Source organism: Hemitrygon akajei, chromosome 32 (genome assembly GCF_048418815.1).
Source record: "Hemitrygon akajei chromosome 32, sHemAka1.3, whole genome shotgun sequence".
NCBI classification, from domain to species: Eukaryota; Metazoa; Chordata; class Chondrichthyes; order Myliobatiformes; family Dasyatidae; genus Hemitrygon; species Hemitrygon akajei.
The window spans coordinates 39,890,906-40,467,621 of NC_133155.1; the positions used below are offsets into that span (position 1 = coordinate 39,890,906).

Below are 576,716 nucleotides of genomic sequence, written 5' to 3' on the forward strand. Positions count from 1 at the left end.
CTTCAGTGTCTCTCACTCCGCACTTAGACCATATCCGAACCGGGTGACAATCATTTTCTGGCTTCTGCTCTCTTCATTTCCAGGCCTTGGAAGTGATTAACCCAACAGTCAGGATAGGCCCTGAATCACATTCACGATGCTGTCACATGAGATGCCTTGTCCCACCTCAAACACAAAGCAGGATCCCGTGAGGCAGAAGATCCAGTCTATCCAGACTTTCAGCCAGGCTGTTTTCCGGCTGTATGTTCAGAGTTTGGAGCCCAGGAAAGGATGGTGTCCCATGTAAGCCAAGGGTTGAGAACCTGGATCTAGAGCTGGAATATTCTGGGAATGATCTTCTGGCTGTTGGGAAATAACAATTTGTTGTCCCACTCTGGAACATTACATTATAGGAGGTCAAGCCAGGGTAGGACTTAACACGCTGAATGGTCGGGGATGGAAGAATCTGCTAGAACAAAGGGAATATAGACCCATAAATCCTTGAAAGTGGTGTCACAGGAAGGTAATGTCATAAACAGAACTTCTGGCACATTTTGCTTTCTTAACTCATGGCATAGGGTACAGGAGTTGAGATGTTATGTTGAAGGTGCATAAGAATTTGGTGGAGCCAAATTTGGAGTATTGAGTGCAGTTCTGGTTACCCACAAGAAAGATAGCAATAAGATGAGAAAATTTACAAGGATGTTACTGGAATTTGAGGACCTGAATTCAAGGGAAAGGTTGAATAGTTTAGGAATGTATCCCCTGAAATGCAGAAAAATGAGGGATGCTCTTATGTATTTAATGTTTCAGTAAAATTTGAGTAATCACATATACAGTATATATCATAGGTTGATTATGCATTCTTGTTTGGTTAAATAACTCATTATTGGTTATATGTATAAATTCACCGATCACATATGTCATCTTGCTACCATGTGATATGGTCACACTTTGCTTAAAGAAAACCCAAAGTTAGACCCGCATTTCAGACTCCCGTGTCTTCCTTTGAATTAGTTTAATGTTTTGAAGTTACAAAACGTAACATTGACAATGAGGTGTTTTTTAAATACGAACCTGACATAGCTGCCAACTTGTTAAAGCAAAGTGGGATGTATGAACTAAAAAAAATACAGCCAAGAATGGTTGAATTAAAAAAAACTTGCAGAGAATGCTGAGTTACAAAAAATCAGCACAGCACATGTTCTTCAGATGGGAAGGCATGTTCTTCAGAAGCAGTAAACACAAGAATTCAGAGGTTCATAAAGAGTGAATACCAAGTGATAATAATCATAAAAAAGAGCAGAAATGACTAACTACATTGTAAAGATTGAATTTGATTGCAAAAGAGTAATTGGCTCTTGTATACTAAACAATTGCAAAGGAATTTGAAGCAAATGAAATAGCCAATGAGAAATGAGTACCAATTTTGCGAAGTGCATTTGGCTTAAAGGCATTACAGTGAGCTTTGAAGTTTAACTGCTCCAAACAAACCAGCTGAAATGAGATTTGCTGATTTTGTCGAAGTAATGCAGGAAAATTGGAACCAAAGCCATTGTTGACTACAGAATGCTTTAAGTTTCATAAGCATAATCAAAAAGAAGGGGAGTCCATTTCAGCATAGGTGGCTGAATTGATTAGATTGTCTGAACATTGGCAGTTTGGTGATGGTGCACTGAGAGATCATTCAATTTGTGAAAAAGTCTGCTTGCATTCACTCTATCTATACCCATCCTAATTTTATATACCTCCATGAAATCTCCCCTCATTCTTCTACACTCCAGGGAATAAAGTCCTAACCTATTCAACCGTTCTCTGTAACTCAGTTTCTCAAGTCTCAGCAACATCCTTGTAAACCTTCTCTGTAACCTTTCAACATTTTTAACATCCTTCCTGTAATTTGGTGACCAAAACTGAACACAATACTCCAAATTCAGCCTCACCAATCCTTATACAACCTCACCATAACATTCCAACTCTTATACTCAATACTTTGAGTAAGGCATTTGACAAGGTTCCACACTGTAGGCTTATTCAGAAAGTCAGAAGGCATGGGATCCAGGGAAGTTTGGCCAGGTGGATTCAGAATTGGCTTGCCTGCAGAAGGCAGAGGGTTGTGGTGGAGGGAGTACATTCAGATTGGAGGGTTGTAACTAGTGGTGTCCCACAAGGATCTGTTCTGGGACCTCTACTTTTTGTGATTTTTATTAACGACCTGGATGTGGGGGTAGAAGGGTGGGTTGGCAAGTTTGAAGACGACACAAAAGTTGGTGGTGTCGTAGATAGTGTAGAGGATTGTCAAAGATTGCAGAGAGACATTGATAGGATGCAGAAGTGGGCTGAGAAGTGGCAGATGGAGTTCAACCCAGAGAAGTGTGAGGTGGTACAGTTTGGAAGGTCAAACTCCAAGGCAGAATATAAAGTAAATGGCAGGATACTTGGTAGTGTGGAGGAGCAGAGGGATCTGGGGGTACATGTCCACAGATCCCTGAAAGTTGCCCCACAGGTAGATAGGGTAGTTAAGAAAGCTTATGGGGTGTTAGCTTTCATAAGTCGAGGGATAGAATTTAAGAGATGCGATGTAATGATGCAGCTCTATAAAACTCTAGTTAGGCCACACTTGGAATACTGTGTCCAGTTCTGGTCGCCTCAGTATAGGAAGGATGTGGAAGCATTGGAAAGGGTACAGAGGAGATTTACCAGAACCAGGATGCTGCCTGGTTTAGAGAGTATGCATTTTGATCAGAGATTAACTGAGCTAGGGCTTTACTCTTTGGAGAGAAGGAGGATGAGAGGAGACATGATAGAGGTGTACAAGAGATTAAGAGGAATAGACAGAGTGGACAGCCAGCGCCTCTTCCCCAGGGCATCACTGCTCAGTACAAGAGGACATGGCTTTAAGGTAAGGGGAGGGAAGTTCAAGAGGGATATTAGAGGAAGGTTTTTCACTCAGAGTGGTTGGTGTGTGGAATGCACTGTCTGAGTCAGTGGTGGAGGCAGATACACTAGTGAAGTTTAAGAGACTACTAGACAGGTATATGGAGGAATTTAAGGTGGGGGGTTATATGGGAGGCAGGGTTTGAGGGTCGGCACAACATTGTGGGTCGAAGGGCCTGTAATGTGCTGTACTATTCTATGTTCTATGTTCTATAAAGGCCAATGTACCAAAAGCTTTCTTTACGACCCTATCTACCTGTGATGCCACTTTTAGGGAATTTTGTATATGTATTCCTAGATCCCTCTGTTCTACTGCACTCCTCAGTGCCCTACCATTTACCTTGTATGTTCTACCTTGGTTTTTTCTTCCAAAGTGCAATACCTCACACTTGTCTGTATTAAACTCCATCTGCCATTTTTCAGTTCAGTCCAGTTCAGTTTCAGTTTATTGTCATTTAGAAACCACAAATGCAATGCAGTTAAAAAATAAGACAATGTTCCTCTAGAATGATGTCACAAAAGCACATGACAAAACAGACTACACCAGAAAATCCACATGACGTTTGGTAATCCCCAAATCCAGCATCCAGAGAGGCTGCTGAGTATTAATATCGCGCTACCATCTTAGCACGTTCCCCGGAAAGGAGCTCCAAACCCACCAGACAAAATAAGACTACCCAGACACATCAAGTCAGGAGACTAACTCTACCGCCCAACAAACCAAAAATTAAAGCTACAAGACCTACACAAAACCACATAGTTACATATAGTTATAGTTAACATTTAGTTACAACATTGCAGACAATACCATAATTGATAAAATAACAGACCATGGGAACAGTAAAAATAGTCCAAAGATGTTAAAAGACTATAAGTTCGAAAGAAACCACCACACAGTTTCCACAAGTCCTCAGGGTCCCGATAGATTCGTCATCATCATCAAGGGCTGGAGAAGAGGGAGTCTGATAGGAAAGGAGAGTGGATCATGGGAGAAAGAGAGGGAGAAGCAACACAAAGGGGAATCCTTATGGAGTGAGCTTCACCAATGAGAATCTGGCATCTCAGCAATCCCCTCTATGGATTAAGTAAACGTCTCTTAGGTTCTGACATGGAATCAGCATATTATGGCATTGTTACTTGCTTCCCAACCACAGAAGAAGCAGATAAGATCAAGGAGACGGGAGACTGTCTTTTGATTTCGGGGGGATTGCTCTGCTGCCTGAGAGGGGAGACTGCCTTTTATCGCTTGGGATCACTCTGCTGCCAGAGGGGGGAGAGACTGCCCTTTATCGATGGGGGATCTCTCTGCTGCCAGAGGGGGGAGAGACTGCCCTTTATCGATGGGGGATCACTCTGCTGCCAGAGGGGGGAGAGACTGCCCTTTATCGATGGGGGATCACTCTGCTGCCTGAGAGGGGAGACTGCCCTTTATCGCTTGGGATCGCTCTGCTGCCAGAGGAGGGGAGACTGCCCTTTATCGCTTGGGATCGCTCTGCTGCCAGAGGGGGGAGACTGCCCTTTATCGATGGGGGATCACTCTGCTGCCTGAGAGGGGAGACTGCCTTTTGATTTCTGGGGGATCACTCTGCTGCCAGAGGGGGGAGACTGCCCTTTATCGATGGGGGATCGCTCTGCTGCCAGAGGGGGGAGAGACTGCCCTTTATCGATGGGGGATCACTCTGCTGCCTGAGAGGGGAGACTGCCCTTTATCGCTTGGGATCGCTCTGCTGCCAGAGGGGGGAGACTGCCCTTTATCGATGGGGGATCACTCTGCTGCCTGAGAGGGGAGACTGCCTTTTGATTTCTGGGGGATCACTCTGCTGCCAGAGGGGGGAGACTACCTTTTGATTTCTGGGGGATCGCTCTGCTGCCAGAGGGGGGAGACTACCTTTTATCGCTTGGGATCACTCTGCTGCCAGAGGGGGGAGAGACTGCCCTTTATCGATGGGGGATCACTCTGCTGCCAGAGGGGGGAGAGACTGCCCTTTATCGATGGGGGATCACTCTGCTGCCAGACAGGGGAGAGACTGCCTTTTATCGATGGGGGATCGCTCTGCTGCCAGAGGGGGGAGAGACTGCCCTTTATCGATGGGGGATCACTCTGCTGCCAGAGGGGGGAGAGACTGCCCTTTATCGATGGGGGATCACTCTGCTGCCAGAGGGGGGAGAGACTGCCCTTTATCGATGGGGGATCACTCTGCTGCCTGAGAGGGGAGACTACCTTTTATCGCTTGGGATCGCTCTGCTGCCAGAGGGGGGGAGACTGCCCTTTATCGCTTGGGATCGCTCTGCTGCCAGAGGGGGGAGACTGCCCTTTATCGATGGGGGATCACTCTGCTGCCTGAGAGGGGAGACTGCCTTTTGATTTCTGGGGGATCACTCTGCTGCCAGAGGGGGGAGACTGCCCTTTATCGATGGGGGATCGCTCTGCTGCCAGAGGGGGGAGAGACTGCCCTTTATCGATGGGGGATCACTCTGCTGCCAGAGGGGGGAGAGACTGCCCTTTATCAATGGGGGATCACTCTGCTGCCTGAGAGGGGAGACTACCTTTTATCGCTTGGGATCGCTCTGCTGCCAGAGGGGGGAGAGACTGCCCTTTATCGATGGGGGATCACTCTGCTGCCAGAGGGGGGAGAGACTGCCCTTTATCGATGGGGGATCACTCTGCTGCCTGAGAGGGGAGACTACCTTTTATCGCTTGGGATCGCTCTGCTGCCAGAGGGGGGAGAGACTGCCCTTTATCGATGGGGGATCACTCTGCTGCCAGAGGGGGGAGAGACTGCCCTTTATCGATGGGGGATCACTCTGCTGCCAGAGGGGGGAGAGACTGCCCTTTATCGATGGGGGATCACTCTGCTGCCTGAGAGGGGAGACTAGCTTTTATCGCTTGGGATCGCTCTGCTGCCTGAGAGAGGAGACTGCCCTTTATCGCTTGGGATCGCTCTGCTGCCAGAGGGGGGAGACTGCCCTTTATCGATGGGGGATCACTCTGCTGCCTGAGAGGGGAGACTGCCTTTTGATTTCTGGGGGATCACTCTGCTGCCAGAGGGGGGAGACTGCCCTTTATCGATGGGGGATCGCTCTGCTGCCAGAGAGGGGAGAGACTGCCCTTTATCGATGGGGGATCACTCTGCTGCCAGAGGGGGGGAGACTGCCTTTTGATTTCCGGGGATCACTCTGCTGCCAGAGAGGGGGGAGACTGCCTTTTGATTTCCGGGGATCACTCTGCTGCCAGAGGGGGGAGACTGCCTTTTGATTTCCGGGGGATCACTCTGCTGCCAGAGGGGGGAGACTGCCTTTTGATTTCCGGGGATCACTCTGCTGCCAGAGAGGGGAGAGACTGCCTTTTGATTTCCGGGGATCACTCTGCTGCCAGAGAGGGGAGAGACTGCCTTTTGATTTCCGGGGGATCACTCTGCTGCCAGAGGGGGGAGACTACCTTTTTATGATTGCAGGATTGCCCTGCTACTAGCGAGGGGAAACTGCCTTTTGATCGCTGGTGGGATCACTCTGCTACTGGAGAGCAGGACTGCATTTTGATTGCTGGGGGATCATTCTCCTACCGGAAAGGTGAGACTGCCTTTTGATTGCTGGAGGATCGCTCTGCTGCTGGAGAGGGGAAACTGCTTTCTGATCCTGGGGGATCAGAACTATCCGATATAAAGAACTATCCAAACTATCCAATATAAAGCAGGATACGAGAAATTTTTTCAGTTATATAAAGAGTAAAAGGGAGGTGAGAGTTTATATTGGACCACTGGAAAATGATGCTTGTAATGGGGAACAAAGAAATGGCAGATGAACTTAATGGGTACTTTACATCTGTCTTCACTCTAGAAGATACAGCAGTGTGCCAGAGGTCCATGAGCATCAGGGAGTAGGAGTAAGTGCCATTGCTATATCAAAGGAAAAAGCGCCAGGCAAACTGAAAGGTCTTAGGGTGGATAAGTCACCTGGACTACATCCCAGAATCCTGAAAGGGGTTGCTGAAGAGATAACAGATGCATTGGTTATGATCTTTCAAGACTCACTTGATTCTGGTATGGTCCTGGAGGACTGGAAAATTGCAAAACTCACTCCACTGTTTTGGGAGGGAGGAAGACAATAGTTGGTGGCCAATTAGCCTATCCTCAGTGGCTGGGAAAGTGGTAGAGTTTATTATTAAGTTTGTGGTTTTAGGGTACTTGGAAACTAATGATAAAATAAGTCAAAGTCTATAAGAGGAAATCTTGCCTGACAAATCTGTTGGAGTTCTTCAAAGAAGTAACACGCAGAGTGGACAAAGGAGAGGCAGTGGATGTGACTTACTTGGATTCTCATGTTTGAGGCTGCTTAACAAGATAAAATCCTATGGTGTTACATGAAATAATACTGGCATGGATAGATGACTGGCAGGAGACAGAGCGGGAATAAGGAGGGCTTTTTCTGGTTGGTTGTCAGTGACTAGTGATGTTCCTCAGGGGTCAGTATTGGGTTTGCTACTTTTCACATTGTTTGTAAATGATCTGGATAATGGAATTGATGGCTTTTTGGCAAAGTTTGTGAATGATACAAAGATAGGTGGAGGAGTAGGTAGTGCTGAGGAAGCAATGTTATATCTGCAGGAATTGGAAAAATGGGCAAAAATGTGGAAGATGGAATATAGTATTAGGAAATACATGATCATGCATTTTGGTAAAAGGAACAATAGTGCAGACTATTACTTAAATGGGGAGAAAATTCAAACATCAGTGGTGGAAGAGACTTTGGAGTTCTCGTGCAAGACTCTGAGAAGGTTAATTCACAGGTTGAGTCTGTGGTAAAGAAAGCAAATGCAATGTTGGCAATTATTTCAAGGGGAATAGAATACAAAAGCTTTATAAAACGCTAGTCAGGCCATATTTGGAGGATTGTGAACAGGTTTGGTCCCCTTATCTCAGAAAGGATGTGTTGTCATTGTAGATAATCCAGAGGAGGTTCACGAGGATGATTCTGGGAATGAAGGGGTTAACATATGAGGTGCATTTGTCAGCTTTGGACCTGTACTCACTGGAATTTAGAAGAATGTGTGGGGATCTCATTGAAAGCAACTGAATGATGAAAGGACAGGATAAGGTGTATATGGAGAGGATGTTCCCTCTGGTGGGGGTATCAAGAACCAGAGGGCACAGCCTCAAAATTGAGGGGTGACCTTTTAGAACAGAAGTAAGGAGGGTGGTGAATTTGTGGAATGCTCTGCCACAGACTGCAGTGGAGGCCGAGTCCGTGGGTATATTTAAAGCAAAAGTTGATAAATTTCTGATTGGTTAGGGCTTCAAGGGATATAGTGAGAGTGCAAGTGTATGGGGTTGAAAGGGATCTGGGATCAGCCATGATGAAATGGCGGAGCGGACTCAATGGGCCGAATGGCCTAATTGTGCTCCTATGTCCTATGGTCTTATCAAAGTTTGAGGTCAGCGATTTATGATAACCTGCATACCTTGACTCAGTTTTGTCTGCCCTGGTTTAGTTTCTTCCTACTACATTCGCGACACTTCACACACCCTTGATCCTTTCAATGATTTCAAGTTTCCTGGCCCCAATCATCTTATTTTCACTATGGATATCCAGTCCATTAACACCTCCATCATATATTAGGAAGACCTCAAAGCTCTCTGTTTCTTTCTGGACAATAGACCAAACCAGTTCCCCTCCAACACCATTCTCTTGTGGCAGAATTTGTCCTCACTCTCAATAATTTCTCCTTCGGCTTCTCCCACTTCCTTTAAACTAAAGGTGTAGACATGGGCTCTTGCATGGGTCCCATCTATGCCTGCCTGTTTGTTAGCTATGTGGAACAGTCTATGCTCAAAGCCTACACTGGTACTACTCCCCACTTTTCCTATGCTACATCGACGACTGCATTGGTGCTGCTTCCTACACCCATAGGGAGCTTGATGACATCATCAACTTTGCCTCCAACTTCCACCCTGCCCTCATATTCACCTAGTCCATTTCTGACACCTCCCTTCCCTTTTTCAATCTCTCTGTCTCTATATCTGGAAACAGCTTATCTACTGATAACTATTATAAACTTACTTTCACAGCTATACCTCTTCCCATCCTGTTACTTCTAAAAATGCCACACCCTTCTCTCAATTCCTCCATCTCCACCATATTAGGGGTATTTAAGAGCCTCTTGGACAGGCACATGGATGAAAGAAAAATAGAGGGTTACGGGGTAGTGTGAGTTTAGTACTTTTTTAAAGGAATATATGGGTTGGCACAACATCAAGGGCCAAAGGGCCTGTACTGTGCTGTGGTATTCTAGTGTCTAGTATCTGCTCTCAGGATGAGGCGTTAAATTCCAGAACTAAGGAGATGTCCAGCTTTTTCAAAGAAAGGGGCTTCCCTTCCTCCACCATCAATGCTGCCCTCAATCTCACCTCCCCCATGTTGTGCATGTCTGCCCTCATTCCATCCTCCCACCACCTCACCAGGGATAGGGTTCCTCTTGGCCTCTCCAACCACCCTACCAGCCTCCGCATCTAGCACATAATTCTCCGTAACTTCTGCCATCTCCTATAGGATCCCACCACCAAGCACATCTTTCCCTCCCCCCCCCCCGCCCCCACTTTCTGCTTTCTGCAGGGATCGCTCTCTACACGATTCCCTTGACTAATCATCCCTCCTTACTGCTCTCCCTCCTGGCAAGTGGAACAAGTACTACACCTGCCACGACACCTCCTCCCTCACTACTGTTCAGGGCCCCAAACAGTCCTTCCAGGTGAGGCGACACTTCACCTGTGAGTCTTTTGGGGTTATCTACTGGATCTGATGCTCCCAGTGTGGCCTCCTGCGTCTCGGTGAGACCCAACATAGATTGGGAGACTGTTACACCGAACACCTACTGCCAAAAGAAGCAGGATCTCCCTGGGGCCACCCATTTTAATTTCAGTTCCCATTCCCATTCCGACATGTCAGTCCATGGCCTCCTCCACTGTCGTGATGAGGCCACATTCAGGTTAAAGGAACAACACCTTATATTCTGTCTGAGTAACCTCCAGCCTGATGTCATGAACATCGATTTCTCGAACTTCTGGTAGTATCCCCCCTCTCCTTTACCATTCCCCATTCCTATTTCCCTCTCTCATCTTATCTCCTTGCCTGCCTACCACCTCCCTCTGGTGCTCCTCCCTCTATTCTTCCTTCCATGGCCTTATATGCTCTCCTATCAGATTCTCCCTTCTCTAGCCCTGGATATCTTTCACCAATCATCCTCCCAGCTCTTTACTTCACCCCTCCCCCTTCTGTTTTCACCTGTCACATTGTGCTTCCTCCTCCCTTTCCCTCATCTTCTTTCTGTAACTCCTCATATTTTTTGTCCAGTCCCGATGAAGGGTTTCAGCCTGAAACATCAACTGTACTCTTTTCCATAGATACTGCCTGGCCTGCTGAGTTCCTCCAGCATTTTGTGTGTGTTGCTTGGATTTCCAGGATCTGCACATTTTCTCATGTTTATGATAAAAGGGTAATGATTAAATCCATACATCTCTCCACAGATGCTGCCTGAAATGCTGGCCATCCTTATCTTAACCTTTCTTGCTGTAGTTTCAAATTTGCAGCACTGGTAATTTGACAGGGCCTTGGTTCAAACTTTACCATGTCCGAAGTTTATCTCTTATAGCAGTGTGCCATGCCCTCAATATAATTCAGTACATTATGTTCTGCTAACTACTGAGGGAGCTCCTGCTGCTCCAGGACAAGGGCCAAGCATGCTCTCTCACACCCCACGTGAAAGGGTCTCCATGGGCAGAGCGGAGCTAACTGCAGTTGGAATTTCACCCAGACATGTTCACTAGGTGGGGAATGTGAAGGCACAGCTGCAGAATCTGTTACGTTCCTGAAAGTCCCATTTATTTCCATCATGTGTCACACAAAGACAAGATTTCACAGGCCTGCCTACTCCTGATGTTCAAAAGACTTTTGTTTCTTGTTTCACTGAGAAAGTCTGTCCCGAGAGACAGGAGTCTGATTTATATATGTGGCTGCATAGCTAAGCATGCCAAAGCCTTCTCTTGCAAATTAGAAACATGTGTCTCTCAGTAAGCTATAAGCCTCATGTTTTCCAGACCTGGCTTGCCTAACGTAATTTCCTCTCATACTCACTGATCTGCTCTGCACAACTGTTCAACAGCCACAGAATGGGCCCCAGGTATCCTGCAATGAGTGCCCAGATTGTCCTCACCTGCAGTTTGCCAGTTACTGCAGATCACAGCCCAAAATTCTATTTGCATGCCCACTCAATGGGGGTTGGGTGGGGTCTGCTATCAGTTGTGACTGTCTCAGCATCAAAGAACTCTTATGAGCTGACCAAACACGTCCAGCAATGAATGAGGCATCCTCTGCTTCAGGAAGAAAGGAGAGGAATGAGGCAAAATGCTGGAACAGGAAATATTTAGCAACGTTTTGCTGGAAATGCCAGTCCTCCCTGGATACTATCCTCATGAAGTTTGTCAAAAAGCTGAGCTTGGTACCATTCCATCATCAAAGGTCTCTGCTCTACATTCATTGTCCAAATCATCCTTCCACCATTCCCCACCACGAGCAGAAGTAACAAAGAAACCATTTGTAGGCCATGACAGAATCCAGGGTTCAACCTTTAGAAACAGAGCTGGAGGAGGTGATTCAGCCCATCTGGCTGGTACTGCCATTCAGTATAACCATGGTTGATCATCTACATCCAGTGTTTCATTCTCCGTTTTCCACATTTTCCATGATTCCTTTAGCCATAAAAGCTTTATACAGTATGACTTCTTTTTAAATATATTCAGTCATTTGGCTGCAACTCCCTTCTGCAGCAGAGAATTCCACAGGTTCATCAGCTTTGGGGTGAAGATTTTCCCTCTCCTCAGTCCTAAATACCCTACACCCAATCGTTAGGATGTGACCCTGCCTGATACCTATCATTCAGCAATATATCTCCTGCCTCTACTCTGCTTAGTCTTGCCCAGGATTTTGTAAATTTTATTCAGGACATTGCATTGCTCTAAACTCTAGCGAATATAAACCCAATCATCCGAATCTCTCTTCATACTTCACACTTGTACCATGAGAACTGGTCTTTTCAATCATCACTAATCTCCCTCTGTAAAGATAACACCATTCACCAAATAATGAGATAAAAACTGATTCGCCAAGGCCCTGGGCAGTCACTGCAGAGAAGCCTGCTATTGTATTTCAAATCCTGCCACTGTGGAGTCCACTATACGAATGACTTGTCTTCTTCACCACCTGCAGGATAACGTCAGCGACTCCTACACTTCACCACCTGCAGGATAGCCTCACCGACTCCTACACTTCACCACCTGTAGGATAACCTCACCGACTCCTACACCACTACCTGCAGGCTTACTTTCATCGACGGCTACATAGGAACACAAGATGTTGCTGTATCTGCACCCTCCGTAGGCCTCATCGGTCTGCTATTTGTTTACTTTATCGACACAAAAGTAGAAAACTTCATACATTATGCAGCAGCTGTCCCATATCTGCGCTCTTCCTCAAACTGTCCAAATCAACCTTGGCATTCTCCTCAGGGCTCACACTCCCAACTATGGCTTTGCCACCAGTTTGAACATTGTACTCCACTGGGTGGAAATAATAAATACCTGAGTGCAGTGCTTTCAGATGAATGGGAAAATTCGAGAGGAAAAAAAGACCATAATACATAGGAGCCATTTGGCCCATCGAGTCTGCTCCGCCATTTAATCATGGCCGATCCTTTTTTCTATCTCCTCCTCAACCCTAATTCAACCTTCTGCCCATAACATTTGATGCCATGTCCAATCAAGCACCTATCAATCTCTGCCTTAAGTACACCCAATGAATGACCTGGCCTGCATAGCTGCATGTGGCAACAATTTCCACAAATTCACCATCCACTGGCTAAAGCCATTTCTCCACATCTCTGCTTTGAAAGGGTGCTCCTCCATCCTGAGGTTGTGCTCTCTTTTTCTAGGCTCTCCCACCATGGGAAACATCCTTTCCACATCTACTGTCTAGGCCTTTCAATATTTGAAAGGTTTCAATGAGATCCCCCCCCTCATCCTTCTGAATTCCAGTGAGTACAGACCCACAGCCATCAAACATTCCTCGTATGATAACCTTTTCATTCCTGGAATCGACCTTGTGAACCTCCTCTGGATCCTCTCCAATGTCTGCACATCCTTTCTAAGATGAGGGGCCCAAAACTGTACACAATACTCAAGGTGCCTTATAAATCCTCAGCATCGCATCCTTGTTCTAGACCTCTTGAAATGAATGCTAACATGGTATTTGCCTCCCTCACCACTGACTCAACCTGCAAGTTAATCTTCAGGGTGTTCTGCACAAGGAATCCCAAGACCCTCTGCACCTCAGATTCCTATATTTCCTCCCCATTTAGAAAATAGTCCTCACATTTATTTCTACTACCTAAGTGCATGACCATGCATTTTCCAAGATTGTTTTTCATTTCATCTCAATGAGTTGCAAGTTCTGTTTTAAAGAGAGTGTTAGGTGCCTGGAACTCAGTGCCAGGGGATTTTGGTATTCTAGCAGCATGCCAGAAATTTGAGAGAGTCAGGGGGGTAGAAGTGAGTGTTGTTGCTGTTCCTCAGGAGAAGGTGCTTGAGAATCTGAAAGGTCTGAAGGTAGTCAAGTCACCTGGACCAGATGGACTACACCTCAGGGTTCTGAAAGAGGTAGGAGAAGAGATTCTGGAGGCATTAGTAATGCTCTTTCAAGAATTACTAGTTTCTGAAGTGGTTCTGGAGGACTGTAAAATTGCAAACGTCACTCCACTCTTTAAAAAGGGAGGGAGATAGAAGAGAGTAAATTATAGGGCAGCTAGTTTGACTTCAGTGGTTGGGAAGATGCTGAATTCATTATTAAGGATGAGGTTTGGGGGAGATTGGGGGAAATCTTGTAAAGAAATCTGTTGGAATTCTTTGAGGAAATTATAGGCAAGATAGACAAAGGAGAGTCAATGAAAGTGGCATACTTGGATTTTCAGGAGGCTTTTGACAAGTGGCACAAATGAGACTGCTTATCAAGAGCCCACAGTATTACAGGAAAGATAGCTTGGATAGAAGGTTGGATGGCTGGCAGGTGGCAAAGAATGGGAATAAAGGGGACTTTTCTGGTTGCTGGTGACTAGTGGTGGTCCGCAGGAGTCGGTGTTGGGACCACTTTGTTTCACATTATATGTCAATGATTTGGATGATAGAGTTGATAGCTTTGTTGCCAAGTTTGTGGATGACATGAAGGTATGTGGAGGGGTTGCTAGTGTTGAGGAAGCAGGGATTCTGCAGAAGGACTTAGACAGATTGGGGTAATGGGCAAAGAAGTGCCAGATGGAATATAGTGTAGGGGAGTGTTTGGCCATGTACTTTGGTAGAAGGAATAAAGGCATAGACTATGTATTTCTAAACGGGGAGAAATTTAAAAATCAGCCATGCAAAGGGCCTGGGAGTCCTTGTGCAGGATTCCCAAAAGGTTATCTTTCAGGTTGAATCAGTAGTAAGGAAGGCAAATGCAATGTCAGCATTCATTTTTGAGGGGACTAGAATATAAGAGCAAGGACGTGATGCTGAGGCTTTATAAGACATTGGTCAGATGGCACGAAGTATTTGTGAGCAGTTTTGGGCCCCTTAATAATAAAAGACATGCCGATATTGGAGACGGTCCGGAGAAGGTTCTCAAGAATGATTCCAGGAATGAAAGGGTTATCATACGAGGAGCTTTTAATGCCTCTGGGTCTGTTCTCATTGAAATTTAGAAGTATGAGGGGGGAGCTCACTGAAACTTGTTGAATATTAAAAGATCTGCATAGAGTGGATTTGGGAGGGAGCAGGTGTGCGGGTGAGGTCACAGAATTGGGGTCCTCAGAGATGAGGAGGAATTTTCTTAGAGGAGAGTGAATCTGTGGAATTCATTGCCAGGTGTCTGTCAGTCCAAGTTATTGAGAATATCTAAAGTGGAGCTTGATAGGGTTTTGATTAGTCAAAGCATCGAAGGTTACAGGGAGCAGGAGAATGGGAATGAGAGGGATAATATATCAGCCAGGATGGAATGGCATGCAGACTTGATGGGCTGAATGGTTTAATTCTGCTTCTATGTCTTTCGGGGTGTTGTGGAAGTAAAGGTAGCAGCAATATTTAAGAGGCATTTAGGCAGACACATCAACATGCAGAGAACATCAGGATATGGATCATATGCAGACAGATGGGATCAGAATAATTCAGTATTATTGTCAGCATAGGTATCATTGGCTGAAGGATCTGTTCCTGGGCCAAATGTTTCATGTTTAGCAGAAGCAACAGAGAGGTAATTTAGTGTTTACAAACAGGATGCAGGAACAAAGAGACCGAATTATCTTTTAGCAGCTTGGGTGGCCAGTTAATAAAGCATTTTGAATCCTAATCATAATAGTGCTCGGGCACAGGTATAACCTCTCTGTTAGTGAGGACATATAACCATATAACAATTACAGCACGTAAACAGGCCATCTTGGACCTTCTAGTCCATGCTGAACGCTTACTCTCACCTAGTCCCACTGGCCCGCATCCAGCCCATAACACTCCATTCGTTTCCTGTCCATATACCTATCCAATTTTACGTTAAATGACAATACAGAACCTGCCTCTACCACTTCTACTGGAAGCTCGTTCCACACAGCTACCACTCTCTGAGTAAAGAAATTCCCCCTCGTGTTACCCCTAAACTTTTGCCCCCTAACTCTCAACTCATGTTCTCTTGTTTGAATTTCCCCTATTCTCAATGGAAAAAGCCTATCCACGTCAACTCTATCTATCCCCCTCATAATTTTAAATACCTCTATCAAGTCCCCCCTCAACCTTCTATGCTCCAAAGAATAAAGACCTAACTTGTTCAACCTTTCTCTGTAACTTAGGTGCTGAAACCCAGGTAACATTCTAGTAAATCTTCTCTGCACTCTCTCTATTTTGTTGACATCTTTCCTATAATTCGGTGACCAGAACTGTACACAATACTCCAAATTTGGCCTCACCAATGCCTTGTACAATTTTAACATTACATCCCAACTCCTATACTCAATGCTCTGATTTATAAAGGTCAGCATACCAAAAGCTTTCTTCACCATCCTATCCACATGAGATTCCACTTTCAGGGAACTATGCACCATTATTCCTAGATCACTCTGTTCTACTGCATTCTTCAAAGCCCTACCATTTACCATGTATGTCCTATTTGGATTATTCCTACCAAAATGTAGCACCTCACACTTATCAGCATTAAACTCCATCTGCCATCGTTCAGCCCACTCTCCTAACTGGCCTAAATCTCTCTGCAAGCTTTGAAAACCTACTTCATTATCCACAACGCCACCTAACTTAGTATCATCTGCATACTTACTAATCCAATTTACCACCCCATCATCCAGATCATTAATGGATATGACAAACAACATTGGACCCAGTACAGATCCCTGAGATCTGCAAGAGGCTTTGCCTCAGGAATATGGCATTCATCATTAAGGATCCTCACTGACTGGAACTTGCACTTTCTTCATTACTAACATCGGGGAGGAGGTACAGGAACCTGACAACACACCTCAATGATTCAGAAACATCTTCACTGTCCAATTTCTGAATGATCCATGAACCAATAGTTCCTCCTTATTTCTCTTTTGCACTATTCATTTATTTTCATAACTTATAGTAATTATTGACTTGCACTGTACTGTTGCTGCAAAACTACAAATTTGATGACATAGGTCAGTGATAATCCTGATTCTGATTCTAGAATAGGGGCTCTGAGATCAAGAGCAGAGAGATTATGTTCAACCTGAATAAAGTATCACCTAGGCCACTTGTTAAGGAAGACATGAGGTCCTGGGTGAGTTGTACTAAGAGTTTGTGAAGGAACAAGGAATCTGGTTATGAAAATAGGACTGAAGACCAGTGTGCTATTCCTGGAGCAGATGAGGTTGGATAGAAATTGTGCCAGGTTTTGAGAATAACTCTTCTTAAGCTCATCACCCTAGTGGGACATAGGCCGCTGACAGCTGTTTGCCAGAGTTCTCCGACCTGGGCCAGCTTTCAAGTTTTCACAGGTAGAACCCATTTTCTTGATATATCATTTATTTCCCAGGGATGAGATATTTGGGGCATCTGTTGGCATTTCTGCAGCACTGTTTTATGGGATGGGGTTACTCTCCTTATGATAAACAACTCTCCTCCTTTTGCAACCGAGCATATGACTGTCCATGCTGGAGATTTTTGAGAAGAGTTACTGGAGAGAAACTTTACCAGAGCTGATAATGGATATAGAATTGATAACTGATAAATAATCCATGCAAGAGGGTAGGCAATAACCTATTCCACAGCAGAGTTTTAATACCCACTGGACTGCCTGAAAGTGTGGTGGATGCAAATGCATTTGTAGAGTCAAAGGACATTGGATCAATATTTGTAGATTATAACTGCAGCTCTCTGGGGAAATGGGACTGACAGATTTCTCACAAGGAGGAAGCACAGCTTTGTTACACTGAATGGTCTCTGAATGTCTTCCAATGATAGTAGGATTCTAACCTTTCAGCCGCACCACTTACTGTCCTGGAAATATAACAGCTTTGCATCATTGCCCCCGGGTCATTGCATCATTGTCCTAGTTAAGGTGGAGCAATGAGAAAAGTCTAGATTTCTTGTTTAAGTTCCAAAGAAAGTTAACATTGCAAGAAAAGCAGGCAAGAGATTGGAGTGCAAGAGTACTCCCACTGCAATGGTTGATGCCTAGAGTTGTGTGCAGAACTCAGGACTTGTTTCCAAGGAAGAACATACTTGAAAAATGGTCTAATCCTTGGAACCAGGTGCTCACTCCAAGAAGAAGCTGACCAAGCCGGCGTTCCCTAAAGCTTAGAAGATCCCTCGTTACAACATTGAACAATGCTAAAGCATTGGCTAGAACACTCTGGCATGGTCTTTCATGATGGGATGTAGAAAAAGGAGAAACTTTTAAATTAGTTTATAATAGTCACATGTACTGAGGCAGAGTGAAAACTTGCCCTCCTGGTCATTCATAAAGATAAACTCATTACAACAGTGAGGTGGTAGAAGGTAAAGCAGTAACAGATGCAGAATAAAGTGTCTTTGAGACATAGAATTTAGATTTAAAAGAGTAGAATAATTCTAATGGAAGCAATGAGTGGCTCTGTAGAGCAGCTAGTAGTGTTTCACCACACTCCAGTGCCACCTTACCAGTTGTGGCAACCGGTGCTGGTTACCAAGAAGAGGCTGGAGGGGCTGTAAACTGACTGTCTCTTCAACCAGATCTAAAATGAAATGTTATTTCTTGAATAATAAAGTTCGACAAGCTAGGAACTTCTATGAAGCCATACAATTTCAACCAAGTGAATTTTGGTTTTGGGATTTGCGGACGTCTCAGCAGTGGACTGGAACTGTAGGTCATGGGTGGACCAGGGCTGACAGCCATTCATGGGCTCTGGACACTGGGGAAAGTGAATCTGTGACAGCCACCTGAATCCCTGAGCCCACTGCCTGCAGCTTTAATTTAATATATTGGATGATCTTCCTGGCTCCAGCACATTGTTGCAATCAAAAGGAAGGCACAGCAGTATCTTTACTTTCTCAGAAAGTCAAAAGATTCAATTAGTCACCGAGCACTCTAACAAAACCCTACAGATGTACTGTTGAAGGTATCCTGACTGGTTGCATCATGGTCTCATATAACAATTCAAATGCACAGGGAAGTAAGAAGCTGGAGAAAATAGTGGAGTCTTCCCAAACATTATGGGTACATCCCTTTTTATCGTAGTGTGCAATACACATTTCTTGGACATACATTGATGGATTTCACAAATAAAACAGTAGAGTTGTTTTTTATTCAGGAAAATCCATAGCAACTCATTTATTGAAAACCAAAAAAACTGAACACAAAGCACAGAAAAAGTCCTTTACATAATTACGTCATCAATTCAGGCCTGACTCTTTAAGTGAACCCAAACCCAGTGTCGGTGGTGGTGAATTTTGTATGTTTCCAGCAATTACGTTATCCTACAACGTGTACAGTGCATAGGTAAATCAACTTGACTCTTTCTTTCCAGGTCCTTTACCCCAACCTAGTGATCTAGCCTCTGGATGCAGATCCTAAGCCCAGGATGATAGGCTCTCCAAGTCCAGTGATCCAGCTTCTGGCCAGGTGTGATCCACTCTCCAACACACACAATATGCTGGAGGAACTCAGTAAGTTGGATAGCATCTGTGAAAGGAACTAAACAATGTTTCGGGATAAGGCACTTCATCACGACTACGTCCCCAATCTTTGTGCCATCCACAACTTTGATGACCAGTTTGCAATATTATCACTGAAATTTTTAATACAGATGATAAGCAACAGCCTGAGAAACACAACAACTGCAGGAAGATGCAGTACTCTTCTTGTCTACAGTTGGTGGCTTCCTGATATCACATCAGAATTAATCCATCTTGGTTCATAACCCCTAATCGTTATTGATATTTCCAAAATGTTGTGATACACAACAGTTGTGAGATGGAGTTCTAGACTTACTAATCATGTTTAGGTAGGCCACAGTGTTAATTCCATTTCAATTCCATTGAAATGCCAATTCCATTTGCAGATTATGCTTCATATTCTGGATCCTCCAACACCAAAGGGAAGAGTTTAGAGACATATGACATTTGGTCCAACATCTCTACAACCCAAGGAACCAGAAGCCCAATCCATGTGACTGTCCTCATTTAAACCTTTCAATTACATATCCTCCGTGAATTCAGCTGCATACGCTCAGTGCACTTTATCTGCACACTCGCTTGTCAATGCAAATATCGAATTAGCCATTCATGGCAGCAACTCAGTTCATAAAAGCATGCAGACATGGTCAAGAGGTTTGGTGTTGTTCAGACCAAGCATTAGAATGGGGAAGAAATGTGATACAAGTGACTTCAACCATGGAATGATTTTTGGTGTCAGACAGGGTGGTTTGAGTATCTCAGACGCTGCTGATTTCCTGGGATTTTCACACACAACAGTCTCTGGAGTTTACAGAGGACAGTGCAATAAAAAACACAATGAGCAGCAGTTCTGTGGGTGAAAATGACTTGTTAATGAGAGAGAACAGAGGAGAATGGCCAGACTGGTTCAAACTGACAGCATAGTGACAGTAACTCAAATAACTATGTGTTGTCTATCCTACTGACTGTGGCCCATTTCATCATGTCCTCCAAGTGCCCTGAGATTTCATCCTTAATAATCGACTGTAACGTCTTCCCATCCACTGAGGTCAGACTAACTGAACTATAGTTTCCTTTCTTCTGCCTCTCTCCCTTCTTAAAGAGTAGAGTGACATTTACAATTTTCCAGTCTTCCAGAAGCATTCCAGAATCTAATGATTCTCAAAAGATCATTACTAATGCCTCCATGATCTCTTCAGCCACCTCTTTCAGAATTCTGGGATGTACACCATCTGGTCCAGGTGACCTATCTATCTTCAGACCTTTTAGTTTCCCAAGAACCTTCTCGCTAGTCATGGTAACTTTACACATTTCATGCCCCCGACACCTGGAACTTCCAGCATACTGCCAGTGTCTTCCACAGTGAAGATACTTAATCAGTTCATACACCATTTTGTTGCTTCCCATTACTAACTCTCTAGCATCATTTTCCAGTGGCCCGATATCTATTTCCACCTCTCGTTTACACTTTATGTATCTGAAAATACTTTTGGTATATCTTGTTTCTATCTAGTGCTCTCTTGCCCAGCATTTTGGGAGGAGTATGTGGAGAGATAAACAGAACCAGAGAAAGGTCTCTCTGCAGCGGCATCTGTGCTGTGGAGGACTTTGCCCTTGCCTATTCTATTTTGAATTTTGAATATGTGCAGTATTTTACTTTGGGGGAAAATATTTGCATTTGCGCACTAACAAATGTTGTTTCCTGTCCAACAGTGTGAATACTTAACGATAAAGCACTGTGGAGTCTGAGTGAAATGGTCGGATGGCAAAGCCTTTTTTTAAAATACCTGTGCTGGCTTGAATCAGATTCCAACACACTGGATGGTTGACTTCCACAACCATAGCCAAGAGAAGCCCAGTAACAACAGCACTGAACTGATCTGGAAGCTTGGAACATAAGTGTACTCCTTCACAATCTGTAACTTCATGGCCCATGATATCCCTCACTCACCATTACTACAAAGCAAGGGATTCAGCAATGAATAAGATGTATGAGATATAGGTGTATAAGATTATGAGAGGCATTGATCGTGTGGATAGTCAGGGGCTCTTTCCCAGGGCTGAAATGGCTGCTGCAAGAGGGCACAGGTTTAAGGTGCTTGGGAGTAGGTACAGAAGAGATGTCAGGGGTACGTTTTTTTTAATGCAAAGAGTGGTGAGTGTGTGGAATGGACTGCCAGCGACGGTGGTGGAGATGGATACGATAGGGTCTTTTAAGAGAATTTTGGATAGGTACATGGAGCTTGGAAAAATAGAGGGCTATGGGTGATGATGATGATGGCATCCGTTAGTCTCACAAGAACATGGATCTGCACCTGGAAAGTCTTGTGGAGTGTCCACTCCAGGGTGCAGGCCTGGTCAAGGTTGTATGGAAGACCGACAGTTGCCCAAGCAGCAAGTCTCCCCTCTCCACACTACTGATGTTGTCCAAGGAAAGGGCAAGGGCCAATACAGCTTGGCACCAGTGTCGTCGCAGGAGTTGCCAGGGAGGTTGAAGGCCACCTCAGACTGCCTTAGGGACTCCAACTCAACATTTGTCCTCAGGGTTTACTCCCAAAGCTTCTCCCATAAGTGGGTATGGCCGCAAGGCAGCGGAGGTTTAAAATCAGAGTTTTCCCTCTCTTAGATGGACTGCCTTCCCAGGCTCCATCTACCTGAACTAACCCTAATAATTTCTAAGGTAGGGACATGTTTGGCACAACTTTGTGGGCCAAAGGGCCTGTATAGTGCTGTAGGTTTTCTATGTTTGTATGTTTTAACAGTAGTGTGTTGAGAACATCGCTGAACGCACAATACATTGAACCTTGAAGTGGATGAGCTACAGTAGTAGAAAATTACAAACATACAGAACTACATTCAGTGGCCATGTTATTAGGTCTAATAACATGGCCACTGGGTGTAATTTCCCTCCATAGACGCTGCCTGATCTGCTGGGTTCCTGTAGCATGTTGTTTGTGTTGCTCTGGATTTCCAGTTTCAGTAACGGAGTCCGTAAACTCGTGATCCACGTCCCCCACCCCCATAGCCCGGGATGACCCAGTACCTGACAGTGATCCGAACGTGGTGGTCCAGTCCCAAAGCCCCCAGAGTGCCAGTGTCCAAGCACGAGGTGACCCCTCCCCCAGCACGAGATGCCTCATAGCCCCCTACAGCTCGCCGCCTCTCGCCCTAGCATTTTTTCCAGTCCTTCCGCCAGCTCAATGTAAAACCAGATGTGAGTTTGGACTTGCCCACGCTCGTCAGTCTCTGCGCATCAGCTGCTGCAAGACGAAACTTTGTGGAGATTTTCCAACTTCATCCACGTTTCCTCTTTCATTGGAGTTGTGGGATCCTCTTGGACCGGGAGCGACTGCGCATTCCTCCACGTCAGGGGTTGATCCTCTGCGCAAAACTCGTCCCCAGAGCGCCAGACTCCAAGCTCGGCAGCGGGGGTTCGGCCCCGGAACGCTTCACAGGCAACATTAAGGGAGCGAAACGCTTGCAGCGCCCGAGGTGTGCCGGACATCAGGCTGGTCGCCGTTCGGATCACTTTGAGAACAGTTGCGCTCTGGCTCGGGCCCAGGTGAGTTTGCCAAGTCCCTGCTGCAGGGGGAATGGGGTTCCGGCTGCAGGGATGGAGCTATGGGATGCAACAACTAGGGACACGGTACCGGGGTGCTGGCGGCGTGAGTTCTGGACATTCGGCACGGTGTTGGAGGAGCTCGCAGGCGGTGAGGAGGAGGCGTGACGGGTTGGGGGCTTCAGGCTGCTGCCGGACAGACTCAACATCCCCGAAGTAACCCCGGGGGACATCGTTTGCAAATGTCCAACAGGGTGGTAAGTTGGGGGCGGTGGAATGTTAAGAGCTCCCGGGGCTTAATGAGCGGAACCAGGTGTTTCCCGGAGAAGCCCTGCCGCTCGACATGGCCAGTCTCGTAGCGTGTCCCAGGATTGCGTGAGAGTTTGCGATGCATTGGGGAGATCTCAGTCTGTTACCCAAATACATCTTCCCTTCGAAATGATACACCATTGTTTTTAGAAAGTTGTTGTACCTGCTTTCATCTCCCTTAGTGCAATCCTAACTCATTCTTCACCTTCTCGTCTCTATGCCAGCTGTTTAACAATGTCTATGACTCAGACTTTCTAACATTTTTCGGAATCCCCGTTAACCCACACTTAAAACACGCAGCGCCCTCCCCTCCCCTCCCCGCAGAAGTTTCTGAAAGTTCAGCATAACTTGTTTTCCTTTGCACTCTATTCTAACTTTACAACCAAGGACTTTTGAATATTTTGTTGCTAAGAGATTTCTTTTCATCTATTCCGTGATTTGTTTGACCACCTCTAAAAATCTGGTCCATTCCCTGCTTTCTAAATATATCACATTGCACTTTCCTGTCCATTAGTATTTCGTTACATTTTCAAATGAACATTAATTTTTGTTCCAGATTACAGTCACTGGTGGACCACCACTCCCCCCAGAAATTGAATTGATTCTATTTCTTACATCATTCACATAAATTAGGAGTAAAAATCTTTACGTTATGTCTCCATCTAAATGTGCAATGTGCAATAATAGTGACTTATAATAAATAGAATAGTCAATGAATATAGAGTACACTCAAATCAGCCTGAGTTAATCAGTCTGATGGCCTGGTGGAAGAAGCTGTCCCAGAGCCTGTTGGTCCTGACTTTTATGCTGCAGTACCACTTCCCGGCTGGTAGCAGCTAGAATAGATTGTGGTTGGGATGACTTGGGTCCCCAATGATCATACAGGCCCTTTTTACACACCTGTCTTTGTAAACGTCCTGAATCCTGGGAAGTTCACAACAACAGATGCACTGGTTTGTCTGCACCACTCTCTGCAGAGTCCTGCGATTAAGGGAGGTACAGTTCCCATACCAGGCAGTGATGCAGCCAGTCAGGATGCCCTCAATTCTGCCCCTGCAGAAGGTTCTTGGGATTTGGGAGCCCATGCCAAACTTCCTCAACCGTCTGCGGTGAAAGAGGCGCTGTTGTGCCTTTTTTACCACACTGCTGGTGTGTACAGACCACGTGAGGTCCTCGGTGATGTGGGTGCCGAGAAACTTGAAGCTGTTTACCCTCTCAACCCCAGATCCATTTATGTCAATAGGGGTTAGCCCATCTCCATTCCTCCTGTAATCCACAACCAGCTCCTTTGTTTTTGTGACATTGAGGGAGAGGTTGTTTTCTTGACACCACTGTGTCAGAGAGATAACTTCTTCGCTGTAGGCAACCTGGTTACTGTTTGAGATGAGGCCAAGATTAAGCAGATTAGATCTGTGGGTGGCGATACAGTCATGGGTATACAGGGAGTAAAAGAGGGGACTCTACGCAGCCCTGAGGGGCTGAAACTCCAAGGTCTGAGTTCTGATTTATTCCTCTCTGCTTCTGTTTCTGCTTGGTACTGCGCAAGCACTGCCGGATGGCTGTTATAACGTGCAGTCGGTTCTCTTAAGATCATGCATAGAGTCTTCAGGCAACTCCCTGTAGTTATGTACCAAGCCGGGCTAACCCATACTGACTGGGTAGCACTGCTATCCTATCTGCTCACAGCTCCAGTGCTGCCTCTTTCTCTGCCACCACACTGGCAACTTACCCTGGTGCAGAGTAATTATTAGTGTCCTGCCTTGCTTGAAAACTGAGTCTTGGTCTCCAGTGACTCACCCCACCCTTCCCTGTGCCCTCTATGGGAATGGAAAACATCAGTGTGCCCTGTTACCATGTCTCCTATGGTGAACTTAAACTTCACATTTGATGATGCCTTAGTTGTATTAAGGGAAAACAATCTTTTATTGCTTACCTCAATTCTCAAAATTCAATAAACAAAATTATGAAATGTAAATGAACAAAGCCTCCTGGCACTTTTAGCCTGGAGAGACTTGCTTCCAGTTTTCACAATCATAGGACGTCTCAAAGCTCTTTACAGCTAAAACCACTGACCACTGTTGTGATGTGGGAAGTGTTCAATCAAGATTGTTTGATGTCATTGCCAGTCCATGAGTGTAAAGGAGAATGAAATAATTTGTTACTCTGGATCTGATGCAACACAAAAAAGCACAATAAGATAAAGAACATAATTATAAAAGAAGCAATATATGGAAATGCATGCAATAGCTTATATGCATAGATATGTTGTATTCCATAAGGTAACAGTAGGCACTGTATATAATGTGGCTGAAGGGAATTGATAAAGTGGTAGTTGGGGGAGTGGTGTTGTGGGGTGTGTTAGTGGGTGGAGGTGTTGCTCAGCCTTACTGTTTGGGGAAAGTAACTTTTTTAGTCTGGTGGTCCTGATGTGAATGATACGTAGCCTCCTCCCTGTTGGGAGTGGGACAAAAAGTCCATGAGCAGGGTAGGTGGGATCCTTCATGATGTTACTCGTCTATCTCTCTCTCTCCCCCCCCTCTCCCCCCCCCTCTCCCCCCCCCCCCCTCCATCAGTGATGCGTTGAATAGTTTTGACTCTCTGTATAGAGCCTTCCTGGTCGTCGCAGTGCAGTTTCCGTATGATGCAGTGATGCAGCTTGTTACAATGCTCTACTGCACATCTGTAGAGTGCGCTGAGTATGGATGTCCATAGTTCAGCTCTCTTTCAGCTTCCTCAGAACGTAGAGGCATTGGTGAGCTTTCCTAATTGTGGAGAATGTGCTCTGAGACCATGCGAGGTTGTGTTAGATGTGCGCTCCCAGTAGTTTGGAACTGTAGTCATTGAACAGTGCTCCCTGATGTCTTCCCTACTGTTGTGGGTAATTTCAACCAGGCCAGTTTGAAGAAGTCTCTGAAAAACCTCCAACATATCACCTGTGGAACCAGAGGAGCCAACACACTAGACCACTGTTACACCACCATCAAGAACACCTGAATGTACTTCTATTTCCAATGACTAAAGTCCGTAGCACCAGTAGTGAGGACTAAGAAAGTATGGTCAATGGAGGTGAAGGAGCACTTACAGGTCTGCTTTGAGTCAGTGGACTGAACAGTATTTGGGAATTCATTTTTGAGTCTGAATGAATGCACCACTGTTGTCAGTGACTTCATCCAGACCTGTGTGGATGAGTGTGTATCTTTGAGAACATACTGGGCATACCCAAACCAAAAGCCATGGATGAACCAAGAGATTCATAGTCTGATAAGGGCATTCAAGACCAGTGATCCACATCTGCAAAAAAAGCTCTGGTATGACCTATTGAAGGATATATTTGTAACACTTACCCAACAGGCTGGTATATGTCTAGGGGAAAAGGAGATCCAGCCACTCACCAACCCCACCTCCCGTACACGCAGGTACTGTGGGAATCAAGTTTATGCCGCGCGTACACACACAATATCAAATTCACACCAGATACCATTACGGAATACACTTTAAAGAGTTTACTAAAACTAAAAGAGTACTAGGCAATACAATATATATGAAAGAAAAGAAAAAACAAAAGGCGCCAAACTTATCAAAGTCCAAACCACTTCGTGCACAACCATTGGAGCTCAATTACTGAAGTCTTCTGGCCACCATTCGACCCCCTCCAAACTCCTCGACTCGCAGCTCAGGACCATCCGAAGTGGTCAACCAAGCACATCTATCTTCGTCTCCTCTCCTCGGGGTACCTCCTGGCCTCGGACCCCCGCTTGAGGTCCGTTCCTCACCCAGTTTATAGCATCACATCCTCTCTCTCTCTCTCACCCCCTCGCGCCAATCTCCCCAAAAGCCCGCCAACAATAGTTTACAGACTCAGAAGAAAGAACATTAATCCCAATTGGTTAACAAAGGAATACAATTCTCCTTATCAGTAAATTTTAACCCAAACAAGCTTCCAGCACTCTCTCGCAACAAAGAAGCATTCCTACTTTTAACAAAACAAAGAAGCCATTCTGAGTCACATACACAGTAACAATGAAAAAGAAGATGCCCCCTTTACCCTCTCCCCCCACCAAACAAAAGTCATGTCCTCATGGCATTACCAGAGTTCCCCAAAGCTTCTTGCAACACACAAAACCCAACCCAGGTGCAGAAAGCAGCGACATAACTACCCAGAGCAGAAGAAATCACACTCGGTTCTCCTGGTACCACATAGGTCAACCGCTCTGGGGGGGCGCCTACTCCTCTGAGATCTCCGTACCCCGCCTCACTGGGCTCCCTCTTCACCTGCGAACCCTCTGCCTCGGACACTCCATGTCTACCTGACAGACCCTCACCCCCTCCCTCACGGGGTTCCCCCCTCACCTGAGAACCCTCCGGCTCACGCTCGGGTTCCACCCTCTCTCCCCCCAACGCTGGCTGCCTCTCCATCTGACCATCAACACCTTCCCTCCTCTCACCCAACTCAGTATGGGAAGGGCCAGGAGCCTCCTCTTCTGGTACTGGAGCGCCAGCGAATGGGAACAGGGGCCACTCATCTGAGTCATCATCTTCCGAATCGGTATCCATTCCCGGGTTAGGGACCCATCCCCACTCTTCAGCAGCAGCCTCTTCCCTCGCTCCGCGCCCTCGCAGAGTCCTTGTACTAGGCGCAACCTCCCACTCTGGCTCCTTGTCCACCCACACCGCTTGGCTCAGGGGCAGCAGGTGATTCCGATGGAGTACCTTGATAGGCCCATTCCCATCCTCAGGTTTCACCCAGTAAACTGGTAGATTCGGCATCTGGCTCTCTATTACATAGGGGCTGGCCGCCCATCGATCTGCCAACTTGTGCTTACCAGGGAGTCCTAAATTCCGTAAAAGGACCCGGTCGCCCGGTAATAATTGGACAAACTTCACCTTTTGGTCATACCGCATCTTATTCCTCTGATTTTGTGTGGTAGCCGCCGCCTCAGCCAACTCGTACGCCCTCTGTAACTCCCTCTTCATGTCGGACACATACTTTAGATAGGGCTTCCCGGGTAATTCACCCACTTCAACCCCAAAACACAAGTCAATGGGCAACCTCGCTTCCCGCCCGAACATCAGATAATAGGGCGAGTACCCTGTAGCATCATTGCGAGTACAATTGTAACAGTGAACCAATTGTCCAATATGACGACTCCACTTACTTTTCTGCCCAATCTCCAGTGTCCCGAGCATGTCCAACATGGTCCTGTTGAACCTCTCTGGCTGAGGATCACCCTGTGGGTGATAAGGGGTAGTCCTGGATTTCTCAACCCCAAGCATAGTCAGTAACTCATGGATAAGGCGGCTCTCAAAGTCCTGCCCCGATCACTATGGATTCGCCTGGGAAGGCCGTAATGAACAAAATACTTCTCCCATAACACCTTCGCCACTGTCGTCGCCTTCTGATCCTTAGTGGGAAATGCCTGAGCATAGCGAGTGTAATGATTGGTGATGACTAAGACATTCACGGTGTTGCTGGTGTCAGGCTCAATCGACAGAAAATCTATACAAACCAGGTCCAGAGGTCCCGCACTCTGCAAGTGCGACAGTGGAGCCGCCGACGCTGGCAGGGTCTTCCTCTGGATGCAACGACTGCATCCCCTACAGTATTCTTCGACCTCCCCCCTCATCCGGGGTCAGTAGAACCTGTCTTTGAGTAATCCATAGGTCTTTTCCACACCCAAGTGTCCAGAATCATCATATAAGGCCTGGAGTACAGTCTGTCAATACTCCTCTGGCAGGACCAGTTGCCAACGGCGGGGTTGGTCCGGAGGCGCCGTTACCCGGTACAAGATTTGGTTCTTTAACTTTAACCGAGACCACTCCTTCAATAACAGAGGCATGGACAGGTGATTCGCCTTCTCAACCAACTCCACCTCCCCCTTCTCTACCGCTCTCCACACAGTGCCAAGACCCGGGTCATCATGCTGAGCAGCTGCCACTTCCCCCGGACTTAGTTCTGGCAACTGTTTAGTCTGCAGTGCGGTCAGGTCACAGTAAGCTAGGGGTATGGCGTCGTCAAAAACCCCCCAAATGGTCCACGGCTCGCTCCAGCCTTCCTCTTCCCTCGGCCTTCATGGTGATAGCAAACTGACTCATCGCCTTCACTCCAGGGGCAGGGACACTCTCCCACTCCTCGTCCCTCTCCTGTTCCCCCGGCTCCCGACGTGACAAAGCATCCGCATTGACATTCTTGCTTCCTGGGCGGTACCTCAGGCTGAACTCATATACTGACAAGGCCGCCAGCCACTGATGTCCTGTGGCATCCAGCTTAGCTGAAGTCAGGATATAAGCGAGAGGATTGTTATCTGTTCTCACCTCAAACTTGGCTCCGTACAGGTAATCGCTCAGCTTGTCCACCACCGCCCACTTCAGCGCCAGGAACTCCAACTTGTGAGTGGGTTAGTTTCTCTCAGAGGGCGACAAGCTTTGGCTGACAAATGCTACCGGTCTCAATGCTTTGCCATGCTCCTGGTACAGAACAGCCCCTAGACCCTCTCGGCTGGCGTCCGTGTGCAGCACATATGGCTTTTGGAGATCAGCAAAAGCCAACACCGGGCCCTGGATCAGCACCCTTTTCAGAGATCGGAATGCCTCTTCACATCGATCATCCCATCTCGAGCCAAAAGGTTTCGCCGGGTTCCGGTATCCTCCAACGTCTTGCCTCCGGTCCCCCTTCCTTTTCTTTCCCATCGGGGGATAGCCACACAACAGCTGAGTCAACGGGTGACAAATTTTGACGTATCCTTTCACGAATCGGCGGTAATACCCACAGAACCCCAAAAATGAGCGCAGAGCGCTCACTTTCTGGGGTCTCGACCAGGTGGTCACGGCCTCTATCTTGGTTGGATCAGTAGCCACTCCCTCTTGCGAAATGATATGGTCAATGTAGCTAACCGATGACTTGCAGAACTGGCATTTGTCCAGGGAAGGCTTCAGCCCTTCTCCATTAAGCCGGCTTAACACCTTCAACAGCCTCTCCTCATGTTCCTCCAAAGTCGATCCAAACACTATCAAATCATCCAGGTACACCAGCACCTCCAGCAGATTCATATCCCCCACAGTCCTGTCCATGAGCCTCTGGCAGGTGGCTGGGGCCCCCGATATGCCTTGGGGCATTCGTTCGAACTGAAAGACCCCCAGCGGGCAGATAAAGGCTGTCTTCTCTTTATTGCCCTCACTCATCGGGATCTGGTAATACCCACTTCTTAAGTCCAGCATACTGAACCACTTTGCTCCACTCAGACAGGCCAACGCGTCCTCGACCCTCGGGACAGTATATTGATCAGGGACAGTTCGCCGATTCAAAGTTCTGTAGTCAACACACATGCGCACCCTCCCATTCTTCTTCTGTGCCCCCACTATTGGGGATGCATAGGGACTTCGGGACTCAGCTATGATTCCGGCATCCTTCAACTTGCACAAGTGCTGCCGCACATCTTCAACATCTACTGGGGCCAGCTGCCGGGATCTCTCTCGGAACCGGGTGTCCTCTGTCACCCGGATGGTGTGGCGAGTGCTTTTGGAGCAGCCCACATCAAACTCGCCCCGAGAGAAAACAGCTTCCATCTTCAGCATCTTCTCCACTAGCCTCCGTTTCCACTCCGGCGACACAGGAGAATCCCCGAAGTTAAAGGCTTCAGCGGTCAGCTCCCTTCGATGCTCCAACCCCTCCCTATTAGGGGTCCTCACTGGTGTGCTAGACATTACCGTCACCGGGAACAGATGCGCCAGTGGCATTCCCCTCTTAAAGGTGATTTCTCTTGCTGTAGTGTTCCTGACACTTACGGCTATACGCCTTGCATTTACCACCCCTGGTCTCTGCACTTCGGGCCTCACCAGCGCCCCCGCCGGAAATCGTGTCTCCCCTTCAAGATCGTCCGGGGCGTCTACTAACAGGGCTTCACCCGTCGGCACTCCTGGGAATCTGGGGGTCCCCATCACGAGTGCTACCTCCCCTGGTCGGATCACGTTGGGCCTCGCCTGCGTACACCACACCATCCCTCCTTTACACTCCGGGTCCAGCCCTTGGGAGGCAACCCCTTCTTTGAACACCGCTCGAAACACTGGATGCACCGAGAGGGTCTCCAGAAAGTGTTTTCCCCCCCTTTCTCCTTACAAGCTCCCAGGAGCCATCGCACAACAGGGGAATTAGTCCCCACCAGGAGGGCAGCACCACTGGTTTCCACCGGGTCAGGACACACCAACACCAACGTCTCAATAGATTCAGACACTCCCACATCACCCTCCGAGAACTCCAATCTCACCGATAGGTACCCATCGTACGGGTAATCACCCTCGCTCACACCCCAAATCTGCAAGGCGTCAAATGGGGTTACGGGCAAATGCTTTAGATATTGGTTGTAGAACGACCGGTACAATAAGGTCACCTGCGATACCGTATCAAGAATGGCTTTCGCGTAAACTCCCTCTGTCCGTAGACACACACTGGCACGGGGTCCTACCAGCCCATCCGGAATAGAGGCGTGAGCACCCGGTGGCCCCCTGGCTGATCTCTGGGAACGTGTTCCTCCAGAGGCTCCAGTCCGTTCCCTCACTGAGCCTCTCCTAAGTTTCCCGACACCTCTCCCTTCTTAGTCGCAGGGGGGCTTGCCCTCCGCAGGACTCTTTGTCTCTCACAATCCCACCTAAAATGTCCCTCCTCTCCACAGCTATAGCACACCCTTGGCCGCCCACAGTCCCGCCTGAAATGCCCCTCTTTCCCACAGTTAAAGCACGCGCTGCCTGCCGCCCCTCTTCTCCCAGGACGGCTCCCGCTCCCAACCCACTGCACTGGTTGCCCCCGGGAGTGGGTACCTCCCCTGTCCTTCCCCTCCAGAGGGGGGCCCCTACTCTCCTGGGGGTTTTCAGTCCTCCACCCAGCCACCACTCCCTGTATCGGTGAGGATCACTCCCGTAGGCCCGAGCCCCTTTTCCGCCCCAACGCTCTCTCTTCCTCCCGCACCTCTCTAATCAGTTGCCCGAACGATGGAGGGGGGCCTTTCCTATAAGCCTGCCGGATAATCCACGCCACCTTGTCCTCCTCCAGAGAGCCACTGAATATCTGACTCATCCTCACGCTAGCCACGTCAGGCGCCTTCACTACCCCCCGGCGCCGCAACCCCGTAAGCGTCCCCTCCATCCGAAATATGTACTCGGAGAGCTTTTCCCCTCTCCGTTGTTCCAGGCGTTGAAACTCTGCTAAAAGCAACCAGGGTTCCCCTGACAACCCAAACGCTCCATCCAAAACTTCTATGCATTCTTCCACTGAAGCCCCAGGCTTTTCAGCTTTCAACTCCCGGACTGTTCTGGCTGCCAAACCCCTCAAACTTCCCACCAATCGCTGCCTCTTCTCCTCCTCCGAGCCTGGCCACTCCTCTAACATCAAAGACATATGCTCGATCCAGGTCTCATAGTCCACCTCCCCGTCCGGAGTAGGCTTGGCTCCGGAGAACACCCCCAGCTTCAGCCGTGGCCTCTCGGCCACTCCCACCAGGAAGTTAAGTGCGGCTGCCAGCTCCGAGGCTTCCCCCCACCTGGGGGGCGGGGCCTAGTCACGCCTCCCTCCTCCGACCTCCCTTTACTAGTGCCGGGCACCTCTCTGGCGTCCACCTCTAGCTCTAGCTCCTCCTCCGGTGTCTCCTCATCCTCATCCTCGGAGAGGGTGTGGAGCCCCCACGGCCCCGCCTCCCCCGGAACACTGACTGTCGCTGGCAGTTCCAACGTCATGACGTCAGCACTCGTACGAACCAACACCCAGCTAGACTCCACCTCTTTCCCACACCGTCTAGCTACCAATTCTACCTGCCCAATACCTTTTACCAAACTTAACCCCTGCACTAACGTGTCTCCCGAAACTTGAAAATCCACTCTGCTCACTACACAGGCATACTGCACCGGTACATCTTCCAACTCGCACCAGTTAACAAACTTATCTCTGTCTGTCTCCGCACTGCTGCCTGCGCGATTCCACAGCCCCTGACAATCCAATCCCGGACGAGCCCCCACAAATGTAACACTTACCCAACAGGCTGGTATATGTCTAGGGGAAAAGGAGATCCAGCCACTCACCAACCCCACCTCCTGTACACGCAGGTGCTGTGGGAATCAAGTTTATACTGCGCGTACACACACAATATCAAACTCACACCAGATACCGTTACAGAATACACTTTAAAGAGTTTACTAAAACTGAAAGAGTACTAGGCAATACAATATATATGAAAGAAAAGAAAAAACAAAAGGCGCCAAACTTGTCAAAGTCCAAACCACTTCGTGCACAACCGTTGGAGCTCAATTACTGAAGTCTTCTGGCCACCATTCGACCCCCTCCAAACTCCTCGACTCGCAGCTCAGGACCATCTGAAGTGGTCAACCAAGCACATCTATCCTTGCCTCCTCTCCTTGGGGTACCTCCTAGCCTCGGACCCCCGCTTGAGGTTAGTTCCTCGCCCAGTTTGCAGCATCACGTCCTCTCTCTCTCACCCCCTCGCGCCGATCTCCCCAAAAGCCCACCAACAATAGTTTACAGACTCAGAAGAAAGAACAACATTAATCCCAATTGGTTAACAAAGGAATACAATTCTCCTTATCAGTAAATTTTAACCCAAACAAGCTTCCAGCACTCTCTTGCAACAAAGAAGCATTCCTACTTTTAACAAAACAAAGAAGCCATTCTGAGTAACATACACAGAGTAACAATGAAAAAGAAGATACCCCCTTTACATATTGAAGGGCGAAGAAAGCAATTGTGATTGACGTTAGAGATGGAATCAGATGCACGTCAGCTTTGGCAGGGTTTGTAGGTCATTACTTCCTACAAAACGAAACCTATCATCATGAATGACTGTGATGCCTCACTACCATTCAAGCTCAATGCTTCTTCTGCACACTTTGAAAGGGAGAATAAAACTAAACCTCCACAAATCCCTGCAGCATCTGGTGATCTTAGCCAATCATCAGAACATCTTTCAAGAAGATGTACCATTGCAAGGTGGCAGGCCCTGATAGTGTACTTGGTAGGGCTCTGAAAACCTCTGCCAACCAACTAGTGGATGTATTCAAGGACATTTTCAGTCAGAAGTTCCCATCTGCTTCAAAAGGGTGACAATCATACTAATGCCCTAGAAGAGCAGGGTGAGTTGCCTTAACGACTATCACCCAGTGTCACGCACACCTACGGTGAGGAAGGGGATGCTTTGAGGAGTTCATTATGGCTTGAATCAGCTCCTGCCAAAGCTAAGACCTGGACCTACTGTAGATTGCCACAATAGATCTACAGTAGGTGCAATTTCATTGGCTGTTGGCCTGGACAATAGCAATAGTTATGTCAGTCTGTTGCTTATTGACTACAACTCAGGCTCAACACAATCATAAGCTCAGTTATAATCAACAAGCACCAAAACCTGGGCCTCTGTACCTCTCTCTGCAACTGGATCCTTGTCCCACTCACCAGGAGACTACAGTCTGTGCAAATTGAAAATAATATTTCCTTCTCACTGACAGTCAACACTGGCACACCTCAAGGATGCGTGCTTAGCTGACTGCTCTACACTGTCTATACCCATGATTGTGTGGGTAGGCACATAAATGCCATCTGTAAATTTGCTGATGATACAACTATTGTTGGTTGTATTTCAGATAGAGCTGTACAAGAGCGAGGTAGATCAGCTGGTTGAATGGTGGTGTTGCAACAACCTTGCACTCAACATTAATATCTCTGAAGATCGAACATAGGGCCCGACATATTGATATAATTACAAAGAAGGCAGGACAGTGGCTATATGTTATGTAGGGACTGCTGCACAGGATTGAAAAAAGTTGCAGAAATTTGTAAACTCAGCCAGCTGCATCAATCACTAGCCTCTGCAGCATCCAGGACTCCTTCCAAAGGCGATGCCACATAAAGTCAGCATCCTTCTTTAAGGATCCCATTATCCAGGACATGCCCTCTTTGCCATCATTAAGGTCGAAGACACACTTTCAATATTTCAGGAACAGCTTCTTACCATTCACTGAACACTATCTCAGTATTTTTTTCTCTCTCTTCCCTCTCTTTTTGCACTACTTATTTAACAATTTTCTTATTTATATATGCATCTATTGTAATTTATAGTTTTTCATTATTATGTATTGCAAAGTGCTGCTGCCACAAAGCAACAGATTTCATGACATATACCAGTAATTTTAAACCTGGTTCTGATTCTGTGTTACCTGCAGCCTGCTTTTGGAAGAGGTAGGTGCATTTCACAACAACACAGTGATGTACAGGGGACTCCTTGGTACAGTCAGCAGTTTTCATTTCCACATGGAGTTGTTTAATAATACCACAACTTCTGAGAGTGGGATTTTTGGGTTCTAGAGACTCACTAGCCAGATACTTTCTGATGCATAGGTGAATAGATTGGTGTTGAACTAAGTGGAGATGTTTGGTGCCTTGCTGTCCTTTCCTGTTAGGCTCCATGTATTCCTGACGTTTATTGAAATGGTTACTTTGCCCTTCGGACTGCCTTGCCTTTTGTGTGCAAGCCTTGCCTGGTGGTAATCTGCACTTCACAGACAATGACAGTCTCCTTGCCCTTCTCAAGCCAGGTAGGAGTATTGGATCAGCCTTGGATTTTCATAGGCAAATCAAAATAAAAAGGCTGCAGATGGTGTAAAATAAAAACTGAAAATGCTGGGAGTGCTCAGCAGGTCAGGCAGCACCTGTGAAGAGATAAAAACAATGAACGCTTCTGGTTGGAGGCCCTTTCCTGTTTTAGGATCTCCATCTTGAATTGATAATTCTGATTCTCTACACAGGTGCTTCTGGCATTTTCTATTTTTATTGGAGTGATTCATTGAGGGTATGTAATTGAAAGGGTTAGATGAGGACAGTTGCATGGATTGGGCTTCTATTCCCTTGAGTATTGTGGAGATGTTGGACTAAATATCAAATGTCTTTAAACTCTTCCCTTTGATGTTGGAGGATCCAGCATATGTGGTGTAATTTGCTATTGGAATTAGTGTATTCATGGGGCTCTAACACTGACTGGGAAGTCTAGAACTCCATCTCACAATAATTCCGTTTATCAAAATTGATTAGGGAAGGCAGGAGGGGGATGCCACCAACTGTAGACGTGAAGAACACTGCATCTTTCTGCAGATGTTTGATTTCTTAGATTGTTGCTTGCATAAAGATGAGAGCCATAACCTACCGTGAATGGAGAGTTCCCACCTCATCTAGGTTTGACATCAGCTGTCAGAATGGTAGTTGATGGCTGTCTCTCTGACTGGAGGCCTGTGACCAGTGGTGTGCTGCAGGGATGGGTGATGTGCATGTTGTTTATTATCTAAATGATAATGACTTGCATGATAATGTGTTAAACTGGATCATTAATTTTGTGGATGACAAATTTGGGGACATAGTGGACAGCAAGGAAGTCTATCAAAACTTGCAAAGTGATCTAGATCACCTGGTAAAATGGGCTGAAAAAAACCAGATGGAACTGCTCCTTGAAGATGTCCTGGGTACTTTGTAAGCCAGTACCCAAGATGGAGCTGACTAAATTTACAAACCTTTGCAGCTTCTTTCAGTCCTGTGCAGTAGCCCCTCCCCCTCCCCATACCAGACAGTGATGCAGCCTGTCAGAATGCTCTCCACAGTATATCTATAGAAGTTTTTGAGTGTATTTGTTGACATAACAAATCTCTTCAACTCCTAATAAAGTATAGTTACTGTCTTGCCTTCTTTATAGCTTTAGAGATCATCAGAGATCTTGAAACACAGGAACTTGAAGCTGCTCACTCTCTCCACTTCTGATCCCTCTATGAGGATTCCTATTTGTTCCATCATCTTGCCCTTCCTGAAGTACACAACCAGCTCTTTCATCTTACTCATGTAAGTTGCTGCGACACCACTCCACTAGTTGGTATGTCTCGCTCCTTTATGCCCTCTCGTTGTAGAAGTCGAATCCGGTTAAAGTCACTGAGAGACCACGTTAGTGCAAACTCTTTATTCAAAGCACCTGGGGCTTACTCAGTGGCTCAGACAGGAACAGTCTGCCTGTGACTGTTCCTGCCCGATTCACAAAACTAACTAACAATTCCCCTTATAACACAGATATATTTGTTCAGATACAAGACACAAGACAAGCTGAAGTCAAAGTTATCCACTACGTGACAGCCCTGAAAGGCAAATTACAAAATACGCATCATGGATAGAACATACAGAGACAGGCTGGAGTGGTCCTATCTCTATGCATGAGTGCACAAGGAGATAAGCATCCTGAAACTCTAGCTAGCTACCTTCAAAAAGAAATATGGCTTAGCACATCTGTTGATCATCAATAGTTTCTTTCAGAAAAAGAGGCTGCTATAGTTTAACCAAGTGTTAACCCTTTTACATTATCATTCCCTACTTTTGATCATTACATGATCAACAAAGCAGTAATTTTTTACAGAGAAAGTGACCGAGTACAGCATTGAGTTACCAGTGGGTAAAAAAGTGTACAACAGTAATTATAACAATGATAAGTAACAACTACTAGGCGATAATGCAATATCATGCCCACATATTACCGAACAGGCTTTCAAGCGACCACCATTTAGACCCCTCGGTGAACTCATGTAAATCCTGCCTGCCTTTGTTCATGTTGACCTCCTTGGCGATGTGCTCGAGAGGGACATAGTAGACTCATCAGGATATAGGTGCAGCATTCTGTGTCAATAATAGCACAGTTTCCCCTTTTCTCAGCTAGGATAAAATCTAAAGTCATACAATTCAGTAGGACTGTTTGTCAGATGACTAACATTTCCATGATCACCTCAGCCACCTGAGTCAGGGTGCCTAAAAGAGCGCTGGCAGTTTCATTTGCCAATTCCTCCAGGGCAGCTGCCAACTTAATGATCTCTCAGGAGTTCCTAGCCGTGACGTAAGATGGGATGTTTCTGCCTCTGCCAGTGGGGGTGATCCTGCAGTCGGGCACTACCCTTACACTGGGGATTAGAAACATAGAAAACCTACAGCACAATACAGGCACTTCGGCCCACAAAGTTGTGCCAAACATGTCCCTACCTTAGAAATTAATAGGCTGACCTATAGCCCTCTATTTTACTAAGCTCCATGTACCTATCTAAAAGTCTCTTAAAAGACCCTATTGTATCCGCCTCCACCACCGTTGCTGGCAGCCCATTCTACGCATTCACTACTCTCTGAGTAAAAAACTTACCCCTGACATCTCCTCTGTGCCTACTCCCCAGCACCTTAAACCAGGGTCCTCTTGTGGCAACCATTTCAGCCCTGGTAAAAAGCCTCTGACTATCCACACGATCAATGCATCTCATCATCTTATACACCTCTTGTCAGGTCACCTCTCATTCTCCGTTGCTCCAAGGAGAAAAGGCCGAGTTCACTCAACCTACTCTCATAAGGTATACTCCCCAATCCAGGCAACATCCTTGTAAATCTCCTCTGCACCCTTTCTACGGCTTCCACGTTCTTCCTGTAGTGAGATGATCAGAACTGAGCACAGAACTCCAAGTGGGGTCTGACCAGGGTCCTATATAGCAGCAACATTACCTCTTGGCTCTTAAATTCAGTTCCATGATCGATGAAAGTCAATACACTGTATGCCGGCTTAACCACAGAGTCAACCTGCGCAGTTCCTATAATTTCCTGGGCTATCTCTACTCCCTTTCTTAAATAATGGAACTACATCCACAACCCATCAATCCTCTGGGACCTTTCCTGACCCCATTGATGATGTAAAGATGATCGCCAGAGGTTCAGCAAACTCCTCCCATGCTTCCCACAGTAGCCTAGGGTACCTCTTGTACAGTCCCGGTGACTTATCCAACTTGATGCTTTCCAAATGCTCCAGCAAATCCTCTTCCTTAATATCGACATGCTCAAGCTTTTTAGTCCACTGCCTGTCATCCCTACAATCGGCAAGATCCTTTTCCTTAGTGAATACTGAAGCAAAGTATTCATTAAGTACCTCTGCTATCTCCTCCAGTTCCATACACACTTTTCCACTGTCACACTTGTTTGGTCCTGTCCTCTTACATCTTTTCCTCTTGCTCTTCACATACTTGTAGAATGCCTCAGGGTTTTCCTTAATGCTGTCTGCCAAGGCCTTCTCATGGCCCCTTCTGGTTCTTCTAATTTCATTCCTTCCTGCTGGCCTTATAATCTTCTTGATCTCCATCATTTCTTGGTTTATTGAACTTTCCATAAGCTCTTCTTTTCTTCTTGACTAGATTTACAACAGCCTTTGTACACCACACTGTACCCTACCAAATCAATGAAATACTACTGGGATTCAAGTGCAATCTGTCCTTTTTGTACAGAACACACTTGCCTCAAAAGAGGCAAGCTGAGCCTCTGGTGATGATCTTTGCATCATCAATAGGGACGGGAGAGGTTCCAGAGGATTGGAGGGTTGCGAATGTTGTTCCTTTATTCAAGAAAGGGAGTAGAGATAGTCCAGGAAATTATAACACCAGTGAGTCTAACTCACTGAAGAGGTCCCAATGATCTAGAAATCTGAATCTCTGCCTTTTTCTTCAAACCCTCATCTACACATTTATCCTCCACCTCACTCTATTTCTATACTCATTGTCACGTGGTACAGACAGAAATCCCGAGATTACTACCTTTAGGATCCTGCTTCTCAACTTCCTTCCTAACTCCCTGTAGTCTGTTTTCAGGGCCTACTCCCTTTTCCTACGTATTTTGTCGCTACCAATATGTACCACGACCTCTGGCTGTTCTCCTTCCCACTTCAAGATATTGTGTACATGATCAGAAACATCCCTGACCCTGGCATCTGGGAGGCAAACTTTTCTTTACTGCGTCCACAGATTCACCTGTCTGACCCCTTAACTAAAGAGTCCCCTATCACTGCTGCCATCCTCTTCCTTTCCCTACCCTTCTGAGCCACAGGTCCAGACTCTGTGCCAGAGGCGTGGCCACTGTTGCTTCCCCCAACAGTACTCAAGCAGACAGAGATGTAATGTAAATACTTTTACTACTCATGTATGACCTATTGAAGGATATTTTAAAGGGCGAAGAAAGCAATTCTGATTGACGTTAGAGATTTGGCAGGGTTTGCAGGCCATTACTTCCTACAAAACGAAACCTATCATCATGAATGACTGTGATGCCTCACTACCATTCAAGCTCAATACTTCTTCTGCACACTTTGAAAGGGAGAATAAAACTAAACCTCCACAAATCCCTGCAGCATCTGGTGATCTTAACCAATTATCAGAATGTCTTTCAAGAAGGTGTACCCTTGCAAGGTGGCAGGCCCTGATAGTGTACTTGGTAGGGCTCTGAAAACCTCTGCCAACCAACTAGTGGATGGATTCAAGGACATTTTCAGTCAGAAGTTCCCATCTGCTTCAAAAGGGTGACAATCATACTAGTGCCCTAGAAGAGCAGGGTGAGTTGCCTTAACGACTATCACCCAGTGTCACGCACACCTACGGTGAGGAAGGGGATGCTTTGAGGAGTTCATTATGGCTTGAATCAGCTCCTGCCAAAGCTAAGACCTGGACCTGCTGCAGATTGCCACAATAGATCTACAGTAGGTGCAATTTCATTGGCTGTTGGCCTGGACAATAGCAATAGTTATGTCAGTCTGGTGCTTATTGACTACAACTCAGGTTCAACACAATCATAAGCTCAGTTATAATCAACAAGCACCAAAACCTGGGCCTCTGTACCTCTCTCTGCAACTGAATCCTTGTCCCACTCACCAGGAGACTACAGTCTGTGCAAATTGAAAATAATATTTCCTTCTCACTGACAGTCAACACTGGCACACCTCAAGCTTACTCCTAATCATATTATGCCTCTCCAAATGTACACAAATCCTGCCTCTCAGGATCTTCAACATCAGCTTACCAACCACTGAGGTTAGACTTGCTGGCCTATAATTTCCTGGGCTATCTCTACTCCCTTTCTTGAATAAAGGAACAACATTCGCAACCCTCCAATCCTCCGGAACCTCAACAGATCATCAACAGAGGCTCGGCAATCTCCTCCCTTGCCCCCCACAGTAGCCTGGGGTACATTTTGTCCGGTCCCGGCAACTTATACAACTTGATTAGGTAAGCTAGATAACAGGACCGGCTCCATTTCTTCTGGGGAGGTTGCGGGTCCCACCTGTTAATCCAGGTAGCCATAAGTAGGCTTTATCCCCACAAACCCAATAGGTGCTATTGAAAGGCCTGCGGAAAAAGCCCGCCATTAACATTGTAATTATAGATGCTGCAAGTGCAGTTCCCCAGGAAAAGTTTCCCCTGGCAATTACAGTAACAAGTTGTATTTGTCACCCAAGCGTGGGGTACACATAGGTGTTACCAAGAGGCTTCAGCAGAGGAGGTTATATTCAATGGGGACCTGAGGTACCACCCTTCAAAACACTGACATTTGCAATTGCTCAGGGTCTCCTTGCAATTCTGGACACTACCCCGGGTGTTTTAGAGTTTCCAAGCAGAGATTTCCTTGCTAGAATTGAGGGGGGAATCACTGACAACTGAACCATAGTCTTTCCATGCAAGAGTACTTGCACACATATGAGAACATACGAAATAGGAGCAGGAGTAGGCCATCCGGCCGATCGACCCTGCCTTGGCATTCAATGAGATCATAGCTGATCTGTCTGTAAAATCAGCTTCATCTATCCGCCTTTCTGAATCCATGTTGTGTCTGTCTAATGGGACCACTGCTTACTAAATGTTTCGCTATTTCTTAATGACATATCCAACATCCCCCTGCTCTTGGTGTTTGGCATAGTTGTAGCAAAGGGACCAGATAGTATTATGAGCAAAATCAGACAGTAGGGGATGTTTTAGCCACTGCACTTGGGGAACTACTCCCTGTGTGGACCTTGGGGAAAGGATGGTTCTAACTTGTGGGGAGCTGCCACGTCTTCGGTGGCCACTGTTCCTGCCCTCATGTATAACTCTAGTTGACTGGAAGCCCGTAAAAAGAAGCCAAAAGACAACAGCCCAGTACATGGTAAAGTCCGTAATAGGCTACTTAATCCGTAATTTCTTTTACAGACAGTACGATGTATCCACTGCGGTTGTGACTGCTGTGGGCATGGTGTGCACTACTTGGAGTGGTCCCTTCCTCCGTTGTTCTAATTTGCCACGGCACCAGTTCTTAATTAGTACATAGTCCTCGGGTTTGATGTTAGGGTAATCGCCTTCTCTTGTCCTATCGTCTTCCTCCTTGTATGCCTGACGCACCTGTGAATGTAAGGCTTGGAGAATCTTAGTTAGGTAGCCCACTTATATCAAGAATGGAAGGCCATGCAGAACCCCATGGAGTCCTTAGGGGCTTTCCGAAGATGATGCCAGCTGGTGACACTCCCATTTTTTTTTTCTCTTGGGGTGGCCCTCATATGGAATAATGCTAAGGGCAATACCTTTAACTAATTAAGCCCCGTTTCCTCCGTGAGTTTTGCCAATTTTTTTTTGCCCTTTGCCCTTTTTTGCCCTTCCCACTATACCTGCAGCTTGTGGATGGTGAGAGCAATGGAATTGTTGTTGAATGGATAAGGCATTGCAGATTTCCTCATTTAACTTTGCTACAAAGTGGGGACTGTTATCTGAACTCAATGTTTCTGGTAGCCCACACTTGGGATTACTTCTCGCAACAGTATTTTAGCTGCTGCCACTGCTTATTAGGAACTTGAAGCGATTTGGCATGTCAGCAAATACACTCAAATACTTCTATAGATGTACCGTGGAGAGCATTCTGACAGGTTGCATCACTGTCTGGTATGGAGGGGCTACTGTACAGGACCAAAAGAAGCTGCAGAAGGCTGTAAATCTTAGTCACTAACCTGCAAAGTACCCAGGACATCTTTAGGGAGCGGTGTCTCAGAAAGGCAGCATCCATTATTAAGGACCTCCAGCACCCAGGGCATGCCCTTTTCTCACTGTTACCCTCAGGTAGGAGATACAGAAGCCTGAAGTCACACACTCAGCGATTCAGGAACAGCTTCTTCCCCTCTGCCATCCGAATCCTAAATGGACATTGAAGATTTGGACACTACCTCTCTCTTTTAATATACAGTATTTCTGTTCCTGCACATTCTTTTAAATTTATTCAATATATGTAATTTATTTACTTGTTTATTTATTTATTATTATTTATCTCTCTGCTCGATTGTGTTGCATTGAACTGCTGCTGTTAAGTTAACAAATTTTACGTCACAAGCCGGTGATAATAAACCTGCACCCCATCCGCCTGCCACCCCACTCGGGATAGGGTTCCCCTTGTCCTCACCTACCACCCCACTCGGGATAGGGTTCCCCTTGTCCTCACCTACCACCCCACCAGCCTCCAGGTCCAACGTATAATTCTCCGTAACTTCCGTCACCTCCAACGGTATCCCACTACCAAGCACATCTTTCCCTCCCGCCACTTTCTGCTTTCCGCAGGGATTGCTCCCTATGCGACTCCTTTGTCCACTCGTTCCTCCCCATCCCTTCCCACCGATCCCCTTCCTGGCACTTATCCTTGTAAGTGGAACAAGTGCTACACCTGCCCTTACACTTCCTCCCTCACCACCATTCAGGGCCCCAGACAGTCCTTCCTGTGAATCGGCTGGTGTGGTATACTGTGTCCGGTGCTCCCAGTGTGGCCTTTTATATATTGGTCAGACCCGAAGCAGACTGGGAGACCGTTTCGCTGAACACCTATGTTGGGTCCGCCAGAGAAAGCAGGATCTCCCAGTGGCCACACATTTTAATTTCACGTCCCATTCCCATTCTGATATGTCTATCCATGGCCTCCTCCACTGTCAAGATGAATCCAAACTCAGGTTGGAGGAACAACACCTTATATACCGGCTGGGTAGCCTCCAACCTGATGGCGTGAACATTGACTTCTCTAACTTCCGTTAATACCTCTCCTCCCCTTCTTACCCCATCCCTGACATATTTAGTTGTTTGTTTTTTTTCTCTGTCTCTCTGCCCATCACTCTGCCTGTTCTCCATCTCCCTCTGGTGCTCCCCTCCCCTTTTTTTCTCCTGAGGCCTCCCATCCCACGATCCTTTCCCTTCTCCAGCTCTGTATCACTTTCGCCAATCACTTTTCCAGCTCTTAGCTTCACCCCACCCCCTTCGGTCTTCTCCTATCATTTCGCATTTCCCCTTCCCCCCACTACTTTCAAATCTCTTACTATCTCTCCTTTCAGTTAGTCCTGACGAAGGGTCTTGGCCCAAAACGTCAACAGCGCTTCTCCTTATAGATGCTGCCTGGCCTGCTGTGTTCCACCAGCATTTTGTGTGTGTTGTTTGAATTTCCGGCATCTACAGATTTCCTCATGTTTGCTGGATAATAAATCTGATTCTGATTATTCGTGGCAGGGATTGCCTCGATCCATCTACTGAACACAGCTATGATCACTGAGCAATATTTGTAACAATGCTTTCTAGGTAGTTCAATAAAATCAATTCGTAAACATGAAAAGGGGCCTCCAGGTAGGAGAGTGGTGCCCAACACACAGGGTGTGCTCTTTCCCACATTATTCTTATGGAATATTAAGCATGCTTTTGTCCTCTTTGTTGTTGCTTGCTGCAATTTTGGTTGCCACTATGTTTGCAGCAAACTGTTGACCCATCCTTCCTTTCCGAAGTGAGTACCAGAAGCCCATCACGGGACCCTCCTTACAGTCCATCTGTGACCATAGTTTGCGTTTCTCCTCAGGGGCGTCCCCCTGAAGCGTACGTATGACTCGTATATCTGGCATACCTATGCTGTCTGAGAGGGCAGGGATTTTTGGCGGGCCGGTGGGATGATAATTTCGAGTGGGCTGCGGCTTTGGCAGCCCCATCAGCCATGGCGTTACCATGGAGATTTTATCAGTCTGACAGGTATGAGTGGAGCATTTGATAATGGCCAGTGTTTTTGGATGCTGCAAAGCAGTGAGGAGAGCCTATACAAACGTAGCATTGCTAATAGGATGTCCTGACGAGGTGAGGAAACCCCAGCATTCCCAAAGCACTCCGTAGTCATGAGCTACCCCGAAGGTGTATCGAGAATCAGTGTAGATGTTTACACGTCTCTTGGTGGCGAGGATGCAGGCACGAGTGAGGGCAAATAACTCAGCTTTTTGTGCTGACACGGCTAGTTGAAAGGCTGCCTGGTTGAGAACATCTCTAACCTTGACGGCCCATGAAACTGCCATCGACATACAAGATTATGTCGGGGTCCTGTAGGAGTTGGTCTGTGAGGCCCTCATGGGCTGTAGTGAGGAGCTGATTTCGCAGCTCGCAATCGTGTTCAGAATCGTTTGTAACCTGGAGTGGCAATGTTAGGAAAGTGGCTGGGTTTAAAGTGGAGCAGAGAGAAAATGTCAGCAGCTCATTCCTCAGTAATGCTGTCTCTTAGCGATTTCGTCATGCCTGAGTGAGGTGCTGTGTCTGTCGAGAGGTCAAAAGCTCCAACACTGTCCTGTTGGAGCTTTTGACCTTGAAACTCCAAACTTGAAAAGATTCATTATCACTCCTTAACTCAAGCATAAAGTTCCAAAGGGTGTGGGGACCTTTTCTTGAATATTTTCATAATTCCCGCTTAGATTAAAGGTCCATCCCTTTTTTGTTCTGCATATAAATCCTTTACTTTCAGCTTCTTTCAGTTAAGATTTACGGTTTTTGATGTATAAACTTATTATAGTCCAGGTAGTAGGTAATATACCTTTTATAAATATAGCTCTGTGGAGATAAAAGTTCTATTTAACTTTATATTGTAAGGTTGGCTTGGAGTTGGACAATGGGAGGGTGGGGTGGTAACTAACTATATATGACTCTACCATGGGTGCTTTTTTTAACTGTTAACTGTACATTCGATACCTTTGTTTTGCACTGTACAAACTTCTTTATTGGGTTTTTTTCATTGTAAAAATAATTTTAGAAAGCTCCACCACCGAGTGGAAAGAGCACATTTACAGGCTGATGTAAGGTAATATTAGAAGACGCAGTTACCAGGGTATATACTGCCTTACCTGAAACTCCACCCATAGGAATCGTGTCCGTTGGTATGTTCGTTCAGAGCCCTCGAACCCCGAGAGGGCAATGGTGGATTATGCTGGGTTCCTCTTGAGGGTCACTACTTACAACAGGCAACATTTTTGAGGGGCAGTTAGCAAAAGGATTGTTCATGGAGAATGGGTTGACGGTCTGTTTTGAAACTGAACATCTCTACTGTCCCCAGGGCACCTTGCCTTCCAGTCCTGGTTGGTCACAGTTAAAACACAGTCCAGGCTGAGCTCCCCCAGGCATGGGTGCTCGCTGGGGAGGCCCATTTCTTTGCATTGGGGGATAAGGTCATTGGGGTGGTCCCCTTATTGTCATCACCTGGCCGGGTCCTGGGGCATATGGACCATTATGGGGGGGTGGGGAGTTAAGGCCAATCAGGGAATCGATCCCAATCCTGGTTTCCTGGTTCCGGCATATGGTTACGATATTGGCCATTATCTGACCCCCATCCGTGTCCCTCACCCCGTTGGACATATTCATGCTTAATTTCAATTCCCTTTGAGGTAGGTGTGGGCTCTGTGCTGGGATCCCAGTAGTAAACTAGGGGCTGTCACATCCGATTACGGTCGTTATCTGGCCAGTCCATATTGTTAGTCTTAATCATCGTGGCTAACTTAAAAGGGAGACATTGGAGCAGCAGCGTATTAAATTGAGGGGAAGTATACCCATTATTGAAGATCTGGTACCCCGCATAAGTCTTGTAGCATGATACAAAGTGCTGCCAGTAATGCGACCCTGATTCCCCGGGTTTCGGTTTACATTCTAATACTTTGGGGATGTTAACAGGCTGCTGGAGTGCTTTTTCCAAGCCCTGGATTATCTGGTTGGTCTGCTCTTCACCGTTTGGCAAACCCACTCTCAGTTCTTGGCAAGTCTGGTATTGCAGTTCTGCCTTCCACTTCCATCCCTTGTCCACAGATAATATCATGCAACTAAGTCCGAAAAGATCCTGAGGGGTAGCGTTATACATCTGAATTGTGTTCCGCACATATTGTGCAAAAAGTGCCAGTTTTTCCTTTCTGTCAGGGGCCTGATTCTTTATCATGATCATCTCTTGTGGCTTCCATGGGGCATAGACAGGGATCACCGCCGGCTGATCTTGCTCCCCCGCCCTGAGATTTGGCATCATTCAGATAGGTAACTGTCTCTGAGGTTTGGGTGGGGGACTTCACTAGGGGTCTGAGCTTATCCGTTCTTCAGTATCCCCTTGTGGGATGGTTGGATATAGGGCAGTGGTCGGCAACCTTTTAGCCTCCGTGGGCCGGATTGCATATTACTGAGCAGACGGTGGGCCAGGTAAATGCAATAAAAAACTTGAAATATGGGAGTTATCCATTTAAATACATCTAGTTATGTTTTGACTCAAATTAATGAATAACGCATGCTAGAAAATCATTTGTGCTTAAGGTTGCCTACCCTTGATATAGGGGCTCTGTACTCCCCCACTCCCCTTGTTTCATCCTTCCTCCCACGGTGTTAGAGAACCCTGGAGAATTTTTGGGTCCTATGGTGAGTAGCTGCTCCCGATACCATATAACAATTACAGCATGGAAACAGGCCATCTCGGCCCTGCTAGTCCGTGCCGAACGCTTACTCTCACCTATGCCACTGACCCGCACTCAGCCCATAACCCTCGATTCCTTTCCTGTCCATATTAATTTTTGTGTGGATGCCGTTGTTCCTGTTAGAACTGTTCGCTGCTATCCCAATAATAAGCCCTGGATCACTAGTCACATCAAAGGACTCCTAAACCAGAAGAAGAGGGCCTTTAAAGATGGTGATCGGTTGGAGCTTAAAAGAGTCCAGAAGGAACTCAGAGTACAGATAAGGGGGGCAAAGGAGCAGTATAGGAGGAAGCTAGAACAAAAGCTGCAGAAAAAAAGCATGAAGGAGGTGTGGGATGGGATGAAGATCATCACCGGATGCGGTGCAAAGCGGGGGGCAAACATAAGTGGAGATGTGGAGAAAGCGAACCAGCTGAACAACTTCTTCAATAGGTTCGACAGCACAACCTCACCGCAGAACTCCACACCAGGCTTACTTCCCTCACAGGAAAATAGCCACACACAGGAGACCTGGCCCACGCCCAGGATTACGGCTGCACAGGTGGAAGGTCAACTGAGGAAGATCTGTACCAGCAAGACGGCTGGACCGGATGGAGTTTCCCCACGATTACTGAGGGCCTGTGCGACTGAACTGGGAGAACCACTACAGCGAATCTTCAACATGAGTCTAGATCAGAGAAGAGTACCCAGACAGTGGAAAACATCCTGTATTGTCCCGGTACCGAAGAAACCACAACCAAAGGAGTTGAATGACTTCAGACCTGTTGCCTTGACGTCGCACGTGATGAAGACCATGGAGCGGCTGATAATACAGAATCTGAGGCCACAAACCAGGCACGCCCGGGATCCGCTTCAGTTTGCGTATAAGGAGAAGGTGGGAGTGGAGGATGCTATCACGTATTTGCTGCACAAATCACTCTCTCACCTAGATGGGGTCAGTTGTGCTGTGAGGATTACATTCCTTGACTTCTCTAGTGCCTTTAACACCATCCAGCCCAAGATCTTAAAGCACAAACTAACGGAGATGGGAGTAGACTCTCACATGGTGGATTGGATAGTGGACTACTTGACAGATAGACCTCAGTATGTGCGGTTGGGAGACTGTAGGTCTGACACAGTGGTCAGCAGCACAGGAGCGCCGCAGGGAACCGTACTCTCTCCGGTACTGTTCACCCTGTACACATCAGACTTCCAATATAACTCGGAGTCCTGCCATGTGCAGAAGTTCGCTGATGACACGGCCATAGTGGGGTGTGTCAGGAATGGACAGGAGGAGGAGTATAGGAAACTGATACAGGACTTTGTGATATGGTGCAACTCAAACTACCTGCGTCTCAATATCACCAAGACCAAGGAGATGGTGGTGGACTTTAGGAGATCTAGGCCTCATATGGAGCCAGTGATCATTAATGGAGAATGTGTGGAGCAGGTTAAGACCTACAAGTATCTGGGAGTACAGTTAGACGAGAAGCTAGACTGGACTGCCAACACAGATGCCTTGTGCAGGAAGGCACAGAGTCGACTGTACTTCCTTAGAAGGTTGGCGTCATTCAATGTCTGCAGTGAGATGCTGAAGATGTTCTATAGGTCAGTTGTTGAGAGCGCCCTCTTCTTTGTGGTGGCGTGTTGGGGAGGAAGCATTAAGAAGAGGGACGCCTCACGTCTTAATAAGCTGGTAAGGAAGGTGGGCTCTGTCGTGGGCAAAGTACTGGAGAGTTTAACATCGGTAGCTGAGCGAAGGGCGCTGAGTAGGCTACGGTCAATTATGGAAAACCCTGAACATCCTCTACATAGCACCATCCAGAGACAGAGAAGCAGTTTCAGCGACAGGTTACTATCGATGCAATGCTCCTCAGACAGGATGAAGAGGTCAATACTCCCCAATGCCATTAGGCTTTACAATTCAACTGCCAGGACTTAAGAACTTTTTTTTAAAGCTATTATTAATGCTTTTTGAGTTAGTGATTTAGATGCATTTCATATTATTACTGAGTTAAGTATTGTATGTAATTAGCTTTTGCTACAACAAGTGTATGGGACATTGGAAAAAATGTTGAATTTCCCCATGGGGATGAATAAAGTATCTATCTATCTACCTATCCAATTTTACTTTAAATGACAATACCGAACCTGCCTCTACCACTTCTACTGGAAGCTCATTCCACACCGCTACCACTCAAATTCCCCCTTGTTACCCTTAAACTTTTGCCCCAACTCTCAACTCATGTCCTCTTGTTTGAATCTCCCCTACTCTCAATGGAAAAAGCCTATCTACGTCAACTCTATCTATCCCCCTCATAATTTTAAATACCTCCATCAAGTCCCCCCTCAACCTTCTACGCTCCAAAGAATGGAGACCTAATTTGTTCAACCTTTCTCTGTAACTTAGGTGCTGAAACCCAGCTAACATTCTAGTAAATCTTCTCTGTACTCTCTCTATTTTGTTGACATCTTTTCTATAATTCGGTGACAGAACTGTACACAATACTCCAAATTCGGCCTTACCAATGCCTTGTACAATTTTAACATTACATCTCAATTCCTATACTCAATGCTCTGATTTATAAAGGCCAACATACCAAAAGCTTTCTTCACCACCCTATCCACATGAGATTCCACCTTCAGAGAACTATGCACCATTATTCCTAGATCACTCTGTTCTACTGCATTCTTCAATGCCCTACCATTTACCATGTATGTCCTATTTGGATTATTCCTACCAAAATGCAGCACCTCCCACTTAACAGCATTAAACTCCATCTGCCATCGTTCAGCCCACTCTTCTAACTGGCCTAAATCTCTCTGCAAGCTTTGAAAACCTACTTCATTATCCACAATGCCACCCACCTTAGTATCATCTGCATACTTACTAATCCAATTTACCACCCCATCATCCAGATCATTAATGTATATGACAAACAACATTGGACCCAGTACAGATCCCTGAGGCACACCACTAGTCACCAGCCTCCAACCTGACAAACAGTTATCCACCACTACTCTCTGGCATCTCCCATCCAGCCACTGTTGAATCTATTTACTACTTCAATATTAATACCTAACGATTGAACCTTCCTAACTAACCTTCTGTGCGGAACCTTGTCAAAGGCCTTACTGAAGTCCATATTGACAACATCCACTGCTTTACCTTCGTCAACTTTCCTTGTAACCTCTTCCAAGAAATTCAATATGATTTGTCAAACATGACCTTCCATGCACAAATTCATGTTGACTGTTCCTAATCAGACCCTGTCTATCCAGATACGGTGGTGGGAGTCTTGTCCTCATTGTGATCACTCTCATCAAACAGGGTCGGTAAGCCAGACATACTCCTGGGATCCTGTATTTCATTTCCTATTTGTCCACAGGGTTTTATTCATTGATCAAGTTTTTGTATTTATTATGACTGATCTTTTCCTGGACCATTTTTATGGCTTGTTCACAGCTTGTCCCTCCCCATGGCCACACTTAATCTCCCAATTCCTTATGTAAAATACCACTTAAAATACGTAAATCTCTCTCTTTATCATGAAATAACTCATACGTTTTACCTAGTGATATTCCTGTACCTTTTGATGACACCACAGATCTTGTCCCACGTTTTAAAAACGCAAACACGAAGAAATCCGCAGATGCTGGAAATTCAAACAACACACACAAAATGCTGGTGGAACGCAGCAGGCCAGGCAGCATCTATAGGAAGAAGTACAGTTGACGTTTCGGGCCGAGCCCCTTCGTCAGGACTGATTTTGTCAGGCCACACATTTTAATTCCATGTCCCACTCCCATTCTGTCCATGGCTTCCTCTACTGTCAAGATGAAGCCACAGTCAGGTTGGAGGAGTAACACCTTGTATTCCGTCTGGGTAGCCTCCAACCTGATGGCATGAACACTGATTTCTCTAACTTCCATTAATTGAATTGAATAGAATTGAATGATCTTTATTGTCGTTATACATAGGTACAATGAAACTGTTTGGCTTCCTCTCAGGCAATTAAATAAAGCGATAGATAAAAACAAGACAGTAATAGAAAAACAGTATTAAATGGATAAGTAGCAGAAAATAATTTGCAGCAGCTCCAGAATGTAACAGTAATGCACAAAGTGCAGCTAGTGCAAGTATTTGAGTCCTCGTGTGCATGTGTGTGCTCACAGTTTCAGTCATTGTTCTGTGGAAGTGGTGTGATGGAGGCCACAGCTCTGGGGTAGAAGCTGTTCCTCAGTCTATTTGTTCTGGCTTTTAGTGCCCTGAACCTTTTGCCGGATGGCAGCTGGTCAAACAGGGAGTGGCCGGGGTGTGTGGTGTCTCTGGTTATGCTGATTGCTTTCCTCTTGAGTCTGCTGGAATAGATGGTGTCCAGTCCTGGGAGCTCCATCCTGACAATTCACCTCCCCTTCTTATCCCATCCCTTATTTATTTATTTCCCCACCTTTTTTTTTCTCTCTACCAATCACTCTTTGCCTGTTCTTCATCTCCCTCTGGTGCTCCCCTCCCCCTTTCTTTCTCCTTAAGCCTCCCGTCCCATGATCCTTTCCCTTCTCCAGCTGTGTATCCCTTTTGCCAATCACCTTTCCAGCTCTTAGCTTCACCCCACCCCCTCCTGTCTTCTCCTATCATTTTGGATTTCCCCCTCTCCCTCCTACTTTCAAATCTCTTAGTATCTTTCAGTTAGTCCTGTCGAAGGGTCTCGGCCTGAAATGTCAACTGTACTTCTTCCTATAGATGCTGCCTGGCCTGCTGTGTTCCACCAGCGTTTTGTGTGTGTTGCTTGTCTCATTTTTTTGTCTTTTTACCAGGCACGGTGTCTGCTGCTCAATTCTCCTGTTGATTCTTAACTGACTTTATTTTTTTATCCCATACCTGCGCACAGTATCTACTGTTCAATTTTCCTGATTCGTTTACCCAACTTTAATTCTTAGATGACTTCAAATTTTTCCTGACCCATGCCACCTATCCAATTTTATCCTTTCTTTTTTTTACCAGACACAATGTGTCAGCTGTCCAATTTTCAAATAATTGTCCTACCTTATACTAGTCTGTCAGCAGATTTGATCTGGGTCCTGTCAAGGTCCTTTGTTGAGGTCTGGGCAAGGGGCAGAGACTCACACCTGTATTGCAGGGAGTGACAAAGACAATTCGTCTTTGCGGGCGCGATCAATCCCCGTAGATAGGATGTTCGGTCTGTTGCTTACTCAGCCCACCTCCATGTCACAGTCCCTGCTCGCAAGTGCCAAATATAGTCAAATCCGGATAAAGTCACTCAAAGACCGTGTAAGTACAAACTCTTTATTCAAAGCACCCGCGGCTTACTCAAACAGGAACAGTCTGCCTGTGGCTGTTCCTGCCCGATCCACAAAACTAATTAACAATTCCCCTTACAACACAGGTATATTTGTTCAGATACCTCCCACACAAGACAGGCTGGAGTCAAAGTTATCCACTACATGACAGCCCCGAAAGGCAAATTACAATATACGCATCATGGACAGAACATACAGAGACAGGCTAGAGTGGTCCTATCTCTACGCATTAGTTCATAAGGAGATAAGCATCCTGAAACCCTACCTTCAAGAAGAAATGTGGCTTAGCACATCTGTTGATCATCAGTAGTTTCTTTCTGAAAAACAGGCTGCTATAGTTTAACAAAATGTTAACCCTTTTACATACTTTTATCGCTCGTCTCCATCTGAGATTCTACCAACAATGGATGTATCATCAGCAAATTTATAGATGGTACTTGAGCTATGCTTCGCCACACAGTCATGGGAATAGGGAAAGTAGAGCAGTGGGCTAAGCACATACCCCGGAGGTGCACCAGTGTTGGTCGTCAGCGAGGAGGAGATATTATCACCAATCCGCACAGATTGTGGTCTTCCAGTTAGGAAGTCAAAGATCCAGTTGCAGAAGGAGGTACAGAGGCCCAGGTTCTGTAACTTCTCAATCAGGATTGTGGAAATGATGGTGTTAAATGCTGAGCTACAGTTGATGAACAGCACCCTGACGTAGGTGTTTGTATTGACAAGGTTGTCTAAGGTCTTGTGAAGAGGCATTGAGATTGCGTCTATTATGGCGATAGGCAAATTGGAGTGGGTCCAGGTCCTTGTTGAGGCAAGAATTCAGTCTAGTCATGACCAACCACTTGGTCGAGTATGGTCGAGCTGCCGGTGGATGTAGGAGTTCAAAGGTTCAATTTAATGTCCGAGAAATGTATACAATATACATCCTGAAATGCTTTTTCTTCGCAAAACATCCATGAAAACAGAGAAGTGCCCCAAAGAATGAGAATCCCAAAGTCCCCCCCCCCCCCAGCTCCCCACTTCTGTGCATGAGTAGTGGGGATCAACAATTCCCTCCTCCCCCCCCCCACCAGCAAAAATAAAAAGCACACCCACTACTGAGTACAAGCGTGAGCTAGGCGATAGCAAAGACACAGACCTTGTAGTTACCCCAAAGACTGTTGCAATTCATCCGCCATTCAGCAACCCACAGGTTGTCTCTCTCCCTGGCAAGGGAGAAGGAGGTGTCCCCCATTTTCACAGTGAGCGGGAGACATAACAACAGTTCACTGGTTTACGATGTTAAAAAGAGCGTTACGTCACTTTTTAGGAGCTCTGTGCCCAAAGATTGCAAAGATCTTGGGTCTTCAGGCCTACAGCGGAAGATTTTCGGGCCTTCCTGACGACACACTACTGCTGTGACACTGACCCTCGATCCGCCCATCTCTGGAGCCCCAAGATCTTAGCCTTCCAAACACTAGGCCATCAATCAGGCCGACCCCTTGGGGTACCGAACAACGGCCGTTCCTGAAACCCTGAGAAAAGGTCCCATTCCCGCAAAGAACCAAATTCTACGTGTAACACCAGGTCAGGGTCTTCAAAAGAACCCTGAAAGGGAAAAATAGAGCTGTTTCCAAAGATGCGAGCAAAGGAGTTGCAAGTCCTATTGTATGTAACATCTATGAGAAGTTTGGATAGGTACATGATTAGAGAGGTATGGAGAGATAGGCTCTGAGTGTAGGTAGACAGAACTAGGCAGAAGATTGGGTTGGCATAGACTAGATGGCCGAAAGGCCAACCTCTTACCATAGTGCTGTATGAATCAATGCATCTTGGACCTTATGGCCAATTCAGTGCCATTCTGTAAACAAATGCTGAAGTGCTGTTCATGGTCTGAAGTTACAGTGGGTGTCTGGTAGTCTCCATTTGTTTTCCTCACTTCTCACCCTCACCCAAGTGTTAGAGGAACCTGGCCTGCTGTGTGGAGCATACAGCTATGTTGTATTTGCATGGCATGCTTAAAGCACGCAGTGAATGCCTGTACTGGGGCGGGTTCACCAGTAACCCCGACTCCCCAGCACCAGCAAAGGATCTGATGGATCGTGTGCAATGATTGGCTCACTAATAGCAGAGGCCAATGGTCCCGCTCATCTCCAGCTCGTCATGGACTGGACCTGAAGCACAGTGTCTGGGACTCAGGGTCTCCACTCCAACAAAAGCCTGGAAAACACTGCCAGTCCTGCTGATTGATGGCATAAGATTGGCCTACCCCCACCTGCTCTCCCAGACCTCAAGCTGGGTGAAGCCTGTTGTCATCCAGATCCCACACCTGGGCAGGGTCCAGGACAGAGTGGATGGAAGTTGGTGTAAAACCAAAGTCTGGCATGTAAAACTGAAAGTGGCCAGTTTACTGCATTATTTCCTGCTGTGGATACATTCACCAGTGAACCTCACATTTATTCTCTCAGCAGTGGCAGAGTAAGGAGCCACTTCTGCCATCAACCACACCCCTCCTTTCTGCCTTCCTCACCTCACCCCTCCCCTCTCTATCCTTCTGTCTCTTACACACTCCCCATTCTTCCACTCCCTTCTTCCATTTTCTGCCTCTCTCTTCCACTCAATTCATTTAATTGTCATTCAGCCATACATGAATGCTCATGAATACAGCCCCGAATGAGAGAGCGTTACTCTGGGGCCAAGGTACAAAACACAGTACTAACAGGCATACACAGCACATAGCACATGTAAGATAAAAGTAAAATAAAGCCACGAAAAAAATTTGTCCACATTTTGAGGCCACATATACTGCAGAAATCTGCATTCATCCACAATACAGCTTGTCTTCTGCTGAGCGATCACTAGGGGCAGCAGCAAGTGCAGCCTGGACGTCACACCACACTGCCCCTGTGAGTGCACTGGCTCCAATGCTTCTCTCCTGGCGGCTGTAAACAGGCAACAGCGTGGCTTGAGGGCTAGTCCTTGCTACAAACAAGGCCATGCAGCACCCTGCCGTTCGCCAATAAATCAGTGTTAATCTGCAATTCCTCAAGTCTGATTCAATGTCCAAAGAGATCTTGGGCACGCAAGAAAAGCAACTAAGTCAGTCAGTCACTATGAGATTGCATGCCTCCTTTGCACACTGACTCCTCCAAAACCTCTCTGATGCAAGCAGCATCACGATCTGCACCAAGTCAGGGTCATTCAGTTTTTCTGCCAATAAGCAACTGGCTGATGTGGTAAACCTGCAGTACTATAACGTCCAGCAGGATCTTGTGATCATAAAAGATACACTTAAAAAGGCCAGTAGCATCCTTTGTTAATCCCGTAGAAGCAGCTGCGATCAAAGGTGCCACTATCTTACCAGAAGAGCCATTTTATCTCCTGCCCTCTTCTTTCTTACCCTTCCTTTATTCCTTCTCCAGCCAACCCTTAAGCTGCTCCACTTCTTTCCAGCTTCACACTTGGTTTTGAATTTAATAGAAATTACCGACAGCAGGAGCCAAAGGAAACAACTGTGGCTGCCAAGTTACTTTGAGCTGATCCGTCTGCAGAGGTCACCTCCTCAATGTTTAACCTCAAGCTTGTCTATAAATGCTTCATCTCTCTCATGGGCTTGGCACAAATAGCTTCATTGCAGTGCAGACCAGGACAGCTGCCAACTGTCCAGGAGTCAGGAGCTAATACTGAACACTGAATGTCTCAGAGACAATGGGAATGTTATGAGCCTGAGAATCCTCATCATAGGATTGTTGGCATGTTTGCTTTCTGGAGAGTATGCCAGGAGGGAGACTTTATTTTTTACTTGTATGAAATGAACCACTGTTTTAAAATTGGAAAAGAGTTTAACAGCAATTTGGGATGGTGTAGAAATAATTGATTCATCATGTAATCAAAGATTCCTTGGAAAATGCAATTCCCACTGACTCATGGGAATTCCTGGCCCACTGTGATGGAGTGCACCCTTACCTTGCAGCCTTCCCCATTGTCCCCAAACAAACATAAATACCTGTTTGGTTTTATTATTGTCCCTTCTAATAGAATTGAAACCCCAGTGGGGCAAAAAAGTTGTATAACAGTTTTTTGAAGCTGTTTGTATGTGCTGATGCCAAAGATACTACAGATGCTGGAATACTTGAGCAGCCCACACAAATTGCTAGAGGAACTCAGTGGGTCATGCCGCATCTATGGAGGAGAAGGAACAATTAATGTTCAATGATTGGCTTCTGCCCCTTCCTTCCAGCCCTGATGAAGGGGGGTGTGGTGTGTGTGTGTGTGTTGTGCGCCACATGCTCACACCTTGGTATAGATGTCTGGTCTGTATTAGGAGTTTCTACACCATACACTGATGTTCAGGACCTTGCTTAAGCTGCCAAGTTCTGTAAAGCTGCTGTGCAATGTTTGCTGCTTTCCTACTGATCTGGTACATGGCAGAGTGTAGCCAGTGAGGCCAGACCACCGAGGAGCAGTTGGAACTTACACTATGCTCTGAGATCGTTACTGAAGGAATTACTTCCTGGAGATAAACCAATGGTCAGGTGAAGATGGTATGTTTGAGCTCCGGTCAGTTTGATGTCCAGGGAGACTTGGTGAACTTTTCTGTAGTGCTGTGAAACTCGCTACTGAATGGGTGAGAGACTGTGACCTCACAGTTTAGTTTCTCTTTCCTGCTTTGTTCCAACGCTGATCCACAAAACAGATACACAGAAACAACTGAGACAGGTTTTGAGATTTGCATTGTTCATGTGCTGTTGTGTTATCATGGTGAAACTGGGAGGGTGAGGTCACTCTCCCTTTTGCCTTCAACTTCTGGACTGGGGCCAGGAGCAACTGTGAAACTGTGTCGATGGCACCAGTAAATCAATCCTTTGGGACGAACTGCCAAGACTGGAATCTGAATGAGCAAATCCCACCCACCATGAACAGATAGATCCCAACCTTGTCAGCAGTTAACAAACTTGATCATCAGGCTGATCATCCAAGAGATCACTCAGTGGTCACTGATTTGATGTGTTGGTTGTGATCAGACTTTTCCTATCACTGCAATTAGATTGCAGTCTCTCAGTCAGATGTCTCACCTTTGCCATTAGGAGGGATCAATGTGATTAGATAGCAGTTCCCCTGATCAGGGAGATGGAGATGATTGCAATCGTATCTACCCTATCAAAAGAATCAGGTGTGATTATCACTATGATGAAGTAGGTTAAATTCCAGAGGTCACTGCAGATCCTAGAGTTAGATCCTACCACCTCAGTCAAACTGTAGACACCTTCAGGCAGATCCCACTGAAACATAGGTAACTGAGGGGAAGGGTGACCACTGTGGTGTTATTAGGGACTGGATGACCTAGTCTCAGAATAAAGTATGGTCCATTTCATGCATAGATGAACGAAAAGTTCTTCCCTCAGATGTTCATCTTGGCTGAGTGCTCTGGGCAGTTGGTGGGACATTGGATCTGAGACCAGGGTGAGATCCTACTGGACAGCTGCACAGGCTGGAGGGACTGAATGGCCTGGCCCTGTTCCTGTGGCTTAGGGTTTAAAGTTTTCTGGTTCAGTGTGAGAATGTAATGAAGAGTGCAGTTTCGATTCCAAGGTCACCTTTGAAAGCTAATAGGTCATGTGTTCAAAGAAGTAACATGTGTAGAGCTGGGGCTGTGTAGATGAACCCATCACAGTGGGCCAATGGTCTCCTGTTTGTGTTGTAATGTACACTGGAATTAACCCAGAACCACTCCATATTCCAGTCACTAGCAAACCGTAATTTTTTTGCCCCTAAAGAGGTGGGGTAAGCTGCCCTCCAGAAATACCAGAGTCCCCACAAAGATACTCCCACTCTTTTACTGAGGAGAGTTCAGGTTTTAAACCCAGGCACAATGATGAACCTGTGATATATGTCCGGATCAGGATTGTGTATGATGGGAGGAGAGCCTGTGGATGGTGGTGATATCATGCACTTGCTGCCCGTGGTGGATTTGGCCTGGGCGAGTAACTGTGGTGAATTTTGTGGTTGGTACACATGGCATATACAGCACTGGTGGTGGATGGGCTAACACACGAGTAGGGTGCCTTGTCCTGGATGGTGTGGAGCTGTTTGAGTTGTTGGGTTGTAGGTGGTAGAAGGTCATCAGGGTGTCAGGGGGTGAGTCACTTACTCTGACCTGTTCTTGTAAGCACAATATTTCTGTGACTGGCAGGGGAGAGACTGTGACCGTGAAGGCGAGAACATAGTTATCAGCAGTGTTCTTCTCAGAGCACAGCGATCGTTGGCTGAAAAGTTCTCGCGCCAACACAAGGGTGGAGCGTGCTGTGCATCAGCTCGCGGATGCTCCCCCCCCACCCCCCCCATACAATGGAGACAGAGAAGAGGGTGGCTGGTGAGACCAGTGCATCAGGAATGAAGGTTGGACAGACCAGCCTATCAGTGAAAAGAGCTGAGGAGACCAGCACGTCAGGGGAGAGAGCTGAGGCGATAAGCGCATCGGGGAAGAAGGCTGGAGAGCCCAGTGAATCAGAGAAGAAGGCTGGAGAGCCCAGCCCTTTTGCCCGTGGGGCTGGGATCAAGAATACCGTACGACTGAGGGTTCGGGATATGAAGGAAGGCAATGGTTTCAGTAGGGAGACCTTCATTCGTAAGGTGCTACTAGACTGCTGTGGCTTCAAGGTGGACGATCTTTACTGCATACAGGATTTCGTGAGCTACTATGACGTCACCTTCTGGCATGCCGCAGGGTGGCAGAAATTACGCGACTGCTTTCGGGAGAAAGGGAGCAAGGCGCTGCTCTTGCTACTAAAAGCGCAGCCCCTCTTCACCAAAGCTACACAGCAAGAGAGAATGGTTATGGTACAAATGTTTAATCCCTATGTATCTGTTGTCGACGTTCTCACGTTCCTAGTGCAATAGGTAGAGAGCGTCAACAACAGTCTGGGAGTATGGACAAGTAAAAGGCAGGTCAAGGTGAAGCTGAGGGTGGACACCAATGGCTGTGTTATCCACCCACCCTCAATTTTTGCAATTGTACGGAACTGGGGCTTCCTGGTTTATGCCGGGCAACCCAAGGTGTGCCGCAATTGTGGCAAGGCTGGGCACTTCGCAGCCCAGTGTAAGGCTGTAGTGTGCAGAAACTGCAACGGGGAGGGACACCTCACCAAGGACTGCACGGAGGCCAAGTCCTGCAACCTCTGCGGGCAGGCGGGCCACCTGTATAGGGCCTGTCCGAAATGGGCGGGCTCCTATGCACAGGCAGCCAGGGGTAGTGATAACATCAGAAAGGCCCAGCTGGATTAGTGGTGCCCGCTGTCTCTGCAAAGGAGGTGCCGGTAGCGATAGAGGAAGACCTATCCACCCTGAGATCTCCCTCCTCCTTGCAAAACACCCAAGACCCACCGCTTGATGAGGTAGAGTCCATGGAAGAGGGGAGGGCCAAGGGGAATGAGGGAGCCTGGTGCGTGGTCACGAAACAGAAAAAGTCTCAGAAGGCGCCGCCCAAAAGGTAGTGGGTGGAGCAGTTGGAGAGCTCAATTAAAAAGGGTAGTGGAGTATACCACATCCTCTGGGCACCTGCCCTCCTCCTCCTCCTCGGAGGTAGGTGGAGTTGGCCAGCAGCCCCGACAGAGGACGAGGCAGATTAATAAGGGTGGAAAAGCGTCAAGGGAACAGTGAAGGTCTGCTGGCCACCCCCCCAGATGCGGGGGTGGGGGTGGAGATCAGCAGAGCCCCTCAGCTCCAGGAATCCCGGAGCAGTAAAACTTCTGGTGGCCTCCAGCCAGATGGAGAGGCAGCCCCAGAGGTTACTTAGGGTGCCGAACCGGCACTGCCTCTCCCTAGCAAGGACTACCCGCAGTACCTGAGCTCTCAGCAGGTGGAGGACTTCACCAGGACTGTGGGCATGAGGGCTCAGGACAGCCAAAATGAGGACGATGATCTATAATGGATGATGGACCCTAAACTGGCATCCTTAAACGTTCGCAGTGTGAAGAGTGCTGGGCGTTGTGTCAGTATTTGAACACTGAATACCGACATGACCTTCCTCCAAGAGTGCGGTCTACCACACCTCTGCAACTACCGAAGGTGGTCACGGTGGTGGACCCAGGGTTTGTCAGTGTGGTCAAGTGGCAACAATTGTGCCTCTGGCCTGGGGATTCTGCTACAGGGAGGCAACTTCACAATCACCCAAGTCAAAGAGTTGTTTCAAAGTTACGCCTCCTCGTAGCAGACGTCAAATACCGACGCACTCCATTCTGGCTGATCAACGTGATCATCATGCGGGGCGAACGGCGGGCAATCCTCGAGCAGCTCCCAGCCAGTCGTGCTGGCTGGAAACTTCAACTGCGCATCGGTGCGCCGACGGCAGGCTGGACAGTACCCCCAGACTCCTGATGGAAACGGTAAAGACAGCAAAGCTGTGCGACGCCTTTGGCACCCCCACAGGTGGTGAGCAGCCGCAAGCTACCTGGACATGACCGGACAGTTTAGCCCACTCCCAGATCGACTTCCTCTTCTTCTCAAAGTCCATCTTGGTTAGATCCACCGATGTCACACTGGTGTTCTTCTCTAAGCCACCTGTCACTTACGGGAGGACCGGAAGGCAGGTAAAGGGAAGTGGAAGCTGAACGTTAAGCTGCTGACCCCAGAGAATATTAAGGAACTAGAGAAGGAATACACAGGTTGGAGAACCTTGAAAGCCTTCTTTGATCCCCTGGTTGACTGGTGGGAAGCCACCAAGGAGAACATCAGGAGGTTCTTCATTCGCAAGCGTATCCAGAGAGCAAGGCAGGGGCAGAGAGAACTGTGAAAACTCCAGACTGAGTTACAGCAATTCCTCCTTCTGCAGTCAAAGGGAGTGGATGTCAGGGAGGAACTACAGGAGGTGAAGGGCCGGCAGTCCTCTAATATCATCTTCCAATCAAGGAATCAAACTGTTGAGCAGGATGAGACGTACTCACGCTTCTTCTTCCAGAAGGTGCACGGGGAGCTCTGTGATCCACAGCCTTAAAGAAGAGGACAGCTTAGTCGCATCCTAGCAGACAGACATACTGAGGATCTGCAGGTCCTTCTATGCCGGTCTGTACGACAATAAAACCACAGACTCCACAGCCTCCTGCAACTTCTTGTCGTCTATCACGCAGGTCTTGGACAACGACAAGCGGGAGAGTCTGGATCAGCCACTGGACCCATCTGTTCCTTTGGGACAAATAAAACTCCCGGAGGCGATGGATTACTGGTTGAGTTGTATTCAGCTCTGTGGAACTGGATGGGCCCTGACCTGCTGGAAGTGTCCAACACTATGGTTCCGGCAGGCAGTATGTTAGAATCCATGAGGAAGGGCATCATCTACAAGCAGAAGGGGGAAAAGGAGAACATTAGGAATTGGAGGCTCATCTCTCTCCTGAATGTGGACTATAGGATCCTGTCCAAGGCTATCGCCAGCAGGGTCAGGTCTGCTCTAGAGCAGATGATCCACCCGGACCAAACCTGTGCTGTACCGGGCAGGAAGATCTCGGACAGCCTCGCGCTGCTGAGTGACACCATCGCCTACGTGCAGGACAGGGGGGTGGACGCCTGCCTGGTCAGCTTGGACCAGGAGAAAGCCTTCGACAGGATATCGCACACGTACATGGTGGACAAAATCTCCAAAATGGGTTTTGGGGAGGGAATCTGGAATTGGATTAAACTGCTGTACTTAGACATCTGTAGCGCAGTCCAGGTCAACGGGTGGAAACAGACAGCTTCCCCACCAGGTCTGGAGTCAGGCAGGGCTGCCCTTTCTCCCGTCTTGTTCGTGAGCCCTTTGCCGAAGCCATCAGGAGGGATGAGGGCATAAGAGGGGCGACGCTCCCAGGCAATGGAGGGACCAAAATTAAAACCTCCCTGTACATGTCACCGTCTTCTGCTCTGATCAGAGGTCGGTTCGCAGACTGATGTATATCTGCGAACAATTCGAGCTGGCGTCGAGTGTCAGGGTCAACTGCACGAAGAGCGAAGCCATGCTCTTTGGCAATTGGCCTGAACGATCCATTGTCCCCTTCACCATCAGGCCCGACTACGTGAAGGTGTTGAGGATCTGGTTTGGAGGGACCGAGACGTGCAGGAAGAACTGGTGGGAGTGGACTGCCAAGGTGAAACAGAAACTGGGAATGTGGGGAGGGCGCTCCCTTTTGATAACGGGCAAGAATCAGGTGTGAGGTGCTCTCAGGTCTGTAGTACTTGGCATAGGTGTGCCCCATCCCCCGCTCCTTCAGCTCAGAAATCACCAGAGCCATCTTCAGATTCGTCCGGGGATCGAGGATGGAGTCAGACGGGCTGTCATGCACAAGTCCCTGGACAATGGGGGCAAGAACGTCCCCAATGTCACCCTCACCCTGATGGCCAGCTTCGTGTGTGGCTGCATCAGTTTGTCTGTGGATCCCAGATACATGGGTACAAAGTACCACTATGTGCCCAGGTTCTACCTGTCACCCTGGCTGCGAAGGATGGATCTGACCCCTTTCCCGCACAACACCCCTGTCAGCTGGTCGTTGCCACCATACCTGTCCTTTTGTAGAAAAGTTCTTCCAGGTCAACACCTTTGTCCACAAGGCTATTGGACAGTGGTTGGCACATAATGTCCTGCAGGCGCTGCAGGAGAAGGACACGATGGACTCAGTAGGGTGGTTCCCTGAGCAGACCATCCACTACATCTGGCAAATTGCCTCATCACCAGACCTCACCAACAGTCACTAAGACCTCACCTGGCTGGCGGTGAGAGGGGCCCTCCCAATCAGATCCTTCCTGTATGCCCAGAACGTCATCTCCACACCCTGCTGCCCACGGGAGGACTGCAATGAGACAGAGTCAGTGACTCACCTCTTTGCACACTATGGGTTCGCAAAAAAGGTGTGGAGGAGGATGGAAGGGACAGTGTCGAGATTCATGCCCAGCAGCTGCGTAACCGAGGACTCCTGATTTACAGGCTATTTCCGGGGACGCACACGGAGACAAACATCCGGTGCTGCTGGCAGATCATCGACTCGGTGAAGGATGCTTTTTGGTCGGCTGGAAACTTGATGTTCTACCAGCACATGGAGATGCCGGCTGGTACATTCTTGCCTGCAGGAGTACATGCTGAGGCATGCGTTCAGGCTTGGTGCAGCCACCGCGAAGGCCCGTTGGGGAAGGACCATAGTTTAAGGTTCATCACCCGCGGGAGTGAGAGGGGTCGGGTGCGGAGGAGAATACCCCTCATCAGCGGTGTGGATAGATGAGTCAACATGGTGCCCCAGGAGTGGCTGGAAATGTATAGACCGTAAAGGAACTTCAGTAAAGGAATGAGAGTCAAAACCTGGACGTTTATTGTTAAAATAAGTCTGTAATCCTTGCCTAAAGTTTGAGAGTCAATGAATGGTTTATTGTAAACATCTTTAATTTGAATAGGAACAGAGAGCCAATGCATAATTTATTGTAAATAACTTTATTTATTGCATAAGGATTCAGATTTAATGAATTTTTTTCTATGTAAATAACTTTATTTTGTAATATTCCTGAATAAAGTATTTTTGGAAAAAAAAGACAGGTGCAGATGAGTTTCTGATCCAGGATATTGATGATGAAGGGCGTGAGGATGATGAAGTTGAGGGTAGGTGACTCAAGTCTCTGTCATTGTCTGGCTCCTGAATGTCACTTTCCATTTTTCAGCCACACTGGCAATGTCGCCCAGCTCTGCTGCAAGCGGGTGTAGTTGTTTCATTTGGGAACTGGACATTGTGCAAATATTAATGAACATCCACACTCTAATCTTATGGAGGGAATTTCATTGATGCATTTGAAGGTGGTTGGGGTTAGGACGCTGTCCTGTGGAACTCCCGACCCCAACTGCCTTCTTCCTTATGACTCAAACCATTCAGCTGGTTATTATATGTACCAAAGTTCAGTGAAAGCTTATCTTGCCTGCATTTCATGCAGATCAGATCTGTATACACTGCACCAAGATAGAACAAGGTAAAACAAGAACAATGCTGGTACAGAGAAAGTGCAGTACGTAGACAATAAGGTGCAAGAACACGATGAGGTGAATATTTAGATCGAGTCTATCTATCAAACTCAGGAACCATTTAATAAAAGTGGGGTAGAAGCTATCTCTGAGCATGGTGATGTGTGCTTTCAGACTTTTGTATCTACTGCCCGATGGGAGAGGGGAGAAGAGAGATTGTCAGGGGTGGGTGGTAGCTTTGATTATGGTAGCTGCATTGAGAGAAGTATAGACAGGGTGCATGGAGGGGAGGCTGGTGATGTGCTGAATCGTATCCGCAACTCTGCAGTTGTCACGTGAAGAGTTGATGCTGTACCAAGCTGTAATGCTTTCTATGGTGCATCAGTACAGTTTGACAGGGTCAAAGGAACATGCCAAATTCCTTTATACTTCTGAGGAAATACCGACAACATGGTTGGACTAGGACAAACTCTTGGTGATGTTTACTGCTAGGAACTTGGAGCTCTCATCTCTCTCAGCCTCAGCATGTAGATAAAGACAGGTGCCTGTGCACTGTCCCACTTCCTGATCTCAATTGATCTCAGTTTTATCAGCGTGCCTCAGTGCCATACTCAGCCACACATTGCTATTTTGTCAACTGCAGTTGCTGTTAACTCTGGAATTTCTCTCTTTGGTCCAGTTTAGATTGATGCTGTCAATGGGTCTGGAGTTAAGTGGCTTTGACAAATCCAAAATAGTGAATCTGGAGCAAGTTAATGATCAGTAAGTGCTGTGAGATCACACTGTCGATGACACTTTCCATCACTGGAATTGTCCCATGAAGCAGATGTACCTAGGCAATTTCCCATGTTGTCAGTGATTCCCAGTGTTGTCACTGGACTGGAACAGTTTGGCTAGAGACATGACTTGGTCTGAAGCACAGGTCTACAATACCACAGCAGGAATATTGTTTTTTTTTTAAACCTTGTACTACTTCAATGCATTGTGTGATAAGTTGATCTGTATGAACAGAAGGAAGGTGAAACTTTTCACTGCATTATGATAAATGTGACAATACATTCGGGTGGCCATTAAATAAGCTGTTTTGACATTGAATGGGGTTTAACTTTTTTGAGAGTTGCCAAAGCTTTACATTTACATCTGACTTGTGCTTTGCAGATGGTGAGAGGTGTTTCAGTGTCATTGGGATGATCAAGCTGAATTTATGGTGACAGGTAATCCCCAGGTGTTGATGTATTGATTGAGAAGGGCTGGTGATTGCACACCCCCTTGTTGGAAGATCATTTCTTGCTCCTTCCACAGTGTTGTTACTTGCCAGTGATTAGCTCACGCCTGGCTGGTATCAGGATCTTGTTGTGTTCAGGAAAGGAGTTGCGATCAGAAAGCATGCCCAGAATTGACTTCAGAATTGAAGCAGGATTATTGATGAAGCAGCAGAAGATGTTTGGGCAGAAGCCACTGCCCCAGGAAACTTGTATCATGACCTTACTTTGCCTCAACGCTCTGTGTAATGATTTGATCTGTATGAATATTGTGCAACAGAAGCTTTTTGCTGTACCTCAGTACATGTGACAATTCCAATTCTAATATCACCTGGTCCCACAAGCTTTGTGCATCCAGTGCTCTAGACTGTTTTGTGACACTGAACACTGGCAGCTAGGAGGGAACTAGGATAGCTCACTGATTCAGTACTCCTGGTCTGAAATGATGATGAAGGCTTTAGCCTTGTCTTTACACTCACCTAGATGGATTGGAGAAACCATAGTTGTTCTTAAAACAGAGAAAGCAAAGAACTTTGAATGAAGTATCTGATACATGAAGAATTTAGTTGGAAATGTTTTCCTTGAGTGAAAAATCAGTAAGGTTGTTATAGTAGGTGATTTTAACTTTCCACATACTGATTGGTACTCCCATACTATAAAAGGACTAGATAGGATAGAGTTTGTCAAATGTGTTTAGGGAAGTTTTCTTAATCAGTACATAGAAGTCCCAACGAGAGAATGTGCAATACTTGATCTGCTATTGGGGAATCAGAGAGCAGGTGACAGAAGCCAGTGTAGGTGAACACTTTGCATCAAGTGATCACAGTGCCATGAGTTTCAAATTAAGTATACAAAAACATAGGTCTAGTCCATGGGTTAAGTTTCTAAGTTGGAGAAAAGCCAATTTTGATGGTATCAGAAAGGATCTGGCAAGTGTGGATTGGAACAGGCTGTTTTCTGGCAAAGTGTACTTGGTAAGTGAGAAACCTTCAAAAGTGAAGTTTTGAGAGTACAGAGTTTTTATGTGCCTGTCAGAATAAAAGGTAAAGATAACAGGTATAGGGAACCTTGTTTTCAAGAGATATTCAGGCTTTGGTTAAGAAAAAAAGGAGGTGCATTGTGGGTATAGCTAGGTTGGAACAAATGGTAAAGTAGTCTAAGAAATACAAGAAAACACTAAAGAAAGAAATCAGGAGGGCTAAAGGAAGGCATGAGGTTGCTCTAGCAGACAAGGTGAAGGAGAATCATAAGGACTTCTACGGAATGTTAAGAGCAAAGGGATTGCAAGGGTCAAAATTGGTCCCCTGGAAGATCAGAATGATAATCCAGGTGTGGACACAAATATGAGGAAATCTGCAGATGCTGGAAATTCAAGCAACACAAACAAAATGCTGGTGGAACGCAGCAGGTCAGGCAACATCTATAGGAAGAAGTATAGTCGACGTTTTGGGCTGAGACCCTTTGTCAGGGCTAACTGAAAGAAGAGATGGTAAGAGATTTGAAAGTGGAAGGGGGAGGGGGGAGATCCAAGATGATAGATAACAGGAGGAGCCAAAAGAGATGGGGAAGATCTTTTGCATCTGTATTAACTCAGGAAATAGACACGGAGATTATAGAAGTGACGCAAAGTGGCATCAACTTCATGACTCCTTACAGAGGAGGAGACATCTTGAGGCACACTAGGGTGGGTAACTCCCCAGGGCCTACTAAGGTGTTCTCTTGGACCCTGCGGGAGGAAGAAATTGCCAGGGATGAGCAGACATATTTAAATCATCCTTAGCTAAGCCGGTGAGGTGTTGGAGGATTGGAAGATAGCGGAATTTGTTCCGCTGTTTGAGAAAGGTTCTAAAAATAAATCAGGAAATTACAGGTATGTGAGCTTGACATAGTAGTGGGAAAGTTATTGGAAGGTATTTTAAGGGACTGTATATATGAATATTTGGATAAACATAGACTGATTAAGGATAGTCAGTTTGGCTTCATGCGTGGTAGGTCATGTCTAACCAGTCTTTAGAGTATTTCAAGGAGGTTACTAGGAATGGTGATAAAGGCAAGGCAGTGGATATTGTCTATGTAGATATTAGTAAGGAATTTGCCAATGTCCCATATGAAGGCTGGTCAAGAAGGTTCAGTCTATTGACATTCAAGATGAGGGAGTAAATTGGATTAGACATTGGCCTTGAGGGGGAAGCCAGAGAGTGTAGTAGATGGTTGCCCGTCTGACTGGAGGCCTGGGACTATTGGAGTGCCACAGGAATCAGTGCTGAGTCTGTTGTTGTTTGTCATCTCTAGAATGATCTGGATGATAATGTGGTTAACTAGATCAGCAAATTTGTGGATTACACCAAAATTTGGTGGGGGGGGGGGGGTATAGTGGACAGCGAGGAAGACTGTTAAGACTTACAACGGGATCAGCTGACTAAATGGGCTGATAAATAGCAGATGGAATTTAATGCAGACAACTATGAGGTGTTGCACTTCAGTAGGACCAGCCAGGGTGGGTCAGATACAGTGAACAGTAGGACACTGAGGAGTATAGTAGAACGAAGGAATCTGGGAATACAGGTCCATAATTCATTGTAAGTGGTGTCACAGGTTAATAAGGTTATAAAGAAAGTTTTTGGTATATTGGCCTTCATAAATCAGGAGTGGGGCTGTTATATTGAATTGATGAGGTATATAAGATACTGATAAGGCTTAATTTGGAGTATTGTGTATAGGTTTGGTCACCTACCTACAGGAAAGATGTTATGAGGGGTATAGAGAGGGTAAATGCAAACAGGCTTTTTCTACTTACGTTGGGTGGGACTACAACCAGAGGTCATGGGTTAAGGGTGAAAAGTGAAAAGTTTGAGGGGAACATGAGGGGAAACTTCTTCACTCAGAGGGTCTTGAGAGTGTGGAACAAGCTGTCAGCACAAGCAATGCAAGTGAGCTTGATTTCAATGTTTATAAGAAGTTTGGATAGTTACATGGATGGTAGGGATATGGAGGGCTATGGTCCGGGTGCAGGTTGATGGGAGCAGGCAGTTTAAATGGCTCAGCACAGACTAGATGGGCCAAGGGGCCTGTTTCTGTGCTGTACTTTTAAAAGTCTCTGTGACTAAAGTGAGAATTTATATAAATTATATAAAAAATGAGGTCAGCAGAACTTGTCCCACTCAGACCCTCCTTACATTGGCGGAACAGCCATTTCAACTCCTGGGAGTGCACATCTCACACAACCTCTCATGGTCCCAGAGTACATCCTGCACAGTGAAGAAAGCTTACTAAAGTCTCTACTTTCTGAGGAGACTGAAGGGAGCTGGACTTTGCACATCCATACTCAATTCACTCTACAGATGTGCTGAACATCCTAACCAGCTGCATCACTGTTTGGTTTGGAAATGGCACTGTGATGGACAGGAAGACTCTACAACGGCCGGACAAAACTGGCACCAGCTTACCCACCATCAAGGACAGACATACCGAAAGGGGCCAATAACATCGTGAAGGATCCCACCTGCCCTACTTATGGACTGTTTGTCTCACTTCCATCAGGCAGGAGGCTACGTAACATCCACATCAGGACCACCACACTCAAAAACAGTTATTTTCCTCTAGCAGTAAGGCTGATCAACACCTCCACCCACTAACCCCACCACTATTTTCCATCAGTCACCTACAGTCACTTTATGGACATACAGTCAGTCTATGTTGACAAGCTGTAATGTGTATTTATGCTTACTGTGTTTTTATTATTATCTTTTGCTTTTTTTGTGCTGTGTCAGATCTGGAGTAACAATCAATCACCTTGCACTTGTGTAATGGGATTGTCATGAAACAAATGTGACTGTTGAATAAAGGGGGATGAGTGTGGGACAGATCGTGAGGAGATTTACTTCATGTGGTACAATTTGCCCAATAGGACACGTTTCTGGTGACGGTATTGACCTGGGACTCAAAATAATGTTGTTTTATTCCAGGTAATGTTTGAGCATTATTGATGGGCATCAGTACAGTCATGTGGCCACTTGGTATCGCCATACTGTGGGTGACTGTCACAGCAGAACATTCCAGCACGTGGGAACTGGCAACACGCAAAGGTAAGGCCTGATCCTGATTGTGAGATAAGGCACCATATGATTTGTCTCTAAGTAGTCCTGTCCCGTCCACCATGGCATGTAGTTCTTAGAAAAACAACAGGAAGCAGTGAGTCTGCGGAAGGACTGGGACAGATTAGTAGGGAGGGCAAAACAGTGGTATTATCTGTGTAGCTAAGCATAGCTCAAATACCATCTACAAATTTGCTTACAATGCAACCATTGTTGGTAGAATCTCAGGTGGTGATGAGAGGGTGTACAGGAGTGAGATATGCCAACTAGTGGAATGGTGCCACAGCTACAACCTTGCACTCAGCATTAGTAAGATGAAAGAGCTGTTTGTGGACTTCAGGAAGGGTAAGACGAAGGAACATTTACCAATCTCATAGAGGATCAGAAGTGGAGAGTGAGCAGCTTCAAGTTCCTGGGTGTCAAGATCTCTGAGTATCTAACCTGGTCCCAAAATATTGATGTAGTCATAAAGAAGGCAAGACAGTGGCTATACTTTATTAGGAGTTTGAAGCGATTTGGCATGTCAACAAATGACTCAAAAACTTCTATAGTTGTACCGTGGAGACAGGCTACATCATAGTCTGGTATGGAGGGGCTACTGCACAGGACCAAAAGAAGCTGCAGAGGGTTGTAAAGCTAGTCAGCTCCATCTTGGCTACTAGCCTACAAAGTACCCAGGACATCTTCAGGGAGCTGTGTCTCAGAAAGGCAGCATCCATTATTAAAGACCTCCAGCACCCAGGGCATGCCCTTTTCTCACTGTTACCATCAGGTAGGAGGTACAGAAGCCTGAAGGCACACACTCAGCGATTCAGGAACAGCTTCTTCCCCTCTGCCATCTGATTCCTAAATGGACTTTGAAGCTTTGGACACTACCTCACTTTTTTTAAATATACAGTATTTACGTGTTTGCACATTTTTACTAATCTATTCAATATACGTAATTGATTTACTTGTTTATTTATTAGATTTTATTTAATTTTTTTTCTCTCTCTGCTAGATTATGTATTGGATTGAACTGATGCTGCTAAGTTAACAAATTTCACGTCACATGCCGGTGATAATAAACCTGATTCTGGTTCTGGTAAATAGAACACAGTGTATGTTCATGCACTTTAATAGAAGGAATAAAGTCATAGACTATTTTCTAAACTGGGAGAAAATTCAGAAATAAGAGTGCATTCTGGATAGTGGTGACCGTGTTTGGAAATGTAAATAGTGCGCACCTTGAAGCACTGTAATATTGTATTCTGGGATGCTGTAATCACTAAATAAGTACCCTTTGGCAAAGAGAAATAAAATAATCTCATGAACCTAGAAGCAAGTTAATTCTCTCTGGTAGAAACTAACCCTTGCTGTAATTATTCCTAACAATGATCATAGATTCTGTGTGTGTTAGCTTAGACGATGCTTCCTCAGCCCCCCTCCCTCTGTAGTCCAGCTCAGTCTGTTGCAGAGTCTGTCTGATGCGGTCTCCTTTAGCTCACAGATCTTGCAGAGGGTGATGGATCACTAGAATTCTTTGATCTGGAGGTTTATGGAGGTCAGGTCATTAGAAGTATTTGAAATGGTAGTGGAATCGTTTTGGAAAGATCAGGGAATTGAAGGCAATAGGGATCTGGCACAAAAGAGGAGCTGAGGCCTGAGGTAGATCAGCCATGATTGTACCAAATGGTAGGACATGTTTGAGGGATCAACCAGCCTAGTCCTGCTACTGTTTTAGACAATAGACAATAGGTGCAGAAGTAGACTATTCGATCCTTCGAGCCTGCACCGCCATTCTGAGATCGTGGCTGATCATCTACTAGCAATACCCGGTTCCTGCCTTGTCCCCATATCCCTTGATTCCCCTATCCATAAGATACCTATCTAGCTCCTTGAAAGCATCCAGAGAATTGGTCTCCACTACCTTCCAAGGCAGTGCATTCCAGACCCCCACAACTCTCTGGGAGAAGAAGTTTTTCCTTAACTCTGTCCTAGATGACCTACCCCTTATTCTCAAACCATGCCCTCTGGTACTGGACTCTCCCAGCATCTGGAACATATTTCCTACCTCTATCTTGTCCAATCCCTTAATAATCTTATATGTTTCAATCAGATCCCCTCTCAATCTCCTTAATTCCAGCGTGTACAAGCCCAGTCTTTCTAACCTCTCTGTGTAAGACAGTCCGGACATCCCAGGGATTAACCTCGTGAATCTACGCTGGACTTCCTCTACAGCCAGGATGTCCTTCCTTAACCCTGGAGACCAAAACTGTACACAATATTCCAGGTGTGGTCTCACCAGGGCCCTGTACAAATGCAAAAGGATTTCCTTGCTCTTGTACTCAATTCCCTTTGTAATAAAGACCAACATTCCATTAGCCTTCTTCACTGCCTGCTGCACTTGCTCATTCACCTTCAGTGACTGATGAACAAGGACTCCTAGATCTCTTTGTATTTCTCCCTTACCTAACTCTACACCGTTCAGATAATAATCTGCCTTCCTGTTCTTACTCCCAAAGTGGATAACCTCACACTTATTCACATTAAATGTCATCTGCCAAGTATCTGCCCACTCACCCAGCCTATCCAAGTCACCCTGAATTCTCCTAACATCCTCATCACATGTCACACTGCCACCCAGCTTAGTATCATCAGCAAACTTGCTGATGTTATTCTCAATGCCTTCATCTAAATCGTTGACGTAAATCGTAAACAGCTGTGGTCCCAATACCGAGCCCTGTGGCACCCCACTAGTCACCACCTGCCATTCTGAGGAACACCCATTCACCATTACCCTTTGCTTTCTATCTGCCAACCAGTTTTCTATCCATGTCAATATCTTCCCCCCCAATGCCATGAGCTCTGATTTTACCCACCAATCTCCTATGTGGGACCTTATCAAATGCCTTCTGAAAATCAAGGTACACTACATCCACTGGATCTCCCCCGTCTAACTTCCTGTTACATCCTCGAAAAACTCCAATAGATTAGTCAAGCATGATTTGCCCTTGGTAAATCCATGCTGGCTCTGCCCAATCCTATCACTGCTATCTAGATATGCCACTATTTCATCTTTAGTAATGGACTCTAGCATCTTCCCCACTACTGATGTTAGGCTGACAGGATGATAGTTCTCTGTTTTCTCCCTCCCTCCTTTCTTAAAAAGTGGGATAACATTAGCCATTCTCCAATCCTCAGGAACTGATCCTGAATCTAAGGAACATTGGAAAATGATTACCAATGCATCCGCAATTTCCAGGGCCACCTAGGATGCACCTAGTACCCTAGGCTGCAGACCATCAGGACCTGGGGATTTGTCAGCCTTCAGTCCCATCAGTCTACTCATCACCGTTTCCTTCCTAATGTCAATCTGTTTCATTTCCTCTGTTACCCTATGTCCTTGGCCCATCCATACATCTGGGAGATTGCTTGTGTCTTCCCTAGTGAAGACAGATCTAAAGAACTTATTAAATTCTTCTGCCATTTCTCTGTTTCCCATAACAATTTCACCCAATTCATTCTTCAAGGGCCCAACATTGTTCTTAACTATCTTCTTTCTCTTCACATACCTAAAAAAGTTTTTGCTATCCTCCTTTATATTCCTGGCTAGCTTGCGTTTGTACCTAATTTTTTCTCCCCGTATTGCTTTTTTAGTTAAGTTCTGTTGTTCCTTAAAAATTTCCCAATCATCTGTCCTCCCACTCACCTTAGCTCTGTCATATTTCCTTTTTTTTTTAATGCTATGCAATCTCTGACTTCCTTTGTCAACCACTGTGGCCCCTTTCCCCCCTTTGAATCCTTCCTTCCTCCAGGGGATGAACTGATTTTGCACCTTGTGCATTATTCCCAAGAATACCTGCCATTGCTGTTTCACTGTCTTTTCTGCTAGGATATCAGTCCAGTTAACTTTGGCCAGCTCCTCCCTCATGGCTCCATAGTCTCCCCTGTTCAACTGCAACAGTGACACCTCCGATCTGCCCTTATCCTTCTCAAATTGCAGATAAAAACTTATCATATTATGATCACTACCTCCTAATGCAGGGGTGTCAAACTCATTTTAGGTCACGGGCCGGATTGAGCAAAATGCAGCTTCATGCGGGCCGGATCAGTCGGACTCTTGCGAACGCAGCTTTCTTTGCCTCCGTTTTTTCAGCCTGCTCTCATGTGTCTCAGTCTCTGCTATAACTACAAAGTGTTTCACTTTACAAATTCCATTTCTTATGAAGAAGACTGCCGAGCAAGACTGCCGAATAAACACTAAAAACCCTGAAAACCTGGTACCTGAATAAACTCAGCATTAGCCATATCATACGCCATAGGCGCTTCGATTACTGGGGCCAGCTTTAATAGTAATTAGATATTATCTCGCGGGCCAAAGATAATTCCACCGCGGGCCGGATTTGGCCCGCAGGCCTTGAGTTTGGCATGTATGTCCTAATGGCTCCTTTACTTCAAGGTTGCTTATCAAATCCTGTTCATTACACAAGACTAAATCCAGAATAGCCTCGTCCCTGGTTGGCTCTCGTACAAGCTGCTCCAAGAATGCATCCCGTAGGCACTCTACAAACTCCCTATCCTGGGGTCCAGCACCAACCTGATTCTCCCAGTTCACCTGCATGTTGAAATCCCCCATAACTACTGCGATATTACCTTTGCCACATGCCAACGTTAACTCCCTATTCAACTTGCACCCAATATCCATGCTACTGTTTGGTGGCCTGTAGACAACACCCATTAGGGTCTTTTTGCTCTTACTGTTCCTTAGTTCTATCCACACATGTTTTCTGTAAAACTATACAACATAGGAGCAGGTTTAGGCCATTCAGCCCATCAAGTGTTCTCCACCGTTTCATCATAGTTGATTTATTATCCTTCTCAACCCCATTCTCCTGTGGGCTCCCTGTAACCGTTTTTACCCTTTCTAATCAAAAACCTATAAAACTCGGCTTTAGTATACAGAATGATTTGGCCTGCACAATGACCTTCAGTGACAAGCATTACATACCTAGTTTCAAATTACACATGCCTGCATGTGTATCTCGGGTGGTGGGTTACCTTCCTGGGGCAGATGCTTGGGACCTGTCCAAAGAAAAATACTGAGTCCAGGAGTTGGGATGCTATTTTAAAGTTGTGTAATACATTGCTGAGGTCAAATTTGGAGTATTGCGTTCCATTGGAAGTATATCAGTAAGACTGGAAGAGTACAGAGAAAATTCATAAGGATGTTACTGGGAGTTTTAGGGAAAGGTTGAATAGGTTTGGACTTTATTCCCTGTAGAAGAATGGGGGGAGATTTCATAGAAGTACACCAAAACTATGAGGAGTACAATTAAGGTAATGTAAGCAAGCTTTTTCACTGAGATGAGGAGAGACTAGAACTATAAGTCATGGATTAAGGGTGAAATTTGAAATGTTTAAGAGAAATGTGAGGGGGTATCTTTTTACACAGAGGGTCAGAATCTGGTTTATTATCACCGGCATGTGACGTGAAATTTGTGAACTTAGCAGCAGCAGTTCAATGCAACACAATCTAGCAGAGAGAGAGAAAATAATAGTAATAATAATAATAAATGAACAAGTATATCAATTACGTATATTGAATAGATTTAAAAATGTGCACAAACAGAAATACTGTATATTAAAAAAGTGAGGTAGTGTTCAAAGCTTCAATGTCCATTCAGGAATCGGATGGCAGAGAGGAAGAATCTGTTCCTGAATCGCTGAGTGTGTGTCTTCAGGCTTCTGTATCTCCTCCCTGATGGTAACAGTGAGAAAAGGACAGGCCCTGGTTCCTTAATAATGGACGCTGCCTTTCTGAGACACCACTCCCTGAAGATGTCCTGGGTACTTTGTAGGCTAGTAGCCAAGATGGAGCTGACTAGCTTTACAACCCTCTGCAGCTTCTTTTGGTCCTGTGCAGTAGCCCCTCCATACCAGACTATGATGTAGCCTGTCTCCACGGTACAACTATAGAAGTTTTTGAGTGAATTTGTTGACACGCCAAATCGCTTCAAACTCCTAATAAAGTATAGCCGCTTTATGACTACGTCATTATGTTGGGACCAGGTTAGATATTCAGAGATCTTGACACCCAGGACCTTGAAGCTGCTCACTCTCTCCACTTCTGATCCCCCTATGAGGATTGGTTCTATCTCACCCCTGTATGCCCTCACGTCACCACCTGAAATTCTACCAACAACGGTTGTATCATCAGCAAATTTGTAGTTGGTATTTGAGCTATGCCTAGCCACAGTCATGTGTATACAGAGAGTAGAGCATTGGGGTGTGACCACATCTGTGCCAGATGCACTGAACCGTAGCTCCTCAGAGAATGTGTCAAGGAACTGGAGCTGCAGGTCAATGACCTTTGACTCGTATGGGAGACTGAGGAGGTGATGAATAGGAGCTAAGGGAAGTAGTCACCCCTAAGTCGCAGGAGGCAGGTACCTGGGTGACTGTCAGAAAAGGGAAAGGAAATAGGCAACCAGTACAGAGTACCCCTGTGGCTGTTCTACTCAATAATAAATAACCCACTATGTTGGGGGGCTGGAGTGAGCCGCGGCAGCACTGAGTATGGCGCTGTGGCTCATAAGGCAAGTGGTGAGACGAGGACTACTGTAGTGTTAGGGAATTCCATAGTTAAAGAAGTAGACATGAGATTTCTGTGGACGTAATAGAGACAACCAGGTGGTATGTTGCCTCCTGGGTGCCAGGTTCAGGGACGACTCGAATTGGGTCCACTGCATTCCCAAAGTGGAGAGAGAACAGGCAGAAGTCTTGGTATATATTGGCATCAATGACATAAGTAGGAAGCCCTGAAGAGAGAATTTAGGGATCTATGTAGAAAGCTGAATAGCAGGACCTTCAAGGCAGCAATGTCTGTGCCATGTGTCAGTGAGCATAAGAATAAGGTGATTTGGCAGATGAATGTGTGACTGAGGAACTGGTGCAAGGGGCAGGGTTTCAGATTGGGATCTTTTTTGGGGAAAGCATAATCTGTACAAAAAGGATGGGTTACACAAGGAAGACAGGTTTGCAGGCAGGTTTGCTAGAACTGTTGGAGTGGGTTGAAACTAATTTGGCAGGGGGGAATGGGAAACTGAGTGATAGGGCCGAGGGTAGGGCAGTTAGTATACAAATAAAGTGTGCAGTGAGACGTCAGTGGGATGACATAGGGAGAAAGTCAAAAATAGTGACAAATACAGGATTGAAGATGGTATATCTAAATGCCGGGAATAAGGTAGATGATCTTATAGCACAGTTAGAGATTGACAGGTATGATATTGTGGGCATCACTTGAGTCGTGGATACACACTGTAATATCCAAGGATACACACTGTATTGAAAGGACAGGCAGGTAGGTGGAGGGGGTGATGTGGCTCTTGGTAAAACATTGAAATCAAATCCTATCTCATAAGATTGAAAGATGTAGGTTCCTTGTGAGTAGGAAGCTTAAGGTAATGAAACCCTTGGGAATTAATGATCATAATATGATAGAATTTACCCTGCAATTTGCGAGGGAGACGCAAAAACCAATTCTATCACCATTACAGTAGAGTAAAGGGAATTACAGAGGCATGAGCGAGAAACTGGCTAAAGTTGATTGGAAGAGGACAGTAGCAGGAATGACAGCAAAACACCAAAGGCTGGAGGGTTTGGGGGCAATTCAGAAAGTTCAGAATAGATGCATTCCAAAGTAGAAGAAATATTTGAAACGCAAGATGATAAAACCGTGGCTGATGAGGGAAGTAAAAGCCAACATAAAAGTAAAAAAGAAGGCATATAATAGAGCAAAAATTAGTGATAGGTTATAGGATAAGGAAGCTTTTAAAAACCACCAGAGGGCAAATTTAAAAAGCCATAAGAGGGGACAGATGAAATGTGGATGTAAGCTAGCCAATAATAAGAGCATACCAATGTTTTTTCAGATATATAAAGAGTAAAAGAGAAGTGAGAGTCGTTATTGGAACCAGAAAATGACACTGAAGAGGCAGTAATGGGGGACAAAGAAATGGTGGATGAACTGACTAATTTGTGTCAATCTTCACTGAAGAAAATGGAATTATAGGCCAGTTAGTCAGATGTCAGCGTTGGGAAGTTGTTGGATTTGATTGTAAAGGACAAGGTTTCAGGTTTCTTGGAGGCGCATTGTAGAACAGATCAAAGTCAGCATGGTTTCCTCAAGGAAACCATCTTATCTGACAGAACTGTTGGGATTCTTTGAAGAAATAACAAGCAAGATAGACAAATGACAATGTGTGGTTGTTGTGTACTTGGATTTTCAGAAGGCCTTTCACAAGATGTTGCACATGAGGCTGCTTAGCAAGATTAAGAGCTCATGGTATTACAGAAACAACGCTAGCATGGATAGAGCATTGGCGGATTGGCAGGAGCCAAAAAGTGGGAGTAAAGGGATAATTTTCTGATTGGCTGCCGGTGATCAGTGGTGTTCTGCAGGGGTTGAAATTAGGGCCACTTCTTTTTACATCGTATGTAAATGATTTGGAAAAAGGAATTGATGGCTTTGTGGACAATATGAAGATAGGTAGAGGTGCAGGTAATTTTAAGGAAGCAGAGAGGCTGCACTCAGATTAGGCAAATGATTAAAGAAATACAGATGGAATGCAGTGTCAGGAAGTGTATGGTGGTGCACTTTTGTAGAAGAAATAAAAATATACATTATTTTCTACATGGGGAGCCAATTCAAAAATCCAAGGTGCAAAGGAACTTGGGCGTCCTCATGCGGGATTCACTAGAGGTTAACCTGCAGATTGAGTTAGTGGTGAGGAAGGCGAATACATGTTAACATTCATTTTGAGAGGACTAGAATATGAAAACAAGGATGTAATGTTGAGGCTTTATAAGACACTGGTGAGGTCTCACTTGCAGTATTGTGAGCAGATTAGGGCCCTTATCTGAGTAAGGATGGGCTGACATTGGAAAGTGTTCAAAGGAGTTTCACGAAAATGGTTTTAGGAATGAAAGGCTTATTATATGAGGAGTGATTGGTGGCTGTGGGTCTGTTCTCACTGGAGTTTAGAAGAATGAGGGGGGATCTCATTGAAACATATTGAATGTTGAAAGGCTTAGATAGAATGGTTGTGGAGAGGAAGTTTCCTATAATGGGGGAGTCTAATACCAGAGGGCACAACCTCAGAATAGAGGCACGTCCATTTTTGAATGATTAGGAGGAATCTCTTTAATCTGTGGAATCCTTTGCTACAGTCGGCTGTGAAAGCCTGGTCACTGAATATACTTAAGGTGGAGGTTGATAGGTCCTTGGTAAGTCAGGGCATAAAAGGTAACGGGGAGAAGGCAGGAGAATGATGTTAATAAGAGGGAAATGGATCAGCCATGTTCAAATGGTAGAGCAGACTTGATGGACCAAATGGCCTAATTCTGCTTCTGTATCTTATGGTATTCTGGTCTTGCCCAAGGCGCAAACTCATGGAACCTGCCTCGAAGAGATCTATTATTTGTGATGATTTTGTAAGTAGAAGTTGATCATCATGCTTTCTTAGACTTCAGATGTACTGAATTGTCTGATGGTACAGTAAGATAACCTGATGTTGTGAAAGAGGCTACTAAATGCAACCTGTTTCCTCTGTGTATGGCCGTAGAGCGTCAGTACCTGGACTCATTCATACAGCTTCCTTTTCCAGATGTTCCGTGCCCACGTGTACATGGTGATGGATGGAAAATTCGCAACCAGGAGCAGTACATTAACGTTCCAGGTAACCATCTCTTGTTAACTGTCTCCAGTGATTAGTCTCCTCTTGACTGTTGCTGCAACCCTCTTTGCTGAGGCCACGGGCCACATAATGCATGGTTAGGTTAATGTCTCGCACTGCCCTTGGTGAGCACCCTAACCTTAGAGATCTGGTCTCCGTACTTGAGGAAAGAGATACTGGCTTTGGAGGTGGTGCAAAGGGGGTTCATCAGGTTGATTCTGGAGATGAGGGATTAGCCTACAAAGAGTGATTGAGTCATCTGGGACAATTTTGAATGGAATTCAGAAAACTGAGTGGAAAATCTTACAAGGGGTAGATAAGATAGAGACAGGAAAATTGATTCCATTCTGAAATGAGTCTAGAACTAGGGGATATAGCCTCAAGATTTGGTGGAGTAGATTAGGACAGAAATGAGAACCTGCATTTCCCAACAAGTAGTGAATCTTCAGAACTCTCTGTGCAGGGAAGAGATCTCATTGTAGTGTTCTCCTACAGGTGTAAAAACTCTGAACTAAACGCCAAGTATAAACCGGAGTCAATGAGGCGCGATCCCAGTAAGATTAACCATTTACTGTTCACTCTTTCACATTAACATATGGTGAAAACTGTTGATAAAACAATACAAAATATATACAGTATTTGTTTCCTTCTTGGCATCACATTTACATCATAAATACTTGCAAAAATAAAACTACAACAAACTATATTACATTAAAGTACACCATACAGTCAGAATCTACCTACACCATCGACTGGCTTTAAATACACTTCAACACAAACTATCTGCAACTCTTTAAATAACAAAGAACATAAACTTTATCAACCATCATTACTTTTAACAGAATCAGCATTAACATTTTTACTTCAACATATCGATTATCTTATGAACCTACGGTGTTGCTTCTATGATGTTTCTAGTGCGTAGAAAGAAAACTTTTCTCGCGCTGATCCTGCACACACAAACCCCCTCCTCCCCGTTTCTCCAAACCGGTATTTCCCACAAGACGCGGCGAAACCGAGTGTGACGTCATCGCATGCCGAGATATATCACAGACAACAAATTTACTTTCAACAACCTTAACTTTAACTAGAAAATGATTACAAACAAATTACTAAAGGGAAAATATAATAAACTAAACGAATGCCTTAAGGGCAACACACTCATTAAATATACTTAAGGCACAGTTAGATAGATTTTTGTATTGCAGAGAATTAAAGGTTATGGGGAAAAGACAGGTAAGTGGAGTAGGGTCCATGGCCAGATTGGCCATGATCTTATGGAATGGAAGAGCAGACAAGATGAGTCAGTTGGCTGGCTTCTGTTCCTACTTCCAATTCCAGCTCTTACGCTGGTTCCTGGGGTCTGTTCACTCACATCCCACTGCCCAGACTTTGGTGAATGCATCACTATGATAGTGCTTCCTTTGGATCTGGTCACTGTCTTTCAGACCTCTCTCTGCTTCATTCACCTAAATCTAACACACATGAACTGCATGATCTTATTGTGGTCAGCATGCTTGCTGTACACTGCTAGATGTGTTTGCTACAGATCAAAGCACTTTTGGGCCCTGTCCATGTCAATAAGATCTCACTCTCCCAGGGTATTTTGGAAAGCATCTACCGTAAATTCCGGTGTATAAGCCAAGAATTTAGCTCTAAATTTTGGTCCTAAAATTAGGGGGTCAGCTTATAATGAGGGTGCCAACTTTGGAAAAATGAATACACGGAAGGCAGGTCGTATTTATTGGCCATTTTTTGAGTCAGATACAAAAGAAAATACAAACGCTTATGAAATCTACCCAAAGAAAAGATCTACAAAACACATTCTGTTTCTCAATTTATTTGTACACACTGTTGTCGTCAAATGTTCAGAGCTTGAAACTCTCACACTCTTTGTTATCTGACTCTCTGAAAATCGTGTCCCATTCTTTGGCAGTCATCATATCATCGTAAAGATTGTTAATTTCTGCTTCGACATCGTCATTTGCAGCTTTACTGGCTGCCAAATCTCCATCATCTTCTTCACAAAGCAAATGATCTTCAGTGCCATCCAAAGCATTGCTGATGCTGCACTTCTTGAAGGCCTTCACAATGCACTCGGCCTTCATTTCCTCCCACGGTTGCACTTCCCACTCGCAAACTGTAGCTAGAGATGTGGCCCTCATATTTCCCGCTGGAGTGAATGACTGATTTCCAGACATCATCCATTCGTTGCACTGTTGACACATGAATTCTTTGAATAGTTTGTTTAACCTCACATCTAGAGGCTGGAGCACAGACATCAAACCACTGGGGATGACTGCAACGTCCGTATTTTCAGCTCTCAATGCTGCTTTTGTCTTACCTGTCAAGTGCACTTTGAACATGTCGCAGACATGTAGCGACTTTTCCTTCCTGAAACCTTCGGGACGTCGATGCCACACCTCTTTAACCCACTTCAAGCAACCTGCTTCGTCCATCCAGCTGCCTTCTTGAACGTAAACAACACCCTGCGGGAGTTTTTCTTTCTTAGGGAATGTTTTCCTCTTTAAAAATCACCATTGGTGGTAGTTTGGTCCCATCAGCCATACACACTAACACGACAGTAAAATGTTGCTTCTTGTGTCCAGTTGTTTGGATAAGGACTGTTTTCTCCCCCTTCTGATTGACAGTGCGGTTGCCAGCAAAATCAAAGAACATTGGTGTCTCGTCCATGTTACCAATCAGGGAGAGTGGGTAAGAATGTGCCTTTCGATGCTTGATTACAAATGATTGGAAGACCGTAATCTTATTCTCAAGGTCGCTCGACAACTTCTGAGCAATCTTTGTTTTTTGTCTCAGCTCAAGATCACGTCTATTCATAAATTGGGCGCACCAACTTCGCATAGCTTTGAAATTTTACAATTTTGTATTTAAATCCCTCTGCAGCCTTGCCTGTGAATCTGTAATCCCTTCCATCCCCATAGCCCTCCAGCAATTCAAGAGTTCAGAAATACCATCCCTTTGTGCAACACCAACAAGTGATATAGGATTAAATTTGTCTATAAAACCATGAGGCCCATAGTGTTGCTGCAGTGGTCTCCTGATGTGATGACACACATCAACCTACACATGCATAGTGACATCCTTTGGTGAGTAGCACATGTACACAAACTCCATCTCAGGACCATGCCCTGGATGGTGAAGCCATCTTCCCCAGGACAACCTGCCTAAAATCCACACACACAGTGCCTGCTTCAGTCAGGCCAAATTAACTAAATTCACCTTTCACAGCAAGTTCTCTCTTGTGTTGTTAACACCTTCCTCCCCAGGGCACAGCCCACCTGGGAGGTTGTCCCTTTTTGGCAGCTGTTTGTGATCTGACTCTGGCCTCTGGTATATCAGTATCCTACACTGTCAGGTACTAATATCCTGCCCTAATCCACAAGAAGAATTTAGAACATACAACACAGAACATTACAGCCCACGAACAGGTCTTTCAGCCCACAATGTTGTGTTGAACTTATTACTACATTCTGCATTTTCGGTGACCAATGGTGTGCCTCAGGGATCTGCTCTGGTACCCCTACTTTTTGTGATTTTTTTAAATATAAATGATCTGGATGAGGAAGTGGAGGGATGGGTTAGTAAATTTGCCGATGACGCAAAGGTTGGAGGTGTTCTGGTTAGTGCGGAGGGCTTTCAGAGGTTATTGCGGGACATTGATAGAATGCAAAACTGGGCGGAGAAGTGGCAGATGGACTTCAACCCAGGTGAGTGTGAGGTGGTTTAGTTTGGTAGGTCAGATATGATGGCCGAATATAGTATTAATGGTAAAACTCTTGGCAGTGTGGAGGATCAGAGTGATCTTGGGGTTGAAGTCCATAGCAAACTCAAAACTGCTACACAGGTTGACTGTGTGTTTAAGAAGGCATACATCAATCGTGGGATTGAGTTTAAGAGCTAAGGGGTAATGTTGCAGCTATGTTGGACCCTGGTCAGACCCCACTTGGAGTACTGTGCTCAGTTCTGGTCGCCGCACTACAGGAAAGATGTGGAAACCATAGAGAAGGTGCAGAGAAGATTTACAAGGATGTTGCCTGGATTTGGGAGCATGCTTTATGAATATAGGTTGAGTAACCGGTTAAATACGTGGCTAAGGAGTTGGTGCTGGAGGGAGTGCTTCATGTTTCTGGACAATTGGGCCTCCTTCCAGGGAAGGTGGGACCTTTTCCGACAGGACGGTTTGCTCCTGAACTGGAGGGGGACTAATATCTGCGGGAAGGTTTGCTAGCGCTGCTCTGGGAGGTTTAAACTAGATTTGCAGGGGGAGGGGAACCAGAGTGTTAGAGCAAATAGTGAGGTGGAGGAGGATAAAGGTCATGTGAGAGCTGCAAGTATAGTGCATGGAGTAAAGCCAGATCTAGCATATAAACAGGATTTGAGGAAAGAGAAGCAGAATGAAGGGTGTAAAGGTAGTAAGGTAGAAGGGCTAAAGCAGGGGTCACCAACCTTTTTTGCACCGTGGACCGGTTTAATATTGAAAATATTCTTGCGGACCGGCCGATTGGGGGGGGGGGGGGGGGGTGGCTGTTAATCATGACCGGAATGTAGGCGATAAGTCACTTATAAGTGGCTAATACTCTCAATTTCATTTCTAAAAGGGTTTATCTAATGAATTTAATATTAAACACACAGTGCATATTTTCCTCATATGAATATAGTGATGTCAATTATAACTCATAAGTCAATAGCATCATAACATTTTAAGCAATGTTTGGATATTAAACACACAGTGCATATTTTCCTCATATGAACATATAAACTCATTGCAACACACCAGTGAGAGGACAAGGTAAGGGCCGGATGTCCCCGTGACGGGGCTGCGGCAGTTGCAGTCCAGAGAGAGCGACCAACCGAGCGAGGAGTGTGACAGGGCATACACCCCTTGTAGGTGGGTAGAATCTATCAGCCGACAAAAGTTTGGCTCGAGGGATGATCACAGCGAGGTAGCTGCTCTGCTACTTATGGAACCCTGAGCCCGAATTAGGTTCTCTGCAAATATTTTAGCATCAGGTTCGCCACGAACATTTGGTGTGCTAAACAGGTTTAGAGGCGGCGCCCATCAGTCTGCTTTCCAGGCCAGTAGCAACGGCACTGCTCGCCAGCCACGCAAAGCGGCCGGTTACCCAAGGCCAACCAGTGATCCCTGGCACGAGGGTATCACTGCGTTTAGGCAACAGATGACCTCACGTGGATAATGACCTCGTGTATTCAAGTTCAACAGTGGCATGACGGGGAATGAGGAAGGGTGCAGCTGACTCATATCGCCAAATCATATAGTTTCCTCGCGGCCCAGTGGTTGGGGACCACTGGGCTAAAGTGTATGTACTTCAATACAAGAAGCATCAGGAACAAAGGTGATGAACTGAGAGCTTGGATACATACATGGAATTATGATGTAGTGGCCATTACGGAGACTTGGCTGGCACTAGGGCAGGAATGGATTCTCAATATTCCTGAATTTCAGTGTTTTAAAAGGGATAGAGAGGGAGCAAGAAAGGGGAGGAGGGGTGGTATTACTGGTCAGGGATACTATTACAGCTACAGAAAGGGTGGGTAATGTAGCAGGATCCCCTGTTGAGTCAGTATGGGTGTAAGTCAGGAACAGGAAGGGAGCAGTTACTCTATTGGGAGTGTTCTATAGGCCCCCTGGTAGCAGCAGAGATACCGAGGAGCAGATTGGGAGGCAGATTTTGGAAAGGTGCAAAAATAACAGGGCTGTTATCATGGATGACTTTAAATTCCCTAATATTGATTGGCATCTAATTAGTTCCAATGGTTTAGATGGGGCAGAATTTGTTAAGTGTGTCCAGGATGGATTCCTGTCACAGTATGTTGACAGGCCAACTAGGGGGAATGCCATACTGGATTTTTACAAAACGGAGTCCAGGTAGGCAGATACAAGTTCTGTGGGGCAGGAGCAAACTTCTTCAGTCCTGACGAAGGGTCTCGGCTGTAAACGTTGACTGCTCATTTCAGTGGATGCTGTCCGACCTGCTGAGTTCATCCAGCTTGTTTGTACGTGTCTATAAAACTCTGGCTTGGCCATATTTGGAGTACTGTGTCCTGTTCTGGTCGCCTCACTATAGGAAGGATGTGGAAGGGTACAGAGGAGATTTACCAGGATGCTGCCTGGTTTAGAGAGTATGGATTATGATCAGAGATTAAGGGAGCTAGGGCTTTACTCTTTGGAGAGAGGGAGGATGAGAGGAGACATGATAGAGGTATACAAGAGATTAAGAGGAATAGACAGAGTGGACAGCCAGCGCCTCTTCCTACTACTGCTCAATACAAGATGACATGGCATTAAGGTAAGGGGTGGGAAGTTCAAGGGGGGTATTAGAGAAAGGTTTTTTACTCAGAGAGTGGTTGGTGCGTGGAATGCACTGTCTGAGTCTGTGGTGGAGGCAGATACACTAGTGAAGTTTAAGAGACTACTAGACAGGTATATGGAGGAATTTAAGGTGGGGGGATATATGGGAGGCAGGGTTCAAGGGTCAGCACAACATTGTGGGCCAAAGGGCCTGTATCCTGCTGTGCTATTCTATGTTCTCTGTTCTGTGTTCTCCTTGGAGCGACAAAGGATGAGAGGTGACCTGATAGAGGTAGACGAGGTGATGAGAGGCATTGATCGTGTGGATAGTGTTACGAACCCCGTAACTGGGTCACTTACCAGCAAAGAGAGAGAGGTCCGCTGAAGTCTGATGGTACTATTTTTAAACATTTTTATTTATGAAGGGGCACAAAAGTAAGGTTAATACAAACATTCAGATAATATACATCGTCAATACTCAATCTAAAGCGCGGGTATAGTAATAATCAACAATAAGAAGTAGCTCTATCGTTTGTCTAGGGGTAAAACTATTGTCCGATGGAAATATCAAAGTCTCTGAAGTTCATGCAGGCTTTTAGCCTTTCGGGGACCGCTTGGGTCTCACGTGGTGGAGAGAGAAAATAAACTTGCCAGCCTTTTGGACTCAAATCGTTGAATCCGGAACGTGGGTTCCCCGTTGTCAGTTCGAAGTCCTTTTTGGGGTTATCAGCCACTCGTTCCCCAAGCTAGGGGAACCGAATCACACGTGGCTCCCGAACGGCTTCCCGTCCTCACGGGAGCGATGAGCGATGGTCTCCTTCTGGTGCGTCGCTGGGGTACTGCCTCCTGCGGTCCCCTTTTTATCGTGACTGGCAGATTTGTAAATGTCAATCAAGGTAGGGTGATACAATCCCCACCCCACGCTGCCCGAGGGTGTCCATGTCCCTGATAGCTGGCACGTATTATAGAGTCGCAACTCACACAGGTGTCTCTAAGAACAATGGTCAAATCTGTTGCATTGTCTCTCATGTCCTGGGTCCAAGACCCGAATTAATAGCGATCTTGCGATTCTCCGGAAGGAGGGGGCTGGTCCCGCACCCTTCGGCCCCTCAGAGCTGTGGTACATTCATAACAATAGTCAGAAGCTTTTTCCCAGGGCTGAAATGGCTGGCACAAGAGGGCACAGTTTTAAGGTGCTTAGAAGCAGGTACAGAGGAGATGTCAGGGGTAAGTTTTTTTTATGCAGAGAGTGGGGTGTGTGTGGAATGGGCTGCCGGTGGCGATGGTGGAGTATGATAGGGTATTTAAGAGACTCCTGGATTAGGTACATGGAGCTTAGAAGAATAGACAGCTATGGTTAATCCTGGGTAACTTCTAAGGGAAGGACATGTTCGGCACAGCTTTGTGGGCCGAAGGGCCCATATTGTGCTGTAGGCTTTCTATGTTTCTATAAGTTGCTTTTTAAATGCTTAACTAAACTAATCCTTTCTGCCTTCACAACCTTTCATTTCCTGTATATTTGTGCCTGAGAGCCTCTGATTTCCCCAGTCACATCTCCCTCCATCATCACTCCAAGAAGTGCATGTAGGCACCCACCATTCTGTGTAAAATATCGTACCCTGCACACCTCCTTTCAATTTGTATTCTCTCATCTTAAATGTGTATTGTCTAGAATGAGATATTTTGAAGTTGGGAAAGAGATACTGTCTCGCTACTCCATCTGTGCCTCTCAGAATCTTATAAACCTCCATCAGGTTTCCCTTTAGCCTCTGCTGCTCCAGAGAAAACAACTGGTTTGTTCAGCCTCTTGTTATAGCACATGGTCTCTAATCCCAGTAAACCTTTTCTGCGCTCTCTCCAAAGCCTCCACATCCATTCTATAAGGGGTTGACTAGAATTCAATGCAATGTCGATACAAATTTGATCTGCTATTAAGCCACTGCAAGCTAATTGTACCGTGTAGCAATGGCCATATCAGACAGTTCCCAGTGTGGGGGAAAAAAGGTTGTAAATGGGAGGAGGAAGCTCCAGCTGTTTTGTCAGACAGCTGTTTCACCACTGCTGGGTTGACACCTCCACACCGATCTGCTTTCTCCCCTGATGTGTGGGGTCCAGCATTCGATAGTTTGACAACGACCTAATTCAAGATGTCTAGCCCAGTGACTGGGTGACAGCAGAGCAGCAGAATGATGGTCGTTGAGCCCTGGCCCACATCTGTATAGGGCAGATGGAAGCGAGGCAGAAGTGCCCAGATCTACGTTATCACCCAATGGCATTAACCGTTCTCTCTTGGATTGCAGGCTTTAATTTGCTCAGGCGATTCTCCGTCTTTAAGATGCCAGCACTGAAGAAAATCCGAAGTCCAACAGGATCTCTGATTGTGAGATTAGGAAACGTATCCCTGGTCAGACCCACTGAGTAAGTGCCAATAGAGCTGTTACTGGGTGTTGTGATTGTCATCCGAGATTTAATGGTGGGATTATCTGCGTGTGTCGGGTTGCATGTCGCTCTTCCCTCACGGAGACCTTCAATGGGTCTGTGAGGTAGATCTCCATCAGGTGTATGCCCTTTAAATCTCAAGTGGACTGTGCCCTATTGAACAGAAGTCCCTAGACCTACCAATAGCTCCTACCTTGCAGCAGAGCCACTCACTTCTTGAAATGGACTGTTGTGGAGAGATGAGTTGGGATAGTAGAAATGCCTCGTGTGGTCAGGGTTACCCCCCACCCCCACCACACCACAACTGTGTAATGTGGTCAGAGGAAAAAGCTGTAGGCAGGTGGGGGGGGGGGGGGTGTGTGTGTGTGTGTGTGTGTGTGTGTGTGTGTGTGTGTGTGTTTGTGTGTGTGTGTGTGTGTGTGTGTGTACACCTCATGGTGGGGTTGTGCTTCATTTCTATTCCCAGTAGTGGGTAACCATGGAAACTGGCCTGAGGGCAGAGGATTTCCCTGGGAATCAGCTTGAGAGATCTGGTAACCAACATAGTAGCCTCACACATGAGGAGGCACAATAACTCTGGCAGTCTGATACCATGTTGCAAATGTTCTAAAGGCATTACACCAACCTTCCTATAGACACCACCAATGTCAGTACGTGATCTTTGACCCTATGCCCCCCCCCACCCACCACATGCCCCAGGTGTGGAGACCTCCTATCATCCCAATGACATCCCTGCATTGAGGCGCTGGATGAACTCAGCGGGTCAGGCAGCATTTCTGCAGGGAAATGGACAGTCAACCTTTCCTGCATTAATGAGATCTCTCAACACTTTTCTTTATCCCTGTATTTGGGGAGACCATTAACACTTAATGCATCAAGGAGACATCTCAAATACTCCCGTTTATCCTTGTATCTTGGGAGGCCATTCCTTCACACATCAAGGAGACACTTCAAACACTCTCCTTTATCTCTGTATCTGGGGAGCCCATTAACACTTCACATAAAAACATACTGGATAATTTTGAAAACGCCGGTTTCACGTAAAAACAATGGGTGTCTACACTAAGTGTTTTTGAAAATACCTCCGTCCACATTAAAACGGGTATTTGGTGAATCTCTTGAATCTCCTCCTACTGGGCATGCGCAGGACACATCTACAGAAAACAAGTGAGATGTTTGGTGTTGAATCTCGCTATGAATGTGCGCGTTTGTGCAGTTACAGACTAGAAAAACTTAAAAGGAAATTGCCAAACGACGGACAGCTGTTGGCTGTTGTGCAGGAGGACTTAAAACTAAAAAAAACAAATACTGGAGCGTATGGAGGCAACCGACAGGAAGTTCATGGACAATATGACCCGGCTGACGACGAACATTGAAAAACTGACTAACTCTGTTGCATTAAAAAAGCACCTTGTTAAATGTATAAAACATGTCTGCATCAGTGTTATCTTGTATTTCCATACAATGTTATATTAAGCTGTTACACATCTATTGTCAGAGAAGTAATTGCATAAATAGGTAAACCACCTTCATACAAGCAAGGACAGAAAACAGGACTAAATGAGTATACTTATTTATTCAGTAAGTTATGGGTCAAAGTATTTGGTGAGTACATTTCTACCTCTTCTGGGTTCAGTCTCATTGTCATCTGTTCTGAAATTGTTTGGTTGTGTGGGGGTTGCATTCAAGAAAACAATGAAATGCCCCCATCTGTTCCGGCATGTCATGACAGTGTTTTTAAAAATATCTGGTTACCCCATCCACATTACTCTGCCCAATCCGGTGTTTTCAAATTTACACACTCTGGAGGGCATTTTAGAAAAGCTCTGTTTTTGGGGGAGGAAAACACTGTTTCAGTGTGGATGGAGGGTCAAAACGAAGAGAAAAAGCTTCGGTTACGGATTTATCCAGTCTATTATGGACATAGCCATAAAAACATAGAAAACCTACAGCACAATATAGGCCCTTCACCCCACAAAGTTATGCCGAGCATGTCCCTACCTTAGAAATCACTAGGGTTACCTATAGCCCTCTATTTTTCTAAGCTTCATTTACCTATCCCAAAGTCTCTTAAAAGACCCTATCGTATCCACCTCCACCACCGTTGCCAGCAGCCCATTCCATGTACTCACCGCTCTCTGCATAAAAAACTTACCCCTGACATCTCCTCTGTACCCACTCCCCAGCACCTTAAACCTGTGTCCTCTAGTGGCAACCATTTCAGCCCTGGGAAGAAGTCTCTGACGATCCACACGATCAATGCCTCTCATCATGCATCAAGGAGACACCTCAAACACTCTCCTTTATCCCTGTATCTGGGGAATACACCTCTTGTGCTTGGTCAGTGTGAAACACCTCCTACCCCACCCCAACCTCTCTCCAAGACACACACGCACAAATCTCTCTCTCTCACATACACTCCCTCTCCCCCCAAGCGTGTCTGTTGCCAAGACTCTAATCTGGGAGGTCCTGGTGTCTCCTAGCCTCCCGGAAGTCCACATCTGCGCCAGGTGCACCGAGCTGCAGCTCCTCAGGGAGCGTGTTAGGCAACTGGAGCTGCAGCTCGATGACCTTTGTCTGGTCAGGGAGAGTGAGGAGTTGATAGAGAGGAGTTACAGGCAGGTGGTCACACGGTTAGGAGGGGGAAGGGGAAGAGTCAGGTACTAGAGAGTACCCCAGTGGCTGTACCCCTTGACAATAAGTACTCCTGTTTGAGTACTGTTGTGGGGGACAGCCTACCTGGGGGAAGGAACAGTGGCCGTGCCTCCAGCACAGAGTCCAGTCCTGTAGCTCAGAAGGGTAGGGAAAGGAAGAGGAAGGCAGTAGTAATAGGGGACTCGATAGTTAGGGGGTCAGATAGGCGATTCTGTGGATGCGATCAGGAGACCCGGATGGTAGTTTGCCTCCCTGGTGCCAGGGTTTGGGATGTTTCTGATCGCGTCCAAGATATCCTGAAGTGGGAGGGTGAGGAGCCAGAGGTCGTGGTACATATAGGTACCAATGACATAAGTAGGAAAAGGGAAGAGGTCCTGAAAGGAGAATATAGGGAGTTAAGAAGGCAGTTGAGAAGGACCACAAAGGTAGTAATCTCGGGATTACTGCCTGTGCCACGCGACAGTGACGGTAGGAATGGAATGAGGTGAGGGATAAATGTATGGCTGAGGGATTGGAGCAGGGGGCAGGGATTCAAGTTTCTGGATCATTGGGACCTCTTTTGAAGCAGGTGTGACCTGTACAAAAAGGATGGGTTACACTTGAATCCTAGGGGGACCAATATCCTGGCAGGAGATTTGCTAAGGCTACTGGGGAGACTTTAAACTAGAATGGTTGGGGGGTGGGAATCAATTTGAAGAGACTAGGGGAGAGGAGGTTAGTTCACAAATAGAGAAAGCTAGTAGACAGTGTGTGAGGGAGGATAGGCAGGTGATAGAGAAGGGGAGCGCTCAGACCGAAGATGTAGGGGAGAAGGAAGAAAAAGATAATGAAGTTGATCGCATCGTTAGGGATAAACAGAGAGGAAGAGGTGGAGAATTTCTTAAATGCATCTATTTTAATGCTAGGAGCATTGTAAGAAAGGTGGATGAGCTCAGAGCATGGATTGATACCTGGAAATATGACGTTGTAGCTATTAGTGAAACATGGTTGCAGGAGGGGTGTGATTGGCAACTAAATATTCCTGGATTTTGTTGCTTCAGGTGTGATAGAATCGGAGGGGCAAGAGGAGGAGGTGTTGCATTGCTTGTCTGAGAAAATATTACAGCAGCGCTTTGGCAGGATAGATTAGAGGGCTCATCTAGGGAGCCTATTTGGGTGGAATTGAGGAATGGGAAAGGTGTAGTAACACTTGTAGGGGTATATTATAGACCACCTAATGGGGAGCAAGAACTAAAGGAGCAAATTTGTAAGGAGATAGCAGATATTTGTAGTTAAGCACAAGGTTGTGATTGTGGGAGATTTAAATTTTCCACACATAGACTGGGAAGCTCATTCTGTACAAGGGCTGGATGGTTTGGAGTTTGTAAAATGTGTGCAGGATAGTTTTTTGCAGCAATACATAGTTGTTCCGCCTAGAGAAGGGGCAGTGTTGGATCTCCTGTTAGGGAATGAAATAGGTCAGGTGACGGAGGTATGTGTTGGGGAGCACTTCGGGTCTAGTGATCACAATACCATTAGTTTCAAAATAATTATGGAGAAGGATAAGACTGGACCCAGGGTTGAGATTTTTGATTGGAGAAAGGCTAACTTTGAGGAGATGCGAAAGGATTTAGAAGGAGTGGATTGGGACAATTTCTTTTATGGGAAGGATGTAATAGAGAAATGGAGGTCATTTAAATGTGAAATTTTGAGGGTACAGAATCTCTATGTTCCTGTTAGGTTGAAAGGAAAGGTTAAAAGTTTGAGAGCGCCATGGTTTTCAAGGGATGTTGGAAACTTGGTACAGAAAAAGAGGGAGATCTACAATAAATATAGGTAGCATGGAGTAAATGAGGTGCTCGAGGAATATAAAGAATATAAAAAGAATCTTAAGAAAGAAATTAGAAAAGCTAAAAGATACGAGGTTGCTTTGGCAAGTAAGGTGAAAATAAATCCAAAGGGTTTCTACAGTTATATTAATAGCAAAAGGATAGTGAGGGATAAAATTGGTCTCTTAGCGAATCAAAGTGCAGAGCTATGTGTGGAGCTGAAAGAGATGGGGGAGATTTTGAACTATTTCTTTTCTTCGGTATTCACTAAGGAGAAGGATATTGAATTGTGTAAGGTAAGAGAAACAAGTGGGGAAGTTATGGAAACTATGACAAAGAGGAGGAAGTACTGGAGCTCTTAAGGAATATAAAAGTGGATAAATCTCCGCATCCTGACAGGATATTCCCTAGGACCCTGAGGGAAGTTAGTGTAGAAATAGCAGGGGCTCTGACGAAAATATTTCAAATGTCATTAGAAACGGGGATGGTGCCGGAGTATTAGCGTATTGCTCATGTGGTTCCATTTTTTAAAAAAGGTTCTAAGAGTAAACCTAGCAATTATAGGCTTGTCAGTTTGACGTCAGTGGTAGGTAAATTAATGGAAAGTATTCTTAGAGATGGTATATATAATTATCTGGATAGGCAGGGTCTGATTAGGAATAGTCAGCATGGATTTGTGCGTGGAAAGTCATGTTTTTTCAAATCTTACTGAATTTTCTGAAGAGGTTACGAGGAAAGTTGATGAGGGTAAAGCAGTGGATGTTATCTATATGGACTAAAGTAAGGCCTTTGACAAGGTTCCGCACGGAAGGTTAGTTAGGAAGGTTCAATTGTTAGGTATTGATATTGAAGTAGTAAAATGGATTCAACAGTGGCTAGATGGGAGATGCCAGAGAGTAGTGGTGGATAACTGCTTGTCAGATTGGAGGCCGGTGACTAGTGGTGTGCCTCAGGGATCTCTATTGGGTCCAGTGTTGTTTGTCATATACATTAATGATCTGGATGATGGGGTGGTAAATTGGATTAGTAAGTATGCAGATGATACTAAGGTAGGAGGCGTTCTGGATAATAAAGTAGGTTTTCAAAGCTTGCAGAGAGATTTAGGCCAGTTAGAAGAGTGGGCTGAAAGATGGCAGATGGAGTTTAATGCTGATAAATGTGAGGTGCTACATTTTGGTAAGAATAATCCAAATAGGACATGCTTGGTAAATGGTAGGGCATTGAAGAATGCAGTAGAACAGAGTGATCTAGGAATAATGGTGCATAGTTCTCTGAAGGTGGAATCTCATGTAGATAGGGTGGTGAAGAAAGCTTTTGGTATGCTGGCCTTTATAAATCAGAGCATTGAGTATAGGAGTTGGGATATAATGTTAAAATTTTACAAGGCATTGGTAAGGCCAAATTTGGAGTATTGTGTACAGTTCTGGTCACTGAATTATAGGAAATAAGTCAACAAAATAAAGAGAGTACAGAGAAGATTTACTAGAATGTTACCTGGGTTTCAGCACCTAAGTTACAGGGAAAGGTTGAACAAGTTAGGTCTTTATTCTTTGGAGCATAGAAGGTTGAGGGGGGACTTGATAGAGGTGTTTAAAACTATGAGATGGATAGATAGAGTTGATGTGGATAGGCTTTTTCCATTGAGAGTAGGGGAGATTCAAACAAGAGGACATGAGTTGAGAGTTGGGGCAAAAGTTTAAGGGTAACAAGGGGGAATTTGAGTGTTAGCTGTGTAGAATGAGCTTCCAGTAGAAGTGGTAGAGGCAGTTTCAGTTTTGTCATTTAAAGTAAAATTGGATAGGTATATAGACAGGGAAGGAATGGAGGGTTATGGGCTGAGTGTGGGGCAGTGGGACTAGGTGAGAGTAAGCGTCGGCACGAACTAGAAGGGCCAAGGTGTCCTGTTTCTGTGCTGTAATTATTATATGGTTATATGGTTAATGAGATGTCCTGCAAAGCTGTGGTTAGTAGGAAGCTCAACATTGGACATTGATCACAGCAATGGGTAATAACTCTGGTTCATTAGATTCAGATTGCAGTGGGGAACACCTGTGTTCTGTGAGTTGGATCACAGCCCCTCTCCCCACATCTACATCCAGTAATTACCAAACTGCTGCTGTTTTTCACTGCAGGTAAAGGTAGTTTCAAGTGTCATTGCTGGTTTGATTGGCTGTGGTTTCAACATGACTGATGCCTGCAGGGTAGGGGAGTCCCCAGAGGTAGAGCTTGGAACCTGCTGAGTCATTAAGCTCGGGTTCCCCATTTTTGAGTGGGCCAGTGCCTGAGGCTGAGGAATCCCCAGCTGAGTACACTGGGTATATGTGCCATTGACATTAACTACAAATTGAATACACGCAGATTCCCCTCTGCCTTTCCTAACCTGACTTAGTAGAATCTTCCACACACATGGCTAACTTAGACCTGACTACTTTTCTACACACTCGGCAGTTCCTTAGGATCAAGGGAGACTTGCTTCCATTCTGGTTTTGTAGGTCCTCTGGTTGCTGTTAATGCCAATGTGGGACCAAAAGGAGTGATTGGTTCCTAGCGGAACAGGAGGCTGGTGGTTAGGGATGTGGTGTGTGTCACCTGTATGTCATCAAGGATATGAATACAGAAAGATGCTGGAAAATGGCCAGTAACATCATGAAGGATCCCTCCAACCATGCTCATGGACTGTTTGTCCTCCTTTCATTGGGGAGGAGGCTACATGGCATCCATGTCAGGACTGCCAGACTCAAAAACTATTACTTTTCCCCAAACAGTAAGGCTGATTAACAACTCCACCCATTAACCCACCCCTCCACACCCCCAACCACCACTACTTGATCATTTCCTGTGAGACACCTTATAGAAACATAGAAAACCTTTCAACACAATACAGGCCTTTCGGTCCAGAAGGCTGTGCCAAACATGTCCTTACCCATAGCCAACTATTTTTCTAAGCTCCATGTACCTATCCAGGAGTCTCTTAAAAGACCCTATCGTGTTTGCCTCCACCACCATTGCTGGCAGCCCATTCCATGTGCACACCGCTCTCTGCATAAAAAAAACTTACCCCTGACATCTCCTCTGTACCTACTTCCAAGCACCTTAAAACTGTGCTCTCTCATGTTAGCCATTTCAGTTCTGGGGAAAGGCCTCTGACTATCCACATGATATAACCATATATGGTTATATCCACATGATCAACGCCTCTCTTCATCTTGTACACCTCTATCAGGTCACTTCTCATCCTCTGTCGCTCCAAGGAGAAAAGACCAAGTTCACTCAACCTGTTCTCATAAGGCATGCTCCTCAACCCAGGCAACATCCTTGTAAATCTCTTCTGCATCTTTTCTATGGTTTCCACATCCTTCCTGTAGTGAGGTGACCAGAACTGAGCACAGTACTCCAAGTGGGTTCTGACCAGGGTCCTATTATAGGGTCCTACAATACTCTCAGCTCTTAAACTCAATCCCACAATTAATGAAGGCCAATGGTATGCCTTCTTAACCACAGCATCAACCTGCATAGCAGTTTTGAGTGTCCTATGGACTTGGACCCCAAGATCCCTGTGATCTTCCACACTGCCAAGATTCATACCATTAATACTATATTCTGCCATCATATTTGACCTACCAAAATGAACCACCTCACACTTATCTGGTTTGAACTTCATCTACCACTTCTCAGCCCAGTTTTGCATCCTATCAATGTCCCGCTGTAACCTCTGTCAGCCCTCCACACTAACCTCTGTGTCATCAGCAAATTTACTAACCCATTTCCTCATCCAGGTCATTAATAAAAATCATGAAGAGTAGGGCTCCCAGAACAGATACCTGAGGCACACCACTGGTGACCGACCTCCATGCAGAGTATGACCCATCTACAACCACTCTTTTCTTCTGTGGTCAAGCCAGTTCTGGTTCCACAAAGCATTGTCCCCTTGGATCTTATGCCTCCTTACTTTCTCAATAAGCCTTGCAAGGGGTAACTTATCAATAGCCTTGCTGAAATCCATACACATTACATCTACTGCTCTACCTTCATCAATGTATTTAGTCACACCTGTTCCTAATGTCACTTTATGGATATTCAATAAATCTATTTTGTTGCTATCTTATATATTTATATTTATTGTGATTTTTATTATTGTCGTCTTCATCTAACTTTTTTTGCTCTGCATCAGATCTGACGTAATAATTACTTTGTTCTCATCTACACTTGTGAACTGGAAATGAAATTAAACTATCTTGACTTGACTCACAGTGACTGAAGGTGCCTCATACCTACCTACTGGAGATCTTGCTTCTTCCTTGTGGGTGGCCAGAGAACAGGAATTTCCAGTGTCATTGGGAGGGTTTGGGAGGAAGCTGTTGATCCTTCAGAAAATCTGAGTCTGACCCTCAGCAACTTGATTTTGCTATTTACTACCTGATTCATTAAACTGTGTACCTTGCTTCCAGAGGAGCCTGGGTTGTGCTGGGCAAGGAGTAATGAATCCATTCTACTCTACTTGGCACCAGATTCCTGTGCATGCATGAAAAGATGCTAACCTAGCCATGGGGCTGTGAAAGGATAATCCTCTCATTGTCAGATCTTCTTCATGAAGAGATATGAGGAACCCTTTCACTGGTGGAGTCTTTTGAAGTCAGGCATAGGGAGTTGGACACATCTCAGCACATCACAAAAACCAGTCTCCCTTCTATAAACTCTATCTATACTTCTTGCTGCCTTAGTAAAGCAGCCATCCCAGACATTCTCTCTTTCCTCTCCCATCACGCAGGAGACATAAAAGCCTGAAAGCGTGTACTACCAGGCTCAAGGACAGATTCTACCCCACTGTTGTCAGACTTTTGAATGGACCTCCTGTACGATAAATCGGATTATTGACCTCAATCTGCTCTGCGTATTATTGTTTATCTGCACTGTGGTTTTTCATCATCTATCAACCTTTATTCTGTAATAACCTTGTTCTTCCTCAATGATTTGTATGATCAGTATGCAAGAGAAGCTTTTCAGTGTATGTGGGTACATGACAGGAACTAAACCAATGCTGGTACCAATAAAGCCAAGAGTGAAGGGTTTGAAGGAAGTGATGTCCTGAGAACATTCCAGTGGGGAAGATGGGTTAAAGCATGAACTGCAGCTGTGACAAAGAATCTACTGTAGTTCAGCTGTCAGCCAAGATGCCTATCTTACTACTCCCGATGGTACTGCTGCTTCCTGTTTCAATTCTTGTACTGACTGAATCATTTCTTGTTTATTGTAAAAATATACTCTCTCTAAAAACTACCCTTCCAACTGTTACAACGTGTAAGAGTTTTGAAAGGTAGCTATTAACTGGCATGGAATGCAGTGAGGGGCACATGTCCATTCCTTGTCCCCGAGTGCCTGTGGTACTTGCCTACATGGTGAGGGTTTTTACATGCTTCGTCAGTGCTTAGTGAGGGCTCTCGTGGCTCTGGCTTAAATTCCTTTTTGGCGGACTCAGTGAGAAAGAAAGCACGTGGAATGTTCTGCGGTGTGTAAATGTGTCAACATTTGCACAGAAAACCAGAAGCAAGTTTATTATTATTGACATATGTCATGAAATCTGTTTTGTGGCAGAGTGCTGTGCACTATAGAAAAATAAAACAATTAAAATAGTGAGATAGAGTTCTTGGGTTCATGGACTGTTCCAAAATCTAATGACAGAGGGGACAAAGCTATTCCTGAATTGCTGAGTGTTTATCTTCAGGATCCTGTACCTCCTCCCTGATGTTAGTAACGAGCAGAGGGCATATCCTGGATGGTGAGGTCCTTCATGATGGATGCTACTTTCCTGAGACGTCACCGTCCGAACATTCCATGATGGTAACCTGTGATGGAGCTGGCTGAGCTTCTCCATGTTGAGTTCTGTTCACTCAGACCGTGTAAATAGGCATGCGCACTTCCTCCGTTATGTGCTTGCGCGCTGGAGGAAGATGTGGCAATTGTGGCAGCCCTCATGTATTGAACGGAGCCATTGAAAGTAAAGTTGTTTAAAAAAAAGAAAAACTTGTCTTTGTTGTTTGAGCGCTAACAGTAGTGGCACAGGATAGATTCCAGTTATAGAATTCCGCTGGCATTTGATGAGAACAAGCCTTTTGAAAACTGGAAAAATGAAATTGGAACATAGACTCCTGTTATGGAGCTTGAGAAGATCAAGCAAGCCCTGTCAATTGTACTGTCACTTCTGGGAAGAGCACGAGAGACTGCAGTGGCAATTTTGTGGACGACTAGAACAAAGCTGACGGTATGAATACTCTAAACAGCAGAAGCAGTACTCGATATGGAGAATGGCCAAGCAACAGTGTTTCAACTGCTCTGGCCATTACTGTGTGAACATTCCAGATAAAGACATTAATGAGAATCAATGTGAGAATGAAGTACTAACCTTAACTCAAAACATGACCATAGATGAGAAATCAGTGTTGCTCAAACTTCACAAGCAGTCTGGACACGCTTCAGTTGATAGACTTCAGAAACCGCTCAGGAGTTCAGGAAACAAAGATGCAGATTATTTTTCCATTCTAAAGGTGATAATTGACACCTGTGAAACATGCCAAAAGTTTGGAAAGCCCAAGCCCAAGCCTCCGGTTGGCCTGCCACTTGCATCTGAATACAGTGAAACAGTAGCTGTTAGACCTACATGAACTGGAGCAAGGAAGGTGATATCTCCACATCATTGATGAGTTCACATGTTTCAGTGCTGGTACCCATTGTAAACACAAAGAGATCCTCAGAGATAGTGAAAAAACTTCATCCATTCCTGGATAAGTGTGCATGGCCCACCTCAGAAAGTATTCCATGATAATGGTGGTGAATTTAATGATGATGAATTCAGAGATATGGCAAAGAGCTTTAACATTGAAACAAAGACAACAGTGACATATAGTCCTTGGAGTAATGGACTTCGGAGCGAAACATTCATACTTTTACTGAAATAGTGCTGAAGGTAAAGAAAAGCAATGATTGTCATGGGAACACAGCTCTGGGTTGGGCCCTTATGGTGAAGAATACCATGCACAATGTACATGGCTATAGCCCATATCAATTGGTGTTCGGCCAGAATCCAAACTTTCCCTCTGAACTGGTTGACAGACCACCTGCTCTAGAGGGCACAAGTAGTGAGAGGGCTGAGAAAAATACATCAGCACCACATGCATCAAGGAAGACTTTCACTGAAGCAGAGTGTTCAGAGAGAATTCGAGGAGCACCGAGGGCACAGGTCCGTCCTACAAATGACAAATATGATTCAGGGGACAATGTGTATTACAAAAGTGCAGACTGTACAGAATGGAAAGGTCCTGGAGCTGTCACTGATCAGGATGGAGTTGTGGTATTCGTGGGACATGGAGGTACATATGTGAGAGTGCATCGTTCCAGATTATGTAAAGCACAAACTGTAGACCATCAGAACTTCCATGGAGAACAACATAAAAAATGAAAAGCACTTACCTGGCACATGGTCACATAGTACAGACAGGAATGAGGAGCATGCAGCTGAGGACCCAACAGTGGCATAGGGAGTGCAGTTGGGGACTCAATAGAGTTGCCTGAACAGAAATCATTGCAAGTGCAAAGACTACATGGAAGTTTCAGTCTTAAAACAGGACAATCTGTGAGATTTGTAGACCAGGACACTGGTATCTCAAACAAAGCCGAAGTCTTAGAACCAGTCACACTCGCAGGCACCACAGGGTCAGTAGACATGTCACGTGTAGAAAGACTTCATATTGAATCAAGTATAGGTTAGCGTGGACCATCTGAGAAATGTTAAGGTTAAGATGTCCTAGTAACTAAAGAGGTGTCCTTTGAATCTGCAAAGCAGGATGAGATCAGTAGTTGGAGAAATGATGAGACATTTTTGCCAGAGACATTGGCCAAAGGACAGTGTCTACAAGATGGGTGTGCACCCTGAAAGAAATCCTGACAGGAATTCTACCAAAAGCATGCCTGGTGGATAGTGGTTTTGAGGAACTGAACATAAAAGAACTCCAAAAAGTCTCACCAACATAAGCATCAGAGTCTGTCCAACTACTCTCAGTTTTATGACAAAAGCATTGGCAACCCTTTCCATGGATGTTAAAAATCCACATTCTTACAGGGAATGGAGCTATCACCTTACATTTACATTAAACCCCCACCTAAAGCCAGAAGTGAAGGAACACTGTGGAAACTCAAAAGTGTGTGTGTGGTCCAGCAGATGTACCACTCTACTGGCCTAAAAAGGTCAAGGAAATAATGTTGAAAACCCATGGAAAGATGTCACACGTGGATCCAGTTATTTTTTACGGGCAAGGTATACATGGAGCAAACAAGATAGTGCACAAAATTCGATCTGAAAAAGTAGTCTTGAAGTTTCAGCCAACAGCTTGGAAAAGATAGCTCACTGAGGCTCATTGTCTTCAGTGATGCCTCACTTGGAAATCTTCCCGATGGGGGGACTCAAGGGGGACATTTTATTGTACCAATGGGAGAAGTGGGAAGATTTTGACCTCTCTGTTGGCAATCAAAAATGATCCAAAGAGCTGTATGGAGTACACTGGCATGAGAAACCCTTGCAATGTCTGAAGGTATTAACAATACTGTTTTTTCTGGCTATACACTATTCTGAGCTTTTCCACGGTGACCCAAAGAAGAACAGTCTACAAATAACTTGTGTCACAGACAATTACTCTTTGTCATGAATTCATCAAGTCAGTTACAGAGAAGAGGCTTGCAGAGAGTAGATCGTTGTTGAAGAGCCCTCACATTGTGTTGGGCCTGGAGTTGTGGATGTCATAAAATGTAACTGCATATAACCCAGACACATGGTGAGGTGGAGCTAGTGTCCAGACCTTTGGCTTCTAGAACAATCTAAATCCTAGTAGCAAACTCAGTGTGTACCTCCCTTCCATAAGAACAGAGAGATGGTGAAATCCATGGAGAAGCTCTGCTGCTGTTGATGATGCGCTGCCTATGGCTGCCTTCATGTCATAAGTACATAGGGAGGGAGTCACCTGCATGTTAACCCTACACAACCTCAGCAGCCCAAGTGAGGAGCATCGTGACATCACCTTGATTGGACTAGGACAGGCTATTGATAATGTTCACTTGAAGCCCTGGCCTTGTTAACCTCAATACCGTTAATGTAAACAGGAGCAAGTGCATCACCCCCTTCCTGAAGTCAATGAGCAGCTGTTTTGTTTTGCTGACTTTGAGGGAAAAGTTGTTGTCATGTCAGCATGCCACTGAGCTTTCGGTCTCCTGCTCATTGGTTTATGTGACACTATTATTGCTCAGGGCGTTCCAGTCCACTTCCAGCACTGTTCTGTCCAGGGTCTCTGCACATACTTCCTGCAGAATACATGGTTTTCTTCCAGTTTCCTCTCACAGTCCAAAGATGAACTGGTTAGTAGGTTAATTGTCCTGTGATTAGGCTTGGTTTGTCAGGGGTTGCTGGGGAGGTGTGGCTTGAAGGGCCACAAGGGTTTACACTCTGTATCGTGAAATTAAAAAATGCATTAGTTCAGATATGGCCCACACAATCCCAGAGACCTCAAATGTGCATGAGGGGGCACTTGGCCCAGGGCACAGTAGTGATGATCACTACCTCAGTACCAAGCCTAGATGAGCCTTCCCCTCTCCCCCACCCCACCCAGGGGATTCTTGACCTCACAACGTTTCTCACTATGATCTTAGACTTTAGTGTTTACTTACACTGCAAGTTCCGATATTGTTTTACCTTGTACTATCTAACTGATGATCCAATCTGAATGGACAGTATGCAGGAAAAGCTTTTTACTGTACCTCAGCACACCTGACAATGATAAACAAATACCAGTGCCAGTGACTGGCATGCCCATCCCACACCGTGCCTGACAGTCTCTCCCACGCTGGTTGACCCTGCCCTCCTTTTTCTCCTCACCTGGGGAATCTGTGCAGAAGGTTTACGTGGGCTGTGACACCCTTACACCCCCATCCCAGTAAAAGGGTAGCCTGTCATTGGTTGGTCCAAATGCTCAGCTGGAACCAGGGACTGAGTTAGGAACGAATGATTCTTCCTATCCCACACCACACACATAGCCAGTGTCACTGCCGTCAGCCAGCACTGGGCATTCCCAGCCTCAGTGACAAGTACCCTACTGTTTCCTTGCTCATAGTGTACACCCCCCACCTCTCTACCATGGACAGTCTCCCTCTTTCCCCACAGGACTGGGCTTGCCAGGGAATTCCAGATCCTCTTGCCATATGAGACAGGGAGCCCATACAGATGGATGGGTGCAGAGCTCCATGCCCCCCGGGCTTGCTCCCGTGAAGGAGCAGACATGGTTGGGGGGGAATATTGGAGAGGGAGCCTCACTTGGAGACGGTGTGGGATTGGTGAACTTGACTCCTGTGGTGTAAGTGTGGGAGGGGGTAACTGGGCAGGAAGGAATGTCCCTCTGTGCAGTAACCTACAAGGTGCCCACCAGTAGAAGGGAGTTGTCTGCTGTGAGATCCTTGCTCAGCACTGGGGACTGTCGTCAGGAAGGGTAGAGGTAGGCAGCAGTGGCCTGGCTGCTGACAAGCCAGCTCGTTGCAGTAACCTTGGCCTCAAGCCAGGTTAGAGTGGAAAGAGCTCCTGACCCCATGTATAGACGGGAGGCAGCTATAGGCCGACCCAAACGACTGGATAGTGGCTGTACAGTCTATGAATCTCTTGCTGTGGTGGACACCTTGTAGGTTGCTGCAAAGAGGGACAGTCCTTCCTGCCCCTGATCAATACACCATCAGGGAGACACAAGTGAAACGTCTGGGAATGTGGAGCTGAACTGGGTTGGCAGAGGGAGAGGAAGGCCAAGGATATTCCTTTTGGTTTTGGTGAATTATACAGTACATCTGTGTGGTGAATATTCAGGGTGGGAGGGAGGAATGGAGGTTGTTGCTAGCTGTGCTCTGTGTTATTCTGCTGAAGCTCATCCTTAGACATGTTGGATGTTGAAATGTATGTTTCCATGTCCAAGTGATAAACAGTGAATCTGAATCAATGACCAAGGGTTAGGAAAACCACCTTCAGCTGGGGGCTCCAGCTGACATGGATGTGGCATTTAGGGTGGGGAGGGTGTTGAATCACGGTGAAGTTGGCAGCACAGCCCTTGTGCCTCACTTAAGGCTTGCTGTACAACATTCAATGGTATTCCTGACTCCCACAGTAAGCACTGTCAGTCAGCTGGCACAACTCAACAGCAGGTCCACACACAACAGTGAGGCAGGGAGCCCAGTGCTCCCCTGTCCTGAGAACACAACAGGAAGGTGCTGAGGAAGTTTTATGGTGCTGTGTATGTACAGCAGTTTTACTGTGTGCCTGACTGCTTTAAGTCTCCTGAGGGTGATAGTTGGATGTTGAATCTCCCAGTGACTGTACAACTAGGACAGGCTGCCTGGAGCAGTTAATCCTGTAGTCTAATTTATAATAACAACCCCCAAGTGGCTTCTGATGTCTGCATTATTTACAGTTTTATGCTAATTATTACTGTAATTATTCACACTCAGTCAGAGTAATGCTGCACAGTCCACCAAGTCCATGTCCACACTGACCGTCCTGTACCCCACCTATGCTCATCCCATTTTGTTTTACCTACAGTCCCATCCCATTTACTCTTGGGACAATTTGCAGCAGCCACGGAGACCCACGGTGAACAAGCAAACTCCACACAGACAGGAGATGAAGTTAGGAATGAGCCCGAGTATCTGGCCCTGAGATTGACCCCAGGATGCAGGAGCTGTACATCAATGTCTTTACCAGCCTTGCCTCTGTGCCACCCAGATCTTCCAGCAGTTTCATTTACATATACATTTCCCAAGAACACAAGTTGCAGTGGGACTCTGGGTTTTAGAATCACTACAGGAGAGCAATGGGAAAGTGAAACAACACATCCCATGATCCTTTCCCTTGCTCCAGCTGTATATCCCTTTTGCCAATCAACTTTCATGCTCTTGGCTTCATCCCTCCCCCTCCTGTCTTCTCCTATCATTTCAGATCTCCCCCTCCCACTTTCAAATCTCTTACTATCTTTTCTTTCAGTTAGTCCTGATGAAGGGTCTCAGCCCAAAACGTCGACTGTACTTCTTCCTATAGATGCTGCCTGGCCTGCTGCGTTCCAACAGCATTTTGTGTGTGTTTCTTGAATTTCCAGCATCTGCAGATTTCCGCATGTCTGGGAGTACAGGTCCATAATTTATTGGAAGTGGTGTCACAGGTAAATAGGATCGTAAAGAAAACTTTTGGCACATTGGCCTTAATAAATCAAAATATTGAGTACAGGAGATGGGATGTTATGTTGAAGTTGTATAGATAGATAGATAGATAGATAGATAGATACTTTATTCATCCCCAAGGGGAAATTCAATGTTCCTCCAGTATGATATCACATAAACACAAGACAGACCAAGACTAACTGACCAAAAAAACCACATAATTATAACATACAGTTACAACAGTGCAAAGCAATACCATAATTTGATAAGAGCAGACCATGGGCACGGTAAAAAAAAAGTCTCAAAGTCCCAGATAGCCCATCATCTCACGCAGATGGCAGAAGGAAGAAACCTCCAACGTGGCAAAACTTCCCGATGCAGCCTCTGGAAGCACCCGAGCACAGCCAACTGTGAGTCCGTCCGAAAACTTCCGACAACTTCGTGCCTCCGACCAGCCCTCCGACACCGAGCACCGAGCACCATCTCTGCCGAGTGCTTCAACCCCGGCTCCGGCCACCAAGCAACAGGCAAAGCCGAGGATTCGGGGCCTTCCTCTCTGGAGATCTCTCCGATCGCTCAGTAGCAGCGTCAGCAGCACAGGCATGTCAGAAGTTTCGCCAGATGTTCCTCCGTGCTTCACACATCCGTCTCAATCAAATCAGGATTGTGCACGGCCCCTACAAGAAAGATGTAAAGAGAAAAGTTACAAGGATGTTACCAGGTCTGGAGGACCTGAGTTATAAGGAAAGAATGAATAGGTTAGGACTGTATTCTTTAGAATATAGTGTTACGAACCCCGTAACTGGGTGACTTACCAGCAAAGATAGAGATGTCCGTTGAAGTCAGATGATACTATTTTTAACAGCATTTACTAGTAAAAATACACAAAAATAATATCAATGCAAATATACAGATAATATACGTAATCAATACTAAATCTAAAAGTGCGGATATAATAATAATCAATAAGAAATAAGCTCTATCGTTGTCTAGGGGAATATAAAGTTCACTGCAGTTCCACAAGCTGCCGTCTTTTGGTTGTCGCTGTGTTACACTTTGTTGGAGAGAGAGAGAGAGATAATGGGAACATTTACCGCTATGGGATTTTCCAACCTTCCTTTATGATTTCGATCCGTCAGGTGTCTCGTTGTCGTGGCCGTTCAATTGTGACCTCTCCTTTAGCTAAACCGTTCTTCCGTTGTGAGCCCGCCACCCCAGGCAAGGGAGGATGCACACGAGCCCCCACCGGCTTTCGCTATCAAACGCTGTCACAGGATTTCTAGCGTTTCTCCTGGTGCGTCTAAAGGGGTGTTCCCCAGACCCCTCTTTTATCCTCACTCACGGGGTCTCAGATGTCAATCAGGTTGGGATGATGCAATCCCTCAACCAGACCACTCTAGTTGTCCCCTGCGGGGTTTCAATGAATAGTACAGTACTCAATACACAATTCCTTCTCCAAGAGACAATGGCAGTTATCAGTGGTTCCGTTCTGCTGATGTCAGGACACATTCCAAACCTTGTGTATTCTGGATGTCTCTCTCTCATTTCCTGGGTCTCAGACCCAAAATAATAGTGATCTTGCGATTCTCAAAAAGGAGGGGGCGACTTTGTACCCCTCAGAGTTGTTTCACCTTCGTAACAATAGGCAATTGAGAGGAGATTTGACAGAGGTAAACAGCATTATGAGGGATATAGATGGGATAAATGAAAGCAGACTTTACAACCAGAAGTCATGAGTTAAGAGTGAAAGGTGAGAAGTTTAAGGGGAAACTTCTTCACTCACAGGGTCGTGAGTGTGGAATGAGCTGCCAGCTCATTCATCATATCGTCCTTCACTTAGTGACTAGAGCAGCACTGTGTCCCAGTGAATAAGACTAAATGCCCTGGGTAAATTTCCAGTCCTATTGCAACTCTGCTCCAAGAGACAATTCCACTGGCTGGTACTAACATCCCTAGCCACAGCAAACAAGCAGCTATTGTGTTTCCCTCTGCTCTGTGTAAATAAATGCAGAAGCTTCCACACTGTGTTGTGGGATGGGAGGGGAATTGGAACCAGTATGATAAAACTGAGCATGAGCCAGCAGGTTTACAAGTAGATGATGTAATATGTATGTAAGGAAGGACAAGCCAATGATTGGGTACAAATGCAGACAGCCAAGTTATACCACTGAGGCAAAAGTAATAAGGGTGCAGGACTGAAGGAGCTGTAGTTAAATACATGTAATATTCAGAATAAGGTGGACAAACTCATGGCGAAATTAGAGATTGGTTGGTTTGATGTTGTGGGCACCACTGAGTTGTGCCTGAAAGATGGCCATAGTTGGGAGTTTTAACATCAAAGGATATACTTTGTATAGAAAAGACAGGCAGGAAGGCATAGGTGGTGGTGTGGCTCTGTTGGTCAGAGATGGAATTACATCTTTAGAAAGGAGGGAGGTTTATGAGGTTGGATCAGCCATGATGAAATGGTAGAGCAGACTTGATGGACCAAATGGTCTAATTCTGCTCCTGTGTCTTATGGTATTCTGCATTGTCGGTGTTTCACATTGTTCTATATCAATGTACTATGTAATGTTTTAATCTTTATGAACAGTACACAGGGAGTGCAGGAGAATGAGAGGAGATCTTATAGAGGTATACAAGTCATGGGGGTAGAGAGAGGGTGAATGCATGCAAGCTTTATCCCCTCGGGTTGCATAAAACTAGATCTAGAGATTATAGGTTAAGGGTGAAAGGTGAAATATTTAAGGGGAACTTCTTCACAGGGTGTTGTGAATGTGGGACAAGCTGCCAGCTGAAGTGGTAGATGTGAATTCAGTTGAGAAGTTTAGAAAGGTACATTGGTTTTAGAAGCATATGGTCCATGTGCACTTAAAGGGGCTAGGATGAATCAAATGGACCAAAGGTCTGTTTCTGTGATGTAGTGATCTATGACTCCATGACAAGCTTTTCATTGTTTCTTGCTGCATGTGACAATAATATACGGATACCAAGCAGAGTAAATCCTCCTATAACACACATTCCTAGTCAGTATTTATTTCAATGCAAGTCAGAAGGTACCAACACTCTCTAGGGTACAATCCCCAAAGGTACTGACTCTCCCTGAGGTACAGTCGCTGAGGGTGTTGCTAGTTGGGCTGAAGAGCTTTGTTGTTTCTATCATTTCCCTTTGTTCTGCAGTGCGTACAATCTGGAGGTTGGGGTGGGGGGGGGGGGGGGGTTCATTCATTCAGTGTAAACCTGCCATTGGTCCAGTGTTACTACCTTGTTTGGATTGTTTGTGAATCATTGATATTCCCTCAGAAACCTGGTATTCAGTTGAGGAATTTATTTTTCTTCATTTTTTCTGAACAAGGGCCAAAGTAGCTGAATGTTGGAAAACACATGCAACTCCAGGCAGGAGTAAGAATAATGCTGAGAAATAAGAAAGGCCAGAGAAAGTGCAGCTTGTCAGCAGCTGTCTCTCAATGTGAAGGATAGACTGTCCTCCAGATGTCCTAACTTCCACTGTGCTCAGATATGAGTCAGGAACTGTGATGGGCATGACCACAACATTCACCCCCACCCTTCACTTGTTTTTGTATTCAGCTACTTGAGCAAAAGAAGGTTGTTCTGAAGTTGACACTGAATTAATTTCATTGGCTCTCCAATAGCTTCAGTGTAAACGGTGCCCCCTCCAGATAGTGTCAAGATGAGGGAGTTACAAGCTCTCATGCAGAACTGCCTTGGGTCAATGGGTTTACAACCCTACATGTAGTCAGGCATGAAGATTTTTTCGAATCAAAATACCTGCAGATGATTAGAATCTGAAACTAAAATAAAAATGCTGCAACTTCTTATAAGAACTGGGAGAGTTAGTTTAAGCTGTAGAGAGTTGTTCTGGGGATGGGATTATCTCCCATAGGATAAGTCCAAAATTGTCCAGATGCTCCCAATACTTTAATCACGGGTTAGTGAGGCAATGAGAAGTTTGAGAAGAAAGGAGACCTCTGAGTGTGCTGCCTATGGCCACTGCACTGTTCCCATGTGGCCCACACAAGAACAACATCTCTTCTGCTTGGCTTGTTGCAGCTTTTCAGACTTCACTATTGAATTAATGTGTGGGATTCATAGTTAGAAGAAGGTGATGTAGCTGTGACCTGGATTGTTGGCTTTGGCGGAGGGGGGGTGGGCGGTTGTGATCTGAACACTGTTTATCAGGGGAGAAGGAGGAGGGGCTGATGATGATGGGTTTGGGAGAGACATGATGAGCTTTGTAGTGGTAACGTAGAAATGTGGTCATTTGGAAGCAAATGTTTTAACATGGGCGGTACCCAGAATCACATTATCCCAAGAGGGACCCACACAGCGGCACACTCCTCCACGGTTACTGGGAAGGTCCAGGGTAGAAATCAGATTGGAGTTGCAAGGATTTTAATGACAGGAACTTCCCAGTCACAACATGACCTGCAAATGGTTGTGTTTCACCTTGGAAATGAAGTCATCTTCAAGCTGGGATAGAAGAGCTGTGCATTGGATTGTGAAGACCTGAGCACTGGACTGGGGAGAGCCCAAGTACTTGATGCCTCATATACCAGTTCCTGCAGTTTAAGTTCATCATTAATCAAAATTAAAGGTAAAGCTGAGTTTATTGTCAAATTCACAAGTATGTGTATGCACAGGTGGAATGAAAAACTTTATTGCAGCATCACAGGCATATTGCATCAGATAAGCAGCATTCACAAGATAAACATCAATTTAAAATAAATTATTTTACAAGAAAACATGTATCATAAAAACTGTCCATTTTAGTGCAAAGTGTGCTAAACTGAGGTGGTGCTTAGTGTTTTGCTGGTTGGTTCAAGAACTGAATGGTTGAAGGGATGTAACTGTTCTTGGACCTGGTAGTGTGGGACTCAGGTCTGTATCTCTTGCTGGATGGTTGCTGTGAGCAGCTGGCATGGCCCAGATGCTGGGGATCTTTGATGATGGATATTGACTTCTTGAGGCATTGCCTTCTGTAGATACTACTGATGGTGAAAAGGGACGTGCCTGTGGGCAGAGTCCACTACTCTCTGCAGCATCTTACATTCCTGTGCACTTGAATTGCCGTATCAGACTGTGAATCAAGCAGTCAGTATACATTCAGCAATACTTCTGTAGAAGTTTGATAGAGTGTTTGATGTTAACCTTAACCTCGTAAGAAAGTAAAGATGCTGGTGAGCTTTCATTTGAAACATCAAGAAAGATTTGAATCTTTTAATGATGATCAGAAATTATATGCACCAGATCCTACAGGTAATTCCAAGATGATTGGGTTTATATTAATAAAGTGGTTGAGGTTTTGCTGGTATTTGTGGGGTCAAAACTGTGCAGGTATAGTCAAAATCCAAACTTCCTCACCAACAGTTACTTCAGGTGGCCCTGCTCAGGGAGCCTCCATGGAGTGCAGTGATGGAGCTCAGACTTGCCAAGTTGTACACTGTGAAATCAACACTCTAGCAATAGACTGGAGCTGACATAGGATCCTGGTTTCAATGGGATTTGTAGGTGTGCAGAGATGGCAAATTCCATGTTTTTCTGAAATCTTTTGATTTTTGTTATGAATTATTTTGCATTGTATGAATTTTTAACTTTTCATATTTCTGATTATTTTAGTGCTACCTTGTTTTTAACTCAGTACATGCCACAATAATAAACCAATTTATCAGTTTACTTAGATAGCTTTTAAATGTTTCTGCAGAGAAATTCAGAAACATTTCTGGTTTCAGATTGTTTTGACAGTCAGCAAAGCAAGAGTTAAGGATTTTGCCAGAAGTCCAAACTTTTTGAGACATCTTGTAGGCTTTGGTGAGCTTCTGTGGCATTACTGGCCTTTAGATTGGGGTGGTTTGGGCCTTGGGCCTGGAGCGCTTCAGGCCCATTCCTGGAATAAGTAAATTCATGTGTGAAGTAGCCAGAGGCACAGCTGCAGAGAGAAATTGGAATTTGACTTGGTTTATTATTTCACATGTACTGAGATACAGTGGAAAGCTTGTCCTGCATATTGTTAATACAGATCAAATAATTACAGTGCACTGAAGCAGAATAAGGTAGAACAGGAACAAGGCAAAATAAAGTGAGTTACAGAGCAAGTACAGTGCAGGTAAACAATAAGGTGCAGGATCATTGTGAGGTCAAGACCCCATTTTATCAAACTAGGGTATCATTTAATAGTATTTTGTATCAGCAGGTAGAAGCTGTTCTTGATTCTGAGGTAGGTGCTTCAGACTTTCTGTCTTTACCCAATGGGAAAAGGGAGAGGAGAGAATGTCCAGAGTTATGCTGACAGCGAGAAGGATAGGGAGAGTCAATGGAGTGGAGGCTGGTTTCCTTGATGCGTTTAGCTGTGTTGACAGCTCTCTGTAGTTTCTTGCAGTTACATGCAGAACAGTTGCTAAACCGAGCTTTTTTGCACCGGTTAGAATGCTTTCTATGGTGCATTGCTATAAACTGATAAGGGTCAACTTGCCAAATTTCTTCATCCTCCTGAGGAAGTTGAGACACTGGTGAGCTTCTTTGGCCATGGCTTCTAAATAATTGAACCAGGAGAGTTCGTTGGTGATTTTCACTCCTAGAACATGAAGCTCTCAATCCTTTCAGCTTCAGCACCATCAATGCAGACTAGGGGTTCCCAACTTTTTTTATGCCATGGTTTCCTACCATAAAGTGAGGAATCTGTGAACCCCAAATTCGGAACTCCTGAGACATAAAATCTTCATCAAAGGGGAAGGATGGAAGAATAAGAAAGAACGGCTTTGTATAGTATGGTACTGTTCACATTCTCAGATACTTCAGTGGCCTGAATTATTGTTATTGTTGTGGTGTGGCGCAGTGAGCTGAATGGCTTGTTAGAGAGATCCAGGTGTTATCATTGTCCACCTGATACCTGTTTGCATTGTGTAAGCTCAATAGGTAGCCATCAAACCTGCAATTTTGCAGTGTCCCAGGGTAGGGCTCTGGATGGGAAGGAGGGACTTCCATCAGCAGTCAGTGGCCATGTGTAAAGCACACCTGCTCAGAAAATACAATCACCTTCTCAGTGATTTACAATCTTGTGCAGCCCACATTCACTGAGAAGGTTGAGCAATGCAAATGCAAATCCTCTGAACAATGCCATTCACTGATGGCTGCACCACAAGGCTCTTCAACAACACCCAACTTCTGCCACCCCGGGCCAGTTCCAACTACTGTTCCAACAACAGCTACCAGTTTTGTGTTGAAGAGATTGCAACTCTTTTACAGGAAGACTGTGAGTGTGAATTAATACAAGACGCAACTGGTCCGTACCAACCAAGATTCCCAGCTAAGATAATTGTCACATTTGTCCTTTGAACCTTTCCAATCCATGTATCTGTCCAATTGTCTTTTAAATATTGTTATTGAGCTTACTGTCAGGAAGGAGGTACAGAACCCTTTGTACTGATGCACACACTTAACTATTAAGAAACAGCTTCTTTCCCTCTGCTATCTGATTTCCAAATGGACATTGAACCCATGAACACTACCTCACTAGTAGTGTTTTTGCAGTACTTATTTTAACTTAACTGTTTACTAGACATGTATAAACTAAATGTAACTCAGTTTTTTTTCTGGATTTATTTATCATGTATTTCATTGTACTGTTGCCATAAAGTTAACACATTTCATGACATATACTGGTGATATTAAACCTGATTCTGATTCTCAACCACTTCCTTTGGCAGTTCATCCCACATACATACCATCTTTCGTGTGCAAAGCATTGCTTCTTATTCAGTCATCTCCTCTCATCTTAAACCTATGGTCTCTGCTTCTTAATTTCCCTACTCGTTAGCATAACACTAATACAGTGACAGTGGCCCAGGTTCAAATCCGCTGCTGTCTGTAAGTAGTTTGTCCCTTTTCCCCGTGACTGTGTGGGTGTCCTCTGGGTGGACTGGATTCCTCCCACATTCCAAAGGCATTTGGGTTAGTTGTCATGGTCTGGTCCATGTTCTGGTTCACAGTCTGGTCCGTGAACTCCAGACTCCGGGTCTTCTGGCTGTCCCTTGTTTCATTTGGGCTTAATCATTGGCACCTGATTCTCGTCTTGGGGCCAGGAATATAAGTGGCCCTGAGTAGGTGCTGGTTTGTCTTGTCAGTATCCTGTCCTCACTTCTGTGGGGTAAGTCAGGCCGTCTTTGCTGTTACCCTGTGGTTGGATCTGTCCCTCCCTGTCCTTGCCTCTGTTGGGTAAGCCAGGGTGTCTTTGCCGTTACCCTGAGGCTGGACTGTTCTCCTCCCTTCCCCTTCTTTCAGCAACCTACGCCTGAAGCCTTGCCTGCAACCTCGCCTGTATCGCAATCAAGTTTAGTCACTGGAGTGAGACCGGAGCCTTACCACGCCAACAGAAGGAACTATCTGTCATTGAGCTTGAACTGTCCTTTGTGTCCCCATGTTTAGTGTCCATGTATGAGTCCTGGCCCTATGTCCTGCTCCCAAGGAGGGGTCCCAGTGTTCAGTGTTCCTCTGCTCGAGTCCAAGGCTCAGTAGGTAGGCTGTTTGCTGCTACTCAAATGGACTGTCATTGTTTTGTCGTCTCATATCCAGCAACGTAGGCAGGCCATTTTCTGCTACTCGAATGGACTGTCGTTGTTTGTTGTTCCGTGTCCAAGGCTCCGAGGAGGTTCTAGTCTGTGTCCTAGTCCAAGTCCTAACCCCATCCCTGTATCCTAGTCTTGTCCAGCGTTGTTTCTCCCCCACTTCCCTTGCTTTCTGACACACCAGGTCCCACTTTCCCTAGTACTTCAGTGTCTGTCTCTTGCATTTGGGTCCGTTCCCAATGCCCACCTTATGACATTAGTAGGTTACTTGGTCAATGGATGTAATTGGGAGGCGCAGGCTCATTGGTTCTGAAGGGCTTATTATCATGCTGTATCTCTAAAAGAAAAATGAAAACATTCTACAGTGTTTTGCAGGATGGCAAAGAAACCAAAACTGACAGTGAGTGAGCCAAAGAGGAAGAGTAGACTGATGATTTTTAAGTACAGGCAGTCCCTGAGTTACGAACGTCTGACTTACAGACAACTCATGCTTACGAACCGAGGAAGGAGAACGCCGTCCGCCATTTTAAGTTGTTGCCGTTATCACTGTGTTGAGTGTTTAACTTTGTATTTGGCTTAAATTTTTCTTAGTAAGATTCACCCTGACCCTGCCCCCCGTTCCAGTCGGCTGGTGGTGCAGTCAGATCAGCACCGGGCTAGAGAATGGAGGTTCCCGAGTTCGATTTAGTGACAGACCGGTCCCGTGCCGGGTTGATTATCGATTCAGTGACTCCTGTACCATCCGTGCCGGGTTGATGTCGAGCTCGCAACTCAACCTCATAAAAAAAAACACTGCCACCTCCAGTTTAAATTCCCACGTGGAATATTGTGGAGGATCAATTACCCTAACCCAGCACAGCCCCCACTTGTCCCATTTAACCTGTCTCAGTGCGGTACAGTTTAGCACCCGGGGAATCAGTGCTGTGGTCCTTAGGACCCAGCGGACCTTGGGAGCCGGCGCAGGTCGGGAGTGTTTCTGCTCCATTGGTGGGAAGCGATCGCGATTGAAAATAAAATGGAAATAATAAAGCGTTTGGAAAGAGGTGAAATGCCATTGGTCATTGGAAAAGCGTTAGGCTACAGTCGGTCAACGATCGGAACAATTTTAAAGGATAACGGATAAAGTGAGAATAATGGAGCATGTGAAACGCCCTGCCCGGATGAAAGCTACAATTATTACTAAGCAACGCAGTGGTTTAATTATTGGAATACATACATTTCTTAAGTGTTTTATATGCATAGAAAGGTAAAATATATACTATACACCAAGACAAACATTTGACTAACTGAGGCTAAATAATACCGGATGTACTTGTTCCGACTTGCGTACAATTCCGACTTAAAGATGGACTCAGGAACGGAACTCGTACATAACCCGGGGACTGCCTGTATGAGAGAGAGAGTATTAGATTTGGAAGAGTGTGGAACTGTCAGAGTGCGAGGATGAATTTACAGTAGCCCGAGGGCAGGTAAGCTGCTGGAAGATTATCAAGAGGATATTTGTAAATTCAAAGTGTAATTATCCCTCAAGTTAGCATTGGTCAGTGTTCAGGCACGGGAATGGGGCAGTGTGTCAATCACTGACGTGTGTCTGTTGACTGTCTCAGACAGGTGTTCCCTCAGGGGCTGCCAAGTGACTTCACCTTCCTTGCAACTCTGCTGTTGAAGAAGAAGACATTGAAGAAGAAATGGGACCTGGTCAAAATCACAGACCAGTTGGGCCTGACACAGGTAACATAATGCTGCTGTCATCCTTCTAATGGTACAGGAGCTTTGTCTCCTCAGAGAGACCCTGCAGAGCTGGGCTGAATTACAGAGAGCTGGGGAAGTTGGGAGCAGGGTTGACTGCTATTGAGCTCCACAAACACACTGAGACTTGTAAACTTTAGCAACTGCACTGGTAAATTATACAGGTAGTCCCTGAGTTACGAACGTCCAACTTATGGACAACTCGTACTTACGAACCGAGGAAGGAGAACGCCGTCTGCCATTTCAAGTCAGATCGTGACGCCACCCGCCATTTTAAGTCATTGCCATTGACACTGCGTTGAGTGTTTAACTTTGTATTTGGCTTAAATTTTTCTTAGTAAGATTCACCCTGACCCCCCCCCCCCCCCCCATTCCGGTCCGCTGGTGGCGCAGTGAGATCAGCACCGACCGGGCTGGAGAATGGAGGTTTCCGAGTTAGATCCAGAGAGAGACCGCTCCCGTGCTGAGTTGATGTCGATCCAGTGACTCCCGTACCATCTGTGCTGGGTTGATGTCGAGCTTGCATCTCGACCTCGTAAAAAAAAAACACTCCCACCTCCAGTTTAAATTCCCACGCGGAATATTGTGGATGATCAAATACCCAAACCCAGCACAGCCCCCAGTTGTCCCATTTAGCCTGTTTCAGTGCGGTGGTCCTTAGGACCCAGCAGACCTCGGGAGCCAGCGAAGCTCGGGACCTGCCGCCCGCAGTATTTCTGTTCCATTGACGGGAAGCAATTGCGATTGAAAATAAAGTGGAAATAATAAAGCGTTTGGAAAGAGGTGCAACGCCATCGGTCATTAGAAAAGCTTTAGGCTACAGTCGGTCAACAATCGGAACTCGTACGTAACCCAGGGTCTGCCTGTATGTCTCATTAAATTCAGACTTGGAGCTGCTGGGAGCCAGAGCAAAGACTGAGGGTTAGAAAAGGTCCACAGGACACTGTGCCAGGGCTGGGAGATCATCATCCTGGAAAATTGGGATGTGGAGGTACCCTGATGGAGGAAGCTGGCCAATTGTTATCCTAGGGTCTGAGGACCTGCAACAAGTAATTAGGTGTCTATTTCTGCTCAGTGCCTTCTCTTTCATCAGCCTGCACTGAGATATGGCATATTCTTCCCATGTCCTGGACAATGCTTAAACCAGTTTGTATGTCCCTGTGTTCTGTCAGCATTGTAGACAAAGAATGGTCAAGTTATGATTGCTGACTACAGGAGGCTATGCACAATTTGGGGTGCCTTTACCACACCTCCAGAGTCTTTCACTGGCACTGATATGTCAGATCTAGGACCCGGAATCCTGGGATGCAGAGCAGAATAGGCAGCTTCCAAGGAAAGAATGTTTCAGACAGTCATGGAAACAGGCCATGGAGTTGATAATGTCCAATAACTATCCAGAGGACATTCTGATGGAAACCTTCCACAGATGCTGTCTAATCAGTTGGGTATCTTCACCACTTTGATGCTGTGCCGATGCTCCTCTGTACTGTATGCCTGTTTCATGAGGAGAGGACTGTCAAGTTCAACAGCGAATACCTTTTGGTTAGACCACCACACATTTCTACTCCTTCCATCTCCTGCCCCTCCAGTCTGTCCATGTGTCCCTACCCTCTCCCCGAAGCAATGTCTGGAGTAACAAGTATACAACCAAAATTCTGAACAATTGTTCTGAACGATTGAGAGATTCACAGACGGACCCGAGCTCCACTTGGAAGCCACCATTTATTGCCTGCCTCAAGAAGATGGGAGCGAACTGCCATCTTGAACCTCTGCAGTTCCTGGCGGTGGAAAAGAGGATGGACTGTGTAGGTGCATGATGTCAGCCAGTAGAGCGCCAAAGGTTTAAAAAGGAGAGGAATTTTCAATGGTCTTTTTAAAATCGGAGCAAGAGGCTGAGAGTGAAGGAGTAAGGAATCTCGGCGAGAAGCCCTTTTTTTTACACTGCTCGAGGAAAAGAGGCTGGACTGCACAGGCGTGTGACATCAGCCAGTAGAGCACCAAAGGTTTAAAAAGGCGACCACCATATCCAGCGGGCAGCTTTGAGAGCGGGCAGCAGAGTGAGAGGGAGCAGAGTGGGATGGCTTAGGCTCAACAGGCTTTGGCATAAACAGGCAGAGGCAAGGGTAGGTTCCAGTAAGTTTTGTTTTGTTTAGAGTAGAGAGAATGCCAGGCAGGATGTTGGAAAGCTCCTCTTGCAGGATGTGGGAAGTCGGGGAGACCTCCAGTGTCCCTGACAACGACACCTGCAAGAAGTGCATCCAGCTGCAGCTCCTAACAAACCATGTTAGGAAACTGGAACAGGAGCTGGATGACCTCCGGATCATTCGGGAGAATGAGGAGTTTATAGATAGTAGTTTCAGGGAGGTAGCTACACCAAAGGAGCAGGGCACAGGTAATTGGGTTACCGTCAAGCAAGGGCAGAGGAAAGGGTAGGCAGAGCAGGGCTCCCCTGTGACCATTCCCCTCAACAACAAGTATACCGATTTGGATACTGTTGGGGAGGATGACTGACCTGGGACAAGCTGCGGCAGCTGGATCTCTGGCACTGAGTCTGGTTCTGCAGTGCAGAAGGGAGGATGGAAGAAGAGGAGAGCAGTAGTGATAGGGGACTCGATAGTTAGAGGTACAGACAGGAGGTTCTGTGGTTGTGACAGAGACTCCCAGATGGTTTGTTGCCTCCTGGGTGCCAGGGTCAGGGATGTCTCTGATCGCTTGCACAGCATTCTGAAGTGGGAGGGTGAGAGTCATGGTACACATTGGTAGGAAGAAAGAGTGAGGAGGTCCTGAAGAGTGAGTATAGAGAGCTTGGTAGGAAGTCAAAAAGCAGGACCTCGAGGGTGGTAATCTCAGGATTGCTACCTGTGCCACATGCCAGTGAGGGTAATAGTATGATGCTCTGGAGGATGAACACGTGGCTAAGGAACTGGTGTAAAGGGCAGGGTTTCAGATTTTTGGATCATTGCGACCTCTTCTAGGGCAGGTGGGACCAGTGCAAGAGAGATGGGTTACACCTGATCTACAGGGGGACTAATATCCTTGCAGGGAGGTTTGCTAGTGCTATTGGGAAGGGTTTAAACTAGATTTTTGCAGGGGGGTGGGAACCAGAGTGACAGAGCAGATAGTGGAGTGGGGGTGAAAATAAATGATGTTAAAAGTTCATTCAAAGTCACAAATAAAAGCTTTGTGCATGGTGGTAATAATCTTCAGAGGTGTGTCTACTTCAATGCGAGGAGTATTGTGGGGAAGGCAGATGAGCTGAGGGCGTGGATTGACACATGAAATTATGACATTATAGACATTAGTGAAACTTGGCTACAGGAAGGGCAGGACTGGCAACTTAATGTTCCAGGATTTAGATGTTTCAGATGTGATGGAGGCAGAGGGATGAAGGGTGGGGGGAGGTGGCACTGCTAGTCCAGGAAAATGTTACAGCAGTGCTCAGGCAGGACAGATTAGAGGGCTTGTCTACTGAGGCCATATGGGTGGAGCTGAGAAACAGGAAAGGTATGACCACATTAATGGGGTTGTATTATAGACCACCCAATAGTCAGCGAGAATTGGAGGAGAAATCTGCAGAGAGATAGCAGACAACTGCAGGAAACATAAAGTTGTGATAGTAGGGCATTTTAATTTTCCACATTGATTGGGACTCCCATACTGTCAAAAGTATAGACAGGTTAGAAATTGTAAAATGTGTTCAGAAAAGTTTTCTAAATCAATATATAGAGGTACCAACTAGAGAGGTTGCAATATTAGATCTCTTATTAGGAAATGAGTTAGGACAGGTGACGGATGTGTATGTGGGGGAACAATTTGGTTCCAGTGATCATAACACCATTAGTTTCAAGTTGATCATAGCTAAAGATAGATCTGGTCCTCGGGTTGAGGTTCTAAACTGAAAAAAAGGCCAAATTTGAAGAAATGAGAAAGGATCTAAAAAGTGTGGATTGGGACAGGTTGTTCTCTGGCAAAGATGTGATTGGTAAGTGGGAGGCTTTCAAAGGAGAAATTTTGAGAGTGCAGAATTTATATGTTCCTGTCAGGATTAAAGGCAAAGTGAATAAGGAAGCTTGGTTCTCGAGGGATATTGGAACTATGATAAAGAAGAAGAGAGAAATGTATAACATGTATAGGCAACAGGGAGTAAATAAGGTACTTGAGGAGTATAAAAAGTGCAAAAAAATACTTAAGAAAGAAATCAGGAAGGCTAAAAGAAGACATGAGGTTGTTTTGGCAGTCAAGGTGAAGGATAATCTTAAGAGCTTCTACAGGTAGATTAAGAGCAAAAGGATAGGAAGGGATAAAATTGGTCCTCTTGAAGATCAGAGTGGTCAGCTATGTATGGAGCCAAAAGAAATGGGGGAGATCTTAAATGGTTTTTTTGCATCTGTATTTACTAAGGAAACTGGCATGGAGTCAATGGAAATAAGACAAACAAGTAGTGAGGTCATGGAACCTATACAGATGAAGAGGAGGAGGTGCTTGCTGCTTTGAGGCAAATCAGAGTAGATAAATCTTCAGGACCTTGAAGGAGACTAGTGTTGAAATTGCAGGGGCCCTGGCAGATATATTTAAAATGTCGATATCTATGTGGCGGAGGATTGGAGGATAGCTCATGTTGTTCTGTTGTTTAAAAAAGGCTCAAAAAATAATCCGGGAAATTATAGGCCAGTAAGTTTGACATCTGTAGTAGGTAAATTATAGGAAGGAGTACCAAGAGATAGAATCTACAAGTATTTGAATGGACAGGGACTTATTAGGGAGAGTGAACATGGCTTTGTGTGTGGTAGGTCATGTTTGACCAATCTATTAGAGTTTTTTTGAGGAGGTTACCAGGAAGGTGGATGAAGCGAAGGCAGTGGATGTTGTCTACATGGACTTCAGTAAGGCCTTTGACAAGGTCCCGCATGGGAGGTTAGTTAGGAAGATTCAGTCACTAGGTATACATGGTGAGGTAGTAAATTGGATTAGGCATTGGCTCAATGGGAGAAGCCAGAGAGTGGTAGTGGAGGATTGCTTCTCTGAGTGGAGGCCTGTGACTAGTGGTGTGCCACAGGGATCAGTGCTGGGTCCATTGTTATTTGTCATCTATATCAATGATCTGGATGATAATGTGGTAAATTGGATCAGCAAATTTGCTGATGATATAAAGATTGGAGGGGTACTGGGTAGTGGATAGTGAGAAAGGTTTTCAAAGCTTGCAGAGGGATTTGGATCAGCTGGAAAATGGGTTGAAAAATGGCAGATGGAGTTTAATGCAGACAAGTGTGAGGTATTGCACTTTGGAAGGACAAACCAAGGTAGAACATACAAGTTAAATGGTAGGACATTGAGGAGTGCAGTAGAACAGAGGGATGTGAGAATACAGATACATAATTCCCTAAAAGTGGCGTCACAGGTAGATAGGGTTGTAAAGAGAGCTTTTTGGTACATTGGCCTTTATAAATCAAAGTATTGAGTATAAGAGTTGGAATGTTACGGTGAGGTTGTATAAGACATTGGTGAGGCCGAATTTGGAGTATTGTGAGCAGCTTTGGTTACCAAATTACAGGAAGGATATTAATAAGGTTGAAAGAGTGCAGAGAAAGTTTACAAGGATGTTGCCGGGACTTGAGAAACCGAGTTACAGAGAAAGGTTGAATAGGTTAGGAATTTATTCCCTGGAGTGTAGATGAATGAGGGGAGATTTGATAGAGGTATATAAAATTATGATGTGTATAGATAGAGTGAGTGAATGCATGCAGGCTCTTTCCACTGAGGCTACCAGAGGACATAGGTTAAGGGTGAAGGGGGAAAAGTTTAAAGGGAACATTTGGGGGGCCTTCTTCACACAGAGAGTGGTGGGAGTGTGGAATGAGCTGCCAGATGAAGTGGTAAATGCGGGCTCACGTTTGACATTTAAGAAAAACTTGGACAGGTGCATGGATGAGAGGGGTTTGGAGGGATATGGACCAGGTGCAGGTCAGTGGGACTAGGCAGAAAAATGGTTTGGCACAGAAGGGCCTGTTTCTGTGCTGTAATGTTCTATGGTTCTATGGAAGTTTTTCCACAGTGAGGTGGGGAAAAGTTCCACTCTTTCAACATAGTGATGGTGAAATTTCCAAATCAGATGGTGCATGAGTTGAAGGAAACTTGGGGGTGGGGGTGTCTGCATGTCCCTGATGCCCTTGTACTGAGGGTTCGGAGAGGAGTCAGGTTAGCAGGTCACTATTGTGCTTGAAGTAGATCAAGCTGCCACACTGGTGTGTCCGTGATTGTGGGGATTCCTGATCGTTGCCATCATATGCTAATTTAAGGAGGTGGAAAACTTTTCTCCATGCTCCTGACTTGAGCTGTGCTGTTGGAGGGATGTCTTTGGAGTATCAGTCGCTCACTGTAGATTTCCAGTCATCGGTCTTAGTGAACTTATAGAATGAGTTGTCTAATTAGTGGTAATGGCCAAAACATTGCTCTATCCATCTACTGTCCTCACTGTCAGAGTAACCAGTCTCCAGTCAGTTCCATTCACTCATGGCTGAAATACAGGATACAGCAAAGACTGTGGGCTTGCACATGACTTGCACTCACAGAAGATAGAAAATACACTCAGCGGCCTCATTACTAGGTACACCTGCTTGGTAATGCAAGAATCTAATCAGCCAATTATGTGGTAGCAACTCAAGTGATAAAAACATACAGATGTGGTCAAGAGGTTCAGTTGTTGTTCAGGCCAAACATCAGAATGGGGAAGAAATGTGATGTAAGTGACTTTGACTGTAGAATGATGAGTTGTATCAGATGTGGTGGTTTGAGTATCTCAGAAACTGCTGATCTCCTGGGATTTACACACACACCACAGTCTATAGTTTACAAAGAATGGTGCAAAAAAAACATCCAGTGAGTGGCATTTCTGGTGGCAATAATGCCTTGTTAATGAGAGAGGTCAGAGGAGACTGGCCAGACTGGTTCAAGCTGACAAGAAGATGGTGGTAGGTCAAATAACCATGCATCACAACAGTGGTCTGCAAAAGAGCATCTCTGAATGAACAACAAGTTGAACCTTGAAGTGGATGGGCCAAAGCAGCAGTAGACCATGAACATATTGTACACCCAGTGGCCAGTTTCTTAGGTTCAGGAGGTACCTAATAGAATGGTCACTGAGTGTAGAAGAGTACAGCCCCTGCAGTTCCTGATGTTGAGACAACCTTTTAACCTACTCAAAGTCCATCTAACCTTTCCTTCCCATGTAGCCCTCCATGACTAATGCAAAGGAGCATCTTACTGTTAGATGTCCCTGATGTATCACTCTAAGCGTATTTGCATAGAGCGTAGGGATTCCTTCCTACAGTGAAACAAGGTCTTGGTGGTGAGAACACACTTAGAGAAAGGATGGAGGGAGTGCCATGAAGGTTCAACAGACTGGTCTCTGAGGAGAGTAGCACTTCCTCATTTGGAGAGGTCAAGCTGACTTGCCCTGTATTCACCCGTGATTGAGGGTTGTTCGAACAAGAGCTTACAAAATTCTAACATGGCTTGACAGACTCTACTTGGAAGGCTGGAGTGTTTGCAATGAAGGGTGTCCATTTGAGGACATAGAAAGAGATTCAAGACTGGCATGAGGAGAACTTTGTTCACTCAGATGTGATAGACCCTAGAAATCCACTTCCACAAAGATCTGTAGACAACACCCCGTCCATCTTTGATGCCACTTTCAATGAGTTGTGCCTCTATACTATTACACCCCTGAGTGCCCAGCCATTCAAGGTATAAGCTCTGCTGTTTTGAATTTCCATATGTGGATCTATGGCAGATGGGGCACTGAGGAATATGTAATTTTTGCATTAGCTGTGTCACCAGGTGCCCACATGCCCACTGGCATGTCCTGGTAGTGATGGGCACGTGGTGCTGGTGTGTTGGAGGTCTTGTACGAAACTAGTAGAGAGTAAATAGGGATAGCAGAATTTCCTACCCAAAACCATGACGTATCATGAAGTCTGCAGTCTCTTGTGAGGACTCCTATAGCTTCTCCCTCCCAAATGTACATTACTGTGTGCTACACCTGTCCCTACACCTCCTCTCTTACCACCATTCAGGGCCCCAAACAGTCCTTCCAGGTGAGGCAACACTTCACTTGTGAGTCTGTTGGGGTCATCTATTGTATCCCGTGCTCCCGGTGCGGCCTCCTCTACATCGGTGAGACCCGACACAGATTGGGGGACCGCTTCGTCGAGCACCTACGAAGTGTCCGCCACAACAGACAGGATCTCCCGGTTGCCACTCACTTCAACTCTCCTTCACATTCCCATTCGGATATGTCCATACATGGCCTCCTCTATTGCCATGATGAGGCCAAACTTCGGTTGGAGGAACAACATCTCATATACCGTCTGGGTAGTCTCCAGCCCCTTGGTATGAACATCGAATTCTCCAACTTCCAGTAATTCCTTCCCTCTCCCTTCCCCCATCCCACCTTCACTCTGTCTCCTCTTCTAGCTGCCTGTCACCTCTCATGACTCTGCCTTCTTCTACTACCCATAGTGCTTTCCCTTTAGATTCCTTCTTCACCTCTCCTGCCTATCCCTCCTGCTTCCCCTCCCCCACCCCTTGATCTTTCCTCTGATTGGTTTTCCACCCTCCTCCCACCTTCTTTATAGGGCCCCTGCCCCGCACTTCTTTAGTCCTGATGAAGGGTCTGGACCCAAAGCTTTGACTGCTCCTTTCAGATGCTGCCCGACCTGCTGAGTTCATCCAGCTTGTTTGTACATCTTGATTTGACCACAGCATCTACAGTGTACTTTGTGTGTACATTACTGTGTTCCTGGCCCCTCTTGGACCTCCTGGGAATCCTGCTGGAGCATTTGGGATGTGGGTGAGGAGATACGATTCTGTACCAACAGCCACACCAGGGTGTCACCTGAACAGCTTTGAATGTCCCCAGATGTTGGAGGCAAGAAATTCCTTAGCAGGGCTTTGTCCTGTCAGAATCTTGAGCCATAACATTTGATTTTTACACACTGAGTGACTTGTTGGCTGTTCTAAAGAAGGGCTGTCTGTCCTCATGTGGCTATGGGACTGCAATAGCAGAGCCACCAGATGTCCTCCCCTTTAGACAGTGAACCAACTGGCTTTGATCTTCACTGACTGTCTTCTTTATTCCTTTTAGTTTTCAGTCCACATGGACGGGAGGGACAAAACGGTGGAATACAAGGCCAGAGGTCGTTTCCAAGACTACGTGCGTTGGGTGTTCAGCGGTGAAGGCATTGCTGCCCTATTTGATCAACGATGGCACAAGTTGACAGTCAGTGTACAGGGCAATGTGGCCTCTCTCTACGTAGACTGCCGCCTGATCGAGATCAAATCGGTGGAAGAGAGAGCCAGGATCAGCAATGAGGGGCAGGCAGTAATGGGCAAGCTCACTGAGGACAACAGGCCAGCTGAGGTTAGTTCCATCTGTCCTACAACCCATCATATATGGCGCTTATCCTCCCCAGAACAGGGAACCATGGGAATCTCGTGTCTGTGTCCAGTGTTGCCATAGTGACAATGTCAGAGAGCCTATCACAAGAGCAATTAATTTGTGCATCATGGTGAAATACTTGCCAATAGTTAGCACAGTAGTCAGGAGGAACCCTCCAATTCCAATAGATAACTCTAGGCCACTGAAGGGGAAAATGCTGATTGGGTCCCTTCCCACTCCCTGTGGAAGGGAAAGATGCTGATTGGGTCCGTTTCCACTCCCTGTGAAAGGCTGATTGGATCTCATCCCACATCCTGTTGAAGGGGGAGATGCTAATTGGGTCTCAGTCCATACCTTGTGAAAAAGAAAAATGCTGATTGGGTCCCATTGCACACCCTGCTGAAAGGGAAGGTGCTGATTGGCTCCCATCTTACATCTGCTCGGTATAGACTAAGACAGGGCCCTGCAACTGGTCTCAGTCTGTCTGGACAACAGCAGGTAGAGGGGTAGGAGTCTGTCTGGTTCCCCTTAGCCTGAACTCCACCTGGAATGGACAATATGTTGGGAACATTTATGGTCAAATTGCCCCACCTGAATGGTAGTAATAACATTGCTGAGGTGTGATGGAAGTGCGTGGTCCCCTTTATAGGACAGAGTGGGTCTGCTGGCTGTGACCAGCTCGAGCCATCACTGCCCTATTCATGGTGGTGCTGGGTTGCTGGAGACTGCGCCTCCAGAAGCTGAGCAGCTACTAGTCAGATGTGGAGCTCACCTCTCACTGTCCCACCTCTCTGCACAGGTTGATCTACAGGAGATGATTCTATTCTGTGATCCTCTCATGGCGGAGAAGGTGACATGCTGTGAGATTCCAGGTGTACGGGTAAGTGTCCACTCTCTGCATTCTTGTGATCCCACCAGAATCCTAATGGTGTTCCCTGATCCCAGAAACCTGGCCTGCTGAGTATATCCAGAATGGTTGCTGCAGTTAAACACAGCTGGAAATTTATGTGTACACTTCTGGTCAGGAAGTATGTGATTGCACAGGAAGTGGTACAAAGATTATGAAGATGTTACCAATGATGGAAAGGTTGAGCAATAAGGGAGAGATTGACAATACTGGAGTTATTTTCCTGAGAACACAGAAAACTTGAGTCTGTAACCAAATATCTGAAATGCCACATGACTTTCTAAGGTCAGGATAATCACTGGCTGTTTCACAGTCTGCAAGAGAGTGATAGACAGCACTCTGTGGATTGGTCGGTGTCAGTGGTCAAGCCATCAATAACCCTGAGCTGAAGGAAGCCATTCAGCCACCCTTTTGGCAGGAGAAGAGTTACCTGGCTTCATCCCACACATAGCTCTAAATTCCATCCCTAAGAATCCTCAGAAATTTCCCTACCACTAACATGAGACTTGCCAATCTATAATTTCCAGGATTATCCCTGTTTCCCTTCTGGAATAATTGAACACCATTAGTCACTCACAGTCCTTTGTGTTCTTGCCTGTATTTCAAGAGGGAACAAAGATATTGGTCAAGGCATCTGCAATTTCTTCTCGTCTCTTTCAGTAAGCTTAATCTCCTCCATCTTGGAGCTTAGGTCACCATGAGTGCCTCTAATGTGGTGAGGAACAGCCTCCCCACCAGCCTGTTCACCCTCATCGTTTGCCTTTTCCTCTTTGAACAATGACATCTTGTTTGCTTATTCATTTCCCAGGCAGGAGATAGAAGTATTAACTCTTAACCTATCCTAGACTTTGTATTTGGTTACAGACTCAAGTTTTCTGTGTTCTCAGGGAAAATAACTCCAGTATTGTCAATCTCTCCCTTATTGCTCAACCTTTCCATCATTGGTAACATCTTCATAATCTTTGTACCACTTCCTGTGCAATCACATACTTCCTGACCAGAAGTGTACACATAAATTTCTAGCTGTGTTTAACTGCAGCAACCGTTCTGGAAATCCTCAGCAGGCCAGGTCTCTGACTTTTCATCAGATATAAGAGTAGCCAGAGCAATACTGGAGGAACTCAGGCTGAGACCCTTCAACAGTTTATTCATTTCCATAGATGCTGCCTGACCTCCTGAGTTCCTCCAGCATTTCCTATGTGTTGCTCTAGATTTCCAGCATCTACAGGTCCTCATGTTTATGAGAGTAGTCAGAGATCTGTTGGTTTTGAGATGCAGAAACAGAGGAGGAGGAAGAGAGAAGCAGAGGAAGAGATGTGACATAAGGAAAAGGAAGAAGTTAGATAGGACAGTAGAGGGATTACTGATTTCAGGATGGAGGAAAGAGGTGAATAATTGTCTGAAAATGACTGGCAAAGGGACTGTATGATCATGTGCAATGAGAAGCTTATTTGCAGTAGATTTGCAGGCACAAAGTATCAGATTCAATGCATTCATAAGCAAAATATAAATTATGCAAAATTTTCCAAGAAAGAACACAGAAGAAAAAAAGTCCAATGCAATGCAAAATTGGTCACAGTGTTACAATACTGAAGTAATTGATCAGATTGTTATGATATTGAATTGAATTGACTTTATTTCTTACAAACTTCACATACATGACGAATAAACATCTTTACGTTACATCTCCGTCTAATTGTGTGATGTGCAATCATAGTAATTCATAATAAATGGAACAGTTAATGTAATATAGAGTACACAAATCAGTGTGAGTTCATCAGTCTGATGGCCTAGTGGAAGAAGCTGTCCTGGAGCCTGTTGGTCTTGGCTTTTATGCTGCAGTACCTTTTCCCTGTTAATAGCAGCTGGAACAGTTTGTGGTTGAGGTGACTTGGGTCACCAATGATCCTACAGCCCTTTTCACACACCTGTCCTTGTAAATGTCCTGAATCCTGGGAAGTTCACATCTACAGATGCACTGGGCTGTCCGCACCACTCTCTGCAAGAGTCCTGTGATTAAGGGAGGTACAGTTCCCATACCAGGTTGTGATGCAGCCAGTCAGGATGCTCTCAGTTGTGCCCTTGTAGAAAGTTCTTAGGAATTGGGGACCCATACCAAACTTCCTCAACCATTTGAGGTGAAAGAAGCACTGTTGTGCCTTTTTCACCACACAGCTGGTGTGTACAGACCACGTGAGGTCCTCGGTGATGTGGATGCCGAGGAACTTAAAGCTGTTTACCCTCTCAACCCCAGATCCATTGATGTCAATAGGGGTTAGCCCATCTCCATTCCTCCTATAATCCACAACCAGCTCCTTTGTTTTTGCGACATTGAGGGAGAGGTTGTTTTTTTGACACCACTGTGTCAGAGAGATGACTTCTTCCCTGTCGGCCACCTCGTTATTGTTTGAGATAAGGCCAATTAATGAAGTGTCATCAGCAAATTTAAAGAGTAGATTAGAGCTGTGGGTGGCAATACAGTCATGGGTATGCAGGGAGTAAAGGAGGGGACATAGTACAAAGCCCTGAGGGGCTCCTGTATTGAGAGTCAGAGGGGTGGAGGTGAGGGAGCCCATTCTTACAACCTGCTGGCAATCTAAGAGGAAGTCCAGGATCCAGCTGCATGAGGCAGGGTCAAGGCTGAGGTCTCTGAGCTTCTTGTTGAGCCTGGATGGAACTGTGGTAAATGCTGAACTGTAGTCCAAGAACAGCATTTGCACATAAATATCCTTCTTCTCCAGATATGTAAGGATGGTGTGTAGGGCAATGGCTTTTGCGTCATCTGTTGATCGGTTGTGTCGGTAGACGAATTGTAGGGGGTCCAGTTTGGGTGGTAGCAAGCTGCAGATGTAATCCTTGACCAGCCTCTCAAGCATTTGCTTATTATTGAGGTGAATACGGTAGGATGCCGGTTGTTCAGGCATGTTACCTCGGTCTTTTTTGATACTGGGACAATGGTGGATAATTTGAAGCAGGAGGGCACTCTACACTGGGAGAGGGAAAGGTTAAAAACATCTGTCAACACACATGCCAGTTGTGCTGCACACATCCAGAGTACTTGTCCTGGGACGTTGTCCAGTCCCACAGCCTTGCAACTGTCCACTTGTTGGAAACCTGCGTACCTCGGCCTCAGAGATGACCAGGTTGCAGGTTGTAGTGGTGGCTTTCCTCAGAGGCTCAGAGTTAGCGACATTGAACTGAGCATAAAAGCGATTGAGCTCATCTGGGAGAGAGGCCATGATGTTGGCGGCACCACATTGATTGGCTTTGAAGTCTGCAATGATATGCAGCCCTCGCCACAAGTCATGTGTGCTATGCGTTGTGAATCTTAACTTAATCTTGTCCCTATATTGTTGTTTCACAGCCTTGATAGCTTTATGTAAATCATAGCTGCTTTTCTTGAGCTCTAATTGATTGCCAGCAAATTGCCAGCTCGATGTCGCGCTGTAAGTGCTGCTGGCACAGCACTATTGATCCAGATACTGAGGTATTGGTCAGACTGTATTACTATAGCAAGGTATTGATTGGACTGTGAAATTATACTGATATATTGATAAGACTGTGAAATTATAGTGAGGTATTGATAAAACTGTGAAATTATAATGAAGTATTGATAAGATGTGCTACAATACTGAGGTATTGATGACTTATTATACTGAAGTATTGATAAGACTGTTACTATATTGAGGTATTGATAAGACTGTGCCAGTTCATTCAAGAACTGAATGGTTGAAGGAAAGAAGCTGTTTCTCAACTTGGTGGTGTGGGATTTCAGGCCTTACAAACTCCTGCTTGACGGTAGCTGTTGGAAGGTGGCATGGCCTGGACGGTAGACATCTTTGATGATGGATGTTGTCTTCTTGAGGTAGTACCTATTGTGGCTAGTACCAGTGGTTGGGAGGGATGGGACCATGAGGTATTGAGCAGAATCTGCAGATTTTTTTTGTTCCTGCATATTCAAATTGCATTACCAGACAGGATGCAACCAGTCAGGATACTTTAAATAGTACTTCTGTTGTTTTTGAATCTGATAGTGAGAAGGGTATGTTGGATTTGGAGATTATGTTGTCCAGAGGTTCTTCAGAAGTCAAGAATGAAGCAAAAGTCTTATGGTTACAGTTGTTTTATGACATGTTCATCCCAGTACAGGTCAGAGAAGTAACAAAGCAACTCGAGCATACTCTTTCCTTTTATACTGAACCAGTTTAGATAAGAAAATATTTTTTAAATTTTTTAAATCAAAGCAAGAGGCAGAGAAGGAAGAGGTAAAAGAAGCTGGAGAGAAGCTGTGTTTTTTTTTAACTGATCGGGGCAAAGAGGCTAGACTGCGCAGGAGTGTGACGTAGTGCGCCAAAGGTTTAAAAGAAAGACCGCCATATACAGTGGCCATCGTCATAGCGGCCATTGTCGGAGTGGACTGAGGCAGAGTGGGATGGCTTTGGCTCAATCAGGCTTCGGCGAGAACAGGCAGAGGCGAGGTTGAACAGGGCACGACTGCGCAAGTGCGTGAAAGTTGGCCTCTGGGATCAGCGGGGGAATTTTAAAAAGCAAGCAGAGGCTGAGTATGAGCTTCACTCCAGGTGAGGTAAGGCCAGGTAAGCTCTTTTAATTAATCTAATTAGCTTAGGTGTAGGTAATGGAGGCAGCGGTTAGGGCAGTTGAGTGCTCCGTTTGCAGTATGTGGGAAGTCAGGGCGAGCACAGCTGTCCCTGATGACTACACCTGCAAAAGGTGCATCCAGCTGCAGCTCCTGACAAACTGTGTTAGGGAACTGGAGCTGGATGAACTTTGGATCACTCGGGAGGCAGAAGCAGAAATAGACAGGAGTTTCAGGGAGATAGTCACCCCCAGGAGTCAGGAGACAGGTAGTTGGGTGACTGTCAGGAGAGGGAAGGGAAATAGACAGGAAGAGAAAAGCACCCCTGTGGCCGTTCCCATCAACAATAAGTATACCATTTTGGATACTGTTGGTGGGGACGACCTACCAGAGACAAGTTGCAGTGGTTACGTCTCTAGCACTGAGACTGGACCCTCAGCTCAGAAGGGAAGGAGGGAAAAGAGGAGAGCAGTAGTGATAGGGGATTCGATAGTTAGGGGGACAGATAGAAGGTTCTGTGGAAGAGATCGAGAATCCTGGATGGTCTGCTGCCTCCCTGGTGCCAGGGTCCAAGATATCTCAGATCAAGTTCTCAGTATTCTCAAGAGGGAGGGTGAGCAGCTGGACGTCGTGATCCATGTAAGGACCAATGACATGGATAGGAAGAGTGAGGAGGTCCTGAAAGGTGAGTTTAGGGAGCTAGGTGCCAAGTTAAAGGACAGGACCTCCAGGATAGCAATCTCAGGATTGCTACCAGTGTCACGTGCAGGTGGGTTTAGAAATAGTAAGATAGTGCAGATCAACACGTGGCTGAAGACATGGTGCCGGAGGGAGTGCTTCAGATTTATAGATAATTGGGCAGTTTTCCAGGGAAGGTGGGACCTGTTCCGGCAGGACGGTTTACATCTGAACTGGAGGGGGACAAATATTCTTGCAGGTAGGTTTGCTTGAGAGGCTCCAGTGGATTTAAACTAGATACGAGGGGGAGGGGAACCAGAGTGTAGGAACAGATGTGTGGGAGAAGGAAGAAAAAGAAGATGGTAAAGTTCTTTGTACTGTTAGAGATCAACAGAGAGGAAGAGGTGGAGAATTTCTTAAATACATTTATTTTAATGCTAGGAGCATTGTAAGAAAGGTGGATGAGCTTAGAGCATGGATTGATACCTGGAAATATGATGTTGTAGCTATTAGTGAAACGTGGTTACAGGAGGGGTGTGATTGGCAACTAAATAATCCTGGATTTCGTTGCTTCAGGTGTGATGGAAATGAAGGGGCAAGAGGGGGAGGTGTTGCGTTGCTTATCAGAGAAAATATTACAGCGGTGCTCTGGCAGGATAGATTAGAGGGCTCAGCTAGGGAGGCTGTTTGGGTGGAATTGAGGAATGGGAAAGGTGTAGTAACATTTATAGACCACCTAATGGGGAGCGAGAATTGGAGGAGCAAATTTGCAAGGAGAGAGCAGATATTTGTAGTAAGCACAGGGTGGTGATTGTGGGAGATTTTAATTTTCCATACATAGACTGGGAAGCCCATACTGTAAAAGGGCTGGATGGTTTGGAGTTTGTAAAATGTGTGCAGGATAGTTTTTTGTAGCAATACATAGAGGTACCAATTAGAGAAGGGGCAGTGTTGGATCTTCTGTTAGGGAATGAAATAGGTCAGGTGACGGAAGTATGTGTTGGGGAGCACTTTGGGTCCATTAGTTACAATATAATTATGGAGAAGAATAGGACTGGACCCAAGGTTGAGATTTTTGACTGAAGAAAGGCTAACTTTGAGGAGATGTGAAAGAATTTAGGAGTAGATTGGGACAATTTGTTTTCTGGGAAGGATGTAATAGAGAAATGGAGGTCATTTAAGGGTGAAATTTTGAGGATGCAGAATCTTTATGTTCCTGTTAGGTTGAAAGGAAAGGTTAAAAGTTTGAGAGAGCCATGGTTTTCAAGGGATATTGGAAATTTGGTTAGGAAAAAGAGAGATATCTACAATAAATTTAGGCAGCATGGAGCAAATGAGGTGCTCGAGGAATATAAAGAATGTAAAAAGAATCTTAAGAAAGAAATTAGAAAAGCTAAAAGAAGATATGAGGTTGCTTTGGCAAGTAAGGTGAAAATAAACCCGAAGGGTTTCTATAGTTATATTGATAGTGAGGGATAAAATTGGTCCCTTAGAGATTCAGAGTGGACAGCTATGTGTGGAGCCGAAAGAGATGGGGGAGATTTTGAACAATTTCTTTTTTTCGGTATTCACTAAGGAGAAGGATATTGAATTGTGTAAAGTAAGGGAAACAAGTAGTGAAGTTATGGAAACTTTGACAATTAAAGAGGAGGAAGTACTGGCGCTTTTAAGGAATATAAAAGTGGATAAATCTCCTGATCCTGACAGGATATTCCCTAGGACCTTGAGGGAGTTTAGTGTAGAAATAACAGGGGCTCTGACAGAAATATTTCAAATGTCATTTGAAACGAGGATGGTGCCGGAGGATTGGCGTAATGCTCATGTGATTCCATTGTTTAAAAAGGGTTCTAAGAGTATCCCTAGCAATTATAGGCCTGTGTTTGACGTCAGTGGTGGATAAATTAATAGTAAGTATTCTGTATAATACTATATTTTATATATATACTGTGTGTGTGTGTGTGTGTATGTATATATATAATTATCTGGATGGACAAGTTCTGATTAGGAACAGTCAACATGGATTTGTGCATGGAAGGTCATGTTTGACAAATCTTACTGAATTTTTTGAAGAGGTTACAAGGAAAGTTGACGAGGGTAAAGCAGTGGATGTTGTCTATATGTTCTTCAGTAAGGCTTTTGACAAGGTTCCGCATGGAAGGTTAGTTAGGAAGGTTCAATCGTTAGGTATTCATATTGAAGTAGTAAAATGGATTCAACAGTGGCTGGAGAGATGCCAGAGAGTAGTGGTGGATAACTGTTTGTCATGTTGGAGGCCGGTGACTAGTGGTGTGCCTCAGGGATCTGTACTGGGTCCAATGTTGTTTGTCATATAAATTAATGATCTGGATGATGGGGTGGTAAATTGGATTAGTACGTATGCAGATGATACTAAGATAGGTGGTGTTGTGGATAATGAAGTAGTTTTTCAAAGCTTGCAGAGAGATTTAGGCCAGTTAGAAGAGTGGGCTGAAAGATGGCAGATGGAGTTTAATGCTGATAAATGTGAGGTGCTACATTTTGGTAGGAATAATCCAAATAGGACATTTATGGTAAATGGTAGGGCATTGAAGAATGCAGTAGAACAGAGTGATCTAGGAATAATGGTGCATAGTTCCCCGAAGGTGGAATCTCATGTGGATAGGGTGGTGAAGAAAGCTTTTGGTATGCTGGCCTTTATAAATCAGAGCATTGAGTATGGGAGTTGGGATGTAATGTTAAAATTCTACAAGGCATTGGTGAGGCCGAATTTGGAGTATTGTGTACAGTTCTGATCACGAGTTATAGGAAAGATGTCAACAAAATAGAGAGAGTACAGAGAAGATTTACTAGAATGTTACCTGGGTTTCAGCACCTAATTTACAGGGAAAGGTTGAACAAGTTAGGTCTTTATTCTTTGGAGCATAGAAGGTTGAGGGGGGACTTGATAGAGGTATTTAAAATTATGAGGGGGATAGATAGAGTTGACATGGATAGGCTTTTTCCATTGAGAGTAGGGAAGATTCAAACAAGAAGACATGAGTTGAGAGTTAGGGGGCAGAAGTTTAAGGGTAACACGAGGGTGAATTTCTTTACTCAGAGAGTAGTAGCTGTGTGGAACGAGCTTCCAGTAGAAATGGTAGAGGCAGGTTCGGTATTGTCATTTAAAGTAAAATTGGATAGGTATATGGACAGGAAAGGAATGGAGGGTTATGGGCTGAGTGTCGGTCAGTGGGACTTGGTGAGAGTAAGTGTTCGGCACAGACTAGAAGGGCCGAGATGGCCTGTTTCCGTGCTGTAGTTGTTATATGGTTATAAACCATTAGCTGTTTCACTCCCAAAGGCACTGCCTGGCCCGCTAAGTGCTCCCAGCACCTTCTGTTTCTATTTTTTGTTGTTCATCCTCTGCCTTCCTTACAGTGTGCAGTGGACCTGCTGCTACTGAAGAAAAGACGGAATGCCGAAGTGAAGAAGAGCGGGATACTAACTGGAGCTCTGCCTCAGTTACGCCGGGAGGTCGAAACCAAGTGCTTCTGTGCTGATGAGAAGTCAAAGACAAAGGTGAGTCAGACTGATACCCCGGTGATATCACATTGGTGCTACTGACTGAAGACGCATGTTTCCCATCTGTTGCAACACCTCACACTTAGCTGAAAACACACTCAGATGGAGACCGTACAGAGAACATAGAAGAATACCTTATGGGAACATAACCTTTAGCTCACAATGTTGTGTCCAGTTGATTAAATTAGTAATCAAATACACAACTATACTAATCTCTTCTGCCTAGATAATTCCTCCATTCTCTGCATATTGACATACTTATCAAGGAACCCCTTAAATGCCTCAATCATATGTGCTGTCTCCAGTACACCAGGCAGTGCGTTTTAGGTACCCACCACACTCTGTGTGGAAAAACTTACCCCTGACATTCCTTTGTACCTACTTCCAAGCTCTTTAAAACTATGCCCCCTTTTGTTAGCCAGTTCAGCCCTGGGAAAAAGCCTCTGATTATCCACACAATGAATGTCTCTTATCATCTTATACAACTCTATCAGGTTTCATTCTTTAACATTTTAGATCACTTCAGCAGAAGGCCTCAGTGTCATATGCTACTGTTAAGTCAACGAATACTACTCCTGTAATTTGTCGCATTTCAAAGCCATGCTGAATATATTGGGTTAAGTTCAGGACTTGACCACAGCAAGAGTGCCCTGGCCTGAACCTGGCTTGGTCTGGTGTTAGACTAAGGGGGATATTCTTTTCAGTATGAGTCTCTCGTAGAATTTATAGAGGGTACAGAGCAAGGAAATCGGTCTGTAAATTTTAAGAATGTTGGGGGCTTTATTGGGTTTTAGGAGAGCAACAATTTTGGCTCTTCTCCCACTTTTTAGGTATTTTTAATGATCTTAGGCAACAGTTAAAAAGGGACAGAAGCCAGTGGAGTGCTTTAGGTCCAAGATGTTTAAGGAATTCATTAAGAATTCCCATCTATGCCAGCAGCTTTGTTGGATTTTAGCTGTGATACTTCATCCTTTAATTCTTCTAGGCGAGAGCTAGGAAGTTGTTATTCCCATTTGAGAGAGCTGACTCCAACAGTCCACAAAAGAACTGACTACCACAGGGATCAGTCCTGGCACTTCTACTACTTAATGTTTACATAAATGATCAACCAACCTTTCCTAACACATGCAGGTTTATCTATGCAGATGACCTATGCATAGCAACACAAGCTAACTCCTTCCAAGAAGTTGAAGTACAACTTAAGCAGTCCTCGAAGCAATGAAGCAGTATTATGCAAAATGGTCTCTGAACCCAAATCCATGAAAAACTCAAGAGTGTGCATTCCACCTGAGGAATCAAGAAGCAGCTGGGAAACTCAATATCTTCTGCTGTGGGAAGGAGCTCGAACACCATCCGACTCCAATTTACCTGGGTGTGACACTGGATAGGATGCTCTCATTTGATACCCACATCCAAAAACTGTGAAGGAAAGTTGGCTCCCACAATTCTCTCTTGAAAAAATTAGCAGGCACGAAATGGGGAGCTAATGCTCACACACTTAGATCAACTGCCCTAGTACTCTGCTATGCACCTTCAGAATACTGCACACCTGTGTGGGGCAGATCAGTCCATGTGAAGAAAATACCCCCGTTTCTTAACGAAGCCTGGCAAATAATCATGGGCACACTGCGCCCCACACCCAGTAACATCATTTACAGACTTGCAGGCATTGCTCCCCCAGAGATCCGAAAACACTACAACAAAAATTGAAAGAGGTAAGCAGAACTCAGATCCACAGCACCCACTACAACATCATGTGCCAGTTTCCAACCGCCTAAAATCGAGGAAAAGCTTTGCTACAGTGGAGGAACTACCGCACGGAATGTCCCCCCAAACATACAGGATTGACCTCTGGCAACAAACAGAAGCCAGAGCCCCACTGAACAATACAGTGCAAGACCCCACAGAAATGTTGCCGGTTGGGGTACTGCTTGACGACGGAGGTGGTGCACTCTCAACAGAGCGAGAGCGGGAGTTTGTAGGACAGGAGGCAGTATGGTGAAGTGGGGTTTAAAGACCAGCGAATCCTGTGAGTGTGGCGAAAGGGTGCAGAACATTGAACACATTCTGCGCAACTGCCCACTCTCACCTGATTTAGCTGACACTGACCTGCTCAACGTCAACCAAACAACACTAGAGTAGCTGGCTGTCTGGTGTGACAAGCTATGGTGATGACTGTATCAGGTCACCTACCATCCTCCATTGCTTCAAGGAGAAAAGGCTGAGTTTACTGAACCTATTTTGATAAGGCATACTCCCCAATCCAGGCAACATCCTTGTTAATCTCCTCTGCACTCTCTCTATAGTATCCACATCCTTTCTGTAGTGAGGTGACCAGAACTGAACACAGTCCTCCAAGTGCGGTCTAACTAAGTCTTATATAGCTGTAACATTATCTCACAGCTCTTGAACTCAATCCCACATCGTGCTAACAAGACACCATACGCCTGCTTAATGATACTGCCAACCTACGCAGCAGCTTTGAATATCCAATGGGCATGGACCCCAAGATCGATCTCACTGATACCCCACATTGCCAAAGGTTTTGCCATTAATATTACATTCTGTCTTCAAATTTGACTTAACAAAATCAACCACTTCAAACTTATCTGGGTTGAACTCCATCTGGACTTCTCAGCACAGTTCTGCATCCTGCTGTTATTGATGTCCTGCTGTAACCTCTGACAGCCCTCCACACTATCCACTACACCCCCAACCTTTGTGTCATCAGCAAATTTGCTAACCCATCCCTCCACTTCCTCATCCAGCTCATTTATAAAAATCACAGAGGAGGAGTCACAGAAACAATCCTTGCAGAACATCACTGGTCACTGACCTCCATACAGAATATGAACCACCTGTGACCACCCTTTTCGTTTTATGGACAAGTGTAAAGGGGGTTTCTTCTTTTTCTTTGTTACTGCGTATGTTAATTAAAATGGCTTCTTTGTTTTGTTAAAAGTAGGAATGTTTCTTTGTTGCGAGAGAGTGCTGGAAGTTTGTTTGGGTTAAAATTTACTGATAACGAGAATTGTATTCCTTTGTTAGCCAATTGGGATTAATGTTGTTCTTTCTTCTGAGTCTGTAAGCTATTGTTGGCGGGCATTTTGAGGGAGTCAGCGTGAGGGGGTGAGAGAGAGAGGACGCGATGCTGTAAACTGGGCGAGGAACGGACCCCAAGCGGGGGTCCGAGGCCAGGAGGTACCCCGAGGAGAGGAGATGAAGATAGATGTGCTTGGTTGATCACTTCGGGTGGTCCTGAGCTGCGAGTCGAGGAGTTCGGAGGGGATCAAATGGTGGCCAGAAGACTTCGGGAATTGAGCTCCAACGGTTGTGCACGAAGTGAACTTATCAAACTTTGATAAGTTTGGTGCCTTTTCTTTATTTTCTTTTCCTTCATATATACTGTATCGTTATTAATCATTTAGTTATAGTAATCTTTATAAATTGTATTCATTTAGTCACATATGGTGTCCTGTCTGTTCTTTGGCGAGGCGGGAACATCACACAGCATCCACACCAGCTGATTATCCAGTTTGGCGGGGCCGAAGGCTGCTCCCCCTAGACGAGAATGAGCTGAGCGAGCCTGAGGCGACCCAGGGGGTTACATTGTAGGGTGCTCGTCTGGATTGCTTTCTGTGGAAGCTGTGTGATCGCCCTCTTTAAATTATGTCTGTGGCGAAGAGCTGGTGTGCCTTTGCGGGTGTGCAATTGCTGGTTATCGCTGCATGTGTGTTGGGTGGGGTGGCTGCTGTTGGTAGCCCGGAGGTCGTTGTTTGATTTCAGACTAGCGCTGATGAAATGGTGGTGGGACCATGGGTTGTCCGTACTGTTAGGAGAGTGAGGAATGACAGGTTGGGATGTTTCAGCAGTGGTAGGCTCCGCCCAGTTGTTGGAATAATGTCCAGCCCTAAAGGGACGGAGCGGACCTCTCAGTTGTTGGATGAGTGGCAGTGCTTAGCTGAGGGAAAGCGACAGTGATTGGTTGAAAGTTTGAGTAGGCGGGCTGGTGGCGTTGTTAGAACTGTCTGGTCCAATTACCTCGGAGTGACAGCTGCCAGTTATGTGAAAGTGTGGGAAAATGCATGTGATTCGACTGGAAGTCAAACGCCGCAGCTGGGGGGCTTACCATATCTGTGGCAGGAGGTTGGTGGAAAGTCTTTAGGGTATCTTTTTTTGGCTAGGGGGCAGATAAATTGCTTGCGGTGCCAGAGGGATCTGTTAAGGGGTTCAGCTCCTCCCTCGGTAGTTCAGTTGATCCGAGAGGTGTCGGGAAACTTAGAGGAGGCCCAGTGGGGGTATGGCTTGGGGTCTCTGGGGGAGCACGTTCCCAGCAATGTACTAAGGAACTTCCGAAAGGAACAGACCCTATTCCTGAAGGCTTAGAGGGACCACGTGCACAGGTGTCGTTACGGATGGATGGAAGCCACGTTAAAGCCATCCTCGACACCGGGGCGCAGGTCAAGTTGCTGTACAGTTCGTTTTACAACCGTTATTGGAAGCATTTACCCTTGACGACATTGAGGGCATTGGAGATTTGGGGTACCAGTGCCGGTGGTTATTGGTCAGTGAAAATGGAGTTCTCAGAGGCCAATGTGGGGGTGCCTGAGGTTCGTGAATCGTTAATGCTGATGTGTCCGGACATTGTTGAGGCAGGAAGCGTTTCGGTTCTGGAGAGGACCAATACCCTGCTGATGCGCTTGGGGGCTTGCCCAGAGGAGGCGGGTGAGTGCTGTTTGGAGGCATTGTCGATGCACCCAGAGTTTCAAGCTGCTTGTGCGGATGTGTGTAGCAGCATTGGGCCGGAACTGAATTTAAATGAGAGCCGGTGGTGGTACAGCCTGGGGGAAGTATCTGAGGGTGAGACCCTTTTAGTGGACGCTGCGAAATACCACGAGGGAGGGGAGTTGACCGCTGAAGACACCTCAGTGAAGTCACCTGTAGCGGCGACTGGTCCCTACAGCCGTTGGAGACGTAGGCAGTGTATGTGTGGATTATATTGCGCTGAAGAGGTGCACTGTCAGTGACCAGAATATGGCCCCAAGGGCCGAAGAGGCGATGGCCTATCTGAGTGGTGCGAAGTGGTTTAAGGTGCTGGATCTGAGGAGTGGATGTTGCCAGATCCCGATGAGTGGGGCCGACAAGGAGAAGACGGCTGTTATAAGTTCCCTAGGATTCTTCCGGTCCGAAAAGATGCCACAGGGCATATCCGGAGCCCTTTCAATCTTACCGCGGGGCATGTGGAAGACCATGGGGGATGTGGAGGCGTTTGGAGTTTTGGCGTATGTGGATGATGATCTGGTATTTGGATTTGCCTCGGGAGAATATGAAGTGAGGTTGTTGCAGGAGCGGCTGAGAACTACAGAATTAAAACGTTTTCTGTACACATGCCAGGGCTGGCAAAGGTCGCAGCTCGTGAGTGACTGTCTCTACGGAATCAAGTTTGAAATGAAGATGGAGAGACTGGAGACAGTGATCTGGAACCAGTGGGAAGACTTACAAGTTGGAGAAAACGAAGAAAATTGTCTGACTGAGGGCAACAGCAAACTGAGAGCCTGGAGAGAGGAGTTGGTAGTGAGCCCGAGGTATCCCCAGTTGTGTCCAAGCCTGAAGGGTTTAGGTGAGGGAGTACGGAGGTCTCAGAGGGTTAGGGAACTCCCAGATAAGTTGGCCTATGTAGCACCTGAGGAACAGGGCGTGAGGTTTACTGTGTGGGGAGGAAATGTCACTGTTTGTGCTTGGGTTAGGGTGTGTTGGCAGGAAAGGTGGCGAGTTATTTAATAGTCATGAAGACATGACTTTTATTTGGTGAGGGGAGAGTGTAAAAGGGGCTTCTTCTTTTTCTTTGTTACTGAGTATGTTAATCAAAATGGCTTCTTTGTTTTGTTAAAAGTAGGAATGTTTCTTTGTTGCAAGAGAGTGCTGGAAGCTTGTTTGGGTTAAAATTTACTGATAACGAGAATTGTATTCCTTTGTTAGCCAATTGGGATTAATGTTGTTCTTTCTTCTGAGTCTGTAAGCTATTGTTGGCGGGCTTTTGGGGAGATCGGTGCGAGAGGGTGAGATAGAGAGGACGCGATGCTGTAAACTGGGCGAGGAATGGACCCCAAGCGGGGGTCCAAGGCCAGGAGGTACCCGGAGGAGAGGAGACGAAGATAGATGTGCTTGGTTGATCACTTCGGGTGGTCCTGAGCTGCGAGTCGAGGAGTTCGGAGGGGATTGAATGGTGGCCAAAAGACTTCGGGAATTGAGCTCCAACGGTTGTGCACGAAGTGGTTTGGACTTTGATAAGTTTGGCGCCTTTTCTTTATTTTCTTTTCCTTCATATATACTGTATCGTTACTAATCATTTAGTTATAGTAATCTTTATAAATTGTAATCATTTAATCACATATGGTGTACTGTCTGTTATTTGGCGAGGTGGGGACATCACACAGCATCCACACCAGCTGATTACCCAGTTTGGCGGGGCCGAAGGCTGCTCCCCCTAGACGAGAATGAGCTGAGCGAGCCTGAGCTGACCCAGGGGGTTACACAAGCCAATTCTGGACCCACAAAGCAGGTCTCCTTGGGTCCCATGATTACGTACTTTCTGAATGAGCCTTGCACAGGGAACCTTAATAAATGCCTTACTATACACCACATCCACTGTTCTACCTTCATCATTGTCTTTTGATAACTTAATGCTTTTCAAATGCATATCCTTTTTCTTAATGTCTGTATGTTCAAGTGTTTCAGTGTGCTGTAAGTCATCCCCACGATTACTAAGGTCCTTTTCCCTGATGAATACTGAAGCAAGGTATTCATTAAGTAGCTCTGCTACTTCCTCCGACTCCATGTACGTTTCCACTCTCACACCTGATTGGTCCTATTCTCATACGGCTCATTCTCTTGCTCTTCAGATACTTGTAGAATGTCTTTGGGGGTTTTCCTTAATCCTGCTCGCCAAGGATTTCTCATGGCCCCTTCTGGCTCTCCTAATTTCATTCTTAAGCTCCTTCTTGGCAACCTTGTAATTTTCTAGAATTCGCTAAGTACCTAGTTTCTTGAGCCTTTCATAAGCTTTTCTTAACTAGATTTTTTACATCCTTTGTACACCATGGTTCTTTAACCCTACCCATCCCTTCCTTGCTTCAATGGAACATACCTATGCAGAACTCCTTGCAAATGTTCCCTGAATATTTGTCACATTTCTACCGTGCATTTCCCTGAGAACATCTGAGATGAGAGTTGTGATCCCTATCTCCAAAATGCTCTCCCACCAAGAGATCTGACACCTTGACCTGGTTCATTTCCCAATACCAGATCAAGTACAGCCTCTCCTCTGGTAGGCTTATCTACATATTGTATCAAGAACACACTTCCTGAACACACTTAACAAACTCCACCCCATCTAAACCCCTTGCTCTAAGGAGATACCAGTCAATATTAGGGAAGTTAAACAACAATACTTGCACAGTTCCAGAATCCGCCTCCCTATCTGCTCTTCAATGTCCCTGTTACTATTGTGGGATCTACAAAAAACACAAAGTAGAGTTATTGTCCCTTTCCTGTTTCTGGTTGATGTTTAAGGATAAATTTGTCCCGGTGAGGAAGATAAAGAATGGTAGGGTGAAGGTTCCTGGGTGAGAAGTGTGGTGGAAAATCTAGTCAGGTGGAAGAAGGCAGCATACATGAGGTTTAGGAAGCAAGGATCAGATGGGTCTATTGAGGGATATAGGGTAGCAAGAAAGGAGCTTAAGAAGGGGCTGAGAAGAGCAAGAAGGGGGCATGAAAAGGCCTTGGCGAGTAGGATAAGGGAAAACCCCAAGGCATTCTACAATTATGTGAAGAACAAAAGGATGACAGGAGTGAAGGTCGGACTGATTAGAGATAAAAGTGGGAAGATGTGCCTGAAGGCTGTGGAAGTAAACGAGGTCCTCAATGAATACTTCGGTATTCACCAAAGAGAGGGAACTTGATGACAGTGAGGACAATATGAGTGAGGTTGATGTTCTGGAGCATGTTGATATTAAGGGAGAGGAGGTGTTGGAGTTATTAAAATACATTAGGACAGATAAGTCCCCAGGGCCTGACGGAATATTCCCCAGGCTGCTCCACGAGGTGAGGGAAGAGATTGCTGAGCCTCTGGCTAGGATCTTTATGTCCTCGTTGTCCACAGGAATGGTACTGGAGGATTGGAGGGAGGCGACTGTTGCCCCCTTGTTCAAAAAAGGTAGTAGAGATAGTCCGGGTAATTATAGACCAGTGAGCCTTACGTCTGTGGTGGGAAAGCTGTTGGAAAAGATTCTTAGAGATAGGATCTATGGGCATTTAGAGAATCATGGTCTGATCAGGGACAGTCAGCATGGCTTTGTGAAGGGCAGATCATGCCTAACAAGCCTGATAGAGTTCTTTGAGGAGGTGACCAGGCATATAGATGGGGTAGTGCAGAGGATGTGATCTACATGGATTTTAGTAAGGCATTTGACAAGGTTCCACACGGTAGGCTTATTCAGAAAGTCAGAAGGCATGGGATCCAAGGAAGTTTGGCCAGGTGGATTCAGAATTGGCTTGCCTGCAGAAGGCAGAGGGTCGTGGTGGAGGGAGGGTTCAGATTGGAGGGTTGTGACGAGTGGTGTCCCACAATGATCTGTTCTGGGACCTCTACTTTTCGTGATTTTTATTAACGACCTGGATGTGGGGGTAGAAGGGTGGGTTGGCAAGTTTGCAGATGACACAAAGGTTGGTGGTGTAGTAGATAGTGTAGAGGATTGTCGAAGATTGCAGAGAGACATTGATAGGATGCAGAAGTGGGCTGAGAAGTGGCAGATGGAGTTCAACCCAGAGAAGTGTGAGGTGGTACACTTTGGAAGGACAAACTCCAAGGCAGAGTATAAAATAAATGGCAGGATACTTGTTAGTGTGGAGGAGCAGAGGGATCTGGGAGTACATGTCCACAGATCCCTGAAAGTTGCCTCACAGGTAGATAGGGTGGTTAAGAAAGCTTATGGGGTGTTAGCTTTCATTAGTTGAGGGATAGAGTTTAAGAGACGCAATGTAATGATGCAGCTCTATAAAACTCTGGTTAGGCCACACTTGGAGTACTGTGTCCAGTTCTGGTCACCTCACTATAGGAAGGATGTGGAAGCATTGGAAAGAGTACAGAGGAGATTTACCAGGATGCTGCCTGGTTTAGAGAGTATGGATTATGATCAGAGATTAAGGGAGCTAGGGCTTTACTCTTTGGAGAGAAGGAGGATGAGAGGAGACATGATAGAGGTGTACAAGATATTAAGAGGAATAGACAGAGTGGACAGCCAGCGCCTCTTCCCCAGGAAACCACTGCTCAGTACAAGAGGACATGGCTTTAAGGTAAGGGGATGGAAGTTCAAGGGGGATATTAGAGGAAGGTTTTTCACTCAGAGAGTAGTTGGTCCATGGAATGCACTGCCTGAGTCTGTGGTGGAGGCAGATACACTAGTGAAGTTTAAGAGACTACTAGACAGGTATATGGAGGAATTTAAGGTGAGGGTGATATATGGGAGGCAGGGTTTGAGGGTCAGCACAGCATTGTGGGCTGAAGGGCCTGTAATGTGCTGTACTATTCTATGTTCTACGTTCTGACTTCTACCCACACTGACTCAGTAGATAATCCCTCCATGACTTCCTCCTTTTCTGCAGCTGTGACACTATCTCTGTTCAGCAGTACGACACCCCCACCTCTTTTGCATCCCTCCCTGTCCTTTTTGAAACACCTAAAGCCCGCCGCACTCAACAGCTATTCCTGCCCCTGAGACATTCATGTCTCTGTAATGGCCACAATGTCATAATTCCATGTATTTATCCACACTCTACAAGTTCATCTGCCTTGTTTATGATACTCCTTGCATTAAAATAGACCAGTCTCAGACCGTCAGGCTGAGTGCATCTTTGCTCTATCATCTGCCTGTACTCCTCACAAACTCCCTACAAGCTGTCTCATCTCTTGCCTCTCTCGATGACCTGGTGAGTTAGCCATCTTAATGTTCTTTTAAAGACCCAACATTAGCTCCGTCTCTATCTCAACCAAACTGATCTCATTATCACCCACCTGCTTCTCCTTGGTAAATACTGATGTAATGTACGTATTTAGGGCCTCACCCACATCCTGGTGCAACACTGATGTTCAACACTCAATCTGAGCTCAGTTGTTCTTTAGATCTCAGGCCTGAAGCAGCTCCCTGGGCAATCTCATTTTTTTTGCATCTTATCAGGAGTTGTCCAATTTTTAACCTGTTGTCTGCAAAGGCCAAAGTAGTGTCATTTTTTGTTTTACCTTCACTGTGTCTACAGAGCAGGAGTTCCAAACCTTTTTTACACCATGGACCAGTACCATTACGCAAGGGGTCTGTGGACCACAGGTTGGGAACCCCTGTTGTAGAGGAATCACTCAAAGTGTCTGTGTATTAAATGGCATCTGACGCATGTCCACTCATTCTTCTATCCTGTGATGGAGATCTGGGGATTCTGTATTATGGGCACATGCGCGCACACACACACACAACATTGTGGGCCAAAGGGCCTGTAATGTGCTGTACTATTCCATTCTATTTACGCCTGCACATCCATGTGCACATGCATATGGACATATATATGCATGCGCACGCACGCACGCACGCGCACACACACACACACACACACACACACACACACACACACACCATACGCATTGAGTTAGTTGGTGAACTGACACATAATGAATGACCCTTAGGGACTGTGCCTCATCTTGAGTTCCTGACATTAGTGGGTACGGTTGGTAATGTGAAAGGTTGGTGTTTACTTTAATCTATGACTGCCTATGTTTGTTGTCTTTCTTTTGCAGTGTAAGTCATGCATCCCAGAGGCACCTGGAAAAAATGTGAGTACTGTGTGAATCCACTCTGATGGTTTAGTAGTTTAACAGCTGTAACTGGCAATGGTTTTCCTGACGTTGAAAGGGCACTGGATACTCTGTGTGAGGAAGTTAGGAGCAGGTTACAGTGAGGACAGGAATGGACGAAACTGCTGCAGGAGTGGGTGGCGGTGGAGCCAATGGTATCTGGCTTTGCAAGTTACCTTTACGCTGTGGTGTGCTCCTCTTCGGGGGTTATGTCTGTGTTTGTGTGTCTTTGGAGAGGAAGCTCACAGGCTTCATTGACAAAGTGGGGGATTTCTGTGAAAGGTGCGGCACCCCCCCCCCAGGGAAATGAGTGATTTATAGATATTAGTAATCGTATTTTCATTTGATATCGTCAACAGTCCTGTAAATCCCTGATACTCTTATTTAGTAAGTGGATAAAGTTTTTTTAAAAAGAAACTGTAATAAATCACTGCACTGTTTGGTGTACTGTAGATCCTTCTAGACCAGTCCAGTTCCAGCCTCTGCTCCATTTTCACAGTGTCTCTGAACCAGAAGTGGGATGCTATTCTTGGCAGCCTCCCTTCTTTTAACTAATCAGGTTCAAAGACTGAGCCAGTGAGGTCACTGTGTTAGCACCAGCCATGGCTGAGTGGACTTCTGGGCCTCTGTGATCTAGCTGTGTTACCTTGTGGGACTGATCAGACTTGCTGTAGATCACATTCAAGCCCACGTTACATGTTTAGCAAGTAGGTGAATGTCTGGGTATGGAATTCTCCAACAGGTCTGCTCAAGGTGAATGTCTGGGTGTGAAATTCCACAATGTCTGCTCAAGGTGAATATCTGGGTGTGGAATTCCACAGTGTCTGCCCAGGGTGAATGTCTGGGTTTGGAATTCCACAACAGGTCTGCCCAGGGTGAATGTCTGTGTGTGGAATTCCACAACAGGTCTGCCCAGGGTGAACATCTGTGTGTGGAATTCCACAGTGTCTGCCCAGGGTGAATGTCTGTGTGTGGAATTCCACAACAGGTCTGCCCTGGGTGAATGTCTGTGTGTGGAATTCCACAACAGGTCTGCCCAGGGTGAACATCTGTGTGTGGAATTCCACAGTGTCTGCCCAGGGTGAATGTCTGTGTGTAGAATTCCACAACAGGTCTGCCCAGGGTGAATGTTGGGGTATGGAATTCCACAGTGTGTACCCAGGGTGAATATCTGTGTGTGGAATTCCACAGTGTCTACCCAGGGTGAATATCTGGGTGTGGAATTCCACAGTGTCTGCCCAGGGTGAATGTCTGTGTGTGGAATTCCCCAGAAGCAGTCAGCAGGGGTCTGTGGGAGGAGCCACAGGAGCAGTCCAGACAGGTATGTGTAGTTCACCACACCCAGGGTGAATATCTGTGTGTGGAATTCCACAGTGTCTACCCAGGGTGAATATCTGGGTGTGGAATTCCACAGTGCCCAGGGTGAATGTCTGTGTGTGGAATTCCCCAACAGGTCTGCTCAAGGTGAATGGGTGTGAAATTCCACAATATCTGCCCAGGGTCAATGTTGGGGTGTGGAATTCCACAACAGCTCTGCCCAGGGTGAACATCTGATGTTGTATTGGTGTTAACACTGCCACTCATCTAAGTGAGGAGTTTGCCTGGGACTGCAGTGTCTGTGTCAGCTGTGACCTCTCACCTTAGATCCTCATCTGGCCATGTTTTCTCGTGATTTAAGTTCCAGATGGTGAGAAGAATCCACTAATCTACAGTGAGCCTTTCAGAAATGGAAGAGATGCAACATGGTGCACTCCATTTCGACCTCCTTCAGTGGCCGTAGTGAATCATGTGGAGATCCCATTTTTAATTATTGATCAATCCAGGCATGGCTTCACTACACTGAAACTGTTTACTGCAATTGGATCATTATTGTCAAATGTACCAGATACGATGAAAAGTCCTTGGAGGAGAGGGAGGCTGGCTTCTGTTTACAGCCTGACTTCACCTAGGAGGGTTTGTGGTGGGGCTGGGTGGGAGTGGGTGCCTCTGGTTGAATACAGAGAATGTTCTCTCTTCATCTTATGGAGAGAACAAACCCTTTGAACACCCTCATGAGTTTGAGGAAAGGTTCTGATGAAATGCCAGCTGTTATGTATGGCGGGGGGGAGGGTGGTTTATGACCAAAGAAAAGGATGGATGGAGCCGCTTAGCACTTTAGTGCAAGGGTATTTATTAGGTGTGTCAAGAAAACATACAAAAATTAGCAAAAATAAATAAAAGGAAACTGCTAATATTTGCAAAAAGTTATCTACCAGAAAAAGCAAAATATCTCCATACTTATACTTTTGTCTAGTGTGAACTCCTGGCAGTCCTGATCCCTCTCTCCTACTGAGAGTGATGAGTCCTGTTTATTCGGCACCAGGACTTTAATTCCGCACCCAGTTAACTTAAGACTACAGAATACTTAGAATGTGATGCACTCCACAATGTAGTTACAATCATATTATAAAACAAACAGAAGTATCTACCTTAAATATAGTATACAAAAAACATATATGTGTTTACACATCCCCCATCACTAAAAAAATGGAATATTCTGCAGTGTACGGTGAGAAAGGCAACATAAAGCCAACTTGTTTAGGACCCGTTATGGGAATGTACTGGAGAGTTCAAGTCAAGTCGCTTTTTATTGCCATTTCGACCATAAACGACGTTTCTCCAGGACCATGGTGATACATGAAACAACACAAAACTATACTAGACTATGTGAGACAACTCAAGGCTACACTAAACTACGTAAAACAGCACAAAAACTACACTGGACTTCAGACCTACACAGGACTACATAAAGTGCACCAAACAGTACAGGGCAGTACAATAATTAATAAACAAGACAATAGGCACAGTAGAGGACAAATTTCAAATTCAATATAATAATAAATGATGTAGATGTCAGTCTAGACTCTGGGTATTGAGGAGTCTGATAGCTTGGGGGAAGAAACTGTTGTACAGTCTGGTCATAAGAGCTCGAATGCTTCGGTACCTTTTGCCAGATGGCAGGAGGGAAAAGCGCTTGTATGAGGGGTGCGTGGGATTCTTCACAATGCTGTTTGCTTTGCGGGTGCAGCGTGTGGTGTAAATGTCTGTAATGGCGGGAAGAGAGACCCCGATGATCTTCTCAGCTGACCTCACTATCTGCTGCAGGGCCTTGCAATCCGAGATGGTGCAGTTTCTGAACCAGGCAGGTGAGAGTAAGCGTTCGGCACAGACTAGAAGGGCCGAGATGGCCTGTTTCCGTGCTGTAATTGTTATATGGTTATATGATGCAGTTGCTCAGGATGCTCTCAATACATCCCCTGTAGAATGTGATGAGGATGGAGGGTGGGAGATGGACTTTTCTCAGCCTTCGTAGAAAGTAGAGACGCTGCTGGGCTTTCTTGGCTATGGAGCTGGTGCTGAGGGACCAGGTGGGATTCTCAGCCAGGTGAACACCAAGAAATTTGGTGCTCTTAATGATCTCAACGGAAGAGCCATGAATGCTCAGCAGAGAGTGGTTGCTCCGTGCTCTCCGGAAGTCAACAACCATCTCTTTTGTTCACATTTGGAGACAGGTTGTTGGCTCTGCACCAGTCAGTTAGCCGCTGCACCTCCTCTCTGTAAGCTGTCTCATCATTCTTGCTGATGAGACCCACCACAGTCATGTCATTGGCGAACTTGATGATGTGATTCGAAATGTGTATTGCTGCACAGTCATGGGTCAGCAGAGTGAACAGCAGTGGACAGAATGACAAGGCAATATGTGTGTGTGGGGGGGGGTTGTGTATATGTGTTTGTGGGTGTTTGCATGTGTGGGTGTGTTTGTGTGCGTGTGTCTGTGTAAGGGTCTGTGTGGAGTGTGTTTACCATGGAAGGCAGCACAGGATAAGGTGTGCAGTTTTTCTCAAAAATCAAATTAATTTTGTCTCTCTTTATCAATTTACTGTAGGATGCCGATGAACTGAGCCGACAGAAGGTAATTCACTGAGTGTACTGCTCCAGCTACTCACAGGGGTAAAATAGTCATCTATTGTAACACCCCAGCATGAACAGGGGTGACAGAGATCTTAGAGTAGAGCGTAATGAGAGTTTGAGGGTGATTATTCAAGCGATGATTAATTACTGACTGTTACTGGGTCTTGCGGTGAGCACCCAAGAGCTTGTATCTTGTCTCACATGCTAGTCTGCAGAAATCTGCCAAAGCTGGTTATTTGATGGTGGCCCCAATAAATCTGCACACTTAAGGGAGAGGGAGAGATGACATTCTATTCAACCTGCCAGGTGAATGCTGAGTTGCTTTTCTATCACCAGCCCCAGGAGCCGTAGGTGAGGATGACCTGGCTCTGACCTGCAGTTTCATGGCCTGTGTTCTGTCATCTTGTGTGGAGCCCACAGAGTTTTCACTGAGTCCATCTCACCTCCTCTTGTCTTCTGCCCTTCACTTTCATCCAGCAACATCCAGATTCCTGAATATACCTTTTTATCTTTAAGCCTCAATTCTACATTTAATCAAAACAACACTGTTTGCTGGACAATGATGGGCTGGTTCTTTGTTCCAGTTGTGACACAGGCCTCGTTGTCAGTCTGAGTCCCTTCAGCTGCTGGAATAGGAACCTCAAGCCATGCACGGTGTCCCACTCCTTCACACACTTTCCTATTGCAGCTGAGCAACAATGGGTGAGTTACTAGCCTGGACATCCGAAGCTCTGTAAGTCAGCTGACACTCTGTGTGGTAATCAAAAGAGAGTGTGGCTGACTGCCTGCCCAACATCTGTATTCCTTCACACTGTGAGCTCTTGATGAGTATCGGAGGAGAGGCCAGGCAAGGGGAGGGGATGGGGGAGGGGGCTGGAAAGGAGGGACAAGCCACAGTATCACTGAAATAAACAGATCAGTGAAGTTCTGAGGTTGGATTAAAGCCAGGATAGTCAAAACTAACCAGAGACAACAACATACCAGGAATTAATCTGAGAGCCAATAACCCAGACATTGGAACACTTTGTGCAGTTGTTCTGAACAGTGTGGAAAATTACCAAACGGCAGGTTTGTGTGACCATCAGTAATACTTGGTGTAAACAGGACTGTCTGACCATCAGTAATACTCGGTACAGACAGCTGAACATCAGTAATACTCAGTGTAGACAGGTCTGACCATCAGTAGTACTCGGTGTAGACAGGTCTCGGTATAGACAGCCGAACATCAGTGTAAACAGGTCTGACCATCAGTAATACTCAGTGTAGACATAGAAACAGAAAACCTACAGCACAATACAGGCCCTTTGGCCCACAATGCTGTGACAGAACATGTACTTACTTAGAAATTACCTAAAGTTACCCATAGCCCTCTATTTTTCTAAGCTCCATGTACCTATCCAGGAGTCGCTTAAAAGACCCTATCGTACCCGCCTCCACCACCATTACCAGCAGCCCATTCCACTCACTCACCACTCTGTGTAATAAAAAAAAACTAACTTACCCTGACAACTCCTCTGTACCTACTTTCAAGCACCTTAAAACTGTGCCCTTTCATGTTAGCCATTTCATCCCTGGGAAAAGCCACTGACTATCCACATGAATAACGCCTCTCATCACCTTATATCAGGTCATCTCTTATCCTCCGTTGCTCCAAGGAGAAAAGGCCGAGTTCACTCAACCTATTATCATAAGGCATGCTCCCCAATCTATGCAACATCCTTGTAAATCTCCTCTGCACCCTTTCTATAGTTGCTACATCCTTCCTGTAGTGAGGTGACCAGAACGGAGTACAGTACTCCGTTATTACTGGTACAGTACAGTACAGTACTATACAGTACCAGGGTCCTATAAAGGCATAACATTACTTCTCGGTTCTGAAACTCAATCCCATAGTTGATGAAAGCAAATGCACCATATGCCTTCTTAACCACAGAGCCAACCTGCGCAGCAGCTTTGAGTGTCCTGTGGACCTCAAGATCCCTCTGATCCTCCACACTGCCAAGAGTCTTATCATTAATATTTTGCCATCATTTGACCTACCAAAATGAACCACTTCACACTTATCTGGGTCAAACTCCATCTGCCACTTCTCAGCTCAGTTTTGCATCCTATTGATGACCTGTTGTAACCTCTGACAGCTCTCCACACTATCCACAACATCCCCAACATTTGTTTCATCAGCAAATTTGCTAACCCATCCCTCCACTTCCACATCCAGGTCATTTATAAAAATCATGAAGAGAAGGGGTCCCAGAACAGAACCCTGAGACACAACACTGGTCAAGGACCTCCATGCAGAATGTGACCCGTCTACAACCACTCTGCTTCATGGGCAAGCCAGTTCTGGATCCACAAATCAATGTCCCCTTGGATACCATGCCTCCTTACTTTCTCAATAAGCCTTGTGTGGGATACCTTGTCAAATGCCTTGCTGAAATCCATATAAAGTAAATCTCTGCCTTCATCAAAGTGTTTAGTCACATCCTCAAAAAATTCAGTCAGACTCATAAGGCATGACCTGCCTTTGACCAAGCCATACTGACTATTCCTTATCATATTATGCCTCTCTAAATGTTCATGAATCCTGCCTCTCAGCATCTTTTCCTTGTCTGACCATCAGGAATGTCAGTGTAGACAGGGCTGACTATCAGTAATATTTGGTGTAGACAGGTCAATCTGACCATCAGTAATATTCAGTATAGACAGGTCTGTCTGACCATCAGTAATATTCAATATAGACAGGTTTGACTGACCATCAGTAATATTCAATATAGACAGGTCTGACTGACCATTAGTAATTTTCAATATAGACAGATCTGTCTGACCATCAGCAATACTCGGTGTAGACAGGTCTGTCTGACCATCAGTAATACTCGGTGTAGACAGGTCTGACTGACCATCAGTAATACTCAGTGTAGACAGGTCTGTCTGACCATCAGTAATACTCGGTGTAGACAGGTCTGTCTGACCATCAGTAATACTCGGTGTAGACAGATCTGTCTGACCATCAGTAATACTCGGTGTAGACAGGTCTGTCTGACCATCAGTAATACTCGGTGTAGACAGGTCTGTCTGACCATCAGTAATACTCGGTGTAGACAGGTCTGTCTGACCATCAGTAATATTCAGTATAGACAGGTCTGACTGACCATCAGTAATATTCAGTATAGACAGGTCTGTCTGACAATCAGTAATATTCAGTATGTTTCTTCAGCGGTTTGATCGAGGCACGACTGTGCAAGCATGTGGACATCAGGTAGAAGAGCTTAAAGGAGACAGCATCATAGAGCGGGTGTTGAGGAGCAGGTGACAGAGTAGAGAGAGAGAGTAGGAGGGTTCTGGCTCAATGGGGCTTTGGCGATTAACACATCAAGGTGAGGTAGGTTGCCTGTGTAGAATAAAGACAGGAAATATGTGTGTGAGGCCAGTGTTCTGTACTGGGTGTCAGATATGGGAAGTTTGGGAGAATCACAGCCTCCCAGATAGCCACATCTGCGCCAGGTGTGTCGAGCTGCAGCTCCTTAGGGACTGTTTTAGGGAAATGGAGATGCAGCTCGATGACCTTCGTCTGGTCAGGGAGAGCGAGGAGGTGACAGAGAGGAGCTATTGGCAGGTGGTCACACCGGGTCCTCGGGAGACAGGTAAGTGGGTAACAGTCAGGAGAGGGAAGGGCAAGATTCAGATGCAAGAGAGTACCCCTGTGGCTGTACCCCTTGACAATAAGTACTCCTGTTTGAGTACTTTTGGGGGGGGGGAAACAGCCTACCTGGGGGAAGCAACTCTGCCCATGCCTTTGGCACAGAGTCTGGCCCTGTGGCTCAGAAGGATAGGGAAAGGAAGACGATGGCAGCCGTGATAGGGGACTCTATAGTTAAGGGGTCAGCCAGGCAATTCTGTGGACGCTGTAAAGAAACACGGATGGTAGTTTGCCTCCCAAGTGCCAGGATATCCTACAGTGGGAAGGAGAACAGCCAAATGTCGTGGTACATATTGGTACCAACAACATAGGTAGGAAAAGGGAAGAGGTCCTGAAAAAAGACCACAAGGGGTTAGGAAGGAAGTTGAGAAGCAGGACCACAAAGGTAATCTCGGGATTACTGCCTGTGCCACATGACAATGAGTATAGAAATAGATTGAGGTGGAGGATAAATGCATGGCTGAGGGATTGGAACAAGGGGCATGAAAGACCTGTAGAAAAAGGACAGGTTGCACTTGAATCCCATGGGGAACAATGTTATGGCAGGGAGGTTTGCAAAGGCTGTTATTGGGGAGAGTTTAAACTAGAATTGTTGGGGGGTGGGAACCGAACTGAAGAGATGGAGGAAGAGGCGGTTGGCTCACAAATAGAGAAAGCTTGGAGACTGTGAGAGGGAGAATAGGCAGGTGATAGAGAAGGGACATGCTCAGATCAGTGGATTGAGATGTGTCTATTTTAATGCGAGGAGTATTATGAACAAAGCGGATGAGCTTAAAGTGTGGATCAGTACTTGGAGATATGATGTTGTAGCCGTTACAGAGACTTGGATGGCTCGGGGCAGAAATGGTTACTTCAAGTGCCAGGCTTTAGATGTTTCAGAAAGGACAGGGAGGGAGGCAAAAGAGGTGGGGGCGTGGCACTGTTGATCAGAGATAGTGTCACAGCTGCAGAAAAGGAGGACATCATGAAGGGATTGTCTATGAAGTCACTTGAGTGGAAGTTAGGAACAGGCAGGGGTCAATAATTCTACTGGGTGTTTTTTTGTAGACCTCCCAATAGTAGCAAGGACATTGAGGAGCAGATAGGGAGACAGATTCTGGAAAGGTGTAATAATAACAGAGTTGTTGTGGTGGAAGATTTTAATTTCCCCAATATGATTGGCATCTCCCTAGAGCAAAAGGTTTAGATGGGGTGGAGTTTGTTAGGTGTGTTCAGGAAGATTTCTTGACACAATCTTGTGGTGAACTACATATACCTGTCTGGACAGCTCCTGTGGCTCCTCCCACAGACCCCTGCTGACTGCTCCTGTGGCTCCTCCCACAGACCCCTGTATAAAGGTGATTGAGGCCTGAGCCCAGCCTCATTCTCCAGGATGTAGTGTTGTTCATTCTTCCAGTCAATAAAAGCCGATATCTCGGCTATTGATGGTGCATCAAATATGCAGATAAGCAAAGAAGAGGAGAGGCTGGGAAATGTACCTAGTCAGGTGTCAGATCTCTCAGTGGGAGAACATTTTGGAGATAGTGATAACAATTCTATCTCCTTTACCATAGCATTGGAGGAGGGATAGGAACAGACATGTTAGGAAAGTGTTTAATTGGAGTAAGGGGAATGTGAGGCATTCAAGCAGGAACTTAGAACCATAAATTGGGAACAGATGTTCTCAGGGAAATGTACGGAAGAAATGTGGTAAATGCTCAGGGGATATTTGTGTGAAGTTCTGCATAGGTACGTTCCAATGAGATGGAAAGGATGATCAGGTACAGGAACCTTGGTGTACAAAGGCTGTTGGAAATCTAGTCAAGAAGAAAAGCTTACGAAACATTCAAAAAACTAGGTAACGATAGAGATCTAGAAGATTATAAGGCTAACAGGAAGGAGTTTAAGAATGAAATTAGGAGAGCCAGAAGGGGCCAAGAGAAGGCCTTAACGGACAGGATTAAGGAAAAGCAGTAGATGAAGTGTATATGGGTTTCAGCAAGGCATTTGATAAGGTATCCCATACAAGACTTATTGAGAAATTAAGGAGGCATGGGATCCAAGGGGACATTGCTTTGTGGATCCAGAACTGGTTTGCCCACAGAAGGCAAAGAGTGGTTGTAGACGGGTCATATTCTGCATGGAGGCCGGTGACCAGTGGTGTGCCTCAGGGATCTGTTCTGGGACCCTTAATCTTCGTGGTATTTATAAATGACCTGGATGAGGAAGTGGAGGGATTGGTTAGTAAGTTTGCTGATGACACAAAGGTTGGAGGTGTTGTGGATAGTGTGGAGGGCTGTCAGAGGTTACAGCGGGACATTGATAGGATGCAAATCTGGGCTGTGAAGTGGCAGACGGAGTTCAACCCAGATAAGTGTGAGGTGGTTCATTTTGGTAGGTCAAATATGATGGCAGAATATAGTATTAATAGTAAGACTCTTGGCAGTGTGGAAGATCAGAGGGATCTTGGGGTCCGAGTCCATAGGATGCTCAAAGCAGTTGTGCAGTTTGACACTGTGATTAAGAAGGCTTATGGTGTTTTGGCCTTCATCAACTGTGGGATTGTGTTTAGGAGCCGAGAGGTAATGTTGCAGCAATATAGGACCCTGGTCAGACACCACTTGGAGTACTATGCTCAGTTCTGATCGCCTCACTACAGGAAGAATGTGGAAGCCATAGAAAGGGTGCAGAAAAGATTTACAAGGATGTTGCCTGGATTGGGGAGCATGCCTTATGAGAATAGGTTGAGTGAACTCGGCTTTTTCTCCTTGGAGCAACAGGGATTGAGAGGTGACCTGATAGAGGTGTATAAGATGATAGGCATTGTTCATGTGGATAGTCAGAGGTTTTTTCTTAGGGCTGAAATGGCCTGAGGGCATGAGAGGGCACATTTTTTTGAGGTGCTTGGAAGTTGGTACAGGGGAGATGTCAGGGGTAAGTTTTTTACTCAGAGTGGTGAGTGCATGGAATGGGCTGCTGGCGATGGTGGTGGATACGATAGGGTCTTTTAAGAAATTCCTAGATAGGTACATGGAGCTTAGAAAAATAGAGGCTTAAGGATATCCCTAGGTAATTTCTCAGGTAAGGATATGTTTGGCACAACGTTGTGGGCTGTAGGGCCTGTATTGTGCTCTAGGTTTTTTGTGTTTCAATGGACCGGTCTCACTGACCATCTGTGATACTGAGTGTAGACAGGTCTGGCCATCAGTAATACTCGGTGTAGACAGGTCTGACCATCAGTAATACTCAGTGTAGACAGATCTGACCATCAGTAATACTCAGTGTAGACAGGTCTGGCTATCAGTAATACTCGGTGTAGACAGGTCTGACCATCAGTAATACTCGGTGTAGACAGGTCTGACCATCAGTAATACTCAGTGTAGACAGGTCTGACCATCAGTAATACTCAGTGTAGACAGGTCTGACCATCAGTAATACTCAGTGTAGACAGGTCTGACCATCAGTAATACTCAGTGTAGACAGGTCTGGCTATCAGTAATACTCGGTGTAGACAGGTCTGACCATCAGTAATAGTCAGTGTAGACAGGTCTGACCATCAGTAATACTCGGTGTAGACAGGCCTGACCATCAGTAATAGTCAGAGTAGACAGGTCTGACCATCAGTAATAGTCAGTATAGACAGGTCTGACCATCAGTAATACTCGGTGTAGACAGGCCTGACCATCAGTAATAGTCAGAGTAGACAGGTCTGTTTGGCTATCAGCAATAAGTGTAGATAGGTCTGTCTGGTCATCAGTAAGGAGTACTCTGTATTGGCTCCCTCATTTTTGGCGTTACATCTTTGACTACTGAAATTTAATTGCCTGCAAAGCACTATGAACTTTCCAAAAGAAACGAAAAATGTTCCTGCATGCTGTAATGTTAGCTTTTATGGCTTTGCTTTCAGCTACCCTTTGTCCTTGTGTTTAATCACCTTCCCTACACCTCCCTTCCTGATGTGCATACTTGCCTGGATTAAACTGTACTTGTCATGCCCTGCTCAGTTTTGCAGATACAGATCATGGTTTATTCTCAGGCACCCTTCCTCACTATCAACAGCTTTACTGATTGTTCTCTTGTCGGAACGCTTATTAATCAGGCCACCTATGTTCTCATCCATGTTGTTTATGTACATGGCAAACAACAAAATTGTTCTTAAAAAAAAAACTTCCTTCTCCTTTCTGATCCTGGACTGTGTGCTCTTCTGCCCTGTTTCTGAGACCTCTGTCTGTTCCAATCAGCCTGGTGTTGTCAGTGCTCTGAGGAAAGTGCAGAGCACTCTCCAGTGCCCTGCTGGACTCATTGCAATGTAATTTGGTTGCTTCTCCATCTGGGTCTTGGTTGCCCCTGCCCACCTTCCACCTCCTATCATTCACCTCACACCTTTTCACTTCACCATCCAATCTTCACCTGACCCTGTAGGCACAGTAGCATAGTGGCTAGCATAATCACATTGTAGCGGCAATAATCATTGTTGGGGGTTGGATAAGGAGTTTTTACCTTCTCCCCATGATTGCGTGCATTTCACTCTGTGTTTCATTGTACAATCCATATGACAAATAAAGCTAAACTTTGATCTTTGTGGGTAATATGTTCAAAAGCCACTGTTAAAGTCATTCACTTTCCTGCCAGCAAGGGGGTAGGCGTGAACTAACTCATAAGTTGCCCCATTGACTTTGGTTGAGCCCAGAATCTGCTCTCACGGACTAGTGAAAGGGTTTGAGACTAGTGACAAGGGAAATATTTTGATGTTTTCAGAGATTTATGTTTACACACTTTCCTTTTATATATTTCTCCCCAGGGTGAAGGCTGCATTGAGGTAAGCATCTACCATACCAAATCTCCTGTATTCATGTCCTGAATTCCATTTTGAAAGACTTTAAAACAAATGGTTCAGATAATATTAGGCCAAAATATGATCTGAATGAACCAAACCTTTTCCACTCATTCCCATGTGCAGTGCAGAATCCCAAAGGATTATACTTCCTATTCATTCCAATTTACAGAATTCCAAAGAACCAAGATCATCAGGAATGGACAGGAGGAAGAGTATAGGAAACTGATACAGGACTTTGTGATATGGTGCAACTCAAACTACCTGCGTCTCAATATCACCAAGACCAAGGAGATGGTGGTGGACTTTAGGAGATCTAGGCCTCATATGGAGCCAGTGATCATTAATGGAGAATGTGTGGAGCAGGTTAAGACCTACAAGTATCTGGGAGTGCAGTTAGATGAGAAGCTAGACTGGACTGCCAACACAGATGCCTTGTGCAGGAAGGCACAGAGTCGAATGTACTTCCTTAGAAGGTTGGCGTCATTCAATGTTTGTAGTGAGATGCTGAAGATGTTCTATAGGTCAGTTGTGGAGAGCGCCCTCTTCTTTGTGGTGGCGTGTTGGGGAGGCAGCATTAAGAAGAGGGACGCCTCACGTCTTAATAAGCTGGTAAGGAAGGCGGGCTCTGTCGTGGGCACAGAACTGGAGAGTATGACATCGGTAGCAGAGCGAAGGGCGCTGAGTAGGCTACGGTCAATCATGGAAAACCCTGAACATCCACTGCATAGCACCATCCAGAGACAGAGAAGCAGCTTCAGCGGCAGGTTGCTATCGATGCAATGCTCCTCAGACAGGATGAAGAGATCATTACTCCCCAATGCCATTCGGCTTTACAATTCAACCGCCAGGGGAAAGATATGTTAAAGTGCCGGGGTTATGACTGAGCTTAAGTTACCATTCAATGTATTTTAGTAAATTATTTAAGAACTTTTTAAAAGCTATTTATTAATGCTTTTTTTGAGAGGGTGATTTTAGATGCATATCATATACTGAGTTAAGTATTGTATGTAATTAGTTTTTGATACAATAAGTGTATGGGACATTGGAAAAAATGTTGAATTTCCCCATGGGGATGCATAAAGTATCTATCTATCTATCTATCTATCTATCCCATTAACTTCCATGTAAAAGATCCCCATTAGAAGGGTTTCATGTGTTCTCTGAGGGAGAGGACTTCCTCAGGGGAATGGTTTGCTAGTGTAAAGGAATCCAGGTCCATGCTGGGTGTATGCACAGGAGCAGTGACTCCTCCTAACTGTGGAGGATGGGTCCATGGCTGGCAAAAAGAGTTTTATGTACGAGCTGGAGTTTGGTTTATTCTTCTGTCTGTAGAGCAGCTCTGGGTCTCCCTTTCCCCATTGACTATTTTCCACATGTCACTTACTCTGGCTAGGGCCTTGTTGTTACCTTATTCTGAAGACCAACTGTCAAGAAGTTTAATTCTCCCTTACCTTCCTTTTCTTTCAGTGTCCCAAAGGCCAGAAAGGAGAGAAGGGAGATCCGGTGAGTATTAACCTTTTCAACCATTAACAATATGGAGTCTCTGAATCTACAGTCAAAGTTGAGTTTATTACCATCTGCACAAATACATGTGTGTACAGGTGCGAAGACAAACTTACAAGCCTTACAGGCACACCGCGTCATAAACGAAACATTCACAAGCAGAACATAAATTATGTAGTTTTTGCAGAAAAGAACGCAATTAGAACAAGAAAGCCCATTTTAGTGGAAAGTGGTCAAACTGGTCATAGTGTTGCTGATCTGTAGTGATTAGGGCTGTGCAGGATGGTTCAAGAACCAAATGGTTGAAGGGAATTAGCTGTACCTGAACTTGGTATTGCAGCACTTCTGGCTTCTGTACCTCTTGCCAGATGGCAGCTGTAAGAAGATGGTGTAGGGATCTTTGATGACAGTTCACACAAAATGCTGGTGGAACGCAGCAGGCCAGGCAGCATCTATAAGGAGAAGCACTGTCGATGCTTCGGGCCGAGACCCTTCGTCAGGACTAACTGAAAGGAAAGATAGTAAAAGATTTGAAAGTAGTGTGGGGAGAGGGAAATGCGAAAAGATAGGAGAAGACCGGAAGGGGTGGGATGAAGCTAAGAGCTGGAAAGGTGATTGGCGAAAGTGATACAGAGCTGGGGAAGGGAAAGGATCATGGGACGGGAGGCCTCAGGAGAAGGGGGGGGGGGGGAAGCACCAGAGGGAGATGGAGAACAGGCAAACAACTAGATATGTCAGGGATGGGGTAAGAAGAGGAGGAGAGGCATTAACGGAAGTTAGAGAAGTCAATGTTCATGTCATCAGGTTGTCGTTCCTCCAACCCGAGTTTGGATTCATTTTGACAGTAGAGGACAATGTTCCACCAGCATTTTGTGTGTGTTGTTTGAATTTCCAGCATCTGCAGATTTCCTCGTGTTTAATGACAGTTTTTGCCTTCTCAAAGTAGCACCTCCTGTAGATACTGATGATTGTGGTCAGGGATGAATGTATGATGTATTGGCCAGAGCCCTTTATCTTATTTCATCCCACAACTGATCACAAGACCATCCCATTAACTTCCATGTAAAAGATCCCCATTAGAAGGGTTTCATGTGTTCTCTGAGGGAGAGGACTCCCTGAATACTGTTCATCTTACCCTTCACATCAGTGCTGTTGATCACCTCCCCCCTCACATATCCAGTTCTAGTGCCAGCAGGCAGGCGGCTCACCTGGCTGGTTGTGTGTGCATTGTTGAGTGCTCTAACCTGAAGGAGTCTGGGCTCTACATTGATCAGCTTGACCAGGGCACTGATCCCTGGAAGAGTGAATTTCAAGGATAAAACACTTGACAAAATGTCCCTTTCCCATGTAAACTGCCTGATTAAGCTGCATATTTCACACTTATTGTACTTAGTAATAATAGAACATTAGGTGTCAAACAGTAGAGCTTATTACGGGCTGTAAGGTAATGTAATTGGTGGAAATGCACATATTTCACAGCTATCGATATTGAGTTGGGGTTCCCTTTACATGATGACGTAATTATTTAAAGTACTTTTACCATGCTTTGTGTTCAGGTTTTAGAGTACAATAAATGAGTTGCTACGTTTTTTCTTAAACATAATATGCCTCTGCTGTTTTTATTTTCAAAAACCTATATTGGTGACCGTGATGCTCTAGGATGATTCCAGAGTTATTGAACACGTTGGATAACACAGTCGCTTTGAAGTTGCTGGAGTTTTGGGAACAAATTGCCATCGCTTAGTTTGTACAATTTGAGGCCCAATTTAGCTGCGGAAAATCTTGGCCAACAACACCAAGTATTTCTTTGTGGTAGTGTCACTCAGTAACTCTGCGGCTGCAAGAGCGATGAGTTTCCTAGAACACCTGCCTGAACACAATAAGTACCGATCAGCGAAAACTCACCTTTTACAGCGCCAAACAGTTGCCCTCTTCACCCGGCCTCGGCAATGGTAAGCTTTCAAAGCTAATGGATCTCGCACTCTGTCTCCTGAGAAATCACCATTTTTTAAAAAAATTTTATTTAATTGCATTTTTAAATGATTACAAGTGTAGAAAAAAAAGTATGTGACCCTTCCCCCCTCCCCTTAATCCCTCCCCCCTAACTTCCCTATATAAAAAAAATTAAGAAAGAAAGAAAAGAAAGAAAGAAAGAGTGCCTGGTTGTTGGAAGGTCTCCACATGCTCCATGGAGTTCTTAATAACTTTAGTATATATATTTATTTCTTTCCCCAAGTAACCATTAATTTTCTCTTCAGAGCACCTATATATTTAGTCACCATTCTTGTTTTATTTTTAAAGAACTCTTCATGCAGCGAATACCTGATTTAAGTTCACATAGCCCTCGCTAATGCACCCACAAAGGACTATAGGGAACTTGCTAAAATGCCTGATAGTCTACACTCAGGTAGGCAGCAATGCATCATTCCTCCTCCTTTCCCTACCTCAATAAGCCTGGTCAGGAAGGCCCCAACATAAGGACGCCTGCAGTTGCGAAACAGATGATGTCAGGCCTGTACTTTTACCACATTCACTTTGGTCTGAACGCTAGATGTAGCAACTGCCTTGCAGCTTCGATAGTGCTAGCACATCAAGACCTTACAAGTCTTTGAACAATGTGTGTTCCAGCTGCCGGGGTCACCTGCTGTTCATTACGGATACCCTTTCAGGGTGATGTTTCCTGTGTGACATGGTTTCTCAAGTGAATGTACTGCCAGCATTGCCTGTGGTTGAGAAGGCAAAGGATGATGAAACTTTGCTGGAGGCCACCAACAGCAGCAGGATCCAGATTTATGGGATACGACGGGTGACGTTCTACTTCAGTGGGTAACGTTACACATGGGACTTTGTCCTGGCTAAAGTGGCTAGACCTCTGCTCAGTACAGATCTCCTGTGCCCAAGGATTATTAGTCGATCTTAAGAATTGCAGGCTTGTTGACAAGGATTTTGGGCTGTTCGCCCAGTAGGCTGCCCACAACAACTCTGTCAAGCGCAAGCACTTCTGCATTTGAGTTCAGTTGACTGCTGGGTGAATTCCCAAATCTCACCAAGCCCACATTCTCCACTACAGTAACAAAACACATTTTTCTAACTGGCCTTCATGCATAGTCTGGACCTAGAAAAGTTGGCAACTGTAAAGGCTGAGTTTGCCAACATGGAAAAACTTGGCATTGTGCACCAGTTGAATAGGCCCTGGGCTTCACCCCTCCACATAGTCCTTACGTCCAATGCTGCCATGTGGTGATTACCAATGCCTTAACGACGCCACAGCCCCTGATTGTTACCCGGTCCCACACATCCAAAGCTTTTCTGCACGTTTGGCCAGAGGTTGCAACCCATTGACTTTCTCAGCCATCACATCTCCGCAGATGGTGTGAGACTCTTCCCACCAAAGGTAGCCATTATTAAGGATTTCCCACCTTCCCGCACTACTAAAAAACTACAGGAGTTTTTAGTCCTGGTGAGTTTCTATCACCACTTCATTCCATAAGCTGCTGAACTTATGCAAACCCTGTATAGTGTGCTTAAAGGCAATATTTACCTCAACAAATGCTTGAATGGTCAGTAGGTGTGACCAGGACATTTGAAGACACCAAACAAACTTTCTCACATGACCTTACTAGCACACCTGCTCCCCAGAGCACGCATAGTCATTACTACTGACACTTCAGACTGTGCTGTGGGTGCTGTGCTTGAACAGTTGGTCAGAGGCGTGTGGCAGCCATTCGCCTTCTTCAGCCACCAGCTTCTTTCCTCCGAAAAGAAGCACAGCATGTTTGACCGCAAGCTTCTCAGTCTCTATCTGGCTGTCCACCATTTTTGTTTTCTTCTAGAGAGTCACCATTTCACAGCCGTCATTGACAACAGACCCCTCATGCACGCGATGGCCAAAATATCAGATTGTTGGTGTGCATGGCAGTGATGCCATCTAGTTCACAACTGAGAGATAACATATCAAGAGGAAAAATAATGTTGTGGCTGATTGCCTCTCATGGCCAGCCTTTGAGACCATACACACAGGGGTTGATTAGTTTGGCCGGCTGCCAGCATACTGACCCAGAGGTCCAGGCTCACCGAACAGCAGGCACAGTCCTGCGGTTGACTGACATTAAGTTCAAAGAGCCTGGGGTTTCTCTCCTGTGCGATATCTCAACTGATCATCCTCATCCCACCATGTTCGCAGACTGGAGGTGGACTGTTTTTAACTCCATCCATGGCTTCTCATATCCTGGCTGGAAGGCCTCTGGTTGCACTAAAGTTGGCACGGCCATAGAAAGGATGTGCGTAATTGGACTGTCACCTGTGTGGAGTGCCAGTGGTCAAAAGTTAACTGTCATGTCCAGGCAACTTTGGCACCTTTTGAGGTCCCTGTGTTAATGTGGACCTGGTTTGTCCTCTTTCCCCTCGCCTGTGGTTTCACACACCTCCTTACCATGGTGGACCATACCATCAGGTGGCTAGAGGCTGTCCCTCTAGCATTGACGATGGCTGCAGACATGGCTCAGGCATTCATCAGCACCTGGGTTGTTCACTTTGGACTCCCATTTGGTATTACCTCTGACTGCGATCCCCAATTCATATCAGACCTCTCGGCTGTGATGGCCCAGAATCTCAGCATTTGGCTACGTCACATCACGGCGTGTCACCACAGCTGAGGTGAGTCTGTGGGCTTCCATGATGGATGAGTGTTAGCATAATCATCTCCTGTGGGTCCTGCTGGGGCTTACAACTGCTCCAAAAGAGGATCTGCAGTTGTCTGCGGTTGATTTGGTATATGGGCAGTCAATACAAGTGCCAGGTGATTTTATTCCTGATGCCATAAATGCCTGGTCGGCCTCTCAAAAGTCTGTGTTTAAAAAAATAAACCTATCCCTGACATCTCAAAGTTCAAAGTAAATTTATTATTAAAGAATATATATGTCACTGTTTTTCTTCTCATTAATTTCTGGAGATACAAAATGTAACAATAACAGCAACAAAATAACAACAGCAAAACAACTCCCCGTCACCCTCTTTCCCACCCACCCACATGCATGGCCAGTCACCCAACTCCAGGACAGGCTCCAAGCTTTCGGGATTTGACTATAAGATTTCTAGTGGAACTTTGGTTTCCTGTTTTCAGTATGGACCTGATAATGGGAGCCCAAACTCTAGATGAACTCCTGGCTCACTGACTGATTGGCCTCTTGCTTGTGTGGCCTTCAAAGTGGGGCAGAAGTCTGGAACGTGGAGTTGCATTGTTGCACATACACATTGCTGGACGTGGAGTGTGGAGCTTGGAATGGAGGCCTTGACCTCCTACTCCACCACATCCCGGTCCCTAAACCCTAACCTAACCTCTTATTCCCCTCTCTGTCTCAAAAACCATCCCTACAAACTCAAAGAAAACAATGGAGTCTGAGCCATGATCTCATTAGAGACACAGCTTGGGCCCCAACTTGGAAAAAAAACTGAATGCTTGTGTAGCAATCCTGAGGGGATTTAAATGAATCCCTTGTCCTGCCTTGGTCAGAGATAACTTTAAGAGCATCTGCTGTTGGCAGTGTGAACTAGAACATAGACCATCTGCAGAAGGTCCAGGAAGGGCAGTCATTGGATGCAGTGAATGTCAGTGCCACGTCTCTCACAAACATGCTGATGATGGGCTAGGGAATAAGGAAGGGATAGGGTGTATGTGGTATCACCAGCTGGAGCAGTTAGCCTCCTGATAAACTGATGTGCATGTATGGTGCAATTCATGTTTGCCATCTCTGCCTTATGGATATTAGAAACATGGAAAGTCTCCAGCATAATACAGGCCCTTCGGCCCACAAAGTTGTGCTGAACATGTCCCTACCTTAGAAATTACTAGGGTTACCTATAGCCCTCTATTTTTCTAAGCTCCATGTACCTATCCAAAAGTCTCTTAAAAGACCCTATCTTATCCGCCTCCACCACCGTTGCCGGCAGCCCATTCCACGCACTCACCACTCTCTGCATTAAAAAAAACTTACCTCTGACATCTCCTCTGTACCTACTCCCCAGCACCTTAAACCTGTGCCCTCTTGTGGCAACTATTTCAGCCCTGGGAAAAAACCTCTGACTTTCCACACAATCAATGCCTCTCATCATCTTGTACACCTCTATCAGGTCACCTTTCATCCCCTGTTGCTCCAAGGAGAAAAGGCTGAGTTTACTCAACGTCTTTTCATAAGGCATACCCCCCCCAATCCAGGCAGCATCCTTGTAAATCTTCTCTGCACCCTTTCTATGGTTTCCACATCCTTCCTGTGGTGAAGCGACCAGAACTGAGCACAGTACTCCAAGTGGGATCTGACCAGGGTCCTATATAGCTGCAACATTACCTCTCGGCTCCTAAATTCAATTCCACGATTGATGAAGGACAACACACCATAAGCCTTCTTAACCACAGAGTCAACCTGCGCAACTGCTTTGAGTGTCCAATAGACTCGGACCTCAAGATCCCTCTGATCCACAACACTGCCAAGAGTCTTGCCATTAATACTATATTCTGCCATCATATTTGACCTACCAAAATGAACCACTACGCTCTTATCTGGGTTGAACTCCATCTGCCACTTCTCAGTCCAGTTTTGCATCCTATCAATGTCCTGCTGTAACCTCTGACAGCCCTCCACACTATCCACAACACCTCCAACCTTTGTCATCAGCAAACTTACAAACCCACCCCTCCACTTCCTCATCCAGGTAATTTATAAAAATTACAAAGAGTAAGGTCCAAGAACAGATCCCTGAGGCACACCTCCAGTCAGCGAGCTCCATGCAGAATATGACCCGTCTACAACTACTCTTTGCCTTCTGTCGGCAAGTCAGTTCTGGATCCACAAAGCAAAGTCCCATTGGATCCCATGCCTCCTTACTTTCTCAAAAAGTCTTGCATTGGGTGCCTTATCAAATGCCTTGCAGAAATCCATATACACTACATCGACTGCTCTTCCTTCAGCAATGTGTTTAGTCACATCCTCAAAAAAGTCATTCAGGCTCCTAAGGCACGACCTGCCCTTGACAAAGCCATGCTGACTATTCCTAATCATATTATACCTCTCCAAATGTTTATAAATCCTGCCTCTCAAGATCTTCTCCATCAACTTACCAACTACTTAAGTAAGACTCACTGGTCTGTAATTTCCTGGGCTATCGCTACTCCCTTTCTGGAATAAGGGAACAACATCTGCAAACCTCCATACCTCTGGAACATCTCCCTTCCCCTTTGATGATGCAAAAATCATCGCCAGAGGTTCAGCAATCTCCTCCCTTGCCTCCCACAGTAGCCCGGGGTACATCTCATCTGGTCCCAATGACTTATCCAACTTGATGCTCTCCAAAAGCTCCAGCACATCCTCTTTCTTAATGCTACATGCTTTCTACATGCTCAAGCTTTTCAGTCCGCTGCAAGTCATCACTGCAGTCACAAAATCCTTTTCTGTAGTGAATACTGAATTAATGTATTTATTAAGTATCTCTGCTATTTTCTCAGGTTTCATACACACTTTCCCACTGTCATACTTGATAGGTCCTATTCTTTCACATCTTATCCTCGTGCTCTTCACATACTTGTAGAATGCCTTGGGGGTTTTCTTAATCCTGCCCACCAAGGCCTTCTCATGGCCCCTTCTGGCTCTCCTGATTTCCTTCTTAAGATCCTTCCTGTTAGGCTTATAATCTTCTAGATCTCCAACAGTACCTAGCTCTCTGAACCTTTTGAAAGCTTTTTTTCTTCTTGACTAGATTTACTACAGCCTTTGTACACCACAGTTCCTATACCCTACCATAACTTCCCTGTCTCGTTGGAATGTACCTATACAGAACTCCACACAAATATCCCTTGAACATCTGCCACATTTCTTCCATACCTTTCCCTGAGAACATCTGTTTCCAGTTTAAGCTTCCAAGTTCCTGCCTGATAGCCCCATAATTCCCCTTACTCCAGTTAAACACTTTTCTAACTTGTCTGTTCCTATCTCTCTCCAATGCTGTTGTAAAGGAGATAGAATTATGATCACAATCTCCAAAATGCTCTCCCACTGAGAGATCTAACACCTGACCAATTTCATTTCCCAATACCACATCAAGTACAGTCTCTCCTCTTGAAGGCTTATCTACATATTGTGAAGAAACCTTGAACATACCTAACAAACTCCACCCCATCTAAAACCCATGCTCTAGGGAGATGCCAATCAATATTTGGGAAATTAAAATCTCCCACCCGACGACTCTGTTATTATCAAACACGAGGAAATCTGCAGATGCTGGAAATTCAAACAACACACTAAATGCTGGTGGATCACAGCAGGCCAGGCAGCATCTATAAGGAGAAGCACTGTCGTCATTTTGTGCCGAGACCCTTCGTCAGGACTCTTATTATTACACCTTTCCAGTATCTGTTTCCCTATCTGCTCCTCGATATCCCTGTTACTACTGGGCAGCCTATAAAACACACCCACAGTGACTCTGTAGACAATCCCTTCATGACATCCACCTTTTCTGCAGCCGTGACACTATCTCTGATCAACAGTGCCACGCCCCCACCTCTTTTGCCTCCCTCCCTGTCCTTTCTGAAACATCTAAAACCCAGCACTTGAAGTAACCATTCCCGTCCCTGAGCCATCCAAGTCTCTGTAATGGACACCACATCATAGGTCCAAGTACTGATCCAAGCTCTAACCTCATCCACTTTGTTAACAATACCCTTTGAGTTAAAATAGACACATCTCAAACCTTCAGTCTGAGTGCGTCCCTTCTCTGTCACCTGCCTATCCTCCCTCAGACACTGTCCCCAAGCTCCCCTATTTGTGAACCAACCGCCTCTTCCCCAGACTCTTCAGTTGGGTTCCCAACCCCCAGCAATTCTAGATTAAACTCTCCTCAGTAGCCTTAGCAAACCTCCCTGCCAGGATATTGGACCCCTGGGATTCAAGTGCAACCCATCCTTTTTGTAAAGGACACACATGCCCTAAAAGAGGTCCCAATGATCTAGAAATCTGTATCCTTGCCCCTTGACCCAACCCCTCAGCCACCCATTTATCCTCCACCTCATTCTATTCCTATATTCACTGTCAGGTGGCACAGGCAGTAATCCCGTGATTACTACCTTTGCGGTCCTGCTTCTCATTTTCCTTCCTAAATCCCAGTCATCTGTTTTCAGGACCTCTTCCCTTTTCCTACCTCTGTCATTTGTACCAATATGTACCACAACCTCTGGCTGTTCTCCCTCCCACTGCAGGATATCTTGGACGCGATCTGAAACATCCCGGACCCTGGCACCTGGGAGGCAAACTACCATCCACGGTTCTTTCCTGTGTCCACAGAATTGCCTTTCTGACCCCCTAACTATAGAGTCCCCTATCACTGCTGCCTTCCTCTTCCTTTCCCTACCCTTCTGAGTGACAGGGATGGACTCTGTACCTGAGGCATGACCACTGTTGCTTCCCCCAAGTAGGCTGTCCCCCCACCAACAGTACTCAAACAGGGGTACTTATTATTCAGGAGTACATATTGAATTAATTTTCAAACAGGAGTACATATTGATTGAACTACATTGAGGACAAGGCAATATACGCATTGAATCGCTGCTGAATGTATCAGGTATCATACATACGGAGTGCCTTCCAATCCCATGCATCAAATAAATGCCCTCCCATCTTTGCACTATGAGGCTTGACAGGCTCTTATATCCCTGTTAGAACCATAGAACATTACAGCACAGAAACAGGCCCTTTGGCCCTTCTTGGCTGTGCTGAACCATTTTGCTGCCTAGTCCCACTGACCTGCACCTGGACTGTATCCCTCCATACACCTCTCATCCATGTACCTGTCCAAGTTTTTCTTAAATGTTAAAAGTGAGCCTGCACTTACCACTTCATCTGGCGGCTCATTCCACACTCCCACCACTCTCTGTGAAGAAGCCCCCTCTAATGATCCCTTTAAAATTTTCTCCCTTCACCCATAACCTATGTCCTCTGGTTTTTTTTCTCCCCTAGCCTCAGTGGAAAAAATCTGCTTGCATTCACTCGATCTATGCCCATCATTATTTTATATACCTCTATCAAATCTCCCCTCATTCTTCTATGCTCCAGGGAATAAAGTCCTAATCTATTCAACTTTTCTCTGTAACTCAGTTTCTCAAGTCCCAGCAACATCCTTGTAAACCTTCTCTGCACTCTTTCAACCTTATTAATATCCTTCCTGTAATTCGGTGACCAAAACTGCACATAATACTCCAAGTTCGGCCTCACCAATGCCTTATACAACCTCACCACAACATTCCAACTTTTATACTGAATACTTTGATTTATAAAGGCCAATGTACCAAAAGCTCTCTTTACGACCCTATCTTGCTGCGATGCCACTTTTTGGGAATTTTGTATCTGTATTCCCAGATCCCTCTGTTCTACTGCACTCCTCAGTGTCCTACCATTTACCTTGTATGTTCTACTTTGGTTTGTCCTTCCAGAGTGCAATACCTCACACTTGTCTGTATTAAACTCCATCTGCCATTTTTCAACCCATTTTTCCAGCTTGTCCAAATCCCTCTGCAAGCTTTGAAAACCTTCCTCACTGTCCACTACCCAGTACCCCTCCAATCTTTATATCATCAGCAAATTTGCTGATCCAATTTACCACATTATCATCCAGATCATTGATATAGATGACAAATAACAATGGACCCAGCACTGATCCCTGTGGCACACCACTAGTCACAGGCCTCCACTCAGAGAAGCAATCCTCCACTACCACTCTCTGGCTTCTCCCATTGAGCCAATATCTAATCCAGTTTACTACCTCACCATGTATACCTACCAACTGAGTCTTCCTAACTAACTCCCATTCACAACCTTGTCAAAGGCCTTACTGAAGTCCATGTAGACAATATCCACTGCCTTCGCTTCATCCACTTTCCTGGTAATCTCCTTGAAAAACTCTAATAGATTGGTCAAACATGACCTACCACACACAAAGCCATGTTGACTCTCCCTAATAAGTCCCTGTCCATTCAAATACTTGTAGATCCTATCTCTTGGTACTCCTTCCTATAATTTACCCACTACAGACGTCAAACTTACTGGCCTATAATTTCCCGGATTACTTTTAGAGCCTTTTTTAAACAACAGAACAACATGAGCTATTCTCCAATCCTCCGGCACCTCACCCATAGATACCAACATTTTAAATATATCTGTCAGGGCCCCTGCAATTTCAACACTAATCTCCTTCAAGGTCCGAGGGAATACCCTCTCAGGTCCTGGGGATTTATCTACTCTGATTTGCCTTGAGATAGCAAGCACCTCCTCCTCTTCAATCTGTATAGGTTCCATGACCCCACCACTTGTTTCCTTAATTCCATTGACTCCATGCTAGTTTCCTTAGTAAATACAGACGCAAAAAAACCCATTTAGGATCTCCCCCATTTCTTTTGGTTCCATACATATTCTGATCTTCAAGGGGACCCCAATTCTATCCCTTACTATCCTTTTGCATCTGTTGATGCACATTGACCCATTTTTGTCAGAGTGTGAATTCAACCCTTGTGGGGTTCAGTGTGCTGCAAGCAGATAATCAATTTTTCCAACCTGCTTGGAGTATTTTGTTAACTAACTGGCTCTTGGTCCTGTCAGAAATGATTTTTTCAAGTGCAGATGGTCACTGTATTGAAGATTTAAATAGGAGGGATGTTGGACTCAGGATCTAGCATCTAAAGCAAATGCAGTGTTCGCCAGTAAAGGTATAGAACCAGGAGTGTGAAGTCCTGTCTACTGAAGGGCAGACAGCAATGTAGGTGGCTGTGGTGCCGAAGTTTGAGAGGGAGAGCAGTTATACAGTGTAAGCCTGTGTGAGGTACACCTGTGAATAAAAGGTGGCTGTTCTGTAAAGCCCATGTGCTGATGAAGTAGTTGTGAAATTGAATGCTGCCTGGGCTCTGGTGATCTTTCTGCACTGCCACACACACAAAATGCTGGAGGAACTCAGCAGTCCAGGCACATCTGTGGAAAAGTGTAAACAGTCAGCATCTCATATTTGCTGCACTGTGCGTTCATCCTGTGGACAAGCAGTCTGCTGTGCTGAGCTTCGCACCTCAGCACTAGGACCGGGAACCCCCACACTTCATGGGCTCAACAGGCTGGAGCCTGTTAACTGCAGCAGGAGGTGGGCCACAGACTTTCATAATTCATCTACTAATGAGGGTATTGTGGTAAACTGTGTATACCTGTCTGGGCACGTCCCTCTGCTGACTGCTCCTGTGGCTCCTCCCACAGACCCCTGTATTAAGGCGATTGGGGCACTGCTCCTCCCTCAGTCTTCGAGATGTCGTGCTCCCTTTTGCTGTTAATAAAAGCCTACCGTTCACTTCCAGTCTCTGAGAGTTATTGATGGTGAATCAATTTTATTAGCATCAATTTTAAAACATGGACAGCATTTTACGACCCGACAGATTGGATCTCGACCCTCAATCCCAGGAAGCCGGCAACACTTTTGAACTCTGGCTAGCATGCTTCGAATCATACCTGGAGGAGATTCAAGTGACCGAGCCTGCCACGATGCACAGAGTTCTCCTCTCCAGGGTCAGTCCACAGGTCTATTCCATGATCAGGGACCAACCGAACTACCAAGGCGCGATGGATGCCCACAAAAGACAATACCTGCGGCTGGTGAACACTGTCTAACGCAAGACATTGCTTAGCGACACGGCAGCAGCGGGCCGGAGAGTCGAGCGCTGAGTTTGTCTGAGCCCTACAGACACTCGTGTGGGCCTGTGACTGCAGGGGACTCTGACGGTGGAACAGCATGCGGAGCTCCTAGTAATAGACGCCTTCGTCACAGGGATCAGGTCAGTGTACGTGCACCAGCGGCTGCTGGAACACGCTGATCTTACCTTACATTCGGTGATCGAGCTGGCCGACACGTTGGAGGCCGCTCTGCACAACGCTGATGCACTCCAGGCGTGCAATCTCCCGCCAGCTTCATGGACGCTGCAGACCCTGCAACCCGCCGGCGAATCGACCTCGGCTGCTGCCAGTCGCAAGTCCACGAAGTGTTACTTCTGCTCGAGAAGCACCTCGAAAACGCTGCCCGGCCCGAGAAGCTATCTGCTCTAGCTGCGGAAAGAAGGGCCACTTTGCCAAGGCCTGTAAGTCCAGGGCCTGTAAGTGCCGCATGCGAGGCATGGGGGTCGCCATCTTGCTTGCCCACCGTGTGCGAGGCCTGGGGGTGGCCATCTTGGTCGCCGCCATCTTGCCTGCCTGCGTGGCATGGAGGTGGCCATCTTGGTCAGCGTCACCTTGCACCGCCTCCGACCCACAGGTGCTTGCCGGGCACCCCACCGCGCCGGACCAAGACGGCAATTCAACTCTGGCCTCCGTGACCCTCGACCAAAGCACTCCACACCAGCTCGCAAGGTCAATGATGGGCATCCTGGTGGAGGGGCACAGGACTAGCTGCTTGTTTGACACGGGCAGCACTGAGAGTTTTATTGACCCGGACACGGTGCAACGCTGCGGACTCGTGACATGGCCGGTAAGCCAGAGGGTCGCCATGGCTTCTGGGTCACATACAACAAACATCCGGGGGGGTTGTGTAGCGACAGTAGTGGTGCAGGGCACAGAGTATCGGGACTTTGTCTTACTGGTCATGCCTCAACTGTGTGCGCCTGTGCTATTGGGGCTCGACTTCCAGAGCCACCTGAAAAGTGTGACAATGGAGTATGACGGGCCCCTCCCACCAATCACTGTCAGAAATCCTCAGTTTTGTGGGAATTCGTCACATACCCCGCTACTGACCACACACACACACCGACCCGCACATCCCATCCAACACCATGTCAACAGCCACGCTACGGACACCACTTGCAGCCTCTCCACCCTCAAGATCCCTCCCCCACCGCTGTTCGCCAACCTGACCCCCGACTGTAAACCTGTGGCAACTAAAAGCAGGAGGTACAGCGCGGGGGACAGGGCCTTTATTAAGTCGGAGGTGCAGCGGCTGCTCAGGGAGGGGATCATTGAGCTAAGCACAAGTCCTTGGAGGGCCCAGGTGGTCGTTGTTCGGAATGGGCAGAAAAATAGGATGGTCGTGGACTATAGCCAGACCATCAATAGGTTCACGCAGCTTGACGCGTACCCTCTACCCCGCATCGCGGATATGGTCAATCAGATAGCTCAGTACAAGGTGTACTCGACCATAGACCTAAAATCCGCTTACCATCAGCTCCCCATCCGCCCAGAGGACCGCCCCCACACTGCCTTCGAGGCAGGCGGCAGGCTCTATCACCCCGACCCCGACTGTATGCGCCCCCTGTTGGAACTCCCTCTTCCCAACACCCTCAGAACCCTCAAACGGTGCCTGGGCTTCTTTTCTTATTACGCCCAATGGATCCCTCACTACGCAGACAAGGCCCACCCCCGGTCAAGTCCACCACATTTCCCCTCTCAACCGAGACCCGCGTGGCCTTCAGCCGCATTAAAGGGGACATTACCAAAGCAACGGTGCATGCGGTGGACGAGACTATTCCCTTCCAAGTAGAGAGTGAGACCTCCGACTTTGCGCTGGCTGCTACTCTCAATTAGGCAAGAAGGCCGGTAGCATTCTTTTCTCGTACCCTTCAAGGCCCTGAAATTCGGCACTCCGTGCTGGAGAAAGAAGCCCAGGCCATAGTGGAAGCTATTAGGCACTGGAGGCACTATCTCGCCGGCAAAAGGTTCACCTTGCTGACTGACCAGCGCTCAGTCGCGTTCATGTTTAGCAACTAACAGTGGGGCAAAATCAAAAATGATAAAATTTTGAGGTGGAGAATCGAACTCTCCACCTACAACTATGACATCCTGTACCAGACTGGAAGGCTCAATGAGCCCCCTGATGCCCTATCCCAGGGAACGTGCCAGCGCACAGCTCGACCGGCTATACGCCCTCCATACAGATCTTTGCCACCCGGGGGTCACCTGGCTTTTCCATTTTGTGAAAGCCCGAAACCTGCCTTACTCCCTTGAGGACATCAGGACGATGACCAGGGACTGCCAAGTCTGCGCTGAGTGCAAACCGCACTTCTACCGTCCTGAAAAGGCGCAACTTATCAAGGACACCTGCCCCTTTGAGCGACTGAGTGTTGACTTTAAGGGCCCCCTTCCCTCCACCAACCGAAATGTGTACTTTCTTAACATAATCAACGAGTACTCACGGTTCCCCTTTGCCATCCCCTGCCCCGATACCACTGCCACGTTCGTCATAAAAGCCCTGCGCCAGCTCTTCACTCTGTTCGGATATCTCTGCTATGTCCACAGTGATAGAGGGTCCTCGTTTATGAGTGACGAGCTGCGCCAATACCTGCTAACTAGGGGTATTGCTACTAGTAGGACCACAAGCTATAATCCACAGGGAAATGGACAGGTGGAGAGGGAGAATGCCACGGTGTGGAAGGCCACACTTTTAGCCCTTAGGTCAAAGGGATTGCCGATCTCTCGCTGGCAGGAGGTCCTCCCCGAGGCACTCCACTCCATCCGCTCCCTGTTATGCACGTCCACCAATGCCACCCCTCATGAGCGACTCTTTTCTTTTCCCAGGAAGTCTGCCACCGGGACCACCCTACCGGCTTGGCTGACGTCCCCAGGACCAGTGCTGATCTGGAAACATGCGAGGAGCAATAAATACTCCCTGATGGTCGAGAGGGTTCACCCACTTCATGCGAACCTCCAGTATGCCTACGTGGTCTTACCTGATGGGCGGGAGGACACGGTCTCCATCCATGACCTGGTGCCTGCAGGAGCACCAGACCCCTACCCCGAACACTCCACGGTGACTATGAACCCTGTACCCACCAATGTATGTACCCACAAGACACCACGCACGCCAAGCCCTACACAGACTCCTCATGACACTCCCATACCGGATGCCACGCACACGCATGAGGGATTACTGACGCCTAACGGGCTGGCACCTCAAGTCAGGCTGGAAGCAGCACAACCACCGTCACCGGTGCAATCACCACCGGCACTGGTACAATCACCACCGGTGCTACGTAGATCGCAGCGACAGACTCGACCGCCTGATAGACTTGACCTGTAAATATACTTGGCAGAAACTTCGCCCCGTGGGTACTCTCTTTTAAAACAAAGGGGGGGGGGGGTGAATGTGGTAAACTGTGTATACCCGTCTGGACGCGCCTCTCTGCTGTCTGCTCCTGTGGCTCCTCCCACAGACCCCTGTATAAAGGCGATTGGGGCATTGCTCCTCCCGCAGTCTTCGAGATGTCGTGCTCCCTTTTGCTGTTAATAAAGCCTATTGTTCACTTCCACTCTCTGAGTTATTGATGGTGCATCAGGTATACTGGGTAATACAACATGGATCCGTGTGCTGACAGCTCTGTCACGTCAACCAACCGAAGCCAGCCCCTGGGAATGCAGGTAAAGGCAAGGGTTATGCCAGGGGCTGTTTAAAGGCAGAAGAGTTTCCTGCACCTTGTCTGTGTGTGTTTTTGACCCAATAATCCACAATAGAACTCAACGTTGTCATGGGCAGAGGAAAACTAAAATGAGTTAACATTGGTCCAGCTCCTCTGTTCGTTGCCACCTTCTCGTTTCCTGGTCCTTGTCTTGACCTTTTCGTTGGGCAGCTTCCCCTTGGTGGTAGCTGACCTGGCCCAGGGTTTGCTCAGGGAGTATGGCACTGTCAGAGCAATATGTACAACAAGCTGGAGGAACTCAGCATGTCGGGCAGCATCCATGGAAATGAGCAGTCAACATTTCGGGCCGAGACCCTTCGTCAGCGCTGTCAGACTGCCATCCTGCTGATTTATGCTGAGGAGGGAGCGTGGTGGCACTATCAGAGCTGCCATCCTGCTGATTTATGCTGAGGAGGGAGCGTGGTGGCACTATCAGAGCTGCCATCCTGCTGATGCTTCATCAGCCTGGCATTGACCCGTCTGTTTGGTGGGTGTATGAGCAGTAACAGGCCAAAATCCTTGATGAGCTGGGTACATCGAGGCACTGGAATGTGTGGCAGCACTTGTGGGCTTCCCCCAGCCCATCCTTGGTTAATACAAACAATGCATTTCGCTGTATCTTTTGACGTACATATGAGAAATCTGGATCTGAGTCAACACAGGTTGTCCTCTCTCACTGATGGGTGAGTCCTTTGCCTGAGGGGTGGTTACAGGCTGGGTAACTGGGGGCTGTGCCTGCTGTCTCTAGTTACTTAATTCGCGCAGACAGTGGCTGTAGAGCTAACAGTTTCCACCACTTCTCCCTTCCTGACTGTGTGTTGGAACTGAAGCCAGTTTTGAGTTGCAGGGCCAGTATTTACTTGTGACTAATTGGAGAATATTCTGTTTGTCTTGAAAGGCCGAGAAGGGTCAGAAAGGTGAGGCAGGATTCCCAGGACGGACTGGCCTCCCTGGCAGAGATGTGAGTATCCCAGTCAAATTTTGTTCTGTTAGAGAATTCTACATTCTCAGCTAAACATGAGGAGGGATATATTGAAGTGAGGGCAGGCTTATTGGTGAGATTGGCAAATTGGAAAGGGTCTGTGGAGTGGGAGAGGTGGTGGGGTTCGGAGAGAGGGGGGAAGATCATGAACATGGGGATGGCCTCTGGGCTGCAGACTGGGTACACTTGGTGCACCGTGCCCCTGTGCCACAGTAAGCTAAATTGTATTATGGGTGGAGGAGAGCCCTGTACCCGTGATGCTGGAAACCATATTGTAGACTGTTTGGTGTCTCTGCATACACCCGCTGAACATGACATATTCAGAACCTGTGCACAGATCCCACAGTGACTGGCTGCACATATTTAGTCATAGAGCCATATGGCACAGAAACAGGCCCTATGGCCCATCAAGTCCATGCCGACCTCAAACTACCACTTACCCAGACTAGGTCCATAATTTCTGTGCCTTGCCTAAACAACTTCCCAAAATGCATCATCTCACACTTGTCAGGGTTAGATTCCTTCTCCAAGGTTTTACACAACATTTCACCTGAGCACTTTTGTTCAGTGTTTGATAATTCAACCACAGATGTCGTTTGTGCTGGAGAATCCAGGCACGGTTACAGTGTTCACTGACACAACTGTGGATCAGCCTGAATTCTTAAGTTATAGTTCCACTTGGTCTGATAACAGTGTATTTAACAGTTTGAAATGACTAGTTTTGATTGTTGAGGCATTGACAATGCTAGGAAAGTAATATTTATTGTCTATCATCCTTAACTGTCCAAGGAATACTGAGAGTTAATCTCATGGCCATGGATTGGAGTCACCTATTCCCCAGAATGGATAAGCATGGTGGCTCCTTACCAGCTTTATAACCTCAATGACACTTTTAACACAGTGGAAAAACCAGGCAGCAAGTTGTTCTATTACAAAATTCAGCCTCATTATTCGTATTGGGTGTATTTTGTGCTCATTGGTCCATTTACATGTGTGTAATGTTCTCCCTTGCATTCCAGTACAACGTGTGGTCCACATATGTGGCTGCGCCTGTCCAAGCACGGAGCGTAGAATGGGTACAAGACCCTTCATGTCCTAAGCAAGTCACTGCCTGGTTACTGATGGTGTTAAAAACTGACTAGAATTGAAATTGGAATTGGTTTATTATTGTCAAATAAGCAAGGTCCAGTGAAGAGCTTGTCGTGCATTCTGCTCGTAGAGATTAAAATTATTACACAGTGCATTGAGGTAGAATAAGGTAAAATAATAACAATGCAAACTAAAGTGTAGCAGCTTCAGAGAAAGTGCAGTGCAGGTAAATAATAAGGCACAAAGTGATAATAGTGTGGAGGATCAGTGAGATTCTAGGGTCCGTGTCCATAGGACACTCAAAACTGTTGGCGCAGGTTGACAGTGTTGTTAAGAAGGTGTATGGTGTGTTGGCCTTAATTATCCCTGGGATTGAATTCAAGAGCTGTGAGTTAATGTTACAGCTATATAAGACCTTAGTTAGACCCCAGTTTTGGTCACCTCACTACAGAAAGGAAGTGGATACTATAGAAAGAGTGCAGAGGAGATTTACAAGGGTGTGCTTGGATTGGAGAGCATGATTAATGAGAATAGGTTGAGTAAACTTGGCTTTTTCTCCTTGGAGCGATGGAGGATGTGAGGTGACCTGATAGAGATGTACAAGATAATAAAAAGCATTGATCGTGTGAATAGCCAGAGGCTTTTGCCCAGGGCTGAAATGGCCAACATGAGGGGGCATAGTTTTAAGGTATTTGGAAATAGGTACAGAGAGGATGTCGAGTAAATTTTTCACACAGAGGGTGGTGGGTGCATGGAATGTACTGCTGGTGATGGTGGTGGAGGCAGATACAACAGGGTCTTTTAAGGGACTCTTAGATAGATTATGAAGCTTAGAAAAATAAAGGGCTATGCGTAATTCTACACAGTTTCTAGAGTAGGTAAAATAGTCAGCACCACATTGTGGGCTGAAGGTCCTGTAATATGCTGTAGATTTCTATGTTCTATTGTGAAACCAAGATTCCCACATATAATGACAGGAGGGTAGAAGCTGGCCTTGAGCCTGATGGTAGGTGCTTTCAGGCTTTCGTATCTTCTGCCTGATGAGAAGGGCAAAAGAGACAATGTCTGGGGTGACTGGAGTCTTTGTTTTACTGAGGTAGTGAGACTGAGGGGAGGATGCTAAAGCAGAGTTCAGAGATAGGTTAGAGAGTTCAGAAATAAGAAGGGGCTTGGTTGTTGCTGGGATACTGAAAGGATGGCACTCAAGCCATAGAGTGGGAGTGAATCAGGTGATCAGCTGTGGAAGAAGCACTGAGGAGATGTGATGGGGCAAGTAGACAGTCCCATGTAGGAACTATCTGTGCTAGGAACTCAGTGACCCATGGAAGAGTTGGAACTTGCTGAGGGTTCACAGGACTCCTGAAGGCATTTTCTACCAGTGACCACTAAATGTGCACCAATCCTCTAGCATGTTGAGTTCTGGGAAATGGTGACCACAATTCCTGGCCATGAATTAATTGCTAGTCAAGGGATTTCAGATCAGGGGTTTGTGGCTTGGTTCCTAATATTTTGCTAACTGTTCTTTCTTTTGTATTTTTGTGTTCTCAGGGAAAACCAGGAGAAAAGTGTATTATAGGACCAAAGGGTGCCAAGGTGAAAGACTTTGCATTGATTTGCATCTAGATCTGTGTCATGATTCTGCAGGACCTGAAGAAGGGTCTTGACCTGAAATGTCAACTGTTTACTCTTTTCCATAAATGCTGCCTGGCCTTTTTGTGTGTTACTTTGATTTCTAGTATTTGCATATTTTCTCTTGTTTGTGATCAAATCTAGCCTTGGCTGCCATACTCAGCCATCATAGATGTAGAGTGGCAGTAATAACCATGCAATCACTGAATGGTTACTGCATGCAAGGAGGTCATTCAGCCAATCACTCCTACTAGCCCTACCCCCTGCCCTCTGCCCACAGCCTTGTACTCTTTTTCCTATTAAGTGCTTATTCAGTCAGCAGCTTTTTGAAAGCCACAAGTGCCCACAGATGATTCTACACAAGCACCACTCACTGTATAACAGAATCTTTTCCTCAGGTCTCTTTGTTTTTTTTGCTGTCCACCTTCAGGCACTGCTCCAGTTCTTGAGCCGTTAGCAGTGGAGACAGCTTCTCTCTGTCCCCTCTGTCTGTGGTCTTGATCTTTTTAAATCTTCACAACTTCCAAGGAGAACAACCATCACTTCTCTACTCTCGTCATATAACTAGTCATCCGCTCCCATTTTATTAAATCTCTTCTGCTTTCTTTTCTTTGGCTATACATCCTTCCTAAAATGTGTTGCCAAGGACTGGACACAATATTCCCCTTGTGGCTGACCCAGCAAACCTAACCCAAAATCTGAAACCATTGGAAGTATACACCATGTCAGACAGTATCTGTGGAGGAAGAAACAAACAATGTTTCAGCTCAAAGATTCTTCATTGGCATCAGGAAAGAGAAAATAAAAGCAAGAGAGTAAGGATGTATGAGCCTCTGGATCACAGATATTTCCTCTCCAAGTTACTCCCTATGTCCCATCCATCCCTCCAAAACCCCCTTGCTGCTGGTTGCTGACTTGCCATCTCTTTTTCTGAGTTCTGATGAAGGATTTTCAACCTAAATTATAAATTTCTGTTTCTGCTTCAACAGATGCTGACTGACCGCAGAGCTTTTCCTACATTTTCTGATTTTATTTCAGATCTAAAGCAGCTCTTCGATTATTGTCCAGTGACTAGTTTTCTCTGGTGCTCTACCAATTTATGAATTACATATTTCAATGCTGTTTTCACCCCTTTCTTAATCTGGTCATCACTAGTTGCTGTATTATTGTTACATATTCTGAGATACAGTGAAAAGGTTTGAGTGTTTCATGTCATCCAGCCAGATGTATCCCTTCACATATGTATTGAGGCAGTACAAAATGATTTTAAAAATTACAGAATTCAGGACTTAGTGCTATAGTTACAGAGAAAGAGCGAGGTAGGCAGACAAATAAAGAGCTATGGTGAGGTAGATTGAGAGACTTTTAATTGCGTAAGAGGTCTGCCTGTGCACTTACAAAAACTGCACCTATTTCCAAGATCTCTTAGTCCCTGTCTCTTTTTAGAATTGATGAGATCATTCTTTCAACCCACATGTAGAGTTTCTCATTTCTCAGTGTTAAATAGAATAGAATATTCTACATAGAATACAGAATATAGAATACAGCACATTACAGGCCCTTCAGCCCACAATGTTGTGCCGACCCTCAAACCCTGCCTCCCATATAACCCCCCACCTTAAATTCCTCCATATACCTGTCTAGTAGTCTCTTAAACTTCTCTAGTGTATCTGCCTCCACCACTGACTCAGGCAGTGCATTCCACGAACCAACCACTCTCTGAGTGAAAAACCTACCTCTAATATCCCCCTTGAACTTTCCTCCCCTTACCTTAAAGCCATGTCCTCTTGTACTGAGCAGTGGTGCCCTGGGGAAGAGGCGCTGGCTGTCCACTCTATCTATTCCTCTTAATATCTTGTACACCTCTATCATGTCTCCTCTGATTCTCCTTCTCTCCAAAGAGTAAAGCTCCCTTAATCTCTGATCATAATCCATACTCTCTAAACCAGGCAGCATCCTGGTAAATCTCCTCTGTACTCTTTCCAATGCTTCCACATCCTTCCTATAGTGAGGCGACCAGAACTGGACACAGTACTCCAAGTATGGCCTAACTAGAGTTTTATAGAGCTGCATCATTACATCGCGTCTCTTAAACTCTATCCCTCGACTTATGAAAGCTAACACCCCATAAGCTTTCTTAACCACCCTATCTACCTGTGGGGCAACTTTCAGGGATCTGTGGACATGTACCCCCAGATCCCTCTGCTCCTCCACACTACCAAGTATCCTGCCATTTACTTTGTACTCTGCCTTGGAGTTTGTCCTTCCCAAGTGTACTACCTCACACTTCTCCGGGTTGAACTCCATCTGCCACTTCTCAGCCCGCTTATCCATCTGCACTCATCTGTTCATTCCGCCAGTCCGTCCATTTCATTTACACCCATTTTAACAGTCAGCGGAACATCAAACACAGAACAGTAACACGTACAGGGCCTTGGCCCATGATGTTGGATCAGCTTTGTAACCAACTCCAACATCGATTGAACCTATCTCTCCCCACATTGCCCCCCATTGTTATTTCTTCCATGTGCCTATCTAAGAGACTGTTAATTGTTCCTAATGTATCTTCCTCTCCACCACTCCTGGCAGCATGTTTCATGCACTCACCCTTCTGTGTAAAAAAACTTACCTCTGACATCCCCCAATACTTTTCTTTCATTATTTTAAAATTATGCCCTCTCATATTAGTGATTTCTACCCTGGGAAAAAAATCTCTGGCTATCCATTCTATTTATGCCATTTTTCATTTTATACACCTCTATCAAGTCACCTCTCATTCTCCTTCACTCCAAAGAGAAAAGCCCTAACCAGCTCAACTATTCCTCATAAGAAATGTTCTCTGATCCTGTCAGCATCCTGATAAGTCTCCTCTGCCCTCTCTCAAAAGCTTCCATATCTTTCCTATAACAAAGTAACCAGAACTGAACACAGTACTTAGTGTAGAGCTGCAATAGTAAACTGTCACAAGATCCCTCTGTTCCTCCACACTTTTAAGAATCCTGCCATTAACCCTGTATTCTACCTTCAAAAGTGAACCACTTTGCACTTTCCCACATTAAACTCCATCTGCCACTTCTCAGCCTAGCTCTGCATCCAGTGTCCCTTTGTAAACAGGGAAAACATTAGAAATGGGGATGGTGCCGGAGGATTGGCGTATTGCTCATGTGGTTACATTTTTTAAAAAGGGTTCTAAGAGTAAACCTAGCAATTATTGGCCTGTCAGTTTGACGTCAGTGGTGGGTAAATTAATGGAAAGTATTCTTCGAGATGGTATATATAATTATCTGGATAGACAGGGTCTGATAAGGAATAGTCAGCATGGATTTGTGCATGGAAGGTCATGTTTGACAAATCTTATTGGATTTTTTGAAGAAGTTACATAGAAACATAGAAAATAGGTGCAGGAGTAGGCCATTCGGCCCTTCGAGCCTGCACCGCCATTCAGTATGATCATGGCTGATCATCCAACTCAGAACCCTGTACCTGCTTTCTCTCCATACCCCCTGATCCCTTTAGCCACAAGGGCCATATCTAACTTCCTCTTAAATATAGCCAATGAACCGGCCTCAACTGTTTCCTGTGGCAGAGAATTCCACAGATTCACCACTCTCTGTGTGAAGAAGTTTTTCCTCATCTCGGTCCTAAAAGGCTTCCCCTTTATCCTTAAACTGTGACCCCTCGTTCTGGATTTCCCCAACATCGGAAACAATCTTCCTACATCTAGCCCGTCCAATCCCTTTAGAATTTTATACATTTCAATAAGATCCCCCCTCAATCTTCTAAATTCCAGTGAGTATAAGCCAAGTCAATCCAGTCTTTCTTCATATGAAAGTCCTGCCATCCCAGGAGTCAATCTGGTGAACCTTCTCTGTACTCCCTCTATGGCAAGAATGTCTTTCCTCAGATTAGGGGACCAAAACTGCACACAATACTCTAGGTGCGGTCTCACCAAGGCCTTGTACAACTGCAGTAGAACCTCCCTGCTCCTGTACTCAAATCCTTTTGCTATGAATGCCAACATACCATTTGCCTTTTCACCGCTTGCTGTACCTGCATGCCCACTTTCAATGACTGGTGTACAATGACACCCAGGTCTACTAATGGGCTACAGTTCAGATGATAATCTGTTTTCCTGTTCTTGCAACCAAAGTGGATAACCTCACATTTATCCACATTAAATTGCATCTGCCATGAATTTGCCCACTCACCTGACCTATCCAAGTCACCCTGCATCCTCTTAGCATCCTCCTCACAGCTAACACCACCGCCCAGCTTCGTGTCATCCACAAACTTGGAGATGCTGCATTTAATTCCGTCATCTAAATCATTAATATATATTGTAAACAACTGGGGTCGCAGCACTGAGCCTTGCGGTACCCCAAGGAAAGTTGACGAGGGTAAAGCAGTGGATGTTGTCTATATGGACTTCAGTAAGGCCTTTGACAAGGTTCCACACAGAAGGTTAGTTAGGAAGGTTCAATCGTACGGTATTAATATTGAAGTAATAAAATGGATTCAACGGTGGCTGGATGGGAGATGCCAGAGAGCAGTGGTGGATAACTGTTTGTCAGGATGGAGGCCAGACTAGTGGTGTGCCTCAGGGATCTGTATTGTATCCAATGTTGTTTGTCATATACATTAATGATCTGGACAATGGGCTGGTAAATTGGATTAGTAAGTATGCAGATGATACTAATAGGTTGCAGAGAGATTTAGGCCAGTTAGAAGAGTGGACTGAACGATGGCAGATGGAGTTTAATGCTGATAAGTGTGAGGTGCTACATTTTGGTAGGAATAATCCAAATAGGACATACATGGTAAATGGTAGGGAATTGAAGAATGCAGTAGAACAGAGTGATCTAGGAATAATGGTGCATAGTTCCCTGAAGGTGGAATCTCATGTGGATAGGGTGGTGAAGAAAGCTTTTGGTATGCTGGCCTTTATAAATCAGAGCATTGAGTATAGGAGTTGGGATATAATGTTAAAATTGTACAAGGCATTGGTAAGGTCGAATTTGGAGTATTGTGTACAGTTCTGGTCACCGAATTATAGGAAAGATGTCAACAAAATAGAGAGAGTACAGAGAAGATTTACTAGAATGTTGCCTGGGTTTCAGCACCTAAGTTACAGGGAAAGGTTGAACAAGTTAGGTCTTTATTCTTTGGAGTGTAGAAGTTTGGGGGACTTGATGGAGGTATTTAAAATTATGAGGGGGATAGATAGAGTTGACATTGATAGGCTTTTTCCATTGAGAGTAGTGGAGATTCAAACAAGAGGACATGAGTTGAGATTTAGGGGGCAAAAGTTTAAGGGTAACACGAGGGGGAATTTCTTTACTCAGAAAGTGGTAGCTGTGTGGAACAAGCTTCCTGTAGAAGTGGTAGAGGCGGGTTCGGTATTGTCATTTAAAGTAAAATTGGATAGGTGTATTGACAGGAAAGGAATGGAGGGTTATGGGCTGAGTGCAGGCCAGTGAGACTAGTTGAGAGTAAACGTTCGGCACAGACTAGAAGGGCTGAGATGGCCTGTTTCTGTGCTGTAATTGTTATATGATTATATGGGTATATGTTATGTTAACCCACGCAACCTTCTACACTATTCACACCTCCACCAACCTTCATGTAATGTGCAAACTTATTAACCCATCCTTCTACTTCCTCTTCTAAGTTATTTATAAAGTTCACAAAGAACAGAAACCTGTGGACACTACTAGTTGTGGACCCCAAGGCAGAATAAACTCAGTCTATAGCACCTTCGGCCTCATACAGGCAAGACGATTCTAAATCCATGTAAACAAATTTCCCTGGATCCCATGACCCCTGACATTTTGAATAAGCCTACAATGGGGAACCTTATCAAATGCCTTACTGAAATCTTTTTATACCATATCCACTGATCTACCTTCATCAGGTCAGATGGCCAATGACAGCTATAGAAGTAGCCTTCCTGTTGGCTCCTTGCGTCTTTGCACATCAGCAGCATAACAAAGCATAGGGCTGGTACAGAGAGACTCTCTCAGCCAGTGCAGAGGGCCAGTGCTGAGACACTGTCTCTCTCCCAGTCAGGGCAGAGGGCCAGTGCTGAAACACTCTGCTCCCAGTTGGCAGAGGTCCAGTGCTGACACACTGTGTCTCTCCCAGTCAGGGCAGAGGGCCAGTGCTGAGACATAGTGTCTTTTGAACCAGTGACTGTGACAATCTTGCTTCTACTGACAATCTGTTTGTTCTGTGGAGCAGGGAGATCCCGGACCTGTCGGACCAGAGGGCCTTGCCGGAGAGCCAGGAGCCCCAGGCCCTCCTGGTGTTCCAGGAATCGGAATCCCAGGAAAGCCGGTGAGTGTCCATGCAGGAATGAGCGAACACAGCACTCGGGCTCAGGGAGGACGGCATGGAGCAAATTGGCCACGATGCACTGAGGCTCAGGGAGGGGGAGGGTTTGGGGAGAACACCCCCCAGTGTAAATGTTGAGTCCCTCCAGACACAGGCTGGGGTGCAGAATGCTTCAATAATGTGCATGTAACCTTCAGGTTCGGTCAGTACGTGTTTGTTTAGGGGAAGACAGACTCTGGCCCAGCCAAACTGAGAAATCCCATTTGTGTGGATGCTGTGTGATGTGTTGCCTGGTTACAAATCCACAGCACAAAGTATCAGGCAATACACCATATGCAATTAAATGACTGGACTTTATAAATCCTAATCTGAATATAGGGTTAGTAAAGAAAATTAAAATAAAAAGGGCCCATTTTAGGGAAAAAGTCAAAAGTGCACATTGGAGCTCTGATACTGCCATTCATCATCCATCGACCCTCTCCAAGCGTCACTGACCTTCGTACCCACGATCCCTGTCCGGTGGTTTACCAGCTCTCTCCACAAGTGTCTTCCTCCTTCTTCTCTCCCTGACAAATGACCACGAAAATCTCTCTTCCAGATCCACAAGAAAGAACAACATCCCTCTCATTGGATAGCCCCACATTCCAAAGCCCCATTATCTCTAGTCATAACCCAAATGTTGCTGCTACAGAGAGGCCTTTATATTAACAGTGAAACCTTACAGTATGTTACACATGGGACAGTCAGAAGTTGGTTGGATGACTACACTGACTCTCCTAGCTACTGCTCACACACTCTCCTCTCTTTCCTGCCCCCAGCTCCCCCTCAGCCTCCCACACTTACCTATGCCCCACCTACAGCCTCCCATCATCTCTCCTTACTCCCCTTCTCCCAGTCCTTCCACTACCCACCGTATTCTCCACCTCCCTCTGCTCCCTCCACCTGGGCTCTGATTTTGTCATTTAACCTCTGACCTTCAAGCCCAGCCCCTCATTGGCTATACTCTGCATGCACCAACTTCTCATAGCCAATTGAAAGGAAACATTCTCTTCATTCGCAGTTGGTTCTCCTTTGATAGTCAGCCTTACTTACGGCTGACACAACTCAAAGATAGCATAGATGTTTTATATGGAGATACATCACCCACTTGATTGGGCCATAAACTCTTCAGGGCACTGATGGCAGTGTCTGGAACTCCACCATACTCTGTGATAATCTTGAAGAGTTGGCAACAGCTGCTTCCTCCTTCTCACCTTCAGTAAGTGATACTCAGTCCAAGATATGAAAGCAGTTGTTTCACTTTGTGTCGCTGTGATCTGTTGTGACTAGCACACAGTTCCTGACTCTGGTTTGTCAGGAGGAGGAGGAGGAGGAGGAGGAGGAGGAGTATAGGAAACTGATACAGGACTTTGTGATATGGTGCAACTCAAACTACCTGCGTCTCAATATCACCAAGACCAAGGAGATGGTGGTGGACTTTAGGAGATCTAGGCCTCATATGGAGCCAGTGATCATTAATGGAGAATGTGTGGAGCAGGTTAAGACCTACAAGTATCTGGGAGTACAGTTAGACGAGAAGCTAGACTGGACTGCCAACACAGATGCCTTGTGCAGGAAGGCACAGAGTCGACTGTACTTCCTTAGAAGGTTGGCGTCATTCAATGTCTGTAGTGAGATGCTGAAGATGTTCTATAGGTCAGTTGTGGAGAGCGCCCTCTTCTTTGTGGTGGCGTGTTGGGGAGGAAGCATTAAGAAGAGGGACGCCTCACGTCTTAATAAGCTGGTAAGGAAGGCGGGCTCTGTCGTGGGCAAAGTACTGGAGAGTTTAACATCGGTAGCTGAGCGAAGGGTGCTGAGTAGGCTACGGTCAATTATGGAAAACCCTGAACATCCTCTACATAGCACCATCCAGAGACAGAGAAGCAGTTTCAGCGACAGGTTACTATCGATGCAATGCTCCTCAGACAGGATGAAGAGGTCAATACTCCCCAATGCCATTAGGCTTTACAATTCAACCGCCAGGACTTAAGAACTTTTTTTTAAAGCTATTATTAATGCTTTTTGAGTTAGTGATTTAGATGCATATCATATTTTACTGAGTTAAGTATTGTATGTAATTAGTTTTTGCTACAACAAGTGTATGGGACATTGGAAAAAAAAGGTTGAATTTCCCCATGGGGATGAATAAAGTATCTATCTATCTATCTATCTATCTATCCTGGTGCAGAGCTCCCCATGCAATGCTACAGGAGAGCTGGAAATATCTTGCACTTGAAGTAACTATCACTGTAAGCTGTTTACCATCATGCTGAGGATCAGAGTAGTTTTTTTAGTACAGCCAAGGCTCTGACCCCCACACCCACGACACCCACCATCTCTAGCTCAGCCAATTACCATTGTCCTGGCCGATTCTGCCCTCATTACCCTGCACTGACTGACTGCTCTGGATTCCTTCAGGCCCAGGCCCAAAAGCACTGCACCATCAACCCCCACAATGACCCTGTCCAATTCCCCCCCACAAATCATAAGTGGAATTTCTGGCCCTGACCCCTATCCCCAAAGCAATATCCACTCCTCACCCCTCACCCACAACTTTAAGTTCCATCTGTAGCCAAGCAGCACAGGGTTTCCAGTATCATATGTGTGGTTCAATTTGCAGCCAACATGTTCCCAAGACATCACCTGGGATCCCAGGATAGGGTTGCATTCTTCCAGCTCCAGATTCATTGGGGCTTGGGCTCAGCATCAGGCCCTAAGCATAAAGATTAGCTTAATATTTGACATGTCAATCAGGACATCGAGACAAAGAAATGCAGCGTTTGGGTCAACGACCAACATCATCCGAGGATGTGCTGGGAGCAGTCCACAACTGTCACCACACTTCCAGCGCCAACATAGCATGCTCACAATTTACTAACCCTAATCCATACATCTTTGGAGCATGGGAGGAAACCAGAGCATCTAGAGGAAACCCATATGATCTTGGGGAGAACATACAAATTCCTTTCAGAGAGCAGTGGGAATTGAACTCAGATTACTTACTCTGTAAAGCATTACACTAACCACTATGTTACCATGTTACCTTGGGCTGAGGTATCTGTCACTTGCACAGTCCCAGACCCACCACCCGGCCCACTGTGTCTCACACAGATATAACTACACTTTCAGAGTTTTGCTCAGTGAAGTCAGATCTCTGTGCCACCATATTATATAACCATATAACAATTACAGCACGGAAACAGGCCATCTCGGCCCTTCTAGTCAATGCTGAACACTTACTCTCACCTAGTCCCACCAACCTGCACTCAGCCCATAACCCTCCATTCCTTTCCTGTCCACATACCTATCCAATTTTACTTTAAATGACAATACTGAAACTGCCTCTACCACTTCTACTGGAAGCTCATTCCACACAGCGACCACTCTCTGAGTAAAGAAGCTCCCCCTCGTGATACCCCTAAACTTTTGCCCCCTAACTCTCAACTCATGACCTCTTGTTTGAATCTCCGCTACTCTCAATGGAAAAAGCCTATCAACATAAACTCTATCTATCCCCCTCATAATTTTAAATACCTCTATCAAGTCCCCCTTCTACGCTCCAAAGAGTAAAGACCTAACTTGTTCAACCTTTCTCTATAACTTAGGTGCTGAAACCCAGGTAACATTCTAGTAAATCTTCTCTGTACTCTCTCTATTTTGTTGACATTTTTCCTATAATTTGGTGACCAGAACTGTACACAATACTCCAAATTTGGCCTTACCAATGCCAAATTTCAACATTACATCCCAGCTCCTATACTCAGTGCTCTGATTTATAAAAGCCAGCATACCAAAAGCTTTCTTCACCACCCTATCCACATGAGATTCCACCTTCAGGGAACTATGCACCATTATTCCTAGATCACTCTGTTCTACTGCATTCTTCAATGCCCTACTATTTACCATGTATGTCCTATTTTGATTAGTCCTACCAAAATGTAGCAAATGTTCTGGGTCTAGGCTCTTGATTCCTTTCCCCACCTCTCCCTCCCCCCACACCTCATCCCCATTGTTTCCTCCTGTCACCCCCCTCAGCACCACTCCTGTTGCCTACTCAGTCCTCTTGGTGCCACCCCTCCCAATGGAGCGTAAATAAACACAGCATCACCTTGGTTTGTGCAGTGCTGATGATTGTTTACTTTTCCATTCCAAAGGGAAAGCCTGGTGGCCCACCTGGAGTCAAAGGAGATCCGGTAAGTTTGGTTTGGATCTGGAAATTCCCCACTTTCTCAGCCTCTCCTGGGCATTCCTACCTGTTTCACCCTCTCAGTTTGTTGGTGGTAAATGAATGGGCTGATTGCAGTCTGTACTCTCCAGAACCATCTTGGTGTTTACGGAGCCAAGGTTCATTACACCATTACCAGCAAACCAGAGAGCACAGTCACAAGGATGTGAGAACAAAGCTGTGGAGGATGTCCAGTGGGGTAGTCAGGGTTCAGGGGCAGTACTGTGGCTGTAGTGTCCTCAGGGACTGGGGGTGGGAACTGTGGTCACGTGGAGGGAGAGGATAGGCAGTGGCAGATTGCTGGTTGGCACATTTGGAGGCAGGAGAGACCCTGTAGCCAAGCTGTTGGTAGGTGATAAGAATCTGGGAGGAGGAGGTTGGTCAGGCTATGGGTTTGAATTCTGTAGGGGGTAGGGTGCAGTTCATGTTTTTGAGGTGACCTGACTTTAGAAATCTGCAGAGGGACATGAGTGTAAGGTGATCATCAGCCTGACGTGAGACTGGTGCGGTGCAGTGGTACAGGAGTGGAGCCTCACTCCAGGTTCGTTTCCAATTTCAGTGCTGTTCATGTGCACTTTTTATGGTCTCCCTGTGACTGCGAGGGTTTCCTCTGGAAGCTCGATTTTCCTCCCACTTCCCAGAGGCATGCAGGCTGAGCTAATGGGAACATTAGAGAATAGAGTGAGATGAATATAAATTGTTGGTTGATGGTTAGTATGGAAACAGTGGGCCAAAACCGTGTGACCTTATGACTTTGTCCTCAGTACTTTACTCTGACTGTGGATGAATGTCTCAGTGTTATGTTCACGTCCTCTCCTGTGCAGGCAGATTCCATCACTAGAAGAAGATGGAGTGGGCAGTGATGGGAAAGTTGTGGGATTATTATCTGTTCTGCAGTTGGAAGGCTGATGAGTTGGGCTGGCTGCTCTACAGTGAAGATTTTATGAGGGGCAGCTCAATTTTAGTCCTTTTACTTTGTTCTGTCCCTGTGTTGTGTAGGGAACTGATGGGAACCCTGGCCCTGAAGGTCTCCCTGGAAAACAGGTGAGGAATGCATATGCTTAGCTCTGAAGGAGCAGACTCTGACCTGACAGTCAGGGAAGTCTACAGTCTTTAGCATCAACTAGGCTGTGAGTGCTGCCTCAAGAAACAGAGTCCATGAGGGTGACTGGAGGAAGAAGGAATCTGGTGAAGCACTACAAACATATACAGTTAACATCAAGTGCAGAGGGGATGGGATGGATGTGGTTTTATTCTCTCTGACTGGAGAGCCAGCAGCAGTGGGCAAAGTGGCTCCCTATCCAGCTGTAATTCAGCTATGTTGGAGGAACCTGACTCCACCTGAATTGTACCCAACCTGCAGCAGGAGTAAAAAAAATATTGTTTAAAACCCTTAGCTAAACGTGCAGCATCTGTGAAGAGAGAAAGGCTCAAAGTTTCAGGTCAGTGACGCTCCACCAGAGCTTAATCGTGGCATAGGAGTTCTTGGTGGAAGAGTGTGGAGAGGTTTTTATCTCCAAGTAGTCCTAGCCATGTGTAAGGCTGCCTGGGAAGGTGGACTTCTACTCTGATTTTTATCTGGACAAGATCTGGATTTGCTCTGTCCACCAGTGTTGTTCCTGCTCCGGACGTATATGATGGGATAGTCTGGACAGAGCTTTACTCTTTATCAAACATATAGCAAGATTGGAGGTACACTGCACAACAAGGAAGGCTATCAGACACTAAGATTGGGACAGAGAAGAAGGCCATGAAAGCTTGCAGTGTGATCTGGCCCAGCTGGAAAAATGGGCTGAAAAATAGCAGATGGAATTTAATACAGACAAATGTGAGGTCTTGCACTTTGGGAGGACAGCCAGGGTAGGACTTACACAGTGACTGGTTAGGCACTGAAGGGTGTGTGATGAGAGTCCTTGAGGAGGATAAATCCCTGAAGCACTCCACTGGTTACTGATCTCAAAATGGTTAAAGAGCAAAGACCAGCTGGCCTGCTGGAATTCAGCCTCTTGGCCTCCTTTATTTACTCTTCCATTGCGCTTCTCTACGGGCCTGAGGGTGTGTATAAACAACCCGCTGGAGGACAAGTACCAGGCAGCAGGTCTATAATACAGTCACAGGGTTTGTGCGGTGGAAGAGTCAAGGCCTTTCCCTTGCAGAAGACCTCCTCCAAGTCCTTGTAGATGGAAGGGATTTTGAACCATTTTTATGTTGCTATCTCCTCAAGATCTTCCTTTGAGGACAACCCCTGAGGTGTCTTAGGTGGCAGGGGTAAATCGACCAACCTCAGAGTTCTCTCCCTAAGCTCACAAAGTTCATTCGCAGAAACGATGGCCAAATCCCTGTCTATATCCTCAGGTGATGGCAACGAGGCATTACAGATGTCCCTTGCCTCCCAACCTGCGCGAATAGGCTTCAAGGATTGAAGGATCTGGGTATCTGTGTTTAGGAGTTTTTCCTTCCTCGAGACCTGATTCCTTGAGACATGGCAAGTTTTCAGACTGCTCAGGCATCTCCTTGGTCTTCTCCAGAATTAGAGACTCACTCTCTCTAGTTCATGTGCAGTCCTGACGAGAGAGTGTCAGCACTTGCACTGTCCTGTTGGCTGGGACTGGCTTCTCTGTCTTTGAGGGCAGGACTAGGTCTCCAGAAGGCTTCAGGCTATCTTGCACTGAAGGCCGCCACTTTGTTGGTGGTTGGTCTTGGTGGGGGGGGGGGTGTCTGGGGGTCGGAACACCATGCTGCAAACATAGCCTCTTACAATGACTGGACCAAGCAATAATTCTCCCTTCCTCCCGGTCCATAGATGGGTTACGCTGCAACAGCCAAGGGTACCCAAGGATCAAGGGGAGGAGTGGAGAGTCTATGATTTAGAAACTAATGTCTTTCACATGATCTTCAGTCCTCATCTGCAAGCCCAGAACCTAACAGACAGCCATCCAAGACAGTTGTGAGCATGGACTGGCTCAACTCTCGCAGCGGTATGTCTAACAGATGGGTGGTCCTAAGTCCAAATAATGACCTGCTGCCCCAGAGTACAAAAAAGCCTTCAAGTTCTTACCTCAGGTGTACTCCGCTTTCATCATGAAATCAGAATCCATGGGATTGGGAGTAGTGGCTGCTACCATCACAGTCCTCCTGACATTGGGCTGTCTTAGCAGTTCTCCCAAAGATTTCAGCCTGAGACATTAAACAGCTATCTTAACTCCGATGCTAAGACTTCTAGTGTAGCTGTCCTGTATGAGCTTGACAGGATCTTGAGCAGATGAGCTGATCATGATGAGGTTGGGGAGCAAAACTGCAATGCATTGGGACTCGGCTCAGACTGGCTCTCTTTGACCTCCTGAAGAAATCCTACTTTCGCTTTGCCAGATGATTATCGAGATAGACTGGTCAATCAGAACCACTAAGTTCTCTGCTGGCTTTCCCAAGGCGAGGGCATCTCAGATTCTGGCAGTATAGCATGGCCAAAGCTTCCCCATTCCATCCACTCTCCTGGGCCAAGGTCCAAAATTGATTGCATAGTCGGCCGCTGACCATCCACCCTGCTGAATCTTCATCAGGCAGTCTGAGGCTTGACTGGTTCTGGCAGGGTAATGGAATACCTTCTTCTTGGCGGCTATGAATTCCTCCAAATCAGAGCAAATCTCTGACCTCCATTCCCTATGCAGAGTGGCCCAGACTAGGGCTTTTCCAGTCAGAAGATAGATAATGAAGGCCACCTTTCTGTGCTCCAAATGGAACTGGGATGGCTGAAGTTCAAATACAAATGAACATTGGATGAGGAAGCTGCGGCAAGAACCCGAGTCATTGTCATATCTCTCCGGGGTTGGAAGGTGTACTGGCTCTGCAGAGCTACTGTCTGTCTCTCCCAAGCGACTCTGACTTTCTTCTTGCAAAAGTTGTCAAAGGGTTACCTGGAGTTTGTGTATCTCCCGGCTCCGTCTGGAAATCCTCTTATGGTTGGCCACAGCCCATGAGAGACTCTGATACCCTGCTGACTCAATCGTACTTTGACGAGAGGCCTTGCTGAGAATGTTTTGGATGCAAATACTGGAGTATCTGAAGCAAGGATCAAGACATGGCATCAAACTGGATTGAGATCTCAGCACAAAACAAATGCTAGGCGACTTCACTAGTAAGGCTTACGATTGAGAAATGAGGCTCCATTCAGGTGCTCTTTAAACACTCAATTCTTGGTGCCCAAAACATGATTGCCAATTAGTGGGAACATCCTGAACCCTTAAAGGGGCTGTGCCAGCTAGCCATATACTGGAGAGTTAGATCATCTAAATCACGGAAGCCTTTCGTAACAGGGTGCAATAGAACTGGATATCTGAGAATATGGATTGAAAAGCTTGAGCATATAGACAGAGCATATAGAAAAAGGATGTGCTGGAGCTCTTGGAAAGCATCAAATTGGGATGAGATGTACCCCAGTCTACTGTGGGAGGCGAGGAAGGAGATTGCTGATCTTTGCATCATCAATGGGGACAGGAGAAGTTCTGGAAGACTGGAGCATTGCAGATGTTGTTCCCTTATTCAAGAAAGGGAGTAGAGATAGCCCAGGAAATTATAGACCAGTGAGTCTTACTTCAGCAGTTGGTAAGTTGATGGAAAAGATCCTGAGAGGCAGGATTTATGAATGTTTGGAGAGGTATAATATGATTAGGAATAGTCAGCATGGCTTGGTCAAAGGCAGGTTGTGCCTGACGAGCCTGATTGATTTTTTTGAGGATGTGATTAAACACATTGATGAAGGTAGAGCAGTAGATGTAGTGTATTTGGATTTCAGCAAGGCATTTGATACAGTACCCCATGCAAGGCTTATTGAGAAAGTAAGGAGGCATGGGATCCAAAGGGATCTTGCTTTGTGAATCCAGAATTGGTTAGCCCACAGAAGGCAAAGAGTGATTGTAGACAGGTCATATTCTGCATAGAGGTCGATGACTAGTGGTGTGCCTCAGGGATCTGTTCTGGGACCCTTTCTCCATGATTTTCATAAATGACCTGGATGAGGAAACAGAGGAATAGGTTAGTAAATTTGCTGAAGACACACAGGTTGGGATGTTGTGGATAGTGTGGAAGGCTGTCAGAGTTTATAACGGGACAATTTGTTTTATGGGAAGGATGTAATAGAGAAATGGAGGTCATTTAAAGGAGAAATTTTGAGGGTACAGAATCTTTATGTTCCTGTTAGGTTGAAAGGAAAGGTTAAAGTTTGAGAGAGCCATAGTTTTCAAGGGATATCGGAAACTTGGTTCGGAAAAAGAGAGAAATTTACAATAAATATAGGCAGCATGGAGTAAGTAAGGTGAAAAGTAAATCCAAAGGGTTTCTACAGCTATATTAATAGCAAAAGGATAGTGAGGGATAAAATTGGTCCCTTAGAGAATCAGAGTGGACAACTATGTGTGGAGCCAAAAGAGATGGGGGAGATTTTGAACAATTTCTTTTCTTCGGTATTCACTAAGGAGAAGGATATTGAATTGTGTAAGGTAAGGGAAGCAAGTAGGGAAGTTATGGAAACTATGATGATTAAAGAGGAGGAAGTGCTGGCGCTTTTAAGGAATATAAAAGTGGATACATCTCCGGGTCCTGACAGGATATTCCCTAGGACCTTGAGGAAAGTCAGTGTAGAAATAGCTGGGGCTCTGACAGAAATATTTCAAATGTCATTAGAAACAGGGATAGTGCCAGAGGATTGGTGTATTACTCGTGTTGTTCCATTGTTTAAAAAGGGTTCTAAGAGTAAACCTTACAATTATAGGCCTGTAAGCTTGATGTCAGTGCTGGGTAAATTAATGGAAAGTATTCTTAGAGATGGTATATATAATTATCTGGATAGACAGGGTCTGATTAGGAACAGTCAACATGGATTTGTGCATGGAAGGTCACGTTTGACAAATCTTACTGAATTTTTTGAAGAGGTTACGAGGAAAGTTGACAAGGGTAAAGCAGTGGATGTTGTCTGTATGGACTTCAGTAAGGCCTTTGACAAGGTTCCGCATGGAAGGTTAGTTAGGAAGGTTCAATCATTAGGTATTAATATTGAAGTAGTAAATAGATTCAACAGTGGCTGGATGGGAGATGCCAGAGAGTAGTGGTGGATGACTGTTTGTCAGGTTGGAGGCCAGTGACTAGTGATGTGCCTCAGGGATCTGCACTGGGTCCAATGTTGTTTGTCATATACACTAATGATGGGGTGTTAAATTGGATTAGTAAGTATGCAGATGATACTAAGATAGGTGGTGTTGTGGATAATGAAGTAGATTTTCAAAGCTTGCAGAGAGATTTAGGCCAGTTAGAAGAGTGGGCTGAAAGATGGCAGATGGAATTTAATGCTGATATGTGTGAGGTGCTACATTTTGGTAGGAATAATCAAAATAGGACATACATGGTAAATGGTAGGGCATTGAAGAATGCAGGAGAACAGAGTGATCTAGGAATAATGGTGCATAGTTCCCTGAAGGTGGAATCTCATGTGGATAGGGTGGTGAAGAAAGCTTTTGGTATGCTGGCCTTTATAAATAAGAGCACTGAGTATAGGAGTTGGGATGTAATGTTAAAATTGTACAAGGCATTGGTAAGGCCAAATTTGGAGTATTGTGTACAGTTCTAGTCACTGAATTATAGGAAAGATGTCAACAAAATAGAGAGAGTACAGAGGAGATTTACTAGAATGTTACCTGGGTTTCAGCACCTAAGTTACAGAGAAAGGTTGAACAAGTTAGGTCTTTATTCTTTGGAGCATAGAAGGTTGAGGGGGACTTGATAGAGGTATTTAAAATTATGAGGGGGATAGATAGAGTTGACGTGGATAGGCTTTTTCCATTGAGAGTAGGGGAGATTCAAACAAGAGGACATGAGTTGAGATTTAGGGGGCAAAAGTTTAGGGGTAACACGAGGGGGAATTTCTTTACTCAGAGAGTGGTAGCTGTGCGGAACGAGCTTCCAGTAGAAGTGGTAGAGGCGGGTTCGATATTGTCATTTAAAGTAAAATTGGATAGGTATATGGACAGGAAAGGAATGGAGGGTTATGGGCTGAGTGGAGGTCAGTGGGACTAGGTGAGAGTAAGCGTTCAGCACGGACTAGAAGGGCCGAAATGGCTTGTTTCTGTGCTGTAGTTCTTATATGGGACATTGATAAGATGCAAAACTGAGCTGAGAAGTGGCAGATGGAGTTCAATCCAGATAAGTGTGAGGTGGTTCATTTTGGTCGGTAAAATACGATGGCAGAATATAGTATTAATGGTAAGACTTGGCAGGCTGGAGGATCAGAAGGATCTTGGCGTCCAAGTCCATAGGACACTCAAAGCTGCTGCGCAGGTTGGCTATGTGGTTAAGAAGGCATATAGTATATTGGCCTTCATCAACCGTGGGATTCATTTCTGGTCATCTCACTACAGGAAGGATGCTTTAGAACTTTAGAAAGGATGCAGAGGAGATTTACAAGGATGTTGCCTGGATTGAGGAGCATGCCTTATGAGAATAGCTTAAGTGATCTCGGCCTTTTTCCTTGGAGTGGCGGAGGATGAGAGGTGTATAAGATGATGAGATGCATTGATCGTGTGTGGGTAGTCAGATGCTTTTTCCCAGGACTGAAATGGCTAACATGAGAGGGCACAGTTTTAAGTTGCTTAGAGATAGTTATACTGTGGATGTCAGGGGTAAGTTTTTTTTAATGCAGAGAGTCGTGAATGCCTGGAATTGGCTGCCGGCAACGGTGGTGGAGGCGGATATGATGGGGTTTTTAAGAGACTCCTGGATAGGTACATGGAGATTAGAAAAATATAGGGCTATGGGTAACCCTAGGTTATTTCTAAAGTAAGTACATGTTCGGCACAACATTATGGACCGAAGGGCCTGTATTGTGCTGTAGGTTTTCTATGTTTCTATCTATAATTCCTTTAAAATGACATCAAAGGTAGATAGGGTTGTAAAGAAGACTTTGGTACATTGGTCTTCATAAATCAAAGGACTGAATGCAAGAGTTGGGATGTTATATTGAAGTAGGAAAGATGTTGGTGAAGCCTAATTTGGAATATTGAGTGTAGCAATAAGATTGAAAGAGTACGGAGAAAATTTACAAAGGAACATCCAGGATTTGAGGTCTGAGTACAGGGAAGTTGAAAAGATTGGGATTTTATTCCCTGGAGCATGGGCGAATGAGGGAAGATTTGATAGAGATATGCAAAATTCAATGGGATTAATGCAAGCAGTCTTTATCTGATGAAGTTGGGTGTGACTAGAAACAGAGTCATAGGTTAATGGTGAAAGGTGATATGTTTAAGGGGAACGGGTGGGGGGACTTCTTTACTCAGTGTGGTGAGAATGTGGAATGAGCTGCCAGTGGAAGTTTGATTTTAACATTTAAGAGAGGTTTGGATGGGAGGGTTACGGAGGGCTACGATCCAGCTGTGGGTTGATGGGACTAGGTAAAGTAATAGTTCAGCATGGACCTAAATGGGCTGAAGTGTCTATTTCTGTGCTGTGGTACTCTATGATTGGAATATTCTAGGACTCTTCACCATCCCTGCACTTAATCTGTATACTGGGGCATGGTAAAGTGAGCTGTCCCTGCTCTAGGAGTGTATTACATTCCCGATTATCTCCCTGATCAATGGTGTGTGTCAGGAAGGAACAACATCAGTGTACATTTACGTTGGGTATGCACAGCGTGCGCGGTAGGCTGTAGCTGATCTTGTTGCTTCACCATGGAGAATGAAAGACTACAAGACATAGGAGCAGAATCAGGCAATTTGGCTCATTGAGTCTGCTCTGCCATTCCATCAGGGCTGATTTATTATCCCTCTCAACCCCATTCTCCTGCCTTCCTGCCTTTGACATTCTGACTAACCAATGTCCCCTTGATGTAAACTCAGTGACTTGGCATCCACAGCTGTAGGTGGCAATAATTCCCCAGGTTCATTACCATCTGACTGAAGAAATTCCTCCTCATCTCTATTCTAACTGGACATCACTATATTCTGAGGCTTCACCCTCTGGTCCTAGTCTCTCCCACTACAGGAAACATCCTCTCCACATGCACTCTATTTAGGCCTTTCAATATTTGAATGGTCTCAATGAGATCCCCCTTCATTCTTCTAAACTCTTAGTGAGTTCAAAGTAGATTTATTATTGAAGTTTGTATACTTTATACAACTTTGAAACGTCTCCTTACAAGCAGACAACACCCAATGTGCTGGAAAAAACAAAGTAAGTGACTAATATTGAGAACTGAAGTTCACGAAAGTGAGTCCCCAGCTATGAAGCTGGTCACAGCTGATCCAGGAGCCCATTAGTTGCAGGCCACAGCCTCAGATCAGTACAGAGATGGGTAAACCTCCTGGAGCAGTGAGCTGAACACTGGCCCTCAGTTGCCTCCAGCCACAACACCCTGACCTTTTCAGTCTGGCCCAATGCTTATCACTCTCAGACCTGGGCATTGCCGCTTTGCAACACTATTAGGGCTGGGTCCCACTGGCTCAATTCAGCCCATACCAGACCTTTTCAATCGGTCCAGTGCTTAAATGGGCCAAACAGCGGGTCGTTCCTCACTCTGGGACCTGGGCCTTGCTGCTTCAATACGCTCTCAGGGCTGGGACCCAATACCTCGATTCAGGCAATACTTGACCTCAGGTCAGAGCCATCAAACGCTCCTCATGTGTTAGCCGTTACATTCCTGGGATCATTCTTGTGAACCTCCTCAGGACCCTCTCCAATGCCAGCACATCTTTTCTTAGATAAGGAGCCCAAAACTGCTCACAATACTCCAAGTGCAGTCTGACCAATGCCTTATAAAGACTCAGCATTACATCCTTGCTTTCATATTCTGGTCCTCTTGAGCTGAATGCTAACATTGCATTTGCTCTCCTGAACACCAACTCAACCTGCAAGTTAACATCCTGCATACAGTCTCCCAACTCCCTTTGTGCCTCTTATTTTTGAATTTTCTCCATGTTTAAAAATATAAATAACTCTCCTTTGTCTACCCTGTCTGTTATTCCCTCAAAGAATTCCAACAAATTTGTCAGGCAAGATTTCCCTGTAAGGAATCTACGCTGACTTTGGCCTATTTTATCGTGTAGCCCTAGTATCCCAAAATGTCACCCTTAATGATGGACTCCCAACATCTTCCCAACCACTGGCCAGACCTTTCTTCTGCCTCCCTCTCCTTTTAAAGAGTGGAGTCATATTTGCAACTTTCCATTCCAGAGTCTAGAAAGATCATTACTAATGCTTCCACAATCTCTTCAGCTACCTCTTTCAGAGGTTTGTGGTGTCCATTTGGTGCAGGTAACATTGTCCAGTGAAATACCTTGGCCACTAGTCTTATTCTTGCAATGTCTTCAGAACCAGGTTAATTATCACTGATAAATTTTGTGAAATTTGTTATTTTGTGCCAGTAATACGGAGCCAATACATAAAATATACTACAAATTACAAAAGGAAATATTTTATAAGTAGTGTCTTTGGGTTTATGGTCTGTTCAGAAATCTGATGGAGGGGGGGAAGAAGCTGTTCCTAAAATGTTAGGTGTCTGTTTTCAGGCTCCTGTACCTCATCCCTGATGGTAATGAGAAGCGGGCATGTCCTGGGTGGTGATGTGACCTCTTAGAATGCTTTCTGAGGTCTGTGTTGATATGAGTGACTTGCACAGCCATTACCATGTCATTTCCACATTGAAAATGAAGGGAAAGGCAGATAATTTGTCAGCTATTAGGCCTCTGCATTTCTGGCACCAATCCACATTACACTGGTATTCAGTTCCACTACTTAGTCGGATGGCTTTCAACACGGTGTCCAAAACCATCACTTCAGCTGCTGTACAGCCTAACCCTCAGGCATATTGTGTGACATAGAAAACAAGCAATTAGGTTACCCAATCCCCGCTGCATCAAACTAGCTTGTTGGGTAGTCCTAATGCTGGATTAAAAGCCACGAATAAATAGTGGGACTAGAATGTTGCTGCTTTATGGTGCTGTTACTGTGAAGTTAAGCTCAACCTGTGGGTTTTACAGATACCAGAATGTTGCTGGCCAATAGCACCAGCACTCATACACCCACTCCTGGTAGTGGGTTGTTGGTCTTCCAGGGATTTCTTCATGGCATTCTCAGGAAAGGGTGGGGGATGGTGTGAGATGGGGGCTAGGATGTTAATTACAGAGATGATCTTCTGACCCAAATTCCATCTGTAAGTTGACAATGTCATCAGGTATGCAAGTTGCATCATTAATTGGGTTAATCTGATAGAACATGCCCCTGCAAAGTCTTGATGGGCAGGACTTCAACAGAAGTAGACACAAACTTTTCAAAATTTGCATAAACTGTTTCATGAGCTTTATACATAAATAGCTATATCTAAATTCTAGTCTTTACATGTTCATGCAGTGCTGTGGAATGGAGATTTCACTCTAACTGCTTGTGTGGACGGCAAGTAGGTTTGAGTGTTTGTTGTTAAAGGTTTCCCAGCTCCTCTGAGATTGGGGAGTGAACACACCTTGGTGTTTTCTCTTTGACAGGGTAAACCCGGATTGCCTGGGCCAAAGGGAGAAAAGGTGAGTCACTTTAGCTTCAACCAGGTGTGTTTGCAATCAGAGGGAGTGTCATACAGCCTGGACCCCAGTGGTAGTCAGGGATGGGTGGCTACATAGGGGCTGTGGGGAGAAAAAAGTAGAGAATAGGATTGATGGTAATCTCAGTGTTGGCACAGAGTTGATGAACCCAATGGTCTCTCTTTCTGGGCTGCCCAGTGTCTGCACTGAGCAGATGAATCCAATGGCCTCTGTCTGGGCTGCCCAGTGTTAACACTGATCGGTTTACCCAATGGCCTCTGTCTGGGCTGCCCAGTGTTAACACTGATTGGATTTACACAATGGCCTCTCTCTGGGCTGCCAAGTGTTAACACGGATTGGTTTACCCGGTGGCCTCTCTCTGGGATGCCCAGTGTTAACACTGATTAGTTTACCCAATGGCCTCTTAACATTGATTGGATGTACACAGTGGCCTCTCTCTGGGCTGCCCAGTGTTAACACTGATCGGTTTACCCAATGGCCTCTCTCTGGGCTGCCCGGTTCTGTGATTCAGTTCTATTCAACTGTGGATACTTTTTGTTTCATAGAACTCCCCATGATGAGATCAGAATCAGTTCAGCCTAAAGCTGTACAGAGATTGAACAGACTCTGTCCACAGCTCACTCACTGGGAGTTCGGTGCTGTGGAAGTGGGTGTCTCATGATCTGGTGCTGACCAAGGTCCCAAAGGTGCTGGAGCAGATTCTAAGATACAGTGCTTTGAAAAAGTACTCAGCCCCCACAACTATTTTCATACTGTACTGCCTTATTTTCAAAATATGAAATATAGTAAGTAGGATTTTAAGCTAATCTACAAAACACTGAGCATTTTGTTAAATTAAAAGAAGAATACCAAAACGTGTCAAGAATTTACTAAAAATTAAAAACTAAAATTTTGAGACAGAGAAAGTATTCATCCCCTTTGTAATTACTGCACTAAATTTCCTACTTTACCAACTCACCCAATTTGTTGGTGTAGAAAATTGGAGGATCACCTGTTTTCAATGAATTCATAAGAATAAATACCCTCTCTTTGTGAGGTCTAACAGTATGGTAGATTTTCCACAGACAAAACCAAAATGAAGAGCATTCAAGGCAGTGAGGGAAATGATAATAGAGAAGCACAAATTGGGTAAGGGTATAAGACCATCTCAAAGGCAGTGAACATACCTTGGAGCTCAGTGCAGTCCATTGTGAAAAAATATGAAGCCCCAGCCACACTGCCGAGGTCAGGTCGCCCTTTTAAACTTAGTCACCACAGGAGAATGGGACTTATAAGAGAGGTTGCTATATTGCTAACAGTTACGCTGAGTGAGCTGCAGAAGTCAGTGGCTGCAACTGAGATTATGTTATTAAGTTTATGACTCAACAATTTCGAAGGCCTTGCTCAAAGAGGGTATTTATCGAAGAGTGACAAGAAGAAGCCCTGGCTAAAAAAAACATATCCTTGCCCATAAGTACTGCAAAGTGTCACTTGGAAGATATTGTAAAAATTTAGAAGGTTTTGTGGTCAGGTGAGATTGAAGTGGAACTCCACTGTAAGCTCTGACAGCCCTCCACACTAACCTTTGTGTCATCATCAAATTTACTAACCCATCCCTCCACTTCCTCATCCAGGTCATTTATGAAAATCACGAAGAGTAGTAAATTGGATTAGACATTGGCTCAATGGGAGAAGCCAGAGAGTGGTAGTGGAGGATTGCTTCTCTGAGTGGAGGCCTGTGACTAGTGGTGTGCCACAGCGATCAGTGCTGGGTCCATTGTCATTTGTCATCTATATCAATGATCTGGACGATAATGTGGTAAATTGGATCAGCAAATTTGCTGATGATACAAAGATTGGAGGTATAGTGGACAGTGAAGAAGTTTTTCAAAGCTTGCAGAGGGATTTGGACCAGCTGGAAAAATGGGCTGAAAAATGGCAGATGGAGTTTAATACAGACAAGTGTGAGGTATTGCACTTTGGAAGGAAGAAACAAGGTAGAACATACAAGTTGTAAACATAAAGTACACTGCAGATGCTGTTGTCAAATCAACACTTACAAACAAGCTGGATGAACTCAGCAGGTCAGGCAGCATCCGTTGAAATGAGCAGTCAACATTTTGGGCCGAGACCCTTCATCAGGACTGAAGGAGGAGGGGGCAGGGGCCCTATAAAGCAGGTGGAGGGAGGGTGGAAGGTGCCAGATGAAAAACCAATCAGAGGAAAGATCAAGGGATGGGGGAGGAGATAGGCAGGAGAGGTGAAGAAGGAATGTAAGGGGAAAGCACTATGGGTAGTAGAAGAAGGCAGAATCATGAGAGAGGTGATAGGCAGCTGGAAGAGGAGGCAGAGTGAAAGTAGGATGGGGGAAAGGAGAGGGAGGGAATTACCAGAAGTTGGAGAATTCAATGTTCATACCAAGGGGCTGGAGACTACCCAGATGATATATGAGGTGTTGTTCCTTCAACCTGAGTTTGGCCTCATCATAGTAGAGGAGGCCATATATGGACATATCCGAATGGGAATGTGAAGCAGTGTTGAAGTGGGTGGCAACCGGCAGATCCTGTCTGTTATGGCGGATGGAGCAGAGGTGGTCGACGAAGCGGTCCCCCAATCTGCGTCGGGTCTCGCCGATGTAGAGGAGGCCGCACTGGGAGCACCAGATGCAATAGATTACCCCAACAGACTCACAAGTGAAGTGTTGCCTCACCTGGAAGGACTGTTTAGGGTCCTGAATGATGGTAAGAGAGGAGGTGTAGGGACAGGTGTAGCACTTACGCTTGCAGGGATAAGTGCCAAGTGGGAGATCTGTGGGGAGGGACGTGTGGACCAGGCAGTCATGGAGGGAACGATCCCTGCGAAAAGCAGAGAGGGAAAGATGTGCTGAAGGTGGTGGAAGTTTCGGAGGATAATATGCTGGATCCAGAGGCTGGTGGGGTGGTAGGTGAGGACAAGGGCAACATGGTCCCTGTTGTGGTGACGAGAGGATGGAGTGAGAGCCGAACTGCAGGAAATGGAGGAGATGCGGGTGAGGGCATCATTGATGACTGCACGATTTTTAAAGAAAGAGGACATTTGATGTGTCCTGGAACGTAAAGCCTCATCCTGGGAATAGATGTGGCAGAGACGGAGGAACTGGAAATAGGGAATAGCATTTTTACATTTGGCAGGATGTGAAGAGGAATAATCAAGGTAGTTATGGGAGTCAGTGGGTTTATAGAAGATGTCAGTGGACAGTCTGTCTCCAGAGACGGAAACTGAGAGATCGAGAAAGGGGAGAGTAGTGTCCGAGATGGACCAAGTGAATTTGAGGGCTGGGTGAAAGTTAGGGGCAAAGTCGATGAAATTGACGAGCTCAGCATGGGTGCAGGAAGCAGTACCAAAGTAGTCGTCAGTGTAGTGAAGGAAAAAGTTGGGGAGCAGTACCAGTATAGATCTGGAGCATAGACTGTTCCACATAACCCACAAAGAGGCAGGCATAGCTGGCACCCATGCGAGTGCCCATAGCTACACCCTTGGTCTGAAGAAAGTGGGAAGATCCGAAAGAGAAGTTATTAAGTGTGAGTACCAGTTCTGCCAACCGGAGGAGTGTGGTGGTGTCAGGGAACTGGTGATGTCTATTGTCAAGAAAGTAGCGGAGGGCTTTGAGGCCTTCTTGATGGGCTCCGTCCGCTACAACAGACAGGATCTCCCAGTTGCCACCCGCTTCAACTCTGCTTCACATTCCCATTCAGATATGTCCATACATGGCCTCCTCTACTGCCATAATGAGGCCAAACTCAGGTTGGAGGAGCAACACCTCATATACCGTCTGGGTAGTCTCCAGCCCCTTGGTACGAACATCGAATTCCCCAACTTCTGGTAATTCCCTCCCTCTCTCTGCCTCCTCTTCCAGCTGCCTAATCACCTCTCTCATGATTCTGCCTTCTTCTACAACCCATAGTGCTTTCCCCTTACATTCCTCCTTCACCTCTCCTGCTTATCCCCTCCCCCACCCCTTGATCTTTCCTCTGGTTGGTTTTTCACCTGGCACATTCCACCCTCCCCCCACGTTCTTTATAGGGCCCCTGCCCCCTCCTTCAGTCCTGACGAAGGGTTTCAGCCCGAAACATTGACTGTTTATTTCAACGGATGCTGCCCGACCTGCTGAGTTCATCCAGCTTGTTAGAGCATACTAGTTAAATGGTAGGACACTGAGGAATGCAGTAGAACAGAGGGATCTGGAAATACAGATACAAAATTCCCTGAAAGTGGCGTCACAGGTAGATAGGGTAGTAAAGAGAGCTTTTGGTACATTGGCCTTTATAAATCAAAGTATTGAGTATAAGAGTTGGAATGTTAAGGTGAGGTTGTATAAGGCATTGGTGAGGCCGAATTTGGAGTATTGTTTGCAGTTTTGGTCACTGAATTACAGGAAGGATATTAATGAGGTTGAAAGAATTTACAAGGATGTTGCTGGGACTTGAGAAACTGAGTTACAGAGAAAGGTTGAATAGGTTAGGACTTTATTCCCTGAAGCGTAGAAGAATGAGGGGCGATTTGATAGAGATATTTAAAATTATGATGGGTATAGATAGAGTGAATGCAAGCAGGCTTTTTCCACTGAGGCTAGGGGAGAAAAAATACTGGAGGACATGCAGTAATGTTCTATGGTTCTAGTAAGGGTCCCTGAACAGATCCCTGATGAACTCCACTGGTGACTGACCTCCATGCAGAATATGACCCGTCTACAACCAGTCTTTGCCTTCTGTGGGCAAGCCAGGTCTGGATCCACAAAGCAATGTCCGCTTGGATCCCATGCCTCCTTACTTTCTCAATAAGCCTTGCGTGGGGTACCTTATCAAATGCCTTACTGAAATCCATATACACTACATCTACTGTTCTTCCTTCATCAATGTGTTTAGTCACATCCTCAAATTTCAAATCAGGCTCTTAAGGCACGACCTGCCTTTGACAAAGCTATGCTGACTATTCCTAATCATATTATACCTCTCCAAATGTTCATAAATCCTGCTTCTCAGGATCTTCTCCATCAGCTTACCAACCACTGAGGTAAGACTCACTGGTCTATAACTTCCTGGGCTATCTCTACTCCCCTTCTTGAATAAAGGAACAACATTCGCAACTCTCCAATCCTCCGGAACCTCTCCCGTCACCATTGATGATGCAAAGATCATCGCCAGAGGCTCAGCAATCACCTCCCTCGCCTCCCACAGTAGCCAGTCATCTGGTCCCAGCGACTTATCCAACTTGATGCTTTCCAAAAGCTCCAGCACATCCTCTTTCTTAATATCTACATGCTAAGCTTTTCAGTATGCTGAAAGTCATCACTATAATCACCAAGATCCTTTTCCGTAGTGAATACTGAAGTAAAGTATTCATTAAGTACCTCTGCTATTTCCTCCTGTTTGATACACACTTTGACTGTCACACTTGATAGGTCCTATTCTTTCATGTCTTATTCTCTTGCTCTTCACATACTTGTAGAATGCCTTGGTGTTTTCCTTAATCCTGCCCACCAAGGCCCCTTCTGACTCTCCTAATTTCCTTCTTAAGCTCCTTCCTTTTAGCCTTATAATCTTCTGGATCTCTAACATTACCTAGCTCTCTGAACCTTTTGGAAGCTTTTCTTTTCTTTTTGACTAGATTTATTACAGCCTTTGTACACCACGGTTCCTGTACCCTACCATAACTTCCCTGTCTCATTGGAACGAACCTATACAGAACTCCACACAAATTTCCCCTGTGAGTATTTGCCACATTTCTTCCATTCTTTTCCCTGAGAACATCTGTTTCCAGCTTAAGCCAAATTCCTGCCTGATAGCCTTATAATTCCCCTTACTCCAATTAAACGCTTTTCTAACTTAGTCTGTTCCTATCTCTCTCAAATGCTATTGTAAAGGAGACAGAATTATGATCACTTTCTGCAAAATGCTCTCCCAGCTGCATTTCCCAACACCAAATCAAGTACTGCACAGCCTTTCCTCTTTTAGGCTTATCTACATATTGTGTCATGAAACCTTCCTGAACACACCTAAGAAACTCCACCCCATCTAAACCCCTTGCTCTAGGGAGATGCCAGTCGATATTTGGGAAATTAAAATTTCCCATCACGTCAACTCTTATTATTACACCTTTCCAGGATCTGTTTCCCTATCTGCTCCTCGATATCTCTGTTACTAGCAGGTGGCCTATAAAAAACATCCAGTAAAGTTATTGACCTCCTCCTGTTCCTAACCTCCACCCACAGAGACTCGGTAGACTATTTCTCCATGGCGTCCACCTTTTCTGCAGCCATGACACTATTTCTGATCAACAGTGCCATACCCCCACCTCTTTTGCCTCCCTCCCTGTCCTTTCTGAAACATCTAAAACCCGGCACTTGAAGTAACCATTCGTGTCCCTGAGCCATGCAAGTCTCTGTAATGGCCATCATGTCATATCTCCAAGTACTGATCCACACTCTAAGCTCATCCGCTTTGTTCACAACACTCCTTGTGTTAAAATAGACACATCTCAAACCTTCGGTCTGAGTGCGTCCCTTCTCTATCACCTGCCTATCCTCCCTCTTACACTGTCTACAAATTTTCTCTTATTTGTGAGCCAACCTCCTCTTCCCCAGTCTCTTCAATTTGGTTCCCATCCCCCAATAATTCTAGTTTAAACCCTCCACAGTAGGCTTAACAAACCTCCCCGCCAGGATATTGGTCCCCCTGGGATTCCAGTGCAACCCGTCCTTTTTGTATAGGTCACTCCTGCCCCAAAAGAGCTTCTTATGTAAATGAATCAGAGGAGTACAGCACCCCAGTAATCTGTAACAAGCCTTATGGAGGAACTACCTACCAGCACATACCATTCTTGTTCACAGGATCACTTGGTGGCAAATGGGAGAAAATCATTCTTAGAGAAGAAAATTTGTAATTATACTAAAAATGGTGGTTGTGTCTAGCTAACTTAAGATCCACATTCCCATCAAAATCTTAACCCACCCTGCTCCAAACCAATTATCAGCAGCAGACTGTGATGTTGGTTGTGGAGATGCCTTACTTGCCAGGATGGATTCTTCACCTTGGGCTGGAATGGCATAAGAAATAAGAACATAAGAAATAGAATCAGGTCAGTTGCTCTCAGATATCTGTTGAGGAAAATCATGGCCACTGCTTTCTCAGCTGCTCCTTATTGTATATCTCAAATTCATTAATATCCACCAACCCTTTGGTACACCTCTTGTATATGCTCTGCAACTGAGGTTCCTCAACCATCGGGATGAACAATTCTGCCAATTGGATATACCCTAACTGCAAAAATTTTATGTTGCTTCTATTCTGAATAGCTGATCCCTCAGTTTTAGAAAATGACCATGGTCCAAGTCACCCCAGCCTTGCCAAATCCAATCAGAATGTCACAGCAAACTCATGCTTCATACTCAAAGGAGTATCAAGCTGAAGATGGTATCTCTGACCATATCGAGATGACATGGTCAGAAGGTGAGGTAGATAATAATTGGATATAATTTAATTAGAAAATGGGGAAAACTTCTCTTGTCTTAATCTTGTCTTCCCTTATGTTATATTAAGGGGCCACATGCAAAAGGAAACTCCCAACCATCAACATGGCCACCTGTTTCCATTCAGACATACTCCAGCCAGGGCCCAGCCATATAAGTATAGAGCCCTTTATTTGATGAATTGAGGAGAGTATTGCATACTTGAATATTATTAAAGGACCTGAATGCTCTTTGTTCTTCGTAACTTAGCTGGATTCTTTCTTTCATCCACTCATCTTCTTCATAAAAGTGCCCCTCCCCACCACCTCCTCCTCTTCCTCCCTCACCTCATATTCCCAACCACTTCTGAATGAGGCCATGCAGAATGCATGGAAGGGATGTTTGCAGTCTGCAGTCACTAATAGCCATCTGTTATCCACAGGGAGACCAGTGTGGACTTTGTCCCTCAGACACAAAAGAGCAAGATGGTGAGAGCAAGCAGGATACAGCCTACAACTCACACCCTGTAGGGCTCAAGCAGGTGAGTGCTGGTAGTCGTATCAGGGATTACACATGGTTAAGGCTGGCTGTTCCTACTTGTATGTTACATGTGTTAAAGAAATCAGATTGCATGTTTATGTTTACACATTTATTAAGGAAATCACTATTAACTAGATCTTGTGATTATAGTTAATTATTATTGAAGATGTACTTGAGAGAGCCCACAAGCAAAATCTTGGAGACTGGAAAAGCTGTGGCAGGGGCACTCCTCAGCCAGTTACATTAACCTAGCACCTGACGTTTCCAGTTTCCTTTTCTCTTTACTTCCTTACAGCAAAGGAGTTTGTGAGACCATGTTGTTTCACAGAGTAATTCCATTCCTCAGTAGCTTCTATTCTTCCCATATTCCCACCAACTGTCCTCAAATTCCACCACTGAGGGAAGATAAACATCACCCATCCCCAATACAGCTCGTCCTTGGGCTGTGGAGGGAAACGCTAGAAAAAACCCAAGGTTAGTACTGAACCCAGGACTCTGGAACAATGAGGCAGTAATCTTCCCACTTGGCCAATGTGTTGTCTTGCTGCTGTCCATTGTGGCTCTGTTGTTGTTCCCCTGTTACTCTCTCTTGTTGTGTTGCTGGTGTTCATTTTGCTGACAGCATCCACTGTTATTACTCTTGCTGCTGCTGTTGCTTTTTACAGGATCCTTGAACCATCTACCCCGAAATGTTGGGTGCCCTGTGATCCTGCTTTTACTCACTTAGATCTGACTTTGGAAGCAGGCAAAGTTATGTGCAAAGTGGCATAATGGGCACTTTAATTCTGTTGATATTCCAGAATGCAATTCAGACTTCTGTGCCCTTCTGGCCCTTTGAGCCACCCACCCCCTCACCCCAACAACCCCTATTAAACCCGATGATCCCTAACCTAATCATGGGACAATTCATAAAGATCAAGTAACCTACCCGCAGGACCCAAGGAAAACCCATGCATTTCACAAGTCACAAGCAGAGCAAATGCCAAGTCGTGATGTATCCAGAGAGAATGCTTTCTGTAGTGCATCAATTAGAACAATATAAGGGTTGATGGTGATGTGTCAAATATGGTTGGTACAGGACATGCTATTGGTGATGTTCACTCCTAGGAACTAGAAGCTTTCAACTCTCTTAACCAAGAACATATTTACTTCCCCCTTTCCCCCTTCCTGAAGTCAGTGACCTGCTCTTCTGCTTTGCTGACATTGAGGGAAAGTTTGATGTCACAACACCCATGTTACAAAGCTCTCCATCTCCTTCCTGTATTCCAAATCATTATTATTTGAAATACAGTCCACTATGCTGCTGTTGTCTGAAAATTTGTAGATGGAGTTAGAGAAGAGACTGGTCATGCAGTCGTGAGTGTACGGAGAGTAACTTAGAAACATAGGACACCTATAGCGCAATACAGGCCCTTCTGCCCACAATGCTGTGCTGAACATGTACTTACTTTAGAAATTACCTAGGAGTACCCGTAGCACTTTATTTTTCTAAGCCCCAATTTATCTAAGAGTAGAGTAGGGGCTGAAGATGCACCAGTGTTGAGAAGTTTGATCCATCTGTATTTGCGCACATGAATGGGGTTAAGGAAATAAGCTTTTGGACTTGGTGAATTGGAACAATCTTGGTAATTTGATTTCCATGTTTGCAATTACCATGGGGTTTTCTGAGGTCCATTAACATGAAGATGAGTTTTTCAGCTAACCAATGATTGACTTTGCAGAGACTGGCAATGTGCCCTGCCTTATTTTTATTTTAAAGAATAAGATTTGTAGAGATTCAGGATCTATGTATTCAACAGCTGCCAACAGACTCAGAGTTCCTTGTGCCAAGTAGGTGAGCTGGAATAGCTGGAGCTGTTGAAGGATGGACAGGAAGCTTCTGATCAATGTCACAGACTGATGAGCTTCAGATGTTCAAGTACTTACAGTTTAGAGAGGCTGGTGGTTAGTAAAGCTTTACCTTTTGTCAGGGTACATTCCAGATGGGCATGGATTCCAGGAAACATTTCCACATGTACAGAAGCCCCTGCCTGATCCATTATGTTCATCGTACATTTGCTCTGGTTCAGTCTAAACAGTTATATCTTCATGAATGTATTGGGGAATGAATGATTGTACGAGTACAGAGAGCAGGTTCCAGTCCACTTCTGTGGGTAGCTTCCTGCTGTGCTATGTGTAAGCAATACTTTGAACTTTCAAAGCTCATCATTGTTTCACTGGAAGCTATTTGAAGGCTGGTTCTTACTTACAACAAGGGTGTGAGTGAGAAAAGGAACCAAGGTGACCAAATTAGGTGAAGTTGGTAAAAAGTGTTCTCTAGCACCACACAAAAAATGCTGGAGGAACTCAGCAAGTCAGGAAGCATCTGTGGAAGAAAATGAGAGATTGATGTTTTTAGGACTTCATCTGATTAAAGGTCTTGGCCTGAAAAGTCAATTTTATTTCTTTTATCCATGTGCTTATCTAATAGTTTCTTAAGTGCCCCTAATGCATCTGCCTTTACCAGCACCACTGGCAGGATAGTCCTGCACCAGATGCTGTCGAGACCTGCTAAGTTCCTCCACTATTTTGTTTGTGGGAGACAGAGGTTAGATAGAGGGTGGAGACTTAAGGGGAGCAGGAACACCGAGCTGACTGACCACTCTCTGTGTGAAAAAAACCTTAACCTCTGGCATCATCCCTATACTTCCCTCCAATCATGTTCAATTATGCCCCATTATATTAGTCGTTTCCTCCTTGGGAAAAAGTTTCTGGCTATCCATTCTATCTATGCCTTGATCATCTTGTAGACTTCCATCGAGTTACCTCTCACTCATATTCATCTCAAAGAAAAAGGCTGTAGCTCACTTAACCTATCTTCATCAAACAAGCTCTTTAATACAAGGTCATCTTGGTAAATATCTGCATCCTCTATGAAGCTTCCACATCTTTCCTATAAATGAGGTGACTAGAAATTCAGATTCAGATTCAGTTTATTGTCATTTATAAACCACAAATACAATGCAGTTAAAAAATGAGACAACGTTTTCCAGAATGATATCACGAAAAAGCACAAAACAGACCACACAAGAAAAACCACATAACATTTGGTAATCCCCAATCCAGAGTCCGGAGAGGTTGCTGCGTATCGATATCGCGCTACCGTCTTAGCACTTTCCCTGGAAAGGAACTACAAACCCATCAGACAAAACTAAAGCTACAAGACCTACACAAAACCACATAGATTACATATAGTTATAGTTAACATATAGTTTCAACAATGCAGACAATACCATAATTGATAAAAGACTAACTGACAAAGACCACATAATTATAACACATAGTTTCAACAGTGTAAAGCAATACCGTAATCTGATAAAGAGCAGTCCATGGCACGGTTTAAAAGGAAGTCTCAAAGTCCAGACAGCCCATCATCTCACGCAGACGGTAGAAGGAAGAAAAACTCTTCCTGCCATGTGTGTCAGCGCCGCAGCTTGCCGATACAGCACTCTGGGGGCCCCGACGACAGCCAACTCTGAGTCCGTCCGAAAACTTCAAGCCTCCGACCAGCCCTCTGACACCGAGCACCATCTCTGCCGAGCGTTTCGACCCCAGCACTGGCCGCCGAGCAGCAGGCAAAGCCGAGGATTCGGGGTCTTCCTCCCGGAGATTTTTCCGATCGCACAGTAGCAGCGGCAGCGAAACAGGCATTTCAGAAGTTTCACCAGATGTTCCTCCGTGCTTCACCCATCCGTCTCCATCAAATCAGGATCGTACACGGCATCCTACTTGACAGATTACAGATATTCATTCCAAAGTGGCCGCAGCGCGCTGTCGCGCCGCCATCTTGCAAGGGCTCTCTATAGACACAATATTTCAAATGTGGTCTACCAGTCTTCTATAGAGCTACAACAATACACTGACCAATGATGGCCACCACACTATATGCCTTCTTAACCACTTGTGTGGCAATTTTGAGAGTTCTTTGGATGTGAACCCAAGATATCTCTGTTCCTCCACACTGCTCTGATCTGTAGTTCCGAGGTCAAGGGTGGATATGTAACAAGAGCAAGGGAGGGTCAGAGCCTGAGGGGTGGGATTGAGGTCTCAGATGCTTGTTCAAAGAGTCAGACTGTTTGGAGGGAGTGTGGGACACCTGTTCAGTGTTCAGGTTACCGTCATGAGGTCAGTCAGCTTCCACAGAACTATCAGATTGCAGAGGATGGAAGCAAACTATTCAACTCAGTCAGTTAGCTCGGTGTTCCTGCTCCCCTTGAGTCTCCACCCTCTATCTAACCTCTGTCTCCCACAAACAAAATAGTGGAGGAACTCAGCAGGTCTCGACAGCATCAGATTTCCTTGTGTAGGAGAATTTAAGTATTAGATGGAAGAGTTGTTCAGTTAATCTGGAACAGCCTGTCAGGTTACTGGCCAGAGGTGCAATGGGAAAGGCATGGGCACCAGCTGAGCAGATACTTGAAGTGTCCAACCCATAGTGTGTTTTGCAGAGGACTGGAAGGAGGGGCGGAGCTGTGCGGGGAAATATCAGACCTTGAGCATCTGCTGTGACAATGGAGACACACAAAGGGAGAATTTTGTACACAACAAAATGTGGAAAACTGTAAGAGTTGTAGAAGGGGACAGGTAGGGAATGATCAAACCAGCAAAAAGATTTAAGCAAGTATCTGAATTTTAAATGTGTGGTGCTGCAGTCCCAGTACTCCAGGGGGTGGATGAATGGGAAACTAGCAGCAGTTCAAAGGGGGTGCAAGGAACAAGGCTATTGGAAGAGTTTCAGCATAATACAGGTCTCCATAGCAGAGATATGAGAGATGAACAAAAAGATTCGAATGTAGATTTATTATCAAAGTATGTATGAAGTATACAACCATGAGATTCGTCTTCCCACAGGCAGCCATAAAACAAAGAAAACCATGAAATCACTTAAAAGAAAGATATATAACATATAACAATCACAGCACGGAAACAGGCCATTCTGGCCCTCCTAGTCCGTGCCGAACTCAATCTCTCCTAGTCCCACCTACCCGCACTCAGCCCATAACCCTCCACTCCTTTCCTGTCCATATACCTATCTAATTTTACCTTAAATGACACAACTGAACTGGCCTCTACTACTTCTACAGGAAGCTCATTCCACACAGCTATCACTCTCTGAGTAAAGAAGTACCCCCTCGTGTTACCCTTAAACTTTTGCCCCCTAACTCTCAAATCATGTCCTCTCGTTTGAATCTCCCCTACTCTCAATGGAAACAGCCTATTAACGTCAACTCTACCTATCCCTCTCAACATTTTAAATACCTCGATATTCAAACATCAAACATCACCCACCAATGCACAAAAAAAATTACGCGAACAGCAAAAAGAAACAAGTGAAAGACACAAAATCTAAAAAAAAACGCAACCCACATCGAAAGAGTTCGGGCATATTCAGTTCAATCTAGTGCTGTGCCATCCGTTATCTGTAGCCACCCTGATCAAAATCACATAAAATAACAAGAAACAAAAAAAAAGGAGCCACCAGAAACACATCGTAACATGAACTCGGGTTCAATCCACAAAGTGTGTCAATTAAACCTTGCCCAAGACCCAGGACTCCAGCACCACCCTCCGACAGCATCAAGGGAAAGAGAAAGACCATTCAAATGTTGGGACCTTTGGCTGGGAGCAGCGAGTGAGAGGGAGAGAAGGACTGTCACACACAGAAACTTTCCTCCGGCCATCCCAAGCAAGAGGCTGGTGGACGATGATGAACACCCAATCACATTCCATTTTCACCTCACGATTTCAGTCTTCCTTGTTTTAATTGGCAAGATCATTGAGAAATGGAGTTGATCAGTCAATCATGAGCTCAAATCCTGTCTCCGGGCTTCTTGGTCTCGAGGCTGCACGCTTTACTGGAAAGCTCACTTAACCCTGAGATATCAGCTGACTGTCAGGGCGCTGGAGCAGCGATCCAATTGCAGACCCAGTACTGTGCACACAGTGATATTAATTGAGTGACAAATCCTGAGGTGCAAGCAGAGATCAAAACATTCAGAGAAATCAAAAAACTAGAGTCAATATTCAGACAGGCAGAGTTCAGATATTAATGCTGAAAAGGCACAGGAAAACTCACTGGCACAATCTGGCAACAAATAAGTGAAAACACAGGACTGAAATACACTGAGCAATAAACAGAGAGGCAGATGATAGGTGGAGCACAATGAGACAGAAGTGGCAGCAAAACAGGTAATAATGAGAAGCAGACGAGAGACCAAGTACTCAGTAATACAGGGGCTGGAGTAGAGCAAGAGTGGGGACAGGAGCACATGGCAATACAAAACCACAGCTAGGGGGAAAACACACAAAAAGACAGTTCAACTGGAGATACTGACAGTACTCCCTCCCCCTTCTGTGGATGCCTCCTGGTGTCACAGCAGGTAGAGCTAGGTGCTGGTGATGAAAGTCTCTGATGAGAGAAAGCTTCAGGATGTTACAGGCAGGGACCCAGCACTTCTCCTCAGGACCGTAGCCCTCCCAGTCCACAAGGTACTGGAGGCCACAGCCCTGGCGAAAAACATCCAGCAGTCAACGCACTGTGAAGACCTCTGACCCATTGATGAGCTGTGGGGCAGGGGGGTTTGGGGACAGGACATAGGGGGTGGCTCATGAAAGGCTTGATGTGGGACACATGGAAGGTGGGATGAATGCAGCAGAGAGTGGAGGGGAGCTTGAGATGGACGACATGATGAAGATGACTTTACCAATGGGAAATGGGCTGATGAAGTGAGGGGCAAGCTTGCAGGAATCCACCTTTAGGGGCAAGTCTCGGGTTGAAAGCCACACACGCTGTGTCTAGCAGTAATGTGGGGCCTTGGAGCAATGGTGGTCAGCTTGACGCTTGAACCTCGCAGAGGCTCAGAGAAGGGCAGAGTGAGTGTGCCTCCACATCCGCTGACAATGGCGGATGAATGCCTCAGCAGATGGAATGCCAACCTCTTCCTGGGCAGGAGACAGTGGAGGTGGTAGCCAAGGCAGCACTCAAAAGGGGACAGACCAGTGGATGAGGATGGATGAGAATTTATGGCGTTCTTGGCTCAGGGTAACTGCCAACTCAACGCAGAGGGTTTCTGGGAGACCAGACACTGCAATATTGTCTCTAGCTGTTGGTTGGCCCGCTCGGTCTAGCCATTGGTCTGTGGGTAGAATCCTGAAGACAGACTCACGGAGGCACCCAGAAGATTACAGAATGCTCTCCAGAAGCTGGTTGTGAATTGAGAGCCCCTGTCTGACACAAAATCTACAGGTAAACTATGTAATTTAAAAACATACAGTACTAGTAATTTGGCTGTTTCTTTGGCAGAGGGGAGTTCAGGTAAAGGAATGAAGTGTACAGACTTGGAGAAACGATCAACTACTGTGAGAATGGTGGTGTTACCATCTGATGGGGGAAGACCGGTGACAAAATCTAGGGCAATGTGGGACCAGGGTCTCTTAGGGATAGACAGGGGTTGTAACAGACCAGTGGGCGACCGGTTAGAGTTCTTGCCTTGAGCACAGACCGAGCAGGCTGAGACAAAGTTGTGGATGTCATCTCCCATGGAGGGCCACCAGAACCACCGACTGATGAAGGCCTGAGTACGCTTGGTTCCATAGTGACAGGATAACCGGGAAGAATGACCCCACTGCAATACCTGTGAGCAGACAGAGCTGGGAACATGAACATGGTTAGTGGGGTTTGACTAGGGGCTGCCTCGCTCTGTTGAGTAGCTTGAACCATAGATTCAATGTCCCATTGTGCTGCACCCACAAGACAGTGAGCAGGGAGGATGACATCGGGCACCTCAGGGGTCTAAAAGGAAGGAAATCTTCAGGAGAGGGCATCAGGTTTTCGATCCTTGGATCTATGGTGGAAGGACAGTAAAACTGAATATTGAAAAAAAACAGGGACCAATGAGCTTGATGGAAGTTGAGACGCTTGGCCGTACGGATATATTCCAGATTCTTGTGATCAGTCCCAGACTAAGAATGGCACCTTTACTCCCTCCAGCCAATGCCTCCACTCCTCTAGAGCTAGTTTCACAGCCAGCAGCTCCCGGTTTCCGACATTGTAATTCCTCTCCATGGGAGTGAGGCGTTGAGAGAAGGCGGCGCAGGGGTGTAACTTATCATCCTTGGCCAAGCGCTGAGAGAGAACAGCTCCTACACCAATGACAGAGGCATCCACCTCCACAATGAATTGCCGGTCGGTGTCGGGTTGAATCAGGATGGGGGCAGATGTGAAACATTCCTTCAGGTCAGAGAATGCTTTTTCAGCAGCAGGGGACCAAAGAATCTGACAGCCGATGAGTTAAGAACAGTGAGTGGTACGGCCAGTGTACTGTAATTTCTGATGAAGCAGCGATAGAAGTTAGCAAAGCCCAAGAAGCGTTGCAACTCCCGACGAGTCGAGGGTTCGGGCCATTTGACCACTGCCTTGACCTTCTGTTGATCCATCTGAATGGAACCGCCTGAAATTACATACCCCAGGAAGGTGACTGTATTGTGATGAAACTCATTTCTCAGCCTTCACAAAAAGCTGGTTCTCCAGAAGGTGCTGGAGAACTCTGCAGACATGACCTGTCTGTACAGCAAGGGACTTAGAAAAAAATCAAAATGTCATCGAAATACACAAAAACAAGTTGGTTCAGCATGTTTCTGAGAACATCATTTACCAGGGCTTGGAAGATGGCGGGGGCATTGGTGAGACCAAATGGTATGACCAGATACTCATAATGGCCTGAGGTGGTGTTGAAGGTCGTCTTCCACTCGTCCCCTTCACAGATGCGGACAAGATGGCAGGTGTTACAGAGATCAAGCTTGGTGAAAACTGAGGCTCCTTGTAGTAATTCAGATTCCGAGGTCATGAGCGGAAGAGGGTAATGGTTCTTAACAGTGACTTCATTCAGTTCGCAGTAATCAATGTCTTGTCCATACTGCACCAACTGCCACCACTGGGCTATAATGCATGGACACAAGGAGCCGTCCTTCTTTTCAATAAAGAAAAAACCAGCCCCAGCAGGGAGGAAGATGGCCAGATGATGCCTGCAATCAGGGACTCTTGAATGTACTTACTCATGTCTTCAGTTTCAGGTACGAACAAAGAATACAGGCAGCCCCTTGGGGGAGATGTGCCAGGCAAGAGCTCAATGGCACAATCATATGGACAATGAGGCGGCAGGGAAGTGGCCCGAGACTTGCTGAACACAGCCTTGAGGTCCATGTATACAGGAGGGATGACACTAAGGTCTGGAAATTCCTCGGGGGGGATCAAAGCTTGGAGACAAGGGGATTTGAGCTTGGTGGAGGCAGTAGGAATGACAGAATGGGCTCCAGCCTAAAATCTTGTAACTGAGCCAGTCAATGTGGCGGTTGTGTTTAACTAACCAGGGATGGTCCAGGACGTTGGGAGCTTGAGGAGAGTCAATAACATAAAGGGTTAACTTCACAATGGTTGCCAGATAAACTGAGACTCACCGGGGCCATGACATGGGTGATGTTAGCCAGTCTCTGACTGTTCAAGGCGTTGGCTACCAATGTTGACTGGAGAGCAGATGTAGGTAATCCCTATTGGGTAGCCAACCCTAACCCCTCCACACCAGAATCGACCAAGACAGAGACTGCTCACCATTGGATGCCCCACTCCAGAGAAGCAGGTATGAGAGTGAGGGGCATCGAAGAGGGCTCCTCGTCCTACTGGTGAGCGATTGGCTTTTACTGGGCAGGCAGAGATGAAGTGGCCTGCTTGGCCACAGTGCGGACAGGAGTGGGTGCTGATTCTCATTTGTGTTTCAGTCAGCGTCAGGCGGGTACAGTCAACCTTCATAGCTTTGGGCTCTGGAATGGGAATTGTAGATAGGGGCAAATGGCAGGGCAATGTAAACTGACAAGGAGCTTGGAACTCACCCAGTGCCCCCAGGGACCCTCTGGAAACCCTCCCTCTGCAGCTCTGCTGAAGGCGAACATCAATATGATTGGCCAAATTCACCAGGGCTTCAAAGGTGACAGGAAGGTCCTGGGTGACCAGCTCATCTTTGATGTCTTCGGAGAGGCCATTGAGGAAGGTGTCGTACTGTGTCTCCGAGATCTAGCCACTGGAGCTGGCTAGGGTCTGGAACTCTATGGTGTAATCTGACACAGATCTGCACCCCGGTGCATGTGCAGCGTTTCACGGGCAGCCTCTTTCCATTGTTTGGAGCCATTAAACACTTTTCTCATTTCCTCAGAAAATAACTGAAAACTAATGCAGAAAGGTGAGCCTGCCTCCCAGACAGCTGTTCCTCATTCTCTCACCCGACCGGACAGTTGGGTGATGACGTAGGCTACCTTGGCTCAATCAGTCAGAAATGTTGTAGGTTGCAATTCAAAAATGAGGGTGCACTGGGAAAGAAAAGAGCAGCAGGTACTCTGGGCTCAACTGAGTACTTTTCTGGAGGAGACAGACGGGGCTCTTAGGCGAGAGGAACATGTGAGGACGCGGAGGACAGGGCGGAAGATGCAGTTGCAGAATGTTGATGGGCACTCTGGGACAGCTAGAGTGACTGAGTCTGGGCCACAAGATCAGATACATTGGCAGAAAGTGACTCCACTGCCCTGAACATGGAGTCCAGCTGGTTCTGGAGTCTCCCCAGCATCACTCCCTGTTGTTCCAGGACAGCTCTCAGGCAACCAGGGTCTGCTGGATCCATTCTGGCCAGATTGTAATGTCAGGACACTGGAGCAGGGATCCAATCACAGACCCAGTACTGTGCACACAGTGATATTAATTGAGTAACAAATCCCGAGGTGCAAACAAAATCATCATCAAAGTTCAGGCAGAGATCAAAACATCCAGAGAAACCCAAAAACCAGAATCAGGAAACAGGCAGAGTCAATATTTGGACAGACAAGAGTTCAGGTACAAATGCTGGAAAGGCTCAGAACAACTAACTGGCACAATCTGGCAATAAACAGGTGAAAACACAGGACTGAAATACACTGAGCAATAAACAGAGAGGCAGATGATAGGTGGAGCACAATGAGACACAGTGGCAGCAATGCAGGTAATAATGAGAAGTAGATGAGAGACCAAGTACTCAGTAATACAGGGGCTGGAGTAGAGCAGGAGCGGGGCTGGAACATGGCAATACAAAACCACAGACTGATGGCTGGGGGAAAACACACAAAAAGACGAAGTTCAACTGGAGGTACTGGCAATAAACAGAAAGAATGTGGAGATAGAAGCTTTGTTCAAGGTCAGATAAAAGTTAAGCCAGTGGTCAGGCCATTTCCAACTGAGAGAGTGAGTGCTTAGATGGACAAGGAGTGGGAGGCAAGGTCTGTAATATGAGAGGATTGAGTTTGTGGCAGGTAAAGGGGCCGTGGCTTCAAGTTCTGTGCTGATGATACAACCATTGTTGGTAGAATCTCAGATGGAGACAAAAGGGTGTACAGGAGTGAAATAATCCAGCCATACGACTGGGGTCACACCAACAGCCTTGTACTCAACATCAGTAAGTTGAAAGTGCTGATCGTGAACTTCAGGAAGGGTAAGACGAGAGAACACGAACCAATCCTCATAGATGGAACAAAAGTGGAGAGAGTGAGCAGTTTTCAGTTCCTGGGTGTCAAGATCTTTGTTCCCATCATATCAATGTAGCTATAAAGAAGGCAAGACAGCAGCTATATTTTATTAAAAGTTTGAAGAGATTTAGTTTGTCGCCTAAAACACTGAGGCTTCTATAGATAACAACACACACAAAATGCTGGCAGAACACAGCAGGCCAGGCAGCATCTATAAGGAGGAGCACTGTTGACGTTTCAGGCCGAGACTTCGTTAGTCCTGACGAAGGGTCTCGGCCTGAAACATCGACAGTGCTTCCTCTTATAGATGCTGCCTAGCCTGCTGTGTTCTGCCAGCATTTTGTGTGTGTTATTTGAATTTCCAGCATCTGCAGATTTCCTCATGTAAGCTTCTGTAGATGTACTGTGTGCTGTGCTGTCTCAGTGACTGCACAAAACCAAAAGAAGCTACAGAATGTTGTAAAATACTCAGCTCCATCTTGGGTTCTAGCCACTGTGGTATCCAAGATATCTTCAAGGAGTGGTGCCTCAGAAAGGCACTGCCCATTATTAAGGACCTGTATCACCTATGGCATGCTCTTTTCTCATTGTTACCATCGGGAAGAAGGTACAGAAGCCTGAAGGCAACACAGCAATTCAGGAATAGTTTCTTCCCTTCTGCCATCCAATTCCTAAATGGGCATTGAATCCATGAATACTACCTCACTTTTTTTTCTATATTTTATTTCTGTTTTTTTGCACTAATTTTAATCTATTTAATATACTTAGGTAATTGATTTACTTATTTTTTCTTTCTATATTATCACGTAGTGCATTCTACTGATGCTAAGTTAACAAATTTCATGACACATGCTGGTGATAATAAACCTGATTCTGATTCTGAAAAATTATAGCTCTTTGGAACACCCTCCTGGAATTTCTAGTGACTGTCTTACAGGAATGGTTCTAATTATGGCCTATACCACAGAAACATTTGAATAAACCATCATAATGTCACAGAGTTGTCAGGGGTAAGTTTTTTACGTAGAGAGTGGTGAGTGTGTGGAATGGGCTGCCTGCGACAGTGGTGGAGGGGGATACGATAGGGTCTTTTAAGAGACTCCTGGAGAGGTACATGGAGCTCAGAAAAATAAAGGGCTATGGGTAACCCTAGGTAATTTCTAAGGTAACAACATGTTCTGCACAGCTTTGGGGGCTGAAAGGCCTGCATTGTTCTGTAGGTTTTCCATGTTTCTAACACTCTGGGACTAACATGAGTTTGAACAAGATATGTCCTACCTGAGAGAGGAAGAAGTTTCTTCTTGGGTGATGAACTCCAGTCATGGCTCCTTGTATACACACCCTTTTAAACAGATTAAAAGCATTGATGGCAAATATTCTGATTTCCAAAACCTGTTTATAAATTTGGCAGTAAGAAGGCACTAATGAAATCGGGGAATCTTCAATGGCAAGGATACTGAGTACAAAAAAAGCAAGTTGGAGCTGGAAATGTTCCCAAAGCTGTTATTTTTAGCTGCTCTGGAGAGATGTTATAGTACAGTCTTAAGTGAGTTTGACTTGGCTGGATATACATGATGTAAAGGTATCTGTAACACCAACCATTTTCCTTTTACTTATATACCACTATTTTTATTCAAGTTTAGTTGAAACCTGATCCAAGTAAAATCCCAGTGAGAAACTCCTAGCTCTCATAAATCCTCAAGTTGCTTCATCAGCATCAGCTTGATGCTGAGCCTTGTGTCTTCAGAATTTTTTGATTTAGACTTTATCAGGTAAATCTGCACTATAAAATCCTAAGTATATTAATTCATATCATACCAAGTATATTTTTTTCATTCATTGAAATATCTTCCCCACCCTGTCAGAAGGAGGGCAACTTCCTGAGGTCAGATCTCTACGACTGTCATATCTGTTGCTCTTCAGTGTCCCTTCCTCTTTCTTACTCATTAGGAAGTCCACCTTAATTGGAAGCTAGTTGGATATCAGAGTTTGATGTGTTGGGTAGAGTGAGATCAAACCCAATGCTTTGCCTTGGAATTTTCAGGGATAATATGTACCACAAGTTCGTGGTGGAATTTCTAGAGGGGAGAAGTTTTCGGCCTTTACCCAAATATTTTATGATGAGCAAATAATTACCTAGGCTTACCCATAGCCCTCTATTTTTCTAAGCTCCATGTACCTATCCAAGAGTCCCTTAAAAGACCCTATCGTATCCGCCTCCACCACCATTGCCAACAGCCCATTCCACGCACACACCACTCCGCGTGAAAAAACTTATCCCTGACATCTCCTCTGTACCTACTTCCAATCACCGTAAAACTGTGCCCTCTCATACTAGCCATTTTATCCTTGGGAAAAAGCCTCTGACTATCCACATGACAAATGCCTCCCATCATCTTATACCCCTCTATCAGGTCACCTCTCATCCTCCGTCACTCCAAGTAGAAAAGACCAAGTTCACTCAACCTATTCTCATTAAGGCATGCTCCTCAATCCAGACAACATCCTTGTAAATCTCCTCTGCACCCTTTCTATGTTTTCCACATCCTTCCTGTAGTGAGGTGACCAGAACTAAGCACAGTACTTCAAGTGGGGTCTGACCAGGTTCCTATATAGCTGTAACATTACCTCTCTGCTCTTGAACTCAATTCCACAGTTGATGAAGGCCAATATACCGTATGCCTTCTTAACCACACAGTCGACCTGTGCAGCGGCTTTGAATGTCCTAAAGATTGCCGTTAACATATGTGAAATGCATACACCAGCCAAAACTAAGGAGGAACATGGTCCAAAGAAACATAAAGCACACAGCTTTCCCGTGTCCCTAATCTTGAGCAAGTTGTACAAACTCAGGCTGTAGGAGCGACACCTCATATTCCATCTAACCCAATGGCATGAACATGGATTTCTCTAACTTTTGGTAATTTCTCCCCCTCACCCTTCTCTCTTTTTTTCTGGCTCCCCACTTACCCATTTCCTTCTCACCTGCCCATCACCTCCCCCTAGTCCCCTCTTCAATCTCTTTCTTCATGGTCACTGACTTCTCCTATTTGATTCCTTCTTGTTTGGCCCTTTACCTTTCCCACTTATCACCTCCCAGCTTCTTTCTTCATCTTCTATTCCTGTCACACATCTATTTCCCCTTCACTTAATTTCATATAACCATATAACAATCACAGCACGGAAACAGGCCATGTCGGCCTTTCTAGTCCATGCTGAACACTTACTCTCACCTAGTCCCACTGACCTGCACTCAGCCCATAACCCTCCATTCCTTTCCTGTCCATATACCTATCCAATTTTACTTTGAATGACAATATCAAACCTGCTTCTACCACTTCTACTGGAAGCTCGTTCCACACAGCTACCACTCTCTGAGTGAAGAAATTCCCCCTCGTGTTACCCCTAAACTTTTGCCTCCTAACTCTCAACTCATGTCCTCTTGTTTGAATCTCCCCTACTCAATGGAAAAAGCCTATCCACATCAACTCAATCTATCCCCCTCATAATTTTAAATACCTCTATCAAGTCCCCCCTCAACCTTCTACGCTACAAAGAGTAAAGACCTACCGTAATTTGTTCAGCCTTTCTCTGAAACCCAGGTAACATTCGAGTAAATCTCCTCTGTACTCTAATTTGTTGACATCTTTCCTATAATTCGGTGACTGGAACTGTACACAATACTCCAAATTTGGCCTCACCAATGCCTTGTACAATTTCAACATCACATCCCAACTCAATGCTCTGATTTATAAAGGCCAGCATACCTAAAATTTTCTTCACCACCCAATCCACATGAGATTCCACCTTCAGGAAACTATGCACCATTATTCCTAGATCACTCTGTTCTACTGCATTCCTCAATGTCCTACCATTTACCATGTATGTCCTATTTGGATTATTCCTACCAAAATGTAGCACCTCACACTTATCAGCATTAAACTCCATCTGCCATCGCTCAGCCCACTCTTCTAACCGGCCTAAATCTCTCTGCAAGCTTTGAAAATCTACTTCATTATCCACAACGCCACCTATCTTAGTATCATCTGTCTGCTTACTAATCCAATTTACCACCCCATCATCCAGTTAATTAATGTATATGACAAACAACACTGGACCCAGTACAGATCCCTGAGGCACACCACTAGTCACCGGCCTCCAACCTGACAAATAGTTATCCATCACTGCTCTCTGGCATCTCCCATCCAGCCACTGTTGAATCCATTTTACTACTTCAATATTAATACCTAATGATTGAACCTTCCTAACAAACCCGTATGCAACCTTGTCATAGGCCTTACTGAAGTCCGTATAGACAACATCCACTGCTTTACCCTCGTCAACTTCCCTCGTAACCTCTTCAAAAAATTCAGTAAGATTTGTCAAACATGACCTTCCACGCACAAATCCATGTTGACTGCAAAAAAGGAGAGGGAACTTATAGAAGCACATAAAATTATGGATGGGATAGACAAGTTAGAGGCTGGAAAGTTGTTTCCACTGGTAAGTGAGTCTAGATAGCCTCAGGATTTAGGATGGAGATAAGACTTCCCAGAAAGTAATAAATCTGTGGAATTCTTTACCCAGGGACGCACTCAATAAATATACATAATTCAAAGTTCAAAGTAAATTTATTATTGAAGACAATGTATGTCACTACAGCCCTAACATTCATTTTCTTGTAGACTCAATAAGTCCATAATAGAATAATAACTATAAAAGAATCAGCGAAACACCACACCAATTTAGGCATTCAACTAGATAACAAACTGTGCAAATACAAAAAGAATGAAACAATAAATAAATAAATAATAAATATGAAAAACATGAGATGAAGAGTCCTTGAAAGTGAGTCCATAGGTTGTGGGAACATTTCAATGAAGGGGCGTGAAGTTGATTGAAGTCATCTAAGAGTCTGATGGTTAAGAGGTAATAACTGTTTCCGAACCTGGTGATATGAGCCCTGAAGCTCCTGTGTCTTCTTCCTGATGGCAGCAGTGAGAAGAGAGTATGGCCTGGGTGGTGGGGACCCTGATATTGGTTACTGCTTTCCTGTGACAGTGCTTTGTTTAAATGTGCTCAATGGTGGGGATGGCTTTACCCATGAGGGACTGGGCCATACCCACTACTTTTTGGAGGATTTTCCATTCAAGGGCACTGGTGTTTCCATGCCAGACTGTGATGCAGCCAGTCAATATACTCTGCAATATACATCTATAGAAGTTGTCAAAGTTTTAGATGTCATGCCAAATCTTTGCGAACTCCTAAGGAAGTAGAGTCACTGCTGTATTTTCTTCATAACTGCACTTACGTGTGAGGCCCAGGACAGGTCCTCTGAAATTATAACACTGAGGAATTTAAAGTTGCTGAGCCTCTCCAACTCTGATCTCCAATGAGGACTGCCTCATGGGCCTCTTGTTTCCTCTGCCTGAAGTCAATAATCATCTCCTTGGTCTTGCTGACATTGAGTAAGATGTTGTTGTTATGACACCTCTCAACCAGATTTTCATTTTCACTCTTATATGTTAATTTGTCACTACCCTTGATAACATAAATATGGCACTGGAGTTGTGCTTGGCCTCATCATCTTAAGTATAAAGCGGGTAGAGCAGGGGGCTGAGCATACAGCTTTGTGGTGCACCTGTGCTGATGGACATTGTGAAGGAGACATTGTTGCCAATTCGATCTAACTAGGGTCTTCAATTGAGGAAATTGAGGATCTAATTGCACAAGAAGGTATTGAGGCCAAAGTCTTGAAGATTAGTTTTGAGGAGATGATGGTATTGAATGCTGAGCTGTAGTTGACAAAGAGCATCCTGATGTATACATCTTTACTGTCCAGATGTTCGGGGTTGAGTGAAGAGCTAATGAGATGGCATCTGCTGTGGACCCATTCCTCCAGTAGGCAAATTAATGTGGATCCAAGTTCCTTCTCAGGCACGAGTTTACGAGGGGTAATTGATAAGTCCGTGGCCTAAGGTAGAAGGAGTCAATTTTAGAAAACCTAGCACATTTATTTTCAACATAGTCCCCTCCTACATTTACACACTTAGTCCAGCGGTTGCGGAGTATACGGATCTTGGACCTCCAGACAGTGTCCGCTGCATGGGTGATTGATAAGTTCGTGGCCTAAGGTAGAAGGAGATGAGTTATATAGATCTTGTTACATGCACATGCAGTTCAACTCTTTGAGTGCAAAAAGTTTGAAGTTAATAACTCATCTCCTTCTACCTTAGGCTACGAACTTATCAATCAACCTGATGCGTTATTAACTTCAAACTTATCAATCATTCCTGCTGCGGACACTTTCTGGAGGTCCATGATCCTTATGCTCCACGACCCCTGGACTAAGTGTGTAAATGTAAGAGGGGACTATGTTGAAAAATAAATGTACTAGATTTTCTAAAATTGACTCCTTCTACCTTAGGCCACAAACTTATCAATCACCCCTTGTATATGCTTCATCACCAACCTGTCAAAGTACATTCACACAATGGATGTAAATACTACTGTCAGTGAGACAGGATACCATGTTCTTCTTAGGCACCAGTCTGCTTGGGTCCCTGAGACTACCAAAGTGAGAGGTTAAGCACCTGACTTTAGGTGCTCTGGAACTTGGCCTGGTACCCTGGCTGAACCGGATGCTCCTGAAGACTGCTCACACATTGACTGAAATCACAGGGTCATTGGTAGCTGTGAGAGTTTGTGATGATTGCCTGATAGTTTGACTGTCAAAGTGAGCATAGGAGGCATTGAGCTTATCTGGAAGCAAAGCTCTGCTGTCCCTTACTTTATAAGTGGTGATACCATTCAAGCCCCACCACATCGGTTCAGCCTCCTTCGTTGATTTGTTTAGTCTGAAGTTGCCATTTCACCCTGGAGTTGCCTTTCTGGAGATTACACCTGGACCTCTTGTAACTTTCTGAGTACCCAGACCTGAGTGTGCCTCTGACTTGGTCCTAAGCAGATTGTGGATCTCATGGTTCATCCAGGGCTTCTGACGGGGGAGGACAAAATGACATTAGAGACACAGGTAGGGTTTTGCCTCGTTAGGGAATTATGTGTAAAGGGGGAAAAGGCGGGTAGATGGAGCTGAGTGCATGGCCAGATCAGCCATGATAATATTGAATAGGGGAAGGTGTGTGTAGGGTTGGGTACAGGGAAGGATGAGGTACAGGGGTGGGTGACATTGTACAGACCAGCCCAGAGAAGATGCAAGAGAAACATAAGAGAAAACACAGATTTGAGCCAGGGGAGATCTTCAGGAGTGTGGCCCTGGTGAGAAGATCTCAACTTTGGTAAATCTGGTAATAAATTGTTTACTGGTGTGGGGCAGCTAATGAAACAGAAACCACCTAACTGGAGAGAAGTGTGAGAGGATGCAGGGTGCACAAGGCAAGCCTAAGCTGGAAATTCTCCCAACACTGTTATTTTTAGCTGTTACAAAAGAAATTTTTATTCCAGTCTTGGCGCGTTTGACTTGGCTGAATGTACACGATGTAAAGGTATCTGTGACACCAGCCATTCTCCTATTGCCTATATGTTATTGCTTTTATTGCAAGATTAGCTGGATCCTGATACAGGAAATACCTTCCCAGTGAGAGAAACCATAAAGAACACTGAAACCCTGGCTCCTGTAATTCATTGTCACAAAATTACGTGTCATTCTGCGCTTGCTGCTGAGCCTTGTGTGTACAGAACTTTCCTAGTAATCATGTTTAAAAGAGGATCGGCACTATTTTATGTACCATGGTCTGTAATAAACTGTGTCTTTTCTTTATTGTCACCAAACAATTGATACTAGAGCATACAATCATCACAGTGATATTTGATTCTGCGCTTCGTGCTCCCTGAAGTACCAATCAAATTAAATATAATAAAAATTTAAATTATAAATCGTAATTAAAAAATAGAAAAAGGAAAGTAAGGTAGTGCAAGTCAGGTCCAGATATTTGGAAGGTACGACCCAGATCCGGGTCAGGACCTGTTCAGCAGTCTTATCACAGTTGGAAAGAAGCTGTTCCTAAATCTGGCCATACAAATCTTCATGCTCCTGAACCTTCTCCCAGAGGGAAGAGGGACAAAAAGTGTGTTGGCTGGATGGGTCGTGTCCTTGATAATCTTGGCAGCACTGCTCTGACAGCGTGCGGTGTAAAGTGAGTCCAAGGATGATAGATTGGTTTGTGTGATGTGCTGGGCTATGTTCACGATCTTCTGCAGTTTCTTCCGGTCTTGGACAGGACAACTTCCATACCAGGTTGTGATGCACCCTAGAAGAATGCTTTCTACGGTGCACCTATAAAAGTTAGTGAGGGTTTTAGGGGTCTTGCACTTATTGGAGGAGACAGAAGAGAGGATATTCAGATAACATTTTACAATGGAGAAAGCAAAATACAGGTTACCTTTCTCCTTCATAATCTCCTGGAGCAGGGAGTAGTTTTGGTATCTGACTTGTAAACCCATCAGATATTGTGTGGTTCTGTCCTACCACTATAAATGGCTCCAGCCTATCAGTCAGAGAGCGTTGATGAGGCTGCATTAGGCAGTGTGTCTTGAGGGCGAGAGAGAAATGTGTTTTAGTAGACCAGAGTAGTGAAGGTAGATTCAAATTTCAGTAGAATGGGTCCATAGCAACAGAAACACACAGTGTCATGGTTTGACAGGTGAGGTTTATGATGTACAGATGCTGATAAATGGAGGAAAAAGCATGAAAGCATGTACCACCATTTTCAAGGACAGCTCCTACCCCACGGTTAGAAGACTATTGAATGGCTCCCTAGCACACTGAGATGGATACTCGACCTCACAATCAATGATCTTGCACATTGTTTACCTGCACTGCACTTTCTCTGCAGCTGTTACACTTTATTTTGCATTCTGTTATAGGTTTACCTTGTCTCACTCAATGAACTGGGTAATGATCAATATGCACATTGCTAGTGCTGCAGAGAGCTATGTGCAAGGCAAGCTTTTCACTGTATGTTAGTGCAGGTAAAAATAATAAAGCAATTCCAATTCCTTAACTTCCAGTAGTCAGGGATATCTCTGCTAAACCAGTGCTATACCCAGACAAGTGGATGGATGATTGTCAGCACAGAAAGCTGAAGGCATGGACATCTTGCTGTGAATTTTGTATGTGTGTATGCTGTATTTTTAACCGAGTCAGGGTTTAGGAGAGAGCTTGCAGGAGAATGATGTGTCTGCAGGCAGTGTCTGCACCACTGGCTCATCAGTACGTAAAAGCTCTGAGCCAGAGGGAGAGACAGCTGCTGCTGAGCCAGGGGCTTTGTGGATATTTATCCGTGGGAGAGACTGCATTTGTTTCACAAGAGACTAGCATCCAACACTGTCATTTTCGCAACCTTTTCCCTTGCTCTTTCCTGCTCACAGCAATGGTTCTTGTTTGTGTTATAGGAGAATCATCGTTATTTAAGGTGCCATTTAAACAGAACAATCTTGGGCATGGTTGACATAGTAGCACAGTCACTTTGCCTCACTGGCGATCAATGGTTAGGGTTCGATTCCCACCACTCACTGTAAGGAGTTTTGTATCTTCTTCCCATGACCAAGTGGGTTTTCTGTAGGTGCTCCAGGTTCAGAATCAGAATCAGGTTTATTAGGGTTAGGGTTAATGAGTTGTGGGCATGCTATGTTGGTGCTGGAGGCATAACACCCTCAGCATAATCAACACATTTCACTGTCTTGATACATGTGGCTAATAAAGCTAATCTTTAATCTTAGACTAAAGTTATTTCTAATGGATTTTTTGGGAGGAGTGTTTGTTGACACGTTTCCATTGGGAACATGGTGATCTATGGAATGTGGACAGAGCAGTTTAGCATTGAAACTCACTTTGACTTTAATACAAGCTGTCTGTGTTGAGTGGCATTGGAAAGTATTGAAAGGTTTCTAATTGCCTTTTTAAATTTTGTTCTAGGGCGTGCCTGGACCTCCAGGAAAGCAAGGTGAAAAGGTAAGATTTGCAACAGCCCATATACATTGTACTGAACATCATGTCCATGCCAGTCTACTTATGTTGATTCTGTATGTGCCTTGCCTGTTTAAATGCATGTACAAATGAAACACAGTAACTGTATCTGACTCCAGTGCCTTTTCTGGCAAGTTTTATACCCTTGGAGTCTTTTTAAAGCTACTTCCTTTGACCTTAATTCTATGTTCCCTTGTTTTTGATACCCCTGCCAAGGGAAAAAGATTTTCCTATCCTATCCATATACTTGAACCTTGGCAGCATAAGTCTAGAGAGAACAAGCTCCTTCTTTATAGGGCCCCTGCCCCCTCCTCCTTCAGTCCTGACGAAGGGTCTCGGCCCGAAACGTTGACTGCTCCTTTCAACGGATGCTGCCCGACCTGCTGAGTTCATCCAGCTTTTTTGTACGTCTTGATTTGACCACAGCATCTGCAGTGTACTTTGTGTTTACTGAAAACAGAACAGACTGCTCTTACAGAACTGCTAAATGAAATACATACAACATAACAATATGAACCAGAGCATTACATACTTTAATCAGGTCATCCTAAGCTTCCTTCGTTCCATGGAAAACAAGCCTAGTCTGTACAATCTGTCCCAATAACTGAATATTGTATCGAGACCAGGGCTTTCTCACTGCTCCAAGTGCAGTCAAACCAGTGGTTTTCAATTTACAACATAACTTCCCAATGTTTATCTTAAATGCTCTGAGCATTGACAGCAAACATGTCATTCAATTTCTTCCCTACATTATCTGCCCGTATTGCCACTTTTAGGGAACTGTGGAGTTGAATTCCGAGGTCTCTCCGTTCATCGATATTTCTGTACGTGTCCTACCCTATCTATATCCTGCTCTAGCAATAGGTAACTTTCCTCGACTTCCACAATACTGCCAACTTTTACATAGCCTCAAATTCCTTAAACACCGGCTGGTGGCGTAGTGGCATCAGTGCCGGACTTTGGAGCAAAGTTCGAATCCAGCCAGCTCCAGAAAAATCTGGAGAGGGATGGGCTCCACCAGGTTTCAGATGCCAAAGATGATGAGCAATCATCAAACTGATTGGTGCAAAAAGCTTGTCATGACAGCACCCCGACGACTCCACCAGGAGTTAAAGGCGCGCGCGCGCACACACACACACACACACACACACACACACACACACACACACACACACACACACACACACACACACACACACACACACACACACACACACACACACACACACACACACACACACACACACACACACACATATCCAAGTTGGGGACTGCAGCTGGAGTTGACTATGTGTGTTGGGGTAGGTGGGAGAGATGATAGGATGATAAAAAAAGGGAATAATCAGTATTGCCAGGAGTTCTGGGGCAGTTTCTGCTTTGAACAAAGTGCCCCAAAGTCAGTTAGGGGAAGAAGGTGAGGGAAGGAGTAATTCAAAAGCTTGCTGTCATGGAAGTCATGTAAGAGACTCGTGCTGGTCTTTGGATGTGAACTCTTTGTTTTATTTCCTACCAGGAAACACTTTACGATTTACTTTACTAGAAGCTAAAGTAAATCGCAAAAAAGAATTCCGGGGCTGTGTGCTGTGCTGAGGCTGAGAAAGCCTACGCACATTACACTGCTATCCAGCCTGGTTAGTAGACAGGGCTGGGAAGAGTTCTGCCATTTCAGCTATATAGGAGCATGCCTTATGAGAATAGGTTGAGTGAACCTGGCCTTTTCTCCTTGGATCAACGGAGGATGAGAGGTGACCTAATAGAGGTGTATAAGATGATGAGAGGCATTGATCGTGTGGATAATCAGAGGCTTTTTCCCAGGGTTAAAACGGTTGCCACAAGAGGACACAGGTTTAAGTTGCTGGGGAGTAGGTACTGAGGAGATGTCAGGGGTAAGTTTTTTACTCAGAGAGTGGTGAGTGTGTGGAATGGGCTGCCAGCAACGGTGGTGGAGGCGGATACGATAGGGTCTTTTAAGGGACTTTTGGATAGGTACATGGAGCTTAGAAAAATAGAGGACTATGGGTAAGCCTAGTAATTTCTGAGGTAGGGACATGTTTGGCACAATTTTGTGGGGTGAAGGGCCTGTATTGTGCTGTAGGTTTTCTATGTTTCTATGTTTCACCTGCTGTGGATCCATGCACACATGTCTACTTGTGTAATTTAATAATTATACTTTGTCCATCTGCTTTTCCTAAAGTTCCTGTTGTTCCTGACTGAGGATTAGGGTTATCCAGTTGTAAAACCACACTCTTAGGCAATTACATGTTGGTTTGTTGCTTACTTGGACTGGGTCCCAGTGATATAATCTTTCGTTAGAGCTTGCGTGTGCTTTCATAACTCTGTGTTTGAATTCCACCCAGGGCGATTCTGGAGAGCCTGGTCCAAAAGGAGAAAAGGTAACGTTTATTCAAAGTATCCTATTTATATTACTTAAGATAAATTTACAAAGTGAATTCCAGTTAATTAGGACACATCAGGACCAGTACATTTTGGGCAAATTAAGTGGCTGCGCTAATTAGCCGAAGTTTCATGGAAACAGTTAAAAGATATAAAAAAGACAAACTACCATTTAATTGAGTAACAAGTTGTGTATTGAAATGAGTTGCATCATACTATGACATCACAGAGAGAGGTAGATGCCCTTCAGCCCACTGGCTCTGTACCAACTATTTACACTATTCCTGGTCTAACCCCATTTTTATTTCTCCCAGCGTTTTCATTAACACCACCAGACTTTACAACTCAGCTATGCACTAGGTGCGATTTACAGTGGCTAATTATCCACGAAGCCTCACATTGTTAGGATGTGTGAGGGAACCAGAGTACAAGGGAGGTGGGAGCCTACATAGTCATGGGGAGCATATGCAAACACTACAGAGACATTGTCCACATGTGTAGCATTGTGAGACGGTGGTGCTGACCTACTGAATGGTTCTGTGAATCATTTATGTGGAGTGGGCTCCTCTACAGTTTTGGCTTCTTTAGAATAGCACTTGCTATCTGACAAACGAGTGAGCACATGGCAGCAATCTGATATCAGCAGATCTAGGCTTGTCCCACATGACTGGTAATCCCCACTTTGATGAATTACACCCCAGAAGTTAGGTCATGGTGTGGTGAGAGGCAATCTGTTAAAATAGCACTGCAGAAGTTAATCTTCCTCATTTACATGTAAAATAATTGGAATAGCAAAAATATCGGGGGAATTTGAGGCAGTGCAGTTTACTGTACATACAACTAAAATTGCAGAATTTATTGCCTTTGTTCTGGAAGAGACGGTCAAAGGAATCATCCACACACTCTACAGAAGGAGTGCTCTGTAGCCGAAAATGTACATACCACAGTGGAACAACCTTGTGTCTGATTTTAGGAAATTCGTGTCCTCATTTTTCCTCAGGAATTTTGTTCTCCCTGACCCAAAACGGTGTCAAATTTATGTACAATGTAAAAATTACTCTGCAGTGAGATGTTCAAGTCACTGGTCAGAAAGATCACGGTTCCACTCAACCCAGGTTTTACTATCCATTGCACTGCTGAGAAAGTACCCATTGAACTCCAGTCTCTGTCTTCACTGAGGTCTGCCTGCGACCTCACATGAACCTGGACTGCTATGTGTTCAAGCTCAAGGTCTCTGTTGGCTTCCCAGCTGATAGATTGTTCCTGACTGATTCATCTCATGGTTCAGTGCTGGATTGGGAGATCAGTGCTGGATTAAGGGAGTTCTGTGCTTGATTAGGGAGTTCACTGTTAGATTAGGGAGTTCAGTGTTTATTAAGGAGTTCAGTGCTGGATTTGGGATTTCAGTGCTGGATTGGGAGTTCAGTCCTGGATTTTGGAGTTCACTGCTGGATTAGGGAATTCACTGCTGGTTAGGGAATTCAGTGCCGGAGTAGGGAGTGAATGCTGGTTTAGGAAGTTCGGTGCTGGTTTAGGGAGTCCACTGCTGGATTAGGGAGTTCAATGCTGGATTAAGTAGTTCAATTCTTGATTAGGAATTTTAGTGCTGCATCAGGGAGTTCGCTACTGGATTAGGGAGTTCATTACCGGATTAGGGAGTTCACTACTGGATTGGGGAGTTCACTGCTAGATTGGGGAGTTCGCTACTGGATTAGGGAGTTCACTACTGGATTGGGGAGTTCACTGCTGGATTAGGGAGTTCACTACTGGATTGGGGAGTTCACTACTGGATTGGGGAGTTCACTGCTAGATTGGGGAGTTCACTATTGGATTAGGGAGTTCACTACTGGATTTGGGAGTTCACTACTGGATTTGGGAGTTCACTGCTGGATTGGGGAGTTCACTGCTAGATTGGGGAGTTCACTATTGGATTAGGGAGTTCACTACTGGATTTGGGAGTTCACCACTGGATTGGGGAGTTCACTGCTAGATTGGGGAGTTCACTACTGGATTAGAGAGTTCACTACTGGATTGGGACGTTCAGTGCTTTATTAGGTAGTTAGTGCTGGATTAGGAGATCTCCAAACTCATTGAGAGGAGAAGTCATCTGACGGTTTTCCATTTGAGTGCTGGATTAAGGAGATCCCCAAAGTCAGAGAGTGGAGACATCCAGCCTTCTGTCCTCAGACCCGGACGTGGACAATTTCAAAGTTTGAATAAATTAATTATAAAAATGCATATACTAGATGTTACAATACGCTACATTGAATTTCATTTTTTTGAAAGTGCTAACAGGAAAATATTCACTAGAATTTACAAAATCAATGCATAAACAGACGAGCATCATCATGTACAATGTACAAAGGGAGACAAACTGTGCAAATAAAAAAATAATTCTGACAACAGGAGTTGTAAAGTGGCTGGTAGGTGGTAAATCAGTTCAGAGCAGTGGTGATTAAACTTATCCACACTGGTTCTGGAACCTGATGGTTGTCGGGTAATAACTGTTCCTCAGTCTGGTGGTGTGGGACCTAAGGCTTCTTGCCCAATGGGAATTGCAAGAAGAAGGCATGGCCTGGATGGTGGGTGTCTTTGATGATAGATGCTCTTCCTTGTGGCAATGCTCTGTATGGGTATATTTAATTTCCTGCAAAGGGCATTCTTTGTGGTGAATTGATTCATTGATAAAGGAGTTAAGGGTGACAGGGAGAGGGTAGGAGAATGAGGCTGAAGAAAATACTCAACCATGATTGAATGACAGAGCAAACAAGGTATGCAGAATGCCTTAATTCTGCTCCCAAAGCTTGTGGTACATGCACATATCTCAGAGATAATCGGACACCTCCAAATCAACACACCGCCTCTGGCTACTTCCTCAGCAGCCTGTCCATTTCCCTCTAAGCCTCTGGCAGTCTGACAACCAGCTTCCATGCAGTCACCCATTAGCAACAGCAGGAATGGGGTAGGGTCACCCAGCAGAGCCATTCTCTCCACCTCACTTAAGAGTTTCTACCGAGTGTTAGTTCGATCATTGACTAGTAATTCAGAGGCCTGAGCTCAGGGCTGTGTAATACCTGTGGAATTTATACTTAGTTAATATTCTAGTTATCAATAGTTGTGGTCATGGAACTATCAGGCTGCTAGCAGACTGATGTTCTGCAGGAGAGGAGATCAGTCAGTCTTACCCAGTGACTTCAGGCTGCCCATTGTGCTTGAAATAGCCAGTGAGAGCATTACAGTGAATGCTGGTCCACCCAGGCGGACTCAATGCACAATCTGCAAAGACAGCATTGAGCAGTTCCCAGTCAGTGTGGCTACATCTCTCTGAGAAAGATTCTTGAGGAGCAGCTGAGCCAGTGACTCAGTGAATCCCAGAACATGAATGGACTCAGGATTGGGGGAAGTACACAATAATCAAATGTAGTAAAGCCACAGGTAATGGATGGTGCTGTTAACCACCTGTTGTCGTGGACGATGAGATGTGAGAGTTAGATAGCAACACTTCATAACCACTGGAGCCTGATCCTGGGCATCCTGCCATTCCAACCCTTTACCCTAGATGGAGGGGTGTTTCTGAGGAAGGGTGGGAGCTGTGGGGGACGTGGTGAAGGATGTTGCCACTGCATGGGTTTGGAGTGGAATCAGAACCACTGCCAAGATCGGTGGGTGGGTAGTTGTGTTCCATCCCAAGGCAGTGAGCAGGCAACTGTCATTGCCACACTAGCAGGCCTCTCTAGACAGGCTCATTGCCACACCAGCAGGCCTCTCTAGACAGGCCCATTGCCACACCAACAGGCCTCTCTAGACAGGCTCATTGCCACACCAACAGGTCTCTCTAGACAGGCCCATTGCCACACCAGCAGGCCTCTCTAGACAGGCCCATTGCCACACCAACAGGTCTCTCTAGACAGGCCCATTGCCACACCAGCAGGCCTCTCTAGACAAGCCCATTGCCACACCAACAGGTCTCTCTAGACAGGCCCATTGCCACACCAACAGGTCTCTCTAGACAGGCCCATTGCCACACCAACAGGCCTCTCTAGACAGGCCCATTGCCACACCAGCAGGCCTCTCTAGACAAGCCCATTGCCACACCAGCAGGCCTCTCTAGACAGGCCCATTGCCACACCAACAGGTCTCTCTAGACAGGCCCATTGCCACACCAACAGGTCTCTCTAGACAGGCCCATTGCCACACCAGCAGGCCTCTCTAGACAGGCCCATTGCCACACCAACAGGTCTCTCTAGACAGGCCCATTGCCACACCAGCAGGCCTCTCTAGACAGGCCCATTGCCACACCAGCAGGTCTCTCTAGACAAGCCCATTGCCACACCAGCAGGTCTCTCTAGACAGGCCCATTGCCACACCAACAGGTATCTCTAGACAGGCCCATTGCCACACCAACAGGTCTCTCTAGACAGGCCCATTGCCACACCAGCAGGCCTCTCTAGACAGGCCCATTGCCACACCAGCAGGCCTCTCTGGACAGGCCCATTGCCACACCAACAGGCCTCTCTAGACAAGCCCATTGCCACACCAACAGGTCTCTCTAGACAGGCCCATTGCCACACCAGCAGGTCTCTCTAGACAAGCCCATTGCCACACCAACAGGTCTCTCTAGACAGGCCCATTGCCACACCAACAGGTCTCTCTAGACAGGCCCATTGCCACACCAACAGGTCTCTCTAGACAGGCCCATTGCCACACCAGCAGGCCTCTCTAGACAGGCCCATTGCCACACCAACAGGTCTCTCTAGACAGGCCCATTGCCACACCAACAGGTCTCTCTAGACAGGCCCATTGCCACACCAACAGGTCTCTCTAGACAGGCCCATTGCCACACCAACAGGTCTCTCTAGACAGGCCCATTGCCACACCAGCAGGTCTCTCTAGACAGGCCCATTGCCACACCAGCAGGCCTCTCTAGACAGGCCCATTGCCACACCAGCAGGCCTCTCTAGACTGGCCCATTGCCACACCAACAGGTCTCTCTAGACAGGCCCATTGCCATACTAGACAGCTTTTCCACAACTTTATGGAAGCTGTTCATCACAAATCCACTCCCCTGCTTGTTGCCACGGCTACTGATTAAATCTGGCATTCAATCCCAGAGCTTTCTGCTAATTGTGTAATTTATACCATGGACCCCCTTGTCAGTCTGGTGAACCGATGGACACTTTTGTCAGTACAATGAAGCCTATGGACCCCTTCTCAGAATAATGTATTTAACTATATAAAGTAAATATAAATAAAAATATATAAAATAAAATACATTTGATTACAAAAGAAACCAATTATACAGAAATATATTTATCAAAATTTCAAAAAACTAATGTGTGATATTTTGAGATTTGTTTCTGTTAACACATTAAATAACAAGTCTATACATTTAAAATATAAGCAAGTCAAATTTTATTTTTAAAAGACATATCAGTGTGAAGGCTGTTGTTGCTAGGCTTGACTGAGAACTATATGTTGTGATGTGGTCTTTTGACAAAGCAACACAAGCAGGGCAGGCTCAAGCCTGCCCGATCATTGGCCAGTTGCACAAGTGCCTGCAAACAGGAAGACTGCGACCACATTTGACCTACAGGCAGGTCTAATAACAACTATAATTTCAAAGTAGTGATAAGCATGCCATAAATGATATTTTGAGATATTTGTAATAACTGTAATGTGATATGAAAATATCTGTGATTTTTTTGTGATTGAAGGAGATGCTAAATTTCAGTTATAGGTTAGTGTAAAAAAAATGTAAAGCTTTTCCAAATCAAGTTCACAAACCCCCCCCCTCGAATCTAACCACAGACCCCACCCCCCAGGTCAAGAACCTCTGGTGTAAACAGTGGGGAAAACACCTCGATTGGATCAGATATTGACTAGCTTCTCAGTCTCCGCAGGGCTGAAGGATCCAGACCTGAATGTCACCAGTGAGTGCACCATCGGCTGTTCCTCTCCATGGATCACATTCCCCTGGATGGTAAAGGAGGAAGAAATCAATCATTCATGGAGCTGAACTTTCTCTTTTGTCTGTTGTGCCTCAGGGTGAAGCCTGCAAACTCTGCCCCCAACTTCCTGATGAGCTCGGAGGAATTGTAGGAATTCCTGGACCACCGGGAGCTAAAGGTGACCGTGGTCTTCCTGGAGTTGGGCTCCCTGGATCCTCTGTGAGTACTGGCAGGAGATGAAATGTGGTTGTGAACTGTAATTGTTGCTTTAATCCTATCACCGCTTTCCCATTGTGTCACGTGACTATCAAATCTGTGGGTTTGAACGTTAGACATTCCAGAGGTGTCCTGTAGCCTTGTATAGCCCTTGAACAAGCTATATACTTTTATTGAGATCTCTGCTTCTCACATGTGTAAAAGTGTGTACATTCTGGTTCAGGTTGAAAGATACTAGGCACACACAGGCTACACTAGTGATAAGAAGGGGGCTGTGTAGCATCACAGTGGCAGAGTTGTTGGGGATGTTGAGAGATGAGATCACTGCACCACTGGGCGAGTGTGACAAACTCAGGATTGACCATGGCTATTATGAGGTTCAGACTTGAGCACAGGAGATTGAGGGCTACAGCTATTTCACTGTGTGTAAGCCAAGGAACCAGTGCAGTGGGGAACATTGCCAAAGGGCAGAGCAGCCACAGATTGGAGGTCTCTGAGTATGTCCAAAACAAAACAACAATATTCATTTCCTGTCTAACCTGCTGAATTCTTCCAGCATCTTGTATGTTGCTCTTTCTACCTTCTACATAAACCCATCTTGCTGTACACAGGACAAATAGATATACTGTATTTTCAAAGTCAAAGAAGAAGCTTTCCTAAGTGCTCAGAGCAAGGTGTTGGTAACATAGGATGAATGGGGCCAGATACCATGTGGCTGATGTCCTGTCAAACAAACAGGAGTAAAACGACGAGAGATTGATGCATGGAGTTTAGTAAGGCATTTGACAAAGTCCCTGATGGGAGGCTAATCTGGAATATGAAGATGCATGGGGTCTGTGGTGTTGGCTGTTTGGATTTGAAACTGGCTTGCACACTGAAGACAGAGGGTAGTGGTTGAAGAGATTTATTCAAGCTAGAGGTCTGTAATTAGTGGAGTTCTGCAGGGATCTGTGCTGGGACGTCTGCTGTTTGTAATGTATGTAAATGAACTGGATGAAAATGTAGATGGGTGGGTCAGTACCTTTTGTGGATGATAACCAAGATTGGTGGAGTTGTGGATTGTGTAGAAGACTGGTAAAGAATACAGCACAATATAGACCAGTTGCAGGTATAGGCTGAGAGTTGGCAGATGGAGTTTAACCGAGATAAATGTGAGGTGTTGCGCCTTGGTAGGGCAAATGCAAGGAGACTGTACACTGTTGAGGGCAATATCCTGAACAGTGTTGCTGAGCAGAGAGATTATGGGATCCAAGTTCAAAGTTTGTTGAATGTGGCTACGCAGATCGACAAGGTGGTTAAGAAGGCTTGTTTGCTTTTATTAGACGGGGCATTGATTTCAAAAGTCAGGAGGTTATGTTGCAATTTTGTTGCCACATCTGGAGCATTGTGTACAAAAGGATGCTGCTTGGTTTAGAGGACATGTTCTATCACATTTTGTCTGGTGTGCCAGAGGCTGAGAGGAGATCTGATAGAGGTTTACAAGATTATGAGAGCCATAGATAGAGTGGACAGAGTATCTGTTTCCCAGGGTTGAAATGTCTATTACCAGAGGGCATGTATTGAAGGTGAGGAGGAAGTTTTTTTACTCAGAGAGTCATGGATGCCAGAATATGCTGTCTGGTATGATGGTAGTGGCAGATACATACAAGGCTTTTAAAGATGTTTGAATTTGCACATGAATGTAAGGAAGATGGAGGGATATAGATATGGTGTAGCTAGGAGGGATTAGTGTTTGTGTTTTTGATTTGCTTTTTAACTGGTTCCATATGACGATAAGGCATAGAAACAGAATTTAGTCATTTGGCCCATCGAATCTGCTCCACCATTCAATCATGGCTTATCCTTTTTTTTCTCCTCCTCAACCCCATTTTCCGGCCTTCTCTGCGTAACCTTTGATGCCATGTCCAATAAAGAACCTATCAATTTCTGCCTTAAATACACCCAGTGTCCTGGCCTCCACAGCTGCATGGGGGAAGAAATTCCACAAATTCAACACCCTCTGACTAAAGAAATTTCTCAGCACCTCTGTTTTGAATGGACACCCCTCTATCCTTAAGCTGCAAACTCCTTGTCCTAGACTCTTCCACTATGGGAAACATCCTTTCCACATCCATTCTGTCTAGGCCTTTCAACATTCGAAAAGCGAGATCCCCCTCCTTCTAAATTCCAGCCAGTACAAACCCAGAGCCATCAAATGTTCCTCATATGATAACCCTTTGATACCTGGGATCATCCTTAAGAAACTTATCTGGACCCTCTCCGATGCCAGCACATCTTTTCTAAGATGGGCGGCCCAAAACTGTTCACAATGCTCAATGTGAGGCCTCACCAGTGCCTTATAAAACCCCAATATCATCTCCTTGGTTCGGCACAACATTGGCCTGTTCCTGTGCTCTTCTGAAATTTAAAATCATTTTACCTCATCCCATCACAGACTGGATAATTACAAGTTCAGTGCCATTGATCAGAGATCATAAGAAACACTTAACAATGACAAGTTCAAAAAAATATTGGTCTGAGCAGTACAATGTCGGTGGTTCTTGAATTGTGCACGTCCAGTGTATTTGGTCTCAATTACAAGTAATGTTAAAGCAGCCCGCAAAATTGCTATATTAATGGAAATAACTTTAATTTAGAGGAATATGGGCACGTACAGAATCTTTGTGTATTATGAAATAGAATGGCTAAAGCAGAGGTACCCAGCTGTAGTGCCAAGATCACATGAGCATGGATGGCCTTAAAGTTATGCTTCTTTGGCAATGAACTTTGTGTCCTTACTGGTTACAGGAGTAGTTCAAGAAGATTAGAGCCTGGCAAGTATTATTCTTTTGTTCAAGAAAGGTAATAGGATTTACCCTAAGAACTATAGGCCAGTGATGAACAAAATATTGGAGAGGATTTTGAGAGATAGGAGTTGCGAGCATTTGGAGAAACATCGTGTGATTTATTGATAGTCAGCATGGCTTTATGATGAGCAGGCTTTGAGGAAATAACAAACTGATGAAGGTACAGCAGTGGCTGTGGTGTACATGGATTTTCACAAGGGAGGTACAGCAGTGGCTGTGGTGTACATGGATTTTCACAAGGGAGGTACAGCAGTGGCTGTGGTGTACATGGATTTTTACAAGGGAGGTACAGCAGTGGCTGTGGTGTACATGGATTTTCACAAGGGAGGTACAGCAGTGGCTGTGGTGTACATGGATTTTCACAAGGGAGGTACAGCAGTGGCTGTGGTGTACATGGATTTTCACAAGGGAGGTACAGCAGTGGCTGTGGTGTACATGGATTTTCACAAGGGAGGTACAGCAGTGGCTGTGGTGTACATGGATTTTCACAAGGGAGGTACAGCAGTGGCTGTGGTGTACATGGATTGTCTCCTTGGTAGGCTCGTTCAAGAAACATGGGATCCAGGGAAAGTTGGCCGAATGGATTCAGAATTGGCTTGCCCACAGAAGGGAGAGGGTGGTATTAGATGAAGTGACCAATGGAGTTCTACAGGGGTCTGTTCTGGGACCCCCTGCTCTTTGTGACTTATATAAATAACTTGGATGAGGAAGTGGAAGGGTTGATTAGTAAGTTTGCAGATAACATAAATGTTAGTAGAAGGTTGTCATTGGTTAAAACAGGACATAGATGGGATGCAAAGCTGTGCTGAGAAGTGGCCATTGGAGTTCAATCCAGAAAAGTGTGATGTACTTTGAACGTTTGAAATTGAAGGCGGAATAGAAGTTAATAGCAGGATCTTAGCAATATAGAGGAACAAAGACATCTCGGCACCCACTTCCATAAATCCCTCAAAGTTGCTATGCAAGTCGATAGTGTGGTTAAGGTTATAGTGTGTCAGCTTTTATGAGCTGGGTTTGTGGTCAGGAGCTGCAAAGTAATGTTGCTGCTGTATAAAATTCTGGTTAGGCCATATGGAGTATTGAGTTCACTTCTGGTCACCTTATTATAGGAGGGATGTGGAAGCTTTAGAGAGGCTGCAAAGATGATTTACCAGGATGCTGCCTGGATTAGAGAGCATGTCTTAAGAGGATAGGTTGAGTAAGCTTGGGATTTTCCCTTTGGAGCGAAGGGGGATGAGAGGTGACTTGATAAAGATTTATAAGAGACATAGGTAGAGTGGACAGCCAGAGACTTTTTCCCAGGGCAGAAATGGCTGATATGAAGAGTCATAATTTTAAGATAATTGGACGGAAATGTAGTGGGGATGTCGGAGGTAGTGTCTTTAATATATAGGGAGTGGTATTTATGGATGGCCCTGAAGGTGGCAGAGGCATTTAAAAAACAAAACTCTTAAATAGGCACATAGATGATAGACAATGGAGGGCTTTGTGGGGGAGGGGGAAGGTTAGATTGATCTTAGAGTAGATTAAAAGGTTGGCATAACATCACAGGCCAAGAGACCTGTACTGTGCTGTAATGTTCTATGTTCATGTTGTAGGAATCATTTGGTAGGAAGGTGTTTTCAGCTGCAGGAAGCAAAGGTATTCAGCCTCTGTGTGCAGCAGCAGACAATCTGTGTCCCCATAGAAAGGAGGCAAAAGGCTGCATAAAATGGAGACAAAGGATAGTAATACCAAGGCAATCGCAAGCAAGACTGTGGAATAACATGAAGGAATCACCTAGAGGATTTATCTAATTGCCTGGCATTGACAAGAGCTGGGTGGCACATTAGGACCAGAAGTCAACCGTTTACATAAAATATAGAACAGTACAGTGCAGGAATAGCCCTTCAGTCCATAATGTGCTGAACATGATGCCACATTATGTAAATAGAGTACCTACTAGCTTCATACGCCCCATATCCATCTCCTCCTCCATTCTCATTCTCCTATCTGAAACATCTCTATTGTATCAGCCTCTACCACCACCCCGGCACTGTATCCAAGCACCCACTACTCTTAACAAAAACTTATCTTGCACACCTCTAAACTTTCTCCATCTCACCTGAAGGCTGTGCCCGCTGGTATTTAATATATTATCTTTATCCTGAGGAAAAGATTCTATCTGTCTACCCTATCTGTATCCCTCAATTTTATAAACTTTTTCAGGTCTTCCCTCATCCTCCAACACAGCAGAGAAAACAGTCCAAGTTTATCCAACCTCTTTATTGCTAATAAGCCCTAATAATCCAAGCAGCATCCTAGTGAACCTCTTCAAAGTTTCTATGTCTTTCCTGTAATAGACAATAGACAGTAGGTGCAGGAGTAGGCCATTTGGCCCTTCTAGCTAGCACCGCCATTCACTGTGATCATGGCTGATCATACACGATGTACCCCGTTCCTGTCCTCTCCCCATATCCCTTGACCCCGCTATCTATAAGAGCTCTAACTCTCTCTTGAAAGCATCCAGAGACTTGGCCTCCACTGCCTTCTGGGGCAGAGCGTTCCACATATCCACCACTCTCTGGGTGAAAAAGTTTTTCCGCATCTCTGTTCTAAATGGCCTACCCCTTATTCTTAAACTGTGCCCTCTAGTTCTAGACTCACCCATCAGCGGGAACATGCTTCCTGCCTCCAGCGTGTCCAATCCCTTAATAATCTTATATGTTTCAATCAGATCCCCTCTCATCCTTCTAAATTCCAATGTATACAAGCCCAGTCGCTCCAATCTTTCAACATATGACAGTCCCGCCATTCTGGGAATTAACCTTGTGAACCTACGCTGCACTCCCTCAATAGCAAGAATGTCCTTCCTCAAATTTGGAGACCAAAACTGCACACAATACTCCAGGTGGGGTCTCACCAGGGCCCTGTACAGCTGCAGAAGGACCTCTTTACTCCTATACTCAATTCCTCTTGTTATAAAGGCCAGCATGCCATTAGCTTTCTTCACTGCCTGCTGTACCTGCATGCTTGCTTTCATTGACTGATGTACAAGAACACCTAGATCTCGTTGTACTGCCCCTTTTCCTAACTTGACTCTATTTAGATAGTAATCTGCCTTCCTGTTCTTGCCACCAAAGTAGATAACCTCACATTTATCCACATTAAACTGCATCTGCCATACATTTGCCCACTCACCCAACCTGTCTAAGTCACCCTGCATTCTTATAACATCCTCCTGACATTTCACACTGCCACCCAGCTTTGTGTCATCAGCAAATTTGCTAAAGTTACTTTTAATCCCTTCATCTAAATCATTAATGTATATGTCCCCCCTCGCAAGGGACTGAATATCATTCTTCACCAAGAGAGCCACCCCACCCCCTCTGCCAGTCAGTCTGGGATGGGAGGAGAGGGATGGGGATGCAGCCAGAACTGCACATTATGCACAATTGCAGCCCAGAGGTGCTTTTATACAGCAGCAACAGGATGGGGTTCCTTTACTCAGTACCCCAAATGATGAAGGCTGGCGTGCCATACACCTTCTATCTAACTACTTGAGTTGCCACTTTCAGGGAAGTATGGACTTGAACTCTGTACATCAATGCCGTTAAGGATCCTGTATACTTTTCCCTGATGTTTGATCTCTGAAAGTGCAGCTCTTAACCAAATTAAACTTCATCTGCTATTTCTTTATATCCTGCTGTCTCCTTTGACAGCCTTCTTCACTATCTGCAACTCCATCGAATTTGTGTTGAGTGCATACTTAATTACCATCCTATCTACATATTCGTCTGCCACCTGTGTACTGTGCCTTATATACTGAGGTCCCAGCACTGATTGCTTCAGAACACCATTGTTGACAGAATAACACTCTTCCAGCCCTGCCCTTTGCCTTCTATGGGCAAGTCAATTCTGAACCCCAGTGGATGACTCTACTTTGGGATCTTCTCAGATACTTACTTAAAGTTCACTTAGACAACCTTCTTTGCCTTACCTTCAATCACCTTTATCACCTCCTTAAAAACTCAGTCAAGTTAGTAAGACATGACATGCCCACACAAAGCCATGCTGAGTGTCCCTAACTAGCCCATGTTCTTCCAAATGTGAGCATATCCTATCTGTAAATATCCTCTACAATAATTTCCCTACCACTGATGTGAAACTTACAGGTTTATAATTCCTTGGATTATCTATTTTTCCCTTCTTAAACAAAGGAAAGACATTGACAATTCTCCAGTGCTCTGGGACCTTACCTGTGGCTAAAGAGGATACAAAGATCTTAAAGGGCACAAATTTCTTCTGTCATTTAATAAGACCATAGCCAATTTGACTGCAGGTTCAACTCTGAATTCCCACCTACCCTTGGTAATCTTGCCACCACTTGCTCATCAAATATCTGTCTAACTTATCAAATTTATTTATCATATGTTCTTTGCAGCGTACTGTGAAGTGTGTCATTTGCATTAACAACCAGCACAATCAAGGATGTGCTGGGGTTAACTCACAAATGTCACTACACATTGCAGTGCCAACATAGCAAGCCCACAAAGCTCAGCAGAACACAACAAGCAACAAAATTGTTAAACATGCCCTGATTCTCACTCCCACCCACATGGACAATCTTCCAACTCCAGGACAGACCCTCAGACCTCTAGTCTCCAGGCTTTGGCCATAGGGATTAAACTTTCAGATTTCCGATTGACCTTCAGGCTTTGATTTTAAGCATCAGCCATTGGACTAACTGATGAAGAGAACCCGAACTCCAGGGTTCAAGCTGTAAGCACACTGACTTACCTGCCCTCAAACATCATGCTCACGTGGACAGCTGATCCCTGGACCTGGGACAGTCCAAAATCTAGACAAGTCCTTCATCATACAGTAATGTATCTGGCTGTGAATGCTGGGTGGAGGCCTGGACATCGATTCAAAACCTGTTCCTGCCTTTGGATTCCTTTCCTACCTATCTTTATCTTTTCAGCAAATTTACTGAATATACCCACAGAACCTTAACCCACTTGTTGCATCTTATCAGCCAGCTAAAACTTATATCTACTCCCCACTTCCATCCATCCATGCTATCTTGACCCCTATGAACTCATATTGCTTATTTATGTTTTATTATTTCATCTTTTTCTTTTGTATTTGCACAGTTTGTTGTTTTTGCACACTGGTTGTTTTGCACCTGTTGGGTGTAGTTGTTCATTGATTCTTTTGTACTTTGAGGATTTACTGACATGCCTACAAGAAAACGAATCTCAGTGTTCTATATGGTGACATATATGTACTTAGATAATAAATTTATTTTGAACTTACTTTCTGTTGCAACTTTTGATGAATCAGCTTATCAAATGCCCTCTGGAAATCTAGGTGCAGCACATTCTTCAGGTTCCCTTTGACTACGGAAATGTTACATCTTAAAGGAACTACACTAAATTTGTCGAGTATATTTTCCCTTCTACAAAACCATGCTGATTTCCCCTGATAACCTTGAAGTTGAAATGTCCAGCTGTGACAAAGATGTCTTCCTTAAAAATTAAGAGGTTACATTGCAGCTTTATAAAACTCTAGTTAGGCCACATCTGGAGTATTGCATACAGTTTTTGCTTTGAAATGAAAAACACAACTATAGCTGTGAAAATCCCTGCTGCACCTGATGACCCTCTGATGACCCTGTGATCTCAGTCTCAGAAGCTGATGTTTGGCTGTTTTTAAAGAGACTGAACTCTCACAAGGTGGAAGGTCCCAATGGAGTACCTGGTAAGGCTCTGAAAACCTGTGTCAACCAACTAGCGGGAGTATTCAAGGACATTTTCAACCTCTCACTACAGGCAGAAGTTCCCACTTGCTTAAAAAAGGCAACAATTATACCAGTGCCTAAGAATAAGGTGGGTTGCCTTAACGACTATCGCCCGGTAGCACACACATCGACAGTGATGAAATGCTTTCAGAGGTTGGTCATGACTAGACTGAACTCCTTTCTCAGCAAGGACCTGGGCCCATTGCAATTTGCCTATCGCCACAATAGGGCAATGGCAGATGCAATCTCAGTGGCTCTCCACATGGCTTTAGACCACCTAGACAACGCAAACACCTACGTCAGGATGCTGTTCATTGACTATACAGTAGCTCAGCATTTAGTACCATCATTCCCATAATCCTAATTGAGAAGTTGTAGAACCTGGGCCTCTGTACCTCCCTCTGCAATTGGATCCTCGACTTCCTAATTGGAAGACCACAGTCTGTGCGGATTGGTGATAACATATTCTCCTCGCTGACAATCAACACTGGCGCACATCGGGTGTGTGCTTAGCCCACTGCTCTATTCTTTATTTACTCATGACTGTGTGTCTAGGCATAGCTCAAATACCATCTATAAATGTGATGATGATACAACCATTGATGGTAGAATCTCAGGTGGTGACGAGAGGGCATACAGCAGTGAGATATACGAACTAGTGGAGTGTGCCACAACAACAACCTGGCACTCAGCATCAATAAGATGAAAGAACTGATTGTGGACTTCAGGAAGGGTAAGATGAAGGACCATATACCAATCCTCATAGAGGGTGCAGAAGTGGAAAGAATGAGCAACTTCAAGCTCCTGGGTGTCAAGAGCTCTGAGGATCTAACCTGGTCCCAACATATCAATGTAGTTACAAAGAAGGCTATACTTTATCAGGAGTTTGGAGAGATTTGACATATCAACAAATACACTCAAATACTTCTATAGATGCACTGTGGAGAGCATTCTGACAGGCTGCATCAGGGGCAGGTATAGAGGGGCTACTGCACAGGACCAAAAGAAGCTGCAGAAGGTTGTAAATCTAGTCAGCTTCATCTTGGGTACTAGCCTACAAAGTATCCAGAACAGCTTCAGGGTGCAATGTCTCAGAAAGGCAGCATCCATTATGAAGAACTTTCAACACCCAGGGCATGCCTTTTCTCACTGTTACCATTGGGTAGGAGGTCCAGAAGCCTGAAGGCACACACTCAGCGATTCAGGAACAGCTTCTTCCCCTCTGCCATCTGATTCCTAAATGGACATTGAATCTTTGGACACTACCTCACTTATTTTAATATACAGTATTTCTGCTTCTGCATGTTTGTGAAAAACTATTCAATATATGTAATTTATTTACTTGTTTATTGATTATTATTATTCACTTATTACTTTTTTCTCTGCTAGATTATGTACTGCATTGAACTGCTGTTGTTAAGTTAACAAATTTCACATCACATGCAGGTGATAATAAATCTGATTCTGATTCGGTGTTCTGGTCGTCCGACTACAAGAAGGTTGTTGAGGCTTTGGAGAGGATGCAGAAGGTGAAGGGAGATCTGATGCAGGTTTATAAGATTATGCAAGGCATAGATAGAGTGAAGAGAGAATACTTGTTTCCCAGGGTTGAAATGTTTAATACCAGAGGGTATACATTAATGCTGAGAGGGAGTAGGTTCAAAGGGGATGTGAAGGGTAAGTTTTTTATTCAGAGTGGTGGATGCCTGGAATGCGGTGCCTGGTATGGTGGTAGAGACAAATACACTGGAGCCTTTTAAGAGATGTTTAGATAAGCACATGAATATGAGGATGATGGAGGGATATGAACATTGTGTAGGTAGGAGGGATTAGTGTTTAAGGTGTTTTGATTTATGTTTTAGTTGGTTTACCACAACATTGTGGGCCAGAAGTTCATCTGCTGTGAAGTTCTAGAACATAGAAAACCTACAGCACAATATAGGCCTTTCAGCACACAATGCTGTGCCGAACATGCCCTTATCTTAGAAATTACCTAGGGTTACCCATAGCCCTATATTTTTCTGAGCTCCATGTACCTGTCCAGGAGTCTCTTAAAAGACCCTATCGTATCCCCCTCCACCACTATCGCCAGCAACCCATTCCACGCACTCACCACTCTCTGCGTAAAAAAACTTAACCCTGACATCTCAAGTCAAGTCAAGTCACTTTTTATTGTCATTTCGACCATAACTGCTGGTACAGTACATAGTAAAAATGAGACAACGTTTTTCAGGACCATGGTGTTACATGACACATTACAAAAACTAGACTGAATTACGTAAAAAAAAACGCAGAGAAAAAAACACAGAACAACTACACTAGACTACAGACCTACCCAGGACTGCATAAAGTACACAAAAGAGTGCAGGCATTACAATAAATAATGAACAGGACAATAGGGCAAGGTGTCAGACCAGGCGCTGGGTATTGAGGAGTCTGATAGCTTGTGGGAAGAAACTGTTACATAGTCTGGTCGTGAGAGCTCAAATGCTTCGGTACCTTTTCCCAGGCGGCAGGAGGGAGAAGAGTTTGTATGAGGGGTGCGTGGGGTCCATCATGATGCTGTTTGCTTTGCGGATGCAGCGTGTAGTGTAAATGTCTGTGGTGGCAGGAAGAGAGACCCTGATGATCTTCTCAGCTGACCTCACTATCCGCTGCAGGGTCTTGCGATCCGAGATGGTGCAATTTCCGAACTCCTCTGTACCTACTTCCAATCACCTTAAAACTGTGCCCTCTCATGCTAGCCATTTCAGCCCTGCGAAAAAGCCTCTAACTATCCACATGATCAATGCCTCTCATCATCTTCTACACCTCTATCAGGTCACCATTCATTATCCGTTGCTCCAAGGAAAAAAGGCCGAGTTCACTCAACCTATTCTCATGAGGCATGCTCCCCTATCCAGGCAACATCCTTTCTCCTCTGCATCCTTTCTGTGGTTTTCACACCCTTCCTATAGTGAGGCTACCAGAACTGAGCACAGTACTCCAAGTGGGGTCTGACCAGGGTCCGATATAGCTGCAACATTATCTCTCGGATCCTAAACTCAATCCCACTAGCTAATATATCTTTCCTTTCCACCCCAGCTGCAATTTACAGTAGGACCTCTATACTTGATCCCCTTGTCCATTCATCCCTCCCTACTGATCTCCCTCCTGGCACTTAACTTCGCAAGCGGATAAGTGCCACACCTGCCCCTACACCATGACCATAAGACCACAAGTATAGGAGCAGAATTAGGCTACTTGGCCCATGGAATGGTCCTTTTTCTCATCCTCCTCAGCCCCACTCCCCGGCCTTCTCCCCATAACCTTCGATGCTTTGTCCAATCAAGAACCTATCAATCTCTACCTTAAATACATCCAATGACCTGGCCTCCACAGCTGCCTGTGGTAACAAATTCCACAACTCTCCACTCCTTGGCTAAAGAAATATCTCCACGTCTCCTTTTTTAAACAGACACCCCTCTATACTGAGATTGTTCACTTTTGTCCTAGGCTCTCCTACCATGGGAAACAACCTTTCCACATCTACTTTGTCTAGCCTTTCAACATTCAAAAAGTTTCAATGAGATCCCCCCTCATCCTTCTAAATTCTAGCGAGTACAGACCCAGAGCCATCAAACGTTACTTGTATGATAACCCTTTCATTCCTGGAATCATCCTTGTGAACCTCCTCTGACTCTCTCCAATGCCAGCACATTCTCCCTCACCACCATCAATCCTTCCAAGTGACGTGACTGACTTGCACTTTACTTGCAAGTCTGTTTGGTCATCTACTGTATTAGGTATTCCTGATTTGGCCTCCACTATATTAGTAAGGTGCAGTGTAGATTGGGAGACTGCTTCTTCAAGCATCTCCACTCTGTTCACCAAAAAAGGCAAGATTTCCTGGTGGCCACCCATTTTATTTCTACTATCCACTTCAATTCCAACATATCAATCCACACTCAGGATGGAGGAGCAACACCTTATATTCCATCTGGGTAGCCTCGATGGCATGAACATTGATTTCTCTAACTTCAGGTAATTTCTCCCCCCTCACCATTCTCTTTTTCCATTCCTCATTCTGGCTTCCCTCTTACCACTTCTCTTCTCCTCACCTGCCTATCACCTCGCTTTGATGCCCCCTCCTCCTTCCCTTTCTCCTGTGGTCCACTCTCTCTCATCAGATTCCTTCTTCTTTCACCCTTTACCTCTTCCAACTATCATCTCCCAGCTTCTCAGTTCACCCCCTACCCTCAATGATTACCTTCACCCTCACCAGGTTTCACCTATCACTATCCTTCCATTCACCCCAGGTTCTTCCCTCTTCTTTCCAACATGATGAAGGGTCTCGGGCTGAAACTTCGACTGTTTGTGCTCCTCCAAAGATGCTGCCAGACCTGCTAAGTTCCTCCAACATTTTCTGTTTGTCGCCCTGGATTTCCAGTATCTGAAGAATCTCTTGTGTTTATTCATAGGATGTGATGTGTCTCAAAGCTGTCATATCGATTCAAATTTTTGTTGTATAGGGTATTCCCGGAAAACCAGGACTGCATGGGCCAAAGGGGGAGAAGGTAAGCCTGTTAATTATATTTTCCTAAATGTTGCCTCAGTAAACAAACTGATTATTTTAAATATTATTGAGTGCTGCAGTAATGTTCACACATAAAATCCGGAAAAATGGAGTTCAATTCCCTAGTAGAGATAACGTTTCGAAAAGAGAAGGAGTGGGTTACCGCAAGCATGTTACATGATAGAGCAGACTCGGGCTGAATGGCCTTGTCCTGCTCTTATCTTGAATGTAATTTGGAGATGCTTTGGTCATGATGTTCCAAAACCTCTCACTGAAATATAACTACTGGGCTCACCTAGAAGTACGTACCCTTTATCTCCTTGTCTCCCACTCTGTAACCAATTCCCTACTTATCCCAGTAGGTTGTCTCCATACTGTGCACTGTCACCTTTGTTGACCTTGTGGTACTTCGATGAATGGTCCCACTACCTCTATAATTAACATTATGCTCTGCTTTTCCATCTGCTATAGTGATGGAAATGTTATATGTTATATTACCGTAGATTCCGGACTACAGAGCGCACCTGATTAAAAGCCGCTGGCTCTAATTTTAGAAAGAAAATCAATTTTTTACTTGTACAGGCCGCACCGGATTTTAGGCCGCACCGGATTTTCGGCCGCACCGGATTTTCGGCCGCAGGTGTCCCACGTTGTAATATGAGATATTTACACAGAAAGATATTACACGTGAGGATTTTTTAACTTTTAATTAAATCCATATGGTAACATAAACAAATACATATTGCAAATGCTTTTTTTCGAACCGTGCCTGTAACGCGGCTACTTTTAAATATACGTTGCATATACTTTTTTACTGAACAACATTCCAATATCTCCTAACGACTGGTAAAAAATATATATACTGTAGCCTACCAGGAAAAGTTATTGATCGCCTTTAACTTAAAAGCAGCGTTCGCTCAGATCCAATGCCGCTCGCGTAATGCCGCTCGCCCCCCTCCTTCCCGTTTATCGCAAACTGGCATTTTTCCCACAAGACGCGGCGAAACCGGGTGTGACGTCATAGCATCCCGCGATGTAGTACAGAAAACAAATATAGTTAAAACACTTCTAACTTTAACTAGAAAATGAATTACTAAGCGAAAATATTATAAACTAAATAACTGCCATAAAGGCAGCACAATGCTTTTCTTCGAGTGTTTTCCATGTTGATGAGGGTGAGTACAAATGACTGATTTACAATAATTTAATTGTGAAAGTGCGCTTGATTTATCGTACAATTTCATTGGACCTCTGTGAACTACTCATCAATTTTATTGGTCTACTGTTACGAGGCAAAATGTTTTTGGCGGCATGAAAAAAATCATGCATTAGCCGCACCGTATTAAAGGCCGCAGAGTTCAAAGCTGTTCAAAATGTGGGGAAAAAGTAGCGGCTTATAATCCGACATCTACGGTAATTTAAATGTTATATTAAATGCATATCAAGTTAGTTAGTTAGTCTTGGATCAATGTGTATTTGTTCAAGTGTTCACTCTCCCAAGAAGCATCCAAGTTGTATTCGTTTGTCTCTATTAAACTAACATGTCTTTCATTACCTGATTTATTTCCCTTGGATTGGAAAAACTGCCTTTCTAAATTAAAGGTTATGAACTTTCTGACCAGGATTCGCTTCTTCACATCTGAGTTATGAACAGACGACCACAGGGCCACTCAAATCTGTACCACTGTATAGTGATCCTTCCTCTCCACTTCACACCCCCCCCCCCACCATCACCTTGCACTTCCTTGATTATCAAGCATATATCTTCATTTACCTTAACATTATCCAAGTATCTGCTCCATTCCCCTTTCAGAAAGAGAGTTCCACAAATGCATGATGCTTACAGAAAAACTTCACCGTTTCTCTTAAATACCTGACCCCTTAATTCTTAGTTATCTGATCTTGTTCTAGATTGTCCCAAAAGAGAAAATATCTTCTCCTCAGAATCTATTGCAATCAAGTCTCTTTTCTCTCCAAAACACCAGGGGACACAAGCCTAGCCAGTGAACAGTTTTGGGCCCCTCATCTTAGAAAAGATGTGCTGGCATTGGAGAGGGTCCAGAGGAGGTTCACAAGGATGATTCTGGGAATGAAAGGATTATCATACGAGGAATGTTTAAAAGCTTTGGGTCTGTATTTGCTGGAATTTACAAGGATTGGGGGGGGTGGGAATCTCATTGAAATTTTTTGAATGTCGAAACGCCTAGACAGAGTGGATGTAGAAAGTATGTTTCCCATGGTGGAGGAGCTTAGGACAAGAGGACATAGCCTCAGGATAGAGGGGCATCCATTTAAAATAGAGATGCAGAGAAATTTCTTTAGCCAAAGGGTGATGAATTTGTGGAATTTGTTGCCACATGCAGCTGTGGAGGCCAGGTCGTTGGGTGAATTTAAGGCAGAGATTGATAGGTTCTTGATTGGACATGGCATCAAAGTTAGGGGGAGAAGGATGGGAAGTGGGGTTGAGGAGGCTAAAAAAGGATCAGCCATGATTAAATGGCAGAGCGACTCGATCTCGGCCCAAAACGTCGACAGTGAGTCCTGACAAAGGGTCTCAGCCCAAAACATCGACAGTGCTTCTTCCCATAGATGCTGCCTGGCCTGCTGCGTTCCACCAGCATTTTGCGTGTGTTGCTTGAATTTCCAGCATCTGCAGATTTCCTCGTGTTTGCCACAAGAGGTAACAGGTTTAAAGTGCTGTGGAGTAGGTACAGAGGAGTTGTCAGGGGTAAGTTTTTTACTCAGAGTGGTGAGTGCATGGAATGAGCTGCCAGAAAACTGTATGACAACCCTACTGCTACGATTAAAATCACTGGATATTTATCAAATAGTTTTACCCTAGAAAGGGGCACGAGACAGGGTTGTGCATGGTCACCGCTACTCTTCGCATTATATCTGGAACCATTAGCTCAATACATCAGGCAAAATGAAGATATCAGGGGAATTACTATTAAAGTGACAGAGCATAAATTGGCCTGTTACACAGATGACATTTTGATCTATCTAGGGCAACCAACATACTCTTTACCTAAATTGATGCAATCCTTTGAACATTATGGTCAATTATCAGGATACAAGATCAACATAGATAAAACCCAATTACAGTCGGCCCTCCTTATCCGCGGGGGATTGGTTCCGGGACCCCCCGCGGATACCAAAATTCGTGGATGCTCACGTCCCTTATTCAACCTGTCTCAATGCGGTAGATCTTAGGACCCAGCGGAACCCCAGACCTTATTTAACGTGACTCTGAATCCGCAGTGTTTCTGTTCACGAAAATAATCACGATTGTGATTGAAAATAAAGTGGAAATAATAAAGCGATCAGAAAGAGGTGAAATGCCATTGTCATTGGAAAAGCGTTAGGCTACAGTCGGTCAACGATCGGAACAATTTTAAATGATAAAGTGAGAAAGGCTCTGCCCCGATGAAAGCTACAATTATTACTAAGCAACGCAATGGTTTAATTATTGGGTTTTGGGTTTTTGATCCTCACATCAACCCGGCACGGTGGAGAGCGCACTTGATAGCGGTTTGTCACTGGATCGAACTCAGGAAGAAGTTCCTGAGCCCAGCGCTGAAACATACATTCTTAAGTGTTTTATATGCATAGAAAGGTAAAATATATACTATATACTGAGACAAACATTTGACTAACTGACACTAAATAATACCGGATGTACCTGTTCCGACTTACTGAGTAAGAGAACTTACGATTTTTTTCGATCCCAATCCACGATAACCCACGCACATCCTCCCGTATACTTTAAATCATCTCTAGATTACTTATAATACCTAATACAATGTAAATGTTATGTAAAATAGTTGTTATACTGCATTGTTTAGGGAATAATGACAAGAAAAAAAGTCTGTACATGCTCGAACAACAAGTGCTGGAAGAGCACTTCCGGGTTTTCGCGATTTGCGGTCGGTTGAATTCACGCATGCGGAATTTGCGGATAAGGAGGGCGGACCGTACTTTCATATAACTATAGCCCACCAAGAGAAATTGAAAGTAGATTCCCCTGGGCGTGGCAAACAGATGCTTTCAAATATTTGGGCATTATTATGCCAAAAGATTTGGCAAAATTATCAGAATGCAGTTATCAGCCTATATATATAAAAAACTAAGGAAGATATAACAAGATGGAATCTAATCCCTTTTTTTAGTCTCAGTTCAAGGATTGAATCTATTAAAATGAACATACTGCCCAGACTATTATATCTCTTTCAGACCCTACCAATAGAGATTAATCAAAATCAATTCAATGAATGGAACAAAATGTTATCAAGATATATTTGGCAAGGTAAAAGGCCTAGAGTTTGTCTCAAAACTCTGCAATTAGCCAAGGAAAAGGGGGGATGGGGCCTACCTTCTCTTAGAGATTATTATTTGCAGCACAGTTGAGAGCTGTGATATGTTGGTGCAACCCATCATATGATGCTCAATGGAAAAACATTGAGGAGGGGATACTTCCCATCCCTATACAGGCAATTCTGGCTGTTAACAAATACAAAGGTACATAAATACTATTGATAACCTGTGGGTGAAATGGACTCTTAAAATATGGAAATCTATTATAAAAGAATATAAACTAGAGGGAGATATTGCAATTCTTAAATGGTATTCATATGACTTGGATTTTACACCAAATAAACTGGATGCAGGATTTGAGGACTGGACAGCTAAAGGACAATATGATGAAAGAAGGAACACTTCTGTTTTGAAATGCTTAAAGAGCAACACTTATTAGAAAAACAAGACTTTTATCGGTATTTACAGATGTGACAATATGTTAATAGGATGGTTAAAAATGTAACCAAGACAAGAACATATTTGATAGAACTATTTAGAAAAGCATATAATTCAGAGAATGGTAGTAGAATCATTTCAAGTGTGTATAAGGGTTTGTCAAATCTTAAAACACATTTGACTTCATACATTAAAACAAACTGGGAGAAGAAAGGAGGGATAATTATATCTGAGAAAGAATGGACAATAATATAGAGGTATCAATGGAAGTGTACCAGTTCGCAGAAATGGAGGGAGTTGGGATGGAAAAACTTGGTAAGATATTTTATTACACCCTCTCAGAAATCCCATTATGACCGCCCTGTTTGCTAGAGAAATTGTGGAAATCAAAATGCAAACCATTATCATATTTTCTGGGAATGCGCCATTATCAAAGACTGTTGGAGTGGGATACACAATGCCCTACAAGACATCTTTAAATGTGAAATATCCTAAGAAAGTAAGACCATGTATTTTGGGTATATACCTCAAGAATAGTTGAAAAGATATATTTAATGAATATACTGTTGGTAAAAAGACTTTTACTAGGAAATGGTTATCACAGAAGAGCCCAACCTTAAATGCATGGATGGAAATTACAATGGACATTTACAAAATGGAGAAGATAACAGCATCTGTTAATCATAATTTGGGACAGTTTGATTCATACTGGGAAAAATGGTTTAACTACATAACACCTCATAGGCCTGATTTTATCCTCACAAATCAATGAATATGTTGTAAAAAAAAAGATCACTCCCTACTTGTACATAATTTTCTTCTTTCCCTTGTTCTTTCTTTCCTCTCTTTTCTACAAGTGTATACCTCAGATAAATATTATGTGGAGATTTGTGGCATATATGACTATATGATATATAGGTACAATATCTGAAATACATCTTATGGAAATGTTTGATGATGAACTTCAATAAAAAATAAATTGCAAAAAAAAGGAATGTGCTGCTGGCAATGGTGGTGGAGGCGGATACGAGACACCTGGATAGGTACATGGAGCTTAGAAAAATAGAGGACTATGGGTAAGCCTAGTAATTTCTAAGGTAGGGACATGTTTGGCACAACTTTGTGAGCCAAATGGCCTGTATTGTTTAGAAACATGGGAAACCTACAGCACAAAGTTGTGCCAAACATGTCCTATCTTAGAAATTACTAGGCTTACCTATAGCCCTCTATTTTTCTAAGCTCCATGTACCTATCCAAAAGCCTCTTAAAAGACTCTTGTGGCAACCATTTCAGCCCTGGGAAAAAACCAATGACTATCCACACAATCAACGCCTCTCAACATCTCTCCTTTGTTGCTCCAAGGAGAAAAGGCTGAGTTCATTCAACCTATCCTCATAAGACATGCCTCCCAATCCAGGCAACATTCTTGTAAATCTCCTCTGCACCCTTTCTATGGCTTCCACATCCTTCCTGTGGTGAGGTGACCAGAACTGAGCACAGTACACCCAAGTGGAGTCTGACTAGGGTCCTATATAGCTGCAACACTACCGCTCGGCCCCTAAATTCAATTCCATGATTGATGAAGGCCAATACACCATATGCCTTCTTATTCACTGAGTCAACCTGCTCAGCTGCTTTGAGCGTCCTGTGGACTCGGACCCCAAGATCCCTCTGATCTTCCACACTGTGCTGTAGGTTTTCTGTGTTTCTATAACTTTATACATATCTATCAATTCTCAAAGAAAACAAACACAATCATTAATTCTCTCATCATGACTGAAACATTCCATCCCAGACAAAGTCCTGCTGAATCCCCTCTGCACCAGCTCCAATGCAATCACACCCTTCCTATAGTTTGATGAGCTGAATTGTGTAGTATTCTAGTTGCTTCATGTTGTATAAAGTATTTATAATGTTTTATGAAGTATTACCATCACCATCTGCTTATGTATTCTGTGCCCCAGCTAATGAGAGCCAATATCACATTTGCCACCTTCACTATCTTATCTATCTGTGTTGCTGCCTTCAGGGATCAAAGGATTTGTACACTAGGGTTCCTCTGTTCTTCAAAACTTCCCAAGGCACTCAATCACAGTGTTCTTTAACCTTCACCTCCTCCCAATGTGCATCTTTGCACAATGTTCTCATAATTTCTATTTTTCATTGTTATGAAACATAGAAAACCTACAGCACACAAAGTTGTGCTGAACATGTCCTTACCTGAGAAATTACCTAGGCTTGCTAATAGCCCTCTATTTTTCTGAGCTCCATGTACCTATCCAGGTGTCTCATAAAAGACCCTATCGTATCCGCCTCCACCACCATCGCCAGCAGCCCATGCTTGCCTTTTAAACAGATTATTATTATTCTGTTGCCTGAGATTACCTATTAACACCTATTATTATCTATTACCTGAGATTACCTATTATATAGTGAGGACACTATTAACAGCACAGTCAATATTTCTGTATTGTTCAAACAATAATCCTACTTCTATATCCAAATGTTAAAATAGTTAACTAACATCAGTGTTCCCGCAGTGATCACTATTGATGCTTCTTCAGTTACAGGTTTCCAGCCAAAAAAATAGCCCTCCACCATGATCCACTGTTCCCTTCCAATTTTAGGTCTAATTTGCCAACTTGCCTTGAATCCAATGGGGTCTCTCAGGAAATTTAGAGAGGCTTGACCCTCCTCTTCCTCCTCCTCCTTTTTCTCTCACTCCTCCTTGTCCTCTTCTTCTCCCTCCCTCCTCCTGCTTGCATTACCACAATCTTCTGAACTGGTGTGTGTGTCAGGATATCTAAATCCTATATATTTATTGTATCACATTCTATAAAAATGCCTGTATTCTTAATGAACTGTACAACATATTTAAAGCAAAAATCCTGTGATCCTTTTCTGCAAAAGATTGTTAATGTTAAATCGTATTTTATTCTTTGATAACTTTAGCATCAACCATCCCTTCTCTTAATTATATCTTGAACACATTGTCACATGTTCAACCATTTCTTGCCGATTACAATACTTGCCCCTTCCAGTATTGTGTTTCTTCATTGAAAGCAATGTACCATTTAATTGTGTGCCCGAACTTCAATCTTGATATTATCACCTCCTCCCTTCTGCTCTTTCACACATTCCTCAACAATCCCACTTCTTTCTGGATTCTATAAAGATGTCTTTCAGTTCTCTTTTCATCCTAGTGTTTTCTCCACATTTTAAATTTCACTTTTAATAATGTTTTTCATTACTCTTTTACTGTAATTTCTTTGAATGTCCAAGTCCGCTCGTCTAGTTGCTTCCTTTGCTAGTTTCCTCAAATATCAATGTGTGCTGGCATCCACATTAAACATGTACAGAGTCCCACCATTTTGTCTATTAAGATTTTGTATTATCTCACACATAACGTCTGGTTTTGCCACTGAATATGAATCCTTTAGACTCGTGGTTGTTGTGGTTGACTCAGACTATATTAGAACTCTCATTGATCTTGCTTCCTCCTCCAACTGCAAGCGAATCATCCAGCTGTCATTTCACCTGTAAACACTGACAAATTATCATTTATCCTCACCTGCTTTTTCATGTTAAAATTAGGCACTACCAATCTACGATTTCCATTTTAGAACATCTGTGCATATTTTAAATATCCATAATAATTATTATTTACACAAGATTCAACTAAATTGATTTAAAATCACTGCTCTATTTTTTCTGTCTCCTTTTGAATAATTGAAGATCCACCTCTGGTACTTCAGACAGCCATGGAGACTGTCCAGGAAAAGGCACTGTAGCACTCACTACCTTATTACTAATTCCTATCCTTTCTGCTTTTCCTTCAATAGTCCATGCAAGACTTTCTTTCCTTTTCCCAGCATGGATCTAGAAGTTGTTTACTTGGATGATTTTCTCCATGCCCTTGTGGGTTTACCCAATATGTTAATGAAAACTGTGTTCTTCTCAGATCCTGAGGTGCCTCTCCCAACTCCAGCTGGTTTGCTGCCACTGGTGTTGTCCATATTGGCCCACTAATGCTTAACTTTGAATTACTGCATATCCAGTTTGTTGAGCATACTGTGTGATGCCAATCTACACAGCATACTTCCATAGTCCAGTATTGTTCTTATTAATCCAGTACATCAGGGGTTCCCAACCTGGGCCCCACGGATCCCTTGCATAGTGGTATTGATCCATGGCGGGAACCCCTGCTGTTTACTGCTTTCAGAGATTCCTGCAGCTCCACATTCCTTTCCTATTAAACACCTCAGAACATTTAGCACTTTCTTACTTTTGGTTATTATTTCTTTAACGTGTTACCATGTGAGTCTTTTATCGAACCAAATTCCTAAAAATCTAAAGGTATCCAGATTTTCTAATTCTATAGCATAAAGTTTTAGTTTGAAGTGTTATTGATAATGGTTGGGATCACCCATCTTGTAAAACACTGCGCAGAAGGCAATGGCAACCCACTTATGTAGAAAAAATTAGAACAATCATGGTCATGAGACCATGACTGCCGTTGTTATAGAGAAACATAGAAAACCTACAGCACTATACAGATCCTTCAGCCCACAATGCTGTGCTGAACATGTCCTTACTTTAGAAATTACCTAGCATTGCACATAGCCCTCTACATTTCTAAGCTCCATGTACCTATCCAGGAGTCTCTTAAATGACCCTATCGTATCCACCTCCACCACTGTTGCCAGCCGCTCATTCCATGCACTTATCACACTCTGCGTAAAAAAAAAAAACTTACCCCGACATCTCCTTTGTACCTACTTCCATGTGCCATAAAACTGTGCCCTCTCATGCTGCCATTTCAGCCCTGGGAAAAAGCCTCTGACTATCCACACAATCTATGTCTCTCATCATCTTATACACCTCTATCAGGTCATCTTTCAGCCTCCGTCGCTCCAAGGAGAAAAGGCCAAGTTCACTCAACCTATTCTCATAAGGCATGCTCCCCAAACCAGCCAACATCCTTGTAAATCTTCTCTGCACCCTTTCTATGTTTTCCACATCCTTCCTGTAGTGATGCGACCAGAACTGAGCACAATACCCCAAGTGGGGTCTGACCGGGGTCCTATATAGCTGCAATATTACCTCTCGACTCCTAAACTCAATACAGTGATTGATGAAGGCCAATGCACTGTATGCCTTCTTAACCACAGAGTCAACCTGCGCACACTGCCAAAAGTTTTACCATTAATACTATATTCTGCCATCATATTTGACCTACCAACATGAACCACCTCACACTTATCTGGGTTGAACTCCATCTGCCACTTCTCAGCCCAGATATGCATCCTATCAATGTTCTGCTGTAAGTTCTGACAGCCCTCCACACTATCCACAACACCCTCAACCTTTGTGTCATCAGCAAATTTACTAACTCATCCCTGCACTTCCTCATCCAGGACATGTATAAACATCACAAAGTTTAGGGCTCCCAGAACAGATCCCTGAGGCACACCACTGGTGACTGACCTCCATGCAGAACATGACCTGTCTACAACCACTCTTTGCCTTCTGTGGGCAAGCCAGTTCTGGATCCACAAAGTAATGTCCTCTTGGTTCCCATGCCTCCTTACTTCCTCACTAAGCATTGCATGGGGTACATTATCAAATGCCTTACTGAAATCCATATGCAATACATTTACTCCTCTACCTTCATCAATGTGTTTTGTCACATCCTCAAAAAATTCAATCAGGCTCATAAGGCATGACCTGTCTTTGACAAAGCCATGCTGACTATTCCCAATCATATTTTGCCTCTCTGAATGTTCATAAATTCTGCCGCTCAGGATCTTATCCATCAACTTACCAACCATTGAAGTAAGACTCACTGGTCTATAATTTCCTGGGCTATCTCTACTCCATTTCTTGAATAAGGGAACAGCATCCACAACCCTTCGATCTTCCGGAACCTCTCCCATCCCCATTGATTACCTAGCGTTCATCTTGTCTGGTCCCAGTGACTTATCCAACTTTGATGCTTATCCAACTTTCCAAAAGCCCTAGCACATCATCTTCCTTAATATCTGCATGCTCAAGCGTTTCAGTCTGCTGTAAGTCATCCCTACAATCACCAAAATCCTTTTCTGTAGTGAATACTGAAGTAAAGTATCTCTGCTATCTTCTCTGGTTCCATACACACTTTTCTACTGTCACACTTGATTGATCCTATTCTCTCACGACTTATCCTCTTGCTCTTCACATACTTGTAGAATACCTTGGGGATTTCCTTAATCCTGTCCGGCAAAGCCTTCTCATGGCCCCTTCTGGCTCTCCTAATTTCATTCTTAAGCTCCTTCCTGCTAGCCTTATAATTTTCTAGATCTTTATCCTTACCTAGTTTTTTGAACCTTTTGTAAGCTCTTCTTTTCTTCTTGACTAGATTTATAACAGCCTTTGTACACCACAGTTCCTGTACCCTACCATCCTTGCCCTGCCTCATTGAAATGTAACTGTGCAGAACTCCACGTAAATATCCCCTGAACATTTGTCACACTTCTTTCTAGTTGTTCTGTCCTCTTCCTAGTGAAAAAGATTATTTTGGATTTTGCTGCTGAAGATCTGAATCCCCATTTTAATGCCCAATCTTCCACTTTAACTGTTGCCTCTTGAAGTTTCTGTTATAAATTTCACATTCTCACTCCTTTTTCACCTAGTTCCATTTTCCACAAATAATGATACTCTGATACAACTATTTATATTAGGAAATATATAATTTCTCATATGGCAAATAGTATGGTCTAGCAACACTTTCCTGAGGGGTTGATTTTTCCACAATTTGTTTACTTAACATAGATTTCCCAATTTCCCGACTCAACCATGATAAATCTACCAATTAAAAGATCTTTTATCCAATTTAGCAGTCGATCTCTAATTCCCAATTTATATACTGCAATTTGATGATCAAACCTTCCTTCCACATCATATCAAATGCTTTCTCTGCATCAGGAAAGACTGTTACTGTGGTTTCCCTGTTCAGTTGAGCACTCCTCACCTCACGTTGATCAATGATTCCTCTTCCTCTCCGAAACCCACTCTGATATTTAAAAATTATCCCATTCTCTTTCAATGTAATACATCAATCTCTTAGGTATCATTTTTTCCATGGTCTTTCATAAATGGTGAGGTTAATGCTATTGGTCTAGAACTTGCCGAATTGTTTGGATTTTTGCCTGGTTTATGTATTGGAATTATAATTGCTTCTTTCCATGCTTTAGGAAATTTTCCTTTCTCCCCCATACATGATTAAATAACCTTAAAATAACTTCCTTCCCTTTCTGACTAAATCAGATAACATAGCTTATCTGATCTTTCCCGGGGGATGTTTTCTTTGCCTGTCTAAGAACACTATTTAATTCTTTCGTGGTGAACATCACATTTAATGTACCCTCAAAATTTCCATCCATCTCTAATGCTTCCAAGTTATCTAATAATGTTTCTTCTTTTCTCCTTTTTCCTTCATTACTCATATTGTCAGAACTGTCTACTTTAACAGAAGTGTGCACTGCGTTCTCTACATTCAATAGTGCAGCTCTACCCATCACAACACTGGTTATCCCGTTTCCCTGGTAATACTTCTTTTGTAATTATCTTTCAAATTCTTTCAGTGGGTGTTTGTATTCCTCCAGAGCCACAAAACTTACTGCAATATTCATTTTCCGAATTGTTTTTCTTACTATTGCTTGCATCTTTTTACACTCAATTAATTTTTGAAAATGTTGTATCTTCTTCAATAATCTAAATGCTCTATCACGATGTGTTGTTGCTTTCCCACACTCTTTTGTCCACCATGGCACCATTTCCTTGGTGTGTGTATTGTTGCCATATAGAGATCGACATCCTGATTAATATTAATATTCTGTAATTCCTGATCACTGTCTCTGGCCCCAACACCCTGACCATTTCTATCTGATCTGGTGCTTAAATTGTCCAAATCTCGAGTTATTTCTTGCTCTGCCACTTCAATATGCTCTTGAGCCCAGGCTGCACCACCTCCATTCAGTTCATATCTGACCTTTCAAATTCGCCTTGCCATTTAAATTGATCAAACATGATGTCTTTCCTCACTGTCAGGCCCAGACTCTGCTTTGCTCAGTTCTGCAGCATCAAATTGTTTTCAAGACCACTCTAACAATGGCCATACATCAGCCCATTCCCCACACTACCTATTGCTGTTTCTTTCAAAACCTCCCATCAACACTTCCCTGATAAAGATGCTGTAACCAATGTTAAATCAATCGTTACCTCAGAACCTGCATTAAAATTTACTCTTTTTCTACTTCCATCAATGATATATTTCAAATTTTCCTTTTCCATAAGTTCTTCTACATTGATCCATTAAAATCATCATGCTCACCCCACAATGTGCTGTCCCCACACTCTATACCAATTTGCTGCAGATAAACTATTTCTAATTTCTTACAAGGATTAGATATTAATGATTTTAATTGTACCTTCCTTTGTTAATATTTTGCTTACTATGTACTCCCGTTCTTCTCCTTCCTTTAATTCTCTATATTGTACACCCCTTTTAACAAAAGTTATACGCCCACACCCTCTTCCATTAACTATCATTTCTTACACTTTCAGAACCATTGATTAGTGTTGGGTTAAGTCATGCTTCTTGCAATCGTATCACATCTGATTTCTCAACAAAATCCCTCACATAACTCTTAAATTTCTGTCCATTTGTTATTAACCTTCTCGTGTTCCACTGAAGAATAGTATTAGTAACTTTGTAAATAAACCTCAAGATTTGGAACATTTGACCCAGTTCTACCTGCACTTGCTCCCATGATAGCTCTCTCATATTCAAAAACTTCACTGCTGCCTCACTATCATTTTTATCTTTTCCATTTTAGATTTTGCCTGCTCAGAACAATTAGTAAACATTTATCATGAATAAAACTAGTTTATCTGTATGTATCGCTGTTGTTGAATTATTTCTATGACCTTGTCTTGTATTTGCATTTGAATCATTTCCTTCTTTAACTCTTCTCTCATTGTTCATCACGCTAACTGCTTCCACATATGACACATTACGCTGTGCTCTCATTTGTTGGACTTCACATCTCCCATTGGCTACTGTCTGGGCCCCACCACAGTAACGACTTTTTGCTAGTTCATCTTGTTTGCATTGCTCATACAGATGTTCTCCACATCTACACACCTCCGCCTTCCTTTACACACCACCATTACATTGCCATATTTCTACATTTATAACACTAAGTGATGGTGGGACGTAGGCTCTGACACTAAAACACATGATTCCAATCGTTACTTTTGCAGGTAAGATTGAACCCTGAAATATTAACATTACAGATGTTATCAACCTTTTCTCCATTCTTTACTGCTTTTGATCCTTTTATCTCAGTTGCCAATCCTCATTTAATATTTTTCTTTAGTTCCTTGGGGTTTTCTCCAATTTGCATTCCTGTTATCACCCCTTCAATACTATTTTCCCCAATACTCTCTTTTCTATAACCTTACTTCTGCCAGTGTTTAGTACCTTCATTACTTTGTCCCTCCACTCCGAATTTTCACAAACAACCAAAGTGCTCCATCATGCAAAATCTTTGCCATACTTATATCCCTATTAACTGTTACTCAGTGCTGTTGGACGCAATACATTTATTTCACTCCCTTGCTTAGACATTAAACTCCTCTTCTATCACCTTCCTTTCAGTCGATAGTTGTTCTCTACCATCATTATAATTTTCTCATTTATTTTTACTGCACCTGTCTGCACTTTCTCCCAGTACTCATTGACCCCTACAGCCTTCTCTTCCATTCCACCATGACTACCTGGCATTCTGACTCAACCACAGTTCAGAAGCCACCTCTGCCACCAACCGTCTCCTGTCACCTATGTACTGCCACCTCCCCCATCTGACCAAACAAAGACTAGGTTTAAATAGGCTGCAGCTGATGATTTGGAAGTGAGCAGGTGACTCCTGTTAGTTGGGTAAACACTGGGAGGTGTCTTCCTGGGCCTAATCTTTTGGATCAGACTTCCAGGTGAGATCTTGACAGAAGCCTTGCTGAAATCCATGTGGACTACCTCAACATCAATACATTTTGCTACCTCCTTGAATTTGTTTGTTTTCTCTTTCTGTCTGGTACATTGTGAGGAGACGACCAATACAATAGAGCTGTTCAGAAGGTCCGTCACTTCCCATAATAGTCCCACATATGACTGTCATTGAAGTGTGCATATTTCTATCCTTTATCTCTATTTGTATAATGTCCTTGATAACCCTGGCAAGCATTTTGTATATATTCCAGCTCAGTTGGTAAAAGTCAGTGCAAAGTAATGAGTTTGTTTAAATTTTGCAGAAATGTGAATTCTCAGCATCACCTAAGGGTTCAGAGTCTGGCTGTGTGATGGATTTGAACTGCCCACTGTGACATACTGTTCTCTTTGCAGGGAAGCATCGGCAAGCATGGCTCACCTGGGAAGTCGGTGAGTACAGTGGTCACTCCTCTCCTTACTATCTGCTGTCTTATCAGAACACAAGCCCAAGCATCCCACAGAGTGCATTAACAAGGATTTGATGCCGGAATCCAGCATCATGGTAGAGAGAGCTGTACCTCTGGAGTTGTCTCTACAGTTCGGGCCATTCAGTTCAAAGTCTTCTTCCTCCAGAGGAGCTTTCTCAGGGTTAAAGCGGCATGGCTGAATGGCAGAATTTCCTGGGGAGGGGAGATTGAGACTGAAGTTAGAAGCTGAAATTTTTTCTTGATGTGCAAATCTGATTTCAGAATCCAGTCTTACAGGGACGTTGCAGCTGATGACTCATTTCTATGGGTCCTCTCTACCTCAGTGATGTTAGGAATTGGGATACCTTATCCCCTCTTTGGAACAGGTCCTGGGCTGGAGCCTGGGACACACCTGATGACGCAAGTGAGCCATCCTCCTTATATTCATGAAAGCAGCTCTTAATATCTACCCAGTTGCAGTAGGCAGTTCTTTAGGACCAAAAGGAAAGGAAATGCCATATTTAAGCCTGTGTGGATTTTGACAGGGGTAGAACGTCGGAGGGTAGGGACTGCTCCATGAGGGATTCTTTAGCCAAAGGGTGCCGAATCAATGTTATTAATTGCCACTGACATATGTGGAAGGCAAGTCAAAGGGTTTATTTAAATTACAGGTTGATAGATTATTGAGTGATGGGGTTATCAAAGGTTATGGAGAGAAGCATGGGGAATGGGATTGAGAAGGATAATAAATTAGCCATGATGGAATCGTGGAGCAGACTTGATGGGCTGAATGGTCTAATTGGTTATTGAGCACAGCAGCCTTGGGAATGCGCACCTTCTGTTAAGAGACCATGGGGACCAATATCTGTTGGGCATCAGCCATGTCCCGATGACAAAGCCACTCAGCCAGTGCCAGTGGGCCAAGCTCCCAGATGAGCTTGACCCACTAATCACAGCCATCCCACTCAATGCCATTGTGTGTGGAACTGTATCTCAGTCAGGCAAAGCTTTAGGTTTTCCTCACTGTTAAAATACAAGATGTTGCCATTTAGAGAAATTTAGTGATTCCTTACTTGAATCACATAATTATTGGTGAGGCCAAATTTAGAGTACCATGTGCATTTCTGGTCACCTACCCACAGGAAAGATATCAATAAGTTTGAAAGAGCATGGGGAAAATTTTCAAGGATGTTGTCAGAACTTCAGGACCTCAATTACAGGGAAAAGTTGAATAGGTTAGCACTTTATTCCCTAGAGTGGAGGAAAATGATGGGCTATCTTATAGCGGTATACAAAATTCTGAGCAGTATATGATGAGAGACTGAGGCAAGGATGGTTAGTACTCAATTGCTGGAGTATCCAAGACTGAAATGAGGACAGGGTCCAAAACTTGACTTTAGATGAGAATCCAAAGTTGAGCTGATGAGTAAGCGCCAAACCTCAGTTCAGGTGCTCTTTAAATATTAAAACCCTGGCGCCAAAACATGGCCTCCAATTAGTGGGGCTGGCCTGAATCTTTAAAGCGGCCATAACAGCTATCCATATTCTGGAGAGTTAGTCTAAACCCCGGAGGCTGGCACGATTCAGTGCGTGACATAACAGGACCCCCTCCCCTACAGCCAACTCCTGTCGGCCCTGGATGCTTGGAAAGAAAGTGACTGTAGTCCTGAATGAAGTTGGATCCAAAGATGTCTCTTTCAGGAACCAGCACTATTGCCAGGATTTGAATCCCTCGTAGTCCACGAAGAACTGCCTAACACTTTGAACAGTTCGTGAACCCAGAATTCTTCTTATGGTGAAGACCTGTTCCCCATCAACATATCTGGGTGATGGCAGGACTGATGATGGTGGGGCTAAAGGACTGGTGTTTACAGGTTTTAATTTGGAAATGTGGAAGGTGGGATTGATCTTGACCACCTGGGAAGCTGCAAGGTGTATTCCACCAGATTTACTTTCTTGAGAACCTTGAAGGGTCCAGTGAACTTGGGCACTAATTTCCTGGACTCCACCCAGAAAGACAAATCCTGAGAGAATAGCCAGACCTGCTGCCAGGCAGCAAAAACTGGCCCCTGTCTGCTCAAATTAATTGTCCAAGGCAATGAATTTGCAGGCTTTTGCAAAATGATCTACAATTACCGTGATGGCAGTATTCCCCTTGGAAGACCTATAACCATATAACAATTACAGCACGGAAACAGGCCATCTCGGCCCTTCTCGTCCGTGCCGAACGCTTACTCTCACCTAGTACCACCGACCTGCACTCAGCCCATAACACTCCTATCCTTTCCTGTCCATATACCTATCCAATTTTACTTTAAATGACAATATCAAACCTGCCTCTACCACTTCTACTGGAAGCTCGTTCCACACAGCTACCACTCGCTGAGTAAAGAAATTCCCACTCGTGTTACTCCTAAACTTTTGCCGCCCATCTCTCAACTCATGTTCTCTTGTTTGAATCTCCCCTACTCTCAGTGGAAAATGCCTATCCACGTAAACTCTATCTCATAATTTTAAATACCCCTGTCAAATCCCCCCTCAACCTTCTATGCTCCAAAGAATAAAGACCTAACTGGTTCAACCTTTCTTTGTAACTTAGGTGCTGAAACCCAGGTAACATTCTAGTAAATCTCCTCTATACTCTCTCTATTTTGTTGACATCTTTCCTATAATTCGGTGACCAGAACTGTACACAAAACTCCAAATTAGGCCTCACCAATGCCTTGTACAATTTTAACATTACATCCCAACTCCTATACTCAATGCTCTGGTTTATAAAGGCCAGCATACCACCCTATCCACATGAGATTCCACCTTCAGGGAACTATGCACCATTATTCCTAGATCACTCTGTTCTACGGCATTCCTCAATGCCCTACCATTTACCATGTATGTCCTATTTGGATTATTCCTACCAAAATGTAGCACCTCACACTTATCAGCATTAAACTCCATCTGCCATCATTCAGCCCACTCTTCTAACTGGCCTAAATCTCTCTGCAAGCTTTGAAAACCTACTTCATTATCCACAACGCCACCTATCTTAGTGTTATCTGCATACTTACTAATCCAATTTACCACCCCATCATCCAGATCATTAATGTATATGACAACCAATATTGGACCCAGTACAGATCCCTGAGGCACACCACTAGTCACCAGCCTCCAACCTGACAAACAGTTATCCACCACTACTCTCTGGCATCTCCCATCCAGCCACTGTTGAATCCATTTTACTACTTCAATATTAACACATAAAGATTGAACATTCCTAACTAACCTTCCGTGCAGAACCTTATCAAAGGCCTTACTGAAGTCCATATAGACAACATCCACTGCTTTACCCTCGTCAACTTTCCTCATAACCTCTTCAAAAAATTCAATAAGATTTGTCAAACATGACCTTCCACGCACAAATCCATGTTGACTGTTCCTAATCAAACCCTGTCTATCCAGATAATTATATGTACCATGTCTAAGAATACTTTCATTTAATTTACCCACCACTGATGTCAAACTTACAGGCCGATAATTGCTAGGTTTACTCTTAGAACCCTTTTTAAACAATGGAACAACATGAACAATATGCCAATCCTTTGTCCCCATCCCCATTTCTAATGACATTTGAAATATTTCTGTCAGAGTCCCTGCTATTTCTATACTGACTTCCCTCAAGGTCCCAGGAAATATCCTGTCAGGATCCGGAGACTTATCCACTTTTATATTCTTTAAAAGTGCCAGTACCTCCTCTTCTTTAATCATCATAGTTTCCATAACTACCCTACTTGTTTCCCTTACCTTACACAATTCAATATCCTTCTTAGTGAAAACCGAAGAAAAGAGGTTGCTTGAGATCTCCCCCATCTCTCTTGGCGCTACACATAGCTGTCCACTCTGATTCTCTAAGGGAGCAATTTTATCCCTCACTATCCTTTTGTTATTAATATAACTGTAGAAACCCTTTGGATTTATTTTCACCTTACTTGCCAAAGCAACCTCATATCTTCTTTTAGCTTTTCTAATTTCTTTCTTAAGATTCTTTTTACATTCTTTATACTCCTCGAGCACCTCATTTACTCCATGCTGCCTGTATTTATTGTAGATATCTCTCTTTTTCCGAACCAAGTTTCCAATATCCCTTGAAAACCATGGCTCTCTCAAGCTTTTAACCTTTCCTTTCAGCCTAACAGGAACATAAAGATTCTGTCCCCTCAAAATTTCACCTTTAAATGACCTCCATTTCTCTATTACATCCTTCCCATAAAACAACTTGTCCCAATCCACTCCTTCTAAATCCTTTCGCATCTCCTCAAAGTTAGCCCTTCTCCAATCAAAAATCTCAACCCTGGGTCCAGTCCTATCCTTCTCCATAATTATATTGAAACTAATGGCATTGTGATCACTGGACCCGTTGTGCTCCCCAACACATACCACCGTTGCCTGACCTATCTCATTCTCTAACAGGAGATCCAACACTGTCCCTTCTCTAGTTGGTACCTCTATGAATTGCTGCAAAAAACTATCCTGCACACATTTTACAAACTCCAAACCATCCAGCCCTTTTACAGAATGGGTTTCCCAGTCTATGTGTGGAAAATTAAAATCTCCCACAATCATAACCTTGTGCTTACTACAAATATCTGCTATCTCCTTACAAATTTGTTCCTCCAATTCTCGCTCCCCATTAGGTTGTCTATAGTAAGTGTTATTACACCTTTCCCAATCCTCAATTCCACTTAAATAGCCTCCCTAGACAAGCCCTCTAATCTAAGCTGCCAAAGCACCGCTGTAATATTTTCTCTGACAAGCAATGCAACACCTCCCCCTCTTGCCCCTCCGATTCTATCACACCTGAAGCAACGAAATCCAGGAATAATTAGTTGCCAATCACACCCCTCCTGCAACCATGTTTCACTAATAACTAAAACATCATATTTCCAGGTATCAATCCATGCTCTAAGCTAATCCACCTTTCTTACAATGCTCTTAGCATTCAAATAAATGCATTTTAAGAAATTCTCAACCTCTTACTCTCTGTTTATCCCTAAAGGTGCAAACAACTTTACTATCTTTTTCTTTCTTCTCCCCTACATCTTCGGTCTGAGCGCTCCCCTTCTCTATCACCTGCCTGTCCTCCCTCACACACTGTCTACAAGCTTTCTCTATTTGTGAACTAACCTCCTCTCCCCTAGTCTCTTCAATTTGATTCCCACACCCCAACCATTCTAGTTTAAAGTCTCCCCAGTGGCCTTAGCAAATCTCCCCGCCAGAATATTGGTCCCCCTAGGATTCAAGTGCAACCCGTCCTTTTTGTACAGGTTACACCTGCTCCAAAAGAGGTCCCAATGATCCTGAAACTTGAATCCCTGCCCCCTGCTCCAATCCCTCAGCCACACATTTATCCTCCACCTCATTCCATTCCTACTCTCACTGTCATGTGGCACAGGCAGTAATCCCAAGATTATTACCTTTGCGGTCCTTCTCAACTCCCTTCCTAACTCCCTATATTCTCCTTTCAGGACCTCTTCCCTTTTCCTGCCTATGTCATAGGTACCTATATGTACCACGACCTCTGGTTCCTCACCTTCCCACTTCAGGATTTCTTGGACGTGATCAGAAACATCCCGGACCCTGGCACCAGGGAGGCAAACTACCATACGGGTCTCCTGATCGCGTCCACGAATTGCCTATCTAACCCCCAAACTATGGAGTTCCCTATTACTACTGCCTTCCTCTTCCTTTCCCTACCCTTCTGAGCCACAGGGCCAGACTCTGTGCTGGAGGAACGGCCACTGCCACTTCGCCCAGGTAGGCTGTTCCCCCCCCCCCCCAACAGTACTCAAACAGGAGTACTTATTGTCAAGGGGTACAGCCACTGGGGTACTCTCTAGTACCTGACTCTTCCCCTTCCCTCTCTTAACCGTGACCCACTTGTCTGCCTCCCGTGGCCCTGGTGTGACCACCTGCCTGTAACTCCTCTCTATCAACTCCTCACTCTCCCTGACCAGACAGAGGTCATCAAGCTGCATCTCCAGTTCCCTAACACAGTCCCTTAGGAGCTGCAGCTCAGCGCACCTGGTGCAGAATGGACGTCGGGGAGGCTAGGAGACTCCAGGACCTCCCACATCCGACACCGAGAACAGCAAGCTGCCCTCACACTCATAATTCCCCCTTTCCTCAAATAACAGGAAAAATTGAAAACTAAACCTACCTTGCCTCGCCTGTTTCCGCCTAAGCCTCTTGAGCCAAAGCCCTTAAGCCTTCACTCTGCTCCTGGCTCACTCTGCTGCCCGCTGTATGAGGCTGTGTTCCTTTTAGATCTTCCGCGCTTCACTGCCCAACGTCACATGCCTGCGCAGTCTGTTAACTCCAATGAGAAGAAAAAATCAAAATGGCTCCCGCAGCACTCCCGTTCTGATTCTCAGACTTCCTTCTCCAAATTCCTGTGACAAAATCCATGGAGATGTGCACCCATAGTCTGTCCAGAACAGGTGGAGGGTGAAAAAGTCCTTCAGGTTGGGTGCAGGGCTCCTTGTTACACCTTGCATGCCTGCACGTATTGTCGGACCTCTTTAGCCATTCAAGACCATCAGTATCTTAATGAATTCAAGGGTCCTGGCCATCGCTGGGTGAGTGTTCATTCTGGATGCATGACCCAATTGAAGTATAAATAGGACTGATCTTGGGAATCTCTCCTTGCACCTGAGCCTTGTGAATAATTGTGGTGATCCTCTATGAATTGGCTCTGTCTCCTTAACTTGGGACAAATGGTAGTAGACTGCTTCTCTCTTTCAGGTTCATCGAGCGGATGAGACATTGCACCTGGTTTCTGATTCTTTGATAGAATCTGGTTGATAGGTCAGGACAAAATTGAACCAGTTAAAGAAAAGAGACCTCATGGACTGTCTGGAATTCAGTCCTTTGGCCTCTTAAATGTAAGCCAGGTTCTTGTGGTCTGTCTGTACAATAAAAGGGTTCTTGGCACTCTCAAGCCAATGATGCCACTCCTCCAAAGCTAACTTGACTGTGAGCTGCTCTGGATTTCCGATATTGTGGTTCACCTCTGGCGGGGATAGCCACCTGGAGAAGAACGCATACATGAGCAGTTTATTGTCCGAAGGTGGCCGTTGAGGCAACACTGCACCCACTCCGATGTCTGAGATGTCCACCTCCACAATGATTAGGTGAAACCAAAATTGGAACTGTCTGCTGTTTCAGCACTGAAAAAGCAGCCTCCTTTTCAGTTGTCCAAACCCCTGGATCTCTTAGTTAGTGCTGTCAGTGGAGCCACTACTGAGCTGAAGTTCCTGATGAACTTTCTGCAAAAGTTGGCAAATCCTTGGATTAATTGGACTTGTTTCACATTGGATTGTTGTGGCCAATCTCTGACTGCTTTTATCTTAGTGGAAGCCATCTTAAAATTGCCATTAGAGATGACAAAACCCAAAAATAAAATGGTGACCATGTGAAATTTGGATTTCTCCAGGTTGATACAGAGTCCATGATCTAAAAGTCTCATTAGAATCAAAATCAGGTTTAATATCACTGATATATGTCGTGAAATTTGTTAACCTAGCAGCATCAGTACAATGCAATACATGATAATATAGATAATAGAGAAAAATAAATTTGTGAAGAAGTAGTTTGATTAAAATACTGCAAAACATATAATATAAAAAAAAGTGAGGTAGTGCTCAGGGTTGCAATGTCCATTTAGAAATTAAATGGCAGAGGGATAGAAGCTATTCCTGACTCATTAAGTATGTGCCTTCAAGCTTCTGTACATCCTTCCTGATGGTAACAATGAGAAGAGGGCATGCCCTGGGAAATGGGGATCTTTAATGATGGATGCAACCTTTCTGAGGCACCGCTCCTTGAAGATGTCTTGGATACTCTGGAGGCTGGTACCTATGCTGGAGCCGACTACATTTACAACATCCAGTAGCTTATTCCGATCCTGTGCAGTAGTCACCCGCCTTCCCCCCCCCCCCCCCCCACCCATACCAGACGATGCAGCCTGTCAGAATGCTTTCCACGATACATCTGTAGAGGTTTTTGCATGTTTTAGGTGATGAAGCAAATCTCCTCGATCTCTTAATGAAATGTAAGATAACTCTGATGTGAATGACGTGCTCCTCCATGGACTTTGAGAAGATTAGAATCTCATCCAAGTAGACGAAAGCATTCTTATGGAGAGTATCCCAGCCTGGAAAACAGCTGGGACATTTATGAGGCCATAGGGTATGATCAGGTATTCACAGTGTCCCGAGGAGGGGAGAAACAGCTGGAGGCCTATGAGCATCCTAAAGGGGAAGGGAGAGAGAAGAGGTGCATTACTTTAGTCTGATGTTTTGGAGCTTCAGAAGGTAAATATCTGCATGTTCTCTTTTTAAACACGAGAGAGTCTGCAGATGCCAGGCAGTATCTATGGAAAAGAGTATAGTTGACATTTTGGGTCAAGACCCTTTGGCAGGACTGCAGAAAAAAAAATTAGATGTAAATTTAAAAGGTGGGGGAGGGGAGAGAGAAGCACAAGGTGATCGGTGAAATTGAGAGGGGGAAGGGTTGAAGTAAAGAGCTGGGAAGTTGATTGGTGAAGAGATGCAGGGCTGGAGAAGGGGGTGTCTAATAGGTGGGGATATAAGGCTATGGAAGAAAAAAATGTGGGGAGGAGCACCCGAGGGTGGCGATAGGCAGGCAAGGAGATAACGTGAGAGAAGGAAAAGGGGATGGGAAATGGTAAAGTGCATTACCAGAAATTGGAGAAATTGATGTTCATGTCATCAGGTTGGAGGCTATCCAAACAGAATATAAGATGTTGTTCCTCCAACCTAAGTGTGGCCTCGACAATGGAGGAGGCCATGGGTAGACATACCAGAATGGGAATGGGAAGTTGAATTAAAATGGGTGGCCACTGGGAGATCCTGCTTCTTCTGGTGGTGAAGTGGTCTCCCAATCTATGTTCGGTCTCATCGATATATAGGAGGCTACTTCGGGAGCACCAGACATAATATATGACCCCCAACAGACTCACAGGTGAAGTGTCGCCTCACCTGGAAGGACTGTTTGGGGCCCTGAAAGTTAGTGAGGGAGGAGGTGTAGGAGCAGGTGTAGCACTTATTGCACTTGCAAGGATAAGTGCTAGGAGGGAGATAAGTAGGGAGGGAGTATATCACCATTCTTGCAGGTGGGTCACCAGGATCTTGAGCAGGAGGCGGGCTAGTCTTTGTCAGGAACTAGAACTGTGATGCATTGAGGCTGGCCTCAGGCTAGACCTCTTCATCATCTTGTCCACCAGGTGATTATGGAGGCTTCAAGGGGCTCTTCCAAGGCAAGGGCATCCTTTAGTTCACCTCGGAGTCCGTGGCAGTACAGAGTGGCCAAGGCCTTCCCATTCCAGCTGCTCTCTTCGGCCAGACTGCAACTCAATAGCATAGTAGGCAGCTAAATAACTATCCTGTCACAGCTTTATCGGACAGTCCGAGGCTTGGTTTGCTCTGGTGGGATGATGGAACACCCTCTCCATGGCGGCCAGGAATACCACTGAGTCCAAGCAAATCTCTGACCTTTGCTCCTTTGTTCCAGGCCAAGGCCCTCCCAGTCAGGAGAGCCACCTTTCTGCGCTCCGTTGCGGACAGGACAGCTGGAGTTCAAACACCAGTGAACATTGAGTGAGGAAGCCATGGCAAGAGTCCGGGTCACTGCAAAAACTCTAGGGTCGGAAGATGAATTGGCTCCACAGAACGACTGACAGCCTCACCCGAATGACTCTGGCTTCGTTCTTGTGATAGTTGGCGCATGGCGACCTGGAGGTCATGTGTCTCCAGGGTCTGTCTAGAAATGTTCTCGCTGTGGCTGGCCACAGCTGGCAAGAAGCTCTGATATGTTAGGCTCAATCGTACTGTGAGAGAGTCACAGTATGATTAGGTACCATGAATGGTTAGGACCCAAGTTCTGGAGATTAACGCTGAGACACCAGATGAGTCTGAAATGAAGTCAGGTTTTAAACTGGACACTAGATGAGAATCCGAAATTAAGCTGACAATTGAGCACCAAAACATGGCTGCCAGTTAGCGGGCAGGCCTGAATCGTTAAAGAGGCTGGACCTGCTAACCATATTCCAGGGAGTTAGTATCTAAACACAGGAGGCTGGCACAGTAAGGTGCGTGTTGTAACATAGTATATAGGATGTATTCATGCAGACTTCTTCCCCTCAGGTTGGCTGAGACTAAAACTAGAGGTCATAGTTGTAGGGTGAAAGGTGAAATATTTAAGGAGAGTCCGAGGCGCAGTCTCCTCACTCAGAGTGGTAGGAGTGTGAAATGAGCTGTAGCAGAAGTGAGTTCAATTGTAACATTTAAGAAAAGTTGTATACAGTCGGCCCTCCTTATCTGTGGGGGATTGCTTCCGGGACCCCCCCGAGGATACCAAAAAACGCGGATGCTCAAGTCCCTTATTTAGCCTGAGCAGTGCGGTGGTCTTTAGGACCTAGCGGAACCCCGGACTTTATTTAACCTGTCTCAGTGCGGTGGTCATTAGGACCTGCAGCAGCTCTGAATCTGCAGTGTTTCTGTTCACGAAAATAATCACGATCACGATTGAAAATAAAGTGGAAATAATAAAGCGATCGGAAAGAGGTGAAATGCCATCGGTCATCGGAAAAGTGTTAGGCTACAGTCTGTCAACGAGCGGAACAATTTTAAAGAATAAAGTGAGAAAGGCAATGCCCCGATGAAAGCTACAATTATTACAAAGCAACACAGTGGTTTAATTGTTGAATTACATGCATTTCCTAAGTGTTTTATATGCATAGAAAGGTAAAATGTATACTATATACAAAGACGAACGTTTGACTAACTGACGCTAAATAATACCAGATGTACCTGTTTCGACTTCAAATCCGACTTAAAGACGGACTCAGGAATGGAACTCGTTCATAATCCAGGGACTGCCTGTACTTTTAAATCATCTCTAGATTATTTATAATACCTAATGCTATGTAAATAGTTGTTATACTGTATTGTTTAGGGAATAATGACAAGAAAAAATAGTCTGTACATGCTCAAATAACGAGTGCTGGAGAGAGAACTTCCGGGTTATCCAGAGTCACGGTTGGTTGAATCCATGGATGCGGAACCCGCGGATAAGGAGGGCCGAATGTAGATATAAGATTGGATACGTATGTGAGAGGCTGTCATCTGGGTACACGTAGATGGGACAAGGAAAAAGGCAAGCCAACAGTAACTAGATGGACCAAAGGACCTGGTTCTGTGACTCTGTAATTTTAGAGATTTAGTTACCACAGAAGTGGAGAGCATGTAGGAACAAGGTGGCTAACACTTCAGCCTGGAGTACTGGTGATGTTTTATGGTGCTCAGCCATACAGCCGAGAGCTCCTTTTTCAGTGAGTGTCACAGGGGATCATTCTGTTCTTCCCTGGGTTTAAGCTGAGAGGACGTTGCACTCATGGAGACAATATCCACTACTTGCCCACTCCTCTCGCTACATTGGCACAGGTAATAAAGAGTCTGCCCATACCATGGTGCTACAGTTTACTCCTGGTGATAATCAGAAAGTTGAGCTGGGATTTGCTGAGCACAGATATCTGGTAAGAGTACCATTACTAAAGAAGTATATCCTTGCCTGTAAAGTGCTCTGGGTGTCATGCAGTTACTTTAGAAATGTACCTGTCCTTGAACTCTGCATTTTAACCAATACTTAACATTCTCCTTTGTTATTGACAGGGCAAGCGTGGTCCTCAAGGTGTCCCTGGGCATGATGCAGAGAAGGGAGACAAGGTAGGTGGTCCACGCTCCAGCCTTCACTGCTGCAGGCCCGCTCACCCAGATCACAGACGGTGTTTGCTCATCCCAAGGGCTGATTTTCATGCCCCTGTAGATCTCTGCCCACGTAAATCACAGAGGTAAAAAGGCCTGAATTTGTCAGTAGCAGGATGTTCACGTTCTTCCCACTCAGTCGTAACGGTCACAGCACACTGACATCAGTCTCAGTGACACTGGACTCATCACACTGACATCAGTCTCATGACACTGGGCACATCACATTGACAATAGTCTTATTGACACTGGAAACATCACAGTGACAACCGTCTCAGTGACACTGGGCACATCACATTGAAAACAGTCTCAGTGACACTGTGAACATCACATTGATATCAGTCTCTGTGGCACTGGGTACATCACATTGACATCAGTCTCAGTGACACTGTGAACATCACAGTGACATCAGCCTTAGTGACACAGGGGACATCACAGTGACAACAGTCTCAGTGACACTGGTCACATCACAGTGACATCAGTCTCAGTGACACTGGGCACATCACAGTGACAACAGTCTCGGTGACACTGTGAACATCACAGTGACATCAGTCTCAGTGACACTGGGCACATCACAGTGACAACAGTCTCGGTGACACTGTGAACATCACAGTGACATCAGTCTCAGTGACACTGGGCACATCACAGTGACAACAGTCTCGGTGACACTGTGAACATCACAGTGACATCAGCCTCAGTGACACAGGGAGCATCACAGTGACATCAGTCTCAGTGACACTGGGCACATCACAGTGACAACAGTCTCAGTGACACTGGTCACATCACAGTGACATCAGTCTCAGTGACACTGGGCACATCACAGTGACAACAGTCTCAGTGACACTGTGAACATCACAGTGACATCAGCCTCAGTGACACAGGGAGCATCACAGTGACATCAGCCTCAGTGACACAGGGAGCATCACAGTGACATCAGTCTCAGTGACACTGTGAACATCACAGTGACATCAGCCTCAGTGACACAGGGAGCATCACAGTGACATCAGTCTCAGTGACACTGTGAACATCACAGTGACATCAGCCTCAGTGACACAGGGAGCATCACAGTGACATCAGCCTCAGTGACACAGGGAGCATCACAGTGACATCAGTCTCAGTGACACTGTAAACATCACAGTGACATCAGCCTCAGTGACACAGGAGCATCACAGTGACATCAGCCTCAGTGACACAGGGAGCATCACAATGACATCAGTCTCAGTGACACTGTGAACATCAGTCTCTGGCACTGCGTACATCACACTTTCTTAACCACAGAGTCAACCTGCATGGCTGATTTGAGTGTCCTATGCACTCAGACCCCAAGATCCCTGTGAACCTCCACACTGCCAAGAGTCTTACCATTAATACTATATTCTGCCATCATATTTGATCTACCAAAAAGAACCACCTTGTGAGATCTCACCTTGACTGGTCTCATCAGACCATCGATATTCCGTACTGGCCGACACTGTGGGATCGGTTGCCCCTTGGGGAGACCAACGTTTTGCCAGTGCCACTCTTAGGTTACCCAATTGGAGAAATGCTCCCCCAGCCCCTTGCCCCCCCCCCAGGCTTGGGAACACAGTCACTGCCTGCTGTCCTCTGAGTCAACAGCCCTCACCAGCAGCATCTCCTCTCAGAAGGCTTTGAGAGCAGGAAATGTGGCAAACACTTTTTTTTAATACAAGTCACTTAATATCCTATTGTTCTGCATTGGTGATAATTTCACACTGAAGTTTTTATATTCTATCTGTTTTGAAGGGGGAGCGTGGAGACCCAGGTATCACAGGATCCCAAGGACTGAAAGGGGAAAAGGTTGGTGCTCCACACTAAAGCAGGATTTTGTCATCCAGAACCTGTTTTTATTCTATGAGTAGCTGTCAGTACCCGGCTGGTAGCATAGTGGCATCAGTGCTGGACTGTGGAGTGGGAGCTCTCTAGTTCGAAACTGGCCAGCTTTTCATTCCTGCTGGGTTAAGAGTTGGTGATCTCTTTAAAAAAAAACTCACCCGGCAAAAGGCAATGGGAAACGACTGCTGTAACTTGCCTCGTACGCGATTTCCCAGTACATCAGAGCAGCGTGGGAGGAAGTTGTCCACTAACTGGAAAAATTCCGGATGCGATGTACCTTTCCAGTTGACAGTGGCCTGGGATCACTGTTACTGGACTTAGCTCTGAGCCAGAACTCAAGGGTTCACCTCCCATCCCAGAGTGTGAAGTCAGCTGCTGGGCCACTGCTATCTTGATAGTAGTGATTGACCATGACCATCTGCTGTCTCAGGAAGGGCCCCTCTGTGTTAGTGCAGAAAACTGCTTCTCCCCTTGACCACAGGTCACCCCCAAGTATGATGAAGGATCTAAGCCCGAAACATCAGCTGTTGGTTTCTCTCCATTGGTGCGACCTGAACAGCTGTGTTTACACAGAACATTACAGCACCATAAAGACCCTTTGGCCCACCATGTTCTGCCGACCTTTTAACCTGCTCAATCTAACTCAGATCTCAATCAATCCACGTTCCTTCAGCATTTTGTGTGTGTACCTCTCTTAGCATTAGTACCGTCATCTCATTGTCATCTGTGGATTCCAGCTAGGTAGAGATGCATTACCACCGTCATCTCATTGTCATCTGTGGATTCCAGCTAGGTAGAGATGCATTACCATGTTCCTCTCACAGAACTCCAGGACACTGCCTGGCATTACTGTTTATTTCTTCAAATTCCTCCTGCATGGAAAGACGTCATTTGACCCATTCATCCCCTCCCTGCTGCCTTGCATTTCTGCTAGATTCAGAGTGTACTTCTTCATTAAATTAATGACATTTGCATCAACAAGCAACATAACCTGTGGATGTGCTGGTGGCAGCCTGCAAGAGTTGCCACACTTCCCAGCACCAACTTAGCATGCCCACAATGCTCAGCAGAACAGCACAGAACACAGTAAAATAGAAACACAGAACGCAATAAAATAGAAACACAGAACGCAGTAAAATAGAAACACAGAACAGTAAAATAGAAACACAGAACACAGTAAAATAGAAACACAGAATGCAGTAAAATAGAAACACAGAACAGTAAAATAGAAACACAGAAAGCGGTAAACTAGAAACACAGAACGCGGTAAACTAGAAACACAGAACGCGGTAAAATAGAAACATAGAACAGTAAAATAGAAACACAGACCACGGTAAAATAGAAACACAGAACGCGGTAAAATAGAAACACAGAACACGGTAAAATAGAAACACAGAACGCGGTAAAATAGAAACACAGAACGCGGTAAAATAGAAACACAGAACGCGGTAAAATAGAAACACAGAACACAGTAAAATAGAAACACAGAACACAGTAAAATAGAAACACAGTACACAGTAAAATAGAAACACAGAACACAGTAAAATAGAAACACAGAACACAGTAAAATAGAAACACAGTACACAGTAAAATAGAAACACAGAACACAGAAAAATAGAAACACAGAACGCAGTAAAATAGAAACACAGACCACAGTAAAATAGAAACACAGACCACAGTAAAATAGAAACACAGAACACAGTAAAATAGAAACACAGACCACAGTAAAATAGAAACACAGAACACAGTAAAATAGAAACACAGACCACAGTAAAATAGAAACACAGACCACAGTAAAATAGAAACACAGAACAGTAAAATAGAAACACAGAACACGGTAAAATAGAAACACAGAACGCGGTAAAATACAAACACAGAACGCGGTAAAATACAAACACAGAACGCAGTAAAATACAAACACAGAACACAGTAAAATAGAAACAGAACGCAGTAAAATAGAAACACAGAACACAGTAAAATAGAAACACAACGCGGTAAAATAGAAACATAGAACGCGGTAAAATAGAAACACAGAACGTGGTAAAATACAAACACAGAACGCAGTAAAATAGAAACAAAATGCAGTAAAATAGAAACACAGACCGCAGTAAAATAGAAACACAGACCACAGTAAAATAGAAACACAGAACAGTAAAATAGAAACACAGAACACGGTAAAATAGAAACACAGAACGTGGTAAAATACAAACACAGAACGCAGTAAAATAGAAACACAGAACGCAGTAAAATAGAAACAGAACGCAGTAAAATAGAAACACAGAACACAGTAAAATAGAAACATAGAACGCAGTAAAATAGAAACATAGAACGCGGTAAAATAGAAACACAGAAAGCGGTAAACTGGAAACAGAACGCGGTAAAATAGAAACACAGAACAGTAAAATAGAAACACAGACCACAGTAAAATAGAAACACAGACCACAGTAAAATAGAAACACAGAACAGTAAAATAGAAACACAGAACACGGTAAAATAGAAACACAGAACGTGGTAAAATACAAACACAGAACGCAGTAAAATAGAAACAAAATGCAGTAAAATAGAAACACAGACCGCAGTAAAATAGAAACACAGACCACAGTAAAATAGAAACACAGAACAGTAAAATAGAAACACAGAACACGGTAAAATAGAAACACAGAACGTGGTAAAATACAAACACAGAACGCAGTAAAATAGAAACAAAATGCAGTAAAATAGAAACACAGACCGCAGTAAAATAGAAACACAGAACGCAGTAAAATAGAAACACAGAACAGTAAAATAGAAACACAGAACACAATAAAATAGAAACAGAACGCAGTAAAATAGAAACACAGAACAGTAAACTAGAAAACAAGCAACAAAGCAGGTGCCATTCAAAATTCAAAGTACAAAGTACCTATTATCTGTTCAACTTTGCTCCACTTCACTCATCCTGACTTTATGTCAAACATGCCTTGACTTCACCCCAACTCTGCCTCTCACCCGCACGCTTTAACCCTTGACTCAGCCTCACCATCACTCACTTCTCCACTGTTTGTGGTGATCGTTTACCACAAACAAGAAAAGGAGTTATTAATAAAGTATTTAGTTGTATTCTTTAAAGAGCAAACACGAGGAAATCTGCAGGTGCTGGAAATTCAAACAACAACACACACAAAATGGTGGTGGAACACCACCATTTGAAAGTAGTGGGGGGAGGGGGAAATGCAAAATGATAGGAGAAGACCGGAGGGGGTGGGATGAAGCTAAGAGCTGGAAAGGTGATTGGCGAAAGTGATACAGAGCTGGAGAAGGGAAAGGATCATGGGATGGGAGGCCTCAGGAGAAAGAAAGGAGAGGGGGGGAAGCACCAGAGGGAGATGGTGGAACACTTCCTCCCTCAGCACCATTCAGGGCCCCAGACAGTCCTTCCAGGTGAGGCGACACTTCACCTGTGAGTCGGCTGGTGTGGTATACTGCGTCCGGTGCTCCCGGTGTGGCCTTTTATATATTGGTGAGACCCAACGCAGACTGGGAGACCGTTTCGCTGAACACCTATGCTCGGTCCACCAGAAAAAGCAGGATCTCCCAGTGGCCACACATTTTAATTCCACGTCCCATCCCCATTCTGATATGTCTACCCATGGCCTCCTCTATTGTCAAAATGAATCCAAACTCAGGTTGGAGGAACAACACCTTATATACTGGCTGGGTAGCCTCCAACCTGATGGCATGAACATTGACTTCTCTAACTTCTGTTAATGCCCCTCCTCCCCTTCTTACCCCATCCCTGACATATTTAGTTGTTTGCCTGTTCTCCATCTCCCTCTGGTGCTTCCCCCCCCCCTCTCCTTTCTTTCTCCTGAGGCCTCCCATTCCATGATCCTTTCCCTTCTCCAGCTCTGTATCACTTTCACCAATCACCTTTCCAGCTCTTAGCTTCATCCCACCCCCTCCTATCATTTTGCATTTCCCCCTCCCCCCACTACTTTCAAATCTCTTACTATCTTCCCTTTCGGTTAGTCCTGATGAAGGGTCTCGGCCCGAAACGTCAACAGCGCTTCTCCCTATAGATGCTGCCTGGCCTGCTGTGTTCCACCAGCATGTTGTGTGTGTTGTTAGTTGTATTCTTTGTTTTGTTTGCCACCACCTGTATTTAGTGACTGGTGTTCACCAGCACCATCTCAAACTGGTCTTTGCTACCTTCCCACTCCCAATTCAAAACAAGAAGTTGAATCTACTCTGTGTAATTAATTCAAGATCACCAAACCAGTGGGAACAGTTGCTCCCACCACCAACTGGATATCTAGAGTTTAGAGCAGCTGATGAATCAGTACAATGCAGGCAGCCATGATAAGATTGGATTGTCAGCCCTCTGTTTAGTCTCTGACGAGATGGGCACTTGGCGAGCCAAGCATGATGGGATTAGATTGTCAGCCCTCTGTGTGTCTCTCAGACAGGATGAGCACTTGGCAAGTGAGGCATGAGAGGGCATTATGTAGGATCAAAGCTGAGCAGGGGAAACTGGATGGCTGTTTGGTTTGGTGGAAGGAGGGTGTTAGATGGGGGAGTGTGGTAACAAAGGGTGTGGGTAAGGGGGAGGTGATGGGGTTAACAACTGAGAGAACTAACACATTATGTCACCTTCATTTGGCAAAAATCACTGGGGACAAGTGTGGGTGAGGCCGTGCAGAGATAAGACTGGAGTGGTGAAGGGAGCGGAGTGGAGAGATAGCATCAGGTTTATCTTTGTGCTGTAGGGTGACCCATCCCTCTAGGTCTGATAAACACATTCACACATATCCACAAACCTCACCGAGGGTTCAGTAGTCCTTGTGTACAACCAGGAAAGGACAGAATGTCCTGCTGAAGGATTTTCGCCCAAAACGTCAACTGTAATTTTTCTATAGATGCTGAAAGCCTGCTGAGTTCCTCCTGCATCTTGAGTGTGTGTTGCAAGGACAGAATCTGGGCTTTATTGGGAACAAGAATATTGGATGTGAGGGAGAGTGATTGGGAGAGTAGGTTGCTGCAGCATTTCATGGGGATGGGCCACTGGGAAGAATGAGGAGAGGGAGGTAGGAATGGTGGGGTAGTACACATCATGAAGCAATATTGGGTCCCTTTAGAGAATTCTGCTGGTCCCTTCAGAGAATACAGAGACAGGCACAGAGGAATTGATCAAGGGTGCCTGAGGAAAGTACAAACACAAAGGGAAAGGCAAAGTGGGAATTGGTGGGTAGATACTGGAGGCTCTCCAGCAGTCTGGAACAGGGTCAAATCCTCAGGCTGGGGGTCTGAATGGGACGAAGAGAAATTCTATCTGTGAAGGGCTGCACATCTTTGTCATTCTTGTGCAGAGGAGATTCACCAGGATGTTATCTGTATTGGAAAAGAGATGGGGAGAGACTGGACATAATGATTTTATTTTTCCTGAAGAAAAAGAGGCTGATGGGTGACGCGATAGATGTACAGAATATAGATTATAGAGGTATAAATATGGTAGGCAGCCAAAATGTTTTTCCCATGTTTGGGATATCAAAAATACTGTATGTAGATTTAAAGATTATCTTTATTTGCAACATGTAAATCGAAACATCAAAACATCCAGTGAAATGCGTCATTGGCATCAATGCCCAACACAGTCCGAGGATGTGCTAGGGCAGCCATCAAGTGTCACCAAGCTCTCAGCACAAAAAATTATGCCCACAACTTACCAACCCTAAACTGTACAGGTTTGCAATGTGGGAAGATATTAGAGCACCCAGAGGAAACCCAGGCTGTCTTGGGGAGAACATACAAACTCCTTACTGAGAGCAGTGGGAATTGAACCCTGACCACTGGTGCTATAAAGTGAAAAGGAAGGAGGTTTAAAGGCAATTTGAAGGGCTAGTGAGTATTGCCTGGAACTTGCTGCCAGAGGAGGTGGTGGGATAAGGTACAGTCACGATGGTTGAGAAACTTTGAGAGAGGCCGTTGAAAAAGTCAAGTCATACAAGCATATGGTCTAGTATGGGCTAATGGAATTATGTGATGAGCCAAAGGACCTGTCTCTGTACTGTACCTTTTTGCAACTCTTTACACTGCTGCTCAGAATGTTCGGTGACTGAGGGCTGAGACTGAGTGGTGTTTATGTATGAGAAGCACAGGAAGGGATGTGAACTGGACTCTGGTTAACATGTTAGTGCAGTGATGGGGTGGGGGAAACTGTGAGACACAGAGCTTGTGTACAGTCACAGGCTGTGATTTGAAGACACAAAGGCACTGAAATCATCGATGGATGGTGGGAGCATTCAGGTTAAAGGGAATGGCTGTGGGTGCTGTCCACTGGCAACTACTCCCCTCTGGGGAACACATCCATGTGTGTCACTTACACACGACCCTGTAAAAGTTCAGCAGCAATAGAACACACCTGGAGTCTGGTTTTGCTGTTAACAAAACATTATTTTATTAGTAACTATGTCATATAGTAACTTAAACCAGGTAAATCAAGAGTTAATGCTGTTATGCATATATAGGTGTAAAAAATAAAGTTCCCAAACTTCTTCAAACTTAGGTGGTAAGTGATACAGTCTTACATTAGTATGTAAGGAAGTTCTATTCAGATGCACAGGTTAATTAATGTGAGATGTTTGTAATCCAAAGGCGAAGGTTGTGAGAAGGCAATTGCGTTGATATTCCACAGATTCCATGACAGCAATACAAAATAACAATAGCAGTAGGTTTTATCTCTGAAGTTGTTCCACTCTACACACAAAGTATCACCGTCAGTGATCTTCAGCGAGTATTCTTTCAACACAAGTGATACCACACCCGAATTCAGCTACGGGATGTCCCAAAGTGGTGGCCACAGGATACTCAGACAGAATCCACATATGGATTATCACCAACAGTAGCTCATCACAAAAGGGACCATCTTCAAGGGAACCACCACCCAGGCAAGGGTCGACACACTGGTAGATTCCACAAGGTTACCCCAATCACACACAACGTGATAGCCACTTATCCAGTTCTGCGACATAAGAAATAACTCCAACGGTGATTTGCCACAGGGGTGCCTTTCTTCAGTGAACTGCCACACCCAGACAAAGGGTAAACACACACGTGGCATTCAGAAAGGTGTTCCCCCACCAGAGAACCCACTCCTGTGGATTAACTACGTGACAATCACACTTTCGTATTCGAATGGAAACAAACTCACCCCTTATGGACTACTTGAAGAGAGAGTCCAAACAGTGATCTCTTTGTCACTAGGTTTCTTCTGATTCAAACCTTCCTCTCCTCTCCTTTCTTCTCTGCAAACTTTCGTCTAGTTGCAGAAACTTGTGAGAGTCATTTATCAATATTCAGGATTGATCTCAACTCACCGCTTTTGGCTTCTGAACGTTGAAACCAGCGACTGACTCACTGATGTCTTCCATTGACCGAATCCATCTTGACTCTGAGCCGTGTGTGTCTGTGTGTTCTTGTATATTCAAGTGACAGTCCACAGAAAAAATGAACCCTAGGGGTACATAACAATGTGTAACTGAGAGTGAGCTGTGTGCTGAAGAGCTAAGAGACCCCACACAGGAATCACTGAACAGGATTCTTGGCCATTACCTGAAGCGGCCGTGGGTGCTAATTGTTAGCTTGTAATCTGGTCCTGGGGTGACAGCTGCTGTGGTACTTGCAAGCATTCGAAGCAGTGTTGCAGGGAGGGCTGCTGCACCCTGATCAATGCACTTCTGGTTTCAGTCACTGTACGGTGTCTCCTGGACATCCATTCAAGGAGACAGTCCCAAAGAGCTGGAAATGATTATCTGATGATGGGCCAGTGAGTGTAGACAGAGTCCTCGAGAAAGTGTTTAGTCCATTGTGCATTTGGAACCATGCGGTGGAACAGTTTAGGAAGGAGCAGCTGGTCTGTCACTGTAACAAGCCACAGCCAGTGTGGGTGGGATCCAGGCTCTGGGAGGACCCTCAGAGTTGGTATATTAATAGGGGACTCGATAGTCAGGGGTTCAGACAGGCGGTTCTGTGGAGGTGATCGGGAGTCCTGGATGGTAGTTTGCCTCCCTGGTGCCAGGGTTCGGGACATTTGTGATCGCGTCCAAGATATCCTGAAGTGGGAGGGTGAGGAGCCAGAGGTCGTGGTACATGTAGGTACCAATGACATAGGTAGGAAAGGGGAAGAGGTCCTGAAACGAGAGTATAGGGAGTTAGGAAGGCAGTTAAGAAGAAGGACCGCAAAGGTAGTAATCTCGGGATTACTGCCTGTGCCACGTGACAGTGAGAGTAGGAATGGAATTAGGTGGAGGATGAATGCGTGGCTGAGGGATTGGAGCAGGGGGCAGGGATTCAAGTTTCTGGATCATTGGGACCTCTTCTGGGGCAGGCGTGACCTGTTCAAGAAGGACGGGTTACACTTGAATCCTGGGGGGACCAATATCCTAGCGGGGAGGTTTGCTAGGGCTACAGGGCAGACTTTAAACTAGTAAGATGGGGGGCGGGAATCAATTTGAGGAAACTATGGGAGAGGAGGTTAGTTCACCAGTAGAGCAAGTAAGTAGACAGTGTGTGAGGGAGGAAAGGCAGGTGATGGAGAAGGGATGCGCTCAGCCCGAAGATGTAGGGGAGAAGAAAGAAAAGGATAATAAATTTGAATGCATTGTTAGGGATGAAAAGAGAGGAGGAGGTGGAGAGTATCTTAAATGTATCTATTTTAATGCTAGGAGCATTGTAAGAAAGGTGGATGAGCTTAAAGCGTGGATTGATACCTGGAATTATGATGTTGTAGCTATTAGTGAAACATGGTTGCAGGAAGGGTGTGATTGGCAACTAAATATTCCTGGATTTAGTTGCTTCAGGTGTGATAGAGTAGGAGGGGCCAGAGGAGGAGGTGTTGCATTGCTTGTCCGAGAAAATCTTATGGCGGTGCTTTGGAAGGATAGATTAGAGAGCTCCTCTAGGGAGACTATTTGGGTGGAATTGAGGAATGGGAAAGGTGTAGAGATTTTGAGATCATGGCTGATCAATTACTATCAATACCCGGTACACTGATAGGAGTGTATTATAGGCCACCTAATGGGGAGCGTGAGTTGGAAGAGCAAATGTGTAAGGAGATAGCAGATATTTGTAGTAAACACAAGGTGGTGATTGTGGGAGATTTTAATTTTCCACACATAGATTGGGAAGCTCATTCTGTAAAAGGGCTGGATAGTTTTTTGCAACAATACATAGAAATACCGACTAGAGATGGGGCAGTGTTGGATCTCCTGTTAGGGAATGCAATAGGTCAGCTGACAGATGTATGTGTTGGGGAGCACTTCAGGTCCAGTGATCACAATAGCATTAGCTTCAATATAATTATGGAGAAGGACAGGACTGGACCTAGAGTTGAGATTTTTGATTGGAGAAAGGCTAACTTTGAGGAGATGCGAAGGGATTTAGAGAGAGTGGATTGGGTCAAGTTGTTTTATGGGAAGGATGTAATAGAGAAATGGAGGTCATTTAAGGGTGAAATTATGAGGGTACAGAATCTTTATGTTCCTGTTAGGTTGAAAGGAAAGGTTAAAGGTTTGAAAGCGCCATGGTTTTCAAGGGATATTAGAAACTTGGTTCGGAAAAAGAGGGATGTCTACAATAGATATAGGCAGCATGGAGTAAAGGAATTGCTCGAGGAATATAAAGAATGTAAAAGGAATCTTAAGAAAGAGATTAGAAAAGCTAAAAGAAGATACGAGTTTGGTTTGGCAAATAAGGTGGAAGTAAATCCGAAAGGTTTCTACAGTTATATTAAAAGCAAGAGGATAGTGAGGGATAAAATTGGTCCCTTAGAGAATCAGGGTGGTCAGCTATGTGTGGAGCCGAGGGAGATGGGAGAGATTTTGAACGATTTCTTCTCTTCGGTATTCACTAAGGAGAAGGATATTGAATTGTGTAAGGTGTGGGAAGCAAGTAAGGAAGTTATGGAACCTATGACAATTAAAGAGGTGGAAGTACTGGCGCTTTTAAGAAATTTAAAAGTGGATAAATCTCCAGGTCCTGACAGGATATTTCCCAGGACCTTGAGGGAAGTTTGTGTAGAGATAGCAGGAGCTCTGACGGAGATCTTTCAGATGTCATTAGAAACGGGGATTGTGCCGGAGGATTGGCGTATTGCTCATGTGGTTCCATTGTTTAAAAAGGGTTCTAGAAGTAAGCCTAGCAATTATAGACCTGTCAGTTTGACATCAGTGGTGGGTAAATTAATGGAAAGTATTCTTAGAGATAGTATTTATAATTATCTGGATAGACAGGATCTGATTAGGAGTAGCCAGCATGGATTTGTGCGTGGAAGGTCATGTTTGACAAACCTTATTGAATTTTTTGAAGAAGTTATGAGGAATGTTGATGAGGGTAAGGCAGTGGATGTAGTCTATATGGACTTCAGCAAGGCCTTTGACAAAGTTCCACATGGAAGGTTAGTTAAGAAGGTTCAGTCGTTAGGTATTAATGCTGGAGTAATAAAATGGATTCAACAGTGGCTAGATGGGAGATGCCAGAGAGTAGTGGTGGATAATTGTTTATCGGGATGGAGGCCGGTGACTAGCGGGGTGCCTCAGGGATCTGTTTTGGGCCCAATGTTGTTTGTAATATACATAAATGATCTGGATGATGGGGTGGTAAATTGGATTAGTAAGTATGCTGATGATACTAAGGTAGGAGGTGTTGTGGATAATGAGGTGGGTTTTCAAAGCTTGCAGGGAGATTTATGCCGGTTAGAAGAATGGGCTGAACGTTGGCAGATGGAGTTTAATGCTGAGAAGTGTGAGGTTCTACATTTTGGCAGGAATAATCCAAATAGAACATACAGGGTAAATGGTAGGGCATTGAGGAATGCAGTGGAACAGAGAGATCTAGGAATAACAGTGCATAGTTCCCTGAAGGTGGAGTCTCATGTAGATAGGGTGGTGAAGAAGGCTTTTGGAACGCTGGCCTTTATAAATCAGAGCATTGAGTACAGAAGTTGGGATGTAATGTTAAAATTGTACAAGGCATTGGTAAGGCCAAATTTGGAATATTGTGTACAGTTCTGGTCACCGAATTATAGGAAAGATATCAATAAATTAGAGAGAGTGCAGAGACGATTTACTAGGATGTTACCTAGGTTTCAGCACTTAAGTTACAGAGAAAGGTTGAACAAGTTAGGTCTCTATTCATTGGAGCGTAGAAGGTTGAGGGGGGATTTGATCGAGGTATTTAAAATGTTGAGAGGGATAGATAGAGTTGACGTGAATAGGCTGTTTCCATTGAGAGTAGGGGACATTCAAACGACAGGACATGATTTGAGAGTTAGGGGGCAAAAGTTTAAGGGAAACACGAGGGGGTATTTCTTTACTCAGAGAGTGATAGCTGTGTGGAATGAGCTTCCTGTAGAAGTAGTAGAGGCCAGTTCAGTTGTGTCATTAAAGGTAAAATTGGATAGGTATATGGACAGGAAAGGAGTGGAGGGTTATGGGCTGAGTGCGGGTAGGTGGGACTAGGTGAGATTAAGAGTTCGGCACGGACTAGGAGGGCCGAGATGGCCTGTTTCCGTGCTGTGATTGTTATATGGTTATATGGTATGGGAGGACAGTTCTGTGGGTTACTTTCAGTGCAGACGCCATGGTAAAACTCGCTCTTTTCTCTTCACAATGCAGGGCGAAGGATGTGGACCTTGCTTCACTGCTCCACATGGGAAGCTCAATGCTGCCTCCCCACATGTGGAAGTACCTGAGGATGGATCCAGAGGTCAGCCCGGCAGACCGGTGAGTGAGCATCGACAAACGGTGCAGGGCTGTGATGGTTCCATGGAGAGAGGGCTATTTCTCCACGGGGCTGGGAAGTTGTGTGTGCTGAGATCCTCCAGCATTTTGTGTGTGTTCCTCAGGATTTCCAGCATCTGCAGAACCTCTTGTGTTGAAGAGTAGCACTCACTGGCTTGTTACACTGGGATGAACAGTGGCCACCCCAGTGAAAATCTCCTCTGGGCCAGTGTCCTAAAAAAGTCACCAGTTTAATGTTATCTGGTTCCCTTTCAGGGACAAGTTCACACACTGGTTCCTGTAATTTGCCTAACCCCACTCACCTCTGGAGGATTTGAACCCAAATCATAGTGATAGAAACATAGAAAACTGACAACACAACAACACAATATAGGCTCTCCAGCCCACGATGCCATGTCGAACATGTACTTACTTTAGAAATTACCTAAGGTTACCCATAGCCCTCTTTTTTCTGAGCTCCATGTACCTATCCAAGAGTCTCTTAAAACACTTAAAAGATTTTCAGCCAATATTTTACTACTACTGAATGTTTGTCCAGGACCTGCTCAACCTCAGCTGAATATCTATGTCAAATTGTGGAGATGGTTTGAGTGGGAGCTCAGAGGGGGAGTTCATATCTGCTTATTTTTTAAGACTACTGATTAGCTTTATTTGTCACACATACATTAAAATATACAATGAAATTTGTTGTTTACGTCAAATCAAATCAGTGAGATTGGGCTGGGCAGCCCACAAGTGTTGCCCTGTTTCTGACATGCTCATAACTTACACATACACCTTTGGACTGTGGGAGGAAACTGGGACACCCAGAGGAAACCCACACAGTCACAGGGAGAAGGTATAAACTCGTTACAGACAGTGGCTGTAATAGTGTTATGCTTTATTGAAGAATGAAGGTTCTACATCAGTTGTGAATACAGGGAGGATGGTTGGGGTCCACTGCCTGTGAGGTCTACAGCCCACTGCAATTACCACACACTGGGGAGTCACTAGGAATCATTAAAGTACAAGGTCATTGTCTTTATCTGAAGATACCTGGGGGTTCTAGAAAAAAAACATTCACAGCCCTGGATCCAAATCGCAAGCTCAGCAAGCATTAATTGGGAATTCACGAATGATGACAAGGGTTAAACTACTGAGCTAGAGCTGGAGGACCAGGTTTGTATGCCATCAACCAGTGAAGATTAGTGTGATGTGGGAGCAGGAATGATGGGTTTGTCTGAGAGATCTGTCTAAACCTTGACTGTCACTGGAGCTACAGATGCCACTGCAAGGCCAGTGACTTGTCTGGTGAGTGAGGGAAGGGTGTGCAGTGGAGGAAGGTGTGACCTAACTTATGCCATAAGGAGTAGCCAATCTCTCTCTCTTTCCTCTTGTTACTGAGGAAACAGGCTACTCACCCGGCTTAAGGTGAATTCCTGTCCTTCCCTGGTGATTCACTGAGGGTCCTAAACTGCTTCACCATGTGGGGGGTTCCGGGGGTACCCTTATTAACACTCAGAGAAAATGTTTAATTCCTTTGTTCAGGGTGATCCTGGTCCAAAGGGCGATACAGGAGAGCCAGGTGCCATAGGAATTCCAGGAAACCCTGGAAAACAAGGATTACGAGGTTCTCCCGGACTAAAAGGCGAAAAGGTGAGTCAACAATTTCTTGTTGCCTTTGTCAGAGCAAATATTGCTATTCCCAGCAGGTGTTCCCTATCTCTGGTTCTCACTGTCTGTGTGTCCCTGATCCCAGCAGGTTCCTTCTCTCTGCAGGTGTCCGTGATTCCAGCAGATTCCTGCTCTCTGCAGGTGTCCCTGATCCCAGCAGGTTCTCACTCTCTGCAGGTATCCCTGATCCCAGCAGGTTCCTGCTCTCTGCAGGTGTCCCTGATCCCAGCAGGTTTTCACTTTCTGCGGGTATCCCTGATTTGAACAGATTGCTCTTCCCTCATCCTACTAACTGGAATCAGTTGGCTCTGAGGTTGGTTGGGAAGGAAGTGTTGAACTTCTGCTTGGTGCCCTATCAGTCCTTGCCCTCATTTTTCTTTCCTGTACCCTGGTTTGAAGCCAGGGTGCTGAGAGTACAGTGGTCAGGATTAGTGATGAGCTGTGGGAATTACTGGACAACATTGTGACCTCACTGTTCCTCTGTTTCTTCCTGACTTATCCTTCTCAGCTACCCCCAGCTCACCTTTGGCTTGGCATAGTTGCTGAGGACACACAGACAAATGGCTCACGTGGTGAACGTGAGAGATGCTGATCGGCCCTGTCCGTATTTCTATTTCCACACCGCACTACACCTCCACATCTGGCCAGACACGGGTCACTTAATATTGCTGCCACCATCTGATTTTGTCCAAACATCCTGCAGTGTGTTCCTCATTCCTGATTCGTCAAGTAATCTGATTGGGATCAAGGGATCCAGTCCTGATTAATTTGTGGTGTTTGGATTGTCTTGTACAGGGAGATCAGTGTGAGGTTTGCCCCACAATACCAGATGATTTCAAGGATGTGATCGGACTTCCAGGGAAACCAGGCCCTCGAGGCGATCCTGGACCGCCTGGGACAGGAACACCCGGAAGACATGTAAGTCATCAGTTATACTGGCTGTCTGTACTTACAGTCCGACCGTGTGTGTGTGTGTGTATGTGTATCTGTGTTTGTGTAATTAGTGTGTTGTATCTGTGTTTGTGTGTTTAGTGGGTGTGTCTGTGTGTTATATGTTTAGTGTACAGAAACATTGAAATGTTTCTAATGGGAGAGCATTTTGGAGATAGTGATCATAATTCTATCTCCTTTATAACAGCACTGGAGAGAGATATAGGAACAGACAAATTAGAAAAGCGTTTAATGGGAGTAAGGGGAACTATGGGGCTGTCAGGCAGAAAATTGGAAGCTTAAATTGGAAACAGATGTTCTCGGGAAAAGTACGGAAGAAATGTGGCAAATGTTCAGGGGATATTTGTGTGGAGTTCTGCATAGGTACGTTCCAATGAGACAGGGAAGCTATGGTAGGGTACAGGAACTGTGGTGTACAAAGGCTGAAATAAATATAGTCAAGAAGAAAATAAAAGCTTACAAAAGATTCAGAGAACTAGGTAATGTTAGGGATCTAGAAGATAATAAGGCTAATAGGAAGGAACTTAAGAAGGAAATTAGGAGAGCCAGAAGGGGCCGTGAGAAGGCCTTGGTGGGCAGGATTAAGGAAAACCCCAAGGCATTCTGCAAGTATGTGAAGAGCAAGAGGATAGGAAGCAAAAGAATAGGACCTATCAACTGTGACAGTGGGAAAGTGTGTATGGAACCGGAGGAAATAACAGGTACTTTATTTCAGTATTCACTATGGAAAAGGATCTTGGTGATTGTAGTGATCACTTGCAGCAGACTAAAAAGCTTGAGCATGTAGATATTAAGAAATGATGTGCTGGAGCTTTTGGAAAGCATCAAGTTGAATAAGTCACCGGGACCAGATGAGATGTACCCCAGGCTACTGTGGGAGGCAAGGGAGGAGATTGCTGAGCCTCTGGTGATGATCTTTGCATCATCAACGGGGACGGGAGAGGTTCCAGAGAATTGGAGGGTTGCGGATGTTGTTCCTTTATTCAAGAAAGGGAGTAGATAGAGATAGCCCAGGAAATTGTAGACCAGTCATTCATACCTCAGTGGTTGGTAAGCTGATGGAGAAGATCCCGAGAGGCAGGACTTATGAACATTCAGAGAGGTATAATATGATTAGGAATAGTCAGCACGGCTTTGTCAAGGGCAGGTCGTGCCTTACGAGCCTGATTGAGTTTTTTCAGGATGTGACTAAACACAGGAATAAAGGAAGAGCAGTAGATATAGTGTATATGGATTTCAGCAAGGCATTTGATAAGGTACGCCATGCAAGGCTTATTGAGAAAGTAAGGAAGCATGGGATCCAAGGGGACATTGCTTTGTGGATCCAGAACTGGCTTGCCCACAGAAGGCAAAGAGTGGTTATAGATGGGTCATATTCTGCATGGAGGTCGGTCACTAGTGGAGTGCCTCAGGGATCTGTTCTGGGACCCTTCGTGATTTTTATAAATGACCTGGATGAGGAAGTGGAGGAATAGGTTCGTAAGTATGCTGACATAGGTTGGAGGTGTTGTGGATAATGTGGAGGGCTGTCAGAGGTTACAGCATGACATTGATAGAATGCAAAACCTGGCTGAGAAGTGGCAGATGGATTTCAACCCAAATAAGTGTGAAGTGGTTCATTTTGGTTGGTCAAATATGATGGCAGATGACTGTGTGGTTAAGAAGGCGTATGGTGTACTGGCCTTCATCAATTGTAGAATTGAATTTAGGTGCCGAGAGGTAATGTTGCAGCTGTATAGGACCCTGGTCAGACCCCACTTGGAGTACTGTGCTCAGTTCTGGTCACCTCACTACAGGAAGGATGTGGAAGCCATAGAAATGATGCAGAAGAGATTTACAAGGATGTTGCCTGGATTGGGGAGCATGCCTTATGAGAATAGGTTGAGTGAACTCGGCCTTTTCTCCTTGGAGCAACGGAGGATGAGAGGTGACATGATAGAGGTATATAAGATGATGAGAGGCATTGATCGTGTGGATAGTCAGAGGCTTTTTCCCAGGGCTGAAATGGTTACCACAAGAGGACACAGGTTCAAGGTGCTGGGGAGTAGGTACAGAGGAGATGTCAGGGGTAAGTTTTTTACTCAGAGTGGTGAGTGCGTGGAATGTGCTGCCGGCGATGGTGGTGGAGGCGGATACGATAGGGTCTTTTAAGAGACTTTTGGATAGGTACATAGAGCTTAGAAATATCGAGGGCTATAGGCAAGCCTGGTAATTTCTAAGGTAAGGACATGTTCGGCACAACTTTGTGGGCTGAAGGTCCTGTATTGTGCTGTAGGTTTTCTATGTTTCTAAATCCTACAGCACAGTACAGGCCCTTTGACCCACAATGCTGTGCTGAACATGTTTAGAAATTACCTAGGGTTACCCATAGCCCTCTATTTTTCTAAGCTCCATATACTTGTCCAGGAATCTCTTAAAAGACCCTATCGTATCCACCTCCACCACCATCGCTGGCAGCCCATTCCACGCACTCACCACTCTCTGCGTAAAAAAACTTACCCTAACATCTTGTCTGTACCTACTTTGAATCACCTTAAAACTGTACCCTCTTCTGTTAGCCATTTCAGCCCTGGGAAAAAGCCTCTGACTATCCACGCTATCAATGCCTCTCATCATCTTATACACCTCTATCAGGTCACCTCTCATCCTCCGCCACTCCAAGGAGAAAAGGTCAAGTTCACTCAACCTATTCTCATAAGGCATGCTCCCCAATCCAGGCAACATCCTTGTAAATCTCCTCTGCACCCTTTATATGGTTTCCACATCCTTCCTATAGTGAGGTGACCAGAACTGAGCACAGTTCTCCAAGTGGTCTCTGACCAGGGTCCGAAATAGCTGCAACATTATCTCTCGGCTCCTAAACTCAGTCCCACGGTTGATGAAGGCCAATGCAGAGTGTGTGTGTGTGTGCGTGTGTGCGTGTGTGCGTGCGTGCGTGCGTGCACTAACCTCTCACTTTCGTGTGTTTTTTCCATTGCCATAGGGTCTACCAGGTCTGCAAGGACAGGCAGGCACTCCGGGTCTGAAGGGAGAGAAGGTGAGTGTGAAGTTGTCATGTCATGTGAAGTTTGAAGGATCTCTGTGCTGACCTCAGCTGAATGTGACTAGTGAATTAACAATTTGCTCTCTTTATATTCAACAGGGGCAGAGGGGACCCCCTGGAGTCAGACAGCCTGGCCTACCAGTGAGTTCATGTCAACTTGTGTTTATCTTCTCTTCGGGTGGTGTTTCGGGGTTGGGAATGACTCACCTTTGCAGTTTGTAGGCTCTGGGGGGTAGCTGATGATGCCAGTGTGGGAATGGGGAGTGGATGTCTGGGGTGGGTGCATGGGTGGGCAATTTGTGGGAGGCGACTACCTTCTACCATTGACACAGTGTTCTCCTGAGACCAAGAACACTGTTCACCCACCCATCAGAATTGTCAGTCCATCAACCTCCTCTGATAGTTTCACAGTGGACTTTTCAAACAGGTCTGGAGAACAAACTGTACCAGGAGATTTTCCAAAGTAGAGAGTGATGAGAGCCTGGGTCAGGATTTCAAATGCAGGACCTCTGAAGAAGTGGTACTGAGAGGGATTAGGGCTGTCTTACGTGGGAGGGAGAATGAGTGGTATTATGTGGTGGTTGGATGAGGGTAAGTTGTTAACATGTGGTCCTCTCTCTCACTCTCCCCCTCCCTTTCTCTCATCCCTCCCGCTCTCTCCCTCTATCTCTCCTCTCTCTGCCTTTCTCTTACTCCTTTCTCCTGTATTTCTCTCTCTTCTCCCTTTCTCTCCCCCTCTCCCTCCCTCTCTCTCCTCTCTTCTCCGTCTCTTCTCTCACCTTCTTCCTCTCCCCTGTCCCTCCTCTTTCTCCCTCTCCCTCCCTCCTTCCCTCTCCATCTCTCCATTCTCTCTCTCTCCATCTCTCTCTCTCCCTCTCACCCTCTCCCCTCATTTGGTGTGCTCCTCTAATGTGTCTGGTTGTCTGTTTCTGTGTACCTTTTCCTCTCCCTGTCTGTGTTATTCCTGTCTCTTATTTGCTCGATTCCTGCCTCTCCTTCTGCCAGAGACAGTGCTAACTGGGACTCTTCTGTGGAAGTTTCTTGTGTGAAAACTCTTGTTGCTGCAGAGTGAATGGTCAGATTTTTCTGTTCTTCCTTCTTCTGAAGCCCATCATCTCCCACTGGAACAGAGACTGCCGAGAGCAGCTGCAAGATTACTCTGTCCTGGTCCAATTTTTCCAGTTGTCCCCAGGTGTAATCCATCTTTCGTCTTCTAGGCAAAGATCCTTCCCTTCCCAGGGCTGAGGTCTTTGGAGCATCTGTTCGTGTTTCTGAGGCTCTGGGTTTTTACTGGATGGGGTTGCTAGCCCAACCTCCAATCCTCCTTTCACAGCCAGGCTTGGGACCGTCCATGGCGGAGGTGAAAGTTTAAATAACTCAGGTTCAAATGTTCTTGCTTTCAGGGAAAGGATGGCAGTGTGGGGAAACCAGGAGAGCCGGTGAGTAAATACTTGGAATATTTCCATAGAGATGTGAACAGTGCTGAGCCCGAATAACATTGGCCACAATCCCACAGCCTCCTTCCATGGGTCTGTACATGGCCAACCTGTGTTTATGAGCTTGTATGTAGAATGCTGCCTGTCTCCCAGTCCTGGCCTGTATACGTAAAATCTTGGAGTCCTACAGCACAGACACAGGCAATTCAGCCCACTATAATCTTCCTGACCTTCAAGTACCTATCTATCTAATCGTACAAACCAATGCTTGGTCCTTTGCCTTCTATGCCTTGGCAGTTCGCATTCATCCTGAAATCTAAATGCTTCAACATTGTGAGAGTGCCTCCGTCCCTCCCTCCTTAGATTTAGCTACCATGCTCCAAGATGTACTAGGGAAGATGTACAAAAAAAGAATCTTTTTTTTCCAAAGCAGAGGAGCCTTGAACTAGTGGACACAGTTTTAAGGTGAGAGGGAATGCATTTAAAGCAGACCTGAAGGTAGGTTTTTCACACAGAGGGAGGTGGTGGAGTTAGGTACATAACTACAGCCCAAACGTCTTGTTTCTGTGCTGCACATGTCTATGATTCTATGAATCCCTGTTCCCCCATTACCATAACCAATCGCTCTCTACTCTCTTCTACCATATCTGGGCCCCATCTCTCACTGAACCCTAACCCTAACTTCTGGTAACATGGGGGCAAAGCTGACAAAGGTGTTGAATACAGGACTGAAGGTGTTATATTTGAATGGATGCTGTATACAAAATAACGGTTAGAAATTGGCAGCTATGATGTTGTGGGTATCACTGAGCTGTGGCTGAAAGAAGATCACAGTTGGGAGCTTAGTATTAAATTCATAGGACAGGTAGGTAGGCAGAGGAGGTGGGGTGGCTCTGTTGGTTTAAAAAAAAATGAAATCAAATCCTTAGAAAGAGGTGACATGATTGGGAGGCCTCTGACAAGATGCTGCACAGGAGCTGGCTGCGTAACAAGATTAGAGGCCATGTTATTACAGGAATGTTACTAGCATGATAGAAAATTGTATGACTGGCAGGAGGCAAAGTGTGGGAATAAAGGGGACTGTTTGGATGCTGGTGACTAGTTTTGTGCCACAGGAGTCAGTGTTGGGACTGCTTCTTTTCTCTGTACGTGTTAATGACTTGAATGACAGAATTGATAGATTTGTGGCCAAGTTTGCAGATGATGCGAAGATAGGGGAAGGTGTAGTTAATACTGAGAAAGCAGGGAGACTGCAGATGGACAGATAGATAAGGAGAAAGGACAAAGAGGTGGCAGATGGAATATAGTATAAGGAAGTGTATGGTCATGTACTTTGGTAGAAGAAATAAAGGTGTATTTTCTAAACAGGAGAAAATTCAAAGATCAGACATGCAGAGACATGGGAGTCCTTATGCAGGATTCCCTAAAGGTTAACTTTCATATTGATTCGGTGGTAAGGAAGGTAAATGCAATGTTAGCAATCATTTCAAGAGGACTAGAATACAAAAGCAAGGATGTAATACAGATGCCTTATATTTAATTGGTCAGACCGCACTTGGCGTGTTGTGAGCAGTTTTGGGCCCCTTATCTAAGAAAAGATGTGCTTGCATTGGAGAGGATACCAAGGGGGTTATCAAGAATTATTCCAGAATTGAAAGGGTTTATATGAATATGAAGAGTGTTTGCTGTCTCTGAGTTTGTACTCACTGGAGTTTAGAAAAATAAGAGGGGTGGGATCTCATTGGAATATTCAAAGGTCTAGATAGAGTGGATGTGAAGAGGGTGTTTCCCATAGTGGATAAGTCGTGGATCAGAGGGCACAGCCTCAGAATAAAGGGATGTCCATTGAGAACAGAGATGAGAGGGAATTTCTTTAGCCAGAGGATGAAAAATCTGTGGAATTCATTGCCACAGATGCCTGTGGAGGCTAAATGTTATTTATTGATTGATTATTATTTATTTATTGATTGATTGACTAATATACAGCACAGAGTCAGCCCTTCCGACCCTACAAGCCACACTGTCAATCAATCCCCCAATTTCATCCTGGCCTGATCATGGGACAACTTACAATGAATCTAGAGCAACCAAAAGAAACCCACACGGTCACGGGGAGAACGTACAAACTCTTTTACAGGCAGCGATAGGAAATAAAGCAGAGATTGATCAGGTTTTAATCAGTCAGGGCATCAAAAGTTATGGGCAGCAGGGGTTGAGAGTGATAATAACTCAGCCATGATGGAATGGCAGAGCAGAATCAATGGGCCAAATAGCCTAATTTTGTTCCTTTATCTTAAAGCTCCTTAATCTATATCCTTCTTCATGACTGTAATGATGTTCTCCTTAATCAACATTGCAATACTCCCTTTTATTTCACTTTATCCTCTTCAATGCCTGAATCACTGAGCTGGCCCTTAACCACTTCTCTGGTGACAGTATTGTGTTCCCACATGCTAACTGCTGCTCCAGTTCATTGGCCTTACCAGCCTGCCTCCCTGCATTAAAATAGATGTAGTTTAGTCCTCAGTCCTCCCAAGCACCATGACTGTCCTGCTTACTGAACTTGCTATCTACATCACCTTCCCAACTGTACAAACCCTCCCTAACATTAGTAAAACTCTCTGCAGGGTTGCTGGATCCCTTCTGCTGCAGATATATCCCATCCAGCGTGTACAGGTCCTAACTTGCCAGCAAGTGGTTGCAATGATCCGGAAATTCCACCCTCGCCCACACCACGCCTTTAGCTATACAATCACCGGCCCATCCTCTTATTGCTGTACTACCAGCAGGTGGCATGTCCCACTCGTTAATCCATAGTGTAGCCCTCTAAATTGTATGATCTCTTCCCCTTTTATACCTCTGGCCTTATTGCCAGCTTAGACATGATCTTTGGCAACCCTGTGTTGTCAGAATGTCCTGCCGCCACTGCAAGACATCCCAGACCATTTGGAGGCAATATTCTATTCAGTACTGTATGCAGCCACAGAACTGTCTGCCTGCTCCCTTTTCCATTGAGTCCCTTATCATGATTTGTCTCCGAGCTGTGTCCCTCCCCTCCCCTCCTGTGCAGCAGAACAAACCAAGGCACCACAAACTTGGCCACTGCTGCTTTCTCCGAAGAACAGTGGGAGAGAATCAATAACTTTAAATTCTTTGGTGTTACCATATCAGAGGATCTGTCCTGGGACCAGAATGTAAATGCTCTCAAAAATAAGGCATGATAATGCCTTTCCTTTCTTCGAAGTTTGGGCATATTCAGCATGTCCCTAGAACATTGACAAACTTCTAATGATACACAGGAGAGAAAGTTTTGACTTGCTGCATCATGACCATGAATGGAAAAGCCTACAAAAAGTAATGGCTGCAGCCCATCCATAACAGGTAAAGACTTCCTCATCAGTGAGCACACTTACACAGGAAGGTAGCGTCCATCAACAAGGACCCGTATCATCCAGGCCATGCTCTCTTCGCACTCTACCATTGAGCAGGAGGTATAGGGGGCCTGAGGTCCCACACCACCAGGTTCAGGAACAGTTATTACCCTTCACTCATCAGGCTCCTGAACCAGCATGGTTAACTTCACTCACCTCAATTCTGAACTGATACCAAAACCTACAGACTCGTTCTAGGCTCTACAGCTTGTTGCCATTTATTTACTAACTTCTGTAAATGGTCACCGTGGCAGAGTCGTGGTTAGTGTAACGCTATTACAGTGCAGGGGTATCAGAGTTCATTCCCAGCATCCTCTGTACTTCGTCCCCATGGAATTTGTCCCTTTCCTCCAACAGTCCAAAGATGTACCAGGCCTGTTTACTGTTATTGTAAATCATGCCGCAAATAGATTATGGTTAAATCAGGGTTGTCAGCGTTTGCTGGGCAGTGTGGATTGAAGGGCCACTGCTTTGCTAAATAAAATAAAATATGATCCTTTGTACAATTTGTCCTCTTTTTCACATTGCATGTTAGTCAGTCTTTATGATTTTTCATAAATTCTGTTGTATTACTTTATTTTTGTGTAAATACCTGCACCAAAGTGAATCTCTAGTATATGATGATATATATTTACTTTGAAAATAAATTTACTTTGAAATTTGAACATTGAACCAACGGTAGCCAACATGGGCTATCTGTTTGAGAGGTAAGTGGTCACAGTAGATTCCTACACTTTGAAGAACAGCCAGATATTGTGGTGATAAAGACAGAGTGAAAAGGAAGAAGAGGTCCTGCAACATGAATTTAGAAAGCTGGGTCACCCATTGCTCTTGTGTCCAAGCCAACAGTAAGTCAAGTAACACCAGGTCTGAAAGGCCGCTGCTGCTGTGCTGCGCCGCCTCAGTAGAGAGGCTGGCTCACTGTAAGTGCTATTGGCATTGTCCTCAATATTATGGATGGACCAGGTTGGATTCATCCACATCTCCAGTTGTGCAGTGCTCTAAGTGAGAAGCAGCAACTGGGCATCCTTCCTCTATACATAGTCACTGGGGTTGATTGAAATGTTCCTCGTGAAGAGCATTTCACAGGTGATTAGATCTCCTGCCTTGGGTAACACTTTGATTATCATTGCATAATTAATAACTAATTATGCAGAAGATTTGCTTCAGTCTGAACACAACCTATTACAGTCCGAAGTCCCTTAACCTTATGCTTCTTACACAGTCCGCTGAGTCCAGCTGCTGGGGTACAGAGAGAGAAGTGTGTGAGCTGAGGGTACTGCATGTTTCATGATGAGCAGGAGTATGGTGAAACATTTCTGGTCTCAATTGCTGACTTCTTTGTCCCTGGTCACCTATCACAGTGCTTATGACTGGTCTTACAGTGGAACCAACACATCCCTCCCCTCACACCTCCACCCTCCCCTCTACACACCATCATCACCTCCAACTCCCAACTTTCCTCCACACCTCCACTCTCCCTCCCAGCTGGAGTTCTACAGACTATGGCTAGCGAGGAGATCGAGGCCTCAGGGTCAGAGCAGTCTGCGGTGAAGAGGGCAGCTGTGGACCGCTGCTGCTGAATCTGTGTCACTGCATTTAAGGGCATCTTGATGACATGAGATCAAACATGGTCCTGGTGAAATACCCCACTTTAAGTCTGAGTGAGAGAATTTGGCGTGATGAGGGCTATGCGCATTGCCTGGATATGTGATTAACCTCAGTTGCACCATCCTCTCTGGAAGCTTTCATCATTTGCTATGTCCTCACTGAACAGACAGCTTGGCCATTTTTCCACATTCCCCTCCTGCTTACCATGTTGGTTGACCCACCGTCATTCTGACTCACTCTAATCCTGTGCTTCCTTTCAGGGTGAACCTGGAGTGCCGGGGATACCCGGATCTGCAGGACCCAAAGGCAGCAAGGTAGGTGACCCTCCTGTGTCTGCTCATCATCTGACCTCCAGAAAGGGAGACTGGGTCAGTGTGGGAGACCCTCAGTGTGAGAGACTGGGTCAGTGTGGGAGACCCTCTGTAGTGTTCTCACTCAGGTGTAAGAGAACTCTGAACTAAACACCGAGGTAAACCGTAGTCAATGAAGACAGGATCGCAGTAAGATTAACCGTTTACTGTTCACTCTTCCACATTAACGTATGGTGAAAACTGTTGATAAAACAATACAAAATATGTACAGTATTTGTTTCCTTCTTGATATCACATTTACATCGTAAATACTTGCAAAAGTAAAACTACAACAACTATATTACATTAAAGTGCAGCATATAGTCAGAATCTACCTACGCCATTGACTGCTTTAAATACACTTCAACACAAACTATCCGCAACTCTTTAAATAACAAAAACATAAACCTTATCAACCGTCATTACTTTTAACAGAATCAGCGTTAACATTTTTAATTCAACATATCGATTATCTCATGAACTTACCGCGTTGCTTCACTGATGTTTCTAGTGCGTAGAAAGAAAACTTTTCTTGCGCTGATCCTGCACATGTGAGCCCTCTCCTTCCCGTTTCTCCAAACCGGTATTTTCCCACAAGACGCGGCGAAACCGGGTGTGACGTCATCGCATGCCGCGATATATCACAGACAACGAATTTACTTTAAACAATCTTAACTTTAACTAGAAAATGATAACAAACGAATTACTAAAGTGAAAATATTATAAACTAAACAAATGCCATAAAGGCAACACACTACCCGCTTGACCTTCGTAGGGTCACAATGAACATAATACAAAACTTCAGTCTCTAAATCAGTCGTTAGGTAGAAGTAGAATGACTTCTGTAACCGGCCTTTGGTAAATTTTCACATCACCTTGGTCAGTAGTTTTCAACTCAACCTTCCTGACATGTCCATCCCTACTAGGGAATGTGGCAGTGATTCTGGCCCACCGCTTGCTCTCTGCTTGTCCTCCTCTGGTGCGTCTCGTAGTGATAGTCCAGGGACCAAATACGTCGAGCCCCCCATATGTAAAAGGAGGGCATGCTTCGAGGCGTTCTGGTGGGAGGTCCGCCATACGTTGAGCTTCCAACTTGCCTCGCAGTTTCCTGCAGGTTACACATTTATGAAGTCCTGAATTGATCAGTGTTTTACCTCCCAAGATCCACAGTCCCGCTGCCCTTATTGCTCCTTCCGTCAGGTAACGGCCCTGATGCTTTACCTGTTCATGGTGATGGCGAGTGAGCAGTAAGGACACGTGGCTGTCTTTGGGCAGGATTACTGGACTCTTTTCTGCAGCTGGAAGTTGGGAGTGTATTAACCGGCCTCCAATGCAGATGATATCGTTCTTCATGATCGGGCTGAATTTCCTCAAAGGGCTGTCCTTTGGTATTGGTTTATTAACTTGGAGAGCTGAAAACTCCCCTGCAAAAGTCGCTCTTTGAGTTGCTTTAAGCATGACGTCCTTTGCCTGGGCCAATTCGTCCGCAGTGCGAAGGAAGTTACATTTGTGCCATTAGAAACGGAGAAAATTGCGATGGTCCTCCTGTACTAAGAAGCTATGGAACATCTGCTGGATGTCCAGTAAGATTGCGACCTTCTCCTTCCGGAAGCGCAGCAGGACCCCGAGAAGGGTATTGTTAAGGTCGGGGCCTGTAAGGAGCACTTCATTAAGGGAGATACTAGCGCACTGAGCACTGGAGTCAAAGACCACCCTGATCTGCTTGGGCTTTTGTGGTTGGTAAACCCCAAATGTTGGGAGGTACCAGCACTCCCCGCCTTCCCTCAGTGGTGGTGCTACTTCAGTATGTCCAATAGCGAAGATCTTCTCCATAAATGCTACGTATTGTTGCTGCATCTCAGGTTTCCTTTTCAGGGTTTTTTGCAAGGACGTGAACCGCTTGACTGCCTGCTCTTTGTTGTTTGGCAAGCACTGGCGTGGTTCTCTGAAAGGTAGTGGGGCGACCCAATTATTTGCTTCATCTCTGAAGACCTTGGTGTCTATTATTTTTAAGAAAATGACATCTTGAGCTGATGGAGCAAGTTTATATCATGCTCAGTTTGAGCGAAGTCTGACTGACCCAGCGTCTTGTCGGTTGCTTTACATTTGTTAAAGCCTTGTCGTGCTTCCTTGATACGCATGAAACTTGTGCAGGGTTGAAAAATTGAATGGCAGCCACTCTCTAGCACATTGGTCTTGAGTGTGTTAACTGTCAGTTTGTGTACGTTGCCAAGGCACACCTCTCCTATCACCACCCAGCCCAGATCCAGGTGTTGCACAAAGGGGGCGTCGTGTGGTCCATTGACCTGCTGCCTAACCTTGTGCACCTGGAGAACATCTCTTCCTAATAGCAGGAGTATTTCTGCTTTTGGATCCAGTTCTGGGATGTGCTTGGCAATGTGGTGGAGATGTGGCTGGTGTAGCACTGCACTTGGCGTCGGGATCTCAGTGCGGTTATTCAAAATTTCATTGCACTCTTAAGAGTGGAGGGAGACAGATGACAACTTTACCATCCAGGGACTCGAGCTGGAAGCCTTCTGCCTTCCTTCCATAAGTTTCCACGCTGCCTGAGCAAGTTCTAAGGTAGTATGGGAACTGATTACTCTCAATGTGGAACAAGTCACAGAACTCTGGACTGACTAGTGAGCGATTGCTCTGATCGTCCAGAATTACATAGGCTTTGATGGCCTTGTCTTTGGCTCCCTTAGGGTACACCTTAGTGAGACAGATCTTTGCACAAGAACGGCTTGACTGAGCTTGACCGCAAACTTCTGTGCAGCTCGAGCTGACAGCAGTTGTCCTGGAGTGAGCCTCTCCCTCCCCGCCGTCCTGTTGTGGGGGTAGTGGAGCTTTGTCGGTTTGTGGTAACGGGCTGGGATACATGGCCCCATCGTGATTAGTGCTATTACATTCCGGGCACTTCACGGCAATCGTACACTCTCTAGCAAGGTGAGAGGTAGAGGAACAGCATTTAAAACATTTTTTTCTCCTTGAGAAGGGCCATCCTCTCTTCAAGGGGTTTTTCCCTAAACGTTCTGCATTTTTTGAGGGGGTGGGGTTTGTTATGCAATGGACAATTCTTGCTAGGGTCATTGTTAGTTGTAAAGGCTTCAGTCTTAAGCACTGAGACAGGTTTATTAATGTTGAAATTATTCAAAGTGGATTTAACTGGCTTGGTGTAAATTGTACTGCTACCTGAACTCATGAGGCTAAGGTCGTTTCGCTTCTTCACCTCCTTGCACACAAACCTAGTGAAATACTCAAAGGGAGGAAATCGACCATTGTTCTCTTCCTTGTACTCTGAGCCAACAGACACCCACCTTTCCTGCAGTCCAAATGGAAGTTTGTCCACGATTTGTCTAATGCCGTATGGAGTATCTAGGTATAATAGACCAGTTAAGTAGCCATCTTCTTTGGCGCCTTGAATCTCCATGAGTAAATCTCCGAGCTCTCTTAACTTAGTGTGGTCCTTGGCTGACACCTTAGGAAAATTTTCCAGACGTCGGTATAGTGCCGCTTCAATAATTTCGGGGGCCGCATAGCCCTCCCGAAGTCTCTCCCATGCTTTGCGTAAGGCTAGCTTGGGGTTGTTGATGTACACTGAACATATGCGTCTCACCTGTTCGCATGATTCTTTTCCCAGCCATTTCGCCATAAGATCCAACTCTTGGGTTGCTCCGAGCTGGACTCCGTGGATAGCGTTGGTGAATGTGGAGTACCATACACGGTAATTTTCAGGTTTATCATCAAACTGGTATAGTCCTGAAGTGACGAGATCTCGTCGTGCTAAATAATGTGCCATGGGTTCAACTGCAAGTGGCATGCGGGCTGGGGGAATATGTCGGCGGGTATATGACTGAGGGCGTACATCTGTTATGGAATTTGCTGTTCTGAATTCGGCCTTTGCCTCTCTTCTCGCCAAATCTGGTAAGTTTGGTGTCGAGAAGTATTTGTCATCAGCCCTTTCATTCTTGAATTCATTGCGGAGTTGCAAGGGTAAATTGTCTTCCTCGGATGGATGTGGTGCAATTGGGCCTCTCTGAGACTCCTTATGAAATGGGGCGTTAGCATATAAGTATAGAGAGGAAGAACGAATCTTCAAGTCTATTTGAGATCGGACATAGTCGCTTGTGCGTTCCAATCTGATCTTTTCTGAAGTAGATTTTACGTCAACCAGATCATGCATTTCTTCAGCATTTTCTATTAACTCTGCTTCCACCCTAGCAGCTTCTGCTTCTCGTTGTAGCATCAGCACTTCTAACTCTGACGCTATCCTTACCCTTTCCAACTGGTTTTCGGCTTCTCTGGCAGCTTTTTCCATTTCTCTGGCAGCCGCTTCCTTCTGGTTTTCGGCTTCTCTGGCAGCCGCTTCCATTTTCAATTTTGCTTCTTGTTCGGCGTAGAACGCTCGCACCTTGGCGGCTTCTGCCTTAGCTCTTGCATGGGCAGCCTTACTTGATGATGCCCTACTGCCCCTGTCGCTGGATGGCAATGACTTGATGCTGGATCGAGTTGTCATTGCAGCGCTTGAAACACCTGATAATGCCGCCTTTTCACTGTAGTGTTCTCGCTCAGGTGTAAGAGAACTCTGAACTAAACACCGAGGTAAACCGTAGTCAATGAAGACAGGATCGCAGTAAGATTAACCGTTTACTGTTCACTCTTCCACATTAACGTATGGTGAAAACTGTTGATAAAACAATACAAAATATGTACAGTATTTGTTTCCTTCTTGATATCACATTTACATCGTAAATACTTGCAAAAGTAAAACTACAACAACTATATTACATTAAAGTGCAGCATACAGTCAGAATCTACCTACGCCATTGACTGCTTTAAATACACTTCAACACAAACTATCCGCAACTCTTTAAATAACAAAAACATAAACCTTATCAACCGTCATTACTTTTAACAGAATCAGCGTTAACATTTTTAATTCAACATATCGATTATCTCATGAACTTACCGCGTTGCTTCACTGATGTTTCTAGTGCGTAGAAAGAAAACTTTTCTTGCGCTGATCCTGCACATGTGAGCCCCCTCCTTCCCGTTTCTCCAAACCGGTATTTTCCCACAAGACGCGGCGAAACCGGGTGTGACGTCATCGCATGCTGCGATATATCACAGACAACGAATTTACTTTAAACAATCTTAACTTTAACTAGAAAATGATAACAAACGAATTACTAAAGCGAAAATATTATAAACTAAACAAATGCCATAAAGGCAACACACTCCCCGCTTGACCTTCGTAGGGTCACAATGAACATAATACAAAACTTCAGTCTCTGAATCAGTCGTTAGATAGAAGTAGAATGACTTCTGTAACCGGCCTTTGGTAAATTTTCACATCATCTTGGTCAGTAGTTTTCAACTCAACCTTCCTGACATGTCCATCCCTACTAGGGAATGTGGCAGTGATTCTGGCCATTGGCCAGCTGTTGCGGGCGATTTGCTTGTCCCTAAGCAGGACTAAATCTCCAACTTGAAGATTCCTGCAGGGTTCTGTCCACTTTTGTCTGTGTTGCAACAAAGGTAGATATTCCTGTCTCCAACGAGACCAGAACCGATTTGCCAGAGCCTGGACCTGTCTCCATTGCTTTGTGTACAAATCCTTATCAGAGAAGTCCCCTGGTGGAGGGGGGGGGCTCCTGCCTTCTGCGTAAGGAGCATTGATGGCGAGAGTATGAAGGGGTTTTCCGGGTCAGAAGACACAGGTAGGAGTGGTCGTGCATTTATAATGGCTGTGACCTCTGCCATTAGTGTGCACAGTACCTCGTGGGTCAATCGGGTGCATTGCTGCATCTCAGGTTTCCTTTTCATGGTTTTTTGCAAGGACGTGAACCGCTTGACTGCCTGCTCTTTGTTGTTTGGCAAGCACTGGTGTGGTTCTCTAAAAGGTAGTGGGGCGACCCAATTATTTGCTTCATCTCTGAAGACCTTGGTGTCCATTATTTTTAAGAAAATGGCGTCTTGAGCTGATGGAGCAAGTTTATTATCATGCTCAGTTTGAGCGAAGACTGACTGACCCAGCGTCTTGTCGGTTACTTTACATTTGTTAAAGCCTTGTCGTGCTTCCTTGATACGCATGAAACTTGCGCAGGGTTGAAAAATTGAATGGCGGCCGCTCTCTAGCACATTGGTCTTGAGTGTGTTAACTGTCGGTTTGTGTACATTGCCAAGGCACACCTCTCCTATCACCACCCAGCCCAGATCCAGGTGTTGCGCAAAGGGGGCGTCGTGTGGTCCATTGACCTGCTGCCTAACCTTGTGCACCCGGAGAACATCTCTTCCTAATAGCAGGAGTATTTCTGCTTTTGGATCCAGTTCTGGGATGTGCTTGGCAATGTGGTGGAGATGTGGCTGGTGTAGCACTGCACTTGGCATTGGGATCTCAGTGCGGTTATTCAAAATTTCATTGCACTCTAAGAGTGGAGGGAGACAGATGACAACTTTACCATCCAGGGACTCGAGCTGGAAGCCTTCTGCCTTCCTTCCATAAGTTTCCATGCTGCCTGAGCAAGTTCTAAGGTAGTATGGGAACTGATTACTCTCAATGTTGAACAAGTCAAAGAACTCTGGACTGACTAGTGAGCGATTGCTCTGATCGTCCAGAATAACATAGGCTTTGATGGCCTTGTTTTTGGCTCCCTTAGGGTACACCTTAGTGAGGCAGATCTTTGAACAAGAACGGCTTGACTGAGCTTGACCGCAAACTTCTGTGCAGCTCGAGCTGTGAGAAACTGTCATTGTGAGAAGCTCAGAGTAGCAGTCTGAGTCAGTGTGGGTCCCTCGCTGTCAGACACTGGGTCAGAGTGAGACCCTCACTGTGGGAGACTGGGTCGGTGTGAGACTCTCAGTGTGGGAGACTGGGTCAGTGTGAGACCCCAAAATGGGATATTGGGTCAGTAGGAGACCCGCAGCATAGGAGACTGGGTCAGAGTGACACCCTCACTGTGGTAACCTGGGTCAGTGTTGGAGCCGCAGAATGGGAGATTGGGTTACAGTGGGAATCTCAGTGTAAGAGAACAGGTCAGTGTTATGACCACACAGACTGGGAGGCTGAGTCAGTGTGAGACACTTAGTGTGGGAGAGTCAGTCAGTGTGGAGCACCAGAATGGAAGATTGGGTCAGTGTGAGACCCCCAGAATGGGAGACTGGGTCTGACTGAGACTCGCTGAATGGGAGACTGGGTTAGTATGTAACCATCAGAGTGGGAGACTGGGTCAATGTGAGTCCTGCAGAATGGGAGATTGGGTCAGTGTGAGAGACTGCATCAGTGTAAGACCGCAGAACCTGAGACTGGGTGAGTGTGAGACTCCCTTAATATGTGTACTGGTTCAGTGCAGGACCCCCAGAATGGGAAACTGGGTCAGTGTGAGACCCCCAGAATGGGAGACCCTCAGGGTGGGAGATTGTGTGAGTGTGGGAGACTAAGTCAGTGGGTGACCCTCAAAGTGGGAGACTAGGTCAGCGTGCGACCTCCAGAACGGGAGACTGGGTCAGTGTTTTGACCCCAGAATGGGAAATGGGTCAGTTTAAGACCCTCATGGTGGGAGACTGGTTCAGTGTGAGACCCCCAGAATGGAGGACTCAGTCAGTGTGTGACCCCCTGAATTGGAGTCTGGGTCAGTGTGGGAGTTTAGGTCAGTGTGAGACTGAGTGTGGGAGACTGGGTCAGTGTGGACGCTCAGTTTGGTAGTCTGGGTCAGGCTGAGTCCCATAGTGTGGGGTCTGGGTCAGTGTGAGACCCCAGAATGGAAGATTGGGTCAGTGTTGTGACCACCCAGAATGAGAGACTGGGTAAGTGTGAGATTCTCTGTCTTGGAGTATGGGTCAGTGTGAGGCTCCCAGAATGGGAGAAGGGGTCAGTACTGCACCTGCCGAATGTGAGACTATGTTAGTATGGGGCCTCACCATGGGACACTGGGTCAGTGTGGGAGACTCAGTCAGTGTGTGACACCAGAATGAGAGACTGGGTAAGTGTGACACACTCAGAGACGGAGATTGGGTCAGTGTGAGGCTCTCGGTGTGGGAGACTGGGTCGGTGTGAGATTCTCGGTGTGGGAGACTGTGTCGGTGTGAGACTCTCGGTGTGGGAGACTGGGTCGGTGTGAGACTCTCGGTGTGGGAGACTGTGTCGGTGGGAGACTGGGTCAGTGTGAGACTCTTGGTGCGGGAGACTGGGTCGGTGTGAGACTCTCGGTGTGGGAGACTGTGTCGGTGGGAGACTGGGTCAGTGTGAGACTCTCGGTGCGGGAGACTGGGTCGGTGTGAGACTCTCGGTGTGGGAGACTGTGTCGGTGGGAGACTGGGTCAGTGTGAGACTCTCGGTGCGGGAGACTGGGTCGGTGTGAGACTCTCGGTGTGGGAGACTGTGTCGGTGGGAGACTGGGTCAGTGTGAGACTCTCGGTGCGGGAGACTGGGTCGGTGTGAGACTCTCGGTGCGGGAGACTGTGTCGGTGTGAGACTCTCGGTGCGGGAGACTGTGTTGGTGTGAGACTCTCGGTGCGGGAGACTGGGTCGGTGTGAGACTCTCGGTGCGGGAGACTGGGTCGGTGTGAGACTCTCGGTGCGGGAGACTGGGTCGGTGTGAGACTCTCGGTGCGGGAGACTGGGTCGGTGTGAGACTCTCAGAATGCTAGATTGGGTCAGTGTGAGACCCTCACTGTGGAACACTGGGTCTGTGTAAGACCACCCAAGTGGGAGATTGGGTCAGTGTGGGAGATTTGGTGTGTGAGATTCTCAGAATGGGAGACTTAGGTCAGTGTGAATCTCCCTGAATGGAGGACTGGGTCAGTGTGGGAGTCTGTGTCAGTGTGAGACCCTCAGAATGCTAGATTGGGTCATTGCAGGAGATTTGGTTAGTTTGAGGCTCTCGGAATCAGAGATTGGGTCAGTGTGAGACCCTCAGTGTAGGAATCTGGTTCAGTGTTGGGAGACTGGATAAGTGGGTGATCCGCAGAGTGGGAGAATGGGTCAGTGTGAGACCGTCAGATTGATCAGTATGGTGACCTTAGATTGTGAGAGTGGGTTATTGTAGGACCCTCAGAAAGGAAAACTGAGTTGGTGTGGGACCCCACCTCCCAGAGTTGGACCCCAGTATGGGAGTCTCGGTCACTGGTGATCTCGCCACAGCCCTACAGCTCCTGCCTTTTCTGATTATTATAGTGTTGTTTTAACTGTCAGCTCCTTCCTGACCTTTATAGTGGCTTTCAGAGGATGTATTGGGAGTCTCTGAGACTCCTTGTGGGAGTAGCAAGTTTTTATTAAATGAACCGATGCATAAGTTTTCAGGTTTCTTGGAATGGTGTTTGTGTTCTAGGGGCAAGCTGGAGAGCACGGGATTCCAGGACACCCAGGAGCACCGGGCGTGGGACTACCAGGGATGCAGGTTAGTGTTCACTCACCCCTGACAGTTAGACCAGACTCACCATGGAGATGCAGTGAAGAGCAAGTAGAGGGACAGCATCACAACTCTAAACCTTGCCCAAGGTATAGAAATTTCAGATCCTCCCTCGCCCGAGCCCAGCCTCATCCTAATCACAAGACTCATGGCCCCAAAAAGAGCAGCAAGACGTAGACCAATGTTTCAGCCCACAGGCACCTGCCGTGGGGCAAGCCAGAGAGAGACAGGGTTAATGGGAGCCCTGCTCACACATTGCTCTGCCTCCACCCATGCACAGTCTGGCTTTGGACCACTAGTCCCAGGAAATTAGAGGCGGTGTGTTAAGCTGTGTCTCACCTCTTGCTCTACCTGGCCTGGCAATGATTAATGGCCTGCATGATGGAAGTTTCACTGCTCTCAGTCATATTGTACAGTGATACTGAAAGGTGTAGAAATCCCAGGAATATTTGAGACTTACGGTGAATTCCTACGTACAGGAAAAGGGTAGGGATAGATAATTAACAGCAGATTACATAACAGACCAGACAAGGGGTTGTATGATTATCTCTGGCTCCCAGGTTCTACATTTTGCAAAATATGAACAGATCCCAGAAGCCCTCTTCCTGCAGGAACTGGTCCCATAGATGCATATCAGGCTGTAAAGGCTGGGGGTGTCGAGGTGCTTCCTGGATGTTAATGTAGTCTAGCACCATCCCCCAGCTGCCCTGTTCAAGAGAAGCACTAATCCTAAGATGCAGCTCCATATTGTCAGATCTGAGTCTATCACAGTGGCTGTAGCTGTGGTGTAGCCTCTCTTGTCTGTGGCGGGCAAGTTAACCATGCAAATACTCTGAGCAGGAATTGAACCTGGGTTGCTGGTGCTCTATAGTGTTGCATACGCATTATGCTACCATGCATTGAGGAGAGATACCGGAACAAGGCTCCTCAGTCCACTGTCCTCACTGACCTTCAGCCACCAATTTAAACTGATTCCACATGAATTCCATTACTGTATTTATTCTCCTGACATTCCCATCAATTCCCCTTCAGATTCCACCATTCATCTACACACTACAGGTAGTTTACAGTGGCCATTTAACTTGGTCGGATGTGAAAGGAAGTGGGATCACCTAGAGGAAGCACATGTGGTCACAGTGAGAAACTGCTTGCGGACCTCACAGTCCGCAAAGGTCAGCACTGAACCTGGATCTGTTGTGGCTGGTCCGCTGTGCTTCCTCACATGATCAAAGCGGTTATGTGATGTCAGCCAACTGCCTGTGGCTAACTGCTGCCTTTATCTTCCAGGGAAAGGAAGGAGAGCCTGGAACTCCTGGACTGCCAGGGAAAAGAGGCTTCCCAGTAAGTACTACTGATACTCCAGCTGGTCTGCCCTGCCCCTGTCACCCTTCATCTGCCATGTGCCTGATGGGTTCACCACATGATGTTCGTGGGCTGGGTGGAGAGCTCTGACCTGGGTCGAGTCTCAGAAAAATGGCAGAAGTCAGAATAAAAGGGTAGAGGAAGGGTGTGCGAGGGGGCAAGCATGAGTTGGCAGATGATAGGTGAATTCAGGTGATGGGGGATGGGAGGTGGGTGGGTGGGGTGAAGTGGGAATGGCATGAGAGACTCAAAGGTGATTGGTGGATTCAGGTGATGGGGGATGGGAGGTGGGTGGGTGGGATGAAATGGGAATGGCATGAGAGACTCAAAGGTGATTGGTGGATTCAGGTGATGGGGAAGGGATGTTGGTGGGTGGGAATGAAGTGGGAATGACATGAGAGACAGAAAGGTGATTGGTGGATTCAGGTGATGGGGAAGGGATGTTGGTGGGTGGGAATGAAGTGGGAATGACATGAGAGACAGAAAGGTGATTGGTGGAAGTGTTGAAAACAATGGAACCTGACATGCAAAGAAGTGGACCAAGGAATAAAGGAGGTGGGAAACCAGAAATGGAGGGGGGAGGTGTGGATTCCTTGGAATAAAGTTCATGACTCTTCCTGATGAAGAGTCCTAGCCTGAAATGTTGGCTGTTTATTCCCTTCCTTCGATTCCTTGTGACCTGCAGAGTTCTTCCAGTATTTTGTTTGTGTGTTGTTCCACTCTCGGGACTTCTGCTTCACATATTAACGATTTAGGTGTTTGAAATGAAGGTTTTTTACTCCCTGGAAAATTACTATCAACCACATTGTCAGTGGTTTCTGAGCTTCTGCTGCCACCTATCGCCAGGCTGATGAAAAGTTCTCCTTTGTGACAAATATCCTAGTGGGAAGATTTGCTAATGCTGCATGGAGTGGGGGGGCGGGATTTAGTGTTTAAACTGGAGCTGCAGGAGGATGAGAACCAGAATGCCAGAACAGATATTGAAGAGTGTGTGCAGACAGATGTTGTTAAGACTTCAGACAAAGTCAGAAATCAAAAGGTTGATCATAATGCAACTAATGTCCTGAGCTACATATATTTCAATGCCAGAATTATCATAGATCAGGCAGATGAGATCAGGCAATAGATCAACACTGGAATAATGATATTGTAACCATTTGTGAGACTTGGTTGCAGAAGGGACAGGACTGGCAGCTCATTATTCTGGGATTCTGTTGCTTTAGACATGACAGAGTAGGAGAGATTAAAGGGTGAGGAGAGGTTTTACTAGATAGGGACAATGTCATGGCAGTACTCAGTCAGGACAGACTGGAGAACTCGTCCAATGAGATTTTATGGGTGGAACTGAGGAATAAGAAAGGTATCATCAAGTTAAAAGGGCTAAATTACATACCACCCAGTAGTCCTCAGGATTCAGAGGAACAAATTTGTAGAGATATTGCATGAAACATCATTTGTTATAGTAGGTAATTTTAACCTTCCACATATTGACTGGGGATCCCATACTGTAAAAAGACTAGATGGGATAGAGTTTGTCAAACATGTTCAGAGAGTTTGCTTCATCAGTAAGTAAAAGTCCCAATGAGAGAATGAGAAAATATACAAGATGTTGCTGGGACTGGAGGACCTGAGTTATAAAGAAAGATTGAATAGGTGAGGACTTTATTCCTTGGAATGTACAAGATTAAGGGGAGATCTGATAGAGGGATCCAAAATCATGATGGGTATAGATAGAGTAAATGCAAGCAGACTTTTTCCACTGGGGTTGTGGGACTATAATTAGAGGTCATGGGTTAATGAAGAAAGGTAAAAACTACAGGGGGGAACATAAGGGCAAATTTCTTTATACACAGCCATACGAGCTGCTACTGCTGGGATGTGTGTAAGATCGATTTCAACATTTAAGAGAAGTTTGGATAGTTATTTGGATATGTAAGGGAGAGCTTTGATCCGGTGCAGGTCAATGGGAGTAGGCAGTTTAAATAGGTTGACACAGACTAGGTAGGCCACAGGGCCTGTTTCTATGCTGTACTTTTCTATGACTCCAACAGTACAACACAGTATGGGCCCTTTGGCATGACAATACAATACAGAACGGGCCTTTTGGCACATTGATATAACACAGTACAGGCCCTTTGGTGCAACAGTACTACGCAGTATGGGCCCTTGGGCACCACAGCACAACACAACACACTAGGGGACCAATGACAAAATAGTACAAGACAGTAGGGCCCTTGGGCACAACACAACAACACAGTACGGGCCCTTTGGTAGAACAGTACAACACAATATGGGCCCTTTGACGCAACAGTACAACACAGAATTCAATCTTAGTGGTCGTCTTTGACTTCGAAGGACGAACAACAACAACAACAACAACAACACAGAATGGGCCCTTTGGCACATGATGTTGTGCTGATCTTTGGAAACATACTCCATTATCAATCTAACTCCCGCCTCCTTCACAGCTAATAACCCTCTTTTTTCTTACATCCATGTGCTGATCTAAAGGTCTCTGAAATGTACCTATGTCACTCACAGGGCATCCCAGGCACATATCTCTCTGTACAAAACAATATATACAGTTTTTACCATCAATGTAACTATTGAGTTTTCAGTGTTTTCATCTAGCTCATTCTTCATTGCACCCAAGCCTACTTGATCTCTTCATTTTCTGTCTCTGTACTCCTCTGATTCTTTTGCCATTTAGATAGTTTTTTGCAGCACAATATTGTGGAACATCCACACTCCTGGTATACAACTTTCTCAGTTAACCTTACAAAAAAATCTTTGAACCAACAGTGATGATTTTTTTTTTCATACCGCCTTAGTCAATTTATATATCTGTGCATGGACTTTCCTAAATTGTTATCTGGGCTCAGGAGCTGAATTATAGGAACTGTATCGCTTTTTATTACTGTGACCTTTGGACTGATGGTTGATAACATCATAAAAATCTGGAAAGAATTTTGTAACCTTTCATTTTGCTTTGTATTTTAAAGTTGGTGTTGTTTTCTCTTTTTTCAGAATAATATGCCATTACTTAGTTCAGTCATGCTCACAACTGTTTGGAAGTTTTACGTAAAATCATGCAACTGATTTTAGTATGCTATAAAACTTGGGAAATTAACTTTCTTAACTTTGCAGCCTTCTGGGTCTGTAAGGAAGACAAGTAGCTTGTTCTCTGCATATATTGTGCAGTGGCCCAGTGGCTTTGAACGTATTTTTCAAGGGATGAATGGTTTTTGGATTTCAAAGTTCAAAGTAAATTTATTATTAAAATATACGTAGGCACGTGACATAGCGTGCCAAAGGTTTAAAAAGGAGGGGAATTTTTCAATGGTCTTTTAAATCAAAGCAAGAGGCAGAGAGTGAAGAAGTAAAGGCATCTTGGAGAGAAGCCTTTTTTTTAACTGATCAGGAAAAAGAGTCTAGACTGTGCAGGTGCATGACGTAGTGCGCCAAAGGTTTAAAAAGAAGACCGCCATATACAGTGGCCATCATTGGAGTGGACTGAGTCAAAGTGGGACAGCTTTGGCTCAACAGGTTTCGGCGTGAACAGGCAGAGGTGAGGGTAGGTTCCGGTAAGTTTTGTTTTGTTCGTTTAGAATAGAGAGAATGCCAGGCAGAATGTTGGAATGCTCCTCTTGCAGGATGTGGGAAGTCAGGGAGACCTCTGGTCTCCCTGACAACGACACCTGAAAGAAGTGCATCCAGCTGCAGCTCCTAACAAACCGCGATAAGGAACTGGAGCAGGAGCTGGATGACCTCCGGATCATTGGGGAGAATGAGAAGTTTATATAGTAGCTACAGGGAGGCAGTTACGCCAAAGGAGCAGGGCACAGGTAATTGGGTTACCATCAGGCGAGGGAAGGGGAAAGGGCAGGCAGAGCAGGGCTCCCCTGTGACCATTCCCCTCAACAACAAGTATACCAATTTGGATACTGTTGGGGGGGATGACTGACCTGGGACAAGCTGCGGAAGCTGGATCTCTGGCACTGTCTGATTCTGCAGTGCAGAAGGGAGGGGGGAAGAAGAGGAGAGCGGTAGTGATAGGGGACTCGATAGTTAGAGGTACAGACAGGAGGTTCTGTGGTCACAACAGATGGTTTGTTGCCTCCCGGGTGCCAGGGTCAGGGATGTCTCTGATCGCGTGCACAGCATTCTGAAATGGGAGGGTGAACAGCCAGATGTCGTGGTACGCATCGGTACCAATGACGTAGGAAGAAAGAGTGAGGAGGTCCTGAAGAGTGAGTACAGAGAGCTTGGTAGGAAGTTAAAAAGCAGGACCTTGAGGGTGGTAATCTCCGGATTGCTACCTGTGCCACGTGCCAGTGAGGGTAAGAATAGAATGCTCTGGAGGATGAACATGTGGCTGAGGAACTGGTGTAGGGGGCAGGGTTTCAGATTTCAGGATCATTGAGACCTCTTCTGGGGCAGGTGGGATCTGTACAAAAGAGACAGGTTACACCTGAACTACAGGGAGACCAATATCCTTTCAGGGAGGTTTGTTAGTGCTATTGGGGGGGGGGGGGGGGGGTTTAAACTAGATTTGCAGGGGGATGGGAACCAGAGTGACAGAGTAGATAGTGGAGCGGGGGTGAAAATAAATGATATTAAAGTTTCATGCAAAGTCACAAATAGAAGGGTTGTGTGTGGTGGTAATAATCTTCTAAGGTGTGTCTATTTTCAATGCGAGGAGTATTGTGGGGAACGCTGACGAGCTGAGGGCGTGGATTGACACATGGAATTATGACATTGTAGCCATTAATGAAACCTGGCTACAGGAGGGTCAGAACTGGCAGCTTAATGTTCCAGGGTTCCGATATTTCAGACGTGATAGAGGCAGAGGAATGAAAGGTTGGGGGGGTGGGGTGGTGGTAGGTATTGCTAGTCAGGGAAAATGTTACAGATATGCTCAGGCAGGACAGATTAGAGGGCTTGTCTACCAAGGCCATATGGGTGGAGCTGAGAAGCACATTAATGGGGTTGTATTATAGACCACCCAATAGTCAGCGAGAATTGGAGGAGCAAATCTGCAGAGAGATAGCAGACAACTGCAGGAAACATAAAGTTGTGATAGTAGGGGATTTTAATTTTCCACATATTGATTGGGACTCCCATACTGTTAAAGGTCTAGATGGGTTAGAGTTTGTAAAATGTGTTCAGGAAAGTTTTCTAAATCAATATATAGAGGTACCAACTAGAGAGGATACAATATTAGGTCTTCTATTAGGAAACGAGTTAGGACAGGTGATGGAAGTATATGTAGGGGAACACTTTGGTTCCAGTGATCTTAACACCATTAGTTTCAACTTGATCATGGATAAAGATAGATCTGGTCATCAAGTTGAGGTTCTAAACTGGAAAAAGGCTAAATTTGAAGAAATGAGAAAGGATCTAAAAAGTGTGGATTGGGACAGGTTCTCTGTCAAGAATGTTATTGGTAAGTGGGAGGCCTTCAAAGGAGAAATTTTGAGAGTGCAGAGTTTGTATGTTCCTGTCAGGATTAAAGGCAGAGTGAATAAGAATAAGGAACCTTGATTCTCTGGGGATATTGGAACTCTGATAAAGAAGAAGAGAGAGATGTATGACATGTATAGGAAACAGGGAGCAAATAAGGTGCTTGAGTATAAAAAGTGCAAAAAAATACTTAAGAAAGAAATCAGGAGGGCTAAAAGTAAACATGAGGTAGCTTTGGCAGTCAAGATGAAGGAAAATCCAAAGAGCTTCTACAGGTATATTAAGAGTAAAAGGATAGTAAAGGATAAACTTGGTCTTCTTGAAGATCAAGGTGGTCGGCTATGTATGGAACCAAAAGAAATTGGGGAGATCTTAAATGGGTTTTTTGTGTCTCTCTTTACCAAGGAAACTGGCATGGAGTCAATGGAAATGAGGCAAACAAGTAGTGAGGTCATAGAACCTATACAGATTGAAGAAGAGGAGGTGCTTGCTATCTTGAGGCAAATCAGAGTAGATAAATCCCCAGGACCTGATAGGGTATTCCCTCAGACCTTGAAGGAGATTAGTGTTGAAATTGCAGGGGCCCTGGCAGATATATTTAAAATGTCGGTATCTACGGTTGAGGTGTCGGAGGATTGGAGGATAGCTCATATTGTTCCATTGTTTAAAAAAGGCACAAAAAGTAATCCGGGAAATTATAGGCCGGTAAGTTTGATATCGGTAGTAGGTAAATTATTTGAAGGAGTAGTAAGAGATAGGATCTACAAGTATTTAGATAGACAGGGACTTATTAGGGAGAGTCCACACGGCTTTGTGCATGGTAGGTCATGTCTACCAAATCTATTAGAGTTTTTCAAGACGGTTACCAGGAAAGTGGATGAAGGGAAGACAGTGGATGTTGTCTACATGGACTTCAGTAAGGCCTTTGACAAGGTCCCGCATGGGAGGTTAGTTAGGAAGAGTCATTCGCTAGGTATACATGGTGAGGTACTAAAATGGATTAGACATTGGCTCAGTGGGAGAAGTCAGAGAGTGGTAGTGGAGGATTGCTTCTCTGAGTGGAGGACTGGGGCTAGTGGTGTGCCACAGGGATCAGTGCTGGGTCAGTTGTTATTTGTCATCCATATCAATGATCTGGATGATAATGTAAATTGGATCAGCAAATTTGCTGATGATACAAAGATTGAAGGTGTAGTGGACAGTGCAGAAGGTTTTCAAAGCTTGCGGAGGGATCTGAACCAGCTGGAAAAATGGCTGAAAAATGGCAGATGGAATTTAATACAGACAAGTGTGAGGTATTGCACTTTGGAAGGACAAACCAAGGTAGAACATACAAGGTAAATGGTAGGACACTGAGGAGTTCAGTAGAACAGAGGGATCTAGGAATACAAATACAAAATTCCCTAGAAGTGGTGTCACAGGTGGATAGGGTAGTAAAGAGAGCTTTTGGTACATTGGCCTTTATAAATCAAAGTATTGAGTATAAGAGTTGGAATGTTATGGTGAGGTTGTATAAGGCATTGGTGAGGCCGAATTTGGAATATTGTGTGCTGTTTTGGTCATCGAATTACAGGAAGGATATTAATAATGTTGAAAGAGTGCAGAGAAGATTTACAAGGATGTTGCCGGGACTTGAGAAACTGAGTTACAGAGAAAGGTTAGGACTTTATTCCCTGGAGCGTAGAAGAATGAGGGGAGACTTGATAGAGGTATATAAAATTATGATGGGCTTTTTCCACTGAGGCTAGGGGAGAAACAAAACCAGAGGACATGGGTTAAGGGTGAAGGGGAAAATGTTTAAAGGGAACATTAGGTGGGGCTTCTTCACACAGAGAGTGGTGGGAATGTGGAATGAGCTGCCAGATGAAATTGTAAATGTGGGCTCACTTTTAACATTTAAGAAAAACTTGGACAGGTACATTGATGAGAGGTGTATGGAGGGATATGGTCCAGGTGCAGGTCAGTGGGACGAGGCAGAAAAATGGTTCGGCACAGCCAAGAAGGGCCAAAAGGCCTGTTTCTGTGCTGTAATGTTCTATGGTTCTATCAGATATATAGAGTAAAAGAGAGATGACAGTGGATTACAATTGCTGGAAAATGACACTGGAGAGAGAGTAATAAGGGAAAAATAAATGGCAGACATAGTCAGTATTTTGCATCAGTCTTCACTGTGGAAGACACCAACTGTATGCCACAAATTAAAGAGTGTTAGGAGGCAGAGATGAATATTTTAAAGAGAAGGTGCTTGGGAAAATGGAAGGTCTGAAGTTAAGTAAGTTACTTTGACCAGATGGACTACACCCAAGGGTTCTGAAAGAGGTATTTGAAGAGAATGTAGAGGTATTACTAATGATCTTTCAAGAATCACTAGATTCTGGAATGGTTCTGGAGGACTGGAAAATTGCAAATGTCACTCCACTCTTTAAGGGTGAGGGAGGCAAAAGACAGGAAATTATAGGTCAGTTAGTCTGACTTCAGTAGTTTGTAAAATGTTGGAGTCCATTATTAAGACTATAGGATCATGAGACTAAGGAGAAGAACTGGATCCATTGAGCCTTGTCCACCATTCCATCATGGCTGATTTATTATCCCTCTCAAACCTATTCTCCTACCTTCCTTCCATAATCTTTGATGCCCTGATTAATCAAGAACGTATCAAACTGCTGTTTAAATGCATCCAGTGACTTGGTCTCTAAAGCCATTGTGGCAATGAATTCCTCAGATTCACCACCCTCTGGCTAAAGAAATTCCTCTTCATCTAAATGAATTCCCTCTATTCTGACACTCACCGAGGAAACATATTCTCTACATACACTCTATCTTGGCCTATCTATTAATGAGGTTTCTGGATACTTGGAGGCACATGATAAAATAGGCCAACGTCAACATTGTTTTCTAAAGGGGAAATCTTCCCTGACAAATCTGTTGGAATTATTTGAGGAAATAACAGGCAGTATAGATAAAGGAGAGTCAGCAGATATTACTTAGAAACATAGAAAACCTACAGCACACCGCAGGCCCTTCGGCCCACAAAGTTGTGCCGAACATGTCCCTACCTCAGAAATTACTAGGCTTCCCTATAGCCCTCTATTTTACTAAGCTCCATGTACCTATCTAAAATCCTGTTAAAAGTCCCTATCGTATCCACGTCCACCACCATCGCCGGCAGCCCATTCCATGCACTTACCACTCTTGTGTAAAAAATTTACCCCTGATAGCTCCTCTGAACCTACTTCCAAGCACCTTAAAACTGTGCCCTCTTGTGCTAGCCATTTCATCCCTGAGAAAAAGCCTCTGACTATCCACATGATCAATGCCTCTCATCATCCTATACACCTCTGTCAGGTCACCTCTCATCCTCTGTCGCTCCAAGGAAAAAAGGCCCAGTTCACTCAGCCTATTCTTATAAGGCATGCTCCCCAATCCAGGCAACATCCTTGCAAATCTCCTCTGATATGGTTTCAATATCCTTCCTATAGTGAGGCGACCAAAACTGAGCACAGTACTCCAAGTGGGGTGTGACCAGGGTCCTGTATAGCTGCAACATTACCTCTCGGCTCCTAAATTCAATTCCACAGTTGATGAAGGCCAATACACCATACGCCTTCGTCAACCTGCGCAGTTGCTTTGAGCTTCCTGTGGACTCGGACCCCAAGATCCCTCTGATCCTCCGCACTGCCAAGAGTCTTACTATTAATACTATATTCTGCCATCATATTTGACCTACCAAAATGAACCACTTCACACTTATCTGGGTTGAACTCCATCTGCCACTTCTCACCGCAGTTTTGCATCATATCATTGTCCCACTGTAACCTCTAACAGCCCTCCACACAATCCACAACTCCTCCAACCTTTGTGTCATTAGCAAATTTACTAACTCATCCCTCCACTTCCTCATCCAGGTCATTTATAAAAATCATGAAGAGTAAGGGTCCCAGAACAGATCTCTGAGGCACTCCACTGGTGACTGAACTCCATGCAGAATATGACCCGTCCACAACCACTCTTTGCCTTCTGTGGGGAAGCCATTTCTGGATCCACAAAGCAATGTCCGCTTGGATCCCATGCCTCCTTACTTTCTCAATAAGCCTTACATGGAGTATCTGTCAAATGCCTTGCTGAAATCCATGTACACTAAATCTACTGCTCTTCCTTCATCAATGTGTTTAGTCACATCCTCAAAAAATTCAATCAGGCTCGTAAGGCATGACCTGCCTTTGACAAAGCCATGCTGATTATTCCTATTCATATTATGACTCTCCAAATGTTCATAAATCCTGCCTCTCAGTATCTTCTCCATCAACTTACCAACCACTGAGTTAAGACTCACTGGCGTATAATTTCCTGGTTATCTCTACTCCCTTTCTTGAATAATGGAACAACATCCACAATCCTCCAATCCTCCTGAACCTCTCCCGTCCCCATTGATGATGCAAAGATCATTGCCAGAGGCTCAGCAATCTCCTCCCTTGCTTCCCACAGTAGCCTGGGGTACATCTCGTCTGGTCCTGGTTGCTTATCCAACTTGTTGCTTTCCAAAAGCTCCAGCACATCCTTTCTTAATATCTACATGCTCAAGCTTTTTGGTCCGCTGTAAGTCATCACTACAATCACCAAGATTCTTTTCCATAGTGAATACTGAAGCAAAGTACTCATTAAGTACCTCTGCTATCTCCTCCGGTTCCATACACACTTTTCCACTGTCACACTTGATTGCTCCTATTCCCTCATGTCTTATCCTCTTGCTGTTAACATACTTGTGGAATACCTTGGGGTTTTCCTTAATCGTGTCCACCAAGGCCTTCTAATGGCCCTTTCTGGCTCTCCTAATTTCTTTCCTAAACACTTTCCTAACTTGTCTGTTCCTATCCCTCTCCAATGTTATGGTAAAGGGGATAGAGTTGTGATCACTATCTCCAAAATGCTCTCCCACTGAGTGATCTGACACCTGACCAGGTTCATTTCCCAATACCACATCAAGTATAGCCTCTCCTCTTGTAGGGTTATCTACATATTGTGTCAAGAAACCTTCTTGAACACACCTAACAAACTCCACCCCATCTGAACCCCTTGCTCTCGGGACATTCCAATCGATATTTGGGAAATTAAAATCTTCCACTACAACAACCGTGTTACTATTACACCTTTCCAGAATCTGTCTTCTTGTCTGTTCCTCGATGACCCTGTTACTATTAGGTGTTCTGTAAAAAGCACCCAGTAGGGTTATTAACCCCTTCCTCTTCCTAACTTCCACCCACAGAGACAATGTAGACAATCCCTCCATGTCTTCCTCCTCTTCTGCAGCCATAACACTATCTCTAATCAACAGTGGCACGCCCTCACCTCTTTTGTCTCCTCCCTGTCCTTTCTGAAACATCTAAAGCCTGGTACTCCAAGTAACCATTCATGCTCTGAGCCATCCAAGTCTCTATAATGGCCACAACATCATAGTTCCAAGTACAGATCCACGCTCTAAGCTCATCTGCTTTGTTCATAATACTCCTTGCCTTAAAATAAACACATTTCAAACCATCGGTTTGTGTGCGTCCCTTCTCAACCACCTACCTATCCTCCTCCTCACACTGTCTCCAAGCTTCCTCTGTGAGCTAACCTCCTCTTCCACCATCTCTTCAGTTTGGTTCCCACCCCCACACCAGCACTCCTAGTTTAATTTCTCTCCAATAACCTTAGCAAACCTGCCCGCCAGGATATTGTAGCCTTTTTCTACAGGTCACTCCTCCCCCAAAAGAGGTCCCAATGATCCAGAAATCTGAATGCCTGCCCCCTGCTCCAATCCCTCAGTCACGCATTTATCCTCCACCTCATTCTATTCCTGTACTCACTGTCATGTGGCACAGGCAGTAATCCTGAGATGACTGCCTTTGTGGTCCTGCTTCTCAACTTCCTTCCTAACTCCTGTAGTCTGTTTTCAGGACCTCTTCCCTTTTCCTGCCTATGTTGTTGGTACCAATGTGTACCATGACCTCTAGCTGTTCTCTTCCCACTTCAGGATATCTTGGATGTGATCTGAAACATTCCGGACCCTGGCACCTTGGAGGCAAACTACCATCTGAGTTTCTTCCCTGCATCCACAGATTCGCCTCTCTGACCCAATAACTATAGAATCCCCTATCACTACTGCCTTCCTCTTTCTTTCCCTACCCTTCTGAGCCACAGGGCCAGACTCTGTGCTAGAAGGGTAGGGAAACTATTGCTTCCCCCAGCTAGGCCATCCCCCCCCCCCCAACAGTACTCAAACAGGAGTACTTATTGTCAAGGGGTACAGCCACTGGGGTGCCCTCTAACCTCTGACTTCTGCCCTTCCCTCTCCTGACTGTTACCCACTTACCTGTCTCCCGAGGCCCCAGTGTGACTACCTGCCTATAGCTCCTTTCTATCACCTCCTCACTCTCCCTGATCAGACGATGGTTATCGAGCTGCATCTTCAGTTCCCTAACGTAGCCCCTTAGGAGCAGAAGCTCAACGCACCTGGTGCAGATGTGGCTATCTGGGAGGCTGGGAGTCTCCTGGAATTCCCACATCTGACGCCAAGACAGAACACCGGCCACACACAAGTACTTCCTGTCTGTATTCCACACAGGCAACCTACCTCACCTCGACCCGTTATCACCTAAGCCCCGTTGAGCCAAGGCCTTCCTACTCTGTCTCCCTCTGCTCCATCGCTCGCTCCTCTAGTGCCCGCTCTATAAGGCTGTCTCCTTTTAAACTGTTCTCACTGGCTGACATCCATGTGGTTGCGCAGTTGTACCCTGATCAAACAGCTGAAGAAATAAACAAGAATGGGCATAGAAGTGACAGATAGAATATAGTGTAGGGATATGTGTGGCCATACACTTTGATAGGAGGAATAAAGGCGTCGACTATTTTCTAAGTGTGGAGAAAATTCAGAAATCAGAAGTACAAAGGGACTTGGGAGTCCTTGTGCAGGATTTGCTGAAAGTTAAGACCATAAGACATAGGAGCAGAATTAGGCTATTTAGCCCTTCGAGTCTGCTCCACCTTTCAATCATGGCTGATCGTTTTCTCCCCTCCTCAGCCCCACTCCCCAGCCTTCTCCGTAACCTTTGATGCCATGTCCAATCAAGAACCTATCAATTTCTGCCTTAACTGCTGTTGCGATACGCGTCCGGCAACAATGAATATAGAATTAAGTCAGGTTTTATAAACAAATAAACAATTTATTAAACTCTGCTCAACAAAAGATTGAAAAGTAAACAAATGACTAACAACTGGGAGTTAACTGCTATACAGCAACTCTGGAACAGTTCTTAAAGTGGTAACTATGAAAGTCCGCGTGATTTATACAGTCAATTAAGAGAGATTTCCTGAAGTAATGAATTCCTCAACAACGTGACGTTACTGCTGATTCCAGACGAAATATGCCTTGTCCGAAGGATTCATGATGAAGGAAATAAAACGGTTTAAAGGAACTGACCTTTTTTCTTGGCGAATAACACTGCACAACCCTTTCTGCTCTTACAGGCAGGGGTTATCTCAGATGCAGGTCACTATTTCCTGAACGAAGATTCATTAAGGTCAATCCTGTATTAAACCACCAAACTTTACTCGATCCTTCGGGTTCCCGTACTTCGTTAAAGTCTTCCGTCTCCAATACTTAGACTTTAAAATTAAATCAAAGATACATCAACAAAACTGGTAGCAATTGGCAAAACTGCCAGCACAACGATTCTGTACCTTACAGTAGGAAGTAAAACTGCACTTTAAAATGAAACTGCGTCATGAGACAAATATGCAGCATAAAGGAGTAACTGACGAATTAAACAATGACTCGACACAAAAAACTCCTGTGTCACAACAGGCTTTCCTGTTTTATACCTGTTGGAACCTGTCATCACGTGACCTCACACTGGCGGGAAATTACATCACCCCACCATCACAAGACCATTACATCATGCTCACCAGATACTCAATTACATCATGGTCATAAGACAGTCACAAGATAATTCCCTCCCTCTCCCTTCCCCCATCCCACTTTCACTCTGTCTCCTCTTCCAGCTGCCTATCACCTCTCTCATGATTCTGCCTTCTTCTACTACCCATAGACCTTTCCCCTTAGATTCCTCCTTCACCTCTCCTGCCTATCCCCTCCCCCACCCCTTGATCTTTCCTCTGATTGTTTTTTCACCTGGCACATTCCACCCTCCCCCCACGTTCTTTATAGGGCCCCTGCCCCCTCCTTCTTCAGTCCTGACGAAGGGTCTCGGCCAGAAACGTTGACTGCTTATTTCAATGGATGCTGCCCGACCTGCTGAGTTCATCCAGCTTTTTTGTACGTCTTGAGGCTTCACCAGTGCTGTGTAAAGCCTCAGCATCACTTGCAGGTTGAGTTGAGAATGTGTTCAACACAACAGGCAGCTTGTGGACTTGTTAACACACTGGCTAATGTACCGTAGATGTCGGATTATAAGCCACTACTTTTTTCCCACATTTTGAACAGCTTTGAACTCTGCGGCCTTTACTACGGTGTGGCTAATACATGATTTTTTTTCATGCCGCCAAAAACATTTTGCCTCGTAACAGTAGACCAATAAAATTGATGAGTAGTTCACAGAGGTCCAATGAAATTGTACGATAAATCAAGCGCACTTTCACGATTAAATTATTGTAAATCAGTCATTTGTACTCACCCTCATCAACATGGAAAACACTCGAAGAAAAGCATTGTGCTGCTTTTATGGCAGTTATTTAGTTTATAATATTTTCGCTTAGTAATTCATTTGTTAGTATTTTCTAAGTTAGAAGTGTTTTAACTATATTTGTTTTCTGTACTACATCGCGGGATGCTATGACGTCACACCCGGTTTCGCCGCGTCTTGTGGGAAAAATGCCGTTTGCGATAAACGGGAAGGAGGGGGGCGAGCGGCATTACGTGAGCGGCATTGGATCTGAGCGAACGCTGCTTTTAAGTTAAAGGCGATCAATAACTTTTCCTGGTAGGCTGCAGTATATATATTTTTTACCAGTCGTTAGGAGATATTGGAATGTTGTTCAGTAAAAAAGTATACGCAACGTATATTTAAAAGTAGCCGCGTTACAGGCACGGTTCGAAAAAAAGCATTTGCAATATGTATTTGTTTATGTTACCATATGGATTTAATTAAAAGTTAAAAAATCCTCACGTGTAATATCTTTCTGTGTAAATATCTCATATTACAACGTGGGACACCTGCGGCCGAAAATCCGGTGCGGCCTAAAATCCGGTGCGGCCTGTACAAGTACAAAATTGATTTTATTTCTAAAATTAGAGCCAGCGGCTTTTAATCAGGTGCGCTCTGTAGTGCGAAATCTACGGATATTTACTCACCAATAACAAACATCAGTATGAAAAGCACATTGAGTAGTTTAATTATCAGCATTGCCCTGATTTACCTACTTACACCGAACTCAGAAGCGTACTTAGCTAAAAATGCTTGCATGCTAATTACAAAATTGCTAGTGAATTACTCTTTAATGACACCAACAAGTGCATATCCCCACAAATACCTTTCAGAAGGTCTTTGGCAAAATGCCACACATGGGGGTGCTAAACATGGTATCACAGGAAAAATACAAGCAAGGATAGAAGATTGGTTGACTGGCAGGAGGCAAAGAGTGGGAATAAAGGGAGCCTTGTCTGGTTGGCTGCCGGTGACCAGAGGCGTTTCACTGGATTTGGTGTAGGGACCAATTCTTTTCACATTAAATGTCAATGATTTGAATGATGGAATTGATGGATTTGTGACCAATACTGCAGATGATATGAAGATAGGGATGGGAACACAAAGCAGGGATGCTGCAGAAATACTCTTGGGGAGGCTTTAAACTAATTTGGCAAGGGGGTGAGAACTGGAGCGAAGGGACTCAGGATAGAACAGGATGGTAAAACAGCAAACAGCGTGCAGACAGACTGTCAGGAAGGGGTAGGCAGATGAGAGGACAAAATTGCAGCCAGCAGGGTATCAGTGCATTAGGGATGCAAAATCAAAAAGGGCAGCAGAAACAGTACTCAAAGTGTTATATCTCAATGCACGTAGTATAAGAACTAAGTTGGATAATCTTATTGTGCTATTACAGATTGTCAGGTATGATGTTGTGGCCATCACTGAATAGTGGCTGAAGGATGGTTCACAAGTGTGATTCCAGGAATGCAAAGGTTATCATATAAGGAATGCTTGATGGCTCTGGGCCTGTACACACTGGAATTTAGAAGAATGAGGAGGGATCTCATTGAAACATTTTGAATGTTGAAAGGCCTAGATGCGGAAAGGATGTTTCCCATGGTGGAGGAGTCTACGACAAGAGGGCACAGCCTCAAGATAGAGGGGCGTCCATTTAAAACAGCGATACAGAGAAATTTCTTTATCCAGAGGATGCTGAATTTGTGGGATTTATTACCACACACAGCTGTGGAGGCCAGGTCATGGGTGTATTTAAGGCAGAGCTTGACAGGTGCTTGATTTGATTGGACATGGCATCAAAGGTTATGGAGAAAAGGCTGGGGTGTAGGCTGAGGAGGGGAGAAAAGTATCAGCCATGATTGATTGGCAGTGCAGACTCAATGGGCCAAATGGCCTAATTCTGCAGCTGTGTCTTATGGTCTTATATCGGTCATGATGGAGTGGTGGTTCAGACTAGATGGGCTGAATGGCCTAATTCTACTCCTATATTTTATGGAGTTACAATTCATGTAATGAATTTGGCAAGTAGGTTAAAGGAGAAATCTAAAACCTTTGATAAGTATATTATAAAGAAGGTGTAACTAAAATATCCCCCACAGAAACCAGACAGGCAATCTGTGTGGAGGCAGGGGATAAGAGCTAGAATATAAATTAGTACTTCATATTGGTAGTCAAAGTGGGATCTAGTGATATTCAGGAGCACAGCTCTATCAGGAAGGAGGAAGTTCTGGAAATATTGTAGCATATTAGCATAGATAAATCCACAGGGCTTGACCGAAGCTATCCCAGGATGCTACAGGAAACAAGGGGAGAGACTGCTGGTCTCTAACAGAGATATCTGCACCTTTGTCAGCCTCAGGTGAAGTATTAGAAGACTGGAGGACAGCTGATATTGACTCTTTGCTCAGTAAGGGCGGTAAGAAAGCGCCAAGAAACTATAGGCCGATGATCTTTACTTCAGTGGTAGGGAAGTTTTTGGAAAAGATTCTGAGGGACAAGGTTTATGTTCAGGGACTGATCAGGAGTCAGCATGGTTATGTGCAGAGAGGGTCATGTCTCACAAGTCTGGTTGAGCCTTTGGAGGAGGTGATTAAGATATTGAAAAGGCAGAATGGTGAGACCTGGTTTATGAGGGTTGATTGATAAGTTCGTGGCCTAGGGTAGAATGAGTCAATTTTAGAAAACCTAGCACATTTATTTTTCACCCTCCCCTAGTGTTGCCACCATGTCCTCGTGGCCCTCCTTGGGGGATAAGCCCTTTTCTTAGATAAGCATCTTTTCTTAGATGCGGAGCCCAAAACTCTTCACAATACTCAGTGTGAGGCCTCACCAGTGCCTTATAAATCCTCAGCATCACAGCCCTGCATTTATATTCTAGACCTCTTGAAATGAATGCTAACATTGCATTTGCCTTCCTCCCCACCTACTCAACCTGCAGGTTAATCTTTAGGGTGTTCTGCACAAGGAATCCCAAGTCCCTTTGCATCTCAGATTTTTGGATTTTCTCCCTGTTTAGAAAATAGTCTGCTCATTTATTTCTACTACCAAAGTGCATGACCATGCCTTTTCCAACATTATATTTCATTTGCCACTTTCTTGCCCATTCTCCTAATTGTTTTAAGTCCTTCTGCAGTCTACCTATTTCTGCACTATTCTTCCTATCATCTGCAAACTTGGCAACAAAGCCATCTATACCATCATCTAAATCACTGATATAAGCATAAAAAGAAGCGGTCCCAACACTGACACCTGCGGAACATCTCTAGTCACTGGCAGCCAAACAGATAAGAATCCTTTCATTCCCACTTGCTGCCTCCTACCAATCAGCCGATGCTCTAACCATGCCAGTAACTTTCCTGTAATACCATGACCTCTTAACTTGGTAAGCAGCCTCATGTGTGGCACCTTGTCAAAGACCCAGTTAGTCCCAGCACAAAAGTCCAAATATACAACATCCACTACATCCCCTTTATCTATCCTACTTGTAATCTCCTCAAAGAATTCCAACAGGTTTGTCAAGCAAGGTTTTCCCTTGAGGAAACCATGCTGACTTAGTCCTGTCTTGTCCTGTGTTACCAAGTACTTCATAACCTCATCCTTAACAATTGACTGTAACATCTTCCCAACCACTGAGGTGTGGCTAAATGGTCTATAATTTCCTTTCTGCTGCCTTCCTCCTTTCTTAAAGAGTGGAGTAACATTTGCAGTTCTGCAGACCTCTGGTGCCATGCCAGACTCCAATGATTTCTGAAAGATCATTACTAATGCCTCCATAATCCCTACCACTAGCACCTTCAGAACCCTAGGGTGCAGTTCATCTGTTTCGAGTGACTTATGTACCCTTGGGTCTTTCAGCTTTTTGAGCACCTTCTCCCTTGTAACAGTAACTGCACTCACTTCTCTTCCTTCACACACTACTACAGGGGTGTCAAACACATTTTAGATCATGGGCCAGATTGGGCAAGATGCGACTTCATGCGGGCTGGATCAGTTGTGCACGCACGAACGCACGCGCGTGTGCTCCCACAGCCTTTGTTGCCTTCGTTTTTTTCAACCTGCTCTCATGTGTCTCAGTCTCTGCTATAACTACAAAGTGTTTCATTTTACGTATTTTGTTTCTTATGAAGAAGATTGCCTAGCAAGCATTATTTTTATGATTGGTATTAACTTACAGTCGTAGGCTACAAGAAAGTTGTGATCAGAGAGAGAAAAAACGAAGCTATTTTGGCTAAGATTGTTTTGGGAGCAAACCCTTTCCATTAACAAACCATTTGAAATCGAACATTAGCAGACACAAATGTAGACATAACAAAACAAATTGTAAATGTAGGCTACACAACTGCTCCTAATTTTTATCAACCTGCTTCCAGTAATCAAACTCAGACAATGAACACAGTTAGCCTCCAATTTTTATTGAAGTGATCACATTTACAATAATAGAATAGTCAGAAAATAAATAAATCACAATATTATGACTCTCAATATTTCATAATGCATTTTGCTTACATGTCGCAGTGCATCAAACAGTGTCACTCATTTTTCACTTGCTGCTTCCAGACACCTGATATCTCTTGGCTTTAACCAGCCTGTCAACATCAGGGACCAGTTTCTGGGCAATTGTGATTTTCATAATGTCATTTAGATGTCTGTGTGTCAGCTGCGAGCGCAGTTTGGATTTGTTAATGTTCAATATGGAGAATGCCTGCTCACAGAGGTATGTTGTCCCGAACATGCAAAGGAACTTTGAGGCAAAGTCTGTTATCATCGGTCCCAGGTATTGATAGAATGAGTCCAGTCCCACAGTCTCAAATTTATATTTCAAAGCCGAATTACACTGAATTTCAATTAGTTCCATTTGGAGTTCCTTCGGCACATCTGATGCTGCGTCGACAGCAAACAGCGAGCAAAATAGTGAGAATTCCTTCTCGAGCTGAGTGAAGACTTGGAAACGATTCTGAAACTCACTTTTCAGCCGTGATATTTTGTCCTTATGCCTGTCCATGTTGTCATTATTCCCATGACTGACATGCAGACTGCAAAGAGGGGAAATGAGCTGGGTTGCTCTGGGATAGTTGCATCTCCCACAGGCCTAATTTAATTTGAAAGGCATGAATGTTGTTGTAGTATTCTGTAACAAGTTTGTTGCGGCCTTACATGTTAACATGAAGCACATTTAGGTGCTCTGTTATGTCCACCAAAAATGTAAGATCGTGAAGCCAGTCTGGGTCATCCAGCTCTGCCACTGGCTTCCCTTTCTCCTTCATGAATAGTCCAATTTCCACACGTAATTGAAAAAAAACATTTGAACACAACCCCTCTGCTCAACCAGTGGACTCCAGTGTGGTAGGGTAGGCCATGTCCAATATTACTTTTGGACAAACGAGTATCAAATTGCCGATGGTTGAGTCCCTTGGCTCTGTAATAAAATTAACCATTTTGATTACTCCATCCATGACATTGTCCATTTTCAGGCTCTCGCTACATAACGCCTCTTGGTGTATAATACAATGAAAATTCCAGAATTCCTGCTCTGGATTCTCTGTCTGAACTTTCTCTCTGAGTTTCGCAACAACACCTGCCTTTTTCCCGACCATGGATGGTGTGCCATCTGTTGCCACACTGACAGCGTGACTCCAGTCAACCTCCAGTCTGTCCAAGACCTTGATGAGGCTGGAGAAAACATCGTTCACTGTTGTGGTGTTTATCATGGGCACCATCTCCACAGGAGTCATCAGCATGGCTTTGTAAAGGGCAGGTCGTGCCTTACGAGCCTGATTGAATTTTTTGAGGATGTGACTAAACACATTGATGAAGGAAGAGCAGTTGATGCATGTATATGGATTTCAGTGAGGCATTTGATAAGGTACCCCATGCAAGGCTTATTGAGAAAGTAAGGAAGCATGGGATCCAAGGGGACATTGCTTTGTGGATCCAGAACTGGCTTGCCCACAGAAGGCAAAGAGTGGTTGTAGATGGGTCATATTCTGTATGGAGATCAGTCACCAGTGGAGTGCCTGAGGGATCTGTTCTGGGACCCTTACTCTTCATGATTTTTATACATGACCTGGATGAGGAAGTGGAGGGATGGGTTAGTAAGTTTGCTGATGACACAAAGGTTGGAGGTGTTGTGGATAGTGTGGAGGGCTGTCAGAGGTTACAGCAGGACATTGATAGGATGCAAAACTGGGCTGATAAGTGCCAGGTGGAGTTCAACCCAGATAAGTGTGAAGTGGTTCATTTTGGTAGGTCAAATATGATGGCAGAATATAATATTAATGGTAAGACTCTTGGCAGTGTGGAGGATCAGAGGGATCTTGAGGTCCGAGTCCATAGGATGCTCAAAGCTGCTGCACAGATTGATTCTGTGGTTAAGAAGGCGAATGGTGTATTGGCCTTCATCAATCATGGAATTGAATTTAGGAGCCGAGAGGTAATATTGCAGCTATATAGGACCAGATGTGGCCCGTGTGCTGGTAGTTTGACACCCCTGCACTACAACATCTGGCATGCTGTTAGTGTCTTCCACAGTGAAGACTGATGCAAAATACTCATTTAGTTAATCGGCCATCTCCTTGTCCCCTGTTATTATTTCTCTGGCCTCATTTTATATGCTTTTTTAATTAAACAAAATACATTTTATTCAAAAATAAAATTATATACAATAAACCATTTAATGACTTTCAATCCCTTACAACTGTTTCCATTACTGTCTTTACATTTTCATACTTTTTGCCACCCACGTGGCACTGTTATTTCATATTTACAATCCCTTGTTGAGGGGTATACACCCCAACCCCCTACCCCTCAACTCCCGTGGGAAAAGAACCCTAGACTGTGGTCCTTCCCCACCGGGCCCTTGCGGTGGCTGCACCGAGTTTGAGTGCATCCCTCAGCACGTACTCCTGCAGCTGAGAATGTGCCAGTCGGCAGCATTCCCCCACGGACATCTCCATGTGCTGGTAGACCGTCACGTTTCGGGCCGACCAAAGAGCGTCTTTCACTGAGTTGATGATCTGCCAGCAGCACCGGATGTTGGTCTTGGTGTGCGTCCCTGGGAACAGCCCGCAGATCAGAGAGTCCTCTGTCACACAGCTGCTGGGGATGAACCTCGACACTGTCCCTTCCATCCTCCTCCACACCTTCTCGGCAAACCCACAGTGTGCAAAGAGGTGGGTCACTGACTGCTCCTCACTGCAGTCCTCCCGTGGGCAGAGAGGTGTGGAGACGATGTTCCACACAGGAGGGATCGGACTGGGAGAGCCCCTCTCACTGCCAGCCAGGCGAGGTCTTGGTGCCTGTTGGTGAGGTCTGGCAATGAGGCATTTTGCCAGATGAACTGGACGGTCTGCTCAGGAACCACCCCACTGTGTCCATCACATCCTCCTCCTGCAGTGTCTGCAGGACCTTACGTGCTGACCACTGCCTGATGGCCCTGTGGTCAAAGGTGTTGACCTGAAAGAACTTCTCTACGAAGGACAGGTATGGTGGCAATGACCAGCTGACAGGGGTGTTGCGCAGTAAAGGGGCCAGACCCATCCTTTGTAGCCAGGGTGACAGGTAGAACCTGGGCACATAGTGATTCTTTGTGCCCATGTATCTGCAAGTGAGGATATTGCGGATCCAAGTGCACAAGAAGATCTTGAGGGCAAGGAGTAGTGTGAAAGATGCCTGTAAATTTGCTGTTGTTTTGTTTCAGGGCTGTCAGGCTGTCTGTATCAGTTTAAAGGCTAAACTATTTTTAATGTTATCTGAACAGTTTCATATTTTATCAACCTGTTTAAAATATTGCTGTTGTTTTTAATATTGCTCTGGGCATATACAGTTGTCAATGCAAATTGTAATATCTCCTCTGTTTGAAGGAGAATAACCCCACTTAACTCTGGAATCACTTCAACTGATCTCTTCTGGAGCCTCTCCAAATCTTTTATGTCTCTCTGAAGTATGATACTCAGATCTGTGCCTAGTGTTACAGCTGTAGCTGACCCAGAATTCAACAGGACTCACTTGCTCTTTTTAGAAATAATAACAAATGCTGATGTCTCTTTTTTTCATAAACCCGAGGAAAACATGTAACTTTCTAACTACTGTTAGCCTGTTTGAAACTTTCAGTGAGCATTGCGCATTTGCCTAGATCTCTCCATTCCTGCATCCCATTTCAAACTGCCCTTTTTTTTACATCATCTCCTCATTCTCCTGACATAATGCAGTTAAAGAGTTGTGAATTTCAGATTTGCTGATACCGTGTTACTTGGTTTTGGGACTCCCTGCTGAGTCTACAGGAACATGTGCAATCATAGGTTCATCTGTGCGCTATTGTTTGTTGGAAAATGACATTTCTGGAGCTAGCTCAGTTGCTGAGTTTGTACAAAGCCCCTAAGCAGTGTAAAGATTTCTTCCATGTTCCAGTCTGTGGACTGGCCTTGATTCTGAATTAGAAGCCAACAGGGTTAAGGTCTGTGGTGTTCTACTTTGGCAAAAAGCAACGCCCATGCCTTGGCTTAACCCTGCCCACAGGGCTCTGACCTGCTCCTTTCTCCAGTTTCCTGTCTGCAAAATACACCTATGCCATGGCACTCCATTAACTGCTGGTCCAGCTCTAGGCACTAGAGGGCGCAAAACTTCCAAAGCAGGGGAACAGAAGCCTGTAATTGATCAGTGACAAAATCAGAAAGCAGGTTTTCACATATTAGGAAGAGAATTTTCAAACTCTCCTTACTGTAAATAGTCACAGAGCAATACCACATGGATGCAGGTATTGCACAGTGCTCACCCAGCTGGTCCCAGCACAACCAGTCCATGGCAACCACAAGTGCTCACTCAGCTAGTCAAGATAAAATGCTATTTTGTTACAGGAAAGGTACTAGCATATATAGTGGAATGGCTGACAGTGAGGGGGGGTGGGAGGGAGAGATAGATATAGAGTTCTAGTTCTAGTTCTAAATCTGTTGGGAGCAAAGGATGTTGGGAATGTTGAGGTGGAGGACCACAGGAGGGGAGTTGTGGGACAGGTGGTAGAGAAGTAGTGCCGGGGCAGGCAGAGGGTAGAGACACACCAATCACTGAGCCACCAGGCAAGGTCATTTGATCCCAAACAATTGGATTTCTAGACATTACAGAATGCCTCTCTGGTGCTTCCCGCTCCCTACCATCTGCCTTTCTCTTTTCCCCACCATGAATCCTCTCTCCCTGTCCCCTTCCCACTCTCAGTCCAGAATAGAGACCCAATACAGATTCAGGTTTATCATCACTCACATATGTCATGGAATTTGTTTTTTTTTTGCGGCAGCAGTACAATGCAATACATACATGTTCATTGTCCATTGAGAAATCTGGTGACAAATGGGAAGAAGCTGTTCCTAAAATGCTGAATGTGCATCTTTAAGCTCCTGTACTTTCTCACTGATGGTGGTATGTCCTGGATGGTGAGGGTCCTTAATGATGGATGCTGGCTTTTTAAGTCATCGCCTTTTGCATTGTAGTTTAATATGGAAGGAGGAGCTACAGTCAGCCACAGCATGTTTAAAGTTTCACTACCAGCACAATGTAAACTGACAGAGATTTCTTCCTTTATGTCCCTGCTTTAGGGTGTGCCTGGAATTAAAGGTGAAAAGGTAAGGTCTGTTTTACATTTCTGTATTTCTGGGAAAATCCAGAATTTTCCACAGAGACAGTAGATGAAGGGGCTGGTAAATATAACATTACTGCTGGACTTCAGAGTTTGCAATCTCCTGTGTGTCCAGTCTGAAGCATGGGCCTCTCAGCTCCCTATACCTACTGCCCACTCTGACAATGTTAGGTCCCATACATGGGGAAAGGGCAAGGGAGGCTGTGTTCTTTTCATGGTGGGGGAGAAGCTGTGTACACCCCTCACCATCCACTATCCCCTGCTCTGTGTCCTGGCTCCTACTGCCTCTGGGCAACAGAAGTGATTGTGCTGACGAGACTGCTTTGGGAGGATACCCGTGCGTAAAGGTGGATACAGTTTCTGCAGGGCTTCGCAGGTTGGAGTTTGAGGATTGTCTGCCTCAGCGTAGGGACGAGCCAGGGAGACTGGCAGTGAGTGCATGATGTCTGGCACTGCCAGCTCACTGGGGGAGTTGGCAAGGTCAGGGCAGCTTAGCGTATGGAGCAAGCAGAGGTCATGCCCGCCATGGGGCTTTTCCTTGATTCAGCAAGATGTACCATGATGTCCTAGGACAGTATAGGCCAGGACCTCTCCCTCATTCCAGATGAAGCCTTATTCTGGGAATGATCCCTGAGGTGAGGAATGTGTGGAGTGGTGACAGATACCTGGACAGATATTTGTTTTATGGGAAGGATGTAATAGAGAAATGGCGGTCATTTAAAGGTGAAATTTTGAGGGTACTGAATCTTTATGTTCCTGTTAGGTTGAAAGGAAAGGTTAAAAGTTAGAGAGCCATGGTTTTCAAGGGATATTGGAAACTTGGTTAGGGAGAAGTGAGATATCTACAATAAATATAGGCAGCATGGAGTAAATGAGGTGCTGGAGGAATATAAAGAATGTAAGAAGAATCTTAAGAAAGGAATTAGAAAAGCAAAAGAAGATACGAGGTTGCTTTGGCAAGTAAGGTGAAAATAAATCCGAAGGGTTTCTACAGTTATATTAATAGCAAAAGGATAGTGAGGGATAAAATTGGTCCCTTAGAGAATCAGAGTGGACAGCTATGTGTGGAGCTGAAAGAGATGGGGGAGATTTTGAACAATTTCTTTTCTTCAGTATTCACTAAGGAGAAGGATATTGAATTGTGTAAGGTAAGGGAAACAAGTAGGGAAGTTATGGAAACTATGATGATTAAAGAGGAGGAAGTACTGGCGCTTTTAAGGAATATAAAAGTGGATAAATCTCCGGATCCTGACAGGATATTCCCTAGGACCATGGAACAGTTAGTGTAGAAATAGCGGGAGCTCTGACAGAAATATTTCAAATGTCATTAGAAACAGGGTTGGTGCCGGAAGATTGGCGTATTGCTCATGTGGTTCCATTGTTTAAAAAGGGTTCTAAGAGTAAACCTAGCAATTATAGGCCTGTCAGTTTGATGTCAGTGGTGGGTAAATTAATGGAAAGTATTCTTAGAGATAGTATATATAATTATCTGGATAGACAGGGTCTGATTAGGAACAGTCAACATGGATTTGTGCGTGGTAGGTCACGTTTGACAAATCTTATTGAATTTTTTGAAGAGGTTACTTGGAAAGTTGACGAGGGTAAAGCAGTGGATGTTGTCTTTATGGACTTCAGTAGGACCTTTGACAAGGTACTGCATGGAAGGTTAGTTAGGAAGTTTCAATCGTTAGGTATTAATATTGAAGTAGTAAAATAGATTCAACAGTGGCTGGATGTGTTAAGGATCCGGCCTGAACACTGGGTCAAAGGGGCTCTGCTGATAGCTCTGGACCACGACAGCCCTTAAATTCTACCTTCTTTCACCTGGCCATGTGGGCTTTGAACCAGCCCCTTCCCGAATTGGACTCTCGCCAATTCCCCACTTATCTCCTCAATAGCACCCACCTGTTTCTGTTCCCGCTCATTACCCGGTCCATTTAAACCCTGCCTCGACTCACACTCTCTGCCTGTTCGTCCCAGTCCTGAACTGAGTCATTCCAGCCTGCTATAGTGACTACTGCCAACTGAAATTGTTGAATTCTGTGTTTCCGGATTCTGCCTGTTTGGAACCTGATTCTTGCCTGAAGCACCCGTAATTGTCTGCCCTCGCCGGACGGACAGCCTTTCCCAGGTAAGACCTCCGCCTGCCATTCCGGCTTCGTGCCTGCCTCCTGGTGTTGAAAGACTGTTGCCCCTGTGGCCGCTAATAAAATCCTGGTAAAAGAACATTCATTAGTCTGCACTTGAGTCCTACCGCAACCGGCCCCTCCTGACAGAACGAACAGGCCATATGGACCCAGCAGACCCCAACCAGGTACGTGAGGCCCTTTCCCGACAGGGAGTGTTATTAGGGAGACACGAAATGCAGTTTGCCTCTGTCACCCAGTCAATGGAAGCTTTCTCCGCCTCCCATCTACAGCAGATTCAGCTAGCGCTAAGACCTAACCCTCCTGTTGCGGCAACATCAGCCCCCCAGGCTCCAACCCTACCAGCCCGAGAGCCCCGTTTACCTCCACCCGAAACTTACAATGGCGACCCAGGCACCTGCAGATCCTTCCTGTCGTTGATTTTTGAGCTGCAGCCCGCTACCTTTCCCACTGATCGATCCCGTATCGCTTATGTGATCACGTTGCTGTCGGGAAGAGCAAGAGAGTGGGGTACGGCCGTGTGGGACAGCAGAACCCTGCTTTGCCAAACGTTTGAAGACTTTTGTGAGGAGATGAGAAGAGTCTTTGACCGCTCCCAGCAGGGGCGAGAAGCAGCAAGGGAAATGTTGCGGATTCGTCAGGGTAACCGCTCTGTTTTGGACTACGCCATTGAGTTCCGCATGCTAGTCGCCACTACCCACTGGGGTTCGGAAGCCCAATCTGACGTGTTCTTCTATGGATTGAGCAAGGAGGTTAAGGATGAGCTAGCCGCCCGCGACCTGCCTACCGACTTCGAAGAGCTGGTCGATTTGGCCATTAAAATTGATAGCCACATAAAACAGTGTCAGTGGGAGCGTGAGATCCGGGGTTCCCGAAGAACCACCAGGGGACGTCTGACATTCTTCCAGCCCGCACCCACGTCTCCTTCTCTGAATCCTCAGTCACCCCCAGCCAGCCCAACGGAACCCATGCAGATTGATCGTGCCTGTCTGTCTCCTTCGGAGCGAAGGAGGAGACTCCGGACCAACTCTTGTCTGTATTGTGGTCAGGCTGATCACTATGTATCCAGTTGTCCTGTAAAAGACAACGCTCGTTCGTAAAGAGGGGACTATGGACGAGCAATGTTTCCTTTTCCCGGTCCCCCATCATTCGGACCCTGCTACCCGCTTTTATACTGGCTGAAGGGAGGAGACATACTGTCTCAGTCTTCATCGACTCCGGGGCTGAGGGAAACTTTATCAGTTCCAGTTTGGTGGCCAAACTCAGGATGCCACTCTCCCGTCTAAAGCAACCCCTGGAGGCCAGCGGCCTAACCGGGGTGAAAATGGCCTTGATTACCCACTCCACAGCTCCGGTGAGTCTCCTCATTTCTGGGAATCACCAGGAGAGTATTATTTTTCATGTAATCGATTTCCCCAAAGCTGAAGTTGTGTTAGGTCACCCATGGCTAGCTCTGCACGGTCCACACATCGATTGGTCGAATATCAGAGGGTTAAGCTGGAGTCCCTTCTGCCTAAATCATTGTCTGCGTGTTGCTCATTCTACTCCAAGTCCGGCTCCTCTGCCTACAGAAGAGTTTCCCGACCTGTCCTCTGTACCCCCAGAATATCGGGACCTAAAGCTGGTATTCAGCAAGACTCAGGCCACCACCTTACCCCCACATCAGCCCTATGATTGCTCTATTGATCTCCTGTATTCCCTGTCTCCCCCTGAAAGGGCGGCGATGGACAGGTATATCAGGAGTCCCTGGCTGCAGGAATTATCTGTCCCTCTTCCTCCCCAGCAGGCGCAGGGTTCTTCTTTGTCGCCAAGAAGGACGGGTCCCTGCGTCCTTGCGTGGACTATAGAGGTCTCAATGAGGTCACCGTTAAGAACCGCTGTCCTCTTTCGCTTATGTCATCTGCATTTGAATTGCTCCAGGGTGCGTCTATCTTTTCCAAGCTCGACCTCCACAACGCTTACCATTTGGTCCGCATAAGGGAGGGGGATGAGTGGAAGACCGCATTCAATACGCCCTCCGGGCACTCTGAATATTTGGTGATGCCTTTCGGACTTTCCAATGGTCCTGCTGTGTTCCAGTCTCTGGTAAATGACGTCCTCCGGGACATGCTGAACCAATTTGTATTCGTATACCTGGATGACATTCTGATATTCTCTAGGTCCCTCTCTGAACATATCCAGCATGTCCGCCGGGTACTCCAACGACTCCTGGAGAATCAGTTATTTGTGAAGGTGGAGAAGTGTGAATTTCACCGGAGTTCAACTTCGTTCCTGGGATATGTGATCAGCGCTGGAAAGATCCAGATGGACCCTCAGAAGATCAAGGCGGTAGAGGAGTGGCTGCAACCCGCCTCTCGACAGGGGGTCCAACGCTTTCTTGGGTTTGCCAACTTCTATCGCCGATTTATCCGAAACTTCAGCCTCCTGGCCACCCCGCTAACTGTCCTAACCTCCTCCAAGTCGAAGTTCGCCTGGAATCCAGTGGCTGAGAAAGCCTTTTCGGATCTAAAGACTCGTTTCACCAGGGCCCCTATCCTCCTTCAGGCCGATCCAACCAGGCAGTTTATAGTAGAGACGGATGCCTCTGACATAGGAGTTGGGGCTATACTGTCACAGCGTTCAGCAGAGGACGACAAAGTACACCCGTGTGCCTTTTTCTCCCAAAAATTTTCGCCCACAGAATGCAACTATGACATCGGCGATTGGGAGTTGTTGGCGGTTAAACTTGCTCTTGAGGAATGGCGGCATTGGCGTGAGAGAACGACTACCCCTTTTCTAGTCTGGACGGATCACAAGAACCTGGAATATATCCGTTCCGCCAAACGCCTCAATTCTCGCCAGGGTCGGTGTTCCCTGTTTTTTGCCCGTTTCAGGTTCATCCTGACCTACCGCCCTGGCTCTAAGAACGGCAAGCCTGACGCGCTTTCCAGGCAGTTTCCCACAACCGACGAGGCACCCGAGGTTATGACCATTCTCCCCAAGCAATGTCTGGTCACCGCAGCACAGTGGGAGATTGAATCTGTGGTCCGGTCGGCCCAACAGGGTGAGTCGGTTCCTGATGCGTGTCCTATTGTATGTCCCCCAGTCGGTCCGCTCCCAGGTTCTCCAGTGGGGACACACCTCCAGACTGGCATGTCACCCTGGCATCAGAATCACGACGACTTCCATCAGACAAAGATTTTGGTGGCCATCCCTGAGGAAGGATGTCAAGAGCTTCATTTCTGCCTGCCCAGTCTGTGCACAGAACAAGACCTCCAGCCAACCACCCACTGGTCTCCTGCAACCCCTACCTGTTCCTAGAAGGCCTTGGTCACACATTGCACTGGACTTTGTCACCGGTCTCCCCCCCATCTGACGGTAACACCACCATTCTTACCATAGTGGATCGTTTTTCCAAATCGGTCCACTTAGTGCCCCTTCCCAGGCTGCCCTCGGCCGAGGAGACTGCCGACCTGGTGATGCAGCATGTTTTCCGTATTCACGGTCTTCCCGTTGAAGTGGTGTCTGACAGAGGTTCACAATTTACCTCCCACTTTTGGAGAGCCTTTTGCTAACTACTCGGGATCAAGGTTAACCTCTCATCTGGGTTTCATCCACAGAGTGAAGGCCAGACCGAGCAGGCTAATCAGCAGATGGAGGTGATGCTCCGTTGTGTGACGTCTCGGGAATCTTCCTCTTGGAGTCGGCAACTTCCCTGGGTCGAGTACGCCATCAATTCCTTGCCTTCTGCTTCATCAGGTCTGTCACCGTTCCAGTGCTGTCTTGGCTATCAACCCCCCTTATTCACACCTCAGGAGGAGGAAGAGGGCGTTCCCTCAGCCGAAGCGTTTGTCCAGAGGTGCTCACGGACCCGGAGGCGAGCCCGAGAGGCGCTGCTTCAGTCTACCGCCAGAATGAAGCAGCAAGCAGACCGTCACCGCATCGAGGCCCCCCCGTTACCACCAAGGTCAGAAAGTGTGGTAATCCTTGCGGGAAATCCCCTTAAAGGTGGACTCCCGCAAGCTGGCGCCACGATACATTGGGCCTTTCCCCATCGCCAAGGAGATCAGCCCTTCGGCGGTGCGTCTGGATCTACCCCCCTACCCTTCGCAGGATTCACCCTACCTTCCATGTTTCAAGGATTAAGCCCTTCGTCTGCCACCCCCTCTGTCCCGCCCCGAATCCCCCTCCCCGTCTCATCGCTGGCTCAGAGACCTTCACTGTGTGCCGATTACTGGACGTTCGACGCAGGGGCCATGGACTGCAATATCTCGTGGATTGGGAGGGCTATGGCCCTGAGGAAAGGTGCTGGGTTCCCGCTCGGGATATCCTGGATCCCTCTCTCATCAGGGACTTTCATAGAAGCCATCCCATACCGGCAAGAAGGGCGTCTGGAGACGCCCGTGGGCAGGGGGGTACTGTTAAGGATCCGGCCTGAACACTGGGTCAAAGGGGCTCTGCTGATAGCTCTGGACCACGACAACCCTTAAATTCTACCTTCTTTCACCTGGCCATGTGGGCTTTGAACCAGCCCCTTCCCGAATTGGACTCTCGCCAATTCCCCACTTATCTCCTCAATAGCACCCACCTGTTTCTGTTCTCGCTCATTACCCGGTCCACTTAAACCCTGCCTCGACTCATGCACTCTGCCTGTTCGTCCCAGTCCTGAACTGAGTCATTCCAGCCTGCTATAGTGACTACTGCCAACTGAAATTGTTGAATTCTGTGTTTCCGGATTCTGCCTGTTTGGAACCTGATTCTTGCCTGAAGCACCCGTAATTGTCTGCCCTCGCCGGACGGACAGCCTTTCCCGGGTAAGACCTCCGCCTGCCATTCCGGCTTCGTGCCTGCCTCCTGGTGTTGAAAGACTGTTGCCCCTGTGGCCGCTAATAAAATCCTGGTAAAAGAACATTCATTGGTCTGCACTTGAGTCCTACCGCAACCGGCCCCTCCTGACAGGATGGGAGATGCCAGAGAGTAGTGGTGGATAACTGTTTGTCAGGTTGGAGGCCGGTGACTAGTGGTGTGCCACAGGGATCTGTACTGGGTCCAATATTGTTTGTCATATACATTAATGATCTGGATGATGGGGTGGTAAATTGGATTAGTAAGTATGCAGATGATACTAAGGTAGGTGGCGTTGTGGATAATGAAGTAGGTTTTCAAAGTTTGCAGAGAGATTTAGGCCAATTAGAAGAGTGGGCTGAACGATGGCAGATGGAATTTAATGCTGATAAGTGTGAGGTGCTACATTTTGGTAGGAATAATCCAAATAGGACATACATGGTAAATGGTAGGGCATTGACGAATGCAGTAGAACAGAGTGATCTAGGAATAATGGTGCATAGTTCTCTGAAGGTGGAATCTCATGTGGATAGGGTGGTGAAGAAAGCTTTTGGTATGTTGGCTTTTCTGAATCAGAGCATTGAGTATAGGAGTTGGGATGTAATGTTAAAATTGTACAAGGCATTGGTAAGGCTGAATTTGGAGTATTGTGTACAGTTCTGGTCACCAAATTATAGGAAAGATGTCAACAAAATAGAGAGAGTACAGAGAAGATTTACTAGAATGGTACCTGGGTTTCAGCACCTAAGTTACAGGGAAAGATTGAACGTTAGGCCTTTATTCTTTGGAGCATAGAAGGTTGAGGGGGAACTTGATAGAGGTATTTAAAATTATGAGGGGGATAGATAGAGTTGATGTGGATAGGCTTTTTCCATTGAGAGTAGGGGAGATTCAAACAAGAGGACATGAGTTGAGAGTTAGGGGGCAAAAGTTCAAGGGTAACACGAGGGGGAATTTCTTTACTTAGAGAGTGGTAGCTGTGTGGAATGAGCTTCCAGTAGAAGTGGTAGAGGCAGGTTTGGTATTGTCATTTGAAGTAAAATTGGATAGGTATATGGACAGGAAAGGAATGGAGGGTTATGGGCTGAGTGCGGGTCAGTGGGACTAGGTGAGAGTAAGCATTCGGCACAGACTAGAAGGGCCGAGATGGCCTGTTTCCGTGCTGTAATTGTTATATGTTTATAAGTACCCATCAATTTTACCAACATGTGAGAAATGATCACAATCCTGAATTCCAGGTGTGAACAGCAGCACTGAAATGAAAAGGGAACTGTGTTAAATAATACCAGACGTACTGTGTGTAACCTCTGGGGACTGTTTGACAAGACTCTGTGCAGAGACCTTCAATGTAGAGGGAATGTTCTCTTTGGAGTCCTTCTCACTGCAAAGTGAACTTCACTGTGGAGTGACCCTTCCCTCTAGAGTCACCCTCAATGTAGAGGGAACCTCACTGTGGAGTGACCCCCTCCATTGAGAGTCACCCTCAATATAGAGGGACCTTTGCTGTGGATGAAACTTCATGTAGCTGTGGAGTGACCCTCATTGGGGAGTAAGACCTCTCTGTAAGTTTCAGCCTGTTGCAGCAGGAAGAGATGGATGACCATGTCTGCTCCTTCCCCTACAGGGAGCAGCAGCTGAACCCTGTTTTTGTGTGTATGGGCCTCCTACTGAGCCAGGAGATGGACAGCCGGGAGCTTCTGTAAGTACCATGTGGCAATGTGCAGTGAGCACTGGGACCCTGTCAGGGCCGGGTTAAACGTGCGGGGCCTGTAGCATATGTTATAAAGGGGCCCTAAATTTAAAAAATGCACATAAGTATTAAAGCATAAATTATTTACTTGCATAGTAAAGTAATTCAATTTTTTCATTTGCTATACAGCCAGATAATACGACAAATGTCTGACACTTCAGTAATAGTATTACTTACATGTAGCTATCAATTTCAAATGTCAAAAGTAACAAAACTACAATTTAAAAGTTACATTTTCTAGATTTAGCATGAGCAAATTTGTTGATACTGGAAATGTCTAGTTCACACAGAAGTTCATGTTCAGTGCTCATTAGAGTGAGATAGTTCAATCTGTTTTGACCCACGGTGCTCCTTAGTTCATTCTTAAAATATTCTGACAACTTACGTGTTTTTGATATCACAAGTTGGTCTCTTCTTTCTTTTTCTTCCTTCACTTTACGTTTTGCACTTCCAGAAGCATAGTGACATGCAATGGAAAAAAATTAATGAAATATGCATTTAAAAACAAATAGTTTATGTTACAAAAGCTAAGTAGCGGTATCCACAAAGACTAGTGAACAATAACAAATTTATGTGACTGTTGTGACTATGAGTATGTGTGGATCACGTGCACTCAACAACCAACTAGGAATAGTGTTCTGAAAATTATCTCTTTAGTTGCTTATTGAAACTCATTTCAATTGGGAAATACAGGTTGAAACTCACAGTCTAATCCGATCTTGTATGTTCCTGAGCTGGTTCGGACTACCTAAAATCAGGAAAAAAATGAGGAATTGTGAACCGGGTCACATAAAACTGTTGAGTCGCACATCCCTTGTCGCAGGCTCACCACGGCGGTGCACCCTCCAGCAGCGTAACAGCGCACGCTGCAGTGGCTTGGGAGTGTGGGAGATAGCACAAAGGTCACTACGACACAGCAAGGAGGCAACACACGCCTGCACACACATACTATGCAGCATGCAGCCCCCCAGACATGAAAACAACAGCATTGCCAGATCGTCGAGAGAATACGATGAGATGCCGATTTCACCAGACTGCAGCTGGCAAGCATTTAGTGCGGGGCCTGTAGCATATGCTACTTTTGCTTCTAGGTTAATCCGTCACTAGGTTAATCACTGAGTGTATGCCTTCAGGTTTCTGTACCTCCTACCTGCTGATAACAGTGAGAAAAAGGCATGCCCTGGATGCTGGAGGCCCTGAATAATGGACGCTGCCTTTCTGAGACACCACTCCTTGATGATGTCCTGGGTACTTTGTAGGCAAGATGGAGCTGACTAAATATACAACCCTCTGCAGCTTCTTTCGGTCCTGTGTAGTGCCCCCCTACCACCACCGCCATACCAGCCAGTGATACAGCCTGTCAGAATGCTCTCCACAGTACATCATCTATAGAAGTTTTGAGTGTACTTGTTGACATGCCAAATCTCTTCAAACTCCTAATGAAGTATAGCCGCTGTCTTGCCTTCTTTATAACTACTTCGATATGTTGGGACCAAATTAGATCCTCAGAGATCTTGACACCCAGGAACTTGAATCTGCTCACTCTCTCCACTTCTGATCCCTCTATGAGGACTAGTATGTGTTCCTTTGCCTTACCCTTCCTGAAGTCCACAATCAGCCCTTTTGTCGTACTGCCTTTGAGTGCCAAGTTGTTGCTGTGGCACCACTCCACTAGTTGACATATCTCATTCCTGTACACCCTCGTCACCATCTAAGATTCTACGAGGAGGATATGTGATCACTCAACCCGCACAGATTGTGGTCTTCAGGTTAGGAAGTCGAGGATCCAATTGCAGAGGGAGGTACAGAGCCCAGGTTCCGCAACTTCTCAATCAGGATTGTGGGAATGATTTAGATCATGAGGACACTCAGTCCTCGTTTATTGTCATTTAATAAATGCATGCATGCATTAAGAAATGATACAATGTTCCTCTGGAGTGATACCACAAAATAAAAAAAAGGACAAACCAAGACTCACACTGACAAAACCACATAATTATAGCATATAGTTACAGCAGTGCAAAGCAATACTGTAATTCGATAAACGCAGACCATGGTCACGGTTTTTAAAAAGTCTCAAGTTCCGATCGACTCCAATAGTCCTGATATTGGGCAGCAAAAGGGAGAAACTCTCCCTGCCATAAACTTCCAGGCACTGACAACTAATGCCTCGGAAGCGCCTGATGACAGCAGACTCTGAGTCCGTCCGAAAACTTGGAGCCTCCAACCAGCCCAACCGATACAGCCTCCCGAGCGCCATCCTCTGCCGAGCGCCTTCGACCTTGTCCCGGCCGCCGAAACAAGCTAAGCCGAGGTCTCGGAGGCCTTCTCCTCCGGAGATTCCGGACCGCACAGTAACAGCGGCAGTGAAGCGGGCATTTCAGAAATTTCTCCAGATGTTCCTCCACGCTCTCACATCTGCCTCCATCAAATCAGAATTGTGCACGGATCCCTACTTAACAGATAACAGATATCATTCTCCAGAGAGGCCGCGTGCGCTGTGTCGCGCCGCCATCTTCTCCTCCAAAAACTATGTCAATGAATAGCATCCTGACATAGGTGTTTGTGTTGCAAATGGATGCAAAGAGCAGACACAGTGACCTCAGAGGCTGCTTGCTGCACTCCAGGGACAGAATTACTCATACAGAGAATGTTTGAGTACAGATTTAATGATATTGAAGAGTGTGGGATATTGAAGAAAGTTATCTAAGTGGATAGATGAGCAATTTCTCTTAGGGATGACCCGAGGATGAGGGACCCAGTCTAATGACAGAGGAAGCCCTTCCGATGGGGACTCTTCCCCACTTCACGGCTGCTGGGAGATTTGGGCACTGATGGTAAACATTAGCTGATGCCAGCTGAATCATTTATTTTAACCCAGAATTCTGAGGTTCCTACCCATAAAAAGAGCAGTATGAGCTGGTAAAAGGGTGAAGTCACACTTCAGCCATTATCTCAATGACTGGTGGAACGAACACTGTAACAGCAACCCTTGTTAGAGAGTTCTCACAACCAGCTGTTTCACGTTCAGCTTATAGATTGAGATGAGTAACATTGCCCACAGTAGGTCATTTGGCCTACTAGTGCCATGTTCCCTATTTGATCCTGTGACTTCCCACAGGAAAGGATGTGAGAATGGGAGAGGGTTAATGTTCCAGACCTGCAGTTACTCAGACCTGACTTGATGCCTTTATTGTTCCCCTGGACAGGGAGAACACGGGCTGCCGGGGGCTCCTGCTAAGCGACAGATGTGGCCAATGGGTCCTTTGGTGAGTTACACCCAAAATTGGGCTAGTGCCTGTAGTCAGACAGTCCTGCGAAACGCTATATTCAGTTTCATTCCCGTCTATGACTTCACATTAGTGTTGACTTTTTCCATTTCTCTTTTTCAGGGCCCTCCTGGTCCTCCGGGGCCACCTGGACCGCCTGGACCTCCTGGAGCCCCTGGAGGAATGGGAAGGCAGGTAAGGCAGGAACTGAGGCAGGGTTCACTCCACAAATCTGAACCTCCCTTTCAACAGCATACAGAAACACCCCTCACTTTCACACCGACACACCTCACACCCCTCACTTTAACAGTGACACACCCCACACCCTACACTGTAACACCAACACACCCCTCACTTTATCAGTAATGCACACCACACAGCTGGACAGGGAAGTGTGCTTCCTTCGGCTACCAGCTTTCCAAAACCAACTTAAACATGACCCCTCGCCTCCCTGGGTATAAAGGGAAAAAAGCCACCCTTCCCACCAGGACTAATGCAGTCCCTCTCTACTGTATGCCTTCCTTGAACCCTCCCTGTTGCCACTGGCGTCTGCTGTCTCCAGCACTGAGGTAAACCTTCCATCTAACACTGTGTTCACCTTTCTAGGGAATTCCCGGGAATGATGGCTTGCCAGGTGTGCCTGGACTTCCGGGGGAAGTGGTAAGTACTGTAGTAATCAGTGTAAAGAGCAAAGGGAATGCTTTCCCAAGTTCTGGTGATGACTGCAGTACCAGCCGGTCACTGCCCCCTCCACACCGGGAGCTCCAGCCTCCTGGAGACAGTCTCAGTTATGGTTCAGCTCTCCCACCCTCAGCTCTCTGTATTCTCTTGAGAATAGTGTTGGTGACACTCTTGAAGTAGTGTTATTAATCCTGATAAATAAGGTGCCTCCATGTAGGAGGGACTCCAGATGAGGGTCAGCGTTTCTCAGCTCTTTCAGATGATCAGGAACTCAAGAGTCCTGTGACTGACCTGAACACCATCTGCCTTTTGCAGGAATTGAGTTAGAGTTATGTACCAGTCTGGTTCTGTCCAACTGTACCCCACTGGAATGTCTCTGAGGACCCACAGGAACAGTCAACCCAGTCACTCACTCATGGTTCCTCCACACATCTCAGCTCCACTGCCCAGTACCAGTGTTCCTCTGTGAGTTTGCAATTCATCCAAACTGCCTTCTTTCTGCAAGTTGTCAAAGTAATGTAAATATTCCTACTGTGCAGATCCTCAGCATAAAATTCATCCTTTAAACGTTATTCCCCTCATTGATTAATTAGCAACATCATGGACACAATCTGTCTGTCAAAAAGTAAAACTTCAGATTCTGCAAATCTGAATGAAACTTAGAGAAGACTGGAAACACTCAGCAATTCAGGCAGTGTCCATGGAGGGAAAAGTAGGGTTAACGTTTCATGCCAGTGACAATTAATGCTTCAAGAGAAGTGTATGGAAGTCATGGAAAAAGATAAACTTTGTCCCCGAGAAAGGGTTCTTAACTAGAATTTCAGTGGAGTAAGACGGGCTGGGTGAGGTGGTTTGGGAGCACTGTCTGGAGAGCAAGACAATATCTAATAAATAAGATAGTGAGAGTTCAGAGTCAGCATACTCCTGTTAGGGAAAGAGGCTAATATGGCAAGTTTAGGGATCTCTGGTTAACAAAAGTTATTGAAAGTTTAGAAAAAATAAAAACACAAAATGCTGGCAGAACTCAGCAGGCCAGACGGCATCTATGGGAGGAGGTAGTGACGATGTTTCGGGCCAAAACCCTTCATCAGGAATGTTTAGAACATAGAACATAAAACATAGAATATCAGTGCACCATCCAGGCCCTCGTAGCTAATCCAACCCTTCCCTCTCACAAAACTCTCCATTTTTCTTTCATCTAGGACTTTCATAAATGCCCTATTGTATTGGGCTCTACCACCCCCCATGACAGAGTACTCTAGGCACTTATATTCTCTGTTTTAAAAAAACTTATCTCTGACATGTCACCTATTCGTTTTTCAAATCACCTTAAAATGATGCCCTCTTGTATTAACCATTAGTCATTTGAAAACAAGCTAGCAAACAATATCAAAGTGGATAGAAACATAGAACACCTACAGCACAATACAGGCCCTTCGGCCCTCAAAGCTGTGCTGAGCATATCCTTACCTTAGAAATTTCCTAGGGTTATCCATAGCCCTCTATTTTTCTAAGCTTCATGTATCTATCCAGGAGTCTCTTAAAAGACCGTATTATATCCACCTCCGCCACTGTCTCTGGCAGTCCATTCCATGCACTCACCATGTAAAAAACTTTCCCCTGACATCTCCTCTGTACCTACTTCCAAGCACCTTAAAACTGCGCCCTCTAATGCTAGCCATTTCAGCCCTGGGAAAAAGCCTCTGACTATCCACATGATCAATGCCTCTCATCATCTTATACACCTCTATCAAGTCACCTCTCATCCTCCATCACTCCAAAATGATTTGTAATATGCAATCGCCAAGATCTTTTTCTGTAGTGAATACTGAAGCAAAGTACTCATTAATTACCTCTGCTATCTCCTCAGCTTCCATACACACTTTTCCACTGTCACACTTGATTAGTCCTATTCTCTCACGTTTTATCTTCTTGCTCTTCACATACTTGTAGAATGCCTTGGGATTTTCCTTAATCCTGTCTGCCAGGGCCTTCTCATAGCTCCTTCTGGCTCTCCTAATTTCATTCTTAAGCTCCTTCCTGCTAGCCTTATAATCTTCTAGATCTCGATCATTACCTAGTTTTTTTAACCTTTCGTAAGCATTTCTTCTTGACTAGATTTACACCACTGTTCCTGTACCCTACCATCCTTCCCATCTCATTGCAACGTATCTATGCAGAACTGCACGCAAATATCCACTGAACATTTGCCACATTTCTTCCATACATTTCCCTGAGAACATCTGTTCCCAATTTACGCTTCCAAGTTCCTACTTGATAGCCTCGTATTTCCCCTTACTCCAATTAAATGCTTTCCTAACTTGTCTGTTGCTATTCCTCACCAATTCTATGGTACAGGAGATAGAATTGTGATCACTATCTGCGAACTGCTTTCCCACTGAGCGATCTGACACCTGACCAGGTTCATTTCCCATTACCAGATCAAGTACAGCCTCTCCTCTTGCAGGCTTATCTACATATTGTGTCAGGAAACCTTCCTGAACACACCTAACAAACTTTACCCTATCTAAACCCAATTGATGCCAATCGATATTTAGGAAATTAAAATCTCTCACCAAGACAACCCTGTTATTATTACACCTTTCCAGAATCTGTCTGTAAATGCTTTTTCAAATACCTAAAACATAAAAGAGATGAGAGTGGATATAGGACCGCTAAAAATGAGGCAGGAGAAATAATAACGGGAGGCCAAAGAGATGGCTGATAAATCAGTATTTAGCAGTGTGCCAGATGTTGAAGAATGTGAGGGAACAGAAGTGGGTACAGATACTGTTACAAGGAAGAAGGTGCTCAAAAAGCTGAAAGACCTAGTGTATGTAAGTCATCCAGACCAGATGAACTGCACCCTCGGACTCTGAAAAAGGTAGCGGTAGAGATTGTGGAGGCATTAGCAATGATCTTTCAAAAATTATTGGACTTTGGCATGGTGCCAGAGGATTGGAAAATTGTAAATGTCACTCCATTCTTTAAGAAAAGAAGAAGACAGCAGAAAGAAAGTTATAGACCAGTTAGCCTGACCTCAGTGGTTAGGAAGATGTTGGAGTCAATTGTTACGGATAAGGTTATGGAGTACTTGGTGACACAGGATTCCTTAACGGAACATTTTGCCTGATGAACCTGTTGGAATTCTTTGAGGAGATTACAAGTAAGATAGATAAAGGGGTTTAGTTGATGTTGTATATTTGGACTTTCAGAAGGCCTTTGACAAGGTCCTGCACATGAGAATGCTTACCAAGTTAAGAGCCCATGGTATTACAGGAATGTTAATGCCATGGTTAGAGCATTGGCTGATTGGTAGGAGTCAGCAAGTGGGAATAAAAGGATCCTTGCTTGGTTGGCTGCCAGTGACTACTGGTGTTCTGCAGGAATTGGTTTTGGGACCTCTTCTTTCTTTTCTTTTTAAATCTTTTATTAATTTTCAAACATAGGCATAATAACAATAGTAATACAGAGAGATTGGGAATACATAGTTAATAAACAGCATATACAAGTATAAGCTATAGATAACACAAATGTATTGCCTCCCAAACTCTTGATGTAGTTAATATAATGGAAAAAAATGCCATAAAGAAAAACCCCAAATTAGAAATTTAAAAAAAACACTAACCTAAGCAAACCTAAACTAAACAAAGCTGGGCTATTATATTACAACAGATATAATCAATAATGTCAATAATTCCACTCCGCTATCCGAATATTTAAGGATAATGAAAAAGATTTGGAAAAGGTCAAATTACATCATATGTAAGTGTTGAATAAATGGTCTCCAAATTTCTTCGAATTTAACCGAAGGGTCAAAAATGAGACTATTGATTTTTTTTCTAAATTTAGACAAGATATAGTTTGGGAAAATCATTAGAACGTAGTAGGAGGATTAATCTCTTTCCAATTCAATAAAATGGATCTTCTGGCCATTAATGTAACAAATGCAATCATCCGACACACTGAAGAGGATAAATAACTATTTTCCACCATTGCTAAGTCAAAAATTGCGGTAATAGGATGAGGATGTAAATCAATATTCAAAACAGTTGAAATAATATCAAAAATATCTTTCCAATATTTCTCCAAATAGGGGCAAGACCAAAACATGCGAGTCAAAGAGGCTACTTCCGAATGACATCTACCACAGATAGGATTTATGTGGGAGTAAAAATGAGCGAGCTTGTCTTTAGACATGTGGGCCCTAAGCACCACTTTGAATTGTATCAGCGCATGTTTAGCACATATAGAGGAAGAGTTAACTAATTGAAAAATGTTCTCCCATTTCTCTGTAGGTAAAGAAAGTTGAAGTTCTTTTTCCCATTCATTCTTAATTTTATCCGATATACCTGGCTGTATTTTCATAATCGTATCATAAATAGTTGCTATTAAACCCTTCTGATAAGGGTTTAAACCTAAAAAATTTCTGTGATATCAGTTGGGTATGAATTTGGAAAAGTCTGTAACATATTATTCAGAAAATTTCTAATTTGTAAGTATCTAAAAAAATGGGACCTAGGTAAATTATATTCATTAGACAACTGTTCAAAAGACATGAAACAGTTATCCAAGAATATAAGTCACGAAAATACATTTATACCCTTCGTTTTCCATCTCAAAAAGGCTTGATCCATAACAGAGGGTTGGAAAAAGAAATTAGATATAATAGGGCTTGAAAGAATAAACGTATTCAAGCTAAAAAATTTACGAAATTGAAACCATATTCAGAATGTATATTTGATTATTGGATTAACCATTTGTTTACTCAATTTAGAAAGGGCAAAGGGAAGTGAGGTCCCTAAGACAGAAACCAGTGAGAACCCTTGTACAGATTTACATTCAAGGTTTACCCATTGTGGACTTTGAATTACATCCAAGTCCTGTATCCAAAATATTAAATATCTAATATTAATTGCCCAGTAATAAAATTAATAATCTTATCCATGTTACTAATATCTACCATATAGTACGTAAAAGTTTAACCAGAATATAAACTCATGAACCCGGAAGAGGAAGAAAAGTTCAAAGAGCAACCGGAAGTTACGACACTTCGGACATTTTTGTAGTTCCCAGTCAGCCCAGTTGGAAAAATCTAAGCAAAAAGTAAAAATAGAAATACCCCTCCCCCAACCTGCAAAAGCCCGAAAATAAGCCCAAGAACGGCCAGCAAGCAAACTAACACTAAATTTAACCCCATCTCTCAAGAAGGCAGCCCAGAAGATACTTGATTAAAAGAAAACCACCCATATTCAGAAAAAGATTACTGTAAAAAAAAGACTACAACGGTTAATAATAGTAAAAAAAGGACTATAAGTTTAAAGCATAAAACAGGGTACCGTTGTACTAATATTTCGGGAAAAAAACAAGCGCCAAATCGCATTGTCAGTTGTTTTCAAATACAACCGAATGAAAATGACGTATCAAAAGAGTAAGGTCTCATGGGAAGAAGAAAACAAAATGACATCTTGGAAAAAAAAAGGAAACCTTAAAAAAAACTGAATACTTCCCCATAAAAATTATAGAAAACAAATAGTCAAACATCAAATCCTTTAGTTAGTTACTTTCAACATCAAAAGATTAGTAATAAAGAGAGCAGAATCACAGAAAAAGAAAGAGCGTTTACCTAGACATACAAGAAATACCTACACTACCGATCGAAAACAAAGACCTTCAAATTATGAAGATCCAGGTCTATAAGCTAATTATTAGCTTAAAAACAGACAAATAAGAACAAATGATGAAAAATACAATACATTGATTAGTCCAGAACAGCACGCTGCTCCTCGAGGAAATTTTGGGCTTTAATTGGAGATTTAAACAATCGGTGAGAATTATCAGGAAGGACGACTCTCAAACATGCTGGAAGCAACAAGACCAGTTCGAAACCTTTTCGATGAAACTCTGACAGCACGGATCCAAAAGAGACACACTCCCTCAAAACTTCAGGACCAAAATCTTCAACGATGAAAAACTTGAAACCTTGAAAGCTGAGCACATCCTTCTGCCGGGCAAGTCAGACCAGACGATCATCCCCAGGAGGTCCGATCATCCGCCAGTTCTGTCTCCCTAGATAGATAATTTTGAACTTGTAACGCTCCAACACTTGAGAGGTTGAAGACAACCTTTGTTCCGAAGTTTCAGCTCCACGATCTCTTCATCGAGCTCTAAAATTCTTGCTTGTTGTTCAAATTCACATCTACATGATTTGATATTGTCTTCAACCGTCTTTAAAATTCCTTCGAGCGAGGAGAATTTTTGGCTGAGTTTTGCATCTAATTTTTCAACTAGTTTCTCATCTAGAAGCTTTGAAATTACATCCAGAGTTAGAGGGACTTACTTAGATGGCAGTTTAGCATCACCATCACTCTTGCCATTGCCGTTAGAATCTTTCCCGTCTTTAGCTTCTCGTGCTGTGGTATACATTTCCAGCAAACTAAAATCAAGGCTCAAAGAATATATCTGCAATATAAACTCCTTTAGTGTAGGTATAAATAAGGCATTTAAGGGTGATTATGGGTAAAAGAAATAAAAGGAATGGAGCAAAGCCAAAGTGTGCCACATGCCATGAGCGCCTCCTTGAGATCTCCCGACCACTTCTTTTCTTGCTGCATTTCAATGATTTAGATGATTGAATAGAGAGCTTTGTTTCCAAGTTTGCAGATGACACAAAGATTGGTGGATGGGCAGGTAGTGTTGAGGAAACAGGTAGGATTAGCAGAATGGGCAAGAAAGTGGCAAATACAATGTTGGAAAATGCATGGTCATGCACTTTGGTAGTAGAAATAAATGTGCAGACTATTTTCTAAACGGAGAGAATCTAAAAATCTGAGATGCAAAGGGACTTGGGAGTCCTTGTGCAGAAAACCCTCAAGGTTAACTTGCAGGTTGAGTTGGTGGTAAGGAAGGCAAGTGCAATGTTAGCATTCATTTCAAGAGGTCTGGGATATAAATGCAGGGACGTGATGCTGAGGTGAGGCCTCACGGGTATTGTGAACGGTTTTGGGCTCCTCATCTCAGAAAAGATGTGCTGGTGTTGCAGAGGGTTTAGAGGAGGTTCACAAGGATGATTCTGGAAATGAAAGGGTTATCATACAAGGAATGTTTGACAGCTCTGGGTTTGCACTCATTGAAATTTAGAAGGATGAAGGGTAATCTCATTGAAACCTTTCGAATGTTGAAAGGTCTAGACATGATAGATGTGGAAAGGATGTTTCTCATGATGGAGGAGTCCAGAGGGCACAGCCTCAGGGTAGAGAGGCGCCCATTTAAACAGAGATGCAGAGACCCAAAGGCTGGTGAGCTTTTATTACCACAGGCAGTTGTGAAGTCCAGGTCATTAGGAGCATTTAAGGCACAGCTTGATAGGTTCTTGATTGGACATGACATTAAAGGTTATGGGGAGAAGGCTGGGGCTGAGGAGATTGAAAAAAAGATCAGCCATGATTGAATTGTGGAGCAGACTTGATGGGCCAAATGGCCTAATTCTGCTCGTATGTCTTATGATCTTCTAGTCATTTCCACCCTGGGAAACAGCTTTGGCTATCCACTCGAACAATGTCTCTTATCATCTTATACCCGTCTATCAAGTCACCTTTCATCCTCCTTTGCTCCAAAGTGAATTGTACTTTTTCATTCTACTGTGAATGCCTGAATGAAAATGAAACTCAGGGTAGTATTTGGTGATGTATGTGTACTTTGATAATAAAATTTACTTTGAATTTTAAACTTTAATATGAAGGGAAGCTAGAGGATTGGGAAGCTTTATAAAAACAACAAAAACAACTAAAAAAAGTAATGAGAGATGAAATATGAAGATAAGCTAGCCAATAATGTTAAATAGAATACCAAAACTTTTATCACTGTGACTGAGGACTGTGGCTGGTGGTGTGCCACAGGGATCAGTGCTGGGTCCGTTGTTATTTGTCATCTATATCAATGATCTGGATGATAACGAGGCAAATTGGATCAGCAAATTTGCTGATGATACAAAGATGGAAGGTGTAGTGGACAGTGCGGAAGGTTTTCAAAGCTTGCAGAGGGATCTGGACCAGCTGGAAAAATGGGCTGAAAAATGGCAGATGGAATTTAATACAGACAAGAGTGAGATATTGCACTTTGGAAGGACAAACCAAAGTAGAACATACAAGATAAATGGTAGGACACTGAGGAGTTCAATAGAACAGAGGGATCTAGGAATACAAATACAAAATTCCCTAGAAGTGGTGTCACAGGTGGATAGGGTAGTAAAGAGAGCTTTTGGTACATTGGCCTTTATAAATCAAAGTATTGAGTATAAGAGTTGGAATGTTATGGTGAGGTTGTATAAGGCATTGGTGGGGCCAAATTTGGAGTATTGTGTACAGTTTTGGTCACCAAATTACAGGAAGGATATTAATAAGTTTGAAAGAGTGCAGAGAAGGTTTACAAGGATGTTGTCGGGACTTAAGAAACTGAGTTACAGAGAAAGGTTGAATAGGTAAGGACTTTATTCCCTGGAGCGTAGAAGAATGAGGGAAGACTTGATAGAGATATATAAAATTATGATGGGTATAGATAGAGTGAATGCAAGCAGGCTTTTTCCACTGAGGCTAGGGGAGAAAAAAACCGGAGGACATGGGTTAAGGGTGAAGGGGGAAAAGTTTAAAGGGAACATTGGGGGGGCTTCTTCACACAGAGAGTGGTGGGACTGTGGAATGAGCTGCCAGATGAAGATGTAAATACAGACTCACTTTTAACATTTAAGAAACACTTGGACAGGTACATTGATGAGAGGTGTATGGAGGGATATGATCCAGGTGCAGGTCAGTGGGACGAGGCAGAAAAATGGTTCGGCACAGCCAAGAAGGGCCAAAAGGCCTGTTTCTGTGCTGTAATGTTCTATGGTTCTATCAGATATATAGAGTAAAAGAGAGATGACAGTGGATTACAATTGCTGGAAAATGACACTGGAGAGAGAGTAATAAGGGAAAAATAAATGGCAGACATAGTCAGTATTTTGCATCAGTCTTCACTGTGGAAGACACCAACTGTATGCCACAAATTAAAGAGTGTTAGGAGGCAGAGATGAATATTTTAAAGAGAAGGTGCTTGGGAAAATGGAAGGTCTGAAGTTAAGTAAGTTACTTTGACCAGATGGACTACACCCAAGGGTTCTGAAAGAGGTATTTGAAGAGAATGTAGAGGTATTACTAATGATCTTTCAAGAATCACTAGATTCTGGAATGGTTCTGGAGGACTGGAAAATTGCAAATGTCACTCCACTCTTTAAGGGTGAGGGAGGCAAAAGACAGGAAATTATAGGTCAGTTAGTCTGACTTCAGTAGTTTGTAAAATGTTGGAGTCCATTATTAAGACTATAGGATCATGAGACTAAGGAGAAGAACTGGATCCATTGAGCCTTGTCCACCATTCCATCATGGCTGATTAATTATCCCTCTCAAACCTATTCTCCTACCTTCCTTCCATAATCTTTGATGCCCTGATTAATCAAGAACGTATCAAACTGCTGTTTAAATGCATCCAGTGACTTGGTCTCTAAAGCCATTGTGGCAATGAATTCCTCAGATTCACCACCCTCTGGCTAAAGAAATTCCTCTTCATCTAAATGAATTCCCTCTATTCTGACACTCACCGAGGAAACATATTCTCTACATACACTCTATCTTGGCCTATCTATTAATGAGGTTTCTGGATACTTGGAGGCACATGATAAAATAGGCCAACGTCAACATTGTTTTCTAAAGGGGAAATCTTCCCTGACAAATCTGTTGGAATTATTTGAGGAAATAACAGGCAGTATAGATAAAGGAGAGTCAGCAGATATTACTTAGAAACATAGAAAACCTACAGCACACCGCAGGCCCTTCGGCCCACAAAGTTGTGCCGAACATGTCCCTACCTCAGAAATTACTAGGCTTCCCTATAGCCCTCTATTTTACTAAGCTCCATGTACCTATCTAAAATCCTGTTAAAAGTCCCTATCGTATCCACGTCCACCACCATCGCCGGCAGCCCATTCCATGCACTTACCACTCTTGTGTAAAAAATTTACCCCTGATAGCTCCTCTGAACCTACTTCCAAGCACCTTAAAACTGTGCCCTCTTGTGCTAGCCATTTCATCCCTGAGAAAAAGCCTCTGACTATCCACATGATCAATGCCTCTCATCATCCTATACACCTCTGTCAGGTCACCTCTCATCCTCTGTCGCTCCAAGGAAAAAAGGCCCAGTTCACTCAGCCTATTCTTATAAGGCATGCTCCCCAATCCAGGCAACATCCTTGCAAATCTCCTCTGATATGGTTTCAATATCCTTCCTATAGTGAGGCGACCAAAACTGAGCACAGTACTCCAAGTGGGGTGTGACCAGGGTCCTGTATAGCTGCAACATTACCTCTCGGCTCCTAAATTCAATTCCACAGTTGATGAAGGCCAATACACCATACGCCTTCGTCAACCTGCGCAGTTGCTTTGAGCTTCCTGTGGACTCGGACCCCAAGATCCCTCTGATCCTCCGCACTGCCAAGAGTCTTACTATTAATACTATATTCTGCCATCATATTTGACCTACCAAAATGAACCACTTCACACTTATCTGGGTTGAACTCCATCTGCCACTTCTCACCGCAGTTTTGCATCATATCATTGTCCCACTGTAACCTCTAACAGCCCTCCACACAATCCACAACTCCTCCAACCTTTGTGTCATTAGCAAATTTACTAACTCATCCCTCCACTTCCTCATCCAGGTCATTTATAAAAATCATGAAGAGTAAGGGTCCCAGAACAGATCTCTGAGGCACTCCACTGGTGACTGAACTCCATGCAGAATATGACCCGTCCACAACCACTCTTTGCCTTCTGTGGGGAAGCCATTTCTGGATCCACAAAGCAATGTCCGCTTGGATCCCATGCCTCCTTACTTTCTCAATAAGCCTTACATGGAGTATCTGTCAAATGCCTTGCTGAAATCCATGTACACTAAATCTACTGCTCTTCCTTCATCAATGTGTTTAGTCACATCCTCAAAAAATTCAATCAGGCTCGTAAGGCATGACCTGCCTTTGACAAAGCCATGCTGATTATTCCTATTCATATTATGACTCTCCAAATGTTCATAAATCCTGCCTCTCAGTATCTTCTCCATCAACTTACCAACCACTGAGTTAAGACTCACTGGCGTATAATTTCCTGGTTATCTCTACTCCCTTTCTTGAATAATGGAACAACATCCACAATCCTCCAATCCTCCTGAACCTCTCCCGTCCCCATTGATGATGCAAAGATCATTGCCAGAGGCTCAGCAATCTCCTCCCTTGCTTCCCACAGTAGCCTGGGGTACATCTCGTCTGGTCCTGGTTGCTTATCCAACTTGTTGCTTTCCAAAAGCTCCAGCACATCCTTTCTTAATATCTACATGCTCAAGCTTTTTGGTCCGCTGTAAGTCATCACTACAATCACCAAGATTCTTTTCCATAGTGAATACTGAAGCAAAGTACTCATTAAGTACCTCTGCTATCTCCTCCGGTTCCATACACACTTTTCCACTGTCACACTTGATTGCTCCTATTCCCTCATGTCTTATCCTCTTGCTGTTAACATACTTGTGGAATACCTTGGGGTTTTCCTTAATCGTGTCCACCAAGGCCTTCTAATGGCCCTTTCTGGCTCTCCTAATTTCTTTCCTAAACACTTTCCTAACTTGTCTGTTCCTATCCCTCTCCAATGTTATGGTAAAGGGGATAGAGTTGTGATCACTATCTCCAAAATGCTCTCCCACTGAGTGATCTGACACCTGACCAGGTTCATTTCCCAATACCACATCAAGTATAGCCTCTCCTCTTGTAGGGTTATCTACATATTGTGTCAAGAAACCTTCTTGAACACACCTAACAAACTCCACCCCATCTGAACCCCTTGCTCTCGGGACATTCCAATCGATATTTGGGAAATTAAAATCTTCCACTACAACAACCGTGTTACTATTACACCTTTCCAGAATCTGTCTTCTTGTCTGTTCCTCGATGACCCTGTTACTATTAGGTGTTCTGTAAAAAGCACCCAGTAGGGTTATTAACCCCTTCCTCTTCCTAACTTCCACCCACAGAGACAATGTAGACAATCCCTCCATGTCTTCCTCCTCTTCTGCAGCCATAACACTATCTCTAATCAACAGTGGCACGCCCTCACCTCTTTTGTCTCCTCCCTGTCCTTTCTGAAACATCTAAAGCCTGGTACTCCAAGTAACCATTCATGCTCTGAGCCATCCAAGTCTCTATAATGGCCACAACATCATAGTTCCAAGTACAGATCCACGCTCTAAGCTCATCTGCTTTGTTCATAATACTCCTTGCCTTAAAATAAACACATTTCAAACCATCGGTTTGTGTGCGTCCCTTCTCAACCACCTACCTATCCTCCTCCTCACACTGTCTCCAAGCTTCCTCTGTGAGCTAACCTCCTCTTCCACCATCTCTTCAGTTTGGTTCCCACCCCCACACCAGCACTCCTAGTTTAATTTCTCTCCAATAACCTTAGCAAACCTGCCCGCCAGGATATTGTAGCCTTTTTCTACAGGTCACTCCTCCCCCAAAAGAGGTCCCAATGATCCAGAAATCTGAATGCCTGCCCCCTGCTCCAATCCCTCAGTCACGCATTTATCCTCCACCTCATTCTATTCCTGTACTCACTGTCATGTGGCACAGGCAGTAATCCTGAGATGACTGCCTTTGTGGTCCTGCTTCTCAACTTCCTTCCTAACTCCTGTAGTCTGTTTTCAGGACCTCTTCCCTTTTCCTGCCTATGTTGTTGGTACCAATGTGTACCATGACCTCTAGCTGTTCTCTTCCCACTTCAGGATATCTTGGATGTGATCTGAAACATTCCGGACCCTGGCACCTTGGAGGCAAACTACCATCTGAGTTTCTTCCCTGCATCCACAGATTCGCCTCTCTGACCCAATAACTATAGAATCCCCTATCACTACTGCCTTCCTCTTTCTTTCCCTACCCTTCTGAGCCACAGGGCCAGACTCTGTGCTAGAAGGGTAGGGAAACTATTGCTTCCCCCAGCTAGGCCATCCCCCCCCCCCCAACAGTACTCAAACAGGAGTACTTATTGTCAAGGGGTACAGCCACTGGGGTGCCCTCTAACCTCTGACTTCTGCCCTTCCCTCTCCTGACTGTTACCCACTTACCTGTCTCCCGAGGCCCCAGTGTGACTACCTGCCTATAGCTCCTTTCTATCACCTCCTCACTCTCCCTGATCAGACGATGGTTATCGAGCTGCATCTTCAGTTCCCTAACGTAGCCCCTTAGGAGCGGAAGCTCAACGCACCTGGTGCAGATGTGGCTATCTGGGAGGCTGGGAGTCTCCTGGAATTCCCACATCTGACGCCAAGACAGAACACCGGCCACACACAAGTACTTCCTGTCTGTATTCCACACAGGCAACCTACCTCACCTCGACCCGTTATCACCTAAGCCCCGTTGAGCCAAGGCCTTCCTACTCTGTCTCCCTCTGCTCCATCGCTCGCTCCTCTAGTGCCCGCTCTATAAGGCTGTCTCCTTTTAAACTGTTCTCACTGGCTGACATCCATGTGGTTGCGCAGTTGTACCCTGATCAAACAGCTGAAGAAATAAACAAGAATGGGCATAGAAGTGACAGATAGAATATAGTGTAGGGATATGTGTGGCCATACACTTTGATAGGAGGAATAAAGGCGTCGACTATTTTCTAAGTGTGGAGAAAATTCAGAAATCAGAAGTACAAAGGGACTTGGGAGTCCTTGTGCAGGATTTGCTGAAAGTTAAGACCATAAGACATAGGAGCAGAATTAGGCTATTTAGCCCTTCGAGTCTGCTCCACCTTTCAATCATGGCTGATCGTTTTCTCCCCTCCTCAGCCCCACTCCCCAGCCTTCTCCGTAACCTTTGATGCCATGTCCAATCAAGAACCTATCAATTTCTGCCTTAACTGCTGTTGCGATACGCGTCCGGCAACAATGAATATAGAATTAAGTCAGGTTTTATAAACAAATAAACAATTTATTAAACTCTGCTCAACAAAAGATTGAAAAGTAAACAAATGACTAACAACTGGGAGTTAACTGCTATACAGCAACTCTGGAACAGTTCTTAAAGTGGTAACTATGAAAGTCCGCGTGATTTATACAGTCAATTAAGAGAGATTTCCTGAAGTAATGAATTCCTCAACGACGTGACGTTACTGCTGATTCCAGCCGAAATATGCCTTGTCCGAAGGATTCATGATGAAGGAAATAAAAACGGTTTAAAGGAACTGACCTTTTTTCTTGGCGAATAACACTGCACAACCCTTTCTGCTCTTACAGGCAGGGGTTATCTCAGATGCAGGTCACTATTTCCTGAACGAAGATTCATTAAGGTCAATCCTGTATTAAACCACCAAACTTTACTCGATCCTTCGGGTTCCCGTACTTCGTTAAAGTCTTCCGTCTCCAATACTTAGACTTTAAAATTAAATCAAAGATACATCAACAAAACTGGTAGCAATTGGCAAAACTGCCAGCACAATGATTCTGTACCTTACAGTAGGAAGTAAAACTGCACTTTAAAATGAAACTGCGTCATGAGACAAATATGCAGCATAAAGGAGTAACTGACGAATTAAACAATGACTCGACACAAAAAACTCCTGTGTCACAACAGGCTTTCCTGTTTTATACCTGTTGGAACCTGTCATCACGTGACCTCACACTGGTGGGAAATTACATCACCCCACCATCACAAGACCATTACATCATGCTCACCAGATACTCAATTACATCATGGTCATAAGACAGTCACAAGATAATTCCCTCCCTCTCCCTTCCCCCATCCCACTTTCACTCTGTCTCCTCTTCCAGCTGCCTATCACCTCTCTCATGATTCTGCCTTCTTCTACTACCCATAGACCTTTCCCCTTAGATTCCTCCTTCACCTCTCCTGCCTATCCCCTCCCCCACCCCTTGATCTTTCCTCTGATTGTTTTTTCACCTGGCACATTCCACCCTCCCCCCACGTTCTTTATAGGGCCCCTGCCCCCTCCTTCTTCAGTCCTGACGAAGGGTCTCGGCCAGAAACGTTGACTGCTCATTTCAATGGATGCTGCCCGACCTGCTGAGTTCATCCAGCTTTTTTGTACGTCTTGAGGCTTCACCAGTGCTGTGTAAAGCCTCAGCATCACTTGCAGGTCGAGTTGAGAATGTGTTCAACACAACAGGCAGCTTGTGGACTTGTTAACACACTGGCTAATGTACCGTAGATGTCGGATTATAAGCCGCTACTTTTTTCCCACATTTTGAACAGCTTTGAACTCTGCGGCCTTTACTACGATGCGGCTAATACATGATTTTTTTTCAAGCCGCCAAAAACATTTTGCCTCGTAACAGTAGACCAATAAAATTGATGAGTAGTTCACAGAGGTCCAATGAAATTGTACGATAAATCAAGCGCACTTTCACGATTAAATTATTGTAAATCAGTCATTTGTACTCACCCTCATCAACATGGAAAACACTCGAAGAAAAGCATTGTGCTGCCTTTATGGCAGTTATTTAGTTTATAATATTTTCGCTTAGTAATTCATTTGTTAGTATTTTCTAAGTTAGAAGTGTTTTAACTATATTTGTTTTCTGTACTACATCGCGGGATGCTATGACGTCACACCCGGTTTCGCCGCGTCTTGTGGGAAAAATGCCGTTTGCGATAAACGGGAAGGAGGGGGGCGAGCGGCATTACGCGAGCGGCATTGGATCTGAGCGAACGCTGCTTTTAAGTTAAAGGCGATCAATAACTTTTCCTGGTAGGCTGCAGTATATATATTTTTTACCAGTCGTTAGGAGATATTGGAATGTTGTTCAGTAAAAAAGTATACGCAACGTATATTTAAAAGTAGCCGCGTTACAGGCACGGTTCGAAAAAAAGCATTTGCAATATGTATTTGTTTATGTTACCATATGGATTTAATTAAAAGTTAAAAAATCCTCACGTGTAATATCTTTCTGTGTAAATATCTCATATTACAACGTGGGACACCTGCGGCCGAAAATCCGGTGCGGCCTAAAATCCGGTGCGGCCTGTACAAGTACAAAATTGATTTTATTTCTAAAATTAGAGCCAGCGGCTTTTAATCAGGTGCGCTCTGTAGTGCGAAATCTACGGATATTTACTCACCAATAACAAACATCAGTATGAAAAGCACATTGAGTAGTTTAATTATCAGCATTGCCCTGATTTACCTACTTACACCGAACTCAGAAGCGTACTTAGCTAAAAATGCTTGCATGCTAATTACAAAATTGCTAGTGAATTACTCTTTAATGACACCAACAAGTGCATATCCCCACAAATACCTTTCAGAAGGTCTTTGGCAAAATGCCACACATGGGGGTGCTAAACATGGTATCACAGGAAAAATACAAGCAAGGATAGAAGATTGGTTGACTGGCAGGAGGCAAAGAGTGGGAATAAAGGGAGCCTTGTCTGGTTGGCTGCCGGTGACCAGAGGCGTTTCACTGGATTTGGTGTAGGGACCAATTCTTTTCACATTAAATGTCAATGATTTGAATGATGGAATTGATGGATTTGTGACCAATACTGCAGATGATATGAAGATAGGGATGGGAACACAAAGCAGGGATGCTGCAGAAATACTCTTGGGGAGGCTTTAAACTAATTTGGCAAGGGGGTGAGAACTGGAGCGAAGGGACTCAGGATAGAACAGGATGGTAAAACAGCAAACAGCGTGCAGACAGACTGTCAGGAAGGGGTAGGCAGATGAGAGGACAAAATTGCAGCCAGCAGGGTATCAGTGCATTAGGGATGCAAAATCAAAAAGGGCAGCAGAAACAGTACTCAAAGTGTTATATCTCAACGCACGTAGTATAAGAACTAAGTTGGATAATCTTATTGTGCTATTACAGATTGTCAGGTATGATGTTGTGGCCATCACTGAATAGTGGCTGAAGGATGGTTCACAAGTGTGATTCCAGGAATGCAAAGGTTATCATATAAGGAATGCTTGATGGCTCTGGGCCTGTACACACTGGAATTTAGAAGAATGAGGAGGGATCTCATTGAAACATTTTGAATGTTGAAAGGCCTAGATGCGGAAAGGATGTTTCCCATGGTGGAGGAGTCTACAACAAGAGGGCACAGCCTCAAGATAGAGGGGCGTCCATTTGAAACAGCGATACAGAGAAATTTCTTTATCCAGAGGATGCTGAATTTGTGGGATTTATTACCACACACAGCTGTGGAGGCCAGGTCATGGGTGTATTTAAGGCAGAGCTTGACAGGTGCTTGATTTGATTGGACATGGCATCAAAGGTTATGGAGAAAAGGCTGGGGTGTAGGCTGAGGAGGGGAGAAAAGTATCAGCCATGATTGATTGGCAGTGCAGACTCAATGGGCCAAATGGCCTAATTCTGCAGCTGTGTCTTATGGTCTTATATCGGTCATGATGGAGTGGTGGATCAGACTAGATGGGCTGAATGGCCTAATTCTTCTCCTATATTTTATGGAGTTACAATTCATGTAATGAATTTGGCAAGTAGGTTAAAGGAGAAATCTAAAACCTTTGATAAGTATATTATAAAGAAGGTGTAACTAAAATATCCCCCACAGAAACCAGACAGGCAATCTGTGTGGAGGCAGGGGATATGAGCTAGAATATAAATTAGTACTTCATATTGGTAGTCAAAGTGGGATCTAGTGATATTCAGGAGCACAGCTCTATCAGGAAGGAGGAAGTTCTGGAAATATTGTAGCATATTAGCATAGATAAATCCACAGGGCTTGACCGAAGCTATCCCAGGATGCTACAGGAAACAAGGGGAGAGACTGCTGGTCTCTAACAGAGATATCTGCACCTTTGTCAGCCTCAGGTGAAGTATTAGAAGACTGGAGGACAGCTGATATTGACTCTTTGCTCAGTAAGGGCGGTAAGAAAGCGCCAAGAAACTATAGGCCGATGATCTTTACTTCAGTGGTAGGGAAGTTTTTGGAAAAGATTCTGAGGGACAAGGTTTATGTTCAGGGACTGATCAGGAGTCAGCATGGTTATGTGCAGAGAGGGTCATGTCTCACAAGTCTGGTTGAGCCTTTGGAGGAGGTGATTAAGATATTGAAAAGGCAGAATGGTGAGACCTGGTTTATGAGGGTTGATTGATAAGTTCGTGGCCTAGGGTAGAATGAGTCAATTTTAGAAAACCTAGCACATTTATTTTTCACCCTCCCCTAGTGTTGCCACCATATCCTCGTGGCCCTCCTTGGGTGATAAGCCCTTGAGACCGAGGTAGTGGATGACATCACAAAGGCCGACTTTGTCCATTTTCTCAGACAGCTTACTTACAATTTTCAATTATCTGAAACAGAAATACTACAGAAGTTATTCACTTCAAACTTTCTGCATAATCACTCAAAGAGTTGAACTACACGTGCATATAACAAGAGCTGTATAACACATCCCCTTCTACCTTAGGCCATGGACTTATCAATCACCCCTGCTGTGGACCACTTTCTGGAGGTCCAAGACGCCGACTTCTACAAAGAAGGGATCTGTATGCTCCATGACCGCTGGACTAAGTGTGTAAATGTAGGAGGGACTATGTTGAAAAATAAATGTGCTAGGTTTTCTAAAATTGACTCCTTCTACCTTAGGCCACAAATTTATCAATCACTCCTCGTACACCATCGCCCATCATCTTCCCTCTGATTTCATTTCTGAAATCAGTGCAGATAACATCTGGGTTATTTTGCTGTTTCAATTTAGAACCTCCTCTCTGACTCTCAGTGGATTTACTGAGAACAGGGAGAATCATACCATTTACACAAATCTGTTATTGCAATTAAATCTCCATTATCTTGTTGGTTTAATGTATGAGTGGGGTAAACATGTCCAGCACTCATTGGAACCGTTCAGCCCCTGTACTCACAGGTTCATGGCTGTATAGTGTTACCTCCATGGCTGGTCCACCCCCAGCTCGGATCTCCCATACTGCCAGCTGTGCACCAATCACACTGCCATGCAAACAGTACTTGAGAACAGGAAAGCAAAATACTGCAGAGTCTATAAATCCAAGGTAAACTCAGAAAGTGCTGCACCTACTCATCACATCAGATTCAAGTCAGTGACCTGAAATGAAACATTATCTGTTTCTCTCTCCACGGAGACTGCCTAGCTTATTGAGTACTTATTGAGTATTTCCAGCACTTTCTGCTCTGTGCAGGACCAAGAAATAGATCTGGTTAACTTGTTTGGTGGTTTGAACTCTGGGCCATGTTGATGCTTATTCAGGAAATAACTGGGCAATCAAACGGCGACAGATGGATGTAGTGTTCCAGTTCCTTTTACTTTAATTTATTGTCACCAAACAATTGATACTAGAGCGTACAATCATCACAGTGATATTTGCTTCTGCGCTTTGCGCTCCCTGAAGTACAAATCGAAGTAAATATAATAAAAATTTAAATTATACATCATAATTAGAAAATAGAAAAGGGAAGGTAAGGTAGTGCAAGTCAGGTCCAGATATTTGGAAGGTACGACCCAGATCCAGGTCAGGATCTGTTCAGCAGTCTTATCACAGTTGGAAAGAAGCTGTTCCCAAATCTGGCCATACGAATCTTCATGCTCCTGAACCTTCTCCCGGAGGGAAGTGGGACAAAAAGTATGTTGGCTGGGTGGGTCTTGTCCTTGATTATCCTGGCAGCACTGCTCCGACAGCGTGCGGTGTAAAGTGAGTCCAAGGATGGAAGATTGGTTTGTGTGATGTGCTGGGCTATGTTCAGGATCTTCTGTAGCTTCTTCCTGTCTTCAACAGGACAACTTCCATACCAGGTTGTGATGCACCCTAGAAGAATGCTTTCTACGATGCACCTATAAAAATTAGTGAGGGTTTTAGGGGACAGGCCAAATTTCTTCAGTTTTCTCAGGAAGTAAAGGCCTTTCTTGGCAGTGGACTCTGCTTGGTTAGACCAAGTCAGGTCATTTGTGATATTCATCCCGAGGGACTTAAAGCTTTTGACCTGTTCCACCTGTGCACCACCAATGTAGATGGGGTTGTGCGGTCCGCTACTCCTTCTGAAGTCAACAACCAATTCCTTCGTCTTGCTGACGTTGAGGGATAGGTTATTGTCTTCGCACCATGCCACCAGGTTCTTACTTTCCTCTCTGTACTCAGACTCATCATTACCCAACATGCGGCCTACAATTGTGATGTCATCAGCAAACTTAGATATTGAGTTCGATGGAAACTTGGCTACACAATCATGGGTGTACAGTGAGTACAGCAGGAGGCTGAGTACACAGCCTTGTGGGGCACCGGTGCTCAGAGTGATTGTAGAGGAGAGCTTGTCCCCTATTTTTACAGCCTGGGTCCTGTCTGTGAGGAAGTTGAAGATCCAGCTGCAGGTATGAGTGCTAAGACCCAGGTTCCGGAGCTTAGGAATCAGATTATTTGGAATGATGGTATTAAAGGCAGAGCTGTAGTCGATGAAAAGGAGCCTGTTGCTCCGGTAGGCAAATTGCAAAGCGTCAAGGTTGACCAGTAGGTTATGGTTGATGAGTGCCATAACCAATCGCTCGAAGCACTTCATAGCAATTGATGTTAGAGCCACAGGTTGGTAGTCATTCAGGCATGCCACCTTGCTTTTCTTCGGCACCGGGATTATTGTTGCCTTCTTAAAACACGAGGGGATCTTAGACTGAAGCAGGGAGCAGTTGAAGATGTCAGCAAACACTCCAGCTAGCTCGCTTGCACAGGCCTGGAGAACCCGTCCCGGGATGCCATCTGGGCCCGTTGCCTTCCTTGGATTTATCTTCAGGAAGGCTCTTCTAATGTCTTCCTCGGTGACGATGAATCTTGATGCCATCAGGTCCGGTTCATCCAGAGGGGGCGGGATGCTCCTCTTCTGTTTGAATCTTGCGTCAAATACGTTAAGTTCGTCAGGAAGAGAAGCGATACAGTTATTGATATTCCCAGCCTTTTCTTTGCGCCCAGTGATCTCATTTAGACTCTGCCATAGTCTACTGGCATCCCTCTGGTTAGCCTGGGCTTCCAACTTGGCTCGATGTTGCCTCTTGGTGCCCTTAATGGCTTTCCGGAGTTCACACCTGGATTCCATGTAGTGACTGGTATCTCCGGATCTAAAAGCCTCAGCTCTAGCCTTCAAAAGGGACTGGACCTCATAATCCTGCTGTGACTGGGGTGTAATGGAGCAGTGGAAACAGTAAACAGTCTACAGGGACACTCTCCAATTCCTTGTATAGCCTGGAACAAAATTAAAAATTTGTGTGCAGGTGTAAACCAGTCCCATAACCAACTAATCTTGTAGCTAGGCTCCCATAATACAAACTGCTGCACCAAAGGCACTGCTCCAAGGCATTGTTATCTCCCTCATTGAAGCAGATATGAGGATAGGCCCAGCACCCACAAGTCTGAGTTCCTTCTCTAGCCTGCTCCTGCTACACCTCACTGCTCTCCATGCTGAATATGTGGACCATTGCCAATTTCTTCAGAGCCACCTCTCACTGAGGGCAAACCTTGGCATGAAAATCCTTTTCATATATGTCCCATAATGTAGGAAATCATTTGCCCCTTCAAGTCTTGGCCAATTCACAATTTTTGAGGAGATAGTGTGTTTGAGGATCAAGATGTCAGACCTGGCATGAAACTGCTGGTCTGTAGGGTAACAGTGATTGACACCTGTCCCATGTCTCTGAGACTTCAACTTCCCACAGTAGGTTGCTTAGGAAAGTGGTAAGACGCCACCAGTATAGCTTTGTCAACCTCCTGCAAACGGACTGGATGGGAAACTGGAGCAATGACAGTATCTGCTTCTAGGCCAACACTTACATTGCTGAGACCCTCATTGGGTCTTATGGGGCAGGCAAGCTTGTTCACGTGCCCGAAGGCAGTATCTCAAGATCAGACACCCTATTCTGCCTTTGCTCTCAGGAGCAGATTACCTGCTGGACCCAGAGAAAGATCCAAGGATGAGCACTCAGACTCTTTGAAGAAATGCAGCATTCTCATTGACTTATTGAAACCACCGGCCCATGAGTGCTCAGAGAAGGGGATTTGGGTCAGTATTGAGAACCATGTCTGGACTACACAGAGGCCCTGTGCAAAGTGCTGGAAACATATGTGAAGAGGAAAGGTATGGGTCAAATAGGGCAAATGGAGCTGGCTTAGCTGGGCGTCTCTATTTTGCATGGATAAGCTGGGCCAAAAGGCCTGTTTTTATGCTTTGTGACATCTTAACCTCACAAGCTGCCCATACAAAGAGACTGTTGTTCCCATATTGGTCTCACCAGTCACCTGAGAAGCACAAAACTGGAGAGGAATTAAGCCATCCCTGATGTGTGGGCAGGAGGAAGGAACTGTCTAATATGTTGAACAGCTGTGACCAGGTGTTTGTGAAGGCAAGTATTACTGTGATATGGTGAAGGCAAGTATTGCCACTCATGAGACTGCAAGAGCACGTGAGCAAGGAAGAAAAGTTGTGCATTATTCTGAAACTCAGCCAGCCTGGGATTCTAGAAGTACGGAAGTATCGATGTAATAAATGAAGACCAGGAACTGATTTCTAGAAAGCACACTCCTATAGTGAGATTAAAGCAATAATGGTGGCTGGGGAGCTAGGGGAAGCATCTTTGTTTGCTTTTAAATAACCTCACGTAATCTGGGAGGCCAGAGGTGACTCTTTCAGGTGGCTTGTTATTTAAGTTCAGGTGATAGTTCTCGGTTGGAGTGAAATGATTATTTTACAAGCTGCTTTTGTATTTCAGCCTCCGCTGTCACTGTTTGCTGAGAGGAACAATTCTTTCTTCAAGGTAAAAATCACACTCCTGAGAAAGACTTTGACCATGGTGGGACTTGGATACAAACTGGTAAAGTTGGATTTCAAGGCACAAATACTTCAACAAAATTTATTCTCAAACAGATAATTCATGTCTTTTGAACTCCTTACTTACTGGAATCACAGAGGTTTTAACTTGTATATTCAAGTAATTGCTCAATGGAATTGGATCAAAGATCAACTTTACATCCACATTTATGTGTGTTAGGAATTTGCTGTGGTGTGTTGCCACATCATGCACGCACAGAAATATTAAGAGGGTCTGTAAACTACCTTATCCACACTGAAGCTGGTGTCGCTGTTTGGCTGAGGTTCTATTGTCCTGTTAAGTTAGCATTCATTTCAGGAGGATTTGAATATAAGTGCAAGGATGTAATGCTGAGAGTTTATAAAACAGTTTGGACCACACATGTACTACTTTAATCAGTTTGGGGCCCCTTATCTAAGTAAGGATGTGCTGATATTGGGGAGGGTCCAGAAGAATGTCATGAAAATTATCCTGGGAATGAAAAGGTTAACATATCAGGAACATTTGATTACTCTGCCTGTACTCACTGGAGTTTAGAAGAATGATGGTGGATCTCACTGAAACCTATCAAATATTGAAAGGCCTAGATAAAATGGACATGGAGAGGAGGCCTTCTATAGTAGGGAAGTCTAGAACCAGAGGGTACAGCCTCAGAATACAAAGATGTCCCTTTAGAATAGAGAAAAATAGTAATTTATTTAGCCAGAGGATGGTGGATCTGTGGAATTCATTGCCAGACAGCTGAAGGCCAAGCCATTGGGTATGTTTAAAGTGGAGGTCGATAGGTTTTTGATTAATAAGAATATAGAAGGTTACTGGGAAAAAGCAGGAGAATGGGGTTGGGAGGGAAAATAAATCAGCCATGATTGAATGGTGGTGCTGACCTGAAAGGCTGAAAGGCTTAATTCTGCTCCTATGTCTTATGGTTTTACATTGCCATACAAACAGGAAGCAATCTTAGGACTGGGAACAAATCGCTGTTTCCAGTGGGACACTGTGGAACTGCCAACTACCCAGACCTCCACAGGTCTGAAGCACTGAAGTTAAATCCCCAGGACTTGCATCCAGAAAGTTTTGGTCATACAAACTATTAGAGAATATTTTAATTATTGGCTATAAAAGATTGCAGATGTGTGAAGAAAATTGTTGAGACAATTATGAATCATCCTTTTAAATTGGTCGAGGAAGGCAGTATGCTGTGATGATGGACAGGATGGGCAGCCAATACCAGGAAAGTGGTATTGGGTGGGGAGGCAGGAAGCGATAAGTGAAAATGGAGGTTGGGCGATGCACCCTCCATGTTGGCAGCACAGTGGTGGGCACTTGCTGGACTTAGGTAGTGGCTGCGCCCCACCGTTGCTGCCTCTCAGCCTGACCTCCCACCGTTTATTCATTATGCAGATAGCCACTGATCACTGGGGCTTCCATTCACCACATCAGGGTTCCTTGTGTTCATATCCAATGTCGTGGGGTGACACGATTTCACTAAACCTCCAACTCACAATACGTCCAGGTGACATTTCCTAGATTATGAGATAACAGAGGACATGGAGCAGGATGTTTGGCCCATCAAGCCAGTTCTTTCACTAAGTTGAACCTTAGATGTTTTAAGCCTTAGCATTGAGCTTCCTTGGATTCCAGTTATTTGATGAAGTTTGGGGTTTTTTTTCAGGGTGAATCCTGTGCTTCCAGAAGGTTTCTGCTCCAAAAGGAGCCAATGTTTATTCTCGTTGTTGCATTGTCACAGAGCAGCTAGTGATGACATGCCAGAGTTCTTTGGTCCTGCTCTTAGATCTCTGAAGCTCTGTTCTATTTTCCTTCTGCAGGTTTTCTGTGCTAACTGCAGCAATGGATTTCCTGGTGCCCAGGCATTTACAGGAGCCAAGGTGGAGCAGACACCACACAGCACTCCTGGGGCAGGAGCCATCGACCACTGTGAGAAGGTCAGTGGGAAGCTCTCTGGTGGTGTCTCTGCATTGCAGTACCATTCCTGAACACCATCCACATCTACTCCTGCAAGTTATTTTCCATCATCTGGGAGGGATCTGCCTGAGACACAAGAGTGGAAGCCTTCCATTGTGTTTCCATGAATAGAAACAAAGGGAGGTTTACAGAATACAGAATCCCTAAGCCTATAAAAATAAACTTAAACAGAAAGCACCAGGAAACCGCATTACATAGAGCGAGTCGCTCAAGGAAAACACAAGGAACTCTTAAACCATTAATAACTGTTGTTAAGCAACAATTAACCAATTCAGGTGCTTTAAAAACCTCACAGCCCAATGCTCTCTGATGCCCTGCACAAGCTTAAAGTAATCACTACAGGATCCCCTCCCTGTAGCCGGCACCTGATGGCCCAGGAAGACCTGAAAACCCGAGATCCAGAGACAATTCCAGACACCTGGGGAACTTGAGAGGGAGGTATGGGGAACTCGACAGAGAGAGAGACTTGGGATCCTGAGACCGAGAGACCAGGGAACATTGAATGAGATCAAGAAACCTCAGGTGGGGATGAGAGGGAGGCTTGGGAGTGCTTGAGACGGCGAGGACATTGAAAAACCCTAAACACATTGAATAAGCCTTGGAAACAATCAGAAAAATAAAAACCTTGAGAAGATAGAGTAAAGTCCTTGGGAAACGTACAGCACAATATAGGCTCTTCAACCCACAATGCTGTGCTAAACATGGACTTACTTGGAGCTCAGAACAATAGAGGGCTTTGGGTAACCTTAGGTAATTTCTATCCAGGAGTCTCTTAAAAGATCCTATTGTATCCCCTCCGCCACCATTGCCGGCAGCCCATTCCATGCACTCATCACTCTCTGCATAAAAAAACTTACCCCTAACATCTCCTCTGTACCTACTCCCCTGCACCTTAAACCTGTGCCCTCTCTTGCTAGCCATTTCAGCCCTGGGAAAAAGCCTCTGACTATCCACAAGATCAATACCTCTCATAATCTTGTACAGCTCTACCAGGTCACCTCTCATCCTCCGCCGCTCCAAGGAGAAAAGGCCAAGTTCACTCAACCTAATAAGGCATGCTTCCCAATCCAGGCAACATCCTTATAAATTTCCTCTGCACACTTTCTATGGTATCCACAATCTTCCTACAGTGAGGCAACCAGAACTGAGCACAGTACTCTAAGTGGGGTCCTATATAGTTGTAACATTACCTCTCAGCTCTTAAACTCAATCCCATGGTTGATAGAGGCCAATCCACCATATGCCTTCTTAACCACAGAGTCAACCTGAGCAGCAGCTTTGAGTGTCCTATGGACTCGGACCCCAAGATCCCTCTGATCCTCCACACTGCCAAGAGACTTACTATTTAATACTATATTCTGCCATCATATTTGACCTACCAGAATGAACCACCTCACGCTTATCTGGGTTGAAATCCATCTGCCGCTTTGCAGCCCAGTTTTGCATCCTATCAATGTCCTGCTATAAACTCTGACAGCTCTCCACACTATCCACAACACCCCCAACCTTTGTGTCATCAGCAGATTTACTAACCCATCCCTCCACTTCCTCATTCAGGTCATTTATAAAAATAATGAAGAGCAGGGGTTCCAGAACAGATCCTTGAGGCAAACCACAGGAAACAAACTTCCATGCAGAATATGACCTGTCTACAACCACTCTTTGCTTTCTGTGGGCAAGCCAGTTCTGGATTCACAAAGCAATGTCCCATTGGATCCCATGCCTCCTTACTTTCTCAATAAGCCTTGCATGGGGTACCTTATCAAATGCCTTGCTGAAATCCATATACACTATATCTACTGCTCTACCTTCATCAATCTGTTTAGTCACATCCTCAAAAAATTCAATCAGTGACAAAGCTATGCTGACTATTCCATCAACTTACCAACCACTTAAGTAAGACTTAATGGTCTATAATTTCCTGGGCTATCTCTACTCCCTTTCTTGAATAGGGAAACAACATCTGCAAACCTCTGATTCTCTGGAACCTCTCCCATCCCCATTGATGATGCAAGGATCATTGCCAGAGGCTCAGCAATCTCCTCCCTCACCTCCCACAGTAGCCTGGGGTACATCTCATCCAGTCCCAGAGACTTATCCAACTTGATGCTTTCAAAAAGCTCCAGCACATCCTCTTTCTTAATATCTATATGATCAAGCTTTTCAGTCAGCTGTAACTCATCCCTACAATCGCCAAGATCCTTTTCCATTGTGAATACTGAACGAAGTATTCACTATGTAGCTCAACTATCTCCTCCGGTTCCTTTTTTGCTGTTATCCTCTCATGTCTTATCCTCTTGCTCTTCACATGCCTGTAGCCTTGTGTATATTTCACATGCACAAGGCTATGATAACTATGTCTAAAAAGTGCTTGTCTTTCCAAAAGCAAGGTGATCATGTCACACAGAAGCTCCATCAGTAACTTTCACATCATTGATGTGAGTCTCACGTGTGCAGTTCCCTTTGACCTTGCAGCGCTTTTTAAATAAAAGCACATTAGCAATTCTCCAGTCTTCCACAACTTCAGCCTCATGCTGCAAAAGTCTCTACCACGTCCCCAGCAGTTGAAAAATATGTCAAGCCAACACTTCAGGATAAGGAATGCTGTAGATGTTGTGATTCCTGCTGACGTGACTGCTCTCTTTCTTTCCTCCACAGTGCAGACAGGAGCAGCGTGAACTGCCCCGTATGGAGGAGCATAGGGTAAGAACTAGCATCACCATTACACTGACAGTCATTACACTTGTAGACCTTGCTGCCAAGTGTGAAGCTGGTGCTCTGGGCACAGGCTGGGATGGACATGGACGCACACACACAAATTAAGAGTTTACCCGGAAGGTCAGATTTCTGGGTATTAGAACTGAGGATAGTGCTCATTGTCCAGTTGTCATCTGCACAAGCACATGTGCATCAAAAGCATATCACATCAGAGACACAGCATTAACAATAAAAATATAAAATGATGCAAGAAGCAACACAATTAGAACAAAAAAGAGTTGATTGTGTTGCTGTACTGTACTGTATTGACCAGGTTAGTTCAAGGACTGTAGCTGTTCTTGAACCTAGTGTTGTGGGACACACACAAAGTGCTGGAGGAACTCAGCATCTGTGGAAAAAAAGTACAGTCAGCATTTCTGGATGAGACCCTTTAGCAGGTGTTGTGGGACTTCAGCTTCTATACCTTCTGCCTGAAGGTAGCTGCGAGAAGAGAGCATGTTTATAGGGATAGTGGAGCACTCGTTACCCTGGCTCTACATTTTCTAATTCTCCTGGTGTCCTTTACATCCTGCTGCTGGCACCCAGAGTATTGTGTGCTCTTTATGAGTGTGTGTGCGTGTGCGTGCGTGCATGTGTGTGTGTGTGTGCATGTGCGTGCGTGCGTGTGTGGAGGGTGGGGTGGGTGTGGGCTGTACTTGGGTGGGTGTATGTCTGTGTGGGTGGCAGTGTGTAGGAGGTGTATTTGGGTGGTGGGGTGTGTGGGGGATGTATTTGGGTGGATGGTATGTATGTGTGTGTGGGGGAGGTGTTGTGTTTGGATGGGTGGGGTGTCTGTGTGGGAAGATGTTTTTCGGTAGGTAATGTGTGTGGGTGTATTTGAGTAGGTGGTGTGCTTGTCTGTGGGGGGCCTTGTTTAGGTAGATAGGGTGTGTGTGGGTGGGTGGTATGTGTGTGTGGGTGCATTTGGATAGGTGGGGGTATGTGTGGGGGTGTGTATTTGTGTGTGTGGGGGTTTATTTAGGTAGGTGGGGTGTGTGTGCATGTGTGAGTGTGTGTGTATTTGGGTAGGTGGGGTGTGTGTATTTGTGTGTGTTGTGTGTATGGGTGGGTGTATTTGGGTAGGTGGGGTATGTGTGTATTTAGGTAGGTGGGTTGTGTGTGTATTTGTGTGTGTGTATTTATGCGTGTGTGGGTGTACTTGGGTAGGTGGGATGAGTGTGTGTGTGTATTTGGATAGGTAGGGTGTGTGTGAGTGTATTTGGGTAGGTGGTGTGTGTTTGTATTTAGGTAGGTGGGTTGTGTGTGTGGGTGTACTTGGTGCAGTTGTGCTTGTTATTCAACAACTGGGGAATGGTCTGCTCACATCAGAAGTGCACTGAGCATCAAGCTCAAGCAGAGCGGCCAGTGAGTGAGTGGGCCAGTGAAGGAGTGGAGATTTGAGGCTTTGACTCGAGAGATTCTGGCAGTTTTGGCAGTTGGACTGTGCAATTAAGTCAACCAAGATTTGAATAGTTCAGCTGAAAGCCGTTGATTAGAGAATCAAGATTTGAATAACTCAGACTCAGCAGAAAGCAGCTGATTGGGCAATCGAGGTCAGGTGACCAAGCAGTTTGAAAAGCTCAAACAAATAAATAGAGGGTTACCTCAAGTGGAGCGGCCTGTGGAAAGCGGCTAGTGAGTGAATGGGCCAGTGAAGGAGTGGAGATTTGAGGCTTTGACTCGAGAGGCTTCAACGAGAAGAGGCGGAGGACGAGCTTGTTCCCTGTTAATCTTTACAGTGCCTCCTGAGATGGTGATGTGCCTCTCCTGTGAGATGTGGCAGTCTTGGGGGAACTCCCCTCTCCCGCAGAGTCACATCTGCCAGAAGTGCTTGCAGCTGGGCAATCTGGAAGACCGTGTGAGGAATCTGGAGCAGCAGCTGGATGACCTTCGACTCATAAGGGAGTCATAGATGAGAGCTACAGAGAGGTAGTCACACCTAGGCTGCCGGAAGCAGGTCGTTGGGTGACAGTCCAAGGGGGGAAAGGAAAGGAGAGTAGACAGGTAGTGCAGAGCACCCCTGTAGCCATTCCCCTGAATAATAAGTTTACTGTCCTGGATGTTGTTGGTGACATCGAAGGACCAGGTGTGAGCCACGGTGTCAGGGCCTCTGGCACTGAGTCTGACCCTGTGGTGCAGAAGGATGGGACGGAGAAGTGGAGAGCTGTCATCATTGGAGACTCTATAGTCAGGGGAGCAGACAGGAGATTTTGTGGACGTGAGAAGGAAACCCGTGTGGTTTGTTGCCTCCCAGGTGCCAGGGTCCGGGACGTCTCTGATCGGGTACATGACATTCTGGTACGAGAGGGAAAGCAACCAGAAGTCGTGATACATGTTGGGACCAATGACATAGGCAGGAAGAGGGATGAGGTCCTGAAGTGTGAGTTTCAGGAACTAGGCAGAAGGCTGAAGAACAGGACTACACAGGTGGCGTTCTCAGGTTTCCTGCCAGTACTACGTGATAGTGATGGTAAGAATTGGAGGAGATGGCAGTTGAATGCGTGGCTGAGGAGTTGGTGCAGAGGGCAAGGTTTTAGATTTTTGGTCCATTGGGATCTCTTCTGGGGAAGGTGGGACCTGTACAGATTGGATGGGTTGCACCTGAACTCGAGGGGGAGCAATATCCTTGCTGGTAGGTTTGCTAGCATGGTTCGGGAGGGTTTAAACTAATTTGCAAGGGGGATGGGACCCGGAGCGATAGAGCAGTGAAAGAAGTGCATGGAGTAAAGCCAGATCTAACATATAGAGAGGCTTTGAGGAAAGAGAAGCAGAATAAAGGGTGTAAAGGTAGTAAGGTGGAAGGGCTAAAGTGTGTGTACTTCAATGCAAGAAGCATCAGGAACAAAGGTGATGAACTGAGAGCTTGGATACATACATGGAATTATGATGTAGTGGCCATTACAGAGACTTGGCTGGCACCAGGGCAGGAATGGATTCTCAATATTCCTGGATTTAAGTGCTTTAAAAGGGATAGAGAGGGGGGAAGGGGAGGAGGGGTGGCATTACTGGTCAGGGATACTATTACAGCTGCAGAAAGGGTGGGTAATGTAGCAGGATCCTCTTTTGAGTCAGCATGGGTGGAAGTCAGGAACAGGAAGGGAGCAGTTACTCTATTGGGGGTATTCTATAGGCCCCCTGGTAGCAGCAGAGATACCGAAGAGCAGATTGGGAGGCAGATTTTGGAAAGGTGCAAAAATAACAGGGTTGTTATCATGGGTGACTTTAACTTCCCTAATATTGATTGGCACTTGATTAGTTCCAAGGGTTTAGATGGGGCAGAGTTTGTTAAGTGTGTCCAGGATGGATTCCTGTCACAGTATGTTGACAGGCCGACTAGGGGGAATGCCATACTAGATCTACTATTAGGTAACGAACTGGGTCAGGTCACAGATCTCTCAGTGGGTGAGCATCTGGGGGACAGTGATCACTGTTCCCTGACCTTTAGCATTATCATGGAAAAGGACAGAATCAGAGAGGACAGGAAAATTTGTAATTGGAGAAGGGCAAATTATGAGGCTATAATGCTAGAACTTGCGGGTGTGAATTGGGATGATGTTTTTGCAGGGAAATGTACTATGGACATGTGGTGGATGTTTAAGGATCTCTTGCAGGATGTTAGGGATAAATTTGTCCCGGTGAGGAAGATAAAGAATGGTAGAGTGAAGGAACCATGGGTGACAAGTGAAGTGGAAAATCTAGTCAGGTGGAAGAAGGCAGCATACATAAGGTTTAGGAAGCAAGGATCAGATGGGTCTATTGAGGAATATAGGGTAGCAAGAAAGGAGCTTAAGAAGGGGCTGGGAAGAGCAAGAAGCGGGCATGAGAAGGCCTTGGCGAGTAGGGTAAAGGAAAACCCCAAGGCATTCTTCAATTATGTGAAGAACAAAAGGATGACAGGAGTGAAGGTAAAAGTGGGAAGATGTGCCTGGAGACTGTGGAAGTGAGCGAGGTCCTCAATGAATACTTCTCTTCGGTATTCACCACTGAGAGGGAACTTGATGACGGTGAGGACAATATGAGTGAGGTTGATGTCCTGGAGCATGTTGATATTAAGGGAGAGGAGTTGTTGGAGTTGTTAAAATACATTAGGATGGATAAGTCCCCGGGGCCTGACGGAATATTCCCCAGGCTGCTCCACAAGACAAGGGAAGAGATTGCTGAACCTCTGGCTAGGATCTTTATGTCCTCTTTGTCCACGGGAATGGTACCGGAGGATTGGAGGGAGGCGAGTGTTGTCCCCTTATTCAAAAAAGGTAGTAGGGATAGTCCAGGTAATTATAGACCAGTAAGCCTTACGTCTGTGGTGGGAAAGCTGTTGGAAAAGGTTCTTAGAGATAGGATCTATGAGCATTTAGAGAATCATGGTCTGATCAGGAACAATCAGCATGGCTTTGTGAAGGGCAGATCATGCCTAACAAGCCCGATAGAGTTCTTTGAGGAGGTGACCAGGCATATAGATGAGGGTAGTGCAGTGGATGTAATCTACATGGATTTTAGTAAGGCATTTGACAAGGTTCCACATGGTAGGCTTATTCAGAAAATCAGAAGGCATGGGATCCAGGGAGGTTTGGCCAGGTGGATTCAGAATTGGCTTGCCTGCAGAAGGCAGAGGGTCATGGTGGAGGGAGTACATTCAAATTGGAGGGTTGTGACTAGTGGTGTCCCACAAGGATCTGTTCTGGGACCTCTACATTTTTGTGATTTTTATTAACGACCTGGATGTGGGGATAGAAGGGTGGGTTGGCAAGTTTGCAGACGACACAAAGGTTGGTGGTGTTGTAGATAGTGTAGAGGATTGTCGAAGATTGCAGAGAGACATTGATAGGATGCAGAAGTGGGCTGAGAAGTGGCAGATGGAGTTCAACCCGGAGAAGTGTGAGGTGGTACACTTTGGAAGGACAAACTCCAAGGCAGAGTGCAAAGTAAATGGCAGGATACTTGGTAGTGTGGAGGAGCGGAGGGATCTGGGGGTACATGTCCACAGATCTCTGAAAGTTGCCTCACAGGTAGATAGGGTAGTTAAGAAAGCTTATGGGGTGTTAGCTTTCATAAGTCGAGGGATAGAGTTTAAGAGGCACGATGTAATGATGCACCTCTATAAAAATCTAGTTAGGCCACACTTGGAGTACTGTGTCCAGATCTGGTTGCCTCAGTATAGGAAGGATGTGGAAGCATTGGAAAGGGTACAGAGGAGATTTACCAGGATGCTGTCTGGTTTAGAGAGTATGGATTATGATCAGAGATTAAGGGAGCTAGGGCTTTATTCTTTGGAGAGAAGGAGGATGAGAGGAGATATGATAGAGGTGTACAAGATATTAAGAGGAATAGACAGAGTGGACAGCCAGCGCCTCTTCCCCAGGGTACCACTGCTCAGTACAAGAGGACATGGCTTTAAGGTAAGGGGAGGGAAGTTCAAGGGGGATATTAGAGGAAGGTTTTTCACTCAGAGAGTGGTTGGTGCGTGGAATGCTCTGCCTGAGTCAGTGTTGGAGGCAGATACACTAGTGAAGTTTAAGAGACTACTAGACAGGTGTATGGAGGAATTTAAGGTGGGGGGTTATATGGGAGGCAGGGTTTGAGGGTCGGCACAACATTGTGGGCCGAAGGGCCTGTAATGTGCTGTACTATTCTATGTTCTATGTTCAAGAATGCCACATCACCATTTATTCTGCATTTTACAGCCAAATGACAGAGACTGTGGGTATGCAGGGCCTCCTGGGATGCCTGGAATTCCGGGTGAACCTGGACTGTCTGGAATGAAAGGAGAACAGGTGAGATCAGTGGGGTGGTGGAATTTAACCCACGGGAGGACTGTGAAAGGGAACAAACAATGAGAAGGATGTAGTTGCCTTGGCGTTAGGACCTCTGCCAGTGAGCCTTGTGCTTATTCATGCAGTTTAGGACTACCAGTGTCAGAAACAGGCCATTTGGCAGTGATCATGCTCCACTCAAGATTCCTGTCTTCTTCCTTATCTACATTCATCAGTGTAGATGAATGTAGATAAGGAAGAAGACAGGAATCTTGAGTGGAGCAAATCTTGAGGAACAAAATCACTTGGGCACAAGATGCAGTAGGTGAAATGGAGGTACATTCCATTTCACCTACTGCATCTTGTGTCCAAGTGATTTTGTTCCTCAATCTCAGATCCACTTTGGCTAAACATGTTTTTCTGAATTCCAGATTGGATTTCCTGACAATTCCCTCATACTGACCCTCTAGCTATATTCTTCCCCAATGAAGAATCACTCTATCCACATCCACTTCCTCAGAACCCTTCATCATTTTAAAGACTCCACAGCTGACCTCTCTCATGAAGAAATATCCCAGTCCTTTTCCACATATTTCTGGGATCATTCTTGCAATTCTGTCCTCTCCAGAGTGTACAGAGATCCTTCTGTCCCCTCACCTCTCCAGTGTGCATGGAGATCCCTCAGAAACAGTGGTTTCAGTGTGTATCACTCCCTAACTTCAGAAACGTCAATGTCCCTTCATCCACCTAACTACATCCTCAACTAACTCAAACAAGGGTAAAGATTAGCTTTATTCTCATGAAACATATGCTGAAATGTATCGCTGACAACTAATCAAATCAATGAGGATTTGCTGGCTAGCCCATAAGTGTCACCATACTTCTGGTGCCAAAGACCATCTGACAACTCCCTGTCACCAACCTGTAATGTGGGAGGAAACTAGAGCACATAAAGGAATCCCATGTATATACTCCTTACAGACAGGAGCAAAATCGAACCCTGATCTTACATACAGGATCAGCATCTAACCCTGATCATACAGGCAAGAGCAGAATTGAACCCTGATCTTAAGTGTAGCATCTGTGACCCCAATTTACCCCCATTAACCTAGGGTGAACCGCCATTGCCCTGCCAATAGTGCAATACTTCGCTGTAAATATGGTGTAATGACCCCCAGTACACGCTTGCAACACAAATACCAGACAATACACCAAAGGCGAGTAAATAATTGCAACTTTATAGTTATTTCTTAGTGATAGGTTAGTAGAAACAAATAACCTAAAGGCGCCAAATCAGTAGGTTTATCAGTTTGTGCACATAATATTTTAATACATTGGAGCTCACGCCTCCAGTTCCATCCACAACGACCTTCAGAGCCTTTGGCCACCGTCCGAACCGCTGACATCCAGTATCCGCTGCCCTGGAACCGCTGTCCGCTCCTCACATGTCCGTCCTCTTCGTTTGCCTCCTGAAAAAGACCACAAACTCCTGCTCATCTTACACATACAAGATGGCATAACAATTCTCCATTGGTTAGTTCCCACCTTACCTGCAGTCATAACCCATACATTCCAGACACAGAAACCCATTACAGCATTAGAGAGAAGCCATTTTTCATTATAATACAGAGAAGCCATTTTGTTAGCCTGAACAGTTAACACCACAGTTACTGGTACTGAGAGCCCTACATAAGACAGGGGCAGAATCGAACCCTGATCGTACAGACAGGAGCTGAATTGAACCCTGACCTTACAGACAGGTGCCGATTAGAACCCTGATCTTACAGATAGGAGCAGTATAGAACCCTGATCTTATAGCTGGTTACTGTAAAGTATTTGAGCTAACTGCTACATTATCGTGCTGACACTCATTGTTCCCTTTCACGAATACATGCTGGCTCTGGCTCTGCTATTCTCCCCTTGATACACACCATGCACACTCTTGACTTCTGCACCAGGAGCCAGCACTCCTCTGTGTCTCAGAATCAGGATCAGGTTTATTGTCAATAACGCGTGACGGAAATTTGTTGACTTAGCAGCAGCAGTTCAATGCAATTTATAATGTAGCAGAGAGAAAAAATAATAATAAATAAAATAAAAAAGGAGGGAGCGAGAAACCGGGGAATTATAGACCGGTTAGCCTGACATCGGTGGTGGGGAAAATGTTAGAGTCGGTTATCAAAGATGTGATAACAGCACATTTGGAAAGCAGTGAAATCATTGGACAAAGTCAGCATGGATTTGTGGAAGGAAAATCATGTCTGACAAATCTTATAGAATTTTTTGAGGATGTAACTAGTAGAGTGGATAGGGGAGAACCAGTGGATGTGGTATATTTGGATTTTCAAAAGGCTTTTGACAAGGTCCCACACAGGAGATTAGTGTGCAAACTTAAAGCACACAGTATTGGGGGTATGGTATTGATGTGGATAGAGAATTGGTTGGCAGACAGGAAGAAAAGAGTGAGAATAAACGGGACCTTTTCAGAATGGCAGGCAGTGACTAGTGGGGTATCGCAAGGCTCGGTGCTGGGACCCCAGTTGTTTACAATATATATTAATGATTTAGACGAGGGAATTAAATGCAGCTGATACGAAGCTGGGCGGCAGTTTTAGCTGTGAGGAGGATGCTAAGAGGATTCAGGGTGACTTGGATAGGTTAGGTGAGTGGGCAAATTCATGGCAGATGCAATTTAATGTGGATAAATGTGAGGTTATCCACTTTGGTGGCAAGAACAGGAAAACAGATTATTATCTAAATGGTGGCCGATTAGGAAAAGGGGAGGTGCAATGAGACCTGGGTGTCATTGTACACCAGTCATTGAAAGTGGGCATGCAGGTACAGCAGGCGGTGAAAAAGGTGAATGGTATGTTGGCATTCATAGCAAGAGGATTCGAGTATAGGAGCAGGGAGGTTCTATTGCAGTTGTACAAGGCCTTGGTGAGACCGCACCTAGAGTATTGTGTGCAGTTTTGGTCCCCTAATCTGAGGAAAGACATTCTTGCCATAGAGGGAGTACAAAGAAGGTTCACCAGATTGATTCCTGGGATGGCAGGACTTCCATATGAAGAAAGACTGGATCGACTAGGCTTATACTCACTGGAATTTAGAAGATTGAGGGGGGATCTTATTGAAACATATAAAATTCTAAAGGGATTGGACAGGCTAGATGCAGGAAGATTGTTTCCCATGTTGGGGAAGTCCAGAATGAAGGGTCACAGTTTAAGGATAAAGGGGAAGCCTTTTAGGACCGAGATGAGGAAAAACTTCTTCACACAGAGAGTGGTGAATCTGTGGAATTCTCTGCCACAGGAAACAGTTGAGGCCAGTTCATTGGCTATATTTAAGAGGGAGTTAGATATGGCCCTTGTGGCTAAAGGGATCAGGGGGTATGGAGAGAAAGCAGGTACAGGGTTCTGAGTTGAATGATCAGCCATGATCATACTGAATGGCGGTGCAGGCTCGAAGGGCCAAATGGCCTACTCCTGCACCTATTTGCTATGTTTCTATGTAAAAATAATAATAATATCTGAACAAGTAAATCTATTACATATATTGAATAGATTTTTAAAAATGTGTAAGAACAGAAATACTCTATATTTTAAAAAAGTGAGGTAGTATCCAAAGATTCAACATCCAGTTAGGAATCGGATGGCAGAGGGGAAAAAGCTAAGTGTGTGCCTTCAGGCTTCTGTACCCCTAGCTGATGGTAACGGTGAGAAAAGGGCATGCCCTGGGTGCTGGAGGTCTTTAAAGATGGATGCTTGCTTTCTGAGACACCTCTCCCTGAAGATGTGCTGGGTATTTCGTAGGCTAGTACCCAGGATGTAATTGATTAGATTTACAACCTTCTGCAGCTTCTTTTGGTCCTGTGCAGTAGCCTCTCCATACCTCATTCAACACAATCCCTGCTGACTGTAGCCTTTCCCAGCCACACAGGCATGAGTGAGAGTTTCAGGACATGTAGGAGGCACGGTGTTACTGAAACTGTCCTCGTGAGGAGCAACAGCAAATGGGCTCTGGATGACAGAGAAGGGCATACTTTGCACCAGGACCTGAGAGGTTACATGATAGAATGATAAAAGAGAGTTGAATGAATAGATATACAGAAGCTGGAATGATTTTGTGAATCAAAGTTCAAATTGAGGTTGGTGAATTTTAGAACTGATATCAAAAGTGCTTCTCTGTGGAGTGGGGAGCTTCTGCTGTAATTTCTCTGGGGATGGAATATGATTCACTGTACTGCCAGGACTCTAACTCTCCCATATGGAAATGCCCAGTACCAACACATGCCTCTTAGTTACTGCTTGTATACTTTCTTTCCTCAGGGTTCTCCAGGTCTCCGAGGATATCCAGGGCCTCCAGGCCAATCGGTAAGCCTAGCTTTAAACAGTGACCTTGGACAGAAGCAGCTTGTCAGCTCGTCCCGTTTATATCACTGAATAAACCCAGCACCTTCTGTCCCCCATGGCTCATGCTCAGTCGGGGGCTGAGTGGTGGAACAGAAACACCATTCAGCCCACTCCCCACCTCATGAGTTGTATAGTATTTATCAGGGGTTTTGAGATGTCAGTGAGAGGAAGCTGCTTCCACTGAACAGTGAAAGCTCAAGTGCACAGGAAATGGACTGGGATTAGACCATTTGGCACCTCAAACCTGTCCTAACATTCATTGGATCATTGCTATCTACTCCAGTTCTGTTTTTCTGCATATTCCTTACTTCATACAACATTCAGTGATCTGTTCATACACAGCTGAGGGTCAGGGCCAATAGGCCCAGAAATTCCGCATCCCCTGATATTTCTCTGCTTTCAGCTCTACGTGTCCTGCTCTATATCATGTGTGATCTGGTATCTGACTGATCAGATGGGGGGGGGATTTCTCCTCCCCATTTCTGCCCTACGAGATCATGCCCCCCTCACTGCAGGCCTGTTGAATAGGAATTCCATGATCCCATGTCACTTTCAGGAAATCTGGGATCTCCCAATCTGCCCTGCAGCCTCTCTCTCTCCAGTGTTGCCACGGGGTGTGTACTTCATAGAGCTGATGCCTTCCTTAAATCACTGAACAGCAGCGTCTTTCAAGCAGTTCCCACTGGTTTCAGTGCCTAATGCCTGGTGTAAACGGTTGTTGTCTTTCATGTAGTTATTCAATTTCATGGCTTTTCGTATTGGGGGGGGGGGGGGGGGGGAGTCAAACCAGTCAACCTGGAAAACCAAACTCCTGTACTGCAAGACTTGGAATGCCAAGCCAAGTGTGGGGAATCCAAGGTCATCAGATTGCTTGCTCCCAAACCACAGCTCACTAGATCCACTGTTCTCCCCATTCCCTTCACTGAAACAAAAAAATACCGTACTTCGTAGGTGGAGGAGACATAGTCAATGTTTCAGGTTTCAGACTCTTTACCCTTCCTCTGCCTTTCTCCTTGCAGATGCTGCCTGACTCGCTGGGTGCCTCTGCATTTTCTGTTCCAGATTTCCAGTTTGATTTTCATAGTTTGGGTCTTGTTTTTCCCTGTAGGGACCCCCTGGGTTTCCTGGCTCTCCTGGGCCCCCTGGAACTGCTGTGAGTATCCTTGGACTGAATTTTTTTTTTTTGTAACGTAGTTCCAATGTTGGAGGGGTGGTGGAGAACTGGAACAAGAGGGCTTTCAAATGTCGGGCAGCAAAACACACCAAGCTCCCATTAACACAGGATGCTGTATTCCAGCTGCTAGCATCTGCCAGGAGGTCTTGGTACTGAATTATTGGCCCAACATTATCTCCTGTTGGATTTAGAGATGTTATGATCCAGAAGTTTCTTTGGAAGTTAAGAATGGGGGCATTAAACCTGTGATTATGTCAATTTTATTAGGTACTCATGACAATGAGATAATGATAACCTAGTCACTCCACAGGAGGGAGAGCAGACAAATTCAAGAGAACTAAGAACCAAGCAGTTGTGTATGTTTTGTACTAAAACCTAACTCAGACAGATAGAGAAATTCCATTGATAAGATGGTCAGGTTCAGTGGTGTGGCACAGGCTGCAGATAAACTGCAAGTGAAACACGGAACAAGTTTAACTATAATCACTGAAAATCCACTGATTAATTACAGATAAATAGGTGATTATATAAAAATATGGACAAGCATAAAGAAAGTTAAACTTCAGGAAAAATAACAACTTAGACTCTGATCTGATGCACCTGAGCAGGACCACTCCGGCCTGCATAATATTCCCCTCAAAGATTGCAGTGCTCCATGGTGGATTGGGATTGGGATGCGCCTGTCTTGTGCTGGGTGTCGACACACACTTTGATCCAGCTTCTGCCTATCCCCTCCCCACATCAGACAGAGCCATTGGCTGAGGGCATTGAGCAGGTGTAGAAACAATAGTGGCAAAAAGGGCCAAACCGACTGACAGCCAGTGCTTGGAGTGAAGTTGGTCACACCGAGTAGTGGGAGGCACACTGATTCATTGGTGTAAGGGGATAAGTGTGCTCTAATGCACTCACAGCACATGGTGGTAGTGTATCTTCGTGTTCTGAGATAGCAGACACAGTCTGGGCCCAACACCCTTCACTAGACCGATGCCTCCTAAGCAGTGGTGCCACAGCCCCGACACTGAGTTACCCGAGACCACCAGGGGACAGAGCAGCAGGCTCCTGCAGAGGTACGGCCCACTTCAGTAGGACGTATCATGGACCTACATGGGAGGAATGGAGCACAGGATCAGACCATTTCCTGGAAGAGTTGGAGCTCCTCTAGAACAATGAAGCTTCTTACTAAACTGTGTGGAAGGTCAGAGCTGCAGACTGAAGGAGGAGGTTTGAGTGGAGGAATCTCTCAGAGTAGCCTAGCAGAACAGAAAACTTCCCAGGGCTCCCCTATTACAACAGAAGAGAGAGCTTTGGGCAGGAGTCCCTTCTCGTGGTCAATGGTTTGAAGTTGTGCTCTTCTGTTTCTTAGTGATTTAATTTGGAAGAGAAACTTCAACAAGTGTTTCTGATTCTGTAGTTTTTTGGTTTCTGACAGTTGAACAGACTCATGGGGGTGAGTGAGATGGTTAGTATGTGCGCAGGTATCAGGTTGGAGACAAGGGAGCGGGTGGGCCCCTTGCTCTGTGCTGAGTCTAATGTTTGGCTCAATATCATGTGGGTCTGGTGGCTGGGACAACCAAGCTGGGCTGAATATGGGGCAAATAATGTGCTTGACCAAGGGCAAGATGCTCTCTTCACCAATCCTCCTGCCACTGAGGGAGCAGTACCAGGATATGGCCCAAGTGCAGAGTGAGAGACACTGAAGCAGGTTGATAGTTCACAGACTTTAATGCGAACAGTGTTAAAGGGAAAAGAAAACAATAAACGCTAGGTCAAACAGGGCCATTACCTAAACTCTCAAATGGAAAACGAAGCCTACACTGCAGCTGAAAAGAACAATGTTAAGAATAAAAAGAATCCCGTCAGTCTTCAGAGTCAGTTGACTCGACAGTCCAATTTCTCAGGAAGGGCGGAATGCAAGCAGGCAGCGAAACGTTGCTGTGTCCAAGTCTCAACAAACTACAATGGAATGAATTGAGTTAAATACTATCACAATGAAATAATTAGCTTACACATGCATATTTCTCCAGCACACTTGCCATATCTGCTGAGCTGCTGAATCCATGGTTGTGACACCAGGCTGCTGAAGCCAACACTCAGCAGCCTGGGATATAAGGCAGATATATACCCCATGTTACAGTCTCCCAACTCTCTCTGCGACCTCAGCTACGATTTCCCTTCTGTAGATTGCCTGTACTTTCCTGACTGTGAATCCTGTGGAGTCACATTGAGAAGGAAGGGAAGCTCAGGGAATTGGGCAACAGAGTGTCAAGCCAGCATTTATTGCCCATCCCTAACTGCCCTTGGGAAGGTTGAGATGAGCCCCTTTCTGTAACCACTGCAGTCCTTACATTGCAGTTGTTGTTGGCTGAGCACTTCTAGGGTTTCAGCCTAGTAGTGATGTAGGAACAGCGATGTACTTCCAGATGAGGACGCTGTCCAACTTGAAGGGATGGTGTTCCTGAATTTCATAGAAACAACCAGTAGGATGTGAGAGACATCAAAGACGCCGGCAGCTCCCCAGGAGTGATTGTATTGAGAATCTCTCTTCAGAACTTTGTCTTCCACCAACAGGGTCTACCTGGAGAACGGGGATTAAATGGAGTGCCTGGACAGAAAGGAGAACAGGTGAGCAGAGACTGTTATTGTATTGTGGGGAATTGAAAGTGGGGCCTCTAGGCCTCCTGGGCTGAACACAATGGTAGACTGAAAAACTATGGTCTCAGTGTAGGGGATGAGGTGTGGTGTTGCGTGTGAGGCTCGGTGTTGAGGGGGAGGTGTAGTGTTAAGTGTGTGAGGGGTGGGAAGTGTGTTTCAGTGTTGGGGGTGGTGAGCGATGGGATCTGCGGTTTCTTGAGAGGAAGGGAGTTTAGGGAGGGCCACAAAGCGCACCACCTTGGAGAATCGGTCTACCACGGTGAGGAAAGTGGTGTTTCCGCGGGAAGGGGGTAGACCGGTGACAAAGTCTAGGGCGATGTGTGACCAGGAACAGGTCGAGGACGAAGACCCGCAGGTGGTCGATGAGAGACCTTTCCCCGGGCACAGATGGAACAAGCCGAGACATAAGAACGGGTGTCCCCTACCATGGACGGCTGCCAAAAGTGCTTCCTCAGGAGAGCCAGGGTCCGATCACTCCCGGGGTGGCAGGCGAACCAGGATGTGTGCCCCCATTGGAGAACCTGAGACCTGACAGAGACGGGCAGGTACAGGCGATCGCCAGGTCCATTGCCAGGGTCGGGGTCGTCCCGCTGGGCTTCCTTTACTTTAGCCTCGATCTCCCAGGTGAGGGTGGCCACCACGCCGGATGGTGGGAGGATAGTCTCGGGACTGGAGGTGTCATCCTTGGAGTTATGCTGGTGGGGTAGCGTGTCTGGCTTCCCGTTCTTAGATCCTGGATGGTACGTGAGAGTAAACTTGAACTGTCCAAAAAACAATGCCCAATGGGTCTGGCGGGAGTTCAATCATTTGGCAGTCTGAATATACCCCAGGTTCTTGTGATCCGGCCACACCACAAACGGGTGTTCTGCCCCCTCCCACTGGAAGAATGGAGGCACTGGTTGAAGTTTGACCGCCAGCAGTTCCCGATTCCCCACATCGTAATTCCGCTCGGCGGGGGACAGTCAGCGAGTAGAAGGCGCAGGGCTGAAGCTTTTTGTCCGAGCTTGCCCGTTGGGATAAGACCACTCCTACCCTGGAGTCAGAGGTGTCCACCTCAATGATGAATTGACAGGATGGGTCCAGATGGACCAGGATGGGAGCGGTGGTGAAACGCCTCTTCAGTTCAGTGAATACTGAGTCCACTTCAGAGTCCCAGCAAAACGGTGTGGTCAGTGAGGTAAACCAGGTAAGGGTTTACAGCCACTCGACTGTAGTCTCTGATGAATCTGCGGTAGAAGTTTGCAAACCCCAGGATTTGTTGAAGTTATTTGCGTGTCGTGGGTCTGGGCCATTCCTCCACTGCCCGGATCTTCTCAGGGTCTGCTTTTACCTGCCCTCTTTCAATGATATCGCCTAGGAAGCTGACCCAAGGGATGTGGAACTCACATTTTTCCGCCTTTGCAAATAATTGGTTAACCCACAGTCTCTGGAGGACTTGACTGACATGGTGTATGTGTTCTTGGGGGCTGCCAGAAAATATCAGGATATCGTCAAGGTAAACAAATACGAACTGATTGATAAACTCCCTCAGTACATCATTGATCAGGGTTTGGAAAATGGCGGGAGCATTGGTGAGGCCAGACGGCATGATCAAATATTCAAAGTGGCCCAGAGGTGTATTGAAGGCCATCTTCCACTCGTCCCCCTCCCTCATCCTGACTAAATGGTAGGCATTGCAAAGGTCCAGCTTTGAGAAGATGGTGGCTCCATGCAGTTGCTCAAATGCAGAACTAATGAGGGGTAGAGGGTGCTTGTTCTTAACTGTTATATTGTTTAGGCCTCATTAATCAATACAAGGGCGAAGCATCCCGTCCTTCTTTTCTCCAAAAAAGAAACCGATGCCTACTGGGGAGGATGAAGGCCTGATAATGCCTGCCGCGAATGACTCACTAATGTATTTCTCCATGGCCTGTCTCTCCAGTCAGGATAGGTTATAAAGGCAACTGGTGGGTAGTGGGGCCCCGGAGAGAAGGTCGATGGCACAATCGTATGGGCGGTGCGGAGGCAGGGAAAGGCCCCGTTGTTTACTGAACACTTGTCCCAAGTCATGGTACTCTTTGGGGATGCGGGACAAGTCGAGGGGTTCCAAAACAGGCGGGGTCGTGGTAGCTTCTCTGGGAGATGGGGCTGACCGCAGACAGTTGGCATGGCAAGACGGGCTCCATTCGGCTATCCTCCCAGTAGACAAGTCGATATGGGGCTTGTGTTGGGTCAGCCATGGATACCCTAGAACTACCGGGGCTCGAGGGGAATGAATGAGACTGAATCATATCTCCTCCTGATTGTTGCCGGATAGGATCAAGGTCAGGGGTGGCGTACAGTGGGTCACCCGAGCCAGCAGTTTTCCGTCCAGGGCCCGGGCCTCCAGGGGGGTTGTTAGCGGCTCCCGAGGTATTCCGGCCTGGGTGGCTATCTCTTCGTCCAGAAGATTGCAGTCAGCACTGGAATCCACCAAAGCGGATAAGGACAGGGACTGTTGTTGGTAATACACGGTTGCCGGGATCTGCATCTGAGTCTGGGGTGTTGAAGGGAGTATCATTCGGCTCACCAAAGCTCCCTTTCTCACTGGTGAGCCCTCCCTTTTGGCTGCTGAGGGCAGGTATCTCAAATGTCCTGGCTGGCCCCAACAGTAGCAATCCTCAGCAGTCCACCTCCGAATTTGTTCAGCCGGGGAGAGATGGTTCCATCCCAGCTGCATCGGTTCCTCCCCCGGGGGTGGGGACGGTCGTAGCAGGAGCCATACTGGGAGCGGCTGGGGAAGGGGGTGCTGGCTGAGACTGGCAAGGTGGACTGGGCTTCCCCGAGGAGCAGGGCAACTGGTTCCCTGTCTCTGCCGCTTCTGAAGTCGATAATCTAATCGAATGGCTAGCAAGCTCAGAGAGACCAGACAGTCCGTGTCGTCCCTTGCGGCCAACTCATCCTTTATCTTGTCCAAGAGGCCCTGTCGAAACACCTCCTGTAGGGCCTCGTCTTTCCACCCGGAGTCTGCAGCTAAGGTCCATAACTCAATGGAATACCTGGCTATGTTTTGCAAAGCCTGACGAAGAGTAAGCAACTGTTTTGCAGCGTCCTTACCACGAATGGATTGTTCAAAGACTTTCCTCATTTCAGCGACAAAGGAGGAGTAGGTGGAACAAACCTCCGGTCGGTTTTCCCATATCGCGGTTGCCCAGGCCAAGGCATCCCCCTGTTGCAGCCCCATGATGTACGCAATCTTTGATTTATTGGAAGTGTAGGTACGTGGCTGCAGCTCAAAGACTAGGGAGCATTGTAACAGGAAGGCCCGGCACCTACCTGGGTCCCCGGTGTAGGGTTCAGGCTCGGGTACATACGGCTCTCGAGGAGATGGTGTTGCTGATTCCGGGGGCGAAGCCATCCTGAGCAGTGCGGTTTGGGTAGCCGGGGTTCTTGGAGGGGATGGAGGAAAAGAAGCAGAGACGCAGTCCACTTGTTTACTGACCTTCTGCATGTTCATGGTTGGTGTCCGAAGGTTTTCCGTGATCTCCCGAAGTAGTTGGTCGTGGGCGCCCAATAGGAACCACTGGCTGGCCAGGGCCTGTTGTACGGGATCCGTGTCCACTGGGTTCATCGTGGCCAGTTCGTTCTCTTGCAAGGACATGGCGGTGGAATGAACCCAAGTGCTGAACACAGGTGCAGAGGCTGAGTAAGGAGGCATTACAGTCATAGCGAGCGTGGAATTGGTGCCAAGGGACTGCCAACACAGATGCCTTGTGCAGGAAGGCACAGAGTCGACTGTACTTCCTTAGAAGGTTGGCGTCATTCAATGTCTGTAGTGAGATGCTGAAGATGTTCTATAGGTCAGTTGTGGAGAGCGCCCTCTTTGTGGTGGCGTGTTGGGGAGGAAGCATTAAGAAGAGGGACGCCTCACGTCTTAATAAGCTGGTAAGGAAGGCGGGCTCTGTCGTGGGCAAAGTACTGGAGAGTTTAACATCGGTAGCTGAGCGAAGGGCGCTGAGTAGGCTACGGTCAATTATGGAAAACTCTGAACATCCTCTACATAGCACCATCCAGAGACAGAGAAGCAGTTTCAGCGACAGGTTACTATCGATGCAATGCTCCTCAGACAGGATGAAGGGGTCAATACTCCCCAATGCCATTAGGCTTTACAATTCAACCGCCAGGACTTAAGAACTTTTTAAAAGCTATTATTAATGCTTTTTGAGATAGTGATTTAGATGCATATCATATTTTTTACTGAGTTAAGTATTGTATGTAATTAGTTTTGCTACAACAAGTGTATGGGACATTGGAAAAAAAGTTGAATTTCCCCATGGGGATGAATAAAGTATCTATCTATCTATCTATCTATCTTTATGCAGAGTCTTGGTTTTAGTAGAGAATTCAGGAATGATGCTAGGCTAGAACTGATAGTCCTAAGAACCATGGAATGCAGATACTTGGACACAAGTCAACCAACAAACTGGCAGCTGCTTCTTGTGGTCACAGGATTTTTATACTGCATTTGCTGATGGAAAGCAGGTGTTTGTAATTAGTGGAACCTGGGAATGATTGGGAACTAAACGAGGGGATTGAGGCCCAATTCCTGAGGAAAATAGCCAGGTGGGTGATTGCCAGAAGGGACAGTGACAGAGGTGTGGCATTAGAGTGAGGTGTAGTGTTGGGTGTGCAGTATAGTGTTGGGAGTGAGGTCTTGCTGGGAATGAGATGTGGGTTGTGTTTTAGTGTGGAGTTGAGATATGGTGTTGGGGGGAGGACTGAGGAGTATGTTTGGTGTGGGATGTGTTTCAATGTTGCAGTTGGTATGTGGTGGGCATCGAGCATGGTGTTGAGTGGGAGTCAGTGTTACACCTGAGCTGGCTCACTAGAACCTGCTGTGTGGGAACAGCTGTGTCAGATCAGCAGCTGGGTCACTGAATCCTTCCTAGGTCAGATATGGTCTGCTGGAGTAACACTGCTCTGATATGTTTGCCCCCCCCCAGGGTCCTCCAGGATCCCCTGGATACCCCGGAGCAGCAGGGATGCCTGGTCTCCCGGTAGGTTTGACGATTTCAATATTCACACCTGGTGTGGGAGTGTGCGGGTTCAGACCCTTCTGGTCAAGGTGGCAGTCATGTTGCACTGTCCATCTTGACTGGAAGGTGAGGGACAATGGGGATAAATGGGTGGTGTGGGGAAAATGGGATTGTTTTGCTGTTGTTGTTTTGTTGCTTGTTGTATTCAATTTTGTTACGCTTGATGTTGTTATACTGAGCATCACAGGCATGTTGGTGCCAGAATATATGTGACACTTACATGTTCACACTAACTGTGCATTTCACAGCTGCTAACATCTACAGGGGAGAAATCTAAATCAGACTCAGAATCCTTGAGGGAGAGATGTGAGCAGCATCTGTAAGGCAGGTATATTCTCAGGGTGATAGGTAAGGAGTTCCGGCATCAACTTGCAGTGTTTCTCAGTCCACATTGCCCAACTTGGAGGAAGACATATCCTTAGTAGCCTTGCTGAGCCTCAGGTGCCCCTTGCTTTCCAGATGCTGGATATCACAAGTGTTTTTCCATCCAAACTCCCTCCATTTCTGTGAACTGGTACACTTCCATTGATACCTCCATATTATTGTCCATTCTTCTTCAGATATGATTATCCCTCTTTCCTTCTCCCATTTTGTTTTAATGTATGAAGTTGAATGTGTTTTAAGATTTGACAACCCCTTATACATACTTGAAATGATTCTACTACCGTTATCTGAATTATATGCTTTTCTAAATAGCTCTATCAAGCATGTACTTGCCTTGGTTACATTTTTAAGTGTCTTATTAACATATTGTCGCATCTGTAAATACCGATTTTTAAAAAAATTTGTTTTTCTAATAAGTGTTTCTCTTTAAGCATTTCAAAACTGAAGTGTTCCTTCTTTCATTATGTTGCAAAGAACTGTTATTCCTTTAGCTGTCCAGTCCTTAAATCCAGCATCCAATTTATTTGGTGTAAAACCAAGTCATATGCACACCATTTAAGAATTGCAATATCTCCCTCTAGATTATATTCTTTTATAGTAGTTTTCCATATTTTAAGAGTCAATTTCACTCATGGGTTATCAATAGTATTTATGTACCTTTGCAGGTTGTTATCAGCCAAAATTGCTTGTATGGGGATGGGAAGTACCCGCTCCTCAATGTTTTTCCATTGAGCGTCATATGATGGGTTGCACCAACATATTACAGCTCTCAACTGTGCTGCAAAATAATAATCTCTAAGAGAAGGTAGACCCATCCCCCTTTTCCTTTGCTAATTGCAAAGATTTGAGACGAACTCGAGGCCTTTTACCCTGCCAAATATACCTTGATAACATCTTGTTCCATTCATTGAATTGATTTTGATTCATCTGTATTGGTAGGGTCTGAAAGAGATATAACAGTCTGGACAGTATATTCATTTTAATAAACTCAATCCTTGAACTGAGACTGAAAAAAGGAATCAGGTTCCATTTTGCCATATCTTCCTTAATTTTTTATATAAAGGCTGATAATTACATTCTGATAATTTTGCCAAATCTTTTGGCATAGTGATGCCCAAATATTTGAAAGACTCTGTTTGCCATGCCCAGGAGTATCTACTTTCAATTTCTCTTGGTGGACTATAGTAATATGAAAGTAATTGGGTTTTATCTATGTTGATCTTGTATCCTGATAATTGACCATATTGTTCAAAGGATTGCATCAATTTAGGTAAAGAGTATGTTGGTTGCCCTAGATAGATCAAAATGTCATCTGAGTAAGAAGCCAATTTATGCTTTGTCCCTTTAATAGTAATTCCCCTGATATCTTCATTTTGTCTGATGTATTGAGCTAATGGTTCCAGATATAACGCGAAGAGTAGCGTTGACCATACACAACCTGTCTCGTACCCCTTTCTAGGGTAAGACTATTTGATAAATATCCATTGACTTTAATCCTAGCAGTAGGGTTGTCATATAGTGTCTGTATAGTTTTAATAATTGTCTTGGAAACCAAATCTATGTAAAACTCGGTAAAGAAAATTCAAATTAACCAAATCAAATGCCTTTTCAGCGTCCACGCTTATCACTATTGCTTTGATTTTATTTTTTTGTATATGATTCATATGTCCTTCGTATATTGTCTTGTGTTTGGCGTTGTTGTGTAAAACCTGTCTGATCGTTACGTGTCAGTATGGGTAGAAACCCCTCTAATCGTTTGGCCATGATGGAGGTAAATAATCTATAATCTACATTAAGAATGGATATTGGTCTAAATGACCGGCATTCCATTTTATCCTGGCCTTCTTTCGGTATAGCTAACATTATCGCTTCCTTCCAACTGGGTGGCATTTGTGCCTTTTTTTAGAGCCCAGTTCAGTGTGGGGAGTAAAACAGGAATTAACTCATTTTTAAATTCTTTGTACCACTCTGCCATATACCCATCTGATCCTGGTGACTTGCTTAATTTAAGCCTACTAATTGCAGCTTTTAATTCAACTTCAGTTATGTCAGCAGTCATCGTTCTATTTTATTTTTTGCTTAAAGTGGGTAACTCTAGAGAATTCAAGAAGGTGTCAGTTTGGGTTATGCTTCCCGGGGAACTTTGGAATATAGAGTTTTGTAAAACACTTCAAAAGCTTCTTGAATTTCATTTAGCTTATTTTTTATCATTTTCATTCTTGGGTCCCTAATTCTATGAATTGTATTTTCTGCTATCTTTTTTTTCAGTTTCCACGCCAGTATTTTCACAGACTTTGATCCACTTTCATAATGTCTCTGTTTCAGAAACATTAAATTTTCCCTGATTTCTTGCGTAGCCAAACTATTAATTTCATTCCTAATTTTTTTAATTTCCCCTAATGTATCCTGTGCCAAATTCAATTTGTGTTTTTCTCTAGTTCCTTCAGCCTACTTTGTTATTCCTCTGTTTTATTCCTTATTTTTTTCTTATATGAAGATATCGCTATAATTTTCCCTCTTAAGACAGCCTTCAGAGTATCCCATAAAATGGGAGGTGAAACCTCTCCATTATCATTAAATTCTAAGTAGAGACCAATTTCTTTTTTAATTTGTTCCTTAAAGAACGGATCATTGAGTAGACTTGAATTTAATTATCAAATAGTATTCTTTAGTTTAGGTCAAAATCAACAGATAGATATATAGGTGCATGGTCACTTACATCTATTGTCCCAATTCCACAGGTGTTTATTTTGTCTTTGTCTTTTCCAAATGTTATGAAATAGTCTATTCTTGTATATACAGAATGGGGAGCAGAATAATGAGTGTAATCCCTTCTGTCGGGGAAAAGGTCCCTCCATATATCAATTAAACCAACATCCTCAAAAAGTGTATTAACTTTCTTATGTAAGGATTTTGTTTCATAGGTTTTTCTATTGGAAGAGTCTAAGTTTGGTTGTAATTGTAAATTTAAGTCTCCCCCACATATGAGGAGACCTTCTGTTTCCGCTACCATAATATCAGTAATTTTCTGAAAGAAACCAATATCACTTCCCGGGGGTGCGTATATATTCAATAGAGTAACTGAATTTCTGTCTATATTCCCCCTTACCAGAATATATCTGCCCTCTTTATCTCCTATTTCAAATACTTTTTCAAAATTTAGCTTGTGTGAAATGAGAATAGCAACTCCTCTCCTATGTCCTGATTTATATGAGGGAAAAAAACAAATTAGTGAAGCCCATTCTCTTTAGTTCTTAAATTATCACTTAAATGAGTTTCCTGTAAATATACTACATGGGCTTGTTCTTTTTTCATTTTGGATAAAAATTCAATTACGTTTGATTGGATTTAATAGCCCATTGACATTAAAAGAAATGAGTTTTACTTTGTCCTTAGCCATCTGTATTTATATGTCAATGTATCATTGAAATTAGCAGAATAAAACTTAATCGATCTACTCCCTGAACAAATAAGAACCAAGAAATGCAAATAATAACAAAAATGGCAACGAATGTGTGATTCCAAGGCTGAGGTCTCTGGTAGATGACCCTGCGTTGAGCTAGAGGAAATGTCTAGCTGTGGGGGATAACCCCTCCTACTTGTGAGTTGAGGGCCCCCATTGCAGTATTCATAAAAATCAGTGAACAAATCCATTACACAGAAAAGATTTCCCTGTGTACTCTTTTATTTATACACACACACACGCACACGCACACACACGCACGTGTGTGTGTGTATATATATATATATATTCTCATTTTGGTGGGGAAAAAGGAGTAAGTGAGCAAATAAAGAATAACTAAGTAATATAAAATCCACATTATAATAAGTGTTTCTCGAGATAGGTATATCACCATCTACATTTGCTTCCGTTTAGCTTCTCAACATTTTTAAAGTTCGCCAAACCTTATGGCTCTTCTGGAGGGGGTGAGGGCTGTCTTTGGAAAACTCCCAGTCTCTTCCTGATATACTTCTCTCGGCCTCCTCCCGTCTCCTGCCTTCTCGATTCTCGCACTATTTCCCAAGCGGAGTGGGATAATTTCTCTGCCAGACTTTCCCTCGGTTTGATCATGCTGACAGGCAACCATCTGGCCTTCATGTCTGTAGTTGCCTCTTCCACTGTCTGATACAGTTGGATCCCATCTTCATAAAACACTCGAATTTTAGCAGGGTACGGAGTTTGAAACCTAATCCTTTCTTGCTTTAGTACTTGTTTTACTTCAGAGTATTCTTTACGTTTCTGGAGGACCGTGGGGGGGGGGGGGGTAATCTTGATCGAAATATATTAATTTATCGTTTAAAAACACCCTCTTCTTACCCCAGGCCCTTCGTAGAATCTCCGCCTTGGTACTGTATTGAAGGAATTTAATTATTGAGCGTGGCTTATCTGCTCTATCTCAGGTAGGCTTCGGGACGAGCGCACGAGCTCTCTCAATTTCCAACTCCATAGTCGAGGGAAGCTTCAGCGCATCCCACAGCAACTTTCCGACAAACTCCATCATAGACAAGCCCTCCGTTCCTTTGGCAACATTGTATATTCTGATATTTTTCCGCTGTGATCTTCCCTCCAGGTCAAGCAGTTTACCTTCTTTTTGATTTAATATTTTTATTGTCTTACTTAGTATCCGTTCCACATTTTGAACGCGATCTTTCACCTTCTCAATTTGAGTCTCTGCCACCACTATTTTTTGATTTACGTTGGCGAGCTCTGACTTAATATCATGTAGCTGCTGTTTTATATCTTTCTGGAACTCCCTTATCTCTTTCAAAATTTCTATCTTATTTGCTGCTTGCGCCAGCAGCCGCCTCGCTAGCACGCAGTCGGGTAGAAGAGCCGCTCGCTCAACTCCTCTCGGCCGCAGGCTCCACAGTGTCACTTTTTTTATTTCCATTCTTTTTCCCCATTCTTGCCCCTCTTATCAGTTCAAATACTTTAGAAAAATACTATACTTGATGGGTTAACGGGGCTTAATACACATTTTTCCAGAGGAGCTAGTGACTTAATCTGCCATTCTCGACGATGACGTGACCGGAACCCCTTGGCTCCTAAATTCAATTCCATGATTGATGAAGGCCAATACACCATACGCTGTAGTCACACAGAATGCGCTACTAAAGAAACATACAGAGGCAGAGAGAGCTGAACTCAGATTGCCTTTACTGATTCAAAGTCTCCTCTCCCATGGGTCCCTACAACCCGCGGGGCGGATGTGACGTCAGACTGTCCCCAGGAGGTCTGCCCCGAGCGGGTAGTTCCAAACGTGCTACCGCATGTCTGCCTGCGTGTGGGGGCCGCCACATCCCCCCCCCCAGAAACGTCCATTGGGGGAGTGGAGTCCCCGGTCTGTGTGGCTTGCCTGGGTGGCCGGCCTTGCTGGTGCAGTGCAGGTACCCTCACTGGTTGCTCAATGTCCAAGTGCGCCGGTTTGAGGCGGTCCACAGTAAAAGTCTCTTCCCGGCCACCCACCTCCACCACACACGTGGTTTCGTTGTGACCGATCACCTTGAGGGGTCCCTTGTACGGCCGCTGTAGAGGTGACCTGTTTATGCCCCTGCGAATAAAAGCATACTCACAGTCTCGGAGGTCTTTAGGGGTGAAGGATGACATGGGACCATGCCTGGAGGTCGGGTCCGGTGCCAGGGTCCCTACCTTGTCCCGCAGCCTCGTTAGCACCGCTGCTGGAGTTTCTTCCGAACCTCGGGCCTCTGGTACGACTCGCCTGGGACATTCAGGAAGGCGCTGTAGGCCAATTCCGCTGAAGAGGTGTCCAGGTCCTCCTTGGGGGCTGTGCGGATGCCCAGAAGGACCCAGGGAAGCTCATCTGTCAAGTTGGTGCCCCTGAGGCGCGCCATCGGGGCCGACTTGAGATGCCGGTGGAATCTCTCTACCAAACCGTTGGACTGGGGATGGTACGCTGTGGTGTGATGCAGCTGGGTGCCCAGGAGCTGTGCCAGTGTTGTCCATAAACCAGACGTGAACTGCGCCCCTCTGTCGGAGATGATGTCCGTTGGGAGGCTGAACCTGATGATCCAGTTTGCAATGAGCGTCCTGCCAGCGGTACGGCTTCCGGTCATCTGGTGAACCTGTCTACCATGGTAAAGATATACCTGGTGCCCCGGGAGACTGGCAGGGGGCCGACGATGTCCACGTGGATGTGTTGGAACCTCCTGTGCGTTGGCTGGAACTGCTGGAGGGGAGCCTTCACATGCCGCTGGACTTTGGCGGTCTGGCAGTGTACGCAGGTCCTGGCCCAGTATCCAACCTGTTTGCGCAAACTGTGCCAGATGAATCTGTCCGCTACCAGCTTAATGGACGCCAGGATGGACGGGTGGGCCAGGTTGTGCAGTGTGCCGAACACCCAGTGCCTCCATGCTGCTGGTACCATGGGTCAGCGTTTGCCAGTAGACACGTCACACAGGAGTCGATCCGCTGCCGGGCCGATGGAGACGTCCTCCAACTGGAGCCCTGAAACGGCAATGCGGTAAGCCGGGATCTCGGTGTCCAACCGTTGTGCTTCCGCCAGTGCTGTGTAGTCTATTCCTGTGGACGATATGCCTACTGAGTGGTGGCAGGGGCGAGACAGTGTGTCAGCGATGATGTTGTTCTTCCCTGCGATGTGGCGGACGTCTGTGGTGAATTCTGAAATAAAGGACAGGTAGGTGCCTCTGCTGTCGAGCCGACCACGGATCCAATACCTTGACCAGTGCGAAGGTGAGGGGCTTGTGGTCCATATACACGCTGAACTCCCTTCCCTCGAGGAAGTGCCGGAAATGCCAGACAGCCAGGTGGAGCACTAGCAACTCTCTGTCGAAAGCGCTGTACTTCACCTCTGGTGGCCGTAGGTGCCGGCTGAAGAAAGCGAGTAGTTGCCACTGGTCCTCGACGAGCTGCTCCAGGACTCCTCCGACTGTGTCGGGAGCGTCGACTGTGAGTGCCGTGGGTACATCGACTCTTGGGTGCATCAGGAGGGCCGCTTTTGCCAGCGCCTCCTTGGTCTGCTCGAACGCCTCCGTAGACTCCGCGTCCTATGCCATTTCTTTGGCCTTGCCGGCCATCAGGCTGAACAAGGGTCTCATGATTTATGCCGCCGCCGGCACAAACCGGTGATAAAAGTTGACCATCCCTATGAACTCCTGCAGGCCCTTGACCATGCCGGGCTTGGGGAACTGGTGGATGGCCTGGACCTTGTCTGGTAGGGGAACTGCGCCATGTCGGTTGACTCTGTGGCCCAAGAAGTCAATCTCCGTCAGCCCAAACTGGCACTTTGCCAGATTGATTGCCAGTCTGTGGTTGCTCAGGCGTTGGCAGAGCTGGCGCAAACGTGCCACGTGCTCTTGGTGCGAACTGCTGGCCACCAGGATATCGTCCAAGTAAATGAAAATGAAATCCAGGCCGTGTCCCACCGAGTCCATGAGCATTTGGAAAGTTTGGGCCGCATTCTTGAGACCGAAAGGCATCCTCAGGAATTTGAACAAGCTGAACGGTGTGATGAGGGCTGTTCTGGGCACGTTGTTATGGTACATTGGGATCTGATGGTATCCCTTGACCAGGCTGATTTTCGAGAAGATGGTCGCTCCGTGCAGGTTCGCTGTGAAGTCCTGGATGTGGGGTACCGGGTATCTGTCGGCGGTTGTGGCGTCGTTGAGCCTTCTGTAGTCTCTGCAGGACCTCCATTTTCCTGCAGACTTGAGCACCATGTGCAGCGGGGATACCCATGGGCTGTCTGAGCAGCGTACGATTCCCATCTCTTCCATCTGATGGAACTCCTCCTTGGCGAGGTGGAGCTTGTCGGGTGGGAGCCTGCGAGCTCGGGCGTGCAGCAGCGGTTCTTGTGTGGGGATGTGGTGCTGGCACGCTGTGCTTGGGGTCAGCTGTGGAGAACTGCAGGGTGGCTATGGAGGAGAATTCTGCTAACACCCTGGCATATTTGTTACCCGAGAGGGTCACGGAATCCAGGTGGAGGACTGGTAACTTGGCTTCTCTGAGCTGGAAAGTCTGGAACATCTCGGCGTGGACCAAATGCCGGCCTTTTAGGTTGACCAGGAGGCAGTTGGCTCCGAGTAGCCTAGTAGCCTAGTTGGCTCCTAGAAATCTGCCCCTAGTAGCGGCTGTGACACTGCTGCCAACGTGAAAGTCCAAGTGAAACAGCTGGACCCGAAATGCAGTGAGATAGTTCGCCGGCCGTACGTCCAAATACTGGTGTCATTTGCAGCGGTGAGTTCGGGGCCTGGGACCGCGTTGCGAGTGTCCATGTTTGAGGGGGGGAGTACGCTGACTTCAGCCCCAGTGTCTACCAGGAAGCGCTGCCCGGAGTGTCAGTCCCAGAGGTACAGGAGGCTGTCTCGGTGGCCAGCCGTCGTAGCCATCAGCGATGGCTGGCCCCAGTGTTTCCCGGAAAAGCACATGGTGGACGGCAGTGGCGTGCGCCTGAGCCCCATCTTTGGTGATAGAAACACCATTGTTCCGAACTTTCGTCTTTCTCCCCCGTGGGTCTCAACGGCTTCAGTTGCAGGGCCTGGGCTTTGGGGCGCGCGATCGTGGGTAGGCCAGTGGAGGCTGCTCCACGTTGCTTGCTCTGCCAAAGGATGTCTGCTTTAGCCGCAACCCTGCGTGGGTCTTGGAAATCCTCACTCACGAGGAGGAGGCGAATGTCCTGTGGCATTTGCTTGAGGAACAACTGTTCAAATAAAGGGCATGGATAACGGCCGTTCATGAGCGCCAGCATATCATACATGAGCTCAGATGGCGTGTGGTTGCCCAGGCCATCCATGTGTAGGAGTTAGTGGCGGAAGAGTCCGAAGGTATGGATCAGGAGTGCCTCAAGCTTAGTGTACCTGTCCTCCATTGGTGGCTGGTGTAGGAAGTCGATGATCTGGCCTGCCGACTCCTGGTCTAGCGTGCTGACCACGTAGTAGTACCGTGTGGCGTCAGCTGTAATGTCTCTGATACTGAACTGGGCCTCAGCCTGCTCGAACCAAACATGGGGCTGAGTGGCCCAGAAAGTCGGGAGTTTTAGAGAGATCGCGCTGTGCGAGTTGCTCAAACTCATGGCTGGTCACTGAGTCATCGGCTCCAGATGCTGTCTGGAACACCAATGTAGTCGCGCGCAACGCGCTGCTAAAAAAGCACACTGAGGCAGAGAGAGCTGAACTCAGAATGCCTTTACTGATTCAAAATCAATCACTTAAATCTCCCCTCCCCGGAAGGTCCGCCCCAAGCAGGTAGTTCCAAATGCGCTACCGTGTGTCTGCCTACGGCTCCCGATGGCGGTTGGAGTCCCGCGTGTGGGGTCCGCCACAACGCCTTCTTAACCACAGAGTCAACCTGCTGAGCTGCTTTGACCGTCCTATGGACTCGGACCCCAAAATCCCTCTGATCCTCCACACTGCCGTGAGTCTTACCATTAATGCTATATTCTGCCATCATATTTAACCTACCAAAATGAACCACATCACAATTATCTGGGTTGAACTCCATCTGCCACTTCTCAGCCCAGTTTTGCATCCTATCAATGTCCTGCTCTGACAGCCCTCCACACTATCCACAACACCTCCAACATTTGTGTCATCAGCAAACTTACTAACCCAGCCCTCCACTTCCTCATCCAGGTCACTTAGAAAAATCACGAAAAGTAAGGGTCCGAGAACAGATCCCTGAGGCAGTCCACTGGTGACTGACCTCCACGCAGGATATGACCCGTCTACAACCACTCTTTGCCTTCTGTGGGCAAGCCAGTTCTGGATCCACAAGGCAATCCCATTGGATCCCATGCCTCCTTCCTTTTTCAATAAGCCTTGCAATGGGTACCTTATCAAATGCCTTGCTGAATCCATATACACTACATCGACTGCTCTTTCTTCATCAATCTGTTTAGTCACATCCTTAAAAAATTCAGTCAGGCTCATAAGGCACAACCTGCCCTTTACAAAGCCATGCTGACTACTACTAATCATGTTATACCTCTCTGAATGTTCATAAATCCTGCCTCTCAGGATCTTTTCCATCAACTTACCAACCACTGAGGTAAGACTCACTGGTCTATAACTTCCTGAGCTATCTCTACTCCCTTTCTTGAATAAAGGAACAACATTAGCAACCCTCCGTTCCTCGGGAACCTCTCTCATCCCCATTGTTGATGCAAAGATCATTGTCAGAGGCTCAGCAATCTCCTCCCTTGCCTCGCACGGTAGCTTGAGCTATATTTCGTCTGGTCCTGGCAACTTATCCAACGATGTTTTCCAAAAGCTTCAGCACATCCTCTTTCTTAATATCTACATGCTCAAGCTTTTCAGTCTGCTGCAAGTCATCACTACAATCTCTAAGATCCTTTTCCATAGTGAATACTGAAGTAAAGTATTTATTTAGTCTCCATCTATGGACAATATGCAATTTTAAGTCATTTCTAATGAATAGTATTACAACAGGACAGTCAATATAGCATAGAAATACAATTGTATCAATGTGAATTAATCAGTCTGGTGGCCTAGTGGAAGAAGCAGTCCCATAGCCTGTTGGTCCTGGATTTTATGCTGTGGCATCGTTTCCCATATGGTAGCAGCTAGAACAATTTGTAGTTGGGGTGAATAGGGTCCCCAATAATCCTTGTTTTGAGATGTTATGAGGTTAATTTGCCCTGCTGACAAGCAGGCAGTTTGATACTAAACTGCGCTGCAGGCTTCCTTGTCTTGCATGCAGGGTGTGGTAATCTAATCATACTTTGGCTACATCCACACTACGCTGGATAAATCCGTAACCGAAGCTTTTTCTCTTCGTTTTTACCCTCCGTCCACACTAAAATGGCGTTTTCATCCCCCGAAACCGGAGCTTTTCAGAAACTCTTTCCAGGGTGGGTATTTTTGAAAATGCTGCTCGGGCAGATCAGTGTGGACGGAGTAGCCGGAGACTTTTGAAAACGCTGTCAGACGGCAGCGTTCCATTTCATCATTTTCTTGAACGCAACCTAACAATTTCAGAACAGACAGCAACGAGACTGAAGCCAGAAGAGTTAGAAATGTACTCACCAAATACTTTGACCCATAACTTATTGAATAAATAAGTATACTGTACTCACTTTGCCATTTTCTGTCCTTGCTCGTATGAAGGTGGTTAACCTATTTATGCAACACGAGTGAATCTGCAGATGCTGGAAATAAATAAAAAACACAAAATGCTGGCAGAACTCAGCAGGCCAGACAGCATCTATGGGAGGAGGTAGTGACGACGTTTCGGGCCGAAACCCTTGGGTCAGGACGAAGGGTCTCGGCCCAAAACGTTGACAGTGCTTCTCCCTATAGATGTTGCCTGGCCTGCTGCGTTCCACCAGCATTTTGTGTGTGTTGCTTGAATTTCCAGCATCTGCAGATTTCCTTGTGTTTGCATTTGTCCTGGTGTTTCAGATTGCGTCCAAGACATTCTGCAGTGGGAGGTAGAACAGCCAGAGGTCATGGTACATATTGGTACCAATGACATAGGTAGGAAAAGCAAAGAGGTCCTAAAAAAAAAGACTACAGGGGGTTAGGAAGGAAGTTGAGAAACAGGACTGCAAAGGTAGTAATCTCGGGATTACTATCTGTGCCACACAACAGTGAGAATAGGAATAAGATGAGGTGGAGGATAAATACATGGCTGAGGGATTGGAGCAGGGGACAGGGATTCAGATTTCTGGATCATTGGGACCTCTTTTGAGGCAGGTGTGACCTGTACAAAAAGGACAGGTTGCTCTGGAATCCCAGGGGGACCAATATCCTGGTGGGGAGGTTTGCTAAAGCTACTGAGGAGAGTTTAAACTAGAATTGCTAGTGGGGGGAACCAAACTGAAGAGACTGGGTAAGGTGAGGTTAGCTCACAAATAGAGAAAGCTTGTAGACAGTGCGAGAGGGAGGATAGGCAGGTGAACGAGAAGGGATGCACTCAGACCGAAGGCTTGAGATGTGTCTGTTTTAATGCAAGGAGTGTTGTGAACAAAGCAGATGAGCTTAGAGCATGGATCAGTACTTGGAGATATGATGTGGTGGCTGTTACAGAGTCTTGGATGGCTCGGGCAGGATTGGTTACTTCAAGTGCCGGGTTTTAGATGTTTCAGAAAAGACGGAGGGAGGCAAAAGAGGTGGGGGTATGGCACTGTTGATCAGAGATAACGTCACAGTTGCAGAAAAGGTGGATGCCATGCAGGGATTGTCTACGGAGTCCCTGTGGGTGGAGGTTAGGAACAGGAAGGGGAATAACTTTACTGGGTGTTTTTTATAGGCTGCCTAGTAGTAACAGGGATATCAATTAGTAGATAGGGAAACAGATCCTGGAAAGGTGTAATAATAACAGAGCTGTCGTGATGGGAGATTTTAGTTTCCCAAATATTGATTGGCATCTCCCTAGAGCAAGGGGTTTAGATGGAGTGGAGTTTGTTAGGTGTGTTCAGGGAGATTTCTTGACACAGTATGTAGATAAGCCTACAAGATGAGAGGCTGTACTTGATTTGGTATTGGGTAATGAACCTGGTCAGGTGTTAGATCTCTCAGTGGGAGAGCATTTTGGAGATAATGATCATAATTCTATCTCCTTTACAATAGCATTGGAGAGAGATAGGAACAGACAAGTTAGGAAAGTTTTTAATTAGAGTAAGGGGAATTATGAGGCTATCAGGCAGGAAATTGGAGGCTTAAATTGGAAACAGATGTTTTCAGGGGAAAATACAGAAGAAGTGTGACAAATATTCAGGGGATATTTGTCTAGAGCTCTGTTCCCATGAGACAGGGAAGTTATGGTAGGGTACAGGAACCATGGTGGACAAAGGCTCTAATAAATCTAGTCAAGAAGAAAAGAAAAGCTTACAAAAGGTTCAGAGAGCTAGGTAATCTTAGAGATCTAGAAAATAAAAAGGTTAACAGGAAGGAGCTTAAAAAAGAAATTAGGAGAGCCAGAAGGGGCCATGAGAAGGCCTTGGCGGGCAGAATTAAGGAAAACATTCTACAAGTATGTGAAGAGCAAGAGGATAAGATGTGAAAGAATAGGACCTATCAAATGTGACAGAGGGAAAGTGTGTACGGAATCAGAGGAAATAGCAGAGGTACTTAATGAATACTTTGCTTCAGTATTCACTATGGAAAATGATCTTAGAGACTGTAGTGATGACTTGTAGCAAACTGAAAAGCTTGAGCATGTAGATATTAAGAAAGAGGATGTGCTGGAGCTTTTGGAAAGCATCAAGTTGGATAAGTCGTGGGGACCAAACAAAATGTACCCCAGGCTACTGTGGGAGGCGAGGGAGGAGATTGCTGAGCCTCTGACAATGATCTTTGCATCATCAATGGGGACGGGAGAGGTTCCCGAGGATTGGAGGGTTGCAGATGTTGTTCTTTTATTCAAGAAAGGGAGTAGAGATAGCCCAGGAAATTATAGACCAGTCAGTCTTACCTCTGTTGATGAAGAAGATCCTGAGAGGCAGGATTTATGAACATTTGGAGAGATATAATTTGGAGAGGTTATTCTTTGGAGTGTAGAAGGTTGAGAGGGGACTTGATAGAGGTATTTAAAATTATGAGGGGGATAGATAGAGTTGATGTTGATAGGCTTTTTCCATTGAGAGTAGGGGAGATTCAAACAAGAGGACATGAGTTGAGATTTAGGGGACAAAAGTTCAGGGGTAACACGAGGGGAAACTTCTTTACTCAGAGAAGTGTGGAACGAGCTTCCAGTAGAAGTGGTAGAGGCAGGTTCGATATTGTCATTTAAAGTAAAATTGGATAGGTATATGGGCATGAAAGGAATGGAGGGTTATGGGCTGAGTGGAGGTCGGTGGAACTAGGTGAGAGTAAGCGTTTGGCACGGACTAGAAGGGCCAAGGTGGCCTGTTTCCATGCTATAATTGTTATATGGTTATATCGTTATAATATGATTAGGAGTAGTCAGCGTGGCTTTGTAAAGGGCAGGTTGTGCCTTACGAGCCTGACTGAATTTTTTGAGGATGTGACTAAACATGTTAATGAAGGAAGAACAGTCAATGTAGTGTATATGGATTTCAGCAAGGCACTTGTTAAGGTACTCATTGCAAGGCTTATTGAAAAAGTGAGGGGGCATGGGATCCAAGGGGACATTGCTTTGTGGATCCAGAACTGGCTTGCCCACAGAGGCAAAAATTGGTTGCAGACGGGTCATATTCTGCATGGAGGTCGGTGACCAGTGGAGTGCCTCAGGGATCTGTTCTGGGACCCTTACTCTTCGTGATTTTTATAACTGACCTGGATGAGGAAGTGGAGGGCTGGGTTAGTAAGTTTGCTGATGAAACAAAGGTTGGAGGTGTTGTGGATAGTGTGAAGGGCTGTCAGAGGTTACAGCAGGACACTGATAGGATGCAAAACTGGGCTGAGAAGTGGCAGATGGAGTTCAACCCAGATAAGTGTGAAGTGGTTCATTTTGGTAGGTCAAATATGATGGCAGAATATAGTATTAATAGTAAGACTCTTGGCAGTGTGGAAGATCAGAGGGATCTTGGAGTCTGAGTCCATAGGACACTCAAAGCAGCTGAGCAGGTTGACTCTGTGGTTAAGAAGGCTTATGGTGTGTTGTCCTTCATCAATTGTGGAATTGCATTTAGGAGCTGAGAGGTAATGTTACAGCTATATAGGACCCTGGTCGGACCCCACTTGGAGTACTGTGCTCAATTCTGGTCACCTCACTACAGGAAGGATATGGAAGCTATAGAAGGGGTGCAGAGGAGATTTACAAGGGTGTTGCCTGGATTGGGGAGCATGCCTTATGAGAATAGGTTGAGTGAACTTGACCTTTTCTCCTTGGAGTGAAGGAGGATGAGAGGTGACCCAATAGAGGTGTACAAAATGATGAGAAGCATTGATTATGTGGATAGTCAGAGGCTTTTTCCCAGGGCTGAAATGGTTGCCACAGGAGGACACAGGTTTAAGGTGCTGGGGAGTAGGTGCAGAGGAGATGTCATGGGTAAGTTTTTTTACTCAGAAAGTGGTGAGTGTGTGGAATGGGCTGCTGGCAATGGTGGTGGAGACGGATACGATAGGGTCTTTTAAGAGGCTTTTAGATAGGTACATGTAGCTTAGTAAAATAGAGGGCTATAGGTAAGCCTAGTAATTTCTAAGGTAGGGACGTGTTTGGTACAACTTTGTGGGCCGAAGGGCCTGTATTGTGCTGTAGGTTTTCTATGTTTCTGTGATGATACTAAACGTGCACATTGTTCTTGGGTGGATGACCTTTGCATCTGCTTTCGGTGCTTAAGTATTCTTTGTCTCATACTATCACTGTTGCCAGGCATGTGACTGTGAAGGTAGGTAAAAGTTTTATCTTGCATACCTGACTGACTGTGGTTTAAAACCTTATAAAAAGGGATGATTGTTCCCTTTTTCGGAGAGCATCACTTGACAGAACTCCTCAAGCACTGCAAAGTTTGTTAAGCAATCATCTAAAAAGCTTGTACTTGCTTAAATAAAGAATCGTGGTTATCCAGAGAAGTTGGCATATTGCATTTGTATCAGGTGTGTAAGAATCTCAAGAAAACAAACCAACATTACATGTGGCGACGAGGATGGGATTCCAACATATGTAGATCTCCTAGGTGGACTGAATAAATGATTGCCTGTGTGATGGTGATGTGAGACGGATGGGCCCATAAGGTAAGATTTACCTTGATCTCTCTCATTAACCTATCACTCAGTCGACCCCTTATCCCTTAGAACTCCGTAGTGACGGAATCCCTGGGATACCTTACGCACTTTTATGCTGACGAATTCGTCTCGGAGGTTTGAGTCCTCCTGGAGTTCGGAGGTGAGAGTCCTCGGAACTGTAAGTTTTCAGAATAGGAAGTTAGGGTTCTCCGATAGTGGGGTTCAAGTCCCAGAAAATAAGGTCATTTACAGTGTCCATCTCAACCACCCTGCCTTAGACCAGTTGTTCAGAGGGAAAATCCCCCACATGAAGGTCAATACCCTGAAGTGGGTGTGGCGAGCAAAGACACTGGGCTAGTATATAGAGATGTTAAGAAGTTGATACTTTAAGAATGGGTCAGACATTGGATAAACCGGGTGTCAGAACCCCTTTGTATCGGTTATGTCAGATTAACCCCAAAGATTAGGAACAGCTCAGATGCCTGTTGGCATGCCTAAATAAAAAAATTGAGAAATGAAATTTGGCCAGTAGAGGGAACTTGGGATGTAGATAAATGTATAAAATCAGAAGAGGCAATTTGGAAACATAATACGGGGACTAAATGGAAAACTTTAATATCCACGTGGAGGAAGACTGCTGAGGAAATAATAAATCTAAGCAGGCCAGCTGGGAGAATAACGCGCGTCGGAGACGGATTAGTTCATGTGATCATGAGGGAAGCCCTAAGTCTTGGGAGGTATTGAAGCGGCAGTGTGAGGATTGTGATATGAATTGAGAAAAACAGGAAAGATTGAGAAAGGAGAGACAAAATAAGGAATCTGGGTTGAAATGCCAAGCCGAACTACCATACGGAAATAAAATGGAGGTACCTCCTGACATGTCTGGTCTGCCAATGCTGTTCCAAAATAATGACACCGATGATCCGGAGGAGGGTTGGCAAAATCCGTCTAGTGCCCCACCCGCCCAACCATATCAACCCATATACCCTAATCTCCCTGCCAGTGCCCCGTTCGGCAACACCAAGTACATTTTGGCAGGAATAATCCAAATAGAACATACAGGGTAAATGGTAGGGCATTGAGGAATGCAGTGGAACAGAGAGATCTAGGAATAACAGTGCATAGTTCCCTGAAGGTGGAGTCTCATGTAGATAGGGTGGTGAAGAAGGCTTTTGGAACGCTGGCCTTTATAAATCAGAGCATTGAGTACAGAAGTTGGGATGTAATGTTAAAATTGTACAAGGCATTGGTAAGGCCAAATTTGGAATATTGTGTACAGTTCTGGTCACCGAATTATAGGAAAGATATCAATAAATTAGAGAGAGTGCAGAGACGATTTACTAGGATGTTACCAGGGTTTCAGCACTTAAGTTACAGAGAAAGGTTGAACAAGTTAGGTCTCTATTCATTGGAGCGTAGAAGGTTGAGGGGGGATTTGATCGAGGTATTTAAAATGTTGAGAGGGATAGATAGAGTTGACGTGAATAGGCTGTTTCCATTGAGAGTAGGGGAGATTCAAACGAGAGGACATGATTTGAGAGTTAGGGGGCAAAAGTTTAAGGGAAACACGAGGGGGTATTTCTTTACTCAGAGAGTGATAGCTGTGTGGAATGAGCTTCCTGTAGAAGTAGTAGAGGCCAGATCAGTTGTGTCATTTAAGGTAAAATTGGATAGGTATATGGATAGGAAAGGAGTGGAGGGTTATGGGCTGAGTGCGGGTAGGTGGGACTAGGTGAGATTAAGAGTTCGGCACGGACTAGGAGGGCCGGAATGGCCTGTTTCCGTGCTGTGATTGTTATATGGTTATATGGTTATAACACAGAGCTATTTTAACTGTGGTGGCAGGGATCATTGACAATGGAACTGCCCACAAACACAGCAGCAAAATAGACCCCAGGGCAGCAGACAACCTTTTTGCACCAGCAACCCTTTCTCGTCCTGACTAGCCTCCCTTCCGAACTTCCCCATACTGACTAAGGACCCTGAGGACGAGCCAATAGTATGTTCAATATTACACTTTGATCTTTACACACCTGTCTTTGTAAATGTCCTGAATCGTGGGAAGTTCACAAATACAGATGTGCTGGGCTGACTGCACCACTCTCTGCAGAGTCCTGTGATTGAAGAAGGTACAGTTCCCATACCAGGCAGTGATGCAACCAGTCAGGAAGCTCTCAATTGTGCCCCTGTAGTAAATCCTTAGGATCTGGGGACTCATGCCAAACTTCTTCAACAGTTTGAGGTGAAAGAGGCGCTGTTGTGCCTTTTTCACCTCGCAGCCAGTATGTACTGACCATATGAGATCCTCAGTGATGTTTATGGCAAGGAATTAAAGCTGTTCACCCTCTCAACCCCAGATCCATTGATGTCAAAAGGGATTAGCCTGTAACCATTCCTCTTATAATCCACAACCAGCTCCTTTGTTTTTACAACACTGAGGGAGAGGTTTTCTTGACACCACTGTATCAGGATGATGACTTCTTCTCTGTAGGCTGCCTCGTTATTATTTGAGATAAGGCCAATCAATGTGGTATCGTCAGCAAATTTAATTAGCAGATTGGAGCTGTGGGTGGTGACACATTCATGCATATACAGAGAGTAAAGGAGGGGGCTTAGGACACAGCCCTGAGGGCTGTGTTGGATGAATGTCCTTGCAGTGGCAGGGAAACAATTGTTTATCCTGGATGGCATTTAACTCCTTGAAAGCTGATGGAGGTTCGCTCACCCAGACAAGAGTAGAGTATCTATTACCACAGGCAGCTGGGGAGACCAGGTCATTGGGTGTATTTATGGCAGAGCTTGATAGTTTCTTGATTGGGCACGGCATCAAAGGAAGAAGGCCAGGGAATGGAGCTGAGCAGGGGAAAAAAAGGATCCACCATGATTCTACTTCTGTGTCTTGTGATCTATAGTATTTCATCACACTTGAGCCTTGCAGATAGTGGGAAGGCTCTGAGAGGTACATAGGAAATGCCAAGTATCTGGCCAGCTCTTGTAGTCACCATGATGCACAGTTGCCAGGAGTTGCCCACCACTATTCCAATTGCACTAGAGCTGGGTTGGTTCAGATATTGCTGTGGGAAGGTGCTGGAGACTGGGACCGATGTTATGTCAGCATTATTCGAACTAGGACTGGGTCTTGATGTTTGTATGTGTAGTAGTCACTGTAACCATGAACAGTCTGTCCAACAATTCCTGCACCTGGGTGTCAGTGTCTAGTAGATAAGCCAGCTCCATCATAGGCACTAGTCTCCTCACCATCAAGGGCATCTTCAAAAGTCAGTGCCTCAAGGGTGGTGATTCTGTGGAATTCTTTGCCACAGGTCGCTATGCCAAGTCTTTATGTATATTTAAAGCAGAAGTTGTTAGATTCTTGACTGGTCAGAAAACAAAGGGATACGGGGAGAAAGCAGGAGATTAAAGCTGGGAGGAAAATTGGATCAGCCATGATTAAATGGTGGAGCAGACTCAATGGGCCAAATGGCTTAATTCTGCTGCTATATTTTATGGTCTTATGGTCTCACTTAACTCCTCTCATTACTACCATCAGAGAGGAGGTACTGGAGTCTGAAGACTCAATGTTCTAGGAACAGCTTCTCCCCCTTGGCCATCAGATTTATGAACCCACGAACACTACCTCTTGCACTATTTCTCCTTTTGCACTATTTATTTATTTTGTATTTTAGTGTATGTTGTTATAATTTTTTTATGCCTGCTGCTGCTACAAAACAACAACTTTAATAACATACATCTGTGATAGTAAACCTGAGTCTGATTATGAGTGTTTTTTTCAGGGGCTTAAAGGAGAACGGGGTCCGATCGGACCTGAAGGAGAAAAAGGTGTACCGGTAGGAAAATATTATGGAGTCTGTCTACTTACTCAACACCTATGACATTGAGGCCATTTTGTTTTCAGAGTATCTTGCTGTCAGGGTTCTCCTTATGCTCCAGGAAGAACACTCTTATTCTTTTTAAAACTGATTAAAAAAAAACTCTGGCAAATTCTGTGTACCCTCCAGTGGTCATTCCAAGGACACCATCTAATGACTGGTGCAGGTGAGAGAAGTCCAGTCAATACTTACCTCACTGCAACCTTAAATCAGCAGCCAGAGCCCCAGATACATCCTAGCACCCTTTTCCACAGGCACAGGTAATTATAGAAGATTGAGCGCTGAATTGGGCCATTTGACTCAATGAGTTTGCAGCGACCATCACCCTGTCATTCACGCCAATCTACATCAGTCTCAATTGTTCCGGTCACACAGTCAGGACCCTATCCCAGATAACAGCAACCAGAACATCACAACAGTAATCGATGCCCCCATTCTCAGACTTACCCCATGCTGGTGCACTTGTTTTAAGTCCCAATCTGTCTCCAGCCCATTTGCTATCTCTGCTGTGGTATTGATATTGCCACTGATAGGAGCTCAGCCAGAACCAGCCTGTTTGCTTCCTCAGGGTCCCATTTTTCACCAAACACCATTCCAGTCTTGTATTACTCCTATCACATGCCAATTTCCCGTGTGGCTACTGACACTCCTCTCTCTTACAGGGCCCTCCTGGTATCCCTGGTCTCCAAGGTCCAAGTGGCTCCATGGTGAGTACTGTGTTCAGCTAAAATAAAGTGATTATGGAATGAGCAGTGAGGTTAGAAGCCATACACTGGACGATCCTGATGTGTTGGATAGCAGTGGGGTAAACATGGAGCATAGAACAGAGAACATAGAACATGAAACAGAGTCCGTAGATCAGAGAAGATGGAACTTTGTGCATAGAACATGGAACAAAACGTGTAACAGAGAACATGCAACACAGAACGTAGTGCATAGAACATAGAAAACCTACAACACAATACAGGCCCTTCAGCCCACAAAGCTGTGCTGAACATGTCCTTACCTTAGAAATTAACTAGGTTTACCCATAGCCCTCTATTTTTCTGAGCTCCATGTACCTATCCAGGAGTCTCTGAAAAGACCCTATCGTATCCGCCTCCACCACTGTCACTGGCAGCCCATTCCATGCACTCAACACTCTCTGCGTTTTTTTAAAAAAAAAACTTACCCTTGACGTCTCCTCTGTACCTACTTCCAAGCACCTTAAAACTGTGCCTTCTTGTGCTAACCATTCCAGCCCTGGGAAAAAGCCCCTGACTATCAATGCTCTCAGCATCTGAAACACCTCTACCAGTTCACCTCTCATCCTCCGTCACTCCAAGGAGAAAAGACTGAGTTCACTCAACCTATTCTCATAAGGCATGCTCCCCAATTCAGGCAACATTCTTGTAAATCTCCTCCGCACCCTGTCTATAGTTTCCACATCCTTCCTGTAGTGAGGTGACCAAGACTGAGCACAATACTCCCAAGTGGGGTCTGACCAGGGTCCTATATAGCTCTCATTACCTCATTACCTCTCAGCTCCTAAACTCAATCCCACGATTGATGAAGGTCAATGCACCATATGCTTTCTTAACCATAGAGTCAACCTGCGCAGCAGCCTTAAATGTCCTATGGACTTGGACCCCATGATCCCTCTGATCCTCCACACTGCCAAGAGTCTTACCATTAATACTATATTCTGCCATCATATTTGACCTACCAAAATGAACCACTTCACACTTATGTGGGTTGAATTCCATCTGCCACTTCTCAGCCCAGTTTTGCATCCTATCAATGTCTGGCTGTAAACTCTGACAGCCCTCCACACTATCCATAACACCTCCAACAACAAATTTACTAACCCATCTTCAACCAGGTCATTTATAAAAATTACGAAGAGCAGGGTCCCAGAACAGATCCCTGAGACACACAACTGGTCACCAACCCCTCCGTGCAGAATATGACCTGTCGACAACCACTCTTTGCCTTCTGTGTACAAGCCAGTTCTGGACCCACAAAGCAATATCCCCTTGGATCCCATGCCTCCTTACTTTCTCAATCAGCCTTGCATGGGGTACCTTATCAAATGCCTTGCCGAAATCCATATACACTACATCTACTGCTCTATCTTCATCAATGTATTTAGTCACATCCTCAAAAAATTCAATCAGGCTCGTAAGGTACGACCTACCTTTGACAAAGCCATGCTGACTATTCCTAATCATATTATGCCTCTCCAAATGCTCATAAATGCTGCCTCTCAGGATCTTCTCCATCAACTTATCAACTTTTGAAGTAAGACTCACTGGTCTATAATTTTCTGGACTATCTCTACTCCCTTTCTTGAATAAGGAAACAACATCTGCAACCCTCCAATCCTCTGGGACCTCTCCTGTCCCCATTGATGATGCAAAGATCATTGCCAGAGGCTCAGCAGTCTCTCCCATCACTTCCCACAGTAGCCTGGGAATTATGGAACATGGAACAGAATGCATAGAACGAAACATGAAACAGAGAACATGGAACATAGAACGTAGTGCATAGAACATAGTGAACATAGAGCATGGAACAATGAAACATAGAACAGAATATGGAACAGGGAACATAGAACATGGGACATAGAACATGGGACATAGAACATGGGACATGGAACAATGGGACATGGAACAATGGGACATGGAACAATGAAACATAGAACATGGAGCATGGAACAATGAAACATCAAACATGGAACATGTCTTTTAAATGCCCCCAATGTGTCTGCCTCTATCATCACCCCTGGCGGTGTGTTCCACACACCGACCACTCCCTGTGTTTTTTTTTTTAAAAAGACACACACACACACACCTTCTTTCTGACACTATACTTTCCCCCAAACACCTTAAAATTATGACCCCTGCTATTAGCCATTTCTGCCTTGGGAATAAAATCTCTAGCTGTCCACTCTATCTATGCTTCTTATCATTTTAAACACTCTATCAAGTCACTTCTCAACCTCCTCTCAAAAGAGAAAAGCCTGATATTAGTTAACCTCTCCTCATAAGATATACTCTCCAAAGCAGGCAGCATGCTGATATATATCCTCTGCCCTCTTTCTACACCTCCACATTATTCCTATAATGAGGCAACTAGAACCGAACACAATATTGCACGTGTGGTCTGTGATTTGAAAGACATTACCTCACAGCTCTTGAACTCAATCCTCCAACTAATCACATCCAATACATCATGCACCTTCTGACAAGTTGAACAGCCTTGTCAACTTGTGTGGCAATGTTGAGAGATCTACAAACGTATAAACGTGGACCACTGTGAAGAATCTTGCTAATAACCCTATATTCTGCTTCAAATTTGATCCTGCAAAGTGAATCACTGCACATTTTTCCAGGTTGAACTCTGTCTGCCAATTCTCAAAGTTCAAAGTACATTTATTATCCAAGTATGTATACTATATACAACCTCAAGATTGACCTCCTTAGCAGCAGCCACAAAACAAAGAAACTCAATAGAACCCATTTTTAAAAAAAGGACCATCAAACACAAAATGTGCAGAAAAATAAACAACTTGTACAAACGCTAATAGTAAGCAAATGACACTGAGAATTGAAATTCACGAACATGAGTCCCCAGCCACAGCTGATCCAGGAGCCCGTTAGTTGCAGACCACAGGCTTAGTTCAGCACAGAGATGAGTGAAGTTTGCAGAGAATCAAGTTGAACACTGGCTCCTCCTTCGTCTCTTGACCTGACACCCTGAACTTCTTAATCTGGCCTAGACTGTCTCCCTACTACCCTACCCTCAGTATCCTACACTACCTCATCTCTCTCCCTGCACCACCTGTCACGCCGTCCATCGCACCAGTCCCTCTTCCCACTGTCTCCCCCTCCCCACCTGTCCCTCTCCACATTATCTCCCCTCCACACTGTGGATTCTGTCTACATTTCTCACCGCTTCATAAATCAGCCGGCAGAATCAAGTACACACCCAACCTGGACATTCTCTCTTCTTCCCTCTCCCATCAGGCAGAAGATACAAAAGCCATGCATTACCACTAGGCTTCAAGACAGCTTCTACATCAATGTTATAAGACTGTGTATGTGTATGTGTCCCCCATACAATAAGATGGACTCCTGACCCAACAATCTAGCTCACTATGACCCTGCCCCCATTGTTTACCAGCTTTACTCTTTCTCTGTAGCTGTTACAATTTATTCTTCATTCTGTTATTATTATGCCTTATGCTACCTCAATGCACCTTCATTAATTGATCATTATGGATGGTATGTAAGACAAGCTTTTCACTGTACTTTGGGGACATGCAACAATAATAACCGATGTCCAGTTGATGCCCATCTAATGGAGAATGTTTCCTTGTCCCAGTCTGAAGGAGGTTGTTGCCACTGTTACTGACTAGTCAAAATCCATTAAGTATAACACCCAGCTGTCTGTGTTGTTAATGCCTGGTGAGGGTGGGGGGGTGCATGAGTTTGTGGAGTAGGCTGACATGCCTCTCTGTAAGCCTTGCTGCAGGGCAGCCTTGTGTCTCTCAAGCACCTGTCCTTCCAAGAGCCCAAGCTCAGCCCTGGTCTTGCACATTTTTCTGTGATGTGAAGCCTTTCTGTTTATCTTGATAGGGCCCCAAAGGTGATGCAGGAATACCTGGTGCCCGAGGAGAGAAAGGAGACCAAGTAAGTGATGTTTCTTTGATTTATGATGAAAAACTCAGGCCCCTCATTCGGTCCCTCCATCCCAACTTCTTCATATCCAGTTAGGACATGGGTTGCATGCTGGGATTCTGCCTCTCAACTACAGCCTCAGCTTGTGTCTCACTTTATAGGGGATCTCCCTCCTCCTTGGACAGAACATTTTTTCACCAACCCTCAAGTTATCAATGTTGGCTAGGAGGCCCTCCTTCACCCCTTCAGTTCTGACCAGGGCACTGCCCAATTTCACAGCAAGATAGTTTTTTTTTAAGTTTACACTGCAAGATGCAGTGGGTTGAAAGGAGTATGGCCCAAAGTGATGGAATATCTCCCTTCCAGACTACTTAGGCCATTGGTGAGTTTGCTGGAAGACAAGCAGGCTGTAAACCAAGGATTGGACTCTGGTGTCTGAAGCAGTCTGGTGCACACCTGAACTCTCTCTCAAAAGGATGTGGTTTCTGAGGGCGTGGCTGGCTGGGAGGCAATTGAAATTTCAAAGGTGCTATTGACAGTTCCTTGTTGGGCATGTCTCAAGAATTGGGAAACAAACCATGTAATTGTTGTGGAAACAATTGAACAGTGCCTTCTGTAACACTGCTGAAATTATGTGAGGGTGTACCTGGCAGCTGGGAGCTGTCAAGAAAACGGCATCACCAATATGAAGGGGCAGGGGTCTGAAGAGGGGAGCTGTTACTGTGATGGTGCCAAAGATGGGGATCTGGAAGTTCTAAAGCTAATCACCCAGTGATATTTTTTTCAGGGATTTCAAGGACAGCCTGGGTTTCCTGGACAGCAGGTAAGTGAGACTACATTGTATTGTAGTTAGGTTGAGCAGGTGATGATTGGATTATATTGGTACTTGAATAGCCAGATAAGTATTTGCTCAGGGGGTCTCCGGCTACTGTTGTGAGAAGTTGTGAAAGAGCACAGTAAAAGTGGAAGTGCTTATTTCTCCATTGATGGTATGACTCCATGACTCACTAAGCAAGGTCACAGAATAACAGTTTTTCAGATAAAAGGGAACAGTTTTTCAGATAAAAGTTTAAAAGTACAAGCACAATTTCAGTAGAAAACACAGATCTATCAGCATGAATAGTGGTGTATTGGCATATACATAAATCTAAGATTCAAGACTGTTTAATTTAAGATTGTTGTCAGAACATGAGAATAAAGGAGAATGAAATGATAGTTACAGCACAAAAAAAAACACAATTACTCAAAGCATGAATGGCTGTGGAAGAGAGAGGTATATGTAGAGATGGGGGGGGGGTGCAGTAAACCAGGAGGATTGGAATCTGAAGCAGTAACAAGGCAAACGTTGGAGAAGGAGCTGGAAATTTGCAGGGGTATGGGCTGATGATGATAACTGTAATCATCTGTTTCCTCAACAAATGAAAGTAACTGCATTTCAGAATTTTCTAATGAAAACATGATATTCGATATAATGACCATTTTGGTCAGGACACAGGCAGGGAGTTAACAATAGTGTCCTGGCTTTCATTTCAGCTTGTGATGTCAGAGTCACAGAGCCATTGAAGCTGTACAGTTCTTTGGAAACGGACCTTTCGGTCGGTCACATCCATACAAACAAAAATGCCCATTTTCCCACTGAAAAAAACACTGTCCCTCAAAACTGCAGCACTTAAAGTAATGAACTGAACTGGAAGCAAACTGGGCCATTTGGAAGGTGCCAAACCTCCACTGTTTAGCACCAAGCTTCAGTGGGAATTGACACTCAACAAAGGAGCAATGTCTAATGGTTCCAGTGTTACTTTGATACTATTGCCAAAGTAGGCTGTGTGACTGCACTGTACAGATGTTTCCTGCTGGCTGTATGAACGTTCATGGCCAAGCTATGCAGATTTTCAGTATGTTTGCTAATAGGCTGTTTGTTAATATTTGGCACCAGACTGGAGAGATGATCAGTTCTAGGCTGAAAGATGTTCTGTGCTATACAGATGTTCAGCAGTGGCTGTACAGATACTCAGTGTTGGGCTGAGCAGATGTTCACAGCTGAGCTGCACTCACAGAATTTCAGCACTACCAGGCAAACCTATTACAGTGTATAATATATATACATATATAATATATATACATTTTATTGATATACATTGATATAATGAAATATAACACATAATGTAACTACACCTACCTGCTTGTATCTTAACCAAACTGATCACTACCCTTGTTTGTGCAGGATTTAGTAGAGATGTACTAATGTGTCAGTTATTGTTGGGATAAGTGTGCTGAGTGGTACTGATGTTTGGATGGAGGTTTACAACATGAGATTGAATGGTTTATCCTCCTAAGGAGTTAAGTGCAAAGGAGTTATACTAATCTGATTCATGTGGTAGAAAGAACTATTATTACGTCGGTGGTCATAAGGAAAATGGAAGTATTGAAGGAAACCAGTTCAGTTTTCTAATGTAAATCTATCTACTTAGGATGGGAAAAGAGAGGAAAACCTGCACTGAACAATGAATATTTACAACAATACCAGGCTTGGCACACACAGAAACAATAATTGTGGAAATACTTTGTGCTTATAGGGGCCAATAGGTTTCCCAGGAAAGTCTGGGCCTCCAGGACCCCCAGGAAGTCCTGGTGAGAAGGTGAGTTCCTCGACTGGTGACATGTGATGAGATGAGTGATATGTTGTGAGATTAATGGGGTCAGAGGTCAAAGGGGGAATGGCGTTGAGGTGCTGTGCTGCAAAGAACTAAATGATGAAAGCGTCTCGGCGGCAGAGCATCCCAACTGAAGTTACTAATAACTCTTTTCATGAGGAATCCGTGTGCTCATACACATAAGATGAACTCCCCAAATTTGTATGAAAACCTTAAATAGAAAATTCCAGACCTGTGTAACCTTTGTCTTCACTGAGCAGGAGTTTTGGTCTATTGAGCATATGGGGTTCATGAGGTCCCGGTGTTCCTAAATGGACAAAACCATGAACCACTGTGATCATCCAGAATCTATAAGAACCCTCTGGATACAATCCTCCTCACCAATGAACCTGCAACCAATTGTGGTTCTGTGACCTCACTCCCCCACCCCCAGGAATCAGTAACTCATCTCGAACCTCTAAATAAGTGACTCCTCTGGACAACCTGAAATCAGCATTCCCCCAATGAATCAGTGACTCTGTAATGACCCTTTGGTGGATCAGTAATCCTTTTATGACCTACAGTTCTCATAATGTTGTTAATCACAATGACATGATATTTTGCGATTCCCATTTCTCCAAATGACCTATGATTATAAGTGATACATTCTTCCCAAACAGATCACAGATCAACAGAGTTGCCCTTCCCCATCCCCACTGATGAACCAAGGTTCTGGTTGCATCTGTGACTTCTCCCTGCCACAAGGACCCTCATTGGTCAGTGCAGATCTGTGAACAATGGTGGAAACATTGCAGCTTCCCTATTGGTCAACATCTCTGGTTTAGGACATCAACAATTTAATCTGCTGGTTGTATTGGGAATAAGTATCGAGACCCACCTCACTTCATGATGAAGTTACATGCTGGAGATGATGATGGGACAAAGCAATAGTTGGCAGGTAATTACACAGGCAGGTGAAGATCCAGCCATGTTGTGTGAACTCTTTTTCTGTTTTTCAGGGCAGTGAGGGAAGAACAGGACCTGTTGGGCCAACAGGTCCTCCAGGCCGAATTGGAACTCCAGGGATACAGGTGAGACTCCCTTCCTCCTTGGGTATACTTAGTGGGATCTGTCAATGGCACAGAGATTTTGGTTTATATTCTGGGTTTATTGGCCTATTTACATTCCATATGAGCTTTGTTTTGGTAACCTTTACAAAGGTTAAAAAAGGTTCATTTTATTGTCAGTATTCATGTACAATACAGTTCTGATATTTACCTTCTCCAGATAGCCATGAAACACAGAAAAACCATGGGAATTGTTGAAAGAAAAGACATCAACTCATGAAAAAGAGTTGAAAAAGAGTTCCCCACATGAAAAAGAAACAAAATTCACAAAACCCCAAATCCCCCACCACCTTCCTTGCAGAAAAAAACAATGACAATAGCAACAAATCCCCAATCCCCTCCCCTGCAGGAAAAAGGAACAGTGACAGTAACCATCCCCGATCCCCTCCCCTGCAGGAAAAAGAAACAGTGACAATAACCATCCGCAATTCTCTCCCCTACAGGGAAAATAAGTGACAAAAACAATCCCCAATCCCTTCACTCGCAGAAAAACAGTGACAATAGAGTCAATACTCAGAGTCATAGAGAAGTACAGCACAGAAACAGGCTCTTCAACCCATCTAGTCCATGCCAAAACTATTTAAACTGCCTACTCTCATTAACCCGCAGTGAGACCAAATCCCTCCGTACTCCTACTATCCATATACCTATCCAAACTGCTCTTAAATGTTGAAATCGAGCTTGCATGCTCTATTTGTGCTGGCAGCTCATTCCATACTCTCACGACCCTCTGAATGAAGAAATTTCCCCTCATGTTCCCCTTAAACTTCCCATCTTTCACCCTTAACCCGTGCCCTCTGGTTGTAGTCCTATCCAACCTCAACGGAAGAAGCCTGCTTGCTATCTATTCCCCTCATAATTGTGTATATCCTTATCAAATCTCCCCTCAATCTTCTACGTTCTGAAGAATATTCAACTAGCCTATTCAATCTTTCCTTATAAACCAGGTCCTCCAGTCCCGGCAACATCCTTGTAAATTTACTCTGTACCCTTTCAAACTTGTTTACATCTTTCCTGGAGGTAGATGACTAAAATTGCACACAACACTCCAAATTTGGCCTTACCAACATCTTAGACAACTTCAACAGAACATCCCATCTCCTGTATTATTGGTCAATGTGCTAAAAGCATTCTTTATGACCCTATCTACCTGTGATGCAACCTTTGCAAATTATGGACCTGTATTCCCAGATTCATTTGTTTTTCCATACTCCTCAGTGCCCTACTGTTCACTGTTTTGTAAGACCTACCCTGGATGGTCGTCCCAAAGTGCAACACCTCGCAATTGTCTGCATTAAATTTCATCAGCCATTTTTTAGCCCATTATTCCAGCTGATGTAGATTCTGCTACAAGCCATGATAACCTTCCTCACTGTCCACTACACCCTCAATCTTGGTGTCATCCGCAAATTTGCTGATCCAGTTAACCACATTATCATCTGGATCATTGATATAGATGACAAACAACAAAGGACCCATCTGATTCCTGCAGCGCACCACCATGTACAGGCTTCCAGTCAAAGATGCAACCCTCTATGACCATTCTGGCTTCTCACACCAAACCAACGTCTAATCCAATTTACTACCTCATCCTGAATGCCGAATAACTGACCCTTTTTGACCAGCCTCTCATGTGGGACTCTGTCAAGTGGACAACACCCACTGCTTTGCCTTCATCTAGTTTCCTGGTAACTTCCTCGAAAAGGGCTTTAAGTTTGGTTAGACATGACCGACCATGCACAAAACAATGCTGACTATCCTTAATCAGTCCATATCTATCCAAAACCTTATATATCCGGTCACTTACAATACCTTACAATAACTTGCCAACAACCGTCAGACTCACTGGACTATTATTTCCTGTTTTTTGTTTAGAGCCTTCTTTAAACAGCGGAGCAGCATTGATTATCCTCCAATCATCTTGTAGCTCTCCTGTCATTGAGGATGTTTTAATATCTCTGCTAGGACCCCTGCAATTTCTGCACTTGCCTCCCGTATGGTCCAAGGAAACACTTCGTCAGGCCCTGGAGATTTATCCACCCAGGTTTGCCTCAGGGTAGCAAACACCTCCTTCTCTGTAATCCATGAAGTTGATGCTGCTTTACTTCACTTCCATAGACTCTGTTACCTGAGTAAATACAGATGCAAATAATTCATTTCCGATCTCCCCCATTTGTTTTAGCACCAGACATGGATTACCAATCTGGTCTTCCATCGGCCAATTTTGTCCCTTGAAATCCCTTCGCTCTTAATATATCTGTAGAATCCGTTAGGATTCTCCTTCACCTTGTCTGCTAGAGCAACCTCACGCCTTCTTTTAGCCTTCCCGATTTCTTTCTTAAGTGTTCTTTTGCATTTCTTATACTCCATAAGCACCTTATTTGTTCTTACTTGCCTATGGACCTCAATATCTCTTGAAAATCAAGTTTTCATACTCTTGTTAACTTTAGCTTTCATTTTGTCTGGCACATACAAGCTTTGCACTCTCAAAATTCCATTTTGAAGGCCTCCCACTTTCCAAGTACATCTTTGCCAGAAAACAGCCTGTCCCAATCCACACTTGCCAGATCCTTTCTGATATCCAAGTGTCCCTGAAGAACATTCCTAGCAGATTTCCTACAACCAAGGGCATGACAGCAATGGAAGGGTTTATCTTTACATGTTCTTTTGATCCAGAGTATAACAAATAGTTGCAGCACCTTGAACCTCTGTTAGGCCACACTTGGAGTATTGTTTTCTGTTCTGTTCACCTCATTATAGGAAGAATGTGGAAACTTTAGGGAGGGTACAGAGGACATTTACTCGCATGCTGCCTGGATTAGAGTACGTGTCTTATGTAGAAAGGTTGAGCGAGCTTGGCTTTTTTCTTTGGAGTAAAGGATGCTGAGAGACAATGATAGAGTTGTATGATAATTGTAAAAGGCATGATTAGAGTAGATAGCCAGCACATTTCCCCAGGTAACAATGACTAATCCCCGAGGACATGTTTTTAAGGTGAGTGAATGTTTGTTTGGGGAAATGTCAGATGTGGTTTGTTTTATACAGCATGATAAGTACATTGCTAGGGGTGGCTGATACAATAGAGATATTTAAGATAGGCACATGGATGAAAGGAAAATGGAGGGTTGGGGTATGTAGGCAAGAAGGGTTAGGTTGCTCATGGAGTATAACATGTTGGGCTAAAGGGCTCATACTGTGATGCACTGTTCTAAATGGTGGCTTCCAGTTCTCAGGGTCAAACAAACTGAGTTTCCCATCCACTTCTCATCTGCTTCTTTCAGCCTGGTCTCACAAATGAGGCAGGTTATGAAAGACTCTGTGCCTTGAACACATGGTTACCTGGTGGCAGTATCAACAGGGTGGGGTATCCTTATCCCCTTCTACACAGCCCCCTCTGACTTTCGTCTGCTTTCTTTATGCAGGGACCCCCCGGAATTGATGGCCTCGATGGAAAGGAAGGGAAGCCAGGTGCCCGGGTAGGACATTAGCTCACAACCTGAAACACTGAGATCCTCTCAGCTACTGGGTAAAGATAATAATGGTGATTGTTTTCTTTGCAGGGTGAAATGGGACCTATGGGGCCACCGGGACTCAGAGGTGCACCTGTAAGTGACTGTACTATCCAACATACGCAAACTGGCATTCAGTATGTTAAAAATTACCCATCCAGAATAAGACCAGAACTTGTGGTTAAGAAAAAAGTTTCATAAATTTGGTTTGATTTTCTTGAGATTTGAAAGTTGAGTAAAGATGTTGAAAGATTACAACAGAGTGGTACAGAGGGCACAACCTTGGAGCTGATTTTCCAGCAGTAGCTGGTGAATTTCCTCATAGGAGGATTTGAGGTACTTCACTTGACAACCTGTTATAGAGTAACTGGAGCCTCCAGTACCATGACAGGTGAGTGGGACAGGACAAGTCAGGGACTAAGAGAAGCCGAGGGTTTAGAAACATAGAAAACCTATAGTACCATACAGGCCTTTCAGCCCACAAGGTTGTGCCGAACATGTCCCTACCTTAGAAATTACTAGGCTTACCTATAGCCCTCTATTTTTCTAAATTCCACGTACCTATCCAAAAGTCTCTTAAAAGACCCTATCGTATACACTTCCACCACCGTTGCCGGCAGCCCATTCCACGCACTCACCACTCTGAGTAAAAAAACTTACCCCTGACATCTCCTCTGTACCTACTCCCCAGCACCTTAAACCCGTGTCCTCTTGTGGCAACCGTTTCAGCCCTGGAAAAAGCCTCTGACTATCAATGCCTGTCATCATCTTGTACACCTCTATCAGGTCACCTGTCATCCTCCGTTGCTCCAATGCGAAAAGGCTGAGTTCACTCAACCTATTCTCATAAGGCATACTCCCCAATCCAGGCAACATCCTTCAAAATCTCCTCTGCACCCTTTTCTATGGCTTTCACATCCTTCCTGTAGTGAGGCAGTTTCTGAAAGGTGCACGTTCTCTAATTGGTCTCTTTCCGTCAACAGGGATTTAAAGGAAAGCCTGGGCTCCCAGGACAACCTGGGCTGAGGGTGAGTATCTTGTGTAGTCAATATGAGTGGGTGCAGTAGCACTCAAAAATAAGGTTGTGCAGAGTCTAAGTGATAGTGCTATGCATGGTTGCAGGTGTGTGTCTGAGTGTGTGATCGTGTGTGTGAATGAGTGTGTGTGTGTGTATGTGTGTTTGTGTTACAAGCAGTAACAACTCTCGCTGTTACAGGGTGAACAGGGAGCAGTGGGTCCACCTGGAGCAGCAGGACGTCCAGGCTTTGAGGCAAGTATGAATATTCTTCAATCACTGGTAATTTCTAAATTTTATTTTCCAAACATTCTCTGCAGCACTACCCTCTCTCCCCACGGGGTATGTTTTACAAACCTAGAAAACCTACAGCACAATACAGGCTCTTTGGCCCACAAAACTGTGCCAAACAGATCCTTACCTTGGAAATTACCTAGGGTTACCCATAGCCCTCTATTTTTCTAAGCTCCATGTACCTATCCAGGAGTCTCTTAAAAGACCCTATCGTAACTGCCTCCACCACTATCGCCAGCAGCCCATTCCATGCACTCACAGAGAATGTCTGAGTAAAAAAACTTACCCTAACATCTCCTCTGTACCTACTTCCAAGCACCTTAAAACTGTGCCCTCTCGTGCTAGCCATCTCAGCCCTGGGGAAAAAGCCTCTGACTATCCACACGATCAATGCTTCTCATCATCTTTTACACCTCTATCAAGTCACCTCTCATCCTCCGTCGCTCCAAGGAGGAAAAGCCAAGTTCACTCAACCTATTCTCATAAGGCATGCTCCCCAATCCAGGCAATATCCTTGTAAGTCTCCTCTGCACCCTTTCCATGTTTCCACATCTATCCTGTAGTGAGGAGACCAGAACTGAGCACAGTACTCCAAGTGGGGTCTGACCAGGGTCCTATATAGCTGCAATATTACCTCTCGGCTCTTAAACTCACTCCCACAATTGATGAAGGCCAATGCACCATATGCCTTTTTAACCATAGAGTCAACCTGCGCAGCAGCTTTGAGTGTCCTATGGACTCGGAACCCAAGGTCCCTCTGATCCTCCACACTGCCAAGAGCTTTACTATTATATTCTGCCATCATATTTGACCTACCAAAATGAATCACTTCACACTTATGTGGGTTGAACTCCATCTGCCACTTCTCAGCCCTGTTTTACATCCTATCAATGTCCCGCTGTAACCTCTGACAGCCCTCCATACTATCCAAACTGAGAGTTGGTGAAGAGCACACTCATCCTGAAGCAGAAACAAGGGTCTCTGAAAGTCCCCGCACCACAGTCCTTGGAAGAATCTCTGGTAGAACATCCATGTAAACATTGCTCCAAAGGACAGAGCCTTCGCATACACACAGTTGTCAGAAAACTGCCTCTGTGTTGACACAGTCAACTCAGGAGAGTATTTATCTCGGCAGAGCTACTCTGGTAGCTGTCCTGGTTTGTATTCTGGAAAATCCCTAGAAATATACTAGAGAAGTTTGTAAGCTTATCACTGCACAGAGTCTTACAATCTTCAGAAGTTTTCTGCTGACTCTGCCATAGTTGGATGCATCAGCAAGGGAGATGAGGCTGAGTACAGGGCTACGGTGGGAAACTTTGTCACATGGTGCGAGCAGAATCATCTGCAGCTTAATGTGAAAAAGACTAAGGAGCTGGTGGTGGACCTGAGGAGGGCTAAGGCACCGGTGACCCTTGTTTCCATCCAAGGGGTCAGTGTGGACATCGTGGAGGATTACAAATACCTGGGGGATACGAATTGACAATAAACTGGACTGGTCAAAGAACACTGAGGTTGTCTACAAGAAGGGTCAGAGCCGTCTATTTCCTGAGGAGACTGAGGTCCTTTAACATCTGCCGGATGATGCTGAGGAGGTTCTACGAGGCTGTGGTGGCCAGTGCTATCATGTTTGCTGTTGTGTGCTGGGGCAGCAGGCTGAGGGTAGCAGACAACAACAGAATCAACAAACTCATTCGTAAGGCCAGTGATGTTGTGGGGGTGGAACTGAACTCTCTGACGGTGGTGTCTGAAAAGAGGATGCTGTCCAAGTTGCATGCCATCTTGGACAATAACTCCCATCCACTCCATAATGTGCTGGTTAAGCACAGGAGTACATTCAACTAGAGACTCATTCCACCAAGATGTAACACCAAGAGCGTCATAGGAAGTCATTCCTACCTGTGGCCATCAAACTTTACAACTCCTCCCTCAGAGTGTCAGACACCCTGAGCCAATAGGCTGGTCCTGGACTTATTTCCACTTGACATGATTAACTTATTATTATTTAATTATTTATAGTTTTATATTGCTATATTTCTACACTATTCTTGATTGGTGCGGCTGTAACGAAACCCAATTTCCCTCGGGATCAATAAAGTATGTCTGGCAGTCTGTCTGACTGAAAACCTGTCATGCTCTGAGAACATAAAACAGAGTGGACAACGTAGCTCCTCTGAGTGGCTCTGCCCATTAATTATAGCAGATCTGACTGCAACCTGAACTTTGCTGTGTCCTTTAATCTTGGATATTGCAGAGTTCAGAAACTTATCTGTCTCATCCTAATACAGTTCATCTCTGGTTACAAATGGCCAATTTGTGTATAGCCCCAGATCTAAGAAAGGATATGCCAGCATTGGAGAGGGTTCACATGAGGTTTACAAGAGTGATCCTGGGATCAAAGAATGTTTGATAATTCTGGACCTGCACTCTCTGGAGTTTAGAAGAATGCAAGGATATCATTGAAACCTATCAAAAATATTGAATGCCCTATATAGAATGGACATGGAGAGAATGTTTCCATTAATAGAAGATTCTTGGACCAGCAGGCATAAGCTAGAATAGAAAGACATCCCTTTAGAAGAACAACGAGGAGGAACTTCCTTAGCCAGAAGGTGGTGAATCAGTGGAATTCATTGCCACAGACATCCATGGGTGCCAAGTCATATTTAAAGCAGAGGCTGATAGATTCTTGATTAGTAAGGATGTTAAAGTTATGGGGAGAAGGCAGGAGAATGGGATTCAGAGAGAAATTAAATCAGTCATAATTGAATGGTGGAGTAAACTTAATGGGCCGATTGTCTTGCTCTTAGGTTCTTATAGGTTAGATATTCCAGTTCCTGTGGGGCTTCAGACTTCTTCCGGGTGGGAACTTGAGTTACGACCGCATTTCCAACTTGGAAATTAACACAGAACATAGAATATTACAGCACACTACAACACACTACAGCTCTTTGGCCAACTATGTTGTGCCAACCTTTTACTCAAAGATCAATCTAACCCTTTCCTTCTACATAGACCTCAGTTTTTCTATCATCCATGCATTTCCTAAGTGTCCCTAATGGATCTACCTCTACCTTCATCTCTAGCAGAGCATTCCATGCACTCATGGAATAAAAACTTACTACCATCTATACCTTCCTCCATTCATCTTAAAATTACACCCGCTCATATTAGCCATTTTCACCCTGGGAAGGGCTTCTGGATGTGCACTCAGTCTGTGCCTCTAATCATTTTTAAATTGTTATTTTTATTTATAGATACAGCGTGAAATAAGCCCTTCCAGACCCTCCCACCCAGCAACCCACCAATTTTAACTCTAGCCTAATCACAGGCCACATACAATGACAAATTAATCTACTAACCCGTAAGTCTTTAGAATGTAGTGGTAAACCGGAGCACCTGGAAGAAACCCACACACACACTGGAAGTTATGTGCAATCTTACACAGAATGCCAAATTAAACTCCGAACTCATCCAGCCTATCCTTGTGCTCTTTATCTCAAAGGGACGTGGCACATATCCATGATCATGTGAATGACTGGAAGATGTAATCAGTCAAATGTTACAGTAAATTAGAATTAAGCAACTGCAGACACTGGAAACCTAAAATAAAGAGTTGTAGGTGCCCAAACCTGGAATAGCATCATGCTAACCACTACATTCCTATGGCACCTGTCAAGTCAACTCTGACCTTCCTTCACTCCAAAGAAAAGCCCAAGCTCATTCAATCTATCTTTATAAGACATGCTCTCTAATCCAGGTTAAAATCCTCTGCCCTCTCTCTAAAGTTTCCATATACTTCCTATAATGAGGCGATCATGTTCTAAGTGTGATCTAACCAGGATTTTATAGAGCTGCAATATTACCTTGCGGCTCTTGAACTCAATATTCCAATTCATAAAGGTCTTCTTCTCAACTTGCATGGCAACTTTAAGGGATTATGGACAGTAACTCTGAGATTCCTCTGTTCCTCCACACTGCTAAGAATCCTGCCTTTTACCCTATGTTCTGCCTTCAAATCCAACCTTCTGAAGTGAATTACTTCACACTTTTCCAGGTTGAACTCCATCTGCCACTTCTCAGCCCTGCTGTGCATCCTGGCAATGTCCAGTTGTAATACATGATGACCTTCTATGCTATCTATGTCCTGTCTTCTGCAAACTCACTTCCTCATCCAAGTTATTTATAAAAATCATGAAGGCCAAACACCACTGGTCACCAGGCACACTACACTCAGTCTGCAACCACCCTCTACTTTCTTAATACAGGCTTGAGATAGTGCAAACAGATGCCAATTTGACAGAGCAAGTGCAAAGCTTTAAAATCGAATAGGGCTTTTTGGAACTATTTGGTAGGCTATTTATTAGAGTAAAATTAAAAGAACTTTCTGGGACAGTAGGAGAGGACAGAGCAGCTGCTGGGAATGGCCAGCAGGTCAGGCAGCATCTATGGAGAGAGAAATATTGAATGATGCTAGATGGTCAGTCCTGATGTATACAGGAGAAGCTGCTGGTCTGGAATTGCTAAATCCCAAAGCTACAGGCTGCATTGTGCCTGCACAGAAGATGAGGTGTTTTTTTCCCAAATCCCTGGTGGCACTTACTGGAACAGTGAACAAATTTGCAATCAGAGGTCAAAGTGGCAGCCCTCAAGACTCTGAGCAGATCCATTGCGCTGTGGAGAGCTGCATAATAGTAAAATGGATTCAACAGTGGCTGGATGGGAGATGCCAGAGAGTAGTGGTGGATAACTGTTTGTCAGGTTGGAGGCCAGTGACTAGTGGTGTGCCTCAGGGATCTGTACTGGGTCCAATGTTGTTAGTCATATACATTAATGATCTGGATGATGCGGTGGTAAATTGGATTAGTAAGTATGCAGATGACACTAAGATAGGTGGCGTTGTGGATAATGAAATAGGTTTTCAAAGCTTGCAGAGAGATTTAGGCCAGTTAGAAGAGTGGGCTGAAAGATGGCAGATGTAGTTTAATGCTGATAAGTGTGAGGTGCTACATTTTGGTACGACTAATCAGGAATAGGACATACGTGGTAAATGATAGGGCATTGAGGAATGCAGTAGAACAGAGTGATCTAGGAATAATGGTGCATAGTTACATGAAGGTGGAATCTCATGTGCATAGGGTGGTGAAGAAAGCTTTTGGTATGCTGGCCTTTATAAATCAGTGCATTGAGTATAGGAGTTGGGATGTAATGTTAAAATTGTACAAGGCATTGGTAAGGCCAAATTTGGAGTATTGTGTACAGTTCTGGTCACTGAATTATAGGAAAGATGTCAACAAAATAGAGAGAGTACAGAGGAGATTTACTAGAATGTTACCTGGGTTTCAGCACCTAAGTTACAGAGAAAGGTTGAACAAATTAGGTCTTTATTCTTTCGAGCGTAGAAGTTTGAGGGGGGACTTGATAGAGGTATTTAAAATTATGAGGGGGATAGATAGAGTTGATGTGGATAGGCTTTTTCCCTTGAGAGTAGGGGAAATTCAAACAAGAGGACATGAGTTGAGAGTTAAGGAGCAAAAGTTTAGGTGTAACACGAGGGGGAACTTCTTTACTCAGAGTGTGGTAGCTGTGTGGAACGAGCTTCCAGTAGAAGTGGTAGAGGCAGGTTCGATTTTGTCATTTTAAAAAAAAAACTGGATAGGTATATGGACAGGAAAGGAATGGAGGGTTTTGGCTGAGTGCAGGCCGGTGGGACTAGGTGAGGGTAAGCTTTCGGCACGGACTAGAAGGGCCAAGATGGCCTGTTTCCGTGCTGTAATTGTTATATGGTTTTATGTCCATCTAGACAGAGAAAATCCCTTCTGATTTTCAGAGTTAGGATTAATTTCTTTATCACGTGCACATCAAAACATAGAGTGTTGTCATTTACATTAACAACCAACACTCCCAAGAATGTGCTGATGGTAGCCCACAAGTGTTGCCTCACATTCCAATGCCAGCATAGCATGCCTACCATGCTCTGCAATAAAACACAGAACACAACAAGACAAAACATACCAAGTGACAAAGCAACAACAGCAAAAAAAGACAATTCCTACATCCCACCCAACCTCCATCCACGTACGTTTTTCTCTAACCCCAGGACAAGCTGTCTTTGTCCTCCAGCCTTCCATGGATGCATGCATTTGCATATATTGGGCCTTCGACTTCACCAGCAGAACCACAGCAACTCTTAGACTTGGGCTCTGGCTATCTGCCTTGACTTCTGGACTTCCAATCAATCTTCGGGCTTTGATCTGCACAATGTCCATAGCCCTCCGTTCTCTGCACGTTAGTATACCTAAGTATCTAGAAGCCTCTTAAATGCCTTTATTGTAAGTGCCTCCATCACTGTTCCTGGCAGCACATTTGAGGCATTCACATCTTTACACTTCTCCTTTGAACATTCCCCCTCTCACATTTAAAGCACGTCCATCAATACAGCCACCTTCTACGGGATCCTACCACCAGACACATCTTCCCCTCCCTCCCACTCTCGGCTTTCCGCTGGGATCACTCACTACGCGTCTCCCTTGTCCATTCATCCCCCCTATCCCTCCCCACTGACTTCCCTCCTGGCACTTATCCCTACAAATGGAAGAAGTGCTACACCTGCCCGCACACTTCTTCCCTCACCACCATCCTAGGCCCCAGACAGTCCTGTCAGGTGAGGCACCACTTCACCTGTGAGTCAACTGGGGTGATATACTGTATCCGGTGCTCCCGATGTGGCCATTTATACATTGGGGAGACCCGCCGCAGACTGGGAGACCGTTTCGCCGAACACCAGCGCTCAGTCCTCCAGCAGTGGCGGGATCTCCCTGTGGCCACACACTTCAATTCCACAGACCACTCCCACTCCGATATGTCTGTCCATGACCTCCTCTACCGTCAAGATGAGTCCACACGCAGGTTGATGGAGCAATACCTTACCTCCCGCCTAGGTAGCCTCCTACCTGCTGGCATGAACATTCAACTCACAGACCTCCGTTGATACCCTTGCCCCCCCTACCCCATCCCTATCTATAATTTTAGTCTGGTTCTCTTTCTCTTTTTTCCCCCCTCACTATAATCTCCCCCCAGCCCTACCTTTCTTTCTCTTTTATTTCCCATAATTCTCCACCTTCGCCCTAGCCCATTTCCCTTCAGCCTATCACTTCCCAGCTCTCTACTTCATCCCTGCCCCCACTTCTTATCCCCCCCTTGACCATCCCATGTTATTTCACTCCTGATGAAGGGTTTCGGCCCGAAATGTTGTCACTACCTCCTCCCATAGATGTTGTCTGGCCTGCTGAGTTCTGCCAGCATTTTGTGTTTTTATTTATTTCCAGCATCTGCAGATTCACTTGTGTTGCCATCAGTATTGGATGTTTCAACCCTGGGAGAAAGTTATAAGCAGTCTACTCTGTTTATGCTTGACATCATCATATAAACTTTCATCAGCCTCTGCCACTCCAGAGAAAACAACCTAAGTTTGTCCAGCATCTCCTTATAGCTCTTACTCTCTAATCCAGGAATCATCCTGTTAGGTCTCTTCTGCACCCTCTCCAAAGCTTTCATATCCTTCTTCCAATAGGGTGACCCAAACTGCTTTATAAACTGTTCTTGTGTTGGCAGCAGGTTTAAGGTGAACCCGTTAACTAAACAAAACAGCAATATTTTTTCGATGGACAGGAAGGTCTGTGAATCTTTTTGGAGATGTAGGTCTGACATAACTGCCAATGCGACATGGGAACATGGAGTTCAGAAGTGCAAGCATCTAATCAAGTGGATCTGTGTTTGTTTGTAGGGAGAGCCTGGTCCACCAGGGCCTGTAGGACCACCAGGACTTCCTGGGCACATTGTGAGTATTATTAGTGGTTCTTTTCACCCCTATGAGGAGCCTGGTAAAACAGGGAAGCTGCCACCCCTCCTTTTACCTTAAGCCCAACCCTTACCTGCTGTACTCTGAGAGGCCTGAGAAAGAAGAAACAGCCTCTTGCCTTCTGTCCTGAGAAAGCTCTAAGATGTCACAGTGACCCCAGGACTGGTCACACGTATCTCACATAACAATTGGAACCTGAATTATTGAGCACTGAAGGACTCATTCAAGCCGCTAAGATGCTGGATCTCACAAAGACTTTTCCAGTTATTCCCACTCTTTCCCCATAGCCAGCATTATTTTCCTCTCCTGTGAGTTATCCAGTTCCCTCTGGTTAAATGTTCATTTGTTTCGGAGAGCACGTTGTACACTACTGTTTGAATGGATTCCTAGAAAGATCCAGGACCACCCCAAAATAAGACAGTCTTTTTGGTGTAAGAGCACGAAAGATCATTTCCCACTAGTGCACCCCCTCCAATCTACAAGGCCCCACCACGGTGACCAGATCATTGCCCACATTCTGTTTTTGTGCACTTTATGCAGTCCAGTGTAGGACTGTAGTATAGCTTTCTCTGTGGTTTTTTTTTATTACGTAGTTCAGTCTAGTTTTTTGTACCGTGTCATGTAAACCATGGTCCTGAAAAACGTTGTCTCATTTTTACTATGCACTGTACCAGCAGTTATGGTCGAAATGACAATAAAAGTTGACTGGACTTGACATTCACCATGCCCAGAGGTCTGTTGAACTTCTAGCTCCTCTATCCTTGGTGTGTGGGCTGTGGGCAATTGTGAAACATCGTGAAGCTGCCACTGCTACTCTCAGGTGAAAGGTACCACTCAAAGCAGGCTCTCAGCCAATGAATAGCAGGATCCTCTATCCGTGGGAGCAGCCAAGAGTCAATGAATAGGCAGGATCCTGCATATTTTATAGCAGGCTGCAAGCCAGTGAATGAGTTGATGACAACTTTCTTCCTTCTTCTCAGGGCACGGCTGGAATTCCAGGAAGCCCAGGCCCAGCAGGACCACCAGGAGTGGTGAGTTGAGACAAGAGACCCATGCACCCCAGTCATTAAAACACCCCTCTCCCTCTCTCTCCCACACCCTCTGTTTCCACCCTTACCTCTGTCTGTGCCTCATTTCTCCTGGAACTGCCCTCCTGAACTTTCACATTCCACAGCGTTGCTCACATCTTTCCTCCTCTGACTGTTTATGCTTCCAAATTTGCTCTTTTATAGGGAACAAAGGGTGATCGAGGGCCGATGGGAGAAAGAGGTCTTCCCGGCATGGCTGGATCCCCTGGTCCCCCTGGATCACCAGGGTTAATGGTGAGTATTCTCCACTGTTGCACCACCTCCCTGCTGCCACTCATCAGCACTCCATATCCATATCGGGACAGCATGGAGATCGGGTGGACAGCATTATCACAGGGTGATGGGTGAGCTTTTGTATGGAGAACTTGCCACATCTAGTATGACCCTGGTCAGGTCTGGGCCTTCTCCTGATTTAGTTACCTTTGGGATGTAGGATTATAGCTGCATAGTATTTATGTTGGCAAAGATTAGTGAGATGAAGTCATGGTGGAGATAGAAGAGTCTTAACTAGTTCACACTAAGAATTAGAATTGAAAATACACGTGGACTAAGATGTTAGCTATCCTGTGCTATCATCAGTGGGATCATCAGTTGATTTGCCACCTGTCTTCAGGAGTTTCGGCCCATTTGTGATCAAGACTCCTTCGAGGTGGTGGGCCAGCAGTGCTAAAGCACCACCTCCCACTGATGAGCTTAAAAACTTGGCATCTGCCTCTATCAGAGTTGTTGGTCGCTTCCATCCAACAGATAGTCTACTCTTCAGGTATCTATGCAGCTACTGAAGAGTTTACAAAAGATCGATACACTGTCCGACTATCTGCCCCTCTGGAAGTACTTGTTCCACACCCATGATGATCCTGTCTCTGCTGCCTCAGCTACAGCCCTGCTGGTTGACTTGATCTCTCTTCCAGTGAAGCCAAGGTCACGCAGCCACTTCTGGAAAGTGAACGCAAAGTAAAGCCACAGAAACCTACTTCGAATGGATAGCATGAGACCTTCCACCCTCTGCCTCTGCACTCTGATCTTAATTCTGCATACTTGGTTAACTTGCGCTCATGGGCTTCATCGATGTTGTCTTCCCAGGGGACTGTGAGTTCACCAATAACCACTTCTTTACTGGTGTCAGACCAGACAATTATCTTGGGACGCAATATGGTGAAAACTATTTGCTCTGGGAAACTGCCTTTCCCGTCCAGGTCGGCCTTGACACATCAATCACTGGCTGAAGAAAGTATGCTTGATCGTGGGCCTGCGCTGTACACCCTTGACTTGGAGCCTTCTTTCACAAATGATATGCGATGTTTTGTGCAGCATGGGGCATGAGATAAGTTGTGCTGCAGTACTCTCTGCTCAACCGCTTCTGTTACAACTTTGAGAACGTTGTTATGTCTCCAAGTGTCCATGCCTCTGCATGCACTCAAAATATGTTTAAGTGTTCCCTTCTCACCATAAGCAGCACACCTGTCTGTCTTATCTTCATACCAGGTGTTGGGAGCAGGTCATACACTGCTCTGTATAGAAAAGAAATGCAGAGCGGTTCCATCTGTCACAGAACATTCCAAGATAGATGTCGTTGTTCAACACTTTCCCACCAGGTCCAATAACCATATAACAATTACAGCACGGAAACAGGCCATCTCGGCCCTTCTAGTCCATGTCAAACGCTTACTCTCACCTCGTCCCACTGGCCTGCACTCAGCCCATAACCCTCCATTCCTTTCCTGTCCATATACCTATCCAATTTTACTTTAAATGACAGTACTGAACCTGCCTCTACCACTTCTACTGGAAGCTCATTCCACACAGCTTCACTCTCTGAGTACAGAAATTCCCCCTCGTGTTACCCCTAAACTTTTGTCCTCTAATTCTCAACTCATGTCCTCTTGTTTGAATCTCCCCCACTCTCAATGGAAAAAGCTTATCAACGTCAACTCTATCTATCCCCCTCATAATTTTAAATACCTCTATCAAGTCCCCTCTCAACCTTCCATGTTCCAAGGAATAAAGACCTAACTTGTTCAACCTTGTCCAAGCCCCTTGTTTGGTCAGGCCAGCTGCTTTAGCTAACCTCTTCTCCTCTTCTACTTCATATTTCTTGTATTACAAGCTCACGACGCTGCTTACCTGTAGAAGATGACTACCACTTGTGGGTTGTCCATCCAAGTCCCTGGCAGCCGAGCTGGGTGGCCCCAGCCATCTCCTTGTGCTGCAATCTAGACTCTGCCTCATCAACTGCTGCCCAGGCTGACCACTTCCTGCCTGATCTCACATCTGGCTGGGTGTTCTTGATGACAGGGTCTTTTGAGTCTCGAAGCATCAGGAATGATCCTACCTTGGCTACCTTGATCTCTTCAACATGGGATTGCACTGGGATGGTAAGTTTTGTCTGGCTACTGTGGAATGCAACATTAGTGAGGCTGCTTGGTTCTCCAAGCCACTTCTTCATATACTTGTTGATCTTCTGTTCCATTGCCTCAACATGGGACATTGCCACTTCATAGACAGTCAGTGGCCACATTATCCGTGGCATCAGTCCATACTGCAAGCACCACAACTTCAACTTGCCAGGCAAGCCACACTTGTCGACAGACACCAGACTTTTGCTGATCTGTTCTCCTGTCTCTTGAACCCTCTTGGTGTCTCTCAGCTCCTCTGTGTACCATCGCCCGAGGCTCTTAACTGGTTGGTCCTGAATGGATGGAATCTCCTCTCCACAAAGGGTGAAATAAAAGTCAACCAGCTTTCCTCTCCTAAGAACAAAGCTCTTTGACTTCTTGGTCTTGAACTTCATTCTTCCCCAATCCATTAGCTCCTCAAGTCTAGATAGTACACTATCTAGACAAAGACCCCATGCCTTTGTGTCCCATTCCCAGCAATCAGCCTGGACTGGTGATTGCACTGGATACTGTGCACCAGATACCACTGGTGCCCATGTCCACATTGCGGACAAGGCGGGTCCCAGCAAGGAGGTGACATGGAGGCTTGTACCAGCTCATCTATACGGCTCACTGCACGGGCTGCCTGCTACGCTAACTTTGAAGAGATGCGAAAGGATTTAGAAGGAGTGGATTGGGACAATTGTTTTATGGGAAGGATGCAATAGAGAAATGGAGGTCATTTAAAGGTGAAATTTTGAGGGTACAGAATCTTTATGTTCCTGTTAGGTTGAAAGGAAAGGTTAAAAGTTTGAGAGAGCCATGGTTTTCAAGGGATATTGGAAACTTGGTTTGGAAGAAGAGAGATACCTACAATAAATATAGGCAGAATGGAGTAAATGAGATGCTCGAGGAATATAAAGAATGTAAAAAGAATCTTAAGAAAGAAATTAGAAAAGCTAAAGAAGATACGAGGTTGTTTTGGCAAGTAAGGTGAAAATAAATCCAAAGGGTTTCTACAGTTATATTAATAGCAAAAGGATAGTGAGGGATAAAATTGGTCCCTTAGAGAATCAGAGTGGACAGCTACGTGTAGAGCCAAGAGAGATGGGGGAGATTTTGAACAATTTCTTTTCTTCGGTATTCACTAAGGAGAAGGAGATTGAATTGTGTAAGGTAAGAGAAACAAGTAGGGAAGCTTTGGAAACTATGATGATTAAAGAGGAGGAAGTACTGGTGCTTTTAAGGAATATAAAAGTGGATAAACCTCCGGGTCCTGACAGGATATTCCCTAGGACCCTGAGGGAAGTTAGTGTAGAAATAGCAGGGGCTCTGACAGAAATATTTCAAATGTCATTAGAAACGGGGATGGTGCCGGAAGATTGCCATATTGCTCATGTTGTTCCAATGTTTAAGGGTTCTAAGAGTAAACCTAGCAATTATAGGCCTGTAAGTTTGATGTCAGTGGTGGGTAAATTAATGGAAAATATTCTTAGAGATGGTATATATAATTATCTGGATAGACAGGGTCTGATTAGGAACAGTCAACATGGATTTGTGTGTGGAATATCATGTTTGACAAATCTTATTGAATTTTTTGAAGAGGTTACTTGGAAAGTTGACGAGGGTAAAGCGGTGGATGTTGTCTATATGGACTTCAGTAAGGCCTTTGACAAGGTTCCGCATGGAAGGTTAGTTAGGAAGGTTCAATTGTTAGGTATTAATATTGAAGTAGTAAAATGGATTCAACAGTGGCTGGATGGGAGATGCCAGAGAGTAGTGGTGGATAACTGTTTGTCAGGTTGGAGGCTGGTGACTAGTGGTGTTCCTCAGGGATCTGTACTGGGTCCAGTGTTGTTTGTCGTATATATTAATAATCTGGATGATGGCATGGTAAATTGGATTAGTAAGTATGCAGATGACACTAAGATAGGTGGCGTTGTGGATAATGAAATAGGTTTTCAAAGTTTGCAGAGAGATTTAGGCCAGTTAGAAGAGTGGGCTGAACGATGGCAGATGGAGTTTAATGCTGATAAGTGTGAGGTGCTACATTTTGGTAGGAATAATCCAAATAGGACATACATGGTAAATGGTAGGGCATTGAAGAATGCAGTAGAACAGAGTGATCTAGGAATAATGGTGCATAGTTCCCTGAAGGTGGAATCTCGTGGATAGGTTGGTGAAGAAAGTTTTTGGTATGCTGACCTTTATAAATCAGAGCATTGAGCATGGGAGTTGGGATGTAATGTTAAAATTGTACACTGCATTGGTAAGGCCTATTTGGAGTATTGTGTACAGTTCTGGTCACTGAATTATAGGAAAGATGTCAACAAAATAGAGAGAGTACAGAGGAGATTTACTAGAATGTTACCTGGGTTTCAGCACCTAAGTTACAGAGAAAGGTTGAACAAGTTAGGTCTTTATTCTTTCGAGCGTAGAAGGTTGAGGGGGGAAATAGAGGTATTTAAAATTATGTGGGGGTCAGATAGAGTTGACGTTGATAGGCTTTTTCCATTGAGAGTAGGGGAGATTCAAACAAGAGGGCATGAGTTGAGAGGGGGCAAAAGTTTAAAGGTAACACGAGGGGGAATTTCTTTTATCAGAGAGTGATAGCTGTGTGGAACGAGCTTCCAGTAGAAGTGGTAAAGGCAGGTTCAGTATTGTCATTTAAAGTAAAATTGGATAGGTATATGGACAGGAAAGGAGTGGAGGGTTATGGGCTGAGTGCAGGTCAGTGGGATTAGGTGAGAGTAAGTGTTCGGCATGGACTAGAAGTGCCAAGATGGCCTGTTTCCGTGCTGTAATTGTTATATGGTTATACGCAAGAGGCTGAGTGCCAGGCCTGAGGGTGAATGCAGTTAAGGCCCAGTGTGGTTCTTTCATTTCAATAGAGTAAATTATAGTCATCAGATATGAGAGGGAAAGTTATACGGTTAGTCGATGAATCTTCTGTAAAGTGTGCAACAGAACACTGTGGGACACTTACTGACTGCTGTCTGTGTCTTCTTCCATTCCTTCAGGGAGAGCCTGGCAGTGATGGTCCAATAGGAAAAGAGGTATGTTGTCAAAATTATTCCAGCGTCAGGCAAGAGTGGCATTACCAGAGAATAACTGAAAGCTGGGGGTCTAAACTCTCCTGGATATGAAGCAGTGAAGCAGCTCCTGGTTCCAGCAAAACTCTCCTGGATATGAAGCAGCTCCTGGTTCCAGCAAAACCGATACCTGCAAAGCCACAGGTATCCTGCTTGAGTCTCTCCAATGTACCAGATGTAACCCATTCCAGTAAGGAGCCCACATCAGGAAGTATAGGAGGATTGTCCTCAAATACAACATCCCAGCAGGACTGTGGCTGCATTTCTCTTGGAATCCAAGTCAAAGCTTTTATGGTTTTGTTATACAGCCAGTTTTCTAGCAATCACACATGTAGATTTTCAAATTGATGATACAGGAAAGGAAATATCCAGAGACCCTGTATGCTTGCACCCTGCCCAGCCTCTTTGACACAACCATCTCACTAGTCTCATTCCTGAGGTCTCTACAACCATGATCAGATACTTTGTGCATTGGGGCTGCTCTCTGCATTTGACACCTCACGGGGAAACTGCTACATGTGGTTTATTTCATTCATCACGAGTGAGCACAAGAATAGAAAAAAAAATGAGATTAGGAGTAGGGCACTCAACCCCTCAGGCATGCCTCACCATTCAATGCAACTATGACAGGCCTCATCTCTTCTCCTGCCTCCAGTGGCCCAAATACCCAAATCTTTTAAGATGCATTTACTACCTGCTCTTTAAATACCCTGAATGATGCAGCCTTTGCAACCCTCCAAGGGAGAGAATTCCAGAGATTCTCCACATGCTGCAAGAACTTGTTCCTTGACAAGTCAGTTTTAACATCTCCTAAATCTTGTAACTATGTCCTTTGTCTGAGACTTTTCCTCTACTGAAATCAATTCATTATCTGTCCTTCGTCATCTTTAGAATATTGTAAAGATCTAAAGATCTAAATCCTTCGGCTACCTTTGAGACGACAGCCCTCTGATCCCCAGAATTAGCCCAATGTGTCTCCTTCAGACTGCCTCTAACACTTAATCCTTAAAACAGGACTAAAACTGCACTTCATTCCAGGTGTGATCTCACCAGTACCCTAGACTTCACAGCCATCTTGTAAGAAAAACCAATTTGCCATTTACCTTCCAAACTATCTTCTGCTCACCAGTGCCTCTGCAACTAGACTCATTCACCCTGTCCGTTGTCTCTGAGACTCTGTTCCCACCCGCACCAGGCTGACGGCTCGTACCTACTGCCCTTTCTCTCCCCATGTTTTGACCAGAGATTTAAAGTTTGTAGTTTTTCAATCATTTGCCACCAAGAAGACCCATTACTGTACTTTTAATGATCCATTTCTTATTGTTAATGCCTGTGGTCACTAGAAGGTAGCTCTCATGTGTCCTTCCCCTTTTCAGGAGTGACAGCCCCTTTTTTAATCCCTCCTTCCCACTAATACCTTTCTTTCACTGTGACACGAGCAATTCTCTCCTCTTCAGTGAAACCCCTTGTGGTGAACTACATATACCTGTCTGGACACGCCCCCCCTGCTGACTGCTCCTGTGGCCCCTCTCACTGACCGTGGCTGCTCCCACAGACCCTGGTATAAAGGCGATTGAGGCCTGAGCCCTGCCCTCAGTCTCCAGGATGTAGTATGGTGGTCAACTACTGCTTGTTCTTTCTTCCAGTCAATAAAAGCCGATATCTTGCCTCACGTCTCAGAGAGTTATTGATGGTGTATCACCCCTCAAGTCCCTCTGCCTCACCATTGTTTTACAACCCTTGATTTGCCCCTTCCTTGCTTTGACAAGGGTTTACAATCCTCCCCTTGTTCAGCCTGCTCTCTTCTTCAGCTGCTATGTTGAAATTCCATGTGGTAAGCCAGACTTGTAGTTCCTTGGACTCATTCGTGGTGGGTAGCACAAAACGAACTGGCAGTAGTGGCCTTTCCACTTCATGGACTTTTATCCATCACATCTTGTGCTTTATTTCCAAACTCTAATATTCACTGTTCTTCTCCCTTAGGGATCACCTGGTGTTCCTGGGAGTGTGGGGCCTCCAGGGGCAAAGGTAAGACATGACATGATGTTTAAGGTGTTTGAGGGGAGGTTAATGTAATGAGATAACTCAACTCTGCTCTGAACCAATGACATATGTAAAGGTGTTACACACCCAGCATATGTTAATAACTCATTTGAGGAAGGCATTCATTTCACTGGCTGAGTAATGTCATCCCCGCCCCAACGTTTGTGCAGCTCACTACGTGAGCATTGTCCACCCACACAGTGTAGTAACCCAGATTTTGCTCTCCACAGTCAACAATACGCCACAGTGTAGGGCTTCCATGCACCAGTTCACAGGCCACCACTTGCTGCTGCCCAACACCAGCTCTCTGTCGTCTGAGACACAATGGCCGTGCTGAGAGGCAATTGCAGGACCTCAGCAGAGCAATCATGTGGCGCTTCAAGTGGGGCTCCAGCAGTGCCCAGGCTAGATCTGTTGGAGAAATAAGGAACTTGTTTAAGGTCAAAATTTCAAAGTAATATATGTCAACATATACAACCCTGAGATTCATTTTCTTGTAGGCAGATGCAGTAAATCCAAGAAATACAGTGGAATCAGTGAAAGACCACTCCCAACAGGACAGATACACAACATGTGCAAATACAAAAGGGAAAAATAATAATAATAAAGAAATAAGCAATAAATATTGAGTACACGAGATGAAGAGTCCTTCCCATGAGGCAGTGCGGCATGGCAGCCTTTCAGACCTGGTGTTAGTTTAATTTTCTAACTTAAGTTTGATACGCAATTTTCGATTAGGGCACAATGGATAACAGAGCGGCTATCTACCATTGCCAGATACAACAATACAGAGATCGTCCAAAAACAAACCTTCACAAAGATCTGCTGGTTGAAGTACGCGACCTCGGCTTGCTGAGGGGAACGGGCCTACATTCCTCGGACTCGCCTGATGCTGGTAGCCGGAGATGGAGACGTCGTAAGTGATGTGCGAGGAAGCGGAAGCGAGGGAAGCGGGCAGGGGTCCGTTCCAGACAAAAAACCGAACCCTAGCCAGCTGGCTCTCCCGTCCATTCTGTTCTCCAATGTCCACTCCCTGGACAATAAAACGGACTACATCCGACTCCAACAAAATACTCAGCGGGAGTACAGAGTCTCTGTGTACGTTTTCACAGAAACATGGCTCACTGAAATAATTTTGGACGCCGCTATTCAGCTAGACAGGCTCGCCTTGTTTCGTGCGGACAGGGATGCAGCGGAGTAAGACTCGCGGCGGTGGTTTGTGTATTTACATCGTCATGGAATGGTGTAAGAACTCTGTGCTGGTTTCCAGACACTGCTCATTGCTAGTGGAGTTTGTGGCTGTCAGATGCAGACCATCTTATTTGCCATGGGAATTCAACTCTGTTCTTGTATCCGGTGTCTACATTCCCCCCAGCGCTATTGCTAAGGAGGCGCTCTGTGAATTGTACGGGGCTATTAGCGAACTGCAGAATGCACACCCTGATGGACTGTTTATTGTCGCCGGTGATTTTAACCGCATAAACCTTAAGTCGGTGCTCCCCAAATTCCATCAGTATGTGGACTTTGCAACGAGAGGGGAGAATGCGTTGGACCTTACTTATACAATCATCCCCGACGCGTACCAGGCAGAGCCACGCCCCCACCTCGGATACTCAGACCACATCTCTGTTATGCTAATCCCAGCATACAGACCGCTCATCAGGCGCTCCAGAGCAGTTCAGAAGCAGGTGAAAACCTGGCCATCAGGAGCCATCTCTGCTCTTCAAGACTGCTTTGAGCACACTGACTGGCACATGTTCAGGGAGGCTGCAACCGATGGCGACTCTACCAATTTAGAGGAGTACACAACATCAGTGACCAGCTACATCAGCAAGTGCATTGATGATGTTACTGTGTCCAAGACCATCACTATACGCGCTAACTAGAAGCCATGGGTGACCGCAGAGGTGCGTGCGCTGCTGAGGACCTGCGACTCCGCCTTCAGAGCAGGCGACAAAGTAGCTCTAACAACAGCAAGGGCCAAACTGTCTCGGGTCATCAGAGGGGCAAAGCCTGCACATGCCCAGCTAATCCACAGTTACTTCCAGGACAGCGGTGACACGCGGCGCATGTGGAAGGACATCCAGGATATCACCAACTACAGGACAACATCACCTGACTATGCAGGTGATGCCTCCCTCCCAGGTGCGCTGAATAACTTTTACGCCGGTTTTGAGGCGGAAAATGATGTGGCGGCAAGGAAGTCCACCCCTCCTACAAATGACCGGGTGCTGTGTCTCTCCGTCGCCGATGTGAGAAGAACCCTGTGCAAGGTCAACCCACGAAAGGCTGCTGGACCAGACAACATCCCTGGTAGAATGCTCAGAGGATGTGCAGACCAGCTAGCAGATGTTCTCACTGACATCTTCAACATCTCCCTGAGCAGCGCCACTGTTCCAACGTGCTTCAAGGCCGCCACCATTGGCCCTGTGCTGAAGAAGTCTTCAGTGTCCTGCCTAAATGACTACCGTCCTGCTGCACTTACATCCATCATCATGAAGTGTTTTGAGAGGCTCATCATGAGGCACATCAAGACCCTGCTGCCTCCCTCACTGGACCCCCTGCAGTTTGCGTACCATCCCAACCGCTCAATAGATGACGCCATTGCTATCACCCTCCACCTGGCCCTAACCCACCTGGACAAAAAAGACACATACGTTCGGATGCTGTTCATAGACTTCAGTTCAGCATTCAACACAATCATCCCTCAGAAACTGATTGGGAAGCTGAGCCTACTAGGCCTGAACACCTCACTCTGCAACTGGATCTTAGACTTCCTGACTGGGAGACCTCAGTCAGTCCGGATCAGGAGCAGCATCTCCAACACCATCACACTGAGCACGAAGGCCCCCCAGGGCTGTGTGCTCAGTCCACTGCTGTTCACTCTGCTGACCCATGACTGTGCTGCAACACACAGCTCGAACCACATCATCAAGTTCGCCGATGACATGACCGTGGTGGGTCTCATCAGCAAGAACGACGAGTCAGCTTACAGAGAGGAGGTGCAGCAGCTAACGGACTGGTGCAGAGCCAACAACCTGTCTCTGAATGTGATCAAAACAAAAGAGCTGGTTGTTGACTTCAGGAGGGCACGGAGCGACCACTCCCTGCTGAATATCGACGGTTCTTCGGTAGAAATTGTTAAGAGCACCAAATTTCTTGGTGTTCACCTGGCGGAGAATCTCACCTGGTCCCTCAACACCAGCTCCATAGCAAAGAAAGCCCAGCAGCATCTCTACTTTTGGGAAGTCTGAGGATAGTCCATCTCCCACCCTCCATCCTCATCACATTCTACAGGGAGAGCACTTTGAGCATCCTGAGCAGCTGCATCACTGCCTGGTTCAAAAATTTAACCATCTTGGATTCAAGACCCTGCAGCAGATAGTGAGGTCAGCTGAGATCATCGGGGTCTCTCTTTCCGCCATCACGGGCATTTACACTACACGCTGCATCCACAAAGGAAACAGCATTATGAAGGACCCCATGCACCCCTCATACAATCTCTTCTCCCTCCTGCCATCTGGGAAAAGGTTTTGAAGCATTTGGGCTCTCACAACCAGACTATGTAACAGTTTCTTCCCCCAAACTATCAGACTCCTCAATACCCAGAGCCTGGACTGACACCTTGTCCTGTTTATTATTTATTGTAATGCCTGCACTGTTTTGTGCACTTTACACAGTCCAGTGTAGGTCTGTAGTCTAGTGTAGTTTTCTCTGTGTTGTTTTTTACGTAGTTTAGTCTAGTTTTTGTACTGTGTCATGTTCACCATGGTCCTGAAAAACGTTGTCTCATTTTTACTATGTACTGTACCAGCAGTTATGGTCGAAATGACAATAAAAGTGACTTGACTTGAAAGTGAGTCAGTTCTGTGGGAACAGTTCAGTGATGGGGCAAATGGGGCAAGTGAGGCAGTATGGTTCAATGGGCTGAAGGGCCTATTTTGCACTGTATATCAATAAAAAAAATAAAATAAAGTAATGCTGAGTGAAGTTATTCTCTTTGTTTCAAAAGCCTGATGGTTGAGGAGTAATAACTCTTCCTAAACATGGTGGGGTGGGCCCTGAGTCTCCTGTAGCTCCTTCCTGATGGAGCATGGACTGAGTGGTGTGGGTCCCTGATGATTGATGTTCATTTGCTGCGACAGCACTCCATGTAGATGTGCTCAGTGGTGATGGGGGGGGGGGGCTTTACCCCTGACAGATTGGCCTGTATCCACTACTTTTTCCGTTCAAGGACATTGGTGTTTTCACATCAGGCTGTGATGCAGCCAGTCCATATACTCTCACCACACATCTATAGAAGTTTGTCAAAATTTCAGAATGTTCTGAAAGTGTTAAGAAACAATCAACTGTTGTGGGAGACATGGAGGAACCATGTTCTCCACCTCTCCCTCCTAGGCTGGCCTGCAGACAGAGTGGTCACATTCCTGGGCCATAATCCAGAGATCTGCAGTAAAGAGGAGATGCACATTGCAGTCCCGTTAAACAATTGGAAATGTGATTCCATGTCTTCAGTGAAAAGCTGGAATGGAAAACCAGTGTTAACGTTGACCATGAAACGGGCTGGACTGACATAAAACCAGACCAGTTCCATTAACTCCCTCCAGGGGAAAAGTGGCTGCCCTCCTGTCACAGTCTTGCCCAGTGCATCCAACGTGGACAGCTCTTAAACATCCACACCAAGGCAGCCTCACTTGTCACTCAATTCAGAGGACATCTGAAGTGGATAATCTCCTGGTGTTCATGAACTGCCAGAAACAAAATAAATGAATGACTGAATTACTTAATCAATAGGTACAGGACTAATTAATCCACAAAGAAGGTTAACAATAATACTGTGGAGGAGGAAATCTTTGTGATGGCTTTTTGGACCTGTAGCATGGCAGTTAGCATAATGCCTTATATCACCACCGATTGGAAGATTGAGGTTCAATTCCCGTCGCTGTCACCAAGGAGTTTGTACATTGCCCCTGTGACCATTTGGGTTCCCTCCAGGTGCTCCGATTTCCTCTCACATTCCAACATATGGTTAGAGTTAAAAAGCTGTTGGCAATGGAAACACGACAACACTTGTGGTTGTCCCCAGTGCAATCCCTGGTGATTTGATTTGATGCAAACAACACATTTCACTGTGTGTTTTGATGTAGAATTGACTAATAAATCAAATATTTATCTTATTTAAAGGAGTTAGATATAATTCTTGGGGCTAGAGGGATTGAGGGAGATGGGGAAAAAGCAGGAACAGAATTAGGATAATCACCCATGATCATATTGAAAGGCGGAGCAGAAATGAAATTTCAGATGGCCTCTGTCTCCTGTTCGTTCAGTGAACTTGTTCAGCAGCTTCACAATCGCAGCTAATATTTGTTCAGAAGAAATGGGATGTCCAGGTACTCCCATTTCCAGGTTTTGTTAAGAAATAGGAAGAAGAATCTTACTTTAAATCTGCTGACCTATGGGGGATGATTGGTATCAACCCAAACAAGTATCGTTCATCATATAGTCGAAGTGCTGGGTCCTCTGATACTGTACCAAGCTGTTGTGCTGTTGCTTAGATACACAAAGTGGTGGGTACATGGAAGGGGTTGTGGTTGAGGCAGATACATTAAGGGTATGTTAGAGGTTCTTAGGCACATGGATGAATGAAAAATAGGGATCTATGTAGGAGTGAAGGATTAGATTAAGAGGTCAACACAACATTGTGGGCCGAAGGGCCTGTACTGTTATGTTCTATGCACGTTCACAGACAGCAGTAGCTACCACACACTGCTCCCACTAGTGATGGGAAATTCACTAGGGAATGAATTGCTAATCCCTTCTCTTTGCTTTCTTTCCAAAGGGTGAACCAGGAAGACCAGGAGCGAAGGGAGCCCAGGGTGAGAGAGGAATGCCTGGCGTGTCCTTTGGATCAGGCAAGAGTGGTGGAATGGGACTACCTGGACCTCCCGGAACCCCCGGTGCTCGGGGAGAACGAGGGTTACCTGGACCGCCAGGACCTGCCGGTGCTGCTGGAATTCCAGGAACACCTGGGTCTGCGGTATGGAGTGCTCCTCATCTCATCAGTGATCAATGTAGATAAGCTGTTTTCAGGACACGACTGTGTGTCACCGGACCATGCATCCCATGCAGTTGTTCTCAGCATCACTGGAAACTCTCCATTCCTCAGGGAACTGTCCTGATCAAAGGCACTGCTGCCTGAGAGGTCCTCATCCTAAGATACCCTGTTTACCTTCCAGTGGTTACCATAGAACCATGGTTCCCTTGCTGTGGTTACCAGAAGACTGCTGGGTCTTTGGACCAGCAACCAACAGGAGCGACCTTTTTGGTTGTAGGTGTCACAGGGAGAACCATACAAACAGCTGCTTGTGTCTGCTCTGAAATTGTGTACAACATGACAGAACACTAGGACTTGACTTTCCAAAAGCTGGCAGGTTTAAGGCTGCCACAACTCACAGACACCACATTATGCCTGCTCATCTGAGTTCTATCCTGGAAGAAATCTTGCCAAAAGCCTCAACATAATCCAAATAAACCATATCCATTATAGCAACCAGTACTGTGTCACCTTTCCCATCTGTGGGAACATTGTTCTCTGCAAGAGAATACGAGGCCTCACATTACAATAACCTTATACAGCTGTCTTTGTATATCTGAGGACTGAGTGACTCACCAAATCATAGATAACACAACATAGTTTAAAGCAACGAACACAAAGTTTATCTATAGTTTATATCTCTATCTGATCAAAGAACCAGCCAGGCCACTTCCATGTTCAAGACTAAGCTCAGCTCACTGGTGTTAGAGAATGTGTTTTGTAAAATGTCTGTGTAATGTGTGGCAGAGCCGTACGCACAGGTTTTCTAACCAATGTAACAATCCTGTTAGGCAGCACATGGCATTTTCAACATGAGACTCTTAGCCAGGTACATTATCAATCGAGGGCCATGTGCTGAAAGTAACACAATGGTCACTTTCCTTCCATCAGGGAGAAGCTGTTAACTTTGATGAGATCAAGAGGTTAATCAGACAGGAAGTTATGAAAATCTTTGACCGTGAGTATGTTCTTACTTGTTTGTAATAACACAAGGCTATTTGGCCAATAGGTCCATGCCAGCTTCTAGAGGAGCAATCCCATCAGTCATGTTGGCCTATAATTTACTGGATTATCTATTTTGCCCTTCTTAAGCAAAGGAATATTTGGACATACTACGTAACATAGAATATGTTACACATTATTATGCAAACCTTTTAATCTACTGTAAGGTCAATCTGACCCTTACCTCCGATATAGCCCTCCATTTTTCTATCATCCATGTGCCCAGTTTCTTAATGTATTTGCCTTTACCACTCTCTTTGTAAGAATACTTACCCCCCTGACATACCTCCTATACTTTCCTCCAGTCAACTTAAAATTATGCTTCAATTCTCCTGACCTCACATGTGGCTTATGAGGATACAAAGATTTCTGTCAGCTCTCTCCTGTTTTCCCTCTTTCAATAACTGTGGGAGAGATCACATAAGGCCTTGGGGATTTATCCACCTTAATTTATTTTCAAAGACCAAACTGAAAAACAAATTAAGGTGGATGAATTCATATTATCTTCTTTGTAAACTCAACATGTCCTATGTATTAACATACACCACACAACATACACTAAACGTCCTATATTATTAACATACACCACACAACATGAATAATGAAAGAAAGCTGGAGACTAATGTCAAAGCAGATACAAAAAGCTTTTTTAACTATAAGGAAAAGAAAAGATACGTCGCATCTGCAATTTCTCCAGTTAGCGGACGACTTCCTCCCACACCGCTCTTGAAGTAGTGGGAAATTGCGTACGAGGCAAGTTACAGCAGTGGTTTGCCATTGCCTTCTTCAGGGTGAGTTTTTTTTCCCCAAAGATCACCTGCTCTTAACCCAGCACGGATGAAAAGCATGCAGGGGAGCCGGCTGGATTCGAACTCAAGACCTCCTGCCCCTCAGTCCGGCGCTGATGCCACTGCGTCACCAGCCGGCCTTTTTAAGTATATAGAGGGTAAAAGAGAGTCGAGGGCAGATATAGGACCAATACAAAATAATGCTGGAGATATTGTAATGAGAGATGCAGAGATGGCAAAGGAACTGAATGCATTTTGCAACAGTCTTCACAGCAGAAGACGTCTGCAGTATACCGGACATTCAGGGAAGAGAAAATTATGCAGTGAAGTGCAGTGAAAATTATGACTGAGAAGGTGCTCAGGAAGCTTTATTGTCTGAGGGTGGATAAATCTCCTGGACCTGATGGAATGCACCCTTGAGTTCTGAAGGAAGTAGCTGGGGAGATTGCAGAGGCATTAACAATGATCTTTTAAGAATTGATAGATTCCAGCATTGTACCAGATGACTGGAAAATTGCAAATGTTACTCCACTATTTAAGAAGAGTGGGAGGTAGCAGAAAGGAAACTACATTTGGTTGAGAAGTTGTTGGAATTGTCGGATGAGATTACAGAGTACATGGAGGCACATGACAAGATAGTCCTGCCTGAAAAACCTACCGCAATTCTTTGAAGAAATTACAAGCAGGGTAGACAAAGGAGATACAGTAGATGTGGTGTACTTGGATTTTCAGAAGGTCTTTGACAAGGTGCCGCACAAGAGGCTGCTTAGCAAGATAAGAGCCCATGGAATTACAGGGAAGTTACTAGTGTGTGTGGAGCATTGGCTGGTCAGCAGAAAACAGAGAGTGGGAATAAAAGGATCCTATTCTGGCTGGCTGCCGATTACCAGTGAAGCTCCACAGGAGCCAGTGCTGGGACCGCTGTTTTTTACGATGTATATTAATGATTTGGACTAGGTTTTAATGGATTTGTGGCTAAATTTGCCGATGATACAAAGATAGGTGGAGGAGTGGGTAGTGTTGAGGAAATTGAGAGCCTGCAGAGAGACTTGGATAGTTTAGGGGAATGGATGAAGAAGTGGCAAATGAAATACAATATTGGAAAGTGTATGGTCATGCACTTCAGTGGAAGAAATAAACAGGCAGACTATTATTTAGGTGGGGAGAGAATTCAAAATGCACAGATGCAAAGAGACTTGGGAGTCCTTCTGTAAGATACCCTAAAGGTTAACCTCCAGGTTGAGTCGGTTAGAAGGCGAATGCAATGTAGGCATTCATTTATAGATGTATAGAATATAAGATCAGGGATGTGATGTTGAGGCTGTACAAGGCACTCGTGAGACCACACTTGGAGTATTGTGTGCAGTTTTGAGCTCCTTATTTTAGAAAGGATATACTGACATTAGAGAGAATTCAGAGAATATTCATGAAAATGATTCCGGGAATGAAAGAGTTACTGTATGAGGAATGTCTGGCAGCTCTTGGGCTGTATTCACTGGAGTTCAGGAGAATGAGGGGGATCTCATAGAAACACTCCGAATGTTAATATAGAAAACCTACAGCAAAATACAGGCCCTTCGGCCCACAAAGTTGTACCGAACATGTCCCTACCTTAGAAATTACTACACTTCCCCATAGCCCTCTATTTTTCTAAGCTCCATGTACCTGTCCAAAAATCTCTTAAAAGACCCTATCGTATCCATCTCCACCACCGTTGCTGGCAGCCCATTCCATGCACTCACTACTCTCTGCATAAAAAAATTACCGCTGACATCTCCTCTGTACCTACTCCCAAGCCCCTTAAACCTGTGCCATCTTTTGACAGCCATTTCAGCCCTGAGAAAAGGCCTCTGACTACCTATACAATCATGCTCCTCCCACCACCCCTTCTGTCTCTTTCACCAATCAACTTCCTAGCTCTTTGCTTCATCCACCCCCCCCCCAAGTTTCACCTATCGCTTGGCGTTCCTCTCTCCCCTCCTCCCCAATTTTCAAATCTACTCTTCAGATTTTTTTTCTCCAGAAGGGTCTCGGCCCGAAACATCGACTGTACTTTTTTCCATAGATGCTGCCTGGCCTGCTGAGTTCCTCCAACATTTTGTGTGTGTTTGTTTGAATATTCAGTCGGTTTCAAGGACAGAGCCATCAAATGCTCCTCATACGTTAACCCTTTCATTCCTAGGATCATTCTTGTAAACCTCACCAAACCCATCAGGGAACAGCTTGGTGGCTTTACGAGAGATGCCACTTATAGGCAGAACAATGCTTTCAATAGACACGATTCCAATCTAGGTGTCTCCCCAGAGACATGGTTTTCCACACTCCAGCCCATCACCACTCACATTGCTCAAGTTGTGCAGGCGACCAATCCCTGTGAGTTGGGCTTTATTGCTGGCTCAGCTCCTGTCTGGAAGTGAAATACTGCTGGAGCGGCCTGGGTAGCAGCAAATTCTTGTTCTGTTGTCCACTCCAACCCAGAGAGGTCTCCCAGAGTGTAGGTTCAGCCCATTAACACACCTCATTCAAGAGCACAAACTCACCTCCCACAACATCTCTCACACAGCTCATTCCCTTCTCCAGCTCCAGCCCAGATAGCTCCTCCTGTCAATCCTGGGCTGCTCTGTGAAGCCGGCTCACCCTTTGGCTTCTTCTGGGTAGCAATATTGTGGGTGTAGAATGAGCAGATGGGAGCAGCCTTCCCAATCCAGTCTGTGGATTGAAGGAACCACTAATGAAATGGGAAAGTGTGTCACTTTACTGAAAAAATTATTTTTAATGTATGCATCATTTACCTTGCATTAAACATTGTTGAAATGAAGACTCACCGTTCATTATGCACAGGTAAGTGATACTGGTCTAGCAGCTGCTGGCATTTCTGCAGAACAAGTTCAGCTAGTTTTGTCAGTCATTTCATCTGGTGTAGTTGCATCACCATCTGGTATAGAACCATAGAACATTACAGTACAGAAACAGGCCCTTCGGCCCTTCTTGGCTGTGCCAAACCATTTTTCTGCCTAGTCCCACTGACCTGCACCTGGACCATATCCCTCCATACCCCTCTCATCCATGTACCTGTCCAGTTTTTCTTAAATGTTAAAAGTGAGCCCACATTTACCACTTCATCTGGCAGCTCATTCCACACTCCCACCACTCTCTGTTTGAAGAAGCTCCCCCTAATGTTCCCTTTAAACTTTTCCCCCTTCATTCTTAACCCATGTCCTCTGGTTCCCGCCCCCCAGCCTCAGTGGAAAAAGCCTGCTTGCATTCACTCTATCTATACCCATCATAATTTTATATACCTCTATCAAATCTCCTCTCATTCTTCTATGCTCCAGGGAATAAAGTCTTAACCTATTTAACCTTTCTCTGTAACTCAGTTTCTCAAGTCCTGGCAACATCCTTGTAAACCTTCTCTGCACTCTTTCAACCTTATTAATACCCTTCCAGTAATTACGTGACCAAAACTACTCACAATATGGAAGGGCCACTGCCCAGGACCAGAAAATGCTGCAGAGGTTGTATTTTCAGCCAACTTCATCATGGGCACTAACATACATTGAGGACATCTTCAAAAAGTAGCATCCATCACCCTCGATACCCAGGACATACTCTGTTCTCATTACTACCATCAGAGAGGAAGTACAGGAGCTTGAAGGTACACACTCATTGTTTTAGGAACAGTTTCTCCCCCTCGGCCATCAGATTTCTGAATGGACAATGAACCCATGATGCCCACCTTACTACTTTTGCTCTCTTTTTTCACCACTTATTTATCTTTATTATTATTAGATATATTTCTTATTATAATTTATTGTACATTTTAGAATCACACTGTACTGCTGCCACAAAACAACAAATTTTATAACATAAGTCAGTGATAATAACCCTGATTCTGATCTCCAGTTATTGTTGTCTTGATCCCTCAGCCATGCTGAGCAATATATTTTATATCAGTGTGTGGTTAAAATGCTGCAGTCACTCAACTGAAACCAATCCACCTTTGAAGCCCTACATATCGTGCAGTACAGCTGAGCTGAAGTTCGCTAACTTTGTGTTGGCTTCCCATTTTATGCTGCCTGCCACTTTCAGCACCAGCTGTTCTTTAAGCAGAGGAGGTGCTCAGTAAAGGCACGCATAACAGTCTTCCCATTAGTCTCGCAGCCCACCTTAACTCTGCCAACATTTGTATTTATAAATTGACATTGAGTGTGGAGTAGGCCCTTCCAGCCCTTCAAGCTCAGCAACCCTGATTTAACCCTGGCCTGATCACAGGACAATTTACAATAACCAATTAACCTACCAACCGATAGTCTTTGGACTGTGAAAGGAAGCCAGAACACCCAGAGGAAATCTATGGGGTGGTCACGGGGAGAACATACAAACTCCTTATAGACAGCAGCGGGAATTGAACCTGCATCATTGGTACTATGAAGCGTTGTGCTAACCACTACATTACCATGCTGCCTCACAGCTCCAATGAGCAGGATGTGCTGTCTACATGGAGTCTGCACATTCACCCTGCGACTGCCTGAGGCTCCCCTAAATGACCACACTCTCCACCTGGCCACGCCCCCCACCCGACATCCCAAAGACCTGCCATGAGGCCAATTAACCTGTCTGAATTGCCCTCGGTATGTGGTAGAATCTGAAATGAGCTGTGGAGAAAGAAAATAGAATTAGAGTGATCAATGGCCAGTGCGGACTCGATGGGCTGAAGGGCCTGTTTCCCTACAGTATGACTCTACAATTTTGTTTCCATCATTTGCTGGTGGGGATTAGACGTTCCTGGAGTGAATATTGAATAGGAAACTGTAGTTCATTCAATGCCCGTTCTCTATTTTGCAGAGAGAATGACTTACTACATGGCGAGCTTCCGTTCTTCGTCAGACGATGCCAGCCCTGGAAGGCCAGGACCCCCCGGCAAAGTCGGACCCCCCGGGCATCCAGGGCAGCCAGGACAACCTGGATTGCCAGGACAGATGGGCAGAGATGGACGGCCAGGATTACCAGGACCCAAAGGTATGGGGCAAAGCCACTGTGTAGGTTTGGGAAGAGCGGCTGCATTAACGCTTAAGTGAGCAGCTGCAGATTGGTGCAGTCCCCCAGCTCCAGCGTCTCAGATTTGATCCCGACCTCCAGTGCAGTCCTTATGGAGACTGTTTCACTGTTTGTAGACACCTGCACCAGGCACTCTCTGCGTTCTCTACCAGCTGCTAAAGCTGAGCAGTTTGTCTGCTAATTGGCCATCGTAAATTGTCTCTGGTATGTCAATGAGTTTTAGGAAGTGGGTGGCTGGGGGAAGTTGGTGAGAAAATATCAGGAATAAAATTGTCAATGGGTACTTGAGGTTTGGTATGCTCAGTGGGCCGAAGGGCCTCTGTGACTACTTGAGTGAGTTCATGGTGCCTGACTGGTGGGGAGTTGAGGGTTCAGGCTCAGGTTGCTTCGCCATGTTTGGATTTTCTGTTCCCCCAGACAGTCCTCCCTCCATCATTGGCCTCTGGCTCAACTTCTCTGCCTATTGCTTCTGGCATAGGACAAGGTCAGTGGCACTGTCAGCTCAAATGGTAGGACATCTCCTTCTAATGTGCTCTGTCTCCTTGCAATGTCTGCACTCGATTTATGCCTCTGATCATCTTGTACATCTCTGTCAAGTTGCCTTTCATCCTCCTTCACTCCAAAGATAATAACTCCAGCTTGCTCAACCTATCTTCATAAGACATTGTCTCTTATCCAGGCAGCATCCTGGTGAATCTCCACAGCAAAAGCTTGCATATCCTTCCTATAATGAGGTGACCAGATCTGAACACAATATTCCAATTGTGGTCTAACCAGGGTTTATAGAGCTGCAACATTACCTCATGGCTCTTGAACTCAATCCCCCAACAAATGAAAGCCAACACATCATATGACATCTTAACCACCCCATCAACTTCTGTCAAATTAAACTCATTTCTGAGGTGAATTGCTGACACAGCCAGTGGAATGGCCATTATCTGTGGGAGGGTCCAAGCTGAGTAAGGGGTCCTAACCCTGTTAACAACAAAATATGGAAGTGGGGAGCAGGAGTGTGTGGAATGGAGAGAAGGCTGAAGATATTAATGTACTCCTGTACTTTACATGTGAGAGATGTCTTTCACCAAAGGACAGCTGGAAGGGTTTAAAACAAGCTCCCTTCAGCAAGGTGGTGTAGCTAATCAATATAATTCAGGAGAGGGAGTTACTTTGTGTTTGACTTGAAAACAGCAATGGAACCTACCTGTAGAATTGGCACAGCTCAGCCCTGCTACCAACCAGCTTCTTCACCTGCCCCAAAAGCCCCCTCTACACAGCTACCAATCTTAGCACTGGACAAAAGACCATCCTCTTCCCCACGCCACTAGCAAAGGTTGTCTCCCCTTCTTTCTCTGCCTTGCCCCAGCTCTATCTCCAATAGACTGAGCTGCACTCACTGATAGATCACCAGCATGTGGAATTGCTCAGACTATGCCGACCCTGTCCTGGTAGTGTGTACTGGAAAAATGTCATGTGACCTCTCCACTTACTCTGTCCGTGCCTTGGAATGTGATGAGACAGTGAAGAAGGATGTAACCTGTACCCAACTTGCACTGTCCCTGTCCTGGCAATGTTGAAAGAACGGTTAATAATTTCTTACTAAATGCAAGCTACTGAAAGGTTCCTGGGGAATGGTTGGGAATATGGAGATCAGCCATGATGTCATTGAATGATGGAGCTGGTTTCCAGAACTCATGACCTAATCTAGTCCCAGTTGGTGTGTTGTATGTAACTTAAATTATTCACTTCTATTGAATCTGTTTGGATTATTTAAAGGTGACTCTTTATTAAACGTTTAATGTTTTTACTTCTCATTAGGACCAATTGGCCTAAAAGGAGATAAAGGCGATAAAGGTGTGGGTCACATGGGAGATCCTGGTTCACCTGGGCCACAAGGTGAGTTATTCTTCTGCTAATCTGTCTGTAAACATGCCTTACCCCAGCAATGCAGTCTGAGTGGGGGGCACCTGGATTCACATGCTTCTTCACAGCATCTGCCCATGGCAATTAGCAGAGATGAGGGAGTCATATGGAGGACTACAGGCATCTTCAGAAGGACTGGTGTGTCTGTACTGACATCAGATGGAGGGAAACAGGACCAGTATGTCCCAGTAGGCATTGTCATTGGAGTAATTAACCACACTTCAATGAATTGGGGCACAGCAGAATGCCATTCAGCCAGTTCAGTCAGAGACTGATCCATCTTGCCCCACCACCAGCACTATGCATAACACTTATTTTTAGACCATAAGACATAGTAGAGAATGCTTCTCTGCCATTCCATCATAACTGATCCTGGATCCCACTCAACCCCATACACCTGCCTTCTCGCCATATAGAAACATAGAAAACCTACAGCACAATACAGTCTCTTTGGCCCACAATGCTGTGTTGAAAATGTACTTAGAAATTACATAACTTTACCCATACCCCTCTATTTTTCTAAGCTCCATGAGTCTCTTTTAAAAAAAAACCCCTATTGTATCTGCCTCCACCATCATCGCTGGCAGCCCATTCCACACACTCACCACTCTCTGCATAAAAACCTTACCCCTAACATCTCCTCTGTACCTATTTCCAAGCACCTTAAAACTGTGCCCTCTCGTGTCAGGACTTTCAGCCCTGGGAAAAAGCCACTGACTATCCACACAATCAATGCCTCTCATCATCTTATACACCTCTCATCCTCTGCTACTCGGAGGAGAAAAGGCCATGTTCACTCAACCTGTATAAGACATGCTCCCCAATCCAGGCAAAATCCTTGTAAATCTGCTCTGCACCCTTTCTATGGTTTCCACATCCTTCCTGTAGTAAGGTGACGAAAAATGAGCACAGTACTCCAAGTGGGGCCTGACCAGGGTCCTATATGGCTGTAACATTACCTCTCAGCTCTTAAACTCAATCCCACAGGCGATGAAAGCCAATGCATTGTATGCCTTCTTAACCACAGAGTCAACCTGAGCAACACACACAAAATGCTGATGGAACGCAGCAGACCAGGCAGCATCTATAGGAAGAAGTACAGTCAACGTTTCGGGCCGAGACCCTTCGTCAGGACTGCATTTTGTGTGTGTTGCTTGAATCTCCAGCATCTGTAGATTTCCTTGTGTTTGCATCAAACTGAGCAGCAACTTTGAATGTTCTATGGACCCGGACCCCAAGATCCCTCTGAACCTCCACACTGCCAAGAGTATTGCCATTAATACTACATTCTGCATCATATTTGAGCTACCAAAATGAACCACCTCACACTTATCTGGGCTGAACTCCATCAGCCACTTTGCAGCCCAGTTTTGCATCCTATCAATTCCCGCTGTAACCTCTGACAGCCCTCCACACTATTCACAACACCCCCAACCATTGTGTCATCAGTTCCTCATCCAGATCGTTTATGAAAATCATGAAGAGAAGGGGTCCCAGAACAGATCCCTGAGGCACACCACTGGTCACCGACCTGCATGCAGAATATGACCTGTCTACAACCACAGAATATGGCCTTCTGTGAGCAAGCCAATTCTGGATCCACAAAGCAAGGTCCCCTTGTATCCCATGCCTCCTTACTTTCTCAATAAGCCTTACATGTGGTACCTTATCAAATGCCTTGCTGAAATCCATTTACACTACATCTACTGCTCTACCTTCATCCTTTGATGCTCTAGGTACAAGCTCAAAGCCGACAAATGCTCCATACATGTTAACTCCATCATTCTCAGAATCATCCTCATGAACCCCCTGTGGAATCTCTCCAATGACAACATATCCTTTCTGAGATACCCGGCCCAAAATTGTTGACAATACGCCAAGTGCGGCCTGACTAGTATCTTATAAAGGCTTAGCATTATCTCCTTGCTTATATATTCTATCTCCCCCCTTGAAATTAATGCCAACATTGCATTTGCCTCCTTTACCACAGATTCAACCTATAATTGAGCCTTCTCCCCATTAGATGATAGTCCACTCTATTGTTTCTTTTACTTAGCCTGTTGGATGCTCTCTGAAATCTGCCTCCACAATTCCCCTGGCAGTGCATTTCTACTCCCTGGGGCAGACCTTCATGAATAATACCAGACTGTTTGACCCTGAGACTACATATCTCCCACCCCTAGCGCCTCATATCTCAGAAGCAGTCAGCCTCTGACTGTCAGCCCCACACAATGTGAAAATATGCCTGGTTCAGACAGTGGGGTATTAGACCTTTCCATTACTGTCAGCATCCAGCCCTCTGCTCTCTGATATCACTAGTTGTTTATGGATTACTGTTCCTCTAGTTCATGGTGCCAATTTGAATTAATCAATGAGAGTGTCCAATCTTTTGCCTTTCCCTCGCAGGTCCACCTGGACTTCCAGGATATGGTAAAATCGGTCCACCAGGTCCCACCGGCCAACAAGGAATCCCAGGTGTTCCAGGGCCACCAGGTCTTCAAGGACCCACTGGAAAAGATGGCCGTTGTTTGCCATCACAATGTGCCATGCAGATGCCAGAGCCTTATAATGCCAAGAATTCAAAAGGACCATCTTCCTGGATTAATTAATAAAGACTTACATTTTTATCACTTGTCTTGAAGCAGTGGGTGTGGGGTGGAGGATCGGTGGCAGTTTGGTCATTTTCAATTGATTATTTCCTCTGGGCAAATAACATGAGCAGCCTTTTAAAGTGAACATTATCCACAGAGTTATTTAAATGGTTTTGGTAAGATATCTGAGTTTCAGCATAAGGCAGAACTTAACTTTCTGCAGTTCTTGTGGCACTGTTGAAAGTGTTCTCTGGGCCCCACTTGATGAGGAGCTGGCAGAAGGGAGGGTGGCACCAGCTTATCTCTGACAGCTGAGCACCAATTTGAGCAAAGTGCTGCCAATTTCTGGCAGGATGCATTTGTCACATGACTTCCAAAGTCCCACCCCTTGCTCCAATCGCTGGGTACTCAACCCCTCAACTCGCGTAACAGCCCATCTTTCCTCAACCAATCGGGAATCAAACAGACTATGATTGGATTATTCCTGACAATTCTTACCCCATCTTGTTTATAAACAAAGATGTTCAAAGTTATTTGAAGAAGTGACCAACAGCATTCATAAGGACAGGGCAGCAGGTGTTGTCAACATTCAAGTTCAAAGTAAATATATTATCAATTAATGTTACCATATACTACCTTAAAATTTATTTTCTTAGAAGCATTTATAGAGAAAAAGAAATACAATTGAATTTTACAAATATCTATACAAAAAAAGGCAAAGACATAGAAACACCAAAATGGCAAAAGAGGACGAACTGCAAATAAAAATAATACTGAGAACTGATCATTGGGGTATAAGGAGGAACTGGATAGACAATGACTGTCTTGGAGCAGAGGAGGCTGAGGGACACCTGCCAGAGGTATACAGTATATAAATCAGAATCAGCTTTATTATCTCTGGCATGTGACGTGAAATTTGTTAACTTAGCAGCAGCAGTTCAATGCAATATAGAAAAAAGTAAATCAATTACAGTATACATATATTGAATAGATTTTAAAAAGTGCAAAACCAGAAATGCTTTATATTATTTTATGATACAGCAACAATGAATATAGAATTGAGACAGGTTTTTTATAAACAAATAAAATATTTATTAAACACTGTTCAATAAAAAAACCAAAAGTAAACAAACGACTAACTTAACCGGAAGTTAACGGCTATACGGCAACTCGAACAGTCCTTGGAGCGATAAATGCGAACACAGTTCTTAAAAGTGGTAAATGCAAAAGTCCAAATGATTTACACAGTCATTTCCTGAAGTATCAAATTCCTCGACAATGTGACGTTACTGCTGATCCCAGCCGAAGTATGCCTTGCCCGAAGGATTTACGACAAAGAAAATAAAAGCGGCTCCCAGCGAACGGCTCTTGGCGAATAACGCTGCTGCCAGCTCTTTCTGCTTTCACAATGCAGGAGCTATCTCAGATGCAGGTTACTAATTCCTTGAATGAAGATTAAATAAGGTCGATCCTGTATTACCGCCGACGACACCAACTTTACTCGATCCTTCAGGTAGCGTTGTGGCGAGACTGCCGGCAATAACCTTTGTGACTTAAGATAGAAAGTAAAACTCTACTTTAAAACTACTGCGTCATGAGACGTATACGCAGCATAAAACAGTCACTGACGAATTAAATGACGAACTGACCTGCGTCACAGCAAGGCTTTCTCCTTTTTATACCTGTTGAAACAGGCCATCACATGATCTCTCACGAGTGGGAAAATTACATCACTTCACCATCACAAGACCATCACTTCACCATCATGCTCATCAGTGACTCATGGTCATGTGACAGTCACAAGATACCCACGGGGTATGTAACAATTAAAAATGTGAGGTAGTGTCCAAGGGTTCAATGACCATTTAGGAATAGGATGGCAGAGGGGAAGAAGCTGTTCCTGAATCACTGAGTGTGTGCCTTCAGGTTTCTGTACCTCCTGATGGTAACAGTGAGAAAAGGGCATACCCTGGGTGCTAGAGGTCGTTAATAATGGACGCTGCCTTTTTGAGACACTGCTCCCTGAAGATGTCCTGGGTACTTTGTAGGCTAGTACCCAAGATGGAGCTGACTAGATGTACAACCCTCTGCAGCTTCTTTCAGTCCTGTGAAGTTGTCTCCCCAAACCAGACAGTGATGCAGCCTGCCGGAATGCTCTCCACGGTACATCTATAGAAATTTTTGAGTATATTTGTTGACATGCCAAATCTCCTCAAACTTCTAATGAAGTATAGATGCTGTCTTGCCTTCTTTATAACTACATGGTTGGGACCAGGTTAGATTCTCAGAGATTTTGACACTCAGAAACTTGAAACTGCTCACTCTCTCCACTTCTGATCTCTCTATGAGTCTGTGTTCCTTCGTCTTATCCTTCCTGAAGTCCAAAATCAGCTCTTTCAGTTTATTGACATTAAGTGCCAGGTTGTTGCTGTAGCACCACTCCACTAGATGGCATATCTCAGGAGTACACCTTGTCAAAACCTGAGATTCTTCACACAGAGAGTGGTGAATCTGTGGAATTCTCTGCCACAGGAAACAGTTGAGGCCAGTTCATTGGCTGCATTTAAAAGGGAGTTAGATATGGCCCTTGTGGCTAAAGGGATCAGGGGGTATGGAGAGAAAGCAGGTACAGGGTTCTGAGTTGGATGATCAGCCATGATCATACCGAATGGCGGTGCAGGCTCGAAGGGCCGAATGGCCTACTGCACCTATTTTCTATGTTTCTATGTAACAAATTTATAGCTGATATTTGAACTATGCCTAGCCTAGCCACAGTCATGTGAATATAGAGAGTAGAGCAGTGGGCTAAGCACACACCCCTGAGGTACGCCAGTATTGATGTCAGTGAAGAGGATATGTTATCACAAATTCTCACAGATTATGGTGACTGCTACCAGGTGATAGTCATTAAGGCAGCTCATATTATTCTTCTTAGGCATAATTGGTATAATTGTTGCTTTTTTTAAAACATGAGGTGAATGGTCACAGTCTTTCTTTAGGGAACGGGTCTAAAACGAGAGAGCACAGGTTTAAACTGAGAACAGACCATTCTGGCCAACAATTCCACACCATTCAATTACATCCATGTGACCTGTTAACCCAACATTGGAAGAACATTGGAACATTGGAAGAATCGAGCACCCAGATGAAACCCATGCAGTCACTGGGGAGAACATTAAAAACTCCTACTGGATAGTAATGGGAATTGAACCCAGGTCCAGACAGCAATTGAGAATTGAATTCAATTTCTGGATTGCTGTCGTGTCACATGCTAGTGAGGTTAGAAACAGGATGATTCGGCGTGGCTGAAAAACTGGTGTGTACTTGGATTATTGGGACTTCTTCTGAGAAAGATAAAAGGGATGGGTTACACCTGAACCAAAGGGAGACAAAACATTCACGTGGGCAGCTTTGTTAGAGCTGTTGGGGAGGGTTTAAACGAGTTTGGTGGTGGGAAGGAACAAGAGTGAAGGGACTTGGGATTGCTCAGATGTTATAAAAGTAAAAATATCATGCAGTCAGACTGTAAGGAAGGGTAGATGATAAGACAAAATTGCAGCCAGCAGAATGGAAGCATTAGGAAGCAGAATCAGAATGGTAGTAAATACAACACTCAAAGTATTACATCTCAATGCAGAGTATAAGAAATGATGATCTTGTTGCATCATTACAGATAGTCAGGAATGACGTTGTAGCCATCACTGAATCATGCCCAAAGGATACTTGTAGTTGGGATCTGGATGTCCAAGGTTACACATCGTATTCGAGGGATAGATAGGTAGACAGAAGGGTTGGGATGTGACTCTGCTGGTAAAAAAATACCATCAAATTAGAGTAGAAAGATGTGACATAGATGTTGAATCCTTGATTGTTGAGTTGCAGGCTGGCTGACAAGGGAAGTCAAAGCTAATGTAAAATCAAAAGACAGGGCAAGCAACAAAGAAAAACTTACTAGTCTTACGTACCCCGTAACTGGGTTTACAAGCCCGCAGAACTGGAATGATATGTTGGAGACTGGTGGTACTGTAACTAAAGGTGTTTATTACTAAACTAAGCAATACAGTATCAAAAATGCAAATATACATATAAAACAGGTTAGCAATGATAAATACAGAAATGCAAGAATAAGGATCAAAAACCAAGCTCTAACAAAGTCTAGGGGTTAAGGAATTGTCATAGGGGAATATAGTTCAGTACATGCGGAGGTAGTTGTTGCGTTACAATGTTGGAGAGAGAGAGAGCGAGCAAGACATGAGCAGCTGCAGCGTCTTCTTGTTCCGTTGTACTGTTGGGGTCACCGGCTATACCGTTCTTCAGTGATGGACTCGTCACCCAGCCAAGGGCGGACACACACACAAGTCCCCACCGGTCTGCCTTCATCAACTGTGCTCCAGACCGTTTCTCCTGAACCAATCCTCCAGGCCTCCACCTTCCTGTGGGTGCACAACACTTTCAGTGTCCACTGGTGTCTCCCCAGACCTATCTTTTATCCCCACTGACGGGGTATCAGCTATCCATCAACTCAATATGGCCATGTCCATCAAACGAGGCTACTCCCTGCTGTCTCAGCAAAAATGTTAACGAGCAAAGAAGTGTCGTAGCAAATCCCGTCAACGAAGCCATAATACATAAATCATTCGTCTCTCTCTGTAGCAGATGCCTCTACCTCTGTTCTTCATCTCTCTCTCTCTCTCATTAGCAGTTCCCGGGGGGGGGGGGGTAGCTCTGGACCCCATTTCCATCTGGTTTGTTCAGCACACATAACACCCCCCACCCTTTAAGGAATTTTCACCGGGTGAAAATTAACTAATAAGGCACATTACAGAATCTAGTATAATACAGAAGTGGTCATTAATCAACAGAGTAACACAGATATGATTTCAAATTAACACCTAAACAATCAGCAATTATATTGTCAGTCCCCTTTACATGTATTTTAATATCGAATTCTTGTAACATCAGACTCCAACTTAATAACCGCCTATTTTTATTCTTCATGTTAGTCAAAAATACCAAGGGGTTGTGATCAGTATGAACTATCAATGGTTTCTGTGACGAACAAATGTGGACCTCAAAATGCTGTAACGCCAGGATAAGTGCCAGTAATTCTTTTTCTACAGTGGAGTAATTTCTGTGGTGCAGAAACTTCCTAGAGAAATATGCCACTGAGTGTTCAATTTCATCCCCAGCTTTCTGCAATAGTACTGCCCCTGCAGTTGCCAGGGAGAAGGGTTTCGAAAAATCAGGTGCTTTTTAACACAGGCATAATATAGATTTCAGCCTCTCAAAGGCTTCTTGGCAAGGATTGCTCCACACAAACTTTTCATCCTTCTGCAAGAGCTTTGTAAGCGGGAGGACAATATATGCAAAGTTCTTACAAAACTTCCGATAGTACCCCAGCATTCCTAAAAACCTTCTCAATGCCCTCTTATTTGTTGGGACAGGGACTTCAGAAATAGCCTGTACTTTCGCCTGCACAGCAGCTAGTTGCCCCTGTCCTATGACATACCCCAGGTACGTGACCGTGGCATGGCCGAACTCACTTTTGGCGAGGTTTACTGTGAGATTGGTTTAACCAGTTCCTCCACTGCCACAATGTGCTTGTCTAAGTAATATGGTAAGTAAAATTGAAAAAGGTTACATCGGTAGCACATAGTAATTTTGCGTAAAATTGCAATGTACACGCTTTACTTTCTATCTGCGCATTTTGTGTAAAGTATATGTACATAACTATAGAAATTGAGGCTTATCTCAATTTCGGCATAAATTATACTCAGAAACAAGGAATACTCAAAATGAGTTTGAATTCAGGAACATCACATAGCATTTTCATTGGAACTGCCTGTAACATTTATTTGCTTTGAAAACTCTGTGTTTTCTAACTTTAACTACATTCTCTAACATCAGGTTGTTAATTAGAACTTTTCAGCAAATTGAAAAAGTCCAGTGTTTTATTCCGAATCATTTACGTTCTAGTCTGTGCATTTTGCTGAACTGTGTCATAAAAGAAAAGGCATTAATACTACTCAAAACCATGGAACACACATATTAATGGTGAATTCAGGAACCTACTGCATAGCATTTACAATGGAACTACCATCCGCTATCTTCTGCTTTGACAATAAAAATTCAAATAAAAATTCAATTTTAGAAGCACATATATATGAATGGTTGAAGGCACCTCTAAATCATATGGTACGTGAAATGAAAATGTTTACTTCCAGTTAGCACGTAGTACTTTTGAACAAAAGTGAAATGTATACTGTGTTCAGCTGAATGCTTTACTTTCTCTTCTGTGCTTTTGTGTTAATTCGAAATACACATCTATTCAGGCTGAGGTGTAACATTAGAAACGGCCTGAACAGTACTCAGAACCGTGATATAACATAAACCTGAATTGAGGAGCCTTCTATATAGCATTTAGATTGGAACTGCACTACCTTTAGTACCACTCTCAGAAAAATGGGTGTATCATCTCTAAATCATATGGTAAATAAAATTGAAAGGGTTACATCAAGTTAACACACAGTACTTTTGAGGAAAGCTGAATGCTTTACTTTCTATCTGTGCATTTTGTGTTGTGTGCACAAAGCTATAGAAGTTCAGGTAGTATAGTAACGGCATAAATTTTACTCAGAACCAAGGAATACTCAAAATAAGTCTGAAATCAGGAATTACCACATAGCATTTATATTAGAACTACCTTTAACATTCCTTTGCTTTAGAAGCTCTATATTCTCTAACTTTAACTAACATTGCCTAACATCAGGTTAGTATTTAGTACTTTTCAGCAAATTAAAATATGCGCTGTTCTCAGCTGAATGATGTGCATTTTGTTTTAAGTACCTATATCCTCTCAGGCAGAGGATATCTGAAAAGAAAATGCATTAATTCCTCATAGAAGCATGGACAAGCTAAAATAAAGCTGGTAAGGAAACTACTACAGAGTATTAATGTTGTATCTGCCATTAGCTTTCTTTTACTTTGAAAACGTTAACGTTCTATGAAGTGCAAATGGTGAAAAGGTTATGGTTCAAGTAAATTCTCTAGCATTAGTAGTACACACATAAAAATGGTTGCAGTCAAATCTATATAATATGGTAAATAAAATTGAAAAGTTTACATCGTTAGCACACAGTACTTTTGAGTAAAATTGAAATGTACACTGTTATGAGCATAAAGATTTGCTTCCTATCCAGTGCATTTCGTGTCAAATACATAACTATTCACGTAGAGCTGTAGCTGTATAAAAGCGACATGCATCAAGGGATGCCCAAAATAAACCGGAATTGAAGAGTCTACTACATAGCATTTAGATTGGAACTGCACTACTGTTAGTAGCACTCTCGGGAAAATGATTGCAGTCAATAATAAATAATATGGAAAGTAAAATTGAAAAAGGTTACATAGTTCGCACATAGTACTTTTGTGCAAAATTGAAATTTACACTTTCAGCAGAACGCTTTACTTTCTATATTACTCAATGTAACATCACCAAATGCATATAATAAAACTGCAGTTTCAAAACAAAAGAAAGATAGCAGTTCCAATGTAACAGCTATAGATTTGGTTGCTGAATTCAACTTATTTACAGTTGTCTATGCTTCTGAGTGGAATCATGCAGTTTATTTTCACGTCAACTTCACCATGAATAGATATTTAATTAAATAAGACAAAATGTACATTTAAAAGAAATGCATTTAGGCAAAAGAATTTGCAATTCAATTTTCCTCAACGATCTATTAGCTAACTTGATGTAAACCTTATTATTTTATTTACCAGACGATTAGTGTAGCAAGCAACCAATTTTATGATGTGCTACCAATGATCGAGAGGGGACTTTCAGTTTCATTACCTTTTGTACACAATGGAACATTTGCCTTTACAGAACTAAACAAAGATATTGGCTGTTCCACTAAATATTATGAGGGAGGTTCCTGAATTCAGCTTGCCTTTCACTATTCCATTGCTCTGAGTAGAAGACATGTAATATCTATTCAATTCCAGCTGAACCTGAGCAGTTATGTACAAATCCATATCTCAAAATGCATAGAATAGAAAATAATGCATTTAGCTCAATAGAGTGTAGAGTTGAATTTTGCTGAAAACTACTATATGTAAACCATGTTATTTTATTGCCATATGATTTAGTGTAGAATGCAACCAATTTTATCAGTGCTACAAATTTTCCAGGAGTTGTTTTCAGTAACTCACCTTTTGTACGCAATGGAACATTAGCGTTTACAGAACTAAACAAAGATATTGGCTGTTCCACTCTAAACGTTGTGAGGTAGGTTCCTGAATTCAGCTTGCCTTTGGCGATTCCATTGCTCTGTAGTATACATGCAATATCTATACAATTCCAGTTGATCTTGAGTAGTTGTGTACACATCCATATCTCAAAATGCATAGTAGAAAAAGTCTTCAGCTCAGTAGTGTATATTAGAATTTTCCTGAAAACTACTGTGAGCTAACTTGATGTAAACATTATTTTACTTACCATATGATTTAGTGTAGTATGCAACCAATTTTATCAGTGTGCTACCAATGTTGAACAAGTTACTTCCAGTAACATTACCTTTTGTACACAATGGAACATTTGCCTTTACAGAACTAAACAAAGATATTGGCTGTTCCACTCTAAATATTATGAGGTAGGTTCCTGAATTCAGCTTGCATTTGAGTATTCCATGTCTCTGACAGTGTGCATGCAATATCTATACAGTTCCAGCTCACCCTGAGTAGTGATGCACACAACTCAAAATGCATAGAATAGAAGGTAATGCATTCAGCTCAATCGAGTGTAGATTGAAATTTTGCTGAAAACTACTATGTGCTAACTTGATGTAAACCTTATTATTTTACTTACCATATGATTTACAGTAGTATGCAACCAATTTTATCAGTGTGCTACAAATTTTCCAGGAGTTGCTTTCAGTAACTCACCTTTTTTACGCAATGGAACATTAGCGTTTACAGAACTAAACAAAGATATTGGCTGTTCCACTCTAAATATTATGAGGGAGGTTCCTGAATTCAGCTTGCATTTGAGTATTCCATGGCTCTGAGCAATATTCATGCAATATCTATACAGTTCCAGCTCACCCTGAGTAGTGATGCACACATCCTTAACTCAAACTGCATAGAATAGAAGGTAATGCATTCAGCTCAATCGAGTGTAGATTGAAATTTTGCTGAAAACTACTATGTGCTAACTTGATGTAAACCTTATTATTTTACTTACCATATGATTTACAGTAGTATGCAACCAATTTTATCAGTGTGCTACAAATTTTCCAGGAGTTGCTTTCAGTAACTCACCTTTTTTACGCAATGGAACATTAGCGTTTACAGAACTAAACAAAGATATTGGCTGTTCCACTCTAAATATTATGAGGGAGGTTCCTGAATTCAGCTTGCATTTGAGTATTCCATGGCTCTGAGCAATATTCATGCAATATTTCTGTAAACGTAGTGATGCACACATCCTTAACTAAAAATACATTGAATAGAAAGTAATGCATTCAGCTCAAATTTGATGAAAACTACTATCTAACTTGATGTATACATTATTTTACTCACCATATGATTTAGAGTAGTATGCAACTAATTTTATGTGTGCTACCAATTTTGGACAAGTTACTTCCAGTAACATCACCTTTTGTACACAATGGAACATTAGCGTTTACAGAAATAAACAAATATACTGGCTGTTCCACTCTAAATGTTGTGGGGTAGGTTCCTGAATTCAGCTTGCATTTGAGTATTCCACGGCTCTGAGTAGAAGAAATGCAATATCTATACAGTTCCATCTCACCCTGAGTAGTTATGTACACATCCATATCTCAAAATGCATAGAATATGCATTCAGCTCAATAGTAGATTTGAATTTTGCTGAAAACTAGTATGTGTTAACATGTAAACATTATTTTGCTTGCCATATGATTTATAGTATTCAACCAATTTTATCAGTGTGCTACCAATATTCCAGGAGTTAATTCCAGTAACATCACCTTTTCTACGCAATGGAACATTAGCGTTTACAGAAATAAACAAATATACTGGCTGTTCCACTCTAAATGTTGTGAGGTAGGTTCCTGAATTCAGCTTGCATTTGAGTATTCCATGGCTCTGAGCAGTATTCATGCAATATCTATACAGTTCCAGCTCACCCCGAGTAATGATGCACACATCCTTAACTCAAAATGCATAGAATAGAAGGTAATGCATTCAGCTCAATCGAGTGTCGATTGAAATTTTGCTGAAAACTACTATGTGCTAACTTGATGTAAACCTTATTATTTTACTTACCATATGATTTACAGTAGTATGCAACCAACTTTATCAGTGTGCTACAAATTTTCCAGGAGTTGCTTTCAGTAACTCACCTTTGGTACGCAATGGAACATTAGCGTTTACAGAACTAAACACAGATATTGGCTGTTCCACTCTAAATATTATGAGGGAGGTTCCTGAATTCAGCTTGCATTTGAGTATTCCATGGCTCTGAGCAGTATTCATGCAATATCTATACAGTTCCATCTCACCCTGAGTAGTTATGTACACATCCATATCTCAAAATGCATAGAATATGCATTCAGCTCAATAGTAGATTTGAATTTTGCTGAAAACTAGTGTGTTAACATGTAAACATTATTTTGCTTGCCATATGATTTATAGTATTCAACCAATTTTATCAGTGTGCTACCAATATTCCAGGAGTTACTTCCAGTAACATCGCCTTTTCTACGCAATGGAACATTAGCGTTTACAGAAATAAACAAATATACTGGCTGTTCCACTCTAAATGTTGTGAGGTAGGTTCCTGAATTCAGCTTGCCTTTGGGTATTCCATAGCTCTGTAGTATACATGCAATATCTATACAAATCCAGCTGATCCTGAGTAGTTCTGTACACATCCATATCTCAAAATGCATAGAATATGCATTCAGCTCATTAGTAGGTTTGCATTTTGCTGAAAACTAGTATGTGCTAACATGATGCAAAAATTCTTTTTCTTGCCATATGATTTATTGTATTCAACCAATTTTATCAGTGTGCTACCAATATTCGAGGAGTTACTTTCAGTAACATCGCCTTTTGAACACAATGGGACAGATGCCTTTACAGAACTAAACAAAGATATTGGCTGTTCCACTCTAAATGTTGTGAGGTAGTTTCCTGAATTCAGCTTGCCTTTGAGAATTCCATTGCTCTGAGTAGAAGACATGCAATATCTATACAATTCCAGCTGATCCTGAGTAGTTGTGTACACATCCATATCTCAAAATGCATAGTAAAAAAAGTCATCTTCAGCTCAGTAGTGTATATTTGAATTTTCCTGAAAACTACTCTGCTAACTTGATGTAAACATTATTTTACTTAGCATATGATTTAGAGTAGTATGCAACCAATTTTATCAGTGTGCTACCAATGTTGGACAAGTTACTTCCAGTAACATCACCTTTTGTACACAATGGAACATTAGCGTTTACAGAAATAAACAAATATACTGGCTGTTCCACTCTAAATGTTGTGAGGTAGGTTCCTGAATTCAGCTTGCATTTGAGTATTCCACGGCTCTGAGTAGAAGAAATGCAATATCTATACAGTTCCATCTCACCCTGAGTAGTTATGTACACATCCATATCTCAAAATGAATAGAATATCCATTCAGCTCAATAGTAGATTTGAATTTTGCTGAAAACTAGTAAGTGTTAACATGTAAACATTATTTTGCTTGCCATATGATTTATAGTATGCAACCAATTTTATCAGTGTGCTACAAATTTTCCAGGAGTTGCTTTCAGTAACTCACCTTTTGTACGCAATGGAACATTAGCGTTTACAGAACTAAACAAAGATATTGGCTGTTCCACTCTAAATATTATGAGGGAGGTTCCTGAATTCAGCTTGCATTTGAGTATTCCATGGCTCTGAGCAGTATTCATGCAATATCTATACAGTTCCAGCTCACCCTTACTTATGTGCATATCCTTAACTAAAAATACATAGAATAGAAAGTAATGCATTCAGCTCAAATTTGATGAAAACTACTATCTAACTTGATGTATACATTATTTTACTCACCATATGATTTAGAGTAGTATGCAACTAATTTTATGTGTGCTACCAATTTTGGACAAGTTACTTCCAGTAACATCACCTTTTGTACACAATGGAACATTAGCGTTTACAGAAATAAACAAATATACTGGCTGTTCCACTCTAAATGTTGTGGGGTAGGTTCCTGAATTCAGCTTGCATTTGAGTATTCCACGGCTCTGAGTAGAAGAAATGCAATATCTATACAGTTCCATCTCACCCTGAGTAGTTATGTACACATCCATATCTCAAAATGCATAGAATATGCATTCAGCTCAATAGTAGATTTGAATTTTGCTGAAAACTAGTATGTGCTAACATGATGTAAAAATTATTTTTCTTGCCATATGATTTATTGTATTCAACCAATTTTATCAGTGTGCTACCAATATTCGAGGAGTTACTTTCAGTAACATCGCCTTTTGAACACAATGGGACAGATGCCTTTACAGAACTAAACAAAGATATTGGCTGTTCCACTCTAAATGTTGTGAGGTAGGTTCCTGAATTCAGCTTGCATTTGAGTATTCCATGGCTCTGAGCAGTATTCATGCAATATCTATACAGTTCCAGCTCACCCTGAGTAATGATGCACACATCCTTAACTCAAAATGCATAGAATAGAAGGTAATGCATTCAGCTCAATCGAGTGTCGATTGAAATTTTGCTGAAAACTACTATGTGCTAACTTGATGTAAACCTTATTATTTTACTTACCATATGATTTACAGTAGTATGCAACCAACTTTATCAGTGTGCTACAAATTTTCCAGGAGTTGCTTTCAGTAACTCACCTTTGGTACGCAATGGAACATTAGCGTTTACAGAACTAAACACAGATATTGGCTGTTCCACTCTAAATATTATGAGGGAGGTTCCTGAATTCAGCTTGCATTTGAGTATTCCATGGCTCTGAGCAGTATTCATGCAATATCTATACAGTTCCATCTCACCCTTAGTTATGTACACATCCATATCTCAAAATGCATAGAATATGCATTCAGCTCAATAGTAGATTTGAATTTTGCTGAAAACTAGTAAGTGTTAACGTAAACATTATTTTGCTTGCCATATGATTTATAGTATTCAACCAATTTTATCAGTGTGCTACCAATATTCCAGGAGTTACTTCCAGTAACATCGCCTTTTCTACGCAATGGAACATTAGCGTTTACAGAAATAAACAAATATACTGGCTGTTCCACTCTAAATGTTGTGAGGTAGGTTCCTGAATTCAGCTTGCCTTTGGGTATTCCATAGCTCTGTAGTATACATGCAATATCTATACAAATCCAGCTGATCCTGAGTAGTTCTGTACACATCCATATCTCAAAATGCATAGAATATGCATTCAGCTCATTAGTAGGTTTGCATTTTGCTGAAAACTAGTATGTGCTAACATGATGTAAAAATTCTTTTTCTTGCCATATGATTTATTGTATTCAACCAATTTTATCAGTGTGCTACCAATATTCGAGGAGTTACTTTCAGTAACATCGCCTTTTGAACACAATGGGACAGATGCCTTTACAGAACTAAACAAAGATATTGGCTGTTCCACTCTAAATGTTGTGAGGTAGTTTCCTGAATTCAGCTTGCCTTTGAGAATTCCATTGCTCTGAGTAGAAGACATGCAATATCTATACAATTCCAGCTGATCCTGAGTAATGATGCACACATCCTTAACTCAAAATGCATAGAATAAAAGGTAATGCATTCAGCTCAATCGAGTGTCGATTGAAATTTTGCTGAAAACTACTATGTGCTAACTTGATGTAAACCTTATTAGTTTACTTACCATATGATTTACAGTAGTATGCAACCAATTTTATCAGTGTGCTACAAATTTTCCAGGAGTTTCTTTCAGTAACTCACCTTTTGTACGCAATGGAACATTAGCGTTTACAGAACTAAACAAAGATATTGGCTGTTCCACTCTAAATATTATGAGGGAGGTTCCTGAATTCAGCTTGCATTTGAGTATTCCATGGCTCTGAGCAGTATTCATGCAATATCTATACAGTTCCAGCTCACCCTTACTTATGTGCATATCCTTAACTAAAAATACATAGAATAGAAAGTATTGCATTCAGCTCAAATTTGATGAAAACTACTATCTAACTTGATGTATACATTATTTTACTCACCATATGATTTAGAGTAGTATGCAACTAATTTTATGTGTGCTACCAATTTTGGACAAGTTACTTCCAGTAACATCACCTTTTGTACACAATGGAACATTAGCGTTTACAGAAATAAACAAATATACTGGCTGTTCCACTCTAAATGTTGTGGGGTAGGTTCCTGAATTCAGCTTGCATTTGAGTATTCCACGGCTCTGAGTAGAAGAAATGCAATATCTATACAGTTCCATCTCACCCTGAGTAGTTATGTACACATCCATATCTCAAAATGCATAGAATATGCATTCAGCTCAATAGTAGATTTGAATTTTGCTGAAAACTAGTATGTGCTAACATGATGTAAAAATTATTTTTCTTGCCATATGATTTATTGTATTCAACCAATTTTATCAGTGTGCTACCAATATTCGAGGAGTTACTTTCAGTAACATCGCCTTTTGAACACAATGGGACAGATGCCTTTACAGAACTAAACAAAGATATTGGCTGTTCCACTCTAAATGTTGTGAGGTAGGTTCCTGAATTCAGCTTGCATTTGAGTATTCCATGGCTCTGAGCAGTATTCATGCAATATCTATACAGTTCCAGCTCACCCTGAGTAATGATGCACACATCCTTAACTCAAAATGCATAGAATAGAAGGTAATGCATTCAGCTCAATCGAGTGTCGATTGAAATTTTGCTGAAAACTACTATGTGCTAACTTGATGTAAACCTTATTATTTTACTTACCATATGATTTACAGTAGTATGCAACCAACTTTATCAGTGTGCTACAAATTTTCCAGGAGTTGCTTTCAGTAACTCACCTTTGGTACGCAATGGAACATTAGCGTTTACAGAACTAAACACAGATATTGGCTGTTCCACTCTAAATATTATGAGGGAGGTTCCTGAATTCAGCTTGCATTTGAGTATTCCATGGCTCTGAGCAGTATTCATGCAATATCTATACAGTTCCATCTCACCCTTAGTTATGTACACATCCATATCTCAAAATGCATAGAATATGCATTCAGCTCAATAGTAGATTTGAATTTTGCTGAAAACTAGTAAGTGTTAACGTAAACATTATTTTGCTTGCCATATGATTTATAGTATTCAACCAATTTTATCAGTGTGCTACCAATATTCCAGGAGTTACTTCCAGTAACATCGCCTTTTCTACGCAATGGAACATTAGCGTTTACAGAAATAAACAAATATACTGGCTGTTCCACTCTAAATGTTGTGAGGTAGGTTCCTGAATTCAGCTTGCCTTTGGGTATTCCATAGCTCTGTAGTATACATGCAATATCTATACAAATCCAGCTGATCCTGAGTAGTTCTGTACACATCCATATCTCAAAATGCATAGAATATGCATTCAGCTCATTAGTAGGTTTGCATTTTGCTGAAAACTAGTATGTGCTAACATGATGTAAAAATTCTTTTTCTTGCCATATGATTTATTGTATTCAACCAATTTTATCAGTGTGCTACCAATATTCGAGGAGTTACTTTCAGTAACATCGCCTTTTGAACACAATGGGACAGATGCCTTTACAGAACTAAACAAAGATATTGGCTGTTCCACTCTAAATGTTGTGAGGTAGTTTCCTGAATTCAGCTTGCCTTTGAGAATTCCATTGCTCTGAGTAGAAGACATGCAATATCTATACAATTCCAGCTGATCCTGAGTAATGATGCACACATCCTTAACTCAAAATGCATAGAATAAAAGGTAATGCATTCAGCTCAATCGAGTGTCGATTGAAATTTTGCTGAAAACTACTATGTGCTAACTTGATGTAAACCTTATTAGTTTACTTACCATATGATTTACAGTAGTATGCAACCAATTTTATCAGTGTGCTACAAATTTTCCAGGAGTTTCTTTCAGTAACTCACCTTTTGTACGCAATGGAACATTAGCGTTTACAGAACTAAACAAAGATATTGGCTGTTCCACTCTAAATATTATGAGGGAGGTTCCTGAATTCAGCTTGCATTTGAGTATTCCATGGCTCTGAGCAGTATTCATGCAATATCTATACAGTTCCAGCTCACCCTTACTTATGTGCATATCCTTAACTAAAAATACATAGAATAGAAAGTATTGCATTCAGCTCAAATTTGATGAAAACTACTATCTAACTTGATGTATACATTATTTTACTCACCATATGATTTAGAGTAGTATGCAACTAATTTTATGTGTGCTACCAATTTTGGACAAGTTACTTCCAGTAACATCACCTTTTGTACACAATGGAACATTAGCGTTTACAGAAATAAACAAATATACTGGCTGTTCCACTCTAAATGTTGTGAGGTAGGTTCCTGAATTCAGCTTGCATTTGAGTATTCCATGTCTCTGACAGTGTGCATGCAATATCTATACAGTTCCAGCTCACCCTTACTTATGTGCATATCCTTAACTAAAAATACATAGAATAGAAAGTAATGCATTCAGCTCAAATTTGATGAAAACTACTATCTAACTTGATGTATACATTATTTTACTCACCATATGATTTAGAGTAGTATGCAACTAATTTTATGTGTGCTACCAATTTTGGACAAGTTACTTCCAGTAACATCACCTTTTGTACACAATGGAACATTAGCGTTTACAGAAATAAACAAATATACTGGCTGTTCCACTCTAAATGTTGTGGGATAGGTTCCTGAATTCAGCTTGCATTTGAGTATTCCACGGCTCTGAGTAGAAGAAATGCAATATCTATACAGTTCCATCTCACCCTGAGTAGTTATGTACACATCCATATCTCAAAATGCATAGAATATGCATTCAGCTCAATAGTAGATTTGAATTTTGCTGAAAACTAGTATGTGTTAACATGTAAACATTATTTTGCTTGCCATATGATTTATAGTATTCAACCAATTTTATCAGTGTGCTACCAATATTCCAGGAGTTATTTCCAGTAACATCACCTTTTCTACGCAATGGAACATTAGCGTTTACAGAAATAAACAAATATACTGGCTGTTCCACTCTAAATGTTGTGAGGTAGGTTCCTGAATTCAGCTTGCATTTGAGTATTACATGGCTCTGAGCAGTATTCATGCAATATCTATACAGTTCCAGCTCACCCTGAGTAATGATGCACACATCCTTAACTCAAAATGCATAGAATAGAAGGTAATGCATTCAGCTCAATCGAGTGTCGATTGAAATTTTGCTGAAAACTACTATGTGCTAACTTGATGTAAACCTTATTATTTTACTTACCATATGATTTACAGTAGTATGCAACCAATTTTATCAGTGTGCTACAAATTTTCCAGGAGTTGCTTTCAGTAACTCACCTTTTGTACGCAATGGAACATTAGCGTTTACAGAACTAAACAAAGATATTGGCTGTTCCACTCTAAATATTATGAGGGAGGTTCCTGAATTCAGCTTGCATTTGAGTATTCCATGGCTCTGAGCAGTATTCATGCAATATCTATACAGTTCCAGCTCACCCTTACTTATGTGCATATCAACTAAAAATACATAGAATAGAAAGTAATGCATTCAGCTCAAATTTGATGAAAACTACTATCTAACTTGGTGTATACATTATGTTACTCACCATATTATTTAGAGTAGTATGCAACTAATTTTATGTGTGCTACCAATTTTGGACGTTACTTCCAGTAACATCACCTTTTGTACACAATGGAACATTAGCGTTTACAGAAATAAACAAATATACTGGCTGTTCCACTCTAAATGTTGTGAAGTAGGTTCCTGAATTCAGCTTGCATTTGAGTATTCCATGTCTCTGACAGTGTGCATGCAATATCTATACAGTTCCAGCTCACCCTTACTTATGTGCATATCCTTAACTAAAAATACATAGAATAGAAAGTAATGCATTCAGCTCAAATTTGATGAAAACTACTATCTAACTTGATGTATACATTATTTTACTCACCATATGATTTAGAGTAGTATGCAACTAATTTTATGTGTGCTACCAATTTTGGACAAGTTACTTCCAGTAACATCACCTTTTGTACACAATGGAACATTAGCGTTTACAGAAATAAACAAATATACTGGCTGTTCCACTCTAAATGTTGTGAGGTAGGTTCCTGAATTCAGCTTGCCTTTGAGAATTCCATTGCTCTGAGTAGAAGACATGCAATATCTATAAAGTTCCAGCTGATCCTGAGTAGTTATGTACACATCCTTAAATCAAAATGCATAGTAAAAAAAGATGCTTTAAGCTCAGTAGTGTATATTTGAATTTTGCTGAAAACTACTATGAGCTAACTTGATGTAAACATGATTTTACTTACCATATGATTTACAGTAGTATACAACCAATTTTATCAGTGCTACAAATTTTCCAGGAGTTGCTTTCAGTAACACCTTTTTTACGCAATGGAACATTAGCGTTTACAGAACTAAACAAAGATATTGGCTGTTCCACTCTAAATGTTGTGAGGTACGTTCCTGATTTCAGCTTGCATTTGAGTATTCCACGGCTCTGAGTAGAAGAAATGCAATATCTATACAGTTCCATCTCACCCTGAGTAGTTATGTACACATCCATATCTCAAAATGCATAGAATATGCATTCAGCTCAATAGTAGATTTGAATTTTGCTGAGAACTAGTAACTGTTAACATGTAAACATTATTTTGCTTGCCATATGATTTATAGTATTCAACCAATTTTATCAGTGTGCTACCAATATTCCAGGAGTTACTTCCAGTAACATCGCCTTTTCTACGCAATGGAACATTAGCGTTTACAGAAATAAACAAATATACTGGCTGTTCCACTCTAAATGTTGTGAGGTAGGTTCCTGAATTCAGCTTGCATTTGAGTATTCCATGGCTCTGAGCAGTATTCATGCAATATCTATACAGTTCCAGCTCACCCTGAGTAATGATGCACACATCCTTAACTCAAAATGCATAGAATAGAAGGTAATGCATTCAGCTCAATCGAGTGTCGATTGAAATTTTGCTGAAAACTACTATGTGCTAACTTGATGTAAACCTTATTATTTTACTTACCATATGATTTACAGTAGTATGCAACCAATTTTATCAGTGTGCTACAAATTTTCCAGGAGTTGCTTTCAGTAACTCACCTTTTTTACGCAATGGAACATTAGCGTTTACAGAACTAAACAAAGATATTGGCTGTTCCACTCTAAATATTATGAGGGAGGTTCCTGAATTCAGCTTGCATTTGAGTATTCCATGGCTCTGAGCAGTATTCATGCAATATCTATACAGTTCCAGCTCACCCTTACTTATGTGCATATCCTTAACTAAAAATACATAGAATAGAAAGTAATGTATTCAGCTCAAATTTGATGAAAACTACTATCTAACTTGATGTATACATTATTTTACTTACCATATGATTTAGTGTAGTATGCAACCAATTTTATCAGTGTGTTACCAATATTCCAGGAGTTACTTTCAGTAGCTCACCTTTTGTACGCAATGGAACATTAGCGCTTACAGAACGAAATAACGATATTGGCTGTTCCACTCTAAATGTTGTGAGGTTGGTTCCTGAATTCAGCTTGCCTTTGAGAATTCCATTGCTCTGAGTAGAAGACATGCAATATCTATACAGTTCCAGCTGATCCTGAGTAGTTATGTACACATCCTTAAATCAAAATGCATAGAATATGCATTCAGTTCAGTAGTGTATATTTGAATTTTGCTGAAAACTACTATGCTAACTTGATGTAAACATGATTTTACTTACCATATGATTTAGTGTAGTATGCAACCAATTTTATCAGTGTGTTACCAATATTCCAGGAGTTACTTTCAGTAGCTCACCTTTTGTACGCAATGGAACATTAGCGCTTACAGAACGAAATAACGATATTGGCTGTTCCACTCTAAACGTTGTGAGGTAGGTTCCTGAATTCAGCTTGCCTTTGAGAATTCCATTGCTCTGAGTAGAAGACATGCAATATCTATACAGTTTCAGCTGATCCTGAGTAGTTATGTACACATCCTTAAATCAAAATGCATAGTAAAAAAAGATGCTTTAAGCTCAGTAGTGTATATTTGAATTTTGCTGAAAACTACTATGAGCTAACTTGATGAAAACATGATTTTACTTACCATATGATTTACAGTAGTATGCAACCAATTTTATCAGTGTGCTACAAATTTTCCAGGAGTTGCTTTCAGTAACACCTTTTTTACGCAATGGAACATTAGCGTTTACAGAACTAAACAAAGATATTGGCTGTTCCACTCTAAATATTATGAGGGAGGTTCCTGAATTCAGCTTGCATTTGAGTATTCCATGGCTCTGAGCAATATTCATGCAATATCTATACAGTTTCAGCTGATCCTGAGTAGTTATGTACACATCCTTAAATCAAAATGCATAGTAAAAAAAGATGCTTTAAGCTCAGTAGTGTATATTTGAATTTTGGTGAAAACTACTATGTGCTAACTTGATGTAAACCTTATTATTTTACTTACCAGACGATTAGAGTAGCATGCAACCAATTTTATGATGTGCTACCAATGATCGAGAGGTGACTTTCAGTTTCATTACCTTTTGTACACAATGGAACATTTGCCTTTACAGAACTAAACAAAGATATTGGCTGTTCCACTCTAAATATTATGAGGGAGGTTCCTGAATTCAGCTTGCATTTGAGTATTCCATGGCTCTGAGCAGTATTCATGCAATATCTATACAGTTCCAGCTCACCCTTACTTATGTGCATATCCTTAACTAAAAATACATAGAATAGAAAGTAATGCATTCAGCTCAAATTTGATGAAAACTACTATCTAACTTGATGTATACATTATTTTACTCACCATATGATTTAGAGTAGTATGCAACTAATTTTATGTGTGCTACCAATTTTGGACAAGTTACTTCCAGTAACATCACCTTTTGTACACAATGGAACATTAGCGTTTACAGAAATAAACAAATATACTGGCTGTTCCACTCTAAATGTTGTGGGGTAGGTTCCTGAATTCAGCTTGCATTTGAGTATTCCACGGCTCTGAGTAGAAGAAATGCAATATCTATACAGTTCCATCTCACCCTGAGTAGTTATGTACACATCCATATCTCAAAATGCATAGAATATGCATTCAGCTCAATAGTAGATTTGAATTTTGCTGAAAACTAGTATGTGTTAACATGTAAACATTATTTTGCTTGCCATATGATTTATAGTATTCAACCAATTTTATCAGTGTGCTACCAATATTCCAGGAGTTACTTCCAGTAACATCACCTTTTCTACGCAATGGAACATTAGCGTTTACAGAAATAAACAAATATACTGGCTGTTCCACTCTAAATGTTGTGAGGTAGGTTCCTGAATTCAGCTTGCATTTGAGTATTCCATGGCTCTGAGCAGTATTCATGCAATATCTATACAGTTCCAGCTCACCCTGAGTAATGATGCACACATCCTTAACTCAAAATGCATAGAATAGAAGGTAATGCATTCAGCTCAATCGAGTGTCGATTGAAATTTTGCTGAAAACTACTATGTGCTAACTTGATGTAAACATTATTTTACTTACCATATGATTTACAGTAGTATGCAACCAACTTTATCAGTGTGCTACAAATTTTCCAGGAGTTGCTTTCAGTAACTCACCTTTGGTACGCAATGGAACATTAGCGTTTACAGAACTAAACAAAGATATTGGCTGTTCCACTCTAAATATTATGAGGGAGGTTCCTGAATTCAGCTTGCATTTGAGTATTCCATGGCTCTGAGCAGTATTCATGCAATATCTATACAGTTCCAGCTCACCCTTACTTATGTGCATATCCTTAATTAAAAATACATAGAATAGAAAGTAATGCATTCAGCTCAAATTTGATGAAAACTACTATCTAACTTGATGTATACATTATTTTACTCACCATATGATTTAGAGTAGTATGCAACTAATTTTATGTGTGCTACCAATTTTGGACAAGTTACTTCCAGTAACATCACCTTTTGTACACAATGGAACATTAGCGTTTACAGAAATAAACAAATATACTGGCTGTTCCACTCTAAATGTTGTGAGGTAGGTTCCTGAATTCAGCTTGCCTTTGGGTATTCCATAGCTCTGTAGTATACATGCAATATCTATACAAATCCAGCTGATCCTGAGTAGTTCTGTACACATCCATATCTCAAAATGCATAGAATATGCATTCAGCTCATTAGTAGATTTGCATTTTGCTGAAAACTAGTATGTGCTAACATGATGTAAAAATTCTTTTTCTTGCCATATGATTTATTGTATTCAACCAATTTTATCAGTGTGCTACCAATATTCGAGGAGTTACTTTCAGTAACATCGCCTTTTGAACACAATGGGACAGATGCCTTTACAGAACTAAACAAAGATATTGGCTGTTCCACTCTAAATGTTGTGAGGTAGTTTCCTGAATTCAGCTTGCCTTTGAGAATTCCATTGCTCTGAGTAGAAGACATGCAATATCTATTCAATTCCAGCTGATCCTGAGAAGTTGTGTACACATCCATATCTCAAAATGCATAGTAAAAAAAGTCATCTTCAGTTCAGTAGTGTATATTTGAATTTTCCTGAAAACTACTCTGCTAACTTGATGTAAACATTATTTTACTTAGCATATGATTTAGAGTAGTATGCAACCAATTTTATCAGTGTGCTACCAATGTTGGACAAGTTAGTTCCAGTAACATCACCTTTTGTACACAATGGAACATTAGCGTTTACAGAAATAAACAAATATACTGGCTGTTCCACTCTAAATGTTGTGAGGGAGGTTCCTGAATTCAGCTTGCATTTGAGTATTCCATGGCTCTGAGCAGTATTCATGCAATATCTATACAGTTCCAGCTCACCCTTACTTATGTGCATATCCTTAACTAAAATTACATTGAATAGAAAGTAATGCATTCAGCTCAAATTTGATGAAAACTACTATCTAACTTGATGTATACATTATTTTACTCACCATATGATTTAGAGTAGTATGCAACTAATTTTATGTGTGCTACCAATTTTGGACAAGTTACTTCCAGTAACATCACCTTTTGTACACAATGGAACATTAGCGTTTACAGAAATAAACAAATATACTGGCTGTTCCACTCTAAATGTTGTGGGGTAGGTTCCTGAATTCAGCTTGCATTTGAGTATTCCACGGCTCTGAGTAGAAGAAATGCAATATCTATACAGTTCCATCTCACCCTGAGTAGTTATGTACACATCCATATCTCAAAATGCATAGAATATGCATTCAGCTCAATAGTAGATTTGAATTTTGCTGAAAACTAGTAACTGTTAACATGTAAACATTATTTTGCTTGCCATATGATTTATAGTATTCAACCAATTTTATCAGTGTGCTACCAATATTCCAGGAGTTACTTCCAGTAACATCGCCTTTTCTACGCAATGGAACATTAGCGTTTACAGAAATAAACAAATATACTGGCTGTTCCACTCTAAATATTGTGAGGTAGGTTCCTGAATTCAGCTTGCATTTGAGTATTCCATGGCTCTGAGCAGTATTCATGCAATATCTATACAGTTCCAGCTCACCCTGAGTAATGATGCACACATCCTTAACTCAAAATGCATAGAATAGAAGGTAGTGCATTCAGCTCAATCGAGTGTCGATTGAAATTTTGCAGAAAACTACTATGTGCTAACTTGATGTAAACCTTATTATTTTACTTACCATATGATTTACAGTAGTATGCAACCAATTTTATCAGTGTGCTACAAATTTTCCAGGAGTTGCTTTCAGTAACTCACCTTTTGTACGCAATGGAACATTAGCGTTTACAGAACTAAACAAAGATATTGGCTGTTCCACTCTAAATATTATGAGGGAGGTTCCTGAATTCAGCTTGCATTTGAGTATTCCATGGCTCTGAGCAGTATTCATGCAATATCTATACAGTTCCAGCTCACCCTTACTTATGTGCATATCCTTAACTAAAAATACATAGAATAGAAAGTAATGCATTCAGCTCAAATTTGATGAAAACTACTATCTAACTTGATGTATACATTATTTTACTCACCATATGATTTAGAGTAGTATGCAACTAATTTTATGTGTGCTACCAATTTTGGACGTTACTTCCAGTAACATCACCTTTTGTACACAATGGAACATTAGCGTTTACAGAAATAAACAAATATACTGGCTGTTCCACTCTAAATGTTGTGGGGTAGGTTCCTGAATTCAGCTTGCATTTGAGTATTCCACGGCTCTGAGTAGAAGAAATGCAATATCTATACAGTTCCATCTCACCCTGAGTAGTTATGTACACATCCATATCTCAAAATGCATAGAATATGCATTCAGCTCAATAGAAGATTTGAATTTTGCTGAAAACTAGTATGTGTTAACATGTAAACATTATTTTGCTTGCCATATGATTTATAGTATTCAACCAATTGTATCAGTGTGCTACCAATATTCCAGGAGTTACTTCCAGTAACATCACCTTTTCTACGCAATGGAACATTAGCGTTTACAGAAATAAACAAATATACTGGCTGTTCCACTCTAAATGTTGTGAGGTAGGTTCCTGAATTCAGCTTGCATTTGAGTATTCCATGGCTCTGAGCAGTATTCATGCAATATCTATACAAATCCAGCTGATCCTGAGTAGTTCTGTACACATCCATATCTCAAAATGCATAGAATATGCATTCAGCTCATTAGTAGATTTGCATTTTGCTGAAAACTAGTATGTGCTAACATGATGTAAAAATTCTTTTTCTTGCCATATGATTTATTGTATTCAACCAATTTTATCAGTGTGCTACCAATATTCGAGGAGTTACTTTCAGTAACATCGCCTTTTGAACACAATGGGACAGATGCCTTTACAGAACTAAACAAAGATATTGGCTGTTCCACTCTAAATGTTGTGAGGTAGTTTCCTGAATTCAGCTTGCCTTTGAGAATTCCATTGCTCTGAGTAGAAGACATGGAATATCTATACAATTCCAGCTGATCCTGAGTAGTTGTGTACACATCCATATCTCAAAATGCATAGAATATGCATTCAGCTCAATAGTAGATTTGAATTTTGCTGAAAACTAGTATGTGTTAACATGTAAACATTATTTTGCTTGCCATATGATTTATAGTATTCAACCAATTTTATCAGTGTGCTACCAATATTCCAGGAGTTACTTCCAGTAACATCACCTTTTCTACGCAATGGAACATTAGCGTTTACAGAAATAAACAAATATACTGGCTGTTCCACTCTAAATGTTGTGAGGTAGGTTCCTGAATTCAGCTTGCATTTGAGTATTCCATGGCTCTGAGCAGTATTCATGCAATATCTATACAGTTCCAGCTCACCCTTACTTATGTGCATATCCTTAACTAAAATTACATTGAATAGAAAGTAATGCATTCAGCTCAAATTTGATGAAAACTACTATCTAACTTGATGTATACATTATTTTACTCACCATATGATTTAGAGTAGTATGCAACTAATTTTATGTGTGCTACCAATTTTGGACAAGTTACTTCCAGTAACATCACCTTTTGTACACAATGGAACATTAGCGTTTACAGAAATAAACAAATATACTGGCTGTTCCACTCTAAATGTTGTGGGGTAGGTTCCTGAATTCAGCTTGCATTTGAGTATTCCACGGCTCTGAGTAGAAGAAATGCAATATCTATACAGTTCCATCTCACCCTGAGTAGTTATGTACACATCCATATCTCAAAATGCATAGAATATGCATTCAGCTCAATAGTAGATTTGAATTTTGCTGAAAACTAGTAACTGTTAACATGTAAACATTATTTTGCTTGCCATATGATTTATAGTATTCAACCAATTTTATCAGTGTGCTACCAATATTCCAGGAGTTACTTCCAGTAACATCGCCTTTTCTACGCAATGGAACATTAGCGTTTACAGAAATAAACAAATATACTGGCTGTTCCACTCTAAATATTGTGAGGTAGGTTCCTGAATTCAGCTTGCATTTGAGTATTCCATGGCTCTGAGCAGTATTCATGCAATATCTATACAGTTCCAGCTCACCCTGAGTAATGATGCACACATCCTTAACTCAAAATGCATAGAATAGAAGGTAGTGCATTCAGCTCAATCGAGTGTCGATTGAAATTTTGCAGAAAACTACTATGTGCTAACTTGATGTAAACCTTATTATTTTACTTACCATATGATTTACAGTAGTATGCAACCAATTTTATCAGTGTGCTACAAATTTTCCAGGAGTTGCTTTCAGTAACTCACCTTTTGTACGCAATGGAACATTAGCGTTTACAGAACTAAACAAAGATATTGGCTGTTCCACTCTAAATATTATGAGGGAGGTTCCTGAATTCAGCTTGCATTTGAGTATTCCATGGCTCTGAGCAGTATTCATGCAATATCTATACAGTTCCAGCTCACCCTTACTTATGTGCATATCCTTAACTAAAAATACATAGAATAGAAAGTAATGCATTCAGCTCAAATTTGATGAAAACTACTATCTAACTTGATGTATACATTATTTTACTCACCATATGATTTAGAGTAGTATGCAACTAATTTTATGTGTGCTACCAATTTTGGACGTTACTTCCAGTAACATCACCTTTTGTACACAATGGAACATTAGCGTTTACAGAAATAAACAAATATACTGGCTGTTCCACTCTAAATGTTGTGGGGTAGGTTCCTGAATTCAGCTTGCATTTGAGTATTCCACGGCTCTGAGTAGAAGAAATGCAATATCTATACAGTTCCATCTCACCCTGAGTAGTTATGTACACATCCATATCTCAAAATGCATAGAATATGCATTCAGCTCAATAGAAGATTTGAATTTTGCTGAAAACTAGTATGTGTTAACATGTAAACATTATTTTGCTTGCCATATGATTTATAGTATTCAACCAATTGTATCAGTGTGCTACCAATATTCCAGGAGTTACTTCCAGTAACATCACCTTTTCTACGCAATGGAACATTAGCGTTTACAGAAATAAACAAATATACTGGCTGTTCCACTCTAAATGTTGTGAGGTAGGTTCCTGAATTCAGCTTGCATTTGAGTATTCCATGGCTCTGAGCAGTATTCATGCAATATCTATACAAATCCAGCTGATCCTGAGTAGTTCTGTACACATCCATATCTCAAAATGCATAGAATATGCATTCAGCTCATTAGTAGATTTGCATTTTGCTGAAAACTAGTATGTGCTAACATGATGTAAAAATTCTTTTTCTTGCCATATGATTTATTGTATTCAACCAATTTTATCAGTGTGCTACCAATATTCGAGGAGTTACTTTCAGTAACATCGCCTTTTGAACACAATGGGACAGATGCCTTTACAGAACTAAACAAAGATATTGGCTGTTCCACTCTAAATGTTGTGAGGTAGTTTCCTGAATTCAGCTTGCCTTTGAGAATTCCATTGCTCTGAGTAGAAGACATGGAATATCTATACAATTCCAGCTGATCCTGAGTAGTTGTGTACACATCCATATCTCAAAATGTATAGTAAAAAAAGTCATCTTCAGCTCAGTAGTGTATATTTGAATTTTCCTGAAAATTACTGTGCTAACTTGATGTAAACATTATTTTACTTAGCATATGATTTAGAGTAGTATGCAACCAATTTTATCAGTGTGCTACCAATGTTGGACAAGTTAGTTCCAGTAACATCACCTTTTGTACACAATGGAACATTAGCGTTTACAGAAATAAACAAATATACTGGCTGTTCCACTCTAAATGTTGTGAGGGAGGTTCCTGAATTCAGCTTGCATTTGAGTATTCCATGGCTCTGAGCAGTATTCATGCAATATCTATACAGTTCCAGCTCACCCTTACTTATGTGCATATCCTTAACTAAAATTACATTGAATAGAAAGTAATGCATTCAGCTCAAATTTGATGAAAACTACTATCTAACTTGATGTATACATTATTTTACTCACCATATGATTTAGAGTAGTATGCAACTAATTTTATGTGTGCTACCAATTTTGGACAAGTTACTTCCAGTAACATCACCTTTTGTACACAATGGAACATTAGCGTTTACAGAAATAAACAAATATACTGGCTGTTCCACTCTAAATGTTGTGGGGTAGGTTCCTGAATTCAGCTTGCATTTGAGTATTCCACGGCTCTGAGTAGAAGAAATGCAATATCTATACAGTTCCATCTCACCCTGAGTAGTTATGTACACATCCATATCTCAAAATGCATAGAATATGCATTCAGCTCAATAGTAGATTTGAATTTTGCTGAAAACTAGTAACTGTTAACATGTAAACATTATTTTGCTTGCCATATGATTTATAGTATTCAACCAATTTTATCAGTGTGCTACCAATATTCCAGGAGTTACTTCCAGTAACATCGCCTTTTCTACGCAATGGAACATTAGCGTTTACAGAAATAAACAAATATACTGGCTGTTCCACTCTAAATATTGTGAGGTAGGTTCCTGAATTCAGCTTGCATTTGAGTATTCCATGGCTCTGAGCAGTATTCATGCAATATCTATACAGTTCCAGCTCACCCTGAGTAATGATGCACACATCCTTAACTCAAAATGCATAGAATAGAAGGTAGTGCATTCAGCTCAATCGAGTGTCGATTGAAATTTTGCAGAAAACTACTATGTGCTAACTTGATGTAAACCTTATTATTTTACTTACCATATGATTTACAGTAGTATGCAACCAATTTTATCAGTGTGCTACAAATTTTCCAGGAGTTGCTGTCAGTAACTCACCTTTTGTACGCAATGGAACATTAGCGTTTACAGAACTAAACAAAGATATTGGCTGTTCCACTCTAAATATTATGAGGGAGGTTCCTGAATTCAGCTTGCATTTGAGTATTCCATGGCTCTGAGCAGTATTCATGCAATATCTATACAGTTCCAGCTCACCCTTACTTATGTGCATATCCTTAACTAAAAATACATAGAATAGAAGGTAGTGCATTCAGCTCAATCGAGTGTCGATTGAAATTTTGCAGAAAACTACTATGTGCTAACTTGATGTATACATTATTTTACTCACCATATGATTTAGAGTAGTATGCAACTAATTTTATGTGTGCTACCAATTTTGGACGTTACTTCCAGTAACATCACCTTTTGTACACAATGGAACATTAGCGTTTACAGAAATAAACAAATATACTGGCTGTTCCACTCTAAATGTTGTGGGGTAGGTTCCTGAATTCAGCTTGCATTTGAGTATTCCACGGCTCTGAGTAGAAGAAATGCAATATCTATACAGTTCCATCTCACCCTGAGTAGTTATGTACACATCCATATCTCAAAATGCATAGAATATGCATTCAGCTCAATAGAAGATTTGAATTTTGCTGAAAACTAGTATGTGTTAACATGTAAACATTATTTTGCTTGCCATATGATTTATAGTATTCAACCAATTGTATCAGTGTGCTACCAATATTCCAGGAGTTACTTCCAGTAACATCACCTTTTCTACGCAATGGAACATTAGCGTTTACAGAAATAAACAAATATACTGGCTGTTCCACTCTAAATGTTGTGAGGTAGGTTCCTGAATTCAGCTTGCATTTGAGTATTCCATGGCTCTGAGCAGTATTCATGCAATATCTATACAAATCCAGCTGATCCTGAGTAGTTCTGTACACATCCATATCTCAAAATGCATAGAATATGCATTCAGCTCATTAGTAGATTTGCATTTTGCTGAAAACTAGTATGTGCTAACATGATGTAAAAATTCTTTTTCTTGCCATATGATTTATTGTATTCAACCAATTTTATCAGTGAGCTACCAATATTCGAGGAGTTACTTTCAGTAACATCGCCTTTTGAACACAATGGGACAGATGCCTTTACAGAACTAAACAAAGATATTGGCTGTTCCACTCTAAATGTTGTGAGGTAGTTTCCTGAATTCAGCTTGCCTTTGAGAATTCCATTGCTCTGAGTAGAAGACATGGAATATCTATACAATTCCAGCTGATCCTGAGTAGTTGTGTACACATCCATATCTCAAAATGCATAGTAAAAAAAGTCATCTTCAGCTCAGTAGTGTATATTTGAATTTTCCTGAAAACCACTGTGCTAACTTGATGTAAACATTATTTTACTTAGCATATGATTTAGAGTAGTATGCAACCAATTTTATCAGTGTGCTACCAATGTTGGACAAGTTAGTTCCAGTAACATCACCTTTTGTACACAATGGAACATTAGCGTTTACAGAAATAAACAAATATACTGGCTGTTCCACTCTAAATGTTGTGAGGGAGGTTCCTGAATTCAGCTTGCATTTGAGTATTCCATGGCTCTGAGCAGTATTCATGCAATATCTATACAGTTCCAGCTCACCCTTACTTATGTGCATATCCTTAACTAAAATTACATTGAATAGAAAGTAATGCATTCAGCTCAAATTTGATGAAAACTACTATCTAACTTGATGTATACATTATTTTACTCACCATATGATTTAGAGTAGTATGCAACTAATTTTATGTGTGCTACCAATTTTGGACAAGTTACTTCCAGTAACATCACCTTTTGTACACAATGGAACATTAGCGTTTACAGAAATAAACAAATATACTGGCTGTTCCACTCTAAATGTTGTGGGGTAGGTTCCTGAATTCAGCTTGCATTTGAGTATTCCACGGCTCTGAGTAGAAGAAATGCAATATCTATACAGTTCCATCTCACCCTGAGTAGTTATGTACACATCCATATCTCAAAATGCATAGAATATGCATTCAGCTCAATAGTAGATTTGAATTTTGCTGAAAACTAGTATGTGTTAACATGTAAACATTATTTTGCTTGCCATATGATTTATAGTATTCAACCAATTTTATCAGTGTGCTACCAATATTCCAGGAGTTACTTCCAGTAACATCACCTTTTCTACGCAATGGAACATTAGCGTTTACAGAAATAAACAAATATACTGGCTGTTCCACTCTAAATGTTGTGAGGTAGGTTCCTGAATTCAGCTTGCATTTGAGTATTCCATGGCTCTGAGCAGTATTCATGCAATATCTATACAGTTCCAGCTCACCCTGAGTAATGATGCACACATCCTTAACAAAATGCATAGAATAGAAGGTAATGCATTCAGCTCAATCGAGTGTCGATTGAAATTTTGCTGAAAACTACTATGTGCTAACTTGATGTAAACCTTATTATTTTACTTACCATATGATTTACAGTAGTATGCAACCAACTTTATCAGTGTGCTACAAATTTTCCAGGAGTTGCTTTCAGTAACTCACCTTTTGTACGCAATGGAACATTAGCGTTTACAGAACTAAACAAAGATATTGGCTGTTCCACTCTAAATATTATGAGGGAGGTTCCTGAATTCAGCTTGCATTTGAGTATTCCATGGCTCTGAGCAGTATTCATGCAATATCTATACAAATCCAGCTGATCCTGAGTAGTTCTGTACACATCCATATCTCAAAATGCATAGAATATGCATTCAGCTCATTAGTAGATTTGCATTTTGCTGAAAACTAGTATGTGCTAACATGATGTAAAAATTCTTTTTCTTGCCATATGATTTATTGTATTCAACCAATTTTATCAGTGTGCTACCAATATTCGAGGAGTTACTTTCAGTAACATCGCCTTTTGAACACAATGGGACAGATGCCTTTACAGAACTAAACAAAGATATTGGCTGTTCCACTCTAAATGTTGTGAGGTAGTTTCCTGAATTCAGCTTGCCTTTGAGAATTCCATTGCTCTGAGTAGAAGACATGCAATATCTATACAATTCCAGCTGATCCTGAGTAGTTGTGTACACATCCATATCTCAAAATGCATAGTAAAAAAAGTCAACTTCAGCTCAGTAGTGTATATTTGAATTTTCCTGAAAACTACTATGTGCTAACTTGATGTAAACCTTATTATTTTACTTACCATATGATTTACAGTAGTATGCAACCAATTTTATCAGTGTGCTACAAATTTTCCAGGAGTTGCTTTCAGTAACTCACCTTTTGTACGCAATGGAACATTAGCGTTTACAGAACTAAACAAAGATATTGGCTGTTCCACTCTAAATATTATGAGGGAGGTTCCTGAATTCAGCTTGCATTTGAGTATTCCATGGCTCTGAGCAGTATTCATGCAATATCTATACAGTTCCAGCTCACCCTTACTTATGTGCATATCCTTAACTAAAAATACATAGAATAGAAAGTAATGCATTCAGCTCAAATTTGATGAAAACTACTATCTAACTTGATGTATACATTATTTTACTCACCATATGATTTAGAGTAGTATGCAACTAATTTTATGTGTGCTACCAATTTTGGACGTTACTTCCAGTAACATCACCTTTTGTACACAATGGAACATTAGCGTTTACAGAAATAAACAAATATACTGGCTGTTCCACTCTAAATGTTGTGGGGTAGGTTCCTGAATTCAGCTTGCATTTGAGTATTCCACGGCTCTGAGTAGAAGAAATGCAATATCTATACAGTTCCATCTCACCCTGAGTAGTTATGTACACATCCATATCTCAAAATGCATAGAATATGCATTCAGCTCAATAGAAGATTTGAATTTTGCTGAAAACTAGTATGTGTTAACATGTAAACATTATTTTGCTTGCCATATGATTTATAGTATTCAACCAATTGTATCAGTGTGCTACCAATATTCCAGGAGTTACTTCCAGTAACATCACCTTTTCTACGCAATGGAACATTAGCGTTTACAGAAATAAACAAATATACTGGCTGTTCCACTCTAAATGTTGTGAGGTAGGTTCCTGAATTCAGCTTGCATTTGAGTATTCCATGGCTCTGAGCAGTATTCATGCAATATCTATACAAATCCAGCTGATCCTGAGTAGTTCTGTACACATCCATATCTCAAAATGCATAGAATATGCATTCAGCTCATTAGTAGATTTGCATTTTGCTGAAAACTAGTATGTGCTAACATGATGTAAAAATTCTTTTTCTTGCCATATGATTTATTGTATTCAACCAATTTTATCAGTGTGCTACCAATATTCGAGGAGTTACTTTCAGTAACATCGCCTTTTGAACACAATGGGACAGATGCCTTTACAGAACTAAACAAAGATATTGGCTGTTCCACTCTAAATGTTGTGAGGTAGTTTCCTGAATTCAGCTTGCCTTTGAGAATTCCATTGCTCTGAGTAGAAGACATGGAATATCTATACAATTCCAGCTGATCCTGAGTAGTTGTGTACACATCCATATCTCAAAATGTATAGTAAAAAAAGTCATCTTCAGCTCAGTAGTGTATATTTGAATTTTCCTGAAAATTACTGTGCTAACTTGATGTAAACATTATTTTACTTAGCATATGATTTAGAGTAGTATGCAACCAATTTTATCAGTGTGCTACCAATGTTGGACAAGTTAGTTCCAGTAACATCACCTTTTGTACACAATGGAACATTAGCGTTTACAGAAATAAACAAATATACTGGCTGTTCCACTCTAAATGTTGTGAGGGAGGTTCCTGAATTCAGCTTGCATTTGAGTATTCCATGGCTCTGAGCAGTATTCATGCAATATCTATACAGTTCCAGCTCACCCTTACTTATGTGCATATCCTTAACTAAAATTACATTGAATAGAAAGTAATGCATTCAGCTCAAATTTGATGAAAACTACTATCTAACTTGATGTATACATTATTTTACTCACCATATGATTTAGAGTAGTATGCAACTAATTTTATGTGTGCTACCAATTTTGGACAAGTTACTTCCAGTAACATCACCTTTTGTACACAATGGAACATTAGCGTTTACAGAAATAAACAAATATACTGGCTGTTCCACTCTAAATGTTGTGGGGTAGGTTCCTGAATTCAGCTTGCATTTGAGTATTCCACGGCTCTGAGTAGAAGAAATGCAATATCTATACAGTTCCATCTCACCCTGAGTAGTTATGTACACATCCATATCTCAAAATGCATAGAATATGCATTCAGCTCAATAGTAGATTTGAATTTTGCTGAAAACTAGTAACTGTTAACATGTAAACATTATTTTGCTTGCCATATGATTTATAGTATTCAACCAATTTTATCAGTGTGCTACCAATATTCCAGGAGTTACTTCCAGTAACATCGCCTTTTCTACGCAATGGAACATTAGCGTTTACAGAAATAAACAAATATACTGGCTGTTCCACTCTAAATATTGTGAGGTAGGTTCCTGAATTCAGCTTGCATTTGAGTATTCCATGGCTCTGAGCAGTATTCATGCAATATCTATACAGTTCCAGCTCACCCTGAGTAATGATGCACACATCCTTAACTCAAAATGCATAGAATAGAAGGTAGTGCATTCAGCTCAATCGAGTGTCGATTGAAATTTTGCAGAAAACTACTATGTGCTAACTTGATGTAAACCTTATTATTTTACTTACCATATGATTTACAGTAGTATGCAACCAATTTTATCAGTGTGCTACAAATTTTCCAGGAGTTGCTGTCAGTAACTCACCTTTTGTACGCAATGGAACATTAGCGTTTACAGAACTAAACAAAGATATTGGCTGTTCCACTCTAAATATTATGAGGGAGGTTCCTGAATTCAGCTTGCATTTGAGTATTCCATGGCTCTGAGCAGTATTCATGCAATATCTATACAGTTCCAGCTCACCCTTACTTATGTGCATATCCTTAACTAAAAATACATAGAATAGAAGGTAGTGCATTCAGCTCAATCGAGTGTCGATTGAAATTTTGCAGAAAACTACTATGTGCTAACTTGATGTATACATTATTTTACTCACCATATGATTTAGAGTAGTATGCAACTAATTTTATGTGTGCTACCAATTTTGGACGTTACTTCCAGTAACATCACCTTTTGTACACAATGGAACATTAGCGTTTACAGAAATAAACAAATATACTGGCTGTTCCACTCTAAATGTTGTGGGGTAGGTTCCTGAATTCAGCTTGCATTTGAGTATTCCACGGCTCTGAGTAGAAGAAATGCAATATCTATACAGTTCCATCTCACCCTGAGTAGTTATGTACACATCCATATCTCAAAATGCATAGAATATGCATTCAGCTCAATAGAAGATTTGAATTTTGCTGAAAACTAGTATGTGTTAACATGTAAACATTATTTTGCTTGCCATATGATTTATAGTATTCAACCAATTGTATCAGTGTGCTACCAATATTCCAGGAGTTACTTCCAGTAACATCACCTTTTCTACGCAATGGAACATTAGCGTTTACAGAAATAAACAAATATACTGGCTGTTCCACTCTAAATGTTGTGAGGTAGGTTCCTGAATTCAGCTTGCATTTGAGTATTCCATGGCTCTGAGCAGTATTCATGCAATATCTATACAAATCCAGCTGATCCTGAGTAGTTCTGTACACATCCATATCTCAAAATGCATAGAATATGCATTCAGCTCATTAGTAGATTTGCATTTTGCTGAAAACTAGTATGTGCTAACATGATGTAAAAATTCTTTTTCTTGCCATATGATTTATTGTATTCAACCAATTTTATCAGTGAGCTACCAATATTCGAGGAGTTACTTTCAGTAACATCGCCTTTTGAACACAATGGGACAGATGCCTTTACAGAACTAAACAAAGATATTGGCTGTTCCACTCTAAATGTTGTGAGGTAGTTTCCTGAATTCAGCTTGCCTTTGAGAATTCCATTGCTCTGAGTAGAAGACATGGAATATCTATACAATTCCAGCTGATCCTGAGTAGTTGTGTACACATCCATATCTCAAAATGCATAGTAAAAAAAGTCATCTTCAGCTCAGTAGTGTATATTTGAATTTTCCTGAAAACCACTGTGCTAACTTGATGTAAACATTATTTTACTTAGCATATGATTTAGAGTAGTATGCAACCAATTTTATCAGTGTGCTACCAATGTTGGACAAGTTAGTTCCAGTAACATCACCTTTTGTACACAATGGAACATTAGCGTTTACAGAAATAAACAAATATACTGGCTGTTCCACTCTAAATGTTGTGAGGGAGGTTCCTGAATTCAGCTTGCATTTGAGTATTCCATGGCTCTGAGCAGTATTCATGCAATATCTATACAGTTCCAGCTCACCCTTACTTATGTGCATATCCTTAACTAAAATTACATTGAATAGAAAGTAATGCATTCAGCTCAAATTTGATGAAAACTACTATCTAACTTGATGTATACATTATTTTACTCACCATATGATTTAGAGTAGTATGCAACTAATTTTATGTGTGCTACCAATTTTGGACAAGTTACTTCCAGTAACATCACCTTTTGTACACAATGGAACATTAGCGTTTACAGAAATAAACAAATATACTGGCTGTTCCACTCTAAATGTTGTGGGGTAGGTTCCTGAATTCAGCTTGCATTTGAGTATTCCACGGCTCTGAGTAGAAGAAATGCAATATCTATACAGTTCCATCTCACCCTGAGTAGTTATGTACACATCCATATCTCAAAATGCATAGAATATGCATTCAGCTCAATAGTAGATTTGAATTTTGCTGAAAACTAGTATGTGTTAACATGTAAACATTATTTTGCTTGCCATATGATTTATAGTATTCAACCAATTTTATCAGTGTGCTACCAATATTCCAGGAGTTACTTCCAGTAACATCACCTTTTCTACGCAATGGAACATTAGCGTTTACAGAAATAAACAAATATACTGGCTGTTCCACTCTAAATGTTGTGAGGTAGGTTCCTGAATTCAGCTTGCATTTGAGTATTCCATGGCTCTGAGCAGTATTCATGCAATATCTATACAGTTCCAGCTCACCCTGAGTAATGATGCACACATCCTTAACAAAATGCATAGAATAGAAGGTAATGCATTCAGCTCAATCGAGTGTCGATTGAAATTTTGCTGAAAACTACTATGTGCTAACTTGATGTAAACCTTATTATTTTACTTACCATATGATTTACAGTAGTATGCAACCAACTTTATCAGTGTGCTACAAATTTTCCAGGAGTTGCTTTCAGTAACTCACCTTTTGTACGCAATGGAACATTAGCGTTTACAGAACTAAACAAAGATATTGGCTGTTCCACTCTAAATATTATGAGGGAGGTTCCTGAATTCAGCTTGCATTTGAGTATTCCATGGCTCTGAGCAGTATTCATGCAATATCTATACAAATCCAGCTGATCCTGAGTAGTTCTGTACACATCCATATCTCAAAATGCATAGAATATGCATTCAGCTCATTAGTAGATTTGCATTTTGCTGAAAACTAGTATGTGCTAACATGATGTAAAAATTCTTTTTCTTGCCATATGATTTATTGTATTCAACCAATTTTATCAGTGTGCTACCAATATTCGAGGAGTTACTTTCAGTAACATCGCCTTTTGAACACAATGGGACAGATGCCTTTACAGAACTAAACAAAGATATTGGCTGTTCCACTCTAAATGTTGTGAGGTAGTTTCCTGAATTCAGCTTGCCTTTGAGAATTCCATTGCTCTGAGTAGAAGACATGCAATATCTATACAATTCCAGCTGATCCTGAGTAGTTGTGTACACATCCATATCTCAAAATGCATAGTAAAAAAAGTCAACTTCAGCTCAGTAGTGTATATTTGAATTTTCCTGAAAACTACTGTGCTAACTTGATGTAAACACTATTTTACTTAGCATATGATTTAGAGTAGTATGCAACCAATTTTATCAGTGTGCTACCAATGTTGGACAAGTTACTTCCAGTAACATCACCTTTTCTACGCAATGGAACATTAGCGTTTACAGCAATAAACAAATATACTGGCTGTTCCACTCTAAATGTTGTGAGGTAGGTTCCTGAATTCAGCTTGCATTTGAGTATTCCATGGCTCTGAGCAGTATTCATGCAATATCTATACAGTTCCAGCTCACCCTTACTTATGTGCATATCCTTAACTAAAAATACATAGAATAGAAAGTAATGCATTCAGCTCAAATTTGATGAAAACTACTATCTAACTTGATGTATACATTATTTTACTCACCATATGATTTAGAGTAGTATGCAACTAATTTTATGTGTGCTACCAATTTTGGACAAGTTACTTCCAGTAACATCACCTTTTGTACACAATGGAACATTAGCGTTTACAGAAATAAACAAACATACTGGCTGTTCCACTCTAAATGTTGTGGGGTAGGTTCCTGAATTCAGCTTGCATTTGAGTATTCCACGGCTCTGAGTAGAAGAAATGCAATATCTATACAGTTCCATCTCACCCTGACTGGTTATGTACACATCCATATCTCAAAATGCATAGAATATGCATTCAGCTCAGTAGTGCATATTTGAATTTTGCTGAAAACTACTATGCTAACTTGATGTAAACATGATTTTACTTACCATATGATTTAGTGTAGTATGCAACCAATTTTATCAGTGTGCTACCAATATTCCAGGAGTTACTTTCAGTAGCTCACCTTTTGTACGCAATGGAACATTAGCGTTTACAGAACGAAATAACCTTATTGGCTGTTCCACTCTAAACGTTGTGAGGTAGGTTCCTGAATTCAGCTTGCCTTTGGGTATTCCATAGCTCTGTAGTATACATGCAATATCTATACAAATCCAGCTGATCCTGAGTAGTTCTGTACACATCCATATCTCAAAATGCATAGAATATGCATTCAGCTCATTAGTAGATTTGCATTTTGCTGAAAACTAGTATGTGCTAACATGATGTAAAAATTCTTTTTCTTGCCATATGATTTATTGTATTCAACCAATTTTATCAGTGTGCTACCAATATTCGAGGAGTTACTTTCAGTAACATCGCCTTTTGAACACAATGGGACAGATGCCTTTACAGAACTAAACAAAGATATTGGCTGTTCCACTCTAAATGTTGTGAGGTAGTTTCCTGAATTCAGCTTGCCTTTGAGAATTCCATTGCTCTGAGTAGAAGACATGCAATATCTATACAATTCCAGCTGATCCTGAGTAGTTGTGTACACATCCATATCTCAAAATGCATAGTAAAAAAAGTCAACTTCAGCTCAGTAGTGTATATTTGAATTTTCCTGAAAACTACTGTGCTAACTTGATGTAAACACTATTTTACTTAGCATATGATTTAGAGTAGTATGCAACCAATTTTATCAGTGTGCTACCAATGTTGGACAAGTTACTTCCAGTAACATCACCTTTTCTACGCAATGGAACATTAGCGTTTACAGAAATAAACAAATATACTGGCTGTTCCACTCTAAATGTTGTGAGGTAGGTTCCTGAATTCAGCTTGCATTTGAGTATTCCATGGCTCTGAGCAGTATTCATGCAATATCTATACAGTTCCAGCTCACCCTTACTTATGTGCATATCCTTAACTAAAAATACATAGAATAGAAAGTAATGCATTCAGCTCAAATTTGATGAAAACTACTATCTAACTTGATGTATACATTATTTTACTCACCATATGATTTAGAGTAGTATGCAACTAATTTTATGTGTGCTACCAATTTTGGACAAGTTACTTCCAGTAACATCACCTTTTGTACACAATGGAACATTAGCGTTTACAGAAATAAACAAACATACTGGCTGTTCCACTCTAAATGTTGTGCGGTAGGTTCCTGAATTCAGCTTGCATTTGAGTATTCCACGGCTCTGAGTAGAAGAAATGCAATATCTATACAGTTCCATCTCACCCTGACTGGTTATGTACACATCCATATCTCAAAATGCATAGAATATGCATTCAGCTCAGTAGTGCATATTTGAATTTTGCTGAAAACTACTATGCTAACTTGATGTAAACATGATTTTACTTACCATATGATTTAGTGTAGTATGCAACCAATTTTATCAGTGTGCTACCAATATTCCAGGAGTTACTTTCAGTAGCTCACCTTTTGTACGCAATGGAACATTAGCGTTTACAGAACGAAATAACCTTATTGGCTGTTCCACTCTAAACGTTGTGAGGTAGGTTCCTGAATTCAGCTTGCCTTTGGCTATTCCATTGCTCTGTAGTATACATGCAATATCTATACAATTCCAGCTGATCCTGAGTAGTTGTGTACACATCCATATCTCAAAATGCATAGTAGAAAAAGTCATGTCTTCAGCTCAGTAGTGTATATTTGAATTTTCCTGAAAACTACTGAGCTAACTTGATGTAAACATTATTTTACTTACCATATGATTTAGTGTAGTATGCAACCAATTTTATCAGTGTGCTACCAATGTTGGACAAGTTACTTCCAGTAACATTACCTTTTGTACACAATGGAACATTAGCGTTTACAGAAATAAACAAATATACTGGCTGTTACACTCTAAATGTTGTGAGGTAGGTTCCTGAATTCAGCTTGCATTTGAGTATTCCATGGCTCTGAGCAATATTCATGCAATATCTATACAGATCCAGCTCACCCTGAGTAGTGATGCACACATCCTTAACTCAAAATGCATAGAAGGTAATGCATTCAGCTCAATCGAGTGTAGATTGAAATTTTGCTGAAAACTACTATGTGCTAACTTGATGTAAACCTTATTATTTTAATTACCATATGATTTACAGTAGTATGCAACCAATTTTATCAGTGTGCTACAAATTTTCCAGGAGTTTCTTTCAGTAACTCACCTTTTGTACGCAATGGAACATTAGCGTTTACAGAACTAAACAAAGATATTGGCTGTTCCACTCTAAATGTTGTGAGGTAGGTTCCTGAATTCAGCTTGCATTTGAGTATTCCATGTCTCTGACAGTGTGCATGCAATATCTATACATTTCCAGCTCACCCTTACTTATGTGCATATCCTTAACTAAAAATACATAGAATAGAAAGTAATGCATTCAGCTGAAATTTGATGAAAACTACTATCTAACTTGATGTATACATTATTTTACTCACCATATAATTTAGAGTAGTATGCAACTAATTATAGGTGTGCTACCAATTTTGGACAAGTTACTTCCAGTAACATCACCTTTTGTACAGAATGGAACATTAGCGTTTACAGAACTAAACAAAGATATTGGCTGTTCCACTCTAAATGTTGTGAGGTAGTTTCCTGAATTCAGCTTGCCTTTGAGAATTCCATTGCTCTGAGTAGAAGACATGCAATATCTATACAATTCCAGCTGATCCTGAGTAGTTGTGTACACATCCATATCTCAAAATGCATAGTAAAAAAAGTCATCTTCAGCTCAGTAGTGTATATTTGAGTTTTCCTGAAAACTACTGTGCTAACTTGATGTAAACATTATTTTACTTAGCATATGATTTATTGTAGTATGCAACCAATTTTATCAGTGTGCTACCAATGTTGGACAAGTTACTTCCAGTAACATCACCTTTTGTACACAATGGAACATTAGCGTTTACAGAAATAAACAAATATACTGGCTGTTCCACTCTAAATGTTGTGAGGTAGGTTCCTGAATTCAGCTTGCATTTGAGTATTCCATGTCTCTGACAGTGTGCATGCAATATCTATACAGTTCCAGCTCACCATTACTTATGTGCATATACTTAACTAAAAATACATAGAATAGAAAGTAATGCATTCAGCTGAAATTTGATGAAAACTACTATCTAACTTGATGTATATATTATTTTACTCACCATATAGTTTGGAGTAGTATGCAACTAATTTTATGTGTGCTACCAATTTTGGACAAGTTACTTCCAGTAACATCACCTTTTGTACACAATGGAACATTAGCGTATACAGAAATAAACAAATATACTGGCTGTTCCACTCTAAATGTTGTGGGGTAGGTTCCTGAATTCAGCTTGCATGTGAGTATTCCACGGCTCTGAGTAGAAGAAATGCAATATCTATACAGTTCCATCTCACCCTGACTGGTTATGTACACATCCATATCTCAAAATGCATAGAATATGCATTCAGCTCAGTAGTGCATATTTGAATTTTGCTGAAAACTACTATGCTAACTTGATGTAAACCTTATTATTTTACTTACTAGACGATTAGAGTAGCATGCAACCAATTTTATGATGTGCTACCAATGATCGAGAGGTGACTTTCAGTTTCATTACCTTTTGTACACAATGGAACATTAGCGTTTACAGAACTAAACAAAGATATTGGCTGTTCCACTCTAAATATTATGAGGGAGGTTCCTGAATTCAGCTTGCATTTGAGTATTCCATGGCTCTGACAGTGTGCATGCAATATCTATACAGTTCCAGCTCACCCTTACTTATGTGCATATCCTTAACTAAAAATACATCGAATAGAAAGTAATGCATTCAGCTCAAATTTGATGAAAACTACTATCTAACTTGATGTATACATTATTTTACTCACCATATGATTTAGAGTAGTATGCAACTAATTTTATGTGTGCTACCAATTTTGGACAAGTTACTTCCAGTAACATCACCTTTTGTACACAATGGAACATTAGCGTTTACAGAAATAAACAAATATACTGGCTGTTCCACTCTAAATGTTGTGGGGTAGGTTCCTGAATTCAGCTTGCATTTGAGTATTCCACGGCTCTGAGTAGAAGAAATGCAATATCTATACAGTTCCATCTCACCCTGAGTAGTTATGTACACATCCATATCTCAAAATGCATAGAATATGCATTCAGCTCAATAGTAGATTTGAATTTTGCTGAAAACTAGTATGTGTTAACATGTAAACATTATTTTGCTTGCCATATGATTTATAGTATTCAACCAATTTTATCAGTGTGCTACCAATATTCCAGGAGTTACTTCCAGTAACATCACCTTTTCTACGCAATGGAACATTAGCGTTTACAGAAATAAACAAATATACTGGCTGTTCCACTCTAAATGTTGTGAGGTAGGTTCCTGAATTCAGCTTGCATTTGAGTATTCCATGGCTCTGAGCAGTATTCATGCAATATCTATACAGTTCCAGCTCACCCTGAGTAATGATGCACACATCCTTAACTCAAAATGCATAGAATAGAAGGTAATGCATTCAGCTCAATCGAGTGTCGATTGAAATTTTGCTGAAAACTACTATGTGCTAACTTGATGTAAACCTTATTATTTTACTTACCATATGATTTACAGTAGTATGCAACCAATTTTATCAGTGTGCTACAAATTTTCCAGGAGTTGCTTTCAGTAACTCACCTTTTGTACGCAATGGAACATTAGCGTTTACAGAACTAAACAAAGATATTGGCTGTTCCACTCTAAATATTATGAGGGAGGTTCCTGAATTCAGCTTGCATTTGAGTATTCCATGGCTCTGAGCAGTATTCATGCAATATCTATACAGTTCCAGCTCACCCTTACTTATGTGCATATCCTTAACTAAAAATACATAGAATAGAAAGTAATGCATTCAGCTCAAATTTGATGAAAACTACTATCTAACTTGATGTATACATTATTTTACTCACCATATGATTTAGAGTAGTATGCAACTAATTTTATGTGTGCTACCAATTTTGGACAAGTTACTTCCAGTAACATCACCTTTTGTACACAATGGAACATTAGCGTTTACAGAAATAAACAAATATACTGGCTGTTCCACTCTAAATGTTGTGGGGTAGGTTCCTGAATTCAGCTTGCATTTGAGTATTCCACGGCTCTGAGTAGAAGAAATGCAATATCTATACAGTTCCATCTCACCCTGAGTAGTTATGTACACATCCATATCTCAAAATGCATAGAATATGCATTCAGCTCAATAGTAGATTTGAATTTTGCTGAAAACTAGTAACTGTTAACATGTAAACATTATTTTGCTTGCCATATGATTTATAGTATTCAACCAATTTTATCAGTGTGCTACCAATATTCCAGGAGTTACTTCCAGTAACATCACCTTTTCTACGCAATGGAACATTAGCGTTTACAGAAATAAACAAATATACTGGCTGTTCCACTCTAAATGTTGTGAGGTAGGTTCCTGAATTCAGCTTGCATTTGAGTATTCCATGGCTCTGAGCAGTATTCATGCAATATCTATACAGTTCCAGCTCACCCTGAGTAATGATGCACACATCCTTAACTCAAAATGCATAGAATAGAAGGTAATGCATTCAGCTCAATCGAGTGTCGATTGAAATTTTGCTGAAAACTACTATGTGCTAACTTGATGTAAACCTTATTATTTTACTTACCATATGATTTACAGTAGTATGCAACCAATTTTATCAGTGTGCTACAAATTTTCCAGGAGTTGCTTTCAGTAACTCACCTTTTGTACGCAATGGAACATTAGCGTTTACAGAACTAAACAAAGATATTGGCTGTTCCACTCTAAATATTATGAGGGAGGTTCCTGAATTCAGCTTGCATTTGAGTATTCCATGGCTCTGAGCAGTATTCATGCAATATCTATACAGTTCCAGCTCACCCTTACTTATGTGCATATCCTTAACTAAAAATACATAGAATAGAAAGTAATGCATTCAGCTCAAATTTGATGAAAACTACTATCTAACTTGATGTATACATTATTTTACTCACCATATGATTTAGAGTAGTATGCAACTAATTTTATGTGTGCTACCAATTTTGGACAAGTTACTTCCAGTAACATCACCTTTTGTACACAATGGAACATTAGCGTTTACAGAAATAAACAAAGATATTGGCTGTTCCACTCTAAATGTTGTGAGGTAGGTTCCTGAATTCAGCTTGCCTTTGGGTATTCCATAGCTCTGTAGTATACATGCAATATCTATACAAATCCAGCTGATCCTGAGTAGTTCTGTACACATCCATATCTCAAAATGCATAGAATATGCATTCAGCTCATTAGTAGATTTGCATTTTGCTGAAAACTAGTATGTGCTAACATGATGTAAAAATTCTTTTTCTTGCCATATGATTTATTGTATTCAACCAATTTTATCAGTGTGCTACCAATATTCGAGGAGTTACTTTCAGTAACATCGCCTTTTGAACACAATGGGACAGATGCCTTTACAGAACTAAACAAAGATATTGGCTGTTCCACTCTAAATGTTGTGAGGTAGTTTCCTGAATTCAGCTTGCCTTTGAGAATTCCATTGCTCTGAGTAGAAGACATGCAATATCTATACAATTCCAGCTGATCCTGAGTAGTTGTGTACACATCCATATCTCAAAATGCATAGTAAAAAAAGTCAACTTCAGCTCAGTAGTGTATATTTGAATTTTCCTGAAAACTACTGTGCTAACTTGATGTAAACACTATTTTACTTAGCATATGATTTAGAGTAGTATGCAACCAATTTTATCAGTGTGCTACCAATGTTGGACAAGTTACTTCCAGTAACATCACCTTTTCTACGCAATGGAACATTAGCGTTTACAGAAATAAACAAATATACTGGCTGTTCCACTCTAAATGTTGTGAGGTAGGTTCCTGAATTCAGCTTGCATTTGAGTATTCCATGGCTCTGAGCAGTATTCATGCAATATCTATACAGTTCCAGCTCACCCTTACTTATGTGCATATCCTTAACTAAAAATACATAGAATAGAAAGTAATGCATTCAGCTCAAATTTGATGAAAACTACTATCTAACTTGATGTATACATTATTTTACTCACCATATGATTTAGAGTAGTATGCAACTAATTTTATGTGTGCTACCAATTTTGGACAAGTTACTTCCAGTAACATCACCTTTTGTACACAATGGAACATTAGCGTTTACAGAAATAAACAAACATACTGGCTGTTCCACTCTAAATGTTGTGCGGTAGGTTCCTGAATTCAGCTTGCATTTGAGTATTCCACGGCTCTGAGTAGAAGAAATGCAATATCTATACAGTTCCATCTCACCCTGACTGGTTATGTACACATCCATATCTCAAAATGCATAGAATATGCATTCAGCTCAGTAGTGCATATTTGAATTTTGCTGAAAACTACTATGCTAACTTGATGTAAACATGATTTTACTTACCATATGATTTAGTGTAGTATGCAACCAATTTTATCAGTGTGCTACCAATATTCCAGGAGTTACTTTCAGTAGCTCACCTTTTGTACGCAATGGAACATTAGCGTTTACAGAACGAAATAACCTTATTGGCTGTTCCACTCTAAACGTTGTGAGGTAGGTTCCTGAATTCAGCTTGCCTTTGGCTATTCCATTGCTCTGTAGTATACATGCAATATCTATACAATTCCAGCTGATCCTGAGTAGTTGTGTACACATCCATATCTCAAAATGCATAGTAGAAAAAGTCATGTCTTCAGCTCAGTAGTGTATATTTGAATTTTCCTGAAAACTACTGAGCTAACTTGATGTAAACATTATTTTACTTACCATATGATTTAGTGTAGTATGCAACCAATTTTATCAGTGTGCTACCAATGTTGGACAAGTTACTTCCAGTAACATTACCTTTTGTACACAATGGAACATTAGCGTTTACAGAAATAAACAAATATACTGGCTGTTACACTCTAAATGTTGTGAGGTAGGTTCCTGAATTCAGCTTGCATTTGAGTATTCCATGGCTCTGAGCAATATTCATGCAATATCTATACAGATCCAGCTCACCCTGAGTAGTGATGCACACATCCTTAACTCAAAATGCATAGAAGGTAATGCATTCAGCTCAATCGAGTGTAGATTGAAATTTTGCTGAAAACTACTATGTGCTAACTTGATGTAAACCTTATTATTTTAATTACCATATGATTTACAGTAGTATGCAACCAATTTTATCAGTGTGCTACAAATTTTCCAGGAGTTTCTTTCAGTAACTCACCTTTTGTACGCAATGGAACATTAGCGTTTACAGAACTAAACAAAGATATTGGCTGTTCCACTCTAAATGTTGTGAGGTAGGTTCCTGAATTCAGCTTGCATTTGAGTATTCCATGTCTCTGACAGTGTGCATGCAATATCTATACATTTCCAGCTCACCCTTACTTATGTGCATATCCTTAACTAAAAATACATAGAATAGAAAGTAATGCATTCAGCTGAAATTTGATGAAAACTACTATCTAACTTGATGTATACATTATTTTACTCACCATATAATTTAGAGTAGTATGCAACTAATTATAGGTGTGCTACCAATTTTGGACAAGTTACTTCCAGTAACATCACCTTTTGTACAGAATGGAACATTAGCGTTTACAGAACTAAACAAAGATATTGGCTGTTCCACTCTAAATGTTGTGAGGTAGTTTCCTGAATTCAGCTTGCCTTTGAGAATTCCATTGCTCTGAGTAGAAGACATGCAATATCTATACAATTCCAGCTGATCCTGAGTAGTTGTGTACACATCCATATCTCAAAATGCATAGTAAAAAAAGTCATCTTCAGCTCAGTAGTGTATATTTGAGTTTTCCTGAAAACTACTGTGCTAACTTGATGTAAACATTATTTTACTTAGCATATGATTTATTGTAGTATGCAACCAATTTTATCAGTGTGCTACCAATGTTGGACAAGTTACTTCCAGTAACATCACCTTTTGTACACAATGGAACATTAGCGTTTACAGAAATAAACAAATATACTGGCTGTTCCACTCTAAATGTTGTGAGGTAGGTTCCTGAATTCAGCTTGCATTTGAGTATTCCATGTCTCTGACAGTGTGCATGCAATATCTATACAGTTCCAGCTCACCATTACTTATGTGCATATACTTAACTAAAAATACATAGAATAGAAAGTAATGCATTCAGCTGAAATTTGATGAAAACTACTATCTAACTTGATGTATATATTATTTTACTCACCATATAGTTTGGAGTAGTATGCAACTAATTTTATGTGTGCTACCAATTTTGGACAAGTTACTTCCAGTAACATCACCTTTTGTACACAATGGAACATTAGCGTATACAGAAATAAACAAATATACTGGCTGTTCCACTCTAAATGTTGTGGGGTAGGTTCCTGAATTCAGCTTGCATGTGAGTATTCCACGGCTCTGAGTAGAAGAAATGCAATATCTATACAGTTCCATCTCACCCTGACTGGTTATGTACACATCCATATCTCAAAATGCATAGAATATGCATTCAGCTCAGTAGTGCATATTTGAATTTTGCTGAAAACTACTATGCTAACTTGATGTAAACCTTATTATTTTACTTACTAGACGATTAGAGTAGCATGCAACCAATTTTATGATGTGCTACCAATGATCGAGAGGTGACTTTCAGTTTCATTACCTTTTGTACACAATGGAACATTAGCGTTTACAGAACTAAACAAAGATATTGGCTGTTCCACTCTAAATATTATGAGGGAGGTTCCTGAATTCAGCTTGCATTTGAGTATTCCATGGCTCTGACAGTGTGCATGCAATATCTATACAGTTCCAGCTCACCCTTACTTATGTGCATATCCTTAACTAAAAATACATCGAATAGAAAGTAATGCATTCAGCTCAAATTTGATGAAAACTACTATCTAACTTGATGTATACATTATTTTACTCACCATATGATTTAGAGTAGTATGCAACTAATTTTATGTGTGCTACCAATTTTGGACAAGTTACTTCCAGTAACATCACCTTTTGTACACAATGGAACATTAGCGTTTACAGAAATAAACAAATATACTGGCTGTTCCACTCTAAATGTTGTGGGGTAGGTTCCTGAATTCAGCTTGCATTTGAGTATTCCACGGCTCTGAGTAGAAGAAATGCAATATCTATACAGTTCCATCTCACCCTGAGTAGTTATGTACACATCCATATCTCAAAATGCATAGAATATGCATTCAGCTCAATAGTAGATTTGAATTTTGCTGAAAACTAGTATGTGTTAACATGTAAACATTATTTTGCTTGCCATATGATTTATAGTATTCAACCAATTTTATCAGTGTGCTACCAATATTCCAGGAGTTACTTCCAGTAACATCACCTTTTCTACGCAATGGAACATTAGCGTTTACAGAAATAAACAAATATACTGGCTGTTCCACTCTAAATGTTGTGAGGTAGGTTCCTGAATTCAGCTTGCATTTGAGTATTCCATGGCTCTGAGCAGTATTCATGCAATATCTATACAGTTCCAGCTCACCCTGAGTAATGATGCACACATCCTTAACTCAAAATGCATAGAATAGAAGGTAATGCATTCAGCTCAATCGAGTGTCGATTGAAATTTTGCTGAAAACTACTATGTGCTAACTTGATGTAAACCTTATTATTTTACTTACCATATGATTTACAGTAGTATGCAACCAATTTTATCAGTGTGCTACAAATTTTCCAGGAGTTGCTTTCAGTAACTCACCTTTTGTACGCAATGGAACATTAGCGTTTACAGAACTAAACAAAGATATTGGCTGTTCCACTCTAAATATTATGAGGGAGGTTCCTGAATTCAGCTTGCATTTGAGTATTCCATGGCTCTGAGCAGTATTCATGCAATATCTATACAGTTCCAGCTCACCCTTACTTATGTGCATATCCTTAACTAAAAATACATAGAATAGAAAGTAATGCATTCAGCTCAAATTTGATGAAAACTACTAAATACTCAGGATCAGCTGGAACTGTGTAGATATTGCATGTCTTCTACTCAGAGCAATGGAATAGTGAAAGGCAAGCTGAATTCAGGAACCTACCTGATAACATTCAGAGTGGAACAGCCTATATTAGTTCTGTAAACTCTAATATTCCATTGCGTACAAAATGCGAGTTTCTGAAAGCAACTCCTGGAAAATTGGTAGCACACTGATAAAATTGGTTGCATACTACTCTAAAGCATATGTTAAGTAAAATAATAAGGTTTACATCAAGTTAGCACATAGTAGTTCTCAGCAAAATTCAACTCTGCACTCTATTGAGCTAAATGCTTTATTTTCTATTCTATGCATTTTGAGATATGGATGTGTACATAACTACTCAAGGTGAGATGGAACTGTATAGATATTGCATGTCTTCTACTCAGAGCAATAGAATACTCAAATGCAAGCTGAATTCAGGAACCTACCTCACAACATTTAGAGTGGAACAGCCAATATCTTTGTTTAGTTCTGTAAACGCTAATGTTCCATTGCGTACAAAAGGTGAGTTACTGAAAGCAACTCCTGGAAAATTTGTAGCACACTGATAAAATTGGTTGCATTCTACACTAAATCATATGGCAAGTAAAATAACATGGTTTACATATAGTAGTTTTCAGCAAAATTCAACTCTACACTCTATTGAGCTAAATGCATTATTTTCTATTCTATGCATTTTGAGATATGGATTTGTACATAACTGCTCAGGATCAGCTGGAATTGAATAGATATTACATGTCTTCTACTCAGAGCAATGGAATAGTGAAAGGCAAGCTGAATTCAGGAACCTCCCTCATAATATTTAGAGTGGAACAGCCAATATCTTTGTTTCTGTAAACGCTAATGTTCCATTGTGTACAAAATTCAACTGTTCACTCTATTGAGCTGAATGCATTACTTTGTATTCTATGCATTTTGGTTAAGGATGTGTACATAACTACTCAGGATCAGCTGGAACTGTGTAGATATTGCATGTCTTCTAGTCAGAGCAATGGAATAGTGAAAGGCAAGCTGAATTCAGGAACCTACCTCATAACATTTAGAGTGGCACAAACAATATCTTTAGTTCTGTAAACGCAACTGTTCCATTGCGTACAAAAGGTGAGTTACTTAAAGCAACTCCTAGAAAATTGGTAGAACACTGATAAAATTGGTTGCATACTACTCTAAATCATATGGAAAGTAAAATAATAAACTTTACATCAAGTTAGCACATAGTAGTTTTCAGCAAAATTCAAATCAACTATTGAGCTGAATGCATTACTTTCTATTCTATGCATTTTGAGATATGGATGTGTACATAACTGCTCGGGGTGAGATGGAACTGTATAGATATTGCACGTCTTCTACTCAGAGCAATGGAATAGTGAAAGGCAAGCTGAATTCAGGAACCTACCTCACAGCATTTAGAGTGGAACATCCAATATCTTAGTTTAGTTCTGTAAACGCAACTGTTCCATTGCGTACAAAAGGTGAGTTACTTAAAGCAACTCCTAGAAGATTGGTAGCACACTGATAAAATTGGTTGCATACTACTCTAAATCATATGGAAAGTAAAATAACATGGTTTACATATAGTAATTTTCTGCAAAATTCAACTCTGCACTCTATTGAGCTAAATGCATTATTTTCTATTCTATGCATTTTGAGATATGGATTTGTACATAACTGCTCAGGATCAGCTGGAATTGTATAGATATTGCATGTCTTCTACACAGAGCAATGGAATAGTGAAAGGCAAGCTGAATTCAGGAACCTCCCTCATAATATTTAGAGTGGAACAGCCAATATCTTTGCTTCTGTAAACGCTAATGTTCCATTGTGTACAAAATTCAACTGCTCACTCTATTGAGCTGAATGCATTACTTTGTATTCTATGCATTTTGGTTAAGGAAGTGTACATAACTACTCAGGATCAGCTGGAACTGTGTAGATATTGCATGTCTTCTACTCAGAGCAATGGAATAGTGAAAGGCAAGCTGAATTCAGGAACCTACCTGATAACATTCAGAGTGGAACAGCCTATATTAGTTCTGTAAACTCTAATATTCCATTGCGTACAAAATGCGAGTTTCTGAAAGCAACTCCTGGAAAATTGGTAGCACACTGATAAAATTGGTTGCATACTACTCTAAAGCATATGTTAAGTAAAATAATAAGGTTTACATCAAGTTAGCACATAGTAGTTTTCAGCAAAATTCAAATCTACACTCGATTGAGCTGAATGCATCACTTTCTGTACTATGCATTTTGAGATATGGATGTGTACATAACTTCTCAGGCTCAGCTGGAACTGTGTAGATATTGCACGTCTTCTACTCAGAGCAATGGAATACTCAAATGCAAGCTGAATTCAGGAACCTACCTCACAACATCTCGAGTGGAACAGCCAATATCTTTGTTTCTGTAAACGCTAATGTTCCATTGGGTACAAAATTCAATTGTTCACTCCATTGAGCTGAATGCATTACTTTGTATTCTATGCATTTTGGTTAAGGATGTGTACATAACTACTCAGGATCAGCTGGAACTGTGTAGATATTGCATGTCTTCTACTCAGAGCAATGGAATAGTGAAAGGCAAGCTGAATTCAGGAACCTACCTCACAACATCTCTGGAACAGCCAATATCTTTGTTTAGTTCTGTAAACGCAACTGTTCCATTGCGTACAAAAGGTGAGTTACTTAAAGCAACTCCTTGAAGATTGGTAGCACACTGATAAAATTGGTTGCATACTACTCTAAATCATATGGAAAGTAAAATAACATGGTTTACATATAGTAATTTTCTGCAAAATTCAACTCTGCACTCTATTGAGCTAAATGCATTATTTTCTATTCTATGCATTTTGAGATATGGATTTGTACATAACTGCTCAGGATCAGCTGGAATTGTATAGATATTGCATGTCTTCTACACAGAGCAATGGAATAGTGAAAGGCAAGCTGAATTCAGGAACCTCCCTCATAATATTTAGAGTGGAACAGCCAATATCTTTGCTTCTGTAAACGCTAATGTTCCATTGTGTACAAAATTCAACTGCTCACTCTATTGAGCTGAATGCATTACTTTGTATTCTATGCATTTTGGTTAAGGAAGTGTACATAACTACTCAGGATCAGCTGGAACTGTGTAGATATTGCATGTCTTCTACTCAGAGCAATGGAATAGTGAAAGGCAAGCTGAATTCAGGAACCTACCTGATAACATTCAGAGTGGAACAGCCTATATTAGTTCTGTAAACTCTAATATTCCATTGCGTACAAAAGGTGAGTTACTTAAAGCAACTCCTAGAAAATTGGTAGCACACTGATAAAATTGGTTGCATACTACTCTAAAGCATATGTTAAGTAAAATAATAAGGTTTACATCAAGTTAGCACATAGTAGTTTTCAGCAAAATTCAAATCTACACTCGATTGAGCTGAATGCATCACTTTCTGTACTATGCATTTTGAGATATGGATGTGTACATAACTTCTCAGGCTCAGCTGGAACTGTGTAGATATTGCACGTCTTCTACTCAGAGCAATGGAATACTCAAATGCAAGCTGAATTCAGGAACCTACCTCACAACATCTCGAGTGGAACAGCCAATATCTTTGTTTAGTTCGGTAAACGCAACTGTTCCATTGCGTACAAAAGGTGAGTTACTTAAAGCAACTCCTAGAAAATTGGTAGCACACTGATAAAATTGGTTGCATACTATTCTAAAGCATATGGTAAGTAAAATAATAAGGTTAACATCAAGTTAGCACAAAGTAGTTTTCAGCAAAATTCAAATCTACACTCGATTGAGCTGAATGCATCACTTTCTGTACTATGCATTTTGAGATATGGATGTGTACATAACTACTCAAGGTGAGATGGAACTGTATAGATATTGCATGTCTTCTACTCAGAGCAATAGAATACTCAAATGCAAGCTGAATTCAGGAACCTACCTCACAACATTTAGAGTGGAACAGCCAATATCTTTGTTTAGTTCTGTAAACGCTAATGTTCCATTGCGTACAAAAGGTGAGTTACTGAAAGCAACTCCTGGAAAATTTGTAGCACACTGATAAAGTTGGTTGCATTCTACACTAAATCATATGGCAAGTAAAATAACATGGTTTACATATAGTAGTTTTCAGCAAAATTCAACTCTACACTCTATTGAGCTAAATGCATTATTTTCTATTCTATGCATTTTGAGATATGGATTTGTACATAACTGCTCAGGATCAGCTGGAATTGAATAGATATTACATGTCTTCTAGTCAGAGCAATGGAATAGTGAAAGGCAAGCTGAATTCAGGAACCTCCCTCATAATATTTAGAGTGGAACAGCCAATATCTTTGTTTCTGTAAACGCTAATGTTCCATTGTGTACAAAATTCAACTGTTCACTCTATTGAGCTGAATGCATTACTTTGTATTCTATGCATTTTGGTTAAGGATGTGTACATAACTACTCAGGATCAGCTGGAACTGTGTAGATATTGCATGTCTTCTAGTCAGAGCAATGGAATAGTGAAAGGCAAGCTGAATTCAGGAACCTACCTCATAACATTTAGAGTCGCACAACCAATATCTTTAGTTCTGTAAACGCAACTGTTCCATTGCGTACAAAAGGTGAGTTACTTAAAGCAACTCCTAGAAGATTGGTAGAACACTGATAAAATTGGTTGCATACTACTCTAAATCATATGGAAAGTAAAATAATAAACTTTACATCAAGTTAGCACATAGTAGTTTTCAGCAAAATTCAAATCAACTATTGAGCTGAATGCATTACTTTCTATTCTATGCATTTTGAGATATGGATGTGTACATAACTGCTCGGGGTGAGATGGAACTGTATAGATATTGCACGTCTTCTACTCAGAGCAATGGAATACTCAAATGCAAGCTGAATTCAGGAACCTACCTCACAACATCTCGAGTGGAACAGCCAATATCTTTGTTTAGTTCTGTAAACGCAACTGTTCCATTGCGTACAAAAGGTGAGTTACTGAAAGCAACTCCTGGAAAATTTGTAGCACACTGATAAAATTGGTTGCATTCTACACTAAATCATATGGCAAGTAAAATAACATGGTTTACATATAGTAGTTTTCAGCAAAATTCAACTCTACACTCTATTGAGCTAAATGCATTATTTTCTATTCTATGCATTTTGAGATATGGATTTGTACATGACTGCTCAGGATCAGCTGGAATTGAATAGATATTACATGTCTTCTACTCAGAGCAATGGAATAGTGAAAGGGAAGCTGAATTCAGGAACCTACCTCACAGCATTTAGAGTGGAACATCCAATATCTTTGTTTAGTTCTGTAAACGCAACTGTTCCATTGCGTACAAAAGGTGAGTTACTTAAAGCAACTCCTAGAAGATTGGTAGCACACTGATAAAATTGGTTGCATACTACTCTAAAGCATATGTTAAGTAAAATAATAAGGTTTACATCAAGTTAGCACATAGTAGTTCTCAGCAAAATTCAACTCTGCACTCTATTGAGCTAAATGCTTTATTTTCTATTCTATGCATTTTGAGATATGGATGTGTACATAACTACTCAGGGTGAGATGGAACTGTATAGATATTGCATGTCTTTTACTCAGAGCAATGAAATACTCAAATGCAAGCTGAATTCAGGAACCTACCTCACAACATCTCGAGTGGAACAGCCAATATCTTTGTTTAGTTCTGTAAACGCAACTGTTCCATTGCGTACAAAAGGTGAGTTACTTAAAGCAACTCCTAGAAAATTGGTAGCACACTGATAAAATTGGTTGCATACTACTCTAAAGCATATGTTAAGTAAAATAATAAGGTTAACATCAAGTTAGCACATAGTAGTTTTCAGCAAAATTCAACTGTACACACTGTTGAGCTGAATGCATTACTTTGTATTCTATGCATTTTGGTTAAGGATGTGTACATAACTACTCAGGATCAGCTGGAACTGTGTAGATATTGCATGTCTTCTACTCAGAGCAATGGAATAGTGAAAGGCAAGCTGAATTCAGGAACCTACCTCACAACATTTAGAGTGGAACATCCAATATCTTTGTTTAGTTCTGTAAACGCTAATGTTCCATTGCGTACAAAAGGTGAGTTACTGAAAGCAACTCCTAGAAAATTGGTAGCACACTGATAAAATTGGTTGCATACTAGTCTAAATCATATGGAAAGTAAAATAACATGGTTTACATATAGTAGTTTTCAGCAAAATTCAAATCTACACTCGATTGAGCTGAATGCATCACTTTCTGTACTATGCATTTTGAAATATGGATGTGTACATAACTACTCAGGATCAGCTGGAACTGTGTAGATATTGCATGTATACTACAGAGCAATAGAATACTCAAATGCAAGCTGAATTCAGGAACCTACCTTACAACATTTAGAGTGGAACAGCCAATATCTTTTTGATGAAAACTACTATCTAACTTGATGTATACATTATACATTTTCTGCACTGGTTGACACATTAATATGTTTACATTTATTCACACTGTTGCAGTTATTTTAAATCAATGTGTTATTTTTCAAATGACACGTGCATTAAAGGTTGGAGGAAATAAAAGCCGCAAATGCTACTTCCATGCTTTCCTGTAACTTTTTAAAATATCTTACTCAAAAATAAATCTTAATAATGTATTAGCCCTAACTTACAGTTAAATTCTGAAATTCTAATGCACTACAACTAGTTTTTAACTATAAAAGCACCTTACATGGTTGAGGGAATCTGTGATTTAAACACGCTTGGGCCATTGAGGACAATCAGAAAATGGTGGGATGCTACTTCCCCACATGAACAATAGGAAAAAGGACTGAGACAGTTTAGACGTTCTTTTACCCTTCTGTGCTAAGAAGCCTAGCTTAACAGTCCATGCATTTAGTGAGGTTGAAAGTATACCTTGCCTAATGAATCACAGATTTTTTTTCTATCACTTTCCCAACCAGTTAAGTTAAACTGACTGATAGATGGCTACTGGGTTCATCCCTTTACCCTATCAAAGAAGTTTGTAATAGACCTCAGGTCATGAATCGTTGGAAGTTTGTAAGATAATTGCTCGGTCATTGCAACTTTCTCCCTGATTTCCTTCAGCAATCTCAAATATATCCATCCCATCTGGGCGAGGTGCTCCTGTGTCACATAATCTAACATAAAAGCAACCTGGAAAGAACATTACAAAGAAAAAATCTTGGCGAAACACTGATTCTTCTACAGAGAAGAGCAATCAAGAGAAAAAAAAAAGTTAATGCTGCAATAGTTCAAAGTTCAAAGTAAATTCATTATCAAAGTACATTCACGACAACATATACAACCACGAGATTCACTTGTCTTGCGGCAATCACAGTAAATACAAGAAAGACAATGGAATCAATGAGAGCCCTTACCCAACAGTACTGACAAATAACCTCTGTGTGAATGTATAATGTATACATTATTTTACTCACCATATAATTTATAGTATGCAACTAATTTTATGTGTGCTACCAAATTTGGACAAGTTACTTCCAGTAACATCACCTTTTGTACACAATGGAACATTAGCGTTTACAGAAATAAACAAATATACTGGCTGTTCCACTCTAAATGTTGTGGGGTAGGTTCCTGAATTCAGCTTGCATTTGAGTATTCCACGGCTCTGAGTAGAAGAAATGCAATATCTATACAGTTCCATCTCACCCTGCGTAGTTATGTACACATCCATATCTCAAAATGCATAGAATATGCATTCAGCTCAATAGTAGATTTGCATTTTGCTGAAAACTAGTATGTGCTAACATGATGTAAACATTCTTTTTCATGCCATATGATTTATTGTATTCAACCAATTTTATCAGTGTGCTACCAATATTCGAGGAGTTACTTTCAGTAACATCACCTTTTGTACGCAATGGAACATTAGCGCTTACAGAACGAAATAACGATATTGGCTGTTCCACTCTAAATGTTGTGAGGTAGGTTCCTGAATTCAGCTTGCCTTTGGGTATTCCATTGCTCTGTAGTATACATGCTATATCTATACAATTCCAGCTGATCCTGAGTAGTTGTGTACACATCCATATCTCAAAATGCATAGAATATGCATTCAGCTCAATAGTAGATTTGCATTTTGCTGAAAACTAGTATGTGCTAACATGATGTAAACATTCTTTTTCTTGCCATATTGTATTCAACCAATTTTATCAGTGTGCTACCAATATTCCAGGAGTTACTTTCAGTAACATCGCCTTTTGAACACAATGGGACAGTTGCGTTTACAGAACTAAACAAAGATATTGGCTGTTCCACTCTAAATGTTGTGAGGTAGTTTCCTGAATTCAGCTTGCATTTGAGTATTCCATGGCTCTGACAGTGTGCATGCAATATCTATACAGTTCCCTTACTTATGTGCACATCCTTAACTAAAAAATACATAGAATAGAAAGTAATGTATCCAACTCAAATTTGCTGAAAACTACTATCTAACTTGCTGTAAACATTATTTTACTTACCATATGATTTAGTGTAGTATGCAACCAATTTTATGAGTGTGCTACCAATGACCGAGAGCTGACTTTCAGTTTCATTACCGTTTGTACACAATGGAACATTTGCGTTTACAGAACTAAAGATATTGGTTGTGCCACTCTAAATGTTATGAGGTAGGTTCCTGAATTCAGCTTGCATTTGAGTATTCCATTGCTCTGAGTAGAAGAAATGCAATATCTATACAGTTCCATATCACCCTGACTGGTTATGTACACATCCATATCTCAAAATGCATAGAATATGCATTTAGCTCAATAGCAGATCTGAATTTTGCTGAAAACTAGTATGTGCTAACTTGATGTAAACATTATTTTACTTAACATATGATTTAGTGTAGTATGCAACCAATTTTATCAGTGTGCTACCAATATTCGAGGAGTTACTTTCAGTAACATCACCTTTTGTACGCAATGGAACATTAGCGTTTACAGAACTAAACAAAGATATTGGCTGTTCCACTCTAAATATTATGAAGGAGGTTCCTGAATTCAGCTTGCATTTGACAATTCCATTGCTCTGAGTAGAAACATGCACTATCTATACAGTTCCATCTCACCCTGACTGGTTAAGTAAACATCCATATCTCAAAATGCATAGAATATGCATTTAGCTCAATAGCAGATCTAAATTTTGCTGAAAACTAGTATGTGCTAACATGTAAACATTCTTTTTCTTGCCATATGATTTATTGTATTCAACCAATTTTATCAGTGTGCTACCAATATTCGAGGAGTTACTTTCAGTAACATCACCTTTTGTACGCAATGGAACATTAGCGCTTACAGAACGAAATAACGATATTGGCTGTTCCACTCTAAATGTTGTGAGGTAGGTTCCTGAATTCAGCTTGCCTTTGGGTATTCCATTGCTCTGTAGTATACATGCTATATCTATACAATTCCAGCTGATCCTGAGTAGTTGTGTACACATCCATATCTCAAAATGCATAGAATATGCATTCAGCTCAATAGTAGATTTGCATTTTGCTGAAAACTAGTATGTGCTAACATGATGTAAACATTCTTTTTCTTGCCATATTGTATTCAACCAATTTTATCAGTGTGCTACCAATATTCCAGGAGTTACTTTCAGTAACATCGCCTTTTGATCACAATGGGACAGTTGCGTTTACAGAACTAAACAAAGATATTGGCTGTTCCACTCTAAATGTTGTGGAGTAGGTTCCTGAATTCAGCTTGCTTTTGACAATTCCATGGCTCTGAGCAGTATGCATGCAATATCTATACAGTTCCATCTCACCCTGCGTAGTTATGTACACATCCATATCTCAAAATGCATAGAATATGCATTCAGCTCAATAGTAGATTTGCATTTTGCTGAAAACTAGTATGTGCTAACATGATGTAAACATTCTTTTTCATGCCATATGATTTATTGTATTCAACCAATTTTATCAGTGTGCTACCAATATTCGAGGAGTTACTTTCAGTAACATCACCTTTTGTACGCAATGGAACATTAGCGCTTACAGAACGAAATAACGATATTGGCTGTTCCACTCTAAATGTTGTGAGGTAGGTTCCTGAATTCAGCTTGCCTTTGGGTATTCCATTGCTCTGTAGTATACATGCTATATCTATACAATTCCAGCTGATCCTGAGTAGTTGTGTACACATCCATATCTCAAAATGCATAGAATATGCATTCAGCTCAATAGTAGATTTGCATTTTGCTGAAAACTAGTATGTGCTAACATGATGTAAACATTCTTTTTCTTGCCATATTGTATTCAACCAATTTTATCAGTGTGCTACCAATATTCCAGGAGTTACTTTCAGTAACATCGCCTTTTGAACACAATGGGACAGTTGCGTTTACAGAACTAAACAAAGATATTGGCTGTTCCACTCTAAATGTTGTGAGGTAGTTTCCTGAATTCAGCTTGCCTTTGGTTATTCCATTGCTCTGTAGTATACATGCTATATCTATACAATTCCCTTACTTATGTGCACATCCTTAACTAAAAAATACATAGGATAGAAAGTAATGTATTCAGCTCAAATTTGCTGAAAACTACTATCTAACTTGCTGTAAACATTATTTTACTTACCATATGATTTAGTGTAGTATGCAACCAATTTTATCAGTGTGCTACCAATATTCCAGGAGTTACTTTCAGTAACATCACCTTTTGTACGCAATGGAACATTAGCGTTTACAGAACGAAACAAAGATATTGGCTGTTCCATTCTAAATATTATGAGGGAGGTTCCTGAATTCAGCTTGCATTTGAGTATTCCATGTCTCTGAAAGTGTGCATGCAATATCTATACAGTTCCAGCTCACCCTTACTTATGTGCATATCCTTAACTAAAAATACATAGAATAGAAAGTAATGCATTCAGCTCAAATTTGATGAAAACTACTATCTAACTTGATGTATACATTATTTTACTCACCATATAATTTAGTGTAGTATGCAACTAATTTTATGTGTGCTACCAATGTTGGACAAGTTACTTCCAGTAACATCACCTTTTGTACACAATGGAACATTAGCGTTTACAGAAATAAACAAATATACTGGCTGTTCCACTCTAAATGTTGTGGAGTAGGTTCCTGAATTCAGCTTGCTTTTGACAATTCCATGGCTCTGAGCAGTATGCATGCAATATCTATACAGTTCCATCTCACCCTGCGTAGTTATGTACACATCCATATCTCAAAATGCATAGAATATGCATTCAGCTCAATAGTAGATTTGCATTTTGCTGAAAACTAGTATGTGCTAACATGATGTAAACATTCTTTTTCTTGCCATATGATTTATTGTATTCAACCAATTTTATCAGTGTGCTACCAATATTCGAGGAGTTACTTTCAGTAACATCACCTTTTGTACGCAATGGAACATTAGCGCTTACAGAACGAAATAACGATATTGGCTGTTCCACTCTAAATGTTGTGAGGTAGGTTCCTGAATTCAGCTTGCCTTTGGGTATTCCATTGCTCTGTAGTATACATGCTACAATTCCAGCTGATCCTGAGTAGTTGTGTACACATCCATATCTCAAAATGCATAGAATATGCATTCAGCTCAATAGTAGATTTGCATTTTGCTGAAAACTAGTATGTGCTAACATGATGTAAACATTATTTTTCTTGCCATATTGTATTCAACCAATTTTATCAGTGTGCTACCAATATTCCAGGAGTTACTTTCAGTAACATCGCCTTTTGATCACAATGGGACAGTTGCGTTTACAGAACTAAACAAAGATATTGGCTGTTCCACTCTAAATGTTGTGAGGTAGGTTCCTGAATTCAGCTTGCATTTGAGTATTCCATGGCTCTGAGCAGTATGCATGCAATGTCTATACATTTCCATCTCACACTGAGTAGTTATGTACACATCCATATCTCAAAATGCATAGAATAGAAAGTAATGCATTCAGCTCAAGAGAGTGTAGTGTTGAATTTTGCTGAAAACTACTATGTGCTAACTTGATGTAAACGTTATTATTTTACTTACCAGATGATTAGATTAGCATGCAACCAATTTTATGAGTGTGCGAGAAGTGACTTTCAGTTTCATTACCTTTTGTACACAATGGAGCATCTGCGTTTACAGAACTAAAAAAAGATACTGGCGTTTCCACTCTAAATGTTATGAGGTAGGTTCCTGAATTCAGCTTGCATTTGAGTATTCCATGGCTCTGAGCAGTATTCATGCAATATCTATACAGTTCCAGCTCACCCTGAGTAGTGAGGCACACATCCTTAACTCAAAATGCATAGAATAGAAAGTAATGCATTCAGCTCAATAGAGTGTAGATTTGAATTTTGCTGAAAACTACTATGTGCTAACTTGATGTAAACCTTATTATTTTACTTACCATATGATTTAGAACAGTATGCAACCAATTTTATGAGTGTGCTACCAATGTTCGACAAGTCACTTCCAGTAAAATCACCTTTTGTACACAATGGAACATTAGCGTTTACAGAACTAAACAAAGATATTGGCTGTTCCACTCTAAATGTTATGAGGTTGGATCCTGAATTCAGCTTGCATTTGAGTATTCCATGGCTCTGAGCAGTATTCATGCAATATCTATACAGTTCCAGCTCACCCTGAGTAGTGAGGCACACATCCTTAACTCAAAATGCATAGAATAGAAAGTAATGCACTCAGCTCAAAAGAGTGTAGAGTTGAATTATGCTGAAAACTACTATGTGCTAACTTGATGTAAACCTTATTATTTTACTTACCAGATGATTTAGAACAGTATGCAACCAATTTTATAAGTGTGCTACCAATGATCGAGAGCTGACTTTCAGTTTCATTACCGTTTGTACACAATGGAACATTTGCCTTTACAGAACTAAACAAAGATATTGGCTGTACCACTCTAAATGTTACGAGGTAGGTTCCTGAATTCAGCTTCCCTTTGAGTATTCCATGGCTCTGACAGTATGCATGCAATATCTATACAGTTCCAACTCACCCCGAGTAGTGATGCACACATCCTTAACTCAAAATGCATAGAATAGAAAGTAATGCATTCAGCTCAATAGTGTAGATTTGAATTATGCTGAAAACTACTATGTGCTAACTTGATGTAAACCTTATTATTTTACTTACCATATGATTTAGAGTAGTATGCAACCAATTTGAGTGTGCTATCAATGTTCGACAATTTACTTCCTGTAACATCACCTTTTGTACACAATGGAACATTAGCGTTTAGGGAACTAATCAAAGACATTAGCTGTTCCACGCTAAATGTTATGAGGTAGGTTCCTGAATTCAGCTTGCATTTGAGTATTCCACGGCTCTGACAGTGTGCATGCAATATCTATACAGTTCCAGCTCACCCTTACTTATGTGCACATCCTTAACTAAAAATACATAGAATAGAAAGTAATGCATTCAGCTCAAATTTGCTGAAAACTACTATCTAACTTGATGTAAACATTATTTTACTTACCAGATGATTAGAGTAGCATGCAACCAATTTTATGAGTGTGCGAGAAGTGACTTTCAGTTTCATTACCTTTTGTACACAATGGAACATTTGCGTTTACAGAACTATAGAAAGATACTGGCGTTTCCACTCTAAATGTTATGAGGTAGGTTCCTGAATTCAGCTTGCGTTTGAGTATTCCATGGCTCTGAGCAGTATTCGTGCAATATCTATACAGTTCCAGCTCACCCTGAGTAGTGAGGCACACATCCTTAACTCAAAATGCATAGAATAGAAAGTAATGCACTCAGCTCAAAAGAGTGTAGAGTTGAATTTTGCTGAAAACTACTATGTGCTAACTTGATGTAAACCTTATTATTTTACTTACCAGATGATTTAGAACAGTATGCAACCAATTTTATAAGTGTGCTACCAATGATCGAGAGCTGACTTTCAGTTTCATTACCGTTTGTACACAATGGAACATTTGCCTTTACAGAACTAAACAAAGATATTGGCTGTACCACTCTAAATGTTACGAGGTAGGTTCCTGAATTCAGCTTCCCTTTGAGTATTCCATGGCTCTGACAGTATGCATGCAATATCTATACAGTTCCAACTCACCCCGAGTAGTGATGCACACATCCTTAACTCAAAATGCATAGAATAGAAAGTAATGCATTCAGCTCAATAGTGTAGATTTGAATTATGCTGAAAACTACTATGTGCTAACTTGATGTAAACCTTATTATTTTACTTACCATATGATTTAGAGTAGTATGCAACCAATTTGAGTGTGCTATCAATGTTCGACAATTTACTTCCTGTAACATCACCTTTTGTACACAATGGAACATTAGCGTTTAGGGAACTAATCAAAGACATTAGCTGTTCCACGCTAAATGTTATGAGGTAGGTTCCTGAATTCAGCTTGCATTTGAGTATTCCACGGCTCTGACAGTGTGCATGCAATATCTATACAGTTCCAGCTCACCCTTACTTATGTGCACATCCTTAACTAAAAATACATAGAATAGAAAGTAATGCATTCAGCTCAAATTTGCTGAAAACTACTATCTAACTTGATGTAAACATTATTTTACTTACCAGATGATTAGAGTAGCATGCAACCAATTTTATGAGTGTGCGAGAAGTGACTTTCAGTTTCATTACCTTTTGTACACAATGGAACATTTGCGTTTACAGAACTATAGAAAGATACTGGCGTTTCCACTCTAAATGTTATGAGGTAGGTTCCTGAATTCAGCTTGCGTTTGAGTATTCCATGGCTCTGAGCAGTATTCGTGCAATATCTATACAGTTCCAGCTCACCCTGAGTAGTGAGGCACACATCCTTAACTCAAAATGCATAGAATAGAAAGTAATGCATTCAGCTCAATAGAGTGTAGATTTGAATTTTGCTGAAAACTACTATGTGCTAACTTGATGTAAACCTTATTATTTTACTTACCATATGATTTAGAACAGTATGCAACCAATTTTATGAGTGTGCTACCAATGTTCGACAAGTCACTTCCAGTAAAATCACCTTTTGTACACAATGGAACATTAGCGTTTACAGAACTAAACAAAGATATTGGCTGTTCCACTCTAAATGTTATGAGGTTGGATCCTGAATTCAGCTTGCATTTGAGTATTCCATGGCTCTGAGCAGTATTCATGCAATATCTATACAGTTCCAGCTCACCCTGAGTAGTGAGGCACACATCCTTAACTCAAAATGCATAGAATAGAAAGTAATGCACTCAGCTCAAAAGAGTGTAGAGTTGAATTATGCTGAAAACTACTATGTGCTAACTTGATGTAAACCTTATTATTTTACTTACCAGATGATTTAGAACAGTATGCAACCAATTTTATAAGTGTGCTACCAATGATCGAGAGCTGACTTTCAGTTTCATTACCGTTTGTACACAATGGAACATTTGCCTTTACAGAACTAAACAAAGATATTGGCTGTACCACTCTAAATGTTACGAGGTAGGTTCCTGAATTCAGCTTCCCTTTGAGTATTCCATGGCTCTGACAGTATGCATGCAATATCTATACAGTTCCAACTCACCCCGAGTAGTGATGCACACATCCTTAACTCAAAATGCATAGAATAGAAAGTAATGCATTCAGCTCAATAGTGTAGATTTGAATTATGCTGAAAACTACTATGTGCTAACTTGATGTAAACCTTATTATTTTACTTACCATATGATTTAGAGTAGTATGCAACCAATTTGAGTGTGCTATCAATGTTCGACAATTTACTTCCTGTAACATCACCTTTTGTACACAATGGAACATTAGCGTTTAGGGAACTAATCAAAGACATTAGCTGTTCCACGCTAAATGTTATGAGGTAGGTTCCTGAATTCAGCTTGCATTTGAGTATTCCACGGCTCTGACAGTGTGCATGCAATATCTATACAGTTCCAGCTCACCCTTACTTATGTGCACATCCTTAACTAAAAATACATAGAATAGAAAGTAATGCATTCAGCTCAAATTTGCTGAAAACTACTATCTAACTTGATGTAAACATTATTTTACTTACCAGATGATTAGAGTAGCATGCAACCAATTTTATGAGTGTGCGAGAAGTGACTTTCAGTTTCATTACCTTTTGTACACAATGGAACATTTGCGTTTACAGAACTATAGAAAGATACTGGCGTTTCCACTCCAAATGTTATGAGGTAGGTTCCTGAATTCAGCTTGCGTTTGAGTATTCCATGGCTCTGAGCAGTATTCGTGCAATATCTATACAGTTCCAGCTCACCCTGAGTAGTGAGGCACACATCCTTAACTCAAAATGCATAGAATAGAAAGTAATGCATTCAGCTCAATAGAGTGTAGATTTGAATTTTGCTGAAAACTACTATGTGCTAACTTGATGTAAACCTTATTATTTTACTTACCATATGATTTAGAACAGTATGCAACCAATTTTATGAGTGTGCTACCAATGTTCGACAAGTCACTTCCAGTAAAATCACCTTTTGTACACAATGGAACATTAGCGTTTACAGAACTAAACAAAGATATTGGCTGTTCCACTCTAAAAGTTGAGGTTGGTTCCTGAATTCAGCTTGCATTTGAGTATTCCATGGCTCTGAGTAGTATACATGCAATATCCATACAGTTCCAGCTCACCCTTAGTTATGTGCACGTCCTTAACTAAAAATACGTAGATTAGAAAGTAATGCATTCAGCTTAATAGAGTGTAGAGTTGAATTTTGCTGAAAACTACTATGTGCTAACTTGATGTAAACCTTATTATTTTACTTACCAGATGATTTAGAACAGTATGCAACCAATTTTATAAGTGTGCTACCAATGATCGAGAGCTGACTTTCAGTTTCATTACCGTTTGTACACAATGGAACATTTGCCTTTACAGAACTAAAGCTGTACCACTCTAAATGTTATGAGGTAAGTTCCTGAATTCAGCTTGCATTTGAGTATTCCATGGCTCTGAGCAGTATGCATGCAATGTCTATACATTTCCATCTCACACTGAGTAGTTATGTACACATCCATATCTCAAAATGCATAGAATAGAAAGTAATGCATTCAGCTCAAGAGAGTGTAGTGTTGAATTTTGCTGAAAACTACTATGTGCTAACTTGATGTAAACGTTATTATTTTACTTACCAGATGATTAGATTAGCATGCAACCAATTTTATGAGTGTGCGAGAAGTGACTTTCAGTTTCATTACCTTTTGTACACAATGGAGCATCTGCGTTTACAGAACTAAAAAAAGATACTGGCGTTTCCACTCTAAATGTTATGAGGTAGGTTCCTGAATTCAGCTTGCATTTGAGTATTCCATGGCTCTGAGCAGTATTCATGCAATATCTATACAGTTCCAGCTCACCCTGAGTAGTGAGGCACACATCCTTAACTCAAAATGCATAGAATAGAAAGTAATGCATTCAGCTCAATAGTGTAGATTTGAATTTTGCTGAAAACTACTATGTGCTAACTTGATGTAAACCTTATTATTTTACTTACCAGATGATTTAGAACAGTATGCAACCAATTTTATAAGTGTGCTACCAATGATCGAGAACTGACTTTCAGTTTCATTACCGTTTGTACACAATGGAACATTTGCCTTTACAGAACTAAACAAAGATATTGGCTGTACCACTCTAAATGTTATGAGGTTGGATCCTGAATTCAGCTTGCATTTGAGTATTCCATGGCTCTGAGCAGTATTCATGCAATATCTATACAGTTCCAGCTCACCCTGAGTAGTGAGGCACACATCCTTAACTCAAAATGCATAGAATAGAAAGTAATGCATTCAGCTCAAAAGAGTGTAGAGTTGAATTATGCTGAAAACTACTATGTGCTAACTTGATGTAAACCTTATTATTTTACTTACCAGATGATTTAGAACAGTATGCAACCAATTTTATAAGTGTGCTACCAATGTTCGACAAGTCACTTCCAGTAAAATCACCTTTTGTACACAATGGAACATTAGCGTTTACAGAACTAAACAAAGATATTGGCTGTTCCACTCTAAAAGTTGAGGTTGGTTCCTGAATTCAGCTTGCATTTGAGTATTCCATGGCTCTGAGTAGTATACATGCAATATCCATACAGTTCCAGCTCACCCTTAGTTATGTGCACGTCCTTAACTAAAAATACGTAGATTAGAAAGTAATGCATTCAGCTTAATAGAGTGTAGAGTTGAATTTTGCTGAAAACTACTATGCGCTAACTTGATGTAAACCTTATTATTTTATTTACTGTAATTTGAAATGGTTATTAAAGGAGTGTTTGGTGGCTCTGGGTCCGTACTCATTGGAGTTCAAAAGAAATGAGAGGAAATCTCATTGAAAACTGTCAAATGCTGAAGGACCTTGATAGAGTGGATGTAAAGAGGATGTTTCCTATGGTGGGAAAATTAAAGACCAGAGAGAGAACACAGCCTCACAAGGGTGACCATTTAGAACGGAGAGGAGGAGGAATTTCTTTTCCGTAGAGTGGTTAATCAGTGGAATTCTTTGCCAAGTCATTGGGCGTATTCAAAGCAGATATTGGCAGATTATTGATTAGTCAGGGCATAAAAGGATATGGAGAGAGGACATGAGATTGGTACTGAGAGGGAATTGAATCGGACATGATGAAATGGCGGAGCAGACTCAATGGGCCAAATGGCTTAATTCTGCCCCTATATTTGATGGTCTTGTGATTTGATTGAAGTTTTCAAGATATTAAGATAATCTAATCTGCAGGGTTTATTAAGAAACTATTTCCACTCAGGACAGGGACTGAAAATTAGAATTTGTGCTTTCAGACCAAGATAAGGAAATATTTCTCAGTGAGAAAGATGGTTGAGATCTGGTACCATCTTCCACATAGAAATTTTTTTCTGGTCAATGTTTAGCACATTTTAGTTAATAAGGGATACTGGTCAAGAGCACGTTTATACAGTAGAGTTAGTTCACAGATCAGCTAAAATATCATTAAATGGTGAACAACACTGTCAGACTGAATGACCATTTCCTCCTGTGTTTCTATATTAAACTCCTTTAATTGTGTCTCCTTACTCAGGCTTTCATCCACCTTTCTTTTCATTCATGTCAGCATTATATTCCTTTAAAACACCTCTGACTCTGTTTAAAAATGTGATAAAAATCCACGTTATTCTTGCATGCAAGTGTACACACAGTGGCTACTTTATTAGGAATATCCTGTACCAAAGAAATGGCCACTGAGTGTATGTTTGTGGTCTTGTGCTGTTGTAGCCTGTCCACTTCAAAGTATAACATCAAAGTGCCCTTCTGCATCCCACTGTTCTAATGTGTGGCTCCTGTCACCTTCCTGTCAGCCTGAAGTAGTCAGGCCCTACTCCTCTGACCTCTTTCATTTGTTATGAAGGATGAACAGTTCTGATGGACAATGGGGTGCAGAGTTGCCCATATTCCCCCCCCCCCTTTGAGAATCACGAACCGTTACTGTTGCTATGCTGCTCATGAGAGAGAGATGAAAAGAAAACATGCAAGAACATCTGCTACAGATAAGAGAGGGGAGAGAGACTTGTTGATTTACTATATTATGTCTTCTGCGAGGATTATTTGTCTTCTACCATTTTGCTCATTAACATTCCTCAGTGGACTGCCGGAGTGGGCTGGTTTGATAGACACAGTCATTCAAAATTGATTGATAGCTGTGACCCCGTGAGTAGGGATAAAAGTCAGGTCTGGAGAGACACCCTTCGGACTCACCAGGAGACACACCATTGAGCGCTGACTGAGTGTCGGAACCCACAGGAACGGTGGGGGCATCGGAGACCGAACAAGGAAATCGGTCAGTTAAACTCATAGTGTTACAGCAGGGCCGGTGGGGACTTGTGTGTGTGTCCACTCATGCCAGAGTGACGAGTCCACCACAGAAGAACGGTCTAGCTGAACGACAGAGGGGTCATAACTGAATGGCCACAAAGATACGACAGATTAAGAAAGCAAAGGAAGGTTTGGCTGCAGTTGCTGTTACATCTCGCTCTCTCTCTCTCTCTCTCTCTCTCTCTCTCCGATTACAACACAACAACCATATCTACCTCAGCACGCATGAACTGAACTGAACTTTATACTTTTCTATGACAATTCATTTACCTCTAGACATCGATAGAGCTTGTTTATTATTCCTACACTTTTAGGTTTATTATTGCTAACTTGTGTTATCTATATATTTGCACTATTGGTATTGATTTGCTTATTTTACTAATAAACACTTTTGAATATAGTACCACCAGACTCCAACGGATTTTTCTTTCTCTGCTGGTTAGACACCCAGTTACCGGGGTACATAGCACATTTTTGAGCACAGTATTGCTGCTCACAATTGGTGGCCAAAAGCTTGATCAAAGGGATGGGATTAAAATAGTCTTATGCTGATCACCCCTTTCACTGTACACTCGGGAGAATATTGTGCATGAAAATCTCAGGAGATCAGTAGTTTCTGAGATATTTAAACCATTCTGTCTGGCAACAACAATCACTCCAAGGTCACTTAAATCACATTTCCAACCCATTCTGATGTTTAGCTGAACAACTGAACCTCTTGACCATATCTGCATGATTTTATGCATAGGGTTGCAGCCATATGATTGGCTGATAAGATATTTACTTTAGCGAGCAGCTGTACAGTTCACCTAATAAAGTGGCCACCAAGTGTATTTTTAAAATCAAGCTGATTTCTGTGATTTGGAATACACTGCATGAAAGTCCATTAAAAATAAAAGTTTGATTAAATCTCTTTAATTGAACCCCATTGCCTCATTTCATCATGCTTCCAACTACACAAATGAGAAGATACTAAGCTCAATGTGAGAAAAAGTTTTCTGAGATTTAAAGCACAGTCATTATGAAAGAATGTATAAATTATACACCAAAGTGTATAAATTTATCGGCAGTCACAAAGGAAGAAATTCAAATAACCCAATAAAAAAGACCAGAAATCACTACACAGGGAAAAAGGGGGGGGGGGGGGGGAAATCACATTGAGCAAACAGTAGAAAATTGAAGCAGTAGGGAAAATAAAAAGCTTATAGTATATTTATCCTTAAAATCGGTTGGCATATAGTGTTGATATGTTTAACTTCAGTAATCAGTTATTTTAATCAGTAATGAAAATTTCTATCCACCTAACATATTCTCATTTCGAGATCAAAACTGCTTAAATCACTGGCAGAAGGATATCTTAGTCATTCCCTGTTAAAACATTGCATCTATGGTTCATTCAAAATACTAATGAACCTGCTGTAAACACCAATCAGAATAACTCCTCAGTTTAAGATACACCCATTCCTCATTATATGCGTGGGATACGTTCCTCGTAGTTGACGCATAATGTTAATAATTAGTTGAATGGAGAAAATAGGGATGCATTCTAGAGGGCTTCCTAAGTGTTTTATCTGTAACTTATTCACATGTTCATACCAATACAAAACAAAAGCAGTACCACAAGGCAACATACGTGTTTCATCAATTTAAGGTAACATTCAACATAATAAATCATAGGAAGTTAACATACTAGGGTGTACAGTACTCACCAACAGTGGCAGGTGTGTTGGCATCGGGAGATGAGTGGTTGTGCAGTGGTATTGGGCAGCTTTACATGGATGAGGTGGATGGTTGTGTGTCGTCATGATCATCAAGGACAGAAAGGGGTGAAGGAAGACTCAGAACTCTCAGTACTGCCAGCAGCAGGAGATGACACTGGTTTGAAGAAAGTGGTGAGGGTTGTTTGCTTGGCATCATTTTGTTTTTCAGCATAAATTTGCTTGTAGGGAAGAAGGACTAACTGCAAGGAATGACTGAAATGCTGACTCCGTTCTAAACTTGGCTTCATGTCCATCCATTTGTGCCAAGTGTTCTGCAGCCTTAAAAAAAATTCTGCCAGTTGCTTCATCGTAAAACCCTTCACCTGCAACTCAACACTTTCCTCTTCATTGTTATCACCTTCAGTCTGAGTTAAACTAGAAGGTCATCAACACTTAATTCTTCAGCATGAGAATCCAGGAGTTCTACCACGACAGCAGTCTCGAGATCTGAGAATCCTTCCCCACCAATTTTACGGCTCAGGCCCACACAATCCTGGACAGCTGCAGTGAAGGCAGGAAACCCCTTGAGGGTGTGCACACACTCTGTCCAAATTGATTTCCATGCTCCATTGAGAGTGGAATACCTGACCTCTTTCCAGGATTCATCAATGTTGTTGATGGCATGTCTGATGTTGAAGGACTTCCACCATTCCCTCACCATTGGTAAACTCCCGGGATTTTCAAAATTATCTGTTGCTTGTAGCATCTGAGAGATAGTTCACCGTAAAAAATACACCCTGTCTCTGGATGTCACACCTTGGTCGAGTGGATGAATCAGTGATGTTACGTTAGGTGGCAGGAAACACACTGTTATGTTAGGATGAATGCTGTCCAAATGTTTAGGATGGGCTGGTGCTTTGTCAAGCAACAAAAGAACTTTAAAGGCAAGATTCTGTTCCTGGCAGTAGCATTCAGCCTCAACAGCAAAATGATTAGCAAACCAACCTTCAAAGATTTGACCAGTGACCCATGCTTTCATGTTACCTGCCCAGTGGACAGGAAGCATATTCTTACTCAAACCCTTAAGAGCACGAATATACTTGACCACTGCTACACAGCAGTCAAGGATGCCTACTGTTCCGTCCAACAACCTCACTTCAGAAAATCGGACCATCAGGCCGTACTCCTCCTCCCGGCTTACAAACAGAAACTGAAGCGGGAGATCACGGTGTCAAAAGTGGTGTCGCGTTGGACAGAGGAAATGGATGAGGTCCTCCGTGACTGCTTTGAATCGGTGGACTGGTTGGTATTCAAGGACTCGGCAGCTAACTTCGATGAGTATGCCTCAGCTGTCATGGACTTTATCTGGAAATGTACTGTGGACTGTGTGTCTCGCAAGACGATCCGGGTATTCCCTAACCAGAAACCTTGGATGAAGTATGAGGTCCAGTCCCTTTTGGAGGCTAGAGCCACAGCTTTTAGGTCCGGAGATACCAGTTGCTACATGGAATCCAGGCGTGAACTCCAGGAAGCCATTCAGGGCACCAAGAGGCAATATCGAGCCAAGTTGGAAGCCCAGGCTAACCAGAGGGATGCCAGTAGACTATGGCAGAGTCTAAATGAGATCACTGGGCGCAAAGAAAAGGCTGGGAATATCAGTAACTGTAGCGCTTCTCTTCCTGATGAATTTAATGTATTCTACGCAAGATTCAAACAGAAGAGGAGCATCCCGCCCCCTCTGGATGACCGGACCTGGTGGCATCAAGATTCATCGTCACCGAGGAAGACGTCAGAAGAGCCTTCCTGAAGATAAATCCAAGGAAGGCAACGGGCCCAGATGGCATCCCGGGACAGGTTCTTCGGCCCTGTGCAAGCGAGCTAGCTGGAGTGTTTGCTGACATCTTCAACTGCTCCCTGCTTCAGTCTAAGATCCCCTCGTGTTTTAAGAAGGCAACAATAATCCTGGTGCCGAAGAAAAGCAAGGTGGCATGCCTGAATGACTACCGACCTGTGGCTCTAACATCAATTGCTATGAAGTGCTTCCAGCGATTGGTTATGGCGCATATCAACCATAACCTACCGGTCAACCTCGACGCTTTGCAATTCGCCTACCGGAGCAACAGGTCAACGGCAGATGCCACCTCTCTGGCACTACATTCCACCTTAGAACACCTGGAGAATAAAGACGCATATGTAAGGCTCCTTTTCATCGACTACAGCTCTGCCTTTAATACCATCATTCCAAATTAACTGATTCCTAAGCTCCAGATCCTGGGTCTTAGCACTCAGATCTGCAGCTGGATCTTCAACTTCCTGACAGACAGGACCCAGGCTGTAACAATAGGGGACAAGCTCTCCTCTACAATCACTCTGAGCACTGGTGCCCCACAAGGCTGTGTACTCAGCCCCCTGCTGTACTCACTGTACACCCATGATTGTGTAGCCAAGTTTCCATCCAACTCAATATATAAGTTTGCTGATGACACCACAATTGTAGGCCGTATCTTGGGTAATGATGAGTCTGAGTACAGAGGGGAAATTAAGAACCTGGTGGCATGGTGCGAAGACAATAACCTATCCCTCAACGTCAGCAAGATGAAGGAATTGGTTGTTGACTTCAGAAGGCGTAGCGGACTGCACAACCCCACTCTACATCGGTGGTGCGCAGGTGGAACAGGTCAAAAGCTTTAAGTTCCTCGGGGTGAATATTACAAATGACCTGACATGGTCTAACCAAGCAGAGTCCAATGCCAAGAAGGCCCACCAGCGCCTTTACTTCCTGAGAAAGCTGAAGAAATTTGGCCTGTCCCTGAAAACCCTCACTAATTTTTATAGGTGCACTGTAGAAAGCATTCTTCTAGGGTGCATCACAACCTGGTATGGAAGTTGTCCTGTCCAAGACCGCAAGAAGCTGCAGAAGATCGTGAACATAGCCCAGCACATCATACAAACCAATCTTCCATCCTTGGACTCGCTTTAAACCACACGCTGTCAGAGCAGTGCTGCCAGGATAATCAAGGACAAGACATACCCAGCCAACACACTTTTTGTCCCACTTCCCTCCGGGAGAAGATTCAGGAGCATGAAGATTCATACGGCCAGATTTGGGAACAGTTTCTTTCCAACTGTGATAAGACTGCTGAACAGATCCTGACCCAGATCTGGGCCGTACCTTCCAAATATCTGGACCTGACTTGCACTACCTTACTTCCCCTTTTCTATTTTCCAATTATGATTTCTAATTTAAATTTTTATTATACTTACTTTGATTTGTACTTCAGGGAGCACGGAGAGCAGAAACAAATATCATTGTGATGATTGTACGCTCTAGTATCAATTCTTCGGTGACAATAAAGTAAAGTAACGTAAAGTTTAGTGAATGGTAAACTAAGAGAGGTTTCATTTTACAGTCTCCTTTGGCATTGGAACACATAAGCAAAGTATATCTATCCAGGACTTGACATAGGACACTTAGGAGTCATAGTTACACATTTCAAGCACAAAATCACTGCAGTATAGGTAAAAACAACCAAAGTTTAAGAGCGCAAGATTGCACATCCACACGTTACCAAAACCAATGCTAAACTGGCGGGAGTGAGACTGTGGGGCGTGCGCACGTGACTTGTATTGGCGGGAAAGCAGTGCTCCTCACATAACTGTGAGTTCTGGATGCATATATGGAGAAGTTGGTAGAAATAGGTTCCTCACATAACTGTGAATCCACATTGTCTGAAGATGCAAGTAATGAGCATAGGTGTACTAAAACACCCCTTTCCCTAGTTCTAACACCAAACATAATTTTGACTCTGCTTACATGCTCACAAAATATAGATTTTACCCAACAGCAAACATTTTAAGTACAATATATTCAATATCAATATAAAGTAACAAACTGATACATAAAATTCATTGCTGAGAACTGACCAAGCTTAGTTATGGGTTCTGAAGAACTGAAAACAAAATGATAACATGCTCTCTTTTAAGCCTGTTCTGTGAAATTCCACTATTTCCTGTTTTCACAAAAGGGAATTAAAGGAAATTGTCATGATGTCAAAATGTGCCAATGAAAATCAGCCAATCAATTTTTTGCCTAAGCTCACCTTTGGAGTTTTGCTGGAAACATAAATCAGTAAAATCAGTTTTACCTGGGGTGCCGGTTATCTTCCAGAGGCAACACCTCCAAATTGTTGTGAATTCGTGGTGCGACATGTAGGTTCGATCAAGGGGGTGGGGCATGAGTAAGAATACAATCAACTAATATTTGCAAAATATTTCCCATATTCACAATACCACATCAGTCTCCCAATACTAGAGACAACTGAACACTGGAAAAAATTAACTTAGTTAAATGAACCGTGTTTGTTACCTTTATATCAGTAAAGCTTCTCTTTAAACAAGTTGTACGAAGGGATACTAAAGAGTTGCTGGGTGATAATAACTATTGTCGATCAACAAGGCGGTGAACAGTTGATGTTCCATTATGCGATATTTGGCTAGTAGAAAGCATTCCTGATCTGTGAATGCTGGTACTGTCATCCTCATCGATACTTCTACAGCTCCTGTATTTGGTAGTTGTTTTCACATCTGGACAGTTTAAGAAAATGAAAAATGGGAAATGATCAGTATTTTGGCATAAACAAGTAATTTTATCATTCCACATTTACAATAGAGTATTCAGTTTATGTTCATAAACATTGTAGCTCTCAGTTACCCCATTCTTAAATTTGGTGAGATTATTTGCTTTTATTTGCTGGATATTCAAATTTTCTCTGCCGTAACAAAACCTGTGAGAATCCATTTATTTCTTTTTTTTCCATCTGAAAATGTTACTCTCAATACCACAATGGAATAATTGCAAACATACTTCCCAACAGAATGTAGAGGACCAGACTGCTGATTAAAACGATCGCAACACAGACCCCTGTGGAACACCACGAGTCGCCAGCAGCCAACCAGAAAGGACTCCCTTTATTCCCACTTTGCCTCTTGCCAATTCGCCACTGTTTTATCCATGCTAGTGTCACTTACGAAACAGAAAGCAGTCTGCAATCAATAATGGTTTTGCTTCTAAATGTTCCTGCCTTACTTTCACAATAACAGCAAAACTAATTTTAATGGTTTGGTTGGAGCAGTTAAACTTTGAAACAAACTGTCTGCAATTAAGCCCAATACACTTCATAAAATTGACACTGTTTTCTCATTGGCCATTTCATTTGCTTTAAAGTACTATTGAATTAGCTTGGTATACAAAATCCAGTTATCTGTTTTGTAATCAAACCTGTCTAGGTTTCCAATGTAGCCATTTGTGTTTTTATTTATGGTCATTATCACCCAGTACTCATTGTGTTTGAACCTGTTTATTCTTTTATTTGCTGCCTTTTTTTGAACTTGACTGTCTATGCGCGTGCTGGGCCACATTATTTACTCATTAGTAAACACAAAGTACACTGCAGATGCTGTGGTCAAATCAACACGCACAACACACTGGAGGAACTCAGCAGGTCGGGCAGTAACTGTGGAAACGAACAGTCAACTTTTCCACGGATGCTGCCCCAACTGCTGAGTTCCTCCAGCGTGTTGTGTGTGTTTATCTACTCATTGTTTCTCACCTCGTTTTGTTTTTAGCTTGTCCATCTCGCCGTGCTTCAACTGATCAGTAGCACTTTGCCTGTTGCCTATCAGCCACTGCTTCACTTACACCAGGTATTTTTCCTGTAATACCACGGGCTCTGAACTTGTTAAGCAGCCTCATATGTGGCACCTTGTCAAAGGTCTTCTGAAAATCCAAGTATACAACATTATCTGATTCTCATTTGTCTATCCTGCTTGTTATTTCCTCAAAGAATTCCAACAGATTTGTCAGGCAAGATGTACCCTTGAGGGAATCATGCTGAATATGGCAGACTTGATCAAAAACACATCCTTAACAATCAACTCAAACATCTTCCCAAGCACTCAGGTCCGATGAACTGCCCCATAATTTCCTTCCTTCTTCCTCTCTCCACTATTTTCCAGTCTTCCAGAACCATTCCATCATCACTCATGCCTCCGCAGACTCTTCAGCCACCTCTTTCAAAAGACTGGGATGTAGACCATCAGATCCAGGTGTCGTACAATACCTACCTTCAGGCCTTCCAGTTTCCCAACACCTTCACCCTAGTAATGGCAACATCACATACTTCTGACCACTGGCACACTCCAACTTCCACCATACTACAAGTGCCTTCTAGAATGAAGAATGATTCAAAATATTTATTTAGTTTGTCTGCCAATTCCTTGCTCCTCATTACTACCTCTCCCGCATTTATTTCCAGCCATCCGATATCCACTCACCTCACTGTTTACAACTTCTGGTATCCTCTTCCATATTATCGGCTAGCTTACTTTCGTATTTCAGCTTTAACTTCTTAATGACTTTTTAGTTGGCTTCTGTTAGTTTTTAAAAGCTTCTCAATCATCTAACTTCCCACTAATTTTTGATATAGGATGTGCCCCGTCTTTGGCTTTTATGTTGGCTTTGACTTCTCTTGTTAGCCATGGTTGTATCATGTTGCCTTTCAAATATATCTTCCTCTCTGGGATGTGCATATCCTGTTTCCTAATTGCCAGCAGAAATTACAGCCTTTGCTGCTGTACCATTATCCCTGTCAGTGTTCTTTCTCATCAATTTTGATCAGCTCCTTTCTCATGCCTCTGTAATTTACTTTTCTCCACCGTAATACTGATATATCTGATTTTTGCTTCTCCTTCTCACATTTCATGGCAAACCTGATCACAATATCATCACTTTCCCTCAGGGTTTCTTTACCTTCAGCTCTCTAATCAATTCTGGTTCATTGCACAACACCCAATCCAGATCAGGAGATCTCTAATGGGCTTGAACCCGAGCTGCTCTGGAAAGCCATATAACTATATAACAATTACAGCACGGAAACTGGCCATCTTGGCCCTTCTAGTCCATGCCGAACAAAAAGACAACATCCATTGCTTTACCCTCATCAACTTTCCTAGTAGCCTCTTCAAAAAATTCAATGTTTTGTCAAACATGACCTTCCACTGTTACGGATTCAGGCAACAATAAATATATGAGTTAGGCAGGGGTTTTTATAACAAATAACACGTTTATTAAACACTGAAAACAAACCCCCCAAAAGTAAACAAAACACTAACGTAACCGGAAATCAGCTGCTGTGCGGCAGCTTAAACAGTTCTTAAAGTAATGAAGCTTAAACAGTTCTTAAAGTGATGTTGCAAAAACAGTTCTTCAAAGTAGTATTGCCAAAAGTTCAAAATGCTCACGGTCCATTTAAGGGAGAGACTTTTGAAGACGATTTAAATTCTCTTTCACGTCGTGTTGTTTCGGTTCCCAAGATCGAACTTTTTCCCACGAAGAATTTACGAAACAAAATGGCTTAAAGGCACTGACCTTTCCTTTATAACACCGTTCTCAATCCTTTCTGATATTTCACAGGGATTAACACGAGAACAGTCAACGAATTCCTTCCGAATAAGGATCGAACAAGGTCGAACCTGTTTCACCGTCGAAATCGATTCTCCTCGATCTTTAACTCCCGAACTCCGATCTTCACTCTCCACTGATTCTCAACTAGCAGTATTGTAAAGAAACTGCTGGCAATGACCTTTTAAACTTTAGGCATTAGATAAAACTTCATCTTTCAACTAAACTGCGTCATAACATTAAATCACGCAGCGGCATGAAGTCAACATGGCAAATCCAGCCACGAACTGCCCCTCCTCACAGGGAGGGGTCCTCCTTTTATACCCTGTAAAAAAAACCTGTCACATGACCTCTACTGGCGGGAAAATGACGTCACTCCACCATCACAAGACCATTACCTCAAGTCCAGTATAGCTTCAACCCCAGTCACGCGTCACGGGTACGTAACACCACGCACAAATCCATGTTGACTGTTCCTAATCAGACCCTGTCTATCCCGATAATTATGCATGCCATCTCCAAGAATACTTTCCATTAATTTACCCACCACTGATGTCAAACTTACAGGCTGATAATTGCTAGGTTTACTCTTAGAACCCTTTTTAAACAATGAAACCACATGAGCAATATACCAATCCTCCAGCACCATCCCCGTTTCTAATGACATTTGAAATATTTCTGTCAGATCCCCTGCTATTTCTACACTAACTTCCCTCAAGGTCCTAGGGAATATCCTGTCAGGACCTGGAGACCTATCCACTTTTATATTCTTTAAAAGCACCAGTACTTCCTCTTCTTTAATCATCATAGTTTCCATAACTTCCCTACTTGTTTCCCTTACCTTACACAATTCAATATCCTTCTCCTTAGTGAATACCAAAGAAAAGAAATTGTTCAAGATCTCCCCCACCTCTTTTGGCTCCACACATAGCTGTCCACTCTGATTCTCTAAGGGACCATTTCTATCCCTCACTATCCTTTTGCTATTAATAAACTGTAGAAACACCTTACTTGCCAAAGCATCCTCATATCTTCTTTTAGCTTTTCTAATTTCTTTCTCACGATTCTTTTTACATTCTTTATATTCCTCAAGCACCTCACTTACTCCAGGCTGTCTAGATTTATTGAAGATCTCTCTCTTTTTCCAAACCAAGTTTTCAATATCCCTTGAAAACCATGACTCTCTCAAACTTTTAACCTTTCCTTTCAACCTTACAGGAACAAAAAGATTCTGTACCCTCAAAATTTCACCTTTAAATGACCTCCATTTCTCTATTACATCCTTCCCATAAAACAAATTGTCCCAATCCACTCCTTCTAAATCCTTTTGCATCTCCTCAAAGTTAGCCTTTCTCCAATCAAAAATTTCAAACCTCGGTCCAGTCCTATCCTTCTCCGTAATCATATTGAAACTAATGGCATTGTGGTCACTGGATCCAAAGTGCTCCTCTACACATGCCTATGTCACCTGACCTATCTCATTCCCTAACAGGAGATCCAACACTGCCCCTTCTCTAGTCAGTACCTCTATGTATTGCTACAAAAAACTATCCTGCACACATTTTACAAACTCTAAACCATCCAGCCCTTTTACAGTATGGGCTTCCCAGTCTATGTGTGGAAAATTAAAATCTCCCACAATCACAACCTGGTGCTCACTACAAATATCTGCTATCTCCATACAAATTTGATCCTCCAATCTCGCTCCCATTAGGTGGTCTATAATACACCCCTGTAAGTGTTACTACACCTTTTCCATTCCTCAATTCCATGCAACTAGCCTCCCTAGACGAATACTCTAATCTATCCTGCCAGAGCACTGCTGTAATATTTTCTTTGAATAGCAATGCAACACCTTCCCCTCTTGTCCCTCCGATTCTATCACACCTAAAGCAACAAAATCCAGGAATATTTAGTTGCCAATCACACCCCTCCTGCAACCATGTTTCACTAATAGCTACAACATCATATTTCCAGGTATCAATCCATGCTCTAAGCTCATCCACCTTTCTTACAATGCTCCTAGCATTAAAATAAATGCATTTAAGAAATTCTCCACCTCTTCCTCTCTGTTTATTTCTAACGTTGCAAACAACTTTACTATCTTCTTTTTCTTCCTTCTCCCATACATCTGTTCCTACACTCTGGTTCCCCTCCCCCACTGTATCTAGTTTAAATACACTGGAGCCTCTCTAGCAAACCTATCTGCAAGAATATTTGTCCCCCTCCAGTTCAGATGTAAACCATCCCGCCGGAACAGGTCCCACCTTCCCTGAAAAACTGCCCAATTATCTATAAATCTGAAGCCCTCCCTCCTTCATCTCGTCTTCAGCCATGTGTTGATCTGTGCTGTCTTACTACTTCTAAACCCGCCTGCACGTGGCACTGATAGTAATCCTGAGATTGCTATCCTGGAGGTCCTGTCCTTTAACTTGGCGCCTAACTCCCTAAACTCACCTTTCAGGACCTCCTCACTCTTCCTACGCATATCATTGGTCCTTACATGGACCACAACATCCGGCTACTCACCCACCTTCTTGAGAATACTGAGAACTCCATCCGAGATATTGCAGACCCTGGCACCAGGGAGGCAACAGACCATCCGGGATTCTCAATCTCTTCCACAGAACCTCTTATCTGTCCCCCTAACTATCGAATCCCCTATCACTACTGCTCTCCTCTTTTCCCTCTTTCCCTTCTTAGCTGGGGGTCCAGACTTGGTGCCAGAGACACAATCACTGCAACTTGTCCCTGGTAGGTCGTCCCCACCAACAGTATCCAAAACGGTATACTTATTATTCATGGGAACAGCCACAGGGGTCTGTCTGTCTATTCCCCTTCCCTCTCCTGACAGTCACCCAGCTACCTGTCTCCTGACTCCTAAGGGTGACTATCTCCCTGAAACTCCTGTTTATTTCTGCCTCTACCTCCCGAATGATCTGAAGTTCATCCAGCTCCAGCTCTATTTCCCTAACACGATTTGTGAGGAGCTGCAGCTGGATGCACCTTTTGCAGATGTAGTCATCAGGGACAATTGTGCTCGCCCTGCCTTCCCACATGCTGCAAATGGAGCACTCAACTGTCCTAACTGCTGCCTCCATTACCTACTCCTAAACTAATTAAATTAATTAAAGGAGCTTACCCAGCCTTACCTCACTTGGAGTGAAGCTCGTCCTCAGCCTCTGCTCACTTTTTAAATTCTCCTGCTGATCTCAGAGGCCAACTTTCACGCACATGCGCAGTCGTGCCTCTTTCAAACCTTGCCTCTGCCTGTTGAGCCGAAGCTGTCCTACTCTGCCTCAGTCCACTCCGACGATGGCCGCTGTATATGGTGGTCTTTTTAAAAAATCTTTGGCGTGCTATGTCACGCGCCTGCGCAGTCTAGCCTCTTTACCCCGATCAGTTAAAAAAAAACGGCTTCTCTCCGAGATGCCTTTACTTCTTCCCTCTCTGCCTCTTGCTTCTCTGAGACATTCGAGAAATTTCCCCCTCTTGGGATCCCGCACCAGCCTGATCTTCCCAGTCTGCCTCCATAAAGAAATCTCTCAGGATTATTGTGATTTGCCCTATTGGCATGCATTTTCTATCTCCCATTTTAATTTATAGACCATATCCTGACTACTAGTTGGTGGTCTGTGTATAACTCCTATCAGGGTCTTTTCACCCTTGCACTTCCTTCGCTCTACCACCAACAATTAAACACCTTTTGACCCATCGTCACCTCTTCCTCATGATTTGATTTCAGTCTTACCAACAGAGCCATGCCACAGCCTCTGCCTTCCTGTCAATCCTTTCCACAGAACCATAGAACACTACTGCACGGTACAGGCCCTTCAGCCCTACATGTTGTGCCGACCCATATAATCCTTAAAAAGAAGTACTAAACCCACAATACCCCGTAACACTCTATTTTTCTTTCATTCATGTGCCTGTCTGTCCAAGAGGCTCTTAAATACCCCTAATGTTTTAGCCTCCACCACCATCCCTGCCAAGTCATTCCAGGCACTCACAACCCTCTGTGTAAAAACTTACCCCGATGTCTCCCCTAAACTTCCCTCCCTTAATTTTGAACATATGCCCTCTGGTGTTTGCTATTGGTGCCCTGGGAAACAGGTACTGACTCTCCACCCTATCTATGCCTCTCATAATCTTGTAGACCTCTATCAAGTCCCCTCTCATTCTATGATCCAAAGAAAAAAGTCCCAGCTCTGATCCAGGCAACATCCCGGTAAATCTCCTCTGCACCCTCTCCATAGCTTCCACATCCTTCCTGTAATGAATTAACCAGAATTGAACACAATATTCTAAGTGCAGTCTCACCAGAGATTTGTAGAGTTGCAACATGACCTCTCTACTCTTGAACTCAATCCCCCTGCCAATGAAGCCTAGCATCCCATAGGCCTTCTTAACTACCCTATCAACCTGCGCAGCGACCTTGAGGGATGTATGGATTTGAACCCCAAGGTCCCTTTGTTCATCCACACTCTTAAATAACTGACCATTAATCCTGCACTCAGTCTTCTGGTTTGTCCTTCCAAAATGCATCAACTCACACTTATCCGGATCGAACTCCATCTGCCATTTTTCTGCCCAAATCAGGCTGCAGCCTGTCTATATCCTCTTGTAACCTTCGACAACCTGCAGCTCCATCCACAACTCCTCCAATCTTCGTGTCATAGACAATAGACAATAGGTGCAGAAGTAGACCATTCGGCCCTTCGAGCCTGCACCGCCATTTTGAGATCATGGCTGATCAATTACTATCAATACCCGGTTCCTGCCTTGTCCCCATATCCCTTGATTCCCCTAGCCATAAGATACCTATCTAGCTCCTTCTTGAAAGCATCCAGAGAACTGGCCTCCACTACCTTCCGAGGCAGTGCATTCCAGACCCCCACAACTCTCTGGGAGAAGAAGGTTTTCCTTAACTCTGTCCTAAATGACCTACCCCTTATTCTCAAACCATGCCCTCTGGTACTGGACTCTCCCAGCATCTGGAACATATTTCCTGCCTCTATCTTGTCCAATCCCTTAATAATCTTATATGTTTCAATCAGATCCCCTCTCAATCTCCTTAATTCCAGCGTGTACAAGCCCAGTCTCTCTAACCTCTCTGCGTAAGACAGTCCAGACATACCAGGAATTAACCTCGTGAATCTACGCTGCACTTCCTCTACAGCCAGGATGTCCTTCCTTAACCCTGGAGACCAAAACTGTACATAATACTCCAGGTGTGGTCTCACCAGGGTTCTGTACAAATGCAAGAGGATTTCCTTGCTCTTGTACTCAATTCCCTTTGTAATAAAGGCCAACATTCCATTAGCCTTCTTCACTGCCTGCTGCACTTGCTCATTCACCTTCAGTGACTGATGAACAAGGACTCCGAGATCTCTTTGTATTTCTCCCTTACCCAACTCTACACCGTTCAGATAATAATCTGCCTTCCTATTCTTACTCCCAAAGTGGATAACCTCACACTTATTCACATTAAACGCCATCTGCCAAGTATCTGCCCACTCACCCAGCCTATCCAAGTCACCCTGAATTCTCCTAACATCCTCATCACATGTCACACTGCCACCCAGCTTAGTATCATCAGCAAATTTGCTGATGTTATTTTCTATGCCTTCATCCAAATCGTTAACGTAAATGGTAAACAGCTGTGGTCCCAATACCGAGCCCTGTGGCACCCCACTAGTCACCACCTGCCATTCCGAGAAACACCCATTCACCGCTACCCTTTGCTTTCTATCTGCCAACCAGTTTTCTATCCATGCCAATGCCTTCCACCCCGATGCCCTGAGCTTTGATTTTACCCACCAATCTTCTATGTGGGACCTTATCAAATGCCTTCTGAAAATCGAGGTACACTACATCCACTGGATCTCCCCCGTCTAACTTCCTGGTTACATCCTCGAAAAACTCCAACAGATTAGTCAAGCATGATTTACCCTTGGTAAATCCATGCTGGCTCGGCCCAATCCTATCACTGCTATCTAGATATGCCACTATTTCATCCTTAATAATGGACTCTAGCATCTTTCCCACCACCGATGTCAGGCTGACAGGTCGATAGTTCTCTGTTTTCTCCCTCCCTCCTTTCTTAAAAAGTGGGATAACATTAGCCATTCTCCAATCCTCAGGAACTGATCCTGAATCTAAGGAACATTGGAAAATGATTACCAATGCATCCGCAATTTCCAGGGCCACCTCCTTTAGTACCCTAGGGTGCAGACCATCTGGACCTGGGGATTTGTCAGCCTTCAGTCCCATCAGTCTTCTCATCACCGTTTCCTTCCGAATGTCAATCTGTTTCATTTCCTCTGTTACCCTATGTCCTTGGCCCATCCATACGTCTGGGAGATTGCTTGTGTCTTCCTTAGTGAAAACAGATCTAAAGTACTCATTAAATTCTTCTGCCGTTTCGCTGTTTCCCATAACAATTTCACCCAATTCATTCTTCAAGGGCCCAACATTGTTCTTAACTATCTTCTTTCTCTTCACATACCTAAAAAAGCTTTTGCTATCTTCCTTTATATTCCTGGCTAGCTTGCGTTCGTACCTCATTTTTTCTCCCCGTATTGTCTTTTTAGTTAAGTTCTGTTGTTCCTTAAAAACTTCCCAATCATCTGTCCTCCCACTCACCCATCCTTCCGCCTCTACATCCAGGTCATTTATAAAAATCACAAATTGCAGGGGTCACAGAACAGATCCCTGCGGCACTCCACTAGTCACTGACTTCCAGGCAGAATACTTTCCTTCCACAACTACCCTCTGCTTTCTTCCTTTAAGCCAATTTTTTATCCAAACAGCCAAGGATCCACTTATCCCATGCCTCATGACTTTCAGGATGAGTTTCTCATGAGGGACCTTGTCAAATACAATGTGTATCCTTGAGTAGAAGGAAGTCTGAGAATCAGAACGGGAGTGCTGCATTTTGATTTTTTCTTCTCATCCAGGTTAAGAGAGGCAGGACTGCGCAGGCGTGTGACATCGGGCAGTGAAGCTCAGAAGACTTAAAAGAAACACAAAGCCGGGAGCAGAGTGAAGGCTTAAGGACTTTGGCTCAACAGGCTTAGGCGGAAATGGGTGAGGCAAGGTAGGTTTAGTTTTCAGTTTTTCCTGTTACGTGAGGAAAGGGGGAATTACGAGTGTGAGGGCAGCTTGTTGTTTTCAGTGTCGGATGTGTGAGGTCCTGGAGTCTCCTAGCCTCCCGGATGTCCATATCTGCGCCAGGTGTGCCGAGCTGCAGCTCTTAAGGGACTGTGTTAGGGAACTGGAGTTGCAACTCGATGACCTTAGTCTGGTCAGGGAGAGTGAGGAGTTGATAGAGAGGAGTTACAGGCAATTGGTCACACCAGGGCCACGGGAGGCAGACAAGTGGATCACGGTTAGGTTAGGAGAGGGAAGGGGAAGAGTCAGGTACTTGATAATTTGATAATTTGAGTACTGTTGGGGGGAACAGCCTACCTGGGGGAAGCAACAGTGGCCATGCCTCCGGCACAGAGTCCGGCCCTGTAGCTCAGGATAGAGAAATGAAGAGGAAAGCAGTAGTAATAGGGGACTCGATAGTTAGGGGGTCAGACAGGCGATTCTGTGGATGCAGTCAGCAGACCCGGATGGTAGTTTGCCTCCCGGGTGCCAGGGTCCAGGATGTTTCTGATCGCGTCCAAGATATCCTGAAGTGGGAGGGTGAGGAGCCAGAGGGTGTGGTATATATAGGTCCCAATGACATAGGTAGGAAAAGGGAAGAGGTGCTGAAAGGAGAATATAGGGTGTTAGGAAGGGAGTTGAGAAGAAGGACCACAAAGGTAGTAATCTTGGAATTACTGCCTGTGTCACGTGACAGTGAGAGTAAGAATGGAATGAGGTGGAGGATAAATGCGTGGCTGAGGGATTGGAGCAAAGGGCAGGGATTCAAGTTTCTGGATCATTGGGACCTCTTTTGAGGCAGGTGTGACCTGTACAAAAAGGACAGGTTGCACTTGAATCCTAGGGGGACCAATACCCTGGCGGGGAGATTTGCTAAGGCTACTAGGGAGACTTTAAACTAGAATGGTTGGGGGGGGGGGGGGGGGTTGGGAATCAAATTGAAGAGACGAGGAGAGAGGAAGTTAGTTCACAAATAGAGAAAGCTTGTAGACAGTGTGTGAGGGAAGATAGGCAGGTGATAGAGGAGGGGAGCACCCAGACAGAAGATGTAGGGGAGACAGAAGAAAAAGAAGATAGTAATGTTGTTTGCACCGTTAGAGGTAAACGGAGAGGAAGAGGTGGAGAATTTCTTAAATGCATTTATTTTAATACTACGAGCATTGTAAGAAAGGTGGATGAGCTTAGAGCATGGATTGATACCTGGAAATATGATGTTGTAGCTATTAGTGAAACATGGTTGCAGGAGAGGTATGAATGGCAACTAAATATTCCTGGATTTCATTGCTTCAGGTGTGATAGAATCGGAGGGGCAAGAGGTTGAGGTGTTGCATTGCTTGTCAGAGAAAACATTACAGCAGTGCTTTGGCAGGATAGATTAGAGGGTTTGTCTAGGGAGGCAATTTGGGTGGAATTGAGGAATGGGAAAGGTGTATTAACACTTACAGGGGTGTATTATAGACCACCTAATGGAGAGCGAGAATTGGAGGATCAAATTTGTAAGGAGATAGCAGATATTTGTAGTAAGCACAAGATTGTGAATGTGGGAGATTTTAATTTTCCACACATAGACTGGGAAGCCCATACTGCAAAAGGGATGGATGGTTTGGAGTTTGTAAAATGTGTGCAGGATAGTTTTTTGCAGCAATACATTGAGGTACCAACTACAGAAGGGGCAGTGTTGGGTCTCCTGTTAGGGAATGAGATAGGTCAGGTGACATGGGCATGTGTAGAGGAGCACTTTGGATCCAGTGACCACAATGCCATTAGTTTCAATACAATTATGGAGAAGGACAGGTTAGGACCCAGGGTTGAGATTTTTGATTGGAGAAAGGCTAACTTTGAGGAGATGCAAAAGGATTTAGAAGGAGTGGATTGGGACAATTTGTTTTATGGGAAGGAAGTAATAGAGAAATGGAGGTAATTTAAAGGTGAAATTTTGAAGGTATAGAATTTTTATGTTCCTATTAGGTTGAATGGAAAGGTTAAAAGTTTGAGAGAGCCATAGTTTTCAAGAAATATTGGAAACTTGGTTCGGAAAAAGAGAGAGATCTACAATAAATATGAACAGCATGGAGTAAGTCAGGTGCTCGAGGAATATACAGAATGTAAAAAGGATCTTAAGAAAGACATTAGAAAAGCTAAAAGAAGATATGAGGTTGCTTTGGCAAGTGAGGTGAAAATATATCCAAAGGCTTTCTGCAGTTATATTAATAGCAAAAAGATAGTGAGGAATAAAATTGGTCCCTTAGAGAATCAGAGTTGACAGCTATGTATGGAGCCAAAAGAGATGGGGGAGATTTTGAACAATTTCTTTCCTTCGGTATTCACTAAGGAGAAGGATATTGAATTGTGTACGGTAAGGAAAACAAGTAGGGTAGTTATGGAATGATGATTAAAGAAGAGGAAGTACTGGCGCGTTTAAAGAATATAAAAGTGGATAAGTCTCCAGGTCCTGACAGGATATTCCCTAGGACCTTAAGGGAAGTTAGTGTAGAAATAACAGGGGCTCTGACAGAAATATTTCAAATGTCATTAGAAACGGGGATGGTGCCGGAGCATTGGTGTATTGCTCATGTGGTTCCATTGTTTAAAAAGGGGTCCAAGAGTAAACCTAGCAATTAATTAATTAATTAATAGCAATTAGCAATTAAGTTTGACATCAGTGCTGGGTAAATTAATGGAAAGTATTCTTAGAGATGGTATATATAATTATCTGGATAGACAGGGTCTGATTAGGAACAGTGAACATGGATTTGTGCGTGGAACATCACATTTGACAAATTTTATTGAATTTTTTGAAGAGGTTACTAGGAAAGTTGATGAGGGTAAATCAATGGATGTTGTCTATATGGACTTCAGTAAGGCCTTTGACAAGGTTCCGCATGGAAGGTTAGTTATGATGGTTCAATCGTTAGGTATTAATATTGAAGTAGTAAAATGGATTCAACAGTGGCTGCATGGGAGATGCCAGAGAGTAGTGGCGGATAACAGTTTGTCAGGTGGGAGGCCAGTGACTAGTGGTGTGCCTCAGGGATCTGTACTGGGTCCAATGTTGTTTGTCATATACATTAATGATCTGGATGATGGGGTGGTAAATTGGATTAGTAAGTATGCAGATGATACTAAGATAGGTGGTGTTGTGGATAATTAAGTAGGTTTTCAAAGCTTGTGGAGATACTCAGGCCAGTTAGAAGAGTGGGCTGAAAGATGGCAGATGGAGTTTAATGATTAAGTGTGAGGTGCTACATTTTGGTAGGACTAATCAAAATAGGACATACATGGTAAATGGTAGGGCATTGAAGAATGCAGTAGAACAGAGTGATCTAGAAATAATGGTGCATAGTTCCCTGAAGGTGGAATTTCATGTGGATAGTGTGGTGAAGAATGCTTTTGGTATGCTGGCCTTTATAAATCAGAGCATCGAGTATAGGAGTTGGGATGTAATGTTAAAATTGTACAAGGCATTGGTAAGGCCGAATTTGCAGTATTGTGTACAGTTCTGGTCACCGAATTATAGGAAAGATGTCAACAAAATAGAGAGAGTGCAGAGAAGATTTACTAGAATGTCACCTGGGTTTCAGCACCAAAGTTACAGAGAAAGGTTGAACAAGTTAGGTCTTTATTCTTTGGAGCGTAGAAGGTCGAGGGGGGACTTGATAGAGGTATTTAAAATTATGAGGGGGATAGATAGAGTTGATGTGGATAGGCTTTTTCCATTGAGAGTAGGGGAGATTCCCACAAGAGGACAAGAGGCAGAAGTTTAGGGGTAACATGGGGGGAACTTCTTTACTCAGAGAGTGGTAGCTGTGGGGAACGAGCTTCCAGTAGAAGTGGTAGAGGTAGGTTCGATATTGTCATTTAAAAAAAAAAATTGGATAGATTAATGGACAGGAAAGGAATGGAGGGTTATGGGCTGAGTGCAGGTCGGTGGGACTAGGTGAGAGTCAGCATTTGGCACGGTCTAGAAGGGCCGAGATGGCCTGTTTCCATGCTTTAATTGTTATATGGTTATATGTTAAGCTCCAGCTATAATCTTCTTTCAGCCAGAACTCAGTGATGTCATACATGCCAATCTGGAACAATGCTACAAGTTCATCCACCTTATTCCGCATACAGCATGCAGTCAAATATAACACCTTCAGTCCTGTATTCATCACCCTTTCCAATTCTGGCTGCCTTTTACATTGCATCTTATCCTGTTAACAGCAATTTTGCCTTGTCGTTAGCTCCATCTAGCAAGGAGTCTCACTACACACTGCCTCTGTTTGTAAATCAACTATCTCTTTCTCAGCACTACCATTCCAGTTACCATCCCTGTGCCAAATTAATTTAAACCCTCCCGAACAATTCTAGCAAACCTACCCACAGGATATTGGTCCCTCTTGGGTTCAGGTGTAACCCGTGCCTATTGTACATGTCGAAATTTTGCCAGAAGTGATCCCAATGATGCAAAAATCTGAAGCCTCACCCCCAGCAGCAATTCCTCAGCCTCGCATTTACCTGCTGATTACTACCCTGGAGGTCCTCTTTTTAGATTTCTACCTCAATCCCCATAATCTCTCTTCATGAACTCCTCACCTTGTCAACGCATGTCATTGGTGCCAATATGTACCAAGACTTATGTAACCTATGTAACATACAGATTATAATAATTACATTGTAGCGATGTGCTGAAATAACACAGTGCTGAAATAACGACTCGTAAGTCGTTTCGAGACTAGTTTATTCGAACTTCGCGGCGCTGGCATTTAATCCCTAGCGCCCGCCCTCTCTGGGCGGAAATGACATCAGAGGTGCATTACCAAAGTCTCCCCCTGCGCGCTGGCTATTTGTGAGCTGGTTCGCCTGCGCAGAAAGTGGGTCGCCACACAACCACCCCCCAGAACCAGCGATACACCCCCCCAATGTCCACAGTCTGGATCAGCCTCTGTTTGGGAGGTCTGCCTCTGCACCGCTGTGTCTGAACCTCGACTGGCTGCGCCAAGTCCACATGGGCTGGTTTGAGTCGGTCCACCGTGAAAACCTCCTCTTTCCCCCCAATGTCCAGTACGTACGTGGACCCGTTGTTGTTGATCACCTTGAACGGCCCCTCGTACGGCCGCTGTAGCGTTGCCAGTGTCCGCCCCTTCGTACAAACACAAACTTACAGTTCTGCAGGCCTTTGGGTACATTGGTCGGGGTCCGTCTGTGCTGTGAAGTCGGTACGGGGTTCAGGTTGCCGAGCCTCTCGCGTAGTCTGTCCAGGACTGCTGCGGGTTCTTCCCTCTTGCCCCCTTGGGGCTGGTATGAACTCTCCTGGGATGGCCAGGGGTGCGTCATACACCAACTCGGCCGACGAGGCATGCAGATCCTCTTTGGGTGCCGTAGGTCTGTATCGTGCTGCCGTTTGCGGCCCTCAGGGTGGGTCCTGGCTTCCTGTTGCGGGTGTCGTACCCCGTCGGGGGCAAGACGCTGATTTCCGCTCCGGTGTCAACCAAGAAGCGGCGTCCCGACTGTTTGTCCCAGACGTACAAGAAGCTGTCCTGGTGGCCAGCCGCCATAGTCATTAGTGGCAGCTGACCCTGGCCCTGGCCCTTGCAGGGCAGGCGACAATGGTAGGCTTTTGTGCCCCACCGCTGGTGGTAGAAACACCACTGTTCACTGGCCTCCTCACTCCTGCCTCTGTGTTGTGTGCGCCCCCCTGCCGGGCCTGGTCTGGTCCGCTGTTGGGTGCGTGGCCACAGCACGTCTGCCCGGGCTGCCACCTTCCGGGGGTTGCTGAAATCTGCGTCGGCCAGCAGCAGATGTATGTCCTCGGGCAGTTGCTCTAGGAACGCTTGCTCGAACATGAGGCAGGGCTTGTGTCCGTCAGCCAGGGCCAGCATCTTGTTCATCAATGCTGACGGCAGTCTGTCTCCCAAACCGTCCAGGTGAAGCAGGCGGGCACCCCGCTCACGCCATGAGAGGCCAAAGGTCCCAATGAGCAGTGCTTTGAATGCTTCATATTTGCCTTCTTCCGGGAGCAACTGTATGAAATCCGCAACCTGGGCGGCCGTCTGCTGGTCAAGGGCGCTCACCACGTGATAGTAACGCGTGGAATCAGAAGATATCTGCCGAATCTGGAACTGGGCTTCTGCTTGGCTAAACCACACGCGTGGTCGCAGCATCCAGAAAGTCGGCAGTTTTAGCGAAACTGCGTGAACAGATGAAGAGTCGGTCATCTTTGGTCCAAATCCCGTTTGGACCGTCGGGGTCACCAATGTAGCGATGTGCTACACACAGCGCTGAAATAACGACACGTCGTTTCGAGACTAGTTTATTCAAACTTCGTGGTGCTGGCATTTAATTCCTAGCGCCCGCCCTCTCCAGGCGGAAATGACGTCAGAGGTCCATTACCAAAATCTGGCTATTTGTGAGCCGGTTCGCCTGCGCAGAAAGTGGGTCGCCACAACATTATAATTTGAGTGCTATATTCAATTTACAGTGAATAGCTCAGAATCTAACAAATATGATTTGTTGCCTGCAATTTTGTTAAGTTACAATCTGTCATCGATATGGATAAATTGCTGTGTTGAGAGTCCACATGGTATTCAGCAAGGACCTGCAAGGCACCATGCCAACATCATCTAGTCACAAGGACTACAAAACAAAAAGTCTGCCTAAGAAACACCTTAGAAAACCTTTGACTGTCAAAGTTGTGAATGGAAATTTTAAGAAATGGGAGCTGGAATCAGTCATTTGGTACTTCAAGCCTCCTCTTCGACCTAGTAACTATTTTCCTGCTTTTATTCCCATTTCCTCGATATCTAGAAATCTATCAATTTTGAATGAACCAAGGCGTGAGACACCAGGGTTCTCTCAGACAGACAATTCCAACAATTCATCCTTCTTCATGTGAAGAATTCTTTTCTCATCTGGTCTGAAATGCCCTATCCTTGATTCTGAGATTCTAACCCCTGATTCTAGACTCCTCAGCAAGATGGGATCGCTCGCATCTCTGCATCTAGCCGTCCACAGAAGACTATTGCTTTATTATTGTACCCAGAAAAAATTGTTTTTCAAGCTATCCTGACAGATAATTTCATCACATCAGAAGATTGAAAATAAATGAAGGAATTAAACAATAATGGAATACAGAATAAAGTATTACAGCTACAGAGACAGTGCAGTGTGGCAATAAGGTACAAGGCCAAAATTAAGTAGATTGTGAGGTCGAGAGCCTGTCATATTGTACTAGGGGCCATTCAACATGGGATAGAAGCTATCCTTGAGCCTAGTGACTATATACTATCCAGCTTCTGCACCTTCTGTCCTATCAGAGGAAGTAGAAGAGGAAATGTCCATGGTGGGTGGGCATCAAATCAGTTTTGGTTGTTTGGCCCTGAGAGGCTGCTGCTTTCCAAACATGCCACCATCTTATGTTATCTACTTTATCCAGGCATCTTTACTGAATACAGTTGACTCAAAATTAACATATTTAAAAAAATAAATCGATTTCCTCAAATCAAATTAGTAATACAATGAACAATTCAGACTGTGCTTTCCGTTCTTCTTGGCAGCCATAAAAACTTCCATATGATACCCTGTGCTTGTCTAACACTGGCATACATCTCCCAAATGAGTGTCCAGAATTTCAAGCACGTTCCTGTTCCAGTTTCCAGTGGAAATTAGTCACCCTGCTTTACACTTCCACATTTGTCAGCTGGCATTTATGCTGGGAAGAAGCAGTAAGTAGCAGCCCATATTTCTAAAAAAAATATCGCCCAAGTAATTCACAAGAAGTGAATTCATTATCCAGCAAGATCTGAGGCAGTCTGGTTTGATGGCCAAATATGAATCACATCACTTACCACTTTGATTATAAGATGCTCCACCCCACTTGTACATTTGTGCTTGATTCACATAATTCTGCTGATCTGTATCATAACTGAAGACCGTCTTCATCTGCTGACTGAAATTAATAGTGAGACAGGAAGATAAATAGGCTTCATTATAATATCAAATGTAATAAACTTTCATGCAAAAGCAAAATACAAGGGATGAAATAAAAAATAGAAAACTCTGCAACAGCACAGTTTAGATGGCATTGGCGGAGGATTCCTTGCTTCACACTTCTCTACAATTAATCCTTCACCAATGTTATTATCAAACAACTATCAGTGGATTGAAATACAACTTCTCTGATTCATAAAGGTTAAAATATTAAATAAAAACAGAGAACATTAATAAAAATACCTTATCCAGCTAAATCAAGCTACAATCTTTGATTATTGTATATTACACAAACAGAACTATTTCCTGACCTCTCCTCCCTTTTATCTACTTCAGATGTCTCATATTGTTCCTGTGAAACGAAGTCAAGTTTGGTAGCATTTCTCTCAGTTGCATGGACAGGTCTGAGATCTGTTGATGACAAACAATTATTGAGATATTGCAATTAACATAAATGCAACACATCAGCACTTGAAAGGACTGACTGTCAATTAGTGTATCAAATAAAATATTCTGAGGAATTATTAGCGATACAACATATCGACCTACTAGACTAACAATTCGTACATCAGCAAATTATCAGCTGCGTATGATTTGGCAATGTGCAAGAGCTGCACAGGTTAATTCAGCATGATGTTGGGCAGTTATTTAACTTTGACCTTAAAGAATGAACCAGATCACTTATCGACATATGATTTACAGGCTAACCTGTGGAAGAATAATTTAAATATACTGTAGAAAGTTTAGTAAAGTTTCTCCCACTCCTCATTCAGCATATCAAGCAGATACCATATAAAACATGAGAGTAAAATGACTCAAGATAATTTTACACAGGCATGCTTCTTTTGGAATATAAAGAAACAATATTAAGGGTGACTCCGATTTGAAAAAGACGATGCAGAACTGAAATTGCTCAAGCTGATCGAACAATATATTGAACAGATTTCCAGAGGTTTAAAGGACTTCTTACCCATTCCCACCCCATTCTCTAATGCAACCTTATCTATTGCATATCCACATAAAAAACAGACAATGCACTTAAATGTCATTTGGAGGGAGATTTAGAAAATAAATCCAAAGAAACAAACATTGTGCAGACTGTGCATCAATTGTTTTAAGCATTCTGCATATTCAAAAGGATACAAACAATTATGGCTGCATCAATACATGGATGAAGACCTGGCACACTGGTAAATACTGTATTCTCTGGACAGATGGAATCTCAGTAGCTACAGACTCTACCCATAGATTCTTCCAGAGGTCACAGTCAGGGTTACTCCACTGTTCCCATATTAACAAACTCAAAAAGAAAGCACTTCCAGTAAAACTCCAGTTGTCCACCACACTCGGCCCTTTTCTCAAGTGCGACCACCATGCAGATCATGCCCTCTTCTTGCTGCTGGAAATACAGAAACCAGAAATCCCACATCCCAAGGTTCAGGAATAGCTACTTTCCTACAACCATTAGCTGCTTGAACTGTCCTGCAATACCCTAATCCTACCTCAGCAATTGAACAATTGACATTCTCTTGCACACCCATTGATGTGTGTCTGATTGTGTGAAACAGGACACGTAAAATAAATCACAATCATTTTCTTCACTATCTGTCACCACTCAGTGACCACTGAATGTCTGTTTATGGTCATTTGCTACTGTAACACGTCCACTGCAAGGTTCAATTTTTTGTGCATTCAGAGACGCTCTTCTGCATACCACTATTGTAACGTGTTGATACTTGATCTTCTGTTGCACTCCTGTGAGGTTGAACTAGTTGGGCAATCCTCCTCAGTCCTATCTCATTTACAAGACGATTTTGCGCACTGACCTCTTGCTCACTGGATATTTTTTGATTTTCCACACAATTCTCTGTTCTCTCAACATCTCTCCCCCCTTCGCCTTAATAGTGATGTAATTTCTCTTGTCCTCACATACCACACTATGATCCTCCGTATCCAACACGTCACACTCCACAACTAACGCCTCTCCAAAAGCGGGCTACCACGAGAAGTATTTTACCCACTTTCCACCTCCAATTTTTCACAGGGATCACGTACTCCGCGATTTCCTTGTTCATTCATCCCTCCCCAATGATCTCCAAATTTCTACACCTCCCCTGTTCACGTACTCCCATCTCCTCCTTCAGGGTCCCAAACAGTCTTTCCGGATGAGGTAATATTTAACCAGTGAATATGCTGGAGTCCTCTATTGTGCCTAGTATTCCTGATGCAGCCTCCTCTATATTGGTGAGACTCATCGGAAACGGGGGACAGCTTCGTCACGCACCTGTGCTCCATCTGCTGAGAGTGGTATTTCACAGTGGCAAAGCATTTTAATTCTGATTCATAACCCATTCCAACGTTTTGCTCCATGACTTCCTCTTGTGCCAAGATGAGGCCACACTCAGGGTAATTTTACAAAGGCATGCTTCTTTTGGAATATAAAGAAACCATTTATAAGGGTGACTCTCTGATTTGAAAAAGACAATGCAGAACTGAATTTGCTTAAGCTGATCGAATATATTGTATAGATTTCCATAGCTTTAAATGACTTCTTACCCATTCACACCCCATTCTCTAATGCAACTTTATCTATTGTATATCCACATAAAAACAGACAATGCATTTAAATGTCATTTGGAGGGAGATTTGGAAAATAAATCTAAAAAAACAAACATTGTGCAGACTGTGCATCAGTTGTTTTAAGCATTCTGCATATCCAAAAGGATACAAACAATTATGGCTGCATCAATACATGGATGAAGACCTGGCACACTGGTAAATACTGTATTCTCTGGACAGATGGAATCTCAGTAGCTACAGACTCTACCCATAGATTCTTCCAGAGGTCACAGTCATGGTTACTCCATTGTTCCCATATTAACAAACTCAAAAAGAAAGCACTTCCAGTAAAACTTCAGTTGTCCACCACACTTGGCCCTTTGGTGGTGCCAGACTAACTGAATCTTTTCAGTTAGAAAGTGTGACCACCATGCAGATCATGCCCTCTTCTTGCCACTGAAAATGCAGAAACCTGAAATCCCAAGGTTCGGTAATAGCGACTCCCCAACAACCATTGGCTGCTTGAAGTGTCCAGCAATACCCTAATCCTACCTCAGCATTTGAACAATTGGCAATCTCTTGCACTGCTATTGATGTGTGTGAAACAGGACATGTGAAATAAATCACAGTCCTTTTCTTCACTATCTGTATAAATTACACTCAGTTACAACTGAATGTCTGTCTATGGCCTTTTGCTGCTGTAGCACATCCAGTTCCAGTTTCAACTTATTGTGCATTCAGAGATGCTCTTCTACATACCGCTATTGTAACGTGTTGTTACTTGAGTTTCTGTTGCATTTCTGTCATCGTGAACTTATTGGGCAATCCTGGTCGGACCTCTCATTTACAAGACGTTTCTGTGCACAGACCTCTTGCTCACTGGATATTTTTTGTTTTTCCACACAATTCTCTTTAAACTCGACAATGCTACCCTTCTCCACCTTAACAGGAACAGAGTTCCTCTTGTCCCCGCCTCACCACCCGATGATCCTCCGGATCCAACACGTCACTCTCCACAACTACCATCTCTCCAAAAGCACGCTTCCACTAAAGGTATTTTACTAACCTCCCACCCACGATTTTTCACAAGGATCATGTACTCTGTGATTTCCTTGTTCATTCATCCCTCCCCACTGATCTCCTAAGTGCTACACCTCTCTGTTCACGTACCCCCTTCCCCTACATTCAGGGTCCCCAACAGTCCTTCCAGGTGAGGCAAGATTTAACCAGTGAATATACTGGAGTCATCTATAGTGCCCGGTACTCCCAATGTGGCCTCCTCTGTATTGGCGAGTCCAATCGGAAACTGGGGGGCTGCTTTGTCATGGAAAGTGGTATTTCACAGTGGCAAAGCATTTTAATTCTGATTCCTGTTCCATTCCAACATGTTACTCCATGGCTTCCTCTTGTGCGAAGATGAGGCCACCCTCAGGGTGGCGGACTAACACTTCTGTCTGGTTAGCCTCCAATATGATACCATAGATATTGATTTCTCCTTCCAGTAATAAAAAATTTCCAGCAAACGTGACCCGGTGAGCCAGATGTCAAATCATCAGGTCTCTTCACTCTTCAGATTATTGGAGTTTTAATGTAATTAAACCCAGGTATGCTGGTTTCACACCAAACAATGCCAGCACAATTTCAAACAGTAATTACTGAAGAACATGCACAATATGTTACAAATTCACTTCTTTTATCAGGCAATTTGATGTTAAATAACTCATGCTTACCCAAATTCAGCAAATTTGGTAAGAGGCGAATTACATACTGTCTGTAATTCTCCAGTGCTTGTAACTGGATTTAGCCGTAAATCTAGCTCAGTTAAATGGATCAGATGGCGCAAGCTAGAAATTTCTTCCAATGTCTGAATGTTATTAAAATACAGGCTTAATTTTTCCAGTTCCTGTAAACACTCCAAACCCTACACACGGAAAGACGTAGTTATTTATGAAACAACTGACACTTTTGAATTTAATACTGCACATTCTAACTTTTCCCCAAAAAACATTTTAAAACCAACTGTGATACCAAATTATGTTACTAATCAGTCAGCGTCAATGGACTGAAACTGGGGATGCAATCAGCTTTAATTGTAAGAACTGTTACAATAAGTTCTGTCTGAGAAAGCAAAATGTGCACAACAGCTGTCTATCAGGCACAGAAACTGAACCAAATTATCCAATTTTCATATATTTCAGGATTTTGAAAACAGATGAATATTTGTGATATCGCAAAGATTTCAAAACACTATGAACATTCATTGAGGGATTAATATATTTCAAACTCTCAATATCTTCATAAGCTATCATGAAGGGGACCAGGATTGTAATGCTTGGTTGTTGGCAGGTAGGGTTAATACCCGACTTTCAAGAGCACTTGTGAGTTATGTTCCGGCTGGACTTAGTCCGTAAACTGCTGAAGAACAGTGCGGAAGGATCAGGAGCTGTTTTCTCCCGGTAGGGATCAATTTTTAATTCCAAGTGCTCCTGTCATGTTTTGTCATCCTGTAACCTTATCCTTCAATCTCTCTGAATTATGGAGGATAGCATGTGTATATAAATATTTCTCTCCAGGAGACTTCATCATGATCATCATCACTCCTGTATTTCTACTATTTTTTAATGTTTCTTAATTGTGCATATGATTTTTTATGTTCTATCGCTGAGCAGCAGTGAACCATCTGATTGGCCTATCAAAGTTCTCTTTGGGAACTAGTTGACCTGATCAGCATTTCTGATCTGGATATTGTTCACAATTGCACTTAATAAAAGGTTTCAAATTATGAAAGAAAATGAAATAAAATAGTGGAAATGCTTAAAATTATATTAGGGTATTTAAGTGCACTCAGGAAGGTCTTCTTACAGCCTTTCATTTCCATTTAAATGAATGGAGTCACTGATTGCAATTTATTCCATGGTACCTACCTGATCATTGCATCCACCAATGTCAGCTTGGGAAAATCCAAGGAAAAATGTGCCTTCAAGTACAGTAACTTTCATGAGAAAGACACATGTACTGAGAAATAGTGAATCAGAATCAGGTTTAATATCAGTGGCAAATGTTGTGAAATTTGTTAACAGCAGTAGCAGTGGAAAGCAATACGAGATAAATATAGAAAAACAAATAAATCGATTACAGTTAGTACATAACTATCTTAAATAGGTAAATTAAAAATGGTGCAAAAGAAAATAAATAAAGTGAGGTAGCGTTCATGGGTTCAATATCCATTCAGAACTCGGGCAGCGGCAGAAGCAGCTCTTGAATCGCTGAGTGTGTGCATTTAGGCTTCTGTACCTCCTTCCTGATGGTAATAATCAGAAGAGGGCATGTCCTGGCTGATGGGAGGTCATTAATATTGGACAGTGTCTTTCAGAGACACCATCTTTTGAAAACATCTTGGATAGTAGAGAGGCTAATACCCTTGAGGCAAAAATACCCAATGCAAATATTTCTCACCTAGTGTCTAGATCTTCGAAGCTACACTTCCATTTTTAATCTCAACTCAAAATAACACCCTAAACCCTCTTTCTTAAAAGAAAAATGATGCTGCTAGATTGTAGGAGTTTCTCTCCAAACACAAATTGGAAAATATAGAACTCAACAAAACACAGCAAGAAATACCAATAAAGATTTATCACCTGCTCACTTAATGATGACTGACAACCTTATTTAGGTAAATGGAAACAGTGTCTACACCAGTGTGGCTCATGTAAAACTGATCCATATGCTACAAAGAGTGACTGACTTCTCAGCACAGTACATATCATCCCTGGACTCAATGCCTGGAAGCCTGCAACTTGCCAAAGTGCAGTTCTCTTATGGAACTGCTGGTTAGCTATCAACATGATACAGCCCATCAAAGGTTCAGAGATTTCACTGAAAATAACTTCCGTAAATTATTTTCTGAATGTTTTGGTCATTAATATGATGTTAATAAGCAGAAATGATTGCAAATCCATATAAAACTGCACTTCACCCACCTCACCCATCTTTCTGTCTGAACTCCATAAATCATTTAAATTAAGACAATAAAGACTGAAGAACCCATGTTCAGATGCAAAGTTGGAAGACATTACTTACCAAGGAGAAGAGGACACTTACCTCCAGGCTGACAATTGCATTTCTTGACAAGTCTAATGACTTCAGTCTTTTGAAATTCAACAATGAATCACCAAGAGTGACAATCTTCTCATGGTAGGATCCATGCAGTGACAGGGTCTCCACCTCATCTAAGGAGAAGGCAAATAATTTAAATGCATCGCTCCTTCACTCCTTTACCAATGACATATTTCTGAAATGCAATCTGTATTTGTTTCTTCCATGCTGTATAAACATCACAATTGCAATTTATTTTCTTACAACATTGAAGAAGATCATGAAATGTATTTCCAAAGATTGCCTAGAGAAAATATAACATGCAGAATTATTTTTTTTTTTTTAGGAAAAATAAAAGACAGCCATGACAAAATCCACGTTGTTAATTTGCAAATTAGCTACCAATCAACTGTCATGGAAAAAATATCTCTTGTACAGAAAATGATGGCTGGTCATGCAATGATTGGAGGCACTCCACTAGCAGAATTATAAAATATGAGCTATGCCCTTAATTTCCCTGTGAGTTTCCACGTTGCACTTTTAGCTTTCCACATAATTGTCTCCTTACTCTTGTGGACATTGAAGAAGAGGCTATTTGCCAGACACCAGGCCTCAGCTTCTTCCACCTCCCCTTTCTTGGCCATATTATCATTGTTGGTAAAGAGCCTCACCACGGTTATGACATCGGCAAACTTGACAATGTAATTACTCGTATGTTTTCACGTGTAGAATATACAGTGTGGCCACAACACAGCCCTGGGGGGCACTCATGTTGAGGATGATGGAGGGGAGGAGCATTTATTTATGATATCCATCCAAAGGCTTTTTTTTTTTAAAAGTCCAACTCCTAGTGAATAAATCATGAACACAGAGACACACTGGGATCTTGTAGTTAAAGCAATTAATGTACTTTTAAATTTAGTACATTTAGTAAATTTACATTTACTACAATGTTACCTGGGTTTCAGCACCTAAGTTACAGAGAAAGGCAGCGCGCTCGGCCTCTCTGGAGAATGATATCTGTTATCTGTTAAGTAGGGATCCGTGCACAATTCTGATTTGATGGAGACAGACGTGAGAGCGTGGAGGAACATCTGGAGAAACTTCTGAAATGCCCGTTTCACTGCCACTGCTACTGTGCAGTACGGAATCTCCGGAGGAGAAGGCCTCCGAGACCTCGGCTTTGCTTGTTTCGGCGGCCGGGACGAGGTCGAAGGCGCTCGGCAGAGGATGGCGCTCGGGAGGCTGTATCGGAGGGGCTGGTTGGAGGCTCGAAGTTTTAGGACGGACTCAGAGTCTGCTGTGCTCGGGTGCTTCCAAGGCATCAGTTGTCACTGCCTGGAAGTTTACGGCAGGGAGAGTTTCTCCCTTTCTGGTGCCTGATATCGGGGACTATTGGAGTCGATCGGGACTTGAGACTTTTTTTAAAATCGTGCCCATGGTCTGCTTTTATCAAATTATGGTATTGCTTTGCACTGCTGTAACTATGTTATAATTATGTGCTTTTGTCAGTGTGAGTCTTTGGTTTGTCCTTTTTTTGTGATTTCACTCTGGAGGAACATTGTATCATTTCTTAATGCATGCATGCATTTCTAAATGACAATAAACAAGGACTGAGTGTCCTCATAATCTAATCTAATCTATCTAAGGTTGAACAAGTTAGGTCTTTATTCTTTGGAGCGTAGAAGGTTGAGGGGGGACTTGATAGAGGCATTTAAAATTATGAGGGGGATAGATAGAGTTGACGTGGATAGGCTTTTTCTATTGAGAGTAGGGGAGATTCAAACAAGAGGACATGAGTTGAGAGTTAGGGGGCAAAAGTTTAAGGGTAACACGAGGGGGAATTTCTTTACTCAGAGTGGTAGCTGTGTGGAATGAGCTTCCAGTAGAAGTGGTAGAAGCAGGTTCGGTACTGTTATTTAAAGTAAAATTGGGTAGGTATATGGACAGGAAAGGAATGGAGGGTTATCGGCTGAGTGCAAGTCGGTGGGACTAGGTGAGAGTAAGCGTTCTGCATGGACTAGAAGGGCCGAGATGGCCTGTTTCCGTGCTGTAATTGTTATATGGTTACACCAATTTATATATGGACAACATAAATATCACTATGGCATTGCCCATCTTCAAGTTTTGACCAACAAGTTGGAATATTCCTTTAAATAAATTGCATTCTTTTAAAGACTAATTTATCCTGGTAAAGAAACAGATTTTCCTCTCTTTCTTTATCCAAGTTTACCTTCACTCTGTTACAGGACAGTTATCTACTGTTCCGTTGTAAACATGCAGGTGGCTAGCTTCTCAATTCAGAAACGTCCCTGTGCAACAATATACTGTATTGTATACCCTGTGGCGGCGCGCACACGCGGGACTCAAACCGCCATCGGGAGCCGCGGGCAGACACACGGTAGCGCATTTGGAACTACCCGCTCGGGGCGGACCTTCTGGGGACAGTCTGACACCCATGGCAGGGGAGATTTAAGTGCGCGATTTTGAATCAGTAAAGGCATTCTGAGTTCAGCTCTCTCTGCCTCCGTGTGTTTCTTTAGTAGCGCATTGCGCGCGACTACATTGGTGACCCTGACGTTCCAGACAGCATCTGGAGCCGGCAACTCAGCGACCAGCCATGAGTTCCAGCAACTCGCACAGCGCGGTCTCTCTGAAGCTCCCGACTTTCCAGGCCACTCAGCCCCACCTTTGGTTCGAGCAGGCTGAGGCCCAGTTCAAAATCAGGGTCATTACAGCCGACACCATGCAGTACTACGACGTGGTCAGCATGCTCGACCAGGAGACGGCAGGCTGGATCATCGACTTCCTATGCCAGCCACCAATGGAGGACAGGTACACTAAGCTTAAGGTGCTCCTGATCCGTACTTTTGGACTCCCCTGCCACTAACGGGCCACGCGGTTCCTACCCCTGGGCGACCGCATGCCATCCAAGCTCATGAATGATATGCTGACGCTCATGGACGGCCATAAGCTGTGCCTTTTATTTGAACAGTTGTTCCTCAAGCAAATGCCACAGGACATTCGCCTCCTCCTCGCCAGTGAGGATTTCCACGACCCACGCAGGGTCGCGGCTAAAGCAGACGTCCTTTGGCAGAGCAAGCAACGTGGAGCAGCCACGATCGCGTGCCCCAAAGCCCAGGCCCCGCAACTGAAGCCGTCAAGACCCACGGGGGAAAAAGACGAAAGTTCGGAACAATGGTGTTTCTATCACCAAAGATGGGGCTCAGGCGCACGCCACTGCCGTCCACCATGTGCTTTTCCGGGAAACACTGGGGCCAGCCATCGCTGATGGCTACGACGGCTGGCCACCGAGACAGCCTCCTGTACCTCTGGGACCAACACTCCCGGCGGCGCTTCCTGGTAGACACCGGGGCCGACGTCAGCGTACTACCCCCCTCGAACATGGACACTTGTAAAGCGGTCCCAGGCTCTGAACTCACCGCTGCAAATGGCACCAGTATTTTGACGTACTATCTCACTGCATTTCGGGTCCAGCCGTTTCACTTGGACTTTCACGTTGGCAGCGGTGTCACAGCCACTACTAGGGGCAGATTTCCTACGAGCCAACTGCCTCCTGGTCGACCTAAAAGGCCAGCGTTTGATCCATGCCGAGACGTTCCAGACTTTCCAGCTCGGAGAAGCCAAGCTACCGGCCCTCCACCTGGATTCCGTGACCCTCTCGGGCAACGAATTCGCCAGAGTGTTGGCGGAATTCCCCTCCATAGTCACCCTGCGCTTCTCCACAGCCGACACCAAGCACGGCGAGCAGCACCACATCCCCACTCAAGGACCGCCGCTGCACGCCCGAGCTCGCAGGCTCCCACCCGACAAGCTCCACCTCGCCAAGGAGGAGTTCCATCAGATGGAAGAGATGGGAATCGCACGCTGCTCAGACAGCCCATGGGTATCCCCGCTGCACATGGCGCCCAACTCCGCAGGAGGATGGAGGCCCTGCGGAGACTACAGAAGGCTCAACAATGCCACAACCGCCAACAGATACCCGGTACCCCACATCTCAAGAGGGAGGGTGAGCAGCCAGATGTCGTGGTCCATGTAGGGACCAATGACGTGGGTAGGAAGAGTGAGGAGGTCCTGAAAGGTGAGTTTAGGGAGCTAGGTGCCAAGTTAAAGGACAGGACCTCCAGGATAGCAATCTCAGGATTGCTACCAGTGCCACGTGCAGGTGGGTTTAGAAATAGTAAGATAGTGCAGATCAACACGTGGCTGAAGACATGGTGCAGCAGAGAGGGCTTCAGATTTATAGATAATTGGGCAGTTTTTCACGGAAGGTGGGACCTGTTCCGGCGGGATGATTTATATCTAAACAGGAGGGGGACAAATATTCTTGTGGGTAGGTTTGCTAGAGAGGCTCCAGTGGATTTAAACTAGATATGAGGGGGGGGGGGAGGGGAACCAGAGTGTAGGAACAGAAGTATGGGAGAAGGAAGAAAAAGAAGACAGTAAAGTTCTTTATACTGTTACAGATAAACAGAGAGGAAGAGGTGGAGAATTTCTTAAATGCATTTATTTTAATGCTAGGAGCATTGTAAGAAAGGTGGATGAGCTTAGAGCATGAATTGATACCTGGAAATATGATGTAGCTATTAGTGAAACATGGTTGCAGGAGGGGTGTGATTGGCAACTAAATATTACTGGATTTCGTTGCTTCAGGTGTGATAGAATCGGAGGGACAAGAGGGGGAGGTGTTGCGTTGCTTGTCAGAGAAAATAGTACAGCGGTGCTCTGGCAGGATAGATTAGAGGGCTCGTCTAGGGAGGCTATTTGGATGGAATTGAGGAATGGGAAAGGTGTAGTTACACTTATAGGGGTGTATTATAGACCATCTAATGGGCAGCGAGAACTGGAGGAGCAAATTTGTAAAGAGATAGCAGATATTTGTCGTAAGCAGAGGGTTGTGATTGTGGGAGATTTTAATTTTCCACACATAGACTGGGAAGCCCATACTGTAAAAGGGATGGATGGTTTGGAGTTTGTAAAATGTGTGCAGGATAGTTTTTTGCAGCAATACATAGAGGTACCAACTACAGAAGAGGCAGTGTTGGATCTTATGTTAGGGAATGAACTAGGTCAGGTGATGAAGGTATGTGTTGGGGAGCACTTCGGGTCCAATGATCACAATGCCATTAGTTTCAATATAATTATGGAGAAGGATAGGACTGGACCCAGGGTTGAGATTTTTGATTGGAGAAAGGCTAACTTTGAGGAGATGCGAAAGGATTTAGAAGGAGTGGATTGGGACAATTTGTTTTATGGGAAGGATGTAATAGAGAAATGGAGGTCATTTAAAGGTGAAATTTTGAGGGTACAGAATCTTTATGCTCCTGTTAGGTTGAAAGGAAAGGTTAAAAGTTTGAGAGAGTCATGGTTTTCAAGGGATATTGGAAACTTGGTTAGGAAAAAGGGAGATACCTGCAATAAATATAGGCAGCATGGAGTAAATGAGGTGCTCGAGGAGTATAAAGAATGTAAAAAGAATCTTAAGAAAGAAATTAGAAAAGCTAAAAGAAGATATGAGGTTGCTTTGGCAAGTAAGGTGAAAATAAATCCAAGGTGTTTCTACAGTTATATTAATAGCAAAAAGATAGTGAGGGATAAAATTGTCCCTTAGAATCAGAGTGGACAGCTATGTATGGAGCCAAAAGAGATGGGGGAGATTTTGAACAATTTCTTTTCTTCGGTATTCACTAAGGAGAAGGATATTGCATTGTGTAATGCAAGGGAAACAAGTAGGGAAGTTACGGAAGCTATGACGATTAAAGAGGAGGAAGTACTGACGCTTATAAGGAATATTAAAGTGGATAAATCTCCGGATCCTGACAGGATATTCCCTAGGACCTTGAGGGAAGCTAGTGTAGAAATAGCAGGGGCTCTGACAGAAATATTGCAAATGTCATTAGAAACAGGGATGGTGCCGGAGAATTGGAGTATTGCTCATGTGGTTCCATTGTTAAAAAGGATTCTAAGAGTAAACCTAGCAATTATAGGCCTGTCAGTTTGACGTCAGTGCTGGGTAAATTAATGTAAAGTATTCTTAGAGATGGTATATATAATTATCTGGATAGGCAGGGTCTGATTAGGAACAGTCAGCATGGATTTGTGCGTGGAACATCACGTTTGACAAATTTTATTGAATTTTTTGAAGAGGTTACTAGGAAAGTTGATGAGGGTAAATCAATGGATGTTGTCTATATGGACTTCAGTAAGGCCTTTGACAAGGTTCCGCATGGAAGGTTAGTTATGATGGTTCAATCGTTAGGTATTAATATTGAAGTAGTAAAATGGATTCAACAGTGGCTGCATGGGAGATGCCAGAGAGTAGTGGCGGATAACCGTTTGTCAGGTGGGAGGCCAGTGACTAGTGGTGTGCCTCAGGGATCTGTACTGGGTCCAATGATGTTTGTCATATACATTAATGATCTGGATGGTGGGGTGGTAAATTGGATTAGTAAGTATGCAGATGATACTAAGATAGGTGGTGTTGTGGATAATTAAGTAGGTTTTCAAAGCTTGTGGAGATACTCAGGCCAGTTAGAAGAGTGGGCTGAAAGATGGCAGATGGAGTTTAATGATGATAAGTGTGAGGTGCTACATTTTGGTAGGACTAATCAAAATAGGACATACATGGTAAATGGTAGGGCATTGAAGAATGCAGTAGAACAGAGTGATCTAGAAATAATGGTGCATAGTTCCCTGAAGGTGGAATTTCATGTGGATAGTGTGGTGAAGAATGCTTTTGGTATGCTGGCCTTTATAAATCAGAGCATCGAGTATAGGAGTTGGGATGTAATGTTAAAATTGTACAAGGCATTGGTAAGGCCGAATTTGCAGTATTGTGTACAGTTCTGGTCACCGAATTATAGGAAAGATGTCAACAAAATAGAGAGAGAGTACAGAGAAGATTTACTAGAATGTCACCTGGGTTTCAGCACCTAAGTTACAGGGAAAGGTTGAACAAATTAGGTCTTTATTCTTTGGAGCGTAGAAGGTCGAGGGGGGACTTGATAGAGGTATTTAAAATTATGAGGGGGATAGATGGAGTTGACGTGGATAGGCTTTTTCCACTGAGAGTAGGGGAGATTCAAACAAGAGGACATGAGTTGAGAGTTAGGCGGCATAAGTTTAAGGGTACCACGAGGGGGAATCTCTTTACTCAGAGAGTGGTAGCTGTGTGGAACCCAGAAGAAGTGGTAGAGGCAGGTTCGGTATTGTCATTTAAAGTAAAATTGGATAGGTATATGGACAGGAAAGGAATGGAGGGTAATGGGCTGAGTGCGGGCAAGTGGGACTAGGTGAGAGTAAGCATTCGGCATGGACTAGAAGGGCTGAGATGGCCTGTTTTCGTGCTGTAGTTGTTATATGGTTATATCTAGAACTTCACGGCGAACCTGCACGGAGCGACCATCTTCTCAAAAATCGACCTGGTCAGGGGATACCATCAGATCCCAGTGCACAGCAACAATGTTCCCAAGACAGCCCTCATCACCTCATTCAGCTGGTTCGAATTCTTGAGGATGCCTTTCGGTCTCAAGAATGCAGCCCAAACTTTCTAAAGGCCCATGGACTCGGTGGGACGCAGCCTGGATTTCGCTTTCATTTACTTGGACGATATCCTGGTGGCCAGCAATTTGCACCAAGAGCACGTGACACATTTGTGCCAGCTCTGCCAATGCCTGAGCGACCACGGACTGGCAATCAATCTGGCGAACTGCCTGTTCGGGCTGACAGAGATCGACTTCTTGGGCCACAGAGTCAACTGACATGGCGCAGTTCCCCTAGCAGACAAGGTCCAGGCCATCCACCAGTTCCCCAAGCCCAGCATGGTCAAGGGCCTGCAGGGGTTCGTAGGGATGGTCAACTTTTATCATCAGTTCGTTCCGGCGGTGGCATAAATCATGAGACCCTTGTTCAGCCTGATGGCCGGCAAGGCCAAAGAAGCAGCATGGGATGCGGAGTCCACGGTGGTGTTCGAGCAGGCCAAGGAGGCGCTGGCAAAGGTGGCCCTCCTAGTGCACTTGAGAGTCGATGTACCCATGCATTCACAGTCGACGCTTCCGACACAGTAGTCGGTGGAGTCCTGGAGCAGCTCATCGAGGACCAGTGGCGACCACTCGCTTTCTTCAGCCGCCACCTACGGCCACCAGAGGTGAAGTACAGCACTTTCGACAGAGAGTTGCTCGCGCTCTACCTGGCTGTCCGGCATTTCCTCGAGGGAAGGGAGTTCACCGTGTATACGGACCACAAGCCCCTCACCTTCGCACTGGCCAAGGTATCGGACCCATGGTTGGCTCGGCAGCAGAGGCACCTACCTGTCCTTTATTTCAGAATTCACTACGGACGTCCGCCACATCGCAGGGAAGAACAACATCATCGCTGACACACTGTCTCGCCCCTGCCACCACTCAGTAGGCCTACTGTCCTCAGGAATAGACTACGCAGCACTGGCAGAAGCACAACGGTTGGACACCGAGATCCCGGCTTACCGCACCACCATTTCAGGGCTCCAGTTGGAGGATGTCTCCATCTGCCCAGCAGTGGATCAACTCCTGTGCGACGTGTCGACTGGCAAACCCCGACCGGTGGTA

The 576,716-nt window shown here is 43.9% G+C and overlaps 2 protein-coding genes across 8 annotated transcripts; both read left to right on the plus strand.

Moving 5' to 3' along the window:
- Positions 1-22,354: 22,354 nt before the first annotated feature.
- Positions 22,355-433,850, plus strand: LOC140719770 (uncharacterized). 7 transcript variants are annotated; one of them, XM_073034626.1, is made up of 58 exons: positions 22,355-22,731; positions 70,109-70,228; positions 79,885-79,956; positions 88,588-88,705; positions 115,607-115,730; positions 124,891-125,166; positions 125,984-126,064; positions 134,763-134,903; positions 145,750-145,785; positions 149,732-149,758; positions 158,235-158,252; positions 159,738-159,773; positions 177,122-177,184; positions 179,843-179,887; positions 186,161-186,256; positions 190,447-190,485; positions 191,517-191,561; positions 202,040-202,075; positions 210,001-210,099; positions 231,616-231,651; positions 234,024-234,059; positions 240,105-240,227; positions 253,364-253,408; positions 268,601-268,636; positions 280,398-280,451; positions 282,255-282,308; positions 293,993-294,100; positions 295,646-295,753; positions 296,567-296,689; positions 299,706-299,759; positions 299,865-299,906; positions 301,169-301,204; positions 306,504-306,557; positions 315,926-315,994; positions 317,294-317,347; positions 341,118-341,144; positions 349,754-349,828; positions 353,089-353,148; positions 353,272-353,343; positions 353,755-353,808; positions 376,644-376,688; positions 378,569-378,685; positions 381,384-381,428; positions 387,164-387,253; positions 391,561-391,605; positions 392,753-392,797; positions 395,387-395,440; positions 400,432-400,485; positions 420,330-420,383; positions 421,088-421,132; positions 425,045-425,098; positions 425,874-425,909; positions 427,663-427,725; positions 428,739-428,810; positions 432,269-432,322; positions 432,407-432,451; positions 433,339-433,383; positions 433,572-433,850. In XM_073034626.1, exons 2-58 carry the CDS (start codon positions 70,129-70,131, stop codon positions 433,833-433,835), a joined length of 3,999 nt encoding a protein of 1,332 aa, XP_072890727.1. In that variant the 5' UTR covers positions 22,355-22,731; positions 70,109-70,128; the 3' UTR covers positions 433,836-433,850. The 7 variants fall into 7 exon arrangements, with proteins under 7 accessions (XP_072890727.1, XP_072890729.1, XP_072890730.1 ...); XM_073034627.1 differs by lacking the exon at positions 22,355-22,731 and adding an exon at positions 22,882-22,985; XM_073034628.1 differs by lacking the exon at positions 202,040-202,075.
- Positions 433,851-441,422: 7,572 nt separating this feature from the next.
- Positions 441,423-467,609, plus strand: LOC140719778 (uncharacterized). Its single transcript, XM_073034646.1, has 10 exons — positions 441,423-441,501; positions 442,503-442,553; positions 442,755-442,844; positions 448,006-448,041; positions 450,061-450,105; positions 455,960-456,157; positions 457,106-457,172; positions 462,850-463,023; positions 464,878-464,955; positions 467,389-467,609. The coding sequence occupies exons 3-10, from the start codon at positions 442,779-442,781 to the stop codon at positions 467,589-467,591; spliced, it is 867 nt and encodes a 288-aa protein (XP_072890747.1). The 5' UTR covers positions 441,423-441,501; positions 442,503-442,553; positions 442,755-442,778; the 3' UTR covers positions 467,592-467,609.
- Positions 467,610-576,716: the final 109,107 nt, after the last annotated feature.

What these genes read in the sequence shown, in the direction of transcription:
- LOC140719778 (XM_073034646.1), top strand. Translation starts at nt 442,779, where the DNA reads ATGGGAGAAAGAGGTCTTCCCGGCATGGCTGGATCCCCTGGTCCCCCT. An exon ending in TGGGGCCTCCAGGGGCAAAG is followed by an intron (nt 450,106 to 455,959) that starts GTAAGACATGAC and finishes TTCTTTCCAAAG; the next exon opens with GGTGAACCAGGAAGACCAGG. An exon ending in AGTTATGAAAATCTTTGACC is followed by an intron (nt 457,173 to 462,849) that starts GTGAGTATGTTC and finishes TCTATTTTGCAG; the next exon opens with AGAGAATGACTTACTACATG.
- LOC140719770 (XM_073034626.1), top strand. Translation starts at nt 70,129, where the DNA reads ATGGGCATCAGTACAGTCATGTGGCCACTTGGTATCGCCATACTGTGG. An exon ending in CTGGAATTAAAGGTGAAAAG is followed by an intron (nt 341,145 to 349,753) that starts GTAAGGTCTGTT and finishes CTTCCCCTACAG; the next exon opens with GGAGCAGCAGCTGAACCCTG. An exon ending in CCATCGACCACTGTGAGAAG is followed by an intron (nt 378,686 to 381,383) that starts GTCAGTGGGAAG and finishes TTTCCTCCACAG; the next exon opens with TGCAGACAGGAGCAGCGTGA.